This window comes from Triturus cristatus, chromosome 11 (assembly GCF_964204655.1).
Source record: "Triturus cristatus chromosome 11, aTriCri1.1, whole genome shotgun sequence".
NCBI classification, from domain to species: domain Eukaryota; kingdom Metazoa; phylum Chordata; class Amphibia; order Caudata; family Salamandridae; genus Triturus; species Triturus cristatus.
Window position 1 is genome coordinate 403,512,857 of NC_140594.1, and position 576,716 is coordinate 404,089,572.

The window sequence follows — 576,716 nt, forward strand, 5'->3', positions numbered from 1 at the left end:
CATCTACTCGCCCAAAATACTGAATAATTTTTGCAGGTGTAAGGTATGCTCAATGCGTGATGTAGTATTGTATTTGGCGTAGGCACGTGTTCCTGGGGATATGCACAGTGCTCTCCAATACTGAGGCCCACTCAGGGTTCCTGAGCGGCTGTCACAAGTCTTCCTCCCATTGACGTCGAAGCGGCGCCAATGTGACTGCTGTGTGTTGTCTCAGCGAAGCAGTGAACCAACGAGTAAGGTGGCCCATGCCCCATCATCTGTAAATACTTTATGGTGAGGTGAGTTTGGGGCTCATTGGTTAAATCCCCCCATTTGGAAGCAAGGGCACCCAATAGCGAGCAGTGTAATAAGAACTGACCTGGGTGTAATCCATCATCTACCCCTAATCTGTCCTGAAATGAGGACCCCTTCCGGATACAGATCTTCTGTATCCTGGATCCCATGCCCGCAGTTCAGCTGCTGAGGTAGTTGCGTGTCCTATGTGCGCCCCTTTTAGTGGTAAAGCAGGCGCAAATGGCGTCACGTGCCTGGTAATATACAAGCTCCTACGGTAACATCTATGTGCCACTCTGCGTAGTAATGTTGCAGGTGGCTTTATCTTTGCACAGGGGTGAAATAGGCTGATCAGGGCAGTTAAAGAGCAGGGTGGTTGAGTAGTCACTGTGCCGCAAAGCTGGTGATCCACCATTAATCTTGCCACCCATTGCAGCAGTGCTGCTAGATAATACTGCTTTTGGTTTGGAGCCGCGAGACCTCCCTGTTCCATGGGCAAGTAGATCTTCTTCATCATCACTCAGTGCCGGGAGTTGCCCCATATGAAGTCTCTGACCAATTTCTCTAGTGGGAGGAAAAAGAAGGGTGGAATTTATAGTGGTACATTTACAAAATAATATAGTAGCCTTGGAAGGATCACCATTTTCGTGAGTGCCACTTTCCCTGTCACCGATGGTGGAAGAGTTCCCCAGAATACCATTTGAGAGCAGATGGCAGTCAGTGCTCTTCCCAGGTTACCATCTAGCAAATCGGCCGGCAATCTGTATATTCTTATTGCTAAGTAGCAAAAGGCATCTACTTGTCACCTGACACGCACCCTTTAAGGGCACATGCCAGGTCTTGCCATGTCTCATTAAAAGGGTATAGACACGATTTGGAAGCGCTGACTTTCAGTCCCGATAAGGAGGCAAAGACCCCTAAAATTTGTGGCAAACCCAGGGGGATCGAGCGTGTATCTTTGATATACACCAGTAGATCGTCTGCGTACAGTGATATCATGTGTGTACCATCTCCAAGCGGCATGTCTCCGTCTACCTTGGTGCGAATGGTGTCTGCCAGCGGCTCTATGGCTAGCGAGAAGAGGAGAGGGGACAGCAGGCATCCCTGCCTAGTTCCTCATCTAACCGGTACAGTCGGATATATATGGGCTCACTTTTACCCGCACCGTCGGCTCAGTGTAAAAAGAACAAAAAATGGGTATAACTGTGCAACCTAGCCTATATCGCGCTAGCACAGTGAATAAGTTCTCCCATTCTAGGAAGTCAAATGCTTTCTCAAGGTCTAGCACTAGACACCCAGAGTGCGACCAGTAGGGTGCGGAGTATGTTGCAACTCTAAAACAGTGCCTCAAATTAATTGAGGTGCTTCGCGAGGGCACAAACCCATTTTGGTCTGCATGCACAAAGGCCAGGACCACTGGTGCCAGTCGGTCGGCCAGTATCGTCTTATCTCGTTAAGGAAGGCTAGTGGTCTGTAGGAGACCAATTCTGTGGGATCCTTATCAGGCTAAAGCAGTGATACCAGGCTCCCCTCACGCATGGGAGGAGACTCCGCTCGCCTAATGCCTTAGTGTAGAGTGTGTGTAGTCTCGGGATCAGTGATGCGGCATACTCTTTATAATACTCAGACAGGAAACCATCGGGTCCGGGGGTTTTGCCTTTGGCCAATGCTGCTATTGCATCTCGAATTTCATCCTGGGAGATTGGTGCGTTGAATGTCTCTCTTTGCTCTTGGGTCACCCCGGGTCACTGTACTGCATCTAAGAAGGCACTCAGTTGATGTTCATCACATTGCCCCGAAGACTGATAGAGGAGTGCATAATGATTAGTCATTGCAGCGCGTATTTCATGCTGTGTGTACAGCATATGACCCCCCTCATTTTAGTATAGCGGATATGGGCTGACAAGGTTATTCCTGGTGCAGGAGCCGTACAGGCATCCGGTCCGCTTTGTCTGCTGTAGCATGTGTGTATGCGGAGTGTGCTGTATAGTTGTGACATCTGGGCATCTTTAAGGGGCATATTATCAAGCCAGGCGATAAAATTATTGCCGCTTTAGCGGCAGAAAACTGCCGCTAAAATGGCGATAATGGGGCTGATAATATGCTCTATGGAATTCCAATTGAAGCCCATGTTAGACGTCCTTCACATTTAACATGGGCTTCAATTGGAATTCCATAGAGCATATTATCAAGCCCATTATCGCCGTTTTAGCGGCAGTTTTCTGCCACTAAAGCGGCGATAATTTTATCGCCTGGCTTGATAATATGCCCCTAAGAGCTCCCCGTGCTCTGCACTTAGTTCCTCTAATCTTTGTGTGTCTCCTGCACCCACCGCTACGCTAGTTTCATAGTTTAGCAACTGACGTTCAATTTATTGAGTGTTTTGCTTAGTTGCTTGCGTATGTTCCATGTAAGTCCTAAGCAATGTCCTCTGGTGGTCACCTTAAAGGCGCCCTATTCTAAAAGTGTGTCACCTGTGGAACCATCATTGGTCCCAAAGTAGTGCAGGACTGCTGTCCCTAAGAAAGCACGAAATGCCTGGTCTTCTAGTGCTGTTGATTGAAGGCGCCAGGTAGGGACGGGCAGTGGGGAGGGACGCAACTTGCGAATTCTCATGTTTGTCATCCCGAAAATCCTACATTTCTATTTTGGTTTTCCCTCTTTTCCCTTTAACTTAGGGAATGTGTGTTTGTTTTGTTGGTCCTGTTGACCTAAAATGAAAAACAGAAAAGAAGAAAATAAAGTTATTTTCAGAACTACTTCTAAAAATAAAGAGCTGTTTCCAATACTAACCACATTTTTCACAGCCATGACATGTATAAGTTGAGAAGAAAATGCACAGAAAGATAAGATAAGTAAACGGTAAGAATTATTATGTAGTTAGACTTGTGAAATAGTATGGAAGGTTGTAGTAATGAGCGGTATCTGAAAGTTCCCAGACATAATATAGTAGTATTGTCCTATATGAACATAATTCAATGGGTATATCAACAAAATGTTTTTGGGTATTTCTCAGACAGGAGTAACATTAATGTCACAGAATTATATAATCGCTTAGCACCTACAGAGGTGAAGATGAGCATAATATTCTAATCATCATTAAAAACTAGGAGAAAACACAAATCAAATGGATTTTAAAGAAAGCCCATAAATGCTGTGGTTGTCCAACTAAACAGTTGGACAACTAAAGCATTTATGGGCTTTCTTTATCCACTCATTAATATGAAGAAATGTTATCTAAACAGTCATATTAACACTGAGTAGATTTCTTCAAAAGTCATCCACCATGGTAGGCCACATAATGACATATCTACTGAATGATGGAACTCCTACTCTAGAAAACTTTTCTACCTTACTGTAAAAGGGTGTACGTGAAATGTTTAATTTAGGAGCTAGAATTAATAGGTATGAGTCTTGCAATTGTTTTGGGCAGCCTGTATTTAAATGTTACATTTTTATCATCACATTCAGTCTATCGTTGTTGTATAGTGACCTGAAGCAGTTGTTTTGCCATGACGGAAAAGGATGGTGCAATAAGTAAAAGTGCGACCAGAAACAGAAATTTGTAGTTAGTACTTAACATATTGACATATTAATTTTTCTATTATTCACAATCAATCATGAAAATGATATATTTTGTAACCATAGTGTCAGGAACTGTCCGGGACTATGTCTGGAACACAGTCAGGGACTTGCACAAGGACTGGCGACTGGGTAGAAAACGTACGCAGAAAGAGGTGTACAGCGCTGCCCAGGATCATACAGGAGGTCAGAGGAGGAAAGGGATCCAAAGGGGAAGCCTGCACAAAGGAATCAGATGGCTAAGGCTTAAAAAGGACAGGCACTCATGAGGTGATTTAGCATTCAGAATAACTACACCCAGGACGAATGTGCAAGACATCTATATGAAACAACATAAGGGGATTGTGGGGTAAATCACTCGGTAAGTTCCTCACCCACAATTGCTGTTACAGATACTAACTGCAAATACCCACATATAGGATATGCATGCAAAGGCAGGGTCTGTGGCGCTGATACCTATGGTGATATTATGAATGTAACTCAAAGACAATACTTACAGTGAACAAGAAACACCACCTAGGTAGTCAGCTGTGCCCATGGATCCTGGCGATCAAACAGGAACACGCAAGGCAGTACCAGCAAGGGGTAGAACTAAACACAAGCAGAATAGACAAGGAGCTAGCAAGGAGGAGTGCTCAACAGGAAAGGAAGGAAATCACAGGGCACACTTGGCAGAAAGCAGGTAACAAACATACAAGTTAATAGAAGCAAGACAGCAGAATTGAAAGACAGCAAACTAGGAACTGGAACCAAGAAAACGGGAAGAAAGGCCGGGACTGGAAAAGGATACACCAGGGACGTAAAAAAGGCCCCCGCAGCACCGGCGGTGCCCCGTGTTCCAGGGGCCCCCTCACTCAGCAGAGCAAGCAAGCCTCTTCATTAAATAGTGCGCACTGCACGCCCGGCGTCTTAATTAATTAAATGGTGCTCCGCAGGACCGCGGGTGGGCCTCTCTGAGGTGCTTTATTAAATATGTGCGCCGCGTGCGCAGATGTCTCTGCGTCTGCGCGAGTGCGCGTCTTCAGGGTGGGGCAGGTGACCATGCTACATTGTCATGCGCATTGTGCAGATGCACAATTAAAAGTGCACATGAGCGTTCCCTGATGAGACGATTGAGGTGAGGCATCCTACCCAGAGTGACTACTGAGATAGAGACCGTCACCGTGCTGCGCCCCCGGCCAGGCCATAATTTAATTATTACTAGCCCCTGCTGCCTGGCTAGCCAGCCTTGCCCTGTCTTCGGTTGCCCGCACGCGCCTGCCTGCCTCTGAAGCTGCAGGCTGCCCAGGCCTCAGGTGAGTCTGTGTGTTCTTGTAAGATCCTAGAGAACCCACGTTTCATCTTTTCAAGTTATGCATCTCACTATTATAGGGGATTTTCAGTTAGTTGCGCAAGGACCCACGGGTTGTGTCTCGGAAAATCACAAATTCAAGTGTTCTTGGGCATCATGGAGAGGTCGTTCTCATTGCTATAAGAATCGGAAAATGTGTGTGAAGAGACCGACACGTGCAAGTAGTGAAACGCCCCTCTCTCCTTCAGGCCTGTCCACACCACCTCAGTTTCATGATCCCGTCCACACTGTGTGCGGAATGTGAGGTATCGAACCTCATTGCTCTCTTTGAGGAGTTTACGCTTTCAGCGACAGGGCAAACAGAAAAGAAGGGAAGAGAAATGTCACAAATGCAAACCGTTGCATAAAGTGCCCTTTAAGGTACATTGTGTGGCGTCTGAAAAACCCACGGTTCTTTTTTGACCCCAAGTCTCAGGAGTCTATCTCAGTGAGGCTGGTGGTGGGGTGCGATCGATGATGGTCAGGAGTGACTGAGAATCTCAGTATTTATACATTGTCAGGGGCAGGCTCCAGATGCAGTCTGCGGGTCCTGCAGGGCAGTTTTAAAAAGCAAGTGCTGACGGGTCCCTAACACCCCCTATCAAATTAAAGAAGTGCCTGTTACTGAGTCCCGGTCTATTTAAAGCACTGCCTGGTGTATTCACTGGTCAATATTCATAGCAGGCCTGACTTCAGGATTCGGGATATGGGAGGGTCATGAAGATGAATGGGATTGCCACACTATACATTTTTTCCACATATTGCACATTATGTTTTGAAGCAATGAACAAAGGCCCCAATGTGTAAGGACAGGTTGCAAAGCGTTTTGAACCGACGACGGCTTTGCAACTCGCCACATTGGTCTGTGACTGATACACAAATAAGTTGCAGCTTAAAACCACCACCTGCGAGGAATCACAAAAAATCCGGACTCATTAACATGCACAAGCAGGATTCTTTTTATAACGCATTGCGATTGGCTGTGAATTCAGGGAGGAAGACGTGCCAGACAGCATACGCACCATCCCCGCGTTCGCATTCACAGAATGCCTACTTAAAATTTTAACCCAGTCTCTTAAAAGATCAGGGACTGGTAAAAAAAAAATTATTACTCATTAAATGGTCTTGGGGCAGCACGTTAGACTCACAAGAACAATGCCCCACTGCTCCCCTTCCCATCCAGACCCATCTGTGATTCAGTGAGTGAAGCTTCCGCTTTGCAAATCAATGCCACTTGCTTTGAGAAAATGGTAACCTGAAAGTAGTCTGTGTCCTAAACTGGGGTGGTAAAGCATTGGCACACTGCTCTACGAATCGGAACGAGGAAGGGATGCTCCTCTCACATTTGAGGGCGACCGCCCTAGCCGGTAGGCCAACTCCTCTCCCCCTATCGCTACATTCTACTACTGCTTCGTGGGTAGAGTGTGGATTTATAGTGGGGCCAATGTTGGTAGAGTTTTGGTGTTGTGAGTGGATGGACGAGGGGTGAGAGATACAACTACATTTGCTCATACTTACCATATTATGTGGGTGATTTATTCTTTCCCAGTGGGGCAGTCAGTGTCTGTCACTGAATTTTGCATAAGGGTGGCAACTCAGTCGAGTTTTTATGAAATTGCAGTTTTGGGTTTGTCTTTCAAAATATCAACTTATTGTCCATTAATGTAAATTCTATTTCAGACCCTTCATAGTTGTTCTTTGTTCTTCAGCCATAGTGTTCCTGAGACAATAGGATCCCTCCTTGGCATTGTTCTGATTGCTGCCTCCGTTAAATAATCTGCTTTTGACTGTATTGTTACAAATGGCATAGCTTGTATGTTAATAGTGCTTCCCACTTTCTCATTTGAACTTAGAGAAAGACAATATATAGGCATTTCATTTAAATGTTGGAGGTTTTAAATCAAAATATACTATATTTCTAGGTGGTAGGGCTATGTGGTAGGTGGTGGCATGGGTGCGGGAGGGGGGGCCGGGGTGGGGGCCTCCATGTGCTTTGCAGGGGGGCCCCCTCAAGTTTCGTTACACCACTGGCTGTGGGAACTTTTGTAAATTTGGGAACCTGTATATTTTACACAGCAATCGCCTCTTTGTTCATAGTATCAGTTTAGACAACTGCTACCTGTTCTGCCTACTCTCCACCATGCAGGAAGAACTCCTCAGAGGCCAGAAATGCTGACAAATCAAATTAGGTGACAATTTGAAGGTTATCTCGCCTTGACACGACACTGAAGCGGAAGGGCAGTTCATCTGGGGACCTCACTAATTCTTTTTTGTACTTTATAAGTGGGTGCGAGAGTGGCTATAGGGTTTCTTTAGATGCGATTTGCACTGGCACACTGCAGCGTCCGTGCACTGCAATTGCTTAGCTATAAACCATGTACCAGTTCCATTACCCGAGTCTGGATAAGGATCGCAGAGTCACCGCTGCATCCTGACTTGGACACAAGAGGCTGGCAACACTAAACTCGCGGACCCGGTGGCAGTGGCGGCACGCAGTCCATCACGGGCGGGGTCTCCCTCCATTACGCCGCCATTACAAATGCAGCGCCCGTCTGGCTCTGAGGGCTGGGTCCCCTACACAAGACAATCAAAAGACAGGGTGGCGCACCTTCTCGGGCCGATACTACAATCTTGACCAGAACACTAAAGAAGCTCTCCCTGCAGGCATCATCCTGACCACAGGGGAACGGACTGCCTGCAACGCATTACAGGGGCAGTGTACCTATCTAAGAAGCTTGTGCTACTCCTGCCATAGTCAAGGCCCATTAGCGGACCGTGCTGTGAACCGGGGACACGATTGCGGCAAGCAGCTCACACCTCTAAAGGGGGGAGGTGAGACGAAGGAAATCCGGAAGGCTGCGCGTGGAGGTATCTCCCGTGGTCATGCAACAGCAACTACTTTGCCCCCGCCCCCCCAGAGATCCATCGTGAAGGCCCAAGAGACAACAACAATATGGGGGCGTGGCCAACGCACAATCCAGACTAATAAACTGGACAAATATGCATTCATATGCATTCAACAAGGGACAACCGGACCAACCGGGTCCTCTCTCAGGGGACACAGGCGACTCATTGAAAGAGAAACCAAAGGAGATCACTCTGCAGGATATAATGGCTACTCTACATCAGGTGCAAACGTCGATTGGCACGATATCCACAGGCATTACATTTCTTCGGGCTGATGTTTCCAAAATGAACTCCAGAATAACGAAAGTCAAGACCACCACGGAGGGTCTCTCCACGGACACAGCAGCATTGCAACGACAAGTGAAATAGTTGGAACAGCTAACTAGGCTAATGGCCGCCAAGATTGATGACCAGGAAGGGCGCTCAAGGCACAATAATATCTGCTTGGTAGGAGTACAGAAGAACGTCAAGGGGCCCACCATGGATCTCTTTGTCGAAAACCTTGTTAAAACGCAATTACAACCACGAGGACCGTCTAGCTTCTTCTCGGTGGAAAGAGCTCACCAAGTCCCGGGAGGAAGGCCCCTCCCAGACCCATACTGGCTCGCATCTTCAACTACCGTGACCGACACACGATTCTCCAGGCAGCGCGTGTTGCCCCTCCGCTACGAATAGACAATAATACAGTGTCCCTCTACCCAGACTACACTGCAACAATCACTAACCAGCGTAGAAACTTCCTAGATATCAAAAAAGAACTGCGCAATCGGGAACTAAAATATGCAATGCTCTTCCCCGCAAAGCTCAGGGTAGAGGCGGAAGGGAAAAGCTGGTCTTTCTCAACTCCAGAGGAAGCCCAAGAATGGCTGGAGGGATAGAGACCTACCACTGGACCCAATAGGCAGGACCGAAGAAGACCGCGCCACTCCTCCAAATCCGAGATGTTAACAACAGCTCGAATGATGGACCCACTGACCAACACACAGCTGACCACAGAAGAAAACTCTGAATAAACCTACAGCTACCCGCTGGACAGACAAGGCCAGGAAACTGACGCACAGGAAACAACGCGGAGAATACACAGATAACAGTGGCCTACAGAGCTTGAAGAATGCTGGCCGACTTCCAACACAAGGGATGCAAGGGTGGACTTACATTGTTATAAACATTAAGCCGCCACAGACTGGGGGGAGGATGACAGACGATCGCTAAGCAGCTCTACCCCCGACGCAAGTATAAAGTTATGGGACGGAAGCACTCTGCTCAGTTGGGGTGGCGGGTAGTTCTAAATCCGCTAGTCAGGGAGCGGGAGGGGGGACCAGGGCATGTTCAAGGGGTTTTTGTTTGTTTTGGTACGCAAAGGTGATGAGAACTACTACAGCATACAGATAGGCAGCATGAAACATACACTGTGGGGCGAGACTCACCCTGACTTATGGGATGGCAAAAAAAGTACACTCTAAAGGGTCAACAGATGGTCCTATCACTGGGGTGACAACCCATCAAACGACACACCTTCCCTTTACTATACTCTCATGGAACGTAAATGGTCTCAGAGACCAAATAAAACGGGGGCTGGTCCTTCAAAGTATTAAACGTAGGGGTCCCGCGTTCGCTCTCATACAAGAATCGCACCTGGTGGGATCGACATGTAAAGCCTTGGATAGATGGGGCTACAAAATGGCCGCACACTCTGACTTTACCTCCGGATCCTGGGGAGTAGAGATTTTAATTAATAAACGTTTTCCACTGATATTACATGGGTCATGGACGGACGACCAGGGGCGTTTCGCAGCAATAGCCTGCCAATGGGAGGGACGTCCCTATAACCTGGTATAGATATATATCCCACCGGCGCTGCACCACACAACTTTACCAGCCCTGGGCAAGTTTCTCCTATCACTCCCACAAGGAGAACTCATACTAGGGGGCGACTTCAACACCACGATGGACGCGTCCATAGATAGGCAGCCCCACAGAAACCCCAGTGGACCAGGTCACAAATTGTTGGAATTCACAGAGGCGATTGGCCAAATAGATGTCTGGCGCTCCAAACACCCGCAAAAGAGGGAGTACACATTCCTCTCAGGTGTGCATGGCAGCCTCTCCAGAATTGACTATATCCTCACACTGACAACGGGTTTAGAAAAGATAGGGAAGATCACACACACATCCCGGGGTATATCTGACCATTCACCGGTGCTAATCACATACATTTCACACACCCCGGGAAGACACCGCATATTCCTGCTGTACCCCGGATATCTTTAAAAACGTAAAATTGGGAAGGGACTGGTCAAGGCCACGGAACAATCTTTCACCGAAAACAAGCACACAGTATCATCCCCGCCAACCCTATGGGAAGCGTATAAAACAGTGATAAGAGGACAGGCCATATCCCTAGTGACGGAACTCAAATGAGACAAACGGCAACATATCGAGACTCTGGGCTCAGGCGTGCGCGGCCCGGCCTGGGAGGAGTGTGGAGGGACCTGCTGTGACTGCCGGGGAGACTACTCCGGAGGGGACCGCTTGAATATTCCCCGAGAGTTGTCGCTATTTGTGCAAACTTCTTACGATGTGTATGGAGGTCGAGCTTCGGGGTGGTATGCATATGAGTGGTAGAGTACAGCCTTTGGTACTTTTGAGAACATTGATGGGGTTCGTCCCATGATTCCGAGTTCGGCTCCCAGGCTGCGTGGGGCACTTTAAGCCTCACCGAGGGGGGGAGACCGAGGCGGGCATACTGACGGGGGGGTGGGGGTAGAGAGGGAGCGGGGTGGGGGGTTAGGAATGGCACTGTTGCGGAACTGCTCTCTTTTGTACTGTCATCACTTGCCTGGTTCTCCTACACAAGATTATTGTATGTAACGCAGATTTTAGGATGCTATAGTTGGGGAAAAACTAATAAAAATTGTTTTCAAAAAACATATCGAGACTCTGGAACAAGAAGTATACAGGGCAGAGATAGAACACACAACAGACACTAGCGAAACCATGAAGCAAAAGTTGCAATTAGCCCAACAAGAATACAGAACATATGCATGGGAACAGGCGAAGTCTAAGATTTCAAACACCCAAAATATTGTCTACGAGATGGGAGATAAAGCCAGGAAGCTTCTAGTGTGGCTGAACAGAAAGGAGAATGCGGGCAGATGGGTGGCGCAGCTCCGTAGGGAGACAGGCGAACTCACAACAGACCCGAAACAAATAGTCGCGATATTAGCGGCACATTTTCAGCAAGTATACACACCCCAGGCCACAGCCACAGTAGCCGAAAATGTAGCTTTCCTAAAAGACATACAGATGCCAACATTGGGGCCAGAAGAGACCCAAGAGCTGGAAAATGATCTGACCAGTGACGAACTCCAGCTAGCGGTCGGGGCGTTACACAACGGGGAAGCACTAGGGCCTAACGGGCTACCAGTTGAACTCTACAAAAGAGCAGCAACACAGCTTATGCCACACATGCTCAATATGTTTACTAACAGTCTACAAAAAGGGGAACTGCCCAGGGATCAACGCCTAGCGACGATAGTCGCTATACACAAACCAGGCAAACCACCAGAAGATTGCGTGTCGTATAGACCGATTTCCCTAATAAATGCGGAGGACTGGTGTTAGCCATGCGGCTCCAGCCACACCTCATGACCTTAATCCAACCGGATCAATCTGGCTTTATGCCGAACCGCAACACAGCACTCAACCTACGAAGACTGCATAGTGTCATGGCACGCAAAGATACGAACGAAGAAGACGCGGTCATCCTGTCTTTAGATGCCCGTATGGCCTTCGACCTGGTTGAGTGGCCCTTCCTCTTTGCGGTTCTTCACCACATGGGCTTTGGTCCAAAATTTTGCGTGTGGATAGAGCTATTATACGCGAAACCCCTAGCACAAGTGGTGGTCAATGGCCACATTTCGGAAGACTTCCCTCTGGGAAGAGGAACGAGACCGGGTTGCCCCCTGTCTGCGCTACTCTTTGCGTTGGTACTGGAGCCTTTGGCAGCATGGGTCCGGCAAGATCTGGTCATTCCTGGACTGAAGTGGGCGATAGGGTGGGAAGACCGTATCTCGCTCTACGCGGACGACATACTCCTTTACCTGGCGTCCCCCGCACGATCCATAAACAGTCTACTGGATATCTGTGCCACGTATGGGCGAGTCTCCGGATACACGAAAAATTGGGCGAAGTCCCTCATTTATATATTACACGGACCTGCGCCGAGACTCCAGCGACATTGCGATATACAAATTACGACTGAAGGATTGAAATATCTTGGTATATGCATTACACATAGCCATACAGGCTTCATCGCAGAAAATCTCACACATACCCTGACACAACTTCATAACGATGTCAAATATTGGCGCTCACTGCCACTAACACTGCTTGGTAGAGCATCCCTTTTTAAGATGATGGCACTTCCTAGGTTTCTATACACCCTTCAAAACACGCCATTCCCAGTTGCCCCCACATATTTCTCAGCGATCAACGCAGAAGTAACCAATTTACTATGGGGCGGTAAGACGAGTCGAATCGCCATGCACAAACTCATGAGGGGATGGTATGATGGAGGAATTGCCCTCCCTAATATAAAACAGTACTACTGTGCGTCACAAATCATGGTCATAAACCAATGGCTTCATGTGCCGCAAGATGAGCCAGCATTCCGCATGGACAGACACCTCCTTGATAACGAAGGAATTCTGGGGACATTATACAATAAATCACGACGACTGTCACTTACGGGCCCAACGGCCCATACGATCTGAATATGGTTTGAGGCACAGCACGCAATGGGCTGGGAGGGTGTGATAAAACAGGCAACCTCATTATGGGACACCTGATACCTAGGCAAACTGAGAAGTACAAAGGGATTCAGACAGTGGGACCTGATCGGTATCACGAAGGTCGGGGATATCTGGAAGAAAGGAGAAGTCGTCTCAATTTGCTCAATTGCAGAAAACATACAGGTTGGCACAGACAGAGACCTTTAGATACATGCAGATCAGGCATGCGCTCCAGAGCGCACTCCCACGGGGCACACAGCTATCAGAGGCCTCACCCCTGGAAGACAGACTCCTCACAGACCATCTGAGTAAGAAAGCCATCTCCCTGATATACCGAAAAATAATAAACAATCAGCCAGATCCCATGGTAGCCCTTAAGGAACTATGGGAGAGAGAACTGGGAACGTTGGACGATGCAGATTGGCATCTCCCAGGGAGGTAGCAATCCCCTCAAAACCGAGGCTACTACAACTGAAAGTCCTACGCCGAACATATTACACACAGACGCTACTTCATAAACTGGGCACTACTGACACACCGCTTTGTCTGAGACAGTGTGGCCTACCTGGCACATTTTTGCACACCATCTGGGAATGCCCAAAAATTATGTTATATTGGGAGGCGGTCATGAACACAATTTCACAGGGCACGGGGGTAGAGGTTCTGCCTGAACCAAAACGATGCCTAATCAATATATGAGAACCAACAGATCTTAACCACGGGAATCAGGACTGGGTAACACTCGGTATGATACTGGCAAAGCAAAATATAGCCCGCAACTGGGGATCAAGACAGACTCCTACCCAGCAAAATTGGTGTCATGACATGGACAATGCTATGATAACAGAAAAAGCAGTTTATGTACATAAGGGATGCCCCAAAAAATTGACCCGGGTGTAGGGTAGATGTAACACCTTCCGTGGTAATATATGCAAACCCCAAAAAGAGGACACACTATCTGATGTTAGTGACTAATGGAGACTAGAGTGAAAAGATTGTGTCAAACAACAAACCCGCATAATCGTATACCTTGTATATAAACAAACAAATATTATGGAAGTGTATGAGAAAATACAAAACTATATACTTATATGGAAGGCTTATGAACGCTGCCTGTCGATATGTAACCATGTACCGATTGAAGTTTATTGTAAAAAAGGCCTAGGATCCCAATCTAACGAAAGCGTCCCAGGATATTGACACTCACCTTATAGGTTTACCAACCCGTGGCCGTCAGCCTAGCGGGGGCAGCGAATTGGTAATCCTGTTGGAGTAATACCCACGCATGATAAATTTGAATTGATAACTTTTATAGACATAAGCCGTTATCACAAGCCTTTGCAAGTTTCAGCATGACCTGAACTGTATTGCAATGTAGGATTATAATTACTACATTGACATAATCCATTTTCATATCAAAGTCGATGTTCTACAGACTGTTACATTTGTTTGTATATTTGAAGTTGTTTTGACTTTAATTTTGATTGGAGGTAATCAAGATTTTGTACGTCCTTGTGAATTTCACCCATAGCAAGTTCATCCTCACCCAATGCAACAGTAGCCTCATTATGAATTTTCGGTTGTCCAAGTGGGTCTACAGGCGTTGAAGTAGAAAGGAGTAGAAAGGTTATTTCTGGTTCCAGTATCACATAGTAGTTCTGCATTAGTTTGCTTTTTTTGTGATATCGCTTGAACCGATATTTCTAACTATGTGTCAAATTGGCATACAGTAATTTAATTTTTATATGAATCAAAAGCAGCTTCATAGGACTGAAATGTTCCTAAAATGTTTTACTCTTTACACCATGGTTTAAAAAGCTGTAGAAGTGTCAAGAAATAGAATGATTTTTTTATCTACATTCTCACAACTGAGTTTGCGATGTTAGTGTTGAATGACATATTAAACATATGTTTGTGTCTTGAACACAAAGTTTTCCAATATTGATATCCTCTGCAACATTATTGCAATAAGTACAGAATTGAACAACTTCATATGGTGATAAAACTATCTAACAAAAGGCATCTATTTGTATAGTAAGTGTCCAGCAGATTTGTTTTACACTGTCTTTGTTATCTGCGTCAAATCGAGCAAGATATTCTATTTCAGGTAGACTTTTCAGAAATCTTCACCATAATGATCACAATCCTAAAATAAGCCACGTAATTGCTCGAGAGTTTCAGTATAAACTAGAAGAGCTTAATCAGTCACAGACTTCAAAGCTACTGATCTCTGTAAAGAACATTTGAAGGCTAAATCTGAATAGACTTTGGTTAAATATTGCTCTCAAGATATTTCTTCCCACACTTCCTTCATATAATTTTTTTCTGACTCAGTAATGTAGGGAGTAATGTAGCATGCTACTGCTGTAGAGTTATCAGCAACAAGTTGTATATCCATGTTAGCATTCCACATATTTAGTAATAAAGTGTTGTGGTTGTTGAACTGCTGTGATACTGGTCCATTTTAGGTTATATGTATTTTTGGTGACTTTCCTGTAACTGCATGCTTAACAGATGACATCAAATTGTTGACTCGTCCTTTTTTTAGAATAGGTCATGGAAAACCTAAACGACATTCACAATAATGTTTTGATTTGTTTCTAAATGTTCTTAAGCAGAATTTGCTACACTTATGACTGATATTTAATAACTTGTTCAGATATTTTTGTTCTTTTTATTAAGGATCTCACAAGTGTCACGTTGTTCAACTAAATCTAGAACAGATTCATCAGAGTCATCCAAATTTCGGTGCAACTTTAATCTAGAAAAGCATACAAATATATGGTGCACATCTTGCTTGATACAGTATTCTCCAAATAAAGATCAAGTACCTCTCCAAGAGGATTTTTCTTCTTGTTGTTTTAGGAGTTGAGCATATTTTGGAATTTGGGGTTGAAAAATCTGCAAACATTTGCTAGATATAAAGAAGCATGGAGCAGTTTTATTGGAGGCAATATCTGGAAGATTATCATTTACTTCAAGTAGAAATGTGTATAACTCATATCATAGGTATTCAGTTCAGCTTAAAGTCACCAAGAAAGAAGGTGGTCCTAAATTTCTTAGCATGCATCTTAATTCTCCATGTCTTCGAAACCAATATTCATTTGTACCTTGTTGACATGCCAAAATATTCTTCAAGTTATTTTTCGTCATTGATTTGCACCTTAATTAGAAAATAATATGCTTTCATATAAATGTAGGTTCCTTAATTCTGGGCATACAGGATACACTTCTAAATTGTTATGAATTTCACACAAAGGTATAAAGTTATGGTGCATTTTTGCAAGGCATTAATTACATATTATTTGATAAACACAATCCTCATAGCTGTTTTCCACAATGAGATAAATAGCTAGTTTTCCCCACTCTACCCTGCATCATTTTCATTTTTTTTCAAGCAGATCAATACATTTTGAGTTCTTCTGCAGCAAATGCATATTTTATTGGTTATCCCAGAAATAGTTTCTTGAAATTGCTGGACATCTATTTGATAACTTCGGAGTGTGGGTGTTAACAACATCTGGACAGGCAACATTTTCTGAATCAGCATCAAAGTATTTCAATGGTATGTGGTATGTAGCTGAGTTAACTTCTGTTGGATTCGAGTGAAGTAGAGCTTTATTAAGTTGTTCCATTGTATTACTGGGTTTTAACAAAGTTTAATGTCCGTACAAGGTTTCTCATAGTTGAATGATGTGTGAAAGCATTTTAATATGATGGAATGTAGAATTGCCCATTCAATTTCTTAGTCAGTACAAAGAATGTTCTTGTAGCTTAGTCATTTTCCTAAATGGGCAAGTGTCCAAATGCTGTAAAATTTTCATTTTACTTTGGATTTGTGATTGTTTACATTGTGCCAGAAACGTCCTCAGTTCCTGAATGGATATATCTTTAATATTGCACATAGAAGTACAATTCCATTCATAAACAGGTTTTTTTCCCTGCTCTCCTGAAAATCCTCCTCAGACAGCTGTGCTATATTTACTTTCTAAGCCTACCACAGTACCATCAATCAATGAGAATGTATAAAGCGTGGCTAATCACCCAATAGGGTATCCAGGCGCTTGCAGGTCTTGGAGGCTTATTGGAACAGTCAGGTCTTGAGGGCCATTCGGAATTATGGAAGTGAGGTGATAGTCCAGAGTAGCGTGGAAAGGCTTTTCCAGGTCTTTGCTGTAAGGGTCCTCCACTTCTGCTTTGGTAGATGTGGGGAATATGGGCAAGTGAGAGAGAGGCGGAGCGTAGTCTTTTCACCAGTTGGTGGAAGTTCAGGCGGTGATTAATGCAGGTTTGTCTTTGATTGTGTAGAGCCCTGTGTGCGTGAATCAGCAGCTTGATTTGGCATCTCTCCTGTGCGGGGAGCCAGTGGAGTTGCCTGAGGTGGGGTCTGATGTGAGTTCATTGGGGAAGGCAGAGGATGAGCCTGGCTGCGGTGTTCTGTATGGTCTGAAGTCTCTGTAGGAGGTGTGTGGTGATTCCTATGTAGAGGGCATTGCCTGAGTCCAGTTGGCTGGTGATGAGGGCCTGTGTCACGGTTTATCTAATGTTTAGAGGTAGCCCCTTGAAGATGTACAGTGAGTAAGCAGGCGGAGGAGAGGGCGCTGATCTGTGATTTCATGGTGAGCTTGTTGTCAATGATGATTCCACGGTTTCTGGCATGGTCGGAGGGAGTGGGTTCGGGTCCTAGGTCTGATTGCCACCTACAGTTGTTCCATGTTTGCTGCTGTGCTAAAGATATTCCGTCTTGTCAGTTGTTCTTCAACCAGTTGACAAAGCTTGTCATCCATCTGTGGAAGTTGGTTCTGGTGGTGGTGGGGTCGTTGGTCAGTGATTAGGGTGTCATCTACGTAGGAAATTATATTGAGACTGTGGGATATGATGATGTTGGCCAACGGGGTCCTTTTTGAGTTGAAGAGCAGGGGGCTGAGCCCTGGGGGACACTGCAGGTGATCTCCTTGGGTTTGGAAGTGGAAGGTGGATCCTCTGGGTTCTTCCAGTGAGAAAGGAGGTGATCCAGCTGAGTGCATGCCTTTGGATGCTGATGAGTGTGTGGTGGGATACAGTGTCAAAAGGCTGCCATAAGGTCGAAGAGGACCAGAGGTGCTGTGTTCCCTCGGTCAAGGAGGGTTCGGATGTCGTCAGTGACTGTGATTAGGATGGTTTTGGTGCTATGATTGCTGCAAAAGCAGGATTGTGAGGTGTTGAGTAGCTGGTTATGATTCAGGTGTGCCATGAGTTGTTTTTTGATCTTTTACAGTACCTTTGTTAGGAATAGGAGCAGGGAGATTGGCAGGTAGTTTTTGAGTTTGCTCTTGTCGGTGGGGGCTTTCTTGAGTAGTAGTCTGACTTCAGCATGTTTCCAGGCGTTGGGAAATGTTGCGGTGGTGATAGAGGTGTTGAGCAAGGTGGTGACTTCCTGGACAATCCTTTGGTTTCCGAAGTTGAAGATGTGATGCAGGCATGGGTCTGTGGGAGCTCCCAAGTTAATGGATTTCATGGTGAAGGTGGTGTCCAGGGTGGAGAGGAGGCTCAAGGTGGTCAGTCTGTGGTTTGTGTCGGTTGCAGTGGTGGCGTACCTATCAACAAAGTCCTTAGGTTTGGGTTGGGGTTTGAAGTTTCTGTATGTGGTTGCGATCTTGTCATGGAAGAAGTCAGCAAAATTGTTGCACAGCTCCTGTGAGGGATGATGTTGTTTTCACTAGTAGCCGGGTTGGAGAATTACTTAGTGATGTTGAAAAGTTCCTTGGAGTTGGTGGTGCTGGTTTTGATGAGTGCTGTTAGGGGTGTCTTCTTTATTGCCTTCAGCAGACGGTGGTAGAGATTGAGGGAGATTTTGAAGGCAGCCCTGTCAGAGGTGTCCTTGCTGGTGCGCTATTTCCTCTTCAGCTGTTTGCTCTATTGTTTCGCTGTTCTGAGTTCTTGGGTGCACCAGCTGGCCTTTTTGGAGGAGTTTCTCTGGACGTTGCTCCTGATGGGGACAAATCTGTTGGTGTAATTGGTGATCCAGGCGTCAAAGTTCTTCACTCCCTGTTCGAGGTTGGTGGCGGTAGTGAAGTTTGAGGTGTTGATGGTGTCCACCCAGCTTGTCTGAGATTCTTCACTCCCTTTTAGAGGTTGGTGGTGGCAGCAGGTTGGAGGTTTTGAGGGAATCTGTCCAGCTGGTCATCTTGAGGCTGGAGATGCTGAAGTGGATAATGAAGTGATCGGTCCATTTGAGTTCTGTGGCATATCTGTATTTGACTCGGTTGCTGGAGGTGCAAATGGGATCCAGCGTGTGTCCCGCAGTGTCTGTATGGTTGTGGATTATCTGGGTCAAACTGAGGCTGCTCATACTGTTGAAGAAGAGTGCGGTGTTGTCATTGGAGTTGTCGATACGAAAATTTAGGATGCCGAGGAAGATGTAGTCCTTGGAGTCTAAGGCTAGGGGCGCAATAAAGTCTGTAATGGTGTTGCAGAAGTTGGAGCGCTGGCCTGGGGGTTGGTATTTGAGGGTGCCTCTGACGGTTGTGTTGTAGTCCATGTGGAGGTTGAAGTTGAGATGTTCCAGGTGGGTTGTGTTGCTGTCGATGGTGGTGGCACACTGTATGGTCTCTTTGTGGATGATGGCTTTTCCTCCTCCTGGCTTGTTGGTGCGGTCCTGGTGAATGATTATATATCCGACGGGGATCACTGTGGCAATGTCTGGGGTGGATGTGGGTTGACTCAAGTCTCGGTGAGGAAGACGATGTTGGGTGCGAGGGTGGCAATGAGGTCCCATAATTTGGTGGAATGCTTGCATTGTGAGCATGTGTTGAGAATGGTGCATGTGAGTTGGTGTTTTTGTTCAGGTGGGGTCTGTGGTGTGTTCAGGGTGGGACTGGTGTGTGTGCTAGGACAGGCGAAGTGGCAGCAGGTGCAGAGGAAAGGTTCTACTGTGGATTGTGGGTTGGCACAGAGGCAGTATTTGTTGCGGCGTCCATGGTTGAGGGTGTAGAGCTCAGCAATGGTGTATTTCTGGGGGGCGGGAGGGCCAGAGGGCGCACTCTAGGCCTGGATGGGAACAGATGGACTTGCCTTTGGTGCGCCTTCTACTCACTGTGGCCTGCATTAAGGAGGTCCTGGGGTGGGCAGGGCTTCTGTTGGTGGGAACACTGGTAAGTGGGAAATCCCAGATGGGCAAACCCGGGCAGCAGCAGTGTCACTGGATCAGTCTGGAACAAGCAGGAGCTAGAAGCCACAGGTAAGTGGCAGGCTAGGTGTCCAGGTATCATGTAACACTTCATAACAACCTCCATTATCGGTCAAAGGTAAGATCCAACTAGCATGTGGATGGTAAGTGTCTTGATGAAAGTATGGTTCTGTGCTGGATGTATGAGTCCTTCCAAATATTGTGAAAGTTTAGTCTTGTAAGATCTTTGTTACGCAGCTTATACATTTTGTATATTTAATTGAACGTGTCAGGTTTTTAATCAGATTCATTAATAAAATTAAAAGTTTTATTTTCACTATAAAAGCTTTTCAACAATATAATGGACATATTGTTTCTGTATCCATCTATTAGTTTTGTTCCTTAGAATGAGATTTTTCTTAAAGTAAATTAGCAGATACTCAAATTGTTTTGATATAATTTTACTAGTGGACTCCCTCCTTGTATGAGAGTACAATGTAATTTAAGGATTCTTTTTGGGTTTGGACGTATGCTCAACAAATATTATTTGCCTTTAAGACCTTTTTGCCACTTACATGCTTCATATCAGTAGTAGGATGATCATCACCATGGACACATTTAGTAATATGCTTACAGGTATTTCGTTTCTTCTGTCCACTTTCTCGTTTTCTTGGTGTCTATAGCGTTTCTCTTAACTATTTGGAGTATAATTTCATTTTTCCCCCTGTAATATTTGGTAGGTATAATGTAAAATGCATACAAACCTGTTTGTAAAAAGAAACAAAAGGAAATACTAGTGTTAATGATAATACGAACAGTCCAGAAATTGCCTACTTTTTGCACTGTTAAATAGTAATTTCAATTCCTAACAGCAGTATATAGTTGTAATTAACTGTAGTATTCATAAATATTCTATACCAGAAGTCCAATTAGTAAAAGATATTGCAATATGTAGGTTTAGAAATCCACTTCTACTGTGTTACAACAGTCACCAGAGGGCCTATGAATGTATACTACATTTAGTAGTATTGGGCTCTTTTTGTAGCCAAGTTACAGTTCTAATCCTATTACACTGAGTGTTACTTATTGGCCGTATTCGTTATCTAGCTTCTTATTTGTGTTTAATATCATGTGCTTGTAATTAGCCTGTGTTTGTGACGTACTTGTACCAAATAACCAATTACATAACAGGTAATTGCTGTATTTACCTTCTAATAAACTTGTTTATTGGTTTTAATTCTCATGTGACTTTAAATGTGTTTGTGAATGGTGTAACTGCAGTGTTATATAATATAGTTATGCAGTCTAGTTTATTTATTATTCACTGTGCTTCTTTAGTACTGTTTGGGCTATATCAGTAGATCAAGACAAATTAAAGACAATCATTGTGTTGTTTCGTTCAATTATTTTACTATATTACGTTATGTAACATTCTATTAGTCAGTCTTCTAACTATATATATACATCTTGACATAGAGAAATAAAATAATGCTGAATACAGTTGGTGATTTCCGCCCGAAAGCAGGTGTATATCGCGAGTTGCTGAGATATAAATATATATATATATATATATATATATGTATATATATATATCTTAAACACAACTGCTCTACATCTGATAGCTATGAAGAGGCAGAAAAGGAGGCGATCGAAAGATTCAAGAAAAGAGGGTACTCTAAAAAGATCTGAGAGGAAGTATCCAAAAGGGTGAAACAACCGGACAGGTGACAAAAGAGGATTCTATAACTAGATTAATTCTAACTTCTTTTGCCAATTCTGAGGCAATTTGAAATATTACTGTTAGACATTGGAATATCTTGGAATCCAATATAGGGATTGGTCATCTAATCCCCTCACAACACAGAGTGACTTATAGAAAAAGTACATATTTAAAGGACTTATTGGTCATAGTCACTTTGTGAGTAAAACCAGAGAGAAACAAACGGTGAGGGGTTTCTTTCCCTGTACAAAATGTAAGGCATGCAGAAAAAGTGTAAAGAATAAGGATTACCCTGTACCAGGGATTCAAACCAAAAAAACAATCACCAAGTTACTTAACTGTAACACTTTAACACAAGTTTTGTTGAGTATTGTCTGGTATGTCCGTGCCACCTACTATATGTGGGAAACAGTAAATCAGGCAAAGAAGAGAGTTCTCGAACATTTAAGGGTCATAACTAAAAGGGATAACAGTTATCCGGTGGCCAGGCATTTTGCCTCCTGCCATTAGAGTAACAGCAACCTCCTCAGCTGCTACTGTATTGATTATGTACCTGCATTAAAGAGAGGAGGGGACAAGGTAAGAATCCTATGAAAACTGGAATTCAAATATATAGTGGAGTTGAGGACTCATACACTGTTGGGTTTGAATAGCAAAGAAGAGTTGTGGTTGCATATTGGTTAAACATAGTATGGAGGAAGTGGAGATTGAATCTGTTCTAGATGTCACTATCGCGTTTCTTCCGGTCTTCCTTCTCTTTCATCAAAATGTAGATAAATTAGTCACTTTAATCATGAAATTCTGAAGAACACTTAAGCACATAGTTCCTTGAATTTTTGGAAGTAGTGAAAGGCATGTAGTAACTTTATTAGGTAAATCAGAGCAACATCATTGTGATAATATGTGATGATTCGTAGAAGGAGTAAAATTAGTAGATGAATAAGTAATATCATGAATAGAGATATGGGATTCCGTCTGGAATCGTACCTGTAAGAGGTTGAAAGGTTAATGTTATGAGCTTTTTACATGTTAGTCATATTGGTAATTATACCCCTGAACAGCACGTATTTATTTAAAGATGTTGCATCCAAAACAAAAAGCTAATTAACAAAAGCCCATACAGGGCGATGGTGAAGCCTTGACCACTGGTTCAAGGCCAGCACTCTCCCCAGCAGCCTCGCCTCTCCGCCGGTCTCCTGCCTGTTTTCCCAGCACAGGGTTCAAGCCAGCAGTCCGCCCGGCGCCGCTGCTCCACCCTTCTGGTCGGCCGTTGTGATCAGAGGCCCCCCCCCCGCGTAACTGTATCAGTTACTGGTATTCTTTTCTTTTTTCTGTACCCCGTAATTGTTTTTTGGCCCTTCTCTTCTGTACCCCGTAATTTGTTGGCATCTAGTTTGTGTTTCTTGCCGTGTTTTCCCACCGCTGCTGCCCCTGCGGCCCCGCCCACTGATCTAGCCCGCTCCCGCCCCCTACCTGCTCCCGCCCCCCTCCCCTTCTTATGGCAACTGCTGTGCGGTCGCGCCGCTGCCGCGCCTAAGGCAAGCCCATCTGCGCCCGTCCGCGCCTGGACCACGCCCAGCGCCGGACACCCTAGCCCCCGTGACCACCACAACACCCGATAACGCCCACGCGCTCAACGCCAGCCGAATATCCACCTGCGTCCAGGCCACCCCGAAGCTCACCCACGGACTGTTCACCTGCTGAAACTGCAACTTCACCAGCCAGCGCACACCTGCACGTCCAGCCCCTCACACCGCTGCCGACCACATCAAACTCAGCTGCATACTACTCAACACCCGCTCAATCCACAAACACGCCGTCGAACTCTGGGACCTGCTCGACTCCTCTGGCCGGGACGTCGCCTTCCTGACAGAGACCTGGATGAACACCTCCTCGGCGCAGAACATAGCCATCCCGGATGGCTACAAGATCACCTGTAGGGACCGTAACAACAACAAACCAGGAGGAGGAATTGCCATCATCCACAGGAACACCATCAGAGTCTCAACCAACACCGAAGACTCCCTTAGCATGGACGAACCCCTACATTTCCAGATCCACGTCAATCACAACACCACCCTCAGAGGAACCCTTGTTTACCGACCTCCGGGCCCCCGTTCACAATTCAGTGAATCCATCGGCAACCTCATCAGCACGCACGCCCTCGCCTTCACAGACTACATCCTACTTGGAGGCATGAACTTCCACCTCGATAACGCCAACGACAGCAACACCACAACCCTGATCAACAACCACGCCAACCTCGGACTCAAACAGCTCGTCACGACACCCACCCACCTCGCCAGTCACACACTCGACCCCATCTTCTCCGCCAGCGACCACGTCACCTTCAGCCACACCACTGAACTCCACTGGACCGACCACTACTGCATCCATTTTTCCTTCGAGAAACACACCGCGCACAACCAACTACAACGGATCCCACACCCCAGCTGGAAAAAAGTCACCGAAGACCGGCTTATCACCACACTCGCTCAAAACCCTCCACCCGAGCCCTCCGAGACAGACGCAGCAGCCCACAACTTCAGACAATGGATCGACGACTGTGCCAACACCCTTGCCCCGATCAGGAAACCCTCCAACAAGCACACCAACACGAGAGCCATCTGGTTCAACGCCGACCTCCAGAACTCCAAGCACACCTGCCGAAGACTCGCGAAGCAGTGGCGCAATGGCCAGACACCGGACAACCACGCCGCCCTCACGAACGCCAGACTCAAACACCACCAACTCATCCGATCCACCAAAAGAACCTCCTTCAAGGAACGCATCGACATCAACAGTCACAACAGCAAATAGCTCTTCAACATCGTGAAAGAACTCACCTCCCCCAGCTCCAGCTCCAACGACATCCCACTATCACAAGAACTCTGCGACTCCCTGGCCATCTTCTTCCACTGCAAGATCACAGACATCCACAGCAGCTTCGACACCCAGACGCCAACAACAGATGCCGACACCCCCGACTCAACACCCACCAAACACACTGATCTCCTGCTCTCCTAGTACCACGTCAACGATAAAGACGCCATCAGAATCGTGAACACCATCCACTCCGGCTCACCTTTCGACCCCTGCCCCCACCACATCTTCAACAAGGCAAGCTCCATCATCGCACCCCAACTCCGAAAAATCATCAACAGCTCCTTCGAGACCGCCACCTTACCGGAAAGCTGGAAACATGCCGAGATCAACGCCCTACTCAAGCAACCCAAGGCAGACCCAAATGACCTCAAGAACGTCCGACCCATCGCCCTGCTCCCGTTCCCAGCAAAAGTCATTGATAAGACGACCAACAGACAACTGACCCGCTTCCTGGAGGAGAACAACATCCTGGACCACTCCCAATCCGGATTCCGCAGCAATCACAGCACCAAAACCGCCCTCATCGCCGCCACTGACGACATCAGAACCATACTGGACAATGGCTAAACCGTGGCCCTCATCCTCCTGGACCTTCGACACCATCTGCCACCACACCCTGCGCACACGCCTTCACGACGCAGGGATCCCAGACAAAACCCTGGACTGGATCACCTGCTTCCTCACCGGCAGAACCCAGAGAGTCTGCCTCCCTCCTTTCCGATCCGAAGCTACCACGATCATCTGCGGCGTACCCCAAGGATCATCCCTCAGCCGGACCCTTTTTAACATCTACATGGCACCGCTCGCCAACATCGTCCGAGCACACCACCTCAACATCGTCTCCTACGCCGATAACACCCAGCTGATCCTCTCCCTCACCAAGGACCCGGCCACCGCCAAATCCAACCTCTACAAGGCAATGAAGGCCATCGTAGACTGGATGAAGACTAGCCGGCTGAAGCTGAACTCGGACAAGACAGAGGTCCTCATCCTCAGATCCACCCCCTCTGCATGGGACGACGCCTGGTGGCCGGCCACGCAGGGAGCTGCCCCGACACCCACCAACCACGCACACAACCTGGGTTTCATTCTGGACTCCACGCTCTCTATGACCCGGCAAGTTAACGCCGTTTCCTCCTCCTGCTTCAACACCCTCTGCATGCTCCGTAAGATCTACAGATGGATCCACACCGAAACCAGAAGGACGGTCACCCAAGCACTGGTCAGCAGCAGGCTGGATTACGGCAACACCCTCTACGCTGGAACCATGGCCACACTCCAGAAGAGACTCCAACGCATACAAAACGCCTCCGCACGCCTCATCCTCGGACTCGCTAGCCACAGCCACATCACCACCCACCTGAGAGACCTGCACTGGCTCCCGGTCATCAAGAGGATCACCTTCAAGCCCCTCACCCACGCCCACAAAGCACTCCACAACGCCAGACCTGCATACCTTAACGAACGACTATCCTTCTACACCCCGAACCGCCAGCTTTGCTCCGCCGAGCTTGCCCTCGTCACCGTTCCACACATCCGCCGAACGACCACCGGCGGCAGATCATTCTCCCACCTCGCCGCCAGATCATTCTCCCACCTCGCCGCCAAGACGTGGAGCACCCTCCCCGCCCACCTACGGTAGACCCAGGACCTGCTGACCTTCAGGAGACACCTCAAGACCTGGCAGTTTGACCAGTAGCTTCTTCCCCCACCCCCTTAGCGCCTTGAGACCCTCACAGGTGAGTAGCGCGCTCTATAAATGTCTTGATTGATTGATTGATTGAGGGCATTATCAGCTTTTTTAAAATAGATTTTAAAAAGAGTTCTGAAATCTCTAATTTATTTTCATTGGTTAAATTATTTATAAAATTTGTTTAAATTGCATATTTAAAGATGGTCACGCCGCTTTTATCATGCATTAGTTGCATTCAAATAATATAGTCCTTCTACGATGATTGTGAAATACTGGAAGTGACGTGCGATAAAATAGAGACAAACTGACTAGAATACTGACATTGACAAAGGCCGGTTCAGGCCGACACATGTTTGTCAGTTTACGGTGGTGGAATAAATATTTTTAAATTGCATCCTAGAGTGCTCTACGTTCGTCCTGAGAAGTAGTGTTGTTTGGATATATATATATCTATATATATAGATATATATATAAAAATGTGTATATATCTGACCAATAAGGAGATAAGGCATTGTGTAGCACAAAAAATACCCTATACATATATTTATATATTTGTTGTTTTTTTGCTGCACGATGCCTAATCTCCTTATGTAGAAATAAAGAAACTTTGGATGCACTGTGTATTAGAAGCTTCTTTGCCAGGGTGTAATCAAGATGGTCTGTGTTTGGATTTTTGACACAGTTTAATGTATTAGACCAGGGAGTATGCTAAACTAAGTCGTTTTGAGAGTAATTTAGGTGTAAAAGGAGTAGACATAACATGGATCAGCGAAAGAGGTTTGAGGTGGAATAAGGTACTGCCTCTACTTTCATCTCTTAGTGGATGTGACCATCCAGAGTTTATGATCATTCATTGTGGAGGGAATATTATAGGTCACCTAACAGGTTTTCGAATGGAAATAGAAATGAAAGGTACTTTTCAGTCTTTAATGAGTATCTTTCCAAACACACACTATGTTTTTTTCAAATATTTCTCAGAGGCAACATTGGAAATACTCAAGTGCTGAAAAGTTTGAAGAAAGCCACAGGCATGCAAAGAAGATTGTATCTGTTTTCCTGAGAGATTATGGCATGTCTTCATTTACCACTTGAATATTGTTTTTTCAAACCCACCTCTATATCTTGGAGATGGTGTCCATTTAACCACCCATGGCTATAATAACTTATGGTGTAACTTTCAAGAATGGATTACGAAACTATTCACACATTTTATACATTAAACCAAAGCTTCTTTTAAGAGCCAACTTACAGTCTATGTAAGTTCCCATTTTTTTTAATGGTTTTTAAGGTACCGCAGTACTTTATAGAAACTACAGCTGTAGTATGTAAATATTTTCAAAAAAATAAACACATATTAAATTGCATATCCCTACTACTCCTACCTTATATGGGCTTTATCAAGCCCACTTACAGTACACAGCCAAAACTCCTTTGCTAATCTAACATGGCTGCCTTTGCACTGTGGACTATCTGCCAGTAGCCAATCATATTTTTTGATGACATCACTATGTACCTCGGCACTACAGCACCTTATAACCCAACAACTACTAAACCAATTTAGTTACCATGTAAAAAAGGAGCATCTACATAGTATACTGTACATTTGTGTGAAATTTCATTAAAATCTGCTTTGGTGCTACGTCCAGTACAAAAGGTCCATGCAAAATGCATTGAGGTCCAAATCTGTTTTGGGACCCCCCCCCCCCTTTTTTTTTTCTTTTGCACCCCCTTGACAATACGTTGCGAAGCTTTCCATCATTCACCAATGTACTCCAAGGTATAGTTTTGGAAAGTTTTGTGGAAATTCTTCAATCGGGTGCAAACTTATTAGGGGGTAAAAACAGAGGAATTCCTATCTTTGACAACCCTAACTATAACTACAAAGTGACTTCCAAGTCTCTAAGATATATATATATATTACTTAAGAGGCATTTGCAGCGTGATTCATCTACCGGCGTGAAGCAGCTTTGGGAGCAGCGCATGGTGTAACTGCAAAATGGAGGAGGGGCCAAGAGTACAATCCAATGGGAGTGAACATCTGAACCTTCAAATAGGTCCCCAGGTGCAACACCTCTCTGTAGTGAAACCGGCACTGATGAAAGCCACATGGCTGAAATGCGTCTGCCTGAGCGTTTCACTGACTTCAGAATTTTACGTTATGCGCCAGATTTTATGAAATTAAATACCACTCACTATTTCTCTCGAGCAGCTGCATATCAGATTTGACACTTGTTTTCCTGAGAGCGCACAGTATTCGGGATTTGTGTGGGAATTAATTCAGCCAGTTTGCCCTGCTGTCGAGTGCACCACCTCCCACGGGCCCTACGTATCCAGAAGAGACATGCGAAGAAAGTGGGATATATATATGTATATATATATCTCCAAACGTTAAAGTAACATCATAGTTAAGTGAAATGTTCAGTATCAATGCAATGTTTGTTTTAAACTCTAAAAAACACAGAAATTCACCAGTTATAGTTATCTCAAGTAACTATTACTTGTGTCCTAAGGTTACTATAACTCGCAGCCGCACCATGTAGTTTTCTCTTCAATAATTTAATTGCAAATGTTATCGATGATGTCATGATTGATGTAATATTTGGGGTGGCGCGAGCTATAGCTACCTTAGGCGTGTTATAGTTACTTGAGATAACTATAACTGGTACACTTCTTTGCTTTTTAGAGATTAAAGTGTTATGATTTACTGAACATTTCACCTAACAACATTACTTTAACCATAGTTTTTTTCAGTGAACTTCTAGGGTTTCTTTAAAGTAAAGTAATATTTTATTACTATAGTTAAATACAAACCCCAGCCGTGCACGAACTTCGGCTATTCATGACGTGACCCTGCATGCAACGAACCACATGCTGTGTAGAGCCTACGGCCGTACACTGTGAGGGGTTACCTTGTGCCCAAACTCCAAAAGGCATCCAACCCCACGCTGTGCAGAGCATTCGGTCTTGCATGGCAGGGGGTTGGCCACAGGGCCAACCCCACACCTCACACATCTTTTGGCAATCCACGGCGAGGGTTGATCCTTTGACGACGTGGCATAGGGTTGGCCTTTGGGCCCGGGGACCCCATCCCTGAGGCTGAAACATGTATATTAAGGGGAGGGGGCATGCAGCCCCTCTAGCCAAACCATAATAGGTTTCTGGGACCCCATGCCTGTGGCCATGTTCAACCCAAAATGGGAGTGGGTCCACAATCTTCCCTTCCAGAGCCTTACCAGGCCCGAGGACCCAACCCCGTGGCTAAAGCCATTAAAAAAGAGGAGGGGCCACAGAGCCCACCTCCCAGAGCCTCATTAGGCCCCAGGGAACCCATCCCCCAGGGTCAAATTCAATTAAACAGGGGAGGGGGCGTGCAAACTCCCTCGCTGAGCTTTCATAGGCCCAGGGACCCCATCCCCATTGCCACATATATTTAAAAAAGGAGAGGGGGCACGCCAGGGCCCTCCTCCCTGAGCCTTATTAGGCCCTGGGACCCCATCCTCTGGTAGCACCGATTTTAAACGGGAGGGGGGGCCTCAAGGCCCCCCCGAGCCTTATGCCCCGGGGACCCCATCCCCCAGGGCCAAGTATTTAATAAAGGGAGGGAGCACAGTCCCCCTCCCTGAGCCTAATTAGTCCATGGGGACCCGATCCACTGGGCCCGAAATGTAAATAAAAGGGGGGGGTGGCCGCATGGCTCCTCTCCCAGAGCCTTTATAGGCCTAGGGACCCCATCCCCGGGCTGTTTTTTTTTTTTTTTAAGTAAAGTAATAGGACCATATGTAAACACAACTCTCTGCATGCAGCCAACCTCACACTGCAGAAGGCCTTCAGCATAATCGTCTACGCCTCTCCTGCCTCCTGCCCAGATTGGCAACATCACATCTCAGTAGAGCTTTCCTTCCTTTCCTCCTTTTATGATATTTTAATGTTGCCCCAACTGGGCAGACGCCTTCCCCTACTTTTTAACTCTTCACGTTTTGGGTTTTGTCATGAACACCGGTTGCCACATAATGTATTTAGATTTTTTGAATGTTATTTTGATAGCTTTTGGCGTTTTCTGAGATGTTGGGTTGCTGAGTTGATGGCAATATGATATCTCTGTGCAGTGTATGACATAGGAAGGCCATTCAAATATACAACCTGTATCGATGGTGTTGGTTGGAGGACATTTTTGTTTCTACTGATGATTGTGTTGAAGATTATGCATCTCGAGTTTTTGGGTATATGGTATGTCTCTGATGATTATTTACCCCAACTCTATATACTTTTTCACCTACTTGGGCAGTATGGAGGCACACACTTGTGCTTATTATCATTATCACATATGTTACCTTAATTTATAATCCTGTGCAGCACAGAATCCTTCTGCAAATGAGACTATGAATGTATATATTGAACTCAATATGTTTTTCAACAAAATACTGAGGCTCTTTGAATAATACATGGTTTAATTTACATTATGACATGTATTTGTAAGTTTGAGAAATTCTTTAATATATATTTTGTTTAATCATATATATCAGTGTACTGAGAACGGTCACTACAAGATGTCGCCCACTATGTCTTGCAATGTATGTTCACTATGTCCCTTCTCTATGTTCACGTTTATGAGTTCAAAATAGGTGGGATTGGCACTGCTGGTCATGTGATCAAGGCCATTTGATCGAAGCACATCATGGGTGCTTAATTGCAATAAATGGTTTTGCACTCTATCTTCGCTTCGTGGTACTTCTGTATTCTTTTCCTTATTGGACTTTGTTAACAATGACCGAGCGTCAGTCCATCGGGTGCCGTTACACCTCCAGAGTGAATGGGGGCTTTCAAAAGGAGCCTGTTTGGACTGGAATATATATTACTTTTTTGCAATAAAACATGTTTAAAACTATAGTTAGGAAAACTTTATTTATTATTTCTGTACAAAGTAAACTTAAACTACACAAACATTAGAAATTCTAAAGTTAGTCATACCTTAAATTTATAATTTACACACCACCTTTAAATTACTGTAACTTTATTTATTCTTTCTATACAAACCAAACTTAAACTACACAAGGATTAGAAATACTAACGGTATAGTCATACCTTCAACTTCTAATGTATGCACCTTAAAATTATTATAACTTGTGCACCTCTGATCACAGTGTAGTGAACTTGGTAGCCACCCTACATTAACTATAACTTGCGTTGCTTATACCCTTTCAAATCACACCACTTATACTATCTGCAATCATAGCATTCATAAGAACACTTTTGACGTCTCAAATCACGTCATTTGTGAGAGCACTGTGCATGGTAGAGTGGCGAGTTCAAGTTAATGTAGTGTGGCTATCAAGTTCACTACACTGTGTATGGAGGTGTGTGAGTTATAAGAATTTGACGGTGGCTCATAAATTAGACATTTACGGTATACGTATAACTTTAGGATTTCTAATGTTTGTGTAATTTGCTTTGTATAGAAAGAATAAATAATGTTATAGTAATTTAAATGTGGTCCGTAAATTTGAAATTTAAAAGGTATAAATATAACTTTCTAATGTTTGTGCAGTTGAAGTTCTTTCCAAGTCGTCTTCTCTTCTTCACAGGGCACACTGGTCTTTGTGAGCTGTCAGGCACTGCTGCTCAATGGAAGGTGGTCTTGGATTTCACCGGGTGATGTCCCTTCACTGGGCTGGGAGACTAAGCCCCCAGTCCTGCTCACAAGTAGAAGCCTTACAGAGCTTCTCCACCTTGACATACAGCCCAACTCTCTGCTTTACAGTTGACAATTTTGGCGGTCTTGAGCTCCCCTTCTAATGGTCCATTTCCAGACACCAAATGCAATTTAGCCTCTAAGTCTTTGAAGTTTGTGCTAGCGGTCTGCTTCCTTTTGAAGTGCCCACTCCTCTGTTTTTCCCTTCCTCCAGAAAACAGTTTGTCACAGCAGTAGCGACTCCAAATCTGATAGTCCTACAACACAGGCCATAGGAGTGATGAGTGGTTCAGACCTGGAAGTGAGCCACAGTGATATATTTTGAGGATTTCCAATAAGAATGGGACTCAGTGCATATTAGGGCTCTTTGTATATGTTTTAATATGCACTTTAACAACTCTTTTAAATGTCTTTTTCTTTTATTGTCTCCTTTCCCATAGGGTCTTCTTAAGCAGTCCCTTCGAGGAGTCTTCCTGGCCACCGTCATCCCTCAGACAAAAGAAAGGCTCAGGTAAGTATTTTGTTTTAATGACTTATTTCTTCTTAGTTTGAGCAAGGGAGGGAGGTAGGGATATAAAAAAAAAGAATTTATGATGCCCAATTTTACCCGTGTCAAAACGTGAAGAGAGGGAGAGCCAAAACAACAAAAAGAAAGAAAAAAGAGAAAAAAGACAGCAGAAAGAACTAAGCAACAAATTGCTCTTCCCAGTTTCTCCTTCGTTATTTTAGTTCCTTCCCACTCCTCCCTCCCCACCCCCTCAATTATTTGCTGTTTATTTTCCCTTTAAATACCCTCGTAATCGCCCATGCACCTGGGAGAGCCACGTCCCTCCGGGGTCGTGGCGGGTACTTCTGGTATATTCTGTTGTACCGGGTCTCCGGTTTCTTCAGACTTCTCGACCGTGATTGGAATCACAGTACTTCTCCTGGTGAAGTCACTTTGATCCTTGGGCATTTTCGTGTCTCTGGTTACTGACGCCGACTTCTCCTTGGGTCCCCGATCCTCGGAACAGTCGTCTGTCCCCGCTGCTCCTTCCGCCGAGGTTTTGTTTTTTCCAATAACGCGCGCTCTGGCATCCGTAGACAGCCCTCATATACCATGTGACCCCTGACGTCAGCGTTCTCATTTCCACTTGTATTCAGTTTAAAGGGACCACTTCGTCGTACATCCTCCTCGGTCTCCAGCTGAGTGGTGTTATGCCACGTAACGGAGGGCGGCTGTAAATAAAGGAGGGGAGATATGCATGAAGGGAATAGGTCATCTCTCTCATCCTCTTCTACTCCCTCGGTTGGGTCATGTACTTCCTGACATATATGCAGCATAAGGTTACACCAGCCCTACTCTTTATGATTCTCCTATCAGCCTTGTCTCCTTCCTAAGATGTGCCCAGCCCTTTTCCAGTGACCTTTCTCAGAATCAAAGAGCATCCTTTGAAGTGTACCGAAGAGCCTGGATCTTCCTTCCAGTGTAAGTCCCACCCAGCTCTCAGGAATGCAACAATCCATAAATCTGTCTGGTGGGAATCCTCTACCCCACCATGCTCCTTCAGTCTGCCCTGGGTCTCCTAAAATTGAACCCAGAGTGTTCCACATACTGTACCACTCACAGGCACACATACGCAAAGCACACACATGCAACTACACACGTGCTGCACAGCACCACATACTAACTTGATGTAGGCTAAGCGTGGGTTAAGCATACAGCAGCAGAATTTTAAGCCTGTAGGCCTCCTTTCAGTGACACAGGCAAAAAAGCCTGTTCACTCCCACTGATAACTACACGGTGTGCTGCTACCACAGCGCTCACGCTACGTAACTCCTGGTAAAGGCAGTAGCCTTTCACCACTATGAAGGTAGAACTTTGGGCATCCCTCCCTGTCCAACAAGACTTCAATCTGAAAGACAGGCCGGTGTCATTGTGGACATGCATGATCTGTGTTAAAAAATCAGCACCAGGGATCGAGATATAATTTCAGCTGGGGAACTCAGAGCAGGTGTGCATGTCCATCACCATGTGGGTCACATCTGTCAGTATATCTGGTGGTTTAAGATAAAGGCATTATTGTTTATGCATTTAAAGTAACTTTTTTGAGTGCTGAAATTCACCAATATTCCTTGGTTTATTAAAGTACTTGCAAGCATTGAGAGCATTTTAATATTCAATTTAAGTATATAGCAAAGTCACATCTGTCGTGACCGAACTATAATCTCTGTGCCAATTAATGTTGGTCTAAATGCAAAATATCCTTCACTGTAGGAGCTAAGTAGTATTCCATGTATTTTCAAACAGGGTCTAGCAAGCTGAAACAATGTGCCAATCTGGTAGATTCACAAGACTTTTATGTACCTCTGATGAAAAGTATATAGGACTGTCCACTTTGAAATAGCAATATTCATCTTTATTTAGAAGTAATTTTGATTGCCACATTGTCAATAGTTTAGGATATCCTTTGTTGATTTCTGTGTGGGATTTGTGGGATTCTTATTAAGTTTTCCATAGTTCTTTTATTTATTAATTGTTGCACAACTTAATTTGCATGAGAGTCTTTGTTCATAATTACTACATTTCTGCCTTCAACAGCCGGCTTGATGACAATTTCAGAATTATGTTGTAAGCTAATGATGGCTTGTCTTTCAACCTTAGGTAATTTTTTTACATTTTTTATTTCAGTTTTTCTCAAGTTTGTTTATTTCTTAAAGCATGTCAATTTTGGGCCTTGGTTATAGAGTTAGGCAGTGTTTGGATTTTCCCTTTCAATTTTCTATATTTTTGCACATTCCCATCAAGCGGAAATGGTTTTAGAATTTGCCTGCCTGTGGCTTCTTGAACGCTTTCTCTTGTTATCAATTCATGTAGATTGATGAGATCTGGAACTAGTTCAGTAATTAAGTTTGGATCATTTGATGTTTCACTTTGTGCATTTGTTTTCAAATTTGTCTACAGTTTTTGATTTATTACATGCGTCTTAGCCAGCTTCAGTGTCCCTATATATTTACACCTATCAATATTGGTCTACACATAACTGAAATGTTGTTCCAAGCAGAAGAATAATCACCTAGTCAGTATTGACAATTAATTTCTTGTGAGCTGGTGATCTGATAAATTGAGCACTAGGTTATCTGTCGTCTTGTGTTAGTTTATTATTCTTCACTTCCTTTGGTTCCGTAGAGGATAATTTTGTTCTTCTTTTGTTTTTATCTGGTTTTCCTCTTCCTTTTTGTTCAGAGCCATCCTCATTGTCTTGTTCTCATTGGCTTGTCATTGTATAAGAGTCTCATCTCTTCTAAAAAATATGTTTGTTGTGCTAGTCTTTTGATAGTGGCAGAGGTGCCCTCCCTATGGCTTATATTGGTGTAGGATTCACTTGTTTCTTCCTGTTCCAACAATTCCATTATAATGTGGTCCAATGTATGTATTTTTTTTAATACATCAAAGCATTATACAAATACGCCCAAATAGTTTAGCTCATCTCTAGCAAACTTTCTATGTTTTGACATCATCTTCATGTTTATTAAGTCTTTCTTCCATGTTCTTTCTCAAGGTTTCCACTTGTTACTTATCCAATATCAGCAAGAGTTGTTTCCGTTTCTTTAATTGCTATTAGTAGTTTGTTGTGATCTTTTTAGCGTATTTGATTAATATTTCCATTATGCATTTTGAACATAGCATTTATTTTCATTCCATTTCTGCGAAAGTTTCGTATTTGTATTGGTTGGGTTGATAGATATATAAATATATATGTTCATTGAAAAACCCAAAGGTTACAGAGACGTTATAGTTAGGAAATGAAATTCAAAAAAACCCTTAGCAATTCACTGAAAAAAACAAAGATTACTGGGACATTATAGTCAGGCTCACGTTTCACTCGTACAAAACCAGTGAAATTCAGCAGTTATAGTTAGCTGAGCGCCCCCGCAATGCAATGCTTATGACCTCACATGTTACATCACTCATAACATGGTCAGTGACCCCTCCAATATTAAGTAAGCCTCAGAGAAGTGGTGGTCCCCGGGCTGAGGGGCTGAGACGGACCCCCTTCATTATTTAATTTTAGCCCAGGAGAGGTGGCGGTCAGCGGCAAGCCAGACTGGCAAATGCCATGTGAGCCTCCGTATAGATGCCAATCCCATGGACCGGGGGTCCAAGACGAACACCCCTCATTATTTAATTGTAGCCCTGGGAGGTGGCAGTCTCTGGGGCAGTGGGGGCGACCCCCTCAAATATGTTATGTGAGCCCCGGGACGTGGAGGTGTCTAGGGCTGGGTGTTTGAGACGGACCCCCCTTTATTATTTCATTGCAGCCCCGGGGAGGTGGCAGTCCCCAGGGCAGCGGGGGCCCAGCCATGCCCCCCACAAATATGTTATGTGAGCCCTGGGGAGGTGGGGGTCCCCGGGGCTGCGGGAATGCTGAGCGGCCCTCCAGCATTTTTCAGTTTTGAGTGCCCTGGAGAGGTGGCAGTACACGGAGCTTAGGAAAAGCCTAGGAGGGGGGCCCCATGAATCCCCTTCCTTGTTTACCCACATGCCCCCCCGGGATTTGGCCCATCTATGGGCTTTAGAAAAACGATACGCAGAAGCACACCCTTTTTTTTTGTATTTTGACTCCGAACCAACCCGCGAGTCCGATGGCAACATTTTAAATAAAACCCGAGCAGGGTCCCCAGCAGGGTCCCTGTAGGACACCCCCACCATATCTGCAGGTCAGGGTATTCCTGTAGATAATAAACACATATCTCCAACAGGCAAACATTCCAAACATTCCAATCATGTATAAACATTATACTCAATGATGAATTATTGATATGGATTGATATTTATTTTTCTATATATTGATGTTTGCGTAAAGTCTCAAAAATTGCCACTCGTAATGTTTGATAATAATTTTTATTTGTACCACATATTGGGTTTGATTTATTTTTTCACTTGTTTATGTTTAAAACCACGTTACATGATGGCCGCCATGAATTCTGGTAATTGACTGTGACCTAAAGGACCATCTTTTCTTTTTATGATTTGCACGTGACACATTGTTTAATTTAAATGTCTCCGTGAAACATCAGAAACTGACATAGAGGAAGGCGCAAAGCCAAAATGCGTCTGTCAGTGCAGGGGGTCTGCACATTAAAGCACTTTATTTTGAACTTCCGTGGGTGCTCTCATACTTGGCGTGTGAAGACAGTCGCCGTTGTGTTTGCAAATTTAGCGGCTCACCACCGCTGGAGTCCAGCACCCGGGACGTATGGTGCGGTGGAGGTGACTCTCCGTGCTGTTATACTTATGGCCGCTTACCCCGAGGCTTTGGGAAGAAGATTCGCCGAGTAACCACCGGCGTCCACATGATTGAAGCAAGCGGCTGAGATGTAAAGGGTCCTGCCGGCTGGAATGCATAGAGGACCCCGGGTCTGGCGACAGGCGAACTCGACTGAGGAACTATCGGTGAATGAGCCCCGATCATCCCCGCCATACTTGCATTGTTATCGAGACAGCCTCAGTCCCGAAGGAAGTAAACACATGTGCAGGCCCCTGTAAAGATTGGTTTTAGCAACAAACATGTTGAGTGTCACAGAGCGGGAGGAGGCGGCAGCCGATATCTTCAAACAGGGAACCGGTCGAGGGACAAGCAACCCTAAAGGTCCCAATACAGCAACTGTTCCTTCAAGCAATCTTGTAATCTTATATAATCGCTAGAAAAAGCTCACGAAAAAGAAATTCGGAAATGGTGGGAGGCAACCTCTTTGCGGAGGTATTTAGAATGTGACAGAATTCCCAGAGGCCTCCGCATCTTTACAGTCTCATCCTACGAAAATCCAGACCCGCAATTACTAAAAGAATGGTCGGAACACACTTCATAGTCCGCTAAAGGGATGATTGGAATCTTGATAAAGTACACTTGGAGCGATCATGACAAATTGCTTGGAGAGATTAAAAAACTTGAAGAAATGATCAGCAAATATAAAGAAACAAAGCAGAGTGAAGAACTTAGGAGTTCTATGATAAAACACTTAAAAGATTATGAAGCTGTCATCCGACGACGCAAGCAAACCAAATTTCAAAGAGATGAGCAAGATTATGCTACAGGTCGCATCCTGACCTTTGCACGAAAATTCGATGCCCCTAGAAAGAAGATGAGTCAACAAGGAGCTACCGCCGCCTGCAATAAAGAAAACTTGGAATCAGAGGTAGAACCACCTGAAGGCGAACAAACTACCATTGCAGAGGATAAAAGTGGGACCAATGAGCCACCTTATTTTCGGGAATACATGTTAATCAGAGAGCCCGACAGAGACCAACACCAAGAAATCATCCACCACAACAACAATCAAGAAACGAAAAACAAGGCGGGGCAAGAAAGGAAGGAGGAGAAGCACCTACCCCGAGAATCACACGCAGCAGGGGGAGAAGGGGCAAGTGGTAGAACCAAGAGGAGAAATTACAATAATTCATCTCTTGAGTAGGATACTTACTCATGACGAAACAGAAGTCTTACAACTGGGCCTGACCTTCTGCCCCACATCTGGATTTGACTATGTACAACCCCGTATTGACATTTTTAAATACATCAAGAAACTTAAATTGCGAAAGATTTTTCTGCTACACCCAAAGAAAAAAACAACAGATGGGTCTAGCTATGACATGGATGATACAGACTCTTTAAGTGGCCATGACTTGGAGACCTTAATGACACTACAAATGTTAAACTCCTCAATCACCACGGAGGGTGAAAAGGAGAACATCAGCATAGACGCTTGTCTCATCGAAGCAGTGATTACCCAATCAAGTGGTAAAAGCAACTTGAAACACAAATCAAGAGTAATCCCGCAGGTCCTGTTTGATGCGATCGATGTCTTTAATGAAGCCTTTGTTACTGACTTAAAGAATTTGGCGAAAAACAACGATCGACATAAACACCACTATAATATCCCAAAAAAGCAATGGGAAGCGATTCAATCTCTGAAAAAAGACGACACTCTGGAGATCAAACCCTCCGACAAGGGAGGGAATGTTGTGATTTTTTACAAGAATCATTATAATAGGGAAGCCATGAGACAACTCAATGACAGGGAATGTTATTTGCCCATAAAGAGAGAGGAATATGTGGAGTGCATTAAAATATTCCATCAACAACTGTTGAACTGGAGAGACGAAGGAATGCTGGATCAAGACGAATACCTTTTCCTGCACTGTGAACAACCTGTCCTTCAGACTTTTTACCATCTCCCAAAAATTCATAAAGACTTGGCGAACCCCCCGGGAAGACCAATTGTGGCCTCTATCAATAGTCTTTTAGAAAACACATCAACATACATTGACTGCTTTTTATCGCCCTTAGTTAGAGATTTGGCCTCATATGTATGGGACACCCAGGATTTTCTGAGACTCATTGAGGGCATTACATGGGAGAAAGACATGCTACTCATCACTCTCGATATAACTAGTTTATACACATGTATACATCATGAAGATGGTATCACTGCAGTCAAATGGTTTCTGAATAAGAGATCTCTCAAATTCCCAAAACATAATCTCATGCTCCTACACATGATTAGGTTCTGCTTGGAAAATAACATTTTTACATTCTCGGGGCAATTATACAGGCAACAACGCGGTACCGCGATGGGCACGTGCTTTGCCCCCAGCTACGCAAATCTTTTTGTGGGCTGGTGGGAGAAGCATGTGGCCTGGGGAGAACAACATGAACAATGGATTGACAAAGTGACGGTGTGGGCCAGATATATAGATGATCTTTTCATTGTGTGGTGGGATAGCTGTTCCTCTGCTGAGGAATACATGACTTCTCTTAACACCAACGATTTGAATCTGACGTTCACAGGGCACATTAGTGACACCATAGTAAGCCATCTGGAAGTTTATATAGAGGATGCTAACTAGGTAAATAGCAAACCGACAGCAGGCAATTCTGTCCTGCATGCAGGGACCCATCATCCAAAAAGCCTGGTTAAGAATATCCCCTTCTGGTGAACTTTTGCACCTTAAGCGCAACTGTACCATTCAACCTGACTATGACCAAGCAAAAAATCAAGCCCCAGAAAGATTTAAAGCCAGAGGCTATACCAATGCTTACCTTTGCCAGGAAGAGTAAGGGTAGACAAAGTAAACAGGTCTGACCTCCTGTAACCAAATATATCTAAGAAATTAAGACAGGGGGGTCCAGCTAGGATGATCACTCACTACAATAAGAAATCTGGAGACGTTGTTCAGATTTTTAAGAAAAACTGGCATATTCTCCAAACAGACAACGCCTTGAAACACATTCTCCCAACACGACTCCAGATAACATACAGACGATTCTCATCTTTGCGTGACCACGCAATACTATGATACTACCCCTTCCACAACAGACAAGATCACAGGTTTCTATCCCTGTATGCATTGCAAGGCATGTAAATACAGCCATAAAGTCACCAACTATGAAGGCAGACAAGATGATGCCAGACCAATCGGAGATATAAAACAAGTCCTGAATTGCAACTTGGATTACACAGTATACTGCCTAGTATGCCCTTGCCCTAAACACTACATAGGAAGTACAATTTATCCAACAAAAAAACGCATCCTTGAACACATGCGAGCTATTACTAAGAAGGATGTAACTTATCCTGTAGCTCGCCATTTCAAAACCTTACATCAGAGTAATCGAGACCTCCTAAGATTTTATTGCATCAATCAAATTCAGAAAAATGAGAGAGGAGGTGATAGAGTTAAGAAACTTTGTATTTTTGAATCAAGGTATATAATAGACCTAAGGCCGCAATAGGACTCGACAAAGATGAAGAGATGTGGGTACATTTAGAGTAGGAGAAGGCACTCTGATTTATCAGACAATTGGCCTTTTCAACTTAAGGACTGTACTGATACTGAATACCGAATGTGACACGATTGCCCATTCAGGGCTTAATAAAACAAAGACAGGGGAGACATGTAGATAAAACACATATCTCCAACAGGCAAACATTCTAATCATGTATAAATATTATACTCAATGATGAATTATTGATATGGATTGATATTTATTTTTCTATATATTGATGTTTGCATAATGTCTCAAAATTTGCCTCCCGAAATGTTTGATCATAATTATTTTATTTGTACCACATATGGGTTTGATTTATTTTTTCACTTGTTTATGTTTAAAACCACGTTACAAGACGGCCGCCATGAATTCTGGTAATTAGCCGTGGCCTAAAAGACCATCTTTTCTTTTTATGATTTGCACGTGACACATTGTTTGATTTAAATGTCTCTGTGAAACATCAGACACTGACATAGAGGTAGGCGCAAAGCAGAAACGCGTCTGTCAGTGCAGGGGATCTGCACATTAAAGCACTTTGTTTTGAACCTCCGTGTGTGCTCCCATACTTGCCGTGTGAAGACAGTCTCTCTTGTGTTTGTATATATATTCACTGAAAAAACCATAGGTTTCACACACGTTATAGTTAGGAATTAGCATTTAAAAAACCTTGCAAATTCACTGAAAAAACCATAGGTTTCACACATGCTATAGTTAGCTGGAAATTTTACTCGTAAAAAACCATTGAAATTCCCCCGTTATAGTTAGTGCAGGCAACTATAACTCACGCGACCGCAATCCTCTGCTGATGCTAATACTGTATTTAGACACTTATTTGCCCATGTCTTCTTCCATTAAATTTTAGCTATACATATATTGCAAATATTTTTTTTTCATAAAGACACATATGTCATCAGCAGAGGATTGCGGTCGCGTGAGTTATAGTTGCCTGCACTAACTATAACGGGGGAATTTCAATGGTTTTTTACGAGTAAAATTTCCAGCTAACTATAGCATGTGTGAAACCTATGGTTTTTTCAGTGAATTTGCAAGGTTTTTTAAATGCTAATTCCTAACTATAACGTGTGTGAAACCTATGGTTTTTTCAGTGAATTTGTACGTTTTTTTAAATGCTAAGTTACTTTACGCCGTTCGTGGCGTGCGCGCCCACTTAACGCAGTTCGTTCCGTGCGCGCACGGTGCGCTTCGCGCACCGTGCGCGCACAGTGAGCACGCGGTGCGCTTTGCGCACCGCGCGCCCACTTTACGCAGTTAGTGCCGTGCACGCACGGTGGGCACACGGTGCGCTACGCGCACCGCGTGCCCACGTTACGCTGGATGGGCCATGTACGCACGAAGCACTTCGCGCACCGTCCGCACACGGAGGACATATTATGCGCTTCTTTGTGAAAGGTAATCAATTAATTGTTCCTTTAAGATATATGCCATGCACAAAAGGTGCACTGCGGGCACCTTTTGCACACGGGGGTGGGAAAGTGTGGATACTATTTTTTTAATATTAAATTTTTACCGTACGCGTGCGGTAAGCGTAATCGGCGTTTTTTCGAAAAAAATTAAAATTGAATTTTTTCCCTTGGGGGTTCTTATGGGACACCTTAATCAAGGCTAAGTGGTTAGGAGCTGTCTAACATGCCGCTTTACATGTTTTCAACCTTTGTTTTTCCTCCCCCCCTCAGAGTGCGAGAGAGAAAATGGCGGCCGCCGCTTCCTGATTTCGACCGATTCCAATGTTTACTACGATCTAACAGCCAATCAGAATCGCGCTCGCGCACGGCACCGTACGCGTACGGTAAGCTTACCCTAAGCGCACGGTAAGCGCACCGTAAGCTGCCACAGATATATATATTGATTTAAATGCTATTTTCTCAGGAACTACTGAACAGATTTACACCAGACCTACAAAAGGCACTTCCTTGACCTGTAGACTACCTCTCTGCCAAATTTCAAGTAACTCTGTTCAGCCGTTCCAGCTGTAGCTGTGTCTAAAGGTCCTATGGAAAAATGCATGGGAAAAACGCGTTTTGGGACCCCCCTCTTTTCTCAGCCCCTGCTTGACGAATCCCCCCGAGACTTTCAGGGTAGGAGCGGAGCGTAGCGCCCCATTAGTTTTGAAAATTTCGCGAGGATTCGTGGACCGGCGCCAAAGTTATTCCAAATAGAATGTTGCGGTTTTCCTATGGAAACCGGGTCCTAACTATAACTACCTACTGGCGACCGCCAGTAGGTAATGTATATATATATATATATATATATATATATATATATATATATATATATATATATATATAGATATATATTTCAGTGTTGCAACAGTAGTCACTCTGTAGTTATAGTCAGGATTTACCAGAGATAGGAGTTCTCTGGATTTTTGCCTATTAATAACTTTGTGCCTGTTTGATGAATCTACATGAAACTTTGTAGACGTTATCTTTTTCTACACTGGCAGATGATGCTAAGTTTTGCAGTAATTGGTCAAGGGGGTTCAAAGAAATAGAAGGTGGCCCCTAAACTCGTTTTTCCTCAAATGCATTTTCCATAGTCTTTGTACTCACGGAAGCGGTCAGACGGCTTGTTGGATTTCCATTAAATTTGGCAGGATAATAGGTTATGGTGTGCAGATGATCCTTTTTGGTAGTACAGAGAAGTAGGGTACATATTTTTAAAATCATAAGGCATTTGAACTTCGCAATATTTGAAGCCGCATTAGTTTTGCATAATTTTCAGTATTTTGAGAAAGTGTAGCAGTACATCGCAATGACAAGGCATTATGTGAATGGCTATTGACTGCCTTTACAAACATTAAAGGCAGCAATGTTGTTTTAAGTACACTTTGGCTGTGTTCTGGAATAAGGCCTTAGATATAGCTAAGTATTAGGTTGAATATTTTTTCCCTCCCTGTTACCAATTTATTGAAGTGGTAATAAGTACAGAAAAATTAGTTAAAGTTTTATATATATTCACTGAAAAAACCATAGGTTTCACACACGTTATAGTTAGGAATTAGCATTTAAAAAAACCTTGCAAATTCACTGAAAAAACCATAGGTTTCACACATGTTATAGTTAGCTGGACATTTCACTCGTAAAAAACCAATGAAATTCCCCCGTTATAGTTAGTTCAGCTAACTATAACTCGCGTGCCCGCAATCCACTGCTGATGACGTCACATATTACATTACTCATGACATGGTCCGTGACATCACTCATGACATCACTGATGACATCTCAAATGACATCACTGATGACATCACTGATGACATCATCCATTGAGTATGTGTTTCTGAACAATTTTAATATGTTTAATATATATAGGGAAAGGCCTGTTGAAGAATAAGTGGGTGTACAAGTGTGTAAATGGATGATTTTCTATGGTGCGTAACTGACTCTATAAGTGAGTCATTAAATGTATCTTACTGCAGACTAGTGACTAAACTGTGTAAATGTTTGTATGTGTCTGTATGTTGGTGTATAAGTGGCTGCATGGTTTTGTGAATAGCTATATGAGAGTGTATGAGTTATTGATTGCTTGTCTGAGTATTTGTATGGGTTCCTGAGTGTTTGTGTGGGTAGGGTGTGTGTGACTCTATGCATAGATGTGTGAGTGGGGGATTCTATGGGTGCATGGCTTTAAGAGTGCATCTGTGATGGACTGTATGGTTGAGTGAGTGTATGTATGGGTGTGTTAGGGATTTAATGTATATCTCAGTGGTACATTTGTGACTAACTACATATGTGAAAGGCAGTTTATATCCGTGTAAGAGTATATAAGTGGGTAGATGTGAGAGTGTGTGATTTTGAGAGTGACAGTATGGATGAGTGTGTGCTTGTATCAATGATTCTATAAGAGCGTAAGAATGTGGTACTATTTTTATGAGTAAGTGAACTTGAGTGTGTATAACCGCATAGGTGAGTAAATGGGAGTGTGATTATTTGCATGACTGACTAGGTGTGAGAGTACCTCTATGGATGATTGGTGGTGTGTGAGTGTCTATATAGGTGTATAAATGCATATGATAGTCTTGTATGGAGGGACTGTAAGTATGAGTGACTGTACAGGTGAATGAGTGGAGGTGAATGTAGACCTAAGAGTTAATAAGTGGGTATGTAGTTATTGGTATTGCAGTATGTATGGTTTTGAGAATGGAACTCTGAAATTTTGAGTCGGTGTTTCAAAGGTTATATTAGGGCAGCAGTACTGAAAGTACGGCCCGCGGGCCAGTTGCGGCCCGCCAGCCCTTTCCATGCAGCCCTCGTGTAAAACAACAGACAGTTGGCAATCAACTGCAATTCCGCCTGTTGTTAATCCTCGGGGGCCGCATTCACTGGGTAAGGGATGAAAGAGGCATGCGCAAAACCAGTGCCTCCCAAGCAGAGGCGCAACTAGAGCCAAATTTCGGCGGGGGGGTGGGGTGGGGTGGGCGGGCTTGAATCTTTAAGCTATAGGCAGAGTGGAGCTGATTTCGGGGGAGGGGGGGGCTGAATCTTTAAGCAATAGGCAGAGTGGCGCTGCAGGGCCTCTTAGAAGGGGTGAAACAGCGAGGCCTCATTAACATGCAAATGGTCTTTTAAAGACCAGTGAAGTGCTCGGGTGCGGCTGTGGCCCAGGAAGCTGTCTCATCCCGAGCTGCCACACAGGTGGTTAAATGATTGTAAATAGATATTCCTTCTTGCCACATACTGCTCCAAGCAAAGATGTGAATAAACATGAGAAATGACGCATAGTTTAATTGTCCACTGATGTTGCTGGACTGTGCTTGTTTTCCATTTTCCAAAAATAAATGACAGTAAAATATTTTTAACGTACGTTTGGCCCATATTCAGGGGGCTTGTATTTGTGGGCTGGCAACTGCCAAAGATCACCGATGACGCCAAAAATCAGCACACAGAATCTAATCTTCAACCAGTTACCACTTACAGGTCAGCATGGCCTGTAGAACTTGGCGGGTTTTAGAATGGGTGCATGTTTAATTTTCGTCACAAGGACAATGAGTTCTCAGACAGAGAGCGGCAGAGAGATGTAGAAGAGGGAGGGAGGGAGACAGGGAGCGAGACAGAGGAGGGGAGACAGAGAGAGGGAACAGAGGGAGAGAGAGGGAGGGAGACAGCAAGAGGGAGGGAGAGAGAGAGAGAGACCGAGAGGGAGGGAGAGAGGGAGGGAGACAGAGGGGGAGGGAGACAGAGGGACACAGAGGGAGACAGGGAGATAGAAAGAGGGAGAGAGAGAGGGAGACAGGGAGAGAGAGAGGGAGACCGGGAGAGAGAGAGTGAGACCGGGAGAGAGAGAGTCCCTGTTTGGCAGTATGTCGTATGACCAAATGGGCTGCTCTATATGAGACAGCACGTTGCGTACGATATACTGCCAAACAAGGACTCGGGGAACTTTCATTCGCATACTACTGACTGTGTGAGCCTCTGAGGAAGAGAGTCATCGAAACGCGTCGGGCTCAGTCAGGTGTGAATAATTACAGGCAAGCGCAACGAACCATACCTAATAAAAGCTTGTGGGGAAAAGTAGCTTGTGTTCAAGTGCGGATCTTCTGATGGACAAATCCCCAATAAACTGTATACATATGTGTGTGTGTATGCTGGGTCTGGCGGCTCAGTGGACGAATGCGTCTGCTGCAGGGGTCTGTGTTCAACCTCATGGTCAGTTTTTTTTGTTGCTCTAGCCCCGCCCCCTCCACCACTGACCCCGCCCCCACCGGTGAGGCCCTCGGCCACAAACCACACTGTAAATTTGGCCCCCGAGAGAAAGTTTGTGAGTACCCCTGTATTAGGGTGTGAGAAGATGTGGTAATTTATCACATGGATGACGTCATCAGTGATGTCATCAGTGATGTCATTTGAGATGTCATCAGTGATGTCATCAGTGATGTCACTGACCATGTCATGAGTGATGTAATATGTGACGTCATCAGCAGTGGATTGCGGGCGCACGAGTTATAGTTAGCTGAACTAACTATACCGGGGGAATTTCATTGGTTTTTTACGATTGAAATGTCCAGCTAACTATAACGTGTGAAAACTATGGATTTTTCAGTGAATTTGCAAGGTTTTTTAAATGCTAATTCCTAACTATAACGTGTGTGAAACCTATGGTTTTTTCAGTGAATTTGCAAGGTTTTTTAAATGCTAATTCCTAACTATAACGTGTGTGAAACCTATGGTTTTTGCTGTGAATTTGCAAGGTTTTTTAAATGCTAATTCCTAACTATAACGTGTGTGAAACCTATGGTGTTTTAAGTGAATTTGCAAGGTTTTTTAAATGCTAATTTATGAATGTATTATTATATTTTTTAAATATTTATTTTACAATAAGCTACCTATATATAGAGTTATAGATTAACTTTATCCTGTAATATGGAATGGCTCATTTTTTTTTTTTTAATTGGGATAGAGTTGAACAGCATAGTTTTTTTTTTTTTTTTTTTTTTGAAAAAGTTTTTATTGAACAATAATTCGGTTACAAGTATGGGCCTACAACCACCCGGGCCGGCCGCTAGGTACATAAGGAAATATACACATATCAAGGCTGCAGTCCGTTCCCAGGGCACTGCCCCGCAGTGGTTCAGGATAGTTCTCGAAGAACAGCAAGTGTCAGTCCAGCCAGAACAGAAACAAAAGGAAAAACAATAAAAACAAAAGGCGAGTTACGAGGGATACCAGTGCGGTTCAGGCTCCCCCCGGGAAACTCCAGTCAGAATATTTGAGCAATCCGCTAAAGAGAGGAGTACCGGGGGGCCGGGGACGGAGGGGGGGGGGAAGGGGGTCAAGGGAGATGAACGTCCATATGTAGTTGTTACAAAAAGCGCCAGGAGCCGTCAAGGGTCAGGGGGACCTGGCGATATCAGTGTCTACCAGGGGGGGCGTACAGATGCCTCCGCGATACGCATTCCATTGACCCCAAATTCTACCCCATGCCCCCGGCTTGCCACGGGCCACATACACTGTCTTCTCCCGAAACATACACCAGTCCATATTCTCCTTCCATACTGACACGGTGGGCGGCCGGTGAGCGCCCCAAAGTTGCGCTATATCCCTCTTGGCAATCATGTTCCCCAGGGCCGCCCACCGAGTCTGAGCCGCGTTGTAGTCATTGGGCTCCCACACATTCAGGACACAGCGACGCACCTCCGGCAGCAGCACAACCCCGGTGACCTGTCCCATAACCGTGTGGACCCGGCGCCAGTAGTCCGCCACCTCGCGGCACTCCCAAAGGATATGAAGAAAGGTGGCGCTGAGCCCGCAGCCTCGTTTACAGAGCCCGTCGTCGGAAAATCCCATCGCGACCAAGCGCGGACCCGTAACATACACCCGGTGGAGAATCTTGAGCTGTACCAACCGGAGACGAGCCGGAATGGCAACCTCCTTGGGGGACGACAGTGCAGACTGCCAGTCTTCGTCGTCCAATTCGACCCCATCCCCAGTCCAAGCCTCCCGAAGGCGCACCAGGAGATCCGCCCGGTGATTAATCAATTTTTTATAAATTAAAGAAATAGTACTATCGGGGACATGTCCGTCAAGTACGCGGTCCTCGAGGGGCGAGGAAACAGGGATCTTGGTCCCCTCCCCGAAGACCGAGAGCAGGGCGTGTCGAACCTGGGCGTAGCGGAAGAACTCCCTGTCGGTCAGCTCGTATTCGGCCTGGAGCACCGCGAAAGTCTTGACCGCGCCCTTGTGCCACAGGTCTCCCACTTTGCTAATACCAATCGTGTCCCACTGGTCAAACCCCTTGGTGGTCCACAAGCTGCCCAGGCGGTCGGAGGCAAACAAGGGAGTAGCACATGTCATTTGCTCACTCCAGCCCATGGCCGCAGTGGCAGCCCTCCAGGTCCGCACAGCAATCTTAGTAGGACCCGTAAGGGTCCGGTCAGCCAGGCGGGAATAAAGTGCCCTGTTGTAGTTCCCACCGGGAAGCAGGAACTTGTCCATCTCATACGCCGGATTCGAGCCGGGCGCATACGTGGCGTGGTTAATGGCAGATAGCTGCGAGGCCCAATAGTACCTGCGAATGTCAGGAAGCGCGATGCCCCCGTCATACCAGGGGAGAGTGAGCTTGGCAAGAGCAATACGCGCCCGGCCGTTCCACACCAGTCTCCTCTGCAGGCTCTCCACCTCCCGAAAGTAGGCCACTGGGATAACGTCGAAGGAGTTCTGGAGTGCATAGAGGAACCTGGGAAGGGACATCATTTTAAACAGCGCGGCCCGACCCAGCGGGGACAGGGGCAGCCTGCACCACCGGGCCGTGTCCTCACGCAGTCGCCGAAGTGGACGCAGAAGATTCTGTTCGTAGCGAGCCACCGGGTCCAGCGAAACGTATATCCCCAGGTACTTAAAGCCGCTCAGAGATATTTGAATCGGGAGCCGAGCCGGCAGGAGAGGAGGACCACCAGCGATGGGATAAACGCAGGATTTAGACCAATTGATCGTGAGACCCGAATTGTTCCCAAAGGAGGTCAGAACGTCAAAGAGGACGTTGAGTGACTGCCGCGGTGAGGTGAGATACAGGAGAATGTCGTCCGCATACAGCGAGACCCGATCTTCAAAGCCCGGGCCCCACCGGATCCCTCTGAGCGAGGGCTCCCAACGGAGCCAGGCAGCGAGTGGCTCCAGGGCGAGAGCAAAAAGCAACGGGGACAACGGGCACCCCTGCCTCGTGCCCCTGCCGAGGGCAAAGGGCCGAGAGACCCGCCCATTCACCACCACTTGAGCCATGGGTCCCGTGTAAAGGAGCCTCACCCAGCCAATAAATCCCTCTCCAAAGCCGAATTTATCCAAGACGGCCCAGAGGAATGGCCACTCAATAGTGTCAAATGCCATCGTGGCATCCAAAGAAACCAGCACGGCCGGTTCGGTGAGGAGCTCCGCCCTGGCGAGGACCCCGTGCAGACGCCGCAAGTTAAGAGCGGTGTTGCGGTGCGGGATAAAGCCGCATTGGTCCGGATGAATAAGGTCGCACACGACACTCAACAATCGATTGGCCAGGACTTTCGCCAGGATTTTAGGCTCCGCATTGAGCAGTGAAATAGGCCGGTAAGAGGTACAGCGGTCGCGCGGCTTGCCCTCCTTGGGGAGAACGACTATAGTGGCCAAGCGCTGGTCGGCCGGGAGGGAACCCGCCGCAAGAGAGTCGCGGAACATGCGGCTGAGGAAGGGCGCAAGCTTATCAGGACGCAATTTGTATAGTTCAATGGGCAGACCATTAGGACCCATAGCCTTGCCCGAGCGAAGGGAACGAATCGCGGTCGCTATTTCATCCGACGATAAGGGGGCGTCCAGCCGCTCCCGGTCCTCAACGGACAGGCCGGGCAGAGCAATATCTCTCAGTAGGAGGCGAGAGTCATCCTCGTCCCTGTCAGTCACCGGGGAGTACACCGCCCGGAGGTGGTCAGCGAAGCATTCCACAATCTCATCCGGCACAGTCACACACACACCATCCGCAGCACGCAACTCGGGGACCACACGATTCACTCTCTCCTTTTTGTCCAGCCATGCAATCAACTTTCCCGCCTTGTCCCCCGCGTCATACAATCGGCCCTGCTGCTCCCTATACATAGTTTTGGCCGCGTCAGTGACCAGGGACCTATATTCGAACTGTTTCAGGCTAAGGGCATGTAGCCCGTCCGGAGTAACATTCGCCTCCAAGGCCGACTCCAGCCCCGAGATGTCAGTCTCCAGCTTCACCACCGCCTCGCTCCTAACCTTCTTGGCCACCACTATCTGGGCGAGGGCGTGTCCACGTATAACAGTTTTAAAGGCTTCCCAAAGGGACAACGCAGACGACACCGACCCCTCGTTTTCACTGAAGTATTGGTCCATGGCCTTAACCAGGCTGTCACGAATCACAGGGTCCCGCAGGTACCAGGGGTTAATGGGAGCTATCCGCCCTGCGGACCGCGACCCGGTGTCAAAGACAAGCCACAGCGGAGAATGGTCGGAGATACCACGCGCCAGGTGTCTGACCTCTCGAATCCGACCAGTCTGCGCCGCGGGCATAAGGAAGTAGTCTAACCTGGAGAGACTCCCATGCGCCCCCGAATGAAAGGTGAACTGGCACTGGGTCGGATGCATTAGTCTCCAACTATCCACCAAGCCGAAGGTCTCCAACATCCCACCCAGCCATGACTGGGCAGCGGGGAGGGTCCTCGGTGGGTGACGATCCAGTTCACCGGAAACCACAGAATTAAAGTCCCCGCCCATGAGCAGGAGGCCGTCCGGGAGGTCAAGCAGCATTCGACCCAAATCAGTAAAGGTGGAGTTCTGGAGGCCCGGGGGGACGTAGACTGAAACCAGGGTAAGGGGCTGCCCCTCCCACCTCCCAATCAGACACACATAGCGCCCTCTGTCATCTGAGACTATCCTCGTGATCTCCACCGGAAGGGAGGCTCGCAGGAGAATGCCCACCCCCCTGGAGCCAGTTGTGAAACCAGAATGGGCTACGAGGCGGTATCCCCCCCTGTTCATCGCATGGCAGACATTGCCGACCAAATGCGTCTCCTGGAGAAACACCACATCAGGAGTCAAACGACGCAAATATTGCAGTACAACACCCCGCTTAATGCGGTCCCCCAACCCATTGACGTTCCACGACATAAGCCTCAACCCGTCTCCCCCCATCCCCTCCAATGGGTCAAGAGGCCCCCAGCCCGCAGCACCGCTCCCAAATATGGATAAAAAACAATACCTCGCCCTGTAAACAAAAAACACACAAATAAACAACCCCTCTTCCCCCCCAACCCCACCCCAAGTCCAACGCCCCCCACCCTGCACCCCTGCGGGCCAAAGACCCCCCCCAACTTGCAGTGTGCCTGTCGCCCCACTAACCCCATTCTACAAAAAGACCCCGGAGGAGGAAAGGGACCCGAACCCGCCCGCACCCCTCACGGGTCCTGGTAAAACACAGTATGCAAAAGAAATAAGACCCAACTGTACAGTGCAAAACCGCAAAAGCAAGGACCAAAGGTCAGTCTAAGGGGACCCGTCACCTGCGGTGCCCCCAGAGGGCCCGGGCCGGCCACCCCCGTCCGGCAGCGAGTCCAGCCAGTCACTTGCGGCCACAGGAGTGTCAAAAAAGGCTGTCCGCTCTCCATGCTCCACTCGAAGTTTCGCCGGGTAGAGCATCGAATACTTCAGGCCTAGCTCGCGGAGACGGCGCTTCACCCCCTGGAATCCCATCCGCTGTTTCTGGACCAGTTGCGTGAAGTCCGGGTAAAAGTTGATGGTCGAGTTCTCGTAGCGGACCGGGCCACGGGTCCGTGAAGCCTGCAGAATAGCATCGCGGTCCCTGTAGTGGAACAGTTTAGCCACGATGGGCCTCGGGAGGGCCCCCGGCCGCGGCCGGCCGCCCGGAACTCGATGGGCCCGCTCCACAGCGAAGAATTTGCTTAGGCCAACCGGGGACAACTGTTGCAGGATAAGTTCCTCGACCACGAGGTCCACCGGGCGGCTGTCGGAGGACTCCGGTACCCCAATGATGCGGATATTGTTGCGTCGGGCCCGTCCCTCGAAGTCCTCAAGCCGCCGGGCCATATGGTCGTTGACCACTCTAATGTCCCCAAGCGCGGCCCGCAGATCCGACACCTCCGCACCCAGGGTGGAGGTCCGTGTATCAAGGGCCTGGACCTTCTCGTTGGTTTTAGAGAGGTCGGCCCGAATCAGGGTGACGTCGATCGCGACAGTGTCGATCTTACGGGCCAGGGCCTCATATTGCGTCGCGATAGTTTCCCTGATGCCCTCGATGGCACCCATAATGTCCTGCAGGGAAGGTTCCGCAGCGACGGTCGTGCCTCCCCCCGCAGCATCCGGGGAAAGGCCAGCAGCGCCAGGGGACCCCCTGCCCTGGGTATAGCGGTCCATGTTGTTGCTCTGGACCGCTCCCCCGCGCAGTGAAGCCTTGGTCTTGCGCCCCTCCGGACCCCCTTTGCCCGCCATGTGAGCGCAGTCACTCAATGGGACCTCCGATCAAGGGGTGCGCGGGTACCAGCGAAAGGACCACAAACTGTCGGTGTAGGGGTCGGAGGCGTCAGACCCGCCAGTAGCAGATGGAAGCAAACCTCGGGCAGAGGCCCAGGAGGCACCTCGCCACCTCGAGCACGCACGCCAGCTGATCTCCTGAAGGCCAAAACCGAAACCGAAAGTGCTGAATCGGTAACTGGCACCGTGCTGAGGCCGCTGTTGTTCAATTGCAGCCCGGCCCCACGGGTCACCTTCACCCCGGCCACCTCCGTCGGGTGGGTCCCAAAAGTTCCGGCGACGATAACTCAGGATTCCCAGGTCCGATTAGAGTTTTGAAAAGAGATATATAGTCAGCTGGTCTTCATCTCTCAGATTCCATACACCAAATCAGGATATTCTCAGGATTTATTCCGAGGAGCAGAAAGGGTCCGGGGAGCCCTGTGCTCACGCGACCATCTTGGATGCGCGCTAGGCTCCTCCTCTGAACAGCATAGTTAATATCTTCTATAAACTTATAAACACTTTTAATTTTTTTTTAAGTGTTTTTGACTGTGCGCACGGTGCACGCACGGTGCACGCATGCGTACGTGCTCCGTGTGCGCATGCGTACGTGCTCCATGTGCGCATGCGTACGTTGTGCGTGCTCCGTACGCGCGTGCTCCGTACGCGCATGCGTGCGTGCTCCGTACGCGCATGCGCGCGTGCTCCGTATGCGCATGCGTGCATGCTCCGTGCGCGTACGCGCATGCGCGCGTGCGCCGTACGCGCAGGCGTGCATGCTCCGTGCGCACACCGTGCGTGCAATGCAAGTCATGTGATTTAGAAACAACACTTTTCATTGGTTTATAGTAGTTTCAGGTCATGTGATTTAGAAACAACACTTTTCATTGGTTTATAGTAGTTTCAGTAACAGAAACTTCCAACACCACACCCACTCCCCTCATTATTACTTCTGATTCCCTGGGAGAAGGAGCTGAGCAGCTTTTCCAGTACTCCAGTACTTGAGAATGGCAGAGCAGCAGTCTTCTTCTGGGAGTGAGCAGGAGACCCTTGTGCCACAGAGACAGAGGAAACAGAAAAACTCTTTTATATGTCAATTTTTCACTTTTCCAGAGGGGCAGAAGAAGGTGAATGCTCCAAAAGTCACCTGCACTATTTGTAATGGTGTCTTATCAAGAGGAGATCCTAAAAAGAAATACTCTTTTAGTATCTTCACTATGATCAGGCACGTTAGAGATGTGCATCCTGTGGCTTATGCTCGAGCTGCTAGAGAAAACCCTTCAGCAGCTCAGCCGAGCACATCCGCAGCAGCTCAGCCGAGCACATCATCGGCAGCTCAGCCGAGCACTTCATCTGCGGCGGCAGCTTCACCTGCTTCTGTTCCTCTGGATATACACCCTCTGTTTAAGAGGGTGCATATACGGTGCAATGCGTGCAATGCTCTTCTCTCTTATGGGGACACCAGCAGTCCCCTAATAGAGAGCAAGATACAGCAGCTCACATGCGGCACCCTATAATTGTTGTCATTTTTTTGTTCCTCTGTTCCTCAATTAACACAACGGCTCTTTTTAGAGCCACCTAACATCTAAACACTTAAATGTGATTTTTTTTTTTTTTTTTTTTATAAACCTTTATTACAATTTCGAAAAGATACAAGTATGGGCCTACAACCAACAGGCCGGCCGCTAAACGCAGTGTAAACCTAGACACGACTTAACATTCACATCAATAAAGCAACAAAAGAATTACTAAAGTGCTAATCATCGCAGTCAGCCGCAGCCGCAGTCCATAAACAAACAGAAAAGGTTTCATATTTTTGAAAAACAGAAAACATCAAACACACAAGGCAGAGGAAGTTAATAACAGGAACATGTGCTCCTCGTATCGAGGGAGTAAACCAACCCGGGTAGACAGAAGGGGGGGAGGGGGGCAAGGCAGAAGAGACAAATTCGCATGTCGCAGGAGCATACAGGAATGCGGGGGCTAGGGAGACAGAGCGGCATCCATCTCACGCGTCTGGGGCGGGGCGCAAATACCTCCACGATAGGAGTTCCAGGGACCCCACACCTTAATCCACTTCCCAGGCTTGCCTCTCGCCACATACACCGTTTTCTCTCTAAACATACACCAGTCCATGTGTTCCTTCCACTCGGAGACCATTGGCGGCCTCTGGGAGCCCCACAATTGTGCAATGTCACGCTTCGCTACCATATAGCCTAGAGTCACCCATTGCGTCTGCGTCACATTGTAATCAGTCGGCTCCCAGACATTCAGCAAACATCTTCGTGCCTCCGGCAACAAGGCAACATGCGTGACTTCTTCTAACACCGCATGCACTCTGCACCAAAACCGAGTCACCTCCGGACACTCCCACAAGATATGGAGAAAAGTCCCCAGTAGCCCACAGCCTCGCTTACACAAACCATCCACCGAATACCCCATGCGCATCAAACCAGGCCCCGTGACGTACACTCTATGTAGTATCTTAAGCTGGACGAACCGCAATCGGGACCTCTTTCGGGGAGGCCACCGCTGACACCCAATCCTCGTCGTCCAGTTCTAAACCGTCGGCAATCCATGTCTCCCGCAATGAGGCCAGCAAACCCATTCGATCATTGATAAGCTTTTTATAAATCAACGAAATGGTGCTATCCGGCACATAGCCGTCCAATACTCTGTCTTCCAACGGGGAATGCTCCGGAATAGCCGCCACGTCTGAAAACACAGAGCACAAGGCATGATGAACTTGAACATACCGATAGTATTCCCTATCATTCAACTGGTATTCCGTTTTCAGCATGTCGAACGTCTTAAATTTCCCTTTCGTCCAGAGATCCCCTACCGTGCTGATACCAATCGTATCCCACTTCTCAAAGCCTTTCGTAGTATACAGATAACCCAAAGGCTGGGACGCGTACAATGGCGTAGCCCGAGTCAAGCGAGCCCTCCACCCCATCGCCGCATTTGCTGCATGCCACACCTGCACCGCGACCCGCGTCGGGCCCGTCAACCGCGCATCAAGGGACCCCGAGTATAGTGCTCGATTATAGTCTCCGCCTGGCAGTAGCAATTTCTCCATCTCAAAAGCCGGGTTCAAAGCAGGGCCATACATCCCGTGATTGACGGCAGCCAACTGGGAGGCCCAGTAATATCGCTTAATGTCAGGGAGGGCGACCCCCCCGTCATACCACGGTAGGGTCAGTTTGGCAAGAGCAATCTGCGGCCGCCCATCCCAAAACAATCGACGCTGGAGACACTCCACCTCCCGAAAATAACGGGCCGGCACTACGTCCATAGTGTTCTGCAGGGCGTACAAAAAGCGTGGTAGCGACATCATTTTGAACAATGCTGCCCGGCCGAGCGGCGAGAGCGGCAGCCGCCGCCAACCCGCCACATCCGCCCTTAGGCGCTGAAGGGGGGGGAGAAGATTCCGTTCATACCGGGCCACCGGATTAAATTTGATTTTTAATTCTATTTTTTTAATGATTTTTTTTTCCACCGTGCACGTACCTCACGACGGTGCGCGCACCGTGCGCGCACCCCGCGATTTTAAAAAAAATAATGTTTTTTTCACCCTTCATGGTCCTTCAGGGACCCCCTGACAAAAGCTAGGGGGTCAGGAACTCTGTACCCTGCCCCCTTTTCACATTCTCCACCTTTCTTCAACACTTCCTGATTTCTACCGATTCGAATGGTGACTGACATGAATCCACCAATCAGAATTACGCTTGCGCACGGCACGGTGCGCGGACGGTACGCGCACGGTGCGCGGCTCTAGATATTTATGTGCTTTTAACTGCTATTTTCTCAGGAACTACTGAACAGATTGACACCATATATGCAAAAGGCACATCCCTGACCTGAGGACTACCTCTTTGCCAAATTTCAAGTAATTCTGTTCAGCCGTTCGGGCTGTACCTTCGACTAAAGGTCCTATGGGAAAATGCATGGGGAAAACGCGTTTTGGGACCCCCTTTTTTCTCAGCCCCCGCTTGATGAATCACCCCGAGACTTCCAGGGTAGGAGCTGAGCGGAGCGCCCCATTAGTTGTGAAAATTTCGCGAGGATCCGTCAACCGGCGCCAAAGTTATTCAAAATAGAATTTTCAGATTTGCTATGGAAACACGGTCCTAACTATAACTATCTACTGGCGACCGCCAGTAGATAATATAGATATATGTATGTATATATATATATATATATTTCTCTTTTTAGAGTACGGAGTTGTGCAGTACTCCCAAGTAAGGACTGCATTACTTAAAATAAATATGTTAAAAAAAATTAAAATTCTCTGTCCTACAATATATTCACAAATATAGTGTGCAATCGTGTATTTTCAATGTTTTATGTATTTACTTTAAAAAATAAATTAACACAGTACTGTGGTACTACTTAGAAAGTACTGTACTGCTCAGAAATAATAAAAAAAGAGCTAATTTTGTAAATAGATTACACTGTACAACACTATATTTGACAACTATAGTGTACTACAGTGTATCTTTTCTTTTTTTGCATATTTCTTTTTTAATTTTCCTGTAAGTATGAGCACAGTTGTACGTAAACTTTAAAAAACAATATAGAAAAATATTCATTATTTTCCTTACCTATTACCACTTTAATAAAGCCGAAATACCTAGGGAACCCCTTTAAAACCTACTGTTTACTATATCTAAGGCCCTAAACCAGGACACAGCCTAGGTGTGGAGAAAACTACATGGCTGTGATTTACTTTTATAAATGCAGCCATTAGCAAATCATATACTGCATTATAATTGGCATGTACCACAGTATACAGCAAAGCTACAGCAGCACACTATATAAATAAGTGTTTACATTATAAACATTCAGCGAAGACATCGCCGACTTCATCAGCCCGCACGCCCTCCCCTCCGCTGACTACATCCTCCTGGGGGACATCAACTTCCACCTGGAGAACAACAACGACCGCAACACCACCACCCTGCTTGACAACCTCGCCAACCTCGGACTCAAGCAGCTGGTGTCCACCCCCACCCACCTCGCCGGACACACACTCGACGCCGTCTTCTCATCCAGCAAAGACATCGCCTTCAGCCACGCCACTGGACTCCACTGGACGGACCACAGCTGCGTCCACTTCACCTTCCGAAGAACCACGATACACCACCACCAGCAACAGGAGGCTCGAAGAAGCTGGAACAAGATCACAGCCGACCAGCTCGCCGCCTCCCTGAGACAGCACCCTCCAGCCAGCTCAGCGAACCCTAGTCAGGCCGCCGACAACCTCACGAAGTGGATCAGCACCTGCGCGGACGAACTCGCCCCACTGAGGACCCCGCCCAACAGACCCGGCAGCAAGAAGGCCCCATGGTTCACCGACGAACTCAAGAGCTCCAAGAAGAACTGCCGAGCCCTCGAGAAAGCCTGGAGAAGGGAGCCAACACCGGACAACATGACCACCCTCAAGCTCGCCACCCGGAAGCACCATCAACTAATCCACGCCACCAAGAAAACTGCATTCAAGGACCGGCTGGACAACAACGCACACAACTGCAAGGAACTCTTCAACATCGTGAAAGAGCTCTCCAACCCCAACGCCGGAAACAACGACATCACCCCATCGCAAGACCTCTGCAACTCCCTCGCCTCCTACTTCCACAACAAGATCGCTGACATACCCAACAGCTTCATCCCACAAACAACGCCCCCCACGACCGCACCAACGCCCCCCACCACCACCCTCAGCGCCTGGACCCCGATCAACACAGAAGACACCATCCACACGATGAACTTTATCCACTCCGGATCTCCGACCGACCCCTGCCCTCACCACGTATTCAACAAGGCCGACGCTGTCATCGCACCCCACCTGCGAGACATCATCAACACCTCCTTCGACACCGCCACCTTCCCTGAGAGCTGGAAGCACGCCGAACTCAGCGCTCTACTAAAGAAACCAACAGCGGACCCCACCGAACTCAAGAATTACCGCCCCATCTCGCTCCTCCCGTTTCCAGCCAAAGTCATCGAGAAGACCGTCAACAAGCAGCTGGCTGCCTTCCTCGAGACGAATGGATCCCTCGACCCTTCACAGTCTGGCTTCCGAGCCAACCACAGCACCGAGACCGCCCTCATCGCTGCCACCGATGACATCCGAGCCCTGCTGGACAACGGAGAAACAGCGGCCCTCATCCTCCTAGACCTCTCCGCGGCATTCGACACTGTCTGCCACCGCACCCTAGTGCAGCGCCTCAGCAACGTCGGAATCCAGGAGAAGGCACTGGAATGGATCATCTCCTTCCTCGACGGAAGGACACAGAGAGTCCGCCTACCACCGTACAAGTCAGAGGCCACCGAAATCATCTGCGGCGTCCCCCAAGGATCCTCACTCAGCCCCACCCTCTTCAACGTCTACATGAGCCCCCTTGCGGCCATCGCACGCCAACACAACCTCAACATCATCTCCTACGCCGACGACACCCAGCTGATCCTCTCCCTGACCAACGACCCCGCCGCCGCCAGAGCCAACCTCCACGAAGGGATGAAAGACGTAGCCGAGTGGATGATGACCAGCCGCCTGAAACTGAACTCAGACAAGACGGAAGTCCTCATCCTGGGCTCCTCGCCCTCCGCCTGGGACGACTCCTGGTGGCCCCCCGCCCTGGGCACCGCACCCAAACCGACAGACCACGCACGAAACCTGGGCTTCATCCTGGACTCCTCCCTCTCCATGACCAGACAAGTCAACGCCGTCTCCTCGTCCTGTTTCAACATCCTGCGCATGCTACGGAAGATCTTCCGGTGGATCCCCACCGAGACCAGGAAGACGGTCACCCAGGCCCTTGTCACCAGCCGACTGGACTACGGCAACGCCCTCTACGCCGGAACCACCGCCAAGCTCCAGAAGAGACTCCAGCGGATACAGAACGCCTCAGCCAGACTCATCCTCGACGTCCCCCGAAGCAGCCACATCTCCGGACATCTGAGAGACCTGCACTGGCTCCCCGTCAACAAGAGAATCACCTTCCGTCTCCTCACCCACGCACACAAAGCCCTACACGACCAAGGCCCGAGCTACCTCAACAACCGCCTCAACTTCTACGCTCCCAAACGCCATCTCTGATCAGCCAGCCACGCCCTCGCCGCCGTCCCCCGCATCCGAAGAGCGACAACAGGAGGAAGGTCCTTCTCCTACCTGGCCGCCAAGTCCTGGAACTCCCTCCCGACCGACCTGCGCCTGACCCAAGACCACCTCTCCTTCAGGAAGAAGCTCAAGACCTGGCTGTTCGAGCAGTAGCGGCTCCCCCCCCCCCCCCCCTAGCGCCTTGAGACCCTCCGGGTGAGTAGTGCGCTTTATAAATGGCTTGATTGATTGATTGATTTAGGCTCTTATAACTTTATTACTACTAACTAGTTTACACATAATACAAAAATTACACTTTACACCCCACAATATATAATTCTGTATAATTGTATCTACATCCGTTCAGCTACTTTCGCACTACGACTTTTTAAAATACAGTCTACTACACCAGCAGTTCCCAAACCTTTGACTCCTGAGGACCCCCACGGAATCACTGCTGGAAGCCGGGGACCCCCAAACAATTTGTACAATTTAAATTTTAAAACATTAAAACAGTATTTCACAAAAAATACACATACACATACACACCAAACAAATACTTGCATTACTAAACCTATTAATATGTTATATTGAAAAATATGCAAAAATCAAAACATTTTAATGGGAAGGATGGTGCTGCATCTCGGCGACTAACTTTTCAATGTTTGGGTTCATTTCGGAAAGTTGAATCCTCAGGTCATATTCTACATTTACCAAGCGATTTCTGTACCTATTTTTTAGGTACATAAAGTTTGAGAAAGCCTTTTCACATAAATATGTGGTGGGCCGTTTACTTGCTCAACCGTCTAAGCACCTAACAATCCACACAATCATACTAAAACATATGCATCAAATAGGCAAGGGTGTTTTCACTGCTGTTGCAGACTGTGCTGCACCCGTTACGTGAGAGAGGCAGCTTCACTTAAGAGTCCTAACGTTTACTTGTTCTGTGACTGTAGGAAGTTTGAACTGATATGCTGTTTAAAGCTTTTCTGTCACAGAGTAAAGCTTCCACTGCTGTTACCATGCTGTGCCTGTTCTGCAAAGGAGGGAAGCTTGCACTCATGCCCTTGCTGTATCCATTCTATGAGGAATGGAAGCCTGCAATGGTGATGCTGAGCTGTGCCTGTTATGTGAGGGATGGTGTGGTATACTTCTATGAACCTGGGAAACTTGTCAATTGATGCACCTTGTGCAGCTGTTCTGCGATAGAGGAAAGCTTGCACTGCTAATGCCACTATGTGTTGGTTCTGTGAATGATACTTGCACTGTTGATTATGTGCTGTACCTATTCTTTGAGGGAGAGAAGCTTGCCCTGAAACTACCCCTCATGTTTCAGAAGCATTAATCACACCCACTATTGTGTACCTGGTCGTTGGTGCCATTGGAGTGCATCTGGTTGTGACCATCCACTTGATACCCAGTCTTATTTGAACATTTGCAGGAAGGGCTGCCACCTTCCTCAGAGAAACATTTTAGACAATCCAGTGGATTTTAGATTGTGGAAGGGCCAGGAAACGGTAACAGTTTGCATAAAACACTGTATGCTTTTTCCTCTCTACCCCCAAGTGAGGTCCGCTGCTGGGCTTGGGCTATTAAAAGCCCTGCTCTCACTGCCCACACTGGACCTGGTTTGCACGTATTGGGTATAGGTTTCTGCTAGCCTGTTTTGCTTGGCCTCGCTAGTATTTCTACACCTGCCTTAGACACTGCACTGCTGCCTCTGGTTGACCCCTTTCCCAATTCCTGTCCTCCCCTAACTTTCTTCATGTCGTTCTGTACCTCCATAACCTTGCCCAATACCAGTCCCTTGCTTCCTCACTTTCCCATTCTCTTCCCAGTACTGCCACTCACATACCTCACTAGAGTTCTTTATGATTAGTAATCCTAATAACTTATTTTCAGAAGAGCTCCATGCCACACTCTTGCAGTTTCAAAGCACTGGAAATAACAGATGTAACTACTGCTCAATATAACATTCTCTGAAGCGTGGCAGGTAAAGCATTCTGTCCGATAATTTAAGCTCACAATTTCAAGGTCACCCCAAATGTCAGAGGAAAGACAACGCAGTATTTCGTCTCTCTCTTCCCTTTTCTACTCAGTTTCTGATGCTCTGGCCTACTCCTTCGTGCCACATTCCAGTCACCTGCTTTTCTTCTAACCTCCTATATTTCTATGACCTGCACCTCAAGATCTATGGTTGTTTGTTTCCTTTCTCTTGCCAACTTTTCACCTCTCTACCCCTAGTATTAACCCTGCTGCCCAACATTGCACTTTCATTGTGCCGGTACACTGCTGACATAAACACTCTCATTCCTGCCCAGCCCAGCGCTGTCTTATGTGATCAAAGTCGGCTCCATCCTTCATGGCCGCCCATAAATTCCACTGGCTATTTTTTCCTGTTGTTCACCACAACCCAATTACAAACTGCCCCGAACCCAATGTGCTTTCACCTCACCCCATCTTTTACGCCACCATATTCTCTTCCCCAGGTTCGCCACGTAACACCCTCCTTGCATTTTGTTTTTGACAATAACCAATAATATCGCACCCTTAACATAACTTCTAGTATTTAGTGTCTTATTACACCTGGAAGCCGCTCGATGTCAGGTCACCTCTGCCACCCTCAGCAGCTGAGAAGTGACAGGCATGGGCTCTCTAAAAGCACCGCTTTCCTAGCTTTCCTTTAGAGACACTAGTTAAGATAAAGCTCGGAAAAAAGCCCCCACAAACTCACAAATATGAAAATGTCACGCATAGGCAATCTGAAACATTGGCAGCTATGTTACATGAGGCGCTGATGACATAAAAAGGAAACACGTTATGCGCGCGCTTTTACTGCAAACGTGTACACTTATAAAACACTCACAGGCAGTTCCAGAGGGAGAAGAGCCCTCCTGCCGATTCGAGGTCTTCGAATGCTCTTCACCCTCGACACAGGAGGCACAGCTGTATCCTGCTTTCAGGGCAAAAGGGGACATATGATAGCAAAATGCCCTTGGGCTGGCCGCAAACATAAGAGGAAACACACGCACTGCCGTGCGAGCGCGACGTCGAATGACTGGCAGAATCAAATAATAAAATAAGGCCAATCACCCTTCAGCTCGCACCTAAAGGTGATTGGCCAGACTGTATTGTGGCTTTGCCGCTCCTGCACTAACATTCACATCTCTTGTGAGCTGTGAGGGCGCATGGGCGTTTTGTCTTTTACTACGACGTCAGGCACTCAAGTGCTGCGGACCCCCTGGGAATGTGTCACGGACCCCTGGAGGTCCGCGGACCACAGTTTGGGAAACGCTGTACTACACCACACAGTACTTCACTCTAAGCCACTACACTCTGTGCCACTACTGTATACGTCACTACACTATTCAACTTTACGTGGCTCCACTCTATGCCACTCTACTCTATGCAGATTTTTAATCAGGAGGCTCTCTTTCTTTTCTCTCCCTCACCTTTGCTCACTGAACCAGCGCCAAGACACCTCCGGGTACATGTTGCGCTTAACAAGTTCTGTTAACATAACATACAATACGCTACTCCGCTGTACACCCCTGCATTCTAGGCCTCTCCACACTGTGCTATTTCACAACACCACACGCAACTCAAGCCCCAATACACCACTCCACTCTATACCAGTCCGCTCTACGCCACTCTACTCTACACTATTCAAGTGTACTTTACTCCCCTTTATGGCACTCTACTGTACACTAGTCTACTGTATGCCACTCCACTTGACGCTGTTCCACTCTATGCCACTCCACTCTAGTGTACGCTACTCAGATTCAGATTTGGTTTTATTGTGCAATTATGTAAAATCAAGACAATATCTTACCTAGGCTCCCAAATTTACAACCATTATGCAATTAATGTAACCGTTTTACAACCATTTTGCAATGAATAATGCAGAGGGGAGAGGGAAAGACCAGAAAAAATACATTTATAGGAACCTAAAGCACTTCTTGTTGATTTAAAATGTAATATGTGAGCACCAAAAGCTGCAGTCGGAGTTAATGGATTGTTGTCTTGTGAATTCCCTATTGGCCGAGAGACCCAGCAAGGGTCTCCCCTTTCCTCCCTCCTCTTTGGCCTTACAGTGGAATCCCAGGCTTGTCGAATCCGAATACACCCTAGCATCCGAGGCTTCAAGACCATGGATTTTGAAGGCGTAGAGGGAAAGATTTCCCTCTACATGGAAGACATCCTGTTATACATTATCTAACCCCCGACCACCATTCCCACCCTGTTCCATGTATCAGACAAGTATGGGCAGACCTCTGGATACAAAATTAAGGGGGGCACGTCCCTCCTCCAGTTGCAACCGAGGGTCAGAGAGTGCCATTTGCTGAAGTGCGCCTATATCATCAATTACGCGATGCCTGTCGTCCCCTGCATGATAGCTTCCCGGCCCCCCTGCCAACCTTGTCAGCCCTAGAGAACCTTATGCATTCAACATCGCCACGTAAACTTGTCACACGCCTTCTTTTATTTGCTAAACGCCAGGTTGCCGTACACTGGGGGGGGGGCACCTTCGGCTAAGGAGTGGATTAGAGACATAACATACGGCCATTCCCAACTAAACACATTCTGGGAACTAATGCCACCTACCTCGAGACCTCGTGACATTTAGGAACCGTTCATTGATTGGGCCCGGCAACAGCGGGGGGAGGATGGGGACACCCCGACACATGAAGGGTCTACCGGGGGAGTGCTGTGATCAGAAGTGGGTTTTTTGTTGTGTTTGTGATATACGTAACATCAGACGGGTTCTGGACTTTGCAAATATCCCCAAAAATGATTACCTCTTGGTTGCTGTTGCATAATGACTGTTATTGGCATTTATGTTGCATACTGCTGAAAAGGATACATACTGTCTAACACTTGTAATGAGCCAAATGTGCTGCTTTTTATTCCTGAAAATGCATAACTGGTATGTTGTATTGTATGTGTATTGAACTTTTTCGAAAATACCAATACATTTGGTTTTTTTTAACTGGGGCAAGTCCACTATATATTCCCTGAGTCCTGTACCGGAATGGCACTATTTCCCTGGAAATCTGAAAGTGACCCCTAAGGGTTTAAATACCTTGAAATATTCATGACACCCCATAGAGAACTATGCCATCACCACAACCTTGGGTGAATAGTATCCAATTTCCAAAGGGACGCGGAACGGTGGAAAGAGCTGCCCCTATCATTACTACTGCAGGCAGCACTTTTTAAAATGATCACACTACCACAATTGTTACATGCTCTTCAGAACACATATTTCCAACTCCTGGGGTCCACTTTTAATGACATTAATGGAGATGTGCGATCTTTTCTATGATAAGGTGGGCATCCCAGGATAGCACTTAAGACCATACAACGAAACCCTTATAATGGTGGGATAGCCCTCCCCATACAGAGGCCTATTACTGGGCGGCGCATCTGATCCCCATCAATGATTGGGCGCATATACCACAAGACCACCCTACATATTGGCTGAGAGGGGTACTTTAGCCCTCAGCACTCATCTACACTTTCTCTATGACGGTAAAGGAGTCCGAAGCCTACTCTTGGCAACTCAGGTGACCTTAGGGGGGTGATGGGGGGTGGAGGAGGACTACAAGAGTTAGCGGATGAGTCTGTAAGATCACTAAAGAGACTCAGATTTGTGGATGGAGACATAGTTACACGAGATTGGCAAACTACAAGAATTTGGGGCGTAGGATTTGATTGGAATCTCCTCTATTGGAGACATTTTGGAAAGAGGGGAGCTTAAATCCCTGGCAACTTTTTGTAAAGAATACAACTTACATAATTCCCAGTTTTTAAAATATGCATAGCTAAGACACGCATGGCTAGCCAAGGGCCTGCTAGGTCCTGAGATACCGGATTATGCACCATTGGAGGGGAGATTGTTACAAGAGGCACTTACTAGAGGCGCTATATCACTCACTTACAGAACACAATATGCCCAATAATCTGAGCACCCTAAGGGAGCGCTGGGAACGAGATGTGGGAGACCAAGAAGACATCGACTGGGAGGCGGCACTTATACACCCTAGAGAAGTTGCCATTAAGTTCAGGTTGCAACTAATCTAGTACAAAATCCTACACAGGGCATACTATGATAGGGAAAGACTCCACAACATGGGCAAAGCAGAATCTCCGACATGCCTTCATTGTAACACTGCTACAGGGCACTCTATGCATACAGTACGGGGATGCCACCTCAACCGAGGGTACTGGACGGAGATTTTGGAGGAACTGGGTAAAGTTCTGGAGTTTGCACTTCCAAAAGAGCACACATATGTAATACTAGGTATTCCAAATGACGTAGATGTTCTAACACCCTAACTCCTTTTCAGAGCCCTGGGATTAGTGGTCGCCAAGCGAAATGTGGCGAGGAGGTGGGGTGGCCGAGGTGACAACTGCTCAGGAATGGAGGAGGGGGATGGACCTTTATATGGTCCCCGAAAAGGTCACAAATGCCAGTGGGTGCTGCCCTTGAAAATTCTGCAAGATATGGGGCGGTGGATCACTTACTATGGGCTTGATTGTTTTGATGTTGCTGCAGACCCCCCGCTCGATTCATTGACAAATACAAGCCATGAAACAGCCCGGGGTCGAGTGTCCTGCACATAAAAATAATGCACAGCTAAGAAATGGTGTTGGAAATATGCTTGTATGTAATGTAATGGAAGAAATGCAAAATAAAAAGATATTTCTAAAAAAAAAAAAAAGTGTTTAATTGTGCAAAGAAGAGCAAACCTATAAATATGAGAAGCGACTGTAGTTTAAACAGTCCTGGACGTAAATGAAAATACGGCCCAGAGTTGAATCAATTTAAAGTGACTTGTGCAGCTTATCGGAAAGTGCTATGCATATCATCTACTTCATGTGAGACATGTATATGCTACTACACTCTACACAATTGCACTCTATGCCACTATACTCTATGCTATTCCACTGAACGCCACTCCAGTCTAGAGTCAGAAAATACTTTATTCGACTCTTTAAAGAGCCATAAAAGTTTGCACATACATAATTTCATTTCAAAACGTGAAAAACCAACAGGTCCATATACACAATAATTATACATTATAATCAGTAGTTAATATTTGCTACGAATCTTAAAAGTAGTAAAAAGATAGTTTAAAAGACAGTATATAATTTCAGTTGTTTCTAAGGAGAGTAAATATTCGAATGCCAATTTATGGTAACAGCAAGTAAAAGTGGACAAATAAACTGTTTCCTCTGGGGGGTATAAACAATGCAAAATAAAATAAAGTGCATGAACGACTATCGCAAGGGCGTACTGGGAGTGAAGCAAACCATGAGCCTTGGGTGGGGAAAGCAACTAGTTAATGGATTGTTTTTAACCACAAGCTAGTCGGCAGAAATTTCCGCCTTTCATTTAAATCAATTTGTAAATAAAGTGCTGGTTCGCTTTTGTAGCTGGGAAAGAGGCTCTGGATAATTAGTCATATTACAAGTAATATCTGTCCGCTCATGACTTTGGTAAAAAAGTGATTTAATAGAGGTGGACGAAACATTCTTTAGGGTGTCAGGGTTTGTATGATATTCTGTTACCCCCATTTTAATCAAATTAATTTTGGCATATCGTAACCATGGTATATCTAGGCTCTTATCCAGCTCCATACAATCAGTCAGTATTGTCCTACAAAGGATGGCCTCAGGGTTTTTCCAAATTTTTAACCGAAGCAGCAGCGGTTGTAATGCAATATTATTATTTTCAGGTAACTCATTCCTACTTCATCATGGCAGAAAGCAACGGAAGAGCTCTGGGGCACTGATAGAAGTCTCCTTACAAACCTATTTTCCGTTACTTGTAGTAATTTACAATTTACGTGTCCCCAGCCCCCAGCCCCAAAGGTTACCACCAAGAGACTTTTACTCTTATAGATGCATAAATTCTCCTTAGCCGGTTTGTGACCCAGTCTTTTAGCAAGTCTAAAAATGGCATCATTTGATTTCTGGAATTGCAGCGTTCTAATGCTTAAAGCATGTTTCCAATTAAAATCAGGATTGAATGGCACCCCCAGATGAGCAAAATTCTGAACTTTTTTAATTTCTTCAACCCCCAATAAGAATGTCCTTGTTTTAGAATTTTTTAGTCCACATTTCATTATAAACAATTTTGTACGATTAACTTTTAACCCCAGGTCATTCATAAAAACATTAAAAGAGTCGAGCAGTATTTGTAGGCCATTTGCTGCCCTGGCTATCAGGACAGCATCATCAGTGTATAGTAATACGGGGATTTGACACATGTTTACTCTCTGGATGTCCTTCCCCACCTGCTTAACAAAGTGATAATTGCTCCATCGATCCCTATTTGTGACATTATGGACCATCATTTGCAAATGTTTACTGTGTCAAATGCACAGGTTAGGTCCATAAAAGCTAGATGAATACTGCCCCTTTGGGCTTTAGTGTACTTTTGGACAGTCAACGCCAGATTTAATGTATGTTCCACAGTGCCCAGTCTGGGCCGAAATCCGAACTGGTATATCGAGAGTGCCTGGTGTTCAAGTGCCCATAGTTCCAATTTAGCCAAGATTACCCTGCCCAAGATTTTACCTGAGCTATCTAGCAGGGAAATTGGGCGGTAACAATGAGGCTGGGATGAATCCCCCTTTTAAAAAATTGGAACTATGATAGCTTCCTGCCAGGTCTTAACTAATGGGCCCTCTATTCCTGCCTTAAGGACGTTTGTTATCAACGGGGCCCAAAAATCTGGTAGATACTTATATAAGTCAACCGGGATTCTGTCCGGGCCCGGGGCTTTCTCTGGGTGGCTATTCTCTACGGCCAACATAACATCACCCACCTCTATTGAGTCACTTAGAGCCTATGCAGATCTCCTGTCATAGGCGATTTTTGGTGCAGATGGACCCTTTGATAATCCTTGCTTTGGTAAGAAAATGTTTGAGAAGTGATTAACCCTAGCTTCAGCTGGCACTACATTATCTAAATTAGTCGTTTCTTCATCAGTCATAGGGGATGAGTTTACCACCTCCCAAAATACACATGAGTCTTTGAGGCTTGAGACAATTTTTAAGTCTTCCCAGGCCTTATCCTTCAAAAACTGTTTCCTTACCCAGACACTCCAGTCTATGTCACTCTACTGTATGCCATTCCAGTATACGCCACCCCACTCTACGCTATTGTACTGTATGCCACTCATTCTATGCCACTCTACACCACTTTATGCGATTCCATTGTATGCCATTCCTTTGTACGCCACCCCACTTCACTCTTCGATACTCCACTATACTCTATACTACTCCACTTAACGGCACTTCACTTGACCACAGTACACTCTACAATTTGAAAACTTTATTCCAAATTACTATAATAACTTGTGCAACTCCATTCACAGTGTTGTGAGTCTGCTAGCCACACTACATTAACTATAACTCGTGCCTTTACAATACACTGCTTATAACCTTTCATACTACATCACTTATAACAGGTGAAACTCTAGCATCAATAACAACACTTATGACATCTCAATTGACATTATTTATGCGAACACTGGGCATGGTAAAGTAGTCAGTTATAGTTAATGTAGTGTGGCTAGTGAGTTGACAACACAGTGAATGGAGGTGCGCAAGTTATAGTAATTTGGAGGTGGTGCGTAGGCTTTAGAATTTCCAACGTTTATGTAGTTAAAGTTTGGTTTATCTAGAAAGAATAAATAAAGTTTTTCTAACTATAACCAAGTGTTAACCTTTGATTTTTTCGTATGTGTGTGTCTGTCTGTCTCAGCTTCACCAAAAAAGAGCACTCGGGGGTGGGTGCTTCTAGTTGTGGGGGTGCTCCCGCATATGTAATCCAGCTCCAAAGTTTCAGGGATATTAGTACCCAGAAAAGAAACACAGCATATATATCCAGAAAGACCCCTTTTTGTGATTTGGTGTCAATCCATTCAGTAGTTTTGGAGATATTAAGGAAAATCAAAATTTGTATATGTACTGACGCAGCTCCGACTGCCCCGGTGCTCATAAATGATTGGCTGCCAACACTTCAAACCACGAAGTGTTGGCAGTCATCCTGGGACTCAGCTTGATTCAAGTCCCACAGAAAAAGTTTAAAAAAAAGGATGGAGGCAGGGTAGGAATACCCTGATCCCCTAGACCTCTTGGGGGGTCCCAGAGGGACCCTGCCAGGGCAAAAACAAAATGTATTACATTTTCAGTGGGATAGGCGCTGAAGCCATGGGTGCCACTTAAAACAAAAATTCAAAAGAGAAGAGCGGGCTCCCATGCTAATAATAAGCCCCCAGGTGGGCCATGTCCCGGGGCATGTGGCCACTGATATTTTTAAGAAATGGGGTTACCTCATGGACCCCCCGTGCCCCGGGTACTGTCACCTCCTCGGGGCTACTGCAATATAACACGGGGGCTCGCATACCCCCGTGCTCCAGAGACCACCACCTCCCGGGGCTATTTAAATTTGTAATGGGAGATGCCTCATGCACCCCCCATGGACCACCACCCTCCCGCTGCCAAATTCTATTTTTGCAATGGGAGAGGGCCACCTCCCCGGGGCAAGCCCAAGAACAACAAAGGAGGGGGGCCATGCGACTCCCCTCCTGGAGCCATAGATGGCCCTGGCCACCGCCACCCCCCAGGGATGGCTCCTGCTATGTTCCCCTGGGACATAGATGTTGACTGTGGCTTGGCAGGAGCTTTACCGCTCCCGACAAGTCACAGCAAACGCCCTGCTTCCAGCAAGCGAGAGCAGTCAAAATGCTCTTACAAGCTCAAAGCGGAGCACTAGTCTGTTTCTCTGCCCACAATCAAGCGAGCAGGGAATAAGACTAATTGCTTACAGACACGAGGAGCTGCATGTTTAGCAGCTCCCTGTTTCTGAAAGCAATGTCGGCCCCTGCAGGAGGCGAGGAGCAGGCAGGGACCACTGGGTTCTTGAGGCTCACCCGAGGTCCCCAACGGACATCGCTGGGTGCCCTGGGTGGGACCATGGCCCCCACAATGAGTGATGTCATTTTAGATGTCATCAGTGATGTCACTAACCAAGTCATGATATAATATGTGAGGTCATAAGCAGTGCATTGTGGGGGCGTAAGTTATAGTTATCTCACGTAGCTATAACTTCTGAATTTCACTGATTTTGAGCGAGTGAAGTGTCAGCCTAACTATAATGTCCCTGTACCCTTTGGTTTTGTCAATGAATTTCTAAGGTTTTTTTAATTCTATTTCCTAACTATAACGTCCCTGTAACCTTGGGTTATTTCAGTTAAAATATATCTCTATCTATCTATCTATCCGTCTATCTATAGATAGATAGATAGATAGATAGATAGATAGATAGATAGATATAGAATTTATTGAGGTTTTGCAACTGTATGATAAAATGGTGCAAGTGGTGCAATCACAGGATAAGTCAGAACATTTAGTGATCACTTTGTAAATGTCCAACTTGCTCATTCACAAAATCAATCAAACTCAGGATGACCCATTCCAGTATACTCCTCGCTGAGGGTACCCGATGGCATATAACCTAAACCATGTGAAACCTAATAGTGTAATTTGTGCTTAACAGTTTAATTAAGTTTCCGGTTTCGACTGTGTGGCTGTCCCAAAATTAGGGTAACAGTTATTCTGAAGCAGAGGCTCAGGGGTTATTCCAGTTATCAACTGGCACACTGTGAACGGTGGTGCATAAGCTATAGTAATTTGGAGGTGGTGCGCACATTTTAAATTTAAGGTCTAATTATAACTTTAGAATTTCTATGTTCGTGTGGTTTACATTTGGTTTGTATAGAAAGAATAAATAAAGTTTCCTAACTATAGCTATGTGTTAACCTTTGTTTTGTTCATACTTGACGGGTAATTATATTGTAGGATAATATTGCCATCAAGAGATTGTGATCTCAGCATGGATATCACCACAAGAGGCAGTAGAGGACCTAATTACAAATGTCACCTGTTACGTATTTTTTTTTTATTTTGAGGTAACTATTTTGAAAAAAATGTTTTTTTCTAAACAAAGCTAGCAATGTTTAGGTTTTGTTTATCTTGCTTGAATAAATTATTGACAAAACAATGGACAATGAGCAGTGGATTGAAGTGATGCTGTGGAGTTAAGCATATAATTATGAATTTAACACATTAGCCATACAGTATGTAGATTTCACAAACATCATTGTTTTTAGCTAAAATAGATGGAAGAAATACTGACCGAGAGTGTGCTGCATAATTTGCATTTTCACTACATAAGTTAGATAAGCGCTATATAAATGCAATTACAATACAATACGCATAATGTGGTCTCCCATGCTCCAAAATTCTAGTATCCCTGGCAGTGCTTTAAATGGGCGGTGCTCACTGGTACTGAGTACCCGCACTTCTTATTTTTACCGATCAGAGTACCGGCACTTCTCCACTGCTAAGGGGTGTACCGGTACTCAGTGAAGGTAAGCTAATTGGTTCTAGTGCTGCGGAGCTCGAGGCAGTCAGAGTGCAGCAGATCTGTATGGCACTCTGACAGCCAAAGGGCCTCTCTAGCTCATAGGTGAGTAACTGCTGAACCATTCAGCAGCTGCTCATGTGCGTTATGCAAGGGTGTCCCTGTATGGAATTTTCACGTCCTACTGTGTTTGATAGAGAAGGGCCCATTAAGGCCCTTCACTGTCAATCACATTCACACTGTGCTTGCTGTAACAATCCCAAGTGAACCTTTTTGGGAGAGGGAGCGTGAGGGAGACAGTGTGTGCTCGCGCGTTTGCCTGCTTCTGTGAATGTTGGGAGTGTGAGAGAAAATGAGCTCAGAGAGGAAGGAGAATCTGGACACTCTCAGGAGGTAGTTTTAAAGAAATGCCTGAAATGCTTTTGTGTGTGCATTGTCTGCTTGTTTCTGTGTGTATTAGAAGTATTGTGCCAAAGCAACCAAGTAGAAACAGTATGACAGTGAGAAGCTGCAAATATTGCAAAACAAGGAAATCTTGACATATCGTTGTGAGAAGTTGGCCTGGTATATGCTGTCCACTAGTTATAGTGGGCACCTTGCACCAGTCCAAATAACCCTTATTGATGATTAGGTTTAAGACAACCTTTATTGAAAGCTATCCTAGTGGTAGCTATGGAGAGCAGCCTTCAGGCTAAGTCTCGAAGGAATGTAAAGCAGCTTGGTTTTCCAGATTATAACCTCTTGAATGACTAAATGAAAGGAGAACCACACAAGGTATATATATAAAATATATGTCTTTATTACTAAACACTCTCTACTAACCTCTTTATGAGATTAGAGAGCAAGGCACACAATAATACAATAATACAGTTCTAAAATGACAGTAAATAGCACAATATAAAATGGGCCACATGGAGAGACCAAACCATATATTAAGAAAGTGGTATAAGAACCACGACTTGACTAGACACAGTGCCTAGAGCACGTAGAATAGCTGGGACCCCAAGGAACCACCCAAGGTAGTGACACAGGGGACCCACCGGGGACGCGTGCAGTGTGAGAACACAGCTGTGAGCTCCGTACAATCCTATGGTGAAAGTTGCGGTTGGAATTTTAGAGATTAAGGACACTTAGGAGAGGACTTGGAGCAAACCCTTTCAGACTTAGAAGGTTCTACGGCCAGCATCCACGTGAGCACCGGAGTACTCGTGTTACCTAACCCAGGGAAGCCTGGTGCATAGGTGTCAAATGGTGTCGGGAATCTTCGATGTCTTCAATAGAGAGTTGCTGCAAAGTTCTGCTGCCATGGAAAGGAAAAGTGTCCGGTGTGATCCAAGCCTGGATCGAAGATGTGAAGAACCTGAAAGCAGAGGGGACAGAGTATGGGTCACTTGCCAGTGACCAGGGGCACGATAGACGAATGCCCACCGATGTCATCTGTTTCAGGCGCGATGAGGTGAAGCTTGACTCCACTGCCACGGAGACCAGGAGGCGTCGAGGACGATCACAGTCTGCAGGTGAGCTGTCCCACGAGGGATGTCAAGTGCTGGGTAGGGGTGGGTGGAATTTGCATAGTCGCGCTACGCAAAGCTCCGCGAAACGGTAAAAAATCTCCACGAGCACGCAAAAGTTCCGCGACCATGCGGAATTGCTTGTTCTGCCCATTCGCAATGCTTTTTTCTTGTTTGCGAACGCTGTGTGCGTGCTCGGGGAGAAATATCTCGCGAACACGCATTTTGAAAGCGCGAACAAGCAAAAGATTCCGCGAAGCCGCAGATCGCAGAATTTTTGGCAATTCCGCGTTCTCCGCGGAACGTGAAATTACCCACATTACGTGAGCGGAACGGAATTTACCACCCAGGCCTAGTGCTGGGGGGGTCGGTGTCTGGATTGAAGACCAACAAGCCTTGGCAACGGCAACCCACGAGGTGAGAGAAAAACAGCTTCGGTGTGGACCAGTAAAGTCCTGTGGACTCCCCAAGCGATGGAGAGTTAGGGCACGTCTGGAGCAACCAGGTAAGCCTGTTGAAAGTCAAAGTACCCTTCTCAGGGACCCACAAGTCGACGGACAAGGGATCGCGAACGGACCTCGAGAGGAATCACTAAATACCAGCCCACGGGTCACTCGAGGAGTGTAGGCCAGTAATCTTCGATGGAATCACTGTTCGGGTTCTGAACTACAAGTAACCTAAAGTCCTGTAGTCAGGGGTCCCTACTTTATACCCAAGGAAAGGGTGGGACAAAATCTGGGGATCCACCTAGGGGAGGGTATGGACAGAGGGGTGGCTACACCCATATCCTTTGTCCAGTTTTGCGCCAGAGCAGGGGCTGGTGGCCCCTGCAACCGGTTTGAGCTGGACTATGCACGGGGACACCAAATGTGCCCCCAGTGCAGACATCAAAACACTCTTGGAGTGCACCCACCCAGCCCCAATACACTAAAGCCTGTCTGGGAGGTGGTTACACCTCCCTGTGACAGGAAACCTATTGTCCAGGCCTCCCCTGCCGGAGTTTCATCCAGCAGCAGGAGGGCAGACCCGTGTCTGTGGCTTGCAGCATCCATTTTGAGATGCCAGGGTCTGTGAAGCTGGTACCGGGTGTACCGGTGAAGTCATGGTTCTCCTTCTAGTAGGGAGGAATCATACCTCCCACACCAGTTCCTGGTGTGGAGGTATGATTCCAAGGTGTTTGACACCAAACACGACATGTTTCCGTGCAGCCATTCCAAAGTTAGCATTTACCACAAGGTTATAATGCACTTAGGAGTATATTGTTTGGCTGCATCACAAACAACCCCGGAATAAAGGTTCCGAAGGCTGCAGAGGGGCTCTGCTCATGCATGGGCACCCTCTCACATAAAACCCAGCACCCTGCCTTCAGGATTGATAAGGCCTGCCATAGGGGTGACAGTTAAGTTTGTATGTGCAGTGATATGGATAGATATAGGGAACCTATATCTGAGTAAGGGGTGCATACACCACCTTACACAGGCTGCTGTAGCAAACCTGTTGTGTCATTTTAAATGGTCTCCCAGGGGTGGCATAATACATGCTGCAGCCCCTGAGAGACCTCTGGGGTATCTATGTCCTGGGTATATAGGATACCATATACTAGGGACTGATAAGGGTACCCCAGAATCCAATCTGTGGTGTACCTAAAGTACATGCAATCAATTTAGAGAGGAAGCAGCTAGGCTGGGGCCCTGGATAGCAGGGTCCCAACCAGACTAAAGTTGAAAAATAGTGAAACATCAGCAAAAAGTGGGGGATACCATAAGAAGCAGATCCTACTCTCCTACAATCGTATTAGGTATTTATTTTGTGTAATGAGTTAACATGTTTTGTTTATATTGATACTTTTCTCAAATGTGTTGGCAACTGGCGTAGTACTCATTATTAATGCTGCTATTCCAAACTCTCTATTGTTCTGAGGCACACTGATAATTAGCCTGAATAGTGCTGTTGATGGCTTGACTGCAGTCATTTAAAAGCTCCTTCTATTATGATTTAGGGCCTGCTCCCAGCAGGTATTCACACCACTCTTTATCATCATATGCAGCTGTTAATCTGCATATATGGGAAGCCAGGGCTTTAAGTGGGCAGGGTCTCACCGGTGCTGAGCACGGGCAGTTTTTTAAAGGGGGCCTAAATAACGGGTCTCTATCGGGCTCTGTTTTGTGCCCTGGCACAGGCGGTCCGTTTTATCCCGGACTGCAGTGACAGCAGGCACATCAATGTGCGCGTGCTCACACTGCTCACTTGTCAGTAGTGGGGAAGTTGCGGCATGACGTCATGCCAAGTGAGCGTTGTAGGGAAAGGGAGATCCTTTAAAGAGTCATTTTCTCTCTGGATTTCCCTTCTCTTTTTGAAACTCAGGAACAGCTACATTGTCGTGGTGTCACCAGGTCTGTAAGTGGAAGCTTATTCAATATACTATACAAGCCATAGTTGCCGCCTATTTATCTTATGCAACTAAGAACCATTGACAAAGCCAATAGTCTGACTTGTTTGTTGTAGGTATGATGTTACTTGTTGTATCATATCTGGATGCAACCCACTGGGGCTCTTATGGAACTTGAGTCGTCGCAAGCATATGGGCTGCATTTACCAGAATGCCATGCTTGGCAACACCCACTGGGGCGGGACTCTGTAACCTATTAAATTAATGCTCTGTTCAGCTATTGAGGAGATCGACCTTGGTTCATCCCCTGACCGTCACCTACCCAGCGGGACTTTGGGCGCATTTTTTTCTCCCCGTCTCCCTGTCTCGCCCACCCTCCCTTTATCATATTTCTGTAACTTTGCTTTTTCCTTGTCTCCTATCTATCTATCTGTTCACATTTAGCACTCTTTCTTTCTTTGTCTTACTTCCTTTGCTCCTATCCCCTCTCACCTAAATCTTTACCCTTGCCCGCTACACTGCCTAGCCCCCTGTCCTTTTGTGCCCTTTGACCAAGCACTCCTTCTCCCCTTGTTGGGGAAAGATCCAATATTTATACTCTGGAGTCTCAGCGAACCCACTGAGAGAGTCCACAGCGCCTAGGGAGCCACTCACAGTTGAGGTATGGTATGGCATCCCTTGCCAAAGCACTCCCTCTCCCCTTTTTGGGGAAGGATCCAGTATGTAGGCCTTGGAGTCTCAGAGACCCCTCTGAGAGAGTCCACTGCGTATAGGGCACCTCTCGCAACAGAGATGGGGAAATGATACCACTTCCCCGAGGAACACAGCTTACTGGACTTTGGACGCAGCTTTGACTCGTCTACCGGTTTGTGTCCCCGTTGCCCTCCCCTCCTCTTTCATGCTGTGTCTCCCACCCGCCCCTCCTCTTTCCCTCCTCCATTCTCTGTCTACTTCTCCTGCTCCTACCCCCCTCCCCTGAATCTCTCCCCTTGCTTGCTTTTTCCCTTACGTATATGTCCTTCTGGTTTGTTGCAACCTTACTTGTCACTATCTTGCCAGGCTCCAATAACTGTGTAACCTTTGTAACGATGTAACCTGCAATTATGGTCTGATACTCAGGTAAAGCGCTCTGATACCTCCGGGTCTAGCCAGCGCTATATAAAACTTTTAAAGTAAATTAAAAAAGTGTTCCGATACACATTGCTGCCTAGGTTATCTCTTTCTAGCCAGTGATCAAGAGCTACAGCTCGAAACGCGTTTGGCAATAAGAATGGAGGAAGAGCAAGGTTACGCTGAGGCTGCCACTGCCGGAGGTGTTTGAGCGGTAACCCCCCCAGGTGTGACCTTCTTCTGGGGGCACCCTTGGTTTTTTGATATATATATATATATATATATATATATATATACATACATACATACACACACACCGTTCCAGTGACGGTAAATGTGACTAAATAACACAATATTTTGAACGTTTACCTGCAAACTGTACTGATTCACGCATTCATTACTACACTGCAAAAGTGTTACTACCTCAGTAGGGAATAGCTGACTTAAGAAAACACTGCTTTATGCCTCACATAAATGCATTCTAGAATCACTTTACCGAAGAAACCCTTTCACAAGTCCTAGTTTGTGTGAATTCATTTCAATGCACAGATGTAAACCCCTTTTGTTCTGATTATGTCTAAATACCTTTGTTTATAACAATAGCAGTTAAAAAAAATAGCATGGCAACCATACATTCAGTTCCGCTGTCTGCAATTTATTTCCGTTGTTGAGGGAGGGTCAGATGAACCACTTGAGGTCCAGTATATACATCATTATGGATAAAAGCAGCGCTCGACACGGTGTTTTACACACAGATATATGTGTGTGTGGTCTGCTATGCCTTGCAATGCATATATAATGGCACGCCAAGGGGCCTGTGTTTGAGAGAGACCTCCGAGAAGACCGTATGTATTCATATACGTAGTATTAAGGGCGTACTACACGGATACAAAAGCAATGAATAAACCCACGCCTAAAATCACACGCACTAATGAAGCTTTTACATTTGTGTACACGATCACCACTTAACCGGTGCATGGGGCACCGGTAACAATCCCCCACCCCCCTCGTTTCCAATTCCAGCGGATTTAGGTGCTCTCGTCCGTATTTTTGTCCGCCTCGCATCCTCTTAAAGCCTCCTCGCCTTTAATGGGGGAGGGACCTGCAGAGGCAGCGCTCGCAGCTGCTGCTATAAGAGGCGGGGAGGGCTGTGTGTGTCCCTGAGAGATGCTCGCTCTGTGTGCAGCGGGCAGGAGACGAGACTCGGTTCCCTCTGACAGGCATGGGAGGGAAGGATCTGTGATCATCAGAGCCTAGCCCCTTCACCCGCCCCAAAGCCCTACGTCCCCACACACCCACCTTATCTGCCAGCCCGAGGCACAGGTAAGGATTAAGGTGCATTGTTACGGATGGGGGAGCCCGAGGGACAGGTAAGGATTAAGGTGCATTGTTACGGATGGGGGTGGGTCTCAAAGGATGCTGCTGGTGAAGGCTGAGGTGCATTGGCAGAGCGGGGTTTGTGCCAGTGCTACCGTCTGAATCCTTGTTGTTTCAGGTCAGGGGGCACTGCCTTTAAATCAGGATTCATGTGTTGTGGCCGAGCTCTGCGGGTTCTTGACCCAGAGCATCGGGGTAATTCGGGTCAGGAATGAGAGGCAGTGCAGAGCCATGCCTGGGCCGTAGTGTAGGAATATGAGCCGGGCTTCAGGTGGTGGTAGTGGGGTATCAGCAGGCGTCTGCTGGGCTCCAGCATTGGTAACTCAGGGATGCTTCAGGCTAGGACTGAGGTTCATTGGAAGAGCCGCGTTGGCCTTAGTTGTGAAACAGGAGGGAGGGGTTTACTTTAAGATGACCATGCACTGACAGAACTAAATGGGGTCTCTTTAGAGACAACAAGGACCAGTGCCGATCAGGATGGAGGTGCATCTGTAGAGCTGTAGGTGGGCCCCAGTACAGCAGGGAGAACGGCGGTTCAGGGTTGAGGTGCTGTTTACGAGTTATGTCAACCGTATGGTCATTTCAGACATGAAGTGCATTGATGTCGATATGTGGGGCTCTTGGCGCTGCATGATGAATGCATTGGTAGACCTGTTTGTAGACTACCATGTGCTTCTGGAGGTCAGGGTTGGTGTGCATTGACAGAGCTCTCCATGGTTTTTATGAACGGATTAGCAGGGGTAGTCGTGCAGTTCTGGGCTGGTGTGCAAAGGCAGAGCTGTGTGTGATTCTTGTACTACAACAGCATGGTCTAACGCGGGTCAGGTCTTAGGTACATTGTCAGAGCTGTGTATGGTTCATGTGGCCGGAAGTGCCTGTGCACTACTACAGATAAGGGTTGCGGTGTCTTGGCAGAGCAGTGCATGGTTCTTGTGGCTGGAAGTGCATGTGCACTACTCTAGGTAAGGGTTGATGTGGCTTGGCAGAGCAGTGCATGGTTCATGTGGCTGGAAGTCCATGTGCACTACTCTGGGTAAGGGTTGACGTGTCTTGGCAGAGCGGTGAATGGTTCTTGTGGCCAGAAGTGCATGTGCACTACTGCAGGTAAGGGTTGATGCGTCTTAGAAGAGCAGTGCATGGTTCTTGTGGCCAGAAGTGCTTGTGCACTACCGCAGGTAAGGATAGATGTGTCTTGACAGAGCAGTGCATGGTTCTTGTGGCTGGAAGTGCTTGTGCACTACTGCAGGTAAGGGTTGATGTGGCTTGGCAGAGCAGTGCATGGTTCTTGTGTCCGGTAGTGCACATACAGTACTGCGGATAAGGGTTGAGGTGTCTTGGCAGAGCAGTGTATGGTTCATCTGGCCGGAAGTGCATGTGCAGTACTACAGGTAAGGTTTGATGTGTCTTGGCAGAGCAGTGCATGGTTCTTGTGGCCGAAGTGCATGAGCACTACTCTAGGTAAGGGTTGATGTGTCTTGGCAGAGCAGTGTATGGTTCTTCTGGCCGGAAGTGCATGTGCAGTACCGCAGGTAAGGATAGATGTGTCTTAGCAGTGCATGGTTCTTGTGGCTGGAAGTGCATGTGCACTACTCTAGGTAAGGGTTGATGTGGCTTGGCAGGGCAGTGCATGGTTCATGTGGCTGGAAGTGCATATGCACTACTCTGGGTAAGGGTTGACGTGTCTTGGCAGAGCGGTGAATGGTTCTTGTGGCCAGAAGTGCATGTGCACTACTGCAGGTAAGGGTTGATGCGTCTTGGAAGAGCAGTGCATGGTTCTTGTGGCCAGAAGTGCTTGTGCACTACCGCAGGTAAGGATAGATGTGTCTTGGCAGAGCAGTGCATGGTTCTCGTGGCTGGAAGTGCTTGTGCACTACTGCAGGTAAGGGTTGATGTGGCTTCGCAGAGCAGTGCATGGTTCTTGTGGCCGGTAGTGCACATGCAGTTCTGCGGATAAGGGTTGAGGTGTCTTGACAGAGCAGTGTATGGTTCTTCTGGCCGGAAGTGCATGTGCAGTACTACAGGTAAGGTTTGATGTGTCTTGGCAGAGCAGTGCATGGTTCTTGTGGCCGAAGTGCATGAGCACTACTCTAGGTAAGGGTTGATGTGTCTTGGCAGAGCAGTGTATGGTTCTTCTGGCCGGAAGTGCATGTGCAGTACTACAGGTAAGGTTTGATGTGTCTTGGCAGAGCAGTGCATGGTTCTTGTGGCCGAAGTGCATGAGCACTACTCTAGGTAAGGGTTGATGTGTCTTGGCAGAGCAGTGTATGGTTCTTCTGGCCGGAAGTGCATGTGCAGTACTACAGGTAAGGTTTTATGTGTCTTGGCAGAGCAGTGCATGGTTCTTGTGGCCGAAGTGCATGAGCACTACTCTAGGTAAGGGTTGATGTGTCTTGGCAGAGCAGTGCATGGTTCTTGTGGCCGGAAGTGCATGTGCAGTACTACAGGTAGGGGTTGATGTGTACTTCTGCAGGTATGAGTTGATGTGCCCTACGGAAGGTAAGGGTTGATGTGCACTACTGCACATAAGGGTTGATGTGTCTTGACAGAGCAGTGCATGGTTCTTTTGGCCAGAAGTGCATGTGCACTACTCTAGGTAAGGGTTGATGTGTCTTGGCAGAGCAGTGCATGGTTCTTGTGGCTGGAAGTGCTTGTGCACTACTGCAGGTAAGGTTTGATGTGGCTTGGCAGAGCAGTGCATGGTTCTTGTGGCAGGAAGTGCATGTGCACTACTCTAGGTAAGGGTTGATGTGTCTTGGCAGAGCAGTGCATGGTTCTTGTGGCCGGAAGTGCATGTGCAGTACTACAGGTAAGGTTTGATGTGTCTTGGCAGAGCAGTGCATAGTTCTTGTGGCCGGAAGTGCACAAGCACTACTGCAGGTAAGGGTTGATGTGTTTTGGCAGAGCAGTGCATGGTTCTTGTGGCTGGAAGTGCTTGTGCACTACTGTAGGTAAGGATAGATGTGTCTTGGCAGAGCAGTGCATGGTTCTTGTGGCTGGAAGTGCTTGTGCACTACTGCAGGTAAGGTTTGATGTGGCTTGGCAGAGCAGTGCATGGTTCTTGTGGCCGAAGTGCATGAGCACTACTCTAGGTAAGGGTTGATGTGTCTTGGCAGAGCAGTGCATGGTTCTTGTGGCTGGAAGTGCACGTGCCTTATTGCAGGTAGGGGTTGATGTGTACTTCTGCAGGTAAGTGTTGATGTGCACTACGGAAGGTAAGGGTTGATGTGCACTACTGTACATAAGGGTTGATGTGTCTTGGCAGAGCAGTGCATGGTTCTTGTGGCCGAAGTGCATGTGCACTACTCTAGGTAAGGGTTGATGTGTCTTGGCAGAGCAGTGCATGGTTCTTGTGGTTGGAAGTGCACGTGCATTATTGCAGGTAGGGGTTGATGTGTACTTCTGCAGGTAAGGGTTGATGTGCACTACGGAAGGTAAGGGTTGATGTGCACTACTGCACATAAGGGTTGATGTGTCTTGGCAGAGCAGTGCATGGTTCTTGTGGCCGGAAGTGCACAAGCACTACTGCAGATGAGGGTTGATGTGTTTTGGCAGAGCAGTGCATGGTTCTTGTGGCTGGAAGTGCTTGTGCACTACTGTAGGTAAGGATAGATGTGTCTTGGCAGAGCAGTGCATGGTTCTTGTGGCTGGAAGTGCTTGTGCACTACTGCAGGTAAGGTTTGATGTGGCTTGGCAGAGCAGTGCATGGTTCTTGTGGCCGGTAGTGCACATGCAGTACTGCGGATAAGGGTTGAGGTGTCTTGGCAGAGCAGTGTATGGTTCTTCTGGCCGGAAGAGCATGTGCAGTACTACAGGTAAGGTTTTATGTGTCTTGGCAGAGCAGTGCATGGTTCTTGTGGCCGAAGTGCATGAGCACTACTCTAGGTAAGGGTTGATGTGTCTTGGCAGAGCAGTGCATGGTTCTTGTGGCTGGAAGTGCACGTGCCTTATTGCAGGTAGGGGTTGATGTGTACTTCTGCAGGTAAGTGTTGATGTGCACTACGGAAGGTAAGGGTTGATGTGCACTACTGTACATAAGGGTTGATGTGTCTTGGCAGAGCAGTGCATGGTTCTTGTGGCCGAAGTGCATGTGCACTACTCTAGGTAAGGGTTGATGTGTCTTGGCAGAGCAGTACATGGTTCTTGTGGTTGGAAGTGCACGTGCATTATTGCAGGTAGGGGTTGATGTGTACTTCTGCAGGTAAGGGTTGATGTGCACTACGGAAGGTAAGGGTTGATGTGCACTACTGCACATAAGGGTTGATGTGTCTTGGCAGAGCAGTGCATGGTTCTTGTGGCCGAAGTGCATGAGCACTACTCTAGGTAAGGGTTGATGTGTCTTGGCAGAGCAGTGCATGGTTCTTGAGGTTGGAAGTGCACGTGCATTATTGCAGGTAGGGGTTGATGTGTACTTCTGCAGGTAAGGGTTGATGCGTCTTGGAAAAGCAGTGCATGGTTCTTGTGGCCAGAAGTGCTTGTGCACTACCGCAGGTAAGGATAGATGTGTCTTGGCAGAGCAGTGCATGGTTCTTGTGGCTGGAAGTGCTTGTGCACTACTGCAGGTAAGGGTTGATGTGGCTTCGCAGAGCAGTGCATGGTTCTTGTGGCCGGTAGTGCACATGCAGTACTGCGGATAAGGGTTGAGGTGTCTTGGCAGAGCAGTGTATGGTTCTTCTGGCCGGAAGTGCATGTGCAGTACTACAGGTAAGGTTTGATGTGTCTTGGCAGAGCAGTGCATGGTTCTTGTGGCCGAAGTGCATGAGCACTACTCTAGGTAAGGGTTGATGTGTCTTGGCAGAGCAGTGTATGGTTCTTCTGGCCGGAAGTGCATGTGCAGTACTACAGGTAAGGTTTGATGTGTCTTGGCAGAGCAGTGCATGGTTCTTGTGGCCGAAGTGCATGAGCACTACTCTAGGTAAGGGTTGATGTGTCTTGGCAGAGCAGTGTATGGTTCTTCTGGCTGGAAGTGCATGTGCAGTACTACAGGTAAGGTTTTATGTGTCTTGGCAGAGCAGTGCATGGTTCTTGTGGCCGAAGTGCATGAGCACTACTCTAGGTAAGGGTTGATGTGTCTTGGCAGAGCAGTGCATGGTTCTTGTGGCCGGAAGTGCATGTGCAGTACTACAGGTAGGGGTTGATGTGTACTTCTGCAGGTATGGGTTGATGTGCCCTACGGAAGGTAAGGGTTGATGTGCACTACTGCACATAAGGGTTGATGTGTTTTGACAGAGCAGTGCATGTTTTTTTTGGCCAGAAGTGCATGTGCTCTACTCTAGGTAAGGGTTGATGTGTCTTGGCAGAGCAGCGCATGGTTCTTGTGGCCGGAAGTGCATGTGCAGTACTACAGGTAAGGTTTGATGTGTCTTGGCAGAGTAGTGCATGGTTCTTGTGGCAGGAAGTGCATGTGCACTACTCTAGGTAAGGGTTAATGTGTCTTGGCAGAGCAGTGCATGGTTCTTGTGGCCGGAAGTGCATGTGCAGTACTACAGGTAAGGTTTGATGTGTCTTGGCAGAGCAGTGCATAGTTCTTGTGGCCGGAAGTGCACAAGCACTACTGCAGGTAAGGGTTGATGTGTTTTGGCAGAGCAGTGCATGGTTCTTGTGGCTGGAAGTGCTTGTGCACTACTGCAGGTAAGGATAGATGTGTCTTGGCAGAGCAGTGCATGGTTCTTGTGGCTGGAAGTGCTTGTGCACTACTGCAGGTAAGGTTTGATGTGGCTTGGCAGAGCAGTGCATGGTTCTTGTGGCCGGTAGTGCACATGCAGTACTGCGGATATGGGTTGAGGTGTCTTGGCAGAGCAGTATATGGTTCTTCTGGCCGGAAGAGCATGTGCAGTACTACAGGTAAGGTTTTATGTGTCTTGCCAGAGCAGTGCATGGTTCTTGTGGCCGAAGTGCATGAGCACTACTCTAGGTAAGGGTTGATGTGTCTTGGCAGAGCAGTGCATGGTTCTTGTGGCTGGAAGTGCACGTGCCTTATTGCAGGTAGGGGTTGATGTGTACTTCTGCAGGTAAGTGTTGATGTGCACTACGGAAGGTAAGGGTTGATGTGCACTACTGCACATAAGGGTTGATGTGTCTTGGCAGAGCAGTGCATGGTTCTTGTGGCCGAAGTGCATGTGCACTACTCTAGGTAAGGGTTGATGTGTCTTGGCAGAGCAGTGCATGGTTCTTGTGGTTGGAAGTGCACGTGCATTATTGCAGGTAGGGGTTGATGTGTACTTCTGCAGGTAAGGGTTGATGTGCACTACGGAAGGTAAGGGTTGATGTGCACTACTGCACATAAGGGTTGATGTGTCTTGGCAGAGCAGTGCATGGTTCTTGTGGCCGAAGTGCATGAGCACTACTCTAGGTAAGGGTTGATGTGTCTTGGTAGAGCAGTGCATGGTTCTTGTGGTTGGAAGTGCACGTGCATTATTGCAGGTAGGGGTTGATGTGTACTTCTGCAGGTAAGGGTTGATGCGTCTTGGAAGAGCAGTGCATGGTTCTTGTGGCCAGAAGTGCTTGTGCACTACCGCAGGTATGGATAGATGTGTCTTGGCAGAGCAGTGCATGGTTCTTGTGGCTGGAAGTGCTTGTGCACTACTGCAGGTAAGGGTTGATGTGGCTTGGCAGAGCAGTGCATGGTTCTTGTGGCCGGTAGTGCACATGCAGTACTGCGGATAAGGGTTGAGGTGTCTTGGCAGAGCAGTGTATGGTTCTTCTGGCCGGAAGTGCATGTGCAGTACTACAGGTAAGGTTTGATGTGTCTTGGCAGAGCAGTGCATGGTTCTTGTGGCCGAAGTGCATGAGCACTACTCTAGGTAAGGGTTGATGTGTCTTGGCAGAGCAGTGTATGGTTCTTCTGGCCGGAAGTGCATGTGCAGTACTACAGGTAAGGTTTGATGTGTCTTGGCAGAGCAGTGCATGGTTCTTGTGGCCGAAGTGCATGAGCACTACTCTAGGTAAGGGTTGATGTGTCTTGGCAGAGCAGTGCATGGTCCTTGTGGTTGGAAGTGCATGTGCACTACTCTAGGTAAGGGTTGATGTGTCTTGGCAGAGCAGTGTATGGTTCTTCTGGCCGGAAGTGCATGTGCAGTACTACAGGTAAGGTTTTATGTGTCTTGGCAGAGTAGTGCATGGTTCTTGTGGCCGAAGTGCATGAGCACTACTCTAGGTAAGGGTTGATGTGTCTTGGCAGAGCAGTGCACGGTTCTTGTGGCCGGAAGTGCATGTGCAGTACTACAGGTAGGGGTTGATGTGTACTTCTGCAGGTATGGGTTGATGTGCCCTACGGAAGGTAAGGGTTGATGTGCACTACTGCACATAAGGATTGATGTGTCTTGACAGAGCAGTGCATGGTTCTTGTGGCCAGAAGTGCATGTGCACTACTCTAGGTAAGGGTTGATGTGTCTTGGCAGAGCAGTGCATGGTTCTTGTGGCCGGAAGTGCATGTGCAGTACTACAGGTAAGGTTTGATGTGTCTTGGCAGAGTAGTGCATGGTTCTTGTGGCAGGAAGTGCATGTGCACTACTCTAGGTAAGGGTTGATGTGTCTTGGCAGAGCAGTGCATGGTTCTTGTGGCCGAAAGCGCATGTGCAGTACTACAGGTAAGGTTTGATGTGTCTTGGCAGAGCAGTGCATAGTTCTTGTGGCCGGAAGTGCACAAGCACTACTGCAGGTAAGGGTTGATGTGTTTTGGCAGAGCAGTGCATGGTTCTTGTGGCTGGAAGTGCTTGTGCACTACTGCAGGTAAGGATAGATGTGTCTTGGCAGAGCAGTGCATGGTTGTTGTGGCTGGAAGTGCTTGTGCACTACTGCAGGTAAGGTTTGATGTGGCTTGGCAGAGCAGTGCATGGTTCTTGTGGCCGGTAGTGCACATGCAGTACTGCGGATAAGGGTTGAGGTGTCTTGGCAGAGCAGTGTATGGTTCTTCTGGCCGGAAGAGCATGTGCAGTACTATAGGTAAGGTTTTATGTGTCTTGGCAGAGCAGTGCATGGTTCTTGTGGCCGAAGTGCATGAGCACTACTCTAGGTAAGGGTTGATGTGTCTTGGCAGAGCAGTGCATGGTTCTTGTGGCTGGAAGTGCACGTGCCTTATTGCAGGTAGGGGTTGATGTGTACTTCTGCAGGTAAGTGTTGATGTGCACTACGGAAGGTAAGGGTTGATGTGCACTACTGCACATAAGGGTTGATGTGTCTTGGCAGTGCAGTGCATGGTTCTTGTGGCCGAAGTGCATGTGCACTACTCTAGGTAAGGGTTGATGTGTCTTGGCAGAGCAGTGCATGGTTCTTGTGGTTGGAAGTGCACATGCATTATTGCAGGTAGGGGTTGATGTGTACTTCTGCAGGTAAGGGTTGATGTGTACTACGGAAGGTAAGGGTTGATGTGCACTACTGCACATAAGGGTTGATGTGTCTTGGCAGAGCAGTGCATGGTTCTTGTGGCCAGAAGTGCATGTGCACTACTCTAGGTAAGGGTTGATGTGTTTTGGCAGAGCAGTGCATGGTTCTTGTGGCCGGAAGTGCACAAGCACTACTGCAGGTAAGGGTTGATGTGTCTTGGCAGAGCAGTGCATGGTTCTTGTGGCTGGAAGTGCTTGTGTACTACTGCAGGTAAGGGTTGATGTGGCTTGGCAGAGCAGTGCATGGTTCTTGTGGCCGGTAGTGCACATGCAGTACTGCGGATAAGGGTTGAGGTGTCTTGGCAGAGCAGTGTATGGTTCTTCTGGCCGGAAGTGCATGTGCAGTACTACAGGTAAGGTTTGATGTGTCTTGGCAGAGCAGTGCATGGTTCTTGTGGCCGAAGTGCATGAGCACTACTCTAGGTAAGGGTTGATGTGTCTTGGCAGAGCAGTGCATGGTCCTTGTGGTTGGAAGTGCATGTGCACTACTCTAGGTAAGGGTTGATGTGTCTTGGCAGAGCAGTGTATGGTTCTTCTGGCCGGAAGTGCATGTGCAGTACTACAGGTAAGGTTTTATGTGTCTTGGCAGAGTAGTGCATGGTTCTTGTGGCCGAAGTGCATGTGCACTACTCTAGGTAAGGGTTGATGTGTCTTGGCAGAACAGTGCATGGTTCTTGTGGCTGGAAGTGCACAAGCACTACTGCAGGTAAGAGTTGATGTTTCTTGGCAGAGCAGTGCATGGTTCTTGTGACAGGAAGTGCATGTGCACTACTGCAGGTAAGGGTTGATGTGTCTTGGCAGAGCAGTGCATGGTTCTTGTGGCCGGAAGTGCATGTGCAGTACTACAGGTAAGGTTTAATGTGTCTTGGCAGAGCAGTGCAGAGTTCTTGTGGCCGGAAGTGCACAAGCACTACTGCAGGTAAGGGTTGATGTGTCTTGGCAGAGCAGTGCATGGTTCTTAGTATTAGAATAGTATGGAATGCTGCAGGACAGAGGTCCATGGTTAGAGCTGAGGTAGGTTCTTAGGACACGAGGAGCAGAACATGCTTATCAAGGTTGACTTGACCTGTCCCCTCCTACTCTCTTGCAGGGAATGTTGCACACCGGCCTGTACGGCTCTCCCTATTGGCTCCCAGACCGAGGGTCCCTAATCGCCCATGACCCTGGAGGGGTCCCATCCTCTCCTGCAGCCTACGCCCTGCACCCCAGCCCAGCTTATGGTATGACGTCCTTCTTTCTCTTCCTTCCATGCAAGGTGGACATCCTGGTCTAAGTGAGCGAGGGCCTCATGTAGTCATCTGAGCAACCCTAAATTGATTCTAGTTGTTGAGACTTGCCTTGTTTGATATGGATATACATTTCTTTCCCGCAAATACCCAGATGAAAGATACAAGGATTACAGCAAGATGGCAGTATTGTGTAATAATAAAAGCTCTTTTAGCGGCACCATTGTCATGAAAAAAATTCTCTGAAAATGGACTATTTGCCATAAAAAATATCTCCAGAAGTAACAAGTGAATATGGACCCGTGTTTTGCCACTGTTAAGGGGTGAGGTCGATATTTAAGTCACTATATTTGAATATGAAGCACAGATGTTTGATGTGGTTGCTTGGTCTTTATGTTACAAGGATGGCATAGATTGAGTTTACTCTTATTTTTGTAATCTGCAGCTTAGATATCGAAAAGATACCCTGGGTTGTAAGGAAGTTGAATATGTTGTATATCAAATCGGCAAAAAAATAACAAATACACATTTATTCACCAAGACACGTCAAAGTACCTCTGCGGCGGGACCTGAAAGTGTGAAGGTTAAGCTGGCGTGCCATACTCCCAGACCCAACACAAGAATGATTTTTTCCTCCAGCTTTGGTTTAGTATCCTTGTTCTGGTCAGGTACCTACCCTCAGAGGATCAAAGATAGAACGTTCCAGCCCTCTGATATACCAAACACCACTAGACATTAAGAGGTCTTCAAACTTTTTTGCTCTGAGCCCCCCCAAGCAAAATGTTTTGGCGCAAGGGACCCCCTCCACTCCAAAAAGTTATGGCAAGAATAGGGGAGTGGGATATGAAGGGGTGAGCTGAAGGACAGCGCTTAGGAAATCATTTCAGGAGTATTTTACTGTAGTTTTTAATCGACGCTATATGTGAGATTTTAAAATGTATAAAAAACCAAAACAGAAATTAACCATAATTGGGGTGTTGTGAGCCTGGGTCCAAATAGAACTGCACCTGCTGCACTAGAAAGCCCTACAAAAAAGCCCCAAAACTACTCACCTTCCTCGAGGCATCTCTCAGAGGAAGCTGTCTCTATCATTTGTAATCTAAAAAAACTATCCCCAGACCCCCATAGAGCAGCACTTGCTCTGGGCTATCTCTTTGATGCTATCCAAAGGTCTCACTCCTCTTTCTCCTGACTGTTACTCTGAGGCCCAAGGGGTCTTGACGACCAGAGCACTCAGTCTGAACATGACTGCTGGTCTCCTCCCTGTCACCCACTATATTCACCTTGAAGGACATGTGCATGTAAACAGAGGTCGAAGTGGACGGGATCTATGGGGATCCACATGCCCCACGCTTTTTTCATTTTTACAAAAGCAGTTGCCATACTTTTAATAAAAAAAAACAACCATCTCTGAACAGTTACTGTGGCCCTTGAAGTGACTCTGCGTAAAAGTGAAGGGAGGGCGGGGTTCATGTAGGGAGCAGTTTTCCTGTACTATGAACCTCACTGAGGGGCACAGAGCGAAGGACGTCTGCTACCTGAAAGAATGTAAATGTGTGCAATAGGATAATCACCAAATGTAAAGGCTGCTTGGAAGCCAGTTTAGGCTTTAATTGATGGCATCACCTGAGGCTACATGGGGTCAATGAGTTCTTCTTTTTGATACCTGGGGGGTGATTAGTGATTAGTATAGCGGGCGGATCGCCCGTATGGCGGTGGCGATCCGCCTGCCAAAAGTCACCACCAGCATAACTTCCCCCCCCCCGCCACATTACGATGGCGGACGGGACCCCGGCGGACGGGAAGACTGTCCACCAGTTTTCCGCCGGTAGGCAATCCGCCCAATTGCCTACCGGGCGGAAAAGCACAGCAATATGGTGGCGGTGCCTTGCAGGCACCGCCATCCATATTACTATGATGGCGGAGAAGTGCCTTTCCATGACGAAGACTCCGCCATGGAAAGGCATGCGGTTTTTTCTTTGGGGGCCCATTGCGGGCCCCCTGGGTGTTGGGAGGTGGGGGGTGCACCTGGGGGGTACCTATGGTACCCTCCGGCATTTGCATGCACAAGGTGTCAGGCACCGCACGGTGCCTGTCACGTTGTGCATGCAAATGCGCGACATGCATATATTGCATTGTGGCGAGTGCTGCTTCCAGCACCGCCCGCCACAATGCAATGCATGCGGGATGCCTCCGCCACCGTGGCGGTGGCATCCTAATTGCCGGTGCAGGACCGCCGCACCACTGGCGGCCGGTCCCAGCACCGCTACGTCCGCCCGCCATCCTAATAAGCCCCTTAATGTCAGGGTGTTATAAGATGAGTTCTAGAAAGTGTACTTTCAATAGAATAATGTGTGCACTATGTATGAATTACCTATTACTAAAATATATAAGTTTAAAGCACTTACTTTATCTTAAAACATCAAATCATTTTGCAGCAGTCTAACTTACACTATGTATAATACATTTTTTAAATAATGACGTGCATATTCACAGTGCTTTCTGATCCAGGCTGGGACCTTGCAGCACTATAAATACACAAGTCACTATTACTCATATCTGCAGTGGTCACATTATCCAAATGCAAAAACAACAGTTGATGGACAGAATGCAGAACAATGTCATACATTCACCCCAGTACAGAGATCTGGGCCTAAATCCATCGTTTTTTTGCTCACCATGCCATTCCAGTTTGAACACAGCCATATGCAAATCAGTCTTGACCCTGTGCCTCATGGGAACAGTCCAGCCCGAACTGCCAAGCCAGGTCCTCCCTGGACTGGAACCAAGCATCCTAGAACCGGTTTCGAGGTTTCACCCCTCTTCAGCCAGGATAGCTTGATTCCAGTGGCATGGAGAGCACAGGACTCACGTCTGAGCATACCCGTCCCACTGAGGCACAGGGTCAGACAGATTTGCATTTGGCCATGTCTGAACTGGGGTGGTGGAGTGAGCTAAAGAATGATGATGGATTAAACTGAGATCAGTTGACTGGGGGTGAGTGTTTGATTTGCTCTAACGCTCTGTCCATCATCCCCTTTGGTATCGCTTTGTTCGCCCTAAGTTGGCAGGGTATGCCCAGACGTGGGTCCCTTGCTCACTTGGCCACTGGATTCAAGATAGCCTGGCTGATGAGGGTTATGAACCCGAAACCGGTCCCAGGATGCTTATTCCGGTCCAGGGAAGACATGGCTTGGCAGTTCGGGCTGGACTGTTCCCATGAGGTACAGGGTCAGACAGATTTGCATATGGCCATGTCTGAACTGGGGTGGTGGAGTGAGCTAAAGAATGATGATGGATTAAACCCAGATCAGTTGACTGGGGGTGAGTGTTTGATTTGCTCTAACGCTCTGTCCATCATCCCCTTTGGTATCACATTATCCAATTGACATTTCATAAAGTAAATAATGTATTTTTATCTGATTAGCTTCATCTGCATTTATTTTTCGTTTACGGTTTCTCTCTTCATTACTTTAAATATAATTACATGAAAGTGAAAAACAAAACACTTGAAGAAAATTTCGGGTTTTTTTGCCACCACGTGGCTAAAAGGAACACAATATTTTGTAAGTGTATTATTTTTCCACTTTCAGTTACCTGCATTTAAAATAATACAGAAACCTTAAATGAAAAATAATTCCAAGTTGAGCTAATCCAATGGAAATACATTCCCATAATGTTAAAGAATGTATGTGTTTTTTAACCATTTCAAGGACTGCATGTAAACGAAGACAGCCTGTAAACGTGCCTAGTTGCGCTTCCAGGCCATCTTCATTTACAAGTACTTGTTGAGCCATCTGCGCCCCCTGGGATTGCGAGCCCCACAGTTTGAAGACCTCTGCTGTAGATGTTTAGGGGCGATTATAAGGCATGTGGTGTTACATCAAGATCATGACCGTGCCAATGGAGGCATACCATTACACCCTACATTACCTTGTATGATCTTTACCCTGTCAGGTTAACTCGACAATGCGATTTCCTAATTTCCCAATAACGTTGCGACGATCGCTTGGTCTAATAGTTAATTTAATGTAATGCCATTTATTTTATTAATGTAACGATTATCTAACAGTGGCTATGGGTAGAGTTAGCATTAGAGTTAAGGCAAGGTTTCCAAATAATTTTTTTTTACATATTCTATTTAGTTTAATCTAATTGTATTTATCTCTTACAAAAAATAAGCATAGGTTAGGGTTTATGTTTGATTAGAATAAGGGCACTGAGGTAAGATTAAGGGTTCCTTGTTTTTAAATTAAGTTAAAATGATTGGGCAAACAGCACTACTTCTATTGCTCCCTTGTTTAGCATAGTTAGACTCTCCTGTTCTAACAGACAAAGGTGGAGCTGGAATCTCCTTTGAGGTGGTGTATACATACGTCTTTGAAAAATTCCAAGGTATGACCATATGTTATAAGGTCTAAAACCCAACAGTATTTAGTCACACTCTCCAGCTTCTGTGATAATTGGTGATTCGACCTCCAACAGTACTTGAGGAAGATATTTTTGTGGCTGGCACCTTTGTCACGTCACTGTCTTTTAACAGAGTTCTTATTTCGAGGCCATTGCTTTCTTCCTCTGTCACTTGTTTTTGTGTAAGAGGCTGGTGGAGGAGCCCTAATCTGCTGTTAGGCATATTGTTGCCGGTAGGCTTGTTTAGGGTGTTGATAGGGTTGATATCGGTAACATTTATATCTTTTTCTGATTGTAAATTTACTCCAGCCTCTTGCCCCGAAAGGGCTGGTGTTTCTGCTGGAGGATTCCAAGCGATATTTCTGTGTCAGTGTATGCATAGCATCATCAACATGGTTGCCAAAGAGTGCCTCTCCATCATAGGTCATGTCCAAGATTTTACTCTGGACCTCTGGCCTGAAAGATGCTGACTCCAGCCAGCCCTGCCTTTGGAGAACACAGCTCCTGCTAGCTGTCTGAACCCAGTAGATAGTATATCAATGGCACAGTCTATCATCTCAGATGAATCTTGTCCCCCATGCAGAATGTTTGTGGCTTCAGATCTTTTGTCTTACATCCAAATGTCATATACAACCACACCTGCCTGTTATAATAGCTTAGGATCACCAAGGAATTGGCCACCCTCACAGTAGTTGCTGCCATCGCCGATAATCTCTTCCCAATGTTGTCCAAATACCTCCCTTCCATGTCTGGTGAGTAGAACAGGGTGTAATTGGATCCTACAATCTTCTTTGCTCAGCTTGTTTTACTACGGAGTTGGCCCTAGGATGATATTTTAGAAAAGTGGGTGAATTGTCCGAGGGCTTATATATTTTTTTATCCAGATGAGGGAGAACTGCTGACACTGTTGCAGGATTTTTCATGACCTTTATGCTGTCAGTCCACATTAAGTCCACTGTCGGAATGGCTTTCACGGATTTGCTAGCCAACTCTTTGAAATCCTAATAGGAATCATCTGATTGTTTGACTGGGACTGGTAAAAAAGATTATGAAAGCCTATGGTGTTGTTTGGAAGGGAGTCTGCTGGTCATGGTGGGGAAACAGCTGCCAAAGAATGTTCCCATTCTGAACCAATATCCTGGTCATCTGGTACTTCTCCGTCTTCATGATCACCATCTGAGTAGATGTCATTGCCTGCTGCAGGTAATGCAGGCCTTGACCGATGGTTTCTGTTATCTTGGACTTAGAAGCAATGGCACACTATGTGGACTACAAGTGATAGGTGGTTTTGTCTGTGCTACTGGCAAATGTGGTGGTAATGATGGTTACTTTGGTGATTTTGTTTTCAAAGGCTTTGGGAATCTTTTATAGTAATCAGCCAATATAAGCCTTACATGTTTAACCAAAGCTCATGGAACCTGCATCATTTCTTTAAGAAATTCTGTATCTGATAGGGACTTCTAGCCACAGATTCCTTACCATAGAATGTTTTCCAGGCATCAGACTCGATCCGGAAACTTTTGATGGGCAGTACAACTGCGTGCTGGTAGGTGGCGTCATTCAGCTCCACGTGGTGTCGTTAGTGTAACATGCACCGAAAATGACATGCAGGTTGCCTATATAGGTACCACTCCATCACACTGACCTCAGTTCTTTTCTTTCTGCGCCAGTCAGCCCAGATCCAGAGAGAGCTACCCCCAATTACTTTTTTGACTGTCCTTTTTTTGGATTTTTTTAGACTTTGTCTCCTGGTATCAGGATGTGCACCAAAAAGGCAGGTTTTAAACGAGGCAGCACCTGTTAATGCCAGATGTCGGTGACGGACCGGCATTTGGTTTTCCTTTGATGTTTAGAGCGCGATTAGGACACCAAAACAAGCGGTGATTGCTGCGCCATGTGTCCAAAGGTTCTGAGAGAGCAGTCCCTCAAGCTCCTCGCCGCCTGACGCCAATCGTCCCACAATGTTCCAGATCTCGGTCACTGGGAAGGTCCCGAGATCATTCACGAGCTACACCCAGCAATCATTGTCCCACTCAAAGCCGTCGGGAAAATGAAGTAATTCCCTGAAGAAAAATAAGTCGAAGAAGTAGACTTCGCTGCACAAGTCTTTGTATAACTCGTAGTGCGATCAAAACGAGTGGCCTAACTCTGTTGTGGAGTATGCGCCTGGGCCATCTCCATGCCCCTTGAATTTCCAGAAGCTGGAACAAAACCCATTCAGCTAAAAGAATTTTATGAGGCCATGCACCTCATCTTTGGGTGGCTCGATGCCACCGGTCCGGGATGGGCCCCATCTGATTTTCGGCTCGCAATCTTTCCCTCAGCACCATTTGGGGCCCATAGATCCAGTGATAGATCCGTAGCGGCTCCAGTCGAGCAACATCAACCTTCCCCGGTGCTCGCTCCCGAGCTGATTCCCCCAGCGCCACTGACGCCCAGCAGTGTTGCTGCCACCATCATCATTCCCGACTCCAACACAAAGCCAGGCGGGCGTCATCCGATGCCGGTTCTGCCATTGACCTGGGGACACCACCAGGAAGAGATGGAGATCAGAGGACTGTGGAATCCGGGCTACAAATTAACCTGTTGCAGCTTTGGGCAATCCGTTTGGCATTGAAAGCCTTTCTTTTTCAATGAGGGGAAGGCTGGTACAAGTGTTCACGGACAACACCACTGCCATGTAGTATTTTAACAAACAGGGCGGGTTGGGGTCATGGATTCTCTGTTAAGAGACACTGCAACCTTGGACGTGGCTGGAACACCAGGTCATATCCCTAGTGTTTCTACACCTGGCGGACTCTCTAAATGTCAATGCAGGTGAACTCAGCTGTTGATGTCTAGTGGATCACGAGGTAGCGCAAGACCTCTTTCAAAAGTGGGGAAATCCTTGATTAGATCGGTTCGCCACCACTGAGAATGGGCAACGTCAGCAATTTTGAGCGCTGGAGTTGCTAAAGCAGCTCTCACTTGGAGACGCTTTTGTCTCGAGTGGAACTCAGGTCTCCTGTACACCTTTACACCAATACCACTCCTGTCCAGAGTTCTCAAGATGATCAGGCATGACTGGGCCCAAGTCATTTTAGTAGCTCTGGATTGGTCACGGAGATTCTGGTATTCTGAGCTGTTGAGCATGAGCACTGATCCTTCGATCAGGCTGTCTCTTTGGGAGTATCTTCTGTCACAACAGCTGGGCAGGGTTCTGAACCTGAAAATCCTTCACCTTCAAGCATAGATATTTAGGGGCGACACTTGACAGCATTCCACTTTCCGTTTGACGGCTACAATGTTATTTTGGCAGGCAGGTTTCCCTCCATGAAGATGGTACAAATCTGCTGTTGGAGCATGTTTATGGCATGGTGTACAGACCAACACATTGATGCTTTGTCTGCGTCCCTTTCCCAGGTTCTCCCGTTCATTCTTTCCTTGGCCCAGCAAGGCCCTGCTTTGGGCACATTGAAAGGTTATCTATTTGCTATCTCAGCATTTCTGCGGTTGGCATACCAGCCTTCCCTTTTTAAATCTCCTATTGTACATAGGTTCTTGAAAGGTCTCTAACATATGTTTCCACCAGCACCTTTTACTATGTCTCAGTGGGACTTGAATTTGGTTCATACGTTTCTGATGTGCACTCCCTTTGAGCCGCTCTGCAACCTCCGACTCATACTCCTAACCATCAAAACTGCTGTTCTAGTGACGAGAACATCTGCCTGCAGGGTCAGTGAGTTAAAGGGACTGTCAGCAAATCCTCTGTACCTTGCCATCTATCCAGACAAACTTGCCCTTCAGACTTAAGCATCCTATTTACCGAAGGTGGTAACTCCTTTCCACGTAGGCCAGTCTATCACTCTACCTACATTATACGTGCCACCTCATCCCTGTAAATAAGAGAGGATACTCCACCAGCTGGACCCAAAAAGAGTAATGTTGTTCTATTTTGACCACACAAGAGAGTTCCAGGTGGACACTCAACTCTTTGTGGGGTATGTTGGACCCAAGAATGGGAAGGCAGCGCAGAAATGGACCATCTCACAATGGGTAGTACTCTGCATCAAAATCTGCTACACAGTGTCCAAAAAGCAACCCCCTAAGTGCTTGCATGCTCACTTTACCAGAGCAAAAGGCTGCAACCACTGCGTTATCTCAGGAGTTTCTGTCATTGATATCTGTCAGACATCAATGTGGGCTTCTTTGCATATGTTTACAAAGCACTACTGCCTGGACAACAAGGTCCGACATGACGGTCACTTTTCCCATTCTGTCGTACAGGAATTTTTAGTCTAATCCATATTGCAGTCCCACCTCCGGGAAGGTATTGCTTGGGTATCTATTCTAAGGTAAGGAATATGTGGCTAGAAGTTTCTATCAGTTGAACAAGATACCTACCTTTGGTAAGCCTTATCTGGTAGAGACTCCATCTAGCCACAGATTCCTTACTGACCAACCCATCCTCCCCGTTCTGCGAACAGATTCTAGTGTAAAGTGTTCATCCCTTCTAACCAGTGGTCAATGCTCTTCTTGGCTCCATGCTTCTGGTATGGAAAGTCACGAAAAGAAGCTAACATCCGCATGCTGGGGTGGCACCTATACAGACACCGTACATGTCATTTCCATTGCAGATGACGCCATGCGGAGCCAAACGACGCACCCAACCGACGCGCAGGGGTACTGCTCATCAAAAATATCCGGATCCAGTCTGATGCCTGGGAAATATTCTAAGCTAACAAATCTGCGGTTAGATAGAGTCTCTACCAGATAAGGCGCTACCAAAGGTAAGTAACTTGTTCTTGTTTGTAGGGCACATGGCCCTCAAAGTAATGGATGTCTTACTTTGCAACTTGTCTCTTGAGTGTCAGTCTGAGGTGGAAATGAGTATTGGCCTTCCATGTACTGCTAATCTTACTCTGGGTATTTGACATGAAGATCAGTTGGACAATAGGCAGGGCCAAAAAGCCGTTCTTCTTCAGAATCTTCAAGGTACAGTAGGTGACTTAGGGGCAACAGAAATACCTTGCTTAGTGACATGTCTTTCAGCATTAAAGGCACAGAAAGTCCCTTCACTGTGATAAATGTAATTTTCTGGTGCTTCATCAACAGTTTTGTCGATGACGCAGTCGATGGTTTCTTCGTCATCGAAACCTCCACAAATGTTAATAGGGAAGATATGTTTGATGGAGTGGCTATCATTGCTATGGTTGTCGCTGTCATCGATGTTGTCAACTTTGTCATCATCAACAGAGGCAACCTTGATTTCATCGATGGGAGCTTTGTTGATGGTTCATTGTTGAGGAGGGTACCGTTGATGGTGCCGCTGATATTTTAGTAGGTAGGAAATGTACCTTTTTGAATGGGGTGGGAGGCTGTGACCATGGGCTATGTTTAGAAGGTACATCATCTTTTTTTGCTTAGTTGATAACAAAATCTATAATTATGGTCTTTGGAAGGTCTCCTATCAGATTTCTTTAATACCTTGTTGGGGGGCTCCGTTTTAGCAGAATGTTTTGACAACAGGCTTTCTGAACGCTCTCTTTTATGAGCCTTTTTGCCAGTTTCTGTGGTACACTCGCTGTCATCCCCCAAAGGCAGAGTTTCTTTGGCTTTGATTTTCTAAAGCTAGATTAATAATCTAACCTCTCTGTCCTTCAAGGTTTTTAAGGAAAAGGTTCAGCAGATTTTACAGCCCTTCACCTTTTGAGAGGGATGTAGGCAGTAAATACAGTTGTCGTCAGATTTTAAATCAAATAGTGGTAGAAACTGCTTTTAAGCAGTCTAGTTGAGCAGTGAAAATAGTTGAAGATATTCAGGTTTTCTTGAAGTAAACTGAGCAGCGAGAGTATGGTAGCCTCTGAGGGGAGTAGTGATCAGGGTGCTTGAATTTTGATTGGCTGCAGTTTGGTTCTTTTATTAATTATGTCAATAGATAATAACATCAATGTTTTTATCTCTTACCGGCTATGTATCATAAAGTACTGCATTCTAAATGTATCACAGGACTCAACATGACGACAAGAAATGATTCACACGTGTAAATCTATGAAAGATCCTGTACTGGAGAAATTAGTACGGCCTTCATGAAGCAATATATGAAGGGTAGTAGTTGATAATTTTGATCAATACAGTGTTGTCAGAAAATGTGAAATGTATTAGCTTTCCAGACAAACAATTTCAAGTACATAAAAAGGTATCCCCCCCCCAATAAGTTACCAGGAAACATGCATGCTTAATTTATGAATGTTTTTCTGGGCCTGAAAAAGAGGGGAACACATTTTCTGTAATATGTAGACATGTAAGCATTTTTATATTTACATACTTATTCCTACTGCTGACTATACACTTCTCTATTTATTTTACAGTGCAATCTCCCCAGTGTCTGCAGGATAGGACCTGCAATATGTGGACACATGGTGGGGCTGTCTCACCATGCCCATGGCGGGATGTCACCACCTCTCCTGCTTTTTGCCCATCATTTTCCTACTCCTCTCCATTCACCTCATCTTTCTCTGAATCAACAGCCCTGTCTTCCCTTGATCCCCATCCCGCCTATGCGTACCCACCAGCAATCGACACCTGGCCATACCCACAATCTTCAGCTCCACCCTGGCCGGTTCATTCACAGGTGGAGCAGAAGGCTCTCCTGGGTCGCTGTGCATACACTCACGGTACGTGGGGTGCTGGTGAAAGCCTATATCTTCCATCCAGGCATGTCTAAAGATGATGGTTCCGCAAATGTGACCCCTTGCAATAGAATACTCATCTACATTAAGGGAAACCGAGAAAAAATGACGTGCTCAGTGTGCTCTCACACGTTGAATCACTAGCCGAGAAGCAAATAACAGATCAGTGCTTTAAAAAGTGATGGCAGTACATTGTCCAAACTCTGATTTGTTCTCTGCCTTGTCTATAAGTTGATAGCTCTCATGGATGTTAGTCTACAGCTACACTTTGGAAAGAAGAACCCGCTGTGTCAGTCTTACAATGGAACTTCAGAGAACCTTCTCCTGAAGCAGCACTTGCTGTGTTCTCATATCAGAAATGTCAGTCTCCAGTAAAGCATGGCCAGTGGCTCAAACATTTATCTGGGTTTTTAGGAAGAAATTCCTCCTCTCCCTGTCTCATATTTTGGCTGGGATGCCCTTCAGCTAAACAGGCTCATGTTGGGTACAGACTCATGATAGAATATTAGGTTGTGGTCCACTTGTGTCCATCATGAGATGATATGAGCAGAGGTCCCCTTGCAAGCCATGATGAGAGCCTGGGGGTATGGTCCCTTCCCCTGCTATACTTTGGTGACAAGGCTGTGGTCTGTTTGAATACTATGCCTGGATGGTGTGGCTATGGTCTCTAAATGCTGCTATGATGAGCTAGGTTGGTTGTGGACCTACTGGCTGCCATGTTAGCATGCTGTAGTGATGATCTCGTTGACTTATATGATCCATAGTCCCTTTGATGGTCATGATGATATGTTGGTATTGGAGTCCCTTAAACTGCATTGATATTTATTTAGCTCAGCCTTGTTTTGGTTTGTTTGCAGATCTTCCCAACTGGGACGGTAGTGGGCTGCCAAGGATCGAGGGCCCACGTAGACTGTCCACGTACCCCAATCCTGGCCCTTCTCTTCCCTTCCTGGAACCAGCTGAGCAAACACCGACAACTACACCACCTCAGGTGAAAGCACTTGTGAGTTTTATCTCTGATTGGGGCACCTTGTGAAAGGCTGAATGACTCAAGAATGGTGATGGTCAGTGGAAGGAGCTCCATAAACTAAAATGTGTTCTGTTACATTTGCCAACAAACTGCACAGTACAAGCAACATTTCAGCCTTCATATTACTTTTACTATCTACAAATTCTACAGCTAGTGAGTCTCTGAAAACCTGTGAGATTTTAGATGTGGAATTTGTTTTTGTTTGCTTTATTAGTAGTTGTGGAAGAGAAGGGTTTTGCTATTTCTTGAGGATATTGAAAAGGAGTCATAAATTACTGTTCCCAGAACTGAGCATATCATTTTTCCTGTTAGTTATCATGAACAGTCTAGGAGAAAGCTCCATTTTTAGATAGCTGTCATTCAGAGTTGTTCATTGGGTATGGGTTTTTGTGTATTATAGGTCTTTTGGCCATTCATGATTTTGTGTGTGATTCATGCTGTTTTGAATAGTATTCTGTAGTGTTGTTCAACTACTGATGTTTCTTGAAGATGAGTCTTTGTGCACGTGCCTGTGGCATTGGGTTACTACTTTGGCTGCTGTGACCTAATACCATTGACACTCTCACTGTGATTGGAAACACATCTGTTGTGTATTTGAGTGATCCCTTGATGAAGTGTAATCTGCCTAAAATCATTGGAAGAAGCCCTAGTGAAGTTACAGCAATTTTAACCCCTTAACTGCTGGGCCTTTCCCCCCCCCCTGTGCTGAGCCCTTTTTTGGCTATTTGGGGTAGTTCGCGATTAGGCCTCTGTAACTTTTTGACCACATAATGTATCCATGCCAAATTTGCGTCCTTTCCATCCAACATTATGGGGATTCTAAATGTACCCAGGGTTTGTGGATTTCCCTGGAGGGAACCCAGAAATTAGCCAAAATACAGCAACATTTTTTTTATTTTGAAAAATGGGGAAAAAAGGGCCACAGATGAAAGCGTCTGATTTTTTCCCTGCAAATGGTATCAAAAAAGGGGTTGTGGTGCTGAAATCACCATCTGCCCAGCTTTCAGGGACAAGCAGACTTTTGTCAAAAAACCAAAATGTTTTACACAGTTTTGGCATTTTTCTGGGACATAGCCTATTTCTGCAATTTTATGTGTTTTCAACCTCCTTCCAGTTAATGGTAGAAATGGGTATGAAAGCAATAATGGATCCTGGAAAGCTATACATTTTAGAAACGTAGACAAAATTCTGAATTCTGCAAGGGGTCATTTGCGTAGATCCTTCAAGGTTTCTTCATAGAATCTAACAGTTAAACATAGGAAAAATTGAAAATGATTTGGAAAAAACAGGCATTTGTGTCAACGTTTTCACCTGTAACTTCTTCGAATTATGACAGCTGTTTGAAAGCAATATACCGTTACATTTGCTGGACCTTTCTGGTTGTGGGGATATATAGGACTTGTAGGTTCACCAAGAACCCAACGAACCCAGAGCCAATACCTGATCAGCGTCTTGCAATGGTATTTTATTATGTACCGGGTATATAGCAATTCTTTTGGGAAAATGTATACATGGAAAAATCGGTATGAAAGACACGTATGTATTTCTGAAATGGGAACAAAATGTAGAGTTTAGAAACAGTAGATATTTGCACATTTCCAAAATTGGGAGTACCCATACTAGCATGAGAATTATAGGTCATTTTTCAAAATGACTTCTTTTTTACACGTTGTCTTTCATTTGGAAGGCAGAAATGCATCAAAAGTCAATGGGTAATAACAGTTGCTCTACACTTCTGTGTTACCCTAAGTCTCCCAATAAAAATGGTACCTCACTTGTGTGGGTAGGCCCTGTGCCCACGACAGGAAACGGCTCAAAACGCAACGTGGACACACCGCATTTTCACAATGAAAAATGACCCTTTTTTTGCAAAGTGCCTAGCTGTAGTTTTTTAACCCTAGCTCTGCCGGCACCTTGGGAAACCTAGCAAAACTATACATTTTTTAAACCTAGACACCCAGGGGAATCCAGGATGGGATACCTTGACTGGCTCTCACCAGATTCTGTTACCCAGAATCCCTTGCAAACCTAGGACATTGGCAAAAAAACACATTTTCCTCACTGTTCTGTGGTGGAAAGTTCTGGAATCTACTTGGATCCACCAAATTCCACCCACCCCGCGTTCCCAAAGTGTTCCAAGAAAAATGGTACCTCACTTGTGTGGGTAGGCCTAGTGCCCGCGACAGGAAGTGGCCCAAAACGCAAGGTGGACACACCACATTTTCACAGGGAAAAATTACCCTTTTTTTGCAAAGTGCCTAGCTGTAGTTTTTGAACCCTAGCTCTTCCGGCACCTAGGGAAACCTAGCAAACCTATACATTTTTTAAAACTAGATACCCGGGGGATGCTAGGGAGGTATGGCTTGCATGGAACCCCCAATGTTTTCTTACCCAGAATCCCCTGCAAACCTCAAATTTAGCTGAAAAAATCACTTTTTTCACACATTTTTGTGTGGGAAAGTTGTGGCATCACTGGGCTGACACAAATTTCCTACCACCCAGCGTTCCCCCGGGACTCCCGAAAAAAATGGTGCCTCACTCACATGAGTGGCCCAAGTGCCCACGACAGGCAAGGGCCCAAAATGAATTGAGGCGAGATCAAAATTGCCAATCACAAAACAACCTGGTTTTGCAAGGGGGGGGATCACCTGGGTTTTTGGCCCTGTGCTCGGCGGCCAGCTAGGGAAACCTACCAAACCCACACATTCCTGAAAACTAGACACCCGGGGGATTGCAGGGAGGTATGGCTTGTGTGGATCCCCCAACGTTTTCTTACCCAGAATCCCCTGCAAACCTCAAATTTAGCTGGAAAAATCACTTTTTTCACATATTTTTATGTGGGAAAGTTGTGGCATCACAGGGCTGACACAAATTTCCTACCACCCAGCGTTCCCCCGGGTCTCCCGGCAAAAATGGTGCCTTACTCGTGTGGGAGGCCCAAGTACCCGCGACAGGCAAGGGCCCAAAATGTATTGAGGCGACCTCAAAATTGCCTATCACAAAACAACCTGGTTTTGCAAGGGGGGGTCACCTAGTTTTTGGCCCCGTGCAAGGCCAGTGACAAGCAAGTGCCCAAAACATTTTGTGATAGGCAATTTTGATGTCGCCTCGATACGTTTTGGGCCCTTGCCTGTCAAGCGTACTTGGGCCTCCAACACGAGTGAGGCACCATTTTTATCGGGAGACCCGGGGGAAAGCTGGGTGGTAGGAAATTTGTATCAGCCTGGTGATGCCACAACTTTCTCACACAAAAATGTGTGAAAAAAGTGATTTCTTCAGCTAAATTTGAGGTTTGCAGGGGATTCTGGGTAAGAAAATGTTGGTGGATCCACGCAAGCCATACCTCTCTGGAATCCCCTGTGTGTCTAGTTTTCAGAAATGTGTGGGTTTGGTAGGTTTCCATAGCTGGCCGCCGAGCATGGGGCCAAAAACCCAGGTCACCCCCCTTGCAAATCCAGGGTGTTTTGTAATAGGCAATTTTGATGTCGCCTCAATACGTTTTGGGTCCTTGCCTGTCGTGGGTACGTGGGCCTCCCACACGAGTGAGGCACCATTTTTATCAGGAGACCTGGGGGAATGCTGGGTGGTAGGAAATTTGTGTCAGCCTGGTGATCCCACAACTTTCCCACACAAAAATGTGTGGAAAAAAAGAGTTTTTTTCAACTAAATTTGAGCTTTTCATGACATGTTGGGTAAAAAAAAAAAAAACAGTGAGAGCCACGCAAGTCATTCACCCTTGTACTTCCCCCTTTGTCTACTACTCAAAAATGTGAAGGTTTGCCTATGCGACGGCTGAGCTAGGGCACAAAGTTCCATGCTGAACCTACGGAGCAGGGGGCAGGGTGGGGGGGGGGTTGGTTCACAGGGGTGGGAGGGACACTTCTTCCAGGTTAACATGACGGAATGTAACGGGCCCGTGGTTCGGGGTCCCAAGAACTATATGCCAGGTTTGGGACTGTTGGGGGGGCGGGTGGGAGGGGGGGGAGTTGGGAAGGTTCTATGGTCTTGTAATGTTATAGTGATCAGGGTCAATGGCGGCGCCGGTGCGCAGGGACAGGACAGCTCATACAGTAGCGGATATGGCTAGCAAATGGGAGAGGAGTCTGAAGGTCCTCAGCTGGAATGTTAATGGGCTGGGGGATGGGCTCAAGCGCACTATTGTCCTGCAATTTGTTAAAAGACACCTCCCTGATGTGGTGTTCCTGCAGGAAACGCACCTCATGGGGAATGCATGTCAGGCCCTCAATCGATGGGGGTATACTCTGGCGGCTCACTCCGGCTTCACCTCTGGCTCCAGGGGAGTGGGTATCCTGCTGCGCCGCTCCCTGCCCCTCCATGTTGATCGCATGGAGACTGACCCGTTAGGCCGCTTCGCAGCGCTGTCAGGGAGGTGGGAGGGCCGTAGATTAAATCTCCTTTCCGCATATATCCCCCCAGGTCTACAAACTCAATCTTATACGGACCTGGGCAAACTCCTTCTCTCCCTTGCGGATGGTCTGCTGATCGTGGGGGGAGACTTCAACGCGGTGGTTTCGGGCACCCAGGATAGGCAGCCCCCCAGGGACACACCCCCTGGGCAGAAGTGGTTGGCTGATTTCCTCGATGCCTTTGGGCTTACGGAATTGTGGCGCCTAATGCATCCCACGGACAGGCAATTCACATTCTACTCCGGGCCACATCACTCCTTCTCCCGCCTAGATTATATATTGACGCCACTACAGCACGACATGGCCATACGGGAGGCCTCACACCTGGCGCGTGGCATCTCGGACCATTCGCCCGTTTGGACGCACATCACGCTGGGTACCGGCCGAGAGGGCTGTGTGCGGCCGATCAATGCCTGGCATCTTAAAAATGAGGAGCTCAGGAAAAAACTGACCCGCTCCATAACTCACTACTTCGAGCACAATCTCGGATCTGTGGGCTCCACAGTAACTCTGTAGGAAGCTTTTAAAATGGTTCTGAGGGGGGAGGCCCTATCGGCCATATCAGGCAGTCGTAAGGACAGGGTGGCACAGTTGACCGCCGTTGAATCGGACCTACGGGCGCTGGAGGAGGAGGCTTGCACGGACCGGGAACCGGAGGTGCAGCATCGGCTGCGACTGAAAACTGCGGAATACAGGGAGTTGGCCACGCAGACTGCCCACACAGCGGCACTGCACAAGGCGGGTAGAATTTACGACCAGGGCGACAAAGCGGGCAAACTTATAGCTTGGCTCGATAAAAAGCAGAGGGCCCTCAAAGTGATACCGGAAATACACATAACCTCTGGGGCAGTGGTTACGGAGACCCGGGAGATTGTAGCAGAGTTTGCGTGGCATTTCCGACAGGTATACAGTCGGGGATCGGACCGTCCTGAAGAAGACTCCGTCACCCTACTGATGGATATCCGGCTGCCGTGCCTTTCGGAGGTCGACAGGGAAGCCCTTGAGGCTCCACTTGCCGCGGCCGAATTAGAGCGTGCGATAGTAGACCTCCGCCCTGGGAAAGCTCTCCGACCCAATGGTCTCCCGATTGAGCTCTACAAGCTCAAACCTGACGCCCTTAGTGGACATCTCCAACGAATGTTCAAAGAGAGCAAGGTTGCAGGCATACTGCCGCGCGACCAGCGCATTGCGACCATAGTGGCTATCCCAAAAGAGGGGAAACCGAGAGAGCTGTGTTCCTCTTACAGACCGATCTCCCTGCTCAACGCGGAACCGAAAATACTGGCAAACTCTTGCCAATAGGCTAAAATCTGTTCTACCCGGATTGGTCCACCCGGACCAGTCCGGCTTCATGCCGCATCGCAACACGGCTCTTAACATCCGACACCTGAATGGCGTACTGGGGAGGTGCCACACGATAAGGGAGGACGCGGTGGTGGTGTCGCTTGATGCCACCATGGCCTTTGACACCCTAGAATGGCCCTATATGATGGCGGTGCTCCGGAAATTGGGCTTCGGCCCCAACTTCATAGCCTGGGTTCGTCTCCTGTACTCGGAACCCCTGGCCCAGGTGGTGGTAAATAATAGGGTCTCGGAGGTCTTCGCCCTTGGGAGGGGAACCAGGCAGGGCTGCCCGCTCTCGCCCCTTTTATTTGCGCTCTCTCATGAGCCTCTTGCGGCATGGATTAGGCAAGATATCTACATCAAAGGAATACAGTGGGCGGACGAATGGGAAGACAAAATCTCCCTGTATGCCGACGATGTCCTTCTTTACTTATCCCATCCTCGGCGGTCCATTGTAGCAGCCATAGATATTTTCACGAGTTTCGGGAAAAATTCGGGATTCCGCATCAACTGGGGCAAGTCCCTAATGTATGTCCTCCACGGCTGCCCCCCCAGGCTTCCCAGCTACTGCCCTCTCACCGTTGCAGAGGGTGGGTTCCGGTATCTGGGAGTCTTTGTCTCAGTTGACAGGACACTTACGTACGAACAGAATCTACTGCCACCCCATCGACGGCTCCAGCGGGACTCCGAGGTCTGGCGGAAGCTTCCATTATCCCTGCTGGGCCGTGCGGCCTTATTCAAAATGATGGCCCTTCCGCGGTTTCTCTACGCCCTCCAAAACTACCCAGACCTAGTGCCGAATTCCTATTTCGTGGCGATTGAGGCGGCGCAGCGCGCCCTCCTCTGGGCAGGTACCCCTCGGATAGCGCTGCGTAAGCTCACACTGGGATGGTATGATGGAGGGATTGCCCTCCCGGACATCCACAAATACTATTGGGCTGCCCATTTATCGGCAATTAACCACGGGACGTACAGGGACGGTAATGACCCAGGGTACGGGATGGATCGGTGGCTGCTCCCAGGTGGGAACTATGAAATCGCACTCTACTCCAAACCCGGGAAACATCAGCTCACTGGGCCGACCAAACACTCGGTGCAAATATGGCACGCGGCGCATCGGCAACTGGGTTGGTCCGGCACTCTGACTCTGACCACTCCACTGTGGGCGTCGGAGAGACTGGGCAGCCTGGGCCATACGAAAGGGTTCCGTAGTTGGGACCTTATTGGCATCTCGCAGGTAAAAGACCTGTGGGGGCCCAAGGGGGTCAGATCCTTTGCCTACCTGCAGTAAACCTACGATTTAGCTCCTACTGAATATTTCAGATATCTGCAGATCAGACACTCCCTTCGCGCCAACATACCGCCGGGACTAAGCCCCCACAGGCCTCCCCTCTTGAGGACAGGTTACTCGACGGCTACATGCCCGAGCATGCCATTTCACTTACATATAAGAAATTGATAAATAATCCACCAGACCCTCTCGGCTCCCTCAAAGAGAAATGGGTGGCTGACGGACTGGAGATTGATGATGATGAGGAGTGGGTGGTGGCACTGGCTTTCCCGAGGGAGGTGGCAATATCGGCCAGACTTCGGCTTATACAACTTAAAGTGCTACATAGAGTGTACATATCGTGCACAAGACTGCAGGCGATGGGACGGGGGGGAGGGGCTCTGCATGCGGGGCTGCGGGGTAGCCGGCTCTTTCTTTCATATTCTGTGGGAATGCCCGTATGTACAGCGGTACTGGAGGAGGGTTGTGGCTTGCATGCAGGAGGTTTGGGAAGTGTACTTACGCCTGGAGGCAAGAAGATGCCTCCTGAACATTTGGGAACCCACAGACTTATCTGCAAGAGGGAAACTCTGGGTCACGCTAGGGCAAACAGTGGCAAAAAGAAACATAGCCCGCCTTTGGGGTCTACCTGCTCCGCCGAAACTGGCAGATTGGCAACGAGATATGGATTGGTGTATGCTGCAAGAGAAGACTGTGTACACGGCGCGGGGGTGCCCCCGAAAGTGGGGGGAGGTGTGGTCACAGTGGAACGAATACAAAGGGGAGATATGTGAGCCCCCGCAGGCCCGCCGCTCCGTATTGGAGAGTACGGACTGAAAGATCTCTTCCTTCATGGGGTTATGTAAGACCTATAGCTCTACACTGTCCAGGCATGTAACCGGTGCTGCTGCGACTCATTTGCTTACTGATTGACCATGTTGTTCCTTTGTACTTTGCAACTAATAAAAAAGATTTAATAAAAAAAAAAAAGTTCCATGCTACCCATATTAAGAAAACAAAAAATCGTACAAAAGGCCATTACACCGCCACAAATATAAATCTAACACTAATTTGATAAAGCTAATCCACCACTTACACTGGTTGGTTTTAGCACCTCCAGAAACTCTGGCTTCAAAGCACAAATACATATCAAAGTATATAAATATTGAAGCCAAGCCTTCTGAAGGTGAGCCATAAAGCCACTTCACGGCACTAACTGCTTTATGGTCCATTCACACGGCATTCACACACCACACACAAGACTTCCATACCGCCAGCCACGGGCCCAAACAACCAAATCACTTGCACTCACACAAACATACCACCGCCATGCAAGGACCCATCACATTCATATGCCACAAGACATAATTTACTACATTTTACCCCCTGTCAAGTCTCCCCCCCCTCCTTCTTCATGAACGTTACTGAACGCATGCCAAATGAGCCTTTACGAATGGCTTCCATGACAGCCACATGAGGCTCAGGGAGACATGTCTTTCTGCGCCTTTAGCGCACTCACTATGCTAAATCCAACTCCTTCCAGTTTGTGGATGCAAGTTGGGGGGTGTCCGAGTATCCTTGTACGCCATATCTCAAACTGAGCGAGCATATCTACCTTTGAAACTAAGGCAAACATGCAGGAACTTTTCAAAAGATAACATCATAAATTATGAAGAACGGATGAATGTGAAACATGGGAAGTCCGTGACAATGTAGCATATGTCCAATCCACCGTTATGTGTAGTGACTGTAATGCACTCATCATACAGCAAACTGACCATCTACTAAGTGTCAGGCAGGTAAACTCTCTCACCTGTGTTTCTGCAGAGACGCCCAGGAACTGAAGACAAGGTCCTCAACTTCCCTCGGTCACCTCTTGAGCATATCAGACTCTATACTGCAAGGGTGACCCGGGGAAGAAGGGAGACAAAACAAGGAAAGAAAAAAGGGGAAGACTCCCTTGCGCAGTTACAGCATCCAGAAGATTCTCCTCAAAGTAACTAAAAGAAAGAAGGAGGGGTTAGCGAACAGGGTACACCCGTTTTCCCTATCTAGCCCTCAGAAATCAGTGCAATACCTTAATTCTCCCTTCTTCCTATCTGGAACTGGCAACATAGTAATGCAGTGCAAAAGGTGAGGCTGTGAAAACAAGGAAAACAGAAAACAGGACTATCATACAGAGCATGTCTCCATGTTATGTTAATGGTCACTAATAGCTACACTCGTGCTCACCACTCCAGTTACTCGCTGCCCTGGTGGAGGTTCTGGACACCTTAGCGGAGTCAACAAGACTTCATTTGATAATAATGTTTCTTCTGATGTAAACAAGGCCATTCATAAAGCAAAGGAAAAGAAATGAATCAGCGAATATCTCGCTGTTACCGGTCCTCAGTGTCTCTTGGTCCGTTCTGCTGAAGTCCGGGACATTCACAGGAGAAATGCTTCAACAGTTCGGGGGTAACTCTCTCAGCAACCTGTAATAGCCTACCGTAGGGCAGATAAAGCTTGTGACTGCCACTAAGTAGCTAGAAGCCAAGGTAACCCCCAATTGAGTGATAGGAGTGCAGTAAAGGGGAAACGTGCGGTGGGACCACGGAGTAGAGGTAGTCCGGTAGGGGAGCCGAGCGGTAGGCTTTCAGTCCGGCCAGCAGGCGGAACGCAAGTCCGGCCGGCAAGCGGAACCTACAGCCTTCGCCCCTACTCAACTACGGAACCCCTCCCTCCGGAAACCAGCCACCGGGACAAACAAAAATACCACTCGGGAAAAGGGACCTCTTGCAAGCACTCGCGGTCCGGCAAATGTTGTTGGCTCAAGGTTCAAGGGAATGGCACGGGCAATTAGGTTCGGGGAAAGAGAAGGGCAGGTTTCTTCGGTTTCCAGGCTTAAACGGGACGTAGTACGGGGTTCCAAGATCCTGAACGCAAAGCGCAACATCCGGGGGAAGCCAGGCTTTTGAGTCTGCCTGACTTCCTCGCGCATGTGCAGTCAAAGGCCGCCATCTTAGTTCAGGAGCGTCGGCAATCATGACAGTACACTCCTCCCAACGACCCTCCCACCGGCCTGGGTTTATCTGGATGTCTTCTATGGAATGTACGCAGCAAACGGGGCGCATGCATGTTACTAGCAGGTTCCCACGTGCGTTCTTCAATTCCATACCCCTTCCAATGTATTAAGTATTGCAATTTGCGTCTGACTCTCCTAGAATCTATGATCTTTTCCACCTCATATTCTGGTTCACCGTCAATAAGCACAGGAGCAGGAGTAAGTGGGAGATGAGTTCCTGGCTCTAAAGGTTTCAACAAGGAAACATGGAAGACAGGGTGTATCTTTAGTGACATAGGGAGTGCTAATTTCATGGCCACTGGGTTAACTACCTTGAGTATTTCATATGGCCCTATGTATTTAGGCTTGAACTTGCAAGACCCTCTCAATGCCAAATTCTTAGAAGACAACCACACCTTATCTCCCTGTTTATACTCGGGCTCTGGTCTTCTGTGTGCATCTGCCCCTTCCTTATACCTGGCCTTTGCGTGCTCGAGATTAGTTCTTACTGTCTGATGTACCTTTTTTAGTTCTTGTATTAATTCAAGTGCTGTTGGCGTGGAACAAGAGGAGTATGCGGGTTTGCAGATTGTTCTGGGATGATAACAATAAGTGCACATATAAGGGGTGGTTTTGATCGATGTATGGTAGCTGTTGTTATAGGCTATCTCTGCCAACCAAACCAATTCATCCCACTCACTAGGGGACTGCATAACCTGACATCTAATGTATTGCTCAAAACACTGGTTTACCCTCTCTGTTTGTCCATCCGTTTGGGGATGGTGACTGGAGGACAAGCGGGCGTCTATATGTAACAGGGTACATAACCCCTTCCAGAACTTAGACAGGAATTGAGCCCCTCTATCTGAAATTAAGACCAAAGGGAGTCCATGTAAGCGGACTATCTGTTGCAAAAATATCAAAGCCAGTGTCTGTGATGTAGGGAGTCGTGTTAACGGAATGAAGTGAGCCAGTTTAGTGAATACATCCACTACCACTAATAAGGTGGTATGTCCCCTTGCCGTAAGTGGTAATTCAACTATAAAGTCTAGAGAGACGGTATGCCAGGGGCGATTAGGCGTGGGTAAGGGATGCAACAGTCCCACCGGTTTTTGGTGGAACGACTTGCCTTTGGCGCATATGTTGCACTGTTGAATGTAAAGTTTAGTGTCTTTTCCCATTTCCGGCCACCAAAAATGCCTACGTATGGACTTTAGTGTTTTCAAGTACCCTGGATGTCCTGCAAGAGGATGCGAATGACTCCACTCCAATGCTTGTCTTTGTAAATCATACGTTGGAAGCACCAGACCTCCTTCTACGTAGAGACCCCCAGACACCTTCGTGACTGTATGTGAACTTGTTATACTCTCCATGTCTGCAGAGGCTTGTTCACGCTGAACTTTCTTAAAGAAGTCTTCTTCAGAGCAAATCCCCCCCTACTATCCTGTCCCGGGCTATAATAAGTGGTGGTTCAGTTTGGGTTTCTTCGTGATCATAGCCCAAGCGGGATAAAGCGTCTGCCTTCCCATTCTTCCTCCCTGCCTGATATCGAATAAGGAAGTCGTATTCGTTGAAAAATTGAGTCCATCGCAATTGTCTCAAGGAAAAGGCTCTCGCTGACTTTAAAAATTGCAAATTACGATGATCTGTTAGTACAGTAATGATGTGCTTGGCGCCCAACAAATACTGCCTCCATTCTTCAAAAACCTTTTTTATGGCCAATAGTTCCTTATCCCCTATGGTGTCATTAATTTCCGCAGGGGTAAGCTTTCGTGAAAAAAAGGCCATGGGATGCAGTGTCCCTGACTGGAGGTCTGGCTGTGAAAGGACCCCCCCCCACTGCCACTTGGGAGGCGTCCGCTTCTACTACATAAGCGTGAGCAGGATTCGGGTGACGTAATGCCGGGGCGTGGGTAAATGCCTTCTTCAACTTCTGGAAAGCCTCTTCAGCTTCTGAAGTCCACAAGAACTTCACTCCTTTTTTCAAAAGCGCAGTAATGGGAGAAACCAAGTGGGAAAAGTTCCATATAAACCGTCTATAAAAGTTGGCAAAGCCAAGGAAGCTTTGTGTTTCTTTTACGGTTTGTGGGGCCGGCCATCGGTGAATAGCTGTCACCTTCATCGGATCCATACTAGAACCTTGTGGGGAAATATTGAAGCCTAAAAAGGTCACTTCTTGCACGTGGAAGATACATTTCTCCAGTTTACAATAGAGTTTGTTGTTCCTTAGCCTCTCTAATACGTTTCTTACATGTTTTTCATGTTCTAACATGGAGGGGGGAAAAATCAACAGGTTGTCAATGTAAACGATGACATAATCATCAATCATATCCTTGAGGGTTTCGTTAATAAAGAACTGGAAGGCAGAAGGGGCATTACACAGCCCGAACGGCATCACAAAATATTCGTACAAGCCATATTTTGTGCAAAATGCTGTCTTCCATTCATCCCCCTCCCTGACACGTACAAGATGATAAGCTCCGCGTAAATCTAGTTTTGTGAACACCTTCGCATCCCTCACGCGATCAAGCAGGTCAGAAATCAAAGGCAACGGATATCTGTTCTTGATGGTGACGTTGTTTAGCGCTCTATAGTCAATACAACACCTCAATCCTCCCTCTCTCTTAGGAATAAAAAAAAGAGAAGAAGCGGCAGGAGATCGGGAAGGACGGATGAAACCCATTTGTAGCATTTTGTCGAGATATTCTCGGAGATAGATGTTTTCTTTTTCAGTAAGGCTATACACTCTGCTACAAGGTATACGAGCTCCTGCCTGCAGGTCAATCCGACAGTCATAGATCCTATGCGGAGGGAGACTAGTGGCTTCTTTTTCATCAAAAATAGATCGAAGATCCTGATACACAGGAGGCAAGGACCCTTCTTCTACCACAGCCGAGGCTACTTGGGTATGCCCAGACACTGAAAGGGAAGGTATGTGAGCTTTACAAAGGTCTGACCTAAACTCCAATGTTAATTCTTTCCAATTAATTAGGGGGTTGTGTTGGCGTAACCAGGGTAAACCTAAAATGACTGGAAACTGTGGAGCACCTATCAGGTCAAATACCAGACTCTCCGAGTGTTTTTTCTCTATGTCTAACCGTAGAGGAACAGTAGTGTGGGTAACGGGGCCTGAAGTTAAGGTACTACCATCAATAGTGGTTACATCCTCCCATACCTTCTTGGATACCCGCTCTATATTGTATTTCTTAGCCCAAAGGATGTCAATGAAATTACCTGACGCGCCTGAATCTATCATCACCTGGACCTCTACATTCTGTTGATCCCATGAGAGACTAGCCGAAACAAAAAAATGGCGAGACTGACCTAAGGATATGTCTGAAGAGGAGACAATTAATCCAGAAGTACCCGAGGACCCTGTCTCCTTAGGCCTCGGGTTTACTAGTTTTCCGACCGTCTATTCTGTTTCGGTCTCACAGGGCATTCTCTAAGGAAATGACCGGGTTTCCCACAATACAGACATAATTTGTTGTCTCTCCGTCTTTGTCTTTCTAAATTGATTAAAGGCCCCTTCAATATCCCTATTTGCATAGGTTCTGTGTCGTCGATACCTTTCTCCGTGTCAGGTTTCTTGTCACGGTACGATACCCATTTGTTATCTCCCTTGCCTTTCTCTCTTTTTCTCTCATTTAGACGATGGTCTAGTTTCACCACTAGGTCTATCAAGGCGGGACAAGTATCAGGAGGGTCTACTACCTGCGCTAAAGCGTCTTTTAAGTCATCCCTCAATCCTTTATAGAAAAGTGTGCTCCGTTTTTCCTCGGGCCATCCAGCCTCGGCCACTAATCTATGGAAGGTAGTGATATAACTGGCTAAGTCTTTGGTACCTTGTCGTAGATTCAAGAGTTCAGTGTCAGCTGAGTGTGTGAATGTATGTCTGTGAAATAACTTCCTAAGCTCTCTCCGAAAGGCGTTGTAATCGTGTAATAAAGGATCATCTCTCTCTATGAGCGGTATGGTCCAATTAGCAGCTACACCCCCAAGATAAGAAATAACAAAAGCCACCTTGGCTTGATCTGTGGGAAAACAAGCAGCCTTGCACATGAAATGTAGCTGACACTGACTGACAAATACAGCGAATTTAGCTGAGTCACCTAGAAACCGTTCAGGGGGGGCTAAAGGTATGGTTTGGGGAGTGGACACATGTATCACCGAAGGAGAAGTGCTAGAACCTGGTCGATGTAATTCACCTTCTACTCTCCTGTCCCTCTGCAGGGCATCTACCCTAGTTGCTAGAGATTGGGTCTCTGCTTGTAGGTTACCGATCATGTTGGCCAAATCGGCCAACGTCACTTGACTCAGTTCCATGGCGCCTAGGCAGAAGTAATTGTCTATTTCGTTTTGGGCTTTGCGTTCTGTCAGGCAGGTAAACTCTCTCACCTGTGTTTCTGCAGAGACACCCAGGAACTGAAGACAAGGTCCTCAACTTCCCTCGGTCACCTCTTGAGCATATCAGACTCTATACTGCAAGGGTGACCCGAGGAAGAAGGAATACAAAACAAGGAAAGAAAAAAGGGGAAGACTCCCTTGCGCAGTTACAGCATCCAGAAGATTCTCCTCAAAGTAACTAAAAGAAAAAAGGAGGGGTTAGCGAACAGGGTACACACGTTTTCCCTATCTAGCCCTCAAAAATCAGTGCAATACCTTAATTCTCCCTTCTTCCTATCTGGAACTGGCAACATAGTAATGCAGTGCCAAAGGTGAGGCTGTGAAAACAAGGAAAACAGAAAACAGGACTATCATACAGAGCATGTCTCCATGTTATGTTAATGGTCACTAATAGCTACACTCGTGCTCACCACTCCAGTTACTCGCTGCCCTGGTGGAGGTTATGGACACCTTAGCGGAGTCAACAAGACTTCATTTGATAATAATGTTTCTTCTGATGTAAACAAGGCCATTCATAAAGCAAAGGAAAAGAAATGAATCAGCGAATCTCTCGCTTTTACCGGTCCTCAGTGTCTCTTGGTCCGTTCTGCTGAAGTCCGGGACATTCACAGGAGAAATGCTTGAACAGTTCGGGGGTAACTCTCTCAGCAACCTGTAATAGCCTACCGTAGGGCAGATAAAGCTTGTGACTGCCACTAAGTAGCTAGAAGCCAAGGTAACCCCCAATCGAGTGATAGGAGTGCAGTAAAGGGGAAACGTGCGGCGGGACCACGGAGTAGAGGTAGTCCGGTAGAGGAGCCGAGCGGTAGGCTTTCAGTCCGGCCAGCAGGCGGAGCGCAAGTCCGGCCGGCAAGCGGAACCTACAGCCTCCGCCCCTACTCAACTACGGAACCCCTCCCTCCGGAAACCGGCCTCCGGGACAAACAAAAATACCACTCTGGAAAAGGGACCTCTTGCAAGCACTCGCGGTCCGGGAAATGTTGTTGGCTCAAGGTTCAAGGGAATGGCACGGGCAATTAGGTTCGGGGAAAGAGAAGGGCAGGTTTCTTCGGTTTCCAGGCTTAAACGGGACGTAGTACGGGCTTCGGGTCACGGGGTTCCAAGATCCTGAATGCAAAGCGCAACATCCGGGGGATGCCAGGCTTTTGAGTCTGCCTGACTTCCTTGCGCATGCGCAGTCAAAGGCCGCCATCTTAGTTCAGGAGCGTCGGCAATCATGACACTAAGTTCTAACGGAGGATGAACATGGCAAGCAGCATTGACCCATAAGTACTATAGTAAATTCAGTGCGAGTGTGGCAGCAATGGATTTGAATCCATGGGTGAAGATGAAGTCATGACGTGTATCTATACTACCTTTACTATCTGCCTTCTACCTTTGCAATATTCCTCGGAAAGCGCACCTACCATAAGCTGTTCTAACCCGTTTGTGTGTCTGTCCTCATCAGAGTCCTAACTAATCCTGTCTAATTGTCAAGAGACCCTATACTAATGCCTTCCATCTCTAGCTACTTGAAGCATGAGAAAACATTACTGTCATGTGCTATTAATGCTCTCACTGTGCTAAATCCAACTCCTTCCAGTTTGTGGATGCAAGTTGGGGGGTGCCTGAGTATGCTGCAAAGCCATTCCTCGAGCTGAGCAAGCATATCTACCTTTGAAACTAAGGCAAACATGCTGGAAATTTTCAAAAGCTTTCTAAAGCGAGCACCATAAACTATGAAGAATGGTTGAATGTGAAACACGGGTACTCTGTGACAACGTGGCGTATGTTCTGCCCACTAGTATGTGCAGCGTGGGGACTATAATTCACTTGTCAATTGGCGAACAGCACAACTGCTACGTTCTCAAAGCAGATAAAGTTGTTCAGAAGTCCATGATTTCCTGAAGTAGAGGAAGAAATATTCTGCAACTGCTTGCGTAGTGGAGGAGTGGCCCACAGACAGTAGGTATCTATTCACACCAATTGAAAGGTTTACCTATTGGCAGCTCCACCTCAGTCAATTTCCCAGTATTTTGCTTTAGTGTGAGACAATATAAAGCAAGTAGGAAAACAGAAGGCAGGCTTACTTGGGCACTGGGGACAGTAAACACGAGTCTCCTGCCTCTTTCCCTGCATTGAGCACACTTTACAACGACGACATGGTCGCTTCGTTTTGGGTGAATTTTATGAGCAAAGTGTCGCTCCTGCAGCCTTGCCACGTCCTCCAGAACACGGGAAGTGGAGGCTGCTGCTTCTGTAGCAGTGAGACTTTCAATCACAGACAACCGAAAGTCAAGCAAAGACATGAGTCTTCCTGTGGTGGTCTCATGATAAACCATATACGTACGTATGTTGCCATCTGGATCGGGTGCGTAAACAGTTTCTTATACCAAGTGCGAGTTTTACGACTCGCATTGGATGGCTGAAGAACCTGGTCGTTCTTGTCCACTCCGCCCATGTACTTGTTGTAATCAAGTATACAGGTGGGCTTGTGGACTTCGGCCATCTAACCCCAAACCGTGACAGGGGAAGTGCTCTCAGCTTGAATTGTAGTGAGCACGTACACGTAACGCCTATCTGAGAACTTGACTGCGAGCAGTTCGTTGAAACGCAACGCAGTGCTCTGGGATTTCTGGAGCTTGTTGCAAACAAGCTCCTGCGGGAATCCTTTGCAGCGACAACGAATTGTACCGCAAGCCATGTTGCCAGCTTTGTAGAGCTCACTGAACAGCTCTACTCCTGTATAGAAATTGTCCACATTAAGGTTATAACCTTTGTGAAGAAGTGGCTGGGCAAGCTCCCATACGATCTTTCCTGTGACCCCTAGCATGGGAGGGCAACCTACAGGGTTAAGAGTTGTGTCCTTTCCTGTATACAGTCTCCAGCTGTACACATAGCCAACAGAGCTCTCACACAGAATGTACAGCTTGATGCCATAGCTCGCGCGTTTGCTCGGAATGTACTGCCTAAACAGCAGCCGCCCTTTATACAAGATCAAGGACACATCAATGGCTATATTCTTTCAAGGAGTATAAACCTCTGGAAACCTGGCAGACAAATGTTCCACGACAGGCCACATTTTGAACAACCTGTCATGGTCTGGATGGCCCTGGGGCAATGCAGCAGAATTGTCATTGAAATGCAGCATGCGCTGCAATAGCAAAAAACGATCTCTGCTCATGTATGGTGCGAAGATAGGGGTTAACCAAACCGTGCGAGTAGACCAGTAGGATAGCAAGGTTGGTTTATGCACTACCCCCATTTTAAGCATGAGGCCCAAAAATATCTTCAACTCCCCTAAAGAAGTGGGAGTCCACTTGTACGTCCTAGAATGAGGACCAAGAGTGCCTCCTTGCTCCCTCAGAAATTGTTCGGCACGCAAATTTGTTTGCTGCACAATTTCGTCAAGGAAGTCAACATCCAAAAAGAGATGGATGTAGTCAATAGGCAAACAATTCGCCGTATTGACTTTACATCCAGCGTCACCAGTGAAAGGCGGAATTTGGGGCTGAACTAAATTGGGAGGCTGCCAAGACAGCACTCCGTCTGTGCTTGCTGCAGCACGTGCCTGCACTCTGGGTTGCTCTAACCTGTTACTGGTGTCCTGCTGCACAGACTGTGCTGGCAAAGGGACAGAACGACTGACATCGTCTCCTTCAGAATCGCTGGAAGATGAGTCGTCGGATGGAACTGCACCGACTGAAAAATCACTCCCAGATTCGGCTCCATTGTCCTCTCCCTCAGATGCTGTCTCAGTATCTGCTGTCTCAGTCTCTGATCCTGCCTCAGAGCGGGACTCCAGAACCAGACTTAGGGCCTGGGCAGCATTCATCCAACGATATGCCATCTCTGTAAGTGCCTAAAACAATTCTTTTAAAACACTAACCTACGTAGAAGGCAGATAGGTTGTTGGTTTTAAAGTGTAGGTGGGTGTGTGTGTGAGTGAAGTGTTTAACAGTCAATAATGACGAAGTCACCTTACCTTTCCTTTGCGAAATCTGTACGCTCTCCAAAAAAGACTAAGAAAGAGAGAACAAAGACACAGTTTTACTTTACCTTGCCACATACCCATCATCTCAGCCATCATTTTGGCGCCAAGATACCTACGGGTGAACGTGAGCTTTACAATTGCACACTATGACCTCCTTTGATTCCCTCACTACCATCCTTGCAAACGTGTGCCTCATCTCTCCATAGCCCCTCTCTCACATACATTTCATCTGTTTCAAAGTGTTTCTACTGTGTGGCTTTACTAATCCACTTAGCTATCCACATAATACAGATCTGTTCTTTCCAGCATGCCCTTTATGGCGTCAAAACTGCCTCTAGACAAAAGTCAGATATCTCTATCTAGCAGGAAATTATTTTGTATTCTGCAGCAGTACCACACTTTACTGCCTTTCGTGTAACTTCAAAGAGCCTCATTATAGTTCTTTGACAGTCTCATATTTTCAGCACTGAGAAATCTCTCTGTAAAAAAAAATATATATATCTATATATATCTATATATATCTATATAAATCAAACAATTAAATCCCAATGTCAGCGCGCTCAATACCTGATGCAGGCAGCAACGGATAGAATCCTTACCCGATATTTAAATTCAGAAACACAAAGGATGCCGCACTCCAGAGACAGGTTTCAGAGTTGCTTTATTTTCACCACAACTACCACCAATCGTGGTGAAAATAAAGCAACTCTGAAACCAATCTCTGGAGTGCGGCATCCTTTGTGTTTCTGTATATATGTATGTGTGTGTGTATATATATATATATATATATATATATATATATATATATATTATCTAGTAGATAGTTATAGTTAGGACCACGTTTCCATAGGAAATCCGCAACATTCTATTTGGAATAACTTTGGCGCCGGTCGACGAATCCTCGCGAATTTTTCAAAATAGGTGGGGCGCTCCGCTCCGCTCCTACCCTGAAAGTCTCAGGGGGATTCGTCAAGCGGGGGCTGAGAAAAAAGGGGGGTCCCAAAACGCGTTTTTCCCATGCATTTTTCCATAGGACCTTTAGACACAGCTACAGCCCGAACGGCTGAACAGAGTTACTTGAAATTTGGCAGAGTGGTAGTCCTCAGGTCAAGGAAGTGCCTTTTGTAGGTCTGGTGTAAATCTGTTCAGTAGTTCCTGAGAAAATAGCATTTAAATCAATATATATATCTGAGCCAGCTTACGGTGCGCTTACCGTGCGCTTAACGTACGCGTACGGTGACGTGCGCGAGCGCGATTCTGATTGGCTGTTAGATCTTAGTAAACATTCGAATCGGTCGAAACCAGGAAGCGGCGGCCGCCATTTTCTATCTCGCACTCTGAGGGGGTGGAAGAAAAACAAATGTAAAAAACATATAAAGGGGCTGTTTAGACTGCTCCCAACCCCCTAGCCTTGATGGAGGTGTCCTCAAAGAACCCCCAAGGGCAAAAATGCAATTTTAATTTTTTTCGAAAAATCGCCGTTTACGCTTACCGTACGCGTCCGGTAAAAAAACTGCAAAAAAAAAAAAATATCCATATTCTCCACACCCCGAGTGCAAATGGTGCCCATAGGGCACCATTTGTGCATGGCATATCACCATTTCCATAGCACAACAAAAAATCAAACAATACCTTTCACAACGAAGCACATAATATGTCCTCCATGCACGCACGGTGCGCGAAGCGCACCGTGCGTACATGGCCCATCCAGCGTAACGTGGGCACGCGGTGCGCGTAGCGCACCGCGTGCCCACCCAGCGTGCACGGCACTAACTGCGTAAAGTGGGCGCGCGGTGCGCGAAGCGCACCGCGTGCTCACTGTGCGCGCACGGTGCGCGAAGCGCACCGTGCGCGCACGGAACGAACTGCGTTAAGTGGGCGCGCACGCCACGAATGGCGTAAAGTAACTTAGCATTTAAAAAACCGTACAAATTCACTGAAAAAACCATAGGTTTCACACACGTTATAGTTAGGAATTAGCATTTAAAAAACCTTGCAAATTCACTGAAAAAACCATAGGTTTCACACATGTTATAGTTAGCTGGACATTTTACTGATAAAAAACCAATGAAATTCCCCCGTTATAGTTAGTGCAGGCAACTATAACTCACGCGACCGCAATCCTCTGCTGATGACATATGTGTTTTTATGAAAAAAAAATATTTGTAATATATGTATAGCTAAAATTTAATGGAAGAAGACATGGGCAAATAAGTGTCTAAATACAGTATTAGCATCAGCAGAAGATTGCGGTCGCGTGAGTTATAGTTGCCTGCACTAACTATAACGGGGGAATTTCATTGGTTTTTTATCAGTAAAATGTCCAGCTAACTATAACATGTGTGAAACCTATGGTTTTTTCAGTGAATATATATATATAGATAGATAGATAGATAGATAGATATATAGGAGCATTTGCTAGAGTTTATTGTTGCGTTGCCAACAAACTCTAGCGAGTGCTGTATTTCATTTTGGGAAACAAGGAAACAGAGCTTCGATAAATCTCGCAGGCACACCCCCGCGTTTGTAAAGCACTTGTCCGCGAGTGCGCCGTTCACAGTGCATCAAGGAGCAGATATATATATATATATATTTATATAGATATATATATAAAAGCCTTCCGTGTCTCCCACAGGGGGGGGGGGGGGAAATAATAATCTCCGGTGCGATGCACTGGAGGTTTAAAGGGGGTTCTCCCTGGTGACGGCCAATGGGCGTGCGCCGCACCAGGGAGGTAGTGCTTGCGACACAAGCACCAAAGGGGTTAAGGGGATCCAGGAAAGAGATTAGGGAGAGCTTGTCTCAAGATTTCCTGGGGTATGAACAGCCGTGAAGTCATGAGCAGACTGATCTGTATTGAAATAAGGACTAATACTTAAAGGCTGAACCCTGTGACTGGTCGATAGGAATCGGTCAGAGTCCCAGTTTAGCGATCTTTAAGAGGGCTTGGTTGGTGGAGATCTTTGGCTGTAGGTCAGTACTTCTCTAGACAGGACCGTTATGGACCTTCATCAGAGTTTCTTCTGGCTTCGCCCTACCCAGGCATAGTTCACTATCTTTCAGGTCCTATTACACTAGCTCATGCTTCACCTCCCCGACAGAGTAGGCAAGGCTAGTGGTGCATCTGCAGCGTGGGTGAAGTGTGATCCCACCTCAGCCGGCACGCGCCGGCGCTAATCTTCATTGCACCACAAATTTCTAATCAGCCCTCTGACTCACGCACATGTTAGACTGGTTAGTGTTTTTAAGACTGGTCAGATGGTTAACTGAAATTGCTGCCAACCCCTGGCGCCTGGCGTGAGCTACCCTGCCTGGCGGCGCAAAGCGGTTGGGGCGCACTGAGCACAGTCCGTCCCAGTCAACTTTCCTAGACAAAGTATTACCTTTGAAGGCCTTTTATGAATTGCTTAAAATCACATCTGAATCAAGTGCATGTGTTTGGGAAAATTCAAGTTCTAATGTAGGGCTACACACCACTGAGAGTAAATTGAGAATGCTTGTATATGGGGTTAGACTGAGATAGACTAGTAAATGCATGAAAACAACAATCGTGTTAGGCTTTTAACCCCTTCCGTTCTCCCGTCGGCCAACGGCCGCCGCGAGCACCACCTGGCTAGTGCTGCACACGTCCGTTGGCCGACGCGCCCTGCCCACTTTTTCAAACCGCCGCACCGCAGCAAAATTCGCGCCGCGGTTAAGTGGTCAAAGACTATCTAAAGTGGGTGTTTGTCATTTCAAATATGGAAGAATTTGGTTGGTATGATTTTATGGCTAAGTCTCCCATCATCTATAAAGACCTGCTTACACTCAAAACTCAAGGGGGGCATATTAGCTGGGGTAAGGTTATTCTGGAGGACTTCTTGAGGACTCTGGTTCAAAAGTGTAGCCAGGAATTTGAGATGTGTTTGAATTCTGATGTGCATGATCGAGCCATTGTGGATTCATTTTTAGGTCTCGCCTGGCGTAGGCTGTGCGCATGCGCAGTCTCGCTGGTGAGATTTAATGAGATGTGGTATTTTCTGTAAGGGGCATTAAGCCCCGCCCCTCTTTTCCATTGGCTGGCATCACCGTTTATGCTAAATGGTGGCCAGTCATTGGAAAAGAGCTCCTTGTGACGTTGTTGCTCGGCTTTCTGAGCCGTCCCATTTGGACGGCCTCGCCTGCTTTGCGTTGGTCGCAAAAGGTTTCTTATCTTTATGGGGCCAAACACATGGCCCCATAAAGACAAGAAACCTTTTAGCAGGCGAGAAAGCCGAGCAAATACGTCATGGCATAGAACAGACACCATGTTACACCGACTCTGCGATTACTGGTGACTTTGCGCACGATCAGCGAAAAAAAACAGCTAGAGCACTACAAGACTATTGACACGGCAGGAGCTATGTACTAATACTGTCAGCAAAGAGCACGGCGGTGTGCCATCCTACGACTCGAGGTATGGGTTCCCACTGTGCTGAAGTCCGTTCCTCCAATGGACACTGTAGTCAAATAAACTCGCTGTCCGTTGTACAAGGAGCGTTCATCAAACTATGCCCAATAAAGCGCCAAGAAGCGACTGTGCTCTTGTTACCCACTACAAATGGATTGCCAACCGGTGGGCGTCCACAACCTGTGCTCGCTGCGCCACCAGTATATACGGATTTCTTAGCATAGTTTAAAATTGCAACGAAGGATTGAAACATTGAGGTGTTTATTTTTTTTATTCAAGTTTAACATGTATCTTAGATTTGCATGCCGTCATCCAGCCTATAAGTACACTCTGTGCATGAACAGGCACCGCCGCCCGTGCAGTCCTCTCCGGTAACCGGAAGTCCTGTTAACTGCCGGGTTTGTGTTCGCACTGAGTCTGCAGTGGGAAGGTTTGAGGTGGGAGGTTTTGTAACGCAATAGGAAATGTTTGTGGGAGCGAAAGCGGTCGCCACAGCAGCTGACAATGTTACCCTATTGTATGAGCAGGTCTCCTGAGGCACTTCATAACAGAGCAACAAAGTGTGACTACGTGTCACGTCTGGGTGGGGCCAAGCCCTGGTGTACGAGATGGTGAAGATGGTGATGCTGCTGTCCAGGCAGGCAAACGTGGGGTCCCCACGGGGATGAGATCAGGCAATAGTCCGGGACGCATGCAGTCACTTCTTCGAGTGCAGAGTTTATTAATTTTTTATTTTTATTAAAAAGAATGCACATTTTACACAGTTTCTGATTTGAATATTGAGTATATTTGGTTAAGGCTAATAGAAGACTCCTTATCTGTAGTGACACCATTTATGAGTCATAGGCATTAATTTAACAACAGTGCATTTTGGGAGCTGTAGTCCCAGTTCCCAACTGGCCTAGCGGTACAGATTACAATGCTTTTGAGAATGAAAAACTGGATGGAATATGATCTCACCATTGGCACGTAGTACGGGGCGGGCATTAGTTTAACGCAATGCATTCTGGAAGCTGTAGTCCATGGTTCATAGTAAGTGCCAGTTGGATTTCAGTTCAAGGTGACCGTAATTGTCTGAATAAAGAGAACCTGTAATCCAAAGAGATCAGTGAGTAAGCACATGTGATCCGGAGAGGTGCGGGTAAGAAGGCAGCTTTGGCGATGGACGGACGGGGAAATCTGGATTATCCAAAGGCCTTTAGCTGTGAATGTGAAATTCCCCCTCGAGTGGGCACACACCATCCCGTGTTGAAATAAAATCCTCTAAATGTACTCATTCGTTTCGGCAAAAGCAGCATGACCTTTTTGACCGGAAATCCCCCAAAAGGTCAGTTGTGGTCCATTGTGTTAGGTAGATATGATGGAATAGAGAAGCGGAAGAAAAGTGAGGTTTTCAGCAAATAAGCTGTTTTGTGAAAGGGGGAGGAAGGGGGAGGTATACCCTAGAAAGAAAACCCAATTTGTGCAGTCGTGTAAGGAGTAGTGACCGGATGGGCCTGTTTACACTTCTGGTGCTGTCATTCATTCTTCTTTTGTTCCCGACTCTGCAGATGGCTTCTCAGGGTACTTCTGAATCCAATGAGCGGGGCAGACTCTGATATCCGGGAGCACAGGGGAGGGATGTGCGTAAAATCCAGCATGTTATTTACACGTGTGAATTATGAAGCGGTAATTTTGGCAAGTATCTGACCAATTCTTTATACGTGGCATCTAGCGACGACTTAGACAGTTAAGGTACTATATAAATGCATTCACTGAATCCTGTAATGTATTAGAAAAGAAATGGGTTGTGGCTACTGCCTATGCCCTCACTGCCCTGCCTGAGAACCGGTGGCGTTTGGCTGAACCCTCGGTGCACGGGATCACACAGGCACTCTGTGTCAGCCTGGTGTCCGCACATGGCCCGAGTGTCATTGTTCATCATTCCCACAAATAAATATGGGGGAGTGCACTTCACTCCCGGTGGGGGTCAGTATTTCTGTTGTAAGTTCATCGCCTCAGCCAAACTACACACACTGTATGTGACAGCGAGTCCAAGACCAGTGCCCTGCGCAGGCAGCTATTCCCCTCGGAGAATTACCACACAGCACTGCTCGGATACGGTGGGGGATGCGAGACCCGTCTAGTGACAAACACTGTTAAAGCGCCACTTTAATAAAGCACCGCTTCAATTTGTGCGCCTAAATGCAGAGCTTTCAGTACAGTTGTCGATGTTATGGGCTTTCTTGCTGCTATAGATCGGTTGTCAGGTGAACCAGTACCACAACCTCATCTCAGAGGCAGATTCCATCATTAAAGTGTCAGATGTTTTAGAATCTGGTTAGAGTTTGCAAGCATAGTAAACCTAATATATGATGCTCCTGAAATGTGTAGGCTGCTCCTTCCACCACCAAAAGCATCAACACTAGAATACAAAAAAATAAAAGATAAATAATTGAGACACACCAAGGGCATTGTAGGGTTTACTGCGGGACCCTGCTAGGAAATTAAGTAGTCTTCTAGCGGTCACAGCTGGGGGCAGAGGTGTACAGCCCTCCTGCTAGGGACAGAGGGTCTTGGAACAAGCTGGGCTACTTCGAATAAAATGCACAAGATTAGAAAGCTGCAAAATATCAAAATGTTCTTATAGTGGCCATCCATTGAAATAAAAAGAACTCTACTGTCCTTTTAGCCAGTCTTGCATCATCAGAGGTCACCAACCATAAGGGTTCTGGACTGTCTCTGTTTCCCTGATACCTCTTTTGGCTTGTTAAAGCTATTGTGACATCACTCATTAGATGTCCCATTAAATACAGTTCTTGGACATATGCTAGCCTAGTTCAGGAAGAGTGACCAAAGGCCAGAATTAAAGACTGGACCACCTACATAGTTTGGACCACAGTCCCTGATAGATCCGAATCTGCCAACAACCTGGTCAGGAGAAGTGGGGACCCAGGCCCTGTATTCTACACTGCCATGCCTTCATTTGGGAAACTCGCACGTTGTGCGTAGGAAAGGAAAGATTTCCTAGAAACAGCAAGGGGGCAAAACTCACTCTCATCCTGAATAAAATATAGGAAACAGCAAAAACATGTCTTTTCCAAATACGGGGTCTCCGATACTAGAGAGAGGGGTTCCCGAGCCAAACTGCAAAGAGTGCCTTGGTGCAAGCAAGGAAATACAAGCATTACAAATGCAACAGGTCTCGCCTTTTATTAACTTAAAGCCATTTGCTTTGCTATACAATACCATTGGCAAAGCAAATGGTTTTAACGTAATCAAAGGCGAGGCCTATTGCATTTTCAATGCTTGTTTATTATTTGTACGAAGGTCCAACAATCCCTGACGAAACATAACAACAAGACATTAAGTTTAGGACCTAGATGGTTCGATAAAAATTGCACAAGGCTTTATAAAGATCTAAAGACAGCACTTAAATCAAAACCAAGGTCATAATGCTCCATCATAGTGGCTAGGAGGGCATATGCATTAGCACGCAGGAACAGAATTAAGTACCCTGAAGAGAGAAGCATGGGATAAACTTAAGGAGGCTTGCAGATCTTGAGACAGCGCAACCTTCTGGACAGTTGTTAGCCAGCTATTATTTAATGAAGGAACAGAACTGGATCTGAGCCTAACTATTCCTGCTCATAAGTGGGTAGATCATTTTAGTCACATATATACGGATGACAGCGATTTAAATGTTACAGTTCCTACTGTTAAAGAAACTACTGTCTATTTTGAGTTGGAAGAGGTGAGGGATTGCATAAAGGAATTAACCCCCAGGAAGGCTCCGGGCCCAGATGGGGTTCCAGGCTACCTTTTTAAATCATGTGCAGATCTGTGGGCCCCATTAATTACCCAACACCTGACTGTTGCAGCTCAAAGCCATATTCCCTCATCATGGAAGCAATCGGTTATAGTACCTATTTTTTTATAAGGGAACAGAGCTGATCCAGCGTGCTACTGTCCAATCTCTTGGATAGATGCGGAAGTAAAAGTTTTGGGTAGGGTCCCCACTTTGCTGTATGATTCTGTTCTTATCTCCAGCTCAGCTAATGGCCTATAACGTTTATTGTGCCCATTTTATGGAATATCTGGGGATACAAATTTATTATTTTATATCATACACTATGATAAGTGGGAGGGGTTTTTCTTAGACAGATGTTAACTGTTAAACGTATAATCAGTAGACAGAAAGCGATAAACGAAGTTTATTGAAAAAGGCGGAAGATGTCATGTCAAAAGGATACTATGTACAAAATTCTGATAAACAATACGTAGGAGGTTAACAGAATATACATTATGTTGCTTATTAATCCATCAGTGACCGTTGAGTCAAGCTGTAACTAACGTTACTGCTATGACTCCTTTGATTTCTGAACTAATATTGCTATTTGCATGGTATTATGTATGATCTTTTTATTGGCAAGAAATATTGGACACGACTTATTTTATGTTGTAAATACCCAATAAAACAATGTTTTATAAAAAATAAAAAAAAATCATACACTATGATAATGGGACCTAGGAATACTAAAACCAAAACCTACGCAATAAGGGATCATGTAATAGGAAAGACGGATAAATTCTTTCTTCTTCGGCATCTTGCTAGATGAACAATTGACGTGGGATCCCTTATTTAAAGCAAACATCCAATTTTTAATAGGGTCGCCTTCAGTATTGTTGCCTTCTCTAGGCGACTATGGTATAGCCATATAAAGTCTGTATTACACCTTTATAATGCAAAGTGTGTTACAACTGTATCCTTTGGTGCAGATATTTGGGGCTATACATCTTCTACTACCATACAAGCAACTGAAAATAATTTTTTCAGAAAACTATTACGAATTCTGCAGGATATACCTGCAGACATAGTGCATGATGAGATGGGTGCAGGATTTATTGCTGATTACATACATTTGCGCCCTATACTTTTATGGATTTCGATATGGGTCCAAAACAATTTGGAATTCAACAGATTGATTCCGAGAGATTGGCTGAATATAGAGCGTAGCCTACGCAAACCTTGGTTACCTTACATAAAAACAGCACTGACAAATTTGGGTAAACCACATCTGTTTTTATTCTCCAGAGCTGAATTGCTAGATCACATTTTGCATGGGTAAAGAGAGCGTTTAAGGTACATACTCAGGAAATTAGAACCTTAGGATCACAGCACAAATGTTGCTACACACATTATGTTATGGTGAAATATATGGAACAAAATTGAACTTCACCTAACATTGGACTCGCGGTTAGGCACAGAAGGCTTGTAACATACTTTTGAATAAATATGTTCCCTCAATTACTAGCGGGATGGCACAAGCCATCAGATCCCCCCCTTGTACATGTGATGCGTCCTCTCCACTAGACACTTTGCACATTGTTTTAAGTTGCCATAAATGGGCCGACCTGCAACATAAATATATTCGTTCATTTCTCGTGCCTTTGAATTTTCAACATTCAAGACCGACTCTTTTATATCTGCAATTTTTAGGTAATATTAAAGTATGTTGGTATTTATCTAGATTTCTAACTGGGGTGTATTTTGCTTGTTTATGAAATTGTAATTTTGTTGATGTTTATGCTATGGTCATGAATTTATTGATGTTTTTATTGTATTTTTATGACTGCTGATGCTAATCGGGATTTCAGGCACATGACGCAGTGCTCACGATGCCGAGAACTGTTTAAATGACATGCACAAATTGTGCAAAGATATTTATGATTAGATAAAGGATATAGGTGACCCCCTTTATTTCCTACCAACATAGTGGACCCTAAAATTGAGGTTTTTGTTTGTTAGGTTCGATTAGGATGAGTCTCCTTACAGTTCACTCACAACCAACTCTGTCTTATTAGTAGACTTTTCTTATTTTGCTATTTTTAGATAATTGTAATTTATGTTGCTACCCATCTAGATTTTCAGGGGTTTTTATGCTTATATATGAATTTGTAGTCCCTGGATAGCCTATTTATTGACCAAAGATTTTCAACTGTTTTTAATTATTTATAGTGTGCTTTTATGATTGCTATTGCAAATCGAATAAAGAAAATCTGACTGACTGAAAAAGTCAAATCCCATATATGAAGTTATGTGATGATCCCATTTCACTAAGAAAGATTTTCTTCCATCTCGTATAACTCGGATTTTTCTGTTCTTGATTCAATAACAGCTGAAATGATTGTTTCCATCATCAATTATATGAACTGTTTGGGCTAACCTATTACAATCTCTCGTTAACTACTGATCTACTTTTAATAAAATCCTAGGTATATGGAAAAGTAGCCATATTATCTTTATATAGAAAAAAGGAGACAAGACCTACCCCTTTAACTATCGACCTCTTGTGCTGTTAGATCAACAGAGATAGTGTTTGCCAAGGTTAGCATCTTGGGTATGTGAGAATCACTTGTTGCCGACTAAACAGGTAGGCTTCCGTGCCTCATGTTCCACAATTGATAATATCTTATACCTACAACATTTTGTGTGAAATTATATCTTGCGTATGTCAATTTCAGTTATGCATTAAATCATGTTGAGCACCCAAAAGTAGGGCAAAACTAAAAGACATGAATATGTGAGATCATTTGTTACATGCTATAGTAAATCCATATTCTGATATTTGGCTATGGGTTATGTCTCAGACTATCCAATAACTAACTGCTAAAATCCCTATGGCAAATGGCTTAAAACAAGGCTGTGTTCTTTCCCCTTTATTATTTTCACTGTATGCATCTGATTTTCCTTCATTTGTGAAATAGTTTAATCTTTCTTCTGCCAAACTAGGGTCTGTAGAGTTCTCTATACTAATGTATGCAGATGATCTAGTATTAGTTGACCTCACCCAACTAGGATTAAAGCATCAATTTGACACTTTGATGCCTTACTAGATGTCCCATAATTTGGTGGCTAATGAATATAACACTAAAATCTTGAGAATGGGGGCTCACAAGGTAGCTGCCCCTCACCAGACCAACGGTAATCATCTTGAAATTGTCAAGCAATATCTCTACCTGGGAGTAATAGTCTTTAATAATGTATTATGCCTAATTTAGAGAGATGTGATTTTGCCTTTAAAGTCTATATTTTCAAAATTCCAGCTGTCAACCTATGTGCTATTGAGGCTCAAGCTCCATCTACCATATTTAAAATGGATAAAGTAGAATCTCAGCTTTGGAGGACTTACTTTGGAGAAGCCGAGCGTGGATTGTTGCTTTGTTATCCCTGATGAATTATCTAGTGTATTCTCAGCGGTCCATTCCTTTTCTCACCTGTCTAAGCCCCCAGCTTCCGTTCTAAAAAATATTTTTGGGCATGAATAAATGTTGATTTGAAATATTCATTCTCTAATTTATTTTATTGATCTATGGATAGGTTGGAAATAACTAAACTGGGGACTTTCAGACAACCCTGAATAGCCAATATGAAACTTTTGTTAAAACATTCCTAGGAGTAAAATGTTTGATAGAAATCTCACTCACTGACTAAACAACAAACAATTGCATTTTAATTGCTTTTTCATGAAACCGGGTGAACCCCAATTTTACCAAATAACAAATTTAGGTGTTAGTGTTTAAGTTATAGACCCTACCAATAGGAGAGAGCATTTGGCTTTCTCATACCAATGGTCTGGAGCATCGAAGATATTATTATAGTTAGTATGAATTTCAAGTCTTAAATTGTGCACCTTTCTTTTGTCTTGTTTAATGGTTAATCAAAATCTGTATTTAATCTAGTTTTTACAAAGAATAATGTGTTAACACACTCTCTGAAGCACTGTACATTTCATATCAACCACTGTAGCACTGCCCTTTTTATATAAACCTAAGTCAGTTAATGTCAGTTATGGATTATATAAATTGTTAACACTCTTTCATTATCTGTAATTTAAATTTACTGTTTAAATTAGTTTTGACATGTGTACACCACTTTTAAATATTCCTGTGAAAATATTTCATTTAATATTTTTTTTAATGAATAAATACAATAAAAAGAACTGCTTGATTCAAGCAGGTCTGCCTGTGGGAGCTCTCAAGATTTCTTCTTGTTGATGTGTAAATTGGCTGTAATCCGAGGTATTAATCTACTCCCATGATCTGATTGGGCTTTGTGACCAATGTCCTTCCCCAGGGTAAAGGGCTGCTGTTGTTAGTGTGATTGGGTTTAGTGTTGAGATCTGTCTTTGTCAATCTGGCTGCTGTTGTTAGTGTGAAGGGGTTTAGTGTTGAGATCTGTCTTTGTCAATCTATGAGAACTCTGTGAAAGAAACTTTGCACACTCTTCATGTTATTATCTTACTGTGATGGATGGTTACTCAGTGTGATTGTATTTTGCCAGCTTCTCCATAAGGACAAACACGCAGAGCATCTCTGCAGAACCCTTCCTCTTCACTTGTGGCTTTCAATGGACCAGGAAATGTGAAATGTGGAGCGTGTGATAATCTTTGTGAAGATCAAGGGTGAGAAATCTCATGATCATCATGTGTTCTTCATAGAAGAGTTCTCACCGGGTTCTGTTGGTCTTTATTCTAGGGAGAAGCCCAGCCAATAACAGAGGAATGCATGCAGTCTAATGGAGATCTAAATATCACGCCCAGTGTTGTAAGTGGACATCCCACATCACTTTTTCTTATAACGAGCACTTTGTACCACAAGGCCTATCAGTGGACCAGTCTCTCTTTAAGCTGTTAAAGCAACCATTTTCCTACCCCAACCAGGCTCTCGTGTGTTTCACTCTGACTCACAATTAACAGTCCTCTGTGTCCATCCCAAGCCATCATAAATTCAGTTTATCAGGAACCATTTCTGCTGAATAATCCTCCATTGGTTCACACCACGTTCTACTATTTTTCATTAGATTAATAAAACATAAGCATAGTACTAAGGCGCCTTTAGGGTGTGACAAGCACTTACTCATTCACCTATTCTCACTCAAATGTTGACAAAGGACTCCGTACTCTTACTTGCTAACATACTCTTTCCCCGTCACATCTCTACAAATGCAGTCACTCATGTTTTCTCAACTGATGCAAGTAGTCATTGTTTGGTTTACTCACTTACTACGTCCCTTTTTGGGAACACTCACTGACTTTTTCAAGCCCTCAATCCCTGTATTCTGTTTACCATCTCATCAGTACTCACTTATTGATACCCACTTAATATTCCATATTTAAAGGTGACCCCCCCCCATTCAACCATTTACACACCTGCCCATTCAATCACAATCACTGAAAACGTATATTCTCTGGACCTTAGTAGGCACTTTTTTTTAACTCACTCGTGCACTCACTTGTTCCAAATAATCAGTTTTCGTTGCTCTGCAGGTGCAAGCTATTAAGGATGACAGGCTGATGTGGAACTCACAGGTGTTTGTGACGGACATAAGGGGGCAGATACCTCCACTGACCAGTTCAGAATTTACTGTGGAGGATCAAGGTGAGTGAGACCCAGAGCCTGAACCCATCCTTTAGTTGTCAACTTTAAGATGGCAATGCCCTCCAGAGTCTAAGAATGGGGCTGATCGACAGGGAAATACAAGGCCTGACTAAAAGTTTTAATTGCCTAAGACAAAGTGATATTTTCCACCCTGGGCACCAACTTTGCTGTTTGTTGGAACATCTAGCACCTCAAGCCTTTGGCATCCTAGGTTAACTGGACAACATTCCTTAGCCACAAACCAGTGCTAGAAAAATGTGAATTCAGTTAAATGCTGGTTGTACTTTTGCAGAATCAGTAACATGGCAGGTCGTTCAGGCAGGGGCAAGACAGTTTCATTATCAAACATGGCACTATAGGTAAGTGAGGCAGGTGGGAAGTGGGGTTGATCCAGTATCATTGCATTTGCTTTGAACGAGTAGGTGGAATTTCAACTTCTCTTTTCTCTTTCTCGCTCTCTCTGTTCAAGGCAATGCCAGCCCCCACTTCATCCGCTGCACAACCTACACCATACCAGCCAGTGCCCAGCTAGCTGAGCTCTCACACTTGCCATTGGCAGCGGTGGTGAAACCCTTAGCATCTCTTCCACCGACAGAGGTAAGACATTCTCAACCTGCATCACACAACTATCTGGCACTAAGTATATCCCCGTCCATAAGCAAGCAGTCCCATCTTTCACACCACCTCATATTGTAACCATCCCACCTATTTCAACCTGGTAAGGTTTTTAGGTACAACAGAAGCATACTTCTGTACTTCTGCCACAGAACTAACCACATAACGATCAGTAAATCTGTGGTTGATCAGGCTTAACTAAATCACCCAAGATAGTTGAGAGGTGTCAAGATCAATCCCTTTTCCTTACGTCCCCTGTTCTAAAAAAAAAAAGCACAAGAAAAGTGACAAAAATGCTCTTTGGTTAAGCAAAAAAAACATGTTTTAGCAAATAAAGAGCCGACAATATTTTCAACATCTTAGCCAGTATTGAAGGTTTTCCCCAATCTCAATTGATGATATTTCAGATTTAGATTTTGAGGCCTTCAAATTACTCTGCCTTTCCTTCCCAGTAATGTTCTTGGATACCTACACCAGTTTTCTCTGTCACATTTAGGATTCCCATCTTTTCAAGTGTTTTGGATAAATATGGATGCGCCTGTATACCTAACAAACTTTCAGTCATGGAGACAAGTTGTTTTCAGTGTATACCTGAGCTCAGTCAATGCTCATCCATGACTGAATCAACTCCCTCCAGAGACTGCCCCTTCTACTACTCAGGCTAATTCTTGAATCCCTCCAAAACCAGAGGATGTTGGTTTAACAATACCTTGTGTTCCACAGCCAAGGACTCCAAAGATGTTCAAAGTGGGGGAAACAGCGTTTACAACGCTGGTTATACCACGCGGGTAGGATACAACGCGGACGTTACATCGTCCGCGTTATTACCACGCATGGCATTACATTGCAAGTCGTTCAACGACTGGCGCTAGATGGCGCGCAACACCAGGGAATGTGTTGGATTTTAAATCCAACACATTCCCTGCTGTTACGCTAACTGGAGTAGGAATAGTAATTTATACTGTTCCTAAGTCCAGCGCGCCATCTAGCGCAAGTCGTAGAAACAACTTGCGATGTAAAGCCATGCATGGTAACGCGGACGATGTAACGTCCGCGTTGTAACCTACTGCGGGGTAATGGATGGCGTAGTAACGTCATACATTTTCAAAGTGGACATATAGCCTAATATACAGGGCAAAACGGTTATCTGCATCCCACCAGCCAGTCTAATTACACAAGATTGCCCCATGTAAACAGAATTTTACCCGGGTCTATTAAATACTCAAAGAAGATCCAGAGCTGGGTGTGTATGGCCCACAGCAACTGCGGTTCAAATACTAGCCGCCTGTGAACAGAGGAGTCTGAGGAAGCTGTATATTGCAGCCCATGAAAGATTTATATGGTCCAGTTCCCCTGCCCCCAACATCAACGACTTTTAATTTGAATCAGGCCAGTGTCTGTTCTATGGAGCGACGCGTCGGATAGTAAGTGCATTGCGGAACAATTTTCTGATATCACCTGTGAAGAGCAGTGAGTCTCTATCAGAAGTGGTGAATGAGGAAGTGGTGGGTGGCTATCGAATTGCTGCCCAGTTGCTAGATGCAGTACTTGTGCTTGAATACATTTTAGATCAAAGCAATAATCATTAGTCCTACAATGCAAAGCAGACCTGTTGAAATGCAAGCGCAATGTTTTGAGTGTTGCACAGTCCACTGCCACTGGGAATCTAGTGCCAGATGTGCGGAGCTTTTTAGCTTTTCTTAACGAGCCAAATCGCTATTTCGGCCCTTTAAGAAATGGTAAATAGCCTTCTGGCATATACAAAGGCCGTTTGGGAATCGCAAAATGCGATTTCTAGTTTTCTATCCAGTAGAAATCCCATTTCGTGACACACAAATAGGAAATTGCAAATAGGGATTTCTTATTTGCGATTTCCTATGCACATGTACACAGCATTTCCTAAATGCAAATAGTGCATGTAGGAAATGCCATTACCATCGACTCAAAGTCTTTGGTAACCATGTGCAATTTTTTAAAAAGCACTCCAAAAGGCTTTTTATAAAGTGCACTAAAGTGCACACATGTCCCTAGTTTACCTGTGCACCATTTTTCTCAGGGTGCACCAAGGGGGCCTTAGGCTGAACGTCACCCTTGCTTTAGTATTTCCTAATTTGCAAATTTCCTATTAGGAAATCGCAAATTAGGAAATGCAAAACCATTCGTACCTATGGGCCTTTAAGCCCATAGGAACAAATGGTTTGATATTACCTAAACAGCGATTTCCTAAAAGCGATTCCTACTCTGTAATCTTTATTTTTGTACATACCATTTTGCATTTCCTAAATAGCAATTTCTAAGGAGTTGCTATTTAAGAAATGCAGAGTAAGTATTTTGTACACATGGCCCCTACAGTGGACCTATTGTAAACAGTCTAACCAGTGGAAAGTAAAACAAGCATTGGCAAAGCCAATAGGTCTCGCCTTTGGAGAGCGATTTGCTTTGGCTATGTGTTTTGCTGATGAGTCCGGGGAAAAAAATGTTGATCTGAAACGATAAAAAGAAAGTGAAGCAATGCCAGTGCATGTGAAAAAAAAATATATATGGCGATCTGAAACAATAAAAATAAAGTGAAGCAATACTGAAGCATGCAGAAAAAATAAAATAAAGGGCGATCTGAAATGATTAAATGAAAGTGAAGCAATTCCAAATCATGTGGGGTAAAAACAGAAAAGCTGTTGCCGAATATAAGTTCTCCAAAGCACAAGTACAGCGATGCAGTAGCAAAGGAAAAAGCAATGGCGTTGTATGTGGGGGAAAAAAAACTAAATGCTAATCAGAAACAATAAAAAGAAAGTGACTGAAATGCTAAAATGAAACGATAAAAACATACTGCTAATCGACGCAGAAGCGCAGCGCCAGTAGCGGAGGGCCACAAATTAAATGAATTTAATTTGTACTTTGTCCATGCTGTTGAAAAGTAAAAGGCAGTGATGTCAGACTTATGGTGGCCAATTAGGATGCAGCTACAGTGATTGACATTCAAGCCTGCAAATGGTAATTGATGGGGGGCTCCAAACCCTTTACTTCATACAATACCCCTTGCAGCAATAGCGCATGCACTCTGTTAGGTGAGACCTAAAAGGGATGATAAACAGTGATGACCAGTTTTGAGAGAACATGTCTGTGCTGGGTAGCCCAGTAAATGTAAAGAAAACTAGAGCGAAGGCCACAATGCTGCAATCACCGATTTCCCCATAGTAATTGTAATTGTTGTGCTGACTCAAATAAATTATTCTGAGAACTGTTATTATTAGAGAAGACTAGGAAGGTTAATCCGATCTTTCTCCCTGAACCCACACACCAGAGTGGAGACATATAAGAGCCCAACAACCCACTGAACACAAATTTGAATGCATATTCAAAAGTACAGCAGGTTAGCTAAATGGAACTTAGAATGATCAATCAATAACAGTCCTATCGCTAATTGGCAGTTGTAAGAAATCAGGTTATTTCTGGCGAAGGATAAGTACCTATCTCAAGTAATAATCACAATCCTTTTGAGGGAAAACCCTTAAAGTCACTGAATTAACCTGAGCCCAACCACCTGGTAGCTCTGGCACAGAGCAGATGGGCTTAACTTAGAGGCAATGTGTAAAGTATTTATGTAGTACTAAAACAATAATCAAGTCCAAATGCAAAACAATGAAAATCCCAAAACGATTTAGAAAACCAGAGTAACGTCTAATAAACAAAATGACACCAAAAGGAGACAAATGCACTAGTTGAAATCGGATATATAAATTTTTAAAGCTTTAAAGAGATATTGCCATGGAGCACAAAGTGCAAATGATAGTCAATGGGCATGGTAGAACAGGGCCTAGGTGCACTTTGACAGTGGCTGTGATGGAGCATGGGTTGGATTCACTCACCAATTTCGTCTTGGTCAAATATTTTACCTTCTGACTTTATTCTATTAAGTTTCAATCAACCACAGGAGCGCCCTTCTAAAGCCCCCAGGACCTTAGTGGAGGCACTTAGAAACTCACATGGTGGGAGGCAGAGGCTAACAGGAAGGTCCCGGCCAATTGCCACTGCTCAGATGGACGGATGCAGGAAAAGGCTTCTTGTTGCTTGTTGTGCCCCTGTAGCTAACAGGAGGTCAGCTTTATGGCCCAAGAAGTCTGCTTCTATTTCATGGGTCCAAGAGAAAGAGCAGATCCGGACCTCCATGGCTGTAATCAGGTTGTGGATAGAAGGTTCAGCCCTGTTCTGATTTTCCACAGGTCCAGGAGTGTTCCAAAGCTGGAGCCTGGAGATGGCACACTTATGCCTGGCATGAGCTAGTGATTGGGAATGTCCCCTAGGGATGCGCAAATCTGTCGGCTAAGGTTCCTGGCACTTACCCTACCCTCTTTGGGGAATTTCAAGTCTTTTGTACCACTAAACAGAGCTCGGAGTGTGTGCGGGGGATTGTACTATGGTAAACCTAGTGTCCTCCCACGTTTAACACCAAATCCTGTTTGACACGGTCCATGTACCCACAGCAACCTCAGAGACAGAAATCTGGTAGAACAAAGCTCATTTGTCAGCAACAGATAAGGGACACACAAGATTATTTTTGAAATCTTGCCATCGTCCTTCAGAGTCAAATGTTATATGTAAACCCAACAGACCTGCCAAACAGGCAGTGACACTGTAAGGTCAAAACGTGGCCCACTGTGATCAGGACCTGACTGGCTGGGGGCAGGGAAAAAAGAAGGGCCTTGCACAGGTGTCAGCTAACATTTGCCTGTGACAAGTGAGGTCTCTTTGAAGTGCATCCCAAGTGCCATATGAAAAACCCCAGCAGACCTGTCTAGCAGGATGTCACATTCATGCAGGACTTGACACTTTAGTGTTAGAAAGGATTCTCCCAGCTCCCCCACATTGCATATTTTGTCACGTTCATGTTAATCATCTCTGCATATCCAGGCCAGCTGATTGATTGCTTCTGGGAGCAAGTTCACACCCCATTCACACCTGTTTACATGCTAATTACTTGCTGGCAGAGGTTGGAGAACAAAATGCAGATTTAGCTTCCAGGGACTTCAGGTAGGGCAAAGGTAACTTTGATTTTTTAATAACAAATAAAAATAGTTTATTTTTTACTTTTGAGCTAGTCCCATTCCTGAGATACAGTATTAGTATTTAATATTGCACCCCACTGCTTTCCTAAACAGCCAACCTTGATACCGCTCATTTTTAGGGAATTTTCACTATAAGAACATGTTTAACATTTATCCTTTATATAGTCTAACTTTTAATACCATGCACCTTCACCTATGGGTAATAAGGCCTGCTTAGGTGTGACTTATAAATATTTCATAGGAACGTTTAGGCCTGTGGAAATGGGCTATTTTGACAGGTCGAATTTGCAGTCACAACCTGCACAGCCAGGCCAGTGGTGGCAAGCCTTCATTGTCACTGTAGTAGATGACACAGTGGAAGCAGCAGTCCACTTGTGACATTTAACTTAGTCGCTGAGTACCCCATGGTACCATACTTATACTAGGTTAGGTTACATATGCCAATCAGGTGTATTCCAATGTTACATTATTCCCCAGAGCGGTGCCTCCTATACCTGAGCAGTTGCCAGGTGGGGCGAGGCACATACCCAGAACCATTCGGGTGAGTTACAATTCAAACATTTTTTCCACTTGAGGTGATGGATCTAGAGTTGTTTAGTACACTAAATGGTAACTTCGAGAAAACCGACATATCCAATGTTGTTGCGGTTTTTAACTATACTGTAACACCTTACCACTCTGTTTAATTGTTTGTATTGATTATTGCTGTTATTTCCACAGGTATTCACCTGTACCGAGAACAAGGTCCAGGTTGTATGTTTTTTGAGTTTTTGTATTCACTACACCGTAATTTTGCAGTAGCTTTCTGGTCCTGACGAAAGCTGGGATATAATTTATCCAAGAGCTGAAACATGTAGACCAGTCTTTTCCAACACAGTTATTTGTTTAAACTGTTATAGCACTGTTTTGTTTTAATTTGGTATCAAGGTAGCACCATAATAAACACATATTTGTACCTTGGTAACCAATTTTAATCACCACTTATCTACCACGTGCACTGCATACATCACTCCTTATCATTACCATTGTGGCTCCCTCGATTCAGAAAATATACCAACTGATACATTTGGGACACCCACTGAACCAATATCTACATCCATCTGGTAGAAGATGGTTCTTTGGTGAAGCTCCCAGGTTCCCAAATGATGAAGCGAGCCACTTGTTGTGGGTGATGGGAATCTTGCTCACGCATACACACATTTATTGACACATTGTGTACCTTGTTGACAGCAGTAACACCTTGATCAATACTTGCTGAGTGGTATGTTACAGTTAAAAAACTTTTCTTTGACTCACAGCTCTCTTTTTGTATACATGTGTTGAATTGGGGATTGTGAACTGTTTGAGTCCTTAAACTACATCCCTTGGACCCCCACTCTTTCTGAGATAATTTATTATAGTATTCCAATTTCATCACGTTCAAAGGAGTAGCACAAGTGCTTTATCAATGGTGAGCAGGAGTAAAGTGCACAGAGTTTTACAGCCAGCACAAAGAGGGTTCAGCAAAAAGGCAAATAAAATCCAGGGTGACACTGCAGAAAGGGCACATTTTCAACAACAGCACTTACACAAGAATATTTCTGCGGTACAGCAGTACCACAAGAACACAACCTTTTAACTTCCTGACAAAGCGTGCAAAGAAAATAAGGACCTATTTTGCATTGAATTGACGAGATCTATAAAGAATAAAAATAAAATATAACCTCTAAAGTAAAGGAAAAAACATTATAATCTAAGTGTGAATAAGCAATTCTCACTTACGACAAATTGAATTTATTAAATTAAACTAATGTGCACAAAAGTAAAACCATCCTGCCATCTGGTGGACAATAAACAATACAGGAATTCAATTAAATAAATTGAACCATTATAATTATCTTTGGCTGCAAGGACTGACTGCCTTATGCAAAACCAAATTAACTTGTTATAAATGCTAAAAATCTAAATTCACTTTGACTCGACCACACTACAGATTTTCTTATTCACCTTATTCAGTTAGAAAACCCAAATAACGCCATGTGCCACTTTCAGCATATTTGCTGGACATCAACGAATTCAGATCCCGAGGACCAGACCATTCAGGAGAGAGAAAATAATACAAAGCCCTTCTACATCAGGCTAAAATATATTTCAGTGATCCCCAACAACTTCAAGTTGAATAACACCAGCATGATCCAAAGGTTCCTACACAACTGTAGCAATGCAAATACTCAACACTCAGATGTTGCAGACACGCCCTACAAACAATCACCAATCTAAGATTTATTACCAAATCGCGGCTCAACCTAACCAGACATGGACATTCTTATCCCTCCTGACTATGACTTCATTAAAAAAGATAGAACTCGCACAGTTAAATGCAGCGTTGACACCATTTATCGGGATTTAGGAACTGCCAAACTTGCAAACACCTAGCTTTGACTCTTTTGAAGTTCTAAAACTTTTCTTACAATGCCTTAAAATCTCACTAAAGGAAACCTTATACATTCAAATCATTTACATGCCACTAAAATCCCACATTAAATCAATGGCAGAAAGAAACAAGTACATTTCTGTACAGCAAATAAACTCCCGAAATGACATCTTCATTAGTGACTTTAACGTCTGCTGTAGAATTGAAAAAGACAACCTCTTCAAATAATGTACTGCTGTTTGGGTTGCAATAACCTTAAACAACTATCCTCTTGATAAACCCATAACAAACGGAAAATTCTGGATCTAGTGATAACACAAACTCAGATCGCTGTGCAAACACGCCACCAAAGTCTGGGGCACCATTTCCACCCTGACCTCTGATGTGACCTTCATAACAGAGACCTGGCTAACCCCCCACATCAACCCCGGACATCGCCACTGCAACACCCAATATCTACAAGATGAAACACCTTGACCGCACCAACAGACATGAAGGTGACGTCGTACGCAAGCAAGAAATCTGCATGACCACTGATGATAAAACCATGCCATTCATGGAACACTTGAACTTCCAGCTCCATACCGATGACAAAACCACCTTTAATGGCACCCTCGCATACAGACCCCAGGACCACGAACCGACCTCAGCGACGCCTTCTCAGAATTCATCTCCCGGTGCGCCATCAAATTTGAACACTGTCTTCCTAGGAGACCTCAACATTCACCTTGACGACCCCACAGACACCAACTCCACTGACCTCCTGGAACGAATGGAGAAACAACAGCCTCACTCAGCTGGTCCCTGGCCCCACACACAGAGCTGGACATGATGGACCCCATCTTAACTTCCAGCAACAGAGTCAGATACAGGTACACCAAGGACTTCACCTGGACTGACCATTCCATCTTACACTTTACTATTGCCAGATTCCCCTGCACCACACCCAACTGCCACAGCGCCCCTTCCCACAGCTGGACCAAGGTCACGCAGCACCAGTGGACCGACTCTCTCAGCCTGACACCTCTGCCAACCTGCAGTGGTTAATTTGTAAAAATATAAGTGCCAGGGCTCTCGTCAGGAGGCAGTTTGCACCAGCCCATTTCTCCTGTTAGCGTTGCCTAAAAAAGAACCAACTACTAACCATGAAAGTGGGGAGAGGATGGGACGTAATGGCCAAAGCTGCTGACTTCGGAGCTGTGATTCTAAGCAAATCCCTTTATTCTCACTGTGCCTTCTTTAAATAAACATGTCCTTAACTGGTGCTTATGAAAAGCGCTGGTGTTGATGGTTAAGTGCCAGAGCTGAGCACAGGAAACCACTGACTCAAATTAAGCGCTGCCAACCTGAACCAGGCAATAGAGAACTTCTACATCTGGATCACCTGCGCCACCAACCGAGTCGCCCCCACCAAACCGGCCAGAACGCACGGACCCTCCAAACAAGCCAGCTGGTACTCCCCAGATCTCAGCGCGGTGAAACGCATATACAAACAACTGAAAAGAAAATGGCGCTCCTGCAGAAACAACAGGGATAGAGCCATTTATAAGTTTGTCCTCCACTACCAACACCTTCTGAAAGCCGCGAAAAAGAGGGCCATGACATACCACATTGAGGCAACCGCCAACTAGACCAAGGAACGTTTTGCCATCATCAGAGAGTTCACCTGCCCATTAGCCACAGAAAACTCCATCCCCTCCTCAAGGGAACTCTGCAACACTCTTGCATACCACTTACACAACAAGACAGCCACCATATACAGAAACTTTGATCTCCAAGCCACCAACCTCCTTAGCATCTCCACTCCCGCGGAGACTGCCGCCGGCCACCTGCTCACCAATGACACAGCTTAGCACAACAGACACCAAGGCCTTCATGAACTCCATCCACTCAGGAGCACCCACTGACCCATGCCCCCATCAACTCTTCAGCTTTGGAACTAGCAAGAATAGCCACCAGCTCCCCACCATCCTCAAGGACTCCATCAACACTGCCACCATTCCAGATGCCTGGAAACATGCAGAGCTCTGACCTCTCCTCAGGAAACCCTCAGCAGACCCCAACGTTCTACAGAACTACCGCCACCATCTCGCTGCTCTTGTTTCCCGCCAAAGTCCTAGAAAAAGCCATCAACCTCCAACTTACTGAACATCTGGAGAGAAACAACCCCCTAGACCCCTCCCAATCGGGGTTCAGAGCAAGCCATAGCACCGAGACGTCCCTGATCACTGTGACAGACGACATTGTACCCTACTCGATAGAGGAGAAGCAGCCGCCCTGATCCTTCTCAACCTCTCCACTGCTATTGACACTGTCTCCCACTACACACTGCATTGACTACACCAGATAAGAATCAAGGACAATGCTCTTAGATGGATGGCATCCTTCCTCATGGGCACATACTGAGGATCTGTCTCCCTCCCTTCACATCACAGCCCAAACATACCATCTGCGGCATCCTGCAAGGCTCATCCCTCAGTCTCATCCTATTCAACATCTACATGATGCCACTATCAGACATCGTCAGAACCTATGACATCAACATCATCTCCTATGCCAATGACACCCAGCTCATCCTTTTACCCTCAGTGGACCCCACCACAACAAAAACCAACCTTCACACCTGTATGAAGAACATCTCATCCTTAATGAACGACAACTGACTGAAGCTCAACACAGACAAAACCAAAGTGCTGATTTTCTGCAACCGCACCTCCCTCTGGAATGACTCCTGTTGGCTGTCAGAACTCAGATCCACCCCCTCTCCGAGGCACCACACACGCAACCTCTGCTTCATCCTAGACAGCAAACGCTCTATGAAACGACAGGTCAACGCTGTCTCCTCTCCCTGCTTCCACACACTACTCATGCTTCGCAAAATTTTCCAAAAGGCTACCTACCAGCACCTGGAAAACAATTACGTTGGCTATTATCCCCATATGTCTGAACTACGGCAATGCACTCCATGCAGGCACCATCAGGAACTCTTGAAATGACTCCAGAAGATCCAGAACGCAGCAGCCAGACTGATCCTCAACCTACCCAAAAGGACCCACATCAGCTAGCACCCAAGAGATCACCATTGGCTCCCGAAGCAGAAGAGATGAAATTTAAAGCTTCTGACCCACGCCTACAAAGTCCTCCACAACCAAGGATCCTCATACATGAACCACTGCCTAAACTTCCACCAACCACTAAGAAAACTCTGCTCCACCACCTCGCCCTCGCACAGACTGCTCGCATCCATCGCTGCTGCACCATTGGTCGATCCTTCTCCCACCTCGCTGCCAAATCCTGGAACACCCTTTCCCTCCACCTTCGAACAGCTCCTTCATTGGCAGACTTCAGGAAAAAAAATCAAGACTTGGCTTTTCGACTGAGACCCGCAGCACAGCACCTGGATACCCTTACGGGTGATAAGCCATGCTATAAAAGTACAGCATGATTGATTGATTCAACATTATCCGCCTTGATCCATTTCATGTAGACTGGTTGGACCACGTCATTATTCCATTAACAATAGAACCTCCATCTAACTAAGGAATACTTAATTGAAGAGATCTTATAAATGTATATACCAGGAGGCAATTTGGGCAGACATAAAGGATTCTTGCTTACATTTGACTGAATCCCAAGCTATAAATAATATGGCAAATCTTTTCAATCAAAAGATTTGAATGACTATTATAAACTAGCCCCACAGAAAAAGAGAAATGTTCACTCAAACAACTCTATTTCATGGTTCTGCCATGTGTTGAGTCAACTAATAGCAAAAATTATAAATCTAGAGGGGAAATGGATGAGGAATTAAGGAGAGGAGATAATCACAAACTAAAAACATGACGAAAAACTACAATATATTATCGCAACAGTATCTCCTACAAAAGAAATTCCAGAACTTCAAACAAACCACATTAATTGTAGACTTCTGCAAAATCAGATTATACTTCAGAAACATACAACAATTTTGCAAAACACTTCATAGATAAAGCAATTGCCATCAGGGAAAATCTACAAAGATACCTCGAATCTCTGAACCAATTCACCAGCCCACACCAAAGAGTACCTGGTCTCAGTCTCAATTTACACTCAAATCTCTATCTAGTCAAGGAAAAGTGATTAACAAAATGAAGTATGCATTCTGTGCTGGGCAACAGTTAGCAGTACTGTTTATTAAATCTGTTTGTAAGGTTTTTGATGAAATCTGTTGCCCAATTGTGCTTCACTCAAAAACGAAACCTCCCCTGATGCCTTTAAGTTAGGGTCTATCTCCCCTCTCTTAAAAAGAGCAGATGTAGACTCAGACTGCCTCTCAAACTATAGGCCAGGCCTTGCACAATAATGGTGTTTCAGATCCATTAAATGCATACATACCACAATACAACAAAAAAACCTGCTGCACAACCACCAATCTTTTTTTCACAAATTGTGTAGCACAGAAACTGGACAATCAAAATAGCAAATGGCATACACTGCTTGTTGATTCTACTCATCCTTCTAGGTCTAGCTGTGATTTTTAACACTCGACCACCAGCGATGAACTTTAACCCACAAAGATTGCATGGGTTAGTCTAGAACAGTTCTCCATTGGTTTGTAACATACGTAAAAAACGGAAAGCAATTGATGAAAATGAATAACCACATTTCTGTAATGCTACCTGTCCCATGTGGCATTCTGCAAGGATCTAGCCTGGCCTCCACACTTTTCAACCTTTATTTCAAACCATTCCGCAGAGACTTACCACCAGAAATGTACACTGACATGCTAACTGAACTATAACCCGAAAGTTGCATGCAAATTCTGAAATATGAAGTGAAATATCTTGGATTATGGATAGAATTAAATCTGTCAGTGAACCCCAGAATCGATTACACCACCAAACTGGCCTGATCAGCACTACTGTCCCTATAATGCCTCAAACCCATCCTCTCATATTAAAGATTTCAGATCAGTCCTACAAGCCATAGTTATCTCAAATATTCCCCTGAAGATGCCTTCCTCATATGAGCCTCAAAAATGGCTTTGACACTTCATAAGTCAACCACTGTTCAGCTGTTCTCGTAGCAACGGGCTTCAAGAAATTTGGGCCTGTCTTCCCTATCTTGAGGGACATTCAATGGCTACCTGTGGAGGGTAGGATACAATGTAAAACAGCATGCCTAACATTTTAAGCCTTGAACTTAGACCCACTATCCTAGCTTCACTCCTTATTACATATTTATGGATTCAAAGGAGAACTAGCAAAACACCCTTACATCCTGAAGGCAAGAAACTTAAATCGAACCATGTCACACAAAAATCCATTGCAGTTATGGCTCCATCTCTCTGGAACTCCATACCACAAGACTTCAGATGTTAATAAAAGCTGACCATTTTCAGGAAAAAAAATTTAAAACATTTCTTTTTAAGCAACACCTAAAAACATATTGTTAGTATCTGACCCTGATTATCTCTCGAGGTCCCTTTAACTCTTAAAATCCCCATCATGATATATTGTGTGGCAGAATAGCCTAGCTCGTTATGATGCTTGTGTTATATTGTAATCTGTAAATTGTACACTTGATCCTTCAGGTAAATTTGTTATCTGTAAATCACTCTTACACCCATTTGAGGAAGAGTAGTGCTTTAAAATTACCTAAATTAAATAAATAAACAAACAAATAAATGCAATATGACCTTTGGGTACTCTGTGTATTATTAAGACTATAGCCAACACAGCAAAACAAGAACAAGCATAATCTAAAAAGACTTTTCTTGAACATCTTCGCAGCACGTATTAGCCTAAGCTATTATCCAATATGCATTCAAGTAATAAGGATGGCATGTTGTGCTGAAAATACTGTTGTGCTTGTTTTTTATTAAGTAGAGAATTATGGTAAGAGCTTATATCTACTACACATTGTAAAGCCAAATTCTGTGACTTAGGGCCTGATTTAGAGCTTGGCATCTGGGTGACACGGTCACAAACATTCTGTCCACTGTATTGCAAGTGCCATTGGATATAGGGACCTTGTGATATGGCGGATGGGATATCAGCCTTGTTTGTGACCGAGTGTCCGCCAACCTTCCATTCAGGCCATTAGTAACCGGAGTGCATGAACTGGGCCCAGTAGTTGAGGACTATCGTCATAAGTGAGGGACCTTGAAGTAACTATGGATTCAGTCCTGTTGTTGACCCCTCGTGTCAATAAAATCACTAGGAACATCATTTGCACAATTAAAACATTGAATCTGATCTTAAGGTATCTTGGATTCCAACAAAAACTACAAGCTATCCTAACTCTTGTGATCTCCAAGAAGGACTTTGTCAACCTCCTATAACTAGGGGCTCTCTGATTCTTTATATTCAAAGTACACCAAATCCAGAATGCTCTGGCAAGACGTCTGCTACACACACAGCCCAAAGAACACACAATTCCATCTTTCAAGCCCTTCACTGGCTACCTATAGCTAGGCGATCAATGTTGGAGGCACTATGCATCCTTTACAGGCCTCTCATGGAATAGGACAATTATACTTACAGTTAAAGTTTAAACAATACTCAAAAAGGTTGACACAGCGTGAATCATTGTACCTCTTTACGAAAAGAAACAGGTAGGAGATGCCATGGTCTCAGCTAAAGCAGCAAAACTCAGGAACTCCTCGCCAAACAAAACATGAAGGGTCCACAAGAAACTAAGATGAGAGTTGAGAACCTAGACGTTTACCAGATAACTAGCAGAAGAGCCTGGAACTACAACTCACTGCACAGATATGCATGGCTCACAACAACCAATTACCTCTACCAGCTGATGACAATCCAGTGACAGAAGCAGGTAACCCACCATTACCAGAAACTCCTTGCCCTCCTCAGCTAATGAGTAAAAATTGGGCGTTTCAAACCATGCACTCATATTTGCTCATACACGTGGGCACATTCAAGAAGACCACTATAGCTAACCACTCAGTCCAAATTAGACTGTCTTGTAATTTCTAAAGGGATCTGCTACACTGCTGGCCCCCAGAAGACTCTTTACAGTCTACTCTTGCAGGTCGTGACTAGCAATATATTCTGAGTATTATATAGTTCCTTATTGTTGAGATCCTTTCATAACAATTACATAAAGAATGACTAAAATGCAGTCCATACCTCCATCTTTATGCAGCAACGTCCACCCCAGATGCATAAGATCTCAGAATGAACAACCTTCCACCAGAGTCTACTTATAAATTCAGATCCAGAATATCAATAAAACGGAAATACAATAATGGCACCTGCACAGCAAATATCATCACACAACTAATAATAAACTGGGCACCCATCTCTCACACCACTAACCACAGTGTCCCAAAACGATATATGAGCGCCTCTCTGGTCACGCATGCATGGCACAAATACGCTTCCACGTAGGCTCAAAACAAAGACGCGTCACTTCCAGCTGCACACCCCACAGAGTGGAGCATAATACCAGTGTGGGTAAGAGCTTCAGTAACTCACAGATATGCAGTATGCGATGTATTTATACTACAGTAAAATACAATATCATATCCCTGGCAGGAAGTAATGTCAGCAGTGGATCCTTAAGTTCTGAAAATCATTTGTGAAAATTGTCGTGGCATCAGGTGTCATGCAAGAGGACGCACGATGTTAGAGGGAGTTGTGTTTTAGGGGGCACGGGGCACCTTCACCGAATGTTCGAGGGAGCGATTTAGGGGGCAAGGGGCACCTTAACTTGAGGGGGGGTGCGCAGGAATGCTCACACTAAAATGAAGGAAACAAATATGTGAGCCATGGAAACTAAGCCAAAAGGTTTAACAGATTTATTTAGAAGGCGCAGCTTCAAGAAAAGGGCATTTACAATACAAAGTATAGTGACCTCGCATTCACAGAGAGTCATACTAAACAGAAGGCACTTTTATCTAATTCTCAATAGGACTCAGAAGGCATTGAAATCGTTTGAAGAGTGACACTTCAGAAAATGCACCATAGGATGTGCAGAGTAAAAACCTCAAAGACACAATTATAAATGTACTATGAAAAACATTTTTTAAATCAAGGAAAATGTTCTCAGAATGCAAAATACATTTGATCTAAAATGCTGAGAATACTGACATTTAAACCTAAAAGAAAACAGCCTTGCAATTGCAGTATAAACATTTAAATTTCAAACAGGAGAAAACGACAATTAATATAACATAGCAGATATGGCATTTTATATAGCAGAAAAGAATATATACTTGAAACAAAAAACAAGAGCTCTTGGGGAGCACCCACACCCGCCTGCCATCTACAACAGACAGGGGGAGGGTAGTCCGACAAGAAGTCTGTGAGGTGTCCTTTTATACCCTTTAAGACAGTGAGAAGTGCCTACAGCAACGTCATCTCACGCCAGTCCTTCCTACATCAATTACACCACGGGTCACACATTTATCAGAAATGTCGTGCTTCTCCTACTACATGCGGAACATGAACTAGATGAAAGGTTATGGTCTCAGGCTAAGCGCTCGTCTTAAGTTGGATAGGGCAAGCGGAGAAAATGTAATGTAAGGAATAAAATATATAGCAATGTCTTGGTTGCCACGTCCATCACCCTGGTCTGACGCTCTTGTGGTGGGAACTTCTCTATTCTCATAGCCAGATGTACCCAGGATGTGGTGGGCTATATTTTGATAGGATAGAGAGAGCCAGTGAACTTTGCGCCAGTGAACTGTGCGCACACGGGTAGGGTGGAGGCTCTATAGTTTGGAGAAGGAGGCCTTGCAGAGAGAAGCTGGCTGTGATTTTTAGTCAGACAGGCTTAGAGCCTGCTGTTCAGAAAAATGGGTGCAGAACTCTGGTCAATCTAACAAAGGCCTACAAATCAGGCAGGCAGGGCGTATGCCAGGGTTTCATACTTCAGGTGTGGGCAGAACGGGCCTGGGGTACTATATGATAAAAATAGACCCTGCCTCAACGTATAAATCAGCAGCAGGATATCTAGCAGATGTAGTACAATCCAGCCATCATTTGCTTTGCCTGGCTACTGGTCTGCAGAGCAAACCACCAGCTAAGTAGTCAGCACCAGTACTGGGAAGGCAGGCATTTACATTGAACGCCAGGTGAACTTGGTGTCCTCACAATCATTAACAATACAGAAAGTAACATCAGTAAAATGATGAAAACAACAGAACATTAAAACAGAATATCACCAAAACCACATAAAAGGAGACTTATAGCTTACAAATGTATTGGAAGAACATCCTAAAGGTCCCACAGCAGCTCCTTCAATCAGTTTGAAGGGTCTGTAGGAGTTCTCTACTGTGGTGAGAGTGCTTCTTGACTCTGCTACAGCTCCCAGGAGCTGCTCTGTTTTGTTTTCAGTTCTTGTTCGGTCCCTTTTGACCCGATGCGACATTCAGATTGCTGTGAGTGAGAACTTAATCCAAACTCCATGTGTGTGTGTCTTACAAGCGCTCACGTGAGGTCCTTGCAAATGTGGATTTTGCACAGTGGTGTTTAGGAAGCTGTTGTGACCACAGTGATGGTTTTTGGGAGTGGGTAGTGAAACCTGGTAAGTTGTGAGTATGTATCTCCTTATGTCCATCTTTTGTGATCCCATTGCAGGCCCCGATCCCTCTGGCTGAAGGTGTGGCGGGTGGTCCTGTGCAATGCAGTGTGTGCGGTGCTCACATGAGTCCTTTCATGCGGTTTGTTGAGGCAGGTCAGCGGTTCTGCTGTGCATTCTGCTCCTCGCTTTCAGAAGGTGAGTTGATACTCTGCACTTTTGCCAATGTTTGATGTGCACTGCATCCAGTCCACCCACTTTCTACACAGCAAATGCAGATATCTGTGCACCTTTATTGCAAGGGTGTCAGGACAACACTAGCCCACCTATAAGTTCCCTCCATGTCATAGTGAAAGGAATCTAGAGCCGATCTGTAACTGTCCTGGATGATACTATAGAAGGAACCAAGGAAACAACTCACCTATAACTCCACTGCCTGATACTATAGAAGGAAATTAGCCCCAACTCACATGTAACTCCACTGCCTGATACTATTGAAAGAAACTAAGGCCCTACTCAACTGTACGTCCACAGCCTGATACTATAGAAGGACACTAGGCTCCAACTGGCCTTTTGCCCCAAGCCTGATCCTCACAGCCTATCCCTCTTCGTTTGTCCCTTCTTTTCATCCCCTCTTGACATGTCTCAGCGCAAACGCTAGCCCATTTCTGACAGGCATAGTCACTTTTTTGTGTATTGTATTCCCCACCTGAATATCTGACTTCATCTTGTTTCAGTCCCATGGCAGTACTTCCTCCCCACAGACCGAGAGGGCAGGCGGAGTGACCATCAGAGGCGGCCAGAGCTTTGCAGGGGCTCTTATGAATTCCTGCTGCCAGCATCCCAGGACACGGTGAGTGATCATGGCTTGTAGTTTACATGTCTAATGCAGGTGGCCAGACGTACTTCTGACGCCCAGTACCACTTTTCTCCCGCTCAGAAAGACAGCTGTATGGTCAGAATAAGACAACACCACTAGACAGGCAGGTAACTGTACATGTATGCTCACCACATACAGAAAGACATGTTATGTTATGGGAATTATCACACTGTAAACAACACTGTTATGTGCCCAAACTGAAATGTGCAATATGTAAAATAATTCAAATATTAGTTAATCATAGCTAAAGGAATTCTTCATGGAGACTGCAAATTATAATTCAATTCTATTGACCTGAGCATTAGCACGTAATGTCAGAAACCCTGCCCAGTGATTGGTCAGACATAAGGTCCAATGATCTCCAAGATCAAAAACATTCTGCTTAGAAAAGATTAACAGGGTACAGTGAGGATACTCTGTCTGACCACAGGGCTGTGTGTGAAAGGGGAGGTGTGCCTGGGTCTCTAGCGCTGCACCGTATATGTGACTATCTGTTCACATCACCACAAGAGAAATAACAGATAGAAAATCTGCATTTAACAGACAACAAAATGAACAGGCAACCTACATAAACTGTCATATGTGTTTTTCTTTAGCAACACAAGTATGACACGTCATTGGATTGTGTTGTATCATAAAGGTACACGGTCCCCCTTACAGGTCTTGCAAACCTGTCTTTTGTGCCAGAAATGCTGGTGAGAAGAGGGCATGGTTGTTTGCCCTGTGCCCCTGGTATCTGCACTGCACCCCCTCACTGGAGGAGTACAGCTGCTCCGCGGTGTAGCCAGCGAGGTCATCTGTGGGAGGATATTGAGCCCGAAAGGCATGTTCTGACCACACTTGTTTAGATGAGTGCTAGGGCAGCTCATTGACCCTATTGAGAGCTGTTCCTCAAATATTGATGCCTCTGCCTTCTCAGATGTCAGAGCCTCTAGGGAAGTTAAGAACCCCTTCTTCATCTTCAGCTGAGCGTCCACAGTTAAACAAATGTCTTAGGGATAGTGGAAATTTCTCACTCGGTAACCAGAAGTGAGGTAAAAGACAATGCAGGGAGAGTGCCACCAGTCAACTGACTAACAGCCCAGATCAAATCAGTGTATTCCGTGGAATGAAGAATGTTCTCACATGTTTCTGCACGGCCCTTAACAAGATGTAACATTTTCCTCCCTAAAGCAATCAAATAAAAAACAACAGAACAACACAAACATGATGGCCAAATAACTGCATTCTCAAAATGAACAGATAACTGGCTAAATAATCATTAAGTGAAAATATTAATACAATATTACTATAACATAGAATGCACTAGAGCAATGTGACCCTATATGCAATGGTGTTGGTACACTTCATAATCGTTGACCCACTCAGGCTTTTGCTTGAACTTTCTTTGATGGATCCCAGAGATCCTGGTAGTCTATTCTCTTGTTTCATAGTAAATTTAATTCTTACCATACCAGTGATGCATGCCAGCACCTTCACCACTGTTGGAGCTTGGGCCCAGTCTAACATTATCTTCAGAGGGGCGACCTTTCTAGCAGCACTAGAGGTAAAGGGAGAAAACTATTACTTGTTAACATCTCAATATAGTAAAAACCTTGTGGCCACATAATAATCCACATGACAACTTAATTTAGGTTTAGTAGGGATTAATTATAAATTTAGAAATAAATAAATGTAGACCAATCTCAACATAATCATATAAAAGTACAGTAAGACCAAATCTCCTGAAGAGATGTACCCTATATAATACAAAGGAGACAACTAACAATGACTATGATGCAGATGATCAGGAAAAAGAATTGAGTATTATTTTTCATCTAATGATTCTCCAAAGTAAGCATGAGCAAGCTATCTCTCTCTACACCACCTTAAAAGGGGCAACCCTAAGCTAAGAAGTATTTGATGAGGGTGAAATTAGAAAGGTGTCAGCTGTCGGAGTCTTCAGTAGAAGGGACTCCAACTATGGGTCAAGTAGCATAAAGCCACACAAGCAGAAACATAGGTCTGCTCCCTGTGAAAACCCTAAGATGATTCTCCTGTCCCTCACTTAGTTTAGCATAAAACATCAATTGCAGTCAGAGTAGACAATCCCATGTGATCTTTGCTAGTGAATTTCCATAGCTCAAGTAGAATTGGATACTTTCACCCCCTTTCCCACATCAATAAGTTGCAACTTTGCTCATCCTTGGTCATTCCTCTCCTCACCCATGAGAACTCGCCTCTTTGCTCGTCACCGTACTTATCCTTGCTAACTTCGCAGGGGCGTAACACAGGCCCCCGCAGCCCCTGCCGTGCGGCGGGGCCCCGAGCTGCAGGGTGCCACCTCTGCACAGTACTCAAGCCTTAGAGCTCTGGATTAAAAAGGCCCCCTCAGCTTTTGTTACGCCACTGTAACTTCGTCTTCTCATACCTTGCTATCTCAAGAAAATAAAACCCTCCTATGCTAACTAATGAGGCTTTCTCTCTTCATGTCTGCAGTGGAAACAAAATAGAAGTACACACATTCTATATTGAAGGTAAAATACAAATTACATGTTAAACTCTAAACGTGAGCATGAACCAAACTTTTTCTCGAGGCCCACTCCAGACAACTTTAGTAGTGCACAGGGTTGCAGAATATGTGCCAATTTTTACACACACAATAAATGCTGCTCATTAATACATGTATAAATTGTAAGAATTACGAAGATGTAATTCTAAATGCACCTGCATGAAATGAATTCTTGTTACACATATAAATGCTTATACATTAATTTACACATCTTCAATTTTAATAGCCGCACAATGGAACACATTTATGTTAACTTATCCTATCACATTAACATGTAAGTATCACATAAATCCTTATTAATCACGTTCTATACACAAGTATGACATGTGGAATACTTTAAATATGCAAAACTCCACTCCCTTTAGTAACGTTAATTCACCGAATATATTTCAGTGCTAACTACACATGAATATGACGCACTCCTACAATATCTCAGGTGGGATCTAGATTACACTTCTGCAATCCCCCCTCTGATGGTGAATCAAGCCATCACAGAACCTTATCTTATCTTTTGAACTTATTAGATAACCAATTTAAACCTTTTTGTGGCAATTGCTGTTCTCTTTAACTCCTCCAAATTCTTCATCTTATTATATTATTTGTTCTATTTCCTTTCTAATTTCAAGTCCTCTCTTTTCTGTGATATTCTTTTCTGCTCCTTGTATCTCTGGTAGAGCTTCACACCCACAATCAGGATTGCTGCACAAAGCACTATAATCAACAGCGGTCTCAAAATAGAAACCACTGTACCTCTTCCCAAATCTGCGATCTACCTACAGCACTAAATCCAAGTCCAACTGAATCCTAAACACTTTCTGCTGCCAGTCCACTCACTTCATTGTGTTAGTCAGTAATATTCTTTATGAACTTTTGCAAGTTTTTACTTTTGTCTGGGATATAAGTACAGCATTGTTGTACTTATAGCATCCAGCAGACTCCGCCTTCCTTTGCGAACAGAATGTCTAATCATGCAAGATGGTTCTGTAAAACCATAGCCCTAATAGCAACCATCTCAGTCTTCACAAGCAACAGAGATCCAGCTGTATTAGTAGACAACTTATCAACTACAGTGGAAAGTTCTCTAATCTTGATGTCATTCAATATCACTCCTACTCCTGGAATTATTGCTCCAAAAATATATCCCACTATTTCTCCAGCTGTAGCACCTTGTTTGGAGTTAGTTTTCTCCTCCCACACAGGATGATCAAAATTCGACATATGATGAATCTTTGGAAACACCACTCGTTCGGCAATTTGAAATAAGCATTCTTCCCACAAATAAAATAAACTCCAGGAATCACAAGGTCTGTTCCATCCAGAAATAACTTCCATGATTCACGAACCTTAAAATTATGATCACATTCACTCTGCCCCACAGGTATAGTATCGTATTTATTTCTGTCATTGTGTATGCACAATTTCTCTTGGTGTTGCCAATCTTATGTCAGTGCTTCAGTGTTCTCTTCAGCTTGATGATCTACCTCTTCCTGCGACCAACTTGTAACACCAACCCCTTTAGCTGCATTAATTTTCACTGCACTATATCTTTTTTCTGCCTACTCTAAGAGCTTCTTTTCAATGTCACAGTCGCGGCCGGCATGACTCGAAGGTGTGGGGGCAGGGGGTTGTGCGGGGAGGGGGGTCGCATGGGGGGTTTAATTTAATAATAATAAAAAATATTAAACTTACCTTCCCGCCAGCCGGGTCCTGTGTTGTCCCTGCTTCTGTTCCTGCTCTACTGCCTCTGGCAGGAAGCAGGCTCCCACCCCTAAGCCAATCACAACGCTGCAAGCAGTGTTGTGATTGATCGGGACGCCGCTCAGCCAGGGGCTAATGGCCCGACCTTGTACTCTATGTAGACTACATTGCAGCCTGCATTGGAGAAGGCCAGAGTGCGCATGACTGGTTTGGTCAGCCCCAAAGAGCTGACCAAACCAGTCATGCACAGTCAGGAGTGGGCACACCACTTCTCCCCTGCCCAGCCCTGCTCGCAGAGCAGCCCCGTCCACCCTCCCGTCCGCAACAAAACCCTTCTGCTTCCTCGCAGTGCGAGAAGCAGAAACATAAAATGGCAGTTATCACCATTTTATGTTTCTGCTTCTCGCACTGCGGAAAGCAGTGAGGCGACGTGAGAAAGGGAGATCTTAGATCAAAACCCCAAGGGTGTGGTCACTGGCCCTCAAGAGTGAGAAATACCCTCCGTGGGTGATCGCAGGCACCAACTCGACAGTTACTGAAATGAGGAACAAAGTAGTGAGCTGACGCAGTGGCATTTATTTTGGAGTGGCGTAGTTTATTTAACTAACACAAGCATGCTACATATATGAAACAATGTTCACGTTGTCTTAGACTAAAACATCAGCAAAAACCTGGCTTCACTCTGCCAGGGAAAAGCATTTGAGCATCATAGCACACACTTTTATGCAATATACTGGCTAAGGATGAATGATAAGATGGATCAGTTAGAGAGAGAGAGAGAGACGCTTAATGATTAATGACACGATGTATTTAAACCCTAGGAAGGTTTAGATGTTCATGTAATGCATTATTTTTGCAGATAATCATTTGAAATACAGCTATGTCTGTGAATAAAGATCTAGGTGGCTAAAACATTTCATGGTGACTACATTTGCTACGGCTAAGACCTTGAAAACATGTTTAAGACAACTTAAATGGAAGCAAAAGCTATTCTAGGAAAGCATAGTGCCCAGAGGCAACCTCAATTTAAGACAACTAATCCTTAAAACTTAATTATTAGACGCTGAAATGCAAGGGAATGGGTGTGGATCAAAAATGCAGAGCTAAGGAGGATATCTTTAAGAGATAAAGGAAAATCCCCAAAGAGGGGGATGTTCTACCTGAAATAGGCTGTAAAGTCCCAAATCAGATAGGCAGCCGGCTGGAGAACAGGCCTGTGGACAGCACAGAAAAGTTCTACCTTCCAACTGTCGTGTTGGATCTTAAATATCTTGATATGGGGAACCAGGGGTGGACCTGACGTATTTTCTGACGCCTTTGCCAACAGGTGGCTTGACCGCATGTGTTCCAAGATACAGGAAAGGGTCAACCGCATGTGTTCCAAGGCCGTGGGTGGGGTAAGGCGGCCGGGTGGCACAACGGTTGATAGGTCATGCCTGACCGCAACGTATAAACAAAGGAAATGTTGTGATCACGTACATTTCTTACATTTCTTACAGTATGCATGTGACCAACCCCCACAAGGCAGGTGCAGCTTTTCATCAGACATTGCGGTTTATCTTGAGCAAGCTAACTTCCAAAAATAGGGTTTCAGTGATGATAAACAATGTCAACTTGTACCAGCTGAGTTTCTGTCTACGTGGGGGTGTGCAATGGCCTTGTAACGGTGGAAAGTTACTGTGTTTTTCTAGTGGCTTGGGCTTCCTCGTGTTTTCTGGTGCGACTGAAATGCAACTCTGGAAACCCTAGGCCTAGTAACTTCTGAATGTTACATACTGATATCATGGGGTGGTGGCCTTTGGGCCTTGGGCCTCCTATTTGGGCTTATGTACGTTGGGTTCTACAGGTGCTATGGACTTCTATGTCTCTTACTATGCTCAGTGGGAATATGGTAACTTAGCATGCTAGCAGGTTTTGTCAAAGAGCAGAAGCCTGACATCAACACTTTATTCTGTCAGGGGAGGTTAGGGAATGGTATTTAAGTTATTAAATGGTGGCTCGAGACCCTCCATCATCTCCCTCCTCTTGTTCATTCAACATGAACACCTGCCTAAGTGAATATCTGCTGGCAAGTGGTGGTCTCTCGGCTATCGGTGAAATCCATGGGGTGTCGTTGACATAGCATTCAATGTTATCGGGGAGTTGTCCTAGCTGCCTGGCCGCTCCTTCATCAGTCTCGGTACTCCACTGCGTATAGCCTGGGGCTGGTTCCCTGATCAGACACTCATATCGAACAGCAGCAGGGGTATTATTGTATGTATTTCTGGCTGGTGGGAGCGGAGGTGCCGTAGGCACACCATGGCGTGAGGCAATGAGGGGTAACTCTATCATTGGTACCTGTACTCCAGACCCATCCCCGGGAGGCCTATCCATATCTTCATATTTTGGTGCCTGGTAAATCCCTGTGCTAGCGTAATTTATCCCTACAGCCTTTGTGCTCAATTTCCTAATACAATGACTCCCTATCTGAAAGGCGCAACACAGAACCAACATAATTGCAACTATAGGTATCACTAGTTTCAGTATTGCTGTTAGCCAGGATGGCATCCAGTCAAAGTCAAACCAGTTCACTGGGATAATGTCCGCAGGGGCACCTCCTTCGTCGATCATCTTCTTTCCCAAGTTTGACAACTCCTCAATGGCCCTTGCAATTGATCCGTTGTCCTCGTCGTTTCCTGGTATGAACGTGCAGCATGACTTCCCTATTTTGTGGCACAGACCACCCTCCTTGGCGGTCAGCATGTCCAGGTAGTAGCGGTGCTCCAAGACCATCTGTCTGAGGGGACGTAGCTCTTCCCTAATTGCATTGAGCCCATCCCTAGTACTGTTGATGGCCTTCATGACCTCATACCGGGTGACTTCCAGCCAGCGGGCATTCGCCTTTGTTTGAAATAAGGGAAATGCTCCTCCAAAGAATAGTTGGGCGTCGTTGAAGAGGCGGAATTCTTGGGGAATGTTACGATGTGTCTCTGTTGCGAAATATTCAGCTGATCTCCTGTGGCGGTGCAGGAATGTAACATCCCCTGTCATTGGATGTGACAGTATGTGGGAGACGTTCGATGCTGGTACCACCAGATGTATCTCGTGCAGAGTTACCAATGAACACAGTCCGAGCCATTGAGGAGGAAGTTGAAAGTACAGGTGTTCACCGCAGGCCCAATAGTAGTCCATCAGGGTGGAGGTGCCGTACTGCATATCGAAATTGAATATTGTAGAGTTACAGTCTGTGTTACGCCCAACAGAGACGGAGCCATTGCCTATGAAGCAAAGAGAAGGATTTTTAAGTTTAAATGCCTTTTTATGTTTGTACAGTCCGTCCCCACCCCAGGTGTATCTGCTCCCTGCCTCCTTCCAAATTTGTGCACAGTCATCTTCTACATCCCAATCAATATTTTCCTCCCACTCTGTTTCGCCCGACCATGGGGGGCCCAGGGATGCTGCTTTACAGTATATGTTGGTAGGATCCTCCCACTTATGGTTGTAATATACTCGGGCTAGTACTGCCAGGAGCGTTCTGTTCTGGCATGGACAGTCTGGGCCAGGGAAATTCCCCGGGTGGGAGTGGTGATGGAGGTGTGGTAGTGTGTCACAGTCCGCATAGGGTGTCGAAATTGACATGTAGCGTGCTTGCCTATACAGCTCTGCTCGCCGACCCATATTGGGTCTATTTCTCTTGATCTTTGCTTGTATCATCCGCTCTATGTCCCCTTTGTCAGAAGTGACCTTAAATATCACATTGTTGTTGTCCCATTCCGATATGTTTACAATTCCAACCCATATTTCAGCCCCTCCTACTAGCTGCACTAACCCCTCAATGCGGCAAAGGAAAAGGTGTAGCAAGCACATCACTGTTTGTGGTGGAACCTCTTTAGGGAAAACTAGTCTGTCTGCACCAACTGCGTGGGGGACATATGAACACACATAGCAGGACTCGTTTGACATTCTTTTCCCTATAGCTGTCATGTCCCGGTACCATGAATTTTCTTCCAGGGAGGAGTGGACTGAATGTTCTCTTATGGATTGGGGTAGGCTGAGCATAGGCCCGAGGCCTTCCTGTATCGTCACGAGGTGTTGGAACGTTTTAAATGGCATTCCCTTAGGCTTGTGTCTCGGGTCGATAGGGAGACCATGGATGACCCGGTGTTTTGTGGCTCTCCCTATATATGGGGAGATGGGGGCGAATCTGCGGGCTCTGTGACGGCGTGACGGGTGTCCATGGGCTACTCGTTTTTCCGTCAGATTGGCAGTCTTATCCCCAGTGTTCCCTTTGTCGTCTTGTACTACCATTGGGGGCTCGGGAGGTGAAGTGGTGTGTACGTTACTGGCTCTAGAGGCTGGGAGTTCAGGGCCTGTCGTGTGGTGTGGGGCTGTGTCTTTGTTTCTGGAGAATCCTATGCTATGTGTCGTGATATCTGTGTTCTGTGTGACCGCTGGTGCAGTTGCTGGTGTTGTAGGTAACATGGCATCAGTGGGTGCTCCTGTACCACTATTGCTCACAGCATGATAGCTCCTTACAGCAAGGAAAAAGATATACCAATTAAATGTAGCTAGCGCCACTCCAATGATAATACAAAACAGTACAATAGACAGTATACATATCTTTGCTTCGCGGCCACTGTATTCGTGGATCAGCACGTGAGTGTCCTCATCCTCTTCCTCCACAGTGGAGGGACAGCCGCTATCTTCGTTCAGGGGGACGCTGGCCATTTCTATTTCCTCAGTTAGTCCATTGTCTATTGTGGCGGCGGGGCAGGGTCGAGCCGGACGTCTTTCCTGTGGATCCATGCCTTGCGCTCCGCTATCCGGACAGCCGTTGGGGATGAATCTATTACTCTGAAAGGTCCTTCAAATTTGGGATCCTTCCAGCGCCGGACGTGCTTCCGGATAAAGATCAAAGTTCCAGGACGTATTGGTGGGAGCTCCGGATCGGTGGGGCCCTTCTCCTTCCTCTTGGATACCTGTACAGAAAGGAACTGCGCTGCGCGGGTTAGTGAGCACAAGAATTCGTAAAGCTCAGCTTTAACAATCTCAGAAGATGACTCGCTATCCGTTTTGGGCCTTGTGGGAGGGACAGCTACATTGATGGATCGTCCGGTGACAAGTTGGTGGGGCGTGAGGTGGTGATCCGAACTTGGGGAGTTTCTTAGTGAGAAGAGGGCAAGTGGGAGGCAGTAGAGCCACTTTTTACCGATGGTGGCGCTGATTTTGCTTATTTTGTTCTTGAGTAGGCCGTTAAGGCGCTCACAAATGCCGTTGCTTTGGGGGTGGTAAGCAGATGTCAGTTTGTGTCTGATGCCTAGCATCGTGGTCAGGGAGGAGAAGATGGCATTTGAAAAATGACTTCCGTTATCTGTTCGGATGGCCTCAGGGATCCCGAAGCGGGAGATAACATCACGGAGCAGGAATGTGGCTGCTGCTTTGGCATCGCAGTGGACGCATGGTCCAGCTTCGATCCAGCGTGAGAAAGGGCAAACTACAACAATGAGATATCGATAGTTTTGACATCGATCAATCATATCGACATAGTCGATATGGAGCTCTTTGAAGGGGCCAGAGGGTTTGGGGATGGTGGAAGTGACTGTTTTGAGAGTCGGATTTGGTGAGTATTGTTGGCAGATGAGACATTTATTGACGAAGAGTTGTATTAATTCGTAGGCGTTGGGAATGAACCAGTCTGCCTGCAATGTAGTGGACATGTTATCTCGGGAGACGTGAGCAGGAAGGTGGAGTTGGTCTAGCGCCACCTGCAGTAAGGCTAGCGGCATAACGGGCTTTCCTGACATCGTTTGTCTGTAAATGAAATCTGCAGGGTCCTGCTGTACTCCCCTCTTTTTCCATAACTCTTTCTCTTGATGTGGTGCACTTTCCTGTATTTCCCTGAGGTGCAGTTGTGCGATCTTGTCGTATTGCTGTGTGTTGTCCATAGGACAGGCAACGGTCGAGTCCGGTGTCTCGTTAGTCGTGCCTGTGTGTAGCTGTGAATCTAAACTGTCTTGGTGTGTGTCTGTCTGCTGTATCGGGGCTTGGAAGTCATCATGCGTGGAGACCTGGTCAGCCGGTGGCAGTGCTTGGGCAAGGAGGATAGGTGTGTTATGAGTGTGTGTCCACATTACAGGTGGGGGGCCTCTGGCGGCCGCTTTGGCTGCCCAATCTGCCAGAGCATTCCCTCTGGAGACAAAGTCCTGTCCATTGGTGTGTGCAGCACACTTGACAACAGCTACCTCAGCTGGAAGTGTCAGAGCTTCAATCAATTCTTCCAACAATTGCTTGTGACATACCGGTGTTCCGTCTGATTTGAGAAATCCGCGCCTTTTCCAGCGCAGTATGCTTGAATGTGTTGTAGTTGTGACGTATGCAGAGTCCGAGTATACTGTGATGCGGTCGTCGGCCCCATGTTGTAACGCTGCAATTAATGCCGCCAACTCGGCAGCTTGGGCTGAGTAATGTGGAGGCAATGTTAATTGCTGTATAATGTCTAGGGAGTCGGAGGACTCGTGCTGCTGGGCCCGAACTACTGCTGCTCCGGTGTACCTGATCCCTGTCTCTTGGTCGATGGTAGAGGACCCATCAACGTAATACACAGTGCTGTCTGGTAGTGGGTCCTCTTTTGCTGCTCCTGACTCATCTGGAGAGTACGTGGCGCAGTCATGAGTGTCATCGTCTGAGGCTGCAATGGGATGGGCAAAAAATGTAGCAGGGTTCACCGTGTGACATTTGACGACTTTCAGGGAGGGTAATGATAATATTACTTCATATCCTGACACTCTTTGTGTGGTTAACGTTGTCTTGGCTTTTTGAATTATGGCGAAGACGGCGTGTTCAGTGTATAGTGTCAGGGGGGATCCCATGACTATGGGGGTGCTCTTTTCTACAGCAAAGGCGGCGGCAGCAAGAGCCTGCTCACAGGGGTAATGACCCTTCATGACAGAGTCCAGCATGCCACTAAAGTACGCAATGGGTTTGTGACCCATAGGGTACTTCTGGGCCAGCACAGATGTCATGACCTGACCATTGCAGTGGGTGAACAGGTAGAATTCTTTAGTGTAGTCAGGTGAACCCAACACTGGTGCATTCGTTATTTCATCTTTTAGCTGTTTGAAAGAGGCTGTCATGTCTGGGGACCAGTTTATCTTGTTGCGTCTGTCTTTAGCTGCTTTAACAGCTTTCAGCAAAGGGGCTGTTATTGTTGTGAAGTCAAAGACCCATTGCCGGACATAGTTGACCAGTCCAAGGAATTTCTGCATGTCTTTTACAGTTTGGGGTTCTGGCGTTCTATTTATGGCATCAACTCTATCTGGCGTGACTCGTCTCCCTGAGGCTGACAGTATTTGGCCTAGATAGTGTACTTCTGTTTGGCAGTACTGGAGTTTGTTCCTATCCACTTTGTAACCTCTGTCGGCTAAGGTGTGGAGCAGAGCGATGGTGTCTACTCTACACTGCTGTTCCGTGGTGCTGCAGAGCAAAATGTCGTCAACATACTGCAACAAGGTGCTGCCGCATTGGAAGTTGGATAGGTCTTCTCTGACAGCCCTGTTGAAGACGCTAGGGGATTCGCAGTATCCCTGAGCTAGACGGGTGTATGTCATCTGGACCCCTTTGAACGAGAATGCCAATAGGTACTGGCTGTCTGGGTGAAGGGGGACGCTAAAAAACGCATTTTTCAGGTCTATTACGGAGAAATATTTCGCGTTCGGGGGAATGTTTGTCAGGATGACGGAAGGGTCTGGGACAATGGGGAACTCGGGTATCACTATGTTGTTTACGGGACGGAGGTCATGTACGAGACGCCATTGGTTGGTCTTACCCTTCCGCACCGGAAAAAGACAGGTGTTGCAACAGGAAACGCATGGGTATATTACCCCTTGGTCAAGCAGGGCCTGTATTGTGGGAGCTATGCCTTCTTCTGCTTCCTTTGACAATGGGTACTGTTTTATTCGTGGTAATATTGCTCCGACTTTTAAAGTTATCTTAAATGGAGCGGCAGAACGAATGAGACCTACATCATTGGGGCCGGTAGTCCACAGGTGTGACGGAATTTGAGCTAAGTCTTCCTCGCGCACTGAATCAATTTTTGGAGGGGCAGTGGGTGTTCTTTTCTCTACTGTCACTGAGAGGGGCACCTCATACTGGTACAGAATCTCTGTCATGGGGCACTGATCGGGATCGCTAAAGAGCTGGTCGTCTGAAATGTCTCTCACCTGGTGTCCGGGCTCAATGAATATCACACAGGCCCAGGAACGCATATAGTCGTCACCTGCTATGAACGCCCCATATGTCGGTGTAATATGGAGGGCAAGTAGGCCTAAAATCATGCTTGTGTCTGATATCTGGGCGTTCCTGGATTGTGGGCGGAAGAGGAACTCCTTTGGGAGCTGAACTGTGCGGTCATGCAGCTCTGGGGTGTTGGCCACAACAATATGTACTGCAGTGGAAAATGCTTGCTCGTCTACAGGGCGAGCTCGTATGTGGGCTGCCAAGGAGGAATCAACGGCGAGTGCCATCATCCTTGCCAAGGGGGTGCCTGGTATCGAGCAAATCATAGTTCCATTGTCATGGAAGTGTATGGACATGTTTAATTTTGTCATGAGGTCGCGCCCCAGAAGGTTCACTGGAGAGCGGGGGGAATAAAGCAGTGGCTGTTCCAACACCCGGTCTCCTATTTGTATGGGCACTGGTTTGGTGAAAGGGACCCTTTCTATTGCCCCAGAGAATCCCTGTGTGTCCGCTACTTGGCTGGAAATGGGCAGAAGTCCGCCAGTGATGCAGGAGTATGTGGCGCCTGTGTCAATGAGAAAGCTGTATGTTTCGTTGTTTATCGTGACCAGGACGGTGGGGTCCTCTTCACCGCTCATGGTGCATGACAAAACTGGGCACACAAGGGTTGTCTGTGGGCTGGCCTAACAAGTGTACCCCCCTTGTTGGTATTGGTGGGTGGTGCTTTGTGGGTACGAATTGTTGGGTGTAGACGCGACTATGATACCCCCTACGGGTGTCGAACTGGGGCCTTGGGGCATCGCTTGGTATGTAGGTATCTGCTGTTGTTGAAGCATAGGGGCATGTAATGTAGCTTGTGCCTGTTGCATGGGGACCAGTTGTTGTGGGGGTGCCTGTTGAATTTGTGCCATTACTGGCGTTTGTAGTTGTGCTAGCTGCATGTTCTGCAGGGGGACAGGTTGGGCGTGGGTGTACTGTAGTTGGTGTTGCTGCGGGTATGACTGTTGTTGTTGGAACTGTTGTCGCATCGGCTGTGATTGGCCCCTAATTTGGTCCATGGACTTAGTACGACAGTTTCTTTGTATGTGGCCTTGTTTGTTACAATAGAAGCAAATTGTCGGTCCTGACTGCTGTTGAGTTCTCTGCTGGCCCATACCATTACTCCTGCCTCGCATGCCCGTATTATTGCTGTTCATACCGTAATACTGTTGCTGGTCGTTATGATAGTGCTGTTGTGCAGCAACGTTTTGCCCTTGGAGTTGCTGTGGCGTTTGTACATACTGTACTAGTGGCAGGGGCTGGGGCTGCACTTGGGGCATGGTATGTTGTATCGGCGCTTGCACATACTGTATGGCTGGTTGTTGTACTTGTGGCTGTTGTGGCTGTGCATATTGTACAGCAGGCTGCAGCACCTGTTGCGGAGTATATTGGGTATTGGCGGTGAGCACATTTTGAGCGGCTTGGGGAAATGTGGTGACGGCTGTCATTTGGTTCACTGGAGCGGCTAACATGACAGTATCCACAGTGTCTCTCTTTTTGTTAAGCTTCTGCTGCACCAGTTTTGCAGCTGCATTTTCTATGGCAAGTTGTCTATTTTTTTCCTGTTCTATCTTCTTTTTGCAAAAATGTATGATGTGGTCTTGTATTTCAGGCCATGGCTTTGCTTCCATGGCTACTACGCCATCTAATTTTTCCTGTACTTCCTCTGGCAGGCCTCTCTTAACCATGTGATAAAAAAGTCTGCTGTTCCCCCCCGTGGTATTCCAAGAGTCGCCTAATTCTTGATGCCACTTTTCCTTCATCCTAGAGATGAAGGTAATCGGGTCCTCATTTACTTGCATTGTTAACGACATGAGTGACCCAATGTCTGGGACATCGGGGTACTTTAGTGTCAGTTTTGTCCAAACCCCCGCTCTTATTTTGTCAAAGGGTTCTCCGTCGTATGTTGTGTCATTCATAGTTATCAGTCCGTTACTGATACTTTTAAAAATTTCTTCCGCTTCTCTCCCCATGAGGGAAATAAGCAAACTTTTCATATCGCCTATCCCTGGAACTGTGCCTGTTGTATTTTTCTCTAGGGCCACTATCCACTTGCCTGCACCCTCCGTGAGGGGGGGGGTGTTCTTTTTAATAGCTTCTCTTTCTGCAAACGACCAGCAGTGATATATTGGGGGGTCCTGCTTCCTCTTGTACAAGAGTGGCATTTGGCGAGCAAATCCCGCATCTTGAAGCGTTGGTCTCGTGGTGTCATACCGTCTGGCATATTTCTGCCATATTTTTAAACTGGCTCGCATGTAGGCATAATCCCAATCCTCATCCCCTGCACCTTGCAGGATGCATTCTACGGCTGTAGCCAGATGCTGAGGTTCAAAAGACCCGTCTCTGGGCCATGGGAGCATCTGCGGGGCCAGAGACTCCGTCCAGCCAGCCAGGTCGTCCGTGAAGGGGTTGACAGCATAATCTGAACCCTCTCCTGCTTCTACTATTTCGTTGGGAGTCATGCCATTGTTCTTTTGTAGGGCATGTGAGCTACAGAGGAGCATGCCGTTACCTTTCTTGTGTCGAGTGTTGCGCATGGAAGCGGCACCAGTGACATCATAGCTGATGTAGGCGTCAGTGACAGGGAAGTCATTATCAGGGAAGTCATATACGGTGTCATCGGGGCGCCCGTGCGTTCCTAGTATCCTAAGGTTATCTACTTCTGTGAGTCTAGGCTTCCTTTTTCCCCCTGTATCCCTTGAACTCGTCAGCCCCTGAGCCGTTTGGTGGAAGGGGTTTGTATTTGTCGCCGCCCGTGGTTGGCCGGACGATCGTACCCTAGTTGTGGCGGATGGTGGGGCGAATGGGTTCGCCACAGGTGCCGTAGTTTGTGGGGAAAGTGAGGGCATCGGTGCTGCTGCCTGCGGGCGTGGGGACTGGCCGTCGTGGCCTGTTGCGTTATTCCTGCTTGTGCCCTCAAAGGCCCCCAAAGGTGTCGTCACCTTGCCTGTGGAGGGGTCTGTAGTTTCCGGGGGTGGAGGGTCGGTGATCTGTTGTTCAGTACAGCCTAGTGTCCCATCTTCCGCTATGGCTGTGGAAGTATGTTTTTGCACGTGTTGTGTTGTTGGAATACGTGTCGGTGTTTGAGCGGTATATTGTTCCGGGCGGGCCAGGATCAGTGTCTCAGTTAATCTGTCATTAATTTGTTCCAATCTTAGCGACATGCGTCGTATGGAAGGAACTAGTGAGTCTGGCTCGAGGCGGTGCAGCACTGGGTTGCCAAAGAATTCTGTGGCGGCGTATTCGGTCGGACTACATTCTAGGCTTTCGTGTGTGTTTGGGGCCGATCTCCATTGGTCATAATGGACTGGGGGTGGTGGCGGAGGGAGCCGCTGCCCCTTGCCCATCTGCTGTTGGACAGAGGAGAATGTGGTCATGTGGTCGGTGGTGTCAATGTTACAGAATGGCATGCGGTCTTGGAGCGTGGCTCCCTGCTCCTGGACGTGCGGAGCAGTTGCGTCACGGAGGGCGTCGAGGTCTTGGCGGGGATACAGTGAGTGGGGAGATGTAGTGGACGAATGATGCGATGATGTGTTGGAAGCGATAGATGACGCGATGGACGCATCATCTACATCTTCATCGCTTTCTTCGGTGTGTAGGGCAGAGGCAGCCGTGGGGAGGAGTCTTAATGTAAATTGCGCGTCTATTGGCCCTAGTAGGCCAGGTACTGCAGCGTGCAGTGTTGGACCGTTGTTGGAAGTGGGCGACGGGGGCTGGGCTGCTCCACCCGGGATGCTCGGGGATGGTCCTGTGATGGGGGCTGCTGTGGCTGACACTGTGACGGGGGAGCTTGGGCCACTGCTGGTGGCCGGTGGTGGCTGGGCAATACAATGATCGGTGGGAGGCAGAGGGGGCTCAGATGTTGCGTTGATATCGCAGGGAAGCTGACTATATCCTACCGCCGGCATGCTATTAGTGGTTGTCTGTAAGGTTAGTTCTTTTCCTTCTGTGGACGGGAGCACGGGATACATGCCACTAGCTTGATAGGGTGGGGGTGCCGAAGGGGCAGTGGGCATGGTGGGCGTGTGCTCTTGTGTACTGTCTTTAAAGATGCGCCAGAGATCTAAAGTGGCCTTCCTTTTTTGCAGCTTGGTACCAGTGTATTTGGTGTTCAGGAAGGTGGTGGCGTGCTCCAGAATAGTTTTATTAAAGCTCCCTTCCGAGGGCCAAGGGTGGTCCATATTTTTTGTCAACTTATGGAGCTCCCTACTATGCTTTAGTATCCTTCCCTCTTGTCCGCCGAATACGCTCAGGACATGCTGAAGGGGTGTCGCCATGGTGGGATATGGGTGCGGTCGCAGAATATGTTCCTGGGGTGATGTATCTATGCGCCCCTAGAGGTCTGGTACTAGTTCTGTACCTACTCCTTCAAGGATGCGGTCATATATACCGTTCTGTAATTCAATGTTTTGGGAGGGGGTGCACCCAGGGAATGTCAGCTGTCCGCCGAAGCAGGCGTCAGCTATTTTAGATTGGAGTGGATATCTTGGCCAGAAACCTGATACAACTGTGGTCTCTCTTGGTGGGACCTCCAAAATAAAGAATATTTGAAATCCAGTATGTGTTTTATACACAGTGGAACTCAGTATCCTACTTATAGGGCTAGTCAGTGCGTGTTTGTGTCACCTGTAGCGCAACGTGGAAATGGCGGGGGATGTGTGGCTGGAATACACGGGCTGCCTGTGTCTGCGTAGTGAGGCTAGTTGTTGGGGCTGTTGGGGTCTGTGGAGTGTGTGTTCAGGATGGTGTTACAGGCAGGGAGAGGCAGGTCTCTGATAAGTTCTTCACCTACTTCCGTACATACTATGTTGTACAGTATGAATCTTAGGTGCATTTCATCAGGCCCCCTGTAGTTTCCTTCTGGGGAAAGGTCGGGAAATTCGAGATTGTGGCGGGCAAAGGCAAGACGTATTTGGCTTTGCAGTGGGTTTCGTGGCCAAGAGGAGGTGAATACGGTGGGTAACTCTAAGCCTGGGGACAGCAACCGAACCCCTATGTAGATCCAGTCGGGTGTTCTGTGCACTGAGGTGCCAAATATTCGTTTGTCGTACACTGCATGGAGTGCCTGCATGGGGCCGTTATTTGTGTCGGACTCTAGGTAAATGACAGACCGGTATTACAGAGGTGTAGTGAGTAAAGGAGCATTTATTTGTTGGTTTGTTTGTGAGACTTGTTGGTGTAGTCGGCGGGGCGTGAGAATGCTGGTGCGAGAGATAGAGTGATTTGGCAAGGGTGACTGAAGTCAATATTCAGTGCCTGAAAAATTGTAAGAAGGACGGCACTAGTGAGGGGCGTAACATATATAAATGAAGCTGGGTGGCCGTCAGAGAGGCCTACGATATTGTTATTGATCAGGTATACAGTGATATTATTGAGGCAGTTGTCAGTCATTCCCTTTAGTTCGGGAGGGAGCAGTGGGTGTAGGGTGAGGCACCGGCAAGGGCGGCGGACGAGGGGTACGAAAAAGTGGCGCAGAGAGCCGAAGAAGAAGGGAGATACCGATAACCAAGGCACTCAACCCTTGCAAATAGAGATCAGGAGGGGGTGAAACAGGGGGATAGAGGCAGGTGGTCCCCATGGGTGAGGGTGCGCCAGCAAGAGAAAGATGGAGATTGTAGTGTCAGGGCGAAATCTATGTGTCCAGAAAAAGCAGGGGAAAAGCACGGTCTCACAGTCACCGAGGCGTGAGACACACACACACTAAGGCTCCACACAACAGTGCTATCCTGTGTGCCCTCAAAAGCACGGTCTCACAGACACCGAGGCGTGAGACACACACACTATGGCTCCACACACAGTGCTATCCTGTGTGCCCTCAAAAGCACGGTCCCACAGTCACCGAGGCGTGAGACACACACACTATGGCTCCACACACAGTGCTATCCTGTGTGCCCTCAAAAGCACGGTCTCACAGACACCGAGGCGTGAGACACACACACTATGGCTCCACACACAGTGCTATCCTGTGTGCCCTCAAAAGCACGGTCCCACAGTCACCGAGGCGTGAGACACACACACACTATGGCTCCACACACAGTGCTATCCTGTGTGCCCTCAATGATACAGAAATAGACGACTAACCGCAAGCCTGCAGGCGATAAAAAAATGAAAAGGAAGGCATGAACAGAAGAGAACGAAGCAGGGCAGGACCACACAGGAAGGAAAGAGAGTTCGAAAATCGTGACCAGAGAGAGAGTGCTGTAGGGTGTGAGGTGTGCCTCAGTCAGTGCCAACCGGCAGCGGTACTCGCAGGCAGCCAGGCGTGACCAGGGAAATGCAAGGGAAAAAAAACCTTGTCTTACCCGAGGTCTGTACTGGCGCCGGCGGACCCCCGACGGTGGCTCCTGGGGAAGCACTTCCTCCACCGCAAGCTGTGGTACGATGACACGTTGGGCGCCAGATGAGAAAGGGAGATCTTAGATCAAAACCCCAAGGGTGTGGTCACTGGCCCTCAAGAGTGAGAAATACCCTCCGTGGGTGATCGCAGGCACCAACTCGACAGTTACTGAAATGAGGAACAAAGTAGTGAGCTGACGCAGTGGCATTTATTTTGGAGTGGCGTAGTTTATTTAACTAACACAAGCATGCTACATATATGAAACAATGTTCACGTTGTCTTAGACTAAAACATCAGCAAAAACCTGGCTTCACTCTGCCAGGGAAAAGCATTTGAGCATCATAGCACACACTTTTATGCAATATACTGGCTAAGGATGAATGATAAGATGGATCAGTTAGAGAGAGAGAGAGAGACGCTTAATGATTAATGACACGATGTATTTAAACCCTAGGAAGGTTTAGATGTTCATGTAATGCATTATTTTTGCAGATAATCATTTGAAATACAGCTATGTCTGTGAATAAAGATCTAGGTGGCTAAAACATTTCATGGTGACTACATTTGCTACGGCTAAGACCTTGAAAACATGTTTAAGACAACTTAAATGGAAGCAAAAGCTATTCTAGGAAAGCATAGTGCCCAGAGGCAACCTCAATTTAAGACAACTAATCCTTAAAACTTAATTATTAGACGCTGAAATGCAAGGGAATGGGTGTGGATCAAAAATGCAGAGCTAAGGAGGATATCTTTAAGAGATAAAGGAAAATCCCCAAAGAGGGGGATGTTCTACCTGAAATAGGCTGTAAAGTCCCAAATCAGATAGGCAGCCGGCTGGAGAACAGGCCTGTGGACAGCACAGAAAAGTTCTACCTTCCAACTGTCGTGTTGGATCTTAAATATCTTGATATGGGGAACCAGGGGTGGACCTGACGTATTTTCTGACGCCTTTGCCAACAGGTGGCTTGACCGCATGTGTTCCAAGATACAGGAAAGGGTCAACCGCATGTGTTCCAAGGCCGTGGGTGGGGTAAGGCGGCCGGGTGGCACAACGGTTGATAGGTCATGCCTGACCGCAACGTATAAACAAAGGAAATGTTGTGATCACGTACATTTCTTACATTTCTTACAGTATGCATGTGACCAACCCCCACAAGGCAGGTGCAGCTTTTCATCAGACATTGCGGTTTATCTTGAGCAAGCTAACTTCCAAAAATAGGGTTTCAGTGATGATAAACAATGTCAACTTGTACCAGCTGAGTTTCTGTCTACGTGGGGGTGTGCAATGGCCTTGTAACGGTGGAAAGTTACTGTGTTTTTCTAGTGGCTTGGGCTTCCTCGTGTTTTCTGGTGCGACTGAAATGCAACTCTGGAAACCCTAGGCCTAGTAACTTCTGAATGTTACATACTGATATCATGGGGTGGTGGCCTTTGGGCCTTGGGCCTCCTATTTGGGCTTATGTACGTTGGGTTCTACAGGTGCTATGGACTTCTATGTCTCTTACTATGCTCAGTGGGAATATGGTAACTTAGCATGCTAGCAGGTTTTGTCAAAGAGCAGAAGCCTGACATCAACACTTTATTCTGTCAGGGGAGGTTAGGGAATGGTATTTAAGTTATTAAATGGTGGCTCGAGACCCTCCATCAGACGCTCCTCTGCCCTAGTGGAGGAGCCGCCCCTGCAATGTCAGTAAGGACACAGGTCAAATTATATCAAAGGGCATAAGCAGTGTCTAGTGTTTTAATTGGGGAACAATTTCTGCTACCAGTTTCTGCATTCTAAGCATAGTAATGGTGGTTCAAATGTTTGAACAGCAGAACTTCTGAAAGACTAAATCCTAATTAGAGTAATAATACTGAAAATGATCCTATACATAGAAAATACTCAACAGGAAACTACATGTAATGCCATCTGCCATGATATGTAATTCCCTCAGCCACTAAGAAGGTAGTTGCATGCAAACATAGCAGTCCCTCAATTCCTTCGTATTGACGTACTCATAAAGCAGATTAGTGTGTTTAATGTGAAATCTCCTCTAGAGAAGTCAGTATGTAAACGGTGCCCTTCTAATGACTATAACCCTTCACTCATTTTGTGTGATGTTTTCTGTACAGACGTAGTTTTCTCCTTCGACCTTTGATGGGCTCAAACTTAATCCTACAATTAGCGCTATTAAGCCTATTTCACACTCTTTCCTTCCCACCTCCATACTATATGGGTCTTCCCACTGATGCACTGTGTAGTTATTATTCGCTTTCTTGGTTTTTTGTGTTTTTTGTATTTCTTTTGTATCTGTTTATTTCCCCATCACTGAATATCTTTTCTCCTGTAAAATTGTACTTTTAAATGTACCGTATTTCTATTTTCCTTATATGTATATATTGCTATTTGATTTGGCAGCCCATGGCTGAAAGGCCGATTATAGGGTGTGAAACACGTGTAGGCTGTCCCACAAAACATTTAGTTTTCTGTTGAGTTCTCAAAGACTCTGAAGGAAAGTCTTCTTCTCATTACTCTAGATCTAATAAAAGTATTCATTCCTAATAAACAATGAATATTTTGATTTGTCCTGGCACACTTCTCAGTCATAAAATAAATGGGGAAGGGGTTTCCCATTGCTGAGGACAAATACTTTCATAAATATCCTCATTTACAAGCAGGAGGGTAAAAGAAATCTGGGCCCCTTACCCCCTTCACCTCGTAAACCTCTATAGTGACCAAGATCACGTGGTATGGACCATGCCAACGAGACTGAAGACAGTTCTTCTGCACATGCTTCTTCACTACGACCCAGGCACTGGGACTGAGGTCGTGACCCTACTCCTGATGTGGCGGTGCTGTTGCCGCTTTGACTTCATGAGACACAGAACAAACCACATCAGTCAATTCCTTACATTAATCGAGCACTAAACCATCTGTGATGTTTACAAGCATATTTGCAGGCACAGCAGGCAATCTCATACCCCGCCTCATGTTTTTCTCATGAGGCGACAGTCCTTTTCTTTGATCTGGGACTCTGCGAAGATTAATCAGCACCAGAGGCAAAGCACCAGGCCATTACAGAGATGTCGAAGCACACACTTTAGCAAGTCTAGATTTCAAAGTGCTGTTGAATTGTTCCACAATACCTGAAGCTTCTGGCTGATAACTGCAATGTAATTTCTGTTTCACTTGCAACACTGCACATCAGATTCTCAGGACCTCATTATTAAAATGAGTTCCTTGGTCTGACTTCATTGAGGTTGGAAAACCGAATCTTGGAACGAATTCCCTCAATAACAGCTTAGCTACCATGAAGCTATCACATCTTCTAGTAGGCTAGCCACATCTTCTAGGAGGCTATTACATCTTCTAGTAGGCTTCCACCCAACGTGAAAATATGCAAGCCACTACTAAAATGTACTAAATCCATTACACACTGGCAACTCAATGAAATACAGTTGCAATCTGTTGAAAGGACCTCCAGACCTCCCTATGTGACTCAGTGTAATAGCAGTTCACTTTACCACATCTATTTGCTGACAATTCACACATCGATAGCACAATGCCTCAGCCATCGCTCGAAACTTTGGGTTAAACAAAGTCTGCCTAAACAACCTCACCATGGCATCTCTTCCCACATGCATTGACCTGTGATATTACCTGGTCATTGGTGGCTACAAACTATTAAGCAGTATGAGCCTTCCATCTCCTGAAACACAAATGTCATCTCTTTTTACACAGACTGCTCTGATCCAACCTTCCTGTAACTCCTCAGTAACTTCCTCATGCAGCTTTTTCACTCCCTCCGATGTATCAGCAATTGTCATCAAAAGGCTGAAGTTGGTTTCATCTGTTCCCTCATTTGTGTATTCACCATTGAAAGTACAAACATTTAATTCACAGTAACGTGCAACTTCGTCAGCATGGCGATTACCTATTGTCACAAAATTGTTTCCTTTACAATGATCAGAGCCGTTAAAGACAGCAACTTGTGCTGGCATTTGCATGGCTTCTAACAGTTTTCATATATTTTCTCTATTGCGTATCGGGGACCCTGACGAGGTCATAAATCCCCGCTGAGACCACAACTGTCTGAAGTCGTGAACCACACCTAACCCATACTGGCTATCGGTGAATATTGTCACTTTTAGCTGGTCTGAAACGCAGCATGCTCTAGTAAGGGCAATCAGTTCTGTCACCTGCATGGAGAATACTCCTTGGAGCCAGGCAGCGTTTACCACTCCCATAACTATACAAGCAGCATAAGCAGCCCTCAAGTTACCCTCATTGTACCCTGATAGAAGAGCCATCTCAAACAGGGTGTAATCAAATTCAGGCAATGGCTTGTCAGAAATTCGGGACAGGGCTTGGTACATAGTTCAGTGAAATCGAGACATTCATGCTGTACTTTGATCTCATCCACGTCATAATCCGGTAACAGAGTAGCAGGGTCAGGCCCGGACATCTTTTTAGGGTGACATATTCTGCACTAAAATTGTCTGCTCATACCTCGTGAGCCTATTATTTGTTAGGTGCTGAGTATCAGTTATAGTCAATAATATCTCAACAGAATGGGGAAAATAGACAGTCAAAGGATGACCCATCATGATGCTTTAACATCTCTTTATGCTGACACCAGTTGCAGCAATGGATTTGAGACATCTGGGCTATGCAAATGCTACTGGATCCAGAGTAGCTGAGAAATAGGCAACTGGTCTATGGGCACTTCCATGATTCTTTGTCAAAATGGAGAGTGCACAACCTTCTTGTTCACTACAAATGAGCGGGAACACTTTGTTGTAATCTGGCATTCCTAATGCAGGAGCACAACAAAGGCTTTCTCTCCGCTCCAGGAATGCTTTCAAGCAGGCATTGTCCCAAGGCACCAGATAGGACACATCTTTGTTTTTCAGCCTCTGTAAAGGCTTGGCTATTAGGGAAAAGTTGGGTATCCACTGGCAACAGTAGCACACCATTCCCAGAAACATCCTGACTTCTTTCTGCATGTGAGGCGGATTAATTTGCATGATCACCGAGATTCTTTCTTGCAACACCTTTCTCGCACCCTTCACAATGTGATGTTCTAAGTAGGGAACTTCTGTCATACAGTACTGCACTTTGCTTGTGGACATTTTATGTCTATTCTTAGCTAAATGGTTCAGTAAGGCATTTTTATTTTTCAAGATCTGGTTAAACATGGAAGGACTCTCCGTCTACCCTTGTGGAACATGGCACCATGTTAAAACATCATTTCTCAGCCAAAAAGCAAATAAGAATTGGCTTTCCTCATGGAGGAGAACAGGAAAGAAGGCCTGACAAAGATCAGTGACAGTGAACCATTCAGCTGCACATGGAATCTGAAACAATATCTCAGAGGGATTCGGTACCACGGTACAACAAGCAACCACTACTTTATTTACCTTCAGAAGATCCTGCACAATGCAGTATTTACTGCTCGACTTTTGCAAGTTCATAATGGGTGAATTGCGTGGACTCCTCAGGATATCCTTCAAAATGCCTTGCTCAATCATAGTTTCAATCAGGGGCATGGCTAGCAACATGGCTGCATAGTCTCACCCGCCGGAGGCCCAGAATTAATACTGTACCAAATCCTGTCCTCTCTTCACCATCGGGCCCAGAATCTGGCATCCCTAGACTGGGAGACCTTAACGAAAGACGCCGGGGATAATAGATGATGGCCCTGCAAGCAAGATAGGGCCAAACGGTGGGCCGGGGCAGACACACTGAAGATGGACAAAATGGCAGCTCACTGAGGAAGACGGCCCAGAGGGGGAGGAGCGAAGACTAGTTCGGGGCATCCTGACTCCACAAAGGGGTGCATCCCCCCTCCTGGACCTTACACCATTGTTGATCTTGACCAGAGGCTCCTGTGGGACTGACACACATTTGAGTTGATGTTCAGGTGGGACAGCTCTGAGGGGCCGCAGAGAGTGGAAGAGTGAGGAGCTGCTTCTGATGAAGAGCAACTCTCAAGAAGAGATCACCGACCCGGATACTGGAGGCCTCTAGAACGGAGGTGGAGGCAGACACAGTTGGGTGACCCAGAGGCCTGGGAGAACGACGTGCTGGAGCCGGACCCCGGGGGAAAAGAGCTGAAGAAACAGACGCCTCCACAGAAGCAGAGAGCGCAAGATTGTGGGTCGCTCCTGAAGAAGAGAAGCACCAGACGAGTAGGAAACCTAAGGTCTCCCGACCTGAGATGGATGCTGGGTCCGCGGGGTGCCACAGAAGCCTGGATAGATGTGCACCTTCCTTCTGGCCCCACCCGGGGTCATCTAGTGATACCCCGGGTGCACATTGTGGCCCAACCGGTAACCGAGTGTGCTGGGGGCTACTGCGCAGGGCGAGAACCTAACTGTCACATGAGAGTAGAAGGGTGGACAGTGCAAACCCAGACCTGGAGAGCGGGCCGCTTAGAAAAAAGAAGCCCAGGAACAGGTCCAGAGTGCCCGACCGGGAGAGACGGCCCAGAAAAGAGGAAAGGGTCAAGTTAGGCCCTTAGGGCCTACTGGACTAAGCCTTAAACACCCTCGGCTCGGGAGAGTACACCGCTGATGTAAAAGTCAAGTGCGTCCAGATACCTAAGGGGAGAGGAGGATCTCTGAAGAGCCGACACAAGGTACGAGTGGGGGGAAAGGGAAACCCTAGGGAAAGAAGGGACGGACAGAGCACGTACCCCTCACTCCTAGATCACTACGATACCAAGGCCGAAACTGGGTCCAGGAGGGTGAAGGCCCAGATAGACTGAACTGGACTGCTACACAGCGGGAAGCAAACCCCTCCCCCACCCCACCCCACCCCTCGCCCAGAGGAATCCGTCGGTCTGGAGTCTCGCCTCTTGAGGTCTGTGGTAAAGCCCCAGGCGGACAAAGTACTCCCAAAGAGGGGACGGCTCTTTAGAGTGAAGAACACAGCAAGAAACCCGAAGCAAAATGACTAAGATGGAGGAAGGCCAAAGAGGGACCTGTGAATCGCGTCATAGGAATAACGCTCTCCCACGGGCAACAGATCCCGAGAGGCCCCTAGGCCCTCACCAGCCAGTAGACTTAAAACTGCTGCGCTACATACCACGACCTGAGAGGCTACTCGACCACGTTGGCCACGGTCTGGAATATGGATCAGAAGCTGAGGGGTGCAAGAGCCAAGACATGTCTGCCAGGAGAGGAGGTTGCCCCACTCCTTGAGATGGCTAGAGACAAGGATATTAAACAGACGAGACAAGGGAAGATGGACCGCTATACCAAAACCATCGGCTAGACTACAGGGCTAAGGGGGAGACACCACCCCCACCAGACAACGCCACTATCCTGCAGGCAATACAGTCTTCAAGGGATGCCTTGGAGGGGAGTATAGGAGGTCCACTCCGAAGTAATTCTCCTAAGACAAATTTTGTGCAATGTTTCAGAAAGAGTCACACAGACAGAGCACCATATATCTGAAGTGGAAGATGTGTCCCAAGCCCTACTTAAGGAAGTCTCCAGTCTCACAACAACCCTGAAGGAGGTAGCCTGTAAAGTAGATGATGCGGAAAACCTGGCACAAAAGAACAACCTTTGCTATATATGATTCCCGGAGGGATCAGAAGGAACAAACGTAGGACTCTCCCTCACTAAATGGCTCAAGATCTCCCTCCCCGCAGCTCAATTCTCCTCCTGCTTTGTAATTGAACAGGCACACAGAATGCCCGATGCGAGACCACCAGCGGGAGCAACTCCATGGCCACTATTAGCACAATTCCTAAACTTTCAAGATCGGGATCTGATACTCCGAGAGATGAGCGACTTGGAGAAGTCCTCCATGCCAACACCAAGATAATGGTCTTTCCTGACTATTCGGGAGAAGTCCAGACGCAAAGGAGGACCTTTGATTCCGTCAAAGCCAAATTGAGACAACTCCACATCCAGTACAAGCTGCTCTTCCCAGCAAAGCTCAAAGTCCTGAATCAGGGCAAATCAGTATTTTTCCAGACACCGAAGGAGGCTTGTGTAGAAGGGCATGCCCCTTGAGAAGCAGCCATGCCTCCTCGGGGACCCCTGGTGCGGCGGCATCACAGCACCAGTGATCCAGATAAATGAGAGAAAAGAGGACCGGAGGACCGGGCTGGACAAGCAAAACATGGGAGGGGACCCCCTTTCGGGGGAGGCGCAGCTCTGGTCAGGCAAACCACTCGACATGGATGAAGGAAGATGGATGGCAGACAGTGATCAGAAAGATATACCCTAGGATCCAAGCACGCAACACCTCTGACCCATCTGAAAAGGAACTCTCAGTGGACACAGACAGTGACCACCCATTTCTCCAGAAGATTGCGAGCATGGAAGTACCAAAAAAGGACAATGTCATACATGAACACACAAAATAACAGGCGGCAGAAGGAGGTGAAGAAGGTTGAGGAGCATGGGCCAGTTGGAGGCCCGAGGACAGTAAGATGGCACTAAGTGCTCTGACATTGACACAGCAAGACCTAGTGGGTGTCTAACTCTTAGTGAGGAACTCTTTCTTTTTCTGTTGGAGGGGAGGGGTATTTCCAGGGGGTGAAGTTACAAGGGGAAGGAACACAGACCTCCCAGGCTAGCTACGCCGTTGTTGTCATGTTGACAGTTGGGGAAGCAGGTGTGGGTAGTGGGAGAGAGTGGGGAGAGAGGGGCAGAGTTGGGGACCCAAGTTATAGAAAGAGAAATGGTGGAGGGGTGACATTTCAATAACGGAAAGACAAGGAGATTGTGGAAACAAGGACAAAGTGAACAGAGCACAACACCAGATACATATGACATGGCGCCATCACCAAGAGAAATCGCACAGATACAAGGCGAGGGGGCATACTCAATACTAACATGGAATGTCAACGGACTCTGAAATAAAATAAAGAGAGGGTTAGTAACCAACTATTTCAATAGACTGAAACCTGATATAATCTTCCTCCAGGAGACGCACCTTCAGGGCACACACTGTGCGTTCCTTGAGAGAGGGATGTATACCACCCTAGCTCATGCGGGATTCTCCAAGGGATCCAGGGAAGTGGCTATATTAGTAAAAAAGAACCTCCCTTTCACATCAGTAAAACATGGGTAGACCACAACGGCACATATATCGCATCCCAGGGCACACAGGGGCAGAGAACGCTCACCCTAATCATTGTCTATGCACCCCCTAGACTGTAAAAACTCACATTGGACAATGTGGCCAAGACACAATTAGAATCCGAGCCATCTACACACATAGTAGGAAGAGACTTCAACGATCTAGTGGACCCACAAATAAACTGTACACAAATGTTGCCGGGACAACACTTCTCGCTGGGTTCCTTAACGCCCTAAGGCTGATTGAACAATGGCGCAAACATCACCCCACTGACCGAATATACTCCTTCTCGGATGCATACAATGTGTTTTCCAGGCTTGACTATCTTCTCGCCCTAATGGGAGAAATAGAAACTATTGAGAAGACCGGATACCTGCAGAGGGGTCTGTCATACCACTCACCATTGTGGTTGACAGTGGAGTGGCAAGCTCACAGGCAGGGATCTGGGTGGAGGTTAAATGCCTGGAACCTGCGAGATCGGGCAGCAGCCCCCAAAATAAGGAGGGAATCTGAACTATAGTTCCGCGAGCAATGACGGCTCAGTGTGCTCTGCGGCAATCCTATGGGAGGCATTCAAAACAGTGCTCCGTGACAGGGCACAAAACATAGCGCATAAGCAAAGTAAGGAGACCTGCGAAATTGAGGCACTAGAGTGCAAGCTCCTAGAGTTAGAGGGACAGCTAGACCCGGAAGCCAACCCACTTATACTCCATCAGATAGCTGTCACCCGCAGGGAATATCAAACCTTAGCCCGCCAGGAAGCGAAACCTCAGCACTTAGCAATGCAACATCACCTTTACGAGACTGGGAACAGGGCAGAATTCTAGATGGGTAATGACCATTCAAAAGGATGGCATGACATACACAATGTCCCAGCGTTTAGCAGAAGCATTCGCAGGCTACTACGCAGACTTTTACAAGGCCAGGACCCTAGAGGATTGCTCCGAGATTTGTGAATATTTAAGCACAATCGATACCCCACTCTCTCAATAGACGACCGAACACTCTTAGATAAAGAACTGATGTCAGCCTACTCGGCCTGCACCTCCTAAAGGTGTATCTAGCAGCACAGGCAGAAGGGACACTTCTACCAGATCTTCGTAATGCCACATTAGTGGTGATCCACAAACTGAGAAAGCCCACCTCAGAGTGCCGAGCTTACCGTCCCATTTCCTTACTTAACGTGGAAACCAAAATATTACCTACCATACTGGCCACACAACTGTTGTCAGTGATAACTTCCCTCATCCACTATAACCAGTCTGGATTCAAGCCAAAGAGGGTGACAAGACTTAACCGGCTGGTCAATTGGTTAGACGCGGTGCAAAACAGACCTGAGACACATGCATTCTTATACCTGAATGCAGAGAAGGCATCCAATGCCATACACTGGCCATGCCTTTTGGCCTTACCTTTCTAGCCTGAATTGACCTATTATACACCAACCCAAGGGTAAGGGTGTGGGTCAATCGGGTAGTCTCGGCGGAGTTTCCAGTGTGCTGGGGCACCAGGCAAAGGTGTCCTCTGTCGCTACTACTATTTGCCCTAGTTGACCCGAGCTTACCCGGACATAAGAGGCTTTAAAGATGATCAGGGATTGCTCAGAGATGAACGGATATCACTCTACGCGGATGACATCCTCCACTTTTTCACCAACCCCAAGCGACACTCCCCACCATACTGCAGGTATTCGGGAAATACGGAAGACATGCGGGATACATACAGATAAACTGGGACAAATCTAGCCTTTACCCGGTTCGAGGGTGTTTAGATACACAGGGCCTTCCCAGACAATTACAAGTGAACAGTGAGGGGTTTTGATACTTGGGTCTCTATACAAGTACTAACACAGCGGTGAGTCCTGCCCACAACATAAAGAAAGTGCTGACGGAATTCCATCAGGATGTGGAAACGTGGAGTAGACACCCCCTGATGCTACTGAGTAGAGCGGCCGTGTTCAAAATTGTCACCCCTCCAAAATTACTCTACATCCTCCAAAATACATATCACAAACTCCCGAGAAAATCTTTAAAACAATAGAGAGAGCCATGTACACTGCTTTGGGATGGGGACACCCAAGAGATAGCACTCCAGACTCTCCAGCGGAGTCAGTACAATGGAGGTATAGCGCTCCCTGACATACAATCATACTACCGGGCAGCACACCTGTGGTCACCAACGACTGGGGCCACATAGGGGGCGATCACCCAACTTATGCCCTTGAGAGACTCCAGTTTCAAACCCGAACACATCTACACTACATATATGGGGGCAGAGGTGTGAGGCAACTACCGCTGGCAACTCAGAGGGCCATAGAGGCATGGAAGGGGGGCGGAATGTCAAATTAAGTGGAGCAAGAAATGTACAAAAGAGACACCCCTCTGGGAAGGGACAATCCTGTTAAAACTGGGTAAGCTCAAGGGTTTCTGACCATGGGACATGGTGGGAATATCCAGACTCTGGGACCTACTAGAGGGAGGTGCCTTGATTTTCAACGGGAGTATAAGCTGAATCATACCCAACAATATACATATTTTGAACTGCAACACACTTAGTGGGCAGAACAACTAGACACATCAAATATCTCAGAGTTCACACCCCTAGAGGGAAGACCGCTTCAAGGAGAAATACCAAGCAAAGCCATCTCATGGACAGACAAAACCCTAATAAACAACATACCAGACAACCTGGGAGCCATTAAAACATAATGGGAGGCCACCACAGGTGAATTGGAGGATATAGACTGGGAGACCACATTGATGCACCTGAGAGAAGTAGCCATCAAATTAAGGTTGAGATTGATACAATTTAAGATCCTACACAGGGTTTACTTTGACAGGGCCTGCCTACATAGAATCAGGAGGGCCGAATCAAAAGAATACCTCTGCTGCAGGACAGAACATGGGACCTACATATACACACACTATGGGACTTCCACCATATTAGATCATATTGGAACCAAATAACAGAAGTTTAGGCAAGGTACTAGACACAAAGATACCCATGGATGCCAAATACGTCCTGTTGGGTGTTCCCTCAGAGGAAGACGTCCCCTGGCACAAACTCCTATTGTGCAACCTGGGGCTGATGGCTAAGCGAAACGTTGCACAAAAATGGGGAGTCCCTGCTCTCCCAACAGTGACAGAATGTAGAAAAGGTATGGACCTATGTATGAGTGCAGAGAAGGTGACATACAAAGCAAGAAGATGCCCAAAAAAGTTCACCAAGGTTTGGGGTCCCTGGTTGAGATACTATGGGCTGGACATGGGAGAGGAGACCGATGAATCCCACCCTGGGCCGGAACAACCACGAGAAAGAGGAGATGAAAAACCTCCCCTTTCTCGCCAAAAACCATAAGATGGTACTAACCACTAGTCAAGGCTCGGTGATTGCTACACCAGAAATGATCTGTACTTTTATCACTGCCGAATGATTGATTTTGAAACTATCTTGTTCCGCGATGCTATAGGTAATAAGGGCAAAAATGTACTTATGCTGCGTTTTCTTTCTTGATATTTATTTAAATAAATACATTTGTAAAAAAAATCATAGTCTCAGAGGGGAAATTCCAACAACTATCTCAGGCATCAGGTTGTACTGTGGGGTTCTCAGGTATTCTGCATTTGGCTTAACCTGGACACGAACTGGCTCAACTCTTAGGATGAGTCCAATATCCTTTCCAGAAAAATCCCAAACTAGATCTCTCACTGTGTTTCTGAGATCTAACATTAAGCCTTCAACTGTGTGATGCATTAGCTCTGACTCGCTAGCTTAAAAGCAACGTCTTCATAGTTTGTCTGAAGCTCGATATCATGCGGTGTGCAATAGATGGTGCAATTTAACATGCACAGCAAGTCACGTTCTAACAGGCACACAGGACTAGAATCACACACCACAAATTGATGATTAGGTTCTGATGTCCCTATCTTCACAGGCACTTGTACGTAAAGGGGTTTGTCAATTTTTATTTGCAACTCCTACCACGTGGATTGTTTTTCCTGAGAGCAGTAGGTTTGAAACCTCTGCTGTTCTCACAGTAGAGAGGGTAGCACCAGTGTCAATCAGGAAGGTGACATTGTGGGCATCTACATCGTAATCAACATATGGTCCACTCTGGTCTACCTTTAAGACTGACTAAAGTGTACAGAATTCCTCCCCCACTCAGGCATCGTTATAAGGACTGATCTAAACTGTATTTATTTGATGTGTCAAACATGGGAAACCGTTGGTACGACATCAATAATACATCAAGCCGATCAACTTGAATGCAGTGTGCACTGTTCACGTATATCACGTGTCACTCTTATAATCACAATAGTGTTAACATACTACTTCTCTTCGTTTTATAATCTTTATTTTTTATGAATTCACCATTTGCTTTCAAAGCCTGATATACCATCTGATACATTCATTGGCAATTATGAATTATCATCAAGATTTTTAGCAAATCAACACAATTGCAATTGTACAATTTATATTACAGAATCCAACATATATGTAATCATCCTGATTAGTTCATACCCAATGCATTTCAGGACAATTAAGTACCTTCTTCAGGGGATTTCCTTCCAGTCGGAAACAATATCGTCCACTTTGCTAGTTGGTAAAAAACATATTCCTGTCAACGTTTGTAATTTTCAATATCCTCCTATCCGTGATAATAGCTCAGTAATTCCCGTCACATTTCCTGTAAGTTTCAACCACTAGCGAATGCTGTCTCTACTCCAATCTTCCGTGTTTCTCCACTACAAATCGTGTGTGTATTTTAAACTATTGGTATGAACCATTATAAGGGGACATGTTCTGATTCCCATTCATGTCTTCATTCTAATTAAATTGTGCATTACTCGCAGCGTGCTGTGACATCGGGGCTGTGGTACTTGCATCATAGGACCTCGGGAACCAGCCGAATTTTGGAATCTCAATCTGGGCACATTGCAGGGTTGCGTAACATTACCCTGAGGTTGACTTAAACCTCAATTCTGTTCTTGATTTGCAGGATTAAAGCATATGTCACGCTTCCAATGCCCCAACTTATTGTAATAGTGACATGGGTTTGACTTCTTTAATGTAGCAACATCAACTCCGGTCATAGGATCTATAGGAATACATTGTCCCCTTCCTTGTCCCTGAAATCCTCTACCTTGTTGCATCAAAATCCCAGACTGGTAGACTTCTTGCATAGAGGCAGTATTCCCTACATAACGCTGTCCCTTCTCCCTTTGAGTAGCTTTCATCTAAGCTACCATCAATTTCTCCTCAACTTTTTGTGCTTCATTTCAATTCCATCACAATAGTACTTTACGTAATTCAGAATATTGTCGGCATACTTACTCTGCCAACAGATCAAATAATGCTGTATCACCATACTAATTTCAGGTCTCATCCCAGCCACGAATCGGGACCCAAACTGTCCCATAGCCTTGGGTTCCAGGGTGTCCATCCCGCAATACTGTTTGAAAGCTTGCAAAAACCTTTCATAGAACGCATGCATTGTCTCTTTAGGTTCTTGCGTTGTCCTGTGAATCTTCCCTAACCAATATCCTGCAGTGGCACCTTTGCTTTCAGCCAAGTGGTCACCTGCTTGTATTTCTTCAACACCACAGGTGACTGACCATGTGTAACCGGTTCTCTCTCAGGCTCTATTTCAGGCCATTCTATAGCTATTGTACATGCTGACCATAGATAACTAGGGACCACAGTTTTAAACAACTTATTGAGATCGATCCACAACACCTTCAAAATGTTCACAAATCGATGAACCTGTTTGTACCACTCTACAGGATTCTCTCTCAGCCTCGGGAAATAATTAGTAAAAGCTGCAAGATCACCTCTACTCCAAGGTACATCCACATATCCTCCACTTGGTACTTCCGGGAAAAGGGAAAGCCTTGACACCCATTCCTATTTCCCCCCAAAGGTGGAGGTCCTCCTGTTGTTCTTTTAGAACCCTTTTTTTGCCCATTGTTCTTTCCATTTGTCTAAAGAGCTCCAAATTCAGATGTTAAAAATTAATTTTCGAATTTGGGTCTTCAATCTTGGTATTCTCAGATTCTACATGCTCTGATTGCTGAATGCAAATCTATGATTTTTCTGTAAAGCCCTTGTTCGTTCTATATCAACATCATATCTCTGAGCAAATTCAGAGAATTTCTCATGGGCCTCTCTTGTTCACCTAGTGACATCTTTACTCATGAACAACAATTTATTCTGTTGGTAGCCACACAAGCAGAAACATAGGTCTGCTCCTTGTGTAAACCCTAAGATGACTGTCAAGTACCTCACTTCGTTCAGCATACACATATCAATTGCAGTCAGAGTAGACAATCCCACATGATCTTTGCCGGTGAATTTCCATAGCTCAAGTACAACTAGATACTTTCATCACCTTTCCCACATCAATAAGTTGCAACTTCGCTCGTCCTTGGTCATTCCTCTCCTTTCCCATGAGAACTCGCCTCCTTGCTGGTTATCGTGCTTCTCATTGCCAACTCCGTCTTCTCATACCTTGCTATCTAAAGAAAACGAAACCCTCCTATGCTAACTAATGAGGATCTCTCTCTCCATACCTGCAGCGGAAACAAAATACAAGCACACACATTCTACATTGAAGGTTAAATATGAAATACATGTTAAACTCTAAACGTGAGAATGGACCAAATGTTTTATCGAGGCCCACTCCAAACAACTTTAGTAGTGCACAGGGTGACAGAATATGTGCACAGTTTTACACACACAATAAATTCAGCTCATTAATACATATATAAATTGTAAGAATTATGAAGATGAAAGTCTAAATGCACGTGCATGAAATAAATTCTTGTTCCATCTATAAATGCTTAATTATTAGTTTATACATGTTCTATTTTAATAACCTCACAATTGAAAACACATATGTTAACTTATCCTACCACATTATTATGTAAGTATCACATAAACCCTTATTAATCACGTTCTATACACGAGTATGTCATGTGGAATACTTTAAATCTGCAATACTCCACTCCCTTTATTAACATTATTACACAGAATATATTTGGGTTCTAACTACGCATTAATATGATGCACTCCTACAATATCTCAGATGGAATCAAGATTACACTTCACCACCACTTTTTTACAGTTCCACATATTACCATCTCTCAAAAGAATGGTGTAAGGATTCAACTTCCTAACTTGCAGATGGATGAAGAACCTAGACAACCTTGTGTTTCCCATCCAACCTCACACAAACACAATCACCCACACATAAACTCTCACTGTTGGCACTCTGCAACTGTCTTGCTCCATCCTTATATGATTTATTCCTCCCCACTCCCTTAAACATTAGCACCTAGATTTCCTACCTCTTATCAACTGAAAAGGTGCTTTACAAGTGGCAGTTTTGGGAGTCGTGCGATACACCCATATCAACTTATTAACAGCATTCCTCCTTTGACCTCGACCTCCTTGGTACAATGCTCACTGCAAAACCTAATTAAGTGTCCTGTTTCACCTCTCAACAAGTCTTTTGCTTAGGGGATAATATATACACAAACAAATGTGTTCTAACCCATACATCTGAAGAAACTCCTTCATAATATGAGACACAAATGGTACTCTATTGTCAGTCACAGTGATTCCAAGAATGACCTCTCTCTCCCACAACTCCTCAGAAATTTTATCACATCAGTGGAAGTTATCTGATTGGTTAACTTAACTTCATGCCATCTTGAATAGCAGTCAACACCCACCATGACATACTTAGAATCAGTTACTAACACATTTTAAGGCCATGAAATGTCCAAACCAATTTTCTTCTAGGGACCGTCCATTTGATCTGTTTCCACCAGGGGCTACTCAACAGTTTTCTCTGTGACTTGTCACTTCAAGTATAGGCTGTTAAGTCTCTAATATGTCTCACCACATCACGATTAAGACCAGTCCGGGCTCTGGTTCTGCACTTAGTTGCACTCATACAAATGTGGGCCTCATGCGCCAACATCATATTGCGACTCCTGAAAATGTCAGGCACCACCAATAACTTGTCTCCCAACAACACATCACCCCAGACCGACAATTCTTTACTCACATTATGATCTGCTCGGCATCAAGAGATGCCATATCCTTACTTGGCCACAGCGCAATGAAATACACTTTGATTTCTTCCAAAACCTTGTCCATCTTTATAGCCTGCACCCATTCTTCATGAGATATATGCCCTCCAGTGATCTCGTTCACACTAGAAACCATCCGTTCTTCATCATTAACCTCACCTTCACCATACTCCTTTGCTGGTAACCGCAAAAGATAATCACCTAAAGCGTTCTTCTTACCCGAAATATATACCATTCTATAACTATACTCCATCATCCTTAACACTCATCTCAAAATCCTATCAGAGTTTTGGTTGGTACCTTTTGTGTTGAAGACATCCACAAAAGGGTGATAGTCTCAGCAAATCACAAACTTGTTGCCCCAGACAAATTTCTTAAAAATGTTACACTCCACCAGCAAGTCAATTGTTCTCTTTCTATGGTGGAATAAGTGAGTTCCATATCTCTTAAAGGCCTAAATACATACATGATAGTAACCTCCTTACTATCTCTGCATTGGAACAGTACAGCACCCAGGCCCATACTACTGGCATCCATGCCAATTATATCCCTAGCGTCAACAGGTTTGAGAACTTGTGATATGGCTATGCTTTTCTTCAGCAACACAAACTCATTTTCCCACTCAGCATACCACTCAAATTTGGCATTTTTAGCATTCATTTCTGCATTTAGTTTTGGAAGCAAACATACTGATAAAATGAGAATAGTACTCTACCAGCTCCAGAAACAAATGCAAGTGATCCTTACACTTAGGAGATGAAGCATCCTCAATGACTTTTACCGTTTCTTCTTAGACAACACCCCATTGTCATCAAGCCAATATCCGACATATTCAACCACTTTCTCACCAATCTTGCACTTATCTTGTTTCACAGTCAATCAATGTCTTTGCAAATAGCCAAAGCAGGATTCAGTACTGTTGTGGGCTGCCATGTTCTCTACGAATATCAAAAATGTCATCCTGGAACTGAGTCACAGTCTTTACATCACGGAATAGCTGATGCATTGCACTTTGGAAGACCACAGAGGCTGATGCCCATCCAAAAGGCATGCACATGAATCTGTATGCTCCTTGCGGTGTAATGAATGATGTGAGAGGCCTGTAATCTGGATGCAGGGAAGTCTGGAGATACGCCAATGACAAGTCAAAAATGGTAAACTCCTTAATGTCTTTGATTTTCAACAGCATATCACCACTGTGGGGCAGGGGATGTCTGTCAACCCAAGTTGCTTTGATCAAATCCCCGAGATCCACACATAGGAGTAAATCCCTATTGGCCTTCTTGGCCAATACCATCAAAACCAACCATTCCAATGCCTTGATCTCCTCTATGATATTATTGTTGCATAACCTCTGTAATTTTCATTGTACAGGTTCTCTCATCACCAGCGGCACACACCGTGGTTTATGTGCCTTCGGTGATGCCCCACTCTGCAACACAATTTTATGTGTGACATCCTTGAGTAACCCCAACTCATCCTTGATGACCTCAGGAAATGTTTGTCCCCACATGACACCCCTCAACACTTTTTTTTTAGACTCTACACCCAGCACCTGATCAGTATGATTGGGGTCCAATCGTATTAACAAACCTTTTTACTGTGGTCACTCCAGCAAGCAAGCAGTATCTCTGGCAATGTACACAATTGATATAATTCTAAGCCCTGAAGTTCTAGCAATGCTTCAAAATAACCTAACAAATCAAATGTCAGGAGGATTCAATACATGGTTGGGAAATTTGTCAAGATGCTCTTCATTTATTAGAGTATAACAAGCACCTGAATCCACCATCATGTACCCCCACACCATCAATTAAAATGGTATAAAAAGGCTGGTCCTTGTTTGTGGGATTTCCAACTTTACTAATCTCTAACAAAATTTCTTCTGTAATGTAATCACTTTGATCATCACTAATACTACTGACAGAACTTTTTGACTTTCCCAACATATTTCCGTCTTTGCCCTGCAAACCCCTGAAAAATGCCCTTTCATTGGAACTTTCTACATATCTGACCCATGGCAGGGCCATTGGCATCCATAGCAAGATGCTCCTCCATGTGTAGCAGGACATGTCCTTGTCATAACCAAAACCATTTTTACGACCAAACGTGGCTCTACCTTTCCAATTTTTGGTTTGTAATCAGTTTACTGAAGAGTTGCCACCTTTCTAGTCTCCTCTGGTGCCATTTCTTTTAACCCTCTCATCTGTATTTTCTACTGCTTTCACTACGTCAGTTGCCTTTTGCAAAGTTGATTCTTTGTGTTCAACCGTTTTTTTCTTCTGGATCTTCTTGTTGAATACTTTCTGTACAAATTGATCTTGCAACATGTCATCTAAAAACTTTTTATAGCTACACATAAATGCCAGTAATCGTAATGCCACCATGAATTTGTCTACAAATTCACCAGGAAGTTGACTCCTTTTGAGAAACTTAAATCTCGTCACAACGTAATTGTTTTCTTGCCGTAATTTAAATCTAACTTCTCTAATGCCAGCTCATAATCATCATGATCCGTTTCATCTTCATCGGTCTCAAGCAGAGGTGGAAGATGTTTCACTAGCTACCTTTCCACACCCAGACAATGCCTCAACATAGCTAATTTGTGAGAGTCAGGATTTATGTTTTCACCGGCAGCCTCTAGATTTGCGTCAAATCTTTCTTTCCAATCTTCCCATTTTAACACAGGCTCCTTAAGAGAGGTAAGAAAAGGCAATGGTGCACTCATACCTTCCATGAGAGGAGTCAATAATACAAATGTAGAGCAAAAGCAAAAAGTTAGTTATTGCAGTTTAAATATAGTTTCCTGTAAATTCAGGCTCAAAACAGCACCTCCAACATGTGTCTTCCAAGCATAGGTTTTGCAGCTTGTCTAGAACCTTACTAAGCTGCTTGCTGGGACTGCAGCGCAAACTGTGTCTCTTGTACAGCTCCAGTGGAACTGATATAAATATATATATAATATACGCTAATCTATTTATGGGTCGCTGGGAAGCAGAAGTGGCCTGGAATGAACAAAACAAAGTTACGATGGAACAAATGATTTTATGGGTACGTTATATCGATGACTTTTTTCTAATATGTGAAGGGGAGAAAGCAGACCTAGAGTGCTTTTTGAAATCCTTGAACCAGAATAATCTGAATTTACAATTTACATTTGACATCCAGGATAAAGAAATCAGTTTCTTGGATAATACGATTTACATCGAAATAGAGAGTATTTGCACTAAAATGTACAGAAAACCAACCAGTACTAACAGTATACTTAATACCAATAGTGGACACCCCTTACCTTTGAAATGGAGAGTCCTATATGGGGAGTTCCTAAGAACAAGACAATGCTGCTCAGAAGATTCTGATTTTAAACAACAGGCAAAATAAATGTACAGAAGATTTCAAACAAGAGGCTACTCGGAAACAGTTCTACTGGATGCCTTTAAAAGAGCAAGCATGAAAAAACGAGAGCTATTGCTAAGATCAAAATAAGTATCAAATGTGGATGAAGCTAACAAACATCAAGATATTAGATTCATCACTGAATATTATACATCAAGCAGGAAGGTGAGAGAGATACTCAAAGACAATTGGAAGATTCTGCTTATGGATGAAGATTTAAAGAAAATACTTCCCATAACACCGAATATCACTTACAGTAAAGTACCTTCTTTGAGGGATCTCCTAACCAGTACTTACATGATACCAACCAATGCCCAAACTGACGTGACTACATGGCTGTCAGTTCCAACCAGTGGTTTTTAGGTCTCGCCTAGGCAGCGCTTGCGCTGTCTCTTCGATACATGCTGTATTCAGGATATGTGCATAAAGCTCCGCCCATCTTTTTAATTGGCTCCTGTCCCTGTCCTTTGTAAATGGTGGCTTTTCATTGGTAAATAGGCTTACTAGTCCCTCCTTAGTACCACCCTGTCTCTTCTTGTAACCTCCCATGAGGACATCCCCTGTTACATGTGTTGTTACTCCCTAGGTCTTATTTACAGCCTCAATGCAAATTTTCTTAAAAGGCTTAAGGCAGAACACACACTTGGTCCTAACCTAGGCTGGCAGTGGTTACCTCACTCAGGAGAACATCTCTCATTTATATGAGACCGTCTATAAATTTCCCTTCATCAGCTCCACACAGAGTACAACCTAATCCGGAATTAATATAATAATTATTTTGTCACATTTCAAAGCTACAAATTTTATATATGGACATAGTTAGTTGAATGTACTCCTGGTACTGTCTTGCATGCAATGCATTATGGGTAGGGTGGATTTACCATATCTTCGGCAGGTTGCAGTACCATATGTGGCCAAAAGAGGTCCCCTGGGTACTGCACCCTGTAACATTGCTAGGTAAAAAACTTTGGCATTTATAATGCCAATAACTCCTACTTTGCAGGGTGCAGTACTATATGTGGCCAAAAGAGGGCCCATTGGACCTCTTTTGGCCACATAAGGTACTGCACCATGGCTAGGTAAAAAAAAGACATTGGCATTTATAAAGACGATTGCATTTTAATTTCAATAGGTCTCGTATTTGAGCTGTTGGCATTGAAAATGACAGTGTTTTTTGCTCATGCTTTTTTATACCATCAACACTAGTGCTATTCAAATATAAATATTCCACTACAAATAAAAACTAAACTAAACTTTCTGCCCCATCTTTTTAATTGGCTCCTGTCCCTGTCCTTTGTAAATAGTGGTTTTTCATTGATCACTAGGCTTAATAGGTCCTCCATTCTACCACCGTGTCTCTTCATGTAACTTCCCATGAGAACATCCCCTGTTATGTGTTGTGACTTCCTAAATTTTAAGTACAGCCTCAGAGCACTATTTTCCTTAAGACCTATAGGCAGGACACAGGCTTGGTCTTCAGTAAGGCTGGCAGTGGTTACTTTACTCACTAGCACATCTCTCATTTATATGAGACCTTCTATAGATTTCCCTTCATCAGCTCCACACAGAGTACAACCTAATCTGGAATTAATATAATAATTCTTTTGTCACATTTCAAAGCTATTAATTGCATATATGGACATAGCTATTCAAATGTACCTGTGGTACTCTCTTGCATGCAATGCATTATGGGTTGGGTGGATTTCCATATCTTCTGCAGGGTGCAGTACCATACGTGGCCAAAAGAAGTCTAATGGGAGCTCTTTTGGCCACATATGGTACAGGACTCTGCAAGATGGCTAGGTAAAAAACATTGGCATTTATAATGCCAATAACTCCAACTTTGCAGGGTGCAGTACTAAATGTGGCCAAAAGATGTCCCATGGGACCTCTTATGGCCACATGTGGTACTGCACCCTAAAACATGGCTTGGTAAAAAAGAAGTTGGCATTTATAATGCCAATAACCAACTCCAACAAATGCGAGACCGATTGCATTACCAAAGCAATAGGTCTCGCATTTGTTAAAGTTAGAGCTGTTGGCGTTGAAAATGACAATTTTTTTACTTTTGCTTTTTTTTTATCATTGGCACTAGTGCTATGCAAATATAATAACTCCACTGCAAATAAAAAAACTAAAGTAAAAAACATTGTTATTTTCAACACCAACAGCTGTAACTTTAACAAATGCGAGACCGATTGCATTGCAAATGCTTGTTTCAAATGTGCAAAGTATAAAGCTTGCAGATATGGAACTAACAAAACAGAGTACAAGACCATATATGGAAGCATGAATAAGATAAAAGAAAAAATTACCTGTGAAACAGAATCAGTAGTTTGTCCTTGAATGCGAATGTGGGATAAAGTATGTCGATAGTACAATCAACAGACTCACGCTCTGCATACTACAACACTTAAGAGCCATAACAAACAAGGACCATATATGTCTGGACATATTTGGGAAACACATGATGGTAATATGGAAAATTTGACATATTATGGTATCCAACATGTACAGGGAAAACCACGAGGGGGAAACCTACAACTGGAGTTACATCGAGAAGAATCCAAAAAGATCTTATTATTGGGAATGGAGACCCCCCGACGGACTGAACAAGGATGCAGAATTATATATCCATATTTGAATCTAAACAATTTAGTTTTAGATATTTGGTTACTTTAGAAATGTACCATCCTTTACAACTTCTCTGACATACCAGTTCCCATACTCGATTAGAAAGATAATATGGGGATGATTGACCAGAACTGTTGCTATGTCCTTGATATGATTGACCAGAACTGTTGCTATGTCCTTGATATGTAGGTTTTTAAATATTTCATAGAGTACTTCACAGGCTATTTTCCATTTGAGTATATATTTTTGAAATTTCCTTTGGCTAAATTCTATTATACATTCAAATTGGTAGTTTTGAATAAGTATTGAGAATATAAGACATAAAGTAGACACCATTTTTATACATTTATGACAATTTGGGTACTGTTCCTCATGTTCTTAGACTCTTGCATTAGCACTTTAATATCCTGTCAATAATGCACTTTAGCGAACGTTTGCACTGATAGCCTGTTCCTTGGAGAATTTCCACTTCTAGCACTGTAAATGGAGTTATATGTTTACATACTTAGCAATATGCACTTTAATATATGATCAAGCACTTTAAATTTATGGGAGCCCTTGTACAAATACCGTTAGTACAAACTCCCAATGATCCATGCTACTATGGTATGAACATGATTGTTAAAAGCAATACTTATCTGCACTTTGAGTATATGTATGGTCATAGATAAGTAATGAGAATATAAGACTTGAAGTAGACACCTTTTTTTTTTATAAATTGATGATAATCTGGGTACTGATCATCATGTTCTTAGATTCTCACATTAGCACTTTAAGATCCTGTCAATAATGCACTTTTGCGAATTTGTGCACTGACAGTTTGTTCCACTTCTAGTACTGTATATGGAGTTACATGTTTACATACTTAGCAGCATGTACTTTAACATATGACTCAGCATTTTTAAGCATTTTTAATTTATGGAAGTCCTTGTTCAGATTATGTTAGCAACAAACTCCCAACGACCCATGTTACTATATGAATTGGATTATCAACAGCAATACTCATCCGCACTAGGAGTACATGTATGAAGGGATCATCTAAGACCAAATATAATTGTTTAGTTTTCCTATCTATTCCACTGAGTAGCTTCAATATAGAAATTGTTTTCCTTATGATTCCTTTTCAGTATAAATTAATCAATGAGCGTTAGGACCCTTAGGAATTCTAGAGAGTAGAAAATATGGGAGTTAAGTATGTTTTAGTATCATATTTATAGACTTTTAGTATATACTTACAAACTATAAATTATGTAACTTGTAATTTCTCTCCCACTCTGTAAAATCTGTACTTTACCGAGAAGGACAGACACAGTATAATTGAAGCTATTGAAAATAACCTACATTAAGAAAAACCTAATTCAAATAGTGCTAAATACTGCATTTATACACTGGTACTTGATAACCAGGGGTTGGGTTTAAGTTTATGAGGTTAGATTCTCATTCATTCAAAGTTATGTTAAATTCTGTGTAGCATAAAAGATCACATATGTTCAATAAAAATTATAAAAAATGTAAAAAGTAAAAAAAAAATTAAAACATGTGTATATACCTTTAAAAAGAGGAGATTATTTTTGAGGGAGTTTTCCCTTTAAAGATGTTGTCTACATACGAAAACTCTATGACCTTGTTGAAGGCTTCGGCCGAAACGAGTTGGTCTCTGTCACGCACTACTGGTTGACAAAAGTATGATTCAATAATAAACTCACCAAGCTGCTTGCTACCTGGCTGTGCTGCTTTTTTCTCAGAATGTGGGGATTTTGCTGTGGAAATTTAATCCTCAAAAGGAACAGGTGCAGAAACAAACGTAATGCTCTCAAATTGATGTATTTGTTATTTACACTCAGTCCACCATAATTCATTTCGACAGGTTAGGATAGGACAGCTTTGTTCAAACATTTGCAGTGCCATTTTGTTCACCTTAAATAACGTGCACATGTAATTAACAGAAATAAAAAACATACTAAATCAGTGCATTTCTCAATCTTGCAAATTCCAGATTATATATTGGGTATTTATCACAATGTTTAAATTTCATTACTAGACATTATAATATACGTTTGGTAGCATGGTACTCAGTCTGTCATTTCTCTGTGCCTGGTGTTCATTCCCATGTCGGCATTATTCACATAGCCACTTAAATACTCTATATGTTAACAGTGATTCAATATTAATCACCTAGAGTATATACATCTCAAATTAATCATTCAAAATAACATCATTGCACTCCCCATTAAATATTCTATAATCATTATATGTCGATATCAAACAACCAAACATATACCACTCCAATTAATTATTCAGGGACCTTTTACTATGAGCTCTTCTCTAATAAAAAAATTATATATTTGGCAGTGAATTTGACAAATTCGTGAAAATTGTTATCTACTCATCCATTATATTAGTAAATATAATTCATTGTCGGAATACTTGTTCTATTAATTTTGCCCAAGCTGGCTTTCCTCTGCTATATTATACATAAACATACCAGAAATAAACTACAAATCATGCTTGATAAACTGCAAATCATGCTTTGGAAAAATATCAACTAATAACAATCCATAAATCCTTAGTTTTAATGTAGTGCAATGTCATCTGACACTCAACTGGAGAAAGGAAGTTCAAAGTATATCAATTAAATCTTAAAAATATATATAACTCGTCCTCGGTATTCAGGCCGTTGGCTGATTTGCTGTCAAGGTTAATCATGTATTTTGTCTCTAGTTGCCTCAGGGCTCGTTCTTGGTTACCTCCTGCATCAATAACAAAGTATTGCAAATGTGTTGCATCATTATTATGTTGTTCATTGAAGTATCTGGCTACTGGGTAAGAGTGATCTTTAGTCTTAATGGCCCTTATGTGCTGCAGGATTTTTTTATGGACTTCTAAAGTTGTGACTCAACATATCTAAGTTTACATCAGCAGGTTATTAACACATATACTGTTTGATCAGTCTTGTAGTGATATGCTCCTGAGATTTTAAAGCGTTTATCATGTAATGAAGTCATATTTTTGGTATTGACTCCAAATTGACAAGCTTTGCATTAGCTGCACTTTCGAAACCCTGTGGCTTGTTGGAGCCATGCATTTTGTGGTAGAACTGCTTTCTACTAAAGCATCTTGCATGGAGTATGCTCTCCTATAAGTAATGGAAGGAGTTCTCTGAGTTAATAGGCCTGTAATTGAGTTCCCTTTAACTAAATACCAATGCTTGAGAAATGATCCCCCCCCTCGGGGCCTGATCTTGGTTGTTTTATATTGTGATTAATCTAATGATTTGATTGGTTTTCTTCCTTGAGTCCCTAGTCCTATTAGAAAATAACAGGGCTTTTCTGACTTTCTGGTTAACTATTTCAACTGTTCTTTCTAACAAATCTCTTGATTATCCCTGCTCTCTAAATCTCACTATTTATTGTCTGAATCCTGACAATCCGCATTGTAGCTGCAGTTTTTCCTTAACCGTAATATCTCCCCATAAGGGATGCTAGCTTTCAAATGTTTAGGATGGACACTAGTTGCATGCAGTGTTGTGTTGCCAGCCGTTTATATATAGATATATATATAGATAGATAGATATAGATATATATTACGGTAAGACTTTGTTAGTTGATCAGTGGAAAAGCACTTTTTGAGCACTAATAATAGTGATTCCATTTGACAAATCTGCATACAGATTTACAACAAAAATAATCATGCACAAAAGTTTTTAAGCTTGATTCTATAAAGTTTCGAAGAATGGTCAAAAGGGAAACTATTATAAGGGGAAATATATTATAATGATATAATATATCAATAAAACTTCCTTTGGAATGTTTGCTTATTGACAGAGCAAAATCACCTTTGAACAAGATAAAGTTCGAGCCCACTTAGTTTCTGGGATTGGTTTGGTGTAAACCCATTCAGTGTTTTTTGAAAAAATACCAAAAAACCTCAATTTAGATATACCAAGTTTCTTTGGTCTGTGAACCAGTTTGACGACTGAAATTTGAGTGTCAACTCATAATTTGATTGATTGGAAAGAGCTAATAATTTTAGCTTTAGCAGCTATTTCCCGCTTTATGAATTGAGTGCCGATATGTGATCCTAGTTGTGAAAATTATTCTATTGAAATATGAGGGTGCATGGTGAGATCACAAAGACCCCAAAGAAAGCTGGAAAATGGATGGAAAATTTCCCTACATCTGGGAACAAAAACTGTGTTGTGCACGGGGAAGCAAACTCAACTTTAGGTATACCAGACAGTGTGCAAATGTTTTGCATCCTTGCCAGAGTTGGGGTGACATGTCATTAAGATGGCTTTACCCCATACTCCAAGCTCCCACCTAAGAACCAACTCTGCACTGGTACTGGTTCATACTGAGCACAATCCTCAGCTAAGTGCTGATTGGTGAGGAATGAGGAAGTGGAGTTACAGAGGGCGCCAAAAGGTGCATTTTCCATCAAATGTATAATTGGGAATTATTGGAAAGCAAGAACACAAAGATTGCAGCCTGAAGTCTATAACCAGCAGGAACCGCGAGGAATGGTTCTGAGTAAAAACATCTCACAAATTGCCTGACTAAGAACAGATGTGGTCTTGAGCTGAGCTTCTGGGCACTGGTTGTGCAGAGGTTGCCGCTGGACACAGCGCTTAAACGTTTGCTATGACTTGCCTAGAGCACAGTCAAATACTATGAGCAACAGACTCGGGGAAAGAAGAGGAGGATGAGTGGGTCCAGTGATGCCACAGTCCATGTAATGTGGCTAGAGGCCACACAGCATGGCCAGAGACTGCGCCCTGCAGGCTCAGTGGTCAAAAGGGGTTCACAGGCGGCAAGGTTACAGGCCTCCCCTTGTGCCTGCAGGGCAAAGCTGAAAGCTTTGGGGCAGAGGGAAGGTGCACGAGGCACAGCCATAAACCTTGCTCTGTGCTCCGAGCTCACAGGGCATGGGGCAGGTCTGAGCCCTCTGGCCTGTTGTGGCAGGGAGCAAGCAAGTAGGTTATGGCTGTAGTCTTAGGTTTATGCCCAGTGTGCTTCTGTAGAGTGAGAATTATGGCCATGCAATGTGCCAAGAGCCCAAAGGAGACCATGTCTTGTGCCAGTGCACACAGGACACAACCGTCAGCCATACCCAGCAAACTCTGAATGCAGAATGTTCCACAAAGCCTTGCCCTCCCTCCAGAACCTATGCCCCCAGAGTCTGCTATTAGCACAGGTCAAGGCGTCTGGCCGTGAAATCTCCACGCCTATGTGCTCTTAGAATCTACTGCTCATGGCCTTAGGTTGTGTATGGTGGACAACGGCACAGAAAGTGACCTATATTGAGGCTGACCCAAATAAATGTACTTCCCAAAAGAGGCCCCCAAGGCATAGAACATGAATTTGGATACTCAATTGTCCATCTGCATTGAAAATAGTTTGGGGACTTAGACGTAAAAATAAAAATTGGTCTGTAATACAAGTCTAGTGGTCTATAAAGTAATATATAGATACTATGCAAGAAATGTAACTGTAGTTCAGAATTCTGATCACAGTGTTTATGAGATTCCAGGAACTTAGCACATGTATTTTGGATGTTGTCAAATGGGAAATAAACTACTCAGTTTTTAGTGTAAACTGGGAGCATGATCTTGACTCTGAGATGGTTAGACAATCCATCAGGATAACAGAGTACTGACCCTCAAGTGCTGTTTAAACGTTGAGGGTCAGTATTAGATAAACCTTTGTCGTCTCTTTTCTGAGACCCAAGATGTTTAGCTTAAACCTGGTAACTGTATACAGGCACCAATACCAATAAAGAAAGGAGAATAAGTGAAATGAGGGAGTAGAAACATTTGTGCAAAGTTACCAGGTTTAAGCTAAACATCTTGGGTCTCAGCAAAGAGACGACAAAGGTTTATCCTGACACAAATTAGGAATTGAGGGTCATTATGTTCAATTTATCCCAGATAGTCTTTTGTTTGGGGTTTGAACCATGCGTACAGGCTGGTGCTGATTCAACAGTATTAGAAACAATACATTCAGACATAGAGTCCCGGAATCAACAAATGGTTGCCCATAGTTATTACTCGATTATTTGTTTAAGGGTATTGTATGTAGGGCTACGAAACCTAGAGCTATGCCACATTTTTAGGACCACTTCAAAGTAAATGAAAGCCCCCTCTTGCTTTTCACTTTCTGCACCACAGAGACGTGGATGGTGTACTTGCAAGGAGTTGTTCATTCAGCTTGTGGTCATTCTGAAGCCTTTTCTGAAAGCAGTCTCCCTCACAGCAGGGAGTGTAACACTTGAGTATTGGTGATGCTGGTTTAAGGCTGCATTCACACTTTTGAAAGTCCTACCTTTGTCTTTGTAGGACTCCCTGCCTCCAGCCTTTCTCTTCCTCATTGATGTGTCACAGGATGCTCTGCAAAGTGGACTAGTCCAGATGGTGTGCGAGGAGTTGAAGGCCCGGCTGTGCACAACGCCCAGGTAAAATACATACTTTGAGTCATTCATCAAATAAGTCCACATAGGCATTGTCTGACAACTCATCTTTCCTCAATCCAGCCCTACTGGCTACATAGACGTGAGCCGGACATGTATGTGACTCTGTTCTTGCTCTACCAGCTGTTCAGATAGCTCTGGACCATCAGAAAGTTATTGGATTCGTTTTTTTTCCTCTGCAAATGTTTGCAACATTCCTGGTTTTCAACCATTACAATGTTCCCAAGGCTTCCCTATTTACCATCGCCTTCAATCATGCAACTGTTTTCTGCATATTGCAAGATCATTTGAACTCTAAAAGTGGAACATGTTTATATCCTCTTTGTATGTGCAATGGGAAACATATGCGGGCTTTTTCTGTGCACTTTACATTTTGCAGAGTTTTTCTATTTAAAAAAATCTGCTCACACTCCTCGACATCTGAAAAAGTTTATTAGCAAAAGAAAAATAGTAATTGAATCACAAAGTTCAGCGACAAGAGGTTCCACGAGACCCCAGTGAACGTACATTTTGTAACATTCAGTACAGAATATAAATGTATATGTTCTCATGCACAGGGTTCAAATGTTGACCACAATGCAAAACTGAAACAAAGGCAGCTTAGCAGGTGCAGAAACTAAAACATGGTATATAGTACCTATTCTGCCTCGAAATGATACAAAATGTAAATTTTCAGAGTTGAGAATTTCTCTATTAGGATGCCAAACATGATAACAAGGTTTACATCTCTGAGGTGACCCTGCTTGGTATCTCAGTTAACAGATTGCTGCAGCTACCACAGTTATTCAAAGGCCAATGATAAAAATGTCACATAATATGCAATGGCAAATGTAGGCATTCTTATCTTCATGTTATTCTTTTGTGGCATAAATTGTATCAAAGTCTAAAACTTTACAACCTTCACAAAGTTGCAACGTTTTGTGAGTTACTCAAAAATTGCTCTCCCCAATTTTGATATTGAATGGCTCTCAAACGCACAGTGAAACGCTGGTATGTGCATCATCTTTTGTGCTAATGTTTCTCGCCCAATTAATCCCCTGTTCTTTTTCCAAGGGATTCTGGAGATTCTAAGATACCCCCCACCCGCATTGGCATTATCACCTACAACAGGACTGTACACTTCTACAACCTGAGTTCCCACCTGACTCTGCCACAGATGCTGGTTATGACTGATCCAGCCCATGTGGAAGTGCCCCTGAGGGAGGGTCTGATCGTGTGCCCAGTCGATTCAAGAGACATGCTTGTGAGGTTGGTCAGAGCTATTCACTAACTAACTACCTTATATGTATATAGGGCCTATGAACATTGGACAATGAGAACAAGTGACTCACCTGTTCCATGCATATTTCCAAAGAACTTTCCTAAGAAACTAGCCCATTCCTGAGCTTTCGTCTGCCACGGTTGTGCATTATGTTGGGTAAGTTTTCTTATGGTGCAGTTCTACACTATTGGTTAGGTTGGAGTCATATCAGTTATATGGCCCATTAGTAATGTCCGGTCATGATTGCATTTAGTTAGGTCTTCAAAGTAGGCAGTCATACTTTCTATTGGTTAGATCATTCTAGGATATGGTTAAGCACTCGATTAGTTAGATCTCCCCCTGGTACAATCGTAAATTCCATTGCTTAGGGTCTCTCAGAGTATGGAGTGTGTGATAAGGGATTTTACACCTACAAGTTGCCCTCATTCAGCCTGGTCTGTACCGAGTGCTTGTTACTTACTAACCCTTCCATTTTATATTCCAGTTTGCTAGATGGGATTCCTGGTCTCTTTGCAGGCACAGAGGAGACGGAAGCTGTATTTACACCTGCTATACGAGCCGGCCTTGAGGTGCTAAAGGTAAGGTGGACCATGTATGGATAAAAGCAAGGAAGAGGTGCTAGTCAATAATGAAGGGGAGAGTGTTGGCAGTCATTAATAAAAGTAAACTGCCAGATCTATGCCCACACGGCTCATGGCCACTGCTGTAAATTCATGTCACTCTTGATTTTTAGAGGCCATGTGGCGGAGGTGTAGTGTAATGAGGAAAAAGTAAGAAATGAAAAAGTAATTGCAAAGAAATAGATACTATAGACTTCATGGGGTTGAAGAAGGATACACATGTGTCTTTGTGCATACATTTTGGCTGGCAAACTGGTACTCTGAAGTTCACCTCCCTCATGTAAAGCTAAAAAGGTCTTTGTACTCTGGTACTCCACAATGTTGTCCATTTACATTGCTACAAGTCTAAACCTGGACAGACAATTTTTGTCAGTGATGTGCTTTTATTCCTGTTGATGGATGCCTTGGGCACTGCAATATAGTCCTCTTTGTTGTTTTAATTTTCTTTTATTGAAATGTTAAAAATCACACAAACATAAAAATAGGAAACAGTTTGCTAAGAAATAAGTCAAAATCTTCACTTACCCATATTATCTTTATGCCATCACTACAGTTCATAATGATATACAATAATTTCAGAATTTATGGTCTCCTCAGTAGTCTTGTGTGGAGCAAAATAGTTCCCCGTCCAATTTAAACAAACATTAGCAAAGCCAATGTGTATGGGGTTGCCTGGCAGCCTTTTGACTTACTTGATGCTTGTTTTGTTATGGTTTTGCAAAACTTTATTGCTGTGGATTCTGCCTGACCTCATCAAAAATCCACAACAATTATTTTTGGCTTCAAAAGCACATATTGCCATAGTAGAGTTACAGTGAAGTTAGGCAATGGTTTAAGTGGGCTGACCCCGCTGCTTAATGTTGTGGGTGGTACAAAATTGTTAATGATACTATAACGGATGAATAGATTAAATGGACTGGCTAAAAGCCTCAATAAGTAAAGATATTTGTAAGGTAGTGGATTTTTGATTGGGGTGAATGGTAGTTCATCACAACTAATAAAGTCACTAACCTATTCAGTAATTTACACCTGAGCTTAACCCCTGGTTACTGTGGCACAGAGCAGACAGGCTTACCTTAGTGAAAATGCGTAAAGCATTGAAAAGTACAAAATAGTTAAAACATCAAAAACAGAAAACACTAAAAAAAAACACTTGTTTTTAAAAAGAGAGAAACATTTAATAAACAAAATTACTCCAAGGTGAAACAATCCAACTAAGGGAACCAGCTATATGAATTTAAAAAACATGAAGAGAAAAAGCACCAAGAAAAAGTAAAGCACCAATAAAAGATACTGTAAGTGTGTCACTAGGACCTAGGCAGGATTTTAGGCCGACCAAGATGGAGCGCAGGTCTGATACATCAAGCAGGTTCGTCCCGGTCAATGATTTTACCTTCTGACTTGGTCACTGCAATGTTTTCAGTTTCAAACAGCAGGTGCAGTCCTTCCTCTGTTCTTCCACAGTTCCAGAAATTGTTCTGAGAAGCTTATGATGATGGCCATTTTTGTACAGTTCAGTAGCCAGTGGGTGAGGGACTACAGGACACTACCTAACAAATGAGGAAAAGTTCCCGAGGTCAACCCTACCCACTTATACAGCACAACCTGTTTGCCATCCTGAAAGCTATCCTAACGTGCACTAGTCTTATGGCAATCCAAAATGGAACAGGCTTTTTGCCATTGGAGGGAGGATGTGGGTCAGTTGGAGTGCCTTCCTCCTAAGCTACACCAAACTTGTTCTGGGACCACTGAGATGGAGCAGGCTGAACACCATGTGTCCTAAGATCAAGGAATTTTCTCCTCCTGGGTCTCTTTTTACACTGGTTTATGAATAGGCATGACTAACTTCTGTCCCTTTGAAGTTAATGAAGTTCCTCCGACCTTCCCAATGTCCCTTCCTGAGCTGATCTGTATTACACTCTCTGCACCCAGCCCATCTTGTCTGCAGGCCTAAGCCATTGTCTCTGCTCCTCTGTTCTGGGAGCACTTTAACACCTTATTAGGGTCTTCCACTGGCAGGACAGCTGCTTTCAGGCTAATGCCAAGATCTTCAGACAGGGAAAAGGCAACTTTCTAAAAGTTTATTTTTCTAAATATTTACTAAAAATCTAGCTTCAGCATGGAATTTGATTTTTATTAAATATTAAAAATTGTGGTTGAACAATTTGTGTTCCTTGTCTCAAACCTGAGATAGCAGAATTAATATTTTATTCTGCATTCTCATTTTCTCATCGGACAGCCAGATCCTTCCACGGTGAAAACAGCTTTTGGAGGCTTGTCACTGCAGGGACATGGCAACATTAAAGTTCTACATGTATTGTATTTAACTACCATGCACCCTACCTCTTGGGCTGCAAGGCCTAACTAGGGGTGACATTATTTAAAAGGAAGATTTTCTTCATCAAAAGGGTTATTTTGGCAGGTCGGGCTGCAGGTTTAAACTGCAGCAGTCAGGATACCCTGGTACGCCTAAAACCATGTTTTCCTTGTCACATTAGTGGATGGCACAGCAAGTGCTGTGGTCATAAGGTGACATTAAAGTTTCTAGGCCATGAATGTAGTTTTACACCCTATAGTAAGGCCTTATAGGCTAGTTAAATATACCAGTCGATGATTGGCAAGTGTTTAAGAGGTCAGAGCACATACACTGGTCACTGGGCATAGTGCCCCTTTGTGCACAGCCTAAAAAACAGCAATAACTGTCAGCAAAAAATGGTGGCGACAATGCAAAAAGGGCATTTTCTCACAATATTACACAGATAATTTCAGTAAAACCAAAATGTATTGGCTAACACCATTCATAAAAAGTGCAGTTCGATAAAACATGCTTAAAATATTCCAGTTCACTGCCTCAAAACGTACTTAATCAGACAATGACTATTACTCCTGTCTAGTTTCTTAAACCTTGGCATTTCACCCAATCTTAATGGTATTTCACCCAATCGGAAGATTATTTATCAAACTGGGCCTATCTGCAAAAACATTTAACATTAAATGGGGAGGGAGGGTTGGCCTTTTTTAAATCATCCTTCTCAGAAACAAAAAAAAAAGAAATGGGATAGACAGGCCAGAGCCTCATAGAGTAGATGTTTCCCACTGTTGTTGCTGCCATCTCTGCGTCCATTAGGTTTGATAATATGTAAAGATTTTTTTGTGGAGATAGGATCTATTTTTCAGGGAGATTTCCTTAATTCTCATTCTTTCAGCTGTTGCCTCAGCTTCTTGTCTGGTTTTTAAATCAGATTGTACTATTGTGGTGGAATAAACAGAAGGAAGGGTGACCATGATTTTTGCATGGTTTTGCATTCCTGATGTTCTCATCATGGCTGAGTGTCCAATTTACCATGCAATGTAATGTATAAGATATAAGGAAGAAAATATGGTTAGTTGGCTAAACAGCTGTTTTTAAAACTGGGGCCTTAGGTTGAAATTCCAGCTCTCTTGACCAAAAACCTTCATACTGTGGGAATATCACCTTATCTCCCGGTACCTAAAATTGTAACTATGTGTGAAATGAATATATGAAAGATTTGCCTTTGTGAAATTTAGATGCCCAAATCACCTCTTGGCGTTACACAACCTTGTATCGTCATCTACCACCACCTGATATTGTTCGGTACTTCATTGCTTCCTTTCTAGGTTTGCATTGAATAAATATACCCGTGTCTGGGTCCATGCCTAACTGAAGAACTAGACGATGTACAGCTCAACAACTTGGACCTTCCTAAGACCCACTTCAACACACTCAAGCAAACTAGTCTTTGTTATGAGATGTTCCTGCTGATGGGTAGGACTCTCTTGGCAGTGGATAGATGGTTGGTGAGGCATCTTTCAGGCGCCCAACATCAGGGGTTTTAGACATAAAGACACTTGCCTGATTTAGACTTTGGCAGACAGATTCCCCTGTCACAAAAGTAACATATATCTGGTAAGCCTTATTACAAGTTCTTTATTTCCAATGGAATTTGAAATAAGGCGGATGAGATATCCCTCATGTTTGTAAAGGGGTAACCCATCCAACAAGCTCTAAATTAGACCATTAATATTGAGAGGCACAGTCTACAGCAGCATAGTTGTGAAAAGCTCAGTGCTGATTAGCTTGAAGTTGAAGAGCGCTTCAAGCTCATTATACCAGGGTCCGTAACAAATTTCCAGATAACAGTTGTGTGTTAGACTTTAAAGTCCTGGATATATTCCGAACTTTTGACTCCCTGTGAGTTAGGTTTATTGGAATCTATTCTGGATACTTCCAACTGCAACCTCTGCCAAGCATTTAAAGCCAAGGCAAGAGATATAGAGGTCCAGAGTAAGACTCTTTCTTCTAAGAAATAAGCTATCTCTAGAGTCTGTGATCAGCTGACAGGTGTGCAAGAAGTATTCTTCTTCACCCTCATTTAAGAGAGTCATGCCTGACACAGTGGATCTGGGGGCAGCTTTTCTGCAAAGTCTCGGAAAGCAGCGAGTGCTATCGAATTGGACAAACATGATAGAGCTCTATGGGTACCATCTTCCAAAGTTTAGAAGTTGCAGATCAATATGTGGTGTTGCAGGGTGGCAGGCTTTTAAACTTACAGACACTGTGCTGACATTTATATTTGAGTGAAAAGATGCTTAACAACACATGCTGGATTTTCCCTTTACTGGTACTATTTTAATTGAAGTTCATGCAGATGGTGAAGTCCACCACAAGAGATGTGGGATCATCATCTGCCCCCGTTTGTGATGTTTTCTCGTTTTTTCTGTTCTAGGAGTGTGGCTGCCCTGGCAAGATCTTTATGTTTCATTCGTCAATGCTTACTATGGATAGAAAACTGCAATTAAGCACAACACCTCAATCGGCCTCATGTAAAAAGGAAAAGGTGAGACTAGAGTTAGGTTAGAAGTTGTCTTTTTCTTATTTTAGGATCAGGCAGGATACATGCCTGATCGATTGGCTTGCTGTCGGCTTGCTGTCTAAAGGAAAGGCCCAATTAATAATTTAGAATTCACTCCCAGTGTAACCAATATTAAAGCAAACATGAGTGACAGGTAGGGATTGGCTGAGAAACGTTTTGGATGCTAGTTCAATTAGTCTATTAACCATGTTCTATTCAGTGCCTATTTATGACTTTCACTATTGTATTGTAAAGTAGCCTTCCCGAAATCGGAGATGCTGATGGACAGGAGGAATTTTCCCAGAAAAGGCTAGCTATAATGTTTGGTTTATGCCTACTGTAAAGCTGGCAGTCATGATAGAATGGTGATATTATAGCCAGTGGCGGCTGGTACAGATCGGGAGTGGTGCGAGGGAGATGGTGTGAAGAAAAAAAAACCACTTACCTCTTCACTGCCACGTCTGTCCTCCATCGTCTCTCCTCCTCTTCCCGACGAGTCCCGGAAAGGAAGAAGGAAGCACACAGACTTCCTAAAGCCACTCACTACACTGCTGTCACCATGACAGCAGCGTCGTGATTGGTTTGAGTGCCGTGGTTCGGCACTCAGACGGGGACTATGAGCCTGTGCATGTTCTCCACCCAGGCTGTGAATTACAGCCCGGTGGAGAACATGCAAAGTACGAATGACTGTTTGTCCAGCCCAAGACTGCTTCCAAACCGTCATGCACACTTTGCCCTAACCACTCCTCCCCCTTCTCTGTGAGCAGCCTAGCCCCGCCCCACCCCGCAAAAATGCCTCCGCAGGGAAAAATAAAATGATAATAGCATTGTGTTATCATTTTATTTTTCATTTTTTGTACTGTTGGAAAGTAGTGGGGCGATGCTCCTCCGCCGTAGCAGAAGAGCCGCCACTGATTATAGCCTTATATCCCCCTGTAGAGGGCATACTGGTGGCTCTGTCTTATATAACGAGAGAGAGGACCTTTAACAACCTGAAAAGCCCTAGGCAGAAGCACTGTAAGGCTATTAGAACATTCCACCCACTGAGGACAGAATTGTAGTGTAGTTCCTATATCCCTGATAGGCTCTGCGCATTGGAATAACATACACTATAGATTTGACATAGGACTAAGGTCAGTATGTCTATATCAAGTATATTAAACTTAATTACTTGTGTGTGCCAGCTAACTCAGAGGTCACTAGAATCTTCTTGAATATACAAGAAGGGATTAGTCTCCGACAACCGCATAAACATGACAACTTTGTTTCCCTTTAGAATCAGAACAGTCTCAGAACTGTGGAAACAATAGATAACAGTTTCAGTCAGTCAATCATGCATGCTTCGTTTTTACAGAGTTGCACAGAAATAGAGAGACTGGCGTTTCAATAAAAAGGTTTATTGAAAGTCTTATTTCTCATGCAAGAGATATGAATTGCTACAATCGTAAGACAGACTGAAGTACAATATGTACGAGGTTAGCAGTAAGATAAAATAATACTGCAATAGCATGGTTTGTAGCTATGACATATATTAATCAAAATACATACATAAATAACATAATGCTAAAATGTGATACTCATCTGATGCTTCTAAATTGTTCTACCCCAGTGTACCTAACTTAAGTGCATTACAGGGTTTGATGTAGGTGCTGTTTCTAAAGTATAGCTAGCTATATTTTAGTTTAGCCAAGAGTTGCCAAAAGTTTCTCTAAGGTCTAGTCAGCTCCATACCTGAGAATGAGAGAGGTTGGAATCGATAGTCTAACGCCCCGCAAGGGAAGTCAGAGAGCACTGGAGCTGGATTCTCTGCGAGGAGGATGGCAGCGTCAGGTCAGTGCTTCAGGCTGGAACTCGATCTCCTTCCGAGCTTGCCGTGGCGAACCGCGTAGTCTGGGTTGGATCGAATCCTCCGGGAACCGCAATTTGCAAGGGTAAGTGCTTGTATATTTATACCTTGAAGGTGTCTAGGAATGCCAGTATTGACGTAAAAGTCGGGCAGAGGAACGTCATGAATGAACCCCTAAGGAATAGATGTTCATGCATACTTAATGAGTTCTTGGAGAAATCAATATTCAAGCTGAGGGAAATCCCTAAAGGCTTAAGGGTCTGGTTTTCAAGAATTCTTTGTGACGTGGATGGACGGATGTAGGTGGTCATGCTTGTATTTAGTTTGTACGGACGATGTCTAAATAAGGGCCGGAGTTCTATGTCCAAATAAGGGCAATGTGAATTGTACCTATATAAGGGCATAAATCGGGAAACCTATATACGGAATCTAAATCTGCACACAACAGAATGTTCTAAATTAAAAAGGGAGACACAAAAAGTACAAGCATTGGAATGTTGGAAAAGAAGGCCTATGCCAACCGTTCTAAACCCTGAGATGCTTCATTATCTTCAATGAAACTCCAAACATTCCAATGTTCTGTTAAGGATTACATTCTATGAGAGAGAACCACAATAGCCTTATAGCCTGCTGTAGCGGTCTATACTGGCCATTAAAGGCCCACTCCAGCGTTCGGCGAGGGCCTTTAACAAGGGAGCGGGACTTTAATGGCTGGTATAGCCCAGTTAGGAAGGGCTATAGGGCTATTAGAACATTCTGCCACTAGAGGGCAGAATGTTATAACAAATAAAACAAAGGCCTCTTGGAGCCCGAGGGGGTTTAAATTCCCTCGGCCTCCAAGAGGCCTTTGTTCACAGCAACAACTGTGAACAAAAGCAACATTGGAATGTTGCTCTGCAGGCTTTTACCGGCCCGTAGAAGCACGGAGCACTCCATTGTATTCAATGGAGTGCTCCACAGTCCAATGTTCTAATACTGGGTATGAATAAGCACCATCTGCACAAACCATAAATGATTTCTCAACTAACAAGACCCAAACCATAAAGAGGCCACTGGTGCGCAGTTAAATGCAGGTATCAGGAATGCGAGTGGATACAAGATTTCATAGAGTAGAAGAGCAAGTGACCTGTTTCCCACAATATGGCAGCCTTCCCAAATCACAAGTGCTATGTGTGAAACCATAAGGGCTCCATGCTCGACAGTGAGGGCTCCGGCTGAGGTGCGAGTACTCTCTATAGAAAGTGAGGGCTGAAGACTGAAGCACAGGTACAGTGAAAGTGAACATGAATCGGGACTAGGATTATACCATAAGAAACAAGAAAGCAGACTCATCGCTCTTTCAGTCATAAAAGAAGTACCTGTTAGTCCACTATCAAGGCTAACACACAACTGATCAGGGCTTTAAGTGGACTGGGTCCATCTGGGTCTCAGACCCAGGAATAATAAAAAATGGACATTGAAACAGGTCCGATATGATTGTTCTTGACCCAACTGGCAAAAACACTGATCTATTTCTGAACAATGAATGTAAAAACTGTTCGAGTAATCCATGTCAGAGATTTAGTACCTCTTTATATTTCACATGTTTCTCTTAATCTTCCATTCCCTAATGGTGTTAGTTATTTCCAAGATGTTGTTTTTTTGTATTCTTTTCCATGTAGCATATTACTCTTGTATCGCACTTTATCTTAAACTGCTAACTATCATTAACAAATCCAATTGTCCTGGCTGGTTTTAGGTGTATGGCAGTTGTTGTGTTGTATATCTGGATTTAATAACAGAAAGCTTAGCGGAGCATCAGAATACCTGTTGGGTAGGACACTATGGGAATCACAGAAGTTTAGATTACATGTTTAAGCCATGTCCTTAATTACACAGGCCACGCCCCTTTTAGAGAGACCCCCCCCCCCTCCCCCCAACTTGGATTAATGGAGTTCAATCCAATCTCTACCTGTACACCTCAATCCTGACCAGCAGCCTCAGACCAACATGTTATGTTTAACAATAGTGAACCTTTAGAAATGTACCACAAACCTTAATCGCATGCAGTACCTCTTGCTATTCTAGGAGAGGGACCCACTTACACCTCTGCAGCACCACAAACTATTTCAAGAGGGAGATCCACGCATTGGCCTAACCTGATGAATTTCCTGGGCGTACGCAGAGACTCTTGGCTTAATTAATTCGATTTTTTGGGGTGTTTCTATTGCATTTTCAGATGTCAATGGTTGCCTTCATATTGCACTCCTGAGTTCTGAATGTAATTTTATTAACATTTCTAGTCTGTCTTTCATCCCCGGGACACTGTGAGTGAGGAGCTGGCCGAGCAGTGCGTCAGTCAAGGATGTGCAGTGGACCTCTTCCTTTGCCCGCAAAGGCCATGCACTGACATGGCGACACTCGGATACATCCCTGGGGCCACTGGAGGCACCCTGCACAACTATGGCGAGTTCCAGGTAAGACATTTATTTCTGCTTCCATGTGAATTTGTACCATTAGTCCAGTGAATTAGAAAATGGCTGACCGCTTTGCATCCTTTGTAGGTATGTGCCTTTTTTTTTAGATTGGAAACATCATCTTTTCCTCTTCACTTACTACTTTGTGTTCTATTTTAAACATAGCACTCTAGGGGGAACACATGTCTAAGAACTGTTTGGAGTCAGTCTGGGGACCTCCTGGTCGACTGTGGTAGTATGTCTTGGGCATCAGCTACTATTGGTGGGGCTTGCAGCATAGACGCATGTCCCTCTGAACATCTGAGAGCTATAAAGCTCTTTGTGACATAATCATCGGACTTAGTTTCTTTTCCATTTTTCCAAAACATTCCCACAGTTCCTCCACTGACTGCCCCTCGGCTTCCTTATCTAAGTGCGTGTAAAAGCCAACCTTAGAAGTCCATTCATTCACAGATGGTGCAATAGGTTCCGTCCAATATCTGCAAAACAAGGTTTTTGCCAACACAATCAAGTAGAATAAAAGACGTTGTTGTATCTCTCCGAAAAATATGTGCCCCAGGCTTACCCTATTCCAAAAATGATAAGATGAGGGCTTACCTCTATATCTTGTTGAAACACTTAATTAAACACTATACCTATATCATTCCAATACGTTTGCAAGGTTGGTCAGCGCACAAGCATGTGAAGATCATCCGCCTGGATTACCTCACACTTTTTACACCTTCCCTCAGCCTGGTTGGAGAGCTGCACCAGTATATCCGGGGACCAATGAATTCTATGCAGAGTAGAAAAACAATTTTTCCTCAATGATGCAGATTTGACAGTTTTGTACTAATATTTCATAGATACTTGCCATAAACGTTCTATCCTAGGCAAGTCCAAATACCAGATGCTGTAAGGTTCTGAGTCTTCCCTCTACTCAAAACCCAGTAGCCAGCATTCCAATATGCACCTCTTTCCTCTTTGGGGCTTGGCTATGCAAAGCTTCTTCCATCTCCCAAATGTATTTTTTGTGTGTGTTGAATTTGTTTATTGCGTATTTAAACAATTTAACATAGAGAAGAAAGTAGAGTTGCACATATACTGTTCTGGGTTACATACACATGGTCGGTACAAACTTGTGGCATGCCACCAAAGAGTTTTGACACATTATTCCTTCGGGTAATAGTCATCCATTGCACTCTACAGATAAAGGTGATAACAGGGGAAGGGTGGGGGGGAGCCCCATAAACCAAAACAAGGGGGGGTGTCACATTTTCAGAGCTCCTCAGGATCCGGGCAATGCTATATAGGTCCACCTCCTGATATCCCCGGACTCCAACCAAGGGATACGGAGCCCAGAGGTGATCAGGCGAGGGAAAGGAAGGGGGCAAGGGTCAGCAGGGACAAGGATCTGAAAAGACAAAGAAGATATTTTCACACAAGGCTTATATATACAGTCTACTCTCATCAATTCTCACTAGGAATTATCATTACCCTCTGTTCCTGTAAGCGATGCAATGATCACAATCTGAGATTCCGCTCTCAGCAGCACACAATCATGACCCCTATACACGGGCTTTCCTTTTGACTGCAAAGGAGAACTTCCCTATAATAGTTTGTGCTTAGTCCACCTTCAGGGAGGAGCAGAGGTCTTCCTTCAGACCGAAACTCCTATTGGTAAACACTCCCCCTCCATGTAATTGAATCCAAAAATAACTAAGGAAGGCTTCCACGGCGAGTACACCGCCGCCAGATAATAAACACGATGTAGCGCTCCTTCACAAGGGTAAGGATCAACACGCTAGGTTCCCTCTATGTTAATGAGGTCCGAATACCCTTTAGGTTGAGCTCTTCTGAGCTTCTGAATAATGTCATGTAGTTCTCCGCTTCACCTGAGCGTGAGCAGGGTTGTCATTTGCTCCTCCGAGCCGTGACAGATATCGCACTCCTCCGAGCACAATGTTAAGTAGTCTCCGCTTCTTCTAAGTGAGCGCAGGGTTATCGGTAGCTCCTCCGAGCCGTGACCGATATCGCACTCCTCCGAGCACAGCGCTCCGGTGCGTCTTGTCTCACCCTGACGTTCTTGATTCACCCGCGCAAGAGCTGGGTTGAGGTTTGCTCCTTCGAGCCTTTCTGGATACTGTGCTCCTCCAAGCACCGAGAGAATGTTGCAAAAAGGGGGACGGCTCGTCCGAGTCGTCTTCCGTGCCGCCGGTGGTACGTGAGCCTACAGGTGGGGGTCTCGGCGGCGTCGGGGCTGTTCCAGGGTTCGTGCTCAGCCGAGCACAAAACGGAGCCGCTCACCTGTTTACTTTCCAAACTGCACGTTTTCCGAATTCCGTCTCCTCCGAGACGCCGAACCCAGGATAGCCGGTGTAATCTTCTGCTCCGCTGGAGTTCAAAATAACGCACGCCTATTGCTGCGCGCAGCGTCCTAATATAGACGCCCACTTCCTGGTTCCAAAGCTGATGGGACTTGTAGTTCCTAATCGCTGGGTAGGCAGGGGGTGTATGTATGTGCATGCCTACATAGGCCCGTTTGCATACCTCCTTCCCAACTGGGCTGGGTAAGAAATACCACCCTCTCTAAACACGTGCCCCACCTCCTCTCACCCCCCAGCGTATTTATAGAAGAATGTGTCTCGCTTTGTTAGCACCTCTCTTCCTCTTAAGGGGCGGGCCGAGAAACCAGTGCAGGAGGGATGTGGGGGGCGGGGAGGAGGAGAAGGTCGCCGATAAGTCCTGGTGTATGGGCCCTGACACAATACGAGTCCGTTAGCGGTTTGACAGTGTGGCAGTCAAGCCCTGTGGTCACTCGGCTGCCCGGTAACGGTCGTGTGGGTATGAATGTGAATGTGGGCGTGCCAGAGGTGGAAAAGATATGGGAGAGGTGGGGGAGGTAGGGGGAAATGGGAGAAAGTAAGCACAATGGGGCATCGCCCTATAAAGGTGGTAGTAATAATGGCAGTGAACATGACAATAGTAGAGTAATAAGAATATGAATAATATTAGCGGTGAGAACTATAGTAGTGCTGAGGGGGTGGTAAAGAATACCAAAGTAGTGCTAAGGAGGAGGAGTCATTGGAAAGGGTCGATAGATCGAGTAGTGAAATGAAAAGGAGAAAGAGAAATTTGTTTTTTTTTAAAAGCGAGGAGAGCGTGTATCAAAGTGTAGAAGTGAAAGTGAGGCTGATAAGATGGCTTGTAGAGTGGCCGTAGTGCGCTATGCACTTAAACCCCAGAACCTGCTGCAGACATGTCTCCGTCCATGTCCAGCGCCTCTATACGCAGAAAGGGTGTCCATACCTCTAAAAAAAAAATATATGATTGGTCTTGTAGGTTACATATGATCTTCTCGTGGGAGGCACCTGAATCATAGCTGTCAGCCAGGGCTCCTGTGTCGGGGGGGTCGCAGACCTCCATTGGCGCAGTATGCAAAGTTTGGCCATGGCCACAGCTGTATGGAAGAGGCGGTGTTGTGGTCTGGATAGGTCCATGAACCACTGCAAATCATGCAAAAGAGCCTCGGGGGGCATTAGCCGTAGGTAAAGTGGCATGGTGGCGCTCAGGGTCCGTCCAATGTACTCCCAAAAAGCCTGCACTGAGGGGCATTCAAAGATGATATGTGGTATGTCGCATCGGGAGTTGGGGCATCTCCAACAGCTGGCATGGGGAGGAGATCTGCTCTATGAAATGTTGTGGGCGTCCAGTACCAGTCCTGCAAGACTTTAAAGAGGCAGAATTTCATCCTCGACTCCCTTGCGCCTTTGTCCAGGGCTTTTAGTATATCCCCCAGTCATCATCCTCGTACGTGATTGGCACATAGCGTCTCTGCCATGGGAGTCGAGAAGCGGTGCGACACTAGCACACCATATGGTCCAGACATTACCCCCTTATATCACCCCCAGATGAGAAGAAATGATAGCACCAGAGACGGGAACAGGTTTGGGAGGGTGGTGTCCCAAGCACTGCCGCAGACAGTGTTGTAGCTGGGTATACCTCCAGGACTGTGTTGTGGGAAGACCGTACTCCTCTCCGACTTGCGCCAGCGGTTTCAGGGAGCTGTTGCAAATAATCTGATCAATGGTATGTATACCTGCTGCCTGCCACACCTGCCGTGTCAAGCCCTTCCCCCGAGATCATCTGCGGCGTACCCCAGGGATCTTCCCTCAGCCCGACACTGTTCAACATTTACATGGCCCAGCTCGCACACGTCACCCGACAGCACAACCTCAACATAATCTCCTACGCCGACGACACTCAACTGATCCTCTATCTCACCAAGAACCCCACCACCGCCAAAGCCAACCTCCATGAAGGAATGAAGGCCGTCGCGGACTGGATGAACATCGGCCGACTGAAGCTGAACACAGACAAAACGGAGGTCCTCATCCTCGGCTCCAACCCTTCAGCCTGGTACGACTCCTGGTGGCCGACTGCACTGGGGGCAGCCCCGACACCCACTGACCACGCAGGCAACCTGGGAATCATCCTCGACTCAACGCTCTCCATGACCAAGCAAGTCAACGCCGTCTCCTCCTCTTGCTTCAACACCCTCCGTATGGTCCGCAAGATCTACAGGTGGATCCTGAGAGATACAAGAACAGTCACCCAGGCCCTCGTCAGCAGCAGACTCGACTACGGAAACGCCCTATATGCGGGAGCCCCGACCAAGTTCATCAAATGACTACAATGCATCCAAAACGCCTCGGCACGACTGATCCCAGATGTACCATGCCACAGCGACATCACCCCACACCTGAGAAACCTGCACTGGCTCCCCGTCTACAAGAGGATATCCTTCAAGCTCCTCATCCACGCACACAAGGCACTCCACAAGACCGGCCCAGCCTACCTCAACAGACGACTCTCCTACATCCCAAACCGCCAGCTCCGCTCCGCCGACCTCGCACTCGCCACCGTCCCGCGCATCCGAAGAACAACCACCGGCGGGTGATCCTTCTCCCACCTCGCCGCCAAGACCTGGAACACCCTCCCACTGAGCCTACGACAGACCCAAGACCTGCTGATCTTCAGGAGACTACTCAAGACTTGGCTGTTCGATCAGTAGCGTCCCCCCCCCCCCCCAGCGCCTTGAGACCCTCGCGGGTATGTACTGCGCTCTACAAATGATTGATTGATTGATACGGATAGCTTCATTTCCCCATAGTGGGGCATTCTCGTGCAGACGTGGATGTACCCCCAACAACTTGTGAACCTGGTGCCAGGCCCTACGCGCGGCGGACATGATCGGGTGTGCTGCGCCACTGCTCCCAGGCTTCGTCATATATAGGACGGAGAGTCCCTCCACTGCCAAAAGTAAGTGCAGATCCAACGGGACCCATTGTGACGTGTTCAGGAAGTTTGATAAGAAGCACGGCAGTCGGGAAAGATGCAACGCCAAGGCATAGAGTTCTACTGATGGGAGTCCAAGTCCCCTGTGGGTGTGGCAGGCCTGTAGCTTAGATGCAGCAATGCACAGCTTTGCGGAGCCCCACACAAACTACCTTATCTTGGAATCTATCTGCCGCAAGATTGTGAGAGGCACTGGCATCCGCAGCATTCCCCAAGATATAGTTGAAAGCACAGTAGCGTTACCATGCGGACTGCCTGCACTCTACCCCACAACGAGAGTCCTAAAGCCTTCCACTTTTCGAAGTCTTGCATCTGGGTAATAAGCGGGTTGAGGTTGTCCTGGACCATGCTTGCTTGTCCTTTATTGACAAGAACTCCCAGATACTTAAGGTGCGAGCGTTGCCATCTAAAGGGAAACCCATGTATAGCTGCTTTCGTGGTCCCAGCAGAGAGGGGAAGTGATTCACTTTTGCCCCAGTTTATGTTACACCCGGGAAGGGAGGCAAAGTCGTTGATAATCTGGAGCAGGGGCGGAAGGAAGCGGGGCAGGTCAGCGAGGGTTAACAGGATGTCATCCGCATATAAATACAATTTGGATTCGCCTGTCTGAAGTGGAACTCCCGTGATGGCGTCCGAATTGCATGTTGGCAGCCAGTGGCTCTATAGCCAAGAGGAAGACAAGTGGTGACAGGGTGCGTCCCCCTACATATGGTGAAAGGGTCAGATAAGAATACGCCACAATTCACTTGGGCCGTGGGGTTCCCAAAAAGGAGGCACACTTTAGCTATAAATTGATGCCCATGACCATAATGTTCCATCTCTTGGAAGAGGTATTTCCACTCGATCCGGTCAAATGCCTTCTCTGCATCGATGGAGAGGGCAATACCAACCGCAGGGAGGACTTTGGATGCCCACAGGGCGTGAGCGAGAGTACACAGATGGTTCCTGGAAGAACGGCCCTGCAACAAAGCCCACTTGCGATGCATGTACCAGAGATGGGATAACTTTGCGGAGGTGTGCGGCTAGTATACTTGCCAGTATCTTTATATCACAATTTAACAGCGAGATAGGCCGATAGCTTCCGCAATCCAGAGGGTCCTTCCCAGGTTTGGGTATAACGGCTATGACAGTATTGTTAGAAATAAGGCCCAGGGAAGCTTACTGCTCTGCTTCACAAAATGCTGCCTGCACCGTAGTGACTAGCTCTTCCCCCGCCCAGTGGTAAAACTCCGCCGGGTAACCATCCTCACTGGGGGCTTTATGATAGGGCAGTTTTGCTATTGCTGCAGAAATTTTCTCTTTGCTGATCTCCCCTTCCAATAGCTCCCTTCCTGTATCCGAAAGGCAGGGGAGATTTGCTTCCCGCAAAAATTATGTCAGTCTGTCTGCCTCTATTGGCGGGCCAAGGGTGTACAGGGTCTTATAGAAAGAGGCAAATTTGTTCGTAATATCCTGGGGCATCACCTGTGGTCGATCGACTGGCTGGAATAGCCATGGACGACTCGCGTTGGCAGAGTTGAGCTGCCAGGAGCCTCCCCGCTTTTTCTCCGTGTTCAAAATGCCTCCCCTTAATTCTCTTCAAAGCATATTCCACTTTGGTAGTGAAGAGGCTATTCAAAGCCATCTTTGCCTGCTCCAAGACTTGCGGTGCTGTGGCATGGGGCGTTCTGAATAGAGGCGAATATACTTCCTAATGTTGACTTCCAGCGCTCTTTGTTTGTCTTGGTTTTGCTTGATGGCTTGAGCCGAATCCCTCGTAGGTCTGCCGCGTATGGTGGCCTTAGCAGCCGCCCATAACGTTCGTCGAATGATCCCTGGTTGTCCTTTAGAAACTCCAAGACATGTGTCTGTAAAAGGGATTTACCAGTGGGGGCCCGGTAGCGCTGGATATTCAATCGTCAGGGCTTGCGCCCTGGACTGGACAGTCCGAATTCCAATGAGAGGAGGACGGGGAAGTGGTCCGAGAGGGCCGCCTCCAGGATTTGGGATTTCTGGATGGACTGTACTACCCTGGGGGAAGTGACAAAATAGTCCAGGCGGGATAACGAACCGTGTACCTGAGAGGCAAAGGTGTACTCCGTATCCGTAGGGTGGCTCAAGCACCAATGGTCTATCAGTCCGTTGTCCTGCATCACATCCTCCAACAATGCCCTGTCGGCTGCATTGCTCCTGTCCAGCGGTCTGGTCCTATCCAGGATCGGATCTCTCGCCAGGTTCCAATCCCTGCCAATTAGGAGTCGAGAGGCACCTATTTCTGACAGAACCCTATCTTACTGCAAGAAGAACGATTTTTTCGCCCCTGTTGGAGTGTATACCGACCCCACACATATGTAATGATCACCTATCTTGATCTGTGCGAAAATATATTGTCCATCAGTATCTGTCCAAGTCTTTGTCACTGTCGCCGGGAATGATTTCTGGAGGAGAATTGCTACTCCACACTTGCGGGGTGGGCCCTCAGTCCCAGAAGCCTCAGCCTGCACACTACTGTGGATCACCTTCCCCACCCAATCCCATCGCAGCTTGTCCGATTCCACTGCGTCTGTGTGCGTTTCCTGCAACAAGGCTACATCTGCGCGTTTAGATTGCAGGTACGTGAAGATCTTTTTCCGCTTTATGTAATGCGTGAGACCGTAAACGTTTCATGTGACCGCTCGCAGTGGGTGCAGAGAAGTCCTAGTGCTTAATGCAACAAGCGCTAATCAGGGGACCAGTGCTGTGCAGCTAGTGGTGAACCCTGCAGAGAGCGGGTGCAATGTGAAATTGAAGCCTTGCGAGAATGGGGGGGGGGGGCGGGGGGGAAGACTTCGGATCTCCTAAAGAATTACAAAGCTTGCTGGGTAAAGTTATGGGCAGGAGTGTATTTTTAAAAGAAAGGGAGTAACGGCCCAATTCTAAGGACCCAGAGAAGAAGGGATGAGAATGAGAACAAGAGAAAGTAGAACAAATAAAAGAGAAGAAGGAGATGAAGAGACAGAAAAACAAAAGAACAGAAGAAGGAGAGGGAGAGAGGGGAGGGGGGTGCGGGAACCCTCTGGCACTTTCTTAACAGTCTGTGTCTATTAGGTCGCTAGGGCTCGCGCCCAGCAAAGGAGGACCTATAGGGTCGAGTGTACTGCAAGGGCACCTCAGTCGGCAGGGAGGCACAGTGGAAATGTGCTAGCTTACCGCAGGGAAGTGCGCGATGACCGACTGGAATGTGCCGGGGGGAGAAGGAGGGGCACAAGGGTAAGAGTAAGGAGAGAACAATGGGACATCAGAAGTAGGAGTAGCTTCATGGTCGCCGCTCACCATGAGCGCTAATCTGTCTACCGCGGGTCTACATTTAGCGGAGAGCCGCTCCGAGGGGGCACCTCATGTAGCAGGGTGGGCTGCTGCTGTGAGGAGTGTCATCAATATATGTAGAGGAGGGACTAAAGAGAAAGAAGGGAAGCAAACCATGGGAGTCCCTGGATGTGGGGTAAGTGTGTGTGGTACCCGGTTCACAAAGGGACACCTCCAGCTACTGCAAGCATCGAAGCGTGGGGGCCCATATGCCCACCTACCCTGCAAGACCCTGCCGGGTATGAATATGTAGGCATAGTACCCCCAGGGGCACCCCGCTTTCCCCCCTCCCCCAAATTAGGTTACCCAATGAAAACACAAGAAACAGTTGTAAGTGGGTAACAAATGCTGCAGGTTTATTACATAATTCCAGTATATGTAATAGGTGGGTTATCTAACGGGCGATCCAAGGGCAGGTGGCCATCTACTTCACCTGCCCGCCTGATGAGCCGGGCAGCACGGGAACGACCCGCAAGTGCTGCCCCCCAAGTGATTCTTTTTTACGATCACATGCCGTTGAAATTCTACTCACACCCCCCCCTCTCGGGGCGGAGCGTCGCATAGCAAGCCCCCGGTTGTTCAGGCCCACAACCGCCCGCAGGCCTAGCGGGGCGCCGACCGGCTTCCGGGACCTCTCTGGAGGCTCCTCGTTTTGGCTCAGGCACCATGTGGTGCCGCGCAGAGGTACCCTTTGTACCGGCCTGCTTCCAGATCGCCCTGTAACTCCGCCTGCAACGAAAAGGAAAACATTACAACGCTCAGAAAACCCCCCCCCAACCACGCCTACGCCGGGTAAGCGGTAGGGAGGGAAAAGGCGAGGTGGGCGACAAAAGAGGTCGCCAGTGAGGGTGGGGGAAGGCTAAATAGCCTCCCCCTCACACCTGGGCCCGGAAGTGACGCGCATTGCGCGTCACTTCCGGCCCTGACACGGAGGGGGGCACCAGTCTGTGTCCCTGCCCCCCCCCCCGAAGGAGGGAGTGGGGAGGGGTGACCGGGGCCCCGGGGCCACTAAGGCGCCGACCGCCGAGTGGCCCCCTGTGGGGGCCGCGGTCAGCGGCATAGTACCCCCAGGGGCACCCCGCTTTCCCCCCTCCCCCAAATTAGGTTACCCAATGAAAACACAAGAAACAGTTGTAAGTGGGTAACAAATGCTGCAGGTTTATTACATAATTCCAGTATATGTAATAGGTGGGTTATCTTACGGGCGATCCAAGGGCAGGTGGCCATCTACTTCACCTGCCCGCCTGATGAGCCGGGCAGCACGGGAACGACCCGCAAGTGCTGCCCCCCCAAGTGATTCTTTTTTACGATCACGTGCCGTTGAAATTCTACTCACACCCCCCCTCTCGGGGCGGAGCGTCGCATAGCAAGCCCCCGGTTGTTCAGGCCCACAACCGCCCGCAGGCCTAGCGGGGAGCCGACCGGCTTCCGGGACCTCTCTGGAGGCTCCTCGTTTTGGCTCAGGCACCACGTGGTGCCGCGCAGAGGTACCCTTTGTACCGGCCTGCTTCCAGATCGCCCTGTAACTCCGCCACAGCCCTGGAGGCGGCTAACCGTCGCAGCCAGGGCCCCCCACCAACCGGCTATAGTCTTACCTGCACCTCTCCTATCTAGGGCTTCCTGCAACTAGCTGGAAGGGAACCATCCCTGCAGACAGAAGAGTTTGACATTCTGCCACCTCATGACAGTTTGACAGTGCTCGCGGGACTCAAACCCTGTGAGATCCCTTATAACCACAGGCCCAAGACTTACCAGTGAGCTATAGCTCCTGGAGTTGTAGATGGCCCCATCTATGTCCCCAATCCCTAGACGCTATCCTAATCGGATAGGGTCTGTTGAAATAGAGGGGCCTGTGAAGATGTGCGATAACTATTCGCCCCCCAGCGGGAAGGTTACACCTATTCACAATCCTGGGCCTGCCCGCTTTGACTATTATGACGAGAAGGGTTACTTAACATTTGTACAGTCCCCTCAGATAGTTAACCTGGGGCACGGGAGTGCACCTAACTGCCAGCGCGTGACCATGGGCAAGGGGCGACTCTTGCCCCTGCCCACCATCCCTTATACCTTATAGGAATTATGCCCCTACGGATCCCTCAGTGATGATCCCTTAGGCATACCAGCTTCGGGAATCTGTTTGGCTTAAGCGTTGCGCGCTGTCATAATGTCCCCTTGTGTTTGCCCCGCTGACACCCCAGATATTGGGACAGCAGCACCCATAGCGCGGTAAAAGTGTCCGTAAACCAGGATCCCAGTCTCCTGCAGCTGCCGTACGCGACCAGTGATTCCGGTGGGGAGTGCCACCAACCGCAATGGTCCTCCAAGCATTACGGAAAGCCCATTTTTACCTGGGCCTCTCTCCAATTGATGGTGATTACACCCAGCTGAAGGCCAGAGGCCCGCCTAAGGAGCCTATTCACTTGTTTTGCTACCCGGCTCCCTTGTGGGAGGGCCACAGAGTTAGGGCAACGCGTGTGCTCCCAGGGCACGGTGCTGCTGGAATCTGATACTCACACGCTGGTACCTTATCTGTTGCTAAATGCCCTACTGCAGGAAGTTTCCCAAGAACCGTAGACTTCGCGGTCCCACCTAACTTGATCCCATCACCTGGGGGGAACCCAGTGGTGGCAGGACCTGCATGGTAACTCCATCCCGGCGTAGCTATCGCTTATTTGTGCCGCCGAAGCAGGCAATGCCCCCTTAGTCTCAAGTTCTACCCCTAGAGGATAACCTTGGGAGCAGACAAGTCTGTGGGAACCAACCGGAAACTTTGGTGCAAATACCGGCCCTATTCTGAACGTAGCGAATGCTGCACGGTCAATAATGCCCTGATGCCCTGGGGCTCTACGTGGTCTTTACCAAACTTTGAACGACCGCACACTTGCTATATAACAACCATACCACCCACCAGCCGGGTGGAAGGTCTTCATTGAAGCAACCCGAAATCTGTCTTTGGTTGCAGGGGAATGCCCCCCAAAGTACATCTGGACCTATTCCTATATGGTTCCTTCAGCTACTCCTCCTGCAGGCCTAACTCTTGGTTATGGTGCCCAGCTCAGTGTTCTGCAGGCCAATCGGCTTAACCATGAACTATCGGTCGATTTGAGACAGAGGTAAACCACGTGTTGCAATCCGCTCGCGAGCGGCGCACCCGCAACCACTTGGACAATCACGCCGGTAACCTTGTGCCGTGATTTAGGCCCTAGTGATGCGCTATGTGGTGACCACTTATTCTTTTGCCGCTATGTCAGTGCGTCCCCGAATTCAATGCGATTGGGGCGCTGAGCTGCACCTATATCTAACCCATCTAGTGGCTCAATCCAGACTTCCTTTAGCATTAGATAATAACTACAATTCTATCTCGGTTGCGTTGCCCTGCCCGACTAGGCACCCACCCGGGTGTCTAGGTTACAGTTAGATATGTGTGAGTTCCCCATATCAGTGACCGTTGAAGGCGGCCCACATAAGCATGTTGGCGGGGCCAAGTTGCGGGCTTAAGCATACCTCTTTTAGACTGTCGGCAGCGACCCGTGTTTAACTGTTACTAACATGGCAATGACAGTTCTACGTTAGGACTATCCCCACACTGGTCCGCCCTGCCCAAGGACTGATGCACCTGGGAGGGCGAGGCCTTAAGCAATGGGGGGGGGGTAACGAGACAACAACAATGACAAGCGACCCAAGCCCCCTTTCAGCAAAAGGTTGGAGACGAGCGACACGTGGTCACGTGTGGTCAGGATCGGACTGCGCGACCCTTACTGTAATTAGCACTTATATGTCGCGCGAACTCGACCCGAAGGTAATGGCGCGCCGTTCATGAGCACCGTATATACATACATCATCAGGCACGTGGATAATAATTATCTGGCCAGAGTCACCGCGTGACCCGCCCGAAGGTGTTGGGAGTGCAGTACATGAGCCCCGTATTTACATATCTTATTCGGGCACGGTCGATTAGTGATTAGCTCAAACCGTACTGCGCACCAAATAATTAGAGCGCCGGACACAAGCACCGACCAAATAACCCGTTCAGGTGCAGGAGGAGTCGTAATGCCCGGGATCGCCTAATGCGCGCGAATGTGGGCACGAGCAACTTCTTGTGAGTAATACATGTACCTGTATCATGTGTCTGCATCATAGGAAGCCAGCCACCACATGTTGCCTATTTATCTAGCGCGCGCTCGACCGGAAGGTATTGGTGCAAATTTTGTGAACAATGCCTGCACTTGTATCAAGTATCTGCCTTATAGGAAGCCAGCACATACATGTTGCATATTTGTGTCGCGCAAACTCGACGCCAAAGGTATTGAAGCGCTGTATATGAGCACCGTACTTACACAAGCCGGCACGGGGAGAATAGGGGATTCGTACCATATAACACGATCGCCGTGCCCGGCCACACGAGCACCGCACCAGATTAACCCTTGAGGAGCGGGGGGGATTAGTAATACCCGTAATCGCGTGATGTGGACAGTGCATGTCTTGGTATCATGTGTCCGCCTTATAGGAAGCCTGCAATTACATGATGAATAGTTATATCGCGCGAACTTGACCGGAAGGCATTGGAGCACTTTAACATGAGCACCGTATTTATATTACCTCTTCAGGCAGGGGGTGTTTACGACATTCATACCATATTACCCGCTCCCCGACCGAACCGCGCGAGTACCGCACCAGATTCTCCATTGAGGTGCGGGGGGGTTTATTAATGCCCGTAATCGCGTATGTGAAAATTGCATGCACTTGTATTATTTATCTGCCTTATAGGAAGCCAGCAATACATGTTGCATAATTATATAGCGCAAGCTGAAGGTGTTGGAGCGCCTTACCTGAGCACCTTATTTACATTACACATTCAAGCACGGGGAGCTTACAAGATTCGTATCATACTAAACAATCCCCGTGCCAGGTCCATTGCGCCTGCCGCACGCAGCCCACTGCATGCCCCCCCACCCTCAACGGCAGCGTAGCCGACGGGAGGGGGGGCGATAACCTTAACCAGGGAGCGCCACATGTGCTGCACCTCCCGCGATCAGCGGGGACCCAGGCAGCTCCCAGCCGTGCAGTGCTGGTGTTTTGGGGCCGTGAACCCACGCTAGTCTCCTACGTGCTCGAGTATATGGGAGCAAAATCTTGCGAGCAATGCATGCACTGGTATCATGGATCTGCCTATATAGGCAGCCCGCAATTACATGTTGCATATTTATATAGCGCGAGATCGACCTGAAGGTATTGGAGCGCTTTACATGAGTGCCCTATTTACGTTACACATCCAGGCACTGGGCGCTTAATTCAAAATACAATATTACGTGATCGAGTGTACCAGATAACACGAGCACCGCACCCGATTATCCAGTGAGGTGCGGGGGGTATAGTAATGGCCGAATGCGGACGCAACCCCGCGGGCCGGAACTGGTTACCCTAAACCAACAGCCAACTCACAGGTTACAACGCCTACCCCCTTGCCCCCGCTCGCCCCATCCGCGTGGAATACCGAAATTCCTTCAAACCTGTACTGTGCGCGAAAACCCTAAAGCGCCGGGCACTAGCACTGCCCATTCCGGAGCAGGGGGTGTCATACTGGCCGGAATCACCGAGGATGGGGCGCGGCACCAAGGCTTGCAGGCCGCGCTCTCGCCCTATGGCGCGATATTAACCAATGCCTGCCATCTGTGTGATACTACGCAAGCGCTGAGCTCCCCTTATGGTGACCCGGTGCACTAATACAGCCGCCCGCTCCCCTCAGTACTCACGACGACCAGGACGCGATGCCCCTGAACACGCGGCCCACTGCATGACCCCCCCCCGCCCTCAGCGGCAGTGTAGCCGACAGGAGGGGGGGGGGCGATAACCTATTCATCCAAGCAGCGACCACGAGGCTGGCACCGCCCGCGACCCCCCGGGACCCAGGCAGCCCCGTTACCAATCCCATAGCCTAATTATATAGCGCGTGCTCGACCCGAAGGCAACGGAGCGCTTTACATGCCAAGATACTCTTAAGTGATCATGCACTGGCATCATGGATCTGCCTATCTAGACAGCCCCCATTACCTGTTGGACCCAGGCAGCCCCGTCACCACTCTCATTGACATGATTTTGCGCGAGCTCGACCCGAAGGTATTGATGCGCTTTACATGGTGCCGTATTTAACCTCCACGTCTAGGCACTGTGCGCTCCGTTCCAGAGTACAATATTGCGTGATCAGGTGTCTCGGCGCAAAACCTGAGAGCCACGCATGCCCTGGTCTTTATGGGCAGCCACGATTACCTGTTGCATATTTATGTAGCGCGCCATCGCCCCGACAGTATTGGAGCGCTTTACATGACTATTTACGTTACACATCCAGGCACTGGGCGCGTAATTAAAATTACGACCGCCCATGATAACCCGAGCACCCCCTCCGATTATCCCTTAAGGTGCGGGGTGTTTGGACCTGGCCACAATGCGGACGCGATCCCGCGGGCCGGGACTGATTACCCTAACCAGCCCCCAACCCGCAGCTTGCCACGGCTACCTCTTGGCCACAGGGGAAGGTCACGGGAAGCCATGGAGATGATGACGTGGGTATGTATGAAATTAAAGTATTATACTTTGTCATATATACTGAGGAAATGGAAAATTACTCCAGGATGCATACACTGCAAAAAGTCTGACTGCCAATAGTTCGGGCTCACGTAATTGCCACAGGCCAGCTGCATTTTAAACTATTGGCCAGGGTTACGGCACCAGCTGCAGTCATCTTTGTGCTCCCAGCAATTTCTAAGCAGTGAGTTAGGTATCAGAGAGCTGCATACAGACTGCAAGAACCTTATTGTTTTACACAATGTTTCATTTTGGGAAGTCGCTAAAAGGGTTCCTCTTGGTAATGATAAAGACAATTATTATGGAGAAGCCCCTGAATACCCCTCATCTATGTTTCCGGGCTAGCATGAGGACTAAACGCCCCAGCGGGCCAAGTCCCTGCCACAATGCAGTTAACGCTCATAACCGGCGACCCGACGGTGTAGGAACAGCGGTGCTTGGCCTGCAATTACATCACCCCTTGTTCGTGGGAGCTCGCTTACTGTGCGGCCACCATGCTCGGCAGACAGCCACGCCCCCATTTCTCTTATTCACAAGTATGTGGACCTACTAGAGCCCACTACTTTACACCTGTGAACCGCTGTGCTGCAGGGACGACAGTGGAGACCAGCACCAGTTGTGAAGATGTGATTTACGATGTCGAAGGGATCGGGCTTGGCACCGGAGGCGTAACTCTGGAAGTACGGGCCGGGCATGGTCTCCCGGAGGCTCGCAACGGTAGCGGGTGCCGCTACCGGGGACCGGGGACAAGGCAGACTGCTCGCTCGCCGCCGCCCCCACCCCCCCTAGGTGGTCGGCAGACCGCAGCCACACGACTGGAGTAGTTCAGCGATAGGCCCAGGACCGCAGCACACGAGCACATCGCTCATCGGGCGGGGGGGGGGGCACCGAAGACACTGGGGCGCCCTACATGAGCGCCATCTACCCTACGCATGGACAAAATAATTCTTGGTAGGCAGGGGGAGACCAAGAGATTTGTTCAGAATCACCGCGCCAATTTTCGCGCACCACTCATCGGGCTAAGTCCCTGCTACCACTCATTGCCGGCGCCACTAAACAGTAGCATCCGCTTACTAAGCTACCCAAGCCCCCATCTTGCGCCCCCTCCGCCCGTGGCCATCCGAGCCACAGGGCCCCGTCGACCTGGTACTGCCCAGGGACGGGGCCGGGGCGGAGTGGGAGCGGCAAGACTCACCGTTGAAAATCACCGGATGGGGACGAGTCTCGAACCTTGGTTTCCAGCACCAAAGTCGGCAGCTCTTTCGCTCTATCTGTGAGACCACTCCCTCGCCTCTGACGACGACCACCAAAGCGGCGTGGGGGTCAGGATCGCAGCTACGAGGCGACAGCGACCGAAAAGGCGAGGTGGGCGACAAAAGAGGTCGCCAGTGAGGGTGGGGGAAGGCTAAATAGCCTCCCCCTCACACCTGGGCCCGGAAGTGACGCGCATTGCGCGTCACTTCCGGCCCTGACACGGAGGGGGGCACCAGTCTGTGTCCCTGCCCCCCCCCCCCCCGAAGGAGGGAGTGGGGAGGGGTGACCGGGGCCCCGGGGCCACTAAGGCGCCGACCGCCGAGTGGCCCCCTGCGGGGGCCGCGGTCAGCGGCAGAGATGCATTAAAATGTATACTGATGTATAATGATGATGATGTGGCCCCCTAAACGAGCGTCTGTGTCAGGTGTGGAACCGTAGTCACTCTTAATGTGCCTATAAGCATATGCACAGGAGGAGGGGGTGGGGTGGGCATAATCACCGGGGCAGAGGGGACAGCAGACATTTGTGAATGGAAGCAGCACTATCAAACAATGCTATTATCCAAACAGTGAAATATACATTTGTTTTGATGCGGAACATAAACACTTCTATAAACTTCCATAACTCAGGTATACAATATGAGAGAGTGAGATGGAACAGTGTGTCCCTTCAAGGTCTAAAACACCCCTCAATCAAGTACAGTGGGTAGAATACTCAGCTGTCCGTTGATCCGACATCGTCCCACTGTGCCGTCGTCCGCATAACCGGTTGTAGCGGGGATCATCAACCCGGGCCCTCCAGCCCAGGCCCTCCGTGCCCCTGTCTAGGCTCAAGTGTTAGTTTCAAGGGCAGTCGAGATTTGTCTCTCTGTGGCTCCTGGGCAAAGGCGGCTGCAGCATGGAGCACAGAGGTTCTGTCCTCATGCTTTTGTGCCATTCTGTCATGGTCCCTACCACGTTGCCACATTCCTCAATAGGTCCGTCTCCTACTCGCCGTCGACTGAGATGGGCCAGGCGATGGGGAAAGTCATGAGTCGCCCGTTGACGTGTCCATGTCCTGTCCCATTGTGTTGTCCACAAACAGGCGTAGGTCCTCTGGATCGTAGAAGTCCCTGGAATTGCCGTTCTTGGTGATGCGAAATCTCACTGGTTTGAAGAGACCATATTTAATGTTCAGATGCCGGAGCCTGGGTCTGAAAGATAGGAAAGCTTTGCAGCCGTCATTCGTTTCCTTAGAGAAATCAGCTGCCATCCGGATGCTGTATCCATCCTGGGTGAACAACCCTTGTGCACGCACTGCTGCCAGGATTTGCCTCGACTGGTTGTGACGCAGAAAGCAGGCAATAAGCGGCCGTGGGTGTACATTGGAGTCCTTGTGGAGCGGTCCTATGCAGTGGGCCCTCTGTATCTCCAAGGGTGGGTCGAAGGTGGCTCCAATGAGCTTTGGGAGGATGTCCTTCAAGAACGGATTCTGGAAATCCAAAGAAGCAGACGTTGTCCCTGCGACTGCGGTCCTCCAAGTCCAGGAGCTTACTGCGGAGAAAGAGAAGTTCTTGGTCCCTGTCCGGCAGTGTGTTCAGTCGGTCTTCCACCGCCGTCAGCCTCTGGTCCAACGCCTCCGCACGGGAGTGGAAGCCAGCCAGGTCTGCCCGTATGGATTTGGCTTCATCCCCCAGTTTGGAAATATTAGAGTCCATACCCTCCAATCTGCGACTGACTGGGGAGATCTGTTGTAGGATGCGGTCCATGGTGACTCCTGCATCTGGGGTCGTCGAGGGGGCAGGGGAGCAGCTCATAGGTAGGTCATCAGCTTTCGCGGCCATTGTGCGTGGTTGTTGCTTTAGTGCCTTCGTGAATAAAAGCTGCCTGGACGTATTACTCCCTTGTTTTGCCATATGTATCCGATGCGGGCAGTGGGGGCTAACCCGTCTTCACTGGTGCTAACGGTATTGTAGAGCACGGGCGGTACCTATTCACTCTCGCCTGGGGGGGGATGCAGTTCGTTCTCCGGTACAATGCAGAGCACTCGCAGACTGCCGCTGCCCGCGTCCCAAGCAGTGGGACATCAGCAGGGCAGCATTCTAGTGGCAGCATTCTAGTGGCCGCCCGTCGGAGCCTTCCCCCTTGCTGCCTCGCGCGCGAGGCTACGTCCACTAGGGTTAGGACCCCCCCCCCCCCCCCAATAGTGTGGAGCTGGAGGCGGGCCGTTGGGGGCGGGGGGCGCGGCCCACCCCCTATACTTAGGAGGCCCTCTCGCCCAGTTCCTCCTCTGTTCCCTGCGCGCCGCTCCAGCCTGGACACGTGTTATCAGGATCGTCGTCGTCGCCGCTCGTCATTACGGTATGTCCATGCTTGCCTCCCCCCCGGCCCCGTCCCTGGGTTAAGCCCAGGTAGTACAGGGGCCCTGTGGTCGGATACCACGGGGGGGGGGGGGCGGAGATGGTCGCGCAGGGTCGGAAGCGGCAGGGTGGCGGTTAGTTGCGGGACAGGGATCGACAATGGTGTTGGTTATGCTTCGACGCTAGGATCTCCTCAAACAGGCCTGGAAAGCTCTACGGGTCGGGTTTCCCGGGGGTGTCAAGGGGCTGCAGCAACTCTCTAGAGCGTCCCTTCACTCAGCCCAGTCCCAGCAGTGCACTAGACTCGTAGCTCACTGCCGCGCACCTGTCTCTCAGTGGGCCACACGCAGTTTATCGGCCGGGATGTTACCAGGCTCCCAGCACCTGGAGTCTCCTTAGTTCATCCGGCGATGCGCTTACCTCTACTCAGGTAGGCCGCACTTCACGACTCTCCACACACGCAGTGGTCTCTGCGGCATTTAACTTGCTGCACGCGGCTCTCCCCACCTCGATCTTCTGCATCCTCGCTTTCTCCTTGCCACTCTGCGAGCAGCGGTGGCATGCCTGCACTGCCAACCGCCTGTCGAGGTACCCGGGCCCGCGATCGTCTCTCAGGCATAGCTATTGGGTCTGCCGCTTTTCACCATCTCATTTCGGCATCCGATCCCTTCTCTCCACGCACTGCATGCGTTACGGCAATGTCGCAGTCTGTCGGGCACTGTCAGGCACGGTGGTAAACAGTGCGGGGTTTCTTTGGTTGCGGGCAGGGCGGTCGCGGAGGTAGCCTTAAATTGTTCGTGGTAAGCGGGGTAGGGAGGACCAGATCGGGTGCCCCCCCCCTTTTTACGCCGATCGTCCCAGCGGCTGCCCAGTGCGCGATTGAACGATCGAACGCTGGCCTTACATTTAGGAAACAACAGCCTTTGGACTCACACCCGGAGACATTGGAGGTTATTGATTTAATTCGCAAATTCCTTGAATCAGTCCATAGCTCACGCAATTCTCCGTTACTGATCGTTTACTCACCGGCGTTTCTTCGTAATTTGAGTATTTCCGGGTGCCAAGGCAGCCAATGCCGTGGCTGCACATATTCTGGGAGTCTTCAGAAAAAAAAGGCAGACTCATGAAGGAAAAGGTGACTTTGGATTGGAGTCTTTTGAGCTCCATGGCCAATCCTAGCGTGTTGCACAGATTCTGAGGTTCTCATTGGATGTCGAGTCCGCACTTGTTTTCGGCAGCATGTAATTGTAAACACTGTCCGATCCGACTGCCGGAGTTGGTAGGCGTTTGTATTTTATAATGGGCTGGCCCTAGACTAAGTGAAGTTGCGGATATAGCACTCACATTGGATTCGGTTAGTCGCGGAGGTAGCCTTAAATTGTTCGTGGTAAGCGGGGTAGGGAGGACCAGATCGGGTGCCCCCCCCCTTTTTACGCCGATCGTCCCAGCGGCTGCCCAGTGCGCGCTTGCTTAAGGTAATGCGCTGGAAAGGAATTTTTTGCTTTGGTCACCCTACACCCCCTAGTTGCCGATCGTTTGCCGTAAAAGCGGCGGGGTAGGGTGCAGGGGACGCCGAGTGTGGGTGCGAGGCTGGGGGAGGGGTCTTTGTGGTGCAGGGCTTTCAGGCCGTTGGTTTCCTGTGCCGTGAGACTCCTGTGGCCCTGCTTCCTGGTCTGGCGTCGGGCACGCGGTTGTGCCCTCGGTCTGGCGCTGTGTTCAGTGGGGAGTGCGGGGCAGTGCCGCCTCTCGTCTTTCTCCATTCCATGTGGCGCTAGGCCCCGATTTTGGAGGTGTGTGTTGTAGGGATCAGCCACAGCTAATAATCTTGGCGAATTGCAATGCTAGCGCTCGCATTCCTGCCTCCTGATAGATAATGTGTCCAGCAGCTTTAACTGCTGCGTCTAAATTATGAGTTTACCAGCTATCCAAAATTTGTCATTGATTTGTATTTTACATTATTACATTGCGAGTGAGTTGGGTAAAAGGTACAATTGGCCGTTTAGAGACCTTTTATTATTTCCCAAGAGTACAGCAAAATTGATATGTGTCTTTTGTTAAGGGTGGAAATTTATCATCTGGTGGCCATCTACGTTGTACAATTTGGCTTCACATCTGAGGCAGTGCATTATAGTTCAGTGCAACGTTAATAAGTTGGAAAAAGGCCATAGATTAGTTGCGGCTTCACAAAACTTTGTCTGCAGCACCAGAGATTAAATGAGGGTTATTGGGACGTGATGTTCTTGGATCCATTAGACATAGATAATGTTTTGCTGACCTTAGAGTTTCTGATTTTGAATTCACATACGATGACCCTGTTCTGTCAGGTGCTCTTTGTTTCGGTGACTTGGAGCGGATTCGAGAATGGAGAAATATTTGTGATTTCCGCCTGTCCCGATAATAACAGTGTGGCAATACGGAATCTGTACTGTTTATAGTTAATTAAATACTTTACAATGTACAATAATGATGAAACCAGTCAATTTTGGAGTGGGGGCCGGTTCTGAAGTAGTGCGTGGGTTCGAATACTTGCACGCACGCGAAACGTAAGGGGATCGAAGCCCGCACTCTCCGTCAAGGGGATATGGGCATACACTTTGAAATCATGTAATCCCCGTGATGAGGTGGTGGTCCGGCTGCGGCGTGGCCGCCTCGGGTGCGGTACAGCGGGTTGCGAGCCTCGTGGTCGCGTCTACATCCTGTGATCCAGAGCAAATCATTCACTCCCCCGTGCCTCGAGTAGGGTCCGGGTGGGGGCTTCGACTCATGGGTAGCGGTTCCGGATGGACGAGCATTGGATTAGCACGCGAGGGGTAGAGGGTCAGCGGCCCGCACCCTACATGGAATTTGTTTAAATTGTCAATTGACGTAATCGCCATGACGAAGTGGGTGCCCGGGCTCTTAGTTGTTTGCTATGTCCCCTACCTCCTAACCTTTGTCTACGGGGGCATTTAGCAAGGGTGTCACTTGCTCCTTTCCGGGCCCGCTCGGGGGCGGTTCAGTATCGCGCTTTATGATGACGATCGGTTTGGATCAGTCGGGGAGGGGATGTGGCGCTGCGGTTAGCCGGCCGACTTTGGGGCTGAGTGCCGGAGTCCGAGTCTTGGGGTCGCTTTCCGGGGCGTGTCGCTTGGTCTCTCTGTGCCTGCTGGAGTAATGTAAATATGGTGCTCGTGGAAAGCGCTCCGGTCGTGTTCGTGCTATATGGGTTTGAGTCTCTGGTTTGACGCTGAGCATCCTGGTGATTCTGCAAATCACCCTATCTACCCCTTGCTAACAGGGGCTGGCATTCCCCTCATCTACATGGTAATAATTGCAATGCAGTCTGTCTCCCTTTTCTCCGGAGCCGGCGGCAAATTGGCGCCTGGAGGCCCTGACGCGTGATTGTTCGGGCTTTACAGGTGTGGTTCCTTGTTTGGAAAGCCGGCAGCTAAAGCAGCCCCGTGGGTTGATGCAAACATTCCCAATATCTGTGTGGGAACACCGAAGGTCAACGGTTCGATCCTAGTTGGTGCATTGGGTAAAGTAGCATGGGTTACATTTTGTGCGTGTCGCCGCTACGCGTGCACGGGTGTCGGGCTGCTGGAACTGGTGATGGGTTCCGCCATCCGTGGGGCGCTGCTTCGGGCTGGTGCAACCGGCGGAGCTCTGGCCAGCCCCCGCCATTGCGTGAATGCTGAAAGACGGTTTGCACTGGTTTGATCGTACATACACATTTTGGTGCTTCTAGATTACACGTACTGGAATGGTTGCCTTTTGCTGCCCAACACGCAGAGGCGGGATATGTTGGTGTCTTTAATGTTGATCTAGATACTGCTTTGAAGCACCCGGTGCTGCGTTTCTTTCCGCGGCAATTCCAGGCCCCACATGCAGGTCAGGATAACTCGTGTGATTCGTTACCTTCCTGGAGAAAGATCAAGAATTTGTATAGTGGAGGTTTTGGACTTCAGTGTAGTGGTGCTGAGAGTTAAATATGCCCGCTGCAAAGAACGTGTGCCAAGTAGATTTTTGGAGTGCGTATGATGTATAGAGGTCAGCAGGTTACTGTGTTCAAAGGAGGCACCCCTTTTGTCACTTGCAATGTATATCTTACAACCCTAATAGTCAACAGTGAGCTACGAACGCTCATCCTAGAGCTGCATACACACCACTAAGCAGACATCATTAGAACATTGACTGGTGTTGCAAAGAGGGTTAATTTGGCTGACTCGACCGAGCTGGTGCTTCTCCACTCCAAGCAGCCTTAAACTATACGGCCTGCTAGTGGGGAAGGCCATGAATCGCCTACTCTTTGAGTCCTTTGGCTCAGGTCTCCTTTCCTATACACTGATTCAATGCAGATGGTTGAGTGGCTCGGCGGGTTTTGGGTGAGATGCAAAGTCGCGGACACCCTACACGGGTAGGAGTGCGCTATATAACTAAATTAAATGCATCTGAGAGTGTGGTCATGGAAACGTCGTCATCGGTAACTTCTGGTATTTCATGCCCTGCGCATTGGAGTTCATTTCTCTCCAGTTCCCTGGGAAAGGTTTGGGGGACCAGGGTGATCTATGACGAGTCTGTACTCATTTCGGTTTATGGTAAGCGTTTTGAGAAACATATGGTGTAGTTTAGTTAGCTTTTGGCCAATGGTAGTTTTCATCAGCCAGATTCGGACTAGCAGGTATTGCAGGACACTAGAGGCGGTTGTGTGTATGTCCCAGATGGGGAATGGCATGCTTTGCCGGTTAATTGATTTAATGAATAAAGTTGCATGTTCTAGCTCTAACAGAGCTACTGTTACTAATCGCAAGGACATGGGGTCACACGCATTCGAGAGCCCCCCCTTTTGCATTTATTCCCTGGTATCTTTGTCCCATAATGCAGCATTTATTAGGATTCTCCGGTACTAGGGGGGGAATCTCGTTGGCATTTATTTCCATGCCGGTGGGTACGAAGGGACGAAGTTGTGTCCCAAGTGGTGCAACAGGAGGAGGGAAGGTATATAGGTAGATATATGCTCCCTGGCAGCAGGTGTACAGATATGTCAAGGTTCAGCCTAAAACCCAGACTCTGCCATGATGCAATGGTCAGCTTGTGGAAAGGTGTAACACGGAAATTGAGCGACCACTGTTATTAATGTAAGTTCAACGCTTGAATTAAGAGATGCTGCTGTCTCTCATCTTTGCCTTGCTATTAGGAAACAGCTGGGGTAGGTTTCCCTTCAATTAGTCATAGTGGCAGCTTAGTGTATATGGAAGAGTCAGCAGCCTGTGCTGTGTTGAGGCAAGTTGTAGGCCTGGGTTTGTGTGTCATACATAACATCTTGTAGGTGTTTTGGTGAGTTCCACGCTCAAGTCAAGAGATGCGGCTGCCTTTCATCGTTAGCCTTGCTATTCGGAAACAGCTGGTGTGATATTTTCTGCAACTCAGTCATAGTGGCAGCTTAGTCGATACAGGAAAGGCCGCAGCATGAGCTGCTTTGAGACGGGCGGAGGCCTGGGTTTGTCTATCATACTTAACATCTTTGAGGTTATTCTCCCTGTCCCACAGGGAGGCCAGGGACAGCAGAGAGCGACATGGTTTACTGAGACTTAGCCTGGCTTGCCGCTTTTGCGACCTGTGAGGTTTATTTATGTATTGTATGAAGGTGAGAGAGGCTGTCACTGTTTTTAAGAGGCACCGGGCCCAGATGACATTTGAGTGCATTGTGTGCTGGAAATTAAGGAGCGGGTCCATTTAGTACGCACAAGGAGCACGGGGGGCATTCCTAGCGCTAAAAGTAAAGTTGAGACGACCAGGTTAGTTCCTGGGCAAGGCTACGTTTGGTGGGGCAATTCCAGGCGCAAAGCATTAAGCCAGACAGCCCTGGGAATTAGGCAGGCATTCGATTAGCTAAGATGTTGTTCAAGCTGAGGGAGAGCATATCGACCACAAACAAATGTGGAACCAGGAAAAGCTTTACAAAACAATGCTGTAGATTTCCGGTAGAATGCTGTATGGATAGGCTTCAAGGATAAGGCCGTGACCTCCAGGAGAGGCATTCTTCTTTGACCCGTGTCGAACTGAGATAGGAAGTAAGGAGGGCAGGATAACCCTTTATTCTACCAGCATTGGCACATCTTGCCAGGAGTGATGGTCAAAGGTTTTGCCTTCAGCCAGCTTAGGCAACGCCCAGCCACTCCAAGCTAATTGTTCATGGGGGTTTTGGGCCGCAGTTACACAGCCCAGTATTTGGCCCCTGGGGTTGTCAGTGTCGTGAATTACAAAATTTCACTGAACTGGAGATGGGCCGGGTTTCACACGAGCAGAAGTTTGGGAGTGCAAGCCTCCACCTAGGGGGTGGCTGGCTGAATCTGATGTACTACTTCAAACGGTTCACAGCACTGCACGCGGGAGAGTGTCGATGACCGGTGCATACTTCAACCAGACACCCGTGTATGGCATGCCCTCAGCTCCATAGCAATAATTAGAGAGCAGAGAGCGACCACGAGCATGACCAGAGACGTGCTGCTCTTCACAGACATTTGACAGGTTAATGGGCAAGGCTAGCGGAAAGCCAGATGTAATCCCGTCATTAAGGCGGACGTGCCCCAGGTATTGGCAAGATAGAGACACTGTCAACTATGAAGATAGGAACGAAATCATACCTGGGGCTCACAACGCTTCATTGACAGGTCCCCAGGGCTGGTTGGTAGGCCATTCCTACATCACGAGGCTGGAACGCTGGGCAGCACACAGGAACTGGTCGCAGAACTTTGCTACTACACAGCTTGTGTGGGTGGGTTCCCCGGGCATGAAATGGAGTGAAGCCCGCGGCACAGTTGAGCAGCGCCTGGCAGTCGTAGGGGTCCTGCCCTCTGTTATCATCTTGCACTTAGGGGGTAATGACCTGGTTGCCAGGGGGAGGAGGGCTCTGCTCCTGTCAATGCAAACTGACTTGCAGGCCATCAGCCAAGCCTGGGGGTCATGCGAGGTCTGGTGGTCTGAAATCGTCCCCCGTAGGGTTTGGAGAGGGGCCAGGTCCCCGGCGGCAGTAGAGCGGTCCCGTAGAAGGCTTAATAGGTCCATGCAGAAATTTATGGAGCGCAGGGGCTTGGGCTTCACCAGACATGCTTTGATCCAGGAGAAGGTGGAGGGGTATTATGAGGCTGACGGGGTGCACCTGTCCAGGGTAGGGATGGACATGTTCCTGCTTGACGTACAAGAGGCACTGGCTAGCAAGGGACATCAGTAACACCTATTAGGAGAGGGGGGCTCTGGCAGCGACGGTAGCCTCCCCAGAGCTGTGGTGGAGTTACAGGGCGATCTGGATGCAGACGGGTACAGTAAGGGTACCTCTGCGACTGGCGGTACAGTAAGGGTACCCCTGTCCGGCACAGTAAGGGTGCCCGAGCCAAGGTCCAGGAGCCGAAGGGGGTTCTGGGAAGACCGCGACGGCGCCCCGTTAGTCCTTCGGGCGGTTGGGGGGCCTGACCAACCGGGGGTGTGCCACAACACGCTCCGCCCCTGTCGGAAGGGGCGGGAGTAGGAGACAGATCACGTGACCCAGTGGATGATCTGTAAATAATTATGTGCCACACTGCCGGGCATCGACCCACCGTGTGTGCTGGCTCACCAGGCGGGCGGAGCAGCAAGGGGCTGCCTGCCCTGGATCGCCCGTAAGATAACCCAATTTAATTATCATACTGTGTTGTATGAAATAAACCTGCAGCAGTTCTTCACCCACAAATAAAGTGTCAGTGTAATCATTGGGTGACGTCTGTGTATGCGTGTTGACTGAAGCGGATGACGGTGTGGTCACTAACCAGGGGCCACTCCCCTCAAGCCCCTTCCCCGATGCTGGGAGGATAGGTGAGGCTGAACTGCCATTCGGCGGCGGGGCGGCTGGCGCTCCACTAGGCCCTAAGTAAGTGCTGCAATCCGCTGCCCCCGTCACACGCTTCCATGGTGTGATGGTGATGCCGCTGCACGGGGGGGGGGGGGGAGCCGCGGTGATGGTGCTTAAGGGCCCTGTTGAGCTCGAGGGGCGGCCCAGGTTCTTCAAGCTCCCACTGCTGGCTCAAAGTCCATACAGTGAGGTATGCGGCACAGTATGCGGCAGGTTGTGGGGAATGCCTCCAGGGCCCCAGTGGGTGGCCTGATAGTGGTGTCTCATTTCCTCCACCCCATACTGTGAGCCCACCCCCGTACCTTTACCAGATGGCGGCCGGGGGGGGGGGCTATGTCGCCCTCACTGCTGCCAGCAGATGGGTGTTCCAGAGTTCTGGGTAGTGCCTGTTGCTCGCGTGGGGTGGTGCAATGCCAGTTCCCTCTCCATGCAGAGCTCCCTCAGACTTCCCAATGTTGGGATAGTGGGTGGGGCCGGGCTGCTGATCGGGGCCGAGGCTGCTGGTGTGCCTCTGGGCCCGCGGTGCTTACTCTGGTCTGCCGATTCCGCCCCTCTCTTCTCCAGGATAATGATGTTATCGCTGGGGCAGTGGGGGGGTTGGTGCAGGTATTACGGTGGTGACACACTGGGAGCGGCTCTGGCGATACAGGCTCCCACTTTCTGCACAGGGAGCGGGGCTGGATCGCCACACAAGCTCGAGGCTGTGGATACGTCTCCTGGCCCAGGCACCGCAGCTCGGACCGCTGCCTTCGCAGTACACTGTACCGGCGCGATGTCGGCACCGGGACAATCCGCAAGCATCCCCGCATCCAATGCCCTCAAGATTATGTAGGAAACCTGCCTTGGAGATGCCGCATTCCACTCTTGGGATCCCCCTCGGGGCGAAGCTTGTCTCCTAGGCGGCCATAATCCTCGGTGGCCAGACCACGCCTCCCCCCAAATTTATTTTTGAGGCTACTTCTGCTTTGCACTTCAGAAACTTCATTCTTGATACCCCAACCGTGAAATGTTCCCTCCAATCTGTTGATACATATCTTCCGAGGGGAGGAGTTGATCATCCTTGATTAGATGTTCTCACTGGACTATTCTATTATTAAGCAGTGGCCTTCTCAAATACTCCTCCCAAAAACCTTGGTGCCAACAGAGACCCAAATTGGAGCCAACAACCCATAGTATGGGATCCCCATAACACTCCTGAGAGCATGCCGCAAACCTGCAGCAGACCTCAAGATCTTGAGCCTCATTTTTTCAAAGTATTTGGGAGCCACAAGCTTATGCAAAAATGTTCCTCTACATTATTCTTTCAGCATCTCCTGATAGAGCGTCTCCAACTTGGATTCTCCTCGGATCCCAAATAATTATTGGAACGTTTTGATCTGAAAAGCACAACAATAAGATTTCAAATCCGGGAAAAACTCAAACCACATCTCAGCTTTGTCTTCCTTAGTTTCTTCCACAATGGTCTAGCCCCTTTCGAGTTCCAAATAAAGCAGTCAATTCTAGCCAGTTCAAATTTACTAAAGTTTAGAGGAATGCTTTTCAAGATGTAAGTAATCTTAGGAATGATTGACATTTTTACTAGATTAATTTTGCCAGAGACTTCAATGGCAGGTTTTCCAAACTTCCCAGGCAACGACTAACTTCCTTCCTCACCTTATGCATGTTTATTGGTATCTCTTTTATCCTATCTGTAATGCTTATACCTAGGTACCAAATTTCTTGTTTTATTCTGATGTCTGCCCAATCTATATTCCATATAATTATTTCTGACTTTTCATCATTCGCCTGGTGCCTGGAAATATTACCAAATTTGAGTGTTCGATATCATCAGTATATATTAAGGCAGCCTCTGTGTACATTGCTACCTTGTTACTTATCAAACCATTCCTAAATGGAGTAATCTCCTTTTCTTGTCTTAATAATTGAGCTAATGGGTCAATATACAGATCGAAAAGGAGGGGTGATAAGTCATCCTTGTCGAATCCCTCTCTCAACCTTAAACTCCTGAGCTAAGTAAGATTCCCATTAATTAATAGGTTAGCAAAAGTGGATTCATACAAGGCTTGTACAGTTCGCACAAATTCGTTTCTGACTCCCAATCTGTTTAAGGCCTCCGGCCAGTAGATGCAGTTAACTCTATCAAAGTCCTTGGCCTCATCTAGAGTAATAATAGCTAAAGGATTGTTGTGTTCTTCTGCAATATCCACTGTACCAATCAAAAAATGAAGCAACTCGTTCATTCATTGCCCTTGAATAAAGCCCCTCTGGTCTTCCTGAATCAACCCCTGCATGAGCCCACTCAACCTCTTAGCTAAATACTGGCAAATAGTTTATAGTCACAGTTCTAGGGAAATAGGCCTTTATGACTCAGGCTGCGTATAACCGTTCCCCAGTATTAAAATAAGAGTAATAGTAGCCATAGGCCAAGAAGAGGGGGTTGATCGTCCTTCAATCAAAATAACATTGAATAGTGCTTGAAGTAAAGGCACTAAGATTTCAACAACTTCTTTATAAACATCTCTCGAAATACCAATGGAGCTCAGAGCCTTCCCCCTTCTAATTGGAACCATGGCTTGCCTAATTCCATCTGCTGTAATATATGCATTTAAGATGTCTAGCTGTGCCTCTGGGGGTGCTGGAATGTTCACTCTATTCAGCCATTTTCTACTTGCCACTGAAGTGACATACAAGTCATCAATATACATTGCTCTAGAATGCTCATGAAAGATTCCCTCTATCTGATCCTAATTAATCACTAGTTGCTTTGTAACTGGGTATTATAAACTTTTCATATTGTTTCGCATCATATCCGCAAGTACTTTCCAAGCTAACAAAGCTCAGCTTTTTTCGCTATACTCAAAGTGCCTAATTTTACTGGCCTCCCACTTCTTTTTAATTTCTGGCTCCAGCTCTTCTCTATACTTCCATTCCACCTCCTCAAAATCGTTACTTAGTTTCTGTAGAGTATCAGCTCAAGGACAGCTCTGCACCTCCGCCTACATTTCTGTCTGAGTCTTTCCTATTTTGTCTTCTGATACCTTATTGCAGATGCTTGCGATTTGGCATAGCATCTTGAAAAAAAGGAGATCATTTGTCTTGAAAAAACCTATGTGCACCCTAAACCACACCTAATAACGCAGTACTATAGTTTACCTCAAAGTATTCTTTGGATTAACACTATTCATATCTTTAAACTCATATACGAAGAGTAGCTTGCAAACCATTGTCCACCTTAAACCTTTCTGCGTAAGTGGGGTCTAAATTGATAGCCTCACTCGCGCATGATCTGCCACATGAACAGGACAATGAGCACAGAAATTTTATTAGTACTTAATAGAGCATCGACAAAAAACTAATCCAGCCTCAAGAATTGCCCATTTTAATTTGCATGGAAAGTATAAGATCTCCTGTCTCCCATAATCTCTGTCCACACATCTCTTACTCTCAAATTTCTCATCATGTTCAAAACTTCCTTCTGTATCCTGAGTGTACTAACTTTTGTCCTTCGAGTTGAGCTGTCTAGTTTAACATCCAGGAGGGTGTTAAAATGTCCTCCTATAATTTACCGACCCTTATAGTTAAGAAGATTGGCCAGTAATAGAACTATAGGGCCAACCTCCTCCTCATTAAGACCATATTAAGATGTCACATGCTTCAGTTTAAGAATAACCCGCCGACTGATCAATGTCTGTTTGCAGCACTTCTATACTAGGGAACTTCTTTACTGGTATCGCAACTCCCTTTGAAGAACCAACTGTATCAGTACTAACTATTTGCTGAATCCATCTCTCTCTTCAAATACCTTTTCCAGCTCACCACGAGACATATGCGTCTCATGTAATATTATAACATCTGCCTTGGCTTCCTTAGTATGTTCAATCACCTTTTGCTGTTTAAACTTGCTCCTTAAAACATTAACATTCCAAGACTATAGGATGAACTCCTTACATGACGTCATTGCTGTTCTGACTCTTACATCTGGTGTTAGAGGACAGCGTTTTCTCTATTTTTCTCCCTTTATCTATGTTACTCCCATGTGCCCCCCAGACAAACCTCAAGATCCACCTGACTCTCAAAACCATCCTTTGGGGATTCTTCCTCATCCCGTGGCACTTATACCACACCTACTCACACCTCTGACACAGTAATCTCCAATTGCTTAAATGTAACTCATTTTTTACAGCTTTTATACAACTAATACCTTACACATGAGGACTATCATCCGTCTCCAAGCTCCTGACATTATACATTTTGTTTTGCCACATAAATCTGAGGTAGGCTAGGAATTTAATTTGTAGTTTTGCCCATCAACTGCAAGTCTGGAATATGCTTCCTCAACTCCCATTGTTTCTCCTCAGTTGCTCTGCATAAATATATGGAATATAAAAATAATGGGGGCGAATCCAAGATGGTAGGGAAACGCTGCTCGGGTTGAGTGAGCAGGCACCTCTCGGCGCTGTACTCTGCAGGCTAGAAGTAATGTTCTAGCGACTTGTTAGTGGGCTTACCTCTTTGCTTATATGTTCCAATTCCCCCCGCCCCCCCCCCCCCCTCTTTACCCTTTTTCGACAAGATTCTGAGCTGGTTGCGGGTCTGGGCGCATGTCGGGTGGCTGTGGAGGAATGCAGAAGGCAGTTGGTTGGAGTTGTGCGACCCAGCTCTTGAGACATGGGTGGGTCACGCGATTGAGTTCTGGTTTCTGGGGTTATGGCTGGGAGAAGAACAGGAGAAGCGGTGTCAGCCCAGGCAGGATCCAAGTGTGCAGGATCCTCAGCAATTAGTAGGTTCCCTTTGAGATAGCAGAAGGCATGTCTCAAGCAGGTGCAAGGGTTCTATGCTGGGGTTCCAGAGACAGTGCAAACAGGGATATCAGTAGCTAGAGCTCCAGGTCAGTGTTTCCTACCAAATGTTGTACTGAGGGGGAGGGGAAAAGCTGGAGCCAGAAAATAAATGCGGATTGGAAGGAGCGAAGGGCCCTAAATCAACTTACACGCTGATAGGCTCAGCTGAAGCACAGGCAGCAGCACCACATAAAGCTGGCTTAAGAGCAAGCTGGATAATTTACATAGTAATAGTTTAAGGTCACATACTCCTTGCCGTCCCCCAAGAAGTAGAAGAGGATTAAATAAAGTAACAGCGTCAAGTTGAAAATCACTAATCCTGAGGTGAACAACCAAGCCCCACCAGTAGGCAGTAGAAGTTATAAAAACCCTATTAGGAAAGCGTAGGGGTGCGGTGAAGCCAACTCCTTCCCTTAGGTCTTATTTTAAGGCATCCCATCCTTCAAATAGCAATGGTATGGCAACAGAGAGCAGTGGGGGGGGGGGGGGGGGGAATACTAGTCTGATCGCCAGAAATGCCAGCTGAGGAGTTCTCTAGGAAACAACTTACCTACACCTCCAACACATGAATTAGATACACTCTGTGGGACAGAAGCCTCCCCAGTGGCTTTAGATGTGGAGTTAATAAACAGGTAGGAAGTTCTGGGGGGTGCTGATGGAGGAATTCTTGCATGAGAGTTAGGGGGGACCACTGACAACATAGATGTAACTAGTTGCCTGCCCTATTCATCTAATATCAGGACCAAAACTCAGATAAATAAGATTTCCCTGGGTGGGATAGGAGAGATGCTTGTAAATCTCACAAAGGAAGAGAGGGACAGTTTCTGCATTTCAGAGAAGAATCAAAGAGGAATTCAGAAGACCTGAACATAGCTCGAGAAAAGGATAGAAGATTTGGGGAAGCGAACGCCTGAGATAGAGGATGGGTTAAGACAGACTAAGGATGCAGTAGAGGCGAATGCACTAGCTATAGTACAGTTAAAACTACAGGATAAGGCCTTGATGGAAATTTTTGAAAGGTTTGAGTATCATTCCAGGCGGAATAATTTACGTCTATTAAGAGTGCTGGAGAGGGCTGAAGGTAATGACGTTAGGCAGTTTGTCATCTCAATAAATGTAAATAATGTGATTCAAAGAGTGCATAGAGACCCTTTCAGATTGAACCCATTTCACACAAAAAACAAGGAAGATTATTTTATGTTGTCAGACTTATTCAGTTAAAGAACAAATTCTGGAGAAGGCACTTAAAAATAACTGGTAGTTTGGTGGGGTACTATGTTATACCGTTTCTTTGACATACACATAGATTTAGTTGACAATTTTTGTCATGCTCTTTTTATGCAACACAGAGACCTCAATGCTTAAAAACATTTGAAGACCTTCAAATCGGCTGTTTACTCTATAGAATATGACCCATCCCCCGCTGTCTTCCAGCCATCTACCATCGCTATGTCCTTTATTGCGCTGCCACTACTCAACCCCCCATCTTTTTTTAGTCAAGTACACCCGGGTGCTACTAAGGACAATCTCAGACTTACACTCCCCAATGTCATTGGCCAGGATATCCCCCTGCTGAGATGGCTTCAAGTTGATCAATATGTTGCCTGATCGCCGGAATCAGAGTGTTCCATACAATCTGGCACACCCAGACATTTTCCTGCAGCTGCAAGAGATAAGGAGAGGCTAACCACTTTCATCTAGGCCTAAATGCCAGGTATTGACGGGGTATTGGTTTAAAAAAGAACCTGTGAAGGTGTTAAACGGTGTGATTAGCACTTTTAGATGCATATATCATTATGATACATAGCCTTACTCTTAATGAACAATAACACCAAACCTTTACCAATAAAAAAAGAACCGCGATTTATTAATTGTGTCAGAGAAACATGCACAATTTAGATGAGCTATCCAAGGAAACCTCAATTCTCCCACCTATTTTGTCAAATTGCTTTATCTTATTGTAAGTCGTATGTCACTGTTTCCTCTGCAAATATCTCTTTGTGCACTCACACTATAAAAAAATTTCAAAATAAATAACCAATCAAAAATCTCATATACCATGGCACACGGTTTTAAAATCTCCCTGACATCAACTTGAGTTTGAAATGTAAAAGAAAATATACATAGAAGTTTCTAGGTTTCTTAAATCAATCCTTTGATTGCTTCATTTGTGTTGTGCCTGACTCCTAGGCATCAAGGTATTACTTATCCTGTATGCCGACATATCCTTAACTGTAAAAGGCTATGGTGCCTGCTACTGTCTTGCAGAATGTATCATTACTAATGGTTGTTGTTAATGTGTGTGTTTTATATAACTTGCATATGTGCCTTAGTGTGTTGAAAGAAAGGCAGCCATGTGATGTGGCTTGCGTGTACCTGGGCATTTTCACCCATGACAGCAAAAACTCCATGGCCAACCTTAAGTAGGAGGCGCGTCCATGTATTCCTCATGTGAAACTGACCACTGCATGTCACTTCACTTCTCCCCATGCTACAACTGTTATCCTGAGCTCATCCGTTGTTCCGCATTTGCCTGATTTCGCTTTGTATGTCAGCACTACAAGTTTGGAAAGAACACTGATTGTAAATTTGTGATCATAGGTAACAGGTTTATTTGAAAATCAGTGAAGTTGTTCACCATATAGGAACAGGAAAGAATCATGAAAGTGTTGCCTTACAAAAGTATTTTTAAGATAGGAGAGCAGTGCCAATGGCACAAACACCAATAATTGCAGGGTGGGGAAGGCAGCAAAAAGTGAGAGGCAAAATATGGCACGATAATGGAGCAAATGAAACTAAAAAGGGGAGAGGGCATAAAATCTCTACTGTACCTGACAAACGTATACAATGCTAAAGTACTATGAAACAAAGTTTTATTTTTCGTCTGTTAAAGAAGTATAGCAGGCCTTTTAGTATTCTCAGTTTGTAAATATGGTCCTAATTTCTAGTGGCACAAAAGAAGACAAAATGAAAGGTGAGGGGTTTCTAACACACAGAAGGAGATCTGTAAACATTTTATGGACCAAAGCTGTGGAAAATCCTATATCTTGATTGGTTAGCTCTCTGAGACAAGATGGGCAAAGTTTCAATAATTATCCCTATGGGTAAACAAGTAAGGGTAACGAGAAGAGAAAAAAAACACATGCTACCTTAATTCCTGTGATAGGAGAAATGCTCAAGACCAGGAAAACTCACATACAATAATAAACCACGTCTCCGGTTTAGAAAACAGGCAGTGAGGAGGAAAAGGATAAGACTGAAGTAGAATGATTTTAGCACTGTGGGCTAAGGAAGTGCCCTACTAATAATGGATAACTTAAGGCATGAGTATAAAACAGGGTCAGTGCCTTTTAACACTTGTTGTCCCATAAGGGACATATATTTACTGGCATGGTGTGCTACAGGCCACCCACAGGACAGATCTCTCACTGTCAGGCACTGATTGATTTGATGTACAATATGGCACTTACTCACTCTAGATTGTTCTTTTTAGGGGATTTTAATCTCTGGGATAAGAAGGACGGGAATTCAGCCCTAAGAGATCTAGCACAAGCTTGTGAGAGTCTTAATTTACAACAACTAGTGCAAGAACCCACACATCAAAAAGGCCATACCCTGGATCTAATATTCGCTAACCCTTTGGAAGCTAGTTCATTTTCTGTTTATGTTACCTAGAGTAATTAAGAAGGGGACTTGTCATGGGAATTTCCGGCAGGGGGGAATGACCCAAATTAATAAAAAATAAACAACCACTACTTACAGAGGAAAATCTAGTTGATTAAAAAAAGTCAGTGGGAGAAAACTATCTCACCCTTTGTGCTGAGATAAATAATGTTCTAGATCAAAGAATCCCAGTAAAGAGGCTGAAAAACAGAGACAAACCTTCTGCTCTCTGGTTCAGTGAGGACCTGAGGTTGCAACGGAAGGAATGCAAATTGGCTGAAAGGAAATGGAGGCAGATATATGCTGAAAAAGATTTTAAAAACTTACAAAATTCAATTGCATAAGTATAAGGAGGCAATTGCCAAATGTAAGGCTGACTACTTTGCAAATACCATCCTGCAATCATCGAATAATACCAGAACTATTTTTAATATAGTAAAGGATCTTTCTAATCCAATCTGCGTGAGTAATAAGATAGTAGCCTCACGAAAGCTATGTGATGACTTGGCAACCTACTTTAATGAAAAGATTAACAAAATCATCAACAGCCTTAATTCTGAGAAGCAGACTGGAGTGAACGGTAACAATAATACATCTACAAAGGCGGAGAATGACTTACTAGGGCCAACTGTGCTGGAGACACAGACCGAGACCCCAGACAGTAACCATCAGCCCACCCTGGAGTGGTTTCAATTGCCTTTGGAAGAAACGTTCAATAATATAGTATTGACCGTTTCTTCAGGGTCACCTCTGGACCCCCTTCCTCAGATGATGTGGAAGGAATTTAAGGCGGAAATCTTCCCCCGGTTGCATCAGATATGCTGCCAATCGTTACAGGAAGGAGAGGTCCCAGAATGCTGGAAACAGGCAGTAGTGACCCCGCTACTTAAAAAACCAACACTTGACTCCTCTGAGTTGTCTAGTTATAGACCTATCTCCTTACTACCTTATACAGCAAAAATCCTCGAGCGAATTGTGAGCAAGTCTCTGTCTCACTACCTAGAGGTTAATCATCTATTAGATGAACTACAATTTGGATTCCATCCGGAGCACGGAACAGAAACAGCCCTCGTAACTATGTTTGATAACATGAGAATGCGAGCTGACAATGGACAATCGTTAGTTCTGGTGCTGCTGGATTTGTCAAGACTGATTTGCATATGGCTGGGTACAAACTGGAACGGCATGGTGAGCAAAAAAACGATGGATTTAGGCCCAGATCTCTGTACTGGGGAGAATGTATGACATTGTTCTGCATTCTGTCCATTAATTGTTGCTTTTGCATTTGTCACCCCGAGTGGGAAGGGTATGCCCAGACGTGGGTCCCTTGCTCTCTATGCCACTGGAATCAAGCTATCCTGGCTGAAGAAGGGTGAAACCCCGAAACCGGTCCTAGGATGCTTGTTTCCAGTTCAGTGAGGACTTGGCTTGGCAGTTCGGGCTGGACTGTTCCCATGAGGCACAGGGTCAAGACTGATTTGCATATGGCTGGGTTCAAACTGGAACGGCATGGTGAGCAAAAAAACGATGGATTTAGGCCCAGATCTCTGTACTGGGGAGAATGTATGACATTGTTCTGCATTCTGTCCATCAATTGTTGTTTTTGCAGCTGGATTTGTCAGCAGCATTTGACACGGTGAACTATGGTATCCTGTTGGAAAGACTCGGAAATATTGGAGTTAAAGGCCAAGCATTAAAATGGTTTCAGTCCTACTTAGTAGACAGGACGCAGGCAGTGAGTATTCAACCTTTTACATCATTAAGGACTGTTGTTCCTCACGGGGCCCCCCAGGGCTCTGCCATCAGCCCGATTTTATTCAATATCTACCTGCGCCCACTTATTCCCATCATCAAATCCTTTGGAGTGGAACTGGTCAACTATGCTGATGATACTTAGCTCATGTTCTCACTGGAGGGAGACAATGCAAGTTCCATGGATATATTCCATCAGTGCATGGAAAGCACTACAAACTGGCTCAGAAACAACTTTCTCCAATTTAATGGAGACAAAACAGAAGTTGTCTACTGCACCACCAGTAAAATAGCTCGTCCCCTTCCTGTTGACTTCCGGCTTACCCCTACAGATAGCTTGCTAACGCCAACTAAAACCGTACGCAATCTGGGGGTGCTGATGGACAACAATCTTCAATTGGATTCACAAGTTAACAAAACAGTCGGCACTTGCTTCTCCTTGATTAGAGCTCTACGCAAGATTCTCCCACTACTTCCACCCAGCCTCTGCCAGAATACAAGTGGTGAGGAGTGTTATCTTGAGCAGGTTGGACTACTGCAACTCCCTGTGTCTTGGGGCCCCTAACTCCATGATACTGAAGCTGCAAAGAGTCCAAACAATGGCAGCAAAGCTGGCCTTAAATCGGCAGAGTAGATCTTCAGCTTTCTTAGCTCTAAGAGACCTCCACTGGCTACCAACACAGCAGAGGATCTATTTTAAATCTTTCTGCATTGTTTTTAAGGCAGCACATGGCCTGGGCCCTAGCTCACTGTGCAGAAAATGTACGTGGTATACTCCTGCACGAAATCTCCGCTTGCTAACAGCAAATCTGGTCAACATCCCAAGATTTAAAAGAGCTAGGACAGGAGGAAGAGCTTTCAGCTCAGTAACCTCAAGACTGTGGAACGAGCTTCCATCCAACATCAGGCGGAGTGAGAATTTAATGCAAGTCAGGAAGATACTGAAGACCTGGTTATTCCAGAGGGAGAAATAATATACAGATGCAATGTTACTGTTCCATCTTCTGATTTCGTCTGCCCGCCCTCTCTAACTGGGTTCATGTACTTTTCGAAATGATTTATCTGGCATGCTATAACATCAAGGTATTCTCTTAGTGCCAAGATACCCGTAGGGTGGTAGTGCGCTATACAAATCCTCTTCACATTACATTACATAAGTGGAGAGGATAATTGTCATAGAAATACAGCGAATCACAAAAACTGTGCTCAAGTAACCAACCACCCCCTCTTAACAGATAAGTTACATGTACTGTGTCCCCTCTGGTGATCCTGGTGATCTTGGTGTTTCATGTGAGCCCCATATATGCTAACTCATACTTAAAGGCTTGTGTGTAAATAAGCATGAAAGTAAAAACATGACGAAGTTCGCTCTAAGAAAGGGCAAGGACTGGAAACCCGGAAGACAGACAGAATGTTAATTAGTCAATAAAAATACGCTAGGAAAGTTGTGTACAAAGATTACGAGAGCGTCTAAAGTAACCACCATGTTGGGAGGGAGGGGCATAGCACAGAAAACTGACAACTTGTTGGGTGAAAAATGCTGCTTTATTGAAACAAGTGGCCATTACAAATGTTCTAGGCAAACTAACTTACACAACTAAAACCTCGCTATACATCCAGTGTACTAGCCCCTGGCTCCAAACCCACCCCTACGGTCCCTCCCCCAACATACCTACCCTGCAGCTAAGTGATTTAACTACATTGCATTTCCACATTTCCAACTTTCTATTTCCCCTACATCCTAGGACTCTATGTATGAACCTGTAAGTAACCAAATGTCCTGAACTGAACCTTGAACTACATGCCTCCCCTCCCCTTCCATATGGTTCCCCAACTGGCAACGCCAACCAACGTCTGCCAACTCCTGACAAATGTTTCATGCCCCCACCACCCAGAACATGGAGGAGGGGGTTGGGAACCTACCCTCCTTTTCTGCGCCCCACCTCTTCTGTTGCTAGGTGACCTCATTGCCTAATGCCTAATAATCAGAACCTTAGACAACACTTCTCTAATCTCCAATAAGTATAAGTCCATGTCCATCCCAGATAGATGTACCCCATCCACCCTGAAAAACTCTGTGGTCTTGAATTTGATGTCCAGATGACAAAGCAGACCAAAACCGATCTCCTGACAAAAACATGACATCTCCCTATTCAACTTCCTCCGAGCCCTATCTATCGCCACCTGCTGCCAGGCCCCTCTCCAAGAACGCTGCTGAACAAACTCGGTCCATAACACGTAACACCCTTACCATTGCTCTTTAATCTCCAGCAAGTCCTTTTTCATATTTCTCAACAACACAATCACTTTCTCCTTGACTAGATCATTCTCCCCGAGGTGAAGAAACAACACGTCTGGATACCTTTTCCACACCATCATGCAATTCAATGTCTGCAATAGGTCCCTCCAAAGCATTCCTCCCTTTCCTTTCCACGTAACCCTAAAAAGGCGATCATTGAAACCCAAATTAGACTTCAAACCCCTCTGGCGAGCCTGGATAGCTGTGCACTTGATGAACAAATGACCCACCACCCAAATATCTACTTCCTCAGCCACTGGACCTGCTACCGCACCTGGAAAGAAAGAAACAAGCAGTAAGCAATTAACTGTGCTGTACCCACGTGTCCCTCACCCCCAAAGAATGCACACAGTGCCTGTAGCACTCCCACGACCAGTGGCCCAGCTGCATGATATCTTTGCGTGCCCAACCTCTAATTCCTGCTTCCTCTACTGAGCCAATGCGCAAAGAGTGCCGTAATCAAATGCCTGCAAACCTAACCAAACCAATGTCTTTTGCAGAAACGCTAACAGGCCATTACATTGTCCCTACTATTGTGCTGAAAACCATACCCAAATCTGCTTCCCAACAAGATGCCCAGCACTCACCCCATGGTACTGGACATGCGCCTGGTGAACCCTCTTAGTTTAAGATGACCCTCTTCCCATGAACTCTTTGATCAGTTTTGATGCAGCTAATCCATATCTCCTATCTACCTGTTGTCTTATCAATGTCCTTGCACCTGACTCTGCCTGTGCCCATTCTCTCCAACATTTCTGACACCCTGAAAGCCCCAAAAACATCCACACTATAAGCGTTGAAAATAAGCAAGTCTCTGCCGCATCCCTACATAGCTCAAGCAATTGCTGCAACACTTTGCCAAGTAGGTTGCAAGACAAAGTCTTTCTAATCCACCCCATCATGCCCTGCTCTCATGCACAGCCTTACAGTATCCTGCATCCCAACTCACCTGCCGATGGAGTATATTCCCATACCAGTTTTCTCATGATTCCTAGCTCTGCCAACTTCCCAGTAATGGTAACCTTTGAGAAACCCTTGTCTATGAGGTCCAATATATAATGGATCACATCATCCACCGGTAAACAACTTTCTTCCCAGATGCTAGGAATTCCTTCCATGCCTGAAAATAAGCACTCTGCATCGATTCTGCAATGGACCCTACCTCCAGTAGTACCATCCTACTGACCACAACTTCTCCAGCATGGGCATTGGGTCTCTGTCCGCGTCCTTAGCTAATCCATGGAATCTCCCCCACTGTGAACTAGACAAAGCATCCGCAATGTCATTGTCCACCCTGGGCACATGTTGCACCCTGAAAGAGATGTCATAGCGCAAGCAGCCCAACACAAAAACCTGCAGCTGCCTCAGAACCTGCGCATCCCTAGTTGACTGTGTGTTCACTACCTCCACTACTGACATGATGTCAACTCGAAAGAGGACTTTCCCTTGTGCTAGCACTGTGCCCCATAATGTCACTGCTACCACTAAAGGGAACCATTCCAATAAGGCTATGCTCCTGCCCCCGTTGCTCCACTGTGCTGGCCATTGGCTCTGCTCAATATCTACACAGCCAACATAGTCTGAAACCCAGACCCCCCCAGCAGCATCTGAAACAATTTGCACATCCCAGTCCACGTCCTCACTCCTTGCCAAGGGGATGCCTTTGAAAGAGTGCAGGAAAACACACCGCGTTTGGCCGTCCTTCTTGACTGCTGCCGAAAGCCTGACATAGTGATGAGGTAGTGAAAACCCTGATAATGCCCGCCCCAACCACCTACAGAACATCCCCTCTTCCCATACCACCTTGCACACAAAGTTGAGGTGACCCATTTAGACCTGAATCTCCCTCACTTTCACCTTATCCCTTTCCAGCATGCCATTTAACAGTGTCAGCATTTTCTCTTTTTTCTCCCACTGGAGTCTGGTCTCCATTCGTTTGGAATCAATCTCAATGCCCAAGAACAATAACACTGTTTGTGAACCCACGGACAATGGGAGAACTGGACAAGAAGTTCAGGATCATTCAAGCAGCATCTTTCATCTCCTCGCAAAGCACAGCATGCCTGAATGTGGGGGTAGTGGCCAGTCAGTTGTCACCTTCAGCACTTCATTCGAGAAAGTGAAAGGTCTACTTCTGATATCGGATTTCTCTGAATCGTCAAGTGACCATTCCATCAACACCCACTCCCAAGATATAGGCTGATGCCTTCTTGTTTGCATTAGACTTCACTATTCAGAAACATGGACTGCGATTCAATTAGTTAACTCTGGTGGTCAAACAAGGCATATAGCGACTCATAATGGGGGCATGCTTTCACCCTTGCATTTTAAATCATAAGTAGGAAATATATATCTTTTTAATTCACGATTTGCAAACTGTCCTATAGGAGAGGCACAAACAATATGCGCATATGTACCAATGGAGATGCTATATGTAAATGTAAATGTGGGTGTACTTGTAAAGCACACCGTGACTCCATGGAGTATCCTGGCGCTGAAGACCGCTAGGGAACCCGTCCTGGTTTTCCCTGTGAGATGGCCCCTTTCTGGGTATCTCCAAGGTGAGACCAGGCATCCCCGGCGTCTGTGGGGGGCCGTTGTAGAGATGAGGCAAGCTTAATGCCCAGAGTTGCCGAGTGTGTTCCTGAATATGTGTCCTAGGTACTAGGCCAGTACAGCTCTTAACGTCTTTAAATGTTTTGCTTCACTGTGGTAAGTCAACAAAATTGGAATTAACTTTACTAAAACTAAAATAAATTGCTTGTATGAGAAATTCTGGTAGGAAGTGGATGGACAGAGAACTGAAATCCTACATAAGTATCTTTACTCAGGTACCACATTTAACACCACCTTCCCATGGTGCTCTTATTCAGATAATAGAAAAAAAAGATTGTGGCAGTAGCAAGAGCGATCATGAAAATCCCATTAGCAGTTAGGAGGGTTTATTAATGCCTACTTTTTTGAAGGCCATCAGGAGCGTTTAACCAATATGGACAGCACCAGCTTAATTTTCTCTTCCTCCAAATCAGCAATTCTTATCCTGGGGTCTGTGACACTTACTAAGAGGGTCTGCAACGCTTTTGCAAATAAGTTACATATATAAAAAAGCAAAATTCAAAACTGATAACTCTAAACCGCTCTGTAAATATGAAGGAAGTTGAAATTGGAGGCTAAAAAGTAAGTTGGTATCCTTATCCTGATTTAAGGGAGCAGTTCAGTACCGTAAATAGAGTCTAGTAAGGACGATTGGTGATCTCAGTTGGAGTACTGATATGCGTCAACAAAAGGAGAGCATACATCAGTAGCAAAAAAGTCAAAGTGACAAGCTAGATTCTAGCATTTCACTTAGGGCCAGGAAACAGTCAGAACACCTCAGCCATGCGTGTTTTGACATAGCATGTGTAACCACGCTTGACTTAACCACTCATATGCGTGGTTAAGGCATATGCGCTGTCTAGTTGCTGGATGGCTAGTGGAAGCAGGAAGAGGAGGGATTGGGAGAGGACACGACGCGAGGCGGTGAGTTAAGTGGAGTTTTGGGGGTGGGGGTTGCTTGTATGGGTTGGGGGGTAGTTTTTCAGGGCTGGGTGGGGTCAGGGTAGTTTTTAGGGCTGGGGGGTCAGGCGTATTAGGGCTCAGGGCAGAAGACAGAGTGGGGGTAGTTTGTATGGGCTGGGGGTAGTTTTGAAAGCTGGTGGGGGTAGTTTTCAGGGCTTCTGGGTCAGGAGTTTTAGAGCTCAGGGCAGGGGACAGAAAAGGGGCAATTTTAAGGCCACGGGGGCAGTTGGGCTGGGGTAAGGAGAAGGAGGGTTAGGTTTTAGGGGGTGTGGGCTAGTTTTAGGGCTCAGGGAGGGGGCTGGCCTCGGAGTCGTTTTTTGGGGCAAGGGGATTGGATTATAAGGATCAGGATAGGTGGTCGGGGTAGTGTATAGGGCTGGGGCAGGTAGAATAGACTGCAGGTGGGCCACATTTTAGGGCTCAGGGCAGAGCGGCATGACTGTGATCTTTACCACACATGTCCCTTTGCCAATCATGTCTTTACCACAAAATGGCGTGGTAAAGGATTGCGTGGTAAAGATGGATGCGTTGTTAAGACAGAGTAGTTATAGCATGCGTTGTTGAGGCATGTGTAGTTCCATCTCACAACCCTTAGGGCCTGATTTAGATCTTGGCAACAGTGGCAGATATCCCATCCGCTGAAACATAAATCCCATTATATTATTATTATTATAGGTACTTGTAGAGCGTAACATTCATCCCAAGGGACATCACGGCACTAAGACAAAGCAGAGTGCAGGCAGATGTAAGATTCCAATTGTCAGATTAGTAACTGGTGAATAGGTGAGTTTTTAGCTTTTTTCTAAACATTAGGTAATCTTCAGTCAGGCGCAGTTCCGATGTGAGTTTGTTCCAGAGGACCGCTGCTGATTTTGAGAAAGATCGGTTACCCATCCTGGCTTGAGTCGTACACTTGACTGATGCCAGTGCCTGATGGGGGGGATCTCAGATTACGCGAAGGTACCTGAAATTTTTATTTACCATGTAGGATTTGTGGGCCTGTTTTATATAGCATTCTATGTGCATAGCACATGAGCTTAAAGTTGGCTCTTTGGCGTACAGGTAGCCAGTGTAATTCCTTCATACAGAAGGAGGCTGAGCTGTATCTGCTCTTGTTGCATATCAGTTTAGCAGCGGCGTTTTGGACCACTTGGAGTCTGGTGAAAAGATAATCAGCCATGCCAACCTACAGTGCATTGCCATAGTCCAGCCTACTCACAAGAAGTGCTTGTGTCACCGTTTTCCTACAGTTTAAAGGAATCCATGGAAAAAGTCTTCTAAAAAGTTTTAATGTAGCAAAACTTTTCCCGCACAGCAGTCGTACTTGATTCTGCATGGATAGGGCATTATCAAAGAGGTGCCCAAATTCTTAGCCGCCTGCCTCGGTTCAGGAGCGGTGCCCAATGCTTGGGGCTCCCAACTATTATCCCAAATTGTATGTGCGCCTCTGAAAAGTAGGATCTCTGATTTTACGGCATTAAGTTTTAAACAATGTCCAGACATCCAACTTGCAATTTCTGTAAGACAGTGGATGAGATTGTCTTTAGTATCAACTTTTGTCAGCCTATCAAACAGGGGAATTATCAATTGTGTGTTATCAGCATAGGAACATATGTCGAAGCCCCATTTCCTGCTGATATCTCCTAGGGAAGAAACATATATATTAAAAAGAGTAGGGCACAGGGTAGCTCCCTGCGAAACTCCATAATCAATTCTTTTTGCAGTGGAGGAGTAGGGACCCATTTGAATTATCTGAGTTCGATTTTTGAGGAAAGACGCGAACCATGCTAGGGCTTTTGAACAAAGCCCTTTTTCGTACAAGATTTGTAGTAGTTTGCTGTGGGATACAGTGTTGAAAGCCGCAGTGAGGTCCAAAAGGATCAGTGCTACAGCTTTGCCTTGGTCCGCTAGTGACCTAATATTATCTGACACGGCTAGCAGGGTGGCCTCGGTGCTGTTGTTAGCCCTAAATCCAGTTTGTGAAGGATCCAGTAGACTGTTGGTTTCAACGGGATTTATATTTTGGCGGACGGGATATCAGTCTTTGCTATGACTGAGTAACCCATCCGGCAAGATCTAAATCGGGCCCTTCATCTTTTAGAAATTAAACAGGATTTGGAAAAGCTTCACCCTTCCCTTTAAAGATAAAATTTCGATTTGTTTTTAATATATAGATATTGTTTCTGAATTAAACAAAATATTTTTACAGTTGTATATGTGCTTAACGTATACTTGTTTCTGCATTGTATGTATTTGAGGTCTCCAGCTTCCAGTAGTGATTCAGAGGCGGTCCTCAAAATGCCAAAGGTTAAGAACTGCTTCTCTAAATCCTTTCACCCTTTTGAAATGAAAAACTTTAGATTAGATCTGACTAATGAGGACGGTTGCAAGGCAGTTCCTAGGCAAGCATTACCGTATTAATATTCCAATATAGGTTCACATTATCTCCTTTAGCGTCATGTAGTTATAATATGAGTTTCTTTGGGAAGAGCTCCCATGAAGGTAAGCTTGTAGTATTTCAATTCTTTAATTTCTACTAACACAAATTATGTGATTTTCTTGGTTATATGCATAAAATAGTGATGAAATGATCTAGACTGAAATTATAAGAAGAAACTTTCCAACAAGACTAGGGACCAGATGTACGACGTGAACTTGCATGCGCAAACGGCTTTGTGAACCCGTTTGCGCATGCAAAATCACTGTTGGTCATGTACAATTCCTAAATAGCGAGTCGCAATTTATTTGCAACCCGCTATTTAGGAATTGCAAGTCACAATTAGGAAGTGGTGTTTCATTCCTAATTGCATCCGCAATGCTATGTGTGAATGTTTTGTGACCGAATTGCAGTCGCAAAACACTCGCAGGAGGGTGGTAATGAAGTCGCAATTTGAAAGGGGTCCCCAAGGGACCCCTTCCACTTTATGACTGTCTCTAAAAATATTTTTTAAAGGCAGGCAGTGGTCCCAGGGACCACTGCCTGCCATTAATAAATGAAACAAAAACGTTTCATTTGTTTACATTTAAATGCTACCCATTTTCCTTTAAGGAAAACGGGCTGCATTTAAAAAAAAAAAAAAAGCTGCTTTATTAAAAAGCAGCCCCAGACATGGTGGTTTGCTGAGCCCAGCAGGCCACCATCCCTGGGAGGGCTGGCAATCTCAATGGGCTCGCAAATTTCGAGAGGCTCATCAATATAATGAGCCTCGCAATTTGCCACCCCATTGGGAATCGCAAACCAGTGTATTAACACTGTTGTACATTTCATTTAGCGCCACACAATTTGCGACTCGCAATGAGTCGCAAATTGCAAGGCGCAAAATGAAAGGGTCGTACATCTGGCCTTATATCTCTGTGAGGAAAAAAATGGTTGTATTGTTTTTTTTTTTTTCGTTTTTTTAAAAAAAAAACCTTTATTCGTATAAGTCAGATACACAGCTATTCAGCCGACATCCCGGAGGTTCGGCAGCTCATCAATCGTCACATGAAGTCATCCATAGCTCTTATGCAGGATAAAGACAAAGGTTTCATTTTTGAAACTATCTAGAATGAACACAACAAGCAAGGCAGTATACATCATAAATTCGTGTCAGTTCCCAGCGAGGGGGCGGCCCCATTTCCAACATCAAATCAAAGCCACCGATCGAGAGGATGAGGGAGAAGCAGAGGCGCTAACATTCTAACGGAGGTGCATCAGAAAGACCCAGGTCGGAAGTGAGGCTAGGGGGAAAGTTGCTCCTCTGGTGGTTCAGTGGCAGGAGGCAGACATATGCCCCCCCTATACTGGTTCCAACCTCCCCATACCTTATGCCATTTCTTAGGCCTCCCCCGCGCACTATACACCGTTTTCTCCCGAAACATGCTCCAATCCATGTTGTCCTTCCATGCATCCAGGGTGGGCGGGCTATGAGAGCCCCACAGTCGTGCTATATCTCGCTTAGCCACCATATTGCCTAGGGACACCCATTGAGTCTGCGCAGCGTCATAATCTGTAGGACCCCACACATTCAAAAGACAGCGCCGCGCCTCTGGATGCAGTACAATACCCGTGACCTCCTGCATCACAACGTGAATCCGCTTCCATAACTCCGCAATCACACCGCACTCCCATATAATATGTAGAAAGGTTCCCACCATCCCGCAGCCCCTCTTACACAGCCCATCCTCGGAAAAACCCATATGGACCAGCCGGGGCCCAGTGACATAAACTCTATGCAGTATCTTAAGCTGGACCAGCCGTAACCTGGCGGGGATCGCGACCTCCTTAGGAGAGGAGACGGCGTACTGCCAATCCTCGTCGTCCAGCTCAAGGCCGTCCCTAGTCCACTGATCCCGCACCCCCAGGAGGAGGTCGGTCCGAACGTTCACAAGCTTTTTGTAGATTAGGGAGATTGTGCTCTCCGGCATATGGCCGTCCAGGATCCGGTCCTCCAAAGGAGAGGACTCGGGCACCTTTTCCCCCTCAACGAGGACCGACCGCAGCGCATGGCGCACCTGCGCATACCGGAAGTATTCCGTGCCCTCCAGCGCATATTCCGTCCGCAGCTCGTCAAACGACTTTATCCGCCCCTTGGTCAGCATGTCCCCAACCCTGGAGATGCCAATCAGATCCCATTTCTCGAATCCCTTAGAGTGCCAAAGTTTCCCCAGCATGTCGGAGTCATACAACGGAGTGGCGAGGGTGAGCCTATCCTTCCAGCCCAGTGAGTTCGTGACTGTCTTCCACACGTGCACCGCCACCCCGGTCGGCCCCGAGAGGGACCCAGCCGGGGGCCTCGAGTAAAGTGCTCTATAGTAGCCACCCCCACGCAGCAACCACCGGTCCATAGCAAAGCCAGGGCTAAGCGCCGGGCCGTAGACTCCATGATTGATCGCGCTCAGTTGGGAGGCCCAATAGTATCTTCTGATGTCGGGAAGCGCGATACCCCCATCGTACCAAGGGAGAGTTAGTTTTGCTATCGCTATACGCGGACGGCCGTCCCACAGCAGCGAGCGCTGTAGACTCTCAACCTCCCGAAAGTAGCTGGCCGGAACCAGCTCCTGGGTGTTTTGCAGGGCATAGAGAAAACGGGGAAGAGACATCATTTTGAATAGCACAGCACGGCCAAGGAGGGAAAGCGGCAGCCGCCGCCAACCCGCCACGTCCCGCCGCAGGCGCGCCAACGGAGGGAGCAGGTTCCTCTCATACCGTACCGTTGGGTCGGCAGAGATATAAATCCCAAGATACATGAAACCCTCAAGGGCGATCTGGATCGGGCAATTCCGCGGGGGAACCGGGACGTCTCCACACAGGGCATACAGATATAATTTCCCCCAGTTAATGGTTAGTCCCGAATTCCTCCCAAAGGAAGTCAAAATGTCGCAGACAACTATGAGGGACTTCCGGGGTGAAGTGAGATAGAGCAGAATATCATCGGCATAAAGGGAGATGCGGTCTTCGTGGTCAGGTGACCATCGAATCCCCCTCACATCTGGGTGCCATCGTATCCAGGCCGCCAGCGGCTCGAGAGCAAGAGCGAACAACAGCGGCGACAGAGGACAGCCCTGCCTGGTACCCCTCCCCAGGTCGAAGGGACGGGACGCCCTACCGTTGACTGCGACTTTAGCGAGAGGTCCTTCATATAATAGTTTCACCCAGCCCACAAATCCGGGTCCGAAGCCGAATTTCGCAAGCGCAGCCCACAGATATGCCCACTCTACCGTATCGAAAGCCATCGTTGCGTCGAGCGCTGCCACAATGGCCGGCTCCCGCATCGTCCCCACCCTTGCGATCACTCCGTGGATGCGCCTAAGGTTCAACGCGGTGCTACGATGCGGGAGGAAACCAGATTGGTCAGGGTGGATCAGGTCACCGATCACCCTGACCAGACGGTTAGCGAGGATTTTGGCGAGGATCTTCGGCTCGGCATTAAGGAGCGAGATCGGCCTATAGGAGCTGCACCTGTTCCTGGGCTTGCCATCTTTATGAATGACCACGATTGTTGCCAGGCGCTGGGCGAGCGGGAGGCAGCCCGTCTCCCGCGCCTCCACAAACATAGCTCGCAAATGCGGAGCGATCTTATCCGGCCGGAGTTTGTAGAACTCAATTGGCAGGCCATTCGGGCCCGAGGCCTTGCCCGGACGCAATGAACGGATAGCCCCCGCGATTTCGTCGACTGTGATATCGCCATCAAGATCGTCCCTGTCTATGTCGGAGAGGCAAGGCAAAGCAAGATCGCGCAGGAGTTCACACGAATCCCCCACTGGCCTGTCCGACACGGAGGTATAGACCGTGTGGAAGTAATCCGCAAAGCACTGGACTATGCCATCCGGCTCCGTGACCACGACGCCATCCTCCGTCACGAGGTCTGGCACAACACGATTGACCCGCTCCTTTTTATCCAGCCACGCGATTAATTTCCCGGCCTTGTCTCCGACGTCGTACAGACGGCCCGCTGTTCCCTACTCAAGGCTTTGGCCGCGTCCGTCACAAGGGCCTTGTACTCCGATTGCTTAAGGCTCAAATTGTGCAGCGCCGCCGCCGTGACCTCCCCCTCCAGCGCCAGCTCTAGATCCGCGATCTCCGCCTCAATCTGGGCGACCTCCGCGTCTCTCCGACGCTTGGCAGCTGCTATCAAGGAGAGGGCCTCACCCCTAAGCACTGTTTTGAACGCTTCCCACATAGACACCGCAGACGTGACCGAGCCGAGATTTTCCTGGAAATAACGATCGACCGCCTTCAGCACCGCACTACGAGTCGTAGGGTCCCTGAAATACCACGGGTTAATTGGGGCCACCCTACCCCCCACTCCTCTACCAACATCCATACAGATCCACACAGGCGAATGGTCAGAGATACCCCGTGCCATGTGCCTGGCCTCAGAGACAAAGGAGGCGTGTGCAGCTAGGGTAAGCACATAATCAATTCTGGAGAGACTGCCATGCGCCCCTGAGTGGAAAGTGTATTGTCGCTGTGTGGGATGCAACAGTCTCCAACAATCAACCAGACCAAGGGTATCTACAAAATCCGGAAGCCACTTCTGAGCCCCCCCCGAACTCCTTGGCGGGTGTCTGTCAAGCAATCCGGAGCCAACCGCGTTGAAGTCGCCACCCACCACCAACATTCCCTCTGGGAGATCCAACAATGTCCTCTCTAAGTCCGCAAGTGTAGAAGGCTGCAGTGCAGGAGGGACATAAACCGACACCAGGACCAGCGAGCGTCCTGCCCTCCCACCTCCCCGCTACTGCCGCAAAGCGTCCCCTATCATCAACAGTAGTGGAGTCGACCTCGAATGGCAGAGAGGACCTGACAAGTATTCCCGCCCCTCTAGAACCCGAGGAAAACCTGGAGTGTGCGACTAATTTGTAGCCTTTCCTGTTGAGTGCATAGCACGTGTTACCAATCAAGTGCGTCTCTTGCAATAAGACAATATCAGGGGTACATCGCTTCAGAAATTGCAGGACAATCCCACGCTTGATACGATCCCCCAAGCCATTTACATTCCAACTGAGTATTTTTAGGCCCCTACCCCCCATCCCAACATGTAAGGAGACCACCACCCCCCGCGTGGAACCGCACTCGAGTCACAGAAGCTTGCATCTCTACGCCTTGCATAACCAAAAACAACAACAACCCCAACAACAACCCCCATCCACCCCCCACCCTGCACCCCTGCGTAAGCTCTAAAATGCCCCCCAACTTGCAGTGTGCCTGTCGCCCCATACAAAGACTAATCTACAAAAAGAACCCCAGAGGAGGAAAAAGCTCCCATACTGCCCCCACTACCCCCCGGACTATCGACCTCCCGGGGGAACCGGAGTTCTAGTACTTAAGTCCTGGCTCATTGTTCATCCCCACCACCGTCTGCTCCACCGGAGCGTTCCACGCCAGTCCGTCCTTGGGGCAATGTGTCCAGCCAATCTCCGACCATGTCCGGTGATTCAAAAAAGAAAGTCCGCTCTTCGAACACCACACGCAACCTGGCCGGGAAGAGCATGGCGTATTTCAGTCCCATCTCTCGTAGCCTTCTCTTGACCGCCAGGAAGCCTTGTCGTTGTTTCTGCACCATCTGGGTAAAGTCCGGATAGAAACTTACGGTAGTGTTCTGGAATGGCATCGGGCCGGACACCCGCGATGCTTGCAGAATGGCATCTCGGTCCCTGAAGTTAAAGATCCTGGCGACAATCGGCCTCGGAGGGGCCCCCACCTTAGGCCTCCCGCCAGGGACTCTGTGGGCCCGCTCGACAGTAAAGAACTTACTGAGGCCTTTGGGCGCCAGATGGTTCACCACCAGGTCCTCCACAAACAGGTCCACCGACTGCTCCTCCGAATTTTCCGGGACCCCAATAATGCGCACGTTATTGCGCCTTGCACGGCCTTCGAACTCTTCCAACCGTCGGGCAAAGTGATCATTTGCAGTCCGCAAGGTACGGACTTCCAGCTGAAGGCCGGAGACGTCGCCCAGGAGGCCGGCAGTCTTGAGGTCCAAGGACTGAACCCGCTCATTAGTTTTCCCCAGGTCTGCCCGAATCAGATTGACGTCGATCGATATGGCGTCCACTTTATGCGCCAGGGTCTCAAATTGTTGCCCGATAGAGGACTTCATCCCTTCGATGGCCCCCATGATATCTTGCAGGGTTGGTTCCGCGGAGGGGGGCGACACGTCCTTCAAGGCCTCCAGTGCCTGGCCCGATCCGCCCGGAGACCCCTTCTGGTGGGCATAGCGGTCCATGTTGTTAGTCTGGGTGTAGCCTCCCCGCCTGGTACTCTTGGGCTTCTGTTTTTCGGCGTCCGATTTGCTCGACATCGCAATCTGCCGCGGAGACAATCTCCTTGCCCATACAGAGTAGACAACCGTGCAACCAGTGACTGGCACTACTCACACCCAGGCCCGGGCGCGGTGGAGACAGGAAAGCGAAAGTGAAAGTGAAAGTGAAAACACCTTCCTTCCGACGACTCGCCCCTCGCACGGCCGCTGTTGTTCAATTAGTGCACGGGCACTGTGCCAACGCAAGTCCCGGGCACCTTTCGGGGAGTAGGCCACAAACTTCCAGGCAGTACAACTTCGGTCTCCGGTGGGCGATTTCGATCCGGACAGTGGCTCTCGCCTCAGCAACGGCTCCCCTCCAATATTCCGGGCGTCGAAAGCAGGATAGTAGACAGGATAGCTGCCGGAGGGAGCGAGGGTCTCGGTAGCTCTAGGCTCACGCGGCCATCTTGATCACGCGCTAAGCTCCTCCAATGGTTGTATTGTTGAACATTTTAGAATTAAGGATATATTTGAAGATAGCTGATGAATATTCCATCATTTAGCTTTCTTACAATTTACATTTACCTGTCGGTTTGTGTTAATTGGTCAAATAGGTATGGAAAGGATCCCAAAAGTCAGTCAAACGTTTTGTTTCAGCTTATTAATATAAGCCATACAATATATAGAACCATCACAGGATAAAAAGCAGTAATGAGTTTTCGATACACAACTTCTATACAATCAATCTCATTTTTGTGTCTATATAAAAAAAAACAATGAAAAACAATTTAATTGTAAAATAAGACACCTTGATATACAAATTAACCTTTGTTCCACTTTTTTTTTTTGTCAAACTTACTTTATTAATTTTATCTAAGGCACCGTATCATACAGACATACTGCAGATGTCAGCAGTCAACAAACTTTACATTGAGAGGCTAATGAAATACACAGTTGCTATATAATCGTGACTTCCTCAATACAATAGTCATGGTGAAGTTTCACATATTCAAAACATCAGCAAGTTCATAATCTATATCAGTGCCTTTTATTACCCTTCACCCCTCCCACAAACACGATAAAGGAACAAAGGAAAACGAAAATGAGGAATAAACCCCAGATAATTGTCTATGAGTGTGTGGAGTAAGATCGTACAGTGAGTCGGTGGTGGGAATGGTGCGCCGGAGCCCCTGCCGCTGGAAGTGGGGCTTTCTGGTGCTCTAGGGGGATCAGTTGTGAAAGAGGTGGAGTGCTCTCATGCAGATGGTAAGTGGAAACCCCTCTGATAGAAAGTTGATTATGGCACCCCCCCACTGGTATTCAAGATTCTTGTTCTTATCCTGGATGATATCTGTCATTCTTTCCATCGTTAACCCGTGCTAGAGTCTGGCATGCCATTGCGATATTGAGGGCGCCGTGGTTTTCTTCCAATTTGCCACCAAGGCCATCTTAGCTGCCCCTAAACATAGCCACATAATAGTGGTCGTTCGAGGATTGGAGTCGTAGAGTGTCATCTTGTAAGGCCAACAGAGCAAAGCCTAATGTAGAGGGGATAGGGTAGCCCAGTATTGTTTTAATTTGTGCCAAAGGGCCGAATGACCGGACAATCCCACCAAATGAGTCGGACGTCGCTGAGTAGCCCACATCCCCTCCAGCAAAAATCCGATGTGCCACGAAAGATCTCCTTTAGTTTAGTGGGGTAGAAATACCAATCAAGCAGAAGTTTATAATGGGTTTCTCTGAGCTCTAGGGAGTGGTTAAAACTGGGAATATCTTTCCATAGTTTAGAACAATGCGTCTCTGGAATTGTGTCATTAAGGATATTGTTCCAGAAGTGTACATGTCGTGGTGTGGTCGAGGGGAGGGTCTGGAGTAGGTAAGTATAAAGAAAAGAGGTGGATCCTTTGGTGCCCCTCATTTGCCGCACAAATATTTCAATGGGGGAGAGCTCTCAAGTAGCTGCTAAATGCATGTCGGGGTGCAGTGTTCCAATTAAGTAAACTGATATTGTTTGCCCTCTGGTAGGTCACAATCACATTGCCAGTGTTGGAAGGTCACTATGTCCTATCCATGAAAAAGTTCGGAGACTGTGAGACAGCCTCCCTCTCTCCATTTATCAAATGAGGCCGGCGTTAAGGCAGGGTTAAAGTGGGAAGGGAAAGTGGTTCAACCGGGCAACCTCGTTGCTGTGTCTCATACCTTAAGGGCAGTGCGAGTAGGTGTGCTTAGGTATGCATTGGGAGTCTGTCAGATTTCGGTTTCCATATGACATCCCACACATAGCAGCCAACTATAGCTCTGTCCATATGGAGCCATTGTTTGCCCGATGCTCTCAGCGCCCATTCAGAGATTACTCGCAGTGGTGCTGCCTTATAGTATATATGGAAGTCTTGTAGAGCCAGACACTCTACCTCTTTTGGTAGTCTCAGTTGCTTATAAGGGAGGCTTGCCCAGCGTCCCTGCCATATAAAACTGACCACCAGGGAACAGAGTTCAGAGAAAAATTCATTGGGTAACTCAATTGGGAGAGCTTGAAAAAGGTATAATTTTCACAATCGAACCATCATTTTGATTGCGTTAATGCGCCTTATCCAAGAGACAGTCATTGGTGCCCAGCGTTTGAGGTCTGCCTTGAGCTGGCGGGGCAAGGAAGGATCAATCAATCAATCATAGCATTTATAAAGCGCACTACATGCCCGTGAGGGTCTCAAGGCGCTAGGGGGGGGGGGGGGGTGCTGCTACTGTTCGAAGAGCCATGTCTTGAGGAGTCTCCTGAAGGTAAGGAGGTCTTCGGTCTGCCGCAGGCGGATGGGGAGGGTGTTCCATGTCTTGGCGGCGAGGTGGGAGAATGATTGCTCTTCGGATGCGGGGGACAGTGGCGAGGGCACGGTCTGCGGAGCGGAGCTGGTGGGTGGGGATGTAGAGGCTGAGTCGGCTGTTGAGGTACGCTGGTCCGATGTCGTGGAGTGCCTTGTGTGCGTGGGTGAGGAGCTTGAAGGTTATCCTCTTGTTGATGGGGAGCCAGTGCAGGTCTCTCAGGTGGGGTGTGATGTGGCTGCGGCGAGGGATGTCGAGGATCAGGCGTGCGGAGGCGTTCTGGATGCGTTGGAGCCGTTTCAGGAGTTTGACCGGGGCTCCTGCGTAGAGTGCGTTGCCATAGTCCAGTCTGCTGCGGACAAGGGCCTGGGTGACCGTTCTTCTAGTTTTGGTGGGGATCCACTTGAAGATCTTGCGAAGCATGCGGAGGGTGTTGAAGCAGGAGGAGGAAATGGCGTTGACCTGCTTCGTCATGGAGAGGGTGGAGTCGAGGATGACCCCTAGGTTGCGTGCGTGGTCGGTGGGTGTGAGGGGTGCTCCATGTGCAGTCGGCCACCATGAGTCGTCCCAGGCCGAGGGGGAGGATCCCAGGATGATGACCTCCGTCTTGTCTGAGTTCAGCTTCAGCCGGCTGTTTCTCATCCAGTCGGCGACGGCCTTCATTCCTTCGTGGTATAGTTGGGGAAATTAGATCAGAGATCTTTGGGGTGATTTTGATACCCAGGTAAGTGATGTCTTTTTCACCAACTTAAAAGGGGTTGTGGTCTCTAGAGCCTCAATTTCTAGAGGGGCCATGGTAAGATTAGGGAGGAAGGACCTATGTAGGCTTAAACGATAACCTGCCACACCCTTATAATGGGACAACTCGTGTCATAAAGCCCTCAGTGATGTGGTGGGGGAGGTTTAATTCCACTTCTTGGAAGTGCATATATTTGCTTCTTAAAAGTGCAATTTTCTGATGTAAAACCTTCAGCTCTATCCCCAACAATGTTCTCCTAGTGCTCTTGTTTGATGAAAAAACTATTTAACAAGCGCACAAAAATTACAGACCTCGTATTTAACCATGCCCCTCCTGCAGGAATACTACAGAACATGCCTTTGGAGGGGACGTTCAAGACTCAATTTTGGAATTTATATCTCTGGGACCTAAATATTGCTTACTTTAGGCCCTCTCAAAACAAAGTATGCAACCTTAACAGCCTTACTATTTAGGTGCCCAAACAAACACCATTTAACATATTTACCCCTACTTGCAGGTCTCTAAAAATTAATCCATTACAATTCCCCCTGCAAATAGGTTTCTGATACATATGGCCAGAGGGATCGAAGTGATTCTCCTCCTAGGTGGTACTTTCACAATAAGTCAATTAGCCCACTAAACCTGGTCATTCAAGAGCGATCAACTGCTTAGCTTTCCATGCGGCGTAAATAGAAGAGGCCCTTTTTTCTGATGCCCCTATTTTTTCCTTTAGGACATTAATGGTTCAATATAATATTCAAAAACTACACATTGTGTAAGGGGGAACCAAAGGTTGTATGTTATTTTATAGTGTAATATATCCAGTAAATATAATATACATTTATAATGCTGGCACAGGCATATAGGTCAATACTCACTATTTGTGTTTCTACTACTTTCTGCGTCTCACTTAATTCACTTCTCTATGTATTGTTTGTAATGTTTTACATAGATGCTGTTACATGTGATTGCAGTGTCTGTTGGGTTTTTAAAAACATTGTAGCATAATTGAAGTAACATGAAACTGAAATGGATTTAGCAGAAAACTGGAACATACTGATCTTTTGGTAAATGGTTCTAGGCGGCTTAACAGGAGGAGGGGGAGCCTGGTTATGGTGGCGCTCATGGGGGGATGCTAATGGTGGGTCCTCTCGCTTTGTCCTTGTAGGGCTCTGTATGATTCAGCAGATGGCTGGACCTCATACACCTTTCACTGAAGGGTGGGTAGTATGTCAATGGCTACTTGACTTGTCTGGCAAGGCTGATGGCATTGTGTTCTTCACCAGGCTGAGGTAGATGGGTGCCGGCTGTTGCAAGACTTCTATCGCGCAATGGAGAAGGAAATGGGATTCAATGCACAGGTGAAAATGTACACCAGCAAAGGTGAGATGTAAATGTAAATGTTGTAGACTTGTAAAGCGCACAGCTACCCCAGCAACGGGGCGTCCCGGCGCTGTAGACCGCTGGGGAACCCGTCCTGGCTATCCCTGTGAGATGGTCCCTTTCTGGGTATCTCCAAGGTGAAACCAGGCATCCCCGGCGTCTGTGGGGGGCCGTTGTAGAGATGAGGCAAGCTTAATGCCCAGAGTTGCCGAGTGTGTTCCTGGTTAGAGTAGGTACCGAGGCGAGAATTATCGAGTCCGTTTTGACCCTGGTCCACGACCCTGCCGCGTCGGGAATTGAACCCTGGTCCCTGGCCGATTCTCTGCTTACGGGTCTGCCGCCTCTAACTAGTGAGCCACACCTCTCCAGATGTTGAGCAGTTTCCCTTCGTGCGCTTTTCTTTTATTCTAATACAATGTGATCTATTGGGTGAAGGTATTTGCATTGCGTTGCCTGAGTGAGTTAAGCATTGTAATTGTAACTACTTCCCAAAGGATATCTCGGGGATGCATTCAGACACCTTGCCAAACTATTGATTTAAAAGCCAGAGATGATGTCTAGAGAAGAGACTGATCAAGACATTGGGGTGGAGCTCTGTGCCTATGTAGAGTCAGTCCACCTGTCATTTTTTCAAATTAATGGGGTGGGTTTTTAAACAGGATTTTGTTTGATACTGGTTCCATGTTCTTTTGTCAGGTCTCATGGTTTCCGGCATCATGCAGCCATTTGGTATTAGTAGTCAGGGTGAAACCAGGATGGCGTACACAGATTGTGACCAATCTTTTATGGTGGAGTTTAAGCCCAGCACCAAGCTCAGCCCAGAAGAAGGCGTTTACCTTCAGGTAAGCAGTAGTACCCATACCCAGTCTAGAGCTCACCATTATTCTCTGCTGATTACTTTCAAGAGGGCAAGACCGCCATCTCATCATGTTACATGGCTACTGATGCCCCTAACCAAGTCAACACCATGTGCAAGAATATTGCTGAAACACCAATATGAAAATAACAGACTGGTCTCAACCCCGTGCCCCCAACCTCATACCCCTACCACAGTAGGCAACTCGCAACTCAAGACTACTGTGAATAAGATTGAAGTCTAGTCCACTACTGATATTAGCAACTAGGCATATATCATTAAACTATCAATAACAGTGTCCCTACATTGTCCAACCACCCCCACTGCACTGCTGACCCAAGAAGAGAAATTCTTCTAACTTAAAACTCTCCTTCAAAAGCAGTGATGTCCACATCCTGTACATAAGGGAACCTCCAGTACACTTCAGTAGATCCCCCGGTCAATACCAGAGTACTACTGATACACACACGAGAGCAACATGAACGCAACCGCTCCCACAGCTGTACAAGGTCACTACGGATAACCCATCACATACACAGAGGCATTTGGTGATGCCCCCCCGGGCAAGGCAAATACAATCAGCTACTGATAAAGCAAAGGGACAATCTGCTACCATGACTAATGCTACCACTGAAAAAAATAAATAAGCTCATTTTAGGCAAGACATCATGAAAGACCGACACCACTTCTGATCACCTGCTATATCACAATCCACAATTTACACTCCACAAGTAAAGTGAATAACCAGTTGCATTGCTTGTTTCTCTCAGAAAGTTCCCTTGTGGGGCTCAGTCACATGTATCTTGACATACATAACTTTATAGCTGCGTCTGAAGGTTTCTCCTTCCTGTCTTTCTCCAACAGTTTGCTTTGTACTACTCTGATCAGGCGGGCCAGCGCAGGGTTCGTGTGCACAACATCAACTTGAACTGCTCAGAGCGTCTGGTGGAGACATTCCAGCAGAGCCAGGCTGAAGCTCTGCTCTGCTACTTCTCTAAATCAGGTGAGTGATCGTCAGGGATAGGGAGAGGCTTTCACTAACTGACCTCTATTTATTTATTTATTTATTTAAGAGTTTTGTATAGCGCTACCTAGACCCGAGGGTATCAGAGCGCTTTACAGCATTGTCACACGTAAGATAAATTTACACAGTAATATGTACATTGAGTCAGGACGCATCGCAGAGTATCTTCATAAAAGAGCAATTGTCCCTCATAAGATATGTTACCATAGTAGGGTGTATGGTGACTATGTGCTTCACAGAAATGATGTTGTAGAAGCAACCGTGACTCTTGGCGAGATTAATGAGCTAGGTGTTAATGTCAAAGTGTCTGTGTGCTGTGATGGGCAGGCTTCGTTGGTTAGGCTTTAGCTATCCATTCGTGAGAGATAGATTAAGGAGGAGGTCTTTGAGCTGCCTTTTGAAAATTAGGTAGGAGGGGAGTTCCAGATTTTGGGCACATTTCCTGCGAAGAAGCGAGATGCGGTCTTTTGTTTGCGAGTTTTTCGGAGGGATAAGAAGTAGGATGTTGGTACTCCTTAGGCTTCTTGTCTGACTGGCCTTCTGGAGTTTTGTGGCCAGGTAGGCGGAATTCCCTGTGTGCAGCGCTGTGTGTGTGAGGCAGGCAGTTTTGAAATTGGCACGCATTTCGATTGGGAGCCATTTTAGCTCTCTGAGTGTAGGTGATATGTGTTCATATATCTTGACTCCGGTGACCATTCTAGCTGCTGTGTTCAGAGTTGATCTGAGGGGAGCTAGGTGAGATTTTGCTGATCCTGTGAGGGTTGCATTCCCGTAGCCCAGTCTTGACAGCACCAGGGATTGAGTGGCTTGTTTGAGGTCATTGGGAGGGATGAAGCGTTTTATTTTGTTGAGTAGTTTAAGGTTGAGGAAGGCGCTCTTTGCAGTGTTCTTGATGTGTTTGCTCATGTCTAACTTAGGGTCCAGAGTGATTCCCAGCGATTTTACAGAATCGGCTGGGGTGGGGTTATGGTTGAGAGCATCAATAGTTTTTAACCATTCTGTGGTTTGGGGCTTCGTCTCCTTGTTGGAGATGAGGAGGATTTCTGTCTTGTCTTGGTTTAGTTTCAGGTGGTTGACTTCTCTCAGAGTGTCGTACAGTCTTTGAAAGTCTTCCATGGATGAGGTTTACAGATAGATCTGGGTATCGTCAGCATAGAGATGGAAGGGAATGTGTTTTTTTTTTTTTTTTAAGTATGTTGGTAAGTGGTTCCATATAGATGATGAAAAGCTGCAGCGAGAGAACTGATCCTTGTGGGACACCTCTGCTAACAGGGAGTAGGTCAGATGAGAAGTTTTTGATTTTTATTCTTTGGGAGAGGTTTTGTAGAAAAGAGGTGAACCATTGTAAGACCACCTCTTCTGCTCCAACCCTTTTTTTTAAGTGTCTTAATGAGAAGTTTGTGGTCAACAGTGTTGAAGGCTGCCGATAGGTCCAGGAGTATGAGTAGGCAACATTGATCTGTGTCAAGAGACTTGTGCAACTCGTCTATTATATTTAGGATCGCCGTCTCTCTGTGCTGCATCCTTTACTGAAACCCGATTGGTGGGGGTTAAGAAGGTTTGTGCTGTCCAGGTGTTGAGTAAGTTGGAGGAGAACACATCTTTCCAGGATTCTCGCGAGGAGAGGGAGGTTGGAGATGGGTCTGAAGTTGTTCAGATCGTTTGTGTCAGAGCCTGGTTTTGTCAGTAGAGGTGTGACTTGGCCGATTTTGAGACAATCCGGCATGACTCCAGTGCTTAGGGAGCTGTTTATAATCTCGGTCCAGAGCAGGGCTAGGAAGAGTTTGAGCTTTTTGGTCAGTTGGGCAGGTATGGGGTCCAAGACATGTGCTGAGGGTTTGAAGTTGGAAATCATTTTGAATATATCTGCTTCTTCAGAGATGGGATTGAAAGATTTCCATAGATTTGTGGGGTGCTTGGGAGTGGTCTCTTCCATCTCTGAGGGCAATTTACTGGCGGGGGGACTACGTTGAACGTCCAGGGAGAGTTCTATGTTAGTGATTTTGTCATTGAAGAAATTGACAAAGTTATCGCATAGGTCTTTTGAGGCTGCAACTAGTGTCGAAGTGGGTTTGGAAGTTTGTTGCCTGATGAGATTGAAGAGTTCTTTGGGCCTGTTACTGAGGGCATTTCAGAAGAAGGAAGATTTTTCGTTCATTTTGTGATTTTTATATTTCCCGCGAACAGATTTGAGTCTCTTTTGTAGCATTGTGGACGGGTTGTTTTGTCAGAGTCTTTCTGCAGCTCTTAGACCTCTTCTTTCGGAGTTTATGTCTGTGTTGAACCATGATCTAGATGGTATGTTCCTGACTCTTTTTAGTTTCAGGGGGGCTATTTGGTCCATAATGGAGTTCATAGTAGAGTTCTAGTGAGAGGTAAGTTCTGTTGTTGAGAGCTCGCCGTTGTAGATGGGGCGGAGGGTGTTTACCCTTTCCTTCAGGTCTTCGAGGGGAATCTGACTTAGATCTCTAGCCCAGCCGGGGGGGGGGGGGGCCTTGTGTACGGGGCTGGCGCTGGATCATTTGGTTGATGTGGAAGAGAATGAGATGGTGATCAGACCAGTCAACAGGCAAGGTGTGGTCGTTGGAGACTAGATCTGGTTGTGCGATAATGGCATCCAGGATTGAGCCTCTGTTGTGGGTTTTCTCAGTGCAGTGTTGGGTGAGGTTGTAGTTGATTAGGAGATTGTTTAGGTTTTTGATTAGCGTGTTGTATTTTTTCATTCCAGTGTAGATTGAGGTTGCCTAGAATTATGCTGTTGGAGTTACGGAGTGAGTTGTGGGTTATCAGGTCAGAGAGGTGATCTCCGATTTAGGCAGTGTTTCCTGGCGGATGGTAGAGGGAGATGGCAGAGTGGTGTTTTGTTATTGCTGGTCTTGATGGTGGCAGTGAGACAATCAAAAGAGTTATATTCGCGGGCATCGGTTTCCGTCACGGGATGTTATTCTTGTGTATGATTGCTATACCTCCTCGTTGTTTTTTTCTGTCTTTGTGGATGATTGCGAAGCCCGGGGGCACCAGCATGTCCATAGTTGAGGGGGGAGATCTCATTTAGCCATGTTTTGGTGATGAATGTGATGTCCATGTCGTGGGTGAAGATGGTCTCAGCCAGTTCTGTAGCATGTTTGGTGGCCGATCTGCAGTTAACGAGCATGCAATTAGTAGAGGATCCCTCCTCCATTTTGGGTTTTTTCTTTTGGGGGCCCTGGGGATAATGGTGAGGAAGGCTGGGGATCTTGAGGATCTGGGGAGGAGTGGTCTCTTCCAAATCCGGTGATAACCTGGATCATGGAGCTGGAGGGGGCAGTAGTGGATGAGTCATATGAGGATGCAAGATCCATTGCTTCACTCTGGGACATTGCAGCTCTTGTTCTTTTGGGTCTCAGTGTCTGGTTTAGGAGGGGGGTTATGGTTCAGCTGAGCAGTTTGGTCTTGTGTGGTCTTGTGTGATTGGAGTTGGTGAGTGTGGGATTCAGAAATGGGAGCTTGTTCGGGTTTCGTGGTGTGTTGAGGTACAGTAAGATTTCGGTGAGGCCCAGTATTACCGTTTTTAGCTGGCTTTCCAGCAGGGCAAGTCGCTGGGTCATCTATGTGGGGGAGGGGGAGGGGCGTCCGAGGAGGTTGTTGTGGCTCTAGTTCTTTTGGGTCTTTGTGTCTGGTTCCAGATGGGGGTAGTGGTCAATCTGGGTCGTTGAGTCTTGGGGGGCCTTGCGTGATTGGCATCGGAGAGTGTGGGTGTCAGGTGTGGGTGTTGGGTTGGATCTTGGGGGTGGCTTTTGGTGTTGAAATTGCTCAAGTTGTCCCTATGGGTAGTCCTAGATGTGGGGAGTGGGAGATCACGGCATGGTTTTGAGCGGCGATCTTTTGTGTGTCGGTTGCAGGTGAGATTTGGGAGTCATTGACTGCGGGAAAGGATCACTGGTTGTTAGTTGTGAGTGGGGGTTTAAGGAAGGAGTGGGTGTGTGTTGTTCAGTAGGGGGCTTTAGAGCCTCATCAGTGATGGGGCTCTGAGTGCTTGAGGACGGGGGGAGAGAGTTGGGAGCTATCAGGGGGGTAGGTGGGGGGAAGGATGGTGTCTGAAGGGGGAGGTTGGCTTTCAAGGCAGGGGATTTGTGGTTGCTTTGTGAGATCTTCAGGATGGGCGGCCTAACAGGGGATAGGGAGTTGGACGGGCAGGGGCATTGTAAAAGCGATGGGGCAGTGAGGAGCGAGGGGAAGAGGGAGTCGAAAGCTTCTAGGTTGTCATTGTTGGCTTGGATCATGACTGTGTCATTGGTGTAGATGGTCACAGAGGTGTAGCCGCTGTGTAAAGGGCGGTTTGGGAGGGTGATCGTTAGTTTGCAGCTGTGGGGGGTGTTAGTTGTTTTAGATATGAACAGAAGTGTTTTGAGGGTAGCGTTCCAAATAGCAGGTCTCGCGGTAAGGAATAGGAGATCCATTTTTAGCTAGCCTTTGGAGGAGCAGTGGTATATGTCCGCGAAAAGAATTTCCGGGTGTTGTCTAATTAGTTTGTGTTTGAGGTTTCTTTTTGCTTTTGGTGTGAGGTTGGGTGCGAAAATGATGGAGAAGGAATTCGCGCCGTGAGGTTTCAGTCCGTAGGGTGTGGGGGACGGGGGGGGGGGGGGGAGAGTGGTGGGCGGTACATTTTAGTCTTAGGTTGGGGAGGTTGCCCAGAGATTATGCTCAGTCTGTTGGTCGGAGAGGATATGACTGTAAGGAGAAGGGGTTGGTACCCTTCTCTGTGGCTAGGTGGGACGTGGGGAAGGGTTTATTGCCCCTTCTGACCGTAAGAGCTCAGTCTTAGAGTCTGCGGCGTGGTTTAGTAGTGAGTTGGAGGAGAGAGTGTTACTCTTCTGCTTATCTCTTCTTGCTTTGGAAGGGGTGAAGGTGTGGAGTGGGTTCTCTAGACAGATGATGAAGGGCGGTGGTCTGCATGTCCGATGAGTTTTCCCTCAGTTGCTTTCCATAGTTTGTTACTTCTTTATTTATTTATTGTTTTCCACAGATTCCTAAATTGATTGATTTTTCCTGAGTTATCATTCATATTCCCACAATGGGTTGTTCTTTGCCGATTCTGCGGTGTTAGAGAGTTTGCCGGTGAAGTAGAGAGATTAGGGGCAGGCAGCCGGCATCTTAGAGGCAGGCACCGGGATGTGGTGGAGCGAGGGTGTGCTGCGCCTCTAGTCTCGGTTTTCTAAGTTGATAGTTATTCCAGTGGTTGTTATTACAGGGTAATGTTTGATTTGTTTGTCCCTGGACCCCGGAGCGAGGGTTCCGACCTCTGCCCCTGCGGCCATCTTCCTCTAACCAATGAGAAGTTCTAAAGGAATATTGCAAGATATTCCACACTGCCAATGAGGTGAGAAGATGTCCATGGAGCTGGCTTGTCACTACCACAGATGTGGGAAGAAAACGTACTGCAAGGGGCTAGCCTCAGGAAGCTAAGCATGGAACACTAGGGGATAGCAAACACAAGGAGATGATGGACAGACACTCCCCCACAGTCACAACCACAATGAGCTAAAGTCATCATCGTTCTTTAGCTCATTTCGCCACCCCAGTTCAGACTCAGCCACATGTAAATTAGTCTTGACCCTGTTCTTTATGGGAACAGTCCAGCCTGAACTGCCAAGCCAAGTCCTCCCTGGATGGGAAACCAGCATCCTGGGACTGGTTTCGGGGTAACACCCCTTATCAACCAGGCTAGCTTGAATACAGTGGCAAAGTGAGCAAGGGACTCACTTCTGGGCATACCCTGCCAACTTAGGGCCAACAAAGGAAACACAAGGAGATGATGGACCGAGCGCTGACACTTTTAACCCCTTGTGTGCCCCGCCCTTTCCCCGCCCTGTGCTGGGCGTTGAATTAGCGGGCGGGGTTCATGACGAGATAGTCTCGTCATGGGCACAGCGCAACCGCGGCCCATGACGAGACTATCTCGTCATGGGCACTCAAGGGGTTAAGGCACTCGCTTTCAATCACAGATCTGGGTTGAATCCATCATTGTTCAACACTAGGAGATACCCAAAAACTGCAGAGGAGAAGATGATAGGTGAATAAAAAAGCTGTAGGACAGCACAGGAGAACAACTGATATTCACCACACAAACACAGAAGTAATTGGGCCACCTGGAACTATCCTTGAATTGTTTGGGTGGTGAAGAAATAGTACCAGGACTTACCTCTTCTACCAAAGAGGAGGTTAGCATATACAACTGGTGTTGTCATATTCCAGAAGGGGGGAAGTCTATCTCTGAGTGACTCAAGTTTGAAGGAGAGCTTCACAGCTGTAAAGTAATGTGACTTGCAAATCTTTACATACTTTGACACAGTGCACAGTCTGAACGCGCAAGAATCTGAGCCAAAATATACTTTATATCACCAAATCTGCTGCCTGCTTCATGTACCTTCTGTAACATCTTTGCGCAAAGCTGCCAGCTCAACCAATAAAAAAGTAGGAGCCACACCAACAGAAGAATTTTGGCAAAAGCAACAATGAGGTGAGCTATAAGAGTTTGAAGATTTGTGCCATAAAACACAGAGGTCCGAGGCAGAGTGTGGCTGGCGTGGGATGTGGATATGCATGGTTGCACATTACTGAAATATATGGGTTACTGGATGCAATTACATAAAAGACGTTTTGTGAAGTAAACTCACAAGTTTGCCTTTCTCTGACCCCCACAGCTTACAGTGCAATCCTGCACACTCCTCTGAAGGAAGTGCGTGATGCCCTGGTGACCCGGATTACTCAGATCCTGGCTTGCTACCGCCAGCACTGCGCTACCTCCTGTATGACTGATGGACAGGTACTCTCTCGAAGCCACCCAATGTATATATCTACCACTTGTGTTAACCATGCTGGCATGTGCATGTATATATATCCATCAATCCCACCTGCTGTGCAGGTGTCCAAATGATCCTGCTAACTGGGTTGCCATTGTGCATGTTTGTTATTTTCCCTTTTAACTGTGCCACTCTGTGCATGTTTGTGGTTGTCAATCAGACCTCATCCCTATTTTACTACTACAAATAACAGTATGCCATTACCTCAAAACCCTGGGTTGTTATCTCAGTGGACAAATAGTTTTGTCTGGGCACCTCTTTAATGAGGTAGATGTACCCTACCCCACTAATCATAGGAGCTTAATTATTTCCTCTCCCAAACATGCCCGTTGACCTATGTTTTATGGAGAGCACTCCAAGCTGAATTTTCAACTTGGACAGAACATCTGTTTTAGCATTGAAGTGCATTTGCTTACTGGCGATAAGGATGCATTGTTCCCCACTCTCTCCTGCTAGTCAGGGTTGTATCTTTTTGGAGGGCCTACTGTGATGTCCAGTTTCCTTACACCTCAGTTTTCTGGTTACTAAACATGTAAAAAGATGAGTTGGCTTTTTGGTAAATCCAGGTATCAGTGGGGGCACCTTCCTTCATGTTGCTTCCAGAGTTTCTGCAGGTCTTGGACTGTGTTAGTATTGAATTTGGCTGACAGCATGCAGTCCTCAATGTATGTGGATGAAGGCTCTCAAGGTATGTGCAGTTGTGCCTGAGGAGCACAAATCAAAAGGAAGGACCCCACTTGGCATTCCAACAACTGGGGCTGATCACTGCAAGTAGCGAAGAGGGACAGAAGGAGTGGACTGTCTAGCCAGTGGCCTTGCAGACCCATGACCCATTGGGAGCAGTGGTACACTCTGAAATATACAAAATTACCATTGTATTGTTACTATTCCTACAGTATGGTTTAGATCTAGTGCCACTCTGAGCTTTAATTGGGTCACGATCCATGCCTTTAAGGCACTTCTGGTCCGGGGAGAGGGATGAGAGGAAAGCTGGCTTCCATTTTGTTGAATTCTGAAGCCTACCTTACGGGACCAGCCTTCGCTCGTCTCAGCTTTAAAAGTTCCCTTATGTGAACGCTTGCAGGGAGTTCCATCAAATTTCTTATACTCAACGTCTTCTCTGTGGAGGCCTAGGTCTGGGCTGTTTAGAATCAGATGGTGTCTTGGTTCCAGTCCATCTTCCTTTTCCAGGTTAATTTGGCTTTTCAGAGGGAGCTGGAGGTCATTTTACCAGCGTTTGTTTCTGGCACCTGGTCACAAATCAGGTGTGTCCACATTTAACAGTCGTGGTTCCATTGTTGAAACCTTCCATAATTGACCATTTCTTCATTCATTTTGTTATGCCCAAAAAAAAGATGAGAGCAATTGCAAAAGTTATCTGATGGGTCAAGATGGTGATCACTCAAGCCTATGAACTGATGAGCACAGTCATGCTGAGAGGTACTCGGGGACTGTCAACAAGAGGTGCTGGCAGCTTCATAAGCTTAGTTTGGGGACACATTTTCTTCCGATATTTTCAGGGCATCAACTTGACAGCATCCTTCAGTTTTGATTGTATTACATGTTGTGTATGGTGGAGATGCTTTATCTGGTACCAATTAACCATCAGATGATAAATGGGCTGCAAGTTGAGTCTGCAGTGTAGAGGCTTGTGCCAAGGTCAGTGGTGGTACATTACACTGTATTGGCAATTTCTGTGTAGGACTGAGACACAGATTTCGTTTTCATACACTCTGAGGAAGTAAGGATTGGGGTGAGGGGAAAATGCCTGGATTATTTAATTGTAATTATTAGGACTTTAATTCTCAATTCCTCATCCCAGTACTTACGTACCCTCCCTCCTGTTGGGAGGTTTACATCTCCTGCAAAACATTTGATGGCCTGGATGCAAAAACAGGATGATTGTTAAGTTTGTCCTTATAGGGCTCATGTCAAGTGAAGGGGCATAAGAAATTGTCATAGTCAGGGCCCCCATGGGATAAGAAGTTTTACTATAGAAAAATCTATGATGGGTTACTTTAGAATGTACAGAGACTAGGAAAGGAGAAACAGAGTTATAAAGATCATATGGAAGCCTGACTGGAAAAGGAAAAAATGTGCTTCTGTAAGTGACACAAATTGGGGTAGGAGGTGGGTGTCAGAAAGAGCAGAGCCATGGGGGACAGAATCAGTAATACTCAGCCTATGGCCTGTTAATATTTTTACAAACTCTGCCTGAAAGAAATTGACATCAGGGGGACACATGGTAATGCATCCCAATTGTATTTCTATATTGGTGATAGACCACTTTCTAAGATTAGAGTGTTAAAGAACCTGCTACAAAGAACAAGGTATATTTTACAAGTCTCATGGGAACGTCCTAGTAAGTTCAGTTAGTTAATGCATTTGCTGTGAGGAACTAGTGTAATCTGCTGGCATAAGTTTAATAGGTAATCATAAAATAGCTTAGAGAGTGTATCAGCGTTCAATGTGAGTAACCTGCTGGGTGAAATCCTTGTAGGATACATAACAGGGTTAAGTTGTTTGTTGTCAAGACCCTAGTGTTGACAATTGAGCAGTCCTGAATACCCAATTTCAGAAGGAGGTCCTAAAGAATGAGAGGAAAAGGGTGGTCACTCCTTTGCGTTCTCCCAGGCTACACTGTAAGCCACATAAAGCAGAAGTGATTAGGCTTAACACAGAGACTCACAATATGGGTAAATACACCTGCGTAAGGAGTCCCTTGTCTCATCCTCTTTCTCCTGATATGCATTGTACAAAATGATTCACAATCAGTTGACAGGTGTGGCATCACACACCCACCAGGGTGTCATGCTTCATCAATGGCCACATCTCATTCACCAACGACAACTGTAGTGATGAATGGGCTTCTTGTTTTTTGCAGGGAGTACTTTTGAGGGAGTGGGTAGATATAGAGACAGGATCTAGAGAGTTAAAAAATCCCTGTATCCTAACCCAGAGATTTGCTTTTAATGGGGGCAAGTCCAGGTAATGATTAATACCTATGGTGATGCCTGGAATTGTCTATTATCACTGCATCTGCATGGGTCAACATGTTTCAGCCTATGTGGTGGCCCAAAAAAAGTCCTATGCTTTTTTCAGGACCCAGACTCCTTTTTAGAAAAACTCTTTTTTCTACAAATATATGCATACAATTATCAAAAGGCACACTATACCTATTAGTATAGTCCTATGACACAGCTTTTGTTGGAATTGCAAAGTATTTTGTATGGTCCGGTGGGTATGTAGAACATAAATAGAAATGAAAACACAACTGGGGACATAAATGGAACATAAATTATAAAAACTCTGGGAAAAACGGACTATAATGAGAATTTTTTCATGCTCGTGGTAACTATTTGTAGATATCTTTTCATACATGTGAACAGTGGGCACATCAAACCACTTCAAACTTGTGAACATAGTGTAGATCGTGCATAGATTCATTCACACATCGAAATGATGGCTTACCATAGCTCAGACTCATGAGGGCCCTATGGAGAGATTCACAGGAAAATCCTTGTAGTCACACTCTAAGAAACAGTAATATTCAGAAGAAAGATGGTAACTAAACCAATGCCAACTGCTAAGAACAATGAGGGAATGCGTATAATCCCCGCAGGGTCCAGGGCCTTACTTCTCCAAAGGTATTTTCCTTTTTGAATACCTAATTGTGCTCGATGATGCCTCCAAATATTGATGGTTCGGAAGAGGGCCAGCAATAAAAAGCATTTGCTGGACCTGTGGGTGAGAGGTGGGGTGGTGGCGTTCGAACGCCTGCAGGAACAATACAAGCTGGCCTCTGCTGAGCAATTCAGGTACATACAGATTAGGCATGCACTGCAGGCAGCAATACCGCCCGACACCGTCCTGCCGGAGGCCTCTCCATTAGAAGACAGACTCCTCACTGACTACATGACGAAAAAAGCCACCTCCTTCACTTACCGTAAATTAGTTAATAACCTACCTGACCCGACACAGGCGCTGAAGGTCAAATGGTCTGCAGACCTTGGGGACATGGATGACTCGGAATGGCAGATGGCACTCTCGTCACCGCGGGAAGTTGCAATACCCTCTAGATTGAGACTCATACAATTGAAGATACTGCACCGGGTATACTTCACTAGATTAACCTTACACAAAATAGGGAATACCTTGCACCCGTATTGTCTGCGGGAATGCGGAGAAGAGGGGACTTTTTATCATACTATATGGCAGTGTCCAAGGATTATGACATACTGGGTGGCAGTAATGCGGACTATCTCACAAGTGGAGGGGGTATCGGTAACACCAGAACCTAAAAGATGTTTGTTGAATATATGGGAGCCAAATGATCTAAACCATCCGGCACAGGACTGGGCCACATTAGGCATGATGGTCGCCAAATGGAATATAGCCAGGTTGTGGGGCTCCAGACACCCGCCGAGGGTCAGGGCATGGTGTGGAGACATGGACCAAGCAATGGTAGCAGAGAAAACTACATATGTTAACCGAGGTTGCCCGCAGAAATGGGGGAAGGTTTGGGGTGCCTGGGACAAGTACAGGGGCTTTATCTGTGCACCACCGGAGTTGCCGAATGAGGATATTTCCATCTGAAGCGGGGAGGGGGTGAGGCGCTATCTAGGGGTCCGTAGGTGAGATCTGACCAATATTCTGATGTAACAGTGTTATGAGCGTTGACGTCTGATAATGTACCAACAGACTGCATTTGTATAGATATTCCCGTGATTGTGTTCTGCCCTAACTTTAATAATAATAAAAACAATTAAAAAAAAAAAAAAGCATTTGCTGGAGGCCTGGTCAGCAGTTTCTGCATAATGTTGAATGTATCTTACCCACAGAGACGTGGATGCTCTGATGTAATGCAATATGCTGCACATTCAAGGTCATTATACGCAATTGACCTTCTCCCTCACTCAGAATCACATCCCCCCTCTTGGCTTCCCTGAGCCCAGCCTAGAGAAAGTGGATACCGGGATGAACAACTCTTGTCCTACTAAATAGTAATAAAACTGAACTTTTGATCCTTGGCAATAGCCCTAATCCTTTAATGGATTTAGGTTGGCCAAACTGCCTGGGACTCCCCCCACACTAAAAACTACCTTAAAGACCTGGGGGTCTGGTTGGATGATTCCCTTAACGGTGGCTCACAAGCCATAAAGCTTGTGGCAACATGCTTCAGCATTCTCAGGATGATTATCTGGGTGCTTCCAAAAAGACCTTACACAAACCGCAGGCGATGCAGAACTCAGCTGCCTGAATTCTGCACAATGTCCCTAGACACTACTCCACTCGTCAAAGCTCTTCATTGTATAAGCTCCCTGATGCAGAGCGGATTCAATTAAAATTCCTCTGCATTGCCCACAGGGCCCTCCTGGAAAGAGGGCCATTGATCTCCCACTATTTTCCAGGATGCAACTTGTGCTGCATTTATGCCTTTCTAGCCAAGATCCCTCTGATCAAAAGATCTACATGGGGAGGTCAATCCTTTTACTACAATGTTGCCAAATTGTAGAACATCCTCCCCACCTCCCTGAGGTTGACTTGGAATAAACTATTGTTCATTAAGTCACTCAAAACATGGTTATTGCAGAATGCCCCCTCTGATTCCTTGTAGAGTTGCCACGCACTAGCAGTGCTGGGATGCCTAAGGGTAGCTATGCGCTACATAAGTGCTAATAGAATAGATTAGAATAGAATGAGGAGGAGGATGCTGGACATTGTAGTATTAGCAAGCCCTGCGGTAAAAACATTATGTGGAGGCTCAAAAACTGCAGACTGGATGGGTGTAAAAGATTCTTCCATAAATAATGCATTCTGTCCTGCACAGGGACCAGATGAAGTTGTCACATTAAACAGAGATGATCATGTAATATGGGGCGATTATAAACCACTGTAAGGTTTTATGTTGATACGAGTACCCTTCAATAAACGACCCTAGTGTAACCTTCAGGTTTTTGCAGGTTCCAGCCCGAGTAAAATAGCTAAGTGCAAGTAGCTATATTAACATGCACAGGATAAGATGGAATCCTTACAAATTTTAGCTTTCCTTCGTCTCAGACTGAGAAAATGGGCACCATTGGATAGCTATAATTCTTTGCCAAAAAACAATCCAGTTCAATTAAATTCAAATAAGCTTTATTCGATATCACATTGTGAATCATAAAAGCATACAAAAATATTATAATATTTAAATTAAAAACTAAGAGAAAAGATAAAAACATATAGATAAAAACAGACAAATGCGTCTTCATCTGACAATAACATTTCTACAGAGTATACTAAATGGGGTAACCCGTGGGACCACTGGACCCGGGTAGACAATGGTACATGAAAAATGGTCACATTGGCTGACTGTTTATAAATTTATGTACATAGAACTGAATTCAAAGCCATAAAATAATTCAAAACGTCACAGCACAGAATGATAATTTACTGTGATTTAATAGTGCATCACAGAAAAGGAAACAATCCAAACATATGAATACGAAATTAATCAGTATTGGTAAGCATCGGTGCTCAGAAGAAAAAGGGGAGAGGTAGTGAGTGCTCAGGGAGAGTTGAGTGATTGTGCGAAGGAACGGAAAGGCAATGTGGTTCAAGTACATACAAATTATTTAGAACCAATCCGGTCTTTAACTTGACAAAACCATATATAAAATGAACATAATCAATTTAGGCACAGATAAACACGTCTCTGTTGCCCACGTCACAGCTTCTCGGAATCAAACCGGAGCCGCTGGCGGTTACTCATCAACCGTGCTTGGATAACAAGGTGCACTTTGGCCACCCCGTTTTTCAATTCATAAAGGAATCGATTTCCATTTACAAGAGCCAAGCAGACCCACATTTTGAAAGTACAGCCAGAATTTTCTTGCTGTTCCTAATGGTGCTACTTTCTCTAACACACCATTCCTTTAAGTCCTGATGAAGACCCCACGATAAGGATGAAGCAGCCTTTATGATCAGTATCAGTATCAAACCTGGGCAACAGAGACGTGTTTATCTGTGCCTAAATTAATTATGTTCATGTTGTGAGATGTATACATTTGCTAGGTAAGGTTGCATACCAAGTGTCATCAAGATCAGTTGGTTCTTCAGAACAGAAGGTTTGTTAATCTCGAAGGAACGCCTCAGTTCCTAGAGTAATGAGTTACATTCTAACTTTAAAGCTTTGCTAGAGATACTGGTCAAAATCTCTGGATGATCAAAATACTCAGGATGGCCAATGTCAGCCAGGAAGCCACAGACAAATTTAAGCCAGGGAATTTTAAAGCAGACAAGATCTAAGGCAATCCTTTACAATAGAATGATTAAGCTCCTTGTATTCAGATGTCCAGATCTTATGCCAGAGCACTACAGGCTAAATCTTGATCAAATATGCTAAGTAAGGAACGCCCAATTCAGAATGACGGACAAAGGTGGAACAGTTTGGGAGGGCAAGGAGATTCCTTGAATAGGCATTTTCTGTCATATGTAGTAAATCAACATTAGCATAGCCCCACAGCTCTGACCCAACCATGGCAGTCGGCCGGCATTTGGCCTTATATATGGTCATCATTTCTCTTGGATGTTTGATACTCCGCTTCCTGGAGAAGTTAAGCAAGGCCGCAATACTGTTGATGAATTGAAGCCTACTGGACTTGACCGCACTTCTCCAGTTCCCTCTTGATCAAATAGAATACCTAGATAGGAAAATGATGATGTGGACATAATTTTGGTACTCTCAATAAAGATATCACAGCAGTTTGTGACTCTTTTCCCAAGTTTCATTACAAAAGTTATATTGATTTTCAAACCATGATTCTGCATAAACTAAGCAAATTTGATAAGTACTCGCTATAAGCCCAAGGGGGTGCGGGCCATAAGTACAGCGTCGTCTGCATAGAAGAAGGCCGGAATGGGTCGGTGCCCAACTTGGGGAAGATCAGCACATTTGCTAACTAGGTTGCTACCCAAGCTGTTAATGTACAATGAAACAAAAAAGGAGTAGGTACACACCCTTGCCGGACTCCTCTCTTTTTTCTTAAATAGCTGAGTACATTCTCCACTTAAACCATAGCGTACTCTAGCCCCACCTGACGCGTACAAATGTCTAAGAAAATTCACGATTCTGTTATCGACACCCATAGTATGCATTATTGACCATAATTTATCATGCACATCAAAATCAAAAGCAGAGGATAAATCAACAAATGCTAAAAACAAGATGCTGCGTTTGATGTACACGTTTTTCCCCAATAGTAAATTCGAGTTGATGGCCTGCTCAATTGTCCCTACGCCTGGGTGAAATCCGTACTGCAAATCCGAGATAATATTATTGGAATCAGCCCAGTCCTGCTGTCTTCCTAAAAGAATGCGCCCAGCCACCTTAACTAGGGAATCCAACAGGGAAATGGGTCTATATTGCGCTGGGCTGTTACGGTAGCCCTTCTTGTATATAGGAACTATGATAGATTCTGACCAGGTATTTAAAAATCCTGCACTCCAGAAGACTCTAAAAAGAGTTGTTAGAAGGGGGCCCCAGAGGTCAATGTTCGATTTTAACAAATCAATCGGGATACCATCTGGACCCGGTGCATCTGCCTCCACCCCATACTACCTCCCAAAGCATCTGTCACCCCCAAACACCCAAACCCAACATTCAACTCAAAAATTAAAAGTTTAGTATCTTCTAGATGTGGCCTCTCTGTGTTGAGCTGATTCTAGTAGATTTTGCATACGCTGATTGTCTGCGTATGACCTATGGCAGGCGATATCGATCACTTACTTGCTTGTTAGTGGTGTCATTCATGGGGTCATCTCCACAGTCTCCCCTTCCCTCGGTGCTCAGATGGTTCCCAGGCAACAGCGAGAGCGTATGCCAGAGGAGTCCGAAGAGTCTGCAGAGTATTTGCGCCTCCTACGAGATCTAGTGTGTTGACATCGTTTAGGTCTCGAGGCTTGGGTCCGCGTGGAGGTTCTCGACCTTGGGGAAGCCTCCGTATCCACCCTAAGGCATCTCAAGGATGGTCTTTTAGCTGACCAGTTCCATGCCGCCTCCTGGGTGTCAAAGAAATGGGAGCGGCCTCCATGAATCACCTTGAGTTTCACCGGGAAGATGAGCATATATTTCAGATTAAGGGGACTGAGTTTTTATTTTATCTCATCAAAAGGCCTCTGTTGCCTTTGAGTTTCCCAGGTGTAATCCGAGAACATCATATTTCGAGATACTTGGAATGTTCGAGTCTTGGCTTTGCGGGCCTCGCAATGGATGGAGTCTCTGTCACGCTAGTTAAGGTTCATGGCAATCAGTGGAGGCGCGCCCGGCGGAGATTGCTTGGCTAACTATGTTTGTGCTCGCTCAATCACAAACCATTGCAAAAGGGTGTCCTCTGGTAGCCACGACTGTAGCCAATCTCGTCGTACGTTTGCAGGATCAGCTGACTCTGATCCCTCTGGGAAGCCCACAAATTGCAGATTGTTGCACCAACATCTGTTTTATGCATCTTGGCCACACTTTTCAAGAGTGGCATTGAGAGATAATAGTGTGACCACTTTGGCCTTGAGGGAAGCTATGTTATCTTCCACAGTGGAGATTATCTCCTCCGTTTCAGTGACTCTGTGAGACATATTCTGTAGGTCTCGGACAAGCGATACATCTACTTGTACTTCCCATTTCTTGGTTTCAACTGCCTCCCAATATGCTTGGATGGCCTGCACCAGATGGGCGCTGAATCGGGGAAATTGCCCGTTCCCCGCACATGTAATGGGGTTAGTGGTAAATCTGTCCATTTTATTTTGGGCATGCATCACCGGCCCTTTGTCCTTCCCCATGATGTGATGTATGTGGCCACCGGGACGCAGTCGTGATTTGGGGCCCTGTAGAGCCCATAAAAGTAGTCCCTGCTCGGCCCGCTTGCCCTCTGAAGACAAAGGCAACACAAGCAACCAGGAACCTCTGTTAAAGTTGTTTTAGGGGGAATTGGGGCCTCCTGGTCATGTCGATGGTTCCGGGCCAGTTGGTCAGTTCTATGACCCCACTACAGTGAATGCCCTGGCTCTGCAAGAACTGGGTTAGATCAACAAGGTGGGTGAGGGTGACCTTCCACCCAGTACCACTACTGTAATGGGACCTGGTCCTCTTGAATCCAACTCCAATCTGCCTGCCCAGGCAGGTGATACAGACAGATAGAAGAGAAGAGGTGAGTGAGGCATCAATCCCCCCTCCGAAGGTAATCCAGTAGCCCGGTAGCAGCAGCCCTGTGTCAAGGCAAGATTGTAGTTGTGGGTGGTCAGCAACCTGAAACGCTGGGATGATGGGCAGTCAATCTACAGTCACTGCGTGACCTCCAGCCAATAACCTGCATTGGGCCATGCCCACTGCAAGCCCGCCTCCCCCACTGCCCTCACCTCAGTCTCCTGGGCGGGGGGGATCAGAGCCACACCCGGTCCGCTTCGAGTCCTTTTGGCAGGCTCCAAAGCAGTGGGAGGGCCACTTCAATCCCCCGTGGATGAGTCTCGGCATCCCCCAAGGTCGTACAGCCTCAGCAGAGGAGGAGCCACTCCTTCCGATCTCTGCACCACTCTGCCTCGGCACCTCAGATGCTCCATCACTCCAAGTGAGCAGGTCACGGAGCATCGCTAGATCACTAGACTGCTGGGAGCTCAACCGGCGGAGCCCAAAGCAAAATTAGGGGCATCGCAATTGCTGCTCTGCCAGCTTCCACTTGGGAACATCACTAATCAGCACCACCCTGACCCACATCATCAACACCTCCATCACGTCTGCAACTTTCCCGGATGAATTGAAACTTGCAGAAATGAACACCATCCTCGAGAATTCCACAGCCAACCAGAATCAACCGAGCAACTTCCGACCCATCTCTCTGCTCCTCTGTCCAGCGAAAGTGATTGAGACCTTTAATAAGCAACTCTCAACCCACCTCAAGCTTTACCATCTTCTAGACAACACACAATCAGAATTCAGAAAGAAGCACAGCACCGAAACAGCACTCACTGTGGCCACCAACAACATTCTAAACATCCTGGACCAAGGAGAAGCAACGGACCTCATCCTGCTTGACCTCTCTGCGGCCGTCAACACTTTCCCACACAAAACCCTCATCAGAATATAAGGATCACTCTCAAATAGATCTGTTCCTTCCTCACAGGAAGAACCCAAAGGGTCAGGCTGTCACCCTTCACTTCAGAGACCAAGAACATGATATGCAGTGTCCCACAGGGATTGTCCCTCAGCCCCACTCTTTTCAACATATACATGGCACTGCTGACCCACATCATTGGATCACAAGACATTACGGTCATCTCCTACGCCGATGATGATTCATCATGTTTATGATGGACAAGACAAACATTACCAGAACCCACTTCACCAACTGCGTGACTATGGTAGCAGACTGGATGTGAACTAACTGCTCAAAGCTCAACTCAGACAATACCGAAGTAATGGTCTTTGGCAACAAGACCTCCCAATGGGATTCCACCTGGTGACCATCTGAGCTTGGACCAACACCCACAGGCCATGCAAGGAATCTCAGGATCATCCTAGATGACAAGCTCAACATGATGGCCTAAGTGAATTCAGTGACCACCTATTGCTTCCACATCCTACGCATGCTGCGAAAGATCTTCAAATGGTTGCCTCAGAACACCCAACGGAGTGTCACACAGCAGGCTGGACTACGGCAACACTCTCTATGCCACAATTTCCAAATGATTCCTACACAGACTCTCTAGACCAACCAGAATGCAACCACAAAACTAATACCAGACCTTCCACGCCACACCCACATCACACGACACTTCAGAAAACTTCAGTGGCTCCCCATTCACAAGTGCAGCCAATTCAAACTTCTCACACACACATACAAAGCCCTGCACAACACAGGACCAGAACATTCTATATCCAGGTTCCCAGAAATACAGAGTTGCCCCTTAATTGTTCGGTACCCTTCATCACCAAAGCTGAAGGCCTGGAAAGATAACTAGGAGGACCTTCAGATCAACTCAACCCCTCACGTCTCCAAACCTCACCCAACAGTCCTTTACAGGCCACACTACAACTAACAACATGCACTAGTCACTAATCGAAAAGGGCACCTAGGATGTTGATGCAAATCAGAGTACTTCACAATCCAGTCAGAGGTACGAAGTGCTACTTAAATGCTACAGTACAACACAATACAATGCCACATTTCCACAGGGTTTCTCCAGTCATATGTCTGAATATAAGTAACCTCTAAATTTCCAATGATCTCAGTCGGAGAAAATGTGTCATTTAATGATTAGGTTTTAATATTTTCAAAATTGGAAGTACTTCAAATTCAGTTGTCTGCATCTCCTCTACTATCATCTCACACAGTGAGTAAGCCGCATGGTTGCGGGCATGAGTAGTCTCTGGAAGGGAGGTGGCCTGATGGTTCTATTTCTTGTGCTCACTCTTCTGCTCTCCTAACCCCCAGCTGGTGATGCCACAGTTCCTGAAGGCTTTACCTGTGTGCCTGAATGCCTTGCGGAAGAGTGAGGTGCTGCTGCCAGGGCTACTGACCACGGTGGATGAGCGTGCATGGCTGCGGCAAGCGGTGCTGGCCATGAACATAACAGACTGCAGCATACACTTCTACCCACGTATCCTGCCTCTGGTAAGTGTGGTCTGGCTGTAAAAGCAGCCTGGTATGCTGCTATATATTAGGAGTCTTTATACATTGATTCTATAACTAGGGCAAGCACTCCATGGTAACCTGATGTACCTTGTGTCTCAGAGTGTGGAAGGGTTACACAAGTGGAGCAGCATTAGGTTCACATGTATGTTTCGTACATGCAGGGATAATTTCAGGATTCATAAGACTGACTTCCAAATTATGCAGATACTCCTACTGCTATGATGTATGGGAATTGCAACTGTAAGAGAACTCTGGCATTGTGTAAACTGAAAATATATCTAAGTACGAGGGGTTACATATAGTGTTCCTTATTTTGAGTTAATATACAGAATTTGCTGCCTAACGCTAAAAGTGCACCAGTGTAGGATCTACTGGACCTGCTTTTCCAGGCATTATCCTGCAAGTGAATCTCACGCCGGTAACTTAGGGGCATATTATCAAGACAGGCGATAAAATTATGTGAAGGACATCGAACCTGAGCTTCAATTGGAATTCCATAGAGCATATTATTATAGAGCCCATTATCGCCGTTTTAGCGGCAGTTTTCTAAAGCAGCAATATTTTTATCGCCTGTCTTGATAATATGCCCCTTAGTTTTAAAGCAAACTTAAGTCAGAAGTACGCATCAAGAAAAAAAGCTTTCAGATTCTGCTTCCGTAAATGTTACAATGATTAGGCATGAATGCTAGTTAAATTGACTCCAGAACAGTGAGAATGCTCATTGTTGCTAACACTGAATGAGAGATGGTGAGGGGGAGTCAAATTAAATTCCATTTATATACCAATAAAAATGTTCCTACAGGAATTATCAGAGTAATAAAAAGTTCTAAAATCTAACCAAAGTATGTATACATATACATATATATGAAAAAAGGGGGTGCCAATTGCTTGGAATGCACTCAATGACAGGCCGGACTTCTGTGTATTGTTATTTGCAGCAGGTCAGCATTTCAATAATCCCTTTCAAACGCCTGTCGCGTTTCGAAGCCACATTGCTTTTTGTTCACGGGCTGGCACAGAAGTGAGGCAGAGATCACGAGCAGGAACAGTCAGCTGTTTTAAATTGCATTTTCCTGCCCCCTGGTGGGCTTGCTCAAGTGCGTAGTTCTGGTGCTAAAGGAAAGGCATGCTGGAGCTTTGAGTTCCCACTCGCTTATTTTCTCCCTCCAGTGGGTTCTGCCTCACTTACAAACCATTCAGTTCAATATTTCTTACTCTCCAGTGGGTTTTAGGGAAGAAATCGGACCTCATTGCACTGGTTCGGGCTTGTTATTCTGCCGTTTATGAGGTTGTTTTGACCATGAAAGAGATTGAATTGCATTCTGTGAGAGAGACAGTTTCTTTTCTCAGTGGTCCAAGGACTGATTTCACTGGCCCTCCCAACACTGTTGCAAGGGCCTCATGTGAAGTCTTGTACATGAAACCAGAAAAATGCAAGACGCCATCGAACCCAGAAGGGATGAGATCTGACTCGCCCTTGGATAAACGTGTGTAAGAGATTGTGGCACTTCAGATTGATGATAACCTCTCCTCCGAAGGATACAGTTTTGCGGATTGTGTATCCAGAATTACTCCAAGGTATTTTATTGTGTGTACTGGGCAAACGTTTGAGGCAAATATGGAAGTGCTTGCATGTCTCCGTTGATGATATGCCTTTTATTAGCCAATCGTCTAGGTATGAATAGATAGACTTTTGTTTTCTTTGATGAGCTGCGACGACTGAGATACATTTAGCAAAAGTTTGAGGAGCTGATTTTAGTCTGAAAGGTAGGACTTTCTATTGGTAATGTTTTGAGCCCACTATGGATTGAAGAAACTTTCTATGTTTTGCTATTGTCTGAAATTGAAAGTAGGAGTGTTGGAGATCTTTTGAACACATCCAGTCTCCTTGGTTTAGTCGAGGATAGATCTGGTGTAATGCCAAAATTCTGAATTTTTCTTTCTTTATGTACTTGTTTAGTACTCGAAGATCGAGAAGAAGTCTGAATTCTTATTTTGATCCTTCTTTACTCTCCAAAAAATACCGGGAATAAATTCTCAATCTTCTCTGGTGGGGATGAACCTCCTCCACAGCAAATTTCTGCAATATACTGTGAACTTCTACTGCAGTAGGTCTTTGTGAAATGCCAGTTTTTTGGTCTGTGGAACTGAAAGAGAAGGGGACCTGAAGCGAAGAGAATATCCATTCTGAACAATATTTAAGACCCATTTGTCTATTGTTATTAAATGCCACGACTCACTTAGCCGGAGGTTTTCTTGCAGACTCAAATTGTTAGTTAAAGGGTTTTATTTTCATTAAGAGGTTTAGCACAATCTCTTCTCTTTATTCAATTATTTCAAAATGCATTGATGGGATTACAGAATTAATAGTATAATATTGCTTAGAATTAGTCATCAAATAAGCAATACAGCGCATTCCATAAAGGAAGGAATCCCTATTCTAAAAAATGGTGTGAAGTGGCTGTCAGCAGTAACCCATTAAGAATTCAAGTTCAAAAGCCAAGAGTGAGAGAGAACATGAATCTCAAATTATTATTTTTAAACAGTTTTTATTGAAGATAAGACTTGTAATAATCACATTTACAGAATCACATCACCATGAATTAGTAGATTCCATCACATGACAGTGAGTACAGAGGTTGGAAACATTTCTGATGTACATTTTAGGTTTATCAGCGAACAGATATTTGCTATTGATCATCATCTGAAAACAGATCTATAGTTGGAGGAGCACTGATACCTCCCCTAAATGTATTCCATTTACCCCACATTCGTTCCCATTTTTTGGGGCATCCTCTGTGGACATATGTGGCCCTTTCGGCCACCATTTCCATATCCTTGCACCAATCTTGGAGTTGTGGCACCCCAGCCACCCAATGTCTGGCAATATTCCGTTTTGCTATTGATATACCCTGGGTTGCCAAGGCTTGGGCTGTGTGATTCAGGTCAGTCAGCTCCCAGATGTTTAAGAGACAACATTTAGGCTCAGGCGGTACCGAGCTTTCGCTAACCCGTGTGATTATGTTCATCACTGCCTTCCAGTATGCTTGAATCATGGGGCATTCCCCAGAATCAGATTGTTGCTGATGTAATCTCGTAGCTCTGGAGGACTTAGAAGGATGGTAGAGTTGTTGCTGTTGTTGGTGAGACCAATGAGAGGTTTATCCCTCTGATGGAAATATCTACTATTGTAGGGCCTGTGCCTTCTAGGAATTCCATTTGCTTTTCTAAATAAACAATCTTTAAGGTGTCCAGCCCTGTCTTAATTCAGAACTTCTCGTTGTCTGCATGGGACCCAAAGAGTTTGTTTCCAGAAAACTGCAAATTCAGAATGCGAAGTACTTCTGCTCTGAGCCAAGAAGTTCTACGTGCACAGATCCCATTAAGAAACCCATGAGCAGCCAGATCTGAAGTGTCAGCTGCTGCACCTACTATCTGGTTTGATGCCTGGCAGCCTTCATTCAAAATCTCCTGAAAGTCTTTCCGGTCTACTTTGGGGAGTTTTTCTGGAAATCTTGGTAGCGTATCCCACAGAAACACATCATACCTTCCCAACAGAGTGGAAGCACTGCCAACTTTCATTGTAGAAGCTGTGTGATGTTCCACACATCTTTTTTCTCAGTGCAGCTATCTAATTGGTTTATCTGGTGGTATGGAAGAGGAAGGAGCAAAAATGTGAAACGTTATTGCTTCTGCTATAGTGACCAAATCTGGAGGAGGGTCTGCTCTAAGGAACAGTAGGGCCTGATCAGTTGACCTATATGTTTTAAAAAGTCTAGATAGATCACACTCCACTGATGCAGGTGTGAGAAATAACTGCATTGCAGGTTCCAATAGGCCGGGTACTATAGGTAGGTAGTAATGGCCTTGCTGTTTTGTGATGTAACGTCTCAAAGGTTACAGATGATTACATAGTTGGGGTAACCATATGAATATTTCATTTTGCTGTCTGTTTACAACCTTGTTAAAAGTGAGAAGATCAACTATTGAAGAAACCCTTGCTGAAGGTGTATCCGTCAGAGTAGATAAATAATCTCTGACTGATAAGCAAGTTATAGTTGTCCAAGATGGAGATCTTCTTCTGTACCCAGATCTTGACTCCCTGCTTGATGTTCTAGAATATGGATACTCACAAACATTTGCCCAGAAGCCACAAAGTATGGATTGCGGTGTGATCGAGGGCCACACTGATGCCAGCAGGGTGGCTGTAGGGGGTCAGGGATTTTTTAAGGAGGTTCAAAAACATGTTAAATAAATGGGCAAGCATTTATTTGCAGGTTAATAAATGCGTGCGCCCATTTATATAACATTTGTTTCTGAATATTAGTGCTCAGCAACTAAACAGCAACTGGTGCTGCTGTTCACTAAGGGGGCCACATTTAAAGGTCAGGTGGGCTGCTAGCGCCCCTCCGGGCAGTATTTTGACTATCACTGTTCTAGAGCACGTCGATCTGGTTTTTTATGTTCTCCTAGATCTAGATCTGGAACTATGACCTCTGACTCTTAAATCTTTGCTGAGATCTAAGCGGAAAAGTCGTGAGTTGTGGGCTTCTCAAGGGCCCTGCAAGAGTAGTAGGGAGGAGTCTGTGTCACTGACCGTGTCCCTGGAGTAAAATGAGGCAACGTTGATCTCCTGGGAGATGGAGTACTTATCTGAATCTCAGGCCTGACCCACGATGGTGACTACGTGTGGGAGTACTCAGAATCAGATGTATGTGGCACACTCCTGTGTCATAAACTTTGAAGTCAGCATCGTGATATATTTAATGTTGATTGGAATTTATCCCTTGATGTAGTGTGATCTCTGGACTTAGTAGCAGGTGGTGAATTTGCTGGTAAAGACTCTCTTGTATGCTTCCATTTCGAATGTTTGTTTTTTATATTGTTTTGGGCGTTGTTTCCAACATCAGAATATGTTTCAACATCTGGAGTCGATGACCTGTTGATGGCTACTTTGTCGCCAAAGGGTGCTTCGATGGGATACGTCATGGGGGCTTTGGCGCGAGTCATGTCTCACTGGCGTCTTTGACATCGAGCACACCGGGAGCTGTTCCATATTCTACATCATGAGTCTTGACGTTGTTTAGGAGGGTCTAATCTACCTTTGGTGATGTCCCTCGCTGGATCTCCCTCTGTGGGATTCCTTGGAGCACGAGGAGGGCTCTTTGCAGGAAGTCTGAACTTCCCCATGGCCTTTTGATGACCCAACTACTATAACTTGCCTTCTCTCTTGGAGGTCATGTAGCTTGATTTTATCTCTGTCCTTGAGAGTTCTTCTTAAAAAAACTACTGACAGTGGGTACATGTCTCTGGAGGGGTGATTTTCCAAAAGGCAAACAATACAGAATGAGGAGCTGTCTGAGACTTCTTCTTTCCACAGGAAGGGCACTTCACAAAATGTGAAGGCATTCTTGACAAGAAAATTATGGATTTCTTGTCAGAAAAAGATGTGAGTAGACTCTAGGACTGCAAAACATCAAATGACTAAAAAAGTAAAGGTTTTGGAAAGATTTTTCCAATATTTTTTAGCTAAAAATGGAAGAGCTCAGTGCCCCAGGATCCTGTATCCAGGAGTCAGAAAAATTAACTGACCTAACTGTCATCTTTGAGGCATGATCAGATACAGGATGTCCTGTGAAGTTCTTAAAGGTACATTTCCAGTTTTCTCTACTATCCTTTGCAGCCTATTGGCTCATATTCCCCTTTCTTTTAAAAAGGGTTGTGACAGATTTTTCTATGGCCACCTTTATTAGCGATGCAGTTCTTTATAATTGGCTTCTTTTTAAAATGAAAATTAAATGAAATCTAGGCATTGTTAGCCTTTCTTTAGGGTGCAGACATATATGTAAGGTACTATGGTACAAAGTTTCTTATACATCTATGTATCATTTTAAAAGAGCTCTGGTATCACCGCGTGTGGACGGGATTATTCAGTGATTAGGACTACTGTTGAGGACACCCTGGAAGAGAAATATCTTTATTTCTTCTCTTTACTTCCTCTTTCCATGCATTCTGCAGCACAAGTAGAAAACGTCTCTAAGGATTGTTTTTTGTGCCGGAAGGTTATCTTTCTTGCACAAAAACAATCCTGCCTGTAACGCAGGCACCCTCACACCATGGTGCAAAGGTGCCTACGTTGATTCGAGGCAGCACACACTGCCGTGACCGTGTGAACCGGCCGATCCGTCTGGGTAGGACAAACTTCTTGGTACTGCTAAGGGAACCGGCACTAGAATTCAGTGTCGACGGCGACCGGTACTGTTAAGGCCCGGAACATACGCAAGGAGGGTTAACATTTGATAATCTTTGTTGATACCAGAGGTACCCCCACATTTTTTAGGGTGCTGTAAGGGTGGCCGCTTTTCACTGTTAGTGTTGGGTGACCACCACCTAAAAATGTGTATGTAGTTTTTCATAAGGTCCTGAGGAATTGCTATCGATTTGATAGTAGGGCAAGAAACATGTCGACCTCATTTTTTAGCGTATTAATGCACAACATTAAGTGATAATACGCGATTTTTTCATTTTAATTAGGGGAATAGCCAACTTCATTAAAATAATTTTGATTGGACTAGTTTTCCCTATTTTAACATCGCTTTACACTCCACATTCACCTACACTAGGACCCTTACTCACACTTCACCTGTCGGCTTTAGAATAAAGATCTCCGTTAAGTAGGCCCCATCACAGGCGCCTGATCGGGCATTGCAGCGCCGGCCCGAGTAGGAGCAGACCCGATGATGAAGCAAGACACCTACTTGTCAGGTGTGTGAGGGTCTTTTTCCAATAAGGAGATCACTCTCCTGTGTTTTACTGGTTTCAATACTACAGTTATGATCCGTCATCTTTCTTTCTGATAGGCACTGCATACTCATTGTTTACACACACTGCGCCACCACTAGGAGACAGCAGAAATGCACCATATCTATTGGATAATGCCCCTTTTTGCTGTTTCCCTTTCACACAACTTTGCTTGCTGCCCTGCATTGCGTGGAATGTAAGTACATTTGTGCAGCATGAATCTTTTCTGGATTCACATGCTGTTCATTATTCCGCGATCTAGTGGTTGCGTCTGTAATTCTCCAGTGTACTAGTAGTTCTTCTTCTCTTTGTTTGTTGTTGTTGAACGCCGACTATCCCACCATTTGGTGTCTAATCCAGCCTCTCCTGACATCATACGCCTACCCCAGAAACTTCCACGTGTTGTCACCAACTTCAGATGCTTATTTTCCACCATTGGGTAAGGAAGCTTAGCTGAAGGCTCTCCAATCTACAAAAAGAAGTTTTGGATGACACTTAGTCAAAGAAACAGAGAAGAAGGCCACAGGAAAGAGGGGAACAAGAGAATGCCCAGACAAGGTGTCCCTGATCCGCATGATATGGAGAAGATACCATTCCAATTCGGCAGAAGTGCCACCTCAAATTTGTCCAGAAAGACAACATCTTGGGACTTATTACACATGTTTTTGCGCCCATTTAATGCGCCTGTGGCACTTTGGTATTACAGAATGGGCCACAGATGCTTGTATGGCCCCATCTGTATTACAGATAGCGCTGGTGCACATATAGCACCAGAGCTATCATTAGAGGGCGTTCGATCATTTGCAAGGGGGCGTGACCCCATGAAAATTAGTTAATCACTTTTTTCTCTGCACCTGCGCCGTATTAACAACTTGGGCTTGTGCGCAAACATGCCTTTAACCCCTTCCCCGCTCATGACGGAACCGTTCCGTCATGAGCCAGGGTTGCCGTGTGCTCATGACGGAACGGTTCCGTCATGACAATCCTGTTGGCGGCCGCTCCGCCTGCGCGGCGCTGTTTCCCCGCCTGTGCGAGGGGACAACGCAAATGGGCGGAGTCATGACGGAACCGTTCCGTCATGAGCACAGCTCAACTGTGGCTCATGACGGAGCGGCTCCGTCATGAGCACAGGCCCACCGCGCTGCCCCCCTGCCCCCCCCCCAGCGCTGCAGCGGAATGTCCGCAGCAGCGAAGGGGTTAAAAGGTGCACTGAAAGTGTGTCACAAAAAGGTGACGCACTTTTTGTGTGCCTTCTAAATGCAGCCCTCTAAAGGAATGAAAGGGGGTCCCATGGACACCCTAAATATCCCCTTGCAGGTGGGTGCAGTCACTCACTGCACCCGTCTGCAAGGGGCTCACTAATTCCTTTTAAAAGTGCAGGGAGGTTGCCACCTGCACAGAGAAATACGGAGCAGCTTTTAAACAGCTGATCCAGATTTCTCTTAAATGTGCTGGCCTGCGGGCAACACGAGTGTGCGGCTGCACCGAGGGCAGTGCATTCTTCCTGATAAAGAGCCCTTTCTATGTTTGCATCCGGCTCACCTGCTTTAAGGTGCACCATCTGGAAAGTGAACCCTACCTGTAATACGGGCCCAGGTGTGTAACCTTTGTCTCACGCTCGGCCAAAGATTCTGAAGGCAAGGGACAAGCAGAGTCAGGCACACTATGCCATGCAGGGGTAGAAGTAGAAGTCTTGGATGCCAAAATGAGAATAATTGACGTCACAAAGAGAAATGACCCCAGGTAATACCAAAGAAGCATACAGGGGGATAGTCTCGAACATCAGACTCTAAATCACAGAAGGTCGGCCTCAGCTTCAAAAATCTCACAACCTAAGGCGAAAAGAGACTGAAAGAACCCCTGGGACCCTCAGCAAGGACATCGCATGCGGGCGCACACCTGAACTGACGATGACTTCGAAAGAAAATTGAAGTCGAGAGGTTTTGACGTCCACAGACAAACAAGGTCAGAAGGGTACCGAAAACAGGATGAGTGATGCACCGGCAAAGGAAGCCTTGACAACGAAGAGAAAAACAAAGATGTTGAAGACTGATCTGCCCAAATCAAGCAGAAGAACAGGAGTCTTGCGGCTGAAATGGCTGTGATTTCAAGGGACTTTGATGCATCCCTTAGAGAATTTGGAATCCCTCCAAAGACTTTGCCGGAAAAAGACCCAATTGACAAAGACATCAAAGAACTAGAACTCCCTATGACACCAGAGCCATGGGAGGAGGAACAAGAACAGGAATGCCTCTTCAACTAAAATAATCCTGATACCTCATGAGGGGACTGACACTTCCATCGTGGCCTTTGCCTCCAGATGATATCGCAATGTACAGACAGCTGAAAAAAAGAACAGCTGATAAATATGGGGTGCAACTAGAGAAGGAGAAAACACAATCATGCTTCCTTCTAGAGATCAAGGTAGAGTACTTGCAGCTTGCCGGGCGGTATCACAGATGGCAGAGAAAAAAGTACAAACGCTCTTCCAAAGACCCTTTGTATATAAGGGGGAACAGTCTCAGCTGACTCCATCATTACTGCTACAGCCAGGAAAAGGGCAAACATGCCAACAACATCTGGACCCCCACTGGATAAAGAAAACGAAAAAAAGGGGCAGCAACTCAAATGGTCAACTCAAGCGCTCTGCTAAACAGATATGCATACCAACAATGGGCTGAGATGGCAGAGCTGATGAAGCACCTGCCAGAACAAGATTGCAAGAGTGCAGTTTCCTTGGCAGAAAAGGGAATAAACATTGCTAATATTTGCTTGAAGTCGGCCCTAGACGCAGTAGACACTGCAAGTAAACAAATGATGGCCAGAACAATGCTAAGACTTCATGCCTGACTAGAGGTGTCAGATTTCATGCCAGAGCAGTGCTTAATTTGAGCCGGTGCTTTCCGTTGCTCAGCACCGGCACCTAATTGTCAACACCATACACTGAGCCAGAGGTATAGACTAATGTAATCAATATGCCTTTCGGTTTGAAAGTGCAGTTGATGAAGCCCTTCAACAACTGAAGAAGAAAAATGAAACTGCAAAGTCAATGGCAGCCTTGCAATTCAAGGGAAACATACGGAGAGGATCAACACCAGTATGAAGAGAGCGGCAGATAGAGGATGTTTCTCAAGCACAACTTCGCATCAGGGTTTCAGAGCGCAAGCCACACACACCTTCACAACAATGGCAGTATCAAACAACAGGATGACAGCCCTTTTAGAGATGTGCACGAGAAACAGCCAGAGGAGAAACTGCCTTCTCCAGCAAGTGACTCACTACATCACCAATCCCTCTCACACGTAAAGCCTGTTGGAGGGTAAGGATAAAGGGCTTCCTTCAAGAGTGGAGGTAATTGACCTCAGACAATTCGATATTAAACGTCATAAAATTTGCATACTGCATAGCCCTGCTAGATAGACACCACCAGCAAGGGGGCCAGAGAAAGTGATCCAAACAAAAGAGGAAACATCCTGTCTAATGAAAGAGGTAGAGGAATTGCTGAAAAAAAGGAAATAGAAAAAGTGCCAGAGAACGAGATTAATCAGGGAAACTACTCAACATATTTCCTAAATCCAAAGTAGGACAGAACTCTACGTCTTATGCTAGACCTTTGTTTTATAAACAAGTTCATAAAAACCCATAATTCAAAATGACAACATAGCAAGATGTCATACCTCAGCTACAACAAGGAGACTGTAAGGCCACAATAGATCTCAAAGATGCTTACTTACACATCCCAATGAATCACAGACACAAAAAGATATTTTCGTTTTGTGGTGAACAAAACACACTATCAATTCAAAGTGTTGGCCTTCAAAATAAAATCAGCACCAAGGGAGTTTGCTAAGTGCCTAGCAGCAGTGGCAGCGCATTTAAGAAGGCAGGGGATACACGTATATCCTTATTCAGACGACTGAATGGTGAAAGCCAACTCTTTAAAAAAAAAAATGCAAGAGAGATACAAAAGGTCATATCAACACTTTTCAGTCTTGGGTTTTCAATAAGTAAGTAAGTAATATTTATTGCTTGATTGATAAAAATCTTAGCAAACAGCTGCATAACAAAACACACATAAAATAAAACAGCGCTTGATCCAATAAAAATTGCAGTGATTTCATTAAAAAAAAAGAAGTATAAAACTTGCATATAGTACGGAAGATAAAATGTTAATATGTGTATCATGTTAGGGACACAATGTCTGCTGGGAGACTGTCCTCCTTGAAGTTCGCCTTGGTTCAAATGTCTATGTGATTAACTATAAAATCCTTGCCAGGTTAGTGTGAAGTCTAAAATTGGTAATTCCCAGTGAGCAGATACCAGATGAATTAGCTGCAGCCTGAGGTGCTAGTCAATTTGTTGGAAGGTTGGCAAGTTTAATTTTGTTTTTACTACGTTCATAAAACGAACAAAGCTGCAGGCTAACCAGACGTCGCCCTCGTCGAAGCAGGCCTTTACCGCCTGTCTGCATGATCGTATCTGATTTTCATTCAGGCGCGGCTTTAGAAGCTGTCTTCTTTCCAGATCTAAACTCTTACAGACGCACAATAGATATAAGACATCCTCTTTGGGGTTGTCGCATAATCTGCAGTTGGTGGTTGGATGTGTGCGTTTCCGTAAGTACGGTTTTACCGGTAGAATCACCAGCCTCATTGCCAAAAGGCTTTCCTTCATTCTTCTTGAGAAACTTGTACCTAAATATGGCTGAGGAGCGCATCTCGAGTAGCTCTGAATCACAAACCAGCTGTGTGCCCTCTTATATTTGTCTGTTTTATCTCCTTCGAGGGAAATAATCTTCACTGATATGTTTACCAAGGCTTTAAAACTTTTGTACCGGAGACCTGATTTCCACAAATCCTGTAAAGCCAGCAGCCTTATTCCGGACTGAAGATAAACCATAGCGGGCCAGTCATTTTTTTTTCTTGTCATCTCTTTCCACAAGTATGAGTTTAGAGAACCAGACTTCGCACTCTTTATTTTGTACCAGCATTTGGCATAAACGCCCTTCCTTGCTATTTGCTGCTTTTGTAGGCCAAGCTCCAGCCTTATTTGTGCTGGAGAGGTGTATTGTGGGAGATTGAATATTATTCTATCAGCTTTGGAGACCACCTTATCCAGAATTACTTCATCTTTCCCTCTCATCGATTCACTACCATACAAAATTGTAGGTAGAATGGTCCCTCTTCCTTGGATGGCCACTTTTTGTTTGAGGTACATACCCATGCTGTCAAAAATATTTCCCAAATATTTGTAACTTTTAACCATCTGCAGCTGTCTACCCCCCAGCCGCCATCTGAATTGATTCTTGGTGCTTCGCTGGTTGAAAACCTTAACTTTGAACTTCTCATGGTTTATGCTTAATAAGTTCATTTTGGCAAAATCGCTCATGACGTTTATCAAGTGCTGTAGGCCAACTGGGGTTCGGCAGTATCAGGTCGTCGGCGTATAGTAAATTTGAAAGTGTCAGGCCACCCAAGTTCGGGGCGTGGCAATTATCCAGCTCATTTGAGAGGTCTGACACAAAAAGGTTAAACAAGGTTGGAGCAAGAACACAACCCTGTTTTAGCCCCTTAGTGGTTGGAATCCTCCTCGACAGACTGTCGCCGGTCCCCAGCTTAATTTGGACCCATGTCTTGGAGTGGAGTAAGATTAGCTGATTCAGTAGGTTCGGGGCTATTGTCCACCCGGCTAGCATAGTCCACAAGTTCCCTCAGTTAACGCTATCAAAAGCAGCTTTGTAGTCGATAAAGCAGACAAATAGTGGTTTATTAATTGCTTTCGTGGCGTCAATTAAAAGTGAGAAAGCAAGAATGTTTGTAGTTGTCCCCAGGTTTTTCTGAAAACCTGTTTGGTTGATTGGGATTAGATCGTTTTCCCCTGCCCACTCGATTAGTTCAGCCAGTAGTAGGCCAGCATAATATTTGGCCTCAATGTCAATTAGTGAAAGGAGTCTATAGTTCTTTGGGTCGTTCTGCTACCTTTCTTGTGGATAGGTGAGATGATTGATCCTTCCCAATAATCGAGGATTCTTCCGGCTTCCAAAATGTTGTTAGAGACTGGTAGTAATGCTCCGGCCCAATAGGTTGAGTCTTGCTTGTATACAATTGGGGGGAGCCAGTTAGGGCCAGGCGCTCCTTCGTTTAGGCTTTTTGAAATTCTATCCACAATTGTTTTAAATGAAAAGAAGGGTATAGACTCTGGACCGTGATGCTTTTGGGATTGCCGCTCGCTCTGACATACCACTATGTCTTGTGAGTTTTCACCAGCTTCCGTGTTAAAATGACACTGTAGGTATTTTACCCGGGCATCCTCCGTTATATGAGAGTTAATTCCTGGTGCCGTTGGGTTCTCTATACTCTTGACTGTCTGCCAAAACCTGGTGCTGTTCTTTGATTTTGCATCCTGTAACAGTTTTGCCCATGTCCGTTTCAGCAGTTTCCTTTTTCGCTAGCCAGATGATTTCATTTTTTTGGTCCCTGAGGTTCCTTAATTCCAGCTGTGATTTATCGACGGAGCAATTTTGACGGAGGTTACGCAATGCTCTGTTTATTTCGCCCCTTATTTGTCTTAACTCGGCATGATGGATTCCTGATAAATGAATTCTTTGTTTGTTTGCTGGCCTGCTCAGTGGTTCCTGTTGGATTTGTTTCTAGGTTTTTGTTATGTTCGCGTTAGAGTTAGATGGGGCAAGGCTTTCAGTAAAGCTTTCCCAGGCTGTTAAGATGTTGTCATATAGTAGTTTGTTATCCTCCCACCGTTTTTTTTGACTCTGCCAAGAGTTTTACTGGGTCACGTGTGTTACATTTTATTCTCCTGTGGCGTTTGTACAAGAGTCAGCTATTGGGTAAGTGAGTGCTGTTCCTTGCATAGCAAGTGTGAACTCTTGGGGTTGATGATCACTGTAGTCTTGTATGCAGATCCTGCAATCTTTTATCAAATGGTAAAATGATAAGGATGAAAAGGTATAGTCTATTGCGGTGTCAGCAAGCGCATTGTGGAAAGTTGCAGCTTGGGGACGATCGCCCATGAATCGACCGTTTAGTGCTACCAGGGACAAGCTTTCTAGATCCTTCAACAGTTCTTTAGAGATTTTAGTTGGCTTGCCCCATTTACACTTATCCTGAAGAGGGATCCTCCATGCTGTTTGTTGGTCTTCTGCCGGCCTGTCTAAGTCGCCACTCCCTGTAAGGAACATATTAAAATCATCAGATACGATAAAGTTCGAAGTTTCCTTCTCAGTAATGAGTTTGGTTAGTTCTGTTATCAGTTGTTTTGCACCATTTCTTTTGTTCCGGGGGTGTAAATAGGTGTTACCAATTATTAACTGCTGTTTATTTTTAGGACCAGCTATGTCCAGCAGAATAGTTTTTATCTCATTTGTTGGGGTGCTTTTACTTGTTAGTTCCTTGACCGTCGTTATGGTTTTAATCGAGGCGTAGGTCGTAAGGCCTCCTTTAAAATTGCCGAAGTTTGAGTTTCTAGTTGCTGGGAGATGATATGATTTGAAACCTAGCAGGTGAATTGGATCTGCCAGCCATGTTTCTCAAAGCAGAATTAGGTAGAATTGTTGAAAATACATCAAAGCGCTGTCCGCTGTTTAGTTCCAAGGCCGTTTATGCTCCAGGAGCAGAATTTTAGATTTGGAATATTTTTTCCTGTTCAAGTCCCTGTCAAGGGGACTCCCTTTTTGTGTTTTTGCTATCCATGACCAATCCTGTAGTATGTCGGGTTCTCCTTGACCCTGGATGTCCCGATTGGTGGAGCTATTTCTTTCCAGAGTCTCTGCTGAGGTACTGCGTGCCCCCTTGAGCACGGAGTTAACAGGCCCAGAGCTTCTGCTTCTGCTTGGTCCGCTATTTTTGGGCTCTTGATGTTGGTGGAGTAGTGGATCTGGATACCCGACTGCTTGATGGAGATGCAGTCGGATCTCCCAGGTTTCAAATTGATGCTTTTCCTTGAGGATTTTCTCCACGATTTCTCCAGTTGCCCAGACTGTCTTGGTTACTTCTTGCTCCGAGAGATGTTTAAAAGTTTTAAATTCTACTGATTCCAGATCTTGTGAGCCAATCCCTGCCAGACTGCTAATAGCAGATAGTATTCGGAGAATGTTGCCTCGATTTAGGGTGTCTCCTCATCCCTTATATTTGTACTACGAGATGAACAGGACTGCCTTGGGGATATCCCTTCGGAGCTTGTTCGAGAGGGATTCACTACATACGGATTTCTCGTTTCCCCCTGCGCTTATGGCTATCGCATTTTGTTGTTCTACCCTTTCTGTGGTGTCCGGGCTTCACTCCAGTACCGTGCACCTTCCGCAAACGCTTTGCTGTTTCACTAGCCTCATTCTATTTGCTGTTTCCACTTCTAGCTTGGCATCCCTTTGTTCGGTATATGCTGTTGAGGGTGTCGTATTTTGTTGTTTTGCCCTTTCTGCGGAGTCCGAGGTTTGCTCTTTTTCCGTGCGCCATCCACTGGCGCTTTGCTGTTTCACTGGCCTTGTTCTATTTGCTATTTCTGTTTTTGATTTGGCGTTCCTTGTTTTTTGTTGATCAGTGTGGGGCTTTAATACTACTGTTAACGCTGGAGCAGCTTCCTTTACCACCATAGTTGCCAGCTGGGTTTCTGCCTGCTCGTTTGAGTTGGTGAGTCCGAGAGAATTATGCCTGCTTATATTCACCTCTCCTGCATGTTCCTTCCCTGATGAGCCGGGGGCGTCGATGCCGTTTGGCTCAAGCTGCGCGTTTGTTGGTGCACCGCTTGCTCTTCGTACTCACTGCTGCCCACTCGGGGGATTTTGGTGCGACTTGAAAGAAGTGTTTTATTGATAGATTCTTGTTCCTTCCATTCCTCCTTTGCTTCCGACGCTGTTTGGATGTTTGCCATTTGTTCGACTTGGTGTTCTCCTCGTCTGGATGACCTATCTGCTTGTTGCCACTGCTGGTGGTCTGTATCAGTGATTGGCGTTCAGGCGAGACTGAAGGGTCAGTGCTCGTAATGCGTTTGCTTTGGCGGTTCCTTGGGTCCACGGTTCCTTGTATGGTTTTGACTTTGAGGTTGCACCTGCTACTGGCCCTATGTCTTTCCCAGCGGAAAGTGGAGGCGATAACCAGAGTGTTTCCCCACTTGCCAGGCTCAGACCGCTCTTTTTGCTCCTGGACGGGTGATGATGTTTCCCTGTAGCGATCTTGTTCTAGTTTAATTTTGCTGGTGTTAGGCTTGCCAGTGTTTGAGTATGTACTTTTTAGGTCAGTGAGAAGATCACCCATCACTGTCAGCAAGGATACTAGTTTTTCAGCAATTAAATGGCAGCTGCAGCTTGGAGGGATTATTACCATTTCAGATTGAGCTCTTTTTATAAAGTTGTTCATTTCCGACAGCTTGCTGTCAATGCTTGTGACGTGCAGGGCTAGACAGTTATGGAGGGTAAGTTGAATGTCCATCTTATCCGAGTGGTATTCAGGAGCCTTAGTTAAAAGCTGTATGGTATTTTAAGAGGGAGGCCCATATTTTGTTCTCTCCTGTTGGTATGTCCTCCTGACTCCCTTTCATAGCCATTCCTGTGCCTTGAGGGGCTGTTTCTCCTTTGTCCTCGGCGGAGTATGTAGAGACCACATTTTCCCATTCGTCTGTCGTGAGGAAAGACGTGTTGCTGACCACGTAGTTCTGGGGGTCCCGGTAGTTCCGGGAATCTTCTTGTTTCTCCCTGTCATTACTCTTCTATCCCCTGATATTGGGGGGCGAGTTCTAGCTGTGGTCCAAGAAGAGGTCGGTTTGGTGACTTGGCTTTTGTATTGATGACAATATCGGTATTATTTGCTGTCTCACTGAGCGGAGTCTTTGCTATTTCCGCTGTGATCTTCACTGTGGTTTTCCTGTTAGTGTCGTTAATGTCTTCGGAGTTTTCGAGGTCGGGGTCGGTGACATCTGGACTCAGTTGTGGGGGGGTTTCACCAGCTGATTTAGTTAAAAGTTCATCTAGAGTAGAAATGGCTGGAGTCCCCACAATTTTAGACATTTCTGAATCTGTAGAGTGCTGGAAGTGCTGCAAATCCTTGGGTCGTTGTGTTCTGGCACGTCCGTATTTTAATTTCTGGCTCCAATGTTAATCTTAAAGCTTCCTTAGTAGTAGGCAAGAGCAGATTTCCTGTGCATTGTGTTCTTTCTTCATTCTCTTTCCCGGTGTTTGTGTCGGTGCATTTCGCATTTTGCTGGGCTTCATATGCTGCCTGTGAGTCTGCTACCTCTTTTGCCGCCCCATCAATTGTCCAGCAAGGTTGGGCCGTGCTGCGTCCCCCTGAATTGGCCAGTTTGTCAGTTGAGTCGTCCGGAAGTAGTGGATGTAGGGGGGAAAGGGAGATCCAGTTGTTTGTTGATGCGAAGATTTAGCACTGCACCAGCATCTTTCACAAATGAAAATTTGGAGTATATTTTAGGTTTAAAGTACTTGTTCGAGGCATATGAGCTGCAGATTACACACTTTTGCACAGATCGCCATCTGGTGTTGGGCCCGGATGTTTGCAGTTTGTTTTTCCTCTTGGAAAGTCTTTGGAAGTCACGAGGTCAGTGACTCCTCCTTTGGATCGTATTGCGCATGGGATTCGGCTCCATCCTCAGATTGTTTTTTTCCACCATCGGGCTCGGATGTAATCTTCGCGCTCCGGTTCCGAACATTTCCAGTTCGACGATCGAAGCGGAATCCTCACCTCACATCGCGGTATTGTTTCGATCGCTATCTCCTCAATCAACGCACCTTCTCATCGACAAATCTTCGGTTCCAGTCGTCGACGACGGCCTTCGGGCCTACCCAAGCTCCGGTCCCGGCTGATGGAAAGAACTCCATTCAAGAAGTGCCCTCGATGTGGGTCCAAATTCCCCCACACCGATCTTCATGAGATGTGCAACCTCTGCCTCTCCCCTGAACACGAGGCTCGAGACTGTCCGGCCTGTAAGTCTTTCAGATCGAAAAAGACTATTCGGGACCGAAGAGCCAGACGAAACATGGCACACTCCTCGACCTCCGTTCCAGTCGGCATCTTCGGAGACGACATCGAAGATCCGGGACAGCAGTGCACCGAAGAGGACCTCGTCAGTGCTTCCGAAGCAGACGACTCAGATGTGGAGGACATCACTGCGGCGCAGAGGGTCGTGGGTAATATACCCCCCCCCACACCCGCGCCGACACCCAAAAAGGCTTCAGTCACACTTTCGCCTCCGGGCCTAGGCAAGACCAGAGACACTGCTTCACACACCGCACCTTCGGGCCCAGTGAAGAAGCCAAATAAGCCTTCCGGCGGCTCTGGCTCAAGCCAGCCTGCCAGCAGTGCCGAGAAACACACTTCGGCACCGAAAAAGAAACCGGCCTCTACCTCGATACCGAGCTCCGCACCGAAGTCCTCGGTGTCGAAACCCAGCGCTTCCGTACCGACGCCATCTTCGGTACCGAACAAACCCCATAAGGCCCTCGGCACCGACACTTCCACGCCAAAGCCCACCTCGGCGCCGACCAAGAAATCGGAGGTTCCCAAGCACAGTGCTAAGCAAACTGGCACGGACAAGCCTAAAAAGTCATCGGCCCGAAGACTTCGGCGCCAACGGACCAAACATTGTCACAGGAACTATTTACACCGGATCCCTTACAAAAAACTCTTACCAAGGATCCAAAAACTAGACATTTGGCACTCTCTTCCAAAAAGAGACATTTGGACAAACCGGCTCCGCCTCCACCTCCAAAAAGAAAGGACTCTGCTACCTCCCCTTTCAGAATACCTTCCCCACCTCCTCCACCCTCTCCACCTCCGCCTTCTCCACCCCCACCTCATCGCTCTCCGACCCAGTCTCCAGACGATGATGATCAGGGGGACCCATATCACAATCCAGGGAATGTGCCCCAAGACCCCACCCCTACAGGATCACCAGACCCATGGGACAACTACAATAACCCAGATATTCCAGACGTCTCACAAGATGACCTTTACCCTTCCAGGCCATCTCCACCGGAAGACTCATTAGGTTTTCCACCACCTACTTCAAAGGGCGGCACATTATCACGGGGTAGAGTTACACACTGACCCAGTGGAGGAGGATTTCCTCCTCGACACATTTGATACCGCACATAGGTCTACCTCCATACTACCTATGCTCAAGGGGGTGGTAAAACATGCGCCAGAGGTTTTTAGGGACCCAGTCAGGGCCAGGGTCATTAACCCACGCATAGAGAAAAAGTACAAAGCTTCCCCCACAGATCCTGCCTATATCAAAGGGTCAGCGCCACTAGATTCCCTAGTGGTTTCCACTGCACGAAAAAGGTCAAATTCCCAGGCGTCAGGCGAAGCACCACCACCTGACAAAGAGTCAAAGCTACTGGACGCGTCAGAAAAGCGCACTGCGTCACAGGCAGCCAATATATGGCGTATCGCCAACACCCAAGCGCTATTGGCCAGATACGATAGGGCACATTATGATGAATTAGAAACCATAATGCACCACCTCCCTGAAAGATACAAAACTAGGGCCAATGAATTAATTCAAGAGGGTAAGACAATAACTAACACCTCCATACGCTGTGCCTTAGATGCAGCAGACACAGCCTCCAGGGCCATTAATACTAGCGTCCTCCTCCGTCGCCATGCTTGGCTGAGAATATCAGGTTTCAAACCAGAGGTACAAGCCTCCATCCTAAATCATCCCTTTGACCAAGAACACCTATTCGGCCCAAAGGTAGATGAGGCCCTCGAAAAAATGAAGAAGGACACTGATACGGCGAAATCCATGGGAGCCCTGCAATCACACCCTCCTAGGCGCTCCTTTCGCCGCTCTTCCTTTCGGAGTACATCTAGAGGCTACTCCTCAGATAGCGCGTCCACTTCCTACAAATCCCCCACTCAGTCCACCTTCACATTGGGTTATCAAAGAGGCGGCTATAGGGGAAATAATAATAAAGGCAGAGGCAAAACAAATACCGCCCGCTCTGCCACACCGCCTACCCAATGACTTCCCCCCCGCTCCCTCCAGACCATCCCACTCCGGTCGGGGGCAGACTACAAAATTTCCTTCATGTCTGGGAGACAATCACCTCAGACAAATGGGTGACCCAAATTATTCGGTCAGGATACTGCCTGGAATTAACATCTACCCCCCCCAAACATTCCACCCAGGCAACGCCCAATGTCACAAGAACATTCCACATTACTAAAACAGGGGGTAATCTACCTCCTACAAAAACAGGCAATAGAACAAGTTCCCGTCAATCAGCAAAATTTAGGGGTCTACTCCCTATATTTTCTAATACCAAAAAGGTACGAGACTCTTCGACCTATTCTAGATCTCCGGCCCCTAAACACATACATACATTCAGACCATTTTCACATGGTAACGCTTCAGCAGGTGCTTCCGCTCCTCTCCCAGAACGACTTCCTCACCACACTGGACTTGAAAGATGCATACTTCCACATTCCGGTACACCATGCTCACAGAAAGTACCTCAGATTTGTAGTGGACGGGCAACACTACCAGTTCAAGGTGCTCCCATTCGGAGTCACAACAGCACCACGGGTATTTACCAAGTGCCTAGCGGTAGTGGCGGCACACCTCAGAAGACAGAACATTCACGTCTTCACATGCCACAGACATTGCTGAACTCATCTTGGCTCAGGATCTGGACATACTCATACTTACGGAAACCTGGCTAAAGAACTCCTCGAGTCCGATCCTCGACATACTAGTCCCCCCAAACCATTACATCATTAGGCTGGACAGAGCGGACAGACCTGGTGGTAGGATCACATGTATATACCATAATAGTCTCATTGTTAAACAATCCCGCATAGATGCGGTTTCCTCCTGCGAATACCTCTGCATTGACATCACCAGCAACAGCAGGCCACTATGCAAATTGCACATTCTCTACCATCCGCCGGGTGACAACCTCCCCTTCGTTAAAGATATCATGGAAATCATTTCTTCTAAAGTGGGTCATCATTATCCCCAAATCTTCCTCGGAGACTTCAACCTGCATTCGAATGACTTGAAAGATCTGTAGCAACCACTCTCAAAGCCTTCCTGGTGGATCTCAACCTAGTTCAAATATGTGATAGTCCTACACACATTCTAGACTCGATCCTGGACCTTATTATAGCTAAACCCAATGCTATTCAATTGGTCTCGATAGCCCCGTGTGACTGGTCTGATCATCATTATATCTCCTTCCACATCATCGAATCCTGGTCCAAGAAAAGATCACAAGACAAGAATCCCAGGCTTTGGAAACGATCCCTCCGAAACTCAAACATGAATGACCTGATCTCCCTCAGCAAGAACACCTTGTCGCCTCCTACTGACAAGTCCGAGGTACAGGACCTCACGGAACATTACAACAGCTCTTTCTTGAGTATTTTAGACTCTGTTGTCCCCTTTCAACTTAAAAGAAAGTCCTCTAAAGATTCCAAACCTTGGTTCAACGACAGCTTAAATTCAGAGAGACGCAATCTTAGACTGGCTGAACGATCTGGGAAAGGAGCCCCGTCCACGGAACACCTCCTGCTCCTGAGATCTAGAAGAAGCTCCTACAGTAAATATATCAGAAGGGCAAAATCTAACTTCTTCAGAAGCCAACTAGATAATGCCAGAAACAGACCAAAAAAACTTTTTGAACTGATTAAACTCCAATCCAACTATCTTCTCAGCCTTCTGCCATCTCAGGCGCCTACGCTGCCAACTTGTGAAGTGTTTACCTCTTTCTTCCTTGGAAAGACTATTAAGGTTGAAAATGAGCTACGAGCTCTACAAGGCAAACAGCCAACTTTCCTATGCCCGACTAATCCGACTTCCCTGCCTCCACCTCATCCTCTGCCTGCTATTGTTCCCCCACCCAAAAATATCTCCTGCTGGAGCCAATTCACTCCCTATGATGAATTCTCTATTCTCAACTTGCTTTCTACTCTGAAACCCACTAACCACTTCAGTGACCCGCTGCCTGATAGTTTCTTCAATGAGATGAAAGGGTCCTTAGTCCCCCTCTGGAGCAAAATAGTAAATGCCTCCCTTTGTCAAGGCGTGATTCCTGACTGTCTGAAGGCAGCGCAGGTTTCACCCATACTCCAAAAAACCCACAGCGGACCAAGAGGACCTTAATAACTTTCGTCCTATCACTAGCATTCCAACTCTTGCAAAGCTCCTTGAGAAATGTGTTCATGTTCAACTTTGTAACCACATTGATCAATCCTAGCTTTTAGATCAATTCCAATCGGGTTTTTGCCAGGGCCACAGTACTGAAACAGCTATGTTCGAGGCATACGAGCTGCAGAATACATACTTGTACATAGATCACCATCTGGTGTTGGGCTCGGATGATTGCAGTTTGTTGTTGTCTTGGAAGAAGTCTTTGTGGTCACGAGATAGGGGACTTCTCCCTTGGACGATAGTGCGCATAGGCATTGACTCCATCTTTAGATTGTTTTTTTCCGCCATCGGGTTCGGATGTGACTTTCGGTGATCCGGTTCGGTACCGTGTTTCCAAACCTCTTCGACGCGCAAACCATCACTACTTGACTGTATTGTTTTTGTTCCTGTGACCTTTGATGCGCTAATTCCAAACTCCTCGATTCCGGTCATCGACGTGGACCACTGGGCCTATCGGCACAAATCGGGCCTACAGCTAATGGAAAGGACTCCATTCAAAAAATGGCCCCAGTGTGGAGCTAAATTTCCACACAGTGACCACCACAAGGTCTACAACGTTTGCCTCTCGCCAGAGCATGAAGAAAAGGATTGAGAAGCCTGCACCTCTTTTCGATCAAAAAAGACTATACGTGATCGCCGGGCTCGACGACACGTTATGGCTCAACAGGCTTCACAGGTGCCACACGACATCTTCGACGAGGGCCCCGATGTTCCAGAGGCTGAAGATTTGGAGGAATTTGACATCATCTCTGAAGCTGATGACTCCAGCTCCGATGACCACATCACTCCAGATCAACGAGTGAGCGGCTTCGGTCAAAACTTCGCCTGAAGGCATTAGTCGAGACTGAGGGAAAACTTCAGAAGCCCCGCCTCCAGGCCCAGCTCCTAAGACAAAGGAAAAGCCTTTCGGCAGCTCGGGACTGAGCAAGCCGCATATCAGTACCCAAAAAACACCGTCAGTACCGAAATCGGGAATACACCCTACTCCCGTTATGTCCAAAAAGGCCTCGGCATCGAGTTCTTCGGCACCGAAAGACCATAAGCCCTCGGATCCGAACAAACACGAAAAACTTTGGATTCAAAAAAGATTTCAGACTCTACGTCGAAGCCAAAAGGAGCACACACCACCACCTACGGCTCCAGAGCACAAATCAAAACCACGTTCGTAACCAAAAAAATTGTTACGGAAAGGAGACAACACGGAGGAAGATCTGTTTCAACCAGATCCTATCAATCCGAAACAAAGGACATTATATGTGGACCCTAAAAAAGGCCATATTGTCAGCCTCCCAATGAAGAAGAGGAGATTAGATACCTCACACTCTCCCGAGGTACCTGCGAACTTCACCCCTGGGACCCTCTTCTCCTGTTCTTCCTACTATACCTTTGTCTCCTACAAACTCTCCCATACACTCTCCTAGACTCTCTCCATGCTCACCCTTACCACCACAAGATGAGGATGACCTAGGGGGCAGGGGTGTACACGATAACGATCCTTTAGATGACCCTGATGATGACACTACTATACTACGGGATACATGGGCAGATTACAACAATCATTCAGATCCTCCAGACCTTCCTGATCCAGATGCATACCCAACAAGACCATCTCCCCCAGATGACAATATAGGGTTTAGTCAGCTTATTAATAGAGCTGCACAATATCGTTGGTGTTCAACTACATTCAGACCCCATGGAAGAAGACTTCCTACTAGATACTTTTGCCCAGTCACAAAAGAAAATACATACATTGCCCATGCTCAAAGGTGTCATTAAACATGCACCTGACATATTTAAAGACCCTGTCAGGACCAGGATTCTCAGTCCTTGGATTGATAAAAAGTATAAACCTGCCCCCAACGATCCCACCTACATTAAAGGACAACTCCCGTTAGATTCTCTGGTAGTGTCCAATGCAAGAAAACGTACTAATTCACAAACCTCTGGTGATGCTCCACCTCCAGACAAAGAGTCTAAACTGCTAGACGCATCAGGCAAACAAGTTACCTCCCAAGCAGCCAATCACTGGAGGATAGCTAATGCACAGGCACTACTTGCCAGATATGACAGGGCTCACTACGATGAGCTTGAAGACCTAATTCAACATTTGCCTGACCAATACAAGGTCAAAGCCAATAATCTGGTCCAGAAGGGCAAGCTAATCATTAATGCATCCATCGAATGTGCCCTCGATGCAGCTGACGACACATCTAGATCTGTCAACACCAGTGTCTTACTACGCAGGCATGCATGGTTGCGCATTTCTGGTTTTAAACAAGAAGTGCAAACAACTACCTTAAATCAGCCATTCGATCAAGAACACCTATTTGGCCCAGCTGTGGATACAGCTTTGGAAAAAATAAAAAAAGATACAGACACTGCAAAATCTATGGGAGCATTACAACACAAGGTTCCTTTCGTCGCTCCTTTTATAGGGGCCCATCCAAAAACATTAGTACAGACACCATGTCCTCCTCCTACAAAAGCCCCACACAAACATCCCCCAACAAGGGATATTTTAGAGGAGGGTACAGGGGAAATAATAAAGGGAGAGGCAGAGGTAACAGCAATCGAACCACCCCCAATACCAAACAATGACTTTCCTCCGCTCCCTCCAGACCATTCCACTTCAATCGGAGGAAGACTCTCACAGTTCCTACTTGTCTGGAACTCCATCGCTACAGACAAGTGGGTAAGACAAATTATCCAGTATGGTTACTGCCTGGAACTTACCACAACTCCCCCAAACATACGCCCAAACAACATCCAATGTCTACGGAACATCTAATGCTCCTCAAACAGGAAATTCTCTCACTGCTTCAAAAGCATGCAATAGAATCAGTTCCCCTCCAGTATCAAGGTACAGGGGTTTACTCCCATTACTTTCTCAGACCAATACTGGACCTCAAACCTCTCAATATCTACATACAGTCAGATCATTTTCACATGATCACTCTTTAACAGGTCCTTCCACTGCTCCAACAAGGCAACTTCCTTGCCCCTCTAGATCTCAAGGATGCCTACTTCCATATTCCTATACACCCTGCTCACAGGAAATATCTAAGGTTTACAGTGGACGGTCAACACTATCAATTCATGCTCCTCCTATTCGGAGTAACGACAGCACCCAGAGTCATCACAAAGTGTCTGGCGGTAGTAGCCGCCCACTTGCAGAGACCACAAATTCATGTGTTTCCATACCTGGACGACTGGCTGATAAAAGCCAAGTCATACAACCAGTGTGTTCATCACACTCAACAAACAATTCATCTCCTCCACAATTTGGGGTTCACAATAAACCTCACCAAATCACATCTCCAGCCCTCCCACATACATCAGTATCTAGGGGCCACAATAGACACTTCCACAGCTCTTGCATACCCCAATCCAGTCAGTATGCAAACAACATTTCAACCCCAACACTCACTACCAGCTCGAGTGTTTATGCAACTTATAGGAATGATGGCCTCTTGCATTTTAATAGAACCTCATGCAAGACTTCAGATGCACCCTTTACAGGAAAGCTTAGCATGTCAGTGGAACCAGGCTCAAGGTCAACTTTCAGATCTGGTGTTGGTGGACAGCCGCACACATCGCTCTCTACAGTGGTGGAACACACAAAACCTTTCCAAAGGGTGGCCGTTCCTAGACTCAGTTCCACAAATATTGCTAACCCCTCAACAAAAGGTGCTCCACATCAACCACCTGGAGTTACTAGCAATCTTTCTCGCATTAAAATCATTCCAACCACATCTCACCAACACAACTGTCCTTATCCGCACAGACAGATGCAACACATTCTTTGCAGCTTTCTCAACTAGTGCAAAACATATGGAGATGGGCCATCCCATCCATTCCAGGGGTACACAATCAGATTGGAGATACACAAATGGGAACTTCATCCTCAAGTTCTTCATCCATTTTTTCACATGTGGGGACATCCAGACATAGATCTGTTTGCCACACACGCCTACGCAAAATGCCCAACCTTCGCCGCCAGTTAGCCACACCCATTGTCCAAGGGCAATGCAATATGGATGAATTGGTCAGGCAGATTGGCGTACACTTTTCCGCCACTCCCACTCATTCTATTAGTAGTACGCAAGCTCAAACAACAGTCTCTCAAAATGATCCTAGTTGCTCCAACATGGGCCCGGCAACCATGGTTCACAACACTTCTGGAACTCTCAGTAGATCCACACCAAAAACTACACCTCTCCCCAAAGCTTCGTACACAAAACCATGGAGAGATAAGGCATCCAGATGCAGCTCAACTGAACCTGGCAATCTGACTCCTGAAGTCCTAGAGTTCGGTTACCTCAACCTCCCACCAGATTATATGAACATTGTTAAAGAAGCTAGACGCCCTACTACTAGAGCTTACTATGCAGCCAAATGGAAAAGATTTGTTATTTACTGCAATAACAACAAAATTGACCCACTAGATGCTTCGATTCGAAACATTATTTGCTACTTACTGAATCTACAAAGATGTAATCTAGCATACACGTCCATAAGATTACATTTTACTGCCCTTGCCGCTTAGCTACAAAACAGATATTTGCCATTGTTTTGGGTACCTGCTATTAAAGCATTTATGAAAGGCCTTAAAAGGATAATCCCTCCCACAATCCCACCCTCTCCAGTGTGGAATTTAAACTTTGTCCTTAGTAGGCTCATGGGTCCTCCATTTGACCCTCTACACAAATGTGAACTACAGTTCCTTACATGGAAAATAGCTTTCCTAGTCGCAATCACCTCTCTCAGAAGAGTGAGTGAGATCCAGGCTTTAACCATACAAAAACCATCCTTACAAATACATCATAACAAGGTGGTTGTTAGAACAAATCCAAAAAATGCTCCCAAAGTAATCTCTGCTTTCCATTTTAATCAATCTGTGGAATTACCTGTTTTTTTCCCAAAACCAGATTCTGTAGCCGAAAGAGCTCTTCACTCACTGGATGTCAAAGCTATACTTTATTACATTGACAGAACTAAACCGTTTAGAAAAACAAACTAGCTGTTTGTAGCTTTCACACCACCTCATAAAGGAAACCCCCATCTCCAAAACTGGGATTGCCAAGTGGATAGTCAAAAGTATTCAAATATGCTACCCAAAAGCAAAACGCACATTAACAATTCCCCCTTAGAGCACATTCAACACGCAAACTAGGGGCTTCCATGGCATTCTTAGGGAACATTCCCTTAGATGACATTTGTAAGGCAGCAACATGGTCTACGCCACACACCTTCTCCAAACACTATTGTGTAGACATGCAGGCGAAACAACAAGCTTCTGTAGGCCAGGCTGTTCTTAAAACACTTTTTCAGACCACTGCAACAGATACAGGTGACCACCACTAGGGGAGAGCACTGCTACACAGTCTAAGCACAAGTATGTATTCTGCAGCTCAGATGCCCCAACATCTTAAGCTCAACTCCTCTAAAATCGAATTCCTCCTGATAGCACCAACCAAACAGACTGCCATAATTGTTGAGTACTTAAACCACTTAACAGCTCTCAACTGTACCCCACACATCATTGACTCTGCTAGGTGTCTGGGAATTATACTGGACAAGTCATTGAGCATGCAGGAACAAATTAACTCAGCCACCAAAGTTGCCAACTTCCACTTGAGTATTCTAAGACGACTTCAAGTCTGCGGTTCAGGCCCTAGTAATATCCAGGCTAGACTATGGCTGCGCAACTCTCTGTGGGCTACCCAGATACAAGTTGGCTCCAATCAGGGCTTCCCTGAACTCAGCGGCAAGGCTCATCACAGGTTCCAGAACAAATAGCCACATCTCGCCGGTACTGAAATCCTTAAACTGGCTGCCTTTGGAGGCTAGAATTCATCTCAAGATTGCGTGCATGACTCACAAGGCCCTTCAATTTGACACCCCTCTGTACCTAGCCCAAAAACTGGAGCTCTCTAGTGGGAGCCAATCTTCTAGGCGTTCCAGCACTCTGCTGCTGAAACCTCAAAAATTCCAGAAAAAGAAAAACGTATAATCGGGTGTTCTCGGGTATTGCCCAGAGAATCTGGAACTCCCTCCGCACATCAGACCGAAGCCCTATGGATGAATGCACTTGTTTGACGGCACCTACCGTCAGGAGGGGGTCCTTTGCTTTTGAATATGTCTACGATGTTTGTTTGTGCTCTACCTCGCTATTTGTCTGTTGTACTTATATACTATATTATTTCCTCTCGCCTGGGCATATTTTACTGCTCAATTACTTTGCTTATCATTGTTTTTTTACATCCAACTCTGTTTGTACTTCTGTACATCTGTAAAGCGCTCTGATACCCACTTGGGTCATGTCCGCACTATATAAAACTTTTTATAAATAAATAAATTACACGGAAACAAAAACTATCTGACCCCAACCTCAAACACTGAGCTCATTAGAGACATCACTACAAGAAATACTCACCTATCACAATACACAAATAGGAGGGAGGTCCTTCTCAGTATCAGCTGAAGTCGTAAGGAATCCTAACTGGCTGATGCAGGAGATTAAAGCTCATGTCAGGATGAGGAAACTAAAAATATGACTATTATTTATGTGGCAGGATCCAGAAGATTAAGACTCAACCTCAGCTTTAGAAAATCCAAATATATGGCTCTTGAAACCAGATTTCAGACCTTACACTGAAAACAGCTGACCAAAATTTACAGGCACGGACTGAATAATGTATCTATGACTGATGCAAATTTGCCACACATGAACCTTCAGTTATTATCCCCCTCATTAGTGGACTCACTAACCAGCAGCACTGGCCATTACACTGGCACTCGCACATGGAACAGCATATTAACATTCACTTCTATCCATGCCACTCCACCACTTGCAGCGGTGCTTTTATCAGCACCTTACATGGCATCCACACCCGTAGCTGCAATAATACCAACAGATGCTGTGGAACCTGCACCGATACCAGCTCTATTGCATCCATCACCACCACCTGCACAACTGACATCCATTGGTGGCCATTGATCTTTGAAAGTGGTAAGGCGTAAACACCAGATGCAAATCACACCAATTAGGTGAAGTGATCAAGCACCAACTGCATCGACCACTATCCTTAGCTCTTTAAGGATAGACAACAGGACAGATGTGTCCATCACCATGGCCTGAATCCCAAATGGACGCCATTGAGAATATTACTGGATATTAGAACATTGTAATGTTGAGAGTTCCATTGAAGACAATGGAGAAACTTCGAGCTTATAATAGCTGGTATACTCCTGAATTCCAACATTCCAATGTTTATCGTCATGCTTCTTACTTTTTAATTGAGAAATTTCTACCCTTAGTGGGTGGATTATTCTAATATGCCTCTGGATATACCTTTTGTTAAAGGCCCTCATCTGTGGCTCAGGCCTATAACTCTGGTTCAGGGCCTTTAACAACCGGGGCAGCCCTTGGCAGCGGGCAATAAGGCTATAATAGAAAATTATGTAACTGAGTTTCAGTCTGGGAGGCATATAATGAGCCCCTTGCGCCGCGGTAGCGTGAATTTTTGTGATGCTCCAGCGGCGCAAATCACGAAATCATATTTATGAGGTCACGCAAAGCCACTTTGTGTGGCTTTGAATCGCTTCATAGATATGGAGTAAGGCAGGGAAGCACAAATCGGTGCATTGCCTTACTCTGCATAGGGAGGCATTTCATGGGCGTTGCAGTGGGTGTTCCCACAGAACACCCATGGATTTTGACACTTCCCCAGATTCACAAAACCATGTAAACCTGAGTTTGCACCAAATCCTTATGCCACACCAGGAGAGACGCAACGAGGAGAAATAAATAATTTGAGGCACGTGAGCTCTAGATCGCATGCTTTGCATACTCCTGCCATCTAGTGTTGAGTCCGGATGTTTGCAAGTTGTTTTTCTTCAAAAAAGTCTTTCCAGTCACGAGGTAGGCGACTCCTCCTTTCGATGATAACACGCATGGGCATCAGCTCCATTGTTAGATAGTTTTTTTCCGCCATCGGGTTCAGACGTGAATTGCTGCGCTCGGTTCGACACCGTTTCTTCGGTTTCCCTCGATGCGCAAGACACTCACCCTCGACGGTATTATTTTCGATCGTGTAATCCGTTCTCTGCGCATCGTATTTACTTAAAAAAAAATCTCTTTCTATTGGGTAGCTCGTGGAACACCGTTGGGCCTACCGCGTCAGTCTGCTTTGCAGCCGAGGAATGGACTCCATTTAAATTGTTCCCTCTGTGCCATGCGAAGTATCCACGCACCAACTCACACCAAGTGTGCAACCTGTGCTTGACTCCGGAGCACAGAGAACAGGACTGCGACGCGTGTAAGGCTTTCCAATCGAAAAAGACGGTTCACAACCGTCGGGCTCGAAGTCACTACAGGCAGAGCTAACACACAAGTTCCATTCCAGACCTCTTCGGAGAGGATTCGGAGCAAGAGGCCGGAGACGCCATGGGTGCTGAGGAGGAGCAAGACCCGATCTCCATCTCGGACTGCGGCTCTGACGGGGACGAAGACATCCCGCAAACGTACCGTGAGTACAGATCCTCCCTTGCCCCAAAGTCCACCTCAGCCCAGGAAGAAGGCTCCGGTCCAACCCCCGCCTCCGTGCCACAGTCGGCACCGAGAACATGTTACAGACGCCCCACCCTCCGGCTTGGCACCACAACACATCCAAAAGCCTTCCGGCTCTGAGCAGAGCCATTCGAAAACAGGCTCCGAGCCGAAACCTTTGGGATCGAAGTCGAAGACAGGCTCCGCCCCATCCCCTTTGACACCGGAAATGCCTTTGGATCTGAAATCCTCGCCATCCAAAACACCAGCATCCAAAATACCGGCACCGAACATTTTGGCACCGAAATAAACAGATGTGTTGATTCCTAAGGAACAACATTTCGGTGCTCTGCCTCCCAAACCAGATTCCAAACAAAGAGAGCTATATATCCACCCAACTACTAGACATATCTCCACAAAACTGACAATAAAACAGAAACCTGAGACAGAAGAGGCCTACCACATTTTCTTAAAAAGGAAAAATGTCGATACTAATCCTTCTCCTCCTCCCCTTCCATCTCCTCCTTCTCCTCAGTTTCAACCTTTAATGATTTCACCTGAACACTCACCACCACCACATACACCTGTAGATCAGGATGATGGGGATGAGGCTGGGGACAATGAACCAATAGCCCCAGACCCCTGGACAGATTATAAAACTAATTCCCCCACAGATAATGATCCTGACCTGTACCCTACCAAGCCCTCTCTACCGGACGACAGTGTAGGTTATATATAACTGCTGGGTAGAGCTGCTAACTACCATGGGGTTCAGCTGCATAAGGAATCCCTAGAAGAGGCTTTCCTTTTTGAGACTCTTAGTAGCACACAAAAGTCCTCACACACACTTCCCATACTCAAGGGCATTATCAGGCACATGGACGATATTATTAATGACCCCGTCAGGACCCGTATCCTTACCCCTAGGGTAGATAAGAAATATAAGTCAGCACCATCTGATCCAGCATATATAATGGGCCAATTACCATTGGATTTCTTAGTGGGGGTCCAACGCACGCAAGAGGGACAGTTTTCAAACAGGAGATGCTCCACCCACAGATAAGGAATCCAAGCCGATTAACGTTTCAGGGAAAAGGGTAGCCTCTCAGACTGCAAACTTCTGGCGCATCTCCAATACACAAGCGCTGCTAGCTAGATACGACAGGGCGCATTGGGATAAGATGGGATGAATTTCTACCTGAAATCCAAAGCGCAAGACCTAGTGCGGGAGGGACAGCTCATTTCAAATAATTCAATCAGTTGTGCGCTAGATGCTGAAGACACTCCTGCTAGAGCTGTGAACACCAGCGTCCTTTTAAGAAGGCACGCCTGGCTACGTATTTCAGGATTCAAACCAGATGTTCAGACTTCTATCCTGAACATACCATTCGATAAGGAACACCTATTTGAAGGAGAGAGAGAAGAGGGAACATGGCAGCCGTGAGGTAAACGGTCGCGGACCGCCGAAGAGGAGATGCTGCTGAAGATTGACTCTGTGCCGTCTCCCCCCCCCCGCATCCCCCCCTCACCCCCAACCAAAGTACCTGTGCTTGAGATGGTGAGTCCGTGTCTTGATGCCCCGTGAAGGGGGAGACAAGCAGAGGATTGAAAGGTATGGTGAAGCTTCCGGGCTATGCGAGACGGGCTGGACGGGGGGCGCGGGAGACGACATGGTGTTAGGCTGGAGCAGAAGTACGGCGGCTGTGCGGAGCACGCGCACAGCGCGGTAGAAGAAATACAAGCTTCAATGCGGCGCTCGATTCCTATTGTTTCTATCAGAGGAAAGGTTCTTTAAGGACAAGGAGAAGGGATTTCACTGAGCGCAGGAAGGGGGATGGGGTAAGTGGAGTCCCGCCCTTCATGGAGCAGGAGATTTGGCTCCCACCTGAAGGTAAGAACCGGTGGAGGGCCTCCGGTGGCATGTCCTGACTCAATTACGAGGTATACCCTCCGCACTCGTGCCCCAGGAGCTGTGAACAGCTTCAAAGGGGCAAATTTAAGCTTTACCTCTACTCCTATCAGTACAGAAGGGCATCTCTCGGTCAGTAAACCCCTTGCAAAATCTACAAAAGTTGGGAAAGGAAGAAAGAACTAGGGAAAGAGCCTGGGGGGGGGGGGGGGGGGGGAGGAGAAGATCTCACCCCTCTTAACGAAGATAACCCCCTCCTTAAAAGCACATTACAGGGTATTATCACAAGATATGGCATAGAGACACAAGGAAATAAAGAATCTCAAGATGGGGGTATCATTGCACCGCGCTTCCAAATTAGAACTCAGAACAGGTTTGATGCCCTATAAGGGAAGGACCCTGGGGAAGAAGAGCAGGCACTGCGAGTTGGAGATGTTGAGCCACAAGTAGACCCAGAAAGCTCATCAGGGACGGGCACAGTGGAGCCCCAGTTATTGCCGCCAGAAAACTCAGTGGCAATATTAGCTACATTGTTAATGGAAATGAAAAAGGAGCTGAGAGGGCGGTTTGAGGTGTCTGAGGCTAATCAGGATACAGGCATCATGTTCAGCACTTGCCCAAAAATTGGATGAGGTGGCAATTCGAACAGGTAACTTGGAAGAAGAAATTGGCGCCCTGAAGAGTGAGGTTCTAAAGAATACCAAGGGAGTAGAAGCTCTGACAAAAGAGAATGCGAGTCTCAGGGATGACCTGGAGAGGTTAGAAAATCATTCCCGGAAGAACAATCTGAGGATCCTGAATATACCGGAGGCAGATGAAGGCTCAAATCTCACAGAATATATGATAAAATTGTTATCTGAGACAGTCTTGAAGGGCAGATCGGATATAGACCTAAATACAGAAATACGGAGGGTCCATAGAGACCCTTTCAAGAGAAACCCTCAGCGCCTAAAGCCAAGGAAGATCCTCATAAACTTCCTCTCCTACTTGGTTAAAGAGGCTATCCTGGCATCTGCATTAAAAAATGGCCCCTATGCATTTTCGAGATACTCAGTTCACCATCAGATCAGATATATGCCATACTACCGCCCAGAGACAGTGGGAGCTGGGGAATAAAATGGGGGATCTGAATAAATTGGGTGCCAAAGCTCAGTTAAAATTTCCAGCCACATTGAGGGTAATGTGGAATAATCAAATGAGCAATATAAGATCAGTAGAGGAAGCAGATAGACTAATAAACAACATTAGGGGAGGAGAGACATCAAAATAATGAGCCTGTTAATCTTGGGAGGCTCATTGGATGAAATTCAGATATGCATAAAATATGCATAAAATATCACAATAAGGAATAAGAAAGTTAAAATAGGGATGAGGTCAGATTTAAACGTTACTTTCACAGTATTTACGCACATAAAACATATTCAACACATTCATAGTATTTACGCACATAAAACATACTCAATATGAGAGAATATAAGTATCACTTACGTTTTGTGGGTTGGGGGTAGGGGGGTGGCACAATGTATTTTTTTCTTTTGACTGAGCGTCTTCCTCCGACTGTTCGAATGTAGGGCTTTATGCCTAGAAGTATGGGGAGGGTTCCCAGGGGGGGAGCAAGGTTGCACAGGGTGGGGTGCAGTGGGATAAAATAAAAAATAAGTCCTCATTAGACAGATTAGAGATAACATCTAGCCTATATGGGTCCAATTGGTTGCTGAGAAATGAAAAATCCCTTTGGTACAAGGGGTACCGTCACAAGGAATAATGGTAGTAGGTGATAATTAAATAAAAATTATAACATGGAACGTAAATGGACTAAGATCAAAAAGAAGACAACGGATGGTAATGGGCCACTTAGAAGCAGCAAAAGCTCAAATATGTATTATACAGGAAACACATATAACAGCAGATGAGAGTAGAGGGGTATTTTCTGAATTTAATTGGATAGGAAGCTACACAACATCCAATCAACTTGACTATACAAAAGGAGTTGCTATATTAGTAAGGAAAGGATCGGGTGGAGTTAAAAGCCTCAAGTACGGACGACTCAGGGAGATGGGTGATGGCAAAGCTAGACTGCTCAGGTATAGTGTTTATGTGTGTTGGTTTTTACGGCCCAAATTTGGATGACCCCCAATATCTAGTGGATCTACATATGAGGTTAGTTGAGAAATCATTCCCTATAGTGATAGGAGGAGATTTTAATGCATTGTTAGATCCATCAGTAGACAGTTCGAAGAGTAGAAGGGGGACACAGGTACAAACCTCGAAAACAAGACAGGCTCTAAAACATATGCTCATAGAGCTAGGAATGGTTGATGCGTGGAGACATTTAAGGAAGGGTAAAAGAGCCTACACCTTCCATAGTAAGAAGTACCACTCCTTCTCTCGGTTAGATTACATACTGGTGGATAGAGAATGGGCAGGGAAAATAAAAGATGGATATATATCTCCTGGACATATATTGGACCATAGTATGGTTAGTATCACACTGGAAAGGATTTCGGTAAGGAAATGGGGCAGATGGACCTTGAAGAGAGCAATTTTGTTAGATCGAAGAGTTGCCGCCACTATGAAGGAAAAAAAGGTGGAATTCTTTATAATGAATTCCAACTCAGCTCCAATAAGTATTATATGGGACACCTACAAGGCATATCTTAGGGGGGTATTGCAAAATCAGGCTGCATATAAAAACAAAGAGGAACGAGTGGAATTACAAGAATTGGAGATAGAGACCCTGGAAAGGATAGTGCAGCACTTTGTAGTTTCAGATGATGAGACAGTAAAAAAAACTAGATGAAGCTAGAATATGCTAAAGGTTGAAATTGGAGACTAAGAGTAGGGAAAGGTGGGAGGCAAGCTGTAAGCAACATTTTGAATATGGGGAAAAAGCGGGGGCTCTCTTAGCGGGGGCTCTCTTAGCCTGGAAGGCAAGGGCAGAAGGCACTGAATGCTTTTTTACTCCATTCATTGTTATTTGAGCACACCTACAACAGTCTGTACGCTAACATAACTATGTACTAGGACAAACATATTGTGAGCTTATTTAGTGGTTTCTGCAGTATAATTATTGTTATAAACAGTAATGAATACTAATTCCAGATAATAAATCAAGTGTAGATTGTGCATTTTGCAAGTGCTCATTTGATGGCTGCACAAAAGGGCATTGTTGATTTGGATGCTGGTGAAAATGTGGTACATTGTCATTGAGTGGTGCAGTCATGCTGCCCTTACTCAAGAAGGAACACCTCATATAACTTACTTGGTCCACGAGGATCAATGTGGGTTCATACCATCTTGTAATACGGGCCTGAATATCAGGAGGTTGTCCTGTATCTTACACGATAAAGAGACAAGGAATTGGCCCTAGTATCAATAGACCTGGAAATGGCCTTTGACTCTGTAGACTGGGGATACTTATTGGAGGTGCTTAGGGTGGCTGGATTCCGCCTAAAGTTTAGAAGATGGGTGCAGATCCTGTATACAATGCCTAGTGCTAGAGTCCGGGTGGGAAGTAGCAGGTCAGGCGAGGGAGGCTGGAGAGGGGGCATGTCAGGGCTACCTGCTCTCTCTGCCGCTGTTTGCACTGGCAATAGAACCATTGGCGATTTGGGTACAGAGGGATCTGGCTGCTTGGGGTATTAATGTTGGTGGAACTTCTTGGATAATATCTCTGTATGCGGATGACACATTATTCTATATCTCCTCACCCCGGGAGGCAGTACAGAACCTCTTACGGGTGCTGGAGGGGTTTGGCAATTGCTTTGGACAAAGACTTAATAGGATCAAATCTTTACTTTTTTCCCTGGCTGAGTTGGCTGGTCGGTCGGTGGAGTTGCTCCCTCAACTGGGACTGAGATGGGAGACTGGGCACTTTAGGGTACCTAAGCATACAAATGGCAGGTGAGGACTCTCAAATGTTGCAACTAAATAGTCACAAAATGTTGGAGGCTTTAAGGGGTTCTGTTGGATTCTGGAACACTCTACCACTATCCCTAATGGGTAGGCTGGCGATAGCCAAAATGGTGGTACTGCCTGTATATGTTACAGAATACGATATGCCCCATACCTAGATGAATATTCAGGGCTCTTGACTCCCTGTTGATAGACCTTTACTGGGCAGGAAGGCGAAGTAGTGTTGCGCTTGAAACGTTAAATCGTATGTACTAAGGGGGGGTGGACTCGAGGCCCCCAAATAGGAACTATTAGTATGCTGCTGATCTGCAGCACGCGACCAGGTGGTTTGCTGAGGGGGACACCTGGGAGAAACGGCTCATCTGTGCCAGCATCTGAACTGACGACCTTCATGAAGGGTGCGGGTGCCCGTGAAACAGCACCTTATGTGGCTAGGCAGACAGCGTGTGTGGCAAGAGGAGAGAAAGAAAAACACGCCCCCGAATCCGAAAACGCCGCTGCGTTTCTCCGAGGCATTTCTGCTTGACCTTGGAGAAAGGCGGTGGTGTCTCCGTATGTTCTTGCTACACCACTAACTGGATTGCTGGAGTGAACCCCCCGTGACATTTTCTGCACAAGCCACCCCCCCCCCCCCCCCCCCCCCCCCAGTGACCCTGCAGGGCTCAGGATGGTACCGCAGGGCGGGCTCTCACCAGCTGAATCTGAAACCAGCTGTGCGGAGTCCCAGCTGCTCCTCGGCCTGTCCTTGCTGGCTGTGCCTGTTCTAACGTGCCTATAAGGGCCTTTGTGCGCCGAAATGTTATCTTTACCGCACAGAGTCAGCCGTTTATGCGTAGGTTTCACTATTAACAGTTCAGCGGCAGAGTATGTGGATTCCACTGTGAAGGGAATCCTGCCTTAAATTAAGCCCCGCCTCCCCATTGAATACCAGGAGCGCGACTGGGTGCGGATTATAAAATCCCATTCCACATATAGCGCTATGATGCTATGACGGCCTGTCAGTAAGCACTCTGTATGGGGTGAAGTACACCCTACTGCACGAAATGAAAACACTGCAAGGCACTGCGGAGCTCCATAACCGGGTAGGGTCATAGGGCAGACACTGTATGACTCGAAATATTCACTCTACGCACGATGGGGGTACTTTGCTTCTCATAAAAGATAGTCGTGTGATGAGCTCCGATCCTTTCTCTACATTTCTACATTTGCAGGGACATTTAAACCCACGAGCTGTTTCTGTGTATAAAAACATCTGGGAGTCAGTTACACAGAGACCAGGTACTGGGCATATTTTTGTCAATGGTTTTTACATCTGGAGTCCAGAGCGTGCAGAGGGGGAGGGGTGTTGGAGGGGGGTTGAGGGTAATGATCACAGGGCACGGAGTTAACGACGCGGCTGTTGGTACAGGCCGCTAATTAATTTGTTACACACGTCACCCTCCTCCCCCCAGTCTGATGAACTCCCCCGCCTCCCTCCTAATTCAGATACTCTCTGGCCCCAGAGCTGGAGCGCCGAAGTCCCCCCCAACGTTTCGTAGAGCTTGAGCAGTGTGTGCGTGATGCATTGTGTGCGTACCGTTGGGGTGCGTGTTTGTGCATATGCAGGTTTGTGTATACACGAAAAATCTGCTAAGAGAGAATTATCGCACGTTTTACCAAAAAAAGAGGGGACATATTATCAAGCATTCGGATGTAGTCATCGGATTCATGGCTGCTCAATCCCACGCATAAAGGCCGAATGATTTCACAAATGCCCGCCACTGCCTGCCAGTTGTACATTTTGAACTCAGACTGCATATTGGCATCAGATGTTTGCTACCAAATCCAAACCATATGTCTTCGGACAAATACACATTCGGGTCTTGGGCAGTTCCAAAATGGGCTCTTTCTGCACATTTTTAGTTCAAGCGAGTGTCCATACTAATTTGAGTGTGATTAAGCTATTGACATTGTAAATAACAATGCCATTTCTTTAAATGTTTTAAAAACAAAAACATAAACAAAAATAATGTCATGAGCAATGCCAATAGCTCTAACTTTAACAATGCCGAGACCGTTGCATTGTAAATGCTTGTTCCTCTTTCTATGCTTGCTGAATACTGCAGCACTATTGAAAGAGGAAATTGCTATTAATTATTGTTTTAAAACAATTAATAGCGCTTTCCTCTTTCCACTCAAACAGCTAATAGCATTAAGCGTTTAACGATGACGGGGCTTGGCCGAGACGTGATTGACAGTCTCAAGCCAGTGGGTAGAAGAGGCTGCGTGAAGAATGCCCGATGGTTGAAAGAGGAGGACCCAAAACCGAGTCTGTGTATGTTGTTAGTAATGGGTCTCTTAGACAGCCGCACTGTCAAAACCCAGACCAAAAATCATAACCAAAACAGTAAGAGCCTTGCCTGAGGTTGTCTCTGCTGGTGTCTCAATAAAAAGAACATCCTTGATTTTAATGAAAACAATAGTAAACAAAAACAGAGCAATGAATCTGCCCACGTGATCTAAGTATGTTTTTGTACAGAAGCCGCTTTGAAAAAGATTTAAGAGGTAACTTTGTGCATCCATAATGTTGGTTAATTTGATACAAATATTTTTATGCAATAAAAATAACTCACCGACTCGGTCAGTCTGTTTTTTAAGTCATGCTTCTTTCCTCTTGGGTTATCAAAACTTTCAGCACCAGTTACAGCCCAGAGGAACCATGCTGCCTAGCGCTGTCCGCTGTTCGGAGAGAGCGCTGTCCGCCAGCGGAATATACCTGGCGGATAACCGCCTGACGCTGTTTTTGTGGGTCGGGCCTCAAGCCGACCCTGAAGCCATTCAGAACCTTCTCGGGGTCCCTGGATTTTCGGCAGTCAGCTGCGGCGCGGTGAGTCCTCAACAGTAAAGAATGAAACTGAAAAACAGAAGCACGCTGGATTTCATGCACAAATGTGCATTGTTCACATTCTGAACTCTTAATGATGCAAAACTATTTTCACCCATTGTAAGGATAATTTGGCAGGAGTTGTATTTATCTGTTAATAAAAATATCCGAACAGGAAAGGCTGGGGATGTTACAAAGTATGATGTATGAACCTTTGTAGAGCTGCCCAGTTCTTCAGGGAGACCAGATACAGATAGGTCTTTTTTCCAGAAAGGTCCAGAGCATAGAGGAAGGCAGAACACAACTGTATCCTTTTACTGATTGGTCATCAGGAAGCTAGGATCTACTTCCATGGCGCTCTGGGGAGCAGTGCGGTGATCGCCCTGTCGAGCTGGATGGGCTGAGGTTTCTTCAAGGATCTCCTGACAAAAGAAGAGGCTCTTACAGAGATTCTAAAAGGGGAATTAAAGGTGGTCTATGATAGGCCGCAGTGAACCGGGTTCTAGGTCAGGGTCCTAAAAGACTGGAGAGTGCATAGGAGGGCTTGTGGATGAAGCAGTGTGCTTTATAAGCAAAGGAGGAGGTGTAAGGGTATGAAATAGTGAGTGTTGCGAGTTTGAAGATGATGTTGGTGAATTTTTAAAGGGTTAGAACTAAGTCAGCCATTCTGGTGATTAAAAAAAGAAGGTGGCAGTAGTACCTGGGATGATGGGCATAGTGCAGGTAGAAAATTTGAAATCTTTCTCCACAGAGAACAGCATTTCAGGAGGGCAACAATGTTGTCACATCAGTCAGACTCCGTCGCCTTACCGTCACTCCATGAGTCACCAAAAAATGTAACCCCGCCAGTGTTAGAGGCTGCTTAACGTTCTAGGTAGGTCAGGTTTTTAAGCATAGGTAGATCAAAAGACAAAATTCACCCTACAAGATTATAAGTCTCATGTTCTCCTCAAGTGAGAAACTTTAACCCCAATTGCGGTCAAATGTATAATTTTCATTCTTGTTTTGTCTAGTGCGTGTTGCCTGTGCTGGACAATCCACTCTCTGCTCAAGCAAGGGGAATCCTCGAGAGACTGCAAAAGGAAGGAGCCCACACTGCAAAGGTGAATTTGTTTCACAGGGTTTGAAGTTTAAAACCAGCTTTTAGGTGGCTTGATCTGTGTTTCTAGGCTCTTGTTCTGGTCTCCTACACAAATATGGTGAATGGTTACTCTAAAATAAATCTTTTCCCTCCCTACAGCAGTAAGTGTAGGACAAAGTACCTTTTCTGGATGTTTGCAGGAAGTACACATACATGGACAACATAAGATTTTAATCTAAACATCTCCACACACTAAACCCCATCCTTTTTCTAACAAAGCACAAGTTCTACAAAAAAAAAAAACTTAAGTCTGACTTCTTAAAGAAGTGTCAATGTTCGTAAATTGTAGGAAACATTCATTGAACTATGTAATCTTAATCTTTGCCTGTCTTTTTAGGATGATTCCCTCAAAGACAAACTATATTAGTGCAGAACCGTTTTCTTCCAGACACTATCCAAAGCATTTAAAAGGTTGAAACATGGTGGCCAGCTCCTGCAGTTACTATATGACTGACCACGCTGCCCCTTTCCAGTGCTCCCACCTGTCCATCGAGTGAGAGGTAAACATTCTTTCACCAGGAGAGTTTACAAGTGACATGTTTGCTCCTAACTCAGGTGCAGTAATACTGCAGGTCGAATATGTCTGTCCAATTGGTGCCCTGTTGGAGAAACTGCCAGTGACTCTGTTGGTTCTGAGATCAGACACCAACTGAATTACTTCTGAAGTGAACAAGGCAATGTCTAGCTTTGTGAGACACAGATGGCGGGTATGAGCACAACATTCCACCATAAATGCACTTGTACACTCTCCCTGGTGCAGTATCGGCTACCTCTTGCACAATGGACAGGCGAGAGCCCGTGGAAGAAAGGGATAGTGTGCATGAATGTCTATATTGTATAAAAGATATTAAAATATTCATCACAATAGTAAATACATTAAATATATATATTTTTTTTAAAAATCACAAATATATCTACAAATATTCCGTAAGAGCAGCATTTCAATCACGCTTCCTTAAGACGGCAATAAGCATGATCTACAAATGTAGTTAATTTCCCAATAAAATGACAATCTGTTGTAGAAAAACAGTAGGCAATGGCCTCTTTAACAGATCTACAATTAATTAAATGCATTTTTTAGATATTTCGTTTGTATGTCTAGGACATAAATAAATTAAATGCTCAATTGATTCTTAAGACTTACACAAGCAGCTAGTGCTCCACGGCCCCTCAATTTGGGTTATTGGTATCAACAGGAAACAGAACCTCATGTATTTAGTTTGCATCCTGTATTCAAATTTGAGTCTAAATATTATTGTTTTATTCCAGAGTAGGACTCCATTGCTTAGTGAGCATGTCGATGTTTCTGTAATGTCAACAAGTCCACAGCTCTAGTGTTACTTCAGAGAACTTATCTAATTAACTTCTTCCGCTCCAATTAGAGCAATTTTGTGAGACCTGCAGGTAGCAGTAGATTGTTTTCCATGATTGTTTTATTTACAGATGCCAGACTCAACCCACTAAACAAATCTTGATGGTTTGTTACCTCATTGTAAAGCAACAAAAATCTCAAGGAGTCTTTGTTTGCTATTGCACAGTTGCAAAAGTAATTTAACATTGCTGCTGAACGACGAAAGACTAAAGATAACAAGGATAGTTCCAGCCGCAGTTTGCAATAGGAAAGCAATGAACGAAGATTCAATATAGATCTAAGCTTTTATTTAAATTTTATCCAGATCGTTAATGTATTTTTGAAGAAGAACTAATGCTCCGTACAATAAGGCAGGTGCTTGTTTTGTTTCCAGCACCTTTAGAGAATGACAGATCGCATATTCTCCATGGATTCTCATACATTTTTTAACTGATAGTGACACTGTACGGACCTTAGTTTTTAAATTGGAACGATGACTTAGCCACCTTAATCTGTTTTCAACCGTTAAGCCCAAATAATTGCATGTCGATACTTCTAGAATAATGCTATTGACTTTAGTATAACATATTTCCATGCTTTCCCAATGGTCATAACCTTTGTTTTACTGGGGTTGACTTTTAAATCATTTTTTGTAATAACATGTTAGTGAATTCTGTAATTATGATTGAAGTCCTGATGGTGTCAATGAGGAAAAAAAATATAATTGGCATATGCTAAATAACAAATTGGTTTACCACCTAGCTTGGGGGACAATCCTTCCGCAGAATTAAAAAAGTTTGATAGATTTGCAATGTACAGCAAAAAAAAAGTGGGACTAAGATGCCACCCTGTTTCAGGGAAAAGGACGGTGTGGTCAGTTACATAGTGACTGTAGGAGCTGGCCACCATGTTTTAACTTTTAGATGCTTTGGATACTGTCTGGAAGAACACTGTTCTGCATTACTATAGTCTCAGTCTTGGAGGGGATCATCCTAAGAAGACCAGGAAAGATTACTGTTATATAGTTCTATGAATATTTCGTACATTTTACTAACCTTGGCTCATCTTTAAGAAGTCTGATTCGGGGGGGTGGGCGATTATTGTAGAAAGCTAGTCAACTCCTTTCCCATCTTCGCCTCAAGGACGAAGCTAGGGGAGGAGGTGATGTGTGGGGGGGGGGGGTATTTTCACAATGGAAAACGCCATTGCACTTCACATGACAGTTATTATGCAGATTCAAATGGATGGAAATTATATTAGGACTGTCTTTATGAAGACTTATTTGATGTGGCTGTAAAAGTCAGGTCAGTTAAGTGAAATGCACTGGAGTTCTGCATTTTCCTCTTTGTACATTGCCTGGTGCACTCAACCACAAATCAACTACAGAGATTAATTTGGGTACAACCAGAAACCTGCACACATCCACAGGCTACCAGAAAGGATCCAGGCCGTTTGCAACCTTGCAGTCACCAAACTCAAAAAGGTAGAAAAGACCGATTCTTACAAGGTTAGAGTATCTGTAACAGCACAAAGGATTCCCAATCGGCATTAGATTCATGTTGAAAACACTACATCCCATGGCGTCTAGAAGCTGGATCAATCTTGCTTAAGCAAACCGGTATAAAGACCAATGGAAACAATCAAATTATTTTTTGTTAAAAATTTGAATAAAACAGACAGTGGAACCAATTTGCCAGCAATAGGCAGGGAAATGGCTGGACTGAATAACACTAGGGTCTCATGCTACTGATAAATGTACTGCCTTTCTGAAACAAAGATTGAACACAGTTAGATATACCATGTATTAAAAGAGAAGATAGGCTAAGGACTGAGAGCCTTTTAGATGTATGACAGCATGAGAACTATTTTGGATAATATATATTTAACAGTATGGGTTCCCCCCCCCTAAAGTTATTAGTGTGTGACTCGTAAAAACAAATGTATTTTTTCAAATTAGTAAACATCATGTTCAACTAAGTTAATTAAATGTCGAGTATAATAAAAAAAGTTCCTTTCCTAATGTTCCTACAGCTGTTCGTGGTGAAGCCAGGAGACGAGATGGAAAAGCTTTTCAAGATGTTCCTTGAAGAGGACAAAAGCCCAAATGGCGGCGCCTCCTACAGAGACTTCCTGTGCCATATTCACCTTAGCATTCAGCAACTGCTTCGACAGTGACGCCTCCTCTTCATATATGGCTATCATTCTGTTACAGGATTTCCTTTGGTGCTCATCCCACTTAGCAAGTCTTACTGCCAAATGGTAACCTAAAGACTTTAGGAAACTAAATATAAGCAACTGCTTGTGACGCCTCCTGCCTAACAAAGCTCGTGACAAGGAAGAGGAGGACCCTGGTCTCGCTGTGTCGACATTGTCAACCAATTTACAAAGTTGGGGTCCTTGCAGCAACTGAGCAGGACAGCATTCCAATTAGGAATATTTCGTGGCAACTCAGAAAGCAATTAACAGGCAAAGGATGAACACATTGTTCAGGTGGTCAGGCAGAAGCAGCTGCTCCGGTAGCATTATCAGACAACCGTCTGATCAAGCTATGTAATTTCTTCTAGGTGAACGTCTTATCATCGGGATTCAGTCTCCTGCCAACTCCTACAGATAGACTTCCTCTCACATGACCACAGAGAAGCTCCCATTTGGGCTATGTACTTCCTGCTACAAAATACAAAGACCGCAGCTCAGTTATCTAAATGTCTACCTCCTGATCATTCAACATTTGATATGACAGCAAGAATTAATTCCACAGTTCGTGGAACCCTTTTGAAACCAGACTTCCCGTCCAGTCTTCTGATCATCAACAGTTCTACAAACAATGGTTGTGGTCACTTGATCACAGATGATCACTTCACACAAAATCTAGACATACAGAATTTCCCCCGTTAACTTTCCTGTGAAATGATCACCATAATGCATCTTGTCACACACAGACTTGTTAAAAAAGAAGACAAATAAATAGCTGTACAATTCTTCAAAGAAAGCATTCCTGTTCAGTGATTTCCAAAATTACCATAAAACGCAGCACCAACCGCTAGAAGTCTGTCTTACGACTACAAAGAGCAGATCCTCCACACTAGGCTTCCTCACCCATTATCGCAGAAGGGCTGCATGAAAAGTATCCGCATTCTTACGTTCTTGTCTCTCTTCCACATGCCAGCACCTATCTCAGTGATAGCCTTCCTGTCACATCATTGCCCAAGTGCTCAGTGGGGGGGGGGGGGGAGAACATTCTCATGCCATCACCAATACAACAGTACCCAGTTCAAAACTCAAGGAAAACCTGAAGTCACAATAGAACTAAACAAGTATAGTCTGTGAGAAGCAGCCGGACACCAGGGCACACGGAGCAGCTTGTTCCGGGACTCAAATATGACGGAATACACATTTGTTTAGGTTGTGCAAATGCCATGTAACGATTGAGCAAGATAAAATGTAAACATAACAAATATGTTGCTGCACGGACATAAAAGGTCTTTGCAAATTATGCCTATGAGTGCAATTAAAAAGAACTTCTCTGAAACCAATGCACATCTGTTTTTCATAGGATGCATGCTATTAATGAGCACCGATCCAGATACTGGTTTGGCTGCTTTCTGTGGAAAAGGTTCCACACTCATTTCTTTATCAGGAGTTTGAGAAGACCTAGCAGAAGGAAAGGGTTCTTACCTGTAATCCTGGTTCTCTTCCTAAGGAATCTTCATCAAAGTCATAAGCACTGAATTGTCCCGCCCATATGTGGGATCCTGTCAAAAAGTACTTATACATTGAAAACAATGGACTTTGCAGCCCGAAAGTGGTTGGAAATAGCCACATTTAATTTAGGTTTAATATTTTTTTTAAATAGCTCCAATTTGCAATAATATAGTCACTGAATCCAAAGTGACTAGAAATATCAGTCACAAACCTCCTTTCTTAGAAGCAAAAATAAAGGGACTTTAGGATAATGCTAGCACATAGACTGCACAGCTAAAGCATTAAAAACTGGCACAGTGCCTTTAAGGCTTTCACCCTTATGCCAGTGTCTCATCATGCACCTGAGAAGACCGGTCAGTAAATTTTTCAGGCTGCTGGCAACAGGACCTTGGATTACTGAGATGGTTCTTTTTCTTGGATTTTTCTCACAAAAATAATTTTGAAACGTTGTCTAACATACCTCATGCGACATCCCGTAGGACTGCAGGGATTTTGCACCATTCTCCGACTGGAATTTAATATCTCTGCGTTCAACTTTTTGTGAAGAACAGTTCGGTCAATTTATTTTTGTAGCGATAAGGATCATGGGCACTGACTAGAAACGTTTACTTAAAATCTTGTTTGTGGAGGTGGGAGGGTTGCTTAAGGCTTTAATGAGGATTCCTCTTGAGTAGAACTAGGATTACAGGTAATACACTTTTTCTTCCCTTTCAAGGGATTCTCATCACGTCATAAGGACTAAATAGAATAGCAAGCTTATCTAATTACAAGAAATGCGGACCACAAGAAAAAAGCAGAAGTGTTCCCACATTTACCAAAAAAGATTTCTTTAAGTGGCCTGATCTAGTTGGGCATCCGATTCTGAACCTGAATCCAAACAATGATGCCTGGTAAAGGTATGTGATGACTTCCATTTAGCAGCTTTACATATCTCTGAAATGGGTACATTTCTTAACAAAGCCATGGTCTCGGCTTTCCCCCACGGTTGATTCGGCTTTAGATTTACCAGGAAGGGATTTCTTCGCTAACTGTTAACAGAACGCGATGCAAGAACAAATCCACCTGGAAATGGTTTGCTTAGAAGTGGAGAAACCAGTCCCAAGAGGACCACAGTTCACAAATAAATAGTCAGTTTGTCTGACCCCTTTTGTTTTGTCAAGATAGAATTTTCGTAACCTTTTGACATCTTGAAGGAAGAGTGCTCTTTATACTAGATTCAATGAGTTTTGGAAGAATTTTGGCACAAATTTGATTTACATGAAAATCGGTCTACTTTTGGAAGAAAGACAGGGTGGGTTTTCACTGAAACTCTTGTCTTATGAAAAAGTGCACGAGGATCTTTAGAACATACAGCTGAATTTTACTTACCTTCTTTACAGGATTAATAGCTACGAGGAAGGTGGTCTTCCATGATAAATACCGTAGTCGCTTTGTGTTTAGGTTTCAAAGGGTGGAGGCATCAACTCAAAAGCACAATATTCAATTTCCATGGGGCCTAAACGGGAAGAAAAACCTTCATACCCTCTGGAAATCCTTCTCTCCGGCTATTTTGAAGAAAGGTTTGTGAAGGCGTTTTTCGATATGCAGTAAAACCTACAAAGTGAACCTTTGTGGAAGAAAAGGAAAAGCCAGATCTTGCTAAAGACATTAAATAACCACCTCCTCTTGGCGTGCAATAGGCTTTTAGTTATTCTGAATACACAAGATGGAGAACATGTTCCACTTCACAGCATAAGACACTTTGCAGAATTGTTTGTTGAGAATCCCATCGTGGGTTTCTTTTTCTTTTTTTTGTTTTGCATTTATTTGTTTACAGCGTGGTACAAAAACAAAACAATGGTCACTGTACAATCGTGGCCTGCATGAATCCGTGGATACAAGGAAACACACAGATTACATCCATGACAACACATAGCCATCAATACAAGGACCGGTGCCATATGGCCAGAACAGGATATAAGTAAGGGGAGAAGGCATGGGGAGGCTCGTACCCCAGAGTGGGGCGAGGGGAGAGGAGAGAGAGAAGGAAAGAAACCCATTATGGGCCTTGCAGCATCAAGGGGAGGGAGGGGGGAACAAAAGTGGAGCCTCCCGGTGGGGATGTCAGCGTTTAGAGTCGTCAGTGGAGACAGACCTGAAGCTGGGGGGAACTATGTATACCCAGGATCACGGCCAGACGGTCTAACAGCGATCAGCGGCTATTGCATTGTAAGGGCGATCAGGTGTGAAGAAAGGTTTCCACCTGGTCTTGCAGATTGTAAATGAGGCACTCATACAAGGCTGTCTTTTACATTTCCATGAGCCACTCCTCATGTCTGGGTGGGAGTGAGGAGCGCCACTGCCAGAGTCAATATTTCACCTTCGTGAGCACCGTATGAAGCAGCTGACATTCATGATGGGACAGGCCAGGGGGGTCCACCGTGTTGTGAAGCATGATCAGGAAGCGGGTGAGCGGCACAGAGATCACAAGCGCCTCGTGGAGTCAACAGCCCGCCAGAAGTGGCGGATCACGGATCAATCGCACAAAATATGCACCATGTCACAGCGTGTTGTCGCAGCACCAAAGATTGGAGTGGGGTAGCAACCTCGCTTCCCTAAGCTTTGCCGGGGTCCAGTGACAATCGTGCAGCGTCTTGAAGAGGCAGAACTTCATTCTGGCCTTTGAGGGTCTGTGGCTAAGAGTGTCTAGCAGTTCCGCCCAGTCCTTTGCCTCGTACTCCAACTGGAGCAGAGTCTGCCACTTGGCCCGCAGGCTCTGCTGCAACAGTAGAGAGTATAGATGCGGAGCTTTTACAACCTTTTAATCCGGCATCAACCCTCTGAAGCGTTCCCACACTTTAAGAAAGGAGACTACGAGGAGGATGGAAGAGCCCAGGGCTGCGGACACAAGCATCTTGCAAGGCAGTGGTGCTGTTTCATGTACTTCCACCGCTGGTGTGGCGGTTGATCGAACTCCTCATGGAACGTTTTGAAGGATTTAAGAGCTCCCAGAATAAGCAGATAATGTTGGAACAGGATCCCCGCATTATGCCAAAGGCCCTAATTGAGCATCTTACTTCCAATGCAATTGTCGGTATTTCTCCATATGGGCGCCTGTTCATGTAAGTGGGCATCCACCAAGAGGAGCCTATGGGCTCGCACACAGGTCTTGGCTATGGCCTGAATCATAGGATTTGCTGAACCAGGCGCGGTGCCATCGTACTTGGAGAGCGAATGCATCCGCCTCAGGCAACTCAAGATGCTGCGCTCAATCACGATCCATAGTGGAGGGTTCTGGGCCTGTGGGTGCATGTAGGCAAGCTGGGAAAGGTGTAAGGCCATTGAATAGTGCTCAACGGAGGGGAGGCCAAGACCACCACATGAGCGGTGAGCTATAATCTTGCATATGGCCGGTCGTGGTCTAGTCTTCCCCCAAATGAAGGAATCAACGCCCTTGTCCACGGACCAGAAGAGCTTGAGGGGTATGAGCAATAGGAGCATTCACAGAATGTAGGTGAATATTGGAAGGGTGCCCATCTCGACGGCCTGCGACCTTCCACACAGCAAGAGGCTGAGGTGGGACCACTTGTTGTAGTCAAGTCTTGTGCATTTCAACAGCGGGACAAGATTGTCCGTCACCATGCATTCCAGCCCTGGCTTGATATAGATCCCTGCGTATTTAAGACGCAAGGGCTTCCATTGAAAGCAACAGTTGGACACAGCCACTCTTGTGGTCACTTGTGAAATAAGTAGGGCTTCACTCTTGCCCCCATCCATTTTGTATCTGGATAGCGCAGCGAAGGAGGAGATGAGGTCCAGGAGACTTGGAAGCGAGGTAGAGAGGACAGAAAGCATGAGTAAAATGTCGTCCATGTAAAGATGGAATGCCGATGGAACCCCAGGGTTAAGGATACCCGCAATGCGCAGTGATTGGCATAGGGACGCAACCAGGGGCTCCGTTGCCAGGCGGAAGAGTAGGGGCTACAACACTGTCTTGTTCCCCTGTGGACTGGTAAGGGGTCAGAGAGGAAACCACCACAATTGACCGGCGCCATGGGTGAGTCGTAGAGGCACTAGACATTGGTATTCTGAGTTTTGTTTGATCTGAAAGAAACACGTTAGTTAGATTCCTTACCTTAGAATATCCCCAGGCATCAGGCTGGATCCAGAAAGATTTTTCGTCAGCAATACCCTTGCGCGTCGCTAGGCATCGTCTGTGGCTCCGTGTCCGTTGGCGTCGTGATGGCCGGGATGAAATCGGAGTACTTAGATGCCGCCCTTGCGCGCTGATGCCAGTTCTTCTTTTTTCCGCCCCAGTAAGCGCAGATCTGGGAAGAGCATACCATTTAGTCACTTTTTGACTAAACTTTTTTGGTTCATCTTTCGAGTCGACCTCGACTCCTGGTACCAGTAGGGATGCCCGGTTTCAAGCCGTGCAATGCCTGTAACGACTGATGTCTGTTACGGATCACCACCGTCTGTGTCTCTACTGCCTTGGGGCCGACCATGATGCCCAGTCGTGCCCCGACTGCTGGGCCTTGACCTAGAAGGCTAGGCAGGAGCGGTCCCGCAAGCTCCTCGAGCTCCGGCAGTCGGCTCTGTGCCGCTCAAGGACCCGGTCGAGGAGGAGGTCGAGGGAGCGGTCACAGAGCCGAAGTCATCACCGCTCGTCGGGTTCGAAGTCCACGCATTCAGGTAAGTCGAAGCACCGTAAGAAGAAGTCGAAGAGGCGACATCGCTCTTCTGACTCCCCTCGCCGGTCGCGCGACTCGGCTGAGGGTTCGGGTGACACCACCCGCGCAGCTCCGTCAGAGCCGCAGGAGTCGCATCCGGCCCATACCCTCCGGTCTCTGGGCCTAATGCGACTCCGGGCGAGATTCGGGACTTCCTCTTGGCCATGAGGAGTCTCGCTCCACCGTCGCGGCCTATCGGCGCACCTTCGGGCCCTGCGGGTCCGCTTGGGAGGCTTAGCGAGCCGGCGGTTCCGGCCCCGTCGTCGACTTCGGTCCCAACACCGCAGGCCCCCGTGGGATCCAGGCTTGGATCTCGATCGACGCCGGTTGACCTTACGACCCCTCCACTGGTGCCGACCCCTATGGTGCCGCCCCGGCCCAGTCTTCGGACGACGTCGTCCCCAGTTTTAGCCCCGGTCTGGGGTCGGAGCGGCGCCGCCCGCCGTCGCCGATGGATGAGCAATTAATCTACCGCCCGGCTCTGTCTTTTCAACCTACCAGGAGTCGGATGACGGGGACGACTAGGAGGGGTCTGAGGACCCTCTGGCACAGCAGTGCCAGTCTAATCAGGACTGGGCAGAAGAGCTGGGGGATGCCAGTGGTCTCGATACTTCACCTGACACTGGCTTCATCTCTCCTCCCTCCGTGGCTACGGAGGAGGGTGCAACCTATTCTGTGGTGCTGCGCAGGGCTGCCGAAGCCCTTCATCTGGAGCTCCCTGCAGCAACCGTGAGGACTAACCTCCTCACTGAAGTGCTTCAACCGCCAGTAAGCTCTTCAGAGCCTCTACTGTAGTTCAATGAAGCACTCACTGACGTTCTGATGGGCAACTGGTCCAAGCCCTCCACAGTCACTCCTGTGGACCGGAACGTGGCCCAGCGCCACCGCCATGCTTCGGGCGACCCCAGCTTTCTGTCAGTGCACCCCACCCCTGAGAGCCTGGTTATCCAGGCCTCTATGTCCCAGACCGCCTTCCCATCCGCACCTCCGGATCAGGAATCCAAAAGGTTGGAACAGTTTGGGAAGAAGCTGTTTTCCTCCCTCAGTTTGGGGTTGCGGTCCATTAATACCGCATGCCTTTTGGACCGTTACACCCACTCCTTGTGGGATACGGTGGCGGACGTGCTGCCCCTGTGTCCAGAGGAGGCCCAGACACAGCTCGACAAGGCTCTTGCTGAGGGGCGGCATGCGGCATGGTACTCAATTCGATGTGGGCTTGACACCACGGACTCGCTAGGTAGGGCGCTTACGACAACGGTGGCGATTCGTCGCCACGCCTGGCTGAGATCCATGAATTTCTCCGGGGATGTTCAGAGCACACTCATGGACATGTCCTTCAATGGCCGTCGCCTTTTTGGCGACAAAGCGGATAGTGCGCTGGAGCGCTTTAAGGACTCCAGGGCTATGGCCAAGTCCTTGGGCCTCTCGGCCCCGCACCTGCAAACTTCCGCTTTTTGCCCCTTTCGTGGCCAAGGAAGGGGCGCCCTCGCACGTCCGTCTAGCCACAGGCCGCAGAACCAGCCTCAATGCGGTCGCGGACGTGGATTCCGCTGAGGCGGAGCAGGGGGACAGAGAGCCGGTCAGCCTACATCTGCCCCCGCAGCACCTGCCTCAAAGCCTTCCTAGTCCGACCTTTCAGGCCCATTCCACGCCAGTGGGAGGCAGAGTTCGCCATCACCTGCTCCACTGGCGTACAATCACGTCGGACAGGTGGGTGCTGCAAATCGTCCGAAGGGGCTACTCCCTCCCCTTCGAGACGACCCCTCCAGCCATGCCACTGCAGTACCACCGCATGTCGGGCGATCACTTGCAGCTTCTGCAGGAGGAAGTTACGTCCCTCTTGGCCAAGGGGGCCATCGAGCGCGTTCCTGGCCCAGAAGTAGGTCAGGGTTGTTACTCCCATTACTTTCTGGTTCCCAAGAAGGGCAAAGGGGGCCTACGCCCTATCTTGGACCTCAGGAGCATCAACGCCTTCCTCCGGTGGGAGAAGTTCAAGATGCTCACCTTAGCTCAGGTTCTGGCTGCCCTAGACCCTGGAGACTGGATGGTAGCGTTGGACTTGCAGGATGCATATTTCCACATCCCCGTCCTGCCGGCCCACCGGCGTTACCTGCGGTTCACGGTAGGCCACGAGCACTTTCAGTTTACCGTGCTCCCCTTCAGCCTCACCAGTGCCCCTCGGGTGTTCACGAAAGTGATGGCGGTGATTGCAGCTCACAGGCGCAGATTAGGGGTTCCAGTCTTCCCCTATCTCGACGACTGGTTGTTGAAGGCGGGCTCGCCCCAGGCAGTCGTCTCCCACCTCCAGACTACGGCCGACCTCTTGCATTCGCTGGGGTTCTCCATCAATGTGCCGAAGCCGCATCTGAGTCCCTCCCAGAAGCTTCTTTTCATTGGAGCGGTTCTGGACTCGGCGCAGTTTCGTATCTATCCTCCAGAACAGCGGGTTCGGGATATTCAGGCTCTGATTCCGATCTTTCAGCCTTTATCCCGGTCAGGTTGGTGCTGTGGCTGCTGGGTTTAATGGCCTCCTGCCTCTTGCTGGTACATCACGCCAGGTGGCGGATGCGGGCTCTGCAGTGGGACCTGAAGTTCCAGTGGACTCAACAGCAGGGCAACCTGGCCGACCACATCCTGATCTCGGAGGGCACTGCAAGACAGTTGCAATGTGGCTCACGGACCGCGATTGGGTCAGTGGCAGATCCCTCTCCCTACCCCAACCGGAGCACACAGTGGTGATGGATGCGTCCCTCCTGGGAGGGGGAGCCACATGGGAGAGGCGGAGATCAGAGGCCTCTGGTCTCCGGCGGAGTCCCGGCTCCATATCAACCTATTGGAGCTGCGGGCGATCCGGCTTGCACTGAAGGAATTCCTTCCCTCTGTTCGGGGAAGTGTAGTGCAGGTGTTCACGGACAACACCACCACCATGTGGTATTACAACAAACAGGGCGGGGTGAGGTCGTGGACCCTTTGTCAGGAGGCTCTACGCCTCTGGACATGGCTGGAACATCAGGGCATCACCCTGGTGGTTCAACACCTGGCAGGCTCTCTGAACGCCAGGGCGGACGAACTCAGCCGCCGGTGCATGATGGATCACGAATGGTGTCTGAACTCGGAAGTGGCGCAAGGCCTCTTTCGGCAGTGGGGAGAGCCTTGGTTAGATCTATTCGCCACCGAAGAGAACGCGCAATGTCATCAGTTCTGCGCGTTGGAATTTCCAAGGCGGCACTCGCTCGGAGACGCTTTTCTTCGCGAGTTGAGTTGCGGTCTGTTATACGCCTTTCCGCCTATACCACTTCTGCCCAGAGTGCTGAAGATCAGGCGCCACCAGGCCCAAGTCATCCTTGTGGCTCCGTATTGGGCACGAAGATACTGGTATCCCGAGTTACTCAGTCTGTCAATCGATCCCCCGATTCGACTGCCTCTTCAGGAGGACCTTCTGTCGCAGCAGCAGGGGACGGTCCTCCACCGAACCTGTCCAGCCTCCACCTCCATGCGTGGAGATTGAGCGGCGACAGTTGATGCCATTTGACTTGCCTCCTGAAGACTGTGCTGTCATTCTGGCAGCCAGGCGTCCCTCCACTAAAACGGTATACGCCTGCAGGTGGAACAAATTTGTGGCATGGTGCACTGCAAAGGCTGTGGATCCCCTTTCTGCCCCTCTTGCTGAAGTTCTCCTCTTTCTTCTACAGAGCCCACTGGAAAAACTGGTCACCAAGTGGCTCCGGCTGCTGCCCGTGTCAATATCATACAGAATCCGCAGAGCATGTCATTTGTTGTTGCCCAGTCCTGCTTTCTCCAAGGCGCTTGTACCAAAGAACCATGTTCATACAACACAGCGTGAGATCATGTACGGAGGCCTTAATGCATATTTACACCACTATTGTCCCGATGGAACTGGCACTAATCGGGAAGTTTTACGCAGCTGCTGAAATGCTCATACGAACAGCCAGAGAAGAGTCAGCTGAATAGTCCATGTCCAAGCACCTCCGATAATTGTACTTTACACACTCCATACGCTAAATGTTGCATATGCTGCTACTAGATGGACTGTGTTTAATCATTGTATAGTACTTCTGCTTTTTACACATGTCCTTTTAATCAGATCTTATGTTTTTAACTTGCACTTTTGTTGCTTCCTTTGTAAAAGATTTAAATAATCATACCAAGCACCTCCGACAATTGTACTTTGCACACTCCATACGCCAAATTCTGCATATGCTGCTACTAAATGGACAGTGTTTAATCACTGTATAGTATTTCTGCTTTTTACACGTCTTTTTAAATCAGATCTGATGCTTTCAACTTGCACTTTTGTTGCTTCCTTTGTAAAAGATTTAAATAATCATACAATAAAGGTTTCTTTCTTTCCTCTTTCTTCTTTCCCTGGCCCAGCAGGGCTCTGCTCTGGGCACCCTCAAGGGATATCTTTCAGCTGTTTCTGCCTTCTTACGGCTTCCTGATCAGCCTTCTCTTTTCAAGTCCCCTGTTGTTGCTAGATTCTTTAAAGCCATTACTCACATTTTTCCTCCTGTCCCTTTCGTAATGCCTCAGTGGAACTTGAACCTGGTGTTAACCTATCTGATGTGCTCTCCTTTTGAGCCACTTCATAATTGCCTTCTTAGTCTGCTGACTCTTAAGACTGCTTTCCTGGTTGCCATCACCTCTGCCAGAAGAGCAAGTGAGCTCCAGGCTCTTTCTTCTAAACCTCCTTTCCGCTCTGTCCATCTAGACAAGGTTGTTCTCAGGACTCGTCCTTCCTTTCTCCCTAAGGTGGTTACTGCCTTTCACATCGGCCAGTCAGTTACACTGCCCACCTTCTTTCCGCCTCCGCATGTCTCGAAAGAGAAAGAGGCTCCACCGTCTGGACCCAAAACATGCGCTCTCCTATCTGGACCGCACAAAACAGTTCCGGGTGGATGACCAACTCTTCGTTAGCTACGTGGGCGCTAAGAAGGGGCGGGCAGTGCACAAGCAGACCATCTCTCTGTGGGTCATTTTGTGCATTAAGGCCTGTTATTCCCTGGCTAAGAAGGAACCTCCTGTGGGGCTGAGGGCCCATTCCACTCGGGCCACAGCGGCTACTACTGCCCTGGGACGGGGAGTCCCTCTGCAGGTCATTTGTCAGGCAGCAACGTGGGCCTTGCTGCACACGTTTGCTAAGCATTACCGCCTGGACAGCCAAGTCCGGAGAGACGGCTTCTTTGACCGTTCCGTTCTCCAGGACTTTCTGGTGTGATCTTGGTTCGCAGACCCACCACCGGGGTTGGTATTGCTGGGGTATCTATTCTAAGGTAAGGAATCTAATGTGTTTCTTTCAGATGAACAAGTTACTTACCTTTGGTAAAGATATATCTGTAAGAAACATTAGTTAGTTAGATTCCTTACCGCCCCACCCATCCTACCCGTTCTGCGAACTGACATCTAGGGTTAAGGTCATCCCTTTCAGGGCCCTAGATTCATGGCACCAGTGTCGGTTTCTTGCATGGCTCTGCGTTCCTGGCGCGGAAAGCTATGTACAAGAACTGACTTCAGCGCGTGAGGGCGGCGTCCAAGTACTCCGACGACGTCATCCCGGCGATCACGATGCAGACGACGGACGTGGAGCCGCAGACGACGCCTAGCGACGCGCAAGGGTATTGCTGACGAAAAATCTTTCCGGATCCAGCCTGACGCCTGGGGATATTCTAAGGTAAGGAATCTAACTAACTAATGTTTCTTACAGATATATCGTTACCGAAGGTAAGTAACTTGTTCTTTAGAGCCACTAGACATTGGTGGCAAAATCCTCCCCACGGCCAAATTTGCAGAGAATCTCAAAGAGATCATGCCAATCAATTTTGTGAAATGCCTTCTTGGCGTAGAGTGAGAGGGCCAAGGCGGCCTCCAGCAGGTCCTTGGCACACCACAACGCATGAGCTAGAGTACAAAGGTAGTTATGGCACGAAGGCCCCTCACATGGGTGCAGGGGATCAGAGTCAAGATAACTGTCCGAAGGCGAGACGCAGGAACACCAGCCAAAATCTTGATATCCCCACTGAGCAGGGAAATTGGTCTAAAGCTACCACAAAGGAGTGGATCCTTTCTGGGCTTGGGGAGGACTGTGATAAGGACCCTGTTTGATATGGGAACAAGGGACCCCGTGTGATCAGCCTCCCAAAGAGCCTCATAGAGGGAGTTCACAACTTCCAACCCCGTACACTTTAACTCAGCCAGGAAGCCGTCCTACCTAGGGGCTTGTGGTACGGGAGTTTGGAGATAGTTTGTGCTAACTCTGCCCTGGTAATTACCTCCTGTAGCAGATCTCTGCCAGACTCCGGGCAGACTTACTCCGTCGATGAAAGATTTCAACCGGGTAGGATCCGCAGCCACTTCGGGGGTACTCTGCTTTAGAAGTGTAAAGCGCATAGAGATCCATGCAAGCTTTTTCCAGGCGACGCCAGAGGGAGGCCAAAGGGACTGCCGTGTAAAGGCATGCGAAGTTCGCTATGGTGCTCTCCAGGGTCCTCCACCACTTCACCTTCCACTTATTGGAGAGTGCAGCATCTCTAATCAGTTGAACCCCAATGGTCGCCTTGGCTACCACCCACTATGTGCGCAGAGGTGACAGACCCCGGATTATGATCCAAGTAGGTGGTGACATGGGACCGAAGCTGAACCTTGCCATGTAACGGGCAATATTGAGGGGCCACAGCTTGCAACCAAGGTACCTCAATCCCAGATCTGACAAAAAAAAATCAGAGAATGGGCCGAAAGAGCACCGTAAGCGACTTACGCTGGAGGATTACCACACCGCATTTCCAAGGCGTCGTAGTCCCATCAGCTAGCAAGGGAGGGCGGGTGCTATGAATAACCTTCCTCACCCAGTTACGCCAAATTTTCTACACTTCCGCAGGCGAGAGATGGGTTTCCTAAAGCAGGGCCACATCAACACATTTGGAGTTAAGGTACGAGAGTACCTTTTTGCATCTGATGCAGTGTGTGAGGCCATTGACATTCCATGGGATAGTACTCAGAGTCTTTGGTTGGTGCATTGCAGTGCTGGCCATCGGGAAGTGGCAACACTAAGGTGGGGCAAAGAGTTCCCCGATATACTGCGCTGGAAGGTGACCGCAGCTGGTATAGGCCAAAAAGATGAAAGGAATGGGGAGCTCTCTACAAAAAATGTGGTATTGTGCCAAGAGTGATGCCGGGCAAGCTTAACTGGCCCATGAGGGAAGGGAAACAAGATGCCGAAGGAGGGGGTAGGGAAGATGGAGGGGGAGTGGTCAGGTGGGGAGTTGGTAAGGGGGGCAGGAGAAGTGGGAGCCCAATTCAGGGGTATGGTGGGGGATCAAAGGCAGACAGATGATAAATCGCCCGGTGCCCAGATAAAAACCTTTAGTATGCAGGTCCAAACCTGCAGGTCTGGAGCCCAGGAGGCCCCTACGCAGGGGGAGTAGGGAAGAAGCAAGCAGAGAATCCGCTGGAGGCAGGTTGTGATGAGAAATGCTAAAGCGGAGGAGTGTAAGAGCGAGGAGTACGAGGAAGTTCCCTGTTAGAAATGGGGGTCTCTAGTTGGCAAGGACTTGCTCCTTTGTCCATGTAGGGACACTAATTCCTAGTAAGGGTAAGGGGGATACACCTCTGAAATAACCCCTGCTCACCCCCTTGGTAGCTTAGCACGAGCAGAAAGGCTCATCTCAGAGGCAGTGCGTAAAGCATCAGCACATAACCAACAGTAAAACAGTGAAAACACTACAAAAGGACACCACACCAGTTTAGAAAAATGTCCAATATTTTTAAATATTCAAAACAAGACCAAAATGACAAAAATTCAACATAGAGGACTTTAAAAATAAACACTTTGCACGAATACTTGAAAACACACAGTTTCTTGAAGTTGGTGACTTTGTCCGGTGCTACCGCGGTGCTGTAAACAACAGAATCCAACAGTTCCATCTGACCACGTTGGTCAGGGTTGTTTACAGACTTCTAAACAGTACCTTTTGTGTTGCGGCCAAGATGTTGGTGCGGGCAACAGTCGGGTTGTGGTGTGAAGCAGAGCGGTGCGGCGCCTCAAGTCACGGTGCAGGCAGCGGCTCGGTGACGGTCGTCCAGCGGCGTCGGTGAGATGAGGGCTGTGGTGCAGAGCGAAGGCTGTGCTCGTTACGGTGTTGACAGATCACAATGCAGGCGCTAGAGCTGTTTGCAGGAAGCTGGCATTTGTCAGTCCGGACTGCGGTAATGATTTTTAACTAATATTTAGCTATTTTAAAAGTCGACAATATTTCAGAGAAAACAATCAATGATTCCCTATGGAAGAAAATTCAGGTTACAGGTACAGTATGTTCTCGTTACTTTTGTAATCCAGTACTGGGTACCTAGACTCAGTACTGGGACCTTTATCCAATACAGGTAAGTAATTACGTTTTCAGGTATTATACGATTTTTGAAGGATATTTAAAGATTGCAGAAATCGACACTTAGAAGAAATTTCACAGAAAAACAGTCAATGGTTTCCTATGGAAGAAAATTGAGTTAAGGGTAAGTACAGTTGTAGGTATTTTTCAGAGTCAGTGCTGGGCACAAGATCCAGCACTGGGAGCTCACCTAAGAGCAAGTGAGTAAATTAGTTTTTGTCACTCGGCTGATTTTTGGTGAATATTTGAAGATTTGAAAAGTCCACACAGAAGAAATTTCAGGAAAAAGCCAGTCAATGTTACCCTATGAGGAAAATAGAGTTTGCGGTTTAAGAGTAAGTACTCGACTGGCAGAGTTGAGGTTCTGGGCACAGACTCAGGGGTCTCCCAGGGTCAGGTAGGTACAGTTGGTTCACCCTCAGCGGCTCTAGGGAGGCCGGGTGCAGAGAGAGTTAGGCCCAATGTTATCCTATGAGGGATAGGGGGGCCTTGTTTGGTGGCTGCTGACTGGCAAGCCACGCAGCTGTGGGAGCTGGGCTCCTGGTCACTTACTCAGGGCAAGTGGGGAAGTAGGTAGGTGTAGAGTTTTCACTGCCAGGGCCACTCGGGCTGCTGGGTGGAGAGGGCTTTTGAGCCTTCGGGCGCTCAATGGATTTCAATGGGGAATCTCCGGTTTAGAAAAAGACTGCAAGCTCGGGGACGAGGACTCTTCAGGTGCCACCACCACTTCGAGAGGTAAGTTGGGTAGTTGGAGGATAGATAGGTACCCCGGGATTGGGCACAGGGGGCCGTGGGGCGCCGAGTGCAGGGGTGCCTTTAGGTGTCGGGAAATCTTACCCTCTGTTGATCGCGGTTGGGGGGGCACCTTGTTCTGAGGCTGCAGGCTTCTTCAGGAGTATCGAGGGAGGTCCTTGGGTGCCGGACTCGGGGTCACAGTCACCGTGGGGTCGTCCTCAGGGTCTTTGTTCACTCCGGCACTGGCCAGGCTCGGCTGGTGCAGAGTGTGCTGGGTTCGCGGTTCCGGGCTGCTGCCAGGGGTTAGAGATAGGTTTCGTGTAGAGCCTCTACTCATGGGAGTCCCAGGGGCTTAGAGTCAAAAGGTAGCCAGGTCCTCCGGGGTTGGTGAGGTTGCTAGCCACAAGAGATGCCGGGCTGGAGCAGGAGCAGATTCGAGGGTCGACAGGCCGGTAGGGCTGGGGCCAAAGCAGTTGGTGTCTTCCTCTTTTCAGCAAGCTGCAGGGCAGGTCTTCTTTCTTCTTGCTCTTCGTAGTTTTGGATCTGGAATCTGGGGAAGGAAGGTTCAGGGTGCCCCTAAATATTAGATTTAGGGGCGTTACAGGTAGGTGAAGGGCAGGGACCAATGGGTCCCCGTCCTGGGGTGGGTACACCCCCTATCCTGCCTCTCACCTGTGGGAGGGGGGCAAGTAGCCTAGTCCTGATAGGGTAGGGCTCCCCATCTTCAAGATGGCGAGAGCCCGGAGATGTGCTTCACCTCGCCTCCCCCACCTGAGGGGTGGGGTTGGCAGGCTGGCACATCCCCTGTCCTTATTTGGGGTTTCCGGCCAAAGCTTCCCGCCAGAGTGGGGGGTTGCAGGGGCCTGGGGAAACTCAGAGGCAGCATGCCTTTGAAGCTTCCCCCTGCCCATCCTGGGGGGAGGAGATTTAGCACCTCGCCCAGGATGTGCATTGTTGCAGGAGCAGGAGAGCAGGGGCTCTCCTACCCAGGGGTCCAGCAACATGTCTGCTGGGTGGCAGCCTAGGCAGCCTCAGAGCAGACGTGGATTTGTAGGTTAGGTTTAAGGGGGCACCTCTAAGATGCCCTCTGGGGTGCTGGGTACATTAAATCCCACACTGGCATCAGTGCGGGTTTAATGTGCTGAGAAGTTTGATACCAAACTTCTCAGTCTTTAGTGTTGCCATTATGGTGCTGTGGAGCTCGTGTTTGACGAGCTCTCAGCACCATGTACTCTTAAATGGCAGCACTGCACTTACAGGGCTCAGGAATGGACCTGGGCACTGTAGGGGCACAGGGCTCCTGCTCCTGTGCCCACACCATTGGCATAAGGCACCCAGCTAGAGGGGTGACTGATGTATGCCATGGCAGTGTAGGTGATGGACAGGGCACACAGGGATGTGTGCCATGTCGACTTTGTTTTTGTCTTGCACCCAAACACTCAGCCTGCAAAGGCAGTGTGTGTGTGTGTAAGGGTACAGGGCCTCTAATGGCGGCACAAGGAGTGCTGCAGCCCTTAGAGGCCTTCCTTGGTCACAAAGCCCTGGGTACTTATGGTACCATTTACCAGGGGCTGACATGTGGCCAGGGTTTGCCAATTTGGGTTTGGTTTGTTTTAGGGAAGGAACATAGGCCCTGGGCACCTGATTGGCAGGAGCCCAGGGCACACTCAGTCAAAGTACATTCAGCAAAAAGTGGGGGCATACCATGCAAGAAAGATGGCACTTTCTCACAAAGTACCTATTATGGACAGTTTTTGTCCTGTACAGAACCACTCCATGGAGAGATCCTTCTACACACCAAACACATCTTAGGTGGTTAAAGCCCTAATATGCACACACTATACAGAACACTTTCCAGATAGCTGACCTCTTATGGGCAATCAAGCACACGCAGGTGGGCAGCTATCTTGTGCATACATTCTTCGTGCCTGTACACATTTTTTCATGCAGAGACCACTCCCTCCAGATACTTAAGACACCTTAAAAGAGTAAGCACCTACTATGTACAACATTTGCCTTGTAACAAAGCTTTTACAGAGAGCCCACATCTTGTGGACAATCAACGATGCATGAATAGGCAAGTCGACATGTCCTCAGTGATGCTTTGTGACAGGCGCTGTAAATGACCACAGTGACTGAGGTGGCTTGTCTTGTTTGGTTAGAGTAGAGTATCAACTATTTAAGAAGAGTTTGGAACTGGTCTGTTCATGTAGTACCTAACTAGGGGCTGCTGGTATGCATTCTCAAGTAGGACATGACAGATCCCACTTCATACATCTTTACTGAAACATACCCGAGTTAATGATTCCTTTTCTTGGAGAGTGTACTAACCTATAATTTCTGTCAGTGTTCTGTGGTTGTTATAGTGTTCCTTTGTGGGAGCGGCGAAAGGGCCGAGACTAGAAGGGCCTGGTTTCCACAGCCTTCTGGGAAGTGTGGTGGTGCAGTAGTGTCCTGATGTGGACTTTGAGGAGAGTTCAACCGTTTGCTGGATGGACTGGGAATTTACCACCGCTCAAAAGGGTTTTTGAAACGTGGAACGTTGAGTTTTAAGTGTGTGTTTTAAAAGGAATTTGTGCACTGACCAGTACAGACGCTATGATGAGCTAGATCAGAAAATAAAAGAATAGAACCAGTTGTTGTGTGGTTGCCGAATCACTGCTTTATTTTTCACTCGTCTGTAATTTTAAGACACAGCAGAATAATGCATTGTCATGTGGACAAAGACGATAGTTCCAAGGGGCTGTGGTTAGCCGGACACAGTAACTCCTTTGTTTCAATGAAAGTGCTGTTTAACCGTTCACCAGGTTTACTTCACACACAGGAAAATGAGAAATTGTTATCTAAATTGGGACACCCTGCTAGCGCCGTGAAGTTTTCTGTCTGCCTTAAAATATCTTTGTTTCCACAAAAAAGGCAAGGCATGTTTGTAGAAATAAAAGTAGTGCATTTAAGTAACTGCCATTAAAACTTAAATCGTCATTCTTTTGGTATTTTGTGGTTTCACAAGGCCTCGAGAAGCCTCTTTACAGTGTAAATCACAGTGCCTGCAACAAAGGCAAATGTGTACTTGGCTAGGTCCTGTAGTTTAAAATAAAAAATACGCCCAATGTCTCTGTTGTGAAACGTGGACTGCACTGGCAGGCCCTCGTTCTCTACGAACGTAATTTGTTTCTAACTTCAGCAGGGTGAAGAGGGTGTGCCAGCAAGGGCTACATGCCAGTTTTCTTGTAGAAACCTGAAACCTGGTTATCGCCGCCTCATCTTGAAAAGTTTCAGAATGCAGCTTTTCCAAGTTATTTCATGCCAATTTTCCCTTTTTTAATATTTTTTTTAAAAAATTAGTGGAATGAGGCTCAGTCAGATCCGAGGAACGTGCCTGGCGCTAAGTGAGAGTGCAGTGGAAATACACAGCCCGCGAGTGGTCCGCGCGTGAGAGTGGGGGAGCAGTAGGTGAGCGCGTGCTTGGGAGTGCAGTCTGCTCATTTTCAAGCACTGCACTCGTGCTTGTGGCGCGCCGCTGCTCGCTCCCGCAAGGTGGATGCCGCCACAAGCACGAGTGTGTGCTTGAAAATGAGCAGACCGATAGCTAAAGGCCCTCCTAGAGCAGCGCATGTGTGCAGCCTAGGCGATACCTAAAAAGGTCTTGATGACGCCCTGTGATGCAGTTTAAAAAAAATATTACTGATGTAGAGGTGATAGGCGTCGCTTTAGGAATATTACGTTTGTTTGTTCCTTTTACTAATATTTCATTGAAAGTATTAAGATCATCTACTGGTGATACGCTTGCCAGTGGGGAGTCTGAAAGGGTCATAGAGTAATATCTGATGGAGGACTAATCTGTAATGTGTGTTGATGTTTACAGAGTGCTGACGTCGCCTAGATATCCTGTCTAAAGTCGATCTTCCACTATGGAGTCTGTGGCATCATGAAGGGGTGTGAGATCTTCTTGAGGATCTAAATGTATTACCGTACAGTTTTCTGGGCATTTCTTTAGCTGTAAGCCTAAGTGGTTCTTGTTCTACCATTGGCACTAATTTTGTTTAGAATACATTATGTAAAGATACTTTTCAACTGGAATTCGTACGCTTCCAGCTTTAAATGCAGGTAGACTTCTGAGCCCCAATTTCTTTTTTAATTTTACACCTAATAAATTCAAACAGCAAGTCAATTTGTACTCTGGAATGCCTATGGATTTTATGCCGAAATTGCATGAAGCGAGAGAAGTCTGCTAAAAAAACCAATGCTAACTATGTGGGAACTAGGACCAATGAAAACACAAGCAGAGGGCTTAAATCCCAATTTACACTACAGCAGATGGACTTTACTCTGTCAAGGTGACGAAGTGAAATATCCACCGGCCCAGCACACATCTCTTACATTTGGCAGGGACCATCACAGCTGTTCCTGTCAATTCATTGAAAGTCTGACATACAGCTCCGTCAACATGACGAAGCCGTACAGCACATTTTCAATTTCTTTTTTGATTTTCAAAAATAAAATCCCAAAGCTGAATTTTACTTTTAAAAATACAAAAAAGCAATGACCTCCCTCGCCATGGAAGTTTTCTTACATGGTGTGGAGGTCATTTACAATTTTTCACTGCCCCTTACCACCAGGTTTTACCGGACATGGCAGAGTGAAACTGCCCTCTCTCAAGTACGTCAAATAGTCAAACCTTTGATGGCCCTTACTCTGTCAGGCAGTCAGAGGTGTATGTCCGCAGCAAGGATTGAGTACTCTCCGCCACGGACATACTGAGGGTCTGACCAACTCTAAATGAGGAGGGCGGACCTTCAATACCGTGGAAAGGATACTCCATCAACTTGGCCCTTAGCCATGACTGCTGCAAGCTAAGCAAGGCAAAGGTAAACACATTTTTATTCACAGTTCTGTTTGTTGTGGAGGGGAGCAAAACAGAAGTACAGCAAAGTGGTGCACAGCATTTGTTGTGACGCAGCATCAACCTTTTAAATTTTTTCAATCACTGTCCCCCTTTGCAGCTTTAGAAAATGCTTATACAGCTTTAAGAGTAACACTCCTTATTCTTGGGTACCATAAATATCATTTATTTGTTTAGTTTTAATTGTTTCCATTTTAAGAGGAGTTCATCAAGCTGTTCATGTAGCTGTAAATGCTGAACTGTTGCAGATGGACATGTGGCATGCAGTTGCTTTCCACAATTCACCATGGGTTCCAAAAAATCATAGATCTTTTTGTACCAGTAGAAAATGACTTTGGTCCTGCTCCCACTTTGAGAGGAAGAAACAGTTTCCTTTATAGGTCATCCGACAACCAGTGTGGTGAAAAATCTAACTCGCCATTCAAACAAGCTGCACATTGTGATTTTGAAGGCAAAACGTGTCTGGGCACAGTAGAACCTTACCTGGGAATCTGGGGATGCGTCAAATTATATGCAATGATATAAAAAAAAGTGCTTCATAGCCAAAATGTTGCCCTGATGGTGTCCTTCAAAAAAGGATTCCCAGTGGTCATTGGCAACACCCAATGCAAAAATAAGGCTGACTCCCAAGTCAGGACATCCAAGGAGGGCAAATGCATCACCACTTAAGCATGAAAAGAAAACCAAAAAAGTTCATAACAGTATTTGAACCTTGAAATCCCAGGTGTTAAAGGGCATTCTTGAAGGAATGTGGCTTAATTTGTAGGGTAAGTTCCTCCATGTCCTGTAATGCATTACACAAGATGCAATACCAATGCCCCATTTTACTTAATCAGGGAGTAACTGCAAAAACCTTCTGAAAAAGGTTTTCCAGGTATTGTGATCAATCATTTCAAATTACCATAATGGGCTCTCACATCAACACTTCAGCTTCTAAACAAAAAGCTGTATTTACAAATACTTGTAGATGACTTTCTCATCCACAGTCTGCACCTCCATTTTTACTGGACACTTGTAGAGGTAGGAAAGCAGTGTCTCTGTGTATCCAATTAGGAAGTAGAACTTCTGAGGTGGTATCTTCTGAATAAAGACCGGACAGATGATGATAAGATTGGCCCGACGCTTTATCACAATCTCGTTGGCTAGGCAGCCATGAAAAGTCCCAAATATGAACCTGCGGATGAAAACATCCTCAACAGTTCGTTCAGCAGCTCCTCCTTCCCCATCGAGGTTACCTAAAAAAGGACAAAATCTTCAATTTATGTGCACCTACATTCCATTTTATAAGTATCAACATATTTTCAATGGCAATTCAGCTTGGGATAAATGTGAGTTTCATGCCCTGCGAAGAGTCATAATATCAACTGAAATGTGAAGACTAAGAGGGTCACCTTATGTCCAACAGATTAGCCTTATTTACACTGCTGTAAATATTTTAACTGTTGAGAATAGCCAACATTTTTCACAGTAAACTTTGTTTACTAATACTCTAATTTTTGATTTGCTATTTATTTACATTTTAAATAGTATTTAAATTATGTATTTTACATATAACAAATGCATACATAAAGGCATGTTTTCTTTGAAAACGTTGAAATTCACATATCTTGGAAATGGCTGCACACTAAGGTCACACCAAACAGTAATGGATGCAATAATTGAAATAAGTCTATAAAAATTGTCTTGATTAACATTCTTTTCTTGGAGGATTATCTTCTTGGCAGACCCTATGCTGCCAACCAGCCTTTTAAAAGACCATGCGGAATAAGGGGCATTAATGCGGATTGAGAAGTAGATAAAAAAAATGTAATCAATCCTTGTGGTCCACTGAAAGTGAAAGATACTGTGTGGAACACAAACCAACTGTGCCTTAAGTAAGCACTATTTGTAGGATTGCACACGCTGATTGGGCAACTCAGTTTTTACAAATATTTGGAAAACATTTTTTTTTTATTGCTGAATATTTCACGAAATTGCATCCCAGTGGGCTTAATTAAGTAGTTAGCCTCCATAAAGCATTTCAGCGGATTAAATAAATTATTATTTTATTTCCCGAAAAAAAACAAATGTTAAAGGGACATTATAGTTAGGTGAAAATATCAGTTAAAACGTAACATTTTAAACGAACAACACTGCTGTAATTCACCAATTGTAGTTATCAAAAGAAAATACAACTCATACCCTATGGTAACTATATCTCACATCTACGCTATGCCCAGTCTTGTCATCAATTATGTAATTTCAGATGTTGCAGTCATGTTATCAGTGAGGTCACAAATCATGTCATGAGTGATGTAATATATGGGGTAATTAGCTGTGCATGGCGAGGGGTGAGTTATAGTTACCTTAGTGTACAAGTTATAGTTACTTGAGATATCTATAACTGGGGAATTTCAGTGGGTTGCTAGTCTAGAATGGTATGTTCTAACTGACATTTTCATCTAATTAGAACGTCCCTTTAACCTTTGTTTTTTCCAGTGAATTGCCATGTTTCTTTCTTAATGTAAAGTAAGATATTACTACATGTAACGCCAACCCCACACCGTGCACGGAATTCGCCATGTGCAGCATGCAAGTGGCCACAGGCCAGGTCGTGTTAACAACCCCCGCTGGCACCCAACCCCCACTGGCACCTGGCTGAATATAATGGGTGTCATTTTAAGAAATGCAGATCTACTCACTTCGTCAAAGGGTTAGAACACCAAAATGTAAATAGCAGGCCTACTGTCTTGACGAAAGGGTCAGAATAGTAACATGTATAAAACCCATGTATTGTCTTTGTCAGAAAATAATAAAAATGAAATGTTTATTTCATAAAATCACACAGTTCAATGTTTAATAAAAGTGATTATCATGTCATTTTATTTTTAATAAAAACATTAAACAAGTCTTTGAGTCTTTAACACTTTTAAAGCTACAAAGTGCAGTCACAGAACCAATCTCACAGGGGTTCTGCACTGCAGCTAAAGACCATACAGTTCCAGCTTGCAGTGCTTTTCAAAATACGGTAAGCTCAACTGGGGTCATGGATTTAATGACCCACGAGATTTACTGTGTTCTCTTTTTTTTTTTTATAAATAGTGCTGGGAGGGTTGGAGGGACTGTTGCATTCCCTTCAGCCCCCAACAATATTAAAAACATTTTTGGTGGAGGCCCTGTCCATTTTAGCAGCACTACCAGCACCCACAAATATAAAGAAAAAGCCATCATAGGGCCTTTTAGGGCACTCATTGTCTGGAGCAGTGAATAATAAATGAACGGCTCCTGCCACTCATCGCATATTTATTACTCTTTTTTATGGATTTTTTAATAAACCACCCTGAGCACCCACTTTTTTTTTTTTAACCGGTGGGGGCCAAGGGGGAGCTCCAGGGCCCCCACACCCGGTTGATCCCCAGTCACCACTGTGATGGGAAACGCCACCTTTTCATTTTTAGTGAGTGCCCTAGTGCCCACCCAGGGTTCCCCTTACAGGAGCTGCCCATTTTCTACATTTTTGGTGGGTTCCCCAGTGCCCACATGAGGCACACACAAGCCAACTTTCACCCCTGGCAGCACCATACAGGGTGCTGGCGGGAGCCGGCTCACTAGCTTTGCTCCTGCCGGGCGCGTTCAAAGTTCTGCTTTTTGGCAGAGTGATTTCGAGCTGATCGCTGGCTGGGGGGGCCTTCCCTTTAATGAATTATCGTCCCTTGAGGATTGGGTCCTCAGGGTCTGTTCAAGGCTTGGGGAGGCAGCCCCCTCCCTTACTATTAATATACCATCCACAGGGGTTGGGTTTCCCAGGGCCTATTGAAGGTCGGCGAGGAGTGACACATGCCCCCTCACCTTAATAAACTGCATGCGTAGGTACCCCCACAGACCTAGGGGGTGCAGGGTATCCCTACTTTGCCCCCCATTATGTTTTTTTTATAAAACATTTTGTTTTATAGAATAGGGGACTCCTAAATCTGAATATGGTGGCAACCAATCAGATCTTATATTAAGATCAGTCGGCTCTGCGGATCATCCACAACATGAAATATCTATAGTTTTTAAACCCCAATTTCTCAAAAACTACTGAATAGCATTACAACAAATCACAAACGGCACATTTCTGGACCAGGTTCTTGCTTTCTGCCAAAGTCTGTGTAATTTTGCTTGGTTATTTTGGCAGTAGCTGTGTCCAATTTTCCTATGGACAAATGAAGTGGAAACGCACTTAGGAACCCACCCTTTCTTTCAGTCCCTACTGGCAGAAACCCCCAGAACTTTCCATGAAGGAGTTGAGGTGGAGGAGACGCTTTTTAAAAGGTTTTGTGAAGTTTCCTCAAAACGTGCAAAAGTTATAAACAAACAAAAGAATGCTTTTCCAATGGAAACGTGATCCTAACTATACCTACCCAGTGGCAACTGCATGTGTGCATATACACACACACACACACACACACACATATATATATACACACACACACACACAAAATACACAGGTACAGTGAAAAAGGAAAATGTTATTTACCTTGTAAGCATCTGTTCATAGCATGTAGCACTACAGATTCACATGCTCTGCATACTTCTGCAATCTACTGTTGGGCTTGGACGATTGCAAGTTGTTTTTCTTTTAGAAAGGCTTTTAAGTGACAGGATGCACTGTGACTTCACCCTTAGTTGGCAATACACATAGGTACTGGTTTCATGTTAGATTGTTTTTTGCACATCAGTGACAGTAGTGTGGAGCCGAGAGTGAACACAGTATGGTGCACGTGTACTGTGAAAGGAAGGTTGCTAATAAAGATGAGATCTGCAAGTACAGTCACATGCTTGCAGCACTACACACTACAAACATGCTTACACGTAACATGTGTTGCTGCAGATAAACATGCTCAGCGTGGACTGTAAAGTAATACTCCACTACAAGCAGGGACTAGCGTGTCGATGATGCAAATGTATGAAATAAAGTCCTTACGGCTGTCTAGTCAACCACTGACTACTGTCAAGCTAAGACATACACAAAGTTATGTTTGGTAAAAGTGTGTGGGGTTGACCAAGGGGCTGCCCTACATAATCCTACATAGTTGGTGACTAGGATATTGCCAACAGAGGCAATGACTGCAGCTTTTTGGGTGTATAGTGCACCCTGGGGCTTTGTAATAGCAAATTTGGATACACTTTACTATACGCATGGCTATACCGGCCTTGGAAATAGGCTGGCCCTTGTCAGGTTTGGGGAAGGCTACAAATAGCTGAACAACTTGGTTCTATCAATGTAGTACAGGAGAGCCCTTTCGACATCTAGGTTGTGAAGGGTTCTCTCTCTCTGCAACCGATTCTGGTAATGGGAAGAAGACTGGGAGATCTCTCATTTGGTTGAAGTGAAAGTGAGAAAGCACTTTGGGAAGGTTCTAACCACAACCGTGTCTTAGTGGATCTGAATGAAGGGTTCCTGTAGTGTGAGGGCTTACAACTCACTGATGCACCTGAGAGATTATATGGCTAGGGGGAAAGCTACTTTCCTATAATAATAATAATAATAATAATAATAAATAATTCCTATTTGTAGAGCGCAAACATATCACCTACTTAGGTCTGAAGGCGCTGGGGGCCATCGGGGGGAATAAGTGAGCTATTGCCCCGAGTCACAAGATGCTGAGCTGAGCTGCCGCTGGTGCGGGGGGTTGTACCATGAGGCCTGCGCTCCTGAGTCAGCCGCTCTGGCTGCTGCGCCACACCTCTCTTTCTCCTGGAGTGAGCAAGAGTGCAGAGGCCCTTGGGCGGGGGGCATGAGTCTGGCAAAGCTCACATTGAGAAATTATCAATGGACTGCAGGTACCTGAAGGCAAAGTTTGGGCATTTTGAGTTTTCAGGGGTGACAAACAGGTGTATTTGTGGAAATCTCCAGTGTTGGAAGTACTACAGTAATTCTTGGGCGGTTGAGCTCCCACTTGCCGATTTGTTGATGTGTTCTGCTGAACAGGTCTGGAAAGGTGAGGTCCACCCTGGACAATACTCCGTCAAGCAGTGTATGTGGAGATGGAGTGCCCAATGCCAGGTCTGCTGTGCCAGTATTAACAGCAAGAGTGACTGCTGCCCTGTATTTGGAGATAATACACAGCAGTCATGCTGTCTGCTTTGATAAGAACTACTTTGCCCTGAATGAATAGAAGGAAGGCTTTCAGAGAGAGATGTATAGCAAGGAGGTTGAGGTCCTTGATGTGGTGGCCCTGGTGCTGAGGGGACCACCCTACCTGTATGGTTGAGACACACCCTACAAGCCACTGAAGGAGGAGTCTGGTTATGGTGTCTTGTGGTATGGTGTCTAAGAAAGGCCTGCCCTGAAACATATTGTTGCCGTTCCACCACTGCAGAGAGCGATGAGCTCTGGCCATCATCAACACTAAATCTTCCCACTGACCATAGAGCCGAAAGGCATTTGTGTAATGAATACATATGGAGCAGAGCATGGGGTACTATGGAAATGTAGGAAGTCATCATGTCTAGCAGGCACATGAGTTGAAGATTGGGCTAAGAAAAACAAAAAAAAGGTAAGAGGTGCTTAAATGCCAACATCCTCTGCGGGCTGGGATAGGCTTGGTTTGTAATCGTGTCGGGTACCTCCCCTAGGAAGGGCTGGACCTGGAGTGGTTGCAGGTTGGATCTAGTGGCAACTCCTTCTCGGACACAGCCTGCTGCCTGGCCCTGTTGACTGAACTCTACCTTCTCCTGGACTTTTCAGACCAGGCCCAATACCCCTTGCGTATCCAACCTGTACTCCATCGCAGTCAGCCGTAACTTTTGACTTTGCCCCCGTCTCGTGTGACCAAATACCTGCGGTTGGCACTTTGATCTTTTAGGTGCTAGATTTCAGTAAAAACTTTTTATCATCACTTTGGTTTTACTGACTGGATCTAATTTGTTTTGGCGTCACCTTAGTCTCTCTTTTTTTTTAAACAGATTTTATTTGTCAAAATAGCACATATAATGCAGACCTCTGAATCCCAGAGACAACTGCCGCATGAGAGACACAAAATACAATGACTTTGACCTTTTTGCATAATGAAAAATAGGAGAATATAAAAGGCAATGCAAATAAAATCAATTTCTTTAACCAACCAACCCCCCACCTCCCTCCCCACCCCCCAGTGCACCATCTCCATAGTCCGGAACAACATGTAACTGACCCAGGTTGCTATCAGTCCATATAGGGGCTCAAAAACCACAGTACCATCATCAATTGAGGAATCGTGAGCCACACGTAGGGGAATGCAATGAGCAGGAGAGGGCAACTGGCTACTCTGGGTCCCGACCCCGGTCCCCCCTCGGCGGCTCCAACTCCAAACCTCGGTAATCCGCCCAGCGCCTCCAGATCTTATAGTGCTTCCTAGGGCACCCTCTAGCCTCAAACATGGGGAGCTCGAGGCCCATACTAAAGTCTAGGCCATTTTTTCAGGTCGAGACCGATGGGGCAACCACCGCCTTCCAGGCTCTAGCTATATCTCTCTTTGCTAATGTGAAGCCTAGGAGCAGGAGATGTCGCTTATAGATGTTGCCCCCGATCCCTTCCATCACATGGAGGAGAACTAGTTTTGGTGAGTGTGGAAGCTCCCACCCCAAAACCTCAGAGAGACAAGCTAGCACCCCCTCCAAAAGCCGTGCCATATGGTATGTATTTGTGTCCCCTCCTCATGCCCGCATCGGAGACACTCCAGGGAAGCCACCAAGCCCTCCCTACAGAGCCTAACCCTGGTAAAGTACACCCAGTGAAGGTATTTAAATTGAATTAGTCGCAGGCGCACTGCAATTGCCGCCCCACGTGGGGAAGCCAAAGCTTCTGTCCAGTCCTCCTCCTCCTCCTCCTCCTCTAACTGGCCCACATCACTCTCCCAGGCCTCCCGCAGTCGCTGCAAAGAGGGGCAACAATGCGTAACGAGAGATTGATAGATTTTGGAGATCTTGTGATAAAGGAGGTCCCCCATAAAGATCTTTGCTTCCACCGGACTAAACTCCGGCAGTGAGTCCAGGCCCTCCAGGCTAGGAGCAATGGCATGCCTAAACTGTAAATATTTAAAAAATTGAGTCTTTGGCATCTGAAACGCCGTCTGGATGTCTTGGAAGTATTTCAATACTGTGCAGCGCATAACATCTCCCAGAGTAGATCTTCGCGGCCAAAGTCACAGAGAAGACCGTCAATGCCCAACTAGCAAAATTCATTGAAGAAAACTCAATTTTCGACCCCTCCCAATCCGGATTCCGCACAACCACAGCACCGAGACCGCTCGCCACCATAGACGACATCCGCACCCTCCTCGACCAAGGACACACCGCAGCCCTGATCCTACTCGACCATTCTGCAGCCTTCGACACTGTATCCCACCGCACACTCGCCGCCAGACTCCACAATGCCGGCATACAGGGAGCCACCCTCGACTGGCTCCGCTCCTATCTCACCGGCAGAACCCAAAGAATTAGACTGCCGCCCTTCCTCTCCGAACCCACGGAAATCAACTGCTGAGTATCCCAAGGATCGTCGCTCAGCCCCACGCTCTTCAACATCTACATGGCCCACTTGCCACCATCGTCAGACAGCCCAGACTCAGCATAGTATCCTACACCAACGACACCCCATCCTCTTCCTCACCAAGGACCCCATCACCACTAGACTCAACTTCCAGGAAGGAATGAAGGAGGTTGCATCCTGGATGATCAGCAGCAGCTGCCTGAAGCTCAAATCGGAGAAGACAGAGGTCCTCGGACCCTCCCCCTCTGTATGGAACAACACCTGGTGGCCCACCGCCCTCGGCAGCCCCCCACCCCCACAGACCACGCCCGAAACCTCTGCATCATACTCAACACCCTCCGCAAGACCTTCAAATGGATCTCTTCCCCCACCCGAATCAAGGAAGACAATCACCCACGCACTCATAACCAGACTACCGAAACGCCCTCTACGCTGGATCAACAAGTCTCTGCTCCGCAAACTCCAGACCATACAGAACACCGCAGCCAGACTCGTCCTCGGCATCCCTTGACACAAACACATCATGCAACACCTGCGTAACCTCCACTGGCTCCCCGTTGAGAAGCGAGTAACCTTCAAGATACTCACCCATGCCCACAAATGCCTCCACAACACCAGACCTCAATATCTCAATGACAGAATCTCCTTCCACATGTCAAAGATGAACCTCCGATCCGCTGACCTCGCCCTCGTCGAACCCCCGCAGAACAGGATCAGGTGGAAGAACCTTCTCCTCCATCGCGGCCAAGACCTGGAACGAGCTGCCAATAGACATCACACCCACACTGCACATATTCAGGAAGTCCCTCAAGACCTGGCCCTTCGACAGACCGGAGCTGCTCCCCCTCTCCACCAGCACCTTCAGACCCTCATGGGCGAGTAGCACGCTCAAAATTCCCTGATTGATTTGATTGAATGATTGCCACGTACCATGAAGCAGAGGTGGCACCGGTGCGCGGGATGGGGAAATAGGCATCCTTGAGGTCTACCACGGGCATGTAGACACCTGGTTGAAGCAGAGGAATGATATCAGGCAGGGTTACCATGTGGAAATGTTCTAAAAGGATGTAGCGATTGAGGCACCTGAAGTTCAAGATCAGTCCCAAGGGAGCTCTTCTTGGGGCTGAGGAAGTAAAAAGGGAGAAAGCAGCATGGTAGCCTCCTCTAGGTTGCTGCCACTGATAGGAGCTTCTGGCTGGCAGCCAGGATTTGGCAATGTTGGTGTCCTTTATTTTCTCTTGCATCAACTTGTAGCCCAAATAGGTGTTCCCCATGGAAGGGCAGCTTGAGAAGATGCTTATGGACCTCAGACTTGAAGCCTGATAAATGGAGCCAGGTGTGACATTTAACAAGGATACTAGTGTTGCTCCCTCACAGGAAACTGTGTACGCAGCAAGAGTGCAGCTGATGGCTATGTTTGATATAGTCTTGTCTCTCAGACTATTTCTTCCTCCTCTTCAAGAAGCACCAAGCTCCTTGCTCGCCTTGACGGATGGGGGAGTGTCACCCGTTGCATAAAAGGAAGCCTGCTGGTGCGCAGTGTGGATGACCAGCAAGTCGGGTGGGACATGGCCAGGCACTGAGTCATCGGATTGCTGCTGCATCTTCTGATGTGCCCAAATTCTCTCCCATTTGTATCGGAGGGTCTTCTTCAACCATAAGGTGAGACAGTCTTCACATGCACGGTCTTCATAGCTAGGGGAGAGGCAGAAATTACAGACCTCGTGATGGTCAGACCATGGGTACTTCGGTGGGCACTAGGGACAGTACTGGAAGGGTGTCTGTTACATCACCTATGTGCATTCTCCTCAAAGATGTTGAAGATGTTGTGTGGCCTGAAGAGGGCCAGGATTCCTGGAAGTCGCTTGACAGGAGTCGGTCAATGAAGGGTGATGGCAAGAAGAGCGCAGACAACGAAGGGTTTTCCCTGATCATAGGTGTCAACTTTGACAGTGTGTGCCTCAAGGAAACGTGGAGAACAGAGTCTCCAAGTCCAGTTGGTACACGTATCAAACCAATGGCGGAAAATAAAAAACGATCTAACATGAAGTTGGTGCCCATGCTCATTGCCAGCTAAGGGTGGTGTCATAGTGCTCCCCATGACTCGAAAGTCGTTCTTTCAAGAAAAAAAAAACTTTCAAGTACTCAAGTCCAATACTAGACAGCAGGAGTATGGAGAGAGTGTGTATCTACAGCAACACATACTTACCTTTGGTGCCGCCTTATCTGGTAGAGACTATTTAGCCAGAGATTCCATACCTTAGAATAATCTCAAGTCGTCAAACTGGATCTGGAGGTTTTTTAGTGCGCATTACCCCTGCGCACCGGCAGGTGGCGTCGTCAGCATCCACAACAGGAATGGCTTGCGAAATGCCTATATAGGAGACACTCCAGCGTGCAGACATCCGTTTCTTTCCTCGACTTTCCGCGCCAGAAGCGTGGAGCCACGAAGAACATTGACTGCTGGTGTGAAAAACTAGGACCCTGGAAGGGGAGGGGGGCGGAACAGCCCTGTCCCTAGAAATCAGTTCACAGGGGATGGGTGGGTCAGAAAGGAATCTGCGGCTAGATAAGAGTCTCTAGCAGATAAGGTTTTAACGAAGGCATGTAACTTGTTTATCTGATAGAGACTTCTAGCCACAGATTCCTTACATTAGACTAGATACCCAAGCAATACCTCCCAGGAGGTGGGCCTGCAAAAATGTTTCACACTAAGAAGTTCTGCAGCAAAGTGCCCGTCCCAGTGGACCTAACTGTCCACGTTGCTGCCTGGCAGATATCAATGACCAAAACTCTGCGTGCTAACGCAGTGGTCGCAGCCTTAGCTCCAATGCGTAACAGATCTTAATGCAAAGTACGGTCCATCAGGAAATGGTTCTTTTCTACAAAGCCTTTCCCTTCTTCGCTCAGACATACCCTAAGAAGAGTTAGTCATCCACCCTGAACTCTTGTGGGGTCAAGGTAGAACGGCAATGCTCTTTTTGGGTTGAGGCGGTGAAGTTGCTCCTCTTCCTTCGAGAAATGTGGCAGAGCGTAAAATGTAAGCATGGTGATGGACTGGCCTACATGAAAGGGGGAGAGGACTTTCAGCAGAAAAGAAGCTCTAGTGTGTAGAACCAGCTTGTCAGGGTAGATATTCAGGTATGGAGACTTGGATGACGAAGCCCGAAGCTCACCGACCCTCTGAGCAGATGTTATTGCCACCAGGAAGGCCGTCTTGATGGTACGAAGCCTGAGAGGACAGTTGTGTAATGGCTCAAAGGGAGCGCAATCCAAAATGTTACGACTAAATTAAGGTCCCACTGAGGAATGATGAAGGTTGAAGGTGAAAACATATTGTTACAAACCTTTCAGGAATCTATTTACAACAGGGGGTTTGAATAAAGATGGCTGATCTGGCAACTGCAGAATGGCCAAGATGGAGCCCTTTAAGGTACCCCAAGAAGAGCCTCACTCGGTAAGATGAAATATATGGACCTGAGAGAACAGAAAGAGGGTCAGCCTGTTTCTGTGTACACCATGCCACAAACTTGCCCCAACGGCTGGCATATACAGTCTTTGTGGAGGGATGCCTGGCTGCCTAGATAACATTGCAGACTTCGGACGGAAGGTCGAAAGCGGTCACCTGCCTGCGCACAATCTCCAAGCATGAAGGAGAACCCTCCCCTGCTGCTACAACAAAATATCCTTCTGATGGGGCAGCCTGACTGGAGGACCGATGGCCATGGTCAACAGCTCGGGATGCCAAACTCTGAGCCCAGTTCAGGAACACAAGGATGACTTAAGCCTGGTCATTCCTGATCTTCTTGAGCACTCTGAGCAGGAGTGGTATTGGCAGAAAGACATACAGGAGGCCAGAGCTCCACTCAAGACGAAAAGCATCTGAGTGAGATACACCTTGGAAACTCCAGCACACAGAAATAGTGACATTGAACGTTCGGCAGTGGCGAACAGATCCAACCAAGTCTCTCCCCATTCCTGAAAGAGACACTGCACCACTGCCAGATGGAGATGCCATTTATGACCTGCTAGGTATATTCAACTGAGTTTGCCACCCTGGTGTTCAGAGAGCCTGCCAGATGTTGAACCACCAGGGATATACCCTGATATACCCTGATGTTCCAGTTATGTCCAGAGATGCAGGGCCTCTTGACAAAGAATTGATCTGGAAATATTTTCATGAGCATTACCCCTGCGCACCGGCGTGTGGCATAGTTCAGCTCAGAGTGGTGTAGATGGCGTCATCACACCGGAAGTGACGTGCACAGTGCCTATACAGGCGCCACCCCAGTGTAAGGACGTCAGTTTTTTTCTCTTCACGCCACTCAGCGCAGGCCTGGAAAGAGCTACCCCCAGTCAAATTTTTACTGACCCTTTTTGACTTTTTGTTGCATGTCTTTTAGAGAGTCTTCTCCTGATGTGGAAGGATGTTAACTAGGAAGGCCGGCTTCAAGCCCTCTGGTGCCTGTCACCGGCAAATGTCGGTGATGGACCTGCACCTTGTTTGCTTCTGGGGTCTCAAGCACAACCATGAAGTAAAAACCTGCGTCGACTGCCGCTCCATGTACTCCAAGGCCTTGAGGGAGCGTCTCCTCAACCTCCTTGCCGCTCGACGTGCGACACCACGACAGTCTCGATCCTAGTCAAGGGGAAGGTCTCAGGATTATCTGAGGAGCCCAAGATACTCGTCGCACTCTAAGTCATCGACAGAAAAAGTAAGAAGTTGAAGAGGTCTCCAACTTGGCCCCGTCTGTCAAAGTCTTCTCTCATCGAGAAGAGAGAGCATAGTGATTCAAGGCCTTGCTCCACAGTGGAGTATATGTCTGGACTGGCTCCGCACATCCCGGAGTTTAAGGGAGCCGGAGCGACCCATGCCCAACTTTGTGAGTTCTATGTGGCTGTACACCTTATATTTGGGCGGCCGTTCGTAGTACCGTGCCTTCGGACCCGCAGATTTGGGCGCGTCCCCACTGGTTCCCTACCAGCTGGGCTTCCAGGAGCATCTTTAACTGGTCAGCCACAACTGTGCACAAGCTTTCCAGTCTCTGCGTGGCAGAGTACATGGTACCCACAGAACCCGTGGGTCAGGCAGACAGAGGTCGGGCCAGCCCACCCCCCGCAGCCACAGCCTCCAAACACCTTTCGTTTGTCCTCTTACGTTCATGGAACCCAGTGGGAGGCAGGATACGCCATCACCACCCCCACTGGAGGTCAATAACTTCAGACCGCTGGGTTTGTCAGATTGTACGAAGGTGCTACTCCCTCCCCTTCGTGACATCCCCTCCACCCATGGAACCAGCATGCTACAGGCTGGACCATCTCTCCTTACTTCAGCCAGAACGTAACGGCTGTATTGCCCACGGAAGCATAAAGAGGGTGCCGACTCTAGAAGTAAGATGTGGTTGTTATTCCCGCTACTTTCTGGTGCCCAAGAAGGACGGAGGCCTTTGTCCAATCCTAGTCCTGCGCCCGCTCAATTTCTTCCTCAAAAAGGAGAAGATAAAAATGCTCACACTCACTCAAGTCCTGTCTGCACTGGTCCTGGGAGACTGGATGATAGCATTGGACATGCAGGAGGCATACTTCCACATTGCCCTCCTGCCAGCCCACAGGAGTTACCTACGGTTCACGGTAGGCCTAGAGCACTTTCGGTTCCCTGTGCTCTCTTTTGGCCTTACCAGTGCCCACTTCGGTAGTTCGCCAAGGTGATGGCGGCGGTTGCAGCTCATCTGCGGAAATCAGCAGTGCCCGTCCGGTGTTCCCCTATCTGGACAACTGGCTATTGAAGCGGGCCCACCCCTGGCTGTCATTTCCCACCTCCAGACTACGGCAGACCTCATGCACACGCTGGGGTTCTCCATCAATGTGCCAAAGTCACACCTGACTCTCTCTCAATCAAACAGCATTTGTAAAGCGCAACACTGTCACCTCTAGGGGTATCTGGGTGCTGTGTCTCTGTCGAAGAGACAGGTGTTGAGTCTTTCTAAAGTCTGCCAGTGAGGGGATGTCCGGAGCTAGGGAGGTGGGGGGGGCGGTCTTTCCAGGTCTTGGCTGCGATGTAGGAGAATGAGCGGCCACCACAGGGTGGGTGTGTGTGTAGGGGGTGAGGGAAGAGGAGCGTAGGTGTCTTGCAGGTTGGTGGACTTTCAGTCGATGGTTGAAGCAGGAAGGTCCTAGGTCATGGAAGACTTTGTAGGCATGTGTGAGGATCTTGAACTGGCATCTATTCTAGATGGGGAGCCAGTGGAGGTCTGTCAAGTGAGGGGCGATGTGATATTGTTTGGCTACAGTGTTCTGTATGGTCTGGAGTCTGGAGTCTTGTGAGGAGCTGGGTTGAGATGATGGCGTAGAGGGCTTTGCCGTAGTCGAGGCGGATAGTGACAAGAGCCTGAGTGACTGTACTTCTGGTTTTGGTTGGGATCCATCTGAAGATTCTGCGGAACATGCAAAGTGTGTGAAAGCAGGAGGAGGCTTCGACTTGTTTAATGGTCAGTTGGCCGTTGAGGATGATGCTGAGGTTGCGTACATGGTCGGTCAGTATGGGTACGAGTTCTGCAGGCTACCAGCTGTTCCATACAGAGGTGTTCTCCCCGAACATCCGTACTTCAGTTTTATCGCAGGTGAGTTGGCAGCAGTTGTCTCTCATACATTTGGCTACGCTGGTCATGGCGTTACAGAAGTCCTCGGTGAGTGAGAGGATCAGTTCAGTGTCGTCTGCGTAGGAGATTATGTTGAGTCTGTGGGATCCGAAGACATCTGCGCGGGGGTCATGTAGATGTTGAACAGGGATCGGGCTGAGGGATGATCCTTGTGTCACGATGCATATGTCGTCTTTAGGGTGCAGAGATCAAGAGAGGCTGTGGATGCTCTGTGTGCATCCTGTAAGGAAGGAGGCAATCCCCTTGAGGGAGTCTTGCTGTATGCCTATGTTGTAGAGTCTGTTGATGAGGGTGCTGTGAGAGACTGTGTCAAATGGCCACAGAGAGGTCGAGAAGGATTAGGGCCATAGTTTCTCCAAGGTCGAGGAGTGTTCTGACATAGTCTGTTGCAGCAATCAGAACTGTGCCAGTCCTATGGTTGGCACAGAATCCGGACTGAGAGGCGCCCAGTAGGTGGTTTTAATCCAGGTATCTGGTGAGCTGCTGGTTGATGGCTTTCTCAAGAACTTTGACCTGGTAGGGGAGCAGGTTGTCGGGGTTGAGGGTGGCGGGCTGAATGTTGAAATTTTTGTAGATGTTGGTGATCTTGTTGCGGGAGTAGTTGTCACAGAGTTCTCGTGAGGGGTGGATGGTGTTTTCTATGGCAGTCGGGTTGGCGAATTCCCAGACTATTTTGAAGAGTACATCTGGGTGGTTGGCTGCGGAGTCAATGCGGGTGGTGATGGCTGCTTTCTTGGCTGTTGTGATGTCCCCATGACAGTTGCAGAGGGCTGTTTTGTGAGCTGCTCTGACGGCGGGGCTCTTGGTGGCGCACCATTGTTTCTCCAGTTGGTGGCAGTTGCACTTTGTGGTCATGAGTTCTGGGGTGTACCAGATGGCATGTTTGGAGCTCTTGTTTAGTTTTGTAGGTTTGAGTGGGGTGACTGTCAGCACTGTAGGTGATCCAGGTGGAGAGGTTCTGGACGGCCTGGTTGAGGCCTTAGGTTGGGAGGTGGTGAGGGCCTGTGACCACCGAGTTTAAATAACTTTGCTACAGCTGCGGTTGGAGGAGATCTGATGCCTGGTGATCCTGTGCTGGGTACCGGTGAAGTGTGCGACTGTGTGGTCATTCCAGATGAGTTCTGTGGTGTGAATGATTTTGATTTGGTCACTGGAGTTGAAAATGTAGATGAATGTGTGTCCAGCTTTGTGTGTAAGTTCGGTGATCAGTTGGGTAAGGCGAATGTTGTTCACGTTCTCCAGGAGGGAGATGGAGCTGGGGTAATTGGGATCTTCCAGTTTGTGGTATAAACCAGGGTGAAACCCATGGTTGTTTCCGGAAAGCTATTGATTTCTGAAAAGTAGACAGAATAAGGAGTTCAGTAAGTGGTCATTTGTGTGGAGCCCTCAAGGTTTTCCCAAAGAAACTTCTGAAATAAATTTTTTTATTAAAAAGGAGTAGGAAAAAACATCCATTTGTGACAACGTTTTCATTTGTAAATCTTTGCCACGATGGCCGATTTACAAAAGCAATATACTATTATGTCCGCTAGGCCCTTCTGGTTGCAGGGATATATATATGGCTTGTAGGTTTTCCAAGAACCCAAGGTATCCAGAGCCAACAACTAAACTGCATCGGGCAATGTTTTTTTCATTGTGCACCGGGTATAGAGTAATTTGTGTAGCAAAATATAAAAAGTCAAAAATGGATATCAAGTAAGTCTATGTATCTATGAAATAGACACCATTAATGGAGTTTAGGCGCAGAGGTCTTTGTACATCTCTAAATGTGTGAGTGCCCATATTAGCATATGATTCAGAGGGCATTTTTCAAAATGTGTTCTTTCTTACACACTGGATTACATTTGGAAGGCTTCAATTCAGAGAAATACAATGGATAATAACTTTTCTACTATCCTGTATTCACACGTCTCCCAATAACAATGGCACCTCACGTAAGTGGGCAGGCCTAGTGCTTGCTACTGAAAGAATATATATAGGAAACAATTATTAAAATGAATGTGGCGATATACCAATAGACCAAAATCCAGAGTCAAGTATAACTATCACACTTGAAAGTTCAATTGACAATTCATTCTTTAATATTTTTGTGACGTTATATACTTTTTTTTGGTTTTTTCTTTTTCCTTATTTATCCAACACAATATTCATGTACGTAACATTATGGCTTCCTAACACAATATAACAGAATTATATAGGATTAATTCATAATTTACAATTTATCAGACATTAATGTTTTCTATTTTCAATCGTATTGCAAAATATCATACAAAAATAATAAACATGGCTATTTTCATCTATTCCAGTCTACGCGCGTTTCGGCGATCAGCCTTCCTCAGGCAGCCATGATATTCAAGAATTCCTGATTGGTACTGAATGTATCTGCTACCAAGGTTCCCTCTGCGCAACAGATGTTCGCTATGTTTTTGGTGGCGTTTTGAATGACCGCGTACTATATATCCATACGTTGTTGTAGAGGTTGTTCTATTAGGGCAACAAAGTTGTTGTACGCGTCTTATCGTGTTGTTCTAAGTTCAGCTGAGAGGTACAATTAGAGTGACTCCCTTGAGAACCTGCAACGTGTTTACACGGGTTCCGGTCTAGTTGGTTGTTTTTATTTCATGCCGCTTGTGTCGTCTTAGTGGTTCAGTCTTTCAGCGACGTATTTGAAGGTTAGTGATCGGACTCAGCCAAACCTCGTCTTCAGAGTCCTTTCTCCCCGTTGCCAGCCAATCATTAAGGTAGAAAATCAGGCCTAGTGCTTGCGACAGAAAAGGGACCAAAACAACAGACACATTCATTTTTTTTCCACCAAAAACTGACCTTTTTTTTTTGTCAATGTGGGTAGCTGTGGATTTTGGGCCCTAGCTCAGCAGGCACCTAAGGAAACCTAGCAAACCTGTAGTTTTGTTTTACAACTAAACACCAAGGGGAATCGAGGGTGGAGTGACCTGCGTGGCTCCCACCAGCTATATTTTTTTTTACCTGGTACCCAATCTGACTTGGAGCACTTTTATTTTTATATACTTTATGCATGATTGCACAACCTGAATTTGGATTTATCTTCTTGCCAGGAGAGAAGCTTGATTTGCTAGCTTGAATGACTGGTGAGGTAAGCTGTTTTGCCAGAGTTGTTTCGACTTCAGATTTTTAATTGACGCTGCTATTTTCCCCAAACAGGAATTTGCATTTGGGGATGTTTGATGCAATTTCTTGCCATAGCGATGCTTTTAGTGGGTTTGGTTTTGCTAGTCTCAATTGTGATGCATATTTGGGAGAAAAAAAAAAACCTTCTTGTTCCAGTTCTTGATCCTGGAGGCCCAATTCCAGTCTGATTTGTGCCAGTGAGGTGCATCGTGGCAGGTGGAAAATAAGGCGGAAGACTTTGCTCTGTGCAATGTTAAACAAGCTCGCAAATTTTCTGGGAAACATTTCTAGTCAGTATGTCGACGTTGGTAAGAACTTTGCCTTTATTGCACTAAGCAATGGCTGCCAAGTTGGACTTTGCCATTTAGTTGCTAGGAACTGGAGTGCAGCAATGTGTGATGCCACCCTAGCTTGTAGTAGGTTTAGGTGCAGTTGGTGTAACCAGCCATGTCTTGCAGCCATTCGCCTAGGTAGTTGTAGCTTCCACTTCCGCCCATGGGGCTCCCCTAATACCATATATTTTTAGAAAGTATTCCTTTCCCAAAAATGACTGCCTAAGCTTTCTTGAGGTTTATGGGCAACTCGTTGGTTGAGCAGTATTGATGGAGCGAGGTTAACACACTTTGAAGGACAGTGCCCTTAAGATTCAAGAAAACAATGCTGTCTGCATACAATAATGCAGTAATTAGTTGTTGACCTAACTTTGGGGGATGGGAGTAGGTGGGTTCCAACTGAGCACTCAAATCTGCTAAATATAAATTGAATAAAGTCGCGGCTAGCATGCACCCTTGTTTTATGCCTTCATCTATCGGCATTCTGCATGTTAGACCCTTATTACACCAGAGTGTGACCCTGGACCAGTTGTTGGAGTGTAAGAGCTATATTACTTTCAGCAAGTGTGGAGGAATGTTCCATTCAAATAGTTTTCTCCAAAGGCAGCTTCTGTTGACTAAATCAAATGCTTTGGTGAGGTCTACAAAGCAGGTGTATAAGGATAGGTTTTTCCTGTATATTTTTCTGTGAACATGGCCAGGGCTGTCAGATTGTCGATGATGCTTGATGCAGGTCGGAAACCTGTTGCGTTAGGGGGTATTAAGTTTGATTTTGTTGCCAAGGATTGTGTGTCTTAGAGTAGTAGGCCTACAAAAATCTCTGCATCCATATCAAGTGTGATCATACGGTAACCATCTGGGTTCCCTAAGGGCCTTTCTTATAGATGGGATGTAGAATTGCCCCTTTCCATAAATCTGGAACCCTGTTTTCCCTTAGGCAGAAGTTGTACATTCTGCTTAGATTGCTGCTCCAAAACACTCAATAGTTTAATAGTTCTGCAGGCAGGCTGTTTGGACCTGAAGGCCTGCTTCGTGTGCAGGCCTGTATTCAGACCATTTTTTGCAATGTGGCTAGCTGTGGATTTTAGGCCACAGGTCAGCCAGCACCTAGGGAAACCTAACAAACTTGTAAATGGGAAATCCAGAGTGGGGTGACTTGTGTGGCTCCCATCAGGTTTTCTACCCAGAAGCCTTTGCAAACCTCCAAGTTTAAATAAAAATACACATTTTCCTCAGATTTTTGTGAGGAAAACTTCTAGAATCTGCAGAGACCACCTATCCTTCCCTCAAGTCTCCCGATAATAATGGTACCTCAATTGTGTGGGTACGGCTAGAGGCCCCAAAATAGAATGTGGAGCCATCAAAATTTCCGGTCACAAAACAAATTTGATTTAGCAATGAGGGTAGCAGCATTTTTTGGGCAGGGATCGACAGCCTCCCAGGGAAATCTACCAAACCTAGACATTTCTGAAAACGAAACACCTAGGGTTCCCAAGGATGGTGTGCCTCACGTGGGTCCCAAAGATGGTGTGCCTCACGTAGATCCCACAAAGGTTGCTTCCCCACAATGGCCTGCAAACCTCAAACTTTGCCTAAAACTGCACATTTTCCTTGTATTTCTGTGATGTAAACTTGAGGAATCCACAAAATTCCTACCACCCAGCGTTTCTCAACTGTCCCAATAAAAATGATACCCCACGTGTGACTGGGCTTAGTGTCTGCGACAGGCGCACAACAAACCAAGGCCAATGGAAATTTCACAGAGCAACTCACATTGACCATGGTTTGATTTGTGCCTGTCGGGGTCTTTCTTCTGAAAACGAGCAGGTAACTTATGCACCTACTTGTGCCAGCACTCCATTTAGGTGTGCAGGGCACAGAGTGTGCGCGGTCTGCGATCTATGATCTCCGTGTGGCAGTGCTTTTCATCTGCACAGCGCCGGTCCAGTGTGTGCCCTCATTTGTAAGTGGGACACGCCCTCTGTGTTTCTGTGTTGTATTGCTAAATGAGTGTTAAGGGGCCAGCTTCCGAGATTCAACAACGCACACAATCCCTTTCACTTGCATCGCAATTCACTTCGTCCAGAGCAGTTCCCAGCTCCAGACACCATTTTGTGTGCGCGTTTGCCTCGGCGCGATCTGCAGAATTGCAGTGACAAGAGTCCCCGGGTGCACAGGACTCCGTGTCCTGCCCCCTTCAGAACTATTTTCACCCAAGCTGGGGCACCCCATAGTTGCAATGTATTAAGTGTTTTAGATGCAGTCAGAGGAATCACTCATTTAGGTGGCCATCTTCGAGCAAGGCAAGCCCTGCCCCACCATGGAATTCGCAAACTTTGTGTTGTCACCCCCACAAGTTCATGCACTTTTAAACCTAGGCCTGCACAGTTATTTTTTCCCCTTTTTTTTTTTAAGAGTAATGCAGATAATTTTATTACATCAAGGTACAAAAAAAAAAAAAACCACTGCAAGTGGGGACCTGAATAAAAAAACGACCACATTAAAAAGGAAGAATTTGAAGCATTATCTAATTTTGTGAAATGTATTTTTTTCTGTATGTAACCTCCTCCTCCCTGGAAAGTTGGAATCCCGATGCCAGGGCACATGTGGGTGTAACTTTGTTTTGTAAACTCACAATCAATCTGTCATGAAGTACAGGTGCATTGTAGGGACACGGGTGTCTGATGCAAATAGGGTTATGAATCAGAAATCTCCACGAGCAGTAGGCGTATCACTACAGAGATTTCCGACTTGTTTGTGAAGCAGACCAAAGCCTTCAACACACTAAAATACATCAAGTAAGCATGCAGTTTTAAAATTCATACGCTAGTACTACACTAAAGACATAACTTTACCCATGTTAGCCATTACATCGTGTTTTGAAGTGAAAATCCTGGTGTGTTGAAGTGAACATCCTGATTTATTTCAGTACTTTTTCATTACTTGTAAATCATGCTAGGAAACCTAGCTGTGCCAGGTATTCAATAACCTTGTTTTCTCCCATCCAGTAGGTCTAAAGGCCACATTTGAGCTGTCATAGCAAAGTTGAGGAAGAATAACACATTATTTCTGGCCACTAAAGCAGACCTCTTGCAACATGTTCACACCAAATACATCCCTGTTGAGGTGTTGAAGTCTTTGCCATCTCAGACTACCATCTGCTTTGTGAATGACACTGCCCAGCAATAATTGCCTTTCAGTGGGGCTTTTCAGTCTGCATATCACCCAGTTCATCTAGGCAGTAGTCTACCTCAGACTACAAACACCCTTGTTCCTGGACAAGCCTAGTAGCAAGTCACATACAAAACCACATGCAATCGAGGCTAGAGCAAGCAAGATAAGCCTAGCCTCTCTCTCACTCACACCCCCATCCCCACAGGTGCCCTACGTGCCTTGTATGGACAGTAAGACATCATAAGAGAATGGAAAATGAGGAATGAGATACTCACTGCTGTGATGAGAGAGCCAGCCTTTTCGGTGAGCAATATAGTGAGGAGCGTGAGCTTCTTCGTAGGTTACCGGTTTGTCTCCTTTTCCAACCCGTACACGAGCAGCTCGATTCTGCACAGATTTGCCAGAGACAAAAGATATGAAATATCAGATTTCAAAAAATTTTGGGAGTGTATGACCAAGTATCCTGATCTCCAGTGTCACTATGCACATGGTGACAATTAAAAAGTGTGCCACCTACGATCTGATGGGAGATTTTCAAGTACTACCTGGTTCTTCTTTCACTTAAAAACCTAAATGCTTGTGCAAATACAATGCATGGTTTAGAAAATTGTTAATGGTAGTAAAAAAAAAGAAAATCTGCTTAAGAAAAAAAAATATTGCCTAACCATTTTTCTTGTTGCTCGAACAATTATGAACTGTAATTTCATTTGATAGTTTTTAAAAATATTTTGCATAGAAATTAAAAACACATGTTCGATTCCTAGTCTTACCCCGACATCCATTTTCTCAGAATTCATAATGACATTTGCTGCAGGTACATTTGAAAAAAAGAGCAGGAATGCTTGCTAAAAAGCCCAACTTGATATCATCATGGTAGAAGGTTACTAAAAAGAGTGGAGAAGCTCTATTTTCACTTTTTCTTTTACTCTATTACTTTGTACATTATTTGCAATTGTGTAGTAACGTTTGACCAACATTTTGTGTCTTCCCAAATCAACTAAGATGCACAGATCGCAATGTTCAAACTGAGGTACATGAAGAAAATTCTCCCTTCTTTAATTTTTCCAATAAGATCCCAGCCAGCGTACTTTTTGCTACGCCCACCTGCACTACTGCCATGTTATCCAGTAAATGGGTCTCCATGACATAAGTACAACACTCAGCTAGTCTACAAACCTGCTGCTGGACTACTGTGACCTACACCATCCAACACAATTAGACAACAGTTAAGCCGTACAGTTCTGCCCAAAAATCCTGCTCAATACCCCCAATTTCATCAATAGAGTTGATCACAACTCTGCTTTCAAATGTTGAATCAAGGGTTCTACACTAAGACGTCAACGTTAGCTGCAGATTCAGCCAGGATTTTAGCTCTTGCCCTCCCACATACAAGATAGCCCAAAGAGACGGCTGCATGCTGGCGCTAAAGTTTGTCCTACTAGCTAGCGGATGCCCATTCCTCATTCTTGTAAACAGAGTCTTTGTGCAAAATAAAGAATTAATAAGTGACTGCTTACAGATGTTTAGGATCATACAGTCTACAGCTGGGCAACGATTCATAAAAAGGAAAAAAGAAACTAACGAAATGGAAAAAAACACTTCTCACAAAAACTTCTTTTGAATCAGGACATCACTGTTCGAGGCATTTACAATAAATAGCACTCTCCAAACAAAAGGAGGAGTGGCGAGCGGCTATGTGGATAACAAGCAAGAGCTTTGTTTGAATGGTCCATTCTGTGCTCTGTATTCCCACACACCAGGTTGCATACACAATGAAAATACCTGTCCAACTATTACCGTCTTATCCAAACAAAAATAAGTGTCCCCCTTTTGTACTTTCACTCCATTCTCTGTGCTTTTGAGTCAATTAACACCTAGTCCACGCTGCTCTTCCCCTAATGCGCTCATCTCCCCACAAAAAAAGAAAACCTATTTTGAACCCCAACTAATGCGCATTTGTCTCTTTTTCCTGATTCTGAAGGCCAACTCTTTCCCCAGACATAGCCTGATAACGTTCAGACATAACCCCTACCAATGAAGAGAATTACAGGGAGCAGAAAAGGAGAATAAGTCCCTTGCAGAGGCGCCCCTCCGCTATATCACATATTGTTTCCTTTGACTCACTTGCTCTCAACCCACCCACAATTTTCCATACAGGTCTTGGCAAAGGGTTCCTGCCTTCCTCAGTGGATCCTCAGAGTTATGCAAAGTGTTTAAACAGGGCTCAAAGCAAACAGGGGCACAAGACTGTTGTGCAAGAATTCACCAAGCTAAGGGTCAAGGTTGGGGGGTAGGAAAAGAAGAGAAATGGATATTGGTTGGGTAAAACATCTAACTCCACCAACTAGAGGAAAGTGTCAAAGGGCACATGCAAGTCCATGAGGATAAACCACAACACAAAGGCAAGCATTGTTGCAGCATGGTTGAATGAAAGAAGAAGCAAGCATTTGCAATGCTATAGGTCTCGCATTAGTGAAACTCTGAGCTTTTGGTGTTGCAAAATATCCCAGCAGTGGCATAAGTAATAAAAGAAATTCCACGAATCAAGGAAAAGGTGCAGTACCAGAGGCTGTTACTAGGTGTCCCTGTGGAGTTGTAAAGGGACCTCTATTAGCCACATAAGGTACTGCACCCTTAATACAATAATAAAGAAAAAGATTTATGCTTTTTTAAATTATTTTATTTTTGCAACTTTATATAACTGGGTAATGGCTCACAGGCATCGGAGTGCTTTACATCAGTAGCATGATACAAGGATACAGCAAGTTACAGTTACAATAATTACGATCTGACTTATTGCATCAGTAGCTGTGACCAGGACAAAAGCAGCCATTGGACAGGGACATACAAGGTTCAAGCATTGATTACGATGGGGGGGGGACACACAATAAAGGTAATTCGGCTCCTGGATAGAGTACTTGGGTATGGCCGAGGGTGATTGACCCAGGTGTCTGTTAAATAGGAGGAGCTGGAGGTCTTTTCTGAAGGTGGCTATGCAGGTTGTTAGGCGGAGACAGGGAGGTAAGGAGTTCAAGATTCTTGTGGCACTACCAGAAAATGACTGGCTCATTCACCGTTCTCGACTGAAGGAGGGAGGTTCCAGGACCAGGGAGTGGGCATTACTGGAATCGTTATTTGCTCCAGAGATTTCCAGTTTATCGATTAGATAGGAGGGTGAAGAAGAGGTCTTCGCTCTGTGGGTAATGCAGGTGGTTTTGAATTGGGCCCGAGCTTCAATGGGAAGCCATTGGAGGGTTGGCAGGGCCACATTTCTTGAGACCTAACAAGAAGCGCGCTGCTAAAGGTAGAGTTACTCTCACTGGACCTAGATTAACTTTTGGAATGCCTAAGAGAAGGGAACTTCCATAATCTGGCCTGGAGAGGACGTGAGACTGTCCCACTATTTTGAGGTCTTTTTGCGGGATCACTTGTCTGATGCCTCACAGCTGCCTAGATTGGTGTTGTGGGCTTTTGTCCATGACTGTAATGTAGCTATGGAGATTTAAATGATTGTCAAGGGTTATACCAAGGGATCTAGCACTCTGGACAATGACAGGGCAGCCATCCAGGACTGGAAAGTTGGCCACCCATTCCTGTACTGAGGTTGTTGCTTTCGGAGGTGAGATCAAAATAAATTTTGTTTTAGTTGGGTTGAGTTTTAAAAGATGGTTAGACATCCAGTTTTGAATCTTTAGAAGCGTGACTGAAAGGAGGGCAAGGTCTTCATGGGAAGAGATTTTCATGTATATTTGGGTGTAAGCATAGTGGTGGAAGAGAATCCCAGCATTTCTGAGAATCACTCAGTGGTTCCATGTACAGGTTAAAGAGTGTTGGGGAGAGGATCGAGTCATGAGGGACCCCTTGATGTACATTGCCTGGTCTCGAGCAGGCATTGCCCATTTTCACAATTTGGGAGCGGTTGGTTAGGTAAGAGGAGGACCAATTGAAGACTGTGCCTCCACTGCCCATGTATTGTTCAAGAGCACGAAGGAGGTCCAGATGGTTGACAGTGTTAAATGCAGCGGACAAAACCAGGAGGCAGGAGTTCACGGAGTTGAGGATTCGAAGGGAGTTGTCGACTATTTGTATGATCGCAGTTTCTTTACGGTGGCCCTGGCGGAAACATGATTGGAGAGAGTCTAGGAGGTTGTTTATTTGAATGTGTGAAGTGAGCTGGGAAGTAACGCAACTTTCAATTACCTTGCCTAAAAATGGGCGTGTGGATACAGGGCCGTAGTTGTTCATGTTCTCTGGGTCGAGAGATTGTTTTTCAAGAGATGAGAGACTTGATCTACTTTTAGTCGTTCTGGAAATAGGCCCTTTTGAAGAGCAGGTGTGTGGCAAGAGATTTGCTGATAAACCCTGGAATGGCATTCTGAAGGTAGTTCGAGGGTTTAACTTTGGAGATTGTTTGGTATAGGTCACGTTCGGAAATGGGGGAGAAAGAGGACCACGAATAAAGCGCCTTGCACAGTAGAATCTCAGTTTCTGGAGGTTTACTGCTAAGCAGCGAGATATAGATGTCTCTGACTTTTCTATCAAAGAAATCGAAAAAGTTGTTGCAGTGGGCCATTCATGGTTCAAAAGCTGAAGTGGTCGAGGGGTTTGTAGTTTGTGCTAGAACCTCGAACAGGCACTTAAGTCTGTTCATTGCAGAATTCATGAGTGCTCTGAAGAGAGAGGATTTGGCTCTAAGGATTCAGTCTTTGTACTGTCTTAGCGTAATGTAAAGCTTATTCATACTACGGTGAGGGGGTGCTAATTTTCCTTCTTTCTCACACTTTGATAAGCTTTCTTTGCAAAGTTTTTTGAAAACCAAGGGTTGGAGGGTTTTGGTCTAGATCATTTGTATTTCAGGGGTGTAAATTTGTTGATAAGGGATTCAATGCAGGAGTTGTATTTGTAGGTGGCCTCATTAATATCAAAATGGGGTGTAATCGAGATTAGTGTAGGAAGGGCCTTGATGGCCATGGCTTTGGTGTCAAGGTTGTATGTATCCCTGAACCATATTCTCTTTTTTGGGTTGCCCGGAAGTTTTGGTATAAAAGCCGGAGAGGGAGAATGGGTATCTGCATGTGGTCAAACCAGTCGACTGGAATGGGGTCGTATGACTGTAGATTGGGGGAATCGGAGATCATCAGGTCATGGATGGCATTTTTGTGGTGTGTGGATTTAAGGTAGTGTTGTTGGGGATCATGGTCTTTGAGAAAGGCTGTAAAGGTGTACTCACCAGGCTGTTACCTTCAATTCCCAAGTTCGTGTTGTTTGAGTTGATCAGTTGAGAGGTGAAAAGAACCATACATTCCTCGATGAAGGAAATGTTATAACCCGGTGGATGGTAAATCACATTCATTCTGATGTTGGAGGTAGTTGATGTGGGCATTTCAACAGACATGCATTCGAAAGACTGAAACGGAGTCGTCTGGAGGATCCTTCATCTTAGCGAGTTTGTGAATGAGTGCGAGACCTCGCCTATTCCATCTTCCTGGGCTCTACATAAGATGGAGTAATTGGGAAGAAGTAGAAGGTCTAGAGCATGGTTAGACGAGTCATTGAGCCACGTTTCAGTGAAGATCAGGATATCAAGATTATGGTCCAGGATCGAGGCTGATCTATCTAGACAGTGTTTGACTGCAGACCAACAATTGTGTAGCATGCAGTTCAGGGAGAAGCTGTTGACTTTCTAGCTAGGCCGTTCAGGGAGGGAGGTTGGGATTTGTATCAAGTTAAGGAGTGAATGTACACGGGGATGGTGTGCGTTAGATTGCCTACGGCCTGAGGTAAGGGTGAAGATCGGGTAGTCCACTGCAGGAATAGAGGGTGGGGAGGGGTCGAACTTGAAAGTGCATAACTCCTTAGGAGATAGAATAGTTCTGAGAGGTCTATGGGAGATTGTGTCCGTTTGGGTCTGGGTACGCGGCTGTCTCTCGGTATTTAGGAGGGTGTGGGGTCGGTGGGGGGTGAAGGAAGGATAAGCAACGGGAGGATAGAGAGGCGCTTACATGGGAAAAAGCTGATGAGAGGAGGCTGATTCTTCAAGAGAGGTGCGAGAACAAGGAAAGGATCTTGTTGAGCAGAGGCCAGTTATGTCAATCAGCTATGATTGGGGGGGATGTGGGTTGTTGTTATCTGGTGTTGGGAGAACTTAGGGCAGTGGGCGATAAAGGAGGGGTGGGGAGGAATATGGGTCGACTGTGGGGCAGAGAAGTTGTTGGGGAGCATACGTTTTCATTTGTTTTTATTAGAATTGAGATTTTTGTAAGCTTTTTTTTTTTTTTTTTTTTTTTTAAATGCACCATTGTTGTTTGTTTAGGTTTGTTTGTGAAATAAAGCCAAATAAACAACAATGGTGCATTTTTAGATAACAAAAATTTCACTTTCAATGAAAACAAATGGAAACATAGGCTCAGCTGTAATGTATCCGTTTATATTTGCATTAAGGGTGCAGTACTTTACAACTCCACAAGGACACCTAGTAACAGCCTGTGGCACTGTACTCTTTTCTTGAGACCTAGCATGCGAATAAAATTACGCTGTGGCATAAGGAACGAGCATTTTATTTTAGGGTTTTGTACCTTTTGCGGCCTGCTGTGCATTAACTTTATACGTTTAAAGCTAAATTGCGCTGAATGCTAGAAAAATAAATAAATAGAAAAGAAAACAGGGAGGCCGCCATGTTGAAAGGTAAAGCCGACAAAATGAAGTAAAGGCGTCCGGCGCCTTTCTTTTCTAATTATTAACTGTTGTAGCATTCGCGGCGCGCTTTACCTGTCAACATGTGAATCTAAAGCTCGGCATGCTGCGAATGCTACAAAAGTAAATAAATACAAAAGAAAGGCGCCGGCCCCCACCTTTCTTTTGTATTTATTTACTTTTGAAGCAATCGCAGTATGCCGCGCTTTAGCTTTAAATATGTGAAGCTAAAGCGTGGCGTGCAGCGAATGCAAATAAAGTAAATAAATATAAAAGAACGCTTAAAGCTCCAATCCTGATTAAAATGAATAAATAGAAAAGAAAGACGGCGGGCTTCTAAAAAAATTATTACAAGCAGGAGGGAGAAGGCAGCTGCAGCTCGAAGAGAGTGCGTGTCGGGGGAAGTGCGGTTGGGGAAGCGGCTGTTATCCTGCAACTCCGGCTACATTGAAAATGTCAGTAAGAAAAGAGTGCTGAGAAAGTGAAAATAAAATGTACTAAGTAAAGCCACCTGTAAGAGGGGCTGTCCTTACGGGAGGTTACAACTGAAGAGAAGGACAAACTAAAGAGGGAGAAGGAGGGACTATTAAACAAATAAACCAATTAAATAAAAACAATTGTAAAAGACACTGCAAGGAGCCACTAAAATACCTGGGCGGCATATAGGCGGAGCTTAAAGCCCATATCCTGAATACAGCATGTCTCGAAGAGACAGCGCAAGCACTGCCTAGGCGAGACCTAAGAAAAATACATTAAAAAAAAAACACCCTGATGTGGCCAGTGCTGACCGTGAGGGGCAGCGAATCGGTTTCTTAGTTTGGGATTACTCTCTGCCTTCACACATTAAAAAAAATAAGTTTCATTATCTTACGTCCGAGCAGAAGTTCACCGTTTTGGCAATGCCAAAAGGCCATAAAGAGCAGAAAGTGCAGTGCTGTTCGCATCTTGGTCTCTTAAATATATACTGCTCCCTCCCTTACCTCATATAACATGTAGACCTTATTCAACATGTTGCTGTGTTAATTTACAATACATAAAATATTTTTGCTCTTTGCACATTTGCCAAACTTTAGCAAAATGCTAAATTAATGTACCTCAAAACTCATTTAATACAACATAAAAATAACAGAAATATATGTAGACATTTAACATACACACAAAAAAGAAAGACCAAAAAAGTCTCGATTTACATGAAACCGGACGTAATTAAAGGAACTTTTGACCGAGTCCTTGATGTTGTCCTTTATGGTGATGCTTGGATAGGGCCAGTATATAAGCCCATTTATACTCCTAGTAGGATTTCCTGTACGCCCATGGCATGTGACACTCCTCCGTGTTTCGATCTCAAATGGGAACATCAATTTAGCTTCCTCTGGGCTACTGGTGATCTAATATGAAACGTCAAGCCTAATTTCTCGACACCTAAATTTTTCTGTGAAAAAGAAGATGAACACAGTGTTTGAGTGTTCGTCAGTGTATTTGCCACCACCTACACCCTTGTGTGACACTTACAGTGGCTCACCTTTTACCCTTTGGTATAAGTTAAGTGTTAAGAGACATCAGAGATACTAATTAATTAATCATACACTCTCTTTTAAAACTTGAGTTTTTGGCACCATATCTATCCATACTGAGGATTCACTCACTTGTTTAGCATTACAAGCCTCCATTTTTTAGGATGACAGGGCATACTAAACAACGAAAAGGGTCATGGCCGCTGTTACTTGTCGCACTTTGGTTTAATTGGCATGAAAGATCACTAAAATGTGCTTTGTCGATATTTTTAATGTCAAATGTCTGAATATATTGCTGCTATTTTTATGTAGTATTAAATTTGTATTGAGCTATATTATTTTACCATTTCGTTACCATTTGGCAAGTGTGCAAAGAGCAAAATAATTGAATATATTGTAAAATAACACACGGCAACATGTTGAACGAAGTTCACAATACAAGACAAAAGTAACTATAAATTAATGGCAAGGGAGGGTGCAATATATATTTGAGAAATTTGAAGCGGATCCCTAGCCACGCTTGCCTTATTAGGAGCTATCCAAGTCTTCTGAAACAAATTTGCATCTTTGTAGCATCTTGAAACCAGTTGGTGTGACTTTTGGGCGCTTTTTTGTCCTGGCGGAACACGGAAGGATATGGAACGAAGAGAATGGAGCAGACGGGGCAAGCAACAGGAGGGCAAGGGTGGCTCAGACAAGCAACAATGCAAGAGGAAGGTGGGGGACATGACAAGCAAGAGTGCAGAAGGGAGTGACAACAAGGGGGTGCAAGCAGAAGGGTAAAAGGTACTTCTGAAAATAGTGAGAAGTACTTGGTCCATGCTCCACAGGTGGGACAAACACATGAAAATGAAGTGAAGCTGGCACTTGCTCAAAAAAGAGTAGCCAGGAAATGAGCGATGATGAAGCCAACAAATGGTAAGCAATGGACAGGCTGAAGGGGGAAAACTGTCAAAGAGGCAAAGTTGCCCGTCAAACATACTGAAGGGAATAAAACAACCAACAGTGTGTGCAAAACATTTGTGTCCTGACTAAGGGGAAACAGCCTTTACTTCGCAGCTTTTACTGCGCGCAGGACCTTTGCCACGCAGGTAGGTAGTTGTACCTTTACCACACAGATAAGTCTTTTTTTTTTTTTAATAACATATTATATGTTATTTAAAAAAATACATTTTAGGGTTTAGGGATGTGTAGATGTAAGGGTGGTGAGAGCGAGTTGAGGTTTCAAGGGTGGGTAGTGGTAAAGGGAGGTGAGGGCATCTTGAAGGTTCAGGGGTTGGTAAAGGGAGTGGATGGTGACTTTAGGGTTCAGGGTAGGGTAGATTTAGAGGGAAATGAGGGTGACCGGACGGTTTAAGGGTGGGCCGTGGTAAAGCGAGGTGAGGGCAACTTGAGTGTTCAGGGGTTGGTATAGGGAGGTGAGGGTGGCTTGAGAACTCAGGGGTGGGAAAAGATAAATCGAGGTGAGGGGTGGCTTGATTGGATAGTAGGATATTGTACGGCCTGTCATTGTAGAGTGTAGTATGGTATGGGCTGTGATTGTATAATATGATATGCTATAGATCGTCATTGTATTGCATGGTATGGCCTGTTATTGTACAGTATGGCTTGTTATTGTAGAATATGGTATGTTATTGTATAGTATGGTATGTCAGGGCCTGTTATTGTATAGAATATTATGGTACAAATATGGTATGGCATGTTATTGGGACATAAAACCTATTAACTGCTAACTTCACGCATACACATGCATTTAGGCAAAAGCCAATATCAACAGTTAGTGCAATTTAAAAATATGTAACTTATGTTGGCTTTGCCTCAATGGATAGGAAGGTGCCATTACATGGAATTAGTCATAAACAAACACACACTTATTGAAACCTGCAACAGGTAACTTTATTTAAATGTAATAAATTGTGTGGTTATGCGACTTGGAAAAGGCTGGCCACAGAAAAGCGGCTTACTGGAAAGTGAGGTTTAAACAACAAGTGAGGGGAGCAGAAGGCCCAAGACAAAACAGCAAATGTGAAGTGGAATAAAAGCAGAATTGAAGCGTGCAAAAAGAACATACAAACACACAATACATATTAAAAAAAATAAAACACAATCCGATAGCAAGCAGCACGGAAGAACACTGATCAAGAAATCAATCAGTAGTTGGTACATGTGTTTACCAATTAAAAAGAAGAAAATTAGAGTGGATATAAATCCAAACAATGGCAAGTAATAGGCAGGCTAAAAGCCCCTTTTTTAGAGTTGTATTTTATTTGATAGATTTTCGCAAGCAACAGAGCATGGACGTGGTCTCAGGTGAGACAGAAAAACTGAAAATATTCTGTGATAAAATCAGAAAACTGAGTAAAAGAAAATTAAGACTGAAAAATAGAATAATGCATGTATGTGTGACCACTTATTGTAGAGTCTCTGATGTACAGAATGCGTTTTCTGAAAGGGGACAGTGTGGGTGAAAGAGGATGCAAGTGAAATGAAAAAATAAACAGACAAAAACATCAAAACGTTTCAATGTCACAACTTCAGCCTACTAGCTGCTGTATGTTACAACACATATTGTGGCTTACTAAGAACAGATGGATTTGGAGCCCACCCATTGCTTATCATCTGTACCTTTCCTGTCACTCATTTGCCATTTTCTTATTTGTGCCATAGCTTGTCAATCTTGTTTGTCCCGCCTGTGGAGCATTTCCTCTTTACCATCTCTTGATTGGCTGCCATCTCTGCTTCTACTGCTTGCTCTCTTGTGTTAAGCACATCATGCGTCCATGTGTTTAAGTTGTCTCCCTCGTGTACTTCTCCCCCTGCACTCAGTGATATTCTTTATCACCAATGTGCTCCTCCCCACCCCACTCTGTTTCACTCACCCCCGTGCTCCCCCCCTAGTGTTTCTACCTGAAATGTGTCCTCCTACTCTCTCCACGTTGTTGCTTCCGCTCCACCCACACCCTCCATGTTACTTTCCCCAACCTGAGTTGTTCCCACACCACCACCTCCAAACCTCCTGTGTTGTTTCCGTGCCCCCTACCGCCCTGTGTTTCTTCTTCCCCTATTGCTTCTGTTACCCCCGCGCCCCATCCGCTAAAAAAAAAAAAAAAAAAAGACTGTTTTATTTTTAGTTACTGATCCAATTAGCATTGGTAACAAACAAAAAAGTATCAGACTTATTTTGTAGGTGAGCATCAGAGATGCTGTGCAGCGGGCTAAAAACCATAGTCTACAAACCAGTAGCAAAGATGAGACCTATTGGTTTTACCAGTACATGTCACTAGTGCGACCTTATTACTTTCTGTAGTAAAAGAAGTCAAAAGAGTGGATAATCATCAGTAAATTTTAAGGAAATGCGGTTATCTTTTGCTCAGTATAATGTAAACTTTTCAGCAACCAGGTAAGAGGTTTGTCTGTGTTAGCGGGACTCCACCTCAGTCCTGTGACAGCCAAAAGCTTATCTGAAAATGCAGTTTCCCAACTTGAGTGTACAACAGTTCTCTAATAATACCTTTAGGCACACAGCAGTGGTCTGGATATTCCGGCTGCTTGGTAAGACCAGTGGGAATCTTCTTGATGTCGACAACAAAAGCTAAAGAAAAGAAAAACAAAATTGAAGGATTTTTGAAATGTAAGAGAAAACTGCTCTACAGTGCGTCATTTTTTCAAATTTAGCTTTTTTCACTATCAAGTCACGAGGATATAGGCTTTAATTTTGCTCTTGAATATATGTTAGAAGGTTACTACAAAGGTAAAAAGGCACATAGGTTACTTGCCATCCATACAAACCATTACTGGACTGATTACCAGCTAAATTCTGACAGTCTTTCATTGGCCATTTGTCAGGTGGGACCAACCATTCCAGAATTTTACTACAGCCACTTCCCCTCCCTCTAGCTCATCCCTAACTTGTGTCATTCACCATGGTATGTGTCAAGGACAACATCTCCACTAGACAAAATTGAAATAGATCAAGAGCCAGGAGTAAAACAAAGTATTTTTTGTTACTAAATATAAATTCTCATAAATGATAGATAGATAGATATATATATATATATATATATATATATCTATCTAAGTACGCAAGGTTGCCCAATGAGGAAATCACACACCACAGGCTTCCGCACAAAGTATCGTAGGCGGCTTCACAGGAGAGAGTGCAGCACGCACTTCAAAGCCATACGCGTTTCGGGCTCCCTCGAGCCCTTGATCACTGGCAGGTAATGAGGCAGGCAGCGGTACTGAACGAACAATGCTTTATTGAATATAGAGTCCCGCCCATGTGGGCGTCAACAGGGGCATCATGGTCCTGGTAGTCCATCATATTATGCCCAAAGACTCGATAGTTCTCTTTACCAAGTGGCATGCTCGCTGAATGACTCAATAATTCTCAAAGTGGAGTGCATGCCAACACTCCTCTCGTGTTGCCCAGTCTTTCCTACGTCGAAGGCACCTGTAGTCCACACGAGCGCTTCAGTTACCAGCGCCCAGGAACGCCTCAGCAGCGTCGGGATATCCTCGCGGCCGGACGAGCCGCTTTAACATCAAGTACGCAAGGTTGCCCAATGAGGAAATCACACACCACAGGCTTCCGCACAAAGTATCGTAGGCGGCTTCACAGGAGAGAGTGCAGCACGCACTTCAAAGCCATACGCGTTTCAGGCTCCCTCGAGCCCTTGATCACTGGCAGGTAATGGAATTATTGAGTCATTCAGCGAGCATGCCACTTGGTAAAGAGAACTATCGAGTCTTTGGGCATAATATGATGGACTACCAGGACCATGATGCCCCTGTTGACGCCCACATGGGCGGGACTCTATATTCAATAAAGCATTGTTCGTTCAGTACCGCTGCCTGCCTCATTACCTGCCAGTGATCAAGGGCTCGAGGGAGCCCGAAACGCGTATGTCTTTGAAGTGCGTGCTGCACTCTCTCCTGTGAAGCCGCCTACGATACTTTGTGCGGAAGCCTGTGGTGTGTGATTTCCTCATTGGGCAACCTTGCGTACTTGATATATAGATATATATATATAAAAATATAATTTATATATATGACATTGCCTATCACTTTGTGCATTGCTTTATCTTGTTTGTTTCACTGTTAAAGATGGCTTTTAGTACTTTAAGCACTCCAGGCCAGATTCCAGATAGGAATTCACAAAACGTGAATTCTGCGATCATGGATTAACTCTCAAATATAATTCATACCAGTATGGTATAGAAATCCCATTACCTTTTATGGGTCTGTAAAGTAGGTCACTTAGTCTTGTCTACATTTGAAGATGCTGCTCTTAATCAGAGTATGCAATACTTCGAGCATGTGCCTTCATAAACTTTTTTTTCTGGATCAGAGCACTTTTTCTGGGTCCCAAATACCATTAGGAGGGAAGGATATTTCTGATGCTAATGAGAGGAGCGCAGGTAGGACTGTGTAGGCGAGTAAATAACTGGAGCGCGCTGTTTATCTGTCATAGGATCAGCAGTCACTTATTACCTCTGGAGCAAAAGTCAAATGAAATCACTTAAAGTGGAAAAAGGTCACAGACAGGAGTTTAAACTTTCCAGTAACTGGAAAGCACTGAAGTCCTATGGTGCATATATTTTATGGATCAGTATCTGACAGATAGGTACTCAAACTTTTATAATACTGGTGATAGTTTGTCGTAGTGCACTATTGTTACACAAGAGTTTAAAGCCAAATATGGATCTTACGTTCAATACGGGTTACTGAAGAAATAGAATACGTACAGTTCATGAAGGGGTATCTCTTTATTGAATTGAAGCAGACGTCTGTGAGATTCAACAGGATCAGAGATATATTTTGTTCAAATTTATCATTTTGAAGTAGAGTCCTTTTGGAATGATGTTCTTAACATTAATAAGACTAAATGAGTTCTCTCATCAGCAGGATCCCTCTCAGGAGTATGAAGATGGCATTTTTCATGTTTCCAATTATTACTTAAATTTCTTTTGCAGCCCTTTTTAGGTTATATCAACACCTTTGTTACAGCCTGTGGTAGTAAGTTAAACAGCATGTAGAGTGGCAGGAATAAAAGTTGATAAATTCATGTGCAAACAAATCTATGGTTGAGACGAAATCCACTTAGCAATTCATAAATATTTGTGATAAAGACAGAATATGGTCTATGATAGTAAAACTTTGTTGGACTTGGCCCTGCTTGCAGGGTCATCCCGGAACTTGTTGCCTTCCCCCTAGCCTTTTTGCTGTATGGTATTGGTGGGTTTCGGGGTTCTGGACACTTTAACGCTGGTTAGCAGTGCCAAGCGTGTGTGTTGTCTGTCTTACTTAGGCTTATATTAGGAACCCCCCCTCCTTGGGGATATCTCCACCATGGTAGAAGATGTAGGCAATGTGTGGTGTGAGATGAAAATGATGAATGCTGCGCAATGGTGTACGCAGAATTATTTTCAATGCGTTAGAAATGTCACTTTTAGAAGTCACCCTTTCGGTCTGCTTTGTGCCTGCCTGAAGTGGGTTGCAGGTCTAGTGCTCGAAGTGACAACGGCTGGCTCTGCCCCTGGGGTGTGTCCGTGTCACACACCCCCAGCTTTTGGAGGAAAGCCTGGCAGACAGGGTGCCCTACACCTCCCCCCAAAACCAGTTGGGACCGGTTTCCCCAGGGAGCCTTCTAGAAGGTTCTAGCCCTTTCTGGTAGGTGGGGTGAGGGGCGTATAAATAGAGGAGCTGAGACTCCATGTGGAGTGGTGCGTGGACTTTGAGAGGGGACACTGCCAGGAGGTACCACCGCAAGGGCCTGTGTGCTGGCCCCTGTGCCCATCTATACCCCTCTGCTGTCCACCGGGCCAGTGAGAGCCCTTTACTGGAGTGAAGACTGCTGTGCCAGGAGGAGTGCCACGTTATGGGGGTTGACTGTTCCGAGGAACTGCTGTCCTGTAATGATGAGTGCCCACTGCCTGCTGATCTTGCCCAGCATTGCCTGCCTGCTCTCCTGCCCTAGCGGCTCGTGAGAGCTACACTTTGTTTGCCGGCACTCCCAGGAGGTGAGGAGCGTGTGCGCTACTTGATGGTGTGGAACCCTGACTGCATTCCTGGGACCTAGCGCCTCGTGAGCGATATATTCAAATTGCCAGAAGAGGGGCTGTCGCCTTCAGCGCTGTGCTGACAGAGCGCTACCACTGGATGCTGCATTTCTGCACCACATTCTGACTGCCCAGGAGGTGAGGAGCGTGTGCGACACTGCAGTGCTGTACTGCCGAAGTGCCACAAGGAAATCCCAGCGTATGGGATTCCCCCCTGCCTGCTGGGGGAAGAGCTGGTGCCCACCCCGCGTTGGTGCAAGGTCCTGAGCGCTTTGTAAAGCAGCGGAAGCGCACTCTGCGTTTTACCGCATTTTTCTCCTAATCGCGGGAGCCAAACCCGCGTTTTGCTGAAGAGAGCGGGAGCCTGCCCCGCCCCCTGAAATCACCCCCGCAACCCGGGGCAAGGAGAAGCAGAGGGCAGTCGCGCTGCCCGCGACGACCTGGAAGCTGAAGCCAGGCTGTGGGCGGGGCCCAGCAGCCACCCGGAAGCCTCGCGTCGAACCAGAGCCTCGCCAGTAAGAAGGGAGGTGCTCCGGTGAAGTCAGGAGAGGAGAGAGGTCCCGACCAGCGGGAAAGGTGCTGCAGCGGTTCGGCGGGGCTCCCATAGTGAAGGGAGAGCCTCGCCGGGTCAGCAGCCGTCTGGGAAGTAAGGCGGAGGGGGCCTCGAGGCACAGTGTCGGTGCCTGCCCCCACCGCATTGGAATCCCCGTGGACACAAGGAGCAGAGTCCCTGGACAGCTGGTGAGTGGGGGCTCTGAGAAGGAAGATCGGTGCCGGGAGTGGCACCAGAAGTGCCCGTGTCGGTCTCCTTGCACCGGGGCGAGGCAGAGCGGACCGCGGCACTGCAGAGGGAGCACTATTGAACTCTGGAGTCCCGGAGGGGACTCCAACGTGCCAGACTCTTTTGGGCATATTTCCAATCTCTGAGTCCCAGGGAGGGGCTCCACCGGATCAGTGTTAACTTTACCTGACACAACTGCCCCGCTGGACCGTGGTCCGTTGCAACGATTGGGGCACGCTGTGTTTCTGCTTGCGAGGCCTATTGTCTCCTATGATTTATTGCTAATGTCATTGATATCCCTAAGGTGCTGATGTATGCATAACATGTTCCTACTGCATTCATGCTAATGATATTGCATTTACGCCTCAGATTCATGCCTAATGAGGGGGTTAGGACTTATACCTAATGGTTTCTTTTCCCCCCCCAACGCTCATCAGGGTGGTGTTCCGCATAATGTGCTATGCCTCATGCTGCTAATGAGGTTAATGCCTATTGTTGCGCATGTGTTTTTATGCCTATTGAAATGCCTTATGCAATTTTGCCTAATGCAGTGATGCAGAGGATGCTGTTCTCCTCAATGCCTACATTGCTGGGTTTCTGCATAAGGTGCGTAAACCTGAGCTAAGGTGGCCTATGCCTAATGAGACGTACCATGATTTATACCTCAATGTCATGCAATGATGTTTTACGTTTATGACTAATGCTAACGTGGTAATGCCGAGTGCATGATCTTGCAAGAAGTCACTGGCTATCACCCATTTATTACTACTTGACTTTCATTTATTTTGTGTACTCATGATGGTTCTGGCAACGGCCTGATTGGCCCGGCCCTGCCCTGTAAATAGTCCCCCTGTAAATGACTACCTGATGCCAGTTGGCAGAGTGCTTTTACAACTGTGATTGCCTACTGACGTGTTTTGCATAATACACAAGTTATTTTCATGCAACCTGGTGTGAAGTCTCTTGTGTAGTGTGCCTAGTGTGTCGCCTGTGAGTGCCTGTGCAGATGCTTGACACAATCCTCCAGAGATTAGCCTACCCGCTCCGCACCACGCTAACCCGTTTCTAACAAACTTCATTATGGATTTTGTAACCAATATGTATATAATTCATAAGTCAACACAATTAAGAAATAGAAAGTTATACAACCAACTTAGAATGGACAGGATGTAATTTTGACTGATGCCTATGGCTGGGTCCACACTGAGGTCGCACGGTGTAGGTAGCTGGCTTCTTATGTAGTGTTCCACAAAGAGGTACACTGTGTAGAAAGTCCACATGGCCATTATTGGCTTAAAGGGATTCAATTAATACTCCAAAATGCTCTCTTTTGTGGTAGATTGGGCAAGCAGTTTAGGCTTATCAGAGGGTGGTGTTAAGCATTTGTTCAGTTTCAATAAATGAGACACACTCAAGAATAAACTATATATATTTTAACACCAAGAACTTTGTAATTGGGTAAGTACTTTGAGATATCAATTTTCACAGGTAAGTAAAATTGCAACACAGATGTGTTTTAAAGCAGCAATGCATTCCTACGGAGAAAGAAATATATACTGCATACAGGTACTTGCAATCGTATTCCAGGGGTCCCCTTTAGGAATTAAGGTGCTAGGGGGCCAAGGTCACAAGATCCACCACCAGTTCGGGTTTACCTGCCTTGGAGGGTTCAGGTGCAGAGGGGCTAGACAGAGTGGTAACTTTACGCGCTACACCGTAGGAAAAGAGGGGCCACCTAGAAACAGGCTGCAACAGGTGACTTGGGGACAAGTCTGGGAGCGCTCCATGGGGGCTCAGTTTGTGAGGGTCCTGGGAGTAGGGGGCACAATCAGTTGTCGTGGACCAGGCAGCTCAGTTGCAGAGGGTTTTCGTCGGCTAGGACCATGCGTCAAAGGCACTCACGGTTCTCGGTCAGACCTGCAAAGGAGGACAAAACAGGACAGCTTGTTGGCCGGTCAGTCTTTGCAGTGTTGGAGTCCGGATTGGACTTCAAACAAGCGTTGAATGCTGCAAGGGGTCCAGTACCTTGGGTATTGGTGTGGTGCCGGGCAGCTCTGGTTGTTCCCGTCGTCTTCACATTTGGTGGGGAGACGATCGTACCTCCTGTAACACAGTGACCTCCTCCTGGGCGGCTGCTGCATCAGTGGACCCAGTGAAGAGCAGAACGGTGAACCAGACATTGCGGTTGGTGTTTGTTGGCAAGTGGCTACTCCACACACTCGGCAACTCTGGGCATTAAGCTTGCCTCATCTCTACAACGGCCCCCCACAGACGACGGGGATGCCTGGTTTCACCTTGGAGATACCCAGAAAGGGACCATCTCACAGGGATAGCTAGGACGGGTTGCCCAGCGGTCTATAGTGCCGGGACACTTCAGAGTAGCTGTGCGCTGAATAAATTAAAATAACATAACATAACTTCAAGGGAGATGCTAATGGCTAGGTGAAGTGTTGAGGTCCTCTAAGGCTTCTGGAGGGTGCACAGCTGCAGAACAAGTCAGGTTGTCACGACTGTCGGGACAGGAGCAGATAGACAGGCAGGGTTTGGCATCACAGTCCACCAGCAGGCTGCAGTGCTCGCTTCTTCGGCTCGGCTTTGTCCTCTTATTTCTTCAGTCAGGTGAATCTTACTTCCTGGTGTCAAGAGGCCACCAAAAAACTGAATTTAGGGGGGCCTGGCTTGCTGCCGATGGGAATGGCCGCGCAGTAGCGAAGCTCTGCAGCGCCACTTCCGAAAAATCCTGAAATACTGGGCCCCGGGGTCCCCCACCCGAGCGGAGAGCGGACGCCAGCGCTGTTGGAGCCCCCGCGGTCCGGGTGGCGAAGTTTGACGGCGATCGGAGGTGGGACCGGGACAGTGCTCCGGTCTGCAGGAGCGGTTGGACGCCTGGACGGCCACGAGGTGCGGCTCCTCCGGCCGCGGCGACTACGTGAGACCGCGACTGCGGCCTACGATCTCCGTTGCTGAGTGAGCGGGAACGGAGTGCCCTGGGCGACTCGAGGACTGGTTCTGAGAAGCCCCTCGATCGGCCTGATCCATTGGAGGCCCCAGCAGAGCAGAGAAGCACGGTGAGAGTGGACGTGGGGCCACCATTAACGGGAGCGGCCAGCGGAATCGTGGGCCCGGAGGAGAGGCCGGATCGGGGCTGATGGTGGAGGAGCGCTGGCAAAGAGGGCTACGAAAGCATTCGGTGGGGCCAACGTCGCGACGCTGAGGCGGGGGAACGAGAGGCTCGACTACATCGGGTGCCAGCTGAAGGAGGGCGACCCAGGAGGTTGACGGGAACAGCGCAACCGTGGTGGCGGCCAGTCGGCCGGGTGCGAAGAGACGCCTCCAGCGGAGTGACTACGTGTTCCGGGTGATTCTGCTGGCCCCCCAGGACGCCCCAGAGACCCTATATTGTGCGGGTGCGACTTCCCCCTGCAGCTGTGGTGGAGTGAAGGTGGAGAGCTGAATCGGACGACCGGAGCGCAGCGCAGTCGATAGGGGGAGCACTCTCATACAGGACTGAAGTACTCATCGGAGAGTGGGGCGTGGGACCACCTGGAGAGCCCTCGGGGTCCCCCGCTGCGGATGAGAGAGATCCGGTTGCCGGGGCGTGCTGTTGGACGGCTGGCCAGTGGAACTGAGGGGTGGCCATACGGAGTGAAGGGGCCTAGAGGCCGGTCTGCGCCCATCGAAATCAAATTTCAACGTGTGGGAGCGCCGGGTTGGGGAGCAACGTCCCGGTTCAGGTGAAGCGGCCACGCGGAGGGTGGTGACGGGCCCTTGCGGTGGTCCACCCCAGGATCTTGGGACCTGAGAGGGCGCCTTGGCGACGGGGGAGCAGCCGGCGAAAACCGACAGGCCGGGTGGAGGATTCCACCGCAGGCGGCGGGGATTAGCGGCGGCGCCTCCGGGCTGTGGTGAACCCACTGGGGGCGATCATGCCGTCCGGACGGAGCAACAAACCCACGACACAGGCCAAGCTGGAGAAATTCGCGTGGCACCAGCAGCAGGGAGGTGATCGAGCTGGGACGCCGGCCCCGGACGGGGGAAGTGACCCGACAAATAAAGATCTCCTGGACGCTATTAAAGCAGTCAAGACCTCCCTGGAGAATCGGATTGATACGGTGGCCACCGATGTTGGCTTGATTCGCGAGGACGTGCGAAAGATCGCAGACCGCGTGGGGGCAGTAGAGGCGACTACTAAAGAACTGTCGGCCGACACCAGTCTCCTCAAGCGTGAAACCAATGACCTGCGCACCTCCCACGAGACACTGGCCCGGCAGCTGGACGACTATGAAGGCAGGGTGCGCCACAATAATGTCCGACTTATTGGTGTTCCGGAGCGGGCGGAGGGGCAGGCAGCGGATCTCTTTGTCGAAGATCTGATCCTCACCCACTTACAGCCAAGGGGACTCTCTAAGTGCTTTTCTATCGAAAGAGCTCATCTGGTGCCGGGGGGTCGCCCTAGGCCGGGGGCCCCTCCCAGACCTCTTCTGGCCCGAGTGTTCAACTACCGTGACAGAGACGTTATCCTTCAGACGGCGAGAGCAGCTCCGCCAGTCACGGTGGAGAACAGCGCAGTCACGTTCTTCCCGGACTTTACCTTGCGGGTCCAGAAACAGAGGCGCAGCTTCCTTGAGGTGAAAAAGGCCCTTCGCGGGCAGGAGGTCAAGTACGCAATGATGTTCCCGGCGAAGCTGCGAGTAGAGGCCGATGGCAAAACGTGGTTCTTCACGCGCCCGGAGGATGCTTGGGACTGGCTGGAGGGTTGGCGCAAGGTGGACAAACGGAAGACTAGGGGCCCCTCGGCGGCGGATGCAACAGATGACTGGCGCCAACAGAGACGATCTCCGGACCGTTCCGCTGCGGGGGCTCCTGGCCAGTCGGGCGAACATTAACTTGGAACGGTGACAATACGGCAGGAGAGCCATCCTGGCCGCACGGTATCCTCTCCCCTGAAAGCCCAAGAGGCGGACTGCTGACCGCATAGGGATATTACCTAAGGTATCTATGACGCCCGGGCCGTGGGGGCAGGACGCTCTTTGCGCAATCACGGCCACCGGGGTCTCCCATGCAGGCATCGTAAGGGCGTAAGCTATGCCTACACTGATGTTGATGGTCTCCTCTCCACTGTGGGTATATTCAAGTACTGTTTAATGGAGTGATGGGGGGGGGGGGGGGGGGGGGGGGGGGGGAAGGAGTCTAAATCAAGTACGCAGCCATGGGGTGGAGCGGGGCTCTGGCGGTCCGAGCAATGGTCAAATTGCCTACAGTGACTAATGGTACATAGGATGGGGGGGGGGGGGGGGGGGGGGGAGGTAGGGTAGTTTAAAGTTGACAGTTGGAGCGATGGGAGTGGGGCAAGACAAGTTTCCTCGTAGGTTTTATGGGGGGGGCGACAGGCACTCTGCATGTTGGGGGAAGCGGGCGGTTGTGGTCCCGTTTGGCAGGGGAGCAGGGAGGGAGGGGTAGTTTCTTGGACTGAGTTGGTGGGGGGGTTGTTATTTATTGGTTTTTTGCAGCATGTACACACAGCAACACTGGTCAATGCACGGCACTGACTACTCGCCTATCGATTTCTGATCATGTCTCAGCTGTCAACGGACGGGGAGGTGGGCACTGTTATTGTGGGTGCCGGAAGTTAGGCCCCTGTGTACTGCTTGCCCCGAGCAATCCTGCAGGTTGTTCTCAAGTTCTAGTGGCTATGGCTCATACACTTAGTCTCATGACCTGGAACGTCAACAGGTTGGGCGACAAAATTAAACGGAGCATAGTGCAACAGTACATACACCGCCATAGATTAGACGTGGTACTGCTCCAAGAAACGCATCTTATGGGTAACTCCTGTCAGGCCCAGGACCGAAAGGGGTATTGTATGGTGGCACACTCGGGATTTACCTCGGGATCCAGGGGGGTGGGGATTCTCATGAGAAAGGGCTGCCCCTATGTGATCCACACCACTCACACTGAGCCTCAGGGTAGATATGTGGTTTGCTCTGGTAGTTGGGAGGGGAGGGTCGTCCACCTGATCTCAGTTTATGCGCCGCCCGGCCTCCAGCGCCAGACCCTAGCGGACGTGGGGACACTCCTGACTACTCTTCCGGAGGGGGCGGTGGTGCTGGGAGGCGACTTTAATCTGACTATGGACGAGGCGGTGGACCGCTCTCCGCCGCGGAGGGGTGACCCACGGGGCTCGCACCTGAGTAACTTTGCGGACGCCTTCGGCCTGGTAGACATCTGGAGGTGGTTGCACCCCAGGGACGCGCTTTACACTTTCCAGTCTGGAGTGAACGGCAGTCACTCTCGACTTGACTATCGGTTTACTCAAGCGCAGTATATCCAACACTTCACTGGTTCCTCCAGCTTGGCGAGGGGGATTTCTGATCACTCCCCGGTACTATCTTCCTTTGGAGTGAGCATGGGGCGGCAGCCTGGCCCCATCCGGATCCAGCCGTGGCTGCTGAAAATACCGCATATCAGAGATTCCTTGCGCCGGGACACGGATTATTACTTTGAGGAGAATGTGGGATCGGTGGAGTTGGCGGTACCGATGTGGGGCGCGTACGGGGCAGTCATCAAGGGACGAGCTTTGTCCCTGATGGTGGGACACAAAAATGAACGTAGGAGACGGGTCAGTGAGCTGGAGACCGAGATACTACAGCTCGAGGTAGAGACCTCAAGCAACCCAGCCCCCGAGACCCAACAGTTGCTGGATGTTAAGAGGCAGGACTATAAACAACTGCTCGGTGAAGAGGCCGGTCGACGATCTCTTGCCACCCGACACAGAATTTATGAGCTGGGGGAACGCACTGGTAAACTACTGGCCTGGCTAGAGCGTAAAGAGCTGGCAACGCGCTGGGTAGGTGCGGTCAAAGGACCGAAGGGTGAACTGATTACCGACCCTCAAAGCATTGCAGAGCTATTTGCAAAATACTATGAACAAATATACACCCCGCCACAAGATTCGCAGGCAGGTTGGGCGGCGGCCCTCCTGGCCACCATAGACATGAGATGTCTCTCCCAGCAAGATCGAGAGTCCCTAGAGGCGGACATCTCGCCGGATGAAATTCAGACGGCTATCCGGGATACCCGCTCCGGGAAAGCCATGGGGCCCAACGGTATCCCGATAGAATTAGTGAAATCTATGACTCAAACGCTGACGCCCCACCTGCTCAAACTGTATAAGGAGTGCTATGAGACGGGCGCTCTCCCTGCCGAGATCCGTGAGGCCACAATAGTGGTGATACGCAAGCCTGGCAAGCCAGCAGATGAGTTTGCATCGTACAGACCCATTTCCTTGATCGCCGTTGAGGCCAAAATCCTGGCTAAGCTGCTGGCCAACCGTTTACTTCCATATCTAGCGGCCCTGATCCACCCGGATCAGTCCGGTTTTATGCCCGGCCACAATACCGCGCGTAATCTGCGTCGAGTTCATGGGGTCCTGGGGCGGGCGGAAACACTCCGAGAGGAGGTGTTGTTACTTGCACTCGATGCGAGGATGGCGTTTGATACGGTGGCGTGGGATTACCTCTTCGCTGTGCTGGTCCGTATCGGGTTGGGTCCCCGGCTGATAGGGTGGATTCGATTATTGTATACCTTGCCCACGGCTCATGTCTCGGTCAACAACCACCGTTCGTCATCCTTTTCCCTCGGAAGGGGCACGCGGCAGGGCTGCCCCCTGTCGCCGCTCCTCTTCGCCTTGGCGCTGGAGCCGCTCGCGTTCTGGATCCGGAGTGACCCCGAAATCAGTGGCCTTAAATGGACAGAAGATCATGAAGATCGCATATCTTTATATGCGGACGATATTCTGTTGTACCTGGCCTCCCCTGCACGCTCGATTCGGCGAGCGCTACACATTTTTCACATATTTGGGGCCCACTCTGGGTACCAGATCAACTGGTCCAAATCCCAGATGTATCCCCTCTGGGGTGACCCGCCGATTAGCCCTAGGGGATATAATATACCGGTAGCACGACAGGGTTTTCAATATCTGGGCATTTTCATAACACTGGATTCGGCACTATTCCACGAGCGTAATTTGGGGGGGCCCATTGCGGCGGCTCAAATCTGATGTGATTCACTGGAAAACACTGCCCCTTACCCTCCTGGGAAGGGCGGCCCTTTTCAAAATGCTAGCTCTTCCCCGTTTCCTCTATGCCCTTCAAAACACATCCATACCGATCCCTGAGTCCTATTTCCTAAAGCTCGATGCGGCATTGCGTGGGCTGTTGTGGGAGGCTGGTACACCGCGTATCGCGATGAAAAAATTGACAATGGGCTGGTATAACGGCGGGATTGGATTGCCGGATCTATGCCTTTATTATCAAGCGACGCAATTGACTGCGATTAACCAGTGGGTATGACCACCCCTGTCCCAAAGTTCCTGATGCAACCAAAAACAAGATGGATGGTGGAATCCTTCTTCATGAAGCACATCAGGTAGCTCGCCTTAGGGGTGTGACTGGCCTAGTAGTGCACCACACCTCCTTACATAGTTAATTTCCTTCCTGTCCTGGTGCCAAATGGGTCTCATCTCAAAGGTGGCAGGGACTTTGAAGCCCCTGGCCTTGAAAGGGGCCTTCCTCAGGAGCAGGCACTAGTTCTGGCCTCAGAGAGTGTGGGCTCTCACCTGCGGGGGTGGGGGGGGGGGGGTCAGAAACATGTCTGTGGTGGAAGGCTTGACTATACCAGACAGCAAGCACACTAAGGCTTGTAGTTTTTCAGGGGGCACCTCTGAGGTGTCCTATGGGTGCATGTTTTAGTAAATTCACTGCTGGCATCAGTAGGGATTTATAAAGACAAGGCGTTTGATACCAAACACCATAGGTTTCAGTGAAGCCATCATGTAACTGGGGAACCTGTAATGACCAGTGGCCAGTACATATACTTAAGATGGATTTCCTGTTCACTTGTACTATCTAGTAATTGAACTAGACAGCACACAGGCATATCTGCTCATGCAGATATGTCCTCACATGTAAAATAATGCACCCTGCCTTAGGGCTACAAGTCCTACTGTAGGGGTGAATTACATATATTGCATGCAGAGTCTGTGGGCATGGCACGCAGTCTCTGTGGGCATGGCACGCAGTGTCTGTGGGCATGTTGTGTTTTCACATTTGTCTGCACCATTTCACGCAGCCTGCAATGGCAGTCTGCATGAGTTTGGTGGTTGGTCCCTTAGGGTGGCACAATTCATGCTGCAGCCCTTAGGGAGCCTTCTTAGTACCCAAGCCCTAGGTATCATTTACCAGGGACTTACAGAGGTGCTAAAGGTCTTGCCAACTGGGAAACAACTGAACAGTTACCTTGTTTTAGGGAAAGAGCACTGGGGACCTGATTAGCAGAACCTATTGCACTTCCGTCAAAACTGCATCCGATACCAGGCAAAAAGTGGGGGTGGCCATATGCAATGCAATAGGTCTCGCATTTGTGAGACTTTGAGCTATTGGCATTATAAATGGCAATGCCTTTTTATGTGTTTTGAAAATCTGCAGGCGGTGCGAAAACATGCACTTTGTACTTATAGTTGTTGCTTATGAGACGTAAGGCTGGCAGTAACAGCGCCTCTTTTACTGCCAACCTTGCTTCTCCTAAGGAACGACAAGTTCCAAGTGCATGTTTTCGTACCGCCTGCAGGTTTTCAAAACACATAAAAAGGCATTGCCATTTATAATGCCAATAGCTCAAAGTCTCACAAATGCGAGACCTATTGCATTTCAAATACTTGTTAATTGATCTATGTGCTGCACCCCTGAACATTCTGTACCAGACAGTGCCGCGTTTTACACACAACATGCTTAGTGCACATGATCACCTGGAGTACGAGGAGCTCTTTATAGAACAGGCAGGTGCCTGAGGTACTTTTGAGACAAGATCACACAAAGCAGGATTTGGTTAGAGCGGCGCTGAGGGCAAGTCGAGGTGAGGAGAAAGGTCTCTAGGTTCACCTAATAACAAGGTATCCTCAGGTCCATTTTCACGCACCGACTATTGTTTATGGAGGGAAGGAAAGGCAACAAAAATAAACCGGGATGAATGCATTGTGGGCAAATTACTTAATGTCCAGGTGCTTAACAAAATGAATGTGTCCGTCTGTAACGCAAATGGTGCTGATATAAAGTGCTATAATATATTTGGGTCGAGTTTGCGATGTATAAAACAAAAATAAAAAATATCCTTGCTGCCATTCCTATCTGCCAATGGTGAAAGAGTCGTTAAGATTCCTTAGTGGTGATACTCACTTGATGAAGAGTTGTTTGTAACCTCCTAATCACAGGTTCGAATCCGTCAAGGAGTAGATAAATTAGGGCCAGCGGGTTACATAATTATAAGACCTTTTGTTCTGGCAGGTTAGGACAGATTAGCTTTGATGTGTGCATTACAAATATGAAATATTATTATGCTTCTTTGAAACACAGTGGCACCTGAAATCAGTGCTATGAAATTCCAGCGTGGTATACAGCGCTATACCAAAAAGCATGAATAAACAGAGCTCAGCATAGTACCTGCAGCTGACCTCCCTTGGGTGTGCTGCAGGAAGATATGAAAGGTGCTGGAGCTGCCTCGAGAAATAAACATTCTGGCCGCACGTTTGCCGTCACTCTTCTGGCAAGGCAAATATTCAATAAACAGAGAACTTTTTAACCCTTCATTTAGAGGAAGTGTCTGTGATCATGAAATCCACCACCACAGAGTTCCAGACTAACCCTTTGCATGGAAATTTCAAGTAAGACCTGAAATACCAAAGATACCAATGCCATTCTCAGCTCTAAACCCGTTCTTTGTGCCCTGCCACTCTTTGGCCCTGAAGGATCTCTGAAATCTTGGTGACACCTGCACCATGGCATTTACGCTTATAGCAAAGGCCGCCCCCGAAGGGGTCTTCGAGGGCCGGCACCATAATGGCCGCCAGAGCCCAACAAGGAACGGAACTGGTTCTCACCACCGAGAAGCGCCGCGGGCCGAAACGCCCTGAGACCCCCACCCCCCTTCCAAGAACAATAGGAAAAGAGGAAGGGGGGGATATAAGGCGATGCTCCCCCTGGGGCAGCCCACTTGCACATCATGGGAGCTGGGGGAGCGGCGCCAACGATTTTCTAAGTAGCCGCTTTTCCCGCGGCTGCCGTCTCCACCGTCGGGACCCAGGGAACAGCGAAGAAGGACCCCCTGCCAGCAGAAAGAACAAGGAATCCAGCTAACATGAGAGGTGCAGGGAGTTGGAGGACTGCGCGACCCCCGCTGGGGCATGGCGGGTCAGGATGGAATGGACCGAGGTCGAGAGATGTAGGCGTGACCCCCAGCTCCCCAGGCGAAGACGATGAGGCGCTTGGCGCCGAAAGCAGTCGCAGGGTAAGGGCTCAAGGAGTGAGGAGTGGCAGCGTTTCCTGCTGGCCATCCTTGCTAGTTATAATAATTGTTTAACACTAGGAATATGTGCGAGTTAGGTAAAGTAAACCATAGTAACGGCGATTGTTGCTGTAGGCTGGAAGCCCAGTGGTCTGAGGGCTTGACTGACGCCTCATAACGCGACACCGCGGCGGGTGTCGCCAACTCAATTTACCCCGTAACAGAAATACGAGAAGCGTAAATCAGGCTGGTAGGATGGCTCAGTGGGTGACGGGTTTGCACAATGTCCGCAAAATGTGTAGAAACCAGTTAAAAATAAATAAATAAGAATTAGAAGCCACAAAGTGCAGGGGCAGTGTATCTTGGTAATTAAGTGAGCTCTGAGGGTTGCGAATGCCATGTGCGGGGCACCCCCCTCCCTCCTTAATCCATGGAAAACAGTACGGTTTCCGGGTCACAGGCATGGCGGGCCTGGCATCAAATGCGAGCCATCCTATTGTATCCTTCGATGTTACTATAGAGGGGCAGGTGAGGCGCGTCCCGGTGGGAGTAGGGTTAGGAGGCGCCTAGTTCTTATACTGTCGACCGTGCTCACAGTAGTTAACGCCCCACCCCCTTTCCGAACGTCGCCAAAATATACAGTGTGTAGCAGCTCCCCCTGCCCAGAGTGCTGCAGGTTAGATACAAGAAGCAATTCCCTCTGGCAGCCTTCCATGGTTGAAAATTCTGCAAGACTCTAGGCCACCGCAGCGCCTGTGGCATACATCAGAGCAACAGCGAGGGGCGCAGACAGAGGGGGAGAACTCAGTCGACATACTAACAGCTCTGCGAGTTAAGCACTGCCGCCGCCGTCCGGTGTGACCTGTAGGTCACGAGTTCTAACCCTGGCAAGGCTGAGAAATTCTGTTGAAGCATTTCGTGTGATGATCACGATATACGTTTAAGAAATCTTAAATCTCCAACTCTAGTGTGATATGCAGCAAAAGAGTGAGTGTTCACGGAATAATCCCTGGTAACGCCATCATTCGCATGCTCTAATTCATGTACAAGAGATTACAAACAGCCTGTGATTCTGGGCAAATCACAATCTCTCCGTGCCTAACAAAAAATGAATGTCTCCTTAACTGGTGCTCACAAGACCTTCGAAAATGTCACAACCTAACGCACAGTTACAAGATATTGTCTGTACCAATTATTTTGGAGACCATAACAAAAAATAGCTCTTAAGCACGGTGAATTTTCGTCCTCTGGGACCAGGGTGCGTATCTCGCCAAATGCTGGCAAGAGTTTACAAAAAAAAAAACAGGAACACAGGGGTGTGGCTTAATGGCTAGGGCGGCCGACTTTGAAACCAGGGATCCAGGTTCGAGTCTCGGCGTCTGCTCAAAACTTCCTTTGAATCTGGGAAAATCATGTTATATCCCCGTGCCATAAAATGAATGTGTCCTTTTTGTAAGATAACATGTGTTCATAGAAAGCGCTCTAATACCTTCGGGTCGAGCCTGCGATATATAAAAGTGCCAGGAAATAAATAAACAAGGCAAAACGTTTCGCAGACAGGGGTAGCATCGCCGACTATTTAAATCATGCGCGACCAAGTGGTGCACCACCTGGCAGGAAGTAGTAGCTGAATTAGGCATGCGTGTGTTGCCTATCATCGCCGTGCTTCCCAGCCTTCTGGCGCCCGTAACAGAGTGCCTTTCCAGTAGGTATGGTTCAGGCACCCAGAAAGGGAGGACTGTGTTGAAGTTACACAGCGCTTTCATGAGAGCGCCAAGCCTGTATCACCAGGTATCACTGGGGCGGTGCCAGAGCTGCCGAGGTGGGGAACTAAGCTCTGTGAGCCTGCTCTTAGTCGGATCTGGGTCATCCCTCATAAATGATTATCTGGTGTGCATTACGGGAACTACATTGGATGGCTTTATAGAAGAGGAGTGGGGCGTTATGAGCGCAGTGGAAACAGAAGTACAGGCCCGGTCTTACCCTGATGAATGAAAACGTGATTTGGCTAATGTGGCTGACGGGCATTTACCAAGGCAAATATTTAAATGTGATCGGTACCTCTGACTCTGGTACACTGACATGTGGGTGGGGGGAGGGATTGTCTGCATTGGGGAATGTTGGGGACAGTGCGCTGATAGTTGAAAGTGGTCTCTACTGTATTATGCACTGGTGTTTATTACTGGAAGAAGACCGCGGATATGTTGATCACTACATTTGGCAACTGTACCTGTGTTATAAAATAAAAATTGTTTTTGCAAAAAAAAACCAAATATTTAAATGTGATGTTGTTCAACGGAGAATCACTGATCTTTTGGAACACAGTGGTGTAGCCCTTCAGACAGAGATTTATGACGAATATAGTAAACAGGTATCAATGGAGGTTGTCAAACTGATGCTCTGTTCTACTCATAAATACACAGGTTCTAGGGACACAGGGTCACCACATTAACCTTATTGGTCAGCGAGTAAACGCTTCAGGGATCTCAAGGGCGGCGCACAGGTTTTTCGCAGCTGCCCCCCCTTACCCCACCCCCCCCCCCAATAAAAAGGGGTGCGCAAAAACAACAATGAAATCATGGCTCAGTATCCGGTGAGGCTTGGGCAAACTATCCGCCCGTGCATAGCAGGATTGGGCAGTTCTTTTGCAATGCGGCTGGTGCTCATTTATAACGCTCGGTTACCTTCATGCAGAGTACGCGCTAGATGAAAACAGCAGAATACAAACCATGGGGGTTTAAGTGCGATCGGATAGCGGATAGTTTCACAGCTGGAGGTGTAGGCACCAACCGGCAGAGGACTCTAGACGTTAGAAGCCCCAACAAAACACGATCGGAAGTGTTCTTCGGGTGCTAACGTGAGGGCCACTGCGAAATTAACATCATTCACACACAGTGCCTAGGCCCATATGAATCTACATCCACTAAAAGGGGCCAGAGTCCATAGAGGGGAATGAGCTTACACACCCATCAAGTGAAGTGCAAGGCGGACACCAAGTTATTTATATGCCGATATGCTGGGCAGGTATTTGAGAAAGGAGTGCGAGAGATGGAAGGTTGTAGAAAAACCAGGTCACAGGATGATAGATTAGAAGAACATACCTAGGTCGAGGCCTTTGCTTGCCTCAGGACCACTGGTTCAAACCCCTGTTCATCCTGCGGAGGTACAAAAACAACAACAACAATACACCAGGTCAAGGGCCCACGAGGGGTGCCCTTCCAGAGTGCAGGAACAAATAATAAACCTTTACATATACGTGGGCATGTGCCCCTGCGCCCCCGGCAGAGCTAACTCCGGTTTTCACCCCCCACGCATCCCCCCCCCCCCCCCCCCACTTCCCCCAGTGAAAAATAAGTACAGTACAGCCTGGGGGATACTAATCAGGGTTACTGGCTTCACAGTGACAATTACCGGGGGGAGCCTGCCAGGGGCATTGGTGAAGTAGAGGACGTTATTTAAATGTATGCTATATCACGCCTCCACAAGCGGTCTCTGACTGTCTCCCAATTTTGATTTCATGTATGACCCATGGCGAGAGGAGACAGTACTGTAAGACACCGAACAGGACACAAGCGTGCCACTGCAAAAGGGCAAAGATGGAGCAGAGCACATCATTGCGTTTGTGGGAAGATGCCCGTCAGAGCTGACCGGATGGCGGCCTCCCAGTGCCACGGCTAGAGGTTGGTATCCTAGAACTCGAGTAGGGGCAACAGCATTGGCAGGCTGCGCAGACAGAGCAGCAGGAGGCACAAATGGACGACGCACGGCTGGGGGGAGTCGCAGGAAGACGTAAGCCTCCCTGGCGGCGTGGCGGAAACAACAAGTGTATTGGCTTGGTCATGGGAACACACCGACAGGGCGGTGTGTAGGAGGGCCACTCACTCTGGGATGCTGCACTGCAGGGTGAGTACGCCTGACAAAACCAGGGTAGCAAACGGAGACGGCGCTCGCAGCCCAGCCCCCGCCAGACGGCGGGGCACAAAAGGGACTAACAAGGTAGCGAATTGGGGCCTAACTCCGGGGAAAGGCTACCCCCCACACGCAAAGAGGCGTGGTAAACAAAGAAGAACAATCTACGAGCTGTCAGGGTGATTTACCACCCTAGGAGTTGCAAATGAGCAAAAGACAAACCAGTGATTTATGGGCAGCTGATGATTTATGATGCTCATGCAGAATGATTTATGACAACGAAATGATGACAGATTGTGACAGAATGATTTATGACATACTGATGATTTATGACCCATCATTTATGATGATCAGGCAGAGTGACTTATGGCAACAAAATAATGACCAATTGTGGAAGAATAATTTATAATACACGATGATTTATGACCCATAATTTATGATGTCCAACTGACAATATGTGACAATCAATTTGTAATAATGTGTGACAATGATTTATGACCCCGGCACCCAAGAAGGTGTCCAGGGGAGTTGTACACGTATTATGTGTGTAATAAGTAATAAAACAGCGGCCAACAACGACCACCAAATACGACAACTGTTGGCTGTGTTTAGTAATGCAGATGCACAACTATGGTACGGTTCCTGGAATGGCCACAGTGCGGCCGTTATGCAGTGCTTGGAATGGAAATATACAAGTGCAGGAACTCACTATCCCAGGGTGCCTGTTTACTGTTGGTAGGTCAGGTAGTACTTTCCCATTGAATGTTCTGACCCCCTCTTCTCCTCCTCCAACTGAGAAGTGCGGGGAACTAAGAACCCGATACCACATGTCCATTTAAAGCGCTGTGCTGATGATATAATTGTTTTGTGCACCTTGCTCTTTTATATGAATTCTTGCTATTGAAGCCTCTGTATATTATCTGCTGCTTCTATTTTTCTGGTGTTTTTCATTTCTTTTGTAAAGTGCTCTGATGCCAGTTGGTTGGAGTTCATGCTATATAATGCAACTAAATGAATGAATAGTAAATACAAATAAAAGTTATTAATGAAGTTGAAAACTGAGTAGTTCTGTATTCTTCTGTGAAAGGCTAATGAATGGCTCAATACATTTAAACCTTATACCTTATGTAGCTAATGTCAAGAAGCATTAAAGCGCCTGCAGGCACGATGGGTCTAAAAACGTCATCTATTGCAGAATAAGGAAGCTTCTCCATTCACTGTCCCTTTTGTTATCGAGACCCATAAGTGCCACTCACTCTACACATTGATTTTTGCAATGAAACTCTTAATTGAGACTGGAGGGAAGAATACCTTAGATTGTGGGTATGTTCTCAAACTATTTGTGTTCCTGTTCTGTGGCAAACAAAGCAATCGTTTACTCTTCGTTTGGATATTTGCATATGCCGTTTGCCTACTTTCAATAGTTATGGGAGTAATCGGTATCTGTTGACCTGGAGGTATGTTGTGCTTTTTTTATATAAAAGACTTATTGCAGCTGCGTCTCATCTTTAGGATACAAGCAATGCACTGAATCAACACTAGAATAATACCTAATCCTGCCAGTACAAAATGCTCTCACTCGTAGGTTGAAGCCTTCGAGAATATTCTGTGCCAGCTTTGCACCCTTAACTTTCTTGCTTACACTCCGTGAGGCACACTTTTACTTCAGTGTCGTGCAGTTCTCAATCCGCGAAATGGCAAAAGGATTTAATGAAGATTCTATAACGGAACTAAAATTAGTAAGTGTCCGACTTGAACCCGGAACCTAGAATTACCATGCTTCTCTGGAAATCCTTGGAAAGGAGTCGTGGTTCTAAGTGGCCACCGTATAATATACAACGCTTGACGGTGGTGCTAGACGCGTTTGAAAACACTTTGTGTTGCCGCCAAATATGGGACTGATGGATGCACAGTGATGTTAGCTGGTGTGGTCAGGAATAGAGCACATTAAACAAGACAAAAAGGAGAGACGGGCATTACCATTGTGTCCTTGTCTGCATGAGAAGGCGATGATTAATGCCATAAGCGTTGCAAAACTCCGCGCCATGTGTCATTTCAGGCCAGAGTTGGATTTAGCATAGCAATTTGACGCTCAGTTTTTAAGCCAAAATGTACTGTTCTTTTCTCAGCTGATGATGCTGCTGAGAGAACATTGAGAGCAGACGGGAGAAGGTGCGCGGGGCAAAGGAGGCGGTGTGCGCTCCAGGCCGGGGCGCGCGAGGCATCGCTGCTTCAGAAGCAAAGTGCCACCGGTGGAGAGGCGAGCCGGGCGGACAACTGCTAGCGATTTTTCTGGCGATCTTCCACGGTGTTAAAGCGACCGCGATCAAGCAAATGCCAACAGCTCTTTTCAAGTGCTTGTGCTGGCATCCACCTTACGGGAGCGAGCAGCGGCACGCGGGCCATATGGTTTCAATTAGCGCACGCGCCGCTGCTCGCTCCTGCAAGGTGGATGCCAGCACAGGCACGAGTGCTTGAAAAGAGCTGATCCATTCCTAAAGGTCACTCCTAGAGCAGCGCTGCGCGCTACTCTCTAGGCAAAACCTAAAAATGGGCGCTTTCACACACACGGTATGGAAAATAGTTTTATGTTTCGGATGCTGCCAGCGTGATTAACAGTGGCTGAGATTATTTAAGCATCCCATCCTTCACTTACACTAGTGTATCAACCTTGGTGGGACGGGTATGTCAAGATGTGGGTCCCATGCACACTGAGACACCGCAACCAAGCTATACCTGGCTGAGAAGCCCTGATAAGGGTGAAACATGACTTGGGTTGCTTGTGTTCCAGGTTGGGGAGGACCTGGACTGGCAGTTCGGGCTGGACTGTTCCCACTGGAGCAAAGTTAAAACTGATTTGCATATGGCTGGGACCAAACTAGGGTGGCACGGTGTGTAAAATAACAATGGATTAGAATGCAGCCCGAGTGATTATAAGTGGTTGAGATTAATTCAAGTATTCATCCATCACTTTCTTTGTGTCCCACAGCATGTGCTAACTACAACAGCTGGAATATCTTAATTTGTCTTTAATTCACACATTAGCTGAGTAGTGCAATGAGCAAGGTGGGGGAGCTATATTAAAAGAGGAATGTGTATTTGTATTACCTAAAAAGATTTTTTTTTAATCATTTGTTAGCATATGCACTCTATACAATTCTCAAACCGCCCAGCAAGCTGAGGTTGATCCTGTTCTCCTGTCTACACCATACAATGTACTTGCTTTAAATTGAAATCTGGTCACAGAGGGGCCCTTATAAGGAGCAATCAGAACAGGCTGAACTCTTACCAGTGGAGAAGGAGGGTGTGTGCAGAGAAACGCCCCTTCTACTTACAGCAGAAATGTAAATCTACTCCTTTGTCCTCCAGGCATACAAATAGTGGAAAGTGCAGCAGTCACTGCACCGTTATGCGATGACTTGCAATGGAGCAGCAAAAGAGACAGCCCCGTACAGCTGGAATGTGAGCAGCCACATATCAGTGCGGTCCCTAGCCTGCTTTTAGATGATGGAAGAAAGGGTGCAAAGAGGGACAGTAAAGAGAAACCAAAGAGGATAAAGGATCCTGAAAGGGGGGGGAAGGGCAGCTGAAAAGTGATTCAAGAGTGCAAAGCAGAGCATGCTAGTTATCCTTTTGCGTGTCAATGACTGGAGATATTGCCAGGAAACACTACTGGCAACCATCCTCCAAACGTGCCCTAGTAAATTTGGAGCGTTTTAACATGGTCTGTCTCCCCAAGCCCTGTTTGGATGAGAGGAAGGCCACAGTAAAGCCTACAAGACGTCTGCATGAATGCATCAGTCTACTTATGTAATTCTTTATGTCTAGTGGTGCTTAAATATCACTGCAGGAAAAAACAAAGCCACTCACAACTAGGGCTCCCAGTTATATGGTTTATATTTTTGTCATTTCCATCTGTATTTATCCATATTTAGTTCTTTGCTAATTTTACCTGTATTTATCCATTTTTATTTTAGGTTTTGTGGAAAAATGAAGCTAAAATGCGTATCTTTCTGCATTTATTTAACCAGTTAACGTGCACTTGTGCCTGATCGCCTGACAGGTTTCAATGATATATACACACTCACATGGTAAAATATGCACTTGTAAGAAATTATGTAAATTTTAGTATCATGGTTGTGCAAATCTACTGTTGTTTAAGGCTCTTTACTAAAATCCCTATATTTGCTTAATCCCCTTGCCTGTCAATCCGCACAGCTATTGTCCTGGCAATCATGAGTGACAGCATATGGAATAACTAAAAAACAAAACAATTTCCGTTTTTATCCACATTTTAAAATAGTTACAGACAGGAAAATAAATGGTTTTCGGTGTATATTTAGCTGTAAAAATCTGAAAACTGGGAGCCTTACTTGCAACCTATCAAAAACCCTGATGGATAATCGGACCATGATACTTTACTGAAAACATATCATTTTAGAGCCAACATATTTATCTAATATTTCTATCTTCAATCCCAACATACACCACTCCCCAAGATTCAGAAACTAATAAATGTGGATGATGGAGTGGTTGTACTGTGAGGGACCATCAGAATGGCATACTAATAAGGTTTTGGAAAGAGGTCTGCTGTGCGCACTCTGCCAGTTTGTGCTCGATAGCGCGCTAACATATTAGCCCTGATGATGCTGTGCATCGCGAGGGCATGTAGGAAAAGAGAATGCAAGCATGGTCCTCAAAATGGAAACAAAAGGGGCCATAACAGCCCAATGGACCAAACACAAAGCAAATCCCTCCCTCCCTCCCCCCCCCCCCCCCCCAGCTCTTCAGTTTGTCATGCAGCCTAGTAAGTGTCCCAGATTTTTGGGCCGGGATTCAATTCATCATGGGATACACATAAGTTGGAAATGGTGCGCTGCCTCCAGGCTCGCTGAACCAGAGACGGGAAGATGTCTGAAGAAGAGAGAGTATTGATCTAAGCACCGGTCCAGGGATAGCAGTTTGTCATTTTTCTCATCCTGTGTTGCCTTAATAGGCGTTGCAGAGCTACACAGGTAATTTGACAGCTCAGACCTCGTTCTGGTAATCTTCCTAAGAATTTCTGAACTTTTTTGTACCGATTTAGTGATGGTAGCAATTTAGTTTCCTTGGATTATTGTCAACGCTATTGATGTCAGAGTGTGACCACCAAAGCCCTCATTGGGCACAATTGGAGTCCGATTCCAAGTAGGTCGGTTTCACCACATGTTTTTTCCCGCGTGGGAGAACCAGAGCAGTACTTCTGCAAAGTAAAATCTCATGAGACTTTGGCTACAGCCAGGCCTCATTGTCAGTCTTTTTCTGACAGGGGGATATAAAGCCCCCCACTGCTAGAAAATACCCTCCACTTCCATCCACTCCTTCGCTTACACCCTACCTCACTGAGAGAACCCTGCATACATATACCACCTACTCAGAGAAAGAGTAGAATTAATGAATTGGAACCCCCCCATAACATTTTGGAATCCATTTGGCTTTAAGATTGGGAACTAAATAAATCTGTCCCACACAGCAATTTCCCATTACGTGGGGTTTAACTGGCAATTGTACTGGGCAGATTTACCAAACGTTAACAGTACAGTCGCATCTGATTTTACAGTGCTTCCCAGTACTCTGCAACTCTCAATGAGAGGCTTATAGTCTTGTTTCAAACAGTAATCAAAACGTTGCTGGGGGGGGGGTTCCATGTCTGATGAACATTGGTGCTGAGCATCTCCCCATAACCATATTGCAGACCCGTTTTGGAGGAGAGGGGCACCGTACAGGATATGAAGGTATGCCGATATTCATTGCCCTTCATAGACCATTGCCGCCAGAAAATGTCCAGTTGAGGAGTGGTCCGATAGTCAAGGCACAATTTAATTTGTGCTTATTCTGGCTGGCTTTCTATTCCTCATCTTCTGTCATCATTTTGCTAAAAGTTTTCAAAAACGTTTCATTTCTACCTTGATGTGCAGCCCGCTATTTGGCAAAGATAAATTCCTAATAAGTACTCTAGACACTTATGAAATTCTAATCCTTGCAATGGTGGATCACGGTCTTGATTTCTTCTGTGGTTCAAGAGCAGCATTTTTATCAGTTTGGGTACCATGAAATTAGCGTACATTGTATGCACTACCAATACTTACCGGTACAGGGAACGCTAATCCACCACCATCAGTAAATATTGTCCATCTTGAAGACTCATAAGTCAAAGCCCATTTTTAGGTCTTGCCTTCAGAGAGATTTTAGCTATTTTTTCTTTTTTTTGTTTAATTCTTTAAATTGATGTTTTAAACATGAGACAAAATACAGGTACAACGCATATGTCAGCAGTGCCATCACTGTAATCATCATTAGTCTGTCAACAGCACGGACAGCAATGCAGATCAAGAAACTATTGAGGGGGTGGGACTTCATCTGTAGTGGGGAAACTTAAATGCTTAGTGGGCTAGTGTGGGTTCATTCGCCCTGCCCACATGGTAACAAGTCAGAGTGTCGGTGTCCTCCACGGATTCTGCAATTCTGCCAGCGCCTGTGAGGGTGTGTGTGTTGCTGCTGAAAGAGACAGGGGGAAGGGGTTTTAACACGGGTTGAAATAGGAACTTTTGCTTAACTCTGGTCACTAATGCACGCTCTCCGCGTCCCCACCGTGTATGTTCATTGTCTGTTGACATACAAAGCGCCTCTCCATTTGCCTTGCGCTCCCAGAGTGCTCATGAGGGGTGCTGGCACAGCCTCCCACCATCCATGCATGCATGCCAATCCCAGGCGAAGTCATGCCCTCGCGACCATCTCATCTGCCTCTTCCGCAGTAGCCAAGTGTTCGGCGACAGAGTGTTGGCCCTTTTGGAAGTCTTCGAGGACAGCATCCCAAATGGCAGCGAGCTGGATTTTGCGTAGCAATGATGTGTCTTCCCTACGCAGCGGGGTGCCTTTGACTTGTGCCCAGACCAGCAGGGAAAAGGTCAAGGCCACCACGGGGGGTATTCTGATAGTTTCCACCTCTTATTGACCAAGCGCTTAGCCGTTAGCAACCCAAGGTCAATGAATCTTGATGTCGCTTTGTGTCTATTTGATCTGCAGAGTAAGTCCAAGATGCATGCTTCCCAAGTGTGTACTACCGTGCACCCAGTGCACTTGACCAGTTGGGTAGTGACGTGCCGCCAGTAATCAGTAAGTGAGCTCCAAAACATGTGTAGGAGGTCTGCGTCCACCGAACATTGAGGGCATAGGGCATCTGTTCGCATAAAATACCTGGTGATTGTGGTGGGGATCAAGTATTTCTGGGAACAAGGATTGGTCCCTCCAGTATGGGGACCCATTCCTGATCTGTACATGGGTGGTTCAGGTGTGCGTCCCAATGGCATCTCAGGGGTGCAAGAGATTGTGCAGTGTGGTTACGCAAAGAGCTGGCAAACCATTTTTTTGAGATGCCGTCCTAAGTCCAGGACGTAAATATATTGGACCGGGAGGTGCATTGGTGGCTCCTCCGATACGTCTCCTCACATGGATCTCAGCACTTCTAGCCGTGATGTATACAAGATGAACTGACCCCGTGGTAGCTAGCAGTCCCCTACTAAGGTGCACACCGCCACTGTAAAAGTTGCCCAAAGTGCATACACATGCATCGTGCCAAGTAGAAAGTTCTGCTCAGGAGGTGACCTGGCTGCCCTTCGGAAAACCCAGGAGTGGCAATGCGAGTGCGTACGGTATGGTAGAGCGTGTAAGGTGCAGGCTGCAGCAGAGCGTCTATAAGCAACATTGAGCAACAACAACAGGATGGAAAAGCTAATAAATTGACGAGAGGGACCATGCCGGCGAGTGTGGCAGTGTAATCAAGGGTCAATCCACCTGCCCATTTAGCCACCAACTGGAGCTGCGCAGCGAAATAAATGTGTCCATATTTGGCATGGGGAGTCCCCCTTGGTAATAGGGCAAGTATAGTTTGGAAAGAGCAACTAGACATCTGGAGCCACTCCATATGAATTCCTACATGGCACTCTCAAAGGAGCGAAAAATAGGGGCCTAGATATACAGCTGCAGATTCGGTAGGACCACCAACTTGAGTAGGGGTATGGGGCCCATGACAGTCAATGGCAGCCCGCACCAGAAAAGCATTTGAGACTTAACTGCAGTGATTGTCCGTGTAAGGCTCCCCTCAAGCAGATCGGCGGGTTGATGGTATATCCGTATACCTAGGTATCTAAAAGACAGTGGGTTGGTTGCCACTGCACCAGGGTGCCATTAATGACAAGTGAGGGATCGGAATAGAAAGGGATGAACGGATACAGACAGGATTTGGCCCAGTTTACTTTCAGGCCAGAGAAGGCAGCAAAATCATTAAGTATCCAAGCTAACGCAGTGGGTGCTTCCCTCATAACCCGGATGTACAAGAGAAGATGACCTGCATATAGAGAGACTGTGTGTAACCCCCAATCTGCACCACTCACTCCGTTAGCTATAGAGCCACTTTCAGTAGCCAAGGAGAATAGCAAGGGTGACAGCGGGCATCCCTGCCGGGTGCCTCTGCCTACGAGTACTGGGTCTGATATGTATGAACCGGTCTTCACTTTAGCTGACAGCAAGGTGTACAACAAGCTCACAAGGAGGAGAAAACGAGTTCGGAGGCGATAGCGCGGTAGGGCATCAAACAAGATTCTCCACTCAAGCGTGTCGAAGGCCTTCTCGAGGTCGCACACCAGGCACCCCAAGTAGGGCCATTACTACGCCAAGTATTTGGATAACCAGAAGAAACAACGCAGGTTAAGGGACATGTTGCGAGATGGTACAAACCCATTCTGATCAGCATGGACCAGAGTGGGCACCAATGGTGCCAGCCGGTCTGCCCTGGCCAAAATCTTAGTCGGTGTTGAGAAGTGCCAGTGGGCGGTAGGAGCCCAGAGCAGTGGGCTTAGGCAAAGATACAAGCAAGGCCTCGCGTAATGAGCTTGGGAGGGAGGAGGCCGAAAGGGATGCTTCGTAAAGAGCAAGCAAGTGAGGTGCCAATGTAGGAGCGTATGCCTTATAATATTCAGCTGGCAGCCCATCTGGTCCAGGCACTTTGCCCGTGGCCAGAGCTCTGATGGTTTCAGGGACCTCAAACAGCATAATAGGTTCGTCTTGCTCGGCCCGCTGTTCAGGGGTTACAACGGGGAAGCGAAAAATCAGCAATCCCATCCGGGCTGATGCTAGCAGCCGACTCATATAATAGAGTGTAGTGTCGAACGAGATCGCCGTGTATTTCATACTGGATATGCAGGAGCTGTCCCGACGAGGACTGCAAGCAAAAGAGTTGTCGAGGCTGTTCGTGCTGTATCAGCTACGATAATAAGCGCCATGCTTGGTCTACCGCCGCGTGTGTACGGGCAGAGTGTGCAGAATAATTCAGACACCGTAGACGCTCCAGTAGCTCAGCATGCTCACGCCTCATGTCCGCCAATTGGCAGGTGTACTCTGAAATCAGTTACTTAGTCTCAAGCCAAAGAAGCATAGGTTCAATACGTGCAATGTCGCTGTTTAGCTGCCTGTGGATGCTCCAGCCTAGATCTAAACAGTACCCCCCAATCGTGGCTTTCAAAACAACCTATTCTACCCCCTTATTAGTGGCGGTATTGGCGTGCTCTTCAAAAAGTCTGCTGTGGCAGTTTCTATTGAGTTGCGGAAGGACGGGTCTTCAAGCGCCGCAGGCTGCAGACACCACATGGGAATAGCCGGTGTACTACGTTCCCAGGCTATTTGGAGAAGTTGAGGATTGTGGTCCGAATGCGTGCGTCCCAGATAGTCCGTGAGGCGGATCACAGCAGCGAAACTGAGCCACGATACGATCAATACAGATGTGGAGTTTGTGTGGGGAAGAATAAAAGGAATAAACCCACGCAATAGGATTCAGGGTGCACCAGATGTCCACAAGCTGCCAGTGAAGAAGCCAGTCGCTCAGCGCTTGAGCATTGGACATAGCAATTGTGAGGGGGAGGAAGGACCTGTCCAGAGTTGTGTCTAATACAGAGTTAAAGTCTCCCCCTATAAGCCAAGGGATGCCACTCCACCATGCCAGACAATGTGTGTAAGAAGGTTGTTTGGTCTGTATTGGGGGCATACACAGTTCCCAGAAGCACACGCTGCCCATCAAGGCGGCCAAGAACCAGCACATACAAGCCGTCCACCTCAACTTTATCTAGTGCGAAGGGGATTCCCGGTTTCACCTCAGTCAATACTCCCTTGGCATATGAAGACTATTCCGTGGTAAACACTTGACCCCGCCACCGTCGCTGAAATTTGCGGGCCTTGGCTAACGTTAGGTGTGTTTCCAGTTGCGTAGCAGGGGGGGCACAGATTTGGGGGCGGCAGAGTCCACCTGCCCCACGCTCTTACCGGAAGCAGTCACAGGCAGCAAATGCAGGATCGCCAGCACCCCGACCCCGGCTCTTACCTGTGGGCGTCGCTGGGCTGTAAACGCAGGGACCGACACAGGCGGCAAAAGGTCTAGCTATGCCACTGTGTGTTTCCTGCAATAGCGTAAACTGGGACAACCTGCGCCCCAAGGTAAGAGTACATGACATATCCGCATGAAGGCGTGTGCATGCCCCTCACATTCTAGGAAACAATATTAGAGGATGTCATGTGTAGGGTGGGTTGGAGACGTGCATGTGGCTATGTAGCGCAGCGTGGCGGGGGGGGACGTACAATGTTCCCTGGCGACAGCATGCAGGAAGGGGCAGTGCCTGCAGTAAAATGCAGTACATTTAGATGGGGAGGGTCCAAGCAATGAACGTTATGAGGGCAGAGGTACAACATGTGCCTGCCCAAACTAGTGACAATGCGATGGAGTATCTACCGGCCAATAGTGCCGGCAAGAGAGAACAAGGAACTCCTGGGGGGACAAAGGTCGGGCATGGCTATGCCCCATGTGTCCATGTTAATGAACCTCCATTGCCATAGGTAGTGGACATTGGTGTGTCTGTAAGGTCCATGGAAACTTCTCTAGAATGACAACATGGCAGGCAGGCGCGAGCAGCGTCTCCAGCGGTGCATGAGGCGACATATCTGTGGCAGCAAAGCAACGCATGTGACTACAGGATCGGCTCAGAGTCCGTGCTCTAAATTAAATCATCAGAGGTCTGGGGAGTTACCTCCCGGGGCCGCGTGTCTGCCCCAGAGGGCCACTTGGCAGAGGAGCCATCATCACTAAGAGACTTCACTTAGGATGTTTCAGAATCCAGAATTTGCGCGCGCCTCCTGGAGGCAGTTTGCAGGGCCCATCGTCTTTCCAATATGAACTGCTCCAGATACGGTGCAGAGTGCAGCTGCGAGGAGGGGTGGCTTTCTCCACGCCACCTCTTGCAGCTGTTCCCACGAATTGTAGCTTTAGGCACGGGTTCCCTTCGCTCAGAACATGGCGCCGTCCGGTCACTGGTCTCCAGCCAGGTCCAAAGTCTTCCGCAGCGTCAAAGAATAGCGTGTTGCCATCCGCCTCTACATGCAACTTGGCAAGGAATAGGAGGGAGTATCTGATGTTCAGGTCACAGAGGTGCTTTTTGACATCGAGGAATGCGCCCCTCTGCACGTCTAGAGTGTAATCGGGAAAGAATAGGACAGTAGCATTGCCCACCTTCACTTCCCCCAGCTTGGGCACTTCTCTGAGGATGAAGTCACAATCTCTGTAGTTGAATAATCAAAGTATAAAGGGCCGCAGGTTCGCACCTGGGGGCGGACGGCAGGTCGGTACCCAGGGGGCCCATTCAACAGCAAAGAAATGAGAGAGTGTTCCGTCTGGGAGCAGATCACAAAGCCATGTTTCATTATAAGACAAGGTATCCGTGCCTTCAACACCCTCTGCTGTCTCACCACCCAAACGTTGTTCCTTCTGGAGCGGCCTTCTGCGTCTTCCACTCTGTGCTCTAGCAAGTGGACCCAGTCTATCAGATCTTGCTCAGTGTGGATGTTTCACAAGTGGCGAGCTGAGATTCGGCTAGGGTGCGCTCAACTTTTTGCACCTTGTCTGCCAGCTTGCGAGGATCAGCATGCAACAGGGTGAAGTCTGCAGTGACCTTGGGAATCCTTCCCTGAAGAGAGGCGCAGGTCTGCTCAAGAGAGGTACAGATTTTTTTATACTGCCTGGACGACAGTGTCTAGTTTGGAGCCTAGGATGGCTGAGGTAAAGGGCTCAGGCATCGTTTGGTCCCCAACAGGCTGGTCCATGGCCGACAAGGAGACCGATGATGTTTGCTGCACTCCCGAGTGCAGCCTGCCCATGACAGCACCGTCAGGCAACCCAGCCCAGCAGGTGCCTCTTTGACAGTTGCCCCAGAGGGACGTCCCAGACCCGCGCGCAAGAGGTAATGACAGCTAAGCGACGTGGGCGCTGTATTGCATCCACCGAGTGTCACATCAGAAAGTCCCAGTAGAGAGCCACCGAGCACCTCAGTGTGGCCCGCTCAGCATCCACCACAGACACGCGCAGTCGTCCAACCAGTCACCACTCAACGCCAAGCAGCACACCGGCTCCCAGGAGCGATGACAGAGCAGCAAGACGGGTCCAGTCGGAGTCACGGGGGAGGTTTCCCCCAGGGGTAGCTAGAGTCGACTCCCGACAGGCCAGCGTCTCCAAACCCCTCAGCACCGCCATCACGGCTCTAGTTTCCTGCCAAGATTCATAAGGTCTCTTCACTCCAGTGTTCAAGTCTATCCTTATTAGCATCTCAATAGGTAAAAACTGATTTCTGAAACTGCATTTAGCACAACAGCCATTTATGCTGCAGACCCTTTCTTCCGACTACTAATCTCCAATGTAAACCGTTTGTGAACCCTGACAGGCTCATATCCAGTGTATGGACTACAAAAGGCACATTGCCGCCTGCTTTCTGGGACTAAAAGAACAAATGATAGTCCTTGTTCTGAACCAGCTATGACAGGCAATTAGATGATCTTTCGAAATCATTTTCAACTCGAACCTTATTTGCAGATAAGGGACTAAAGACTGAAGGCAATTAAGAGGACTTTTCTAGGTCTTGCTGAATCAATAGTGGAGAACAGTTTATCAATGGTATATCAGGTCCATACTATTTTAGTATTTTGAATAAGGTAATGCAGTTACCCCTTCATACTCTCGACTCTGCAAGGCTAGCGAAACAGAACATTCAAGTCCAACTCCAGCATATGGTATAGTGAAGAAATCACGGATAGAATGTCAAACAGTAACACCATAAATAAGCTAAACACAGGGTCTGATTTTTAAAAAAGATGCTAGTGCTAAATTAAAGGAGGGTAGTATGTAAGGTTACCACCTGGTACGTATTATACCAGCATAACCAATATTTGTATGTCCTGCAGGTACAAAAATTAGCAAAATTACCTAAATCCAGTGTTAGAAGTGGGGGGGAACGGAAGGGCACGGCGTGCCCCTACTTTTAAAAATTATGTTAGTCCGTTCCCCTACTTCTTGATTTTAAAAAAGCGTACCGGGACGGCCCTAATTTAATATGACACCTTTATTATCCAGCCTGTGTGGTCCACCGTGCACATCGACGAAGGCCTCTGCAGCGCGCCCGACCTCCTCCCTTTCCCCTCTGTGTCTAGGGGCCTGCAAAGTGATACTGAAAGGGGCCATCAGTTTAGCATAGCTGGAAAACGGCTGCTCTGAGCCTGTGATTCACACCTCAGGCTGCTCTGAGCCTGTGATTCACACCTCATTCAGTGAGGACGCTGGCCTGCCTGCCCCCACTGTGACCAATACAATGGTCACATCAGGATACTTTGGTGTCTCCCTCCCTTCCCCGCTCATGCAGACTGACGGACGCCACCTGGGAAAGAAGAAAAGGGCTTCACTGAGGACTTTGTGACTGTGAATCTGCTCTCCAGCCAGCCAGAACTGAAACGCTGTCTCACTAGCCTCTCCTGGAAGTTGTTCTCCGTGCCTGCCCAGAGGTCACCAGCCTCTCCTTTACAGCTCTGCTCTTTTCTCTGTGCCGGAGCCTGCAAGAGGAGCCTGGACTGCCTCTGAAGTTGAACTCCACAAAAATCAAGTAAGTTGGGAAAATAAAATACAGGAGCATTTTTTAAACGGGAAATGTCGAATGTCTTATCTGCTGTTTTTTATGTTTTCTGTTATAGCGCCCAACACAAACTTTCTGCTCTGTAATGAGGGCGGGCTGCACTTAAAGCACAGAAGAGATCAGCACACACCCTTCTATTCATCACGTCTAAAATGGGAAGGCAACATGTGATTATTTAAGTTTTAAAATGAATTCACATTAAAATACATTTTCAAAGTCCGATATGTTTCCAATCACAGAATGTCCCCAATACGCTTAAAAGTGGAAGCACAGGCCATTTGTCTCCGAGCCATGGAGTTTCTGTCATCAGCACTTCTCCTATTTTCCACAGGACCAGTTCAAACATGAATAGCAAAATATCCTAGTTTGCAAATGTTTTCTGAATAATTATGATCCTGGCATATTTGACACATAACACATCTGCTACATAACCTGACAATTTTAACTTACAAATTGTTTGTAGCTCAAACGGATCAAAAGTTACAAAAAATGTGACTTGTGTTGCTGCGAAGTGGACAGGCCTTCGCAAATGTTGCACCCTAAGTGCGCCGTGTATGCGCAGACATGGGTCCTGGACTTACTGTCCCAAAAGCAGCTAAAGTCAGAAAGCCGGTAGCGAGAGCTCAAAAGAAATATTATCAGTAGTCCGGTAAGGAGAGATTAGTAGTTTCTCGGATCTACTTTAAAGTGAAGGATCAATAAAGAGCTGCGACAGGTTTTCTTTTCCTGAGTCTTATGCCAATGGAACAGTAAAATGTATAAACTATTTAACTGTGTCGGTTGTGCACAATACCCTTTCTCACCATGGCTGGTGATGCTTGAGAGTAGTTTAGCGTAATGCTAGAGCTGAACTAGAGCGTAAAAAGCGAGTAAGGGTGCCTTTTTTTTTTTAGGAGGATTTGCAGTCTGGGTGTTGCTACTCCCAAGATAATTTTGAAAAAAAAACTATAGGGTCAAATACTGCATTTTATTTTCAACACCCCATTTTTACACAAATTCTCTCAAAAGCCATTACTGTGCCAAGACAACATACCCAGGAGTTGACCACATTTTTTTTCAAGATGCACAATATGTTCCTCCCATAAGTAAATATTTACCTCCACTTTGCCAAGGCCTGTGTTTTGTCCTGCTTGCTCACATGTTATCTCACTCAGGCTCACTACCCCCATTATTCATTCTCATTCACTTTCCTTTTTACTCAAAATTGCTCACTTGCACTCACTCTTCAACATTCAGTATCACATTCTCACTCTCACTCAGTCTCACCACTTTTTCCTACTCTGATTACCTCATTCTAACTTACAGTTTCACTTACTCTACGTGACTCCTTCTCACTCACTTTCTCTCACTTTCATCGACATACACTCTTTCACTCATGCTCAGTTACATTCAGGCACTCAATCATTCACACCCACATTTACTTACTCGCACTCATTCTTCTTTGCAGGACACTTGAATACATATGTGCTATACTATGTTTGAGCATCCAGCTGGCTGACATGAATACGAATTATTTATCTCACTTGTAAAGCGCACTCTCACCTAACAGGTATCCTGGCGCTGACAATCAAGAGTGCACAATTTGTGGATAAGAAGGAGCCCTTGTGGGTTTCCGTGAGTCAGATCAGATTCTCTTGAAGAGTTCTTTTGTCTCTGAGCCCTGCTTAACACATGTGTACAGGAGGAGCCCTATATTCATGTCCTCAATGTTTGAGACAAAAAATACTCATTGATTTCTGAACGAGAGTAAAAGCGTTAAGGTAACATGTCGTTCCTGCTTATATTTTGCATGCTTTACATAATCCTGCATTCCCTATGAGTATTTGCTTTTCCCAGAATGTTGTTACTTTTTTTCAGGCACTGCCTAATTTGAAATGAGTCACATCCAGGTGCTTATAATGGGGCAGAATTGGGTTGTAGCTGAAGATAGTGCGAGTTTCACTCAGTGGGGCAGAAGGGTGTTCGGTGGGGATAGGATGTGGCATTATGGCCAGAGCTACCAAATTTGGAACTGGGGAACCTGTTCAGCCTTCATGCCTTGTCCATCAGACCACTTCTGAGGGAGCAACCATGATAGACTTTAGAAGGCCCCACTAGACCTTAGAAGCCCTGGTCTCTTAGCACCAGCAGGTGAACCCTACCGGTGTCCAGTTGAGTAAACTTGAAGCCCTGTCCACCACAATCCATACCGAAGTTCACCACCAGTCTTGCAGGCAGGTCTACAAAGCAGCACACCCTAGAGCAGCAGTGGCTTTGTCACGGAGGTCACTGGACCATTGAGGCCAGTCCACCTCACGCATTGGTGCCTTCATAGGCCTTGTTCCAGTAGTACTAATGCAACTCACCAGGGATTTGCAATGCAGGATTTGCATGCACACCAGACTAAGGAGCATGTTTTCAAGGGCCTTGTGTCATGCTTGCACCTTCCAATGTGGTACATGCACAATGCAAAGCTCGAAGTCATATTTTAAAAGCCACGTAAAACCACTTTGCATGTCTTTGAACGGCTTCATAGATATGGAGTACTGCAACCCAGCACAAACTGCTGCATTGCCTTACTGTGTGCACGGGAGGAGTTGCGGTAGGTGTTGCATGGGAGACTGGTTTTGTAACTGGGGACTGTTTTTGCAGCAATGCTGCGAAATTGGCCCCCAGTAACAAAACCAGCAGAACTGTGCAGCATAATGACTCACTCTTAAAAACTCATGAATCACTGCAGAGTTCCTTGTAAACCGCAGTAGTTTTCCTGCAATAATAAAAGTCTCCCACACAACTCCCACGGTTTTTGACGCATTCATAGATTTCCAAGGACTTGTAATCCTGGGAATGCAGCAAAATCTTGCGCTGCCCCAGAGGAGGCATAACTAGGAGAAATATCTTTATTTCTCCTTGTTTTTTCCTCTTTCAAACTGTGCTTTATTCTGCAGCCCACATAGAAAGATGAAAAAGCCTCTCAAGATTGTTTTGGTACAGGAAGGTGCCCCTTCCTGCACAAAAACAATCCTGCATGCAAAGGAGGCACCCTTGCACCATGGGGCAAGTGTGCCTGCGTTGAAGCTAGGCTGTCGAAATGGCGCCAGTGCAGGGGGAAAAGACCGGAATGCACCATATTGGATAAATACAGCACATTCCCGCCCTTTCCCTGTGACGCAGGGCAGCGCAGCAAAGTAACTTGCTGTGCTGCCCTGCGCAACTATTCCCATAAATATGTCCCTAAGCTCACAAACTTCATTGTCTCTCTGCTTCATACACAAGCACTTTTAGCATGTGCTGCCTGCTTTGGGGCCACTGCAATTATGCAGCAATGGAGGACAACATTATGTTGCAGTGTTGACTAAATTATGCAGCAAAAAAGACTGCAGTGTTATGTAGTACATTTTCTGATACATTATTATTTTGACATTTTTACACATACTCTGGAAAGCTTTCGCCTCATTAATTCCAGTGTAACATGCAAATGCAGCGGTGAGAAAGGTGACCAGTCAACCTTTGCACACGGCCTTCCACTTCACAGCAACACAATTCACGTTGTTTAGTAACTTTTGATCCGTTTGAGCTACAATTCTTTTTTTGTTAAAACCATCAGATTATGCGGGAGATGTATCATGTGGAAAAATACGGCAGAGCAATTATGTGGAAAACATCTGCAAACTAGGATATTTTACCATTCATGTTTGAACATCTAATGCTGGCCTCGTGCATGCTGCGTGAAGCACATAAAAAAAACATAGGACTACAACTTTGCTTTGCTCGAGTGTCACTGAATGACGTAGTCAACAGTGCCCCCAGCACAGAAAACACTGACAGTGAGGTACAAGTGGTAATAAAATGTAACTATTATGCACACACTGCCTCAGATAACTAAAATGCATTATGCCAGAACGTATCAACTTATTATGTTCCATGTCTTGTTTACCAGCTGCTATAAGATGTGTACTGCAGTAAGACATCTAGGGGGTTGACTTGGCCATTCAAGAAGGCCCAACTTTATGGGAAGGTGCAGGAATGGGCAGCAGAGCTCAATAGTTAGAACAGTGGTCTTTAAACCAGGGTTTACTGGCGTCTAACAGTTTTTTTGTCCCTGAACTTAGTTATGGGACAATGTAAAATTGCGCAGTTCCCATTCTGTAGATACCAGTGCAAAATTATCATTATTTTCTAGCAAATTCATGCTAACTTTTATTTAACATTCCCTTCTTTATTTGAAAGATTTCTCAGATCGTGCAGTTGCAGACACTCACCAGAAACCGGATGAGGGTGTTTCTGTTCTCAAACCAGAAAGACAGGTCATCATCAAACCACGGCACTGCAAGGCCATAGAGGGATCAGGTTTACTGCTAGATCGGAGGCAAATCAGTGTCACTGCATAGGCCGCAAAGCACAGTTGTTACAGAATCGCGGAAGTAGGGGTGCTTCCTAAATCTCTTCCGCCTGCCACATAAATTGCTGCTTCCCCAGAAGCTTCGCAGTATTCGACTTTCTTCAATCCAACGTCAAGTTTTAAAGAGGTAAAGAGCCTCAGCCAGGTTCTGAGACTATTCAATCTATTCCCTCACATTTATTTATTACAAACAATGTAGCATTTAATTCCCCCATTATTCCATTGCATAAATGCATGTAAAAATATTTTTCAAGTAAATGCCTTAAGTGTGGGCTGACACATTTTAATTTACACCATAGTTTTCATTGTCAAACGGCTAATATTCAATACAGTGTTTACCGTGGGATTAAAAAATGACATGGACTCTTTCTTAAATTGTCTTGTGGAAAATACCAATTTGTACCGACAGCCAGCATTTAAAATAAATCATGAGTTATGGTACAGTGCTTATTTTAAAATGTATGTATTTACACAATTATTTATGCAGATGCTTCAGTGGCTGCAGAAGAAAAATGCTCCAGCCACATCTCGCGAAACACGCAAGTCCCCAGGCTCCAGTTCGGAAGGACCAATGGCAAATGCAAATCAGGGTTTTGAAAGGCAAACAAGTGAAAGTGGCAGGATGCCCGAAAAGAGGAGAAGAGTCGATTCTGAAGACGAAGTATTGTTAGATGGCTGTGGCACTAACGACAGTCACATACTCCTCCAAGGAAATGTGGTGGAGAGTGTGGATCAAATTGATCACCCAGCCTGCTGGTCTTCGGAACAAATTGAAATCAAACGTACAGAGTATCCATGGCTCTTATTTTCCAAAGGCAAGCTTGGATGTAAAGTGTGCAGGAAGGTAAATCTTAAAACAGAAACAAGTCAAGGTGTGCATCTTTCCATGGAATGGGAGATTGCTTGGTCATCCCATATGGCCCTTCTAAAGACAAGCAGTTAATTTCTCTGCGGAAAAAAATATTTCGTCATAAGAATAGCTCCTGTCATCTTAAGGCACTAGCTATTTTAGAACAGAGGGCCCGTGAAAGTATTCCACAGTACAATTTGAAAATGCAAATGAAAGTACAGGAAGAGACATGCCGTGTATCCAGAACTGCATACAAAATAGGCAAACATGAGCGCCCTTTTTCTGATATGCCGTTAGATATTGATGTTCAAAAGATGAATGGTGCAGACTTGGGCAGAGTCTTGCATTCAGATCACAGCTGCGCTAAAATAATAGACCATATTGCTGCTACAATGAAGTCAAGGCTGATTGATTGTATCTTGCAGAATGAATCAAAAATAAGCCTCATGATAGATGAATCTACCACAGTTAGTAAATTGACCACACTAATTATCTGTGTAAGAGCATGTATTGATAAACACAATGAGCCACTGACCTTTTTCTTAGACCTTGTTGAGTTGCCAAGCACAGCAGCAGATATAATCTTAGATACCTTACTTGCATGCTTAGAGAGACACGGTTTTACTGATGAGTATTTAAAAAGTCATTTGGTTCAGCTTGTAACAGATGGTGCTTCCAATATGATAGGTAGGAAATCCGGTGTGGCAACTCTTCTGAAACTGAAATATCCACAGTTGAGTGTATGGCACTGTGCTAACCACAAGCTGGAGCTTGCTGTGGGTGATGTTTGTAAAGAAGTCGCAGGCATTAATCAGCTCAAAGTTTTTTTTGATAAACTATATACCACCTACCATGCCTCTCCGAAAAATCAGAGAGAGCTTGGGGAATGTGCTCTGGAGGTAGAAGTAAGACTTCTGGCAATTGGAAAGGTGCTAGATGTACGTTGGGTGTCCTCAAGTGAAAGATCTGTGAGAGTTGTTTGGAATAACTACAAAGCACTTAGTAAACATTTCATGGAATCTTCCGAAGACTCAACGAGGAGTGACATTGAGCAGAGGAAATATGCTGGTTTAAACCGTTTATTAACCTCCCTGGTGTTTGTTGAAAATATGGGCATTTTACATGATGCTCTCACAGAATTGAGTGACCTATCCAGAAGGCTGCAGCGGCGTGATATGACCATATATGAGGCCGATCGTTCAATACAGATGCAGATTTTAGTGTTTGAATCAATGGCTGATTCACCTGGGCCCTTTGCTACAACTGCATTAGATGCTGCTGAACGGATGCAGTTTGCTGGTGTAGGACTGCAACAGAACAAAGGCTGTGTTAGCATCAATAGGGCATAGTTCTTTAGGAGCTTAGCAAATAACCTGCGAAAAAGGATGACAATGTCTAATGCATCAAATGTTTCTAGATGCACAACCACAAACAATGATGAAATAGAATACAAAGAGTTAGTACATAGAATGAAACTCCAACAACCAGTTTATTGGCCAGATCCAGTAGACATCTTATACGGTGAGGGTGAATTACAAAACCTTTGTAGCAGGTTGCATGTATTTGATACCGGGCAGTACATCCTTGGTTTCAGAGAGTACAAACAAAATAAAAATTGCATCCCTGAAAGCCTGAAACCATTAATGCACATTATAAACACCTTTTGTACCTCAACTGCTGAATGTGAACGGGGCTTTAGTGTAATAAATGATGTGCTCACACCACTGCGGAACAGAATATCAATCAATCGTCTGTCTTCTATAATGTTCATACATATCGTGGGGCCACCTGTCATAGAATTTAAACCTGAATTTTATGTTCAGAAATGGTTAGAAAAAGGGAGGAGAAGTGCAGATGAAAGAAACTGCATGGCTTATGATTCCACTTATAAGCGTATTTGGAATATTCTGTGATTGGAAATATGTCCCACATTGTAAATGAATTAAATATAAACAACATATATTAAACCTCAAATAAACATGTTTATTGAGTCTTTGAATTAAATAACGTTATAAGCTGTAACTGGTCAGTGAAATGCCAAACGTTCAAAAATTGGTATGTTTTGCTATTTCTAGCCACACCCCCGACTCCTCCCACTAATCCAATCCTTGGGTTATTCCCGCCCCCTGAGTCTCCGCCCACAGTTCCCCTACTTTTTTTTCCCCACTTCGACCACTGCCTAAATCCAGTATTTTTTCCGCTTATCGGTACAAACTTTAAACAGTAAATCTAAAAAGAAACCACAAATGTGTTACTTAACGACCGAAATGGATAATTAAATGGTAAAAATTAATACAGACCATGCCACAATGTTCTACTTCTGAATCCTGTCCGGGTCTTTGCAGAATGTTTAAACGTGAACAGACGGCTGGCAACCCTAGCGGTATGTAATTAAACTTTACAAATCCCCACCGTGACTGGGAACCAATGTGCCCAACTCCCCCCCCCGCCCCCAAACAAATGGGTTCAGATATCTCTGCACCCGGCAAGCAACAGTATTTTACTTACACCAATTGTCCGTGTATTCAGCATCATGCCTGTAGCTGTTCTTGGAACAAATGTCACTCACTTATTCTGTCATTGTAGTATTTCCGGGTCGCAAACACAAAAGAACCAATCCCGCAGCTAAACATATTTCAAGAATAGTCTGAGAGTGGGCGGCACTGCTGATATACAAGGTAGCCTATGATTGGCTTAACTGGAAGATCAGCCAATCGTAGTGCGCCATGCATAATTCCGACTTGCAATCTGATTGGCTGTGGGATCTTCGCATGTGCCTTGCTTTCACGATCTATTCTCTAAGATCACAGCGGTACCTGTGACTCCAGGCTTTGCAGAAGACCATTTGGAAATTAGTTAGGCGCTGACCTGCTGTCAGTGGAAACGTGATTCTGGCAGTGTCTGCCGTCTTAAGTTTGCTTAAGTTTGCGCCGCCTGCCGTTTTGAATAGTGTGGCTGACGAGGGAGGAGGAGGAAGAAGAGCAGCAGCAGCGCGGGTAGAGCTCAGTTGGGTTATGGGGGAGAAGGGCAAGAAATCAGGCCTTTGCCACAATTAACACGCTACACACAGTTCTATTGGTTATGTGTAAATTTATTACTCATGTTTTTTTAACTAAAGTCCCAGTGTTGTCAAATTTTTAGACCGTTCCAAGCCCAAAGCTGTCCCAGTTCAAGCCCAAATTCAGCCCAACGCACTCCAGTATCCGTCCAAAAAACAGCCCTAAATTGTAACCCCTAAATGTAAATTGTAGTTTCTATACAATATGTGTACAATGGGGGAGGAGGTTCAATGAGCACCTATACACAATTGCAATAATACCCACATTCTATTGTTAACTGTGGTGAGTTAGCGTGCCAACCTTTGACGCTGCCGCACACACCGGCAATATCCGGCCCCGCGCTTGCGCCAGAGCGCACAGTTGAAATAAACAGGGCGTGACCGCGCTATGCAGTCCGTCACCAACTCTAGTAGTGTGTAGGCGTCCCATTATTCACGCTGCACGTCTGCCAAGCACGCACGGCCCACGAGGCCCCTCAAGGCTCCACATGTAACACTGGCGACGAGGAGTGAAACAACCCACGCTCTTAGGCACCCTGAGGGTTGCTGCAGCAGGTCCCCAACAGTGTGCAGTCCATGCTGAGGACCACCATCAAGCAGGCCTGACCCCTCTGGCGACACCACGAGGTAGGAGGCCTCTCACATGCCCTCAAGGAGTGCCTGACAAGGGGGCAGCACGACACGCCAACGGTGAAGAATTGCGCACGACACACAAGGGAGGCACCCAGGCAGTTTCACATGTGGCAGAGGTCACCCATGCGCCTCAAGCCTGTGCCTACAGGAGTGCCCGCGCAGGACCATTGCGGTACCATACTCTAGCCCATACGCCAATCCATTCCTTTGGGCACGACTCCCTCGCTCTGACACACAAACACCCCATTAGCCAGTATTATGGGAGACCAGGGAGAGGAGGCGCAACCACCAGTGAGGGCTGCCACACAACACCCTCTGTCAGGAGTTCTAACTCCTTTTAGCGAATCGACAGATCCCTCCACGGCCTTGCCGAGATGGCAGGTCTGGCTCAGCCGCCTGGAGAATTACTTCATCGCCACCAGGGAGATGGACTACTTCTACACTACGCGGAAAAGGGAGTCGCCGTCAAGACTGAACGTGCCGATGCCGTCGGGATCCGGGACAGGACCAACAAGCCAAGAGATCGTCCACCGCCAACCCCGAAATGTCAATGTGGGTACTGTGGTTATGAGGAACACCCCTCGCAGTCATGTCCAGCACAAGGGAAGACATGCACCAACTGTGGCATCGTGAACCACTTAGCCTCAGTGTGCAGAAGGAAAACACAGCGTAAAGAAGACAAACCGCGCAAGCCTATGCGGAGAATGGTCCGTCAACTGTCGAGCGTCTCGCTATCCTCGCCAGGAAGGAAGGTGACGAGCGCAACCGCCTACCAAGCAGATGACACCTCATCAGATAAGGAGAGATGTACCTAGTCTCTTTCACCCAAGCCCTGAAAAGGCGGCGACGTCCCCAACCCCGATGCACGGTGCTGATAGCAGGCTCAGAAGTCAATGCAGTGATAGATACGGGAGCATCAGTCACCGTCATGGGTATTGAACAATACAACAAATTGAAGCCAAAGCCAGAGCTGCGACCCTCAAAGACAAAAATCTTCGCCTATGGGAGTGATTTGCCGTTGCCCCTCCGAGGCAACATGACCGTGCCTGTGCGGTCAGAAGACACAGATCACGGTGGACATCCATGTCATCAACCAAGAGGTGAAAGCCTACTGAGCATGAGTCATGCAGCAGAAGACCTGGGACTGGTGACATTTGCCAGAAGCGTGCAGGACGACCAGTCCAAAGAACTACTCAATCAGTTCAAGGATCTGTTCGAGGTACAGGGACGGATAAAGAGAGCCCCAATCAAATTGCACATAGACCCAACCGTCATGCCGACGGCCCTGAGGCACCGGAGAATTCCTTTCCACCTCCGACCTCTGGTGGAAGAAGAGCTGCAGAAGCTAGAAGACCAAGGGGTCATAAAAAAGATCTCAGGGCCCACGCCATGGGTGTCCCCCATGCTGATTACAGAAAAGCCTCGCCAACCAGGGGAAAATAAGACTCTGCATTGACATGCGCCTTCCCAACAAGGCCATTCGACGTGAACGCCACATCACGCTGACTACGGACGACATTGTGGCTGATCTGAATGGGTCCAGGTGGTTTTCGTAATTAGACCTGAATGCGGGCTATCATCAGCTGGTGCTGGCAAAGGAGAGCCAGTACATAACCACTTTCAGCACGCACCCAGGACTCAGAAGGTACAAGCGCCTGAATTTCAGCATATCTTCAGCCGCCGAAATCTTCCAGAATGCAGTCAAAGAAATCCTGGTTGGGCGACCGGGCATGCTAAACATGAGTGACGATATCCTCATCCACTCACAGACAGCCCAGGAACACTACCGACACTTGAGAGCCATGCTGAAAAGGCTCCAGGACCATAGGGTCACACTACATCAGGAGAAGTGTCTCCTGTTACAACAACGAATAGAGGGGCATATTCTCAAGGATTTATCCCCGAGTTATCAGCACTTTATCGCAGCCAAAGTCGCGATAAATGAATCGCCCCATTCACAAGCTGGTGTTAACAGCCCATATCACCAGTTTACCTGCGATAGCAGTCGCAAAAAACATCGCCGCAGATGACCCGGCAACTAACGCTAATGATATGCAGAGTAGGGGTTCCTGTGCAAAAGCCGCAACAACACCACTCCACAACGTTCTCAACGACCAGCCAGATCAGCGATAAGGTCACAAAACATGCGATAAGGTGCGTTAGCTGCAGGATTTTAACACCTGCTCTAACCCAGGGTAAAGTCGGACAACTGGCACCAGACAAGGGAGCACAGCCCAGAGCCACCAATGAAGAACAGATGCCCTGGAGCAACTGATCATGCAGCCCGAAACCCCAAATGGGCAACAACACCCACTGCCACCACCCCCACGACCTCCCCACACCCCCCTGCCCTCCCGAGGGCCCTACCCCGGGCACACCCCCCCCCTTGGACAAAGATATTGTACATCAACTCTAGAGAAACATGAACCAAACAATTTGCATGAAGTCGCACAATCACAACACCTAATATACATGTGTGGTCAGAAAAAGGGAAATCATACATTCATCTTAGAATATCCAAATAATTAGTTTATTACAGAATAAACCCAAAACAACAATTCTGAAGAGTCATAGTGGGTCTTCTCAGGCCATTCTGTAAGTCACAGCCTGCAAGACAAAAATCTAGATAAGGTGTGTCATGCGCTTATCAAAGTACAGAGAGAGCGAACGAGAGATAGAGAGAAAGAGAGAGAGGGAGAGATAGACAGAGAGAAAGGGGGAGAGAGAAAGAGAGGGAGAGAGTGCCAACACTGCGGACCCAGGCCTCACTGCTCGCTGCCACCGGTGTGTCTCCAACCACGTGCCGGTATACACTGCAGTCCCCCAGGTCCCTTATCTGATACAGTTTCCAGAGACATGAATGGCAGAGTTCTTACAGTTGCACAGGACATCATCGCTTGCCCGCCCGCCCCGGCGCACACAGGCTGCTGCACCCCAACCCCTCCCGCCACCCAGCAGTGATTGCCCGCCCCTGCGCAACCAGGCCTCACTGCTCACCTTTCGCCACCGGCGTGTCTCCAAGAGGGCTCACCACATGCCGGTGCAAGCTCCAAGCCCAGGACCGCGGCCATGGCACCCTCCATATCATGCAGCCCCGCACCGCGGGCCACCATATCACACACTTGATTCTGGGTCTTGATTTCGCCATGGCAGAGATCACATCAGTGTACAAGGCATCATCGCAGGCTGCACACCCGCTCAGCTCTTGAGGTGCCACTAACTTTGTGAACCGCAAGGCAACGCCACGTGGCGGTAGGCCTGCACTGCCTGCTGGCTCAGGCCTACACTGCGGTCCAGAAGGGCTCACACAAATCCTTACCAGCCCGGCGCATCATCGCAGGCTGCACACCCGCTCGGCACTTTAGGTGCCCCTACCTCAGTGCACTGAAAGACACTGTCCCGTGGTGGTGTGCCTGCTGCAGTGTATCCGGTGCCACCAAGTCTGTGCACCGCAAGTCATGGACCCTTTATGATTGAGTCTCGTGGTGCGGCGCCATCATGTCACCCCAGGCACTGGGCAATGTGAGGTGGTAGGGCCCTAGGCCCTCATGCATGAATGATAACCACACGGAAACACCCAGTTAGTGGAAATGGCGTCCAGCACGTGCGCTTGGTACTTTTTATTGGCAGGGTCACATGTCCTTTGACGCCTGTCCTGGATGGGTGTGGTGTGGGTGTAAACCAGCCGTGAGGGAGTGGCTGTGGCATGCTGACAACTAGACCTGTGAGCAGCAGATCCCTACAGGGAAGACCTGGGACATGTAGCGTTGTCGTCCCCCCCCTGTGAGCGTAAGCGGAGTGGGATGGCCTGGCGTATGCCAGTCCAGCGTAAGGGTGTGAACAACGACCCTGGTTGTTATGTTTGAATTCTTAGTGCTTTTGCTCGTTCTCAATTCTATATGATGTAAGTTAGATGTTCTGATTGGAATGTGTTTAGGTCATTATAGAATGTATCTTTTGAGGATTTGGAGTCAGTTACTTGTGATGAGGAGAACTGTTTGTATGCTGGTCAGCTCTTCGACTTATTAAAGGATATTACTACTATTGGTGATCCTGCATCGTTATTACACTGGGGCTCTGGACGTGGTTCTGTCCTGGGCTGGACAAGGAAGTAACTAATGCGTGTGTCTCCGTTGTAGTGTCAGCGCCACACAGACCGCAATCGGCAATGTGCCACCCTGTGACCCATGTCCCACAACATGAGCAACGTGGACGTAAGGGAGAATCACTGACCCTACATTCACCCATACTTCCACACTCGAAAGATCATAGACATGACACATCTGTGTGAATATGAATGTTTATTGCACATTCAGTGGAGTGTTGAAGCTGGAGCAGTACAGGGCCATGTAAACCCCACTTCACATTGTTGGCCCGTGGAGGGCCAGCCAGAGTTCTTTAGGGAACGACAAATACATCAGAAGAGGAAGAGTTCAGTCTGCAGTATGATAGCTGTGTCATTGGTGACCGAACAGAATATGGCAGTCCATGTCGAGGTCCAAGGTGAGTGTTGCAGAGTGTAACGGGGGACAGTGAAAGGTGATGATGCAGAGGGCAGAACCAAGCAGAAACAGGCCATATGGCGGAGATGAATGCTACTGCATCCTTCTAAACACCAAGGCAGATTCTTCCCCATCTTCGTCCGCTGCTGTTTCATGTGCCTCACATGTGGGTTGTGGTGTTCGGTCTCCAGCCCTGTGTGGCAGTGACACCTCGGGGACCAGAGGTGGAATGTCTGCTGCACTGTGTGGCACTGACACATCAGGGGCCGGAGCTGTGGATGGAGTGGTAGCAGCAGCAGGCATCCGCGTCAGACCTTGTGGCAGCAATGCCATGAGGAGGGTGTTTAGGGTATTGAGGGACCCAGCTACCTCTCACTGGTGTGCAGCCGTGGCAGCCGCTCTTTCTGCCTGCGTCTGCTACATGTTCTCCATGATCCTCCGCATGTGTCCCAACTCGTGGGCGAGATCGCTGGAGCCACTCTGACTAGACAGTCGTTCTTGTCTCAGAGTCAGGACTCAAGCGATGTCAGCCATGGTTCGTTGGAGAGCATGGAGTGGACTGTGGGTGTCCGTTAGGGACTATGAGTGGTCCCTGATGGGACTTAGACACCCACGTATGGCGTCTAGTTTGGCTGCCATGCAGTCCAACCCCACCTGCACCTGTTCAGCCAGCTTCTCCTGGCACCCCAACACACGGCGTTGGAAGGCCATGTGTTTGTCGTGGGGGTCCAGGGAGGCAGCCGTGGTGGTGGGTGCTGCCTGCTGTGTGTTCTGTGCAGGGGGTGGGTTCTCCTCGTAGCAGCTGGGTTGCCCTGCTCCTGGAAGTGGGCTGCGGGGGCTCGCCACAAACTGTTGGAGGGCGTCAGTGTTTAAGGTGTGATGGTCCTCTTCGTCATCAGAGAAGAGAGGTTCGGCCTGCTCTGCAGGAGGTGTTGGATTCCCCCCTGCATTGTGAAGGGGAGATGCAGTTGTGTCCTCTGTTCTGTTGTGGACGTGTTGCGGTTTGTACCACATCGTTGTCATTGTTGATGTGCTCTGCATGTTATGTGTGTGTGCCGCATTTTAGGGGAGTCGCCCCTACAGCTCTGATTGAGCTGCCCCTTGTACCTTACATGCGGTGTGCCTCTGTCTTCTGTGCTTATACAGTGCTGAGATGTTGCATACTTGGGTGCATTGGTCTCTTGGTGGGAGTCGGGGGTCTGGGGCATAGTATTGTGCATGTGTGCCATTGTGCCCATCTCCCCCGTCCCCCCAAGCTCCTGGTCGTTACTCACCCTGTTGCTGTTGTGTCCGGTCATGTTGGGCAGTGTCCGGGCCCCCAACTCCTGCAACCGTCTCCCCACTGATGACTGTGGACACCATTTCCTCCATCTGAAGAGGTGGGAAGAGGTGTGGCGCCGCTGCCAGGGCGACTGATGCTGGAATCTGGGGATCACGGTTCGATCCCCGACGCCGGTGGCAGATTAGCCCAGCACCATGTGACGCTGGGCAATAGCTTGCTTAATCTTCCCGACGGCCCCCAGTGCCTAGAAACCCTTACGGGTGATTGTTTGCGCTTTACAAATGTGGATTATTATTATCTGGTCCAGCTCCTCCTGTGGCGCTGGACTCCCACCTCCAGTCTGCATTGCTGCCTTCTGGTTGTTTGCGAGTTTCTGCTTGGTTTTGCACTTCACATCATTCCAGTGCCTCTTGACCTCTTCCATTGTATTCTTCAGCACTCCCGACTGCATTCACCTTGTCCACGATGGTCCGCCATATTCCATTTTTTGTTGCCAGTGACACAGTGGAGGTGACGAATAGTAGTTGATGGTGTTCTACCTCCTCCGTTATCAGGATCCTGTTTTACTGCGGACTGAACTGCTTCTTCCTACTCTTCTTGTGCTTGTCCTTCCCTGACCCGAGGTTCCAGGCTGGTCCTCCGGGGGGCTTGTGGGGTTCTGGTTGTCCTCTGTACTTGCTCCGGCTACCTCCATTGTGCTTCGCTGTTGTTTGGCTTTTGTTTGTATGTTTTTTTTCTACTTTTATAGTGCATTTTCCCACATGATGTGTGGGAATTGCAGGCCTGTGGCTGGTTTTCACTGATTTTTGTATCACGATTGGTGTCATCGCGACTATATTCGTGTTTAGCATTTTTGCGGTGGCGTGTTGATTAACGCGTTCATTTGACGTGTTATCGTGAGACTATCGCATGGTACCGCCGTGTTGGGAATACCATGTTAACACGGCGTTATTTTCCCGCGATAGACTGCGATGAGAAGAGTTGCATTAAGCTAATTTTGTGGTAGTTATCACACGTTCTTGAGAATATGCCCCAGAGTTCTTTGGCTACACGTTCACACAAGATGGGATCCAGGTCGGCCCCCGGAAATCCCAGGCCATCAAGAACGCAGCCGCACCTCTCACGGTGGCTGAAGTCCGCAGCTTCCGCGGGATGGCCACCTACTGTGGCCGCTTCATCCCGGACCTAGCTACCATCGCAGAGCCACTGCGGCATCTCACGCGAGCTGATGCCACGAGGCAGTGGGGCCCAGACGAAGAAGCAGCCTTTCAAGCAGTCAAGAGTGCTCTCCTCGATCACACCACTCTGGTGTATTTCAACCCTGCCAAATGGACTGAAATACTCGTAGATGCCAGTCCCGTAGGCCTAGGAGCTGTCCTTAACCAGGAGCAAGAGCCGGGGCGATGGGCTGCCCTGGCGTATGCCAGCAAGGCACTATCCCCGACCGAGAAGCGATATGCCCAGATTGAGAGGGAAGCCCTAGCCATCCGATGGCCGTGCCGGCATTTTCATTTATATAATTATAACAAAGTTTCTCAGTGCACTCAATTATTCGCGTGTGTTTTATTTTTTGAAATAGTTTGTGGTGTGCTACGACATCTGTAGCACTGTCTGGCAGTGACCTTGAATATCCAAAACTATGTGGGGCAGGAACTCCTTTCCCGTAGATGTGTGCACATTTAAGTTGAAACAAAATGTTTCTCCTCTTTATTAATCAAATAGCTTCAATATGAGTCTTTAATGCATTTTTTGATTTTTCATCATTTATTTTATTCTTCAATTTCTTTCTTGTATAGACAGTTTTTTCTTTTCTAGCATCTTATGTTCTCAGATGCAAAAACCTTTAGTTGCAGTTTCATTTACACCCAACTTAAATGTGAACACATTTAAGGGAAAGAAGTTCCTGCCCCACATAGTTTTGGGCATTTTCATTTGTCCATATGTGGGCACCCGTTCAAGATCATTATGGACCATCAACCCCTAGTACCACTGTTTGAAGGATCGGCACCCCACCACGCATCGAATGGTGGGACATTGGACTCCAGCCGTACGAGATGGATGTGGCGTACCTGTCGGGTGCTAAGAACCCCGACGATTTCCTCTCGAGATACCCAGGGCCAGCGGAAGACGAATGTGACGAACCGAGCACTGACCCCCACGGAGGCCCACCTGAACATCATCTTGGCACTCAGTGCCCTCGAGCGCTGACCCTTGAGGAGGTAGCATCTGCCGCGGAGGCAGACCCCGTCATTGCCAAGGTCCGAGCAGCCGTCCAAGGAAAGCACTGGCATCAGTTCCTACAATCAGACAACTCGTGGGCAGGCCAAGAGAAGCAGAATCTGATACACATGTGGAGGGTCAGGAATGAACTGAGCGTTACCAAACAGGGAATACTGCTGAGAGGCTCTCGGATTGTGATCCCAGCATCACTCCAGGCACGAGTGACACAACTCGCCCACAGAGGACACCAAGGGGTAGAGAAGATGAAACCCTGCATGAGGGAGAAAGTCTGGTTCCCGGGAATGGATGCCCGTGTCGTTGAGACGGTCCAGCCCCCCTGTCAGCTGACAAGTGGCCCCGAAAGACCCTCGCTTATCCACACCGAAGAGCATGGGAAGAATCCATGGGTGAAGCGGAGTGTGGACTTCGGGAGTTTCCCGGATGGCCGAGTTACCCTAGCCCTGATCGATAGCTACTCGAAGTATCCAATCGTAGAGGTTGTCCCCTCAACGGACTTCTCCCACATCGGTCTGTGCTGTAAAAAATATTCGCCATGTTTAGATGCCCATAAGAACTCCGAAGTGACAATGGGCCCCCATTCCAAGGGCATGAGTTCCAGGAGTTCATGCAACGCCATGGCATCCGGCACAGGCACATCACCCTACTGTGGCCCCAAGCCAACGGCAAGATTGAACGATTTATGAAGACAATCAACAAAATCCTATGCATCGCCGTGGCTGAGCACCCAGACCCAGAACAGCACCTACAGAGGTTCCTGCGGGAATACTGGAGCACCGCTCACAAAGCTCCACGCGCCAGGCTCCATGGCCGCTAATGTTCAACGGTTCCTGCCGCGATGGCCTCCCAATCGCCTCAGGGTGGACACCCCCGCCTTTGATGAAGAAGGCACCCTCCAGAGGAGAAAGCAACGCAATGTCACAGCCAGCCAAACCAGAAGAGCCGTGTCTCATCAGCTTCAACGGGAAGACACCATCATCATGAGGGACCGGAGGCCATGGTGACAGTCGACAAGGAAGGGGAAGTCGTAACCCGCAACATCTCATGGTTCAAACGGGTGGTCAACCCAGAACACTATCCCGAAGCAACAAATGATCCTGGAGAGCCAAGGGCGACACCAGAGGAGGCTGGAGAGACAGAAGACTACTACCCAGAGTATGCCTCCCCCCCCCCCCCCCAAGACCCCCACAAGCGACCCAAAGGCCCCCAGAGACACCACCCCCGCCCAGTGAACCAGGCGCGGAGCCCCAATCCGGCCGTGGCCAGCACAGGTATGCTCTGTATGAACAACCCCCAGCCGAGCACTCGCCTGACAGACTTTGCCTGCCAAGTAAGAACTATGAGACACTTGGAATCCAGTCAAGAACTGAGTTGGGACGGGATGAGTTAGTGTGCCAGCCTTTGACGCAATATCCAGCCCCGCGCTCGCGCTGGAAGGCAGAGCATGGTTAAAATCAACAGAACGTTACAGCGCTAGGCAGTCCGCCGCCAACTCTAGTAGTGTGTGGGAGTCCCATTATTCACGCTGCGCGTCTGCCAAGTGCGCACGGCCCCGCGAGGCCCCTCCAGGCCCACATGTAAAAATTAACTACTGATTTTGAAGCGGCAGCGAGCAGCCTATAGCGCACTCCCCCATAGATCGCGGCCTCCCTGAGGTGGCGCAGCCCTGGGGATTGCAACCAAGGACTAAACCCCGGGTCTACACCACCTTACACATCAGAGACATTACCGGTCCCCCGATGTAGACCGGGAAGCCCAGGAGTAGCGAACAAGGAAGCGGCTTGGCTGCAGAGACAATCCCGCCCCAGATGACTGCGGCGCCTTGCCTGACACGGCGTCCAGGCCCTGGAGGAGATCCCTGGAAACTACAGTGGGGGCGCAGGGGGACGCCAGTGAGCAGAAGCTAGGAGGATAAGCTGAGAGCGACAATGACCTTCATAGAGCCCAGTAAGCACTTCCCACCACTCCCCAGATAATAGCTTAGAAATCGTCAGGAGAAGGGACCGATAATCTGGGAGAAAACAACGGAGTAGAGGACGGGCCAGGCCTGGTCCTTCCGTGTACCTCCACTGTACCTGCATATACTGGAAGCTTGTCCCTCACTGGTCGGGTGAGTGGCGGCGATCGAAGGTGACTTCTGGGACTGCCTGGAGGAGTCAGGCCGGGACAGGCCTGGGTCGTCCTTTTCCTCCTGTGCTCGGGATGCGAGACCTGCAACATGGAACAGAGTGCCGGTCATGGCGACCCTGGAGAACGGAGGACCATGAATGCATAGACCTTGGAACGGCGGTGAGTCCACTAGAGCTGTGTGATGGCATGGGGCTCTCAGCTGAGATCGAGGGAGCGGGCGTCAAGGCCAGCTAGCGGGAGCGTGGCCTAGAACACGAAGCGCTCACCTGGACAGTGAAAATATTATCTGTTGCCTGTCTCCAGGGTTGAGGCCTCATGAATATGAGGTGGGCAGAGATGGGAGCCTCCTTGGATAGCGGTTCACTACTGTAACCCCATTTATACCCCTGAAACATACTGTCTTGGACTGGCTGTTTCCCGCCATTCCCCCCTACTCCCCCGGACCGCGAGGTACTGTGTGGCGAAGGAGAGCACCCTGTGGAGTTTTCTGTGACTCAGAATCCGGCCCCAAATTGATGGCCTATTTAACTGGTAGCTCACCAACCTGAAATACTGAAGAGACTGCGTAGCACAGCAGAACCCACAGCCTGCCCTGAGGTGAGGACCTCTTAACGTCACACAGGAAGTGCTATCATTAGCCCCCTAAGTGTCTCCCTCGGATTGTGTTGCCCTATCCGCTGCGGCTCTGATGGGGAAGGCAAAACCTAAACAGTTGTGAGCCCCACCTGAAACCCCTGACCCTACCTGAGGAACAGAGTCCTATGATGCCATCCCAGCTGGAGACCCCATACAACTACACCTGGATAAGATACTAGCGGCCATAGTGGATACTAAGGCCACTTTACAGCAATACATAGGCTAAGTGTCAATAAGCCTATTACCAGCAGAGCACCCCAAGTTGACGGACTGAGTCAAGGGGGTCGAGGCTTCCATTACCAAACTCAAGCCCGAATGCACAACACTTACAAGTCAGCTGTCCAATCTGAAGAACAGGGTGCTGCTCCACGAAGGACGAGCAGAAGATGCTGATGGGCGTAACAGACGTAACAATATTAGGGTGGTAGGCCTCCCATAGGGAGTTTTAAAGGGTGAGATGGTGAACTACCTGGAGAGCTAGTTGTGAACGGAGGTAGCCTTTGGCCTACTTACCCTCTTCTTCGCACTGGAGTGAGCTCGAGTGTTGGGGAGGCCGCTGTCCCTGGGCAGGCCTCCCAGGCTGGTAGTGGCTAGGTTGCTGCATTACTGAGACAGGGATATTATATTGCAGAAGGCATGCTCTGAGGGCCCCTACACTGTGGATAACGGGAGGATCTCTATATTCCCAGACTTTATGGAAGCAGTGCAAGCCAGAAGAGCTTTCTTTCTGGAAGCCTAAAGAGCCCTCCGGGAAAATGATATCCAGTAGTCTGTGATGTTCCAATCAAAACTCTGGATTGTTCTCGAAGGCTCCACGCACTTTTGTAAAGCTCCGGCATCTGCCTGGGCCTGGCTGGAGGCCTATAACGCAGGAACGGCCCTCTCCACAACTCGCCCGTGACCATTGGTTCCCAGACGGAGGGTACGGAAGCCCACGCCGAGGTGTAAGAGATGGCCCCAGGAGTAGCCCATCACCCTCCCAAACTGAATTGGAATGAGCGACAGCCCTGCAGGCAGTAATGGACATTGTCCAAGAGCGCAGGAAAAAAGTCTGCATCAGACCACAAATCAGTGCTATCTGACTCTGTGTCATCGCACACGGATGAGACTGGACTTCCTGTGGTCACGCCCCAGATGGCAGATGGCCTGGTTTGATATCCTTTACCATATAATGCCCTAAGGATGCAAGAACAATCAGGGGTGGTGGGTGGGGGAGGAAGTCTCCTGAGCCGACACATGCTATTTCACACGTTCCGTAGTATTAGTTAAAAAAAAAAAAGAATAGGTTTATTAGTCAAAACCATAAACACAGCACAATCATGCAGGAATAAAGAATAAAAGAAGAGTTCATCATAGATCTACTTCAACCATTAAATATCATAATAATAGATCTTTACATTTTATTTCAGAAATTCCTTTCTCAGAAGATAAAAATGCCCTGAGCAAAAATTCGATATCAGAGGATTGCTGATCAGAGACCGACAAAAACACAAAATGGAATAGAGTAAAAGATAACAGAGCTGCCAATTATCGAGTCCTTAAATATACCACTATAGATGGTAAAGGTGTTTGTATGCAGGATTGGGGAGCAGGTGTTAGTACTGTGCTGCGTGTACAAAGGGTATCAGCAAGAACAGTTGCCTATGTGCGAGATTGAGCGTTATTAAAATGCCAATGTGCAAGGCTAGGTGGAGCAAATTAACCTTGATAGGACGGGATAGGGAACCACCAATATATGGGGGGGGGGGGGGGGGTGGAGGGGGGGGGTGCCTAGCAGCCCGTTCTTGCCGCTTACCTGCTCATAGAAATTTAACCTTAAAGCGACAGTGGTGTTGCAGCTTACAGATCAGGTTCCTATGCGCCCTCAGCCCCTCCCCCCAGATTCAATCAGTACTCATAAATCATTTTTCTTTTAAGAGATTTTCAAAACAGTCCAAAAACTGCACTAGTCTAATGTATAGTATTTCATCCTATGTGAATATGATGGACTGCTGAAAAAATATTTACACCAATCATAATGTAATGGGATGGTGTTGCACGGAACTGGCTTTGCCTGCACCTCACAGAGTGGCCCTCATAGGCTAACTGGTGGAGATATTAATTTAGGAAATGCTTGAAGTAACTGTTTGGCCGGCCATTGACGTGCTGCCCTTGGGTTGAGAAGTTTTATAGCTGGGGGCCTTTCATGCAATTTTTTCCTATTTTTCTTATGCTTTTTGTTTACACAGGGACCGCACATTAAAACACAGGGTGGGAAAGGCGGGCGGGGAGATATTGTCCGTCAGTGCAGCTTCAAATGGCTGAACACCGACAAGCTCTGACATTTATGTCCTGGAATATTAGGGGGATGGGATCAGCCTCAGAGAGACATGAAATCCATAAGTCTCTCCGTCAGAGGGGAGCGCAGGTTGCCATGCTCCAGGAGTTCCACCTGGCTGGAGCTGAGATAGACCAGTTGAAACTTAGATGGAGGGGCCAACTGTATGCTTCTTCCTATTCAGTTTACAACAGGGAGGCTTTATTGTGGATTAGGACGGGTGTCCCTTTTGAGTTCACTTGCTTTATTATAGATAAGGAGGGTAGATTTGCTTTTGTAGAGGGCAGATGATTCGGGAGAGAGATTACCTTGGGGAGCATCTACACTCCGAAGCAAGACCAGATTGCCTTCTTCCACTCACATGGCTGGCCTACCCACTGGTAGTCTGCTGATAGGAGGCGACTAATTGTGTATTGAATGCTCTACTACTTAACGCTGCCTCTGATAGGGGCGGGAGCAGGAAAACTGGCAGAGGGTTTGCGAGATTGGGTCGGGCATTGGGGGGGGATGGTAGATGTATGGAGGACTCAACACGGGCAGGAACACGACTTTTCCTATTTCTCCCATGCTCCTAATCCACACACCAGAATAGATAGATTTGTATGTTCTCAGAGACTTACCCCCCCACTACATCACATACTCTGAATCCCTAGGATGAATCCTATCTGATCATAGCCCTGTTCTCCTGAGATTTCATCCACTGGGGGAGCGCCCACCTATACCTACGTGGCAGCTCAGTCCAGCCTCTTTGGAAGACACATACTACTGTAACTCTCTAGCGAAGGTGATTTCAGATTATTTTGCTCAGAGCCAGGGCACCGCATCCACATGTATAGTGGAATGGGAGGCCTTCAAAGTTGTAGTTCGCGGTCGCAGCATCGGGCAAACGGTCAGTACCAAGAGGGAGCTCTTTAGGGAACTCAGAACACTAGAAGATAAACTGTATGCCTTAGATAAAGCTCTTGACACTCAGTCAGGGACACTAGAGGAGATCCAGGAGACAATGCTAAACTAGAGAGAATGAGTAGTCACAATTTCAAATAATACATTAATAAGATACACAAAGAAGAGGGTAAAGCGGGACGGCTGCTGCATGGCTTATTAGACCGGAATCCTGAGGAGGCCCTAATACGCATGTCCGGCATTCCCCCACAGCTATCAGTAGTGAGTTATTCATTTATGAAAGCGGCTTGTACTCTGCTCCTGTGCCCCTCTTGGTAGAAGTTCGACTGGCTTTCGTAGCAGCTATACCACTGACTACATTATCTGAGGAACATCTTAAAGACGTCTGGGGACCTATAACAGCACAGGCGATCCAGGTGGCTATTAGGGATCTGGCGAGGGGCAAAACACCGGGCCTGGATGGCTTTCCAACCAAGTTTTTTGTGACATGCTGGGACCTTGACCCCGCTGTTAGAGCAACTATATGCAGATTCACGGTGACTTAGTGCACTCCCAAAGTCCACTCCCCAAGACTAAGACGCAGGGAGCCCGGGTCACTGAATTCCATCCTCTCTTTGCTGAACATAGACTTCTAGATCCTTAGTAAAGTACTGGCCCTACACCTCACCTGTGGACTCTCATCCATGCAGAACAAAATGGCTTTATCCCTACTTGCAATACCTCGCAAAACCTTAGGCGACTTTATCATGTGATGCATCACCCTGAGGCCCTCGCAAACTAGGAAGCAGTGCTGATGTTGGTGGACCTTGAAAAAGCTTTAAACTTCATACAGTGGGACTTCCTTTTCGAGGTGATGTCCAAAATGGGGCTGGGAGAGAATTGGATTAAATGGGTCAGGTTATTATACACTGCCTATCAGGTATGTAGAGGTACGAGGCAGGGATACCCCCCTATTCCTGCTGCTCGTCCTGGCCATTGAACCCCTTGCAGTGCTCTTTAGACGAGAAGGCAGGGCTATGGCATAACAGTTGAAGGGAGAGAACATATCATCTCTCTATGCAGGAGGTATACTCCTTTACCTGAGAGACGGAGTGCAAGGCATTACGCATGCTCCAGATCTCTTGTGGAATTTTGAGGTGTCAGGGCTATGGGTCAATAAGCCAGACACAAATCTTTCCTGTCACCCCAGCGTGGCAGAGCCACAGGGTCTCCCTGCTGAACCGACGTGGTCGCCCATCTCCTTTTGCTACTTGGGGATCAGGATCTTTCATCAGTTGGATTATCTCGGGAGGCTAATTTGGGAAGGCCCTCCAATCTCGGAGGACCTGTATCACTTTCTGACAATCACTTAATCGGTCTATAATGGCTAGCATCGCAATCACTAATATGGTCATGATCCTGAGATTCCTATACTTTTTTCGCGGACTTACTGGTGGGAGTGCTGATCCCATGTTTTAAGCAACTGGATACACTGGTCTGTGACCCGATATGGGATGGTTGCCGCGACACGGTGTCCCTGGCTGTCCTTCGATGCCCTCCGGAGGAGGGAGACTTTGGTGTTTCAGACTTCGAACTGTATTATTTGGCTTCACAGCTCCTGTGGATTGCGCCATGGCCTGTTGGAGTTAATCAGGGAGAACTGGGGGTAATTGGGCTCTCGGCACACGCAGAGACCTTGTTGGCCAAGCTGCTTTGCCCCTCGATGGTCCTCCAATGCCCAGGTGTTCTACTCTATGTGGCATTAAAATGCTGGTGCAGATGCATCTTAAAAACTGTGGGGACACCATTATAAGCACCAGCACTACCTCTGTTAGGGCTCCCTCACGGAGAACCCCTCTCACTTTACTGCCCCCTTGCTCTATAGAGGCTTGTGTTCTGGGACTATTCCCGAGCCCGACCACGAAAAAAGTTGGCACACTGTTCATGCATTTGGCACTGGTGCTGGCTAAAAGGTGAATTGCCATGACCTGGAAATCGGTAGTGGGTCCCAGGGTCCAGACTTGGAGGGAGGATGTCGCTCAATGGGCACGGGCTGAGGGGAGGGCATTAGTCAGGGAAGATGCCAGAGGGGTGTGGGCTTGCCCTATTGCAGACTTATGGACTGATGTGCTGGTAACAAGGAAACGCCCAGAGAGTGGCTACGGGGAGAGTGATGACCCACTAGAGGACAAGGTAATTGGATCACCGGAGGGACCGGGCGGCTGCAGGATGATCTGGGAAACATCATTAGCACCCTGGACTTACTGTACAACCCCGTAGAGATGACGAGACCCCCTACCTTATATACAAGGCAAAGGGCATGACCTAGGTTGCAGGGGGTATCCGTAACACTAGGAGGGAACCTCCCAGTCCCTGTCCCACACATACCTACACCCCTGATAAATTAAGGCCCCTGCCTTCCAAAGTTGAGGGCTGGCAACTTGTAATGGTCTGACTTACCTCCATGTGCCAGGTCAATCTGTTAATTTGTGTTCCATTTTGTTGTTTATTCCAATCTTTTTGATTCCCTTTTATATAATTGGCACTTCAATTTCCCTTGATTATTAATCCATTTTACTGCAGCGGGATTCACAACCTCCCCCCCCACCCCCACCCCCTTTCGTTAAAGCAAGGAGTTATTTTGTGAGATCCATAATGGTGTAAACTGATACGTAACATTCAGAATTTTCCAGACTAAAATGATTGATGTCGATCATGAGAACATGTAATGACTTATCATTTAGTACACCAATGTAACATGTTAAAGTGAAAAAGGGCAATAAAAAAACAACTTAAAACAAACGTGTGGCTCCTAGAACAGTATGTTTAGTAGATGTGATAGGGGTAACACCACAAAATGATATACCATAGCTGCCAAGTTTCGAGATTGCTTATGTGTGACACTTTCATGATTTTGGTATAAAACCAAGCAATGAAGTGAACAAAAAGGCATAAATATCAGAAATGATGCCCTTTTTGAGCAATGAGAAGCTTTAAAAGGTTCTTGAAACGTCTGTAAAACCCTTGAAATGGAAGGTTTCTAAGACAATAGTTGCATAGTCCCAGTGCTTGAATTGCACGCTGTGACCTTGTAGCACCATAAATACAGAAGCCAGGATACCGCACGGTGCCAACCAGGGCTCAATTCTGGTTCTCTCTGGCAACTCACAGATTCTGTAGTAATTGTATTAAGCAACTGAGTTTTCATAAGGTAAACGTATAAGAAAAAAGAATGCATTTCCCTTCATTTTAATTTGTATGATTTAAAGTCATCTTTCGTTTAAAGTGCATCATGGTTCATTTTAAATATGGGTACCTGAAGATGAAAGCCCAACATAGTAGTAGAATATTGTGTCCTTAAAAGCTAAAGACCTTCCTCTTTAGTCAGGCATAATGCCATCTGAGCACCCTTCCACGCTTGTCCCGCTTCAGGGCCGGGAAACCCTGTTGGGTACCCGCGCGCTTTATAAATCTTTTAAATAAATAAATAAATGCATGTGATGACTTTGACCCCTGAACACGCACTATAACAGACATTATCATCGCCCCTATGATTGAATGGTACTGAAAGTCTGTGCTCTGCTGGATTCTCACCTGTTGTGTCACCAGAAGTCCTCCTCACTCACATTTGCTTTACTAAATTGCCTTGATGCTGTCTGCTGGTGCCACTGTAACGCAGGTAAGGCAACAGGCTCTCTCCTGAGAGGCTTCTGCTGTAGTGTTAGCGGGTGCTAGTAGGGTGGTTGGAATGTGTCTTGAAGGGCTTCAGTGTTGCCTCATACATTGTTGTACTGATAAGGCCATGGAAAAGGCTCTCTGGAGGTGCAGGAGAAGGGTTCAGTGCATGGATGCCCCATACCAGGGGGTGGCAAGGGCTCTGGGAGAGGGACTGCTGAAGTGAGGGCACGAAAAACACAGCAGAGTCATAGTGGGTTATGCTAAAGACTGCAGGAACCACGGGGTGCAGGAGGAGAGGCACCTGAAGCTAGTGTTGAGCTGTCTCTCTCTGCCATAGGTCCATAAAGCGAGATGAGGCGAGGCAGTGGTGAAATGAAGTAAGAGCAACCCAAGCTGGCATGAAAAGCATTGGACTTGTGCACCAGTAGAGCCCAGCATTCGCCACATGTCTAGTCATCAAAGAAAAGTTACTGCCATTGTGTGTATGGGGCTGTAGGCAGAGCCAGCAAACACAAACAAAACAATACACTTACATGTTGGTAGTGCCAGAATGAATCCTCTGGATTTTGCTTTTCAGCGACCCTGGTAATGAGAGACCATGTAGTATAAGAAACACTCAGAGGCCGGCAGGCTCGGCTTGATTGAAGCAATACCCGGCCCTCATGGCGCATACAGTACAGTAATGTATCAAGAGACCCCCAGCACGGGGGGCGTGGCTAAGCCAGCCAAGATGGCGGCCGCACCTCTCTAGTGCTCCGACCGGCTGCCCACGCGAGTTGACTATAGCCTTGCAAAAAATGCCCGAACCTCGGCGAAAATCAGCGCAGTAAATGCTGCAGCCCACAGAGATCCCTGCGGAGCTCGGAATCTCGGTCCGATAGTCGCGTACTTCGAGATACAGGACCGACTCCCCGATCCCAGCACTAACTCAAAATGGTGGCGCCCGTTGGCCGGCGGTGGATGGCTGGGGGAGAGGAACCCAACGAGCCAGAGAATCACTAGACGAAGCAGTGACTACGGCACTGCTACAGCAGAGACACCCGAACGGCAATTACATGGCGATCTGAAGCCGCAGTGAGTACTCTCAAGGGGACACCAGGACACGCAAACCCGCTTATGTGACTACGGCGCGGTCTGATGCCAGGCCTAAGAACCTCCCGCTGAGATAAGAGCCCCTGTGACACCACCGGGACAGGAAAAAAAACAGGTACTCCGGTCTCTCCTCTACCCGGCCGCGTGGTCCTTGACTACTGCCGACGTGGGCCGCACGCAGAGGGAGCCAGACCCAGGGGGTGTCACAGAGGAGCAATAGGCCTGAGTCCACCCCAGTACACTATCGGGACTTCGAAGTGCAGTGCGCCGGCGGCGCTCGAGGAGAGGAGCGGGAACCGTGACAAAGGAACACTTGCGAGAGGCCATCAGTTCTGCTAACCACCCCCAGACACGGGGACTGGGCCTGAGAGTTATAGGACGCGACAAAGGATTGAACGCGCTCTGGAGCATTTTTCGACTCAAGAGACGACGGGCGGCACCACGAAAAAAGTGTTACCAACACCATCGGTACGCTAACATACACACCCCCCCCCCCCCCCTCCCCATCGAGCGCAGTAAATCTGAAGGCTGGTATACGTCTCTGGGCACAGGACTGTGTTGGGCTTTGTGCATTCCTCCTAGACAGCCACACACAATGGTGAGCTGAGGTGTAACTGGATGCTCCATCACTGGCAGGATGGGAGGAAGGAGCTAGGCCCAGCCCCACCTGCACTTGAATAGGCTGTGTCCTGACTACACATAAAAGACTGCATACCCCTTGTAGTTAGTCTGGGGCCAGAACCAGAGTGACTCCAAGGGCTAGTTGGCTGGCCTCTTAATCTGAAGCCCCCGGGACACAACAGGCTTCCAACAACCTTGCACCTGCTGCACTCCGTCATCTGTTAGTCTACCCTGCCAAGTTGTGTCACCCCAGTCCTGGACCCGTGGAAGTAGGCTTAAGGTGCTCTGCCAGCCTCTGTGGATCGAGCGGAACCAACGCAGCTCCTCTGCTGTGCGGGCGCAAACCCGAGCAGAACCTACAACAGCTCTGCAGAACGGCTGGGCGCACCATCCCCGACGCCGGACCTCGCAACCCAATCCCATTGATGGGACCCTTGACATGGATGCGCACCCTCCCATTGCAGTTTCGCTGCACCTCGGAACCGGTGCATTGCTTCAGCTGTGCAAAGCATCTTCTACACAGATCCTCGCAACGCTCCGCAAACCAGGATTTAAGGTACTTTGTTCAGCGGGCCTAACTGGGTCCCTGTAGCTGGCCTAGACTACATCACAGTCAGCCTGAACTTGTGACTTTGTCCCGATCCAGCGCAATCAGATATGCTCAGTTGGAGCTTTGTGCTTTTTAGCGTGGTTTTCACAAAAATCTTCAAAATTGCACATCTCCGGTTCTACTGATTGGATTTTTGTTGTTCTGGTCTTGTTTTATTTATTATCGATAGCTCTATTTGTGGGATCCTTATTTATGTGATGTTTTCACATTATTACTGTTTGAAGGGTTGCACAAATACTTTACACATTACCTCTAAGCTAAGCCTTACAGCTCTGTGCCAAGCTACCACAGATTTGAGCAAAGGTTTATTTAGAGTTGGCTTACACATCACCCTTAAAAGTATTGTGTTTGCAGCTTCACCAGGGCTCACACCCCAGTGAACCAACAACCCAAGTTCTTACATCCCCATTTTATGCTAAAATATTTAACTATCCCTAAATACCCCTGAAAGTGTTGAGTCCTGCATTCGGATAATGGCACTCCCGCATGTCCCCTCTGGCAATCAGTCTCTGTGTCTGCCCCCCCCAATTCCCAGATCTCTTCATACATTTCTCTCCAATAAGGGGATTGGGAGACTCTCTTAACAGTTCTTCAGAACATGAACAATTTCTCTGTTTCTATGCATTCTAAAGGCAAGCAGTTTAAACCAATGTTTCCACTTTCTTCCAAGCTTATTCAGTGTAATGCCGGATGGCCTTAAAGTACTAATCATTACATGTAGCTCTCCGGATTGGAAATGGGAGAGTTGTTTCTGCTGTGTCTATTATTTCTTTTACCATGACTAATGCCATATTTCAGCTGAAATAATATCAGCCTTGGTCAAGTTATTAGCAAGCATCACCACTTTAAATATTAGGGGCCTCATGTAGGAAGCCAAATACCGGTCGGTAACGGCCGATTTTCGGTAATTATACCGTTACCGACCGGTATTTTGGCTTTTGAGATGTAGGGGGAGAATTTCATGATTCGGTATTTACCGAATCGGTAAAATTACCGATTCGGTAATATTACCGATTCGGTAAATTTACCGATTCGGTAAATACCGAATCATGAAATGAGATGTAGGGGGAGTGTGTGGTGGGTGTGGGGATTAGTTATTTACCACCAACTAAAGGTTGGTGGTAAATGACGAATAGGTGACAAAAAGCATTTTTGTGCACGTTTAAGTGTGCAATGTGGCAGACATACATGCCCTTAGGGCATGTATGTGCGCCACATGTGCACACATGGCCGAATCAGGGGTGCAACAGGGTGTCAATGTGACACCCTGCCACCCTTGCATGTGCTCCCCCATTACCGAATCGGTAAATACCGATTCGGTAATTACCGAATTTTTCCGAATCGGTAATATTTACCGACTCATTACCTACATTGCATTTACCACTTCATAAATACCGAATCGGTATGATTCGGTATTTATGAAGTGGTAAATGCAAGCCCACCTACATAAGGCCCTAGATCTCTAAACCTTACACATGCAGACTCTAAAGTGTTAGTGCCCTCATGTCACATGCAATCAGGCCCTTCATGCATGTAGCATGTTTATATTACCATAAAGGCCCTGCTACACATGACACTCCAACATGCAATTCCTGCATCAACGACAATGCCTCTAGAAGTAATGCATAACATTCTAAAAATGTAGCTGGCAACCTAATAAGTTTATAAAGATCTCTAAGCAACCTACCCCCATTAGAAAACATTATAAAACATTCACATCTGTACCTCCGCGAAATTATTTTGTACAGAAAATCTTTCACCCAGAATGTTTTTTCCAGTCTCCTTCATACTTCACCTTTCCTAACATTTTTCTGTTCGGCATTTTGGGTGTAGAATGGATAAGGACAGGATTAGATCCACCATCTTGGTTGGCAGTTTTACTTTTTTCAACTATGTGCAGAGTGGCTACATCCTACTTAACTACAGCTGCTTGGTTTCAATGTCAAAGTTACTCCTGCCTTTGCTCATCTGAGCGCAAACACCTCCAGATATGCTGCCGCTATGTCCCAAACCAACACCATATTAAAATAAATAACATGAACATTTGGTTTCCCTCCTCCCACAAAGGCTGCTCTTTTATCAAATACCATAGAACTGCACAAGACAGAAAATCTTCATTAGTCATTATTGTTATGGCAAGTCTCCTGTGCTTCGCTTAAAAAATCTTCTGAAACCAACGTGTTAAAAACTATGCACTAAAATGTGTGCTAGGCTTTCATTCATCGCTTTGAGATTGTCCGCCTTTTTTCTCCCTGCGAGATACAATTAGTAATTCAGTGAGACTTGATTATCTGGGGATAGTGCCCCAGTCTTTGGTGATTTACTGCCTGATAGTTTTATAGTCTACCAATCGGAATGGTGAAGGAATTGGGATTATTGCACAGAGCTCTCAATTCAAGTTTCAAGTTTATTTGCATAGTTAATAAAAACCGTTGCAATTCAAAAATAATTTCAATATAAAAAGCAAATATACATGTAAAAGAATTCACAATTCATATATCTTATGTTTATAATTCTTTAAATCTATGTTGTAATCAAACAAGTGTAAAGTAAGTTTCTCAATTTCCTCAGAGCTCTCAATTCAATTATGCCCTATTAGCCTGAGCTCTTATTGCGAGTCTTTATCAGTAGGGCTAATGATGGTTGGAAAGAGTTATTTTTCCTTTTAGTCTGAAGACCTCTTAATTCTTCTTGTAGCCATCGCTCTACTTTAGCAAAGGAAATTGCAATATTCATCCTCGAGAAAGAAACTCTTATTCTCTTAGGGGATTTTAACCTATGGTTCGATTCTCTTGTGAGCTCTACCAAAGCCTTGCTTGACAATCTGGCCATTTAAAATATTCAACTTCAGAATGCAGATTCCACTTGTATGCCTAGTCACCTTTTGGATTCCATTTATGCAGTGCTGAACTATATTAAGCCCCATTCTAACATTTCTCTTAAATGGACAGACCTTCATCTGGCGATACGTTTTACTGTTCATGTTCCTGTTAATTTAAAATCTCAGGAAGCCATTAAGAATTTCTGAAACGTAACTGGGAAAATCACCAAGTATAAAGTTTTAACTGCTGCTTTAGCCACCGTATCCATTAATATCCCTACAACACTCAATCTGAATCCTCATGAGCTATTGCCAGGTTTCAACACCACTCTTACCACAGTTTTGGATAGTTTGCTACCCCTTTAGAAACCAGTTTTGGATAGTTTGCTACCCCTTTAGAAACACAAACCACCTATATAGAAAATAATAATACTTTGTTCACTTCCGAACTTAGAAATCTTAAACTTGGCTTTCCAAGGCAATAGAGAAATTATAATTCCAACCTTAAAAACTTATACAAGGTAGCTGCCGCCCAAAAAACACAAAACAAGCCTGTTCTCTGAATGTCTTTGTTCAGCTCCTTATGTAGCTAAAGTTCTATTGTATTATCTTAAAGCTAGAGGATGCTAAAAGCATAAAAATTACATTTTTCTCTTTCCACCCAATTAGGTGAAGACATTGGCTATTTTTTCATAGAAAAATCTTTTGAGTCTGTTATTTCAAAGGCTATTCCTAGACCTGATACCATAGTCTGTATCCCAAAACAGCCTATTGACGAGCTTTGCATGAGCACCTTTATGTCTATTTCGCACAAGCAGGTTCTAAAAGTGAATAAGAAACAGCCTATCCACCAGCTCTTCTGAGAATAGTCTGGCAAGAATAACGAAGAGTGTTGTCTTCTTCTGAACAGTATTGATCTCTTCCAGAATCTTTTATTTTATTGGCAGATACTTACAAAGAAAGCGGCCAAGTCATATGATATGCAATATTCATAATAAACATTCTTTAAGTTCAAGAAAAGGTTTATTGGAAAGATTATTATGATCATAAATACAATACTTCATATATGCAGTTATTTGTTAATACATAAATACATGAAGGTGTAATAAAGAACAATAACGATATATAATATCCATTAAAATAGTAAAAGGATAATATAGAAGATGATATGAATACAAGCAAAGGTTCACAGAAATCGTAAATAACAGTACATGTCAAAAATACACAATTAAAATTAAAAAAAATATATATATATAGATATATATAATAGAAAATGATAAAATAAACATAATTATAAATAAACAATAGGAGGTCACGGAGGCTTGGTCACTTCTTGTTGTGAGGGAGCAGGTAAAGGAGTTTTCTTCACGATATCGTCTAGAAATTGTGTGAGTGGGCCCCAAAGGTGAGAACGTTTAGTAGCAAGAGAGATAGGATGAACGAGTGCTGTATCAAGGCGAGGATTGTGACATACAGCATACCACCAAGCTAAATAGGACAATTTAGAGGAATCTTTCCAGTTTTTTTATATTTGCTGAAAAGCTACAGCTATTAACAAATCAATAAGTGGTAACTGAGATTGACTTGTTTTCCGGTCCGGTGTTAAACTACCTAGGAAAATGTTTGTAGGGGAGAGTGGAATTGTGGTGTGAAATATAGTGTTGATGTGGTGCCAGACCGGTTTCCAAAATATAAAAACATGTGGACATGTGAAAAGCATATGATGGAGATCAGCGTGAACCTGGGAACATGTCCAGCAAGTGTTGAGATTTGTGTTGTGTATTTTATGTAGGTATGTGGGAGTAAGAAACAATCTGTTGTAAATAAAGAAGAGTGTTTGTGTTGTGCTGGCCGCTCTGGATGATTTCCTAAGATTTGTCCAAATTCTGTTCCAAAAAGAGATAGGCCAAATTGTTCCCAGATCGGATTCCCACGAGAGTTCCACTTTGGTTTTGTCTTGGATCTCAGGAGGTACCATTAAACGGAAATAAATGGTGGACGCTTTGGGCTTTATGTGCAAAAGGTTATGCCATGGGAAAAGGGGGTGGGAGGGTGAGGAAGGTGAAGATTTGAGTTTAGCATAAGTATCAAGTATTGCTTTCTGCAAGGTCAAAAATTTAGGTTTAAAGGAAGAAGGCAAATAATAAAGAGTTTGTAATTGCGTAAATTGAATGGGTGTGCCCTGATCTAAAAATTGATGAACCCAGAGTAGACCTTTATTTCTCCAAGCCTTCCAAAATATAGGTTTCCTATTGAGAAGGATTTGTTTATTGTGCCAAATTGTGGAATTGAGAAAAGTGTCTAAATTATGTACTACTAAGTGGGGTGCAGTGGATAGTAGTTTACAGGATTGCTTAATTATGGGAGTAGAGAGCTTTTGTGGTTTGCGAGTAAAGGAGAGATATTCCTGAAATGAAAAGGGAGCTAAAAACGAGGTATCAAGATCCACCCAGAGAGGTTTATCTTCAGATTGATTAGTGATCCAATTTGATAGTTGTCGTAACTGAAAGGCTTTGTGATAATTGGAGAAATGGGGGAAATTGACACCGCCTTCAGATTTTGGTCTTGTTAATTTCTGTAACGCCATTCTTGGTTTTTTAGCATTCCATAAAAAAGAAGTCAAAATAGAATTAATCTTTTGAAAGAATTTAGATGGAATGGAAAGTGGAATGTTAGAAAGGATATACAAAACTATCGGAGTCAACATCATTTTGATTGTGTCCAGACGACCCCACCAAGAAAGATGAAGGGGATGCCATCTTGCGACCAAAGTTGTAAGTTTGGCAGAACATTTGTCTATGTTTAAAGAGATGGATGTCTTTATAGAGGGAGAGAACCAGATACCAAGATATTTTATATGTTTAGGGCTCCAGGTAAAGTTGGATATCTTAAAATCATCCTTAAAGGTGTATTTGGTTAAGGGTAATATCTCACATTTTCCTCTATTCAGTTTATAGCCAGATACCAATCCATAGGCCTCCACCTCTCCCATGAAAGCTGTAAGTGAAGATTGTGGTTTGGAGAGAAAAACTAAAATATCGTCAGCATATGCTGCCAGCTTAATTTGTTGAGGATCCGAGACAAAACCTGTGATTGAGTTATTCTGGCGTATTCTTGAGAGAAAGGGTTCTAAGGCCAAATTGAAAAGAAAAGGGGACAAGGGGCATCCTTGGCGTACTCCTCGTTTAAGATTAAAGTAGGGGGAGATGAGGCCATTGGTAGATATGGCGGCCTTGGGCTCAGAGTAAAGTAGGGCTATTAAAGAAATGATTTTCGGTCCAAACCCAAACCAATTGAGAGCGTGGAAGATAAAAGGCCAGTAAACCCTATCAAAGGCCTTTTCTGCATCTAACGCAATTGCTGCCAAGGAGTCCGGATAATGTGATGATTTAGATAAAATGTCAAAGAATAAGCGTGTATTGTCAGTGATGTTGCGACCTTTGACAAAACCTGATTGTTCTTTTCCAAGCAGCATGGGAAGATATGGTTCTAATCTTAGGGCTAGAGCTTTCGAGAAAATGTTATAATCTACGTTAACTAAGGATATAGGTCTATAATTCTTACAGTAACGTAAATCCTTATCAGCCTTTGGTATTAGACAGATGAAGGCTTCGGAAAAAGAGCCAGTGGAATTACGGGAAGAGATAAAAGAAGAAAGAAGAGTGTGTAAGTGTGGGAGTAATAGATGAACGAAATGTAAATAAAATTCCACTGTGAAGCCGTCTGGGCCTGGGGCCTTGTCTTTCTTAAGAGTTTTTAAAGCATTTAACAATTCTGTTTGTGTAAGTTCAGCTTCCAAAGAGGCTAAATCTAATTGGGGATTAATATGTTTTTGAATCGTGGAGAAATATTGGGATATGTCTGTATCTGAGGGTGTGTTTTCTGGTGTGTAAAGGGATTGATAGAAGTTTACAAATTCTTGGAATATTTCAGTGTCTTTGAATTTCGGTGCTTGGCTATCATCGATAATGGAATCAATATGAATTTTCTGTTTAATCTTTAGATAATTGGATAGAAGTTTGCCTGATTTATTTTGGCCACCATAATACTTTGCTGAGGATTTCAGTAAGTATAGGGAGGCCTGTTCGGTAGTGGACTTGTTAAAAGCGATTTTTGCAGTGATGAGATCTTTAAGGGAGTCCTTCGACTTGGAGGTGTGGAAGGAGTGCTCAAGTTTTTTAATCTTAGCAAGAAGTGTGTTATGTAATATGCGGGAAACTTTACGTTTATTTGACACAAATCTAATGATGAAATCCCGAGCAGTGGCCTTAAAGGCGTCCCACACTGTATGAAAGGAGACATAATTCGTTAAATTAATGTGAAAAAACTCTTGAGCGAAAGAGGTAAAAGATGAATTGAAATTAGGGTCAAGGAGTAAGGAATTATTGAAACGCCATTTTTTTTGGCAATGTGGATTGATTTAAAATGTCTAATTGAATTGAAACAGGTGCATGATCCGAAATGAGTATAGGGCCTATGTCAGCAGAACGTAAAGATTGGGAAATGTTGCGGGAAATAAAAATATGGTCTATCAGAGATTGTGTTTGATGTGGAGAGGAAAAAAAGGAGTATTCTCTTGTGGATGGGTTGCAGAGGCGCCATGAGTCTAATAAGTTTCTTTGTTGAATAGTTTGTGTGAAAACTTTGTGTGGCATGTTTGGGATAAAGGGGGATTTAGAATTTCTATCAATAAACGGGTCCATCCCTTGGTTGCAGTCTCCTGCAAGAATAAAGTTTTCTGATGGGTACTTGAGCAATAATTGAGATATACGAGACCAAAACGTGGCATCACCGCTAGTAGAGGCATAAATGTTAAGCAAAGACAGAGGGGTCTTCCCCAGCAGGAGGTTAGTGAGAATCCACCTACCCTCTGTGTCGGATTCTTGAGATACAAGCTTGGCATTCAGTGTTTTGTGACAAAGAGTTATAACCCCATTCCTTTTGCCATCTCCTGGTGAGAAAGAGATTTCACCAACCCAATATCTTTTGAGTTTTAGTGATTCGCCTTCGGTAAGATGTGATTCTTGCAGTAACGCAATATTAACATCTAATTTGGAGAGGTGAAATAAGACTCTCTGTCGCTTAATGGGGGAGTTTAAGCCTCGGACGTTCCATGTGACAATTTTCAAAAACATTTGTGAGATGAAAGTAATAAAAACATAAGTGAATCAATAAAATCTCGTAAATTGTGAACGATAGTACATGTGAAAAATTCAGCAATAGGAACTATAAAAAACATTGAAGTAAACCTTATATTAGGTACGAAGATATTAAAAGTTAAAACCAATTGACAGAAGCTGAAAAGGTGGGAAAGATGAAGAAAAGGAAGAAGCAAGATTGGAAAAAGAGGCAAATGATAGAAACATGTATGATAAGAAAGAAGAGGGAAAAAAGGAGAAGGGGTGAGAGCTGTAAAGAAGAATATAAGAAAAAGGATCATATCCACAAAGTAGTCAAAACAATGGAAGGATGGGGGGGGGAGATCACATGGAATGATGACGTACCCAGACTCCATGAGGTAAGGCGGGGAAGACTTCGGGATGTAAACAACATTCAAAACTAAAAGGTCAAGCACATGAGGTTAGGTCCTGTGTAAAAAGAAACAACAAATAGTTAATACAAACAGGATGGAATATGTCACGACACATTATGAGGTCATAATGTGAAATGGAAGAAGATAATGAGAACAAACAGACCATTATACCATGACAAAAAACATTCTAGAATTCTGTAAGTAAAACATACTGAAAAGCTAAACCCTATTCCAATATATAACAGAAGAAGAGCTATTTAGAGATTCATGAGATCAAACAAACCATTATACCATGGCAAAAGGTATATTAAACTTCTATAGTTAAAACAGCACACTGAGGATTTAATCCCTATTCAAATATATTCCAGACGAAAAACTATTGAAAGCGAGTGCTGGAAATGTCCATCTTTTCTGGGCATTGTGCATTGAGGAAACTCTTCAGCTTTGTTGGGTCCTCATAAGTTGTGGTGTTATTGTTGAGAGGGACTTTAAACAAGCAAGAATGAAGCAATCCGAAACGAGCTCCAATTGAACGCAATGCTGGACGCATATTGAGGAATTCTTTGCGTCTATCTGCTGTGGATTTGGCGTAGTCTTGCGAGAAGAACAGTTGATGACCTGAAAATGAAATACGCTTCAGGAGCCTAACTGCGGAAAGCACTTTGAGGATGTCCGTATACTCAAGGAAATACAATATAACTCCTCTTGGTCTTTTCGTGCTTGAGGGTGTTGAATGCAGTGGGCCCAGTCTATGAGCACGTTGTATATTGAGAGTAGTGCCCTCCGGTAGATTTAGTACTGTCGGTAGAAATTTTTGAAAGAAGGAGATGGGATCCGATCCCTCCGTGCCTTCCGATAACCCATACATGCGAAGGTTGTTGCGTCTGTTTCTATTTTCAAGGCTTTCAACCTGTTTTTGCAAGGATGTAATCTGGGAATGAAAGATGTCTACTTTGTTGTAACATGCACTGAGAGTTTCAACATTATGTTCAACCTTGGTGACTCTTTCTTCCAAATTTTCCCAGACATCGGTTAAGATTTGTATTTTAGAATTTGTCTCTTCAACAAATGGCCGCAGAGCTCGAATTTCCTCCAGAAGGAGATCCATGGAGACAGACGAAGAAGGCTTGGGTGGAGAGGGTGGATTTTGTTTAAGGCGTTTAGTTGTTATTTTAGTAAGAGAAGAGGAGCCATTAGTCGTATTCGAAGAAGCAGCTGTTTTGGGCGTCGATGTTTGGGAGTCCTCCATTTTAATGAAGTTCACACGTGACTTTGAATGGACAATAAATCTACGATGTGAAGATATTTGCGATGAAGATACTTTTTTTAACCTACCCATGCAATGGGGAGAGTTAAAACCTATACAGACAAGGTAATGTAAAACTGCAAGGTATAACTTACGTGCGTAATTCCACCTAATAATAGTGGGGAAGGCACACTGTAACAGAATTTGTGTGCATTTGGCGCATGACAGAATATCAAAATATACATTTACCAATAAGCATGAAGTGAAATATAAAAGTGATATCTGTATGCTTAAATGGAATAGAATATATGTATGAAATGTAAGTCACCACAATACATTACAAGAGTGTGTCTATGCCCAAGCAAACCATACCACATGCTTAGCTTAATATCATATCCAATAAAGCCACTTTAAATAAAGAATCTCGTGGTACACTCATATAACATTGTACGTTCTGAGAGAAACACAGCTAAGAAATGCAGATATTTGCACATACACATATTAGCAACACAGGAACAAGGTTGCTGAAATGCCCATCTAAAGCCTGTTAATACAAGCGCAAGGGAGTAATGTCCAAATTCACTTTTCAATATGACTTCTAGTGTGAAACAACCATAATCAGTGAACCGGGGTCAGTAAATGAATAAAACATTGCTCCTTTCTGAAGAAATTCAGAGTGCGATGGAAATAATCTCCTCAGTGTGCAGACTGCTTTGAAGCCACAGTTCTCATTCAGTTAGTCAGGAAGCCATGTGTTTCACAGAAAGGGCATTGCAAGGCAAAGTGAGGCAATAAATCACTGCAGAATTTAACTTTAGAGTTCTTCTCATGTTAGTTCAATTTGTTAACCTCCAGAAATCTATGCTGCCAGTGAAAATGCAAACTGAAAGGAAACCGGGCTCTCCCAGTGCGCGAGCAGTTAAGCAGCTGTCACAGATACCTCAGCTGTGAGCAGAAAGGTTAATAAAAGGTCAAAGATTGCCAGAAAGAAGACGAAAATACTTCCATTTAGAGGCTCTTACATTCCGACCATAAATTATGCAGTTTTGCAGACCTTCAAGACTCCGGTAAAGCCAGAAAATCCCTCAGAAAGCCCCGTCACCTCAAGCGAGTCACAGGAATGCCGCCATCTTCCTCAGGCTCAAGCCACGCCCCCCCCATAATAAACATTCTTGATGAATAGCATGAGAGACGCATTGTAGGGTACCTAGAATCGTACAATGTGAACATGGCATGTATATTGCATTGCAAAAAAATGTTAAATACAGTTCGAGATCTGAGACAACTTGAAAGAACAGGTAGATACTTTACATATGCAAAGAATCTTTAATTGTTCACCCAACTCATTGTATCTGAAAATCGGCGATAGCTGCTTCTTAAACCATTACATTGGACCCTTTAGACCTGGGCAATATTCGCCCACTAGCTTTGCTTACTTTCTTAGGCAAACTTCTAGAAAAACTTGTTCTACTCCAGTAACAGTAGTTTACTGAACATACTTCTTTGTTCAACAAATTTAAAGCACATTTTTGTCCACAGCATAGGACAGAACTGGTAATACTATGTACCTTAGATTATCTGAGAAAGCTTGTTGACCCAGGAAAAAGGAAGACTGCTGGCCATATTAGATCTTTCGGCAGCTTTTTATACAGTAACATCTTTTTCACTACTTTGGAAGACGCGGGATACAGAGGTACTGTTTTTCAGTTCATTACATCTTTTCTCACTGATGGAAACCATCAGGTAGTGTTGCTCCTTTATTACTCAGGTTTAAAATCGCTCACATGTGGAGTCCCTCAGGGTTCTGATGTGTTCTTTTTTATGTTTTATTTGTACCTATGCCTTCTTATGCCTCTTTTTCACCAGTGGGGTGCTAGGTTTTATTTATATACAGATGATACTCAGTAGATATTTGCACTTCCCGTTAGATCTGGATAAGTTCATTTGGACAAAGTCACTCCCTCCCTGCAACTATGTTGCCCCCTTTTCGCTGCTGGATGTCAGTCAACGGCTTGCACTTGAACCCAACCAAGGATGAGGTTGCCATTTGCCAGCCCTTCTGTTGGCCAAAAATGATGGGTCCTCCTTCTTCCCTGGCTATCTTTGCCTGCAGCATAAGAGGTTTTATGGACAATGCCCTGTCATTCTAACATCGCCTTGCCAGAGTATCCCAAACTTGTTTTCTTCAACTCTGAATCTTACATTTCTGCCCTGTATAACACCTAATTTGCATATTCTTGTTGTAAATGCCCTGGTTCAAAGATTACAGCAATGCAATCTATAGTGCTGCCCCACGGAAACATCTTAGTTAACTCCATCTTTATGTTGGTGACCAATGAAGCTAGAATTTTCAAACTACTCTCCTGTTGAGGTCCCTACGCTGGCTCCTAGTTAAATCTATGATCATTTTAAATCAATGACGATTGTGCATTTGTCAGTTTTTGCCAGACTTCCTAGCTAAAAACAAATGTACCTTGCACTGTCCTGTTCGCAGTCTTAGTTCAGCAGATCTTCTCCATCTTGGTATCACAAGAATTTGTATTGCCTTCTTTGGCGACTGTGTTGCCATAGCAGCCACTTGCCTGTGGAATAAACTTGCTCTATTCCTTACAGAACATAATCTTGTCCATTTTAGGCCTCAGCTGAAAACTTGCCTTTTCAATTTATAATCGGTTAGGTTAGTAAGCAGTTACCTCCTGTTATGTTAATTGGTGCTCTATAAATAAATATATCATAACATAACTCACCAGTGCCTAACCCTCACTTTTCTCATCATTTCCTACATCATCAGTTGCATCTTAGGCTTTTAGGACATGCTCTGAATTTCCCATTGTACAATACCATTACATTCCACCTCACTGCCGCAGTCTAACTTTGACACAACAATGGTGATTGTCCTTTTGTAAACAATCTAGATTTCTTTCTTTCACTGAAATATCGATCTACTTTAGATCAATCCTGTTCCCTCGCTGTGAACCTTTGGGGAGAAAGTTCTGAACTTGAGACCCTTCCTCTTAACCCTTGAAAATACTGTCAAATGTGCTGTTTTCATGTAGATTTCTTATAGTTTTTATATCACGGACGCTTGTCTTGTGTGCGCATTATGTAAATCGGGAATATGCTACAGATTTGTGCAGGGGCTTTATATCAGCTCTCCAACAATGTCAGGCCAGATGTATCATTCTGGGGTGGGAGTGGGTCAACCTCACTGCCCTATGTACAGTGGTGACTGGTACCCTAAATATTTGGTGTGACATCCACCCAAATATTTAGGGTACCAGCTGCATGTGGGTGTCAATCATGGCTCGTTATAAACAGTGTTTATAACAAACCACGACTGACAGCACTGGCGTTGAGGGCGAGCTTGAAAATGAAATAAAATGAAAAATAAAAATGCACATATTTATTTTTATTTATTTAGAAGTTTATAGAGTGCACAGCTACCCCCAACGGGGGTGTCCAGCGCTAAGTCAGCCGACAGAGGTAGAAGCCAGAAGGGGACTAAGGGCAGGAAAACAGCCAGGTCTTAAGAATACGTCTTAAAGTGATTTCAGACTCAGCAGTACGAAAAGCGAGTGAAATGCTATTTCAAATCTTGGCAGTGTTCACTGCAAAGGCTATGCCACCCACTCTAGAACGGTGGTAGAGAGGAGTCAACAGCAGGCGAAGGTGATTAGATCTGAGGGCATGGGTATGTTGACATTGCTTGAGTCGAGCTCTGAGGTAAGCTGGGCCCCTTCCTTGGAAGGCCCTAAAAGCCAGAACAAGCGCCTTGAACTATACACGTTTTGCCACAGGAAGCCAGTGGAACTTCCTCAGGTGAGGGGAAATAGAATGTCGGTAAGGAATATTACAGATCAACCTGGCCGCCGCGTTCTGAATGATCTGTAGGCGTCTTATCAAATAGGCTGGTGCCCCAAGATAGAGTCATTTGCATAGTCCAGATGTGAGGTAATTAAGGCATTGACAATGGTTCGGCGGGACTCTAGAGGGAGAAAGTGGAGGAATTTCCGAAACATGTGCAGCTTACCAAAGCAAGAGGAGGACACCTGACTAATTTGGGATTTACAAGACATCTCATTATTAAATCGGAAGCCGAGGTTTCTAGCGGAGTCCACAGGCTTCGGGGGAGGATTCAGTACTGATGGCCACCAGAGTGACGGAGTAAGGGGGCTTTTTTGGTTAAAGAACAGAACCTCGGTTTTGTCAGAGTTGAGCTTCAGTGTATTCAGTGCCATCCATGACAAGATATTACACAGGTAGTGTCCCGAGTGATCTTCAAAGGAAAATACTAATCGAGTATCATCGGCGTATGAGATCACTCTCACTCCATAAGACTATCAGCGCCACAAGGGGGGGGGAAGAGATAGGCGTTAAAAAAGAGAGGGCTTAGAGCAGAGCCCTGGGGGACCCCACACCTCAATGGTTTCTCGTCAGAAACAAAAGGATGAGGCGAGACTAGTTAAGTCCGGCCACTGAGGTAGGACCTAATCCAAGACAGGGGAGTGCCTTGCATCCCTAAGTTATAAAGTCTCTCTATAAGGATGGAATGAGAGACCGTGTCAAATGCTGCGGATAAATCAAGAAGCACCAGCATGTAACATGTACAAGGACAGTCTGCGAACGGGGGAGCTACCTAGAGATCAGCGCCTGGCAACAATAGTTGCAATTCACAAGCCGGGCAAGCCACCGGAAGAATGCATGTCTTACAGGCCAATCTCCTTAGTAAATGCAGAAGCCAAAATACTCGCCAAAACACTAGCCATGAGACTGCTTCCATACCTTACAACAGTTATCCATCCGGACCAGTCTGGTTTTATGCCTAACCATAATACAGCACTGAATCTCAGGAGACTCCATGGTGTTATGGCGCGCAGGTCTACTATCGAAGAAGACGCGGTCATTCTCTCCTTAGACGCACGTATGGCATTTGGTATGGTCGAATGGCCCTTTCTTTTTGTGGTCCTCAGCCATATGAGCTTTGGTCCTAAATTCTGAAATTGGGTGCACTTGTTATACACAAAAACCCTGGCGCAGGTTGTGGCCAACGGCTACATCTCGGGGGATTTCCCTCTGGGCAAAGGGACGAGACAGGGCTGCCCCCTCTCACCGCTCCTATTTGCTATTGTGCTGGAACCATTGACGGCATGGATAAGGCAGGACCCGGTAGTCAGTGGACTAAAATGGACAATGGGCTGGGAAGATCCCATCTCGCTATATGCAGATGACGTGCTACTTTATCTGGCATCCCCTTCACGCTCTATTAACTGCCTCATGGATATTTGTGCCGCCTATGGACGGGCCTCTGGGTATACTATAAACTGGGCTAAATCACTTCTCTATATACTCCATGGCCCTCTGCCACGGCTTCCTACCAATTGCGACATCCAGATTGCTGACAAAGGATTTAAATACCTAGGCATATATGTCTCACATCAGGCCCTGTACTTCACAGAAGAAAATAATGAGAAGCCCCTAGCAAGGTTCCGACGGGATGTCAAACACTGGCGATCATTACCGCTTACGCTGCTGGGAAGAGCAGCCCTATTTAAGATGATGGCACTGCCCAGATTCTTATACGCCTTAAAAAACACTCCGTTCCCGGTCCCCCCCGCATACTTTACAATGATAAATACCGAGGTAACCAATTTGTTGTGGGATGGGAGGTATGCCCGCATAGCCATGCAGAAACTAGTAAAGAGCTGGTATGACGGCGGTATAGCCCTTCCAAATATAACAACGTACTACTGGGCGTCACAGGTCATAGTGGTCAATCAATGGCTGCATGCACCGCAGGAAGATCCAGCCTTCCGCATGGATAGGCACCTCCTGGAGGCAGAGGAGATCATGGGGGCACTATACAATAGATCCAGGAAAACGACCCTCACAGGTCCAACGGCACACATGGTCCATGTCTGTCATACGGCACAGCGAGCACTGGGTTGGGAGGGAACATTAACTCGAGCGACACCATTATGGGACACCCGAAAACTGGGAAAACTGCAAAACACCAAGGGGTTCAGACAATGGGACTTGATAGGTATATCAAAGGTGGGAGATCTGTGGAAAAAAGGTGAGGTGGTCCTGTTTGCACAGCTGAAAGCCACCTATGGCTTGGCACGTTTGGAAACCTATAGATATATGCAGATCAGGCATGCTCTCATGGCAGCAATCCCACCAGCCACACAACTGCCAGAGTCATCACCATTAGAAGACAGACTTCTAACGGAATGACTACACAAAAAAGCCATCTCTCAAACATACCGCAAAATAATCAACAATCAGCCAAACCCTACAAAAACCCTTAAGGAACAATGGGAGGTAGAGGTGGGACAATTGGATGATGCATACTGGTAGGAGGCACTTGCATCCCCAAGAGAGGTGGCAAGACCCTCTAGACTAAAACTAGTTCAATTGAAAATACTACATCGTACTTACTTCACACGGCCGTTCCTACACAGATTAGGTAGGTCACAGGAATCAGGGTCCCACTGGAACCGAAGAGATGTTTGCTCAACATCTGGGAACCTACAGACCTCAATCATGCGGCGCAGGAATGGGTAGCATTAGGCAAGACATTGGCGAAGCGCAACATAGCGCAGAAATGGGGCTCAAGAATGACCCCTACGTATTTACAATGGTGTCGTGATATGGACGATGCAATGATTACCGAGAAATCAGTTTTTATCCACCGGGGATGCCCAAAAAAATGGACCCGGATGTGGGGGAGGTGGAACACATTCAGAGGCAATATCTGCGAACCCCCTCAGGAAGAATCTACATCAGAAGATAGTGACTAAATTGCGGGGAAAGGGACACAGTGGGGGGTGGTGGAGCCTCTGCTGATGCGGAATTGTTTATTGCAAGATGATACTCACTGTTAAATGTAAAATATGCACTATAAATGTTTACCAGGATGTGCCATACAATGTATATGTTACCAAATATATTCCGGATATGTCAATTGTTTTGCATTGTGAAATGCCAATAAAACGTTTTTTTTATTAAAAAGAAGCACCAGCATGGCTGCTTTGCCAGAGTCCATGCATTACCGAATTGTCTGAGACTTCTAGTAAGGCGGTCTCAGTACTATAACCGGACCTGAACCCGGACTGGGAGTCATGAAGGAGGTGACGAGATTCCAGATGACTGGAAAGTTGTTCTTGAACTAATTTTTCTAGAACTTTGGCTGGTGCTTTTAAAAGAGAAATGGGTCGATAGTTTTTATAAACCCCAGGATCTGCATCGGATTTTTTAAGAATAGGCACTAGAAGAGCCTGTTTTAGGAATTGGGGAAGATACCCATACAAAGAGAGGAGTTCCAGATCTGGTTCAGTGATGGATTGATGAGGGGCTAGGGTGCTGAAGAACTGAGACAAGAAGGGATCCCTAGAGTGGGAGGAGCCAAGATGGCGACCGGAGCAGACGCTTGAGCGCCCGGCTCCGTCGGTCCGTGGCCTCGGACTACTATCCTGATGCCCATCCTCGCCGATTCTCGAGGTGCACCGTGTGCGAAGACGCGCTGACCGCGCTGCTGCTTTCCCGGAGTCTCAACCCGCCCGGATGCCCGAGTTCTGGGTGCTTTTGTCCTCGGCACTGAAACCCTGCGCCCTTACGGCCTTTGCCGGCCTCCTGGAAGCTCCGCAGTTACCGGACCAGCTAGCGCTAACCTGAGCCCCGCGGTCCCGATCTCGCCTCGCACCGTGGATCGTTGCCGGATGAGCCCGGGGAGAGACGGCCGGACACCTTCTGCACCCTGTGCCTGACGGGCTGGAGCGGTGGGGTGGGCCCCGGTGCGGTGAGTCTCCTGCCCCGCTCTGAGGACCGAGCTGTGGGGGGCTGCTGCCCCCTTTGCCTATTGCCTAGCCAGCGGCGAGGGGGACCGGCGAGAAGATAAGCGACTGTCGGCCTTTCCTGTTGCGGCGTAGACCTGAGGGGAATTGACCACTTGCCACGACCCCCCCCCCCTGGCCATTGCACCGTATAGCGGCAAAACATGGCGTTGAGTGCCTGCTCGCGGCTGGGGGGTGATACTCCGGTCTCGCCCGCTGCCCACTTCGCCCTCCCTCTTCCGGACACCAGCTCCACAGTGCCGTCCCGGATTGCTGCCGATGTTGGGGCCCAGCTTCCGCTGACATGCGGCTCCGTTCTGGCTGTCCTGCGGGACTTTCAACTACAGATGTGCGCTGGCCTGCAGGCGCTGAGTGAGGGGTTTGACCCCATACTGTCGGCTGCGGGCCGTGAGCGCACTGTTTGTCATCCACAGGGCGTGGGTCCTCCGGTGCTCTTGTCCTCTTGCGGGGACGCAGCGGCGGTGTATGATTGTGCTACACTGGTGCCTTCATCTAGCGCTCCCGGCGCCCAGGGTCCACCGCTCTCCACCTCAACTGCGGATACTTTGTCCCCCTGGTCATGGCTGCCTGCTTCATTGTTCCCTGCCTCATCGCGTCCGCGAGGCTATCCTGCTGAGCGATACCTAACGGCTTCGAGGGACCGTCCGCGGTGGCCCACTGCTGCCTTTTTGTGGAACTCCTGTACCTTACTTGCCAGGTTTGGATTTTATGTGGTGCAACAAGGGACCTCAATCGACGGTCGGCGGCCATTTCGTGATCCTACTTCCCCATCCTCTCACAAGCGGCCATCTTGTCTTTGTCTGCTCGGGACACGGGGCCTTCACGCAGGAGCTGGTTTAATCCCAAGCCCGCGATCGGGCCAGGGCTAGTCTGACTTCTATCGCTATGGTTTATGGACGGGCTGGCCTGGGACTGGGACTGTATGTATGTTTTGCGCGCACTTGTCGCGACTTGTATCCCTTGCTTAAACTGTGGTGCCATGGTATCTTTGCATGCCGTTTTTGGCGTAGAGGGCTCTCAGTGTGTGGGGGCCATAACTGGCTGATGGTTCGGGGCGCTCTGGTGTCTAGTGGGCTCCTCCCCACCTTCTTTTCTGTTTTCTTCCCTTCTTTACTCTGTTCCTACTTTCTCTCTTCTCTATATTTCGGGTTCCTTGGGCGACAGGCACTATGCTGGGGGGGGGGTAGGCCGTAGCCTCCGCATTGGTGTAGGGTGGGGGGGTAATACTCTGTTCTCAATTAGTTCTATGGGCCTTTCTTCTTTTATGTCTCTGTGCTCTACTTTCTTCGATTCGGGGTCCGGGTGTGGGGTGGATCGAGTGGGGGCGGCTCTGGAGGGGCGCGTACTTGCTCATGTGACTATCCTGATATATCTCTGCACCGCCTCACTGATTGAGATTTTACTCCCATTGTTGTTCTTACTGATGTGGCTGCTCGCCCGTGTGGTGAAGCTATCTTGCGGACTCGAATCTACTTTGCTCTTATCCTTCATTGACTTTTTTCTCTGATAAAATTATCAAAAAACTTAAAATTAACCTTCACTTCTCCTTCCCCGGGTTTCAAAGATATCTCCAGTATGTGACTCATAACCTGTTGTTAATCCTGACCGTTGATGCACGGGGGCTGTAATGTGGGTATCAGTGCTTTACTGTATCGTGGCCGGCCTGACGGTTGTAGGCCCGTATTTGTTCTTTTAAGATGCACGAATAAAGGTTTTTAAAAAAAAAAAAAAAAAAAAAAAAAAAAAGAAGGGATCCCTAGCTGAACCAGATTTACAAGTTAGGAGTTTCTGTAGCAAGGTGTCGGTAGGGATAGGGTGAAAAGTGGTCAACGCAGCAGGGTTAACCGGGAGTGAGGAGGCAGGGTAAATGATTAATATATATCCTGAATTTTGTCATGAAAAAATCAGATAGCCCATTACATAGATCTGGGGTAGGGGAGACTGCGCTTGAAATGGCGGGCGGCTTAGTAAAATCTTTAATAATTTTATGGTTTAAATCTTTTTTATTGGAATAAATGCCATGTAATGCAAATTTGCAAAACAGCGATGCACTCTGTTGGGCCACGCAGAGCTCCAATGCAAATGAATGATATGTAATGTGATGGAGCAAGGTTTCGTAAAGAAGAAACTTGCTCGGATGCAATCCTCTCAAATAACGTACAATACCGTAATCAATTTGTCTTGTAAATACTAATATTGCATTACACAAAAATATCGTTATCTAGGGGATGCTTTCATATGTGTATTACTAACCAGTAACCAAAGTGCCTTAAAATGGCCGACAAAACGCGGGAATTTCACTGCGCATGCGTCTACTGCATCTACGTAGTATGACGTTTCCTATGCTTGGAGGGAAACCTTTGCAGCTGCGCAATAGATTCTAAAATGGGCGCTTGAAACTCACATGCTAATGCACATGCTGATGCTTAAACTAAACCTCATTAGTTCTACTAAATACTAATGCAAAAGATTTATATAAGTAAATGGGGCTAGAGTAGAGATAAGTGGTATACAGTGATTTCATTTATTTCCGTATTCTAACATGTCTTTTTCTGATTTTATTATTAGTTCGTATTTGAGCCTTGGAGGGTGACTGAAATCCCTACCCCACCTGATCTGTGCGCACAGGCACTAAACCCTGCCCAGAACTATGATGACACCATTGAAACCCAGCCAAGGTCAAGCTGGCGAGAAGCACATGAGAACTTAACCTATCGACCCGGACAAGAGCAACATATGTTACAAATAGTATAAATTGTATTAAGTATAATGTGAAATGCAGGTGGGAATAAAGCTTTGGGAAAGTAAATTAAGGGGCGGTAACATAGAACACAGAGTTAAAGTAAAATATTACATTTAGCATGGTGTGATGAACTCACCTCCTTGCCCTGTCCAATAAGAAATAGGGGAAAACACGATATTAAAACATTTGGGGGTGGTACACGAACACAGAATAGTATAATTGAGGTAAGTTAGTTCGTTAGCTGACTCGCTGGAGGAATCAGACCCGACACGTATGCTGCCACAGACGCTGTCCGAGACGCTGTCTCAGACCCTGCAGATGCCAGAGATCCTGCTCGAGAGACCGAAATACTGATCGATAATCCAATCATCTAGAAGGGGAATTGCAGAAGAAAGATCGAGGAGAGTAGTGCCAGAGAGGGGTGCGACGATGGCGTTGCACTTAGAAGAGGCCACCTTCCCGGTCCTGAACCTGTCCTGATCCTTTGTCTTCCACCTGTCCTGGTGAATTTCATCTGACCCATCATCAAGGAGTTGGGTTCATCTATCATCTTAGGTAAATATAATTCTGTGAAATCGGTCCTTGTTACCTGCTCTGTTTTTTCTCCCTCTTCAGGTACTGTCATCACGAATTTTAATGAGACTTATATTGAACTAAACTTGATTTCGTCCTTGAATGAACCCGATGTTAACATGTATTTGATCTTTGACTCACAAAATTTGATTAGATAAAATTTTAAAACTCTGAGTCTGTGATTATTGGAGAAAACCTTTAATGTTAATTTTTACCTATTCTAATATCCACTAGATTCATTGACCAGAGGAAATTTATTGACAAGGAGATTGGAATGGTAAGATTTGGGTAAAGATAACAAAATCTTGCAGGTAAAAACAAAATTGAGTCCGGCGGAACTACTAGCTTATTGTATGAATGATAATGGGCCCAGGTGAGTATATGGTGTGTGTGTGTGTGTGTGTAACCCCAAGCTGGTAATCCGCTGGATCAAATGTCACTAAAACATTGAACAATAAAATAAAACCAATATGATAAACCCCTTCCCACCCTAACCCAAGAATAGAAAGAGAGAAAAGAAAGGAAATAAAAGTTTTTGTAGAATTGCCAGCAGTCTGAATTTTATTTATAAAATATTCTCTCATCATAACACGTTTCATTTTATGAAAGTTTTTTATGGCGGCTTTATAGACAGCTTTGGCCATGGAATCATAGGATGATCTCCAGCTGCGCTCAAGTTTCTTGCAGTGGCTTTTCTCTGCATGGAGCTCAGGGGTAAACCATGGGGCAGACGGTTTTTGTCTTGAGGATTTAGTGAATTTGAGGAGGGCAATAGTGTCTAAAGCCGAAGAGAACCAGCTGTTAAAATTTAAGGAGTCTTGATCCGGATTTCCTACCAGCTGAAGGGGGGTAGAGGAAAGCACAGGAGTCAGAGTTGCTAGTGACTTTAAACCATTTCCTTCTGTAATCCAAATTAATGGCAGTAGTGGGGGTATGCGGAGGTAGTGTTAGGCTGAAAGGAATTAAGAAATGGTCAGACCAAGTGAGTGGTAAGGGAGGAGCTACAGCCAAATTAGGATAGTTAGTAAAAAGTAAGTCAAGCGTGTGACCGGCTTGATGCGTCGGGCCACTAACCAGCTGGATCAAATTAAGGCCCTCCAACGTCTCTACAAGCTGACGAGCTTTGATGCAGTGTATGTCGTTCACATGCACGTTGAAATCTCCAAGAATCATGAAGTGGGAGTGTTTAAGTGAGAGGTCAGCTGCTATATTATAAAGTTCTAATAAGTGATGAGGAGGGGAGTTGGGGGGGTCTATATATCAAAATTCCGGCCATTGCTTTGTTTGGTGACATAGTGATGCTAAAGTACATGGCTTCTAAGGGTCCAATATTCAGGAGTTTCTTATGTGAGATTTCCCAACCAGAGTGAAGGACCACTGCAACTCCACCTCCCACTTTGTTGTCAGCCCTATTCACCCCGGCAAACCGATAATCATTATGAATGGCCCGGGAAAGGTCGGGATTAGAGTGGTCCTTGACACAAGTTTCTGTTAGGAACATTAAGTCCCATGCATGGTCTTCCAGGGAGAGCCAGATATCGTCTGAGTGAGGCGGAAGAGATCTACAATGGAGTAGCCAAGCTTTAATAGGGGGGGGCATAAGTGGCATTACCGATCGGGTGATAGGGAGAGTGGGCGTAACCAAGAGGGGTAATAAGGACTCTTCCGTGAAAGTAAATGGGCATGAATCACACCTAAATTGGGAGAGGGGTCCTGAAAGCTCATGGATAACCAGGGACTTACAGTGTCCGTCTCTCAGGTTAAGAAGTTGAGCCTTAGACCAGTGTATTGGATCCCCAGAGGGTCCACTGGCAGCACGGCTGGCGCTGGCCGGACACGGACGGGCGCAGACGGACTTGCCTTTGGCTCGCCTTCTGCTGGCTTACCTCCTCCGGTCCTCGTGAGTCCCCCGGCGCTCTGACTGCAGCAATGGAATTCTCCACACAAATCGTGATGCTGCAGATGAGCAGCATGAAAGCAGTACTAGGATTTACTGGAGCAGGTGCCTCGACGCTCCTCAAGGCAATGGGGGCCTGGGAGAGGTTTACACTGCACATATCAGGCTGGCCATTGCCGGCCAAAATGACATGTGCAGTGTAAATGGGTAGAGTGTGTCACGTGGATTAAGGCCACTCCCTATTTACAGTGCTAAGTTAGCTTAATCGCGTTAGCTGTTAGAAAGCCATCTTGTTGCTTTTGCTGACTTTGCACCCGACACTGTTGTTACATGTTATTAATTTGAGAAATGCAGACTCGCTCTTGTCTCAAGGGAATGTTATTTATACATCCTTAACAGTTGCTAGTGCCCTTGGTCTGTACATCGAGTAAAGAACTGTTCTAGGACACTAGACGGTGCCGGCTGATTGTGTTCAGGGTGATCGTACCACTGTTTAGTCACAACATGCACGTAGCTGCAAATACCAGAAAGTCTTGTGCTTTAATATCACAGCGCAGCATATTGTTGGGGCATTCGATAGAAGAGCTGTTGCAGAGAACACTGAGCTGATCCTGTTATGTGATACATCTGAGCTGATCTATACGGTATGGGGTCCCCTATGCAAGCCTATGAGACCTTCTAATAGTCTAATAATATTTTATTAGTAACTAGAGAAAGGAGGGTGGTTATTTTCCACTGTCATTATAATATGATCGCTCCTTTTATATTCTATGGTATTGTAACAATGTTAATGGTAATGATCTTAACCATTTGTCTACTTATGTTAGCCAAAGTATTGTTTAACAGGACTCGAGGTTTATGAATAAATTCTTTAAACTTTACTGTGTCTTAGTTATTCTGTTGTGGACTGATATATATGTGCAAACGGGTATTTCGGGTTCCCACCATTCCTGAGAATAACTAAGTCGCTTGTTCTGGGTTGTCTATACATTGGGACCGCCGAGCTAAATCTCGGATAACGAATGTGACACTAAGCTAGTCGGATAAGGGGTTCTTAGTTCTGAGGGGAGTTTCTGGTACACCACAATTCTCTAAGGTTCTGGTTTCCTGCGCATAGTTCTGAGCATACGCAGAATCCCTACAACATGGCGCACCTAACGTTTGGTCTTAATATCTGAGATGCCTTAGTAGTGCTTTTTATTAGTCCACAACGCCCTCACTCTGGTTTCCGGATAACGGGAGTGTCGGCTTAACCTACCTAGGTTTTAGGCAATAGGTTCTTTCAAGCTTGATAATAAAAAAGGTTATACTAATATAAGCCCAAGTGCTACTAAAGATCTCGTTGTATCTTTTATTTTATGTCCTTATGGCGGTAGAAATTCCCGCTCATAGTAGGGTGTCTCTACGTGCTCATTTGAGGACGTACGGGGTACCCGATGACGGGCTGGCAGTGGTATTTGTCGTAAGTGCAAGTGCTACTTACCCTTATGAGTTGTTTTACTCTTGGGTTACCTTTGAGGCTGTGGAAGACGTTGATAAAACGTTCCACAAATACACTGCTACTCAGGTGCCTCTACATTATACCCCATATATGGCATTAGAAATTCCTATTTCTACCTGGCAACACACTATTTGGTTTAATGGCGCCCTCCCCCACACGGTCGCCCCGGCGAGACTGGGTCCTTTGTCTATTGAAGGAGCTACTTGGCCGGTGCTGGCCGGACATACACCTCATCCACGCTACCTGGCGGTAGGAGTGGATAGCTTACGTGTACTGCACACGACCCTGATTACGGTCCATAGGGCGTTAGTGCAGTATGTGTCGCGCACTGTACAGGTGGGGGCACCTACAGTGGCGGGACACGGGGCTGATCACCATCATGCGGTTGTGATCAGTCCTGTAATGGTAAACGCGGTTGTTGGCAAGCGCCCCCAGAATAAGGATGAGTATCCTTATTGGCTTGCAGAGAAATTCGATCAACTAGAAGCCGTGTTTCCTAACACTAGTCCTGTGGATAAACACAGGATACTCACTATTACTTTGCCAAAAGAACTAGTCCCAGACATTGTCGACTGTGACAATTGGGGCAAGGTCTTTGCAGCGACCTATTCGAAGTGCTTCGGCACTACGTCTATGTCGGTACTACCTTCCGTTATCAAGAAAGTCCAGGAGGACCATGGGGCGGAAGCAGCTATTGAGTTGGGAATGCGGCTTATCGACAGCTTCGATGTAGTATGTTCCATGATCATGGGAAATCTCAAAGGAGATGCCATGCAGTTTCAAGTAGGAAACATGATGGAGCTTATTGCGGATGAAGATAAGCCGAGGGAGTTTGCAAAAGTTATTGCAAAAGCCTATAGGATGGTTGGACGTAGTGCCCTAGGCGTGAAACCCGTCATCAAGATTCCTGATGTAGTACAGCATACTAAAGTGAGTTCGTCTACAAAAGATGATAAACCCAACTTTCCAAAACAAAATTGGAGAAATAAAAAACAGGATAAACAGCAACAGAAACAGGAGACTCGTTCCGCGTCCCCAGTTCAGGCGTATGTTGAACGCACTTATGATTTGCGTGATCGTTCTCGTATTAAATCACCTGAAAGGTTTCAGGTTCCTGACCAGCACTCTCCTCGTTCTTCACAGGAAACAGCGGCTTCACACTTTGGTGGAGGAGACCGTGGGAGAGGCCGGAGTGCTCAAGGACGTGAGCAACCTAGACAAGCGGACGTAAAAAGCAAGCAGGAGGATTCTGCACGTCCGCGTCCTCCGTTTCAGAAAAAGAAAGTTGCTGCTATCTCAGCGAAGTATGCCTCAGATGGTGCGGACGCAACTTCTGAACATGAAATGGGCTTTGACGCTGCTAGACAGCGCGGCGGAAGTTACAGTAGTGCGGGGAGCACTGCGTCCATTTCTGGAGGCGACAGCAACTAAAATCTATGTAACAGTAGAAACTGCTGATACTCGCGTAGCCCCCCCTGAGAGATTATTTGACGTAGTTCTAAATATTGAGGGTGACATACAACGAAAAATTAACGCGGTATTTTGGGATAATCTGACGACCACCTATGATATACTTTTGGCGGAGAAAGATTGGCCCCCGGCTTTCGTTCTAAACGCTCCAAGGGGGGAAGAAGTTATTCTTCCTTCTTTTGGACACGTAGTGCCCAAGGAGGAGTCTGAGAAGTTAGCCGAGGAGTGGGCGCGGGTGCTTGCACCTGCGTTGTATCGTAATCAGGTAGGGTGGGATAAAAGTTCTACCCTCCACGATTTTCCATTGCGGTCCGACCCCCAGCCACAACCCCAATACCCTATGCGACGTGAGGCTAGGTCTCACGTCGCGGCTATCCTTGAACAATTGGAATATCAGGGTGTAATTGAAACGTGTGTGTCATCCATGAATAATCCTTTATTCACTGTAACGAAGCCTGACGGATCGTACCGCCTAGTTTTGGATTACCGGCACTTAAACTCGCACTGCCGGAATTGTGCGGTGCAAAATACCCATAGTTCGGCTCTCGTTGATAGTCTTGTGAGAAAAAGGTTCAAAACCACACTTGACTTGTCCAATGGTTTTTATTGCCATAACATATCCCCTCATAGTTATGAGTGGACCGCTTTTACTTCGGGTGGTAAACAAAAAGTATTCAAAAGGCTTCCAATGGGCTATAAAAATAGTCCGGGAGTTTTTGCTGCCCGTGTGGTCTCTCTCTTAGAGATGGTAGACCCGGAGGCATACTCGTACGTTGATGACATCTACTTAACAGATGACGAGTTGCTTCCTCACCTTGCTTGCGTGGACAACATAATTTGTATGTTTGCGGACTTTGGTTACAAGTTTAACTTTAAGAAGTCCCACATTGCCGAGTACACAGTTTTATTCTTGGGGTACGAACTCAACAATGAGGGCCGAGGCTTGGCTCCGCAGTTCCTTGAGAAATGCGCACGCCTTCGTATCCCTACGACACTGAAACAACTTCAATCATTGCTGGGCTTTCTGAATTTCGGTCGTACCTACATTCCTGAATATGCCCAGCGTATCAAGACACTATATGCCTTGGTACAACCTACTTTTACCAAATCTTGCTGGCTGCCAGAACATTCGGCTGCATTACACTCTTTGCAGTCTGACCTTCTTACTGCGATATATTTACAAACTCGTGATAACCACACAAACCTGGTCATTAGAATTGTGCCGGGTGCTGAGGGGTTCACGTACTTAACTTACAATGAAGGCGATACAGTCCCCATTGCTTACAAGTCTCATTTATATACTTCGGCTGAAATGCGTTTCTCCACTGTCGAAAAGGTTTTGACAGCAGTTCAGATGGCAATCCTGAAAGAACGGGCGCTATCACAGGGGAAACGCATGATGGTGGTAACACCATTTCCTGCCCTAGAGGCAGTCACTAAAGCAAGTGTGCCGAATTCTAAAGCTTTGCATCCACGGTGGATACAATGGGCGACCTCCTTAGCCTTACCTGATGTCGAATACATTTTTGACGCAGGACTTCAGACTCAGGAGAGTTTGGAGTATGAATTAGTTCATCCGGCTCCACTTACATTGCGCCCGTTGGAGGACTTCCATTGTGTCATTTACACTGACGGGTCTGCGCAACCCGCAACTGGATCAAGGCACGCTTATTCAGCGGCTTGCGCAATTGTGGTTGGTACTTTCGTGAATGGAGAATTTGTCCAGGATGCGGTGCATACGCAGACTTTGGGTGATTGTACCGCACAATTGGCGGAGCTTAGAGCTCTGGTGCTTGCACTGGAGTTTGCTGATTATAAAGTCACAACTCTTATAGTGAGTGATTCTTACTATTGTGTACAATCTTACGACAATCTGATGTTTTGGATCACGAATGGTTTTCGTGATTCAAAAGGTAGCACAGTAAAGCATAAAACGCTTTGGGCTAGGGTGGCTGAACTAAAAGGCAGTCTACCCCTTGTGAGTGTTATTCACACTCTTGGTCACCAACGAGTTGGTGTCCATGCTGTCGGTAACAGTTTGGCTGACGAGGCAGCTAAAACAGCAGTGGCAACATACTTAGTAGCAGCAGTTACAAGATCCAAAACTAAGATCGATGATGACATCTTGGCAGCTATTGCTGCAACAGAGACTGGGACAAACTTCCCTAGAGGATTCCCTTCTCGATACCATTATCACTTAAGTCCTGATAACGTCCCGTTAGTGAGGATTAATGAAGTTGGGGATAGGGTTATTCCCAATTCGGACTGCAGACCTGCTTTGGTTCAAGCTGCGCATGAGGGTGTTGCGTCAGCGCACGCCGGAGTGTCCGCAACTGTGTCACTGTTGCAACAGCGTTATTGGTGGTACGGTTTGTACAAACATACACGGACTTATGTCCTAAATTGTGGAATTTGCCAACAAATTAAGCCATCAACGGTGGCACGTCCACCACAAACGCAGCTGCATATATCTAATCAGTTTGGGGTACTAAATCTTGGCAGGTGCAGGGTACAGAAGCTTTACATCATGCCTGCCTGATCCCTAACCACATGCTGTTTTTAAATTCTACTGTTTTCCAGACAACCTGTTTTGGATTGGCTATCTCTAAAAACTTAAAGTCCCCCTCGATCCCGGATCTGGGAGCTTATCCTGGTTGGGAGAATCACACAGATCTGTCCCTTACTATGTTGCAGTCTTTTATTTCCAATTCCACCTTCAATATTAGTGCATTGGACCCTACTGGTTGGTTGATATGGCAGAAAAATTCGGACACCTGTCAACGTAGATTTTTGGGAGTAAATCCTGGGTACATACAGGATAGAGTAGACCCACGTTTTCTGTCATCACATACTGTCACTACCTACTCGGTTGGTAAATTATGTCAGACATGGTTGCAACATTCCACATTAGATTCTGTTAAACTTCACTTGTCACGTTTGCATGACAACATTGATTTGAATGATTTTGTTAAGGGTCCCGCATTAGGAAGATCCAAAAGATGGGTGTATGCTGTTTACAACGAGGTTTGGAAGTTGTCACAAATTGAGGCTGCCTCCAGGCTCCGTGCTATTGACCAAGCCAATATGGAAAAAGTTTTGGCAGTAATAGATGATAGTATTAATACCTTATCTTCAAGAATATATACATTGGATAACATTGTTTCATCTGTTGTAGATATTGTCCAGGACGATGTGTCTGTGTTGTATCATGGTCAAAATCAATTACGATCGATTATGCAATTTGCTTGGACTTTGCAGACGTTAAAGGCGGGGAAAGTACCATGGGATTACATGAATGTTTCGTCTTTATTCCGCCCATTTAATCGGTCAGCAAAACAACAATTCATGTCCATGAAAGATGCTACATATTCCCTATTACGTATAGAAAAGTTAGAACCTTTGCCTTTTTCTGTTGCTGAGTCGGATTATAAAGTTTGGCTCGTACATGGAATGGTAACTTTACCGATTTCTATGTATAAGTTTAGTTCTTGCATGAAACATTATGCATTAGGCAGATTTGAAAAACTTGGTTCTGCGTTTTTGCATGAGGTCTGGTCTCTCCCATTTACATATCGATGTGAGAGAGACGGCAAAGAAGTTTATTTGAAGGGTGAGGAGTGTACGACTGCTCCTGATCATTCGGTAGTGTGTAGACATATCCAATTACATGGATCATGTAACATGAATGCCCCTAATTTAGCTTGCGTGTTGAAGGGCATTCCTGTACAAGTTATAACGCCATCATTTACGTTGCTTGCTAATGGTAGTTATCTGCTTTTAAATAGTGAGGCTTGCTGTGGGATGTTAGCTGGAATTCCTTATATTGTTTCAGTTTCACGAAGAGTAGTTTGCTGTAATAACGTGCTTTTCCCACCCCCGCAAGGCCGGCTTGATATATCCATCTGGCCGACGATTCCAACCTTGAAAGCAGAGTTCAATAGGATGAGCAGAATAAGGGCTCTTTTGTCTCAAAAGGAGGTAGCATTGACTTCGTCACGAGAAACATTTCTCCTTCAAGTTGCGAACACTCGCACGGAAGTTCAAGCGCTTTTGAATACTGACCTCCCCCTACATTTTGGCACACTAATACACACTATCTTCAATGCTTCTTCTACGACTGGTCTGGTGCACTTTTTTAAAATTGTAGGCTCTGGCCTTGTGACGTCTTTCCAGTCTATTTTTGGTATAATACCAGCTATTTTTCATTCCATTTTTTCTGGGGTTTTCGGAGGGTTTCCTCTGATTCTCGCATTAATTGCTGGCATACTGCTGTTGGTCTGCGCACTACGCTATGGCTGCACGACTTGCGCTTCTCGACCACGGCTTCAACATGTTCCATCTGCGTAGCCGAATGTGGGAAGCCTATGGGACTTTACCGCTGGCTACCTTGAGCATCGCTTATGGATTATCCTTCAGATTCCCGTTTTTCACTTGTGTACAGCCTGTCTTTCACTGCCTCGAATGTCCGTTCCAATGGGCTCTGAATATGTGTCTGTCAAACTTGGTGTCACCGGACCTGGATTTTGATCAACTGATGTATCCCTTAGTGGTACATGAGTTTGACTGTTCTGGAGTCGGGTTTATGGCCTTGGGTGCGGCGCAAGGAGTCCTTGGGTTATGGGATATAGAGAAAGCAGCCATTGACTTCCTGACACGCAGTTACATCGAGATGCCTGCTTCTTGTCCACGTGGAGTGCTGGATGCTCAATTCCCTGTGGAACACGTGTGTTCTTTTTCTTTGCTGGATTGGATGTCAGCCAATTTTGCTGACGACTCAAATGATCTGCTACTGGAAGCTGCAGCCGCATATGCTGCTTATACTTTCCAAAATTAACTGCCTGACGACAAGCTGCATGGAGTTAAATTTTTTTTACCTTCACACAAACGATGGATTGTGTTTTTATATTTTTTTCCTTCTTTCTCTGATTTACTGAACTCACACTTCAAGCTCTTTAGTCTGCTTCATTGATCTTGAACTCTGCGTTCTGTAGACTTACTCGCCCCTGGTTAAACAGTGGTTCGATCAAAGGGGGATGTCACGTGGATTAAGGCCACTCCCTATTTACAGTGCTAAGTTAGCTTAATCGCGTTAGCTGTTAGAAAGCCATCTTGTTGCTTTTGCTGACTTTGCACCCGACACTGTTGTTACATGTTATTAATTTGAGAAATGCAGACTCGCTCTTGTCTCAAGGGAATGTTATTTATACATCCTTAACAGTTGCTAGTGCCCTTGGTCTGTACATCGAGTAAAGAACTGTTCTAGGACACTAGACGGTGCCGGCTGATTGTGTTCAGGGTGATCGTACCACTGTTTAGTCACAACATGCACGTAGCTGCAAATACCAGAAAGTCTTGTGCTTTAATATCACAGCGCAGCATATTGTTGGGGCATTCGATAGAAGAGCTGTTGCAGAGAACACTGAGCTGATCCTGTGATGTGATACATCTGAGCTGATCTATACGGTATGGGGTCCCCTATGCAAGCCTATGAGACCTTCTAATAGTCTAATAATATTTTATTAGTAACTAGAGAAAGGAGGGTGGTTATTTTCCACTGTCATTATAATATGATCGCTCCTTTTATATTCTATGGTATTGTAACAATGTTAATGGTAATGATCTTAACCATTTGTCTACTTATGTTAGCCAAAGTATTGTTTAACAGGACTCGAGGTTTATGAATAAATTCTTTAAACTTTACTGTGTCTTAGTTATTCTGTTGTGGACTGATATATATGGTCAAACGGGTATTTCGGGTTCCCACCATTCCTGAGAATAACTAAGTCGCTTGTTCTGGGTTGTCTATACATTGGGACCGCCGAGCTAAATCTCGGATAACGAATGTGACACTAAGCTAGTCGGATAAGGGGTTCTTAGTTCTGAGGGGAGTTTCTGGTACACCACAATTCTCTAAGGTTCTGGTTTCCTGCGCATAGTTCTGAGCATACGCAGAATCCCTACAACAAGTGAGTGTCTCTCCCCTGCTGCCAGTCAGCAGCAGTGTCCCCGTCCCCAAACAGGGCTCAACTGGGAGAAGGAAAAATAAAATAGTAATACCATTTTATATTTCACTTTTGCAGCACCGCCGGTAGCAGGGGGCGATGATCATCTGCCCAAATGGAAGGACCGCCACTGCTAGTATATTAGAACATTAAGTGAATTTCTAATGCGCTGACACCCCTGAGGAGCATCCTGGCACAGGCCAGGCCAAAAACAATGAAAGAGCACAATAGAAAAACAATAAGAGAGCAAGGCAGAATTAAAACAGCCAAGTTTGAGAAGCTTCTTGAAAATGGGAAGACTTCAGGTTAAGCAAATATTCTGTTAGTACTAAAGCCTGACTTTAAGAATCTTGTTGGTCTGTTAAATGAGACTCTGCTTTGAAGATAAAAGGCAACTGAGAAATATAAGGCCCAGAGAAGCTTGATAACGACATGCTTATGAACTAGAGGCAATGAAGCGCCTTCAGAGTAGGGTGAAGTGAAATGTAGGGGTGGTGAGGGTCTTTTAAGAGGTCTGGAATGGGTGGTATTTAGGCATAGAAAGGGGTTTTTATAGTTCAGGAATGGGTGGAGTTTAGATTAATGTATTGTATTGTAGATGTAATAAGGGTTTTAGTGTTCAAGGATGGGTGGAGTTTAGGGGTAGAAAGGTCTTCTAGGGTTTAGGGGTCAGGCATGTGTGTAGTTTAGGTGTGATGAGAAGTTTTTAGGGTTCAGTGTTGGTTGGAGTTTAGGGGTAGATGTGGATTTTAGGGTTCAGGGAAGGGTGGATTTTAAGGGTCAGAGATGGGTGTAGTTTAGGCATGGTGAAAGGGTTTTTAGGGGGGCAGGGATGGATGGTGTTTAGGGGTAGTAAAGGGGTGGTAAAGGGGTCAGGAGTAGATGGTGTTTAGAGGAGGTAAAGGGTCAGCAAATTAAAAGCATCCCAATTAATTGTTTGACAATGTAAAAGATATAAATGCAAAATTATGTCCCCCAGAAAAAAAACACTGAAATAAATACCTTGGATGGAAATGTTTCTAAAGGTAATACCTGTAACCATTGTATTAACACCATAAAAAATAAGCATGCAAAAATCTATTAAAAAGATAAATACATTCTATAAATCGGTTTCTATGAAATGGTAATTGCTCTTCATCCTACAAATTTCCATTAAGCAGTTTAGGTGAAATGGTTTATCAGTAATGGTAATTCATTAAATAGCTTTTTAATTATATCACATACAGCTGGTTCAATCGGTACATATCACACTTCGAAAATCATGACTGAGAGCTCTTCTCAGATTAGATAAGTGCAGCCTCATCCCCACTTAAGTTCGATATGGAGGCATAATTAAAGCAGGCAACTGAAAAGCCAGGTTAAGGTAAAAGCTTTTACCACCAATGGAAGGCTAGATGACTTCAATCTCAAAATCTCCTTGACTTTCATAAAGACAGTGTTTTGCACATTTTCCAACAAGGCTATTACTCACTCACCTTCATATATGTATTATTTTCTTTTTACGGTGCTAGCTTCTAACTGAACAAACATCCTACCGGTAGTTATTTTCACCTGGAAACCAGTAACATACTTGACACCAGAATTATGAAAGTACTGAAAAGGCACAGCCATTAACTGAGCTTTCACTAAGTTCAGGTTCCACTGTGCAGTAATATGGTGACACAATCTCTTCATCAAAGCCAGCAAAAAGGTAGACAGCAACAGGATCTCAAAATGATGAATCCTCTGGTAAAGCAAGCATGTAAGTGAATTCAGATGTTTATGACTGCACCTTTTACAGAACTTGTAGAAGAGGGTTCCTTTACGTTTCAAAAGACTGCTCTTTGATTCAGTGATAGATAACAAGGAAGTGGCCTGGAAACGGTAAACAGACATCATATTCAAAATATCGATAGGACAGAATATCGTGTTTTTAATATAGAATGGACAGAATATCGAATTGCCAAAATATAGTGGTGAAGAATATCGAAAATCAGGTAAGAAATAAAATATCGATTTAAATAATATAGAAGTAAGTAATATAGACAGTCATAATATAGTTAAAAATATCGATTTTTTTATAGTGTTTTAAGTGTTAGTATATGTGTTAAAAGTATGTATAAATTTTGGAATGTATGTTTGAATATTTTTAAAGTAATGAATTGTATGTTATTTAATTTTTGTGTAATTTAATTCCGTAGCGGATTGTGGGTTTATAGGGGATTAGGGTGGGAAGTAATTTAATTATAGTACATTAAATAATAATTTTTAGGAATTATTAATTATTTTTAATTTAAGTTTGCGTTTTACTTCTGTAGCGGGTTGTGGGTTTATAGGGAAATAGGGTGGGAAGTAATTTAATTGTTATTAGGTAATTATTAATTGGTATTGAAAATTAGTTGGTTGTTGATTAATTATTAATTGGTAAATAATTAGTATTAATTGGTAATTAATTAGTATTAATTGTTTAATTGATAATTATGTTAATTGTATTAATTTATTATTTGTAGCGGGTTGTGGGTTTATAGGGTAATATGGTGGGAATTAATTTAATTGTAAATAATTAATTATTGAAATAATTTTTGTATATTGCTAATTAATTTATTCTTAATTAATTATGAATTGGTATTAATTTTATTAAGTTTTGGTATTGAAAATTAATTGGTTGTTAATTAATTATTAATAGGTTATTAATTTAAAAAAACATTAGTATTTATAATAAATTAAATGTGTGATTGGTAATTAATTTTAATATTTTTATTTGGTATTAATAATTTATTTGTTTTTAATAAAATATTAAATTATTATTTTCCCTACTATTGCACTCACTGGAGTGGGAATAGTATTTTTTACCCCTACGGTATCCAACGCTTACCCTAGAGTTGCACTCACTGGAGTGGGAATAGTAAATTTTACCCTCCCGCTATCCAACGCTTTCCCTACTGTTGCACTCTCTGGAGTGGGAATAGTAATTTTTACCCTCCCACTATCCAACGCTTTCCCTACTGTTGCACTCTTTGGAGTGGGAATAGTAATTTTTACCCTCCCGCTATCCAACGCTTTCCCTACTGTTGAACTCTCTGGAGTGGGAATAGTAATTTTTACCCCTACGCTATCCAACGCTTACCCTACAGTTGCACTCACTGGAGTGGGAATAGTAATTTTTACCCCTACACTATCCAACGCTTTCCCTACTGTTGCACTCTCTGGAGTGGGAATAGTAATTTTTACCCCTACGCCATCTGACGTTTTCCCTACTGTTGCACTCACTGGAGTGGGAATAGTAAATTTTGCCCTCCCGCTATCCAATGCTTTCCCTACTGTTGCACTCTCTGAAGTGGGAATAGTCATTTTTACCCCTACGCTATCCAACGCTTTCCCTACTGTTGCACTCTTTGGAGTGGGAATAGTAATTTTTAGCCCTACTCTATCCAACGCTTTCCCTACTGTTGCACTCTTTGGAGTGGGAATAGTAATTTTTACCCCTTCGCTATCCAATGCTTTCCCTACTGTTGAACTCACTGGAGTGGGAATAGAAATTTTTACCCCTACGCTATCCAACGCTTACCCTACAGTTGCACTCACTGGAGTGGGAATAGTAATTTTTACCCCTACGCTATCCAACGCTTTCCCTACTGTTGCACTCTTTGGAGTGGGAATAGTAATTTTTACCCTCCCGCTATCCAACACTTTCCCTACTGTTGCACTCTCTGGAGTGGGAATAGTAATTTTTACCCCTACGCTATCCAACGCTTACCCTAGAGTTGCACTCACTGGAGTGGGAATAGTCAATTTTACCCCTACGCCATCTGACGTTTTCCCTACTGTTGCACTCACTGGAGTGGGAATAGTAAATTTTGCCCTCCCGCTATCCAACGCTTTTCCTACTGTTGCACTCTCTGGAGTGTGAATATTAATTTTTACCCCTACGCTATCCAATGCTTTCCCTATTATTACACTGTCTGGAGTGGGAATACAAATTTTTACCCTCCTGCTATCCAACGCTTTCCCTACTGTTGCACTCTCTGGAGTGGGAATAGTAATTGTTACCCTCCCGCTATCCAACGTTTTCCCTACTATTGCACTTACTGGAGTGGTAATAGTAAATTTTACCCGCCCGCTATCCTACGCAAAAAATATTACATTTTTTAAATAAATATTACGTTAATATATATGTATTATTATTTTTTTACTTACATTAATTATTTATTCATTTTAAAGTAATTTAAGTATTTTTAAGTATGTTTCAGTTAATTATATGTTTTATTTAATTAATTTTACATTAATTTTAAGACATTTAAAAAAATTCGATATTGTGACTATAATTTTAACAACAATATTTAGGATTCTATATTTTTGTACTTACCTGTTTGGAGCTAGGGCTTCGATATTTTGGCATTCTATATTTTTCCTTCGATATTTTGGCAATTCGATATTCTTCTTCTCGATATTTCATCAGTGATCCCTGGAAACGTCTCAGGAAGGAAGATGGGGCTGATAAAAGAATCATAAAGAGTACGGCTGGGGGCTGGGATTAACCTTTTGATGCACATATCCCTGTGTCTTAAATTCTGGTGCAAACTCTTGTCACTCCCATGAACTGTGTTGTGGACAACAGTTTTGAAGTCCTCCTTGCTGTGGCAGACTTCTTTCATAAAAGAAGATGAAAAAGAGAAGCACCCACTTCAAAAGACGCAGAACCCCAACATAATATTCAAAGGCCCAAACCCTAAATCATATTTGGTGTCTGGAAAAGGACCAATAGAAGGGGAGGATGAGTGCCCAAAAATGTGTCATCTGCCAAGCAGCCAGACAGGCTGTGTTAAATGTGGAAGCTGTGCAAGACTTCTGCCTGTGACCAGGACTGTGGGCCAAGGACTGCTAGTCTGTCACGCTTTACGTTCTGTATGCCCATCTCCCGGGTCAAGCTGAACATAGTAAAGCCTTAGGGGGCATCAGTACCCCTCTCCTATGTGGAGGGATTCTGGATCTTGCTTGCCGCAGCAAATACTTGACTACACTCACCTTTCCAGAGATCCTGAGCACAGCTTGCCTGCATGACTGTTGAGACAGGCTTTCTGTACAATAAGCCTTTTTGTCTCATGCATGTAGTGTGGCATGTTACAGGAGTCCCGTTGAAGCAGACACATATTGCAGCAGAGAACGGCTGTATCTGCTGGTGCAGACTCTCCCTTTCTTTTTCAGGTCAAGTGCCAGCCGTGTAGTCACACGAGATCTCCAACCACGACTGCCAAATTAGGTGAGTCCGGCACTTGCTATATAACCAGACCGCACCCGTTCCAGAACGCTCGTGATTCGGCGTTTCTCTGTAGGCACTTTGTGCTTTAGTTGGGAGCTGTCTTGATTACAGGAGATTCCTTGACATTGGTTTGTAGAGAGTTGAGGAATTAAGTTATTGATAACTGGGTTATATTTGGCATTTTGATACGGAAATAAAGAGTGCAAAAAGATTATATTACTGATAATGAGCCCCACATTATTCAATCTATATGTGGCCCCCCTAGCGTCTATCATTAGAAACTGTGGCTTTGAGGCCATCTGCTACGCTGATGACACGCAGCCGATTATCAACTTCGGAAAGTATCCCGCAGCCACGAAAGTTAAGTTTGCAGCCTGCATGATTGATATTGCCGAATGGATGAGAAGTCATTTTTTACAACTTAACTCATCTAAGACGGAGATTCTCCTGTTCGGCAAAGCTGCGGATTTCTGGACCCCTGACTGGTGGCCATCAAAACTGGGCTCAGCTCCCATTCCTAGAAGTTGCGCTAGAAACCTGGGGATCTTTCTAGACAACCAGCTCTCAATGGAGACCGAGGTCAAAACCTTGGCTTCCTCATGTTTTGGTACTATGCGGATGCTAAGGAAGATTTTCCCTTGGATCCCGCTGAGTGCCAGAAAAACGCTTATCCAGGCCCTGTAAATGAGTCGCCTGGACTATGGAAATTCCTTATTGGTTGGTATCCGGGAAGATCTCTTTTCTCGATTACAGGTGGTACAAAATACAGCAGCCCGACTTGCCCTTGATAAGCCTGCGAGAACTCCCTCTCTGCCGCTTTTGCGCCAACTTCACTGGTTGCCAGTTAGAAAAAGGGCAAACTTTAAAATGTTGTGCCTGGTTTTCAGATCCTTACATGGTCTGGGACCGGTTTACCTCAGGGCCAAACTTAAATGGTATCAGCCCTCAAGACAGCTCAGATCCTGCAATCGCAAAACCCTGTGCGAAAATAAAATCAGGAAAGTAAGGATAGGGGGTCGTGCTTTTTCCTATCTAGCCCCTAAGTTATGGAATAGCATCCCTGAACACATTCGCCAATGTTCAAAGTTGACCCCATTCAAAAAGTTGCTTAAAACTTGGCTCTTCTAACTGTTCTTTCCTTCTCTCTGACCGCAGATCTTGTTTTGTTGCGAGCGCCGAGAGATCCCCTTGGGGATGATTCGTGCGCGATATAAGTGATCAAAATCAAAATCAAATCAAAATAATCTTACCCATTGAGGAAACAAACAGTGCAAAAAGATCGTATGAATGAGAAGCTTACCTATTGAGGAAACCCCAGAGGTATTATCAAAATCGAATATGGACATGTTCAGAAGTAAAGGAATTGTATATGGTTATGGATAAGAAAGACTACTCGCATACCACTAGTGTTATAATTTGTTATTATTGAGTCCTACGTTGTTTGTGAAACTACAGAAGAGGAGTTTTTGCAATCTCACATTGTGAGCGAAATAACAGTGTAAGTTCCATAATCTATAAAGTTGTGCTGAATAAAGGCATAGAGGTAAATGGAACCAAAAAGACATGGCCTATCATAAAAAACAAAACCATGGACAGCTGTGCATTATTCTCATCTCTGTGACAACAACAACGAGTTCTTGAATACTGCAGTAAGAGTATGATAGAGTGTGTGAATTGAGTGAAAGTACACCGCTCATCTTTTCTTTCCACAGGTAAGGTTGTGCCTGGGCTATTCATAGTAAGAATTCCAACACCATAGGTTAGATTGAAAACTAATCACTGCTTATTATTCCAGGACTCCCTCCCCGCAATACCCTCCCTAAAACTCTTCCCCCTGTCCGGCCACTCTGATCCTCTGGTGTATTTAATCACAGAGTCGGTGCTGCCAGAAGGTGGGCATTGGAGGGTACTGCTCCTGAGGAACTCGTGTGTGACAGTCTCTATGCTGGGTGAGGGGACATCACCCAGGTAAACCAAGACCACCTGCCCAGGATCCTGTGGCACCAGCACCTGCCTGCTTGCCAAGACCAGTGTGCCCTGTGAATAAGAGGAGAGCGTTGGAGGGAGCAAGGTCCAGTGGGGGAGCCCTACTCCCTTTCTCAGACATGGGTAAAGCAGAAAATTCCACCTCAACCAAAACATGTGCCCCAAGACTCCCCTCAGTGGGCACTGGAGGGCACAAAACTGAGGGCACTGAGCTTCTTCTTGCGTGGTGAAAAGATCCACCTGAGGGGTGCCCCACACGGAAAAGATATCCTGCACCACCTCTGGATGAAGGCATTACTTGTGGTCGGGAAGATGATCCTAGCTCACATTGTCAGCCATGACATTCAGGGACCCAGCTAGGTTATTGGTAGTTTACCAAATCCCTTCCCTCTGTGCCCGTTGTGACAAAAGAGCTGAGACTATACTGCTTCCAGTTTGTTGGCCTACATCACAGTTGTGTTGTATGTCACAATCTGGAAAGACTGAACATGAAAAAAATGGAGATGGGCCTTGAGCACCAGTTGGCTTGCTCTCAGTTCTAGCTGGCTGATTTTAAGTATCTGCCCCTCTGGAGACTAAAGGGCTCTTATCTCCAGTTCCTCCAGAGGAGCACCAAATCCAAGGGTGGAGAAGTCCGTTACTACTGTGGTCACCGCCAGTGGAAGGCAGAAGGTCAATCTCTAAAGTTTGTCCTCCTCTATCAACTATAAGAAAAGATTTGCCACAGCATTCAGGGAGACCACTTTGTAGTTCAACAGGTCTCTCCCATGCTGAAATCACTGTCTGTGAAGGCACTACTGCAGAGACCTCATGTGCCAGCTTGCATTCCTGACCAGGAATATATTGGAAACCAGCCGACACAGCAGGTGTAAGACCATCGGAACTGGGATATGAGCTCCCTCCCACAGCATCAGAATATTAACCTGAATCTCTCAGATCCTATAGGGAGGACTAAAGGCTCAAAGCAAGGTTCTGTCCTGAATTGCCCCTTTGAATAGGAGGCACTATGAGGGCTATGTATAGAATTTAGGCACACTGATAGAGAAGAAAAGGGTGACCATCAGGGATGCTGTTGAAAGCAAGTGACTTCATCTGCAACAACTGTTTTGAGCACCCAGTCATCCAGGTATGTGAATACCAGGATTCTCGTCCTCTTGAGATGGGCCTTTACCAGTGCCAACACCTTTATGGAGGACTACAAAATCAAAATGAGTGGAACCCATCACAAAATGCAAGTACCACCGGTGCAACGGCAGGATTGGTGTGTGGAAATACACATAATGCAAATCAAGGAACACAATCTAGCTTCCAGCGCCAAAAGAACCTGAGCCAGGGACATCATGTTGAGCTTCTCCTTAGAGAGGAACAAGTTCAAGAGCCTAAGGGTGCAGATCAGACTAAGACCGCTGTCCTCCTTGGGAGCAAGGAAGTACAGGGAGTAGCACCCATGCCAGTTTCCTGCTCTGGCACCAACTCAGCCGCTTTTTTGTCGTAAAACTGCCACCTCTTGTTGCACCATATGGAAATGATCTTCCACAGGGGTGGATGTCTGGGGAGGGGCCAGTTGAAAGGGAAGGGTATACCTACTATCTACAATTTGGAGGACCCACTGGTCTGGCGTTATGGTCTTCCAGCACTCTAAATAGGAGGGAAACCATGCTCCCACTGGCTCGGTGCTCTAAAAAGAGTGAACTAGAACTGCTTTCCTTGTGGTGTGGGAAAGAAAGAGAAGACGGCTGTCTACTGAACACCATGCCCTGTGCCCTTGCCTGTATATTGTATGAGAAAAAGATTTATGGGTTGCTTTTGTTGGGGTAGCACAGGCTGGTGTAGACAAACTCTAAAGCCATGTAAGAAATCGCAAACTTCTGAAACTGCCTGTAATCCTTCTGTGGGGACTGCACAAGTTACTTTCCTTCAGTAACGCTCTTTCTGTTGGCTACACCACGCACCGACTTCTTACCTTTACAATATTCCCCAGACTAGATCCGGAGGTTTTCGTAGCAGTGCTCCTGTGCCCCATTGGTGATGCCATATAGTGTTGACTTCATTGTGCCCTGGAAGTGTAGTGAGGAATCTGCCGTTAGATACAGTACCCACTAGAAAGAGCATTTCCAAAGGAAATTAACTTGTTCTTCTGATGGACACTTCTAGTTGCAGATTGCTCACTGTTAGAATAGATACCAAAGAATTAACTCCCAAGGTGGAGGATTTGTGGAGTGAGCTCAGTGCAAAAAGCCCTGCAGAACAGGCGAAATGTCTTTCCCTCAGACCTGGCATCAAGGCAGTCATGCTTTGCAAACATATGCGCTGATGCTCACGTTGCGGCCTGACAGATGAAAAAGAGGCACTCGCGTTGCTAACAAAGTGGTAGCATCCTTGGCCCTGGTCCTTCCATATTCCATGGAGTGGCAGATCTAACTTCAAAAAACCATCCACCTTAACAAGGTCCTTTTCTTCACGGTCTTACCTTTCTTCGATCAACACAACTCCACAAAAAGCTGATCGTCACCCGAAGGCCCTTGAAACAACGTAAAAGCTTAAAGCCCTTTTGAGGTCCAGCCGATGGAGTTTCTCATTCTCCTCTTTTGAGGGGCGTGGTGGGACAAAGAACAATGGTTGTTGGTACCACCAAATACAAGGTACAGCGATGGGCTCAAGATTTGCTTACTCCTATGATGGCCTTTTATGAGCTGGTGGGAACTGGAGCATGCATGGGGTGGGTATGCCTCCCCCTTGACACATCATATTGCTTTTTTGGGAGGTGTATCGACTACGTCATCATGTTGTGGAAGGGATCAATTGATCAACTCATGGAATATTATGCGTATCTCAATGAGAATCCATACAATATCAGATTGACAATGAACCCCAGAAAAGAAAGGATTGAATTCTTGGATCTCCAGTTTTATGTGGAGGATGGCTCAATACAGAGAACTATGTTCAGAAAAACCACAGCCTGTGACAGCATCTTGCATGCTATAAGTGCCCATCCAAAGTCAGATCAACAACATACCCTTTGGGGAGATGGTGCACATAAGGCGCAACTGCAGCAAAATGGAGATCTTTACTCTCAATATTGAAAATGTGAAACAACGTTTCAAAGTCAGGGGATAGAAAAAAAGGATCCAACAAAAAGTAGATGGCAAGATACAGCAAGTTGTGAGGGAAGATACACTTGGATTTTTTTTTATACTAGGTGGGAAAAAGCAAGGTCAGCTGGCATTCATCACTACGTATACCATGCACAGTTATGATATCAACAAGATATTGTGGAGGCATTGGCATCTACTCACTGAGGTACCCTGGATTAGGGATGACATCTCTAGTAAACCTAAGCTGATCTTCTGCAAGAGTAAAACAATAAAGTATTGGCTTTGCCCTAGCTATGTGACTACACCTAGGTTAGCGAATACATGGCTTCCTACACCTCCAAGGGGATTTTTCACATGCAATGTATGTAGACTGGGAAGAATTAAGATCAAACAATTCTGCTACAATACCAAACATGTACGAGATATGTCATCACATTAATTGCAAAGCAACGTTTGTCACATAATTGGTTGTGGATGCAACACAATATATGTAGGCAACACTGCGACGCCCTTGAAAACCGGCATTCAGGTATGCGTCCGGGCTTTGAGAAATAAGGACATGAGATGCCCCATGAATTTTCACATAATGGAACAATATAAGGGAAAATGCTGACATATGGTTCCATGGCATCAATCATGTTCTACCTAATGCAAGGGGAGGTTATAGAGAATTAAGACGCAATGAGGCAGCGTGGATTTGCCGTTAACGATGTGTTGAAATGGGCCATAATACTGATGGGGAATTCCATAATTTTCTATAACTTTTCAGCATAGGTATAATAGTCTATCAATCTTTTTTACAATATTAAATCCCCTTAGGAGGCATTGTGGTTGAGCTGTATTGTCCAAGATATATGTGTAACCGACATCTGAAAATATATGAAAAGACCATTGATGTGATAGAAACTCATTATACGACTTTGGTCACTATGGTGTTGACCTATACCTTGAGCTGGAATGTGTTGAAGCTGTGGAGTATTTGCATATGTTCTACCATGCAGAACAGATTAATTGAAAGGCATTTGGTCAACTTGGGATTAACTAATGCTTTTGGTTCCATGACACTTAGGGGTTGATATCCTCAGACAACTATGGCTATTTTGACCATATACCTTCGATGGGTTACTTTCCCTGTTCTTCCTTTTTTTTCTTTTTGATTTATGATTTCTTGTATGGAGATGTGCATGCTCAAGGATTAAGAAATATTGGTTTGGGGGGGCCTGGCCAAGTGCGGAAAGAAGATGGCCGCGTAGTGAGTGCGCTCCACCACCCTTAATAGCCCCGGTCTATCCTGAAGTGACCATCCGTCACACCAATTACCAGTTCCCACCATCGGAACACTGGTGGAACCTAATCCGTCCGCTCCGGCGACGGGGGTGTGCCAGCTGTCTGAGATCCTGCCCTCCGAAGGTTGCGGCCTTCGTTGACGCCTGGAGCCGGGACCCACAGTACGTGGGCCTGCCCGGAGAGTGCATGGGAGTGGCTCAGCGGTAACGTCATGGACCGGGAAATCGCCGCGACTCGCCTTGCGGCTGAAGTGCCCCGTGAGGCTTCTTTGATCAGAGGAGGCGGCTGCATTGATAACCTGCGGATATCCCTGAATGCTCCCACCCCTTCTGCGACCTGAATCTGGACCAGTTTGATGCACCGGCCGCGCTGTACTACAATGGCGGCGGCGCGTCTTCACTGCGGCGCTCTGTCCCGCTGATGGCCCTCACCCCTCACCGCTCTGGCAAATACCGCATTCTCAACCCATAGCAGTGTACCGGAGCGGGGGACACACCTATACGCACTGCACCACAGTAAGCGCGCCAGCCGCGGAGAGGACAAGGGCGGCGGCGCATCCCTGGAGGGTGGGGTCTCCCCCTCTGCTTAGATCCTGCCATCGCTCGCCAGCAGGGAGAGGCCCGAACTGCTGCACAGCACAGGCTCCCAACATCCTGTAGTGCTTCATATTGGTGTGCACCCCTGCCAACGGCGGGAGGCAATAAAAACTGCGCAACCCGGAGTCTCTGGGGCTCTGAGACATCCCTCACCCTCAAGCGCTTGGTGCACCCCACGAAGTATCGCTAGTTGGAGGACCTGGGGCAGAGGGTGCTGGTTTCTGTCACCCTGGGGCCCGACACGTCTCGCCACTTGAGGTTTGCATCTGCCCCGTAGGATTAGCCTGTTAACTTGTCCTCTCTGCCGCGGCCCTAGGGTGGGGTAATATCGGAGGCGGCCGCAGGGTCCCTAGCACCAGCGAGGAGTAGACCAGGGCTCTGGACTCATGACAGACGGTCGAATTGTGCGCCGGGGTTGTGCTGGGGCGGGGAGCAGTGTCGTGCTGTGGTGCCCCCCGCCTGATGCTTGCCTGGACTGTCGCAATGGAGCGTGTTAAGGGATCAGGGTCCCGGGGACCCAAAACGACCCAGACCAACAAGCTGGACCGCTACACGGTCTCCAAAGAGACGCAACAAAGCCGCTTGTCAGACGAAGCTGCTCAGGGGAGCCCGGTGGAAGAGGAACAGGAACTTTCCCTCAAAGACGTCATGGAGGCAATCACCGGTGTGAAGACCTCTCTGGAACACAAAATGGACACCATGGCCATTGACATTAACCTTATCAGGGCAGATATGGGGAAACTAAATGAAAAAGTCAGGCAAGTGGAAATTACAGCTACCAGCCTGGTGGGGGGACGTCACGCAGCTCCAAAGGTAGGTCCGTGAACTCCAAGACTCTCGTCACCCTACAGACCTTAAGCTAGACGATTATGAAGGCAGACTTTGCCGAAATAACCTCCGCATCCTAGGCGTTCCGGAGAAATCGGAGGGGCAAACACCAAACCTGTTTGTGGAGGACCTTATTCTCAACCATTTGAAACCCAAAGGCTTCAGTAATTTTTTTTGTGATTGAGCGGGCTCACAGGGTCCCGGGCGGCCGTCCCAGACCGGGCAATCCCCCGCGGCCTATGTTGGCTCGGGTCTTAAACTTCCGAGACAGGAACGTTATTCTTCCAAACTCCAGGGCTGGTGCCCCCCTCCGATATGAAAATGCGGACATTTCCTTCTTCCCGGACCTTACTCAAAGAGTGCAGAGGCAAAGGAGGTCATTCCTAGCGGTGAAGCACGACCTGAGAGCTAAAGGCCTAAAATATTCCATGCTATTCCCAGCCGGAGGCAGTGGCGGAGTGGATTGAATATAGGGGTACAAAGAGCCCTGAAGATGGTGGAACAGGGGACACAACAGACACTCGACCGCACCGAAGTTTCGCTTAAGGGGAATGGTAACTTTCTCCTGCTTTTTCAGTTATTATTGCAATTGATGGTGTAACGTAATGACGGTTTGGGGCCGGGTGTCAGGAATACCTGTCATGCGAGGGGAGGAAAACGGTAACCAGCGAAAACGGACTACATCTCCCAGGATGCTTAGCGGTTGATAGGTTATGTAAACAGGAGAGCTGTTACATAACTCAAGGAAACACGCCCTTATGTAAACAGGAGAGCTGTTACATAACTCAAGGAACACACTCCCTTATGTAAACAGGAGAGCTGTTACATAACTCAAGGAAAACACGCCCTATAAAGGGAGGAACCGGGAGGTACAACGCTGTCGGATATTGTGTTTACACCGACGTACCTGCTTAGTGAAGAGCAGTGTTCCGGAGTGGTGCTCCAGTAAGGCAAGAACGGAGGTAGGTCGAGTCGTTACTCCCTGGGCCGTTTCTTGCCCCATCGTCACCTGTGAAGGACCCGGAAGCTCTACCGGATAACCATTGAGCTTCGCTTTTTGACTCGGCTGAGTCAAAGCGCAGTGACGCTTTTGCTGGTTGGAGTCGTAACTCCCAGCCCGACCAGAGATACAGGGACTGCCAGCTGTAACGCACACCAGGAGGTGTTTGCCGCGGAAGTCCACAGGATCGATCGAGCGGCTGCTCTCGGTTCAGTCTTCTTTGCTTGTGCTTGGGGTATCGGTGACGCATCACCAGGAGGTGACTCCGCGTCCCGGTGCAGTCTGAGGAAGAGGTTGAGCGGCTGCTCCCTTCAGGTAGAGACCCCGGCTGGGTGTTTCCCTGACTCCTCGATTCTCCCCAACACTCTTCGTGCCCCTCACAGCCTACCGATTGGCATTGTCGGCCATTTCATTTCTGCCCTCTGTTGGCATACGCCGGGATCGGCGTATATGCAGAGGACGGTTAGGACCATCCGTGCTGTGGGCTGGTAACGTACTTAGCCTGGAGGATTCCAGTGACTATAACCTTTGTTTATTCCTTGTATTATTTTTGCCTTCATTAAAATAACTAAACCTTCACAAGTGGTTGCGTTCTCATTATCGTGCCTGTTAAACGATCCTGAGACGTTCAGGGCGTTACAAAATATCCGACCTTAATAACACTAACTGTCTCCCGGTCGATAACAGACATGGCAACACTTGATGATGTGCTGGCTGCTTTAGCGACCGTGCAAATTGAATTGGCTGCCTCCAGGCAAGAAACAGCCGATGTAAAAGCCAGACTGGATGCTATCCAATTGGACCCGCTCACGCCCAGCACCTCCCTCACGAACCAGACCCCTGCGGTAGTAGTGGAAATGCCGGTAGCCGTCCCCTTGGCAACACCAGAGAGGTACAGTGGGGATCCTAACACAGTGCAGGTATTCCTCACACAAGTGGCGCTACATTTATCGTGCAAACCAAGGGCGTTCCCCACGAGTCAGGCTCGTGTGGCTTTCCTTATATCCTATTTGGCTGGAAACGCGGCACAATGGGCCGTACCTCTGGTGAGCAGGGACGACCCCATCTTATGTGATTGGGGTGCTTTTCGCGAGGAATTCCTGAAGGTCTTCGACAGAAGGGCTGACTCGTACACGGCGGACCGTGAAATGCTTGAGTTGAGACAGGGATCCAACGACCTGGTGCAGTATCTCAACGCGTTCCGAAGGCTGGTTGCGGAAACCAAGTGGCCTGTTGCTAAACAGACGGCGCTCTTCCATCACGGGCTGTGTGATGAGCTCAAGGACGCCGTGGCTCATATTGACCCACAACCCAAGACATGTGAGGGCCTTATCAACCTGGTATTACGGCTGGAACATAGGCTAAGTGAAAGAAAGGGGGATCATGGGAGAAAAGGAAAATCCCTTCCATCCTATGTGACAGCGGGAAGTCCTGAAACTTCCACCGCATCCAAGGGAGAACCCATGGACATCGGCGCAATACGAGCGAGCCTCACAGCCACGGAGAAAGAGTCACGCCGTAAACAAGGATTGTGCCTATATTGTGGCAAAAAAGGCCACTACGTACGTGAATGCCCTGCCAAACCGAAGACGTCACGTTATCGGGCCAACCGGTAGGTATCAGCCGTGGTGGACGTACCGGCGGAAAACTAGAGGACTCCCAGACCAAAGAAGGGGCATCTCGGAGTCACTCATCCATCCCTTCACTTTCCAACTCGGTCACTAAGGGACAACGACACCTGTTTCTCACGGTGCACGTGGGAGTGCATGACCAGTGGATACCCGTTGTGGTCATGGTGGATTCAGGGGCCACTGGCATGTTTATGGACCACAACGAGGCATGCAGGCTAGGGCTAGTGCTTCTTCCCAAAGCTGTACCCGAAGACGTCTATGCTGTAGACGGAAGGCGATTGGTGACGGGGCCCATCGGGCAGCACACGGGGGTCCTTCCGATGAGATGTGGGAGGAACCATTTGGAACAAATCGATTTGAACATCATCCGAGCGCCCCAATATGGCGTCATATTGGGATTGCCGTGGCTACAGAAACACAACCCCTCTGTGGATTGGCCAACACATCGCATCGAAATGAAGTCACCGTATTGCATCCTGCATTGTGGAATAAGAACGGAATCCCTTGACGCAGATGAGAACGGGAGTCAGACGGTGGCTACAGCGGCAGAAAAAGATGTGGCTCTCCCCCAGGCTTATCACAGTTTTGAGGATGTATTTGAGGAGGTGAAGGCGGAAGTGCTACCACCACATAGACAGTTTGACTGCCAGATCGACCTGGTGCCAGGGGCCAGCGTTCCCAGCGGCAGGCTGTATGCCCTGACGGAGCCTGAAAACGTGCATCTCCGGGGGTACCTGGATAAACTCCTCAAACTAGGATTCATCCGCCCGTCCAAGTCTCCAACCGCCTCGCCACTCTTCTTCATCCCGAAGGCTAATGGGGAGCTGAGAGCCTGTGTGGACTTTAGGGCATTGAATGCGATAACCGTAAAGAATCGGTACCCCTTGCCTCTCATCAGTGTACTTCTGGAACAGGTCAAGAAAGCTCGTATCTACACCAAGTTGGATTTGAAAGGGGCATACCATCTGGTGCGCATGAGGGACGGAGACGAGTGGAAGGCCGCCTTTAAGACCAGGTTCGGCCTTTTTGAGTACCTCGTCATGCCGTTCGGTCTGTGCAACGCCCCGGCAGCCTTTCAGTACTTTTTGAATGAGGTATTCAGAGAGGAGTTGGATATCTACGTGGTCGTATATACCGACGACATCCTCATCTATTCGTCCAGTGTGGAGGAGCACGTACACCACGTCACAACTGTGCTCCAAAAGCTGAGGGAAAACATGCTGTTTTGTAAACTCAGCAAGTGTGACTTCCACGTCACATCCGTGGAATTCCTCGGAGTGATGCTGAGTCCAGAGGGACAGGAGATGGCAGAACGAAAGATCAAGGCGGTGAAAGAATGGCCGGTGCCCCAAAGCGTGAAGGACGTCCAAAGTTTCATTGGCTTCGCCAACTTTTACAGGCGGTTTATAGATGGATTTTCAGGATTGGTGGCCCCAATCACACAGCTACTGAGGAAGTCCAAGGAGTTTGTCTGGTCCCCTGAAGCGAACAAAGCCTTTGAGGCCCTGAAAAGCGCCTTTGGTAAGTCGCCGGTGTTGGCTCACCCCGATCCGGATCTCCCCTACGTGGTGGAAGCGGACGCATCGGATGTGGCGCTGGGGGCTATCTTGTCCCAACGCAACCACGACACAGGGGTGCTTCATCCCTTTGCGTACATGTCCCGCAAACTCAACGACGCCGAACGCAACTACCATATTGCGGAGAAGGAGCTTCTCGCAATCAAGGACGCCTTCACCGAATGGAGGCATTGGTTGATGGGGGCAAGACATGTGGTATCGGTGTACACGGACCATCGGAACCTACAGTTCATGACGGCCACAAGACACCTTTCTCCCAGACAGCTGCGGTGGATGATCTTTGCGGGGTTCAACTTCCGCATCACATATCGGCCGGGGACGGAAAACCGGAAGGCGGACGCCCTGTCCCGTCAATCTGCAGTTAAGGAACCATTGCCTGCGACCGAGCGTTCCATCATTTACCCGAGGATGGTATTGGGGGTTATCCAACCGGATACTTTCCTGAGGGGAATAAAGAGAGGGATCAGGTCATTCGCATGGCGGAGGTGGCTCCTCAGTCACAGAGAATGGCAGCTGAAGGACGGGATACCCCTGAAGGGCAGGTGCCTATTGATACCCACGCCTAGGCTAAGGAAACAAGCGTTCATCTGGTGCCATGACTCTCCATGCGCAGGTCATTTGGGCTTTGAAAAAACGGTGGCTAGCATGGGACGGCATTTCTGGTGGCCAACCATGAGAGTGGATGTCAGGAGGTGGGGACAGGAGTGTCCTACGTGTGCTACCATGAAGGCCGACCATGGCCCAACCCAAGGGCTCTTACATCCACTTCCGACCCCGGATAGACCATGGGATAGCATATCACTGGACTTCGTGGTGGGCCTACCGGTAGACCAGGGGATGACGGCAATACTGGTGGTGGTGGATTACTTGACGAAAATGGGGCACTTCATCCCCTGCAAGAGAGTCCCTACGGCCGGGGAATTGGCGTCACTACTCCTAAAGAATGTGGTACGACTGCATGGATTACCTGGGGTGATCGTGTCGGACCGGGGGTCGCAGTTTACTGCGCAATTCTGGAAGACTTGGTGCACTGCGCTGCATGTTAAGACCGCCCTGTCCACCAGCTACCACCCTCAAACGGACGGCCAAACCGAGCGCCTGCACCAAACGCTCAAACAGTATCTGCGATGTTTTGTGGACCAGGGCAGGGAAGAATGGGTCGACATGCTATGGGTTGCAGAGATAGCCTATAACAACGCCACTCACAGCTCCACACAGTCATCTCCGTTCTATAGACTATGGCCAACATCCCAGGTTCTTGCCATTTTTACATCCATTCAGAGAGGACAGGATTCCCGCCACAGCGGACAGGGTGGCACACATAAAAGACACGTTGATGCGCTCAAGGGCTGTCCTAAATGAGGCCAAGAGAAGATACAAGGCTGCGGCAGACAGGAAGAGAAGGCCCGGGCCACTGTACCGCACTGGAGACTACGTCTGGATATCCACAAGAAACATGAGGTTTCGAAAGAACAGTGTGTTCCATCCCAAGTACATGGGCCCCTATCGAATTACCAAGTGTATGGGTCCCGTGAATGTGAAGGTGTGCTTGCCCCAGTCATTGCGGATACACCCTGTCTTTCATGTATCATTGCTCAAACCAGCACCCTCCAAGCCGTCTGGGACACCTAGGCCGGTATGCGTGGAGTCGGAGGTGGAGTATGAAGTGTCGGGCATATGGGCGTCCAAATGGCGCAGGGGGAAGCTGTGGTACCTGGTTGCGTGGAAAGGCTATGGCCCGGAGGAGCAGTCATGGGAACCGGCTGAAGGGGTTCATGCTCCGCGCTTGGTCTCCTTGTTCCATCGGCGTTTTCCTGCCAGCGCTGGACCCGTGGGGAGCCGCTGAGAGGGAGGATGTACTGTCAAGAATACCTGTCATGCGAGGGGAGGAAAACGGTAACCAGCGAAAACGGACTACATCTCCCAGGATGCTTAGCGGTTGAGAGGTTATGTAAACAGGAGAGCTGTTACATAACTCAAGGAAACACGCCCTTATGTAAACAGGAGAGCTGTTACATAACTCAAGGAAAACACGCCCTTATGTAAACAGGAGAGCTGTTACATAACTCAAGGAAAACACGCCCTATAAAGGGAGGAACCGGGAGGTACAACGCTGTCGGATATTGTGTTTACACCGACGTACCTGCTTAGTGAAGAGCAGTGTTCCGGAGTGGTGCTCCAGTAAGGCAAGAACGGAGGTAGGTCGAGTCGTTACTCCCTGGGCCGTGTCTTGCCCCATCGTCACCTGTGAAGGACCCGGAAGCTCTACCGGATAACCATTGAGCTTCGCTTTTTGACTCGGCTGAGTCAAAGCGCAGTGACGCTTTTGCTGGTTGGAGTCGTAACTCCCAGCCCGACCAGAGATACAGGGACTGCCAGCTGTAACGCACACCAGGAGGTGTTTGCCGCGTTACAGACTCGGAAGTCCACAGGATCGATCGAGCGGCTGCTCTCGGTTCAGTCTTCTTTGCTTGTGCTTGGGGTATCGGTGACGCATCACCAGGAGGTGACTCCGCGTCCCGGTGCAGTCTGAGGAAGAGGTTGAGCGGCTGCTCCCTTCAGGTAGAGACCCCGGCTGGGTGTTTCCCTGACTCCTCGATTCTCCCCAACACTCTTCGTGCCCCTCACAGCCTACCGATTGGCATTGTCGGCCATTTCATTTCTGCCCTCTGTTGGCATACGCCGGGATCGGCGTATATGCAGAGGACGGTTAGGACCATCCGTGCTGTGGGCTGGTAACGTACTTAGCCTGGAGGATTCCAGTGACTATAACCTTTGTTTATTCCTTGTATTATTTTTGCCTTCATTAAAATAACTAAACCTTCACAAGTGGTTGCGTTCTCATTATCGTGTCTGTTAAACGATCCTGAGACGTTCAGGGCGTTACACCGGGGTACGGAGCCCGCTGCTTTCCCCTTATTTTTTTCAACCTTTGAACTTTGTTAGGGCGATAGGCACTCTGCAATTTTTCTTTTAATGGGCAGTTTTAAGCCCAAAATGCAGGGCAGCAGGGAGGGGGGTTGTTGGGATGGGGTATTGAGTTGGTTTGTTTTGTATTTTTTGTGTATACTCGGCACAGTACATGAGTGTAAGGGCGACAGAGCTATTGCAAAAGTAATCGCAGAGGAATATGGACGGGCCCATAGTCACGCCAATGATGGGGATAGAAAGGTAGGGATTCTGACTTGGAATGTTAGGGGTTGGGGGGATACAACCAAACCGAGTGAATTGGATAGGTTTCCTCCCCGGGAGTTGGGGCAGGTTGCCGGCTTGTTATCTGACTTCCTGGAAGCCATGGGCCTGGTTGATGGCTAGAGGCTCCATTATCCAGATCAGATGCAATACACCTTTCACTCTGGAGCTCACAACAGCCTCTCTAGGCTGAACTACTGCCTTGTACCTGCCGCACAAGCCACCTACATACATGCCATTAGCCATTTAGCTAGAGGCATCTCTGATCATTCCCCACTTTGGATCCAAATTCTTCTGGGCCCAGGATCGTCAGGGAGAATGGCCCCGATTAACCCCTGGTACCTGCGGAACCCTAAGATCCATAAAGACCTTCTTAAGACTATAGATGAATACTTCACTAATAACGTGGGTTCAGTGACCTCTGCCCAATCTTTATGGGAAGCTTTTAAGACTTATCCGTGGGCAAGCGTTATCTCTCATATCTGGCTCCAAGAAAGACAACCAGAAAGAAATTATTGAACTTGAGACAGAAATTAATAGTCTTGAGGGCGAACTGGAGGCGGGGATGACACCGGATAAGCTACATCTATTAAGCCTAAAGCAACACGATTACAAAGCGCTGGTCACAGACAGGGCCAAGGCCCTTAGCAGGGAGCAACAGGGCAGGCTTTACGATCTGGGAGATAAAGCCGGAAAACTGATCGCCTGGCTGGACAAAAAGGAGTGGGCAAGCCGCCTTGTCCCGGAGCTTAGAACAGAGGGGGACGTCCTAATCACAGAGCCGCAGGAGATAGTGGACAGATTTGCCGAGCACTTCCAAGCAGTATATACTTCAACATCCCTTCACTCAGAGGCAGATTCGCAGGAACTACTTCATGACATTCACCTTCCTGGTCTCTCCCCTGATAACCGAAAATATATGGATAGTCCCCTTACGACGGATGAGATCACCCAGGCGATTCGCTCCCTAAACTCCGGAAAAGCGCTAGGCCCAAACGGGCTCCCCATTGAGCTTTATAAACTCCAGCCAGATAAGCTTGCCCCCTACTTAAAATCAATGTTTGAGGAATCTAGAGAGACAGGGATGCTACCCCGGGAACAGAGGTTGGCTAACATCATCACCATCCGTAAAGAGGGAAAGGTCACAGCGGATTGTGCCTCCTACAGGCCTATTTCGCTTTTGAACGCAGAGCCCAAAATTCTGGCCAAACTTTTAGGTAATCGATTGATAAAAGTGATCACCACCCTAATACACCCCGATCAATCGGGCTTTATGCCCCATAGAAACACCGCCCTTAATCTTCGCAGACTCCACGGGGTAATAGATAGAGCCCCCACTCTTCAGGAGCTGGTGGTGATTGTATCATTGAACGCAACAATGGCATTTGACATGGTGGAGTGGCCTTATTTGTGGGCAGTCCTGGCTAAGTTTGGGTTCGGGACTGAGTTTATCCAGTGGGTGCACCTGCTATACTCCGCACCACTAGTGCAGGTGGTGGTGAACAGGAGGGTGTCAGCCTCATTCCTGCTTAGTCGTGGAACGCGTCAGGGCTGCCCACTATCTCCCCTTCTCTTTTCCCTGGCCTTGGAGCCCCTTGCTGCATGGATTTGAGGGGACCCGATGATACGTGGTCTGAAGTGGTCCCCCGGATGGGAGGATCGTATATCTCTATACGCCGATGATACCTTACTTTATTTAGCCTCCCCCCAGAAATCATTGATTGTAGTACTAGACATTCTGGCAGTCTTTGAGAGGTACTCGGGACTCTCCATTAATTGGGGGAAATCTCTGCTTTTTGCTTTGAGTGGGCGCCTTCCTGTTCCTCCCCGAGATTGTCAGATGCAAATTAACAACGTTGGGTTCAAAAACTTGGGGATCTTTATTTCCCTCGATCCCTCAGTTCGGTATGCTCGCAACCTTCTCCCCCCATTCAGAGACTCAAAAGTGACATTGCAAATTGGAAGAGGCTCCCCATTTTACTCCTGGGCAGGGCCGCCCTTTTTAAAATGATGGCCCTGCCACGATTCATATATGTCCTGCAATACACATTAGATGTCATTCCAGCCTCCTACTTCAGGGAAATTGAGGGCTTGCAAAGAGACCTACTGTGGGACGGGAGACCTCGAATTGCACTAAACAAACACTACACTGGTACGATGGAGGTATCCGTCTCCCGGATATTAGGAAGTATTATTGGGCCTCCCAGTGAGCAGCTATCAACCATGGTACCTTCGGTCTCGTAGATGATCCGGGCTATGCCATGGACAAGTGGATCCTACCAGGTGGGAACTACAATAGAGCTCTTTATGCCCGTCCCCAGAGATTTCGATTAACGGGCCCCATGAAATAATCAGTCCAAATTTGGCATGACGCCACAGGCTCTCTGGGCTGGAGGAACAAGTTGACCTTAGCCACCCCTCTGTGGGACTCAGAGAAACTGGGCAATCTCCGGAAAACGAAGGGCTTCGACAGCTGGGAACTTATCTGAATTTCAGCTATTAAAGATATGTGGGGGAAGGGTAGGATTAAGTCATTCGAAGAACTCCAAACGGAATACGAGCTAGCAGACGCAGAATATTTCCGCTATATGCAGGTTCGTCACTCGCTCCAGTCCTCGCTACCCAAGGAGACCCTCCTCCGCCCCCCCCCCCCCCCCCCCCCCGAGGGCTTCTCCGCTGGAAGACAGGGTTCTAGATGGTCACCTCCCCGAGAAAACGATCTCTCTATTATATAAAAAGCTGATCAACCATATGGCAGATCCTCTCCAGTTACTAAGGGACAAATGGGTGCAAGACGGGATAGGAATGGATGACGAGGACTGGCAGTTGGCGGTATCCTCTCCCAGAGTGGTGGCTATTCCAACACGTCTACGGCTGGTTCAATTAAAAATCCTTCACAGAACATACTTAACGAGGCCCAGACTGGTGAACATGGGGTGGTCTGACACGGGGGAATGTAGGAGACAATGCGGACATGTTGGCACCTATATACACATTATCTGGGAGTGTACACATATAAGCTTGTATTGGCACCAAATACACAACACTATCAGTAAGGTACTACGCACCACTCTCCGACCAGAGGCACAGAGATGCCTACTAAACATATGGGAGCCCACAGATTTAAATACCTCGCAGACTCAGTGGGCCTCTTTGGGATTCATGTTAGCCAAACGCAATATTGCTCAGCTATGGGGAGCGACACGTCCACCCACCCTAGAGGACTGGGAAAGACGCCTTGACTGGTGCATGTTCAGAGAAAAAAATATTTCTGGCGAGGGGATGTCCTAAGAAGTGGTCACGAACCTGGGGTTCGTGGAATAGTTACAGAGGGGAAATTTGTGCACCACCTTGTAACAATGATCACGAAGACCCCATCTCCCCATAACGTTCCCAGCTACTACAATGTATGTATATCCTTCTATCAACGTGTCATGAGATAACTTACTCGCCTAATCCTCTGTAATGTATCCTTTGCCGAGGTTTGTTAATAAAAAGTTATAAAAAAAATATTAAAAAAATATTGGTTTCATTGGACGTGCCAAAGGTCCAATTTATTTATAGGTTGTAAAAATATTTTTTGAACTCATAATTTATGAAACCATAAAGTATCATGGGAGCAGGACTTGTTGCTATGAATGTTTTACAATGGCATGGTGTCCCCAAAACTGGCAGATCATATGTATTAGATGGGGTTTGATTATTATGGTAGCACATTTTTTGCATATTAGTTACAAACTAATGCTATGGCAGAACAGGACCGGTAATATTGCTCATCCTTCCCTTCTGAAACCTAGGATTGCCTATTTATAAAGATCATGTCAGGCAATACGTGAAATCGACCTGTTGGATGCTGGGACGGTCTTGCATTCTTACGTTTTGCTCTTTTTGCCTTGGGATTGGCAGTGACACGCTCAAACGGGATACAATACACCTTCTGAATATGGGTGATCTGTTTGCTTTACCTAAGGCGTGCTATCCCGTTAGCGGACGCAGGCGTGACAAATTTGGCGAAAGAACGTCTACTGAAGAAGGGCCAGTCCAGTGGGCTGGTTCATCTCTAGCTGAGGCTTGCGTGAAGTGAATGAAGGCGGATGTGCGGTTTCGGACACAGACTAAGGTAGGAATGTGCTGTTATCTAAGTTGCAACACATTTTTACTGTTATTTTAGGTGTTGTATTTGTATTAATTTAGTGTCTATAAAACTTGAGTGCAATAATTGCTTAAAAAAACAAAAACCGGGTATATTTCCGGCGGTGCAACACTCTCTATTGAACATTGTAGGCACTGCCGGGTGGTATGAGTGTCCTTAGTGGTGCAATTTGAATATGGTCTAACACAGTAATTGAGTTGCACTTAGACCAGAGTATAAAGGGCTAGGATTTGTATATTATACAATCTACACACGCCCCCTGCGTGGTCTCTACTTATTTCTTAGGGCTTTTTACGATGTTGATATACAATTAGAGGCCATGTTTCATTAATGCCTTTTGGTGAGTGATGCCTTGGGGGACACAATACATTTTGGGGCTCATTAGTTTCAGACAGATAGATGAAACGCGGCATCTGTATGAACTGAATACATAAGGATACAATGTTGCAAGCCGTTTAAGATGGCAGTATGTTGCGACTTATTAGGAAGCGCTGATGTATTCTTTGTCTTCTTTAGTTATAGCACCTACACATTAGATATATTGTAACGACTTGCTTTATTTTTTTACACACTCTTGGGAGGCATATTTTGATACTAGGTATGGCTGCAGTATAGCATACATACAAATTGATCACACGACGTCATAATGTTGAGGACCGTGGGATGGCGGCACTTGGCGCTATGATATTTCAAGGGGCATGAAGCCGACGTTTGCTCTCCGCACTTGTGACTGCAATTGGTAGTACTTTTTGATATGGAGGAGCGATGTTGACATATTAACAAATGTACACAGCGCCTAAATAAATGATTCATGCAATGTTTTAGTGTTGCATGGCCATTTGCATACATGACCAGTAGACGCATGCACTGATACTTAAGGGCAACACTATTCCCATTGGGATGTATGCCATCAGAAGCACGTCTTTATCGTTGGGGTCCTACTAGGAGGACTCCATATTTTATATTTTCTTTATTTTATTATGTTTTTATTTATATACTGTCTTTCCTCGTTTTGTTTTCTTCTCTGCTATTAGGATAGCCTTTCTTTTCTTTTTTTTTTTTTCCGAAAACCTTTATTGCACATAAAAACTCAATACAAACATGGGCCTACAACCACCAGGGCCGGCCGCTAATATATACATGTTCAACAACATCAAGGCAGTAATAGGCCCCCTGGGGCTCAGCCGAATTAACAAATTACTGTGTGCACCTCAGAGGTTATCAGGATACATACATTTTAGAAATACAAACAAAGAAAGAAAAATAAAATAACACCAAAAAGCAAGGCGGAAACCACCGAAAAAGGGGCGTCTAACCACAGCCGGGGGACCACACAATACCTACTCCACCCTCGGGTGGTAAACGAGGATGATCAAGGGGGAGGTGGGGGCGACGGGAGAGCCACAACCATCTACAGGTAAAATGTAATAGTCCGGGAACCTCAGGATCAGGGGGACAAGGCAGCATCAGATGTGTCCACGAGGGGGGGTGTGCAGATGTTCCCTCGGTACGCGTTCCACTGATCCCAGATTCTACCCCACGCCCCCGGCTTACCCCGAGCCACATACACAGTCTTCTCTCTGCACATGCACCAATCCATGTTCTCCTTCCATACTGACACGGTGGGAGGCCGCCGGGAACCCCAAAGCTGTGCGATGTCCCTCTTAGCAACCATGTTCCCAAGGGCCGCCCACCGAGTCTGAGCCGCATTATAGTCATTAGGCTCCCACACGTTCAGCAAACATCGGCGAACCTCAGGCAACAGAGCGACCCCAGTGACACATTCCATGACAGCATGCACCCGGCGCCAATACTCCGCCACCTCACAGCACTCCCAGAGAACATGGAGAAAAGTGGCGCTGAGCCCACAGCCGCGCCTACAGAGCCCGTCTTCAGAAAAACCCATCAAAACTAAACGAGGGCCAGTCACGTAGACACGGTGGAGAATTTTAAGCTGGACAAGACGGAGACGCGCGGGTATGGCCACCTCCTTAGGGGAGGACAGCGCAGACTGCCAATCCTCATCGTCCAGTTCCACCCCATCCCCGATCCACGCCTCCCGAAGACGCACGAGGAGATCCGCCCGAATGTTTATTAGTTTTTTATAGATAAGGGAAATAGTACTGTCGGGCAAGTGACCGTCGAGTATGCGGTCCTCGAGTGGCGAAGACACAGGGACTGCAGTCTCAGCCCCGAAGGCCGAGAGTAAGGCGTGGCGAACCTGAACGTACCGAAAGAACTCCCTCACTCAATTCGTACTCACTCTGCAGCGCAGCAAAGGATTTAACCGCACCCTTCACCCAGAGGTCACTTACTCTGCTGATGCCAATCGTGTCCCAACGCTCAAAGCCCTTCGTCGTCCAAAGGCTTCCCAATCTTTCAGACGCAAACAAGGGGGTCGCACCCGTCAAACGATCATTCCAGCCCATGGCCACATTCGCAGCCTTCCACGAGCGTACTGCAATCTTAGTGGGACCGGTTAAGTTCCTCCCAGCCGATCGAGAGTAAAGTGCTCTGTTAAAGTTGCCGCCAGGCAACAAAAATCTATCCATTTCGAAAGCCGAATTCGGACCAGGTGCGTACGTTGCGTGGTTAATAGCAGATAGCTGGGAAGCCCAATAGTACCTCCTGATGTCCGGGAGCGCAATGCCCCCGTCATACCAGGGGAGAGTCAGTTTTGCAAGAGCAATACGTGCACGACCGTCCCAAACAAGTCTCCTTTGTAAGCTCTCCACTTCCCGGAAGTAGGCCGCCGGAATAATATCAAAGGAGTTCTGAAGTGCGTAAAGGAATCGGGGAAGAGACATCATTTTAAAAAGTGCCGCACGTCCGAGGGGAGACAAGGGAAGCTTACGCCAACGGGCCACGTCTAACCTCAATCTCCGAAGTGGAGAGAGGAGACTATGCTCGTAGCGGACAGCCGGGTCCAATGAGACGTACACCCCCAGGTACGTAAAGCCGGAGTGGGACGCCTTAATGGGAAAACGAGAAGACAAGAGAGGAAAGCTACCGGATATAGCATAGACACAAGATTTGGACCAGTTAATGATCAAACCAGAGTAGGATAGCCTTTCTTATGCAGTAACTTATACTACTCATATTTTGTCACTAGGTGTCAACTACGGCAGCTGAGTTGCCTGAACCATAAAGGAACCTGGGTTCAAAATCAGAGAGAGATCCGGTCTACTTATGAAAAGGGCTATCTTATGGTGGAATGTAGAATCAATGAATTGATAAATGATATATAAATTGAAATGGTATATTGTCAAACCATTACTATATATAAATATAAGAATTAACTTGCAGGATGGTTATTTAGATGGGTGCATTGTTTTGTAACAGTGATTTATCCACACTTTTTCATGATTCTTTCCATGATTATTTCAAGACTATTGTTTCTTCTTCTTTTTCTTCTTCCCATATCTTTCATTCTGAGAAATACAATATACCTCAAAAATGATTGCAACATGATTGATAAGATTGTATTATAATGGTAGTTTTGGGTCTTCGGTGTGTGAATTCCCCACAGTACTTTGTTTTGCTGACTAATATTCAAATGTTTTTGAAGCTGTACAACCCATATAATGATGAGTATTCTTGTTATATGTGTAACCTAAACACACAGTTTGCTATGTGGGTAACTTCCTGGTTTGTTACCCTCTGAAGTTGCTTTGCGTAATGATTTTAAAGGATTTTAAATGGAATGTTATGTGTTTATGTATTATTGCACCAACATTGGTGTTTTTATTCTGTCCTTGAGGGCTGTGTATTGTGTGGTGTATTATCTTAACACATTTGGCATTTCTGGTCACGTATTATATATTCATTTGTATTTATGTATTTTTTGTATCTATTGTTACAGCCCTGAAGAAGTTAACATGTTGCAAACGAAACATGTGGCTGTGTTGCCTGCTATAACGTTTGGAGTCTTTTTTACACAAACAAAATAAAAAAAGATACAGAATCTCAAAACTCTGATTTGGACTTCTTTGCATGAACAATGGTTGTTGGTGCACTACTATTTGTGTTCCTCATAACATTGGAAGGGTGATGGATTGCTCAACTTTTGACAAGGTCGTCCTTGTTCTCAACACCAGTTTGTCAGGGATAAAGTTGGTGTAGGTCGTTGCACTGATAAAACCTGGAGCCCACTCATGCGAAGAGCTGAAGTGATCACAACAAGGAAAACAGCCTATAGTGTCAAAAAAAGGAAAATACAGCTGTGCATCATCTCAAAGGGAGTACACATGAGAAAAATCAGGACCTAGTTAAGGTCCAATAGTTTAGGAGGAAATGTGTGTTAAACTTTTAAGAAATTGCATGACAACCTTTAATAGTGCCCCCTGAAAGGCCTTACTGGGCCAACAACAAAACAAACAACATACCCCAACAGTTTGGCTTGCAGAGGCTCTATCCTGTGAGCACCACACCAGGCCACAAATTTGTCACAGGACCCAGGGTAAATAGACTTTGTGGAAGGATGCAAGGCAGCCAGTATGACATCCACAACTTTGGGTGGCAAGTCAAACGCCGTCAACTTTTGCTGCTCAATCTGCAGGCATGAAGGTACAGATTAAAAAGGTTCAGGTGGACACCTGTTGATGCTACTGAAGCTCTTTCTGAAGAGGTAGCCTGATCAGAGGCACATGCATGCTCAGAAGCAATGTGTACCACACACTCCTAGACCAACTCTGGGTCACTAGGATGACTTGGGCCCGGTCATTCCTGATCTTATTCAGAACCCTGGTAGGAAAGGCAGGAGCGGGAAGGCACACAGGAGTCCAATGTCCCACCGCAGATGAACTGCATCTCTTAGGGAAGCCCTTTACGGAAACCCCAAAATACAAAAGTTTGGACACCGCACATTCTCTGGGGTGTCGAAAAGATCTAGCCAGGGTTCTCCCTATTGAAGGAAGATGCTCTGTACCAGCTCGGGGTGCAGCTGCCATTCAATATTCGCCAGGTACCGCCGGCTGAGCTTATCTGCCCTGGAATTCAGTGATTCCACCAGGTGGTTCACAACCACGGAGATGCCCTGACATTCCAACCACTCCACAGGCTTAGGACCTCCTAGAACTGGACCCAAAACCCCATTCTGCCCTTCTAGTTGCAGTACCATATAGAGATGACCTCCGTGAGTACCTGAAGCAGCCTCCCTTTGATGGATCGTAGGAAGGCCTTCAATGCCAGGCAAAAGGCTGGTAACTTCTGCAGATTGATATTGAGGTGGTGGTCTGTCAGAGGCCAGAGCCTTCTGAACTGTCACTCCCAGATGATCTCCCTACCCCAGAAGTAATGCATTAATCACCATCGTCAATTCTGGTTTGGGAAGGGAGAGGGGTCTGCCGCTGGTCTGTTTGAGGTAGATTGAGAAACCACAACTGCTGATCTTGTGCAGTCTCAAAGAAACCTGGATGACATCCAGCAGGGTTCCTTGGTGCTGGGTTCACTGAGACTTTAGATTCCACTGCAAAACAGTCATATGCCACCTGGCAAAGGGGACAAGCAGGATGCAGTAGACCAATAGACCAAGATGGCTCAGAGCTGCACTCACCAAGATCCAGGACCAAGGCTGAAATATTGGGATGGTAGCCCGAACGTCCTGGACTCATTGAGACGAAGGAAAGCCCTGAACTCTATAGTGTCAAGAACAGATCCTTTAATGGGAGGGCTCTGCAAAGGACCCAGGTGTGTCTTTGGCTTGTTGATCGAGAACCGCAACAATGTCAAGAAGTTTGCTGTTGTCTGGAGGTGGTCTCTGACTGAGGCAAACCTGCCTTTAACAGCCAGTGTTGGAGTTAGGGGAAAACTAGTATTCCCAACCTCTGAAAATGGGCGGCAAACACCATCATCACTTTTGTGAACATTTGATGGGTGCTGGTAAGGCAGAAGGGGAGCACTGCAAATTGAAAATGCTCATAACCAACCACAAATTCCAGGTAACATTGGTGGGACTGCAGGACGGGCATATGAAAATACACATCCTGCAGGTCCAAGGCTCCCATCCAGTTACCCGGATCCAGGACAGACAGAACCTGGACCAGTGTGAGCATTTTTAATTTGCTCTTCTGCTGGACGGCATTTAGAAGGGAAAGATTTAAAATACGACAAAGACCTTCAAACTTCTATGGCATAAGGAAACAGTGGAAGTGACAACCCATTCCTAGTTCCGAGGCCGGCACCCTTTTGATAGCCACTTTGAACAGTGAACAGTAGAGCTTGTACCTTTTGCAGTAAGGTGGTCAGATGTTCAGCTGAAAGCCGCTCTGATTGGGGAAGAAGCTTTGGTGGGTCGTTAAGAAATGGAAGGGCGTAGCCATGCTAGACAATCTGTTGCATGTGATGGACTACCACCCTGGGAGAAAATGGTAGATCCTGCCTCCCAAAGGTGGTTGTGTGTAGCTAAGTGCAAATTAAGGTGGCTTGGAGGCTGATGCCACAGAGGAGGGGGGACTCTGAAGACTGGTGTCCATGGTGACCTGCGTGTTGCCTGCCTAATCCCACTCCCCGGCTATGAATGGACTGGGGTGACTGCAGTGGGGGCAGGATATAGGTGTTGCCAATATGCTAACCTCTGCAGTAGCCTAGGAAGGACCAAAACTGTAAAGGAAACTGTCTAGCAGTGATCAAAAAGTCCAAACAATGCGCAGTGGCCCTGCTTTCCTTGATGCGCTCCAGGGTGGGATCAGCTTATTCTCGAAAAAGGTGGGAATCCATCAAAAGGCATATCAATTAGGAATGCCTCCATATCTCCAAAGAAGCCTATGGATCACATCCACGTGTTGCAATGGAGCACCACACTAGTGCCGACTGCTCACCCCAAACAATATGTAGTATTCAGACACCAGAATCACATATTTGGCTGCTTCGCCGACCATCTTGAATACTTTGAGCCAAGTCGGCCCTAAAATATTCTGGAACTGCCAGTAAGATCTCACTGGCCATGTCCCAGAAGGTGCCCAGTGTACGTGTTACGGCCCATGAGGTAAACTGTATTGACTAACCAGAGGGCAAAGCTGACTGAAAAAAACATTAATTTACCAAATGCCTCCGTCCTTTTCGACTCCTTGGAAGGGAGGGTCATTAGGAACAAATTAGCATTCACCTTGGTAGTGGAAGCTTCTACTACTAAACTCTCAGGAGTATAATGATGCACAAGAACATCACTGTCACCAGGTGCCAGTCTGTGGCATCTGGCCACTTGCATGTCCACTGTTTGGCAACAGCAAGGCTTAGACCAACTGCTCATAGGAGTATCAGTTAGGGCTTTATTGAACAGTCGTAAGGGCTCAGAGGAAGTCAGCCTAGGCTGTAGAAATTTAGTAAGAATATTTGTCAACAGAAGGTAGGTGTAGGTCTTGGACCTCAGCAGCACATCTGATAACTTCATCAAAGGAAGCACTTTCTTGAGCTGATGGCCCAAGGAAGGATATCAACCTTGTTTCAAGGAAAGTATCAAGCCAAGTGGCCTCCTTCAAATCCATGTATAAATTGTCATTGTCAAACTTTGGAGGAAAATCGTTCTCATCATCACCATTGTCTTCTCCATGTGCGGCTGGGGTTGAGACGGATTTGGCGGAGGTTCGGACACCATAGCCAACAGAGGATCCCCCATGAGATCAGCAATGTTGGGACCAGAGTGTGATTTGGTGCCAGAATGGAAGTGGGCAAAGTAGTCAGTGTGAAATCCGAAGCACGTTCCAGGGGCTCAGACAGCAAAAAGGACAAATTAACCAGTGCTAAACCAACTGGAGGACCCTGTGGATCCTTTGTGCCTGAGGCAAGCCAGGATGTGTTGGGAGGAGTGTAGAAAAATGCAGAGTCAGGGTTACCCCTTATATTTGCTTTAAGTCTCAAACACTTGGCGGCCTGGGTCCAAGAAGACTCACAAATTAGCGGCCGACGCTGGACGGAGGGCAGGGAGGACATTATATCACTATACACTGAGGATGTCCTCCTTTATGTGTTGGCTCCACAGTCCTACATTCCCAGAATACTGAACATCTTACCCACTTTTGGTAAATACTCAGGATATACAATTAATTAGTCCAAATCTGTGCTGTTTGTCCTCCACGGGGCGGTACCACATCTGCGCATGGACTGTGAGGCAAGAATAGTAAGGGACGGGTTCCGATATCTGGGCATCTTCATTGCCACCAGCTCCGACCTACTTGCTGCCAGGAATTTGCAGGGCCCACTGACCCGACTTAAAAGCGACATACAGCATTGGAGATCGCTTCCGTTCTCCCAGATGGGAAGAACAGCGTTATTCAAACTGATAGTTACTGCGCTTTCTATACGTGTTGCAGAACAGGTAATTTCCTGTGCCCGATACGTATTTTAAGGCAATAGAGGGCGAGGTTAGGACTCTGCTGTTCCCAGCGATTCAGCTCCGGATCTCACATCATTCCGTGCATCGCCACATGCTTTACTATCACCCATTGTTGGCAACGCCTGATTACCTTGCAGTGCATCGCCACATGCTAATACCCCGGTTTGCTGGAAAACTCTCGATTCACTTCATCCCCATATCCACAGAACTAACAACATTGCGGCTCCGGCCCCCGTGAGTTCGCGTAGGGCGATTAACTTTCCCGCTAACACTACCCAGGCGCTTTCCATTTATTCAGGCTTGCACCTTAACTGTCCTGATGATGATCCTATTATCGTTTTTAAAGGATCGAAACGTCGTCGACTAATGTAAACAGTTTGCACGTTAACCCCTTCGCTGCTGCGGACATTCCGCTGCAGCGCTGGGGGGGGGGCAGGGGGGCAGCGCGGTGGGCCGGTGCTCATGACGGAGCCGCTCCGTCATGAGCCACAGTTGAGCTGTGCTCATGACGGAACGGTTCCGTCATGACTCCGCCCATTTGCGTTGTCCCCTCGCACAGGCGGGGAAACAGCGCCGCGCAGGCGGAGCGGCCGCCAACAGGATTGTCATGACGGAACCGTTCCGTCATGAGCACACGGCAACCGTGGCTCATGACGGAACGGTTCCGTCATGAGCGGGGAAGGGGTTAATCATACATGATAAAAAAAAGTGCAGTTACTTTTTCTCTAAGCTTGTCAGGAATTGTGCTCTATATTCCACAAGCTACCCAGTCTTGCCTGATATGTTTTTGTCCTAAATGTATTTGTCATGTGTTCTTGTAGGATGCAGGATTGTGTCCCATGTTATTGCTGTGTTTGTATTTATGTTGTTTGATATTTTTGATTTATTAAATGGACTGTCCGTCTGGACATTCGCATTATTGTATCGATTCAAGTCTATAATTATCCATCTTATTTAACGGTTTCGTTTAAGGACCACTGTTCTAATACTAAACTGTTACCCAAGCTCCTTATCTACCTTCTGGGTTCCCTTGTGTTTCTAAAAATGTGGGATGAAGGCTCTTCACGAATAGCCCTTGAAAAGTTGACGCGAGGCTGGTATGATTGGGGGAGGGGATTACCTTGCCCGACATTCAATCATATTATGAAGTGGAGCAATTGGAGACGGTCAATCACTTGGTTCATCAGCCCATGACCGAACCAGCCTATCATTGACAGATTGCCTTTGGCACATGACACTCCGCACACTGGGGTGGGGGAATAGGATCACTGAAGCAACACCTTTGTGGGACTCCAAACTTTGGGACCTAATTCGGGTTTCCAGGGTGGATGATCTTTGTTACAGAGAGCAGGTGGTCTCACTTGCTTAATTGCAAAAGACTTACAATCCTGCTTCCGCTCAGACCTTCCAATATTTGCAAATTTGGCTTACCCTACAGGCAGCGCTACGCCAAGGGGAGGATCTCCCAGAATCGTCATCACTAGAAAATAGATTGTTAGAGAAACACATTACCCTTAGAGCGATCTCCCTCACATACAAAAAAAATCATGAACAATTCCCATGACACACTTTTACGCCTACGGGTGCGTTGGGAAGCGGACCTAGATGATATGTGCGAGGAGGACTGTCCAGAGGCATTAGCATTGCCCAGGGAGGTGGCAATTAGGACACGTTTCCGATTGGTGCAGCTTAAAATACTTCAGAGTGTACCTCTTTTGTAATACAATGGTAAAAATGGGGTGCAAGATCAGACTCCCTGTGTCGTAGGCCCTGTGGTCAGGAAGGCACTTTTTATCATATTATTTGGGACTGCCCAAGGATTCAGTCCTATTGGGACTCAGTGGTGTCATGCATGGGCTGGGTCTGTGGTGAGAGCCTATCACTCTTGGCTAAATGGCGTCTCCTTAAAGTGTGGGAGGCCACTGACTTGTTGCGGGCGAACCTGACCTGGGTAACCTTGGGCATGATTGCTATACGTAACATAGCTTGTCAAGGTGGGGGGGGGGGGGGGTGGCAGAGTGCACACCAACTCTAAGAGACCGGAAGAGAGACATGGACTGGTGCATGGGGGCAGAAAAGACAGTCTATGAAAGTAGAGGTTGTCCCCAGAAGTTGTAAAAGGTCTGGGGCAAATGGAATGTTCACAGGGGAAGCCTGTGTGCTGGCCCCCTGCTGTGCCGATGCTGCCCTCAGTTTATGAGAGCAAAGAACAGATGGGGATGCAGGTGGGACGAATACCGAAAAGTCCTTCACTGGGATTGGGCATAACTGTCGTAATGTCATTGTAATGCCTAGATTTATTGGTCATATGGATAAGAAAGTGGGGTTGTATTATGTGACAAACTGCCTCACTCTAATAAAAAGATTTATTTTTTAAACCCGCAGCCTGGCTTACTAAAAGGCCTCCACTTGCTGTGCGGTTGCTGATGGCCTGGGGAAGTCGGGGCATGCTGGGATCAACTGTGGAAAGGGCTCCTCTATCAGACTGGGAGCGAGTTTGAATTGCACCTTGATAGCCTCGTAACTTCTCTTCAGATCGAGAGTGGCAGGATGGTGTTGAGTCCCACTACACCTTCTTATGTTTCCTCTTCAATTTGTGCTTTACCTTATTGGATGTCCTCAACCGCGAAAAGTCGCAGGTTCGACCGAAAGAGCAGGAACGGGTCTGTGTCCTTGACTTAAGAGTGGGAGCAGTACTTGGGTGAATTCTTTAGATGTTTGGCGAAGTACAGCTTTGCTTCCTGGTTCCGTATTGACTTTGAGTGCATGAGGGCACATTCATCACATGACCTGGAGTCGTGCCCCTGGCCCAAACACCAGTGGCACACCTTGTGCAAGTCTGCTACAAACATCTACTTACAACAGTCACAGCATTCTTTTAACCATATAGTTTTAGGTGGGATCATCGTTCTCTTGCACACTGGAATTCAGTTTGAAAAACTCATTAAAAAGACAAAAAGGGAGCCGAGCGTCAGATCCAGGATTAAAGCTGCAGAAAGAAAGAAACCGACATCGACAGGCATAGTGGCAACATTGGCAACACACCCCACCCACACAAGCACATAGCATGCATGCTACATAAATACACAACACAACTTTTGTTTGTGTAAATATTGCTGCAGGTTTATTACATACCATGGTATGCAATATGGTGGGTTATCTTACAGGCGATCCAAGGGCATGCAGCCATCTGGGCCGCCTGCCCGCCTGATGAGCCAAACAGCACTGGGGCGAACCCCATCTGTGCTGCCCCTTCTGGTGATCCTCTTCCCGGATCACGTGACACATTTGGTCCCTTAATACTCACGCCCCTTTCAGGGCAAAGTGTAGCAAGGCAAGCCCCCGGTTGTTCAGGCCCACAACCGCCCGAAGGACTAACGGGGCGCCGACACGGTTTTCCAGGAACCTCCCATGGGGCTCCTGGGATTTGGCTCTGGTACCCCTATTGTGCCACGCAGAGGTACCCTTCTGTACCCATTTGCTTCCAGATCGCCCTGTAACTCCGCCACAGCTCTGGAGGTGGCCTCTGTCACTGCCAGAGCCCCCCACCAAAACAACTGTACCCTTACCTGTAACCTCTCAGCTTTAGAGCCTCCTGCAAATCTAGAAGGAAGAGATCCATCCCTACTGGTGATAGATGAACCCCATCTATATCACAATAGCCCTTGACGTTAGCCTGGATCAGCTAGTCTCTGATGAAACCAAAGGCCCTTATGGCCTGTGAACTTGTGCAGAGAACTATTCACCCTCATGCGGGAAAGTTCCACTGCATCACATGACTCAGCCCTGTGCCAACTCTGGGCCGGACGATTTCAGACACCATGGCTCACATTGCCCCATCTATTTGCTGATCTCACCTAGCTGCCGTCCTTCTAGCACCGTGTGTGCCTGAACACCTGCGTGCCCCATCTATGGGACAGCAGCCCACTTGCTAGGTGACCACTCCCACAACCCGCCTGCCTACTTTGGCTATTATGGCGAGAAGGATTATACTTAACCTTTGCACAGTCCCTTTGCTTTCTAAATCATGACGCACAGGAATGTTCATAACTAGAAGTATGTGACAATGAGCAAGGGTGCCCTCCTGCCCTTGCCCTGTATCCCTTATGGGAATTTCGCCCGCTCAGCTCCCTCTGTGGTGGAACCCCCTAGGCATACCAGCTTAGAGAATCTGTCTGATTTAAACCGTGCACACGGTCTACAATATGGTGCCTAATATTAAGAATTGACTAAGTCCTACTTTACCCCCATCCTAGAATACTCCCAGATAGGGGGCTGGGTTCACACTGCCCACCCTTGGCGCCACGCGTGGGTGGATTATTACCTGCTCCGTTAAATTTTAATTTTTGTTGAACACTCGACGTGCCAAATGCTCTATTACATAGTAGCCTTTTGTGCTCGACACCTTGTTTCCCTATTTCCTGGGACGGCAGCACACTATGTTGGCTGACAGCGTCCTCACCCAGCGAGGCTAATCTAGCTAACCGGGCGGGGCATTTGAGCTTAACTGCAGGAACATGTCACCTACCCTTGTTTCTGGGGTGCACTCACTTCGCCCCGTTGACCAGACGCTTGCAGAAACCCTTTGATTGCTAAACCCTGGTGAACACCTTACTGGTGTCAAATCTGGTTTGAAACAATATATGTCTTGTGCCCACTGTTGGAGACACCTCACCCTTTCATGCAGTGACAACTTACGCAGCTCACTCCGCTTGCTAACTGCCGTCGGATCACAGATGCACAGTACCTACTGTTTATCTCTGACCCTGGATGCTTCAAACCCCCAAAAGTGTCGGAATCCCAGATCCCCAGTTTACTGTTTAGCTGCAGTACACCTTCAGTGGATCCACTTGGAGATACCACAAACCGCATTGATCATGCTAACATTACGAAGTACACAATTTCATCTGGGCGCACCTCTAAATGAGACTGGCTCCACTCAGCTGTAAGGCCAGAGACACATATATTAAACCTTTTTACTGGTTTTTGCCACTTGGCGCCCTTCTGGTTGAAGCTTTGTGTTTTTGTGAAGCTCTCGTGCCGCCGCGGTATGATGTCGCTGAATAACCGCTGTATGTTACCCACTCGCTGATACTATGTATCGCTAACTGCCCTACTTGGATTGACCAAATGCTGCCTAAGGACTGTAGACTTACTGCTCAAACTCAGTAGACCCCAAAACTTTGGGACAACCCAAGTAGTAACCATGCCCTTCATGGTACATCTACCCCAGCGTTGACCATCAACGTGCTTGATACCCAGGTCGCAGAAGATGCCCCTTCCAGTCTCTGGTTCTAGCCCATAAAACGATAACCCAAGGGGCAGGCAAGTCTGTGGGAACTGGAGGGGACAATATGTGAAAGTACCTGCCCATGTCTAAGTATTGTGAATGTCAAATGGTCTATAATACCTTGTCGTCATTTGTGCTCTACCGCCGTATTTACCAAACTTAAGGTTATGGTGCAACATATATCACTGCCATCTCCGGCAGCGTAACCATAGTGAACATTAGATTGCAACAGTACAGTCTCAAATAAGTTCTCAGTGATCAGAGTGTACAACACAGACAGTACGTAGGCCTTGCAGTTTACACATAGCGAGTGCAGTCATATAATATTGTTAATAGCAACATGTATGGTGGAGAATGTCAATCATCATCAGCAGGTGTTGGCATGGCAAGGAATTGTTTGAGAGGGCCCCAAATATCTTTCGGTCTGGAGGGTACAGGCAGCTCTTCAACATACAGTTCTAAATTTTCCTTAGAATATACCATATCCCTCATCCACCCCTCCAACTTGGGAACAGATGCACTATCCCACGTAAACAGAGTGTGGCATTTTGCAAGCAGGAGGGCAACTCACAAACCTGCCCGTAATGCCTTTCAGTTCAGGAACATAGTTTAGTAAACATACAAGAGGTGTACAGGGGAGCAAAGCGCCCGTCATGGTGTGGATACGGTCAAGCACCCCTTCCCAATATTAAAGCACCGGTCCACAGCGCCAGGCGAGGTGTAAGAAATCAGTGTGCAACTGTCTGCATCGTTTGCATTGATCTGACTCTCTCAAACCCATTCTGTGTAATTTAGAGGGGGTATAATATGTCTGGTGTAGGAATTTAAAATGAATAATACGTAAATTCCCATTGGGTGTAAGGCGGCCCGTCAGTTGGCACACTCGCTCCCACTCCTCCCCTGTGATCAGGGGGTCTAACACATCGTTCCATTTTGCGAAGCTTTTATTGGGTCCTCTGACCGTCTCCTCCTGCACAGCCCTGTATAATTTAGTAATTAATTTTTTCTTAGTTGGTGTCACTAGTAGTAGTTGTAAGGACAAGAGTGTCGGAGGTTCAGCAGGAAAATTAGGGTAATGGTCTTGTATGGCACACTTGAGGCGGTAACAAGTGTACTAAAACAAGGACGTGGGGCTCTGTATGTATTCTAAATCCATCTTCTCAAGATAGTGCCCTTCATGGTATAGGTCACGCATATGAGTAATGCCGGCTTCTTTTAACGATTTTATGGGTCCCGCCTCCTGGGTGACGGATAGGGCCGCGTGATGCGCTAAAGGCAGTGCGGGTGCATACAGTGGTAGTTTGTGTGCTCAGTTGCCAATCGACTGCCACGCAGCAATAGTCATGTCCAGTGTGTTGATTTCTGTCTTTGGGGTGTGTCTATGTGCGCAAGTATGCCTCCAAGTGGGATGGGATGGGCATCTCAGTCTTCCACCGCTACGTGTGGTATAAAGTCGTGGGTTCTGAACCAGTAGTACGCATATTGGGCTTGAGCACAGAGATAGTATACGTAAAAGTCTGGTGCGGCAAATCCCCCTTTGTCATATGATAGTGTTAGTGTTTGCCAGCTAATTCTGGGCTGTCCTGCACCCCATATTAAGTGTAACAGTTGGGTTCTTACTGTTTTAAAAAAATGTTGAGTCAATTTGACCGGTATGTTGCAATAAAGATATAGGGGCGGGGAAGGATAACCAGTTTTATCACAGCAATACGATCCGCCAAAGATAGCGGGAGGTGCAGCCATCTGTCCACCTGCTGTACTAATGTGTCATAAGCTCGACCATAGTTTCCTCTGATTACAACTTCGGGATCTCGATGCACCCAGATACCGAGATATTTAACAGGGTCCGTCGTCCATAACAAAGGGTATTTCAGATGGGGCTGGGATGTGATTGTTGTTAGCGGTATAATGACCGATTTTTTCCCAATTGATTGCAAGTCCAGAGGACAACCCAAATCTGATGTATTCTCGGAGAACAGGGGATAAGTGTTGTTGGGGGATCTCTAATAAACAGGACCATGTCATCTGCATACATCGATAGGCCGACTGGCTGGTGGTTAAAATTGAGGGCAGACGCTCTATGACACTGTCGTATCTTGCAAGCAAGCGGTTCAAGCACGAAAGCAAAGAGGAGAGGGGACAATGGACATCCCTGCCTGGTGCCACGTCCTATCTGGAACGGTATAGAGGTGTGGCTGCCCACACGCACTCTGGCTGTGTCAGTGTATAAAATCTGTATCCACTGTATTATGACATTAGGGAACCCCACTCTACATAATATGTGAAACATATAGCACCATTCTATGGAGTCAAATGCTTTAGCCGCATCAAGCATGACAGCGGCCGCCGGCAAATCAGGGTTAAGTATGTGAAACATGGAGAAAATAGTGCGCAAGTTATGGGAAGTGGATCTTTCCGGCACAAACTCAGATTGGTCAGGGAGCACGAGGCGGGGCATGAAAGGTTGAATCTTTGTTGCCAATATTTTTGCGTCTAGCTTAATCAGTGATAAGGGGCGGTAGGACTCACAAAATGTAGGTGACTTGTCCTTCTTGAGGAGGGTAATGATCATAGCTTGTCTTAAAGAAGGAGGCAGGGCGCCGGCCTCGTGCACCTCAGCATATATTTCTAGTAAATGGGGTACAAGAAGGTCCACATATGCTTTATAAAATTCCGCCGTTAAGCCATCCAGCCCCTGTGCCTTACTGTTGGGAAGGGAAAGAATAGCGTCTGTGACATCAGTGTCATCTATGGGCACGGATAAATATTCCCGATGTGCATCTGATAGCCATGCGCATGCTATGTCCGACAAGTATTCCGCCATGGTAGCTTCATCTACATTGCCCTGTGTGGTATAGAGTGTCTTATAACAGTCCCTAAATTGGTCCACTATGGCCTGTGGAGTGAAATGTTCTGTCCCGTCACCATCTATTATCTTGTCAATCTGATGATGGTTTGCTCGGAATTGTAACTTAGTGGCTAAGTTCCTACCAGGCCGACCCCCCCCTCGCCATATGCCCTGGCCACGTCTTCTCCCCTTATATTTCGACTCCGTTTCTGCTAATTTGTCATATTCTGCTAGGAGTTCGTTTATGTGAGCGAGCGTAGCATTAGACGCAGACGCACAGTATTCCTTTTCCAACTTGTCGAGAGCGGGGTTCAGTTTTGGAGATTTGACCCCTAATATCTTTCAAAATACCGGATGTGGTACTGATACAGACACCCCTTATTGTCACTTTGAATGCCTCCCATAAGGATGCCTGACTGTCCACTGAACCTGTGTTTTCGTTGAAATAATGAATTATGGCAGTTCTAATGGTTTCATTATAAATGGGGTCGTGTAGTGCCTCAGCTCGGAAACGCCATGTGAAGGGGCGATGGGGATTAGTAGGGATTCGCAAGTGTAGGTATACAGGGTTATGAGCGGACAGGGTGCGGGGCAAATTGCAGACATGGGTTACCCATTTGTTCGCGTCTTCGTTTAATAACCAATAGTCTAAACGAGACCAGCTGTTGTAGGCGGGTGTGATGTGTGTACCTTCCTGTGTTTGCCCATTCCGCAACCACCAAACATCCACCAATCCCAGTTCTGCCATGGCCTCGCGGACACATTGAGCCCCTTTAAGTGTACGGGCACCTGTTGGGTTAGATTTGTCGATCTGTGGGTTGAGATGTGTGTTGAGATCACCTCCCCACAGTATAGCTGTTTGTCCATGAGCGTAAAATAGCAAGCATCTGTATAAAAGTTGTGGGGTCATCTACCACAGGTCCATACATATTAATAATCGTGAGAGTGGTCATACCCAGTTTGCCCTGTACCATAGCCCAGCGACCTCCTAAATCCGTATAAGTATGCGTGGGCAGGAATGGAACACCTCTCTTGATCAGAACAAGCACACCCCGTGCGCAAGTGGAGTAGGATGATGCAAGCCGGAAACTCGCCCATTTACGAGCAATTTTAGTTTCTGTGTGCTTATTCAGATGCGTCTCTTGCAAGAGAGCAATCTGTACATTGTGCCTGTCTAAATAGTTCAGCACCTGCCTTATCTTTTTTGGGATATAAAGTCCGCGAACATTCCATGTCAGGCACCTATAGTCTTCACCCATTATCTATGTGTAGAAATCCTGATGTATATCTCATTCATTGCCTGGTACTCACTACAGTTATGTCCAGAGTCGTAGCCATAGTGAACACATTGATCTTATTGCTTACCGTTATTCGAAACTGTATCAAACTCCCTCCCCCCACCCACTTTAGTAACCCAATTTTGCCAAAGACAGATCCCACTATCATAACCAAAAAACTAAGAACGAAACAGGTCAGTGAAAAAGTAATGATAGGGTATTCCCAACAGGGGACGTAGCGGCATCAACCACTTCCCAAGAGAGCAGGAAGGGGCTGCCTTTTAAGTTTGTGTGCTCCCAACATTTAGGCCACTATACTAGAAGAACAGCATAGACATAGTGAGCAGATCGACAACCTCAGCACAAAAGTCAACGTGAAAATACAGGTAAGGCATATAGTTTCACACATCAGGTTTGTCATCGCACCCATGAGCATGAGCCAAAGAGAATAATCTCTGTTTATAGCCAGTCACCAGCAACAATCCTACCCAGACATCTCGAAAGTATTATGCAGGAATGAATAAAACATGTATAAAGGAGACATTGTGGGTGCATGTCAGCAACTCAATGGTAGGCCTAATTCATACATCAAATTAGCGAACAACATCAACTGTGTGCAATCTTGAGCAGTATGTCATCAAGCGTAACAAAGGATACACAATACTGGAGGTAGAGCTACAATCAGTCATCGACATCGGAAGTTTGGGTGGAGGAACGTTGGGTCAGTCGTAGTGATTTGGCGTGGTCCATGGCCAGCTTCGGGTTCACGCATATCTTTGCATCACTGTCAGTACCTATGCAGAGACAGGCCGGATATAACATTGCATATGGAATTAGTTCTTTCATAAGAAGTTTTTTGACCCCCTGGAACTCCTTGCGTGCCGCCTGGACCGTGGCTGTAAAATCCGTAAAGAAGGAGAGGACATTGCCCTGGTAATTGATGGCGCCCTTCTGTCGAGTGATACGTAGTATTGTGTCACGATCTCTAAAGTTCAGCAGTCTTGCGATAATGGGCCGAGGGGGGGCACCAGGCGGAGGACACGCAGTCAAAGATCTATGGGCGTGCTCAATGGCGGACAGATTCTCGGCCACGCAGATGTCCCGGATCATAACTTCGACGTAGTCTTCAAGTCGTCCCACATTTGTGGATTCAGGTAGGCCTAAAATACGCACATTATTGCGCCTAGAGCGCGCTTCAATGTCCTAATTTTTCGCTTGTATCACCGCCAAACGTTGTGTGATGTCTGTGGTTTTGGCGGCAACTTGCTGCAGGCCATCTTCGGTATCCGATATGCGTTGTTCAGCCTCGCCGATCCACACCGCCTGCTTATCCAATTTCTATGAGATGTAGTCCATGCGGCCATTAAGATCCTCCATTTTACCATCAATAGACTTCAGGCTGGCTTGAATGGCAGATAGCATTTTCTCTAAGGCAGTAGGAGCTTGTGCAGCAGAATCCAGCTCTGAATCCGATACCGCATTGTGCGAGGCTTTACCCCCTTTACGCAATTCAAGTGTTCGTTTTGGCTGATTCTTCTCCGGTTTGCCCATGTCGGCGTTGGCCTTCCCACAGGTCCCTCACCGGTGTTAACGTTAGGATATACACGGGGCGGTGGAACTTGCGATGTGCAACCACTAAAGCACTAGTAATGCACTGCTTTCTGCCTGTAAGGAATAAGTCGCTAAACAAAAAAATCTAGCAGTCTCCTCCCAATTATGTAGGATCATCAGAAAGAGGAGTACTCAGATCATGGGCAGCGCACTCCGAACCGCCCTTGCACCCAAAAGTAATAGCTGACCACCCCAGTGGGTGCGCCACTCCGAATCGTGCATTCCCTTGTCCAGTAGCGTCATGGCTATCCACCGCCCCGGAGCAGGAATATGGCCGCAATGTGTGTGATCTTGGGCAAAGCGCTGTGTACAAGTTTGGTAGATCAGAGATGTTCAGCCGTCGGTATCCAGCACAGAACCCACCCACAGGCCCAGAACCAACAAGACAACCAGGAGCGGGCAGAGTCAAACTAATTGGAGAGCCAGTCGGGCACAACAATTAAATAAGTGCGGCGCAGTGCCCCCCCCACGTTCCACAGCAGCGTCCTCGCCTCAGCCCCAGCAGCCATCAGCTTCCTCCGCTCAGCCAACGTGGTAGGCCAGAAATGCTCACTCTCTAATATCCAGCGTAGTATGTATACACCGGTCCAGAGCCAGCAGACCAGCAATTGTCAGGCAGGAACCGACAAAATACAGAGCCAGCCGATCACAGTGACAAGACAAGTCTGGTGAAGCTCCCTCCCCGCTTCACAGCAGCATCTGTGTCCCGAGCTAAGGACAGCTATTCGGGATCGCGCAGGCCTCAGCCGTGATCAAAATCCACCGCTCGAACAGGCGCTACCTCCTGTCCACATAGGGGGGAGACGCGCAGCAGTCCGCAGGGGCCTACTCACGTGTTCAGGGCCGGCAGCTTGCGTATCTTCAGCACCCCGCACCTTCCGTCCTCGCAGCAGGCACTCATCTCCGGGGATCTTCAGCACCCGCGGCAACAGACCCGTGAGCCCCAGCGCCGGCGTGGCATTCCGCTCACCACTCCTTCCGACGGCGTCTTTAGGTTCGGCGTCTGGGCAAATTATAACGCTGATGTCCGCTCCCAAGATCAGCTCCGAGCCAGACGCTCCGCAAGCGCCCAGCCTCCAACGACGCAACGGGTGAAATCGTCAGCACTCGTTGCCGGGTTCCACAGCTACTTTTCCTCCCACCGGAAGCAGCCTCCGGAAGCTCGATACCGAGGCTATCAAACACAATCAGCAGTTAGCAGCAGTGGGCATTTGAGGAGCAGGATGATGAAGGATGATAAGGCGGCCGGCAGAGCAATACTACAGTGCGGCCATCTTGCCATGTGCCAAGCCACGCCCCGTGTTTACCAAACTTTATTGCACCTTAGTCCACTTGTTCGCTGACAACTACCACAACCCGCCTGCTGCCCTGGCTAAAGCGTGGGTGAATGGGTCTTAACTGAGGCGGCCTTTAACCTCCCCTTGTTTGCAGAGGGCACATTTTAGCTGCATCGACCAGACATAGCCAGACGCAACAAGATTGCGACCCCAGTCCCACACACTAGAATTAAACATAGTCCATCAGGGGGCGAGGCCTGGCCTTTGCCCTCTGTGGTGACCTGGACTGCTAAGACAGGGCGTCATGAGATCACACATTAACGTGTACCTATCCCTCTTGTGCTACACCCGCTGGGGGATTAGTATGCTCCCCACCTACTTACTCAGAATTAGTGATGGTCCCTCAAGGGGTGAAAGGTCAGGGCCTTCTCCCTGAAGCTTGTCCATCCAGACTTCTATAAGAAATCTACTGCATTGCTTTGTAAAGCTGTTCCTGGTTACACTATTAATTATGGTCCATATGCTCTAGAAATGCCCACCAAGTGTACATGGTACCCATTTGTACATGGTGCCAGCAGATGTTCCTCATCAAGGCCCTTGTAGCCAATTGCACAATGCAGCCTCAACAATGTTTCGCAGCACCTCTCTGCGTTGCAATTTCCCAGAGTAAGTGTAAAATTGGTAACCGGCGGCATAGAAAGACAGAACCTGGGCATAAGATCCCAGTTTCATAGAGTAAAACAATAATTATCCTGCAACCTTATCAAATGTGCCACAAGCACCCATGCACTATCCACCTGTTGCTATGCAGCTGTCCAATTCAATGACATCGGCGACCTATCAACCAGTTCTCACCTTCGTGGTCAACAAAATTCCATATACAGGGATTTCTCCACTAGTACCCATGATGCTGAACCTGGATTTGTAAGGCGCATGTGAGGTTCGGCGATCGTCCCAGTGCTAGCCGCCATGTTTCAAACTTATCAATATTGTCCGACTTAGTGAGGGCACTACGAGGATTCAAGGGACGGAATCGAGGGCTAAAGCATTAGTGCCAATTATGAAATCGCCAGGCAACATCGACATCATGCAGGAACTAGCCAATGGGGTCACTTCCCCGAAACCCAGCCACAATCCAATACCCCCCATAATACCGCAACCCAGACATTCACCCGGGGGCAAACCGGCGACTCTGGTGAAGGTGAAAGAACGTGTGAATTCCATCCCTGCAACCCGGGCATAATACTAAGTTAGAACCACACATCAATATAGGCAAACTCAAGGACAGCCGAACACAGCCATGCCACATCCAAGAAGAACCATCTACCGTTTAAAGCCCACTGAGGGGAGAAGTACAGTTCACATGTACTTTGAAACCAACCACACTAAAGAGAAGGTGAGCCTCTCTGGAGTGCCCCACCTTAGCCCCCAAACATGCACGAGTGCTAGGGGGGTGGGGGCAGAGAAACAATGACCAACTGATGCCCCGAGTGAGCATGCATTCCTAGCCGCGGCGTCCCTGGGCGAACCTGGCTCTACATATCCATCACAAACCATGCCCATCGCGCCTTCCTGATGCACCACGCCACGCCACATGCTCCGCACAGCCCCCAGCGTCGAGGTGTGGGCATTCCCTGTGCTTCTGGAGGGGCCATTGGCAACAGAACTAGCTGCTCCTGTGTTACAGTATTGAAAGCGCATCACCGTCTCCGCATATTGGATGTAAACATTCGTAATTTGGACGAGGGTGTCTGTGCCCGTCCTCAAAGTGGGCATGAAAGAACTGAACAGTATCAATTAAAAGTTGTTCGAAACAGGTGCTCCCAATAAATTTTGCCCAGGGCGGCTGGTAGTACTACAGCATGTGCTGTTGATTACAAGTAAATGCACTTCTGACCTTAAACCTTCAGGATGTTGTGTTTTAAATGCGTCAGCGCCTCCCAAGCGTGCTGAAAAAGGCCGTGCCTTGCCCTTGCCTGGTATTTTGCCATTATGTCATTGCATCCCTATATTTAATACAAAAGGAGCACTACACCTACAACAAGTCCATCTTTTAGCTTAGTCAATGCTTTTATTTGCATCAGATAAATAAGCCACTATTCTAGCTCAGTTGCATAGCCAATCAAGAGCTAGCCGCCCCCATCCATAGCTGCCAAGGTTTCAGTTTGCTATGTGTGACATTTTCATCATTTCAGTGCAACTATGAGTGACATTTAAAGGACTATGACTGACATTTTCTTGCGAGCAAAATCAAACAATGAAGATGAGGGAGACATATCGATATCAGTAATTACACCCATTAGACCAACTCGAAACTCTAAGACCACCAAGGTTTAAGGCTGCTTTTGTGCGCATTTCCGGGCTTGGAGGCGCCTGGAGCAATGTACACATGTTCTATAACCCCTGGCGGCACAAGGACCTTGTTGGCCAAGCAGCGAAGTCTTCACTCAATGCAATAAAACGAAACCGATTGCTCACAGTGCACATCCCCCACAGCGCCCCCCAGGCGCCAACGGGACAAGCCAAGGTTTGTACCGAGCATCTCAACTCCAAGTAAAGGCACCACAACCAACCAATCCACTGCGCAGGTCACTCTCAAAGGCACCACTGTAAGGACCCCACCTTAACAACGGCTCCTACATGAAGCTTGAGTGCACCCTGTGTATAATGTAGGCTGAAAAAGACTGCCAGTCGATCATACACTGTCATTTCATGCAGAACGAACACCGGTAGACCTGGAGCGATACTCCATGGTGACATCAAACGCCTATCCTGTGCGCTATTAAAATTAAATCTTTTGACCAAACACAGTGATCTAATACTGTGACAACAAAATGGCTATGAACAGAACGCTTTATCGCCATTATGCAAGAACTAGGGCTGTTCCACCTAGCAAGGAACCGCCCACAAACATATCCTGTGACGCTGCATGTTCTGTGCAACCCCGTACCTGAGCAACCCAAGTGCCCCAATTGAATTACATCCGCATGGGGGAAAACATACACATGACACGTGAATAGCAGTTGGCAAGTGAGCACATGTTCTTAAACAAAATGCTCCCAGTACCCAAATAAGGACACTGCGACCAATAATCCGGCCACATAAGCGTGTTCCTAACCAAACATGCCCCACCAACATACATCATGTGACATTGTCTGGTCTAGGCCACCCCGTGCCAGAGCAATGCAAGTACCCAGATAATGGTAGGAAGGTGCTGCACAGGGGGGACAACACGGTAAATTGCTGCAATAACCAATCCGCTTAGACTGCCTACCCTCCCCCCCCCCCAATAGATCCTTAAGAAAAGAGGGGGGGAGCAGCAGAGGGTGCTGGTATCGACATAACTCACCCGCCTCACATCCACCAAGTGAATCACCCGTGCTGGAACGCCAGAAACCAATGGCTCAGTACGGGCCGAGCCAGCGGGCACAACGTCTAATTTAGCAGGAATTGTTTAATGATCTGCGAGGAGGCGGAGGGATGTTATTGACAGCATTGGCACAGATAAGGTTGCTTGAATGGATGAGCTGTGTTTTAGCAGGGCACTCAGTTTGAACTGGCGTTCACAGGCCGCAGGCATTCATTAATGGCGCCCAGGTGACGAACTCACCGCCGATATCGCCGCACCAAGGCTCCAGCACCGCAGTTGTTGGCCGCCCCCGATGACCCAGCCCCTAACCCCAGCCTTGAACACTCGCGACCCCGTACCGCGGCTAAAAATACCTGGGAGGGGTGAGTCCACAACGGTATGCCGCTATGCCCCGTAGACAGCGCCTCCTCCTCCATGGTGGCGCTACTCGCCCGGGCCATTCCATGTTCCCTGGGATACCGTTCCCCTAGCAGATGACCAAGGAAATTATGCCCCTCCCGCCGCAAGTGAATATAAATCGAGCTGCTGCCCCGCTACTCTGCGCACCGGCGACTGATTGCCACCCTACTGTGTCCTGGCCGGCTCTTGCCCAAGCCCCGAGTGGACATCCGCCTGGGCTGCTCCGAATCAGACCGGGAGACAGTGCCAGGGCCGTCGCACAGCCAAAACCTACAGGGGGACTGGGGAGTGGCGGGATCTCCTAACGGCAACAGCCTGCGACCCCCAACCGGAATGCCAGACCGCAGCTGACCAGCTTTTTGGCATTCCAGAGCCCGCGCCCCCCCCCAGGGCGCCGGTGATACTTGGCATCACCCAGAAGGGGAGGGTGGCTGTAACCTGGATGACTCACCGGCAATCTCTTTCGGCGTAGCAGCCTGGTCCCAGGGGTCAAAACACGTACAACGCGAGACGAAAAGTCGAGACTGCGTGTCCGGCGCAAAAGAGGATGCCCGGATGGCGGGGGAAGGCCTATATACCTTCCCCCCAATCCTCGGCGCACCACAGGCCAGGATGGGGGGGGGGGGGACGACGACGACTCCTCCCTGAGTCCCCGCAATAGAGAAGGGGGTGGGTTGGTGCCCAGATGGTACTAGAGGGACGCCCTCGTGAGTGGCCCCCTTCGTGGGCCACGGGCATCTGCAGGGATGGCTTTTATATGCAGCTCCACTCCTTTACTTCGGGGGCAGAACGAAGTCAACACGAAGCCGCACTGCACCATCTAGTGGCCTTATGGAGCACTGTTATGAGAACTTCCAGATTCAACTTGGAACCTAGGGGATATTCTGAATATGAGGAATCTGCAGTTAGCAGTATCCACCAGACAAATGGTCCTTAAGGTGGTCTGGTAAATAGGGAATGACCAACTGGGTTATGTCACACAGCGCATGAGTGCATCTTACCAAGAAGGTTGTGACATTTAGGGATTTCAAGGCCATTCTACTGGCAGAAAAGACCTTCTTACTCCATGGCTCAAGTCTTTTAGATTTTCTAACTGCCAGAACGGTGGGGAACACCCATGAAACACATTTCAGACAGCAAGAAACTTAAACTACCAAGCTCTAAGGAGATAGATGGGGTGATAGAAAAGAAGGGTCCCGAGGAGCTGGTCACTACACCTGTGACACATCTGTTGATGGCCGGAGCCGAAGTAGGTTTCTCCCATGCTGCCTTAAAGGGGTCCAGCAAAGCCTTGTTTAATGGTAGTAAGGGTTCTGTGGTTTGTGTTGCTGGCTGAACTACATCAGTAAGGAGGTTGTTTTTTGCCTCTACAGTAGGGAGGGGCAATTCAAATACCTTTGCAACCTTGTAAGTAACTGCATGGAAGGACAAATGGACCAGATGGACATTCCATTTCAAGCTCTGGTGATATATTTCGACCATTAGCTGTTCCTAATGCTAAACGGTTAGAAGCGTCATATTATAAAGGTGGAAGGAACTGTCCCTCATCACGGTCTTTCGTTTCATGAATCTCCATTGGGTCTGTATCCAAATGGAAGAGTTCATGCAAAGTTTGCCAAAGCGGTCCTTTGGGACCTGTAATTATTTTCTGTAGCCCTCCTCCTCCACAAGACATTATGCTTCCTTTCTTGAGTAGAAAATAAGATAGTTTGGTGGAGGCTGTGCTCCCAGTGCTGGAGTTGAAGTTTGCAGCATCGGCGCCGATAGCGTCTAGCTTGGTGCCAGAGGAGTCCTGTCCAGCCTCTCAGTCTTTGGCCTCAGCAACAGTACCCGTGGCTGAGTTATCAAGAGTGGCGGACGTGGTATAAACAACGGAGGTGGTGCTCTATATACATGCACCGGGCAGAATGTCAACCTAGACCAGATGTCGGGCCTGCTTGGGGTAAGAGGTCATGTGGCACCAATGAAGAAGCCTCAGCATAAAGAGGTTTTCCTTGCTGTTACATGGGGCCCAATGGCACTTCAGGGAGGACTGTCACTCGACAAATGAGGTTGAAGATCAAGTTCAAAAATGGTGCAGGGTCAGTACCTGGAATGGGAAACTCCGAGCAGGACCGAAACTGCATCAGTGCTAAAAGGCTTGGCCCTAAGGAGGGCCCAGTGGCTCCCCAGCACCGGATCCAGGGGTGTGATGGGCTGTATCTTCAGCTCCAAGGACAAGTCCCCACAAGACAATAAGGTGACTTACCTGGTTGTGGAGCCCAATTTTGTTTCTTGTATCTCCTATGTTTTTTTTACATATCTCTCTCGATAACTTGGAGGAAGGAGAGGGAGGCTTCGAACAAGCTCTTGATTGACGGAAGCTCCGAAAATCATACTGGGTCCAGGCCATGAACAACTTGGACTCCCTCTCTTTTATTGCCTAAGGTTGCATCAGAGGTATGAGTCACAGACATGCAATTAATATTCAGATTCCAAGCACCACAGGCAGATGGAATGAGGGTCTGGGATGGACATTTGTCTATCACACTCCTGGAAAGCCCTAAAGCTCAAACTCTTAGTGGGAGACAACCCTAGCACTGCCACAAAATTTAGTGTGAATAAAAGTTTCCTCTGAGGTAACCCTTGCGAGAGAGTGAGCTCCGAATCTGCGTCAAAGGCATGGAAAAAAGGAAACTGACATCAGGATGCCGGGATAGGTGCTTTATGGAATCAGTGATGTCAAAATGGCATCACTTCTGGTCCCACGGTGGAGCTGGCACCCTCCACCAACATGGAAAAGCCATTGAAAGTTTCCGGATCCAGTCTGGGACCTGGGATATTCAAGAGGTGAGGATCTGCATGTAGAACCTGGATACAAAAAAAAGGGAACTTAAGGAGTTCAGGCCAAGGCAGCTGCATTTATGTACTCCGTGTCATCACGCCTGATGGCATAGCACAAAGCCAGTGAGCCAACTGGGACGCAAGTGATGCCACCCAGTAGCCAGACAACATGTGGTTAGGATATTCAATGCTACAGTATTTTGCAGTGGTAACAGTAACAATTAAAAACCAGTATTGGTGAAGCCAATAGGTCTGGTGTTGCCCACTAGCGTTTTGTCTTTGTCAATGATTGGTTTGCCATGTGTTTGCAAACTTTATTTTTGGGGAAGCTGCTGGGCCCTCATCAAACTAGAAAAAAGAAAGGCTAAAAACTAAATAATTTTTTAATCTCAAAAAGCACACAGTCCTTGGCACTTATAGTATCAACTTTGCATGTGGATGTGCTCCTTGCGATAGGGCAGAATGTCACTTACAGTGAAATTAGCCAATAGCTGAAGTGGGAATTGCCCATTGCCCCATGTAGAATTCAGTAGTGGGAAGAAATAAAAATTGACTGATATAATAACATATTAATAAATGAAAAGAACTGGCTTAAAGACCCCTGGATGTAAGAATATTATAAATATAATTTTAGTAAAATCAACAGGTTTTGTCTAATCCCTGACCTAAAAAAATCTTTTGAAAGAACTGATGTTTTGAAAGTTAAACTGAAATAAAGCAAAATAAACAGGTCTTTGTTTTTATTTTATTTTTTATTTGCAGTATCCCCGAGACAGAACAAAATCAGAATCCTTTTTACACTGACAAGGCTCGGAAAGAAAAGGCAGTGAAACTAAGGGAGAAAGGAAAGGTAAAAGAGCAAGGAAAAAAGAGAAAAAGAAAGGATACAAAGCAAATCCACTGTCATTCATGTAAACAAACAAACAGGCCTTTCTGTTTATCTTATATATATATATATATTTATATATATTTATATATTTTCTGTTTTTTAAGATCATGCAGAAAAAGGAAAACACCCCAAAAAATACCTCCCTCCCACCAAACCAGACAAATGATGAATACTTTAAAAATGATAACAACACCCGTTTGCACTCTTTGCCCCCTCCCCTAATCCACGACCAACTGGGGTATTTCCATGAAGAACAAAGTAAGCCACATGAATGTTTCATTAAATACATCATTTAGAACATGCTAGGCTGTTGTTTTGAGGTTTTTATGAATTTGTCCTCCACTAAAGACCTCACAAGAGTGCCATGATTTGGGCGGACTCCAAACTCCTTGGTAGACATCCACAATCTAACTTGAAAACTCTCAGTCTCCAACTAGTGTTTGCTCACAAATGTACAGATTATGACTGAAGGGGACATTGGTAACCCCAGGTTCTGACTGCACAGTTCTAATCATTTTTCGTTGGTCCTGTCCCTGTCTACTGCTTCCCTCTCTGATCATGAAAGGACCCATGCTAATACAAAAACAATTCAGGAGGTCTGGGTCGGACTAGAGAACAGAATAATAACCCCCTAGAGCACCCTAGTAACAAGGAAATCTATTTGGTCAGCTGAGGAGCCATCTGCCTTCTCTCCAGCCCCTGACAAGGCTGGTCTGTCCTTGTTGCTAATTAATTATTCAGGAAGACATAACATAGCCATCTAAAATGGGTGCGGAAGAACGCTATTTTCTGCAAAATTCGAATACTAATGTAGAAGGGCTAGGAAAGAAAGATGTGCGAGGTTGCACAGTTCTACCGGCCAAAGCATTAAAAGTATGGCCAAATACTTCCAGAGCTCCCACTAACCGAGGAGTCTATTAAACAATGAGTTCCTATTTCAATTCTCCGACCGCTTAGGCGTGTCAATCATGCACTGAAAGTCCATACAAGTCAACCTACCACTAGAAGGAGTTTATACACTGATACCCTATGCCTCTCACCGCAAAGGGGAGCTAATCATGCACTGATATCCTTTTCTGGTTCTCCTGCAGTTTGACACATTTTGATGAGGTCAGTGCCGGACCACAATCTGTGCGCGTAACATACATTCTCAATGATAAAGCGCTTCATCGGGCCAATAAGCAAGAAATAAGGTTAGTGCTCCTTCTGACCTCAACAGACCAGCCAAACAAATTATAGTCGGCGTGAAAAACCAAAGATGTGGCGTGCAACCCTATACAGAAAGAAGTTAAAGGACCCAGATACAGCCTATTCACGTGTTAACGTTAACATTGGGAGATTAGTACACGTGTGGACGGGGATGTAGAATGAACACAAACCAACCCACCAAACTTAATGCTGCATATGAAAATAATGGCAGTTTTCGAATAAAAAGTTTCCTCTTATTGGAGCAGACCCTGAAGATAATCCAGGTTGCTAGTAAAATCAGAAATAACATCAGGCAGCTTGGAATTGCACATCAAGCATACCAATTAATGATCAACTTAATAAAATGTTGAACAATTAAAAGCTATCGTTAGCAAATCGTTTATAAGTCACAGATACTCAATTATTCATTCTTAATGGAGAGTTATCTTTGTTTTAGCAAAATGTATTTTTTTTGTAAAACAATGCGTTTTTGTATAAATGGAGTACTTGTGAAAAATGGAATGGTGCCTCATAGCCTCGCCAGTGTAAAACAAGATGTGTTTTGCCCAAGATGGCTGCCAAACTTCTGCTACTGATGTCTATGCTGGGTGAACCAGTCTGGTTTGTATTCTCACTCTTTGACATTTCCAGGGGTAGCAGATAATATGGGTCTAAAATGTCTTGGGGATAGTATGTGCACCCGTTTTTTTGGCAACATAAGTTGTTGAAAAAGGTGCCATCTGGCTAGAGGCAAAATATTTTAGCGAAACCTCATGCACTCCACTTGCCTCTTTGTAGTATGCAATACACTGGGGAAAGGCAAATCACGATGGAGGAGGCTTCCGGTGTTGGCACTCACACAGGAAGATGGGAAGGTTTTAAAACTTGACTTTGGAACATACTGCCATAGCCAGAACCTTGCTTAATTCAAATTCAATTGAAAGACCATGCCATCAGTTTTCCCTTTTGTAAGATATCCATCGCAGTGGGATGAATGAATCCAGTCTCTGTTCTAACCTCTGATGACCTCCACCAGCCATCCCCAATCATCAATATGTTAAGCAACGTGACCACAGAATCAAACCCGTAGAGCTGAGTGGACACATCTGGTATTCTAGTGAGTGAAAACAGACATTCAAGTCTGCAGCGAAAGGTTAGTTCTTCCTAAGGTGACCTAGAGTTCTACATTGTTAGGCTGGTCCTCATCCAGGTGACAGACAGCTGGAAAAGACTGGCTGTATTAGACCCAGAGGTTGGTCACAAGGAATAAATATAGTGCCACTCTCCATGCTGCCTACGTACTAAAGAACATAGAGGTCTTTATTAATTTGACCAGTGAAGCTTAGGCAACCAGAAGAAAGTAGTTTACACCCTCAAGATAACCACTTTATTACTAAATAAAAGCAGAATCTCCCTCTTTATCCTGGAACGTCAGGTTAATGGAACAGACTGGAACACCTGAACAATTCTATAGACCTTTACACCGCCAGGAGCAAAGGACTCCTCTTTCTAGTAGGCTAAGATGTCCAGGTGACTAGCGACACGTCTACGCTCACCAGGCTGACTAGACCCTGCTAGGTTACATGAGACTCAATGGTTTGTTTCCCTTAGGCGGCCCCAGACCAGCCTGGCTCCTTCCTTTCACATCAGGCAAAGCAAAGGGACTGCTTACCCCCACACCCAAGAAGATGAGAGTCCAGCTACAAAACGGTCCTGGACCCCAGTGACAGAGGCACAAAGTTACCCACAGCCAGAAAGAGAGGAACTGAAACAAACGGAAAGCAAGAGAAATCACATTTCAAATATCCAGAACTGCATCCGTTTGTTCAACGGTAAAAACGGGCGACAGACTTAGAAGCGCAAAGTTACAACCACTGACGGCTCACACGGTTTCAAAAGTCCATGCTTTGGCATTGAGAATGCAGGTCTACCGTGCTATTTTTTTTTTCATTTTTTTTTTTTTTATTCATTTCATCTAACAAAACCTAACACTATCAAACAATGAGACTACAACAGAGGAAGGTGGAGCCTTTTCGAAAAATTAACAACATATTCTTTCATTTTTTTGTGTCTTTTTTGTTTTGTTTCTTTAACTCGTTTCCACATCCCCATCACGGACGTCTGACAGATACGAAGAAACGGCGCCGTTCCCTTCAATCCTTTTCCAAGCCCCACACGTGCGTGTGAGAGGTTATTTAAAGTTCTTTTTTTTCTGTTCAGGACAAAAAAAATAATAATAAAAAAAAATTAAAAAAATCACAAAAATCCTTCCCTCCCAAAAAAAGGAAAATAATCGCCATCTCGTCTCTTAGATTTTTTCCCTGCTGTTAATCTTCTAGGGAAAAAATAAACACCCCCACAGGCACTGGAACTAAAGAAGAGGACGGAGGGAGGGAAAAGACAAGACATGAGCATGCTGACACATGCTTGTCATTGCAGCTGCTCTCCGAAGCAACGGCTTCAGCATAAAACACCATCATCCTGCTTTCTCCGGATGAAGCCAGGGCGAACGGCTGCGCAACCTGCAATAAATAAGGAAGAGAGAACAAGGTGTTAACATACTGTCAAGCGTAAGGCTGCTAACGAGCTATTCCTGCGCACTGAGCCAGACATGTTAGAAGAGGAGGCTACCCAGATAACACTAACCTAACCATGCTACACTGTTAATCTGAACAGGTACTATTCTGAGAGCTAATGTAAAGTTCTTCATGCAGAGGACAAGGTCGTGTTAGTCTGCAGAGCTCTTTTCACCAATGTCTTACCTGTTCTTCCACTTTTCTTTGTGAAGAAAATACCTGCCTGTGTCTATACCCATTTTGAAAGTAGTTTTCCCAGTGTGCTAAGATGTAATACATTTTGGAACCTTCAAAAAGGACAATGGCGATGCTCTCAACCGATCAGAGGCAAGACAGTTTTGAGAAGAAAGCGAAAACTCTGGCATTTGTGCCTAAATCAGAAGCCCACAGCAGATGAGAGAAGAAAGAAGGAATATGGCCGAAAAGAAAAAGTTACTGACCTGCGGTAACTATCTTTCTTTTGGATATTCTATCTACCTGCAGATTCCTCACCTGTAGAATGATTCCCAGGCATCAGACTGGCTTCGGAAATCTTCAAAGGAACAAGCTCGCCGGTAGAGGGCACTGGACTCTGCGTGGGAAGTGACGTCAGGCAATGCCACTGAGTCCATAAAGCACCTGCCCCAGGACATTAACTGCAGTTTTCCATCCCTTTTTTACAAGCCTTCAAGGCAAGAGGGTAGATTGAAATCGATGAAGGAGTGTAGTACCAAAAGACTGTACCATGGGATTAACTACCTATAACTCATCCATCATTCAGGAAGGTGGGCAGGCTGGTGAAGAATATGCAGGTAGAGTGTCCACCAGAAAGATTGTTACTGCAGGTAAGTAACTTATTCTTCTGATGGATACTTCTACTATCAGATTCCTCACCTGTAGAACAGATACCCTGCCCAGGAGAAAGGTTTATGGATGGTTAGAAAAGGAAATCCTCCAAGATGGGCCTGGCAAAGTGCCCATCACTGGGCACCTCCGCATCCAGATAATAATGCTTAGCAAAAGTGTGCAAGGAAGCTCATGCTGCTGCCTTACAGATGTCTGCAATCAGAACACCACGAGCAAGTGCAGAATTGGTTGACATAGCCCTGGTGCACTGGGCCCCGATTTCTCCAGGAGGCTCTTTCTTGGCTAAAGTGTAGCATGTCTTGATGCAGAGGATGATCCACCAAGATAAAGTCCTCTTCTGTACTGCCTTACCCTTTTGGCACCGCAGTAGCAGACTACGAGCTGGTAATCGAGCTGGATTACATTGTGCGGTCCAGATAGTAGCTAAAGGCATGCCGAGGATCTAACTGATGCAACCACTCCTCCTCTTTCCTAGGATGAGGTGGAGGGTAGAAGGTCAGAAGAGTGATGGCTTGGGGAAGATGGAAAGGAGTGACCACCTTTGGGAGGAAAGCAATCCTGATTCCAGAGATGGTGTCGTCTGCAGATGGCGCAACAGCATCTCCGGTGAGCTATCTTTGAGGAACCAGTTGTCTAGGTACTTAAAAATGGGGATGCCTGACCGTCTAAGATGGGCTACCACCACTGCAATCACCATCATGAAGACTCAAGGTGCTGATGTAAAACCAAAGGGTAGTATCGCAAATTGGTAGTGCAGAGAACCCACCACAAACCACAAGTACTCCCAATGAGAACGCAGGATAGGGATGTGGAAGTACACATGTTGCAGGTCCAGGGACACCGTCCAATCTCCAAATCTTAGTTCCAGTAGAACTTGAGCGAGGGTCAAAATCTTGATTTTTTCCTTTCCGAGGAAGTAGTTCAGGCTCCTCAGATCCAGAATCACACACAGATCGACCTCCTGCTTGGGCACCAGGAATGAATGATTGTAACATCTACATCCCTTTTCCTTCTCTGGCACAAACTCCACTGCTCCTTTGAGTAGGAGAACTGCCACCTCCTGCAGTTGAATGGCTAAAGAGACAGGAGGCGGATAGGAGGGAGGGGCGGGATGGGAGGCAGAACCTAAAGGAAGGGAAGGGTCTAGTCCCTTTCTAAGCTTTGAATGGACCCACTGGTCATGGTATCCGCCCTTCTACAGGCTCTGTGTAGGATTGGAGAAGCAAACTAGGCCTGCATTTCTTGTGGTGCAGGCGTGGAGGAAGAGGAAAAGAAAGAATGTTGCAAGGCAGATCTGCTGTATTTTTTTCTTCTACGGCCTCTGTATTGTCAGATAGAGGATTCTGATGCTGCAGGAGTGGTGGTATGTATTGCCAGGACCAAAAGGAAGAACCTCGTCCGAAGCCCTGAAAGCAGCAAAAGGACCAGATGCCTTTGATCGGAGGGGGAGATGAAGGCCAAAGGATCTGGTCTTGGCTCTATAGGCCTTGAACTGCTTCAGGGCTTTATCAGCTTCATCCTCAAACAAGTGCACTCCATGGAAGGGAAGGTTCATCAGAATATCTTGGGACATCAAATTAAAAATTGAATGGCCTGAGCCAAGCGTGACGCTGTACCTTACCAGAAGTACCAATGACCCGGACGATGGAGTCTGCAGTGTCCAATCCAGGTTTGCTAATATGCCGGAAGGCATTCTAACTTTACGCAAGATGGCGGTCGTGTAGAAGCGGCCGGTTAGTAGCAGGTCGCAAGGAGGATGCCGGTCGAAGCTGCCACTGACAGAACAAAAGGATTAAGGCTGTCCGCGCTGGCTGATTGTTTCGAGTTAGTTTTCGAAAATGAAAATATGATCCTTTCGCTTACCGGCTGTGGCAGTTCCTTCCTGTGGGCTATGGTATGTGGGCGGAGGCTGCGAAGCGGAGCGGAACTCCGTGTGAGGTCAGCGATTAGAGACAGGGAGAGGAGTCGGATTCTGGCTCCGGATTCGGGCTGTCTGTGTCTGTGCCGGCGCCCCCCTATGACCAGAAGAAGAGACCGTACGATGAGACCAGTTGCTATGGCCCCAAAACTCGTCAACTCGAAGCCGGCAGCATCCAAAAAGAAAGGAGGGGTGGAAGGAGGCACGCCGGTGCAGGATGAATCAGATTGCCCCGCAAGAACCCATTCACCCTCCGTCAGGAAACAGCAGATGGCTGGTAAGACTCGCCAGGCTTCTGCTATAATCGCAGATATGTTCGCTAAATCTGGCAAGGAGAAAGGGGCTAAGGGGTGCTCATTGTTGGTGGTCTCCGGGGGAACACAGGGGCCTGCCAGCATTAAAGAGAGCATGGAAGGGGCAGGCGAGCAACAAGCCTCTGCTGTCCCCCAAGATGAAGGCGGGATTGCGCAAGGGGGTATTTCCATCGCAGCCCCCGTTCCTCTCACTGGTTTTGTCGCGGGCTCTGCTACAGGATCATTGGAGGGTGGAGTAGTTGCTGATAATAATAAGGCAGGTGCCGCCCCTAAAGTAGGCCAGCATAACAGCAGTCTGTACCCCCCCGGACACAGTGATAAGCAACTTGAAAAGGATGTGGTTCAGGACACTGACAATCAGCGAGGTCGTCCCAGAAGATGTGTGGCGAGGGCCAGTGGAAAAGGACCCGAGTGAATGCTTCTTTTCGGTCTCTGAGGAGGCAGAATGGTCTGATGATGACGCGGACGAGCATAGTTCCCTACCGGAGGGCAGTACGCAGGGCACAGGAAGTGATCTGGAACAGGAGCTCCCTATCACAGTGGTAAGGCCTGTTGCTGGCTCTAAGAGCTCTAAGAGCCAGGTCAATCAGGAGCTCAGATGGGATCACTCCTCGGCCATGCCGTTGCAGGGAAGCCCTAGCTCAGAGGTTTCTCAAGCGTCATTATTGGAAGCAATACATCACCGAGAGGAGACTCGCCAAGATAGTAGGAAGTCACAAGCCGCCCTAAGGAAAATGCAAGGGGCCGTGAGGAAGTTGTCTAAGGCATGTACGACATTAGGCGATAGAGTTTCGAACCTGGAGGAGAGGGTTGTGTCAACAGAGGCTCAGGCTACTGAAGCAGTAACCAAAGTAGACGCCCACAGTTCGCAGCTGTCAGACATTCAATGGAAACTCGAGGACATGGAGAACAGACTGAGGCGGAACAATCTTAGGGTCCTGGGGATTCCAGAGGGGGCCGAAGGGTCAGATATTAGAGCGTTTGTTATCAAACTGTTCGGTCAAGCTTTCCCCGAGCTCTCCAGCTGGAACTGGCTATGCGAAATTCAGAGGGTACATCGTACTCCTTTCAAAATGCGGAGAAATGCGAGAGAGGGGGACAAGCCTAGGGCTATTTTGATATTCTTCGGCAAATTTGTATTAAGGCAGTTAATTGCGGAGAAGGCGAGGCCGGACGCGAGGAGGTCCTGTGAGGGGCTGTCTTTCTTTGTTCGTCCAGATTTCTGCCATGCCACGGTAGAAAGGAGATGGAGACTTCGCATGCTCATCAAACCTTTCCAGGAAAAGAAACTGCAAGCTTATTTGATAAACCCAGCTCAGTTAAAGGTTATTAATGATGGGAAGATTAATTATTTTTCCTATGAGATAAAGGCAAAGGAGTTTCTCGACTCTTTGGTTTAATTGATAGTTTGAGACAAAGAGAAACAGTCTGACTCTCCCTACTTGATCTGTATATTTGATTCTGTTTCCAAACATCTCTCCATCCCTACCTACATCTACTGCTGACTCTCTCTCTCTTCGAAGGGTTATCCTAAGGATTTTTGGGGCCCAGGACATCTGCTTTTTTTGTGTGAACCTCTTACAGTTTAAGATGTAATTTAGTAATGGTCAGCATCATGCTGGCTTGATTTAGCAGGAAAGCCAATAAAATTCAGATTTGTTATACTCGGGGGTCCCTAAGTATGTCTTGCCTGGGCCCCTACAAATCATTAAGATGACACTTTGAATACTGATTTGGTTCACTATGCCTTTACCCTCTTTGATCAGTGTAGCGTTGAGAAATTTTCACAGAGAGTAGAGGGTTTTAATGGGGGTTACTTAACTATCCGAGCACTTTAAGAGGAAAAAAAAAGCTGGAATAGCTAAATCATGATGATGGAGAGTAGCCCCAAAACGAAATTGTAGGTGGGTGGGAGACAACCCATGTGTATATTCAGGCAGTAATGATGTCCCCTGCAGTGAAGGGGAGTAATTGCTTTCCATGACCCGGACGATGGAGTCTGCAGTGTCCAATCCAGGTTTGCTAATATGCCGGAAGGCTTTCTAACTCTACGCAACATGCTCCTGAAAATGTTCTTTCATGTCTTTTTTTTTTTTTATGATACAAAAAAAAAAAAAAGTTCTTTCATGTCAGTGAGAACATGCAGAAGAAAAATTTGGGCCGTGTCCCACAAGGCATAGTTGTAGTGGGCGAGAAGGCAGTTGGCACTAAGGGATTTCAGGCCATACTCGCCGGCAAACATTTGGACTCCTGGTCAGAGGCGGCTGTAGGGAAAGCACCACCAGATTGGTCCCCCAAACTGGTATCTTGGATGAGTAAGCTCTCTGGCGAAGGGTACTTTGAGAGGAAATACACGTACAAATGAGAGGAAGGCTGGATTACAATAAATGGATTGATGACGGCAGGCCACGCACCTACTGACTTCTGGAGCAGAGGAAGTCTTCTCCCATTATGTCAGAATGGGTTCAAGCAGAGGTTCACTGAAGAGGAGAAGGGGTACTGAAGTGAAAACACTGATCTTGGTCTCAGTCACTGGCAACAGTAAGTCCAAAATCACTACAGCCTTCAACATGACCTTGTGCAATGAAATGACTTCCGGCGTTTGTGATCTAGTGGTTAAGTCCATAGCTTGGGTGAGGTATCTAAGCCATTGGCTGAAGAAAGGCCCTGAAATTCAAGGGAGTCTTGGTCTGGGGCACTGTTAGACCTGGCACCTTGGCGTGGGTCTCCCTTCCATTTTTTTTGCTGTTGCCTCATGTGTTTTTACTGGAGTTAGTTGCTCAGGGCACTGTGCCACTGCTGACAAGTGCCACAGTGCAAGTGCTCCCTATTGTAAATTAATGTATGAATTTGTGATTCCATGATTGGTTGGTTTGGTTTACCTGTCATACCCTAGTACAGTGCACCAGGAGTGCCCAGGGCTTGTAAATCCAAATGCTGCTGGTGGGCTTGCAGCCCTGGTTGTGCCACCCACAGAAGCAGCCTGTAAAAGTGTGTCTAAGGTCTGCCATTGCAGAGCCTGCGTGCAGTCTGGTACTGTCATGCTGACTGGGCAACTGCACCCACTTGCCAGTCCCTAAACCTTCCCTTTTCTTCATATCAGATACCCCTATGGTAGGCCCAAGGGCAGGGTGCATTGTAAGGATAAGGTGGAAGATGCCCTGGTGTGTGTGTGGCATGTTCTAATAGTGAATTACAGCCATTTTCGTTTTTCACTATTGCAAGGCTACCTGTTCTCCATAGGCCAGAATGAGCAGTTTGGTTATTACATCTTATAATCCTAACTGACTCAGGGAACATGGTAGAAATTCGAATTTAGTATGCCTGGACTCCGAATGATAAAATACATCTTTTAGTGAAGTTGGTTTTAACATTCTGTGTTTGAAAATACAATTTTTAGAAAGTTGGTATTTTCTTGTCTAACCGTTCAAACCTGCCTCTGCTAGGCTGTGTATTCCTTGTCTGGAGTTTGAGTGACAGGGCTGGGGAATTCCAGGAGCCAGGGTGAGGTGGCCCAGTGGTGAATAGAGAGATCTGCATCTAGATGGGAGGGAGGAGTTGCACCTGGGACCTGAATAGGGCTGTGCCTTCCCTCCACAATGCTGGCTCCACCTCCTGTGGTGCGTCTGATGTCTCTGCCCTGCACTCTGAAAGGAAAGAAGGAGTCAGGTAAACAAAGTGCTCCAGGACTAACCAGAACCGGTTTGAACAAGGCAAAGGCCCCTCTGCCTTCAGAGGACAAAGGATTTTGGGGTATAAGTATTGGGACCCTGATCCCAAGAATTTAGATCACTTTGGGAAAACAAGAAGAAACCTCTGCTGAGGAGAGGAACCAAGAAGAAAATGAGGAGAGACTATGCCTGAAACTGGGGGATTGGCCTGCAGGGGTTGCCTACTGCCAAAGAGGAGAAAGGAACTTTGTGTGTACTTTAGCTCAACTTGTGAAGGATCTCTAAGGGTTTGGAAAAGAGCTTGCCTCCTGCTGAAGTCTCAGGAACAACAGACTTCAACCACCAGCTCCCCAGAGTTCCTTGGAAGTGCCTGCTGCTGTTTTGGGGGCCTTCTGAGGGACTGCGTGTCGCAAGGAGCTGGAAGCGCGACTCAATAAGGAGAAGCGTGCCGCCGTCGGAGCTGTTGTCGTCGCATCGCGTAAAGGGGTGTCACCGCTGCAATTGTCGCATCGAGCGGAAGCGTCTCGCATCATCGAAGGAGTGTCTCGCAACGCCGAAGAAGCGTGTCGCCATCGCAGCCATTGTAGCGGACGCATTGCAACGCATCAAGAGAAGAGTCCTGCATCGAGAAAGAAGCGTATCGCAGCCGCTGCCGTTGCATCTTGGATGACACTGCTGTAGCTGTCGCATTGCACCGCATCAAAAAAAGTGCCTCGGACCCACGGAGAAGCATGCCGCCGTCGGAGCTGTTGTCGTCGCATCGTGTAATGGGGTGTCGCCGCTGCAGTTGGCGCATCGAGCGGAAGCGTCTCGCAATGTCGGAGAAGAGTGTCGCCGACAAAGACGCTGTCGTCGCATCGCATAAAGGGGTGTTGCCGCGGTAGCTGACGCGTCGAGTCTTCTTGCAACATCGGAGAAGCGTGCCGCATCTGGAAGATCTTTATTTCTTTGCACCAAATTCTTCAACGCATCAACATCGTCGCAACACTTTCGTTGCCCTGCGTGTCGCATCTAAAGGTACATTGACTTAAAGTATCGCATTTAAGAACTAAAGAGAACTAAGCTAAATTCTACCATCTTAAAGTAACCGTATTGTGGATTTTTGTCGTTTATGGTCTTGTGGTAAATCTATATAAAGAACACTTATTTTTTATATAAAACCTGTGTGGTGTCCATTCGCAGTGTTGTCACTTGATTACTGTACGTGTTCACAAATGCTTCACACACTGCCTCTGAGATAAGCCTGTCTGCTCGTGCCAAGCTACCAAGGGGGTGAGCAGGGGTTATTTTAGGAGTGAACCCCTTTACCCTGACTAAAGGCGAGGGTCCCTATTTGTCACAAGTGCATACCTGTGCCAACTAGAGACCCCCAAGTCTAACAGTCACCACAAGGGAAGTATTCTACAGGGTCAGAATACGTCCCAAAAATTTCATGGAGACGTGCTCTATAAGCCCCCTTTACCAATCGCCTCTTGGTCTATATGTGGCAATAGCTTTAGGGCTCTACATTGGGCTGGTGTGCCAGAGGCGGTGGTAGTGGAGACGCTGTCCACAGAATCAGTTGTGGTGCCGAGAGGCTGAGCACAGCATCAAATCAATGTGGCAAAGTCATCGGTTCCGACGGTGAGGCACCAAAGGGCTTCAGCTGAAAAGGCTTGAACAGTGGTAGATGCGAAGGGGGGGGGGGGGGGGACTGAACCAGCAGGTTCACTGGATGGCATTGAGGCCTTCTCGAAGATGGAATACTTTAATGTTTTTATTTATTTATAAAGTTTTATATAGCGTGAGCATTACCCTTACGAGTAACAGACCGCTTTACAACTGTTCAGAGACAGTCAATAATATCATAGTCAATGACAATACAGGATATGGCAGCACCGCCCATAAGAGAAGGTACAACACAATGTCAGGATCAAAAGATTAAAAACAACAGTAACAAAAGGAGAGCAATAGTCAAGAAGGCAATTGACTTGTTATGAAAGATACGAAGAGAGGAGATCCTAGGATCTAGAGCAGAAATTTGTTTATAAGTAGTACTTTAACTTCTTTCTTGAAAGATGCTGTTTAGGGAATCAGTCAGGTTTCAGGGGGCAAAGCATTCAGGATTCTCAGGGCGATACCAGAGAAAGCTCTGTTATAGGTTTTCTTTTTTTAAGAATCTCTGTGGTTTCAGCAGTAATGATCTAGAGCTTCTGGAGGCTATGCAGCTGCCACAGAGTTCTAGCTTCTGAGCTAGGTATCGCAGGGTATTGTAGTGTAGGACTTTATGCAGGCAATTTTTAGCTGAATTCTTGCTTCGTAAGGTAGCCAGTTGGGGGATTTCAAATCTGGAGTGATGTGGTTGTTTCTTGTGATGAGCCTCGCTACAGAGTTAAGAGAAGCCCTTAGAGGAGACGTTTTGGATCTGGCCAAACCGCAGATGGTTCACTTTTAGTCCAACCTAGGAATAACTAGGGCTTGCACTGCACACTTGAAGTCATTGGGTGGGGGTGGGGGGGAAGAAGGGTTTAATTTTCTTAAATTGTTTATTTGGAGGTTCGCTCCTTTAGTGGCCACAATGATGTGTTTCTACTAGTTAAGGTTCTTGTTGAGTTATTTTCAGTAATTTCGCTTAATCTATACCTTGTGGCAAGCAACTAGGGGCGGTTAGTTGTTTCAACCATTTATCAATAGCAGGTGACTGGTTAGGTGGGGCGATTAGGAGGAATTCGTTTTTTTTTTTTTTTTTTTAGAGTATTTAGTTTGAGGGGGTTGCATGTCAACCAATTTTGGGTTTTCTGTAGAGTTAAGTTGAGAGATCTGATATCAGAACATAAGACTTTCAGGTATAATAATGAGCGTACATGTGGCAGTGGATGTTGGATGAATTTCCGTTAGAGGCTCCATGAATAAGTTGGCGAGTGAGAGGGAGTAACCCTGTGGGACCCCCTAGTGTAACCAGAGTGGTCTGGTATAGGGAATGATTAACCTTGAATATTTGAGTTCTGTGTTGGAGCTGAACTAGATTGGGACAGATAACCCAATTCTATGTTCCAATAGGTCTAGTAGATTGTTGTGCGTAACCGTGTCAAATGCCGGGAATAGGTCAAGGAGGATTAGAAAGGAAGACGTTCAAGAATGCTGCTGATTTAAATCCCAGAGTCTGGAACACTAGAAGGCCGGGGCCCGCATCGGAGGCTTCAATGGTAGAGATGCTGGTGCCAAAGGCTGTGGGAGTGGAGGGCTGTCCAGAGTAGGGTCCATAGGAGAAGCAAGGTTGTCTACTGACAGCAAATCGACAAGCTCCAGTTGTGAGGATGAATGTTTTGTTGGAGATGGAGATCGACAAGGAGACTTGCTTCTGGAACGCTTCTTCTCCTTCCACCTATATTTCCTCTCCTTGGTCGAAGATGAAGATGGAGGGCACAAACTGTGCCGAAAACATTTCCAGCTTTGGTGGTTGTCATTTGCCTTGGCCATGAAGAGTTTGACCTACCACTCCTTGATGGCCTTGGGATGCATGCCAAGGAACGAGGAGCAGGTCTTCAAGTCACGGTCGGACCCTAAACACCACAGACTGACTCCATGGGGAGGTCCGTAATGGACATCTGTCCCTCACAATCCCTACAGAGTTTAAACCCAGACTTCTTGGGAGAAGACATGCTACTGCAAAATAATTTTGTGAGGAACATTCCCAAGCGAGTGAAGCTCTGACTCCGTGCTGAAGACTTGGAAAAAAGTGAACTGACTTTGAAGCATCAAGTGGTGATGGCAACACCTGATGTCACTTCTGGCTTCAATCGAGTCCAGCAGTCAAATAGCGACCTTGTTGCTTTGAAGTGCTGACGCATGGGGACTGTTCTATAGATGAGGAATCTGCAGGTAGAAACAGACATCCCTTTCTACCTGAAAAGCAGCTTGTATTAATTTATTTTGTGTATTTATATACTTACTGGACAGAATGCGAACTAGAGAGGCCATGGAGCGATTTACAATGAACAACAACCAAAGATACAGGTCAAAATGAAAGGATAGTGGAAGGAAAAGACTCAGGTGACTTTAGGCAACTTTTATATTGTCTTTTGGGAACAAGCAGAGATCAAACATTGGAAACTCAGAAGGCCTTAAGCTGGTAGTTTGTGACACCTCTTTTAAAGTAGACTAGCTTCTATGCTAAGATGCTAGATTCGGGAATTAAACTCTAAAGTCTGGGTTCACAGCATGCAGAATCAAACAAAAATGCTTGTAGCATTACTCGTGATCAGTAGTTCACTGTCAAATAATGTTGTACTAACTGAGACTTAGCAGTTACAAAGGAGTAATCTTGTATAGGAGCAAATATTCATTATGGACTGCATCATTGTAGCACCAAGGCTATATGAGTAAAGCTGCAGTACTTTCCTCGTGCCAATTTCTTTGGGGGTCATTTAAAGGTTAAGGGTAGGGAGTTATCAGTCAAAAATCAGAATGCCCCGTCCTTCAATTTCTAGGTCCTACTACCTTCATTTACAGACGGTGAAGTGATATGTTTGAGACAGAGGAGCCTCTGCCCGCTCTGCTGTCAGATACTCCTGTTTGCGGCCCAAATGCTCCAGCAGTGCTCACTATCATCATCCCCTCCTTCTGTCACAAACCTATGTTTTAAGCCAGAATTGACAAACCAAACCCATTTACTGTACAAGTGAACATTTCTATACATCTAGGTAGGAGACTTTTACGTATTATTTCATGGTTTGGACTTTTCTAGTGTTTAATTTGACTGTCTTGAAAATGATGAGAGAGATGGGCCAGAGGGAATTATGAAATGATGTTTGCATCCCTTTGTCTACACAAAAATAGACCACTTTATTATTTGATTGATTAAGGTTTCCTTCCTATGTCAGCAAGTTGCAATTATAACTTAAGTAACATGTTAAAATATACTATTCTTTTCATGAGAGCAAATCAAATAGGAAAACACAGACTGTTTTGTTTTAACTTAATTAATTCCTGTCACTATCCTAGTGTAGGGTATGTGATATTTCGTGAATATTAAACTATGTTGTATTTTTTGCCCTAATATGTACTTTTATTGTATATAGACTCTTTTTATGTATTTTTTTTATATATCATGTTTTAGTTTCAGACGTGGTAGGTTGAGGGGATCAACAGACGCAAAAGGCGCAAACTACTTTTGACTCCATATAATCCGTTCCGTCTGGGAGCAGTGCTAGCCGGCCCTGAAGAAACGGTCTCTAATTCATTAAACACCTGGGGGCTGTTTCTTGATAATCGACTGCGTGTGCCGGATCCTTGCTGCCTACCTGCGTGGCCCTGTGTGTTCCTTGGGGCTACCTGTTCTTCAATTGGCCTTCACGACTCCCCCTCGCCGTCGCCTGACATCGCGACCGCTGTGTGGGGGGAGTGCTCGACGGGGACTACAATACCCAGGTCCCCTTGCGACCCGGAAGCTGAAGTAACGCATTTTGCGCGCCCGGAGGCGCTACTTAACTGATCCCGCCCCCGGCAGAGCGGGGGCTGTTTCTTGATAATCGACTGCGTGTGCCGGATCCTTGCTGCCTACCTGCGTGGCCCTGTGTGTTCCTTGGGGCTACCTGTTCTTCAATTGGCCTTCACGACTCCCCCCCGCCGTCGCCTGACATCGCGACCGCTGTGTGGGGGGAGTGCTCGACGGGGACTACAATACCCAGGTCCCCTTGCGACCCGGAAGCTGAAGTAACGCATTTTGCGCGCCCGGAGGTGCTACTTAACTGATCCCGCCCCCCGCATCGCGGGATCGCGCGCGGGTCGGCGCCGGGAGAAGCCTGGGACAAGGGCGGGACCGTCTGTGGCCGTCCGGGGCCGGAAGAGGCCGGGCTGGGCCACACCCTTTTCGCCCGTCATTGTAAGTAAGCCGCTGTTAGTCCCAAAACCTGGACAATTGATGATTATTGACACTTACACACTGTTTATCACTTCACGTTTGGTTCCGTGAAAAATGACTGGGAAGGGGAAGCGTCCCGTAGCTCCATCCACAATTGCAGGGACCATGGACCAATTTATCACCCGTGCTGTCTCGGTCCTGGAACATGAAATTGCCATTACTGAAAGACGTCTCTCGACAGACCCCTCATTTATTAGGCGTTCATCACTGGGCCCCCTAGCTCATGCAAGTTCACCAAGCAATAACAGAGAGCAGCCACGAGAGGAGGCACCACGATTCACATCAGACACAACTGACTCAGTGGCTGCATCGCCAGTAGAGGAAGTAGTATCTATACTTGCACCTAAAACCCCTCGCCCCCCCGACTAGAGCAGGGGCCAGATCTTCCACATCCGCTAGACTAGTTGCACAGAAAAGGAAAAGGGGGGGGTGACGGATCGCTCTAGACCAGCTAAAGTTCCCAAAGTAACCTAAAAACATTGTCCCTCTTGATTTACCAAATATTAGCCCCGGCACTTCTGTGGAGGAAGCTGGTAGACTTGAGTTACCTCCATTTGATCCAAGTAACTTTGCTCTCCAGTTCGAAAGCATCGTTCGTACCTTAATTTCCCCTTTAATGGAAAGGATCGAAATGGTTGCATCAAAAGTAGATAAACTGGAACAAACTATTTTGGATAATTTTTGCTCGTTGAAGAATGTCGTTAAATTATGCACCAAGGACATATCCAAAATTAATTACTCTGTTGGTTCTGCTGGTCCTGTTCCACCTACATCTGTCATACCGCCTGTCTCCGCCCCTACTCCAATTGCTGTAGAAACTTCAACCTTAAACAGCAACCAGCCTTTACGGCAGGCGGGAATGACACAAAACTGTAAATCCCCGAGGCGTGAGGGTAGGTTAAGTAAAGCTACACAGGACACCAATACAAACACTATGCACTTAGGTGGTTCGAGCACTAATTCACACAGCTTAAACGTTGCTCCTCAAGGTAATGACTCTAGGCCATCCTCGATCCAACTCCATCTTCCTCGTGAATCCTTCCCCTATGTTGTAGTTTTAACGGGGGTTCCCGAACTTCCCACTAACAAAAATGAATCTTATGAGCAATTAAAAAACAAAGTAAGTCACTGGCTCAACATTCATAGACCAATTCCAAATGAACTGAATGGTCGAATTCTATTTGTTAGAAGGGTTCAATGGGTAGGATCCCTACCTAAAAATACTCAGGGCGATTGTGTCGTTGTTAATTTCAAAGATGTGCGCCTTTCAAAGTTTATCACGGAAAACAATCCCTATGGTCCTAGATCTGGAATTGAGGTGCACGACCTAAACTACTTCTATACCTCACCCATTTGTCATTGACAATTTCATAGCACTAATACCCCCTTAACTCCTATGGCATTAGGGGCTACTGATAATCTGACAATGGATGGATTGGTAATCACGCCTGAGATCTCATCGTTGTCATCGCATATGTTGGAAGTGAGGGCAAATGTATCTGGAAGCCCTGCTGAGCCTCATATCATATGTGCGGGTAAAAACTTGGGCACTCTTTTGTCCTGGAACCTGGCTAGTATTACAACCAAAATTGATACACCTGAATGGGCGAGATTTATTAATGCTTTCGATGTCTGCCTATTTCAGGAAACATGGTCCCTCGAGGCCCGGTACATGCCGGGTTATTTGAATTTTCATGTCCCAGCAACCAAAGGCCCCAAAGGCCGCCCTTCTGGCGGACTAACTATATGGGCTCGCCAGGATTTGTTCTCACATGCTACTGGGATTGATACTGGGTCCCAGGATATCCAACTGGTCAGGCTCACGTTCGGCCCCAAGAGGACTGTGGATATATACAACATCTATCTTCGGGGCACGAAGGGGAAGAAGTCAAGTGTGCTGGAATCCCTTACTGCACTCATAGAATCTAAATCGAGTAGCAGGGACCTGATTGTAGCTGGGGACTTTAACATCACCTTCGAACCCCTCCTAGACAGCGATTCTGAATGGGGGCTTGACCCCGATGAGGACCTACGCTGGGGCATCCCAGCCCTCGCGCTACCTCCCATCAAACGGTGGTCTGTGGTGGCAACACAGGTTAACGCACTCTGCCTAGAATTTGGACTCCGGGCATTGAACGGAAGAGTCAAAGGAGATAAGCTTGGAGCACCTACCTTCGACAACGGCCGCTCAAGCAGTAGGATTGATTATGTCCTCTGCTGTATGAGGCTGTGGTCCCTCCCTATAGACATGGAGGTGGTGCAAAGATTGGAGAGCGATCACAATCCTATTTGTGTCTCTCATAGCTGGTGGGGCAAATCATGTTCATTGACAAAAGAACCAATTTTGCCCCCCCCCCCGCAAGTGTGCCAACCAATGATCTTCGAAGGCTAAAATGGGCATCAGTAAAGTCTAATGATTCAGTAAAAGCCCAGATTAACATTAATCTCTCTGCAATTATTGTAAATCTTGAGGATATTTCGCAAACCCGAGACCAAGTAATTAGGTTGCATGAGTCATTTTTCGAGGGTTTACGTCCCTTTTTCTTTAAGCAAATAAGGCAGGGTACTAAGCAGCCGCCCAAGCAACCTAGGTGGTATGACAAACAGTGTAAAAATGCAAGATCCACCCTGGCTAAAGACTTATCCAGTGGTAGCACCCCACTTATTCAATTAGCAAGATTTGCTTACAGGAAAAGCATCATACAAGCTAAAATAAAGTGGGAAGAAATGTTTTGGCAGGACCTAAAGGAGGCCAGCGATTCCCGGGATGCTAGACTGTTTTGGAATGTTCTGAAGTGGGGCAGAGGCGGTCTATCAGAAAGTCCTTCAAATCATGTCTCACAAGAGGATTGGCTGGGCTATTTTAAGCCCCAATATGCGCGTGATCCCCACTATATTAGTCAGGGCACAATGCCTTATGCCTTTTATTTGTCCGGGCCCTTCACCCCCGAAGACTCTCTAGCTGCACTGTCCTGTGTAGCTGCAGGACGGGCCCCTGGGTTGGATGGTATTCCTTCTGATCTCTTTCTAGAGAATAAAGATCCATGGAGCAAGTATATCGCTCTTATAGCGAACGCCGTGGCTGAAGGCGCGCCAGTACCTAAATCTTGGAGGGGGCGCCGTCATAATTCCAATCTATAAAAAGGGCGACAAAAGCCTCCCGGGGAACTACAGACCCATCAGCCTAATTGACACAATTCAAAAAGTCATTGGGAGGATGGTTCTGAATGAGGTACTTAATTGGATTGAAGCGAATGAGATTCTTTCTAGTCTTCAGGCGGGTTTCCGCAAATCCATTAGCACCATTGACCAGGTGTTTCGCTTTAAGCAATTGTTATGGAAAGTTGTCGAACTGGGCAAAGGCAGTCTCTATGTCACCTTTGTGGACTTAAGAGCTGCCTTTGACCTCGTTCCTCGTGAACAGCTCTGGAGGGTCCTAGAAAAGCTAGGAATATCCTTGGAACTCCTGACCTTAATTAGAAGATTGCGCGAGTTCAACTTTGCAAAAATTCAATGGGGTGGCCTGGGGGAATCAACCACTGAGTTCCCAGTAGAGCGGGGTGTCCGCCAAGGATGTGCAATGGCCCCAACACTATTCTCTTTGTACATTAATGGAATAGTGGACTATATGCTCCAGACCAACACTGATGTTCCAAAACTGGCAGGTGTTACAACACCAATATTAATGTTTGCCGATGACACTCTTATAGTGTCAAAAACCCCGAGCGGCATGCAGAAGGCATTGGCAATTTTTGAAAACTTTTGTAAAGACCATGGACTGGAGGTCAACGTGGCAAAGACAAAGCTTATGACCTTTAACCCACACACTAGCTATAGGGTTGGTAAGCTTAGGATGAACGGCCAACTCTGGAGGAGGTAACTAACTTTACATACTTAGGCATTCACATGTCCCACAATAATCGGTGGAATAGGCACCTGGAAATGTCAACATTGAAACTTACCCAAATATCGGGAACGCTGGTTAAAGAGTTTAAAAAATCTCTTACCAAACCTCTTAAACCGGTGTTACAAGTCTATGAGGCAAAGGCCTTAAACTCGGTTCTGTATGGAGCTGAGTTATGGGGCTTTGATACATTAACACCCCTCACGGTAGTTGAAAATACATTTTTCCGCTCCATTACAGGCTTGCCACAAAGTACGCCAATGGTCCCACTGCGTTATGACCTAGGTAGGAAGTCCATCAAAGACTTGGCTAACCTCCGTCCAGTTTTATACTGGAGGAGATTATGGACTACTCCGGAGCTTCGACCCTACGCAGTGGGTATCATGGACATAATTCAGGTTGATAAGTTTCACAAAATTAAGTGGCTAAGGAACCTCCGAGACTCACTAAATGCTTTGGGACTGGAAAACCTATGGAATGATCCAGTGGCCGCTGACTTTCCTATAAAAAAGCTTTTGAAAAAACTTTATTGGGACAAGGTAAATCACAGGGTGTGGGCAGCCTCCACTTCCCCTTCTATGACTAGTTGTTTCCTAGAGGCAAAGGTTATACCCCTTCTGGAACCCTATTGGGATCTGATAACATCACCAAAGGATAGGAAACTCTATTTCCAACTCAGAGCAGGCTCCCTCCCATTGAGGGCTTTAACTTCTGGGTGGTTTGGTGGAAGTACATGTACCTGCCCTGCTTGCGGAGACAAAAGAGAAACCACTGGCCATTTCCTTTTTGTGTGCCCTGTATATGCCGCCCCTAGACGTCACTGGCTTTCCCCTTTATGCAAATTGCTGGGTACTAGGAGCTCTGTTGTAGCTATTCGAATTCTATGCACGAGCACCTTACCAGTCCATTCCTTAGGCCTAGCTAAATATTTGGGGTGGGCATGGTCACTTAGATTAAAAACTCTTCATTCTTTAGAGAATGCACTTGGGCAGGCTCAAAGCTTTTAAATGTACTGCTGTCACTTTTGCCTTAATTACTCTTTTTAATTCATGTGTATTTCACGTCATTTGTCTGCTGTTTGTTTAATATTTTCTTATCAAAAGGTTTTTATCTATTTATTGGAATGTATTTATTGAATTAGTGATTGTGATTTTTTATATATTTGTGATTTGTTGTGTCTTGTATGAATTATTTTTAATTCGAATAAAGACTTATGATGATGGTATTTTTTTTATATATCATGTTTTAGTTTCTGTAAATCTTCATCCACAGCCCTGAATAAGTTGTGTGTTGTAAGTGAGAAATGCATTGGCTGTCATTTTATTGGCAGCTTCAAGTATTTTAAATTAAATAAAGAACAAGTTCTCATGGACTCAAACATCAGAAGTTTTCCTTATGGAAATTCCAGAATATTGGAAATTAATTGTTTGAATGAGACTTTAAATTGGCAATTGTTGCCTCTCTATCTTGTATATGACTATTCTTTTGGGTTGTGGACACTAGCCATAGTAGGTGGTCAATAAATGTAATAAGGAGGAAAATGTTGGATAGTACAGTGGGACAGGCTGTATAGTTATCTGTCAATAATTGATTTATGTGCCACAAGAATGTCACTATAATGGCACTGGAAGGATTCTCAGGGCTCTTTTTTTCCAGGTTGCTAACACAAACAAGCAATAATGTTCCCAAAGCTCCAAGAATTCCAGGGACTCTGCTGTTTTTCTTTTTTAAACCCAACGCTTTTGCAGTTTTTATAATGAAAATAAATGGTACATCATAGGGCAGCTGGCATTACAGTTTCCCCAAAGTGCTCCAACCATCTTGAAGGAAGAATTCTTGGAGAAAAATCCTTGCAAACCCAGTGAGGATCTCTACATATGGCAGATGGGTCGCTCCTTTGGCTCACTGACCTGTTGCCCATGGCAAAATAAACCTCCATGAATCTAAAACCCACAACAGTCCATAAAATCACTGTAGCACATATGTCACACCTTGCGTGGTATACAGAGAAAGTGGCCTTCAAATAATGGCCCCAGAAAATTTGTTCTTTTTAGAGCATAATGGAAAACAGGAGAGGCTATCGTGAGACATCAAACACGTGACTAGGTACTGGGTGCTACGTCAATAGAGGAAGGATAGTCAAACTAGATGTACCTTCACTGGAGTGGTGCCACTGGTGCTCCTGAACAGTGAAAGTGCACATTCTGCCACTTGCCATCGCGGCGGTGCCAGACCCGGGTCTCCTCAGATTGACTGGTGCGAGGGCGTCCCTGTGTGTCGATGTATTGCGTCAGCCGGATGTAGGCAATGCAGGCAGCATCTTCACCCACCACATGAACATGGGGGTTTAGGATAGTTGTGTGGATTGGCTTGTTGTTTTTTGATAGCACTGCAAAGAAAAGGGAGGGAAACAAGGGAACCATAAATATAGGTTGTTGGTGTCCGTTTCAGATGTATGTAATTCTCTCAAATCACTGCACTCAGTGGGACCTCTTATTGACAATGAGTTTGAAAAAACAAGTTACGTGTACACTGTGGTTCTCCAGTATTGATATCTTTCATAGATTCACATGCTTGAATCTTTCCAGTCGTCATGGTGGGAGTCCCACGGTAACAGTAAAATAGCAGTATAAATTTTAAAGGTTAATCTCCCTTGAGAATCAATAGCATTTAGTAACCAGTTAACCTCATTAATGAACATCCAAACTCCAGCCAATCACATCACAGACCCACAGTATCCATCCCATGCAGGGCCACCATACCTCAGATTTCAAGCACAAGTGTAGTTAGTAAAATAATAAAGATATGGAAGGTGCACCTTGAAGGGGAGGATGGAGGGCCGCATGTGAATCTATAACAGATATCAATACTGGAGAACCACAGTATACAGGTGAGTAACTTGTTTTTTCTCCAGTATTGTATCTTTTATAGATTCACAAGCTTGAATCAGAATAGTAAGCAGTACGTTCTAGTTAAAGGAGGTTGGGAAACAGGTGAACCATCCCACCATAGTATTATAACCAGAATTGTGAACAAGTAACGTAGCCTCTATATATATATAAAATATATAACATTTGCCAAAATATCAAGAGAAGAATAAAAACCAGAATAGTGGTATTGGAAAAAAAAATTAATAACCTTAAACCTTAAAAAAGTAATAAGGCCCATCTTAAGCGAACAGACGACGTAGAGTTGCTTGACCAACAGCAGTATCCATCTTCCGCAAGGTATCCAGGAAGTAGTGGCTTGTAAAGGTATGGACGTTCGACCATGTCGCCACTCTGCAGATGTCGGGTAGAGACACTCCGACAAACAGGGCCGAAGACGTTGCCAACTTCCCGGTGGAATGGGCAGTCACTTTAGACGTTAGAAGGCGTCCCGCTCTTTCATGACAGTAAACTATGGTAGAACAAACCCAACGTGCAATAGATGCTCTAGTCAAAGCCTGAACCTTCCTAGGGGCAGAGAAGGAGTTGCGGAGTCAGGGAAATTTACGAATAGGTCTTGTCCATTGTAGGTAAAACTTCAAGCATTGTTTGATGTCTAAGAATGGAGAGCTCTCCCCGCCGGTACTTTAGGGATGAATGAAGGATTAGTGCGGAGCACCTTGCTGTCCTGATGAAACTGTAGGTACAGCTCCGTTGCAGTGAAAGCCTGAATTTCGCTAATACGTCTAACAGACGTGATGGCTAAGAGAAAAGCCACTTTCATAGAGAGGTACTTCAAATCACACTTGTGAATTGGTTCTAATGGTGATTTCATGAGATGCGACAGAACAATGTTCAACTGCCAGAGCACCGGAGTAGGCTGAACTGGTGGGAAGGCTCTAAAAAGGCCTTACATAAATTATTTCACTAGTCTGTTGGACCATAAAGACAACTGATTTGAATGTCTGCTTTACCTCGAAATTGCCGCCAAATAAACTTTAATCAAAGAGTGGGAAAGGTCAGCTTTGGCCAGAGATTCGGCAAAACATCCTCCCAAGGAGAAGAAAGTGGATGGCAAGAATGTTTTGCACACCAGGAAGAGTATCTTTTTCATTTGGCCGAGCTCGGGCCTTGTTAAGTATCGTACGGCACTCCTCAGAGATAGTTAAGTCACCAAACTCTGTGTAGTGAGGAGCCCGGCCGACAAGTGAAGAGAATATGAATCTGTGGATGAACCCCTTGACGTTGATCCATGGAAAGGAGACGTTCCGTAGGATGAAGATGGATTGGAGAAGTCTCTGATAGGTGAAACAGCTCTGTGAACCAGTATTGCCTTTCCCACGCCGGAGCAATGAGAATGATGTGGCAAGGCTCCCGTTTCATCCCCTGTAGAGATGTTGGTATTAGTGGAAACTGAGGAAAAGCGTAAGCAAACGCTCCTTCCTAGAAAAAAATGGAAGGCGTTTCCCAGAGAACCTGGCTGAGGAAGCCTGCTGGCATAGAATTTGCATTTTTTGTTGAGTGATGTAGCAAACAGATCCAGGGCTGGTAATCCCAAACACTGAAATACCTTTCCCAGCTGAACGGCATCAAACTCCCATTTGTGACACCGCTTGGTGTCACTGCTGAGTGAATCGGCCCATTCGTTTAGCACCCCTGGAACGCGCTGGACTGTATTGATACGTTGTGGTGAATCAGCTAACTCCAAATTCGCTGCATCAGGTTTGAGAGAGCCGGAGATCTTGTCCCCCCTTGTTTCTGCAGAACATGGTGGTTTTAATGTTTGTGCGGACGAGAATCGACGATCCCTTTATCCTTGGTAGAAAGGATCACAGCCCTAGGAAGACTGCTTTCAGCTCCAACAGGTTTATGTGGCATAAAGACTCCTGGTCCGACCACCTCCCTTGGACCTGAAGTTCCTGGAGCAGAGCTCCCCATCTTTCCATGGAAGCATCCGTTATTATTAACAATGGTTTTGCTGGGAGGAAAGATAGGCCTTGTGAGAGATTGCCTCTTGATGTCCACCAGGACTTGCCCTGATCATCTCTGGCGTAACTTACACTGTGTCATCGAAGGAGCCTCGAGCTTGAATCCATTAGGAGTTGAGCTGCTCCTGAAGAGGTCTCATCTGCAATCGACAGTGAGGTATGAACGGGATGCAAAAAGACATCATTCCCAACATCAACTTGTAATTCCTCACAGAAACGCACCATCTTGAGGAAAGGGACTGAGCCATCCTTTGAAGACGAGAAATTCTTTCCTCTGTGGGAAAGGCCATTGAGCGGCTGGTTTCTAACATCGCTTCCAGAAACACCAGTCGGCTGGAGGGGAGAGAGGACTTTTCTCCGTTGAGATTGAGACACAGAGAGCGAAAAAGGCGACCAACCAGTCGTTCAGGTAGCAAAATACCTGGTGCCCGGAACGCCGGAGATATGCTGCTACTGGCGCCAGACACTTGGTAAAACTCTGGGCGCTGACTTTAACCCGAAAGGTAGCACTTTGAACTGGTAGTGGGACCCTGCCACTTGGAATCTGAGGAAACGAAGGTCCTTTTGGATGAATGAGAATACGGAAGTATGCATCCAGAAGATCCTCGGAGGTCATGTAATCTCCTGTATCCAAGAGAGGATGGGGAGCTCTGCTCTAGGAACTTCATGTCCAAGGGAGGTGGTCGGACCAGGAGTCTTTATGTCACATAAACCTGTTGGAGGTGAAAGCACCCTTGACCCTGTTACAGGCAGGTCGCTCCCCACGCCGCACAGCACCGCCTGTGTGTCCTGCCCCTAGCCCCAGCTGCCGCTGCTGAGGAGAGTTTGAGGCCCTCCTCCACCTGAAGGCTGCCACCTGCGCTTCATCCCTGGTGGCCAGTGGTAGGCCATAGGTAGGTTTTGTCTTGCTGTAATTGTCTTTATTTGTTTTGTACTGTACACTGCCTTATTGTTTAGCATTTCTTCCTCCTGCTCCCCCCCGTTTTGTACTCTGTGCCCCTTGCCCCTGTCTCCTCCGTAACTGTCATTGTGTAGCGTTGTTCCTCCTGCTCCCCGTCTTGTATTTTAGGCTCCTTTGCCCCGGCTTCCTCTGCAAATTATCTGTTTTGCATCACTTGTTCCCCCGTTTTCCCGCTGCTGCGTCTCCTGCGGCCCCGTCCCCCGCTCGCCCATTCGTCCGCTCCTTCCTCCCAGCTGCCTCCTCCCTCCCACCTCCCCTTCTTATGGCGTGCCTAAGGCAAGCCAGTCTGCGCCCGTGCGCGCTTCGATCATGCCCAGTGCCAGTACCCATGGCCCCCGCGAACGCCACGACACCCGTCTCCGCTACGACTCCAGCACCCTCCACGCACTCAACGCCGGACGAGCTCGCACCTGCTGCCTGACTGCCCGAAGCACACCCAACGGCCCTTCTCCTGCCGGAACTTCAGCTTCACCATCATCCGGCCCAACAACCCACCGACCAGGAAAGAACCCAACCACCTCAGCTGCATTCTTCTCAACACCCGCTCCGCCCGCAAATATGCCGTTGAACTCTGGGACCTGCTTGACTCAACCTCCCCAGACGTCGCCTTCCTGACCGAGACCTGGATGAACCCCTCCTCGGCACCCGACATCGCCATTGCCATCCCGGACGGCTACAAGATCACCCGCAGGGACCGCACCAACGGAATAGGAGGAGGAATCGCCATCGTCAACAGGAACACACTCAGAGTCTCGACCAACACCGACGACACCCTCAGCACCGCCGAACACCTGCACTTCCAGATCCACACCGACCCCAACACCACCCTCAGAGGAACCCTCGTCTACAGACTCCCCTGGACCCCGACTACAGTTCAGAGACTCCATCGCCGACTGCGTCAGCACACACGCCTTCGCCTCCACGGATTACATCCTCCTTGGGGACCTGAACTTCCTTGGGGACCTGAACTTCCACCTCTAGAACAACGACACCAACTCCACCACCCTGATCGCCAACCTCACCAACCTCTGACTCAGACAACTCGTCACAACACCCACCCACTCCGACGGCCACACGCTCGACTCCATCTTCTCCTCAAGCCTCCAAGTTTACTTCAACCACACCACCGAACTCCACTGGACAGACCAGTCCGAAAAACCACAACAAACCACCGCACCCAACAGATGCCTCGCCGCTGCTGGAGCAAAGTCACCGAAGACAAGCTAACCACCACCCTTGCCCAGAGTCCACCTGCCGACCCCACCAACGCCGCCGCCCGCAACCTCAGAGAGTGGATCGACGACTGCGCCAACACCCTCGCCCCACTCAAACCCTCCAAAAGTCACACCAGCAAGAAAGCCAGCTGGTTCACTGAAGACCTCCAGGCCTCCAAGCAAACCTGCCGAAAGCTGGAGAAGAACTGGCTCCGTGAAAGAACACCGGACAGCTACGCAGCCCACAAGGACACCACCCGCAGACACTGTGAGAAGTTGGCCTGATGTATGATGTCACTAGTTATAGTGTACACCTTATATCAGTCCAAATACCCTTATGGTGATTGGTTGTAAAGTCAACCTTATAGACCAGCTATCCTAGTGGTAGCATGGACAAGAGCAGTCTTAGGCTAAACTCTGAATGGCATGTGAAGCCAGCTGTGATACCATATATAATCCCTTGAATACCAAATGAAAGGACACCACAACAGATATATATATAAAATAAAGTGTATTTATTCTAAGCAAACCCTCAGCACTCTTTATGAGTTTAGAGGTAAGTACAACACAGTCTTATTAATGCATACAGTAAGTCACACAGGTAAGTAATACAGTTAGGCCCTAGGGGCCACGCAAACCATATACTAAATAAGTGGTATAAGAACCACTGTCACGGAAATAGAATAGGCCTAGGCCTAGGGAATCGCTGGGGCTACACTACACTAGCGTTAGTTAGGGAGTGGGAGGCCCACGGGATTCGTGTGCAGAGTGGAAACACTCACGCGTAATGCGTAAAAGTCAATAGCAATGTTACAGTTTAGAAATAGATAGATTTAGGACACTTCCGGAGTAGCTAGGAAGTTGAGACTTGAAAACTAGACACTAGGATAGTCACTATCCTGATGAGCACCGGAGTACCCAAGTTACCTAGCCCACAGGCTGCGGGTGCATAGGGGTGAAGATGCGTCGTTTTCGTCGTCGACTCCTATGGATGCCTGAAGAAAGATGCTGACAGGCAGTCAGGGGAGAGTGTCCGGTGGATCCCAAGCCTGGGATCAAGAAGAGAAGAAACCTGCAAGCAGAGGGGACAGAGTCAAGGTCACTAGCCAGTGACCACGTGGAACCAGGAAGGAACCAGGCGATGTCGTGAAGAGTTGCAGGGGAAGGTGAAGCTTGTCGCTGGAGCCAGGAGGACCAGGAAGCGTCGAGGACGACCAGGACCAGGAGGCGAGCTGTCCCACGAAGGCTCTTGCTGTCGGCGGCGTCGAAGTTGGACTAGGACTCACCAAGCCTTGGCAAGCGGAACCCACGAAGAACAAGGGACTTGCTTCTGGTGCAGACCAGGAAGGTCTGGGGTGCTTCTTCTTTGCAGAGAAGCGGGAGCCAGTCTGGAGGAGCCAAACCAGCGCAGAAGATTTTAGGGAGCGTCGTCACAAAGGCCACTAGCCAGCGGGCAAGCAACCGGACAGACGCGGCAAGCAGGAAAATGCTGAAGGGCCCCACGCAGGACTCGTGGAGTGTGGGGGGCTGGTCTTCGGTGCAGATGGTGCTTGGGGTTGGGGCTTCTCAATCCCCGGTGCACAACTTCGAGGGTACCTCAGAAGCTGCGCTGTAAGTTACTAGCCACTTTTCCCAGGTAGCCGGTCCCACGTCGCTCGTCGCCTCCACGGATCTCAGCTCTGCTGCAGATGTGGATGAGGGTCGGAGAAGTCTGGAAATCAAGGCTCTGGTCGGGCTCTGCAGTCGGTTCCTCGTCGAACGTTTCACAAAGCAAAGGGTAGTCACTTGATGGTGCCTGTTTGCACAGGGTAGCCACTCCTTGGCTACAAGGGAGATTCTTCAGTCTTCTTCTTTCGTCGAATGTCGAAGGTCCAGAGTTTCTGTTCAGTTTTGCAGGTTCAGGATAATCTAAAGTCTTGAGGCCCAACTCCCACTCTTATACTAATCTGGGGGGCTGGGATACCTGCTAGGTCACGCCTTATGGGTGGGACCTGGGAGGGGGTGGTTACACCCACTTCCCTTTGTCCAGTTTCGCGCCAGAGCTGGGGCTGGAGTGCCCCAGCGCCGGTTTGAACTGGACTATGCAAGGAACACCTTGTGTGCCCCAGGCATGTCTCATTCCTTTCAGCCCACCCTGCCCCAATACACTAAAGGCTGTCTGGGGAGGTGCTAGCACCTCCCCAAGCAGGAAACCTATTGTCCAGGCCTCCCTGGCTGGGATCCCTCCCAGCAGCAGGAGGTCAGACTTGTGTCGTGGCAGCAGCATCCATTTTGTGATGCTGAGGCTTTGGTCAGAGGCTAACAGTTGAAGTATGATTTTAACATGTCTTTCCCTCTAGAAGGGGGGAATAATATTCTCATGTCCAGAAATGGCATGGGGGTATTATTCCCGAGTGTTAGACACCTTACACGACATGCTTTGATAAAGCCAAACCATAGTTACCATAACCGTCTAAGATTATAAGGCACTTTAAGAGTATATGGTAGGCTATATCATAGAACAGCTATAAGGACATGGTTCCGAAAGCTGCAGACAGGCTCAGCTCATGCTAGAGCACCATCTCACATGTTACCAAGCACTCTGCCTCCAGGATTGTCAAGGCCTGCCATAGGAGTGACTGATAGGTACACATGTGTCTATATGTAAGTTAGGTATAGGAATACTACACCTAAGCAAGGGGTGATTACACGACCTTGCCCCAGCTGAGTGATCAGCCAGTTGTGTCAAAATGGAAGGCCAGGCCAGGGGTGGCACAATACATGCTGCAGCCCCTGGTAGGCCTAGGGTACACCTATGCCCTGGGTACCTAGGGTACACTGTACAGGGGCCAATAAGGTGATCCTATCCAAATGGGTTATGCACCTAAAGTACATAGTAGTAATTTAGAGAGAGAACAGCAGGGCTGTGGGTCTGATTAGCAGGCCCACAGCCACATCTAAGTCGTAAACCAGTAAAGCAAAAGCAAAAAGTGGGGGTGAACATGGAAAGCAGACCCTACTCTCCTACACAACCCCCCCCCAAACTTAGGGACATTAAACTAACCTTGACCAGTTGAGTCTTCATGTTCTAAGTGGAAATATCTGGAGAGTCCATCTGCATTGGCATGGTCAGTCCCAGGTCTATGTTCCACTGTGAAGTCCATCCCCTGTAGGGAAATGGACCACCTAAGAAGTTTGGGATTTTCACCCTTCATCTGATTTAGCCACAAGAGGGGCTTATGGTCTGTCTGAATCTTGAAGTGAGTGCCAAACAAGTATGGCCTCAGCTTCTTCAGGGCCCAAACCACAGCAAAGGCCTCCCTCTCAATAGCTGACCAACGTTTCTCTCTAGGGGTCAGCCTTCTACTTATAAAAGCAATGGGCTGGTCTTGACCATCTACATTCAGTTGTGAAAGAACAGCTCCCACACCTAACTCAGAAGCATCTGTCTGGACAATGAACTCTTTGGAGTAGTCTGGACTTTTCAGAATAGGTGCACTGCACATGGCCTGCTTCAGGTCATCAAATGCTTTTTGACAGCTTGCTGTCCACTGAACTTTCTTTGGCATCTTCTTGGAGGTCAAGTCATTAAGTGGTGTCACTATGGACCCATAGTTCTTAACAAACTTTCTGTAGTACCCAGACAGGCCCAAGAAAGCTCTGACCTGAGTCTGGGTAGTTGGAGGAGCCCAGTCCTTTATGGTCTGGATCTTGCTCTCCAGTGGTTGAACCTGACCCCCACCAACTAGGTGGCCCAGGTATACAACCTTGCTCTGCCCTATCTGGCACTTAGTGGCCTTGATAGTGAGGCCTGCCTTTTGCAGGGCCTCTAAAACATTCCTCAGGTGGACCAGGTGATCCTCCCAGGTGGAGCTAAAGACAGCAATATCATCAAGATAAGCTGCACAATAATCATCCAACCCAGTAAGGACTTGATTCACCAGCCTTTGGAAAGTGGCAGGTGCATTCTTCAAACCAAAGGGCATTACCACAAATTGATAATGTCCTCCTGGGGTCGAGAAAGCAGTTTTGGCCTTTGCACTCTCAGCTAGTCTGATTTGCCAGTAGCCTGCTGTTAGGTCAAATGTGCTCAAAAACTTAGCAGCTGCCAGTCTGTCAATGAGCTCATCTGCCCTAGGTATTGGGTGGGCATCTGTCCTAGTGACAGCATTGAGACCTCTGTAATCCACGCAAAACCTCATCTCTCTCTTACCATCTTGGGTGTGAGGTTTTGGCACAAGGACTACAGGACTAGCCCAAGGGCTCTCTGAAGGTTCAATGACTCCCAGCTCCAACATCTTTTGTACCTCAACTTTTATGCAGTCCCTGACATGGTCAGGTTGCCTGTAGATTTTACTCTTCACAGGCAGACTGTCACCAGTGTCCACCTCATGGGTGCACCAGTTTGTCTGACTTGGGGTCAGAGAGAACATATGTCTGTAGGCCTGCAGAACTTGTCTGCAGTCCTGTTGCTGATGGACAGTGAGGCTGTCAGAAAAGACCACACCATCAACTGAGCCATCATCAGGGTTCTGAGTCAACAGGTCTGGGAGAGGGTCACTCTCTTCCTCCTGCCCCTCATCTGTAGCCATGAGTAGCCCCATGTCTGCCCTGTCAACATATGCCTTCAATCTGTTGACATGAAGCACCCTGTGGGGGCTTCTGGGAGTCCCAAGGTCCACCAAGTAGGTGACTTCTCCCTTTTTCTCAACAATAGTGTGGGGTCCAGACCATTTGTCTTGGAGTGCTGCTGGGGCCACTGGCTCCAACACCCACACTTTCTGTCCTGGCTGGTAAACAGTCAGTACAGCCTTTTGGTCATGCCAAGCTTTTTGGAGTTCTTGGCTTGCCTCAAGGTTTTTAGAAGCCTTCTTCATATACTCTGCCATCCTGGAGCGGAGACCAAGTACATAATCCACTATGTCTAGTTTGGGTTGTCTGAGAGGTCTCTCCCATCCTTCCTTCACCAAACACAGGGGTCCTCTTACAGGATGCCCAAACAAAAGCTCAAAAGGGCTGTAGCCAACCCCCTTTTGTGGGACCTCTCTGTAAGCAAACAGAAGGCAGGGTAAAAGGATGTCCCATCTTCGCCTAAGCTTGTCTGGTAATCCTTTTATCATTCCCTTTAGGGTCTTGTTGAATCTCTCAACAAGCCCATTGCACTGTGGGTGATAGGGTGTGGTGAACTTATAGTTAACACCACACTCCTTCCACATTGCAGTCAAGTATCCTGACATAAAGTTGGCACCTCTGTCAGAAATGACCTCCTTTGGAAAGCCCACTCTGGAGAATACTCCAAGCAGGGCCCTTGCCACAACAGGAGCTGTTGTGGTCCTCAGGGGAATTGCTTCTGGGTACCTGGTGGCATGGTCCACTATCACCAGTATGAATCTGTGCCCAGATGCTGTTTGTGGGTCCATTGGTCCTACAATATCTATGCCCACTCTTTCAAAGGGGACCCCCACCACAGGTAGTGGTATGAGGGGGGCCTTTGTGGTGCCACCTGATTTGCCACTGGCTTGGCAGGTGACACAGGAGCGACAAAACTCCTTAGTATCTTCTGACATATGGGGCCAGTGAAAGTGAGGGACAAGCCTGTCCCAAGTCTTGTTCTGGCCTAAATGTCCTGCAAGGGGAATATCATGGGCCAAGGTTAGAAGGAAGCCTCTGAACTTCAGTGGTATGACCAACCTCCTGGATGCACCAGGCTTGGGGTCTCTAGCCTCTGAGTACAGTAGCCCTTCATCCCAATACACTCTATGGGTACCTTGAGCATTCCCTGCAGCCTCAGCAGCAGCCAGCTGTCTGAGGGGTTCAAGAGAGGGGCAGTCTAATTGAGCCTGCCTCAGATCTGCCCTGGAAGGTCCCCCTGTCCCAAGAAACTCAACCTGATCAGGTTCCAGTTCTTCTAGGACAGTTCCTTCAGGGCTCTCAGAACCATCCTCCTGGGAGGGCTGATCCACCACCTGAGGCAGGGGGGAAGGCACAGCCTTAACCCTACTGCTCTTTCTCTTGGATTGTGACTGGTCCATAGTTTCAGGATCCAGCACTTGTTCAGTGTTGCACTTTTTGGCCTGTGACCTGGTCACAGCAAGGACATGTGCATCTATCCCCAGCATTTCTGCATGGGTCCTATACTCCACTTCAGACCAAACTGAAGTTTCAAGATCATTGCCCAGTAAACACTCTACAGGAAGGTCTGAACTAACAACAACTTTCTTGAGGCCAGTTACCCCTCCCCAGGAGAAGTTAACAATAGCCACACTATGGGAGGTAGTGGCATTGCTAGCGTTGGTCACTAGGTAATTCTCACCTAGTATGATCTGTCCAGGGTCCACAAAAGCAGGTGTCACCATTGTGACACTAGCCCCAGTGTCCCTGTAGGCCTGAGCCATTCTTTGGTTGATAAAAGGTGTCTGTCTGTACTTGCCCAGGTTACTGGGGCCTACAGTAGAGGACAAAGCTAAGTCCCCATCACAGATCAGGACAGCCTGAGTAGGCACTCTGACTAGGCCAGAATCCTCCTCAGTTCCCAGGGTTAACCCTACTACACCCTTTTGCTGGGAACCACCACTTACAGCTGAACTAGGGGGTACAGTTGCCTTAGGGGCAATGGTGGCTGGGGGCTTATCCTTTTTGGTGCACTCACTAAACCAATGTGAGGTAGACTTACAATAGTTGCACCATGGTTTCTTTTGGCCTTCTTTCTTCTTATCCTTTTTGGAACCACCCTCCCCCTGAGCCTTTTGGGGGCCTGGTGAAGACTTCTGGTCTTTTTGTTTCTGCTCATTACCCTTCTGGTCTGCCTTTTTCTGATCACCGCCCTGGTTCTGGTTTTTCTGCTTAACTCTAGTCCTGACCCATCTATCTGCCTTCTTTCCCAATTCTTGGGGAGAAGTCAGATCAGAATCAATCAGGTGTTGATGCAATAGCTGGTTTTGACAGTTGTTAAGTATTTGTTCTCTCATGATCAAATTATACAATCCTGTATAGTCCTTAACCTTACTTCCCAATAGCCAGCCTTCCAGAGCCTTAGTGGCACAATCTACAAAGTCAGTCCAGTCCTGAGTCTGTGTCTTCTGGGTATCCCTGAACAACAACCTGTATTGTTCAGTGGTTAGGCCAAACCCATCAATCAGAGCACTCTTCAGGACAGTGTAATTATCTGCATCCTCATCACTAACTGTGAGGAGCTTGTCTCTTCCTTTCTCAGAGAAGGAGAGCCACAAGATAGCTGCCCACTGACTTTGGGGTACCTGCTGTACTTTGCAAGCTCTCTCCAAAGCAGTTATCCATTTGTGGATGTCATCCCCACACTTGTAGGGAGGGACAATCTTGCTCAGGTTTCTATTATCATAGTGCCTGTCTCTATCTCTAGGAATGTTGCTGCCACCAGTGGGTTCTAACCCACTTAACTTTTGTTCTCTAGCCAGAGCAAGCTTCTCTTTGGCAAGGGCAAGTTCTTCCCTCTGAATCCTCAGATTAGCCTCCCTCATTCTGGCTGCATGCTCCTTTCTCTCAGGTGAAGTCATTCCCCTGTGAGAGGAAGCATTAGAGGTGTTAGAGACATGGGAGTGGATGGATTCCCTTGAAGGGGATCTGTCCCTCCTGCTTCTCTGTGAATGTCTACTTGTGGGTCTGTATGGGGGGACCCCATGCAAACTCCCATGTAAACTTAAGTTAGCCTGGCTAAGTCTCCTTACTTGGCTCTGGCTGTCTACCTCCCCATCTGAAGGCCCATCTGACTCCTCTGTGGTGGGTAGACCCTCCTCTGCGCCTAGGGCACCTTCCTGTGATGCCCTCTGAGCATCATACTCCTCTAGGAGTTGTCTTAACTGAAGGAGGGTAGGGTTTGCACCCTGTTTTATTCCTCTGGAGGTACACAATTGTCTCATCTCCTGGAATGTTAAGGTATCATACCTAGAGGGGGTCTTCTGCAGACCTGCCCCTCCTGAGAGAGCATCTACTTGATCTCCTCCCAGAGGCATGATCTAGTGAGGGTGTGGTGTGTGCACCTACCTACACTAGTTGTATCTACTAAACCTTTCTAGTAGTTGTAGTCAGGGTGTGTTATTCCCTTCAACCTACAACTACAAAGTCCAGTAGGACTTAAGTATAATAATCTATGTTATATGTACCTAGACAATATCTGTGTGATCTTTCAATTTAGTATCTCAAGATTACAATGGTATTACAACAGCAAGCTCAGATCCCAACCGCTGCTCACCAATGTGAGAAGTTGGCCTGATGTATGATGTCACTAGTTATAGTGTACACCTTATATCAGTCCAAATACCCTTATGGTGATTGGTTGTAAAGTCAACCTTATAGACCAGCTATCCTAGTGGTAGCATGGACAAGAGCAGTCTTAGGCTAAACTCTGAATGGCATGTGAAGCCAGCTGTGATACCATATATAATCCCTTGAATACCAAATGAAAGGACACCACAACAGATATATATATAAAATAAAGTGTATTTATTCTAAGCAAACCCTCAGCACTCTTTATGAGTTTAGAGGTAAGTACAACACAGTCTTATTAATGCATACAGTAAGTCACACAGGTAAGTAATACAGTTAGGCCCTAGGGGCCACGCAAACCATATACTAAATAAGTGGTATAAGAACCACTGTCACGGAAATAGAATAGGCCTAGGCCTAGGGAATCGCTGGGGCTACACTACACTAGCGTTAGTTAGGGAGTGGGAGGCCCACGGGATTCGTGTGCAGAGTGGAAACACTCACGCGTAATGCGTAAAAGTCAATAGCAATGTTACAGTTTAGAAATAGATAGATTTAGGACACTTCCGGAGTAGCTAGGAAGTTGAGACTTGAAAACTAGACACTAGGATAGTCACTATCCTGATGAGCACCGGAGTACCCAAGTTACCTAGCCCACAGGCTGCGGGTGCATAGGGGTGAAGATGCGTCGTTTTCGTCGTCGACTCCTATGGATGCCTGAAGAAAGATGCTGACAGGCAGTCAGGGGAGAGTGTCCGGTGGATCCCAAGCCTGGGATCAAGAAGAGAAGAAACCTGCAAGCAGAGGGGACAGAGTCAAGGTCACTAGCCAGTGACCACGTGGAACCAGGAAGGAACCAGGCGATGTCGTGAAGAGTTGCAGGGGAAGGTGAAGCTTGTCGCTGGAGCCAGGAGGACCAGGAAGCGTCGAGGACGACCAGGACCAGGAGGCGAGCTGTCCCACGAAGGCTCTTGCTGTCGGCGGCGTCGAAGTTGGACTAGGACTCACCAAGCCTTGGCAAGCGGAACCCACGAAGAACAAGGGACTTGCTTCTGGTGCAGACCAGGAAGGTCTGGGGTGCTTCTTCTTTGCAGAGAAGCGGGAGCCAGTCTGGAGGAGCCAAACCAGCGCAGAAGATTTTAGGGAGCGTCGTCACAAAGGCCACTAGCCAGCGGGCAAGCAACCGGACAGACGCGGCAAGCAGGAAAATGCTGAAGGGCCCCACGCAGGACTCGTGGAGTGTGGGGGGCTGGTCTTCGGTGCAGATGGTGCTTGGGGTTGGGGCTTCTCAATCCCCGGTGCACAACTTCGAGGGTACCTCAGAAGCTGCGCTGTAAGTTACTAGCCACTTTTCCCAGGTAGCCGGTCCCACGTCGCTCGTCGCCTCCACGGATCTCAGCTCTGCTGCAGATGTGGATGAGGGTCGGAGAAGTCTGGAAATCAAGGCTCTGGTCGGGCTCTGCAGTCGGTTCCTCGTCGAACGTTTCACAAAGCAAAGGGTAGTCACTTGATGGTGCCTGTTTGCACAGGGTAGCCACTCCTTGGCTACAAGGGAGATTCTTCAGTCTTCTTCTTTCGTCGAATGTCGAAGGTCCAGAGTTTCTGTTCAGTTTTGCAGGTTCAGGATAATCTAAAGTCTTGAGGCCCAACTCCCACTCTTATACTAATCTGGGGGGCTGGGATACCTGCTAGGTCACGCCTTATGGGTGGGACCTGGGAGGGGGTGGTTACACCCACTTCCCTTTGTCCAGTTTCGCGCCAGAGCTGGGGCTGGAGTGCCCCAGCGCCGGTTTGAACTGGACTATGCAAGGAACACCTTGTGTGCCCCAGGCATGTCTCATTCCTTTCAGCCCACCCTGCCCCAATACACTAAAGGCTGTCTGGGGAGGTGCTAGCACCTCCCCAAGCAGGAAACCTATTGTCCAGGCCTCCCTGGCTGGGATCCCTCCCAGCAGCAGGAGGTCAGACTTGTGTCGTGGCAGCAGCATCCATTTTGTGATGCTGAGGCTTTGGTCAGAGGCTAACAGTTGAAGTATGATTTTAACATGTCTTTCCCTCTAGAAGGGGGGAATAATATTCTCATGTCCAGAAATGGCATGGGGGTATTATTCCCGAGTGTTAGACACCTTACACGACATGCTTTGATAAAGCCAAACCATAGTTACCATAACCGTCTAAGATTATAAGGCACTTTAAGAGTATATGGTAGGCTATATCATAGAACAGCTATAAGGACATGGTTCCGAAAGCTGCAGACAGGCTCAGCTCATGCTAGAGCACCATCTCACATGTTACCAAGCACTCTGCCTCCAGGATTGTCAAGGCCTGCCATAGGAGTGACTGATAGGTACACATGTGTCTATATGTAAGTTAGGTATAGGAATACTACACCTAAGCAAGGGGTGATTACACGACCTTGCCCCAGCTGAGTGATCAGCCAGTTGTGTCAAAATGGAAGGCCAGGCCAGGGGTGGCACAATACATGCTGCAGCCCCTGGTAGGCCTAGGGTACACCTATGCCCTGGGTACCTAGGGTACACTGTACAGGGGCCAATAAGGTGATCCTATCCAAATGGGTTATGCACCTAAAGTACATAGTAGTAATTTAGAGAGAGAACAGCAGGGCTGTGGGTCTGATTAGCAGGCCCACAGCCACATCTAAGTCGTAAACCAGTAAAGCAAAAGCAAAAAGTGGGGGTGAACATGGAAAGCAGACCCTACTCTCCTACAGACACCATCACCTCATCAGATCTACCGAAAGGACCTCCTTCAAAGACCGCCTAGACAACAACGCACACAACAGCAAAGAGCTCTTCAACATGGTGAAGGAACTCTCCAAACCCAGCTCCAACACCGACATCCCACCTTCGCAAGACCTGTGTGACTCGCTTGCCACCTTCTTTCATTGCAAGATCGCAGACATCCACCACAGCTTCAACGCCACAAGCACCCCGACAACCACTGAGACACCTGCCCCCACGACCACCATCTGCACCAACCGCCTGCTCTCCTGGACCAACATCAACGACGATGACACCGTCAAGATCATGAACACCATCCACTCCGGATCCCCGTCAGACCCCTGTCCACACCACATCTTCAACAAAGCCAGCACCACCATCGCACCCCATCTCCGGAAAGCCATCAACATTTCCTTCCAGACAGTAACCTTCCCGGAGAGCTGGAAGCACGCCGAGATCAACGCGCTACTCAAGATACCCAAGGTGGACCCCAAGGACCTCGAGAACTTCCGGCCCATCTCCCTGCTCCCGTTCCCGGCGAAGGTCATTGAGAAGACCATCAACAAACAACTGACCCGCTACCTCGAGGAGAACATCCTGAACCCGTCCCAGTCCGGGTTCCGCAGCAACCACAGCACCAAAACTGCCCTCATCGCTGCCACTGATGACATCAGAACCCTGCTAGACAATGGAGAAAACGCACCCTCCTGGACCTGTTAGCCGCCTTCGACACGGTCTGCCACTGCACACTACGAACACGCCTCCATGACGCCGGGATCCAAGAGAAGGCCCTGGACTGGACCACCACCTCCTCTCTGGCAGAACAGATCATCCGCCTCCCTCCCTTTCGCTTCGAAGCCACCAACATCATCTGCGGCGTACCCCAAGGCTCATCCCTCAGCCCAACGCTGTTCAACATCTACATGGCACCGCTCGCCCAGGTCGCCCGTCTGCACGACCTCAACATCATCTCCTACACCAATGACACCCAACTGATCCTCTTCCCTCACCAAGGACCCCCACACCGCCAAAACCAATCTCCACGAAGGAATGAAGGGCGTCGCCGGATGGATGAGGAACAGCCGACTGAAGCTGAACTCGGACAAGACGGAGGCCCTCATCTTCGGATCCACCCCTTCGGCCTGGGACGACTCCTGGTGGCCGACCGCACTGGGAACAGCTCCAACACCCACCGACCACGCACGCAACCTAGGGATCATCCTCAACTCCACCCTCTCCATGACTAAGCAGGTCAACGCCGTCTCTTCCTCCCGCTTCAACACCCTCCGCATCCTCCACAAGATCTATAAGTGGATCCCCACCGAAACGAGAAGAACGGTCACTCAGGCCCTCGTCAGCAGCAGGTTGGACTACGGAAACGCCCTCTACGCAGGAGCCTCGGCCAAACTCCAGAAAAGGCTTCAACGGATCCAGAATGCCTCTGCACGCCTGATCCTCGACATCCCTCGCTGCAGCCACATCACACCCCACCTGAGAGACCTGCACTGGCTCCCTGTCAACAAGAGGATAACCTTCAAGCTCCTCACCCACAAGGCACTCCACAACACCGGACCAGCGTACCTCAACGGACGACTCAGCTTCTACACCCCCACCCGCCAGCTACACTCCGCCGACCTCACCACAGTCCCCGGCATCCGAAGAGCAACCTCCGGCGGCAGATCGTTCTCCCACCTCGCTGCAAAGACCTGGAACACCCTCCCCATCCACCTACGGCAGACCCAAGACCTGCTGACCTTCAGAAGACTCCTCAAGACCTGGCTTTTCGAGCAGTAGCAGCATTCCCCTCCCCCCAGCGCCTAGAGACCTTCACGGGTGAGTAGTGCGCTTTACAAATGCAATGATTGATTGATAGAGAAGAAGAATCTTCTGGAGCAACAACATCCTGAAAGGCTGACTTTCGATGAACATGTTCAACAACCTGAGGTCCATAACTTGCCTCCATTTTCCTGTCTTTTTCTTTAACAGCAAAAAGTGAGAGTAGAAGCCTAGGTTGCGCTGACTGCGTGGCACTACTTCGATTGCCTGTTTATCGAGAAGGAGATTTAGTTCCCTATTGAGAAGTGCCAGATGGCGGTGAGCAGTCTTCCTTGGAGGGAAACTCAGAGGTTGTTAAATAAATTCCAAGGTGTGACCATGGTTAAAGACGTCTAACACCCATCTGTTGGAAGAAATGGAGTTCCACTGAACGAAGAATTTGGATCAGTTTCGAGGCCAAATGGAGTGAGACTGGGGTGACGGGTGGCTGAAAATCTTATTGCCTTCTGCCTGAATCATGGGGTTTTCCTCCAGATCCAGGACGCCTTCATGCCAGAGCCCTCGTGTAAGCTGGTGCGGTCGTCTCACGAAAGGACTGCGCAGAATATTGAGTCAGAAAAACCTGCTGATAGTAGGGCTGAAAGCGCTGTTGGAGCTGGGGCCGAGATACAAATTGACCCCTTCCCCTTCGTCAAAAGGAAGCGAACCTCTTCTGTTGCAGATTGGCTAAGGATTTTACCGTATCTGTGTCTGATTTAATAGCTTGAAGCGCCTCATCCACATGTTTACCAAAAGGGTTTTTTCCGTCAAATGGCATGTCAAGCACCTTAGCTTGGACTTCTGGGCGGAATGTCGTTGCCTTCAGCCAACCCCGTCTGCGTAACACGGCAGCGACTGCAATCTGCCTAAAGGCGGTAGAAGAGATGTCCATTGCCACATCAATAACTTCCGATGAGGCTCTCACCCTCAGAGTATTTCTTTTGCCTCCTTGTCCTCAGGCAGAAATTCTGAAAAAGGAGCAATGTCCGACCACATCGGACTATCATGCCTCCCAAGGATGGCCACGGCGGCTCTGATGGCCGTTGCCACCAGAGCGTAAAATCTCTTCCCGATATGGTCTAATCTGCGCCCTTCCTGGTCTGGCGGAGTGGTACATGGCGAAGCAGGGCTCTTAGATCGCCTTTGAGTGGCTTGCATCATTACTGAATAAGGCTTTGGATGGCCAATAAGGCATGCAGAAGATTCCTCAGGTGCCCGGTACTTTGTCTAATTTTGGAATAACTGCCAGCACAGAAGCTGGAGTTTATCAGCTTAAGGCCTTCCTGCCACAGGAAGTCAACAACAGGGATTCCCCTAACAGAACACTGCGTGGCAGCCTTTAAAATCATACGAGAAGCATTCCACTTGTTTGACCGGCATGGGGAGATCAAAACATTTTGACGACCTCTCTAGAAGGTCATGGAAGCCGCCGATATCTGCTGGAGGAGAATCAGCCACTGGCACGGTGGGAGAAGGTGGTGTGTGTGCCACATAGTCCATCTATTCATCATGGACATCAGAATCCACTTGTAGCTCCCCTTCCTCCAATTGTTGATCACCACTGTCTAATGTTCGAGCAAGAATCTGCAGGGGAGGTAAGGATTTCTGTTTTGGTGGTGCAGGTGGAGCTTCCTGATCTAGGATGACAAAAGGATCCTCCTGTAGAGAAGCTGGCTTTTGAGCTACATTAGCATCAGGGAAACGCATGTATTAGTCACTGAGCATCATACGCAAGTCCGTGACCATAGACATCTGAACATTAATGGAGGGTTCCTGCTGACGGTCCTCCACTTCCTGCTCATAATAGAGGTAATGCTCTTGAAAAGAGTCCAAGCTTTGGATGCCTGTGCGTCCTCTGTAGGAGAAGGAATATTCACCCTACAAATACGCAGAAGGGTCATCTGGTTGCTCTTCTTTCTCTGATTCTTGGCACTTGACTCTCAGTTGAGAAGGACTGTATGCAGGACCATAAGGACTCCTCCGATTTCTGGAAATCCAGGAGACGAGAAGGAGGCAGCGGAGAAATCTTGGAGAAGTCCTGCAACAATGATGCAATTGTTTTTGCACCTGGCATGTCTATTTTCTTGGTCAACGGGATCGCGTCGTCAGTGACTGCACCAACGGTGTGGAAATGTCCGTCGATGGGGCAGAGACGCTTGTCGACGACGCAGCACCCAACTGAACAGTCGCGGCGAAGCGCTAGATGGCGTAGTACTCCTCACAGAAGCCTCCAACATCACTACCTCAGTTTTCGTCGACGCCACAGCCGTTGTCGTCCTAACCGTCTACGATGTCACTGAAGAAACCGTCGACGGAGCCCTCATTTCAATGGTCGTAGGCGGAGAATGCCTAGTCGACGGGTGGATTTTCTGTGAGGGAGTATGTGGCGCAGATGGAGGTGCAGAGCGAAATCTTTTTAGCATGAGAAGAGCTAGGTTGCTCCTTTTTCGCCCATTTCCCCACAGAAGACTCCTTTGCTCTGAGATCTTGACTTTTTTTACTCTCTCTGGACAGAAGGAGGTTCTTTTTCCTTCCTTTCCTTAGAGGAGGTATGAAGCCTCTCCTCACTCTCGGAGTCAGAATCCTTAACAGATTTACTCTTTTGAAGCCATAGAAGTAGTCTTACCCCCCGGTCTTTGAGGGTTTTTGAAGAAAAATTCTGGCAGTGCTTACAGTCTCTAGGCTTGTGATCTGGATAAAAGGCAGTATAAGCACTCTTTATGAGGATCTTCAGAGAAGAGACTGGACCTTCCACAAGTCTTGCAGGGCTTAAACAGACCTTTTTTAGACTCAGACATTCTGCAGCAAATACAGAAAGAAAAAGGTAAACACACTTTCTATCAGCACCTCAGCTGAAGAGATGGTTGAGGAAAAGGAACTGCTAGCTGAAAATTGAAAAGTTCAACGTAGAAACACTGACTGAGCAGCGCTCAAGGAGACTCCCTAACACAATGTGCGGTAAGACATCTGAGGTATGGTGGCCCTGCAGGGGATGGATACTCTGGGTCTGTGATGTGATCTGCTGGAGTATGGATGTCCTTTATGAGGTTAACTGGTTACTAAATTCTATTGATTTTCAAGGGAGATTAACCTTTAAACTGCTATTTTACGGTTACCGTGGGACTCCCACCATGACAACGGGGAAGATTCAAGCATGTGAATCTATAAAAGATACAATACTGGAGAATGAAGCTGTGCAACTCAGCTGGAGGATTAAATAAATGAAAAGCTGCGGCAAAGTCTCAAAGAACTTCTCACCATTTGCTCACTTAATAG

The 576,716-nt window shown here is 46.6% G+C and overlaps 4 protein-coding genes across 55 annotated transcripts in view; 2 read left to right on the forward strand and 2 right to left on the reverse strand.

The window, feature by feature from the left end:
• The first annotated feature begins 78,514 nt into the window (after positions 1-78,514).
• Positions 78,515-333,928, forward strand: LOC146784312 (protein transport protein Sec24C-like). Of its 3 annotated transcripts, none has more exons than XM_085635822.1 (22): positions 78,515-78,684; positions 88,210-88,339; positions 99,106-99,411; positions 100,284-100,429; positions 131,867-131,935; positions 132,658-132,769; positions 133,239-133,366; positions 150,448-150,586; positions 151,126-151,241; positions 199,653-199,768; positions 200,837-201,031; positions 201,529-201,622; positions 206,413-206,523; positions 210,667-210,840; positions 267,227-267,323; positions 268,020-268,165; positions 269,044-269,182; positions 275,887-276,008; positions 288,510-288,689; positions 327,738-327,929; positions 328,940-329,029; positions 332,450-333,928. In XM_085635822.1, the coding sequence occupies exons 2-22, from the start codon at positions 88,213-88,215 to the stop codon at positions 332,591-332,593; spliced, it is 2,943 nt and encodes a 980-aa protein (XP_085491948.1). In that variant the 5' UTR covers positions 78,515-78,684; positions 88,210-88,212; the 3' UTR covers positions 332,594-333,928. The 3 variants fall into 3 exon arrangements, with proteins under 3 accessions (XP_085491948.1, XP_085491949.1, XP_085491950.1); XM_085635823.1 differs by having other exon boundaries at positions 100,284-100,417; XM_085635824.1 differs by lacking the exon at positions 99,106-99,411.
• Positions 333,929-353,022: 19,094 nt separating this feature from the next.
• MRPS24 (mitochondrial ribosomal protein S24) lies at positions 353,023-427,893 on the reverse strand. Its single transcript, XM_085635853.1, has 4 exons — positions 427,746-427,893; positions 386,397-386,477; positions 374,954-375,065; positions 353,023-354,107 (listed from the first exon to the last, which is right to left on the reverse strand). Exons 1-4 carry the CDS (start codon positions 427,770-427,772, stop codon positions 353,824-353,826), a joined length of 504 nt encoding a protein of 167 aa, XP_085491979.1. The 5' UTR covers positions 427,773-427,893; the 3' UTR covers positions 353,023-353,823.
• Positions 396,858-427,150, forward strand: LOC146784314 (E3 SUMO-protein ligase KIAA1586-like). Its single transcript, XM_085635103.1, is given in 3 exon segments — positions 396,858-398,258; positions 424,875-425,283; positions 425,286-427,150. Coding segments are annotated over 3 exon segments (3,675 nt in total).
• A 108,488-nt stretch (positions 427,894-536,381) lies between the features above and the next one.
• CAMK2B (calcium/calmodulin dependent protein kinase II beta) overlaps positions 536,382-576,716 on the reverse strand; it is a 925,878-nt gene continuing 885,543 nt past the window's right edge. For all 50 annotated transcript variants that reach the window (XM_085635972.1, XM_085635963.1, XM_085635953.1 and 47 more), the window contains 2 exons: positions 555,729-555,963; positions 536,382-536,965 (listed from right to left, as the gene is read on the reverse strand). In XM_085635972.1, the coding sequence (XP_085492098.1) occupies positions 555,731-555,963 (233 nt within the window). In that variant the 3' untranslated portion in view covers positions 536,382-536,965; positions 555,729-555,730. The remainder of the gene's footprint in view (positions 536,966-555,728; positions 555,964-576,716) is intronic.

Excerpts from the sequence above, each read along its gene's own strand:
- LOC146784312 (XM_085635822.1), top strand. The coding sequence starts at position 88,213 with ATGTTGCACACCGGCCTGTACGGCTCTCCCTATTGGCTCCCAGACCGA. Across the intron at positions 201,032-201,528 it reads TCAAGAGACATGCTTGTGAG|TTTGCTAGATGGGATTCCTG; the intron begins GTTGGTCAGAGC and ends TTTATATTCCAG. Across the intron at positions 206,524-210,666 it reads CCTCATGTAAAAAGGAAAAG|TCTGTCTTTCATCCCCGGGA; the intron begins GTGAGACTAGAG and ends TAACATTTCTAG.
- MRPS24 (XM_085635853.1), bottom strand. The coding sequence starts at position 427,772 with ATGATGCTGAATACACGGACAATTGGT. Across the intron at positions 375,066-386,396 it reads CCACTGCTGTGTGCCTAAAG|AATCGAGCTGCTCGTGTACG; the intron begins GTATTATTAGAG and ends AAATCTGTGCAG. Across the intron at positions 354,108-374,953 it reads CTGGCTCTCTCATCACAGCA|GTAACCTCGATGGGGAAGGA; the intron begins GTGAGTATCTCA and ends GTCCTTTTTTAG.